The sequence below is a fragment of the Tenrec ecaudatus genome, chromosome 9 (genome assembly GCF_050624435.1).
Source record: "Tenrec ecaudatus isolate mTenEca1 chromosome 9, mTenEca1.hap1, whole genome shotgun sequence".
NCBI classification, from domain to species: Eukaryota; Metazoa; Chordata; class Mammalia; order Afrosoricida; family Tenrecidae; genus Tenrec; species Tenrec ecaudatus.
The window spans coordinates 151,054,790-151,631,505 of NC_134538.1; the positions used below are offsets into that span (position 1 = coordinate 151,054,790).

Here is a 576,716-nt window from a genome sequence, read left to right on the forward strand (position 1 = left end):
GAGTCCCATTGGGCAAAAGAAAGGAAGGGCAAGAAAACACGCTGGCGGATCACGCCAGCCATTGGACTTGTGGGTCCTGACTCCAGCAGCCCTCGGAGGTGTCAACCCATCCCCACGGGTGTCCCTGCGGTTGAAGGTGCTCCTCCATCACCAGGCTCCACTGGTTGTGACTCTGAGAGACTGCCTGTCTCAGGCTGGCCACTGGCCACACGGCCTCGCTTGGAGTTGCCATTGGCTTCCAAAATGCCCTGGTGGCCTAAAGCCAAAACACCCTCCGGTTAGCTGAAAGGTTGGTGGTTCCAACCCACCAGGGCCTCCATAGGAGAAAGCTGCTTCCAGAAGGACTGACAGCCCTGCAAACGTTATGGGGCCATTTTACTCTGTTACAAGAGGTCGCTATGAGTTTGGATCAATTCCACGGCAGCATATGTGATTTTCTGGGTCAGTTGCTGTTTAGTGGACCCCAACTCATGTCAATGCTACACACAAGTAAACTAAATTCCACCTTGATCCTGTATCTTCCACACGGTCCCCAGGAAGGGACTCTTGCCCTGATGGTATAGTGGGCTGTGTGTTGAGCTGCTAAAAACAAGGTCAGTGGTTCAAACACACCAACTGTCCTGTGAGAGAAAAATGAGGCTGTCTGCTCCTGAAATGAGCAGGGGTCCCCACGGGGGACCACTTTCCTTTGGGCACAGGGTCCCCGTGAGTCAGAATGGACTTGATGGTGGTGAATGGAATTGCTGAGGTTTTCATCCACTGGTTTTGCAAGATGACCCAGGTTTTATCCCATTCTGTCTCTGTCTAGGAGCTTCATTAAAACCCATTCGGTATCATAGCAACACGCAATCCTCCATGGACAGATGGGAGGCGATGGGGGCAATGGTGGCTGTGTGTGAGGGGAATTGGCTGGGTCAACCTCGTTCATGCTGGGTGAGCATTGTACCCTGGATTCACCACTTCCCAAGCTTCCTGGGATTTCAGTACGTTTCTCCACGCCAGAGGAGGTGCAGGAGGCTGGTGAAGAGCTGAAGTGTGAAGCCAGAACTAGGATTCTCCAAACTGCCTCCCCATTCCCACTGAACACTGCTGGGACCTGCTCTGCCAGCTGGAGGGACCGCGGGGGTGCAGTCAGCTCTGAGGTCCCCTGCAGACACTATCGACCACTGCCCGGCCCTGTACCAACCTCACATCTGTTGGTTGATGGTGAGGGTAGGACTTGCCTGAGTGTCTCCAGAGCCTGCCCTTTATCTCCCCACGTGCCTCTTCCTCTCTCTCCCCCCGCCCCCCCACCCCGACTTCTTGACTCTGCCCCTTTCTGGGTATCTGCCCCTCCTCTCTCCTCTGTGGTCCTTCCCTTTCTCTTGTCAACTTGTGACCAGGGTGAAGAAGAATGTTGGCATTCCAAAGGGTCATCTGGCCCAACCACCTACACGAGGCTCCCAAAGCTGAGTGCATTCACCGTGGGCACCCCAAGGAAGGCACAGGGAGGAGCCCTGAGCCCCGTGGCCAAATAGGGCTCCTCTTGCTGTCCCCTGACACTCTCACCACTCAAGGCAGACGTGAGGGCCCTGGCCTTCTTGCCACTGCCCTCCCGGCCATTCTCTTTCTCCCCACCTGATGTTTCTTCTCCTACCTAGGAGCTCAGCTAGGTCCAATACCCATCTTTGCCCAAATCAGAGAGCAGGACCAAACAGAACTCTTCACCTGAGGGCCAGACAGCCAAGGAGACTGAGAGCAGGGCTGGCAATCCGTGTGTCTTCTCCATAGCCGTCCCCCTGGACTGGCCTGCAGGCCTGTGTTGACAGGGACCCCAGGAGAGCGGCACAGAGCACCACCCTCCCCCTTGGCACAGCGCTGGAGATCTAAGTCTGGGGCATTTGACCAGGCCAGGAACCTCACTGCCTCCCTCCCACCCTCCCTCCTACCTAGAATCTCTTCAAGCTGCCACCTCCAGGGTCTGCTCCACGCATGAGGACACAGCCTCCCACTGAGGTGTCCCTGGTGCTAGAGCTGAGGCTTCCTGAAGCTGGAGAGGAGGAGCCGGTTCTCTGTGCCAAGAGACCACCCCCTTCCTGGGAAGCCAGCCTTCTCCTCCCCCCGCCCCGCCCCATGTCCAGAGAGAACGATACAACATCCCAAAAGGCATTTTTATTATTTTTTAATAAACTTTATTCTATATTACAAATAAGTTTTTTTTCTTCTTGTTGTTCTGAACTGCAAAATAGGAATGCCTTATATTTACATACACAGGTATACAATTAATTATAACAAAGGTACAGAGGCTTACCTTTACCAAGTTACAACTGGGCTCCAATTTAAATAGCAGGCTCCCGGGGCTTCCTAGCAGGCCCAGCGACCCTCGAGGACAGAGTAGAACTGATCTGAGGGCTTCCAAGGCTGACAAGCATTGCGGGAGCAGACGGCCAATCTTCCTCCCGGGGAGCAGCCATGGGTTCAACGTGCTGACCTTTGGGGTTCGCAGCCGAGCGCGGAACCACTTTACCACCTGGGCTCCTGCTTAAATAGCATAGTTTTCCATTTTTAAAACTTTTTTTGTCTTTGTAAATCTTTTTTTTAAAAAAAATTCTTACTAGGATATGCTTCTTCAAAAAGCAAAAACCAGAAGACCCTTCCTTCTACATCCGTTCCACCCACCCATCGTTGAGGCTCACGTTAACACTGGTGTCTACAGACAGGTTTTGCTTTGCTTCAACAGAGGGTCAGTGTTCAAGGTGGGAGCATTTCGGAAACAGTGGGGCAGGCCTGGAAGAGGATGGATGGAGCAGAGGGGCCCTGTCCCACTGCCCGCTTCAACTGCCGTTCTCTGCGTCTTCAAGACCCCTGCCTGTCTCTCCAGCCACTTCTTTATCTATTCCTCTGTCTCCTCCCACCTTGGAGTAGCACTAGAGACGGAAGTCTGGGTCATCTGACCGGGCCAGAAGCTTCCCTCCCTCCCTCCCTCACACCTAGGCTCACTGAGCCCTTGTCTGTGTGGTACCCTGGAGTTGCCGGTTGCTATGGTAACATGGGGGCAGGGGATGCTGCCAGAAGAGATGGGCCGGCCCATACCAGCTACAGTGGGGAGGAGGGCTGCTGCAGCCAACCCCTCCTTCCCATCTCCGGGCACTGGATGCCTTGTTCCTGGTCAGAGCAGCCTGTCCCTTAAGAAGTGGGGGCCCCGGCCTCCGGGGCACCTGGTGGGCCAGGGAGGGCCGTCCACTCACACACAGCCATTGGTTTCCAGATGGAAACGAGAGTCTCTGAGGTAAACTGGCTTTTTCTTTTTTAAAGAACGGAAGATTTCGCCGAGCCGACAAGCTGAGGGGCGCACCCCAAGGAAAGGGAGCGGAAAGACCCCACCAACCAGGACACCCATCGGACCCCATCTAGTTGGGCGCCTCGCCAGGAGGCCGGCCCATCCGGAGCCCCGGGGTCCCGGCATCTGACTTGCCCTGGCCACTGCTGTTTTACCGCAGCCTCTGTCTGGGGTTGTACCAGCGGAAGGGGGCGCTTCCAGAATGTGCTTGATTACTAGAGCAAAGCGGGTCGAGGAGTCCCGATACCAGAAAACGCACTGGGGCCGGGCGGGGGAGCCAAGCTGCAAGCTCAGGTTGGTTAGCTGGGTGAACCGGCTTAACTAGGTGCAGCAGGTCCGGTTCCTGGAGGGGAGGGGTCGCAACCCCCTCCTTCTCAGTCCCTCACAAGCTGTCCCTGGAACCTTGGGGGTGGGCGGGGGGCGGGGGGGCGGAGAGGCAGACAGAACCAGGATACGATTCTATAATTCCAGGAAAGTGGAGGGAAGTGGGGTCTGCCCGACCAAGGAGGCCAGGCCCACCCACCCCTCTATCTGCCAAGGCAGGCAGACTTTTTAAAAGTCCTTTTTGCTTGTTCATGAAGGGTTTTTGTTCCGTTCAGCTTTGTTGTTTCCTCTTTGGTCGTCACCCGGCACTGACGGAGCACTTTGACAACCACAGAATCCTGTGCCTATATTGCCCATCCTCCCCTAGCTACAAACAAACAAATATGAGTTCTCCCGGGATGGGGGGTGGGGACGGCTTTAAAATAAAACAAATGCCTCTCTCAGGGTCTCTGAGTAGTCTTTGCCGAGGGGAGTGTGTGGAAGTTCTGGCAGCCTCCGAGCACCTGGGCCAAAAGGGCCCAGGGCCACCCCAACCTCGAACTTAGGTGCTGGCGTCTCAGCTCTGCTATTCCTTGTAGAAGACTCAGCCCTAACAGCCCAGGCAGAAAGGACACCCCTCCCAGTGGGCCTCTACCCTTTTCTATAGCAGCCAGGGGAGGTCGCCCCCAGACCCCCTCTCCCTCTGGGGGTGTCATAGGGCAAGGTTTCTTTCTTCCCTAGGACTCAGATTTATACCCACACCCGGGGCCCCTCTCTGCATCCAAACACCCTACGGATAAATGAACAACTACAAAACTTCAAACCAACAGCCCACGTGTACAGTTCAAAAGGGGGGCTTGGTTGGGCTGGGGGGGTGTTCACTGAGGCCTGTTTGGAGAGTTGACAGCTGCAGGGGGGGAGGGGGTGGGCAAGAGGGATGGGGAAGACAGCCACATTTGGGAGGGGACACTCAGAAGCCAGACACGCAGTGTATGATAGAGTGGAGGAGGGCCCAGTCCAAGGACATTAATCCCAGCCCAGGACAGGAGAGGGCGCAGTCGGAGACCCTGCCTGCCAGTTCTTCCAGCAGTCCTGGACAGCCGACCTCAGGATTTAGCAACATGACGACCATCCATCTACATGGGCGTGTCTGGCCCTTGGTTCACCAGTGTCACCTGCATGGGGAAGATGCTGGCCTGGGGGACCCCCAGGTCATCCTCTGCCGCCACGCTTCAACACTGCAATTAAGGAAGAAGGCAAGACGATGTTTTCCTGAGGAAGGAACTGGCAGGGGACAGCTAGACATACACAGCGGCCTGTCTGCAGAGACTGAGATAGGCTGGCATTGCCTGACAGAGGGGGTGGCTCAGGGACAAAGCCCACATGGGAGACACTAGTCCTCGGGGCAAGGCCCTCCCACACCTGTTCTTTTTTATTGAGGCGGCTTCAAAGCCCCCCTCCCCACCTGCTGACTCTCAGCCCACCCTTTCCGGCATGCCAAAGCCCCACCGAATCCAGGCTCTTTGACCTCCTGGTGCCATTTTGACCCTGCTAGTTTCGAGGGAAAGAAGGGGTGCAGGGGGTGAATGGGAAGATGGCCTTTCCTCTTCTGCCTAGAACTCGAGAGTCAGATGAAGGTCCCACCTTGAGCAGATTGTAACCCTGCCAAATGGCCTTGACCTGAGGGGGTGGGGGGGTGTCGGGGATGGGTGGAGCAGTGAAGAGGCTGGTTTCACTTGCTGCTGCCTGGGGGAGGGCAGAGGCGACTCTGGTCTCTGGCCTGCAAACCAGAAGGGCTCTCCCTCCGGGGGTGTGGAAAGAAGATGTGGGGGCAGGACCCCACAAGCTCTGCATGTCTTTGCTTTTCAATGTATGGGCCACAAGAGCCCAACCCCAACAAATGGAAAACAAGCCCAAAGGAAGAGAGTTTTCAGGCCAGCCTGGCGGGGCTGCCCTGTTCTCTCACCATTCCCAAATGCAGCACCAGAAACCACCACCTGCCGCTCATGGCAAGGGTGCCCATCCTACCCCCCTGCCTGGGAGAAGCCAGGCGGGCAAGGAAAGCTGGCTCCCTCTGATTCTCCCTCCACTCCCTTCCAGCCACGTAGACCCCTCTTTGAGGTTTGAAAACAAAATGACTAAACATCGTGGGCAAAGTTCTGTACCGACAAAGTAACCACACTCCTCATCCCGTAAAAAACAAAGGCTTCCACACGACCCCAGCCATCCGCTTCTGCCGGTTCCCCTCTCACTGTGCAAAACTGAAAACATACAGCGAAACGCACGCACTCACACACACACCCACACACAGCTTTCTTTCGGCAAATCTGCGTTAAATACGTTTACGTCCCTTTGCCCTCTGACCCTTCCCCGTGTGCAAAAATCCCCCGTGTGGTGGGGCTGTGGGCACCCCACCCCAACAGCCTCCTCTCGGGCCAGCCAGGTCCTGTGGCTTTTTCTGGGGAAGGGGGGCAATCAAAGGACCAGGGAGAGAAACCCCAGGCTGCTCCACCTGCCGGCACCTTGACTTAGACTTTTCCTCTTGAGATACACCTTTTCCAAGTCCTCCAGTCTGGCTAGGTGGTTAGCATCTTTTCTACCATTGGTCCTGCCACTGGTGCCTAAGGTTGTCCTGCACCGGTCGGTCCCCACTGTCCCAGCCTTGGCAGGTGGACACCCTGATTTCCTGAGGACAGGTCACGTCTCCTTCCTCTCTGCCTCGTTCACCATCGGCATTTAAAAAAAAAACAAAAAAAACAAGGGAGGCAATGCCCTGAAGCTGCAGGATGAAAGAATGGATTCGAAGAAGGGGGGTAGAGAAGGGACCCTGGGACACGCCCCTCCACAGGAGCTGTCTGCCAATGCCCGGGGCACCCCGGGTGACAGACCCACGCACAAGTACACGGTGTATCCAGAGGGCCGGAGTGCTGAGCAAGCTCGGGTAGCCCCATGGCCTGGGCAGGCAACCCACGGCTCCTTCCAGGTTCCGAGAAGGGCTCGTTGGACTTAAGGGCCAGGACTAATGCTGATGTCTACTTGGATGTGAGATGACACTTCCGTGGTCCCTCGCAGGCAGCAGCAACTTGAGCTAGAGTGGGCTGCTGTGAAGAGATCCTTGGATGTGGCTGGAGACTGGCCCCAATGCTAAGTCCCTTCAAGACATGTGGGTCCCATGACTCTCCCTCGGCCATCTCTCACTTTGGCCCCTGTCCACCCAATCGACACCCAGAGCACACGAACACAGGGCCTGGCTGGTGGCAATGATGAAAAGGGGAGATGGATGAAGAGAGAAGAAATGGAGGCCAGGGTCAAGGTCAGTTGTCCGTCTCTCCTCTCCTCTCTGACCGGTCTTCCAGCTTGACTGTTGGGTTCCTGCTGATGGGACAAGCTGGCTGTGGAGGTCAGCTGGGATTCTGGACAGTCTCTCTGAGGCTGCCCTTGACTGTGTTTCCTTGGAGGGAGGAAGGGAGTGACTCCTAAGACCACTGAGTGCTGATGAGACCCCCTCCTGAGGGGCTGTGCCCGGGTAACCCAGGGACAGCAGCATCTGCATAGCAGAAGCTCCCACCTGGGCCCCCATCTTCCAAAGGGTGGTTAGGAAGGATGGGGCCCCAGACTTCTAGAGAGTGGTCAGGCAGGGGTGGCGGGGGTGGAGCCAGGGAGCGAGTTGGAGGTAGGAACTCCTGGACACACCCTGCCTGCTGTTCACATCGACCTTGAGGAAGAAGGGCAAGGAGGGTGGAGGGGCTGTCTCCGAGCAACGCCTGCAGCGCCAACAACAGATGGACCAGAGGATGGTGAGTGGGACTTGCTTGCACCTGGAGGTGAATGGCAAACAGGAGCTGCTTCCAAGGAAGACACACTTGTCCCCGCCCTTCCCCTGCAGGCCAGGGTCTCCCAGGATGGTATGTACTGCTGTCCTTCCATCTTCCCTCCAGCTGGTTCCCCACTGGCAAGGAGGAGCCTGGCCAGGCAGCTCCCTGTGGGCCCTGTGGGAGGCTCCAAGGTGATCGGGAAACCACAGCAGGTCAGTGATGTCATCCCAAGGGGCTCCCTATCCCATCCATACGCCATCGACACCACTCGGGTATGGCCTTTTTCTTCGCCCCGTGGCTAAGTGACTGTCCCATGGAGGGTCCTCTTGGAGATGGAGAAGCTGAAAGAGCAGGCTGGTGATGTCTTCCCAGAGAAGTTAATACTAAGCTCGTCACCCTGAGGCCAAGGAGCCCCACGGAGCAGCAGCACAGGCTTGCCCTGCCCCCTCGACTTCCCCCGAAGTGTGGGTGCTGCTGCTGACTTGGGGTCGGCCACGGGGTCTTCTTCTTGGTCCCTCGATGCAGGCCTGGCCAACCGGATGAGGCGAGGGTGGTGTGTGTCCACCGTTGAGCAGCTGAGAGAGGATGGCCCCAGGAGGAGGGAGAGACGGGTGGAGGCAGAGAGGACCGCGTTGCATGAGCCGGCGGGCCGGCGGTGCGGTGGGTGGGGGGCCCGTCGGAACTTGCACTTGGTAAAGATGATGACCTAGACTGAGGCACGGCTTGGTGTGTCCACCCCCAGGGCAGCCCTGGAGGGCGGTTCTCAGCTGTCTAAGCTCATGAGGGTTATGACTTGCTCTAGTTTGTAGGCCAGTTTCTGCTTCCCACACTGGTCGTCGTGGTCCAGGGGGCCCAGGATCTGTGGAAGGGTGAAGGACAAGGTCACTCAACCGAGTGTGTGTGTGTGTGTGTGTGTGTTTGCAGACACAGGCAGGGCTCCAGAATCCAGGTGCATATGCACAGGTAAAGGCTTAAGTAGGCAGCCTGCTCTGGGTAACAGGGATGGGGAGCGGCCGTGGACGGAACTGCGCCCCTCCATCCCCCGCCAACCTCTAGCACCCTCAAAGCTCAGTTAGGTCTTAACCTGCAGTACCTCGTTTGGAAGAGAGTTGTGATGATGTTTTTAGTTTTCAGTTAACACGAGTCACACACTGCATTTGGGGTGGGGTGGGTTCCTAACCCAAGAGGCGTGGGGTCTTTAAGAGACAGAAACAGAGTCCATGCCAGGACAATGGCAGAGACGGCAGTGATGTGTCTATAAGCCAACGCCTACCGAGAATGGCCAGCAACCACCGAAAGTTGTCAGAAGAGACGAAGGACCAGATATTCTCCCTAAGAAACAACAGGGCAGGTACCTAGCCTCCTCCTTGAACTGGGGGATGAGACAGTCCCCTCGTTTTGAGCCACTCAGTTTGTGATACTTTATGTCAGCCCTGGAGCACTAACATTGGGGGGTGGAGTGTAGAGAGGCACATGTATGTGCAGGACAACATGCAGGGACCCGTGTGTCAAAGAACACGGGGTGTAGACACTCATGGTCCTGGGTGGACCATGTGCGTGCTCTCCTGCCCACGAATGGCAGGTGGACTGAGACCTGGGCTTTGTTGCCACTGTAGGTTCATGGGTCAACATTCCAGAGCAACGTCAGCATGTTGCTTGGAGTCCACTGGGAATGGGATCTCACGGGTATTAAGAAATCCTGGGCCTCTTTCTAAACACAGGAAAAATCTCCCCTCCAGCTCATCAAGGCCTGAAATCACAGTAAGAAAGTTCCTGGCTTTAACTTTGCCCATGCCCACAAAGTAAAAAGCATTCCCAGTAGAAGAGAGCTAAGCCTTCCCTGGTCATTCACATCTGATCGGAAGGGCCGGCTGAAGCTTTGTCCAAGAGCCAGCCTTTGGCGGAGGACAGCCACGTAGAGTTGTTGGGGCGTGTGATGGAAAAGGCATTTGAATTTGGTTCAGACTCAAGAGCTACAGGTTTGAGTCTGGCTCCTCCCAGTTCTAGCTGGGTAAGGAGGTCTGAAATCTCTAGCAAGGGACAGGGTCACAGGTGCCCTGTGTGAGCGCCCTCCGTACCCCTGAGGAAGACCATGAGACAACACAGCGAGCAAGAGTTGATCCTGCTGCTGCTGGGAGCCTGGGGTGGCCCAGGAGGGAGTGAGCAGGACCTGACAGCTGCAGGGTCCCGGGCTCTGGGGTTCACGGCCTAGTCAATTTATTAGAAACTGGGGAAAGCAAAGTCTAGATGAGGCCTTCTACCCCTGTCAAGAGTTCCAGTCTCAGAAAGCACAGGAGCAGGTCTACCCTGTCCTAGAAGGTCACTATGAGTCCACATTGACTCCATGGCTGTGAATGAGTGAACAATCACCAAGTAGGAAGGTCGTGTCTATAGTGGCTTTTACTCCAGGGGAGGTTTTTAATTAGCCCCCCACCCCCCAAAAAATCACCTTTTCCACTCCACCTCCTCTTCACCTCACCCTCTATTTCCCTTTCCCTTCATGTCTCTGCCCCCATAGCTCCATCTAGGGCTCAGAAGGGCTGAGTACAGAGAATTCAATGCGAGGAATCAAGAAATAAAAGGGAGGGAACAGTAAAAGAGCAGAGCCTTGGGGACAGAGTGGTGACAAGTTGCTTCAAGGTCGGCAGTTCGAAACTGCCAGCCGCTGCTCGGTGGAAGAAAGCCCAGATGGGCTTCCTACTCCCGTAAAGAGCTGCAGTCTGGGAAACCCACGGGGTGGGGAGGGGGGCGGGTAAGTCTCTCTTGCCCTCCAGAGTAGCTGTGGATTGGCATTGCCTCGAAGGTGGAGAGTTTAGTTTCGGTCCACCCCCCTCCCCCGCCTTCTCCACTGCCCTCTTCACCCCACACCCCACTAACATCCAGAAGCACTTGATTAAAGAGCCTTGTATCGGAGGACCAGAGCAGTAGAAGAGAGGCAGCCCTGAAGGAGGGGGAGAGAGGAAGCAGGAGAACAGAAGAGGGACCGACAGATCTTGGTCTGTGCGTCCCTGGAGAGCGGGGCTTGGTGCAGTGGGCCACTCCCGTGGTCCTGGCGGAAGCAGATGCGCCAGCTGTGGACAGGGCCTCCTCCCCAGCCCCTGGCTGGTCCCTCCCAGCAGGCCCAGTGAGGGTGGGGGCTCACCTCCTCGCTGTACTTGCCCACGTAGGAGAAGATCTCAGCCAGGGCACTCATGGTGTTGAACTCGTTCATGTGCATGCGGGACTGCTCAGCCAGGTAGGCGTTCATGTCCTGGTCACTGATGGCTGGCATCTTGCCGATGTCCGAGTAGTACCTGGAGGGCAGGTGTAGGGAGAGACAGAGTTGGAAGCCACAGCTCTGCTTGGGGGAGGGGGAAAAGGGGGGATCGCGGGCCAACGTGTCCCCTTGAGCTTGTGGATGTCCCCACTGACTGTGGGGAGCTGGGGACCAGAGGCGATCTCTCTCCAGAGACTTTGAAGGCAAGGATTGGGAGTTACAGACCTGGGTTTGCAGGAGCCCCATCCCCTGGGGTCCCCGCCTCACTCCCATCTCCATAGTGTGGAAGCCACAGGAAGTTCCCTGTAGTGCTCTGGGGTGCTGGGCTCCCTCCTGAGGTGGTTAGATGGGAGGGGTGGGGGCTGAGCTGCTGGGGGAGAAGCTGGCAGAAGACAATCAGTCACTGTCACTTGCAGCTGTGCACGGCTGTCAACTGGTTAATGAGATGCCAGCACTTGCATGCTTAATTTCTGCAATTTGACATTTTAGGCACCAAACCCCAACTCCCCACACCAGGAGGAGCTGTGTGGCTTTCTGATGAGGGAGGCAGAGGACCCAGGACCCCAACGATAGCCCTTGTCCCTGCCTCTGGTGCGCCCAGACGGCTGCCGGGCCGCCGAAGACAGACCTCCAAATGAAGATGCTAACCCAGCCCGCTGCCACCGAGCCGATGCCAACCCTTAGTGGCCTGAGGGTACAGACTAGAGCTGCCCTAGAGGGTTTGCAAGGCTGAACTCCCTAGAGAGGCAGACAGCCTATCTTTCTCCCTCCGAGAGGCTGGCGGATCGGAACCTCTGACCATACAGTTAGCAGCAAGCAGTGTGCTGAAGGACTAACCGTGCCCCAGGACTCCCCGTCAAAGTGACCAAGAGGCTTCGGGAGAGTAGAAGGCCACCAACCCTGGAGTCCGGGCAGTGGCCTCGCCCAGGCCATCCAGAAAGTGAGAGTTAGAATCCAGACCAGGGCAGGTGGGGCAGTGGAGGCCCAGGCTGCGGCAGATGGAACAGCGAGGGCATAGGGCTCAAGGGGGCCTCACTCAAGAGCAGGTGAGAACCCAGAACCCATGGCCGGATCCCACACTATCAGGGCACTCCCCAGCCCCCAGACACAGTCCCACCTTAGACAAGCCCGTGTCCTTCCTGCCACCTGCCTCACTGCTCCGACCTTGAGTCCATCAACCCTGGACCTCCCCAGGGCTGCACCGGGAACAGAGACAGGCTGAAGGTGGGGCATGCCTATGCTGCTCTGGCGACAGGCTCGGGACTGGCTGTGGAGTGACAGTTCAATTTGCTTCCAGAGCACCCCAGGCTGGGGTGGGCAGGCAGGGCTGGGATGGCGGCCCTGCTCGGAGCCAAGGCTGGCCAGGGAGCACAGACCTGTCATTTGCTGGGAAGTCAGTCAGGCAGAGCAGCTCAGACGGCATCTGTGCCCTCTGGCAAATGAAGGGGCTGGTCAGAGGGCAACAGGGAGAGAGAACTGTCCCTGCTCCCCTTGAACCCCGGCATCGGCTAGGCAAGCTCCCCCACCGCTGCTGAGTGAATATAGCCTTGTAGTGGGGGCAGGAGGGGTGGCCCTGCCCTGCCTCCTAGCCCCTCTGGACCGAAGCTCTCTTTTTCTTCTCTCAGTGGTGGTGCAGCTCCTCCTACTCCAGTTACTGCAGTGTTGTCGGTTACGTGTTGGGCTGCTAACTGCAAGGTCAGCGGTTCGAAACCACCAGCTGCTCCGCAGGAGAACAATGAGGCTTTCTACTCCCTTAAAGGATTCCAATCTCGGAAAACCACAGGGGCAGTTCAGAATCCACTCGATGGCGGGGAGTTGGGGAGTTTCAGGCCACTCGTCCCTGGTCCTGCTTTTTCCGGTTTGAGTCGCTTCATCCAGAAAGAGCCTGTGAGATCTCTTCAAGGCCTGGGAGCCGTGCCAAAGCCCAGCCTACGGAGGAGGCAGTGTTGGACGGGTGCCCGCCTGCAGCTACACACTGACTCGTAAGTGGGTCACCCACACAACCTTAAGCAAGTGGCTTCATTTCCCCCCAACATGCTGCTGAGGAGCCTTGGTGGCACCGGGGATTAAGCACGGGGCTGCTAATGGGTAGGTCTGAGGTTTGAAACCCCCGGTCTCTTCACGGGAGAAAGAGGCGGCAGTCGGCTTTCGGGGCTTCAGCCTTGGGGATCCTATAGACTGTCCTCCAGACTCAATGGGAGCAGGTTTGGGTTGGTGGAACGCACCCCTCATGACTCCACGCCAGGCTGGGTTTATTGCTTCTATTTCCACAACACAGGGGCACAGGTGGTTCCAGGGTAGAGTTCTGACCTGAGTTCGACTCCCGCCTGTCTGCCTGCCAGTGGAGGGGTGTGTGGTGTGTTCTGAGAGGCTGAGCAGATTCCGGCGGAGCTTGGGGACTCGGCTGACTAGGACAAAAGGTTTGGAGGACCGCCGGAGTCAGTCAAGGGAAACCTCATGGACTACATGGCCCCACTGGCCGTGGAGCTGGCTCTGGGCAGGGTGGCCCAATCGGTAGGGGGACAACAGTGTGTGTAAGAACCCAGTGTAGGGACCGGCCAGCACAGTGCCGGGAGGGCTCTGCCAGAAAGAGCAGCCCCGGGCCCTCCATCCACATGGTGGCCGAGCCCCCGCCAGGCACGGGGAGCGGAGCCCACTCTCCAAAGGCAGTGTTTATGGAGTGTGTGTGAGAGTGTACATGTGCATGTCTGGTATGTGTATGTATGTAAACGGGACTGTGACTGTGTGTGAATGTAACTGTGTGTATGTATGTTTGTGAGTGTATATGTATGCTCATGTGCATGCTCATGTATGTATGTGTGTATGAATGGGACTGTGTCTTATGAATATACATATGAGTGTATAAATGTATATGTGAATGTGTGTATGTAGATGAGTGCATGTCTGTGAAAATATGTGTGTGTGTTTATGTGTAAGTGCATCTGTATGTTAATGTATGTATGTGTGTTAATGTGTCTTGTGTATGTATGTGAGTGTAAGTGCAAATGTGTGAGTGTATGTCTTGTGAGTGTGTCTTGTATGTGAATGTGAGTGTGTGCAATTATGTGTCTTATGAGTGTGTGTGTGAATGAGGAGAGGGGGACACATGGGCTGGCTGGTTGAATGGACAGTGGTCAGGGCAGGGCTGGGACCTTCTCTTTGAGCTGGCACCTCTCTGGATGGGTCCCCTCGAATAGTGAGCGCAGGGTGGCGCAGCGTGTCCTGTCTCCTGCATGCAGAGGAGGCAGTGTTGGACGGGTGCCCGCCTGCAGCTTCACACTTGCTCGTAAGTGGGTCATGCGCACTACCTTAAACAAGTTCTAAGCTGCTGAGCAGAGGTGGCGATCTACTTCCCAGTGCCCCTGGCAGAGATTGGGCTCAGAGTCTGACTGTCAGGCCGCCCTTTCTCCCTGAAGTCTTGCCTGGGGTGGGGAGGGGGACTAGAGGACAGCCCCCTCTGCCAAGCCCTCCCCCATTCCCTGGCGCTGCTCCCCCTGTCCCTTGGCAGTGCCCTCAGCCTGGTGAGACCACGGCTCTCCATGGCTGGCCGCACAATTGTTTCCTTTTCAGCTTGGGCTGGGCCAGCCTTTGTGTGGACTTGCTGCTCCTCAGTGAAGCTCCTCAGTGATTGTGAAGAATGCAATTACGCCCTGTCCATGAACTTCCAGCTGGTATCCTCACCGGCTGACTTCACGGCAGGCAGGCAGAGAAGGGAGAGGTCAGTTGGGCCCCTGCCCTTGAACTTGCTCCAGGGCCTCCCAGAAAGAATCCCACTCCCCTGGCAGCTGGATAGGCTGCTTGTGCTGGATAGGATGCCCCACCAGGGCTCTGCGCCTTCACCTGCCCTGGAGAGATGGTGTGAGGACGGGGGCCCTGAGCAGCTGGACTGTCAGCCCGAAGGCCGAACTTTACAGGAGGCTCCTACAGAGGCCATGGGCAGTGTCTACCTCTGCCTTTAGGACGGCTCTGTGGGGACCGCTGAGAAGCTCCTGTCCAAGGTCCCAGACGGAGTGAAAACCACAACGGTGTCAGCAGCCCTTCACCCTCCCCAAGGGCAGAGAGGAAGGAGACACTCCAAGGTGCAGCGTTACCTCTCAAAGCCCCGCAAGTCTGTCCTGTGGCCCCGTGGCATGGCCTCTCCTGGCCCCGAAGGGGTATCCCTGCACTCGGAGCACCCCATACTGTAGTTGGTGATGAGTGGCTGTCGATGTGTCCTCTCCGGCCAGGGAGAGTGCCCAACCAGCCCTGGACAGTCACTTGGGAACGTCTGACCTGAGAACTAATGAATAAATGAATGAAACGTCTACACCTCGCCTCCGCGCCTTCTCCCAGGGAACGCTGTCACAGACTCCTAGGCCTGGCTAGATGGCTTCTTGGGGAGGAGCACTTGAATATTGAAATCCCCTGACCTTTTTTATGCCACGACATGTGTGATGGATGACATTCAGACGTGTGGCACGCCCCTATTCCCAATCCCAGAGGGCTCACTGTGAGTCCCCTCCCCTCCACCTCCTCTGTGGGGAAGCCTGTCGGACTGTGAGGCAGGCAGGCTGCTGTTGCCAGAGGGATAACCTTGAAGTTCTTCTACAAAGTCACGGCCAAATGGTGCCCCTGGCAGGGGTATTGTAATGAAACAGAGATGGCCGCTGATCGGGTCGTGCCGTTTGGTGGGGCTGGCAGTGTTGGCTCCTGCTCCATCAGGTGATGGGGCAGTTAGTGGCTAATTGGGGTATAAAGATATGCATTTCCTGCTCTTGAGATGGGGCTGAGAGCAAAGCCCAATACTTGGGTGGAGGGGATGCTGACGGAGCCTCTGCAGTGGGACCGCAAACACTACGATTGCCCCTCCCTTGGAGGCAGACATGAGATGTGAGGGTGAGCAGGAACTGGGTGGAAAGTGGGGGGTGGGAAATGAATGAGAGAGTGGATGGGAGCATTATGGGAGGGTGATGGGGAGATGGAAGGGAGGGTGGCAGGGAGAATAGACGAATAGATGGAAGGATGGACAGAAGATGGATGGATGGATGGATGGATGGATGGATGGATGATTGATTGATTGATGGAAAGGTGGATGGGAGAATGGCAGGGAGTAGGGGTGGGAAGATGGGTGGGAGGGTGAGTTGATGACGAACTTTGAGGAGATGGAAGCTGGGAGAGATACTGATAGACTGACCCAGGCTGTTTCTACAGCAGCATCTGTGAGGCTGCCTTGCTTATTTGCTCTCTGCTCGCTTCAAAGAGAGGATCAAGCCCAAGCCAAATTCACTGCCACTGCGTGCATTCCAACTCAGAGGCCCTGTGCACAGAGTAGAACTGCCCCAATGGATTTCTGACACTGCAAATCTTTACGGGAGCAGACAGCCGCAGCTTCTCCCTTAGAATGGCTGGTGGGTTCAAACTGCTGACCTTGAGGTTAGCAGCCCAACATGCAACCCACTGGGTCACCTGGGCTCCTAGAGAGGTGCCCAGCCAGGTAAGGTTTGTGGCTCAGCTATGACGAGGGTGCAGGAAGTCCACCCCAAGGGGAGGGGGGGGCTCCCTCTTTCTCAGCACTTCACCAACAGACAGAGTGTACCAGAGTGTAAGCCCCGCCCACAGGAAGAGCCTGGCCACCAGCCTCCTTCTATCCTCCAGGCTGTGGAGCAGCTCCTTGGGAGGATAAAGGCAAGCTTGCTGGGTCCAGGCCAGTTCTCCCTGCTGGACGGAGTGCTCCTCTTTGGTGAGTGGACTGCAGACTGAGGCTTCGCAGTGAGTGTGAGATGGATTTGCCCATGTCCAAGTGCAGGTCCGGCCCAGGCACAGACACCCCTATACCCCCACCGCCCCACCAGACCCAGCCACTTCACCCCCAGAAGGAAAGGAGGAAGGATTTTTCCAAGCCCCGGAAGCAGGTGAAAGATGGCTTTCCGGAGAGCACCATTGGTTGCTAAGAAACTAGTGGGATAAGAAATGGAAACCATCAAACCACTCCTAAAAATAACCAAGTGGACCGGGGCGCTCGTGACCCACAGCAGCTGGGTGGCAGAAATCTCATTTACGCTGAGCGGAAGGGGCAGCATTAGCTGGGCACGCACATTCCTCTCACCCCGAGTCTCCGGGGGTGGGGGTGGGGGTGGGGGTGGGGGAAGGGTCCTCCGTGCAGATGCCCCTCCTTTCCCGGTCTCCATCCCAGTGACACCGTGTCCATGCTGTCCCTCCTCTCTGTGCCACACAGCAGGTGGCCACACCGAGGGCCCTGAAGTTGTATAATCAGGAGACTGAGTTTCTGTCCAGGAGGAGGGGTGAGGTACCTCTCTGGATAAGATCAGGCACAAGGGCCCAACAGATCAGTTGGGAGGGCGGGGGAAGGATGTCCAAGGACACGGGACCAGGGGACAAAGCAAAACAGAGCTGGCCAGGCCACCACCCAATCCCAGCGACTCCCTGGGCTCTGTTCCTCGGTATAAAGATGGAGACTGCCTTTCCACCGCTGGTTTCCTTTCCAGTACCCGGGGTGGCAGCCATTTCTGCTTCGGTTTACGTGGCAACGAAGCGCCACAGCTGGCTTGCCGTCTCGGAGCCACCAGGACACAGCCGATGGGGGTGTGGACTCACAGGAGGATTGTGTGGAGGTGCTCCCTGCACACAGTGCCAGGTCAGGAGGCGGGCAGGAGAGTGCAACAAGCCCAAGTTCAGCCTGGCTGGGGGCCACATCCTTGGTAGGAAGCACCCCCAGGCAACCTTTGGCTCTGTGATGCAGAGGCTTCGCCAGGTGTCAGAGCCAACTCCATGGCACCTAGCAACCCCCACAAGCCGCCCAGGTGGCGCAGTGGTTAAGCAGTACCAATACCAGCCCAAACCGCCAGCATGGTGGTTCCAAACCGCCCACCCCTCTCTGTGGGCAGAAGATGAGGGTGTCTAGTTCTGTGACTCTATGGGGACCTTGATGGATGGAACCGTTCCACTCCGTACTCCAGGACCACCCCGCACTGACGTTGACTTGAGGGCAATGGATGTGGGGCTGTTCTTTGTCTGTCTGGTCACCACCACCCACTAGCTGAGGAGCTGAGCTCCAAGCCCACTTCTCCCCAAGGGTCCCACCTGTCCGGGCCCATGGCGTCGGGAGAGGGCGTGGGTCAGGAGCCCAGCCTCAGATCGATGGCGCTGTCCACCAGCCTGGGAGCTCCTGGGCCAGGGGCCTGGCCCGAGACGCCCCTGCCGGCACGGGCACTCACCTCTCCACCCAGCTCTTGTAGCTGGGGATGTCCTTGGCGTAGAGCAGCTTGTTGGAGGGCGAGTCCTTGCCCAGCCGGTGCTCGGACGTGGAGCACGAGTCCATGAAGGTCTGCGCCACCACCGAGAGGCAGGCGTCCGTGATGCTGCTCTTGTGGATGTCGAAGACGAACTGCGGGTTCTTGATCATGTTCACCCAGAACCTCAGCGGCAGGCTGCGTGGGGAGGAGCGGGGAGGGTCAGAGCGGCAGGCGGCAGGGAACTCGCAGCTCCTATGAGCCAGGGAGGTGGCCCTGCTAGTGCAAACAGTCAGACACTCCACCACCAGCTGATAGGTCAGTAGCTTGAATCCACCCAGAGGGGTCTGGGAGGAGCCCTGGTAGCAGAGTGGTGACAAACTGGGCCGCTAGACCACAAGGTCCACAGTTTGAGACCACCAGCCCCTTTGAGGGAGAAAGATGAAGCTTTTCTCTGGTGAAGACTGACAGTCTCAGAACCCCCCCGGGGCAGTTCTAGGGTCACTATGGGTTGGCATCGACCCCACAGCAGGGAGGTTTGAGTAGTTCGGTCTGTCTCCCAGGCCTTCTGAATGTCATGATTTCAAAACCAACGCCCTGCCACCACGTGGGTTTCTGATATTTACAGGAGCAGACTGGCAGGTCTTAACCCTGTGGAGTGGCTGGTGGGCTTGAAACACTGATGTAGTTACAGACCTAATATATGTTCTGTGTGTGTGTGTGTGTGTGTGTGTGTGTTGTCTCTCTGTTTCACAAATAAAAATATTCTGCTTCCTTCATCTGATATTCTGAACACCCTACCTCAGCTCCCAGTTTGAGTTCAAGTGGCCACCTCCACACTGGGAATTCCAGACTCCCTAACTCTCGCCTTCCTTGTGGCCCTCAGCCCACTTGCTCATCGATGCCCTCTCACTTTATGGGAGGTTTACCCAGAGTCCAGGAACCAGACAGCTGGGGTAATTCCTTGTCTTTCAGGTTTTTTGATAGAGCGAAACACAAACAAACAAAATCTGTTTTTTGTTGTTGTTTGATTGTTGTTGGTTTAAGATGATCCTGTTTGTCACTAAAGACCCCAAGACCATTTCAATTTGACTTTGTGTCCTCTTTTTGAGGGTTAAGGAATTTGGAGGGATTTGTTTTGTTTTTAAAGACACATGTTACACACACGCACACACACACACGGACATAGCCCATCTCAAGAGATGAAATCAACAACAATGTTCTATTCAACGCTCTATATATGTGGTTTGCCCTACTCCCTGTCCCTCCAACACTCAAGTGGGCCAGTCAACCACTCAGAATGTGTTCAGGCCCTTCAAAGTGTGACTGAGGGGGTGACAAGTTGAAGAGGTGACAAGTGTTTTGTCATAAGCACTCCAGAGGGGGAAAGTGTGGGACCCCTGGGGGGGCCCACAGAGAATCAGGAGACACGGAGCTGGCTAGATGAGGATGCAGCTATTTGACCCACAGCCGCCCAGACTTCCAGGGATGGGGAGAGGGGTTGTGATCCAGGCTGGAACGAAAGCCCCCGGCTCCCCAACTAACACCGCTTATCCCACAGCTTCTCCCTTTCCCCAAAGTTCCCCTCAGCTGATGAGCTGCTAATAAAGGTGGGCGGTTTACACCCTGCCAACGGCTCTGCAGCAAGCAGGCCTGGTGGAATAGTGGCAGTGGGTTGGACTGCTGATAGCAAGGTCAGCAGATCAAAACCACCAGCAACTCTTGAAAGAGGAAGATGAGGCGTTCAACTCCTGTAAAGAGCTACAGTCTGGGGAAACCCACAGGGACCATTCTATCCTGCCCTACAGAGTGGCTAGGAGTCAGCAGTGTGGGCTTGAGGGCTGGGAGTGTGGAGGTTATGATTAGGTTTTCCTCGAATGGGTCTTAGGAAGAAAGGCCTGACCAGGCAGTTCAACCCTGACATGGAAGCACCGGGAGTTAGAACTGATTCAATGTCCACTAGCGACAGCAATGTCCACTACCCAGAGCAGGGACCCTGGGGACCCCACACTGCCGCCCCCAGGACTCCCCAGACTCCCTTCCCCAGAAGCCAGCAGTGCCGGGAAGCTACCATGGCACCTGCCCACTGAAAAATGAGCACACTGGAAGATGTTATTGCCCACTCGTCTCTGATGGACGGCAGCCACTCAGGCTGAAGGAGCAGGAGGTTTATTTGAAAGAGAAAGGGTGGAAGACCCTGGGAGAGGGAAAGGGGAAGTCACAGCCTGGCCAGGAATGAAGCAACCATCTCTCCCCAGCCAACGACAATGAACTCTACGTTAGCATGCAGGTCTCTTCGATCCCAGACCAAGTGTCTCCAGGGCAGCAGGCCATCAGGATCCGGGGGAAGGAGGGTCGCTGGATGGACGGACTGGGTTCTTTCCTAGGGATCCTGCCTGCAGTACTGAAGTTCTCAGGGTAACACCTTGCCCGTCTGTGCTTGGAAGGGCAACTGGCATGAGAAGAGGATCACCTACAATCCCAAGGACAGAATGAGCCCTCGGGGCCCCCCTTAGCCTGGCAGCGTGTCTGAACAGAGAGGAATATTTTAGCTGCCAGGTCTGGTGATGAGCTGCTGGGCTACGGAGAGAACATGAGGGTATTTTGGAAATTCACCACTCCACCAAGTGAGGCACGCTGGCGGCTTGGTGGTATAATTCTTGCCTCCCATGCAGGAGACCTGGGTTCAATTCTCAGTCAATACACCTCATGCACGGCCACTACATGCCTGTTAGTTGGAAAATTCTGTTGCTCCAGTGCTGGACAAGGTACAGAGCAGCTTCCAGACTTAAAGAGATTAGAAAGAAAGGCCTGGTGATGTGCTTCTGAAGAGCAGCCCATGGAAACCCTGTGGATCTACCTGATCATGGCACCCACCGGGCAGAAAGTCTGACGATCTAACCCATTGTGAGACTGGGCAGGGATCTAATAGGACTTGGGACCGGACAGTGTGTAAGTTGGGAGCTGACCCCATGGCCATTGAGTCCACTCTGACTCCCAGTGACCCTATAGGACAGGGTAGATTTGCTCGTGTGAGTTTCTGAGACTGTAACTCTTTACGGGAGTACAAAGTGCAGTTTTAAGCTACTACAGCGACAAACCAACAGCCTGGGAATGAGAAGCTCTGAGTAGCATGTTCGTATCTTCCCAGGGTGTAGAGAGGATCCCTGGTAGCATGATGGTGATGGGTTGGGCTGTTAATCACAAGGTCAGCAGTTCAAAGCCACCAGGCGCTCCATTGGAGAAAAAAAGCTGAAGCTCTCTACTCCCATCGAGTTAGCATCTCAGAAGCAAAGGGGGCGGGGCATTCCCCCGGCCTATCAGGTTGTGAGGAGTGAGAGTCGACCTAACAGCTGTGAGTCTGGAGTTTCACCCAGTGACTCCCATTGGGCTTCCCAGCTGGGCTCTTATCTACAGTGTCCACATCCACCACATTGCGCTCTCGGCCAACAGCTGCCTACCTCCTCTCGGACATGGCCTGGCAGCCTGTGGCGTGTCAGGACCACGTCTTACTCATCCGTCCACCCTCAGTGTCCAGCACAAGGCCAGGCCCATGAGGAACCCCAGGGGTGGGGCGGGTTGTGAAGACGGCCTTCTTATCATCTCACCCATGGGACTGGTTCAGCGAATGCTTGCTGGCTGGTGGGTGAGTGAGAAGGTCGGACAGGCAGATGTAACCAGGAGGGAGTGAACAGGTGGTAGGTGGGCTGAGGACCCAGGGGTGCCCCCTCGGCTGCCCGTCACTCACCAGTTGCTCTTCCAGGTGTGGCGGACGTGCGGGTCGTGGATGCTGTGCTTGTCGGCCTGCTCGTCCAGGAAGTCAAACATGTACTTGATGGCCAGGGGCAGCGCCGAGCCCCGGTGCGCCGTGCTGAAGATGGTCTCAAAGAGATCGTCCACGAACTTCTGCAGCGTACCCTGGGTGGAGGGACAGGGACACGACAGAGTGGCTCGGCTGGAGCTCCTGACAGTTCGCATGGCAGCCTGGTGCCTTGGCCAGCCAGTCCATACACGGAGTCTTCCTGCCACCATACCCTGTCCCTTTGTTGCTTGACTTTTGCCCCACATTGAGGACTGACCACAGAAGCCCCCCAACCACCATCACCTCTGACTGCTCAGGCACCTGTGGGGGAGGGGTGTGTGTGTGCTGCTTTATCATTCGTCCTGGGTGATACGGACAGACTGCTCACTTGGTCAGAGTGGACAAACACAGCCTGCAGGTTCCCTGGGACAGGGAGTTAATGAAGGAATCCCTCATCTGCCTCTGCAGAGCATGGTGCAGAGCCCAGCCTCAGGGCGAGGCAGCCAAGCTGTGGGCACCAACTGTCCCCAGAGCAGGGTTAGCAACTGTGTGTGGGGACCTCACTGGCGGAGCCCTGGTGCCTAATGCTAGAGACAGTATGATGGCACCTCCCGAGGTGGGGCCTTTTGGAATGCATTGAGTTTTTGAGGCAGGGGGAGCTCAGCTCTCTAGTGAGCCTGCCCCCATGGCTTTCTTGTGGGCTGTGCTTGTGGCAATGGGCTCTTCCAGGAGCCTGAGCCTGAGGCTGCGGGCTGCACAGCACCCTGGGAAGGATTAGCCACAGGGATCACAGAGTTGGGATGTGCACACAGGCTGGGCTCATCCCCTCTGGCTGGGGCTCGGAGAAGCCCCTCACCCATGCCCCGCTGCCTCCCTCGCCCTGGCACCTTGGTGGCCAGCAGTCGGGTTAGGTAGATCTCAGACACCATCTTGCTGCCCCGGTCCCCTTCCTTCTGGTCTCCGTGCTCGTGGTTCTTCACCAGGTGCCACATCTTCAGTCCGCTCTCCAGGTCCGGAGTGATCATGGGCGTGCGGGAACGGAGGCTGTCGGGGCTGCCCGTGGACCGGATCATGTTCTCTGCCAGGCAAGTGACCCCTCAAACATCAGCCATGCAGTCTTTGGCCCTCCCCTGGACCTCGAAATGCTGCTGCCCAGGGCCCTTTCTGCAACCGACTTGAGCTGCCCCATGGCCAGGTCTGCTAAGTTCTCTGAGTCTGCCAGGCCTTGCCTTGGATCCTCAGGGTGCCCCCTGCGGTGTCTGCACCTGCTTGGATCCCTCAGATCCCCCACCCTCCTGCCCTTAATTGCCCAGTCTGTAAAATTATCCACAGGCCTCGTTTTCTGCTTTGCTTAGGGTGCCGTCTTCGGGGCGGGCTCTGTGCAGCCAACGAAGCCGCACCTCCGGAGCTGGCAGGCTGCCTCCCAGGAGAAGTGGAGGCCAGCTGTTCCCTGCCCACCTGCCCCCACCCTCTGACCTATGTGGCTTGCAGGCGTGTAGTCCCCTGCCCTTGGTGGTGGGATGGGTGAGCAGGGACTAAACGGGGACATTGGCACAGCCTCTGGGGTTCTCTATGTAGGATCCAGGGGGCATCTGTAGCTGGCAGCTTCTTCAATCCCTGATTTGCTGACCAGGAAGCTGTGGCTTGCCTGAGGACATGTAAGGTGGGGTTGGGGGGGGGGGCTGAGCTTGGGGCTTCTCCCTGCAGCCCAGAAAGTCTGGCCCTGCAAGCACAGCTTCCTGCCACGCTTCATTATGGCATGACCTCTGCCGCCAATTCTCCCCTGAGCTCTGATGGATGAATCTGCAAGCTGGGGCCCGCAGCCAGGAGGTTCCTGCTGTGCTTAGGGGTATGATCAGAGAAGATGACGGAAATCCCAGGGGAGGAAGTGTGTCCTGGAATATCAGACCCTCATGAAGTTTGGCAATCTGCACCAGGGTCTCAGGTCAGCCGGTGGCCTTGTGCCAAGGCAGGTGTTGCCTCTCATGGTCCCACAGCTTGAAGGACCTGCTGCTCCATGCCCACATCTGTTTGCTGCCCTCCTGCCATGCCCCACCCCCACCCCCACAGTGCAGCCCCTCTTCCCCAGGGTACACCAGTGCATCTCACCATATTTACTGGCCGAGGTCCTGGACACTGTGGAGCTGTTGACTGCATTGTATGCTGTCACCTGCTTGGACACTAACGCCACCACAGAGCCATCAGGCACCTGTAGGAAAAAGGTTTCTATGGGCATGGGGAGAGAAACGGTGTCACGCTGGAAAACAGGGGCTGTCAGCACCTTCGGGGGTGCCGGGTGCTTCCTGGGGAGCCCAGACACTTCTGAGACCACTAGCCTTCCCTTGAGTGAAAGAAGACAGATGGTGGCAGTGTGGGCGTTGCTAGGATGCTGGGACACACGCCACCAGAGTTTCAAAGACCTGTACAGTTATCCATGGTGGGGCTTCCAGGCTCCGACAGGCTGGGGAGAAAGACCTAGTGACCCGCTCCCACACATTAGCCAGGGAAGAGCTGGGGGTCACAACAGGATATTGTCCTGCATGGATTGGCTGGGAGGCACTGATTGAAAGCCACCAGAATGGACCCAAACACACGTGGACATGGTGCCAGGCTGAACACTGTTCCCTCTTGGTGTCCCCTGGGTCCCCTGAGTCAGGGCGACTGAGTGGCACCAGACAACAGCATCCTGATTGTGGCTTGTGCCTGGAGGACTCTGACCAGAGCGCCTTTAGCCCTGTGCTGCCAGGAGACCAGCTAGACAGATCCCCAAGAAGGGCCATTGCTTGGGGGCTCTGTCCATGCCCTGCTGGCAGCTGCACCTCTGAGCCCTCCCTGCAGATAGCCAGGACCTCCTAACTGGGAGATGGGACCTCGGTCTACAGTGGGCCACTGGGGTACAGGCAGTGCTGGTGAAGAAGTGGACTGAGGGCTTGGTGTCTCATAGAGGGCATCCTTGGGTGGTACAAGTGGTGAACAGCTATCAGAAACGTTGGCAGTTCAAAGCCACCCAGAGTGCCTCAGAAGAAAGACCAGGCCATCTAGTTCAGGGGAAAAAAACAGCCCTTGGAAATGTTATGGAGCCCTGTTCTGCTCCGACACACACAGGGTTTCCAGGAGTCAGAGGAACGGGACAGCAAGGGGTTTGATTCTGTCTCGCCTTGGAAAGACCCCGGCGGGCCCAGGCTGAGCCCTCTCCTCTCCCCTCACCTGGTAGTGGGCCAGGGTGTTGAGTCTCTTCCAGTCATTCTCAATCTTGGTGGTGATGTCTTCGTCCTGCAGGATCACCCTCGCCCCGCTGCCTTGCCGCCACTCTGTGGGGAGAGCAGGACAATTCAGAGGGACACACTCCCCAAGGGGGGGTCTCTGAGGACCGAGCAGGAACAACTCAGGACATGGTCCGAGACACCAGATAGAAGCCTTCCAGCACACACAAGGTGGGCTCTCAATGCAGAGAGGCCTGGGTCCCAATCCAGGCTCTGATTCGACCAGCCTCAGGAATGGGCTGCCGGAATCAGGTAGACCATGACGCTTATTCCTGCATGGCATCATGACTTGGGTGGAGGGGGTGGAGGGTGGGGGGAGGGGTTCCTGGTGGCACGGTGGGTTAAGTATCAGGCTGCTAACTGCAGGTCATGGCTGCATACCCACCAGCTGTTTCAGGGGAGAAATCCTAGACCACTGACTCCCGCAGAGACTCTCAATTCTGTCCCTGTGGGCTTCTGTGTGTTCAAGTGGCTGGTCAGCAGAGGGCCTGACTGTTTTCGTTTTTGTTTGGCAGGAGCCCTGGGTGGTGACGGAGGACCCTTGATGGTGAAATATTTCTGTGCTGGGCTGCGATCCATAGGGTCAGCGGTTTGAAACCACCTGCTGCTCCAAGGGAGCATTCTACTCCCATAAAGAGCTACAGTCTCAGAAACCCACAGGGGCAGTTCTACCCTGTCCTATAGGGTCGCTATGAGCTGGCATCGACTCGGTGGCAGTGAGTTTTGTTTTTTTTGGATTTATTATTATTTTTATGATGAAAGGCTTACATGCTTGGCCACTCCCTGGTTGGTGGGTGTGTTAAGTCCGCTTATAGCCACTTTGAAAGAAAGGCTAGGTGATCCACTGTCACTGAAAACCCCAGTACACTGCAGACATTGGGGCGGTCTTGAGTCGGAACAAGTCAGTGGCAGTGGGTTCTCAAAGCTGCAGCCTGACCCGTCTGCTTGGTGGAGAGAGTTGGGGTTCCCGAGGTCAGGGCTGTAAGTCAAGGAATCTGGGCCAGTTCCAGATATAGACACAACCCACTGCTACCAACTCACTAGTGACTCACAGAGGGCTTCCCAGTTGTAAATCTCTCCAGGAGCAGACAGCCTCCATGTCCTCCTACAGAGCACCTGGTGAGTTTGAACTGCCGGCCTTGTGGTTAGCAGCCAAATGCTTACCAGATATCACCACCAGGACTCATCTCCCAGGAATGCAGTCCCCCTGAAGCTGGCTGGCTGGTGGCTCCTCCTTGACAGTTCCACACTAGGCCAATGAACGTCCCTCAAAGCTGCCGTTGGCAGCACCATGCTGGCGATTGCCCCAGCCCCTAACGATTCAATCTGTAGACACTGACCTGCATCCTGCGCACGGCCCCCAAAACCCCTCCAACGCATGGGAAAGAGAGGTTTTGGTATCCCCGCCTAGTCCACATTCCATACACAGCCCAGTCCTGCATGGATGGAGAACCGAGTGTTCCAGTCTCGAAACAGATGTATGGAAAGCTGAGCATGTGCTAGAGACACGCCAGCCCATCCTGCGTGCATGTGTCTGCACACACACACACGCACACACACACAGGAAGGAAAAATGACTGGTGAAATCCAGGTGCCCAAGGGCTTCCCTTAGTGTGGTTAAAGGCATAAGCTCTAAAGAGGGCCCTAACAATTCATGGATTGTGCCAACAAAACAATCCCATTCCGTTCCCTGTCTCATGTCCACTCCTACTGAGGCCAAGCAGTGGGCCCCGCTCAGTCTGGGTGTCGGCACCCAGCTCTGGCCCCTCCTTGCCTGAGCAAGTAGCCTGCCCAGAGCCGTCATGCCCACTCTCCTGATGCAAAGCTGCTTCCAGAGCAGCCCAGGTGACAGGAGGAGGCAGGGCCTCTGCTCCCTGTGCCCCCAGGCACCGGCTTGTGACTGGATCCTGTCGAGTCCATTCCAGTTCATGGAAGTGCCCTGTGAAATGGTTAGGGACTTTGTCAACTAGACACTCCTGGGTGAAGACAGAGGTGGAGTCCAATCTGTCGATCTGATGACAGCTCCTTGAGGGTGTGGCCTTTTGTATAAGAGAGAGACCATGCAAAGGTGGTTTCTCATTGGTCCTTAGCCTTCTGCTGGAGGTGGATCCTACGCCTGGTTCACCGATTTCCTGTTGTGCTGCCTGCCAATCCCAGGAGCCATCAGTGGACTGTTGACAGTGGATTTATAAGTCTCTGCTTCCACCAGCCTGTGCCCCCACCCCCATGCATGACCTTGCAGTAAGCAGCCCACTGTCTAACCACCTAGGCTGCCAAAAGACCCCACCCAAACTCACAGACATTGAGTCAGTTCTAACTCATAGGGCAGGGCAGAACTGCCTCTGTGGGTTTCTGAGGCTGCACATTTGTAGACAGCCTCATCTTCCTCCCGAAGAGCAGCTGGTGGCTTTGAACCACTGACCTTATCCTTATCTGCTCCTGTTAAGACTCTCTGAAGTAGAACTGCCAGGCATGCCAGTAACAAGTTCTCTGCACTGATTGGTGGCTTCTACTTGGGCGACCTGGGCAGCCATGAAGTGGAATTGACTCACTGGCAGTAAGTTTGGTTGAGGGGAACCAGTGACCCCGAGGCTGGCCTCTGCCTCGGATTTCAGAAAAGCTGGGGAGAGGGAGCTTCTAGATACAGCAGCTGGTGCCCGCTGGGCTATGGGCTGGGCCAGAGCCCAGTGAAGAAGGCAGGTGGTGGGTGGTGAAGGGGTGGGGGCAGCTGTGAACCTGGCATTCGCAAGCACGGCACCAGGAGAAAATCGCTAGTTCTGACCTCTGTCACTGCTACCGCCGGGCAGCCCCACGCCTGCCTGGGGGGCTAAGCACAAAGGACAGACACATTCACGATCCAATTTGTTCGTTCGGCCACCTTCCAGGGAGAGGGGGTGAGAGAGAGTGCGGGAGGAAAGGGAGAAAAAAAAAATCCCATTATCTTTATCTGCACCTCCCATCAGGAGCAGGGTGAATGCAAACTGGGGAGCCAGCTGCCGTGCACGCTTTATATTTCACTCCGGAGACCGTGTATCTTTTTATTGCATACAGGAATTACTTATTTGAAAAAAATATATCCTTTCCGCATGGCTTGAGAGGCAGGTGGGGGTGGGGGGTGGGAGGGGGCTGGAGTTCCGGAGGCTATTGAGAGAACATTTGCATTAAACCGAGGTATCACTGGAGGTCACAGGCAGTGGCAGGGAGGAGTGGAGTAGGGTGGGGTGCGTAGATGCCATCGCGTGAGATGGGGAACTGGTGGGATGTGCTGCCTCCCTGCTGTGTGCCTGCGGCCCTGTGCTGGGCCTCACTGTGCAGAGGAGCTAAGCAGCACCAACAAGGAAGCTCAGGGAGGAAGCCAAGGTGGCCTGGTGCCAGTGGAGAGGGTGTGTGCTTTTTCTGCTGCTGGGACCAGGGAGGAGGGGCTGCTCCAAGTCCTCTTGGCCCAGGGAAGCCCTTTGCCCTGCCCATGACTTGCCGCAGAGCAGGCTCCTCTGAAATGGCTAGACAGAGTTTAAGGCTGAAACACACAGAGGGCCAGTGGAAAAGAGGATGATGCTCCATGTGATGGGCAGACAGTGCAGCGGCTGCAACATCAGCCACAGGCACGGCGCTGGTTAGGAGGAAGGCGTGGGGCTGGGCTGTTTCATTCTGTGGTGCAGGCATGTGGGGTGGCTGGGAGCCCGAAGGGAATGAGGCCTGAAGCTGGGGGGAGTAGTTGGCTGCTTCTCCAGAGGGAGGTGCCTGTGGGCACTGTGCTGTGGGAGCTTCTGAAGGCCACCTGCCCCTGTGGCATCTTTCTGCCCCTGGATTCCAGCAGACTGCATTGAAAGGACCCCCGAGCTTCACCGCTGGTCCTCCTCGTGGTTAGCCAAAAAGCAGTGGCCTCTTCAGAGTCGTGGTGGCCCGTGCAGAACTGTCTTTCAGCGCTTTGGGAAGCGGGCCTTTCCTCCAAGGTCCTTTTGGATAGACTGTGTGTTGGTCAGGGAGCATGTCAACTAGACACTCCTGGGTATAGAGAGGGGCGGAGTTCACCCTATCCATGGCATCACAGCCCGGTGCCACCTGCTTGGTGTCAGAAAGGGAGGGAGTGACTGAGCAAAGATGAGTCCTCTTTGGAACCTTTGCCCTCTGCCGAAGCTGGCGCTTTTGTCTGGTTCCTGGATCTCTTCTTGTGTCGCCTGCTGCTTTTAATAGCCGTCGGTGGATTCATCCCGACTGTGGATTCATTCAGCCGACATTGGACCTCTGTATCCACCAGCCTGTGCTCCCTGCCGCCACTCTTTCCTTGCCCTGTTTCCTGCTTATATGCTTCCACTCAGGAGAGGCCTGACTAGAGCCAGACTGGACTTACCTATTTTTAGAATGGTGTGTGAGCCATTTCTTGATATAAATCTCTTTCTATATACAAAATACAAGTGTCACCACTTTTTGTTTGTTTCTCTAAAGAGAAGCAAAACTAATGCAGTCTCAAATGTCCTACCTTCAGTTAACAGCTGAGCTTGTGGGCTGTTCGCAGCCCCGTGGACTCCCTTGATGAGTTAATACCTGGAATTGTCTGAGAGGAGGGAGGGGGCAATGGGGGGCTACTCCTAAAGGAGCAATGGGCAGAAGTGTTGGGAGGGGCTACCTGAGTCTCTGGAGAGGACCGACTGAAGGCGAGCATGAGTTGAGGGCCCACCCTTACTGGACACTGGTTGAGGGCTGGCTTGGTGTCTGCTTCCTTGGGAGCTGGCTGGGACAGGAGTCTTTGTTCTGATGGAAGTGGGTGTCAGGAGGTGATGTGTGCCCGGTGCCCTCAACTGGATGTGGAAGAGAGACCTGGAGAGGGCTGGCTGTGCCCTGCATAGTTCCTGCTACATGAATTAACCTTCAATAATACGCAACCTCACTCTAGAAACTTCTCTCGAGACTTCAATGTCCATGCCCACAGGACAGGAAGCCTGCCCTGCCTCTCATCTCTGAGAGGCGGCATGGAACTGGGCCTGGAGATGCATTTGGTCGATGAGGTGACCCCATCTTGTGAGACCCTGGCTGCTTTGGGGCAGGAAGCAGGGCTTTCCGTATGTAACTCCCGCCACCCCCCCCCCAACCCACCCCACCCACCCCACCCTTTAGAACAAAGGCAGAGGGTCCTCCTGGGGGTGAGGAGGAGACTTCTCAGGGGCTCAGCATAGTCCCTTCCCCAGGACACAGAGGGACTTTGAAGTCTGAGCTGCCTGCTCTAGCTGCTTCTGCCCTCTGCCTGTCCCTGCTTGCAGGCCTGCCTCCCCGGGGTGACCCCCTTAGTCATGTGAGGGGATCTGTTGCTGTTGTTAGGTGTCGTCAACTCACAGTGACCCTATGTACAACCGAAGGAAACACCGCCCGGTGCTGCACCGTCCTCACCATCGTGGAGATGTAAACCCATCTTCCTGCCTGTCTCCCATTTTTCATCCGATCTGCTTTCCCTGGTGTGCTGTCCTTGTCCGCCGACTGGCCTCTTCTGACAACACGACACGTCCCAGATACTCGAGACAACGTCTCTCCATCTTTGCTTCTAAGGAGCATCTGGGCTACACTGCTACAACACATTCATTTGTTCTTCTGGAAGCCCGCCATACTTTGAGTGTGCTTTGCTAATGCCGTAATGCAAACATCTCGATTCTTCTTGGAGATTCCTTACTCATTAAAGAACTGTACCCCAAAGAACCTGTCAACATCCAGCCACTTCATGAGGTAGCATTATAATCAAGGACCAAAGATCCTGAAGGAAGAAGTCCAAGCTGCGCTGAAGATATTAGCCAAAAGCAAGACTGCAGGAATTGTTCCAAGAAGCCGAGGAAGGCCTGGAAACACTCACTCGTCTGTACCAAGAAATCTGGCATACGTAGGAGGCAACTGGAAGATGCCCTGGCTTAGGGGAGGGGCACCCTACTCCTCAGAGTGACATCCTTGCTCTTCCACATCTTACAGAGGTCTCATGGGGCGGATGCACCCAAGGCAATGTGTCCTTTAATTGCTTGGTGGCTGCTCCCAGGAGCAATGACTCTGGACCCAAACAAAAGGAAAATTTTGACACCTCCGATATTTCCACTATTTAGCATGATGTTGTTTATTGGTCCAGTTGTGAGGGTTTTTGTTGTCTTGGCATTAAGTTGTGAGCCACACTGAGGCTGCATCCTTGATCTTCATCAGTAACTGTTTCAAGTCCTGCTCGTTCTTAGTAAGCAAGGCTCTGCCACCGGTGTCTAGCAGGTTGTCAGTCACTCAGTCTGCTGCCAAGTCCCGATGCTGTGGTCTTCTTCACGGAGTCCAGCTTTCCCGATCATTTGCTCACCGTACAGATTGAATAAGTACGGAGAGAGGGTCCAACCCTGTCTCACACCTTTCTTGATTTGTACACCATGCCTGTTCTGATGGCACAACTGCCTCCCGGTCTGTGTGTGGGTTCCACACGAGCACGATGAAGGGTTTTGGAATTCCCACTCTCCTAAAGGCGATCCATAGTTTGCCATGATCCACAGTCAAATGCCTTTGCCTATCAAGAAAACACAAGTACGCCTCGTTCAGGTAGTCTCTGCTTTCAGCCAAGGTCCACCTGACATCAGCCACGATGTCTCTTATTAGATATACTCTTCTGAATCCAGCTTGGATTTCTGGCAGCTCCCTGTCCGTGCACTGCTGCAGCTGGTGTTTAATTTCTTCGACAACATTTTACTTGCATGTGGGATTAATGCTATTTTCACTGATTTCCGCATTGTGTTTGTTTGGGATGGGCACAAAGATGGCACTGTTGCAGCCGGTTGGCCAGGTAGCTGTTTTTGAGATTTCTTGGCACAGACGAGTACGTGCTTCCTCGGCTTGTTGAAACACTTCAGTTGGTAGCCTGTCAATTCTTAGAGTCTTGCTTTTGGCTAATGTCTTCGGTGCGGCGTGGACGTCTTCCTTCACGGTCCTTGGATATAACGCTACCTCCTGAAATGGCTGAGTGTCGACCGGTTGTTCTTGGAACAGTTACTCTGCGTCTTTCCCGCCTTGTGTTGCTCCTAGCATCGCTCAATGGTTTGCTCAGAGCATCTTTTGGCGATCGTAACTCAAAGCCTGAATTATTTTCTCGGTTCTGTCAACTTGAGATGGGCTGAGTCTGTTTTTCCTATTTGATTTTCTAACTCCGGGTCTTTGCATGTTTCATTATAACGCCTTTCTTCGTCTTCTCCGGCTGCCCTTTGAGATTTCCTACTCGGCTCTTTTCTTCCATTTGTTCTAACCAGTCTCCATTCAAGAGCAAGTCTCAGCGTCTCTTCAGACGTCCGCTTTGGCCTTTTCTTTCTTTCTTGCCTTTTCCATGACCTTTTGCTTTCTGGATGCACGGTGTTCTCAGTGCCCTCCCACGGTTCCTCGGGTCTCTGTCCTTAGGGCTCAGTGTGTCCAATCTCTTGTTGAGATCTCAACCTTTAAGGGGGATATACTCGAGGTCACATTTTGGCTCTTGTGGACTTTTAAAATTTGCTTCATCTTCAACCTGACCTTGCACACGAGCATCTTGATGGTTTGTTCCACCGTCAGCCCCTGACCTCATTTGGCTGCTAAGATGGAACTTCTCCATTGTCTCTTCCTAAAGATGTGGTCTATACAGTTCCTGTGCATTCCATCCTGTGAGGTCCATGTACCAACCACTTATGTTGATAAAGAAAACGTTATCACAGTGGAAACCATTGCTCTGTACAATTCTATCATGCAGCCATCAACCTCATTTCTATCACCAGGACCCAATTTTCCAGCTACTGTCTCTTCCTCTTTGTTTCAAACCTTGCATTCCAATCGCTAATAACTATCAATGTGTCTTGATGGCATGTCTGATCAATTGCGGGCTGAAGTAGTTGATAAGATTCTTCGATTTCTTCCTCACTAGCTTTTGTGGTTGCTGCATAAATTTGAGTAACAGTTGTATGAACTGGACTTCCTGGAAGGTGGACAGATAGCACCCCATCACAGGCAGCTTTGTACTTTAAGACAGATCGTGACATGTTCTCTTTGACGAGGAAGATGACCTCATTCCTCTTGAAATTTTCGTATGACCATATGACCATCACTTGTCCATCTCAGCTCACTAATGGCCCTGGATAGTTCAGTCCATTTTGGGTGACTTCCAACTTTGCTAAAATCACACTTTGGGGCATTCCACATTCTGATTGTTAATAGATTTTTTTGCGGCTGCTTCGTCTCATTGTGAGTCCTAGCTCTTCGGCAAATGAAGGCCCTCAACGCTTTACTCCTTCCACATCCTCATGTTGGACTCCATTTGGGGAGGCAGCTCTTGCCCAGTCATATTTAGAAGTCGGAAGAAAGTCCTGGTGATCTCATTCCCCAAACCCAGCTCCTGTCAACCCTAGGGGCACAGGTCCACTCTGACACACAGGTGTCACCTTGCATTCAAGTCAACTCGGAGGCAACTGGTTTGGGTTTTGGAGGTTATCCACTTGCTATGCTTTGGGGTGGGGGTGGGGGGTAGGGTTGTTGATACGTGCATGGCAACAGACTCAGGATTCTAGCACTGGGCACCCAGGGGTACACTTGCCTTCCTAGTCACCCCTTACTTTCACATGAAACCACACACCTACAGCTGGAATGGAGCCTGGAGCCAGGCCAGCTCAGATGGGGGAAGGGCACATCTGTGGAGCAGTGCTTCCTGATCTGGAGGGTCTGGGGGCATCAGGACATGGCTGGTAGTGGGAAGACATGGGCATGTCTTCCCAGTAGAGAGGCCCATCTGCCCAGCTTGGCCTGACCCAGCCAGTTCAGAGGCCAGAGGGTCCTCCCACCCCCGTGGGGCTGAGCCTCCCCAGGCACACGCACACAACTAGATGCCTTCTCATGGTGCCCCACCCGTACAGACCCGTTTCCCCAGCGGCCTCTCCCCACCGTCCATCAGGGCAATGCTGAGGTCCGTGGCTCCTGTGAGGGCCAGGCTCTGCAGTGATGGGCCTCATCTACTTCCCACCATCCCCTCCACTAGAGGTGGGGAAACACGGGCACAGAAAGGTGAAGAGACTGAACGGAAGCCTCACAGTAAGCACCAACAACTCATTGGCAACAACTCATATCCAGGTGTGAGCCACCTCTCCAGGCTGTGCCAGCCCACTCCCTGGCCTCTTCAGAGCCCCTCTGGGGTTCCCCAGGGGGATGTCCCAATGTAACGTGACCTTGCTTGTGGGTTAGGCCATCCGTCCATGGAACAGTCCAGTCAAATGTCACCCTACCTCCACAGGCAATAACAGCTTATTGTCACTGTCCTTGGTGACTGACCCAGACCCAGGTGCCTAAGTGGTGAGCTGAAATGACTGACAAAGAACTTCATCCAGGGACAGCCTGGGGGACAAGAGGCAGTGGGAGATGGCGGCACCTCCAGCTAGACGTCATACCTTCACTCCATCTCTTTGCTGCTCAAGGGCCCCGCCAGGGATGCCGCTCTGTAACTGGCTTTGACCAAGTCCACGCAGGCCTAATGGCAAGCCCCAAGGACTAGAAGGGAATCCTGTGTGGCCCTCAAGCCCATAGCTCCACAACCTACACCCCAGCTTTGCACTGCTCCAAGGGGGAGGTGAGGAGCTGGAGCCCACTCACCCAGGTCCATGTCTGCTGCCTTGGGCCGGTGGGAGCAGGGCACGTTCTTGAAGATGGCATCCAGGATCTTCTCCTTGACCTGGGTGATGGTGTCACAGTTGAGGATCTTCACGGGGACCTCGGGGCTGTTGACGTTGTCTGGGTTGACACAGCTCAGGACCTGGGGTGGAGGGTGGGAGGGGACAGGAGGGGTGGGGGAGGTCAGCAGAGAGAACTCTTCAGTCTTTGTGTGTGTGTGTGTGTAGTTATTTCTTTTATTCATTTTTCAAATTAATCATTTTATTGGGGGTTCAGACAACTCTTATCACAATCCATCCATCCACTGTGTCAAGCACATTTGTACATTTGTTGCCATCATCATTCTCAAAACATTTGCTTTCTACTTGAGCCCTAGGTATCAGCTCCTCATTTGTAACCCTCCCTCCCTCGCAGACTCTGGATAATTTAGAAATTGTTATTTTTTTTATCATGTCTTACACTGACCAATGTTGACTCTGCAGTCTGCCATCCTGAATGACCCCTCCTTCCAGAGTGGTCTGGGGAGGGGCACAGTGACCCAGACTCCACAGAGCCCACTGTCCTGACAGGCGTGGCCCTAGGTCTGAACCAATACATTGAATGTCTGCAGGGAATGGAGTAGCAGGGGTGGGTGGGGGTCTGCAGCCAGTGTGTGCGGTGCTCAGGACCCTGTCCGTGTGTACTATCCGGTGGTCTCAAACACACACGCTCAGCGCAAATAAGAACCTGGCCCCATAAACCTCCCTTTTTGTGGGGCTTCCCGGCGACCATAGGTTGGAGAATCTGGAAGATTAGCATGGTGACTGGAAAGATGGCCATGCTTGCCCTTTGAAAAGGCTGACTCCAGCCACCTTTCCAAGCTCTAGTAAAACCCGATCTCCTGTACAGGGGACCAGGCCACAGCCGGTTTTAGGCCTTCACATCTCTTTTTGGAACCCGCAAATAACAAAACCACAAAATCCATTACCCTCAAGTCAATTCCAACTCATAGCAACAGGGCAGAGCTGCCCCGTGGGTTTCTGAGACTGTAACTCTCTACAGCAGCAGAAAGCCCCATCTTCCTCCTGAGAAGTGGTTGGTGGTTTCAAACTGCTGACCTTGTCGTTAGCAGTCCAACAAGTAACCACTGCACCCCAGGGCTCCGATGGATGGAGAAACTGGTACCATTTTGACGGTCAGGAGACAGAGGCTTCACATGTTGAGTTACACCTGAGTGAGGCTGGCGGAGACCAGACATTAGGTCTCACCTGGTCCCCCCAGCAAGGCAACACTGGGATCAGGTCTGTCCCATGAGGCCCTGGGGGCCAGGGAAGGCCTCCTAGACAGTACATTTTAAGAGTGTCCAAGGAACGCTGGAAGGAGACATTTGTACTCTAGAAAGCCCTGGGCCCTCTTCAGGAGACAGAGATGGTGTCAAGGGTTAATGAGTTCAGTTGCTCCTTGAGAGGCTGTAGGTTCGAGTCCACCCAGGGGCACCTTGGAAGAAAGACCTGGGGGTCAGCTCTGCTGAGTAGGGGTCGATTTGGCAGTCAGTGGAGGGGGTCTTTCCAAGAGTTCCTTTCTGGGCTCTTTCTGTATTGAGGAGCCTGTGCGGGGCCTAATGGCTCATGGGGCGCAGGGTGGGTGGTGGAGTACAGGAATAAGTTAAGGCTCCCTCTGCCCCTGTTGCTTGGGCCTCTGAGTCTCCTAGCTGAACTCTCTCTGCCCCAGAACCCTCCCAGTTGCCAAGAGTGGTTTGCAGGCCAGACAGCAGCCCCCTCCTCTGCCCCATGGGGTAGCAATTAGGACCCCGGCCCCAACACCTGCCTTTCATTAGCAGCCAGACGGCTGCGATCTCAACTGGGGGGGGGGGGGCACGCTCGTTCCATTCAGAAGAAAGAGACTGAGGTTCCTTACATCTCTAAGAACAAACTCTCACCCTGAACATGTCCCGGATGGAGAGGGTGGGAGGGGCCGGGAGGGGCCCTGGAGAGGGGCCCTGGACCAGGGTGGGAGGGGCCCTGGACCAGGCGTTCTCTCTGAGTGTCCACTCCCCGCCACACCCCTCCTCCCACCAGCCTCCAGAAGGGAGTCTTCCCTGAGTGCAGGGATGGAGCCCAGGGACAGCAGGGCCCTTTCTGACCTTCCTCTTGCAAGCCATCAACAGGCAGGGGCTGACCAGGCAGGGCGGGGTGGGGGTGTCCCCACCTCCCAGTGGGCTGGCCCTTTCCCAGACTCCAAGGGGCCTGGGGGCTGGCTGACCTCCCTGCAGCCACTGCTTCTGAGGGCAGCAAGGTTGTCCACCCCACGACTTTCCTCCGTCCAGTCCCCAGCCCCTCTCAGCTGGGGCTCTGGGGGGCAAGTTCAGCGTGCCAACAACAGCCCAGCCTCAGGGCGAAGGAGGCTGTGATCTGGTGTGGAGCTTCAATGTACAGCCTGGTGTCTGACTGGTGCTGTGTTGGGAAGCCACTGAGCAGCGGCAAAGAAAGGGAGCGGAGAGGGGATGAGGCCAGCTGGAGAGGGCTTGAGGAGATGCCCACGAGGCTGCCTGGGGGCAGGCAAGGGACAGTGGCCTCTGGTCAGTGTGGCAGGGACATCTCCCTAGCTGGCCTCGGCTGCTCAGCCTCAGTCTGCTCACCAAGTTGGAGGTCACGGGAGCCACGTTATGGCCTGCTGCCCTCTCCGCTGCCCGACGGCATCTCCGAAAGCCGGGAAAAAGGCCTTCTCTTTCCGTGGCTGCCTCTCCAGGCTCCACTCCTGGGGTCACCACCCAGCACCCCCATACCTGTCTCTCATGGGGTTTTACTCATTTCCTCCTCCAACCTCCTTTCCTCTCTCTCGGTGGGAGCGTACTCTCCCCAGAGCAGGTGGCCAGTGGACATGCACAGAGGGGGCTGGGGGAAGCTGATGGGGGGCAGTGTGAGCAACACTTAGAATGCTTACTGTGGTACCCCTAGATGCTTCTTATCACATCCCACCTGCTCAGCAACTTGTGAAGCAGCCACCCATTCTTGAAAGTTCTAGCACAATCCCCACCTTTCAGATAAGGAAATGCACACACAGAGAGATTCAGGACCTGGTGCTCAGCCCCCAGAATGCCAGCTTGAAGCTGCTCAGACTCCCTCGGGCCCCTGCTGGGTGATTACTCCCCTTACTGTAGGGCTCAGGTGGTGACACAGGGCACCGGTTGGAGCTTAGCTGTTGTTGCTGTGAGATACCACGGAGTCACTTTGAACTTGGCAAACTTTTCTATTTCTGTCCCATGCCCATCCCTGCTGAGTGCTCATTCTCCATGGCAAGGGGGAACTGGTGTCCAGGGCGCCCAGGGCCAGCAGTCAGCCGATGTCGGGGCATATGGCCCCACCAGCCAGGCCAATGCCCAGGGTCACAGTACTCTAAGGGCTGCTAGGGTCTGTGAGTCCACAGATCCAGATGCTCAGATCCCGAAGACGCCTGGAGAGACCTGTACCAGTGGATGGTCGCCCGGCTGTACCCATTTAGGTGACACAGATGTCCACAGCTCTCTGTCTCTGTCCAGTGACCCAGCCCTCTGGGTGCAGCGGGGTGGCTGGGAAGGGACCTACCAGGGTCTTGTAGTCGATCTGCTGTCGGATGAGCTTGTCCTCGCTCAGGGAGTAGCGGGCCTCGCCGGTGATGGCGTCGATGGGGCCCTTCTCCATCTGCTGCTTGATGGCACAGAACAGGGAGAAGAGAGGCTCCCCGGCGCACTCCTGGTGGCAGAGTGGAGAGGGGACACGCTGGGTGGCCTCCGGGGGCCCCAGACCTTCCACTGGGAGCTGTTGCAAGCCCTTCTTCTGTCTCCTGTACCCACTGCTTCTCTGCAGCTCTCCCCTCCTGGTATCATCTCCCAGTCACTGGGCCTCATTTCTGTCCCCCATCCCCACCTCCTTTGAGCCCCATCTATGCCTCCTCTGGGCCCCTGGTCCACCTCCTCTGGGCACCATCCCCAGGCTGAGGTCAGCCTGCTGGGGGGCAAACTCCAGGGAGAACTGGGGACTAACATGGAACAGTTAGTTCGCCAATCCCTATGCCCGCCTTTGTGCTGGGGCCATAGAGTGGGAGTGGAAAGTGGGCAGGGGGTCAAAGGTTACTGTGTTTAAAAGGTGGGGTGAGGGCCTCTAGGAGGCTCAAGCTGTCCTCCATGTGGGGAGCACCTGCTTGAGGCACAGCCTAGAGGTTGGTCTTCGCAGGGGGGCCCGGGGGCTCTGTTTCTGTTGTAAGAGGCAGCCTGGGAGACTATGGCATGGCCAGGAGGTGGGGTGCCGAGGCAGCACCCCGGATCCAGCCTTACCTTCAGGAATTTGTAGAGGAGGAAGGTGAACCAATTGGTCAGCATCTTCTCAGCCACGGACTCGGTCCTGTTGGTGGTTCCGGGGACACAGACAACAAGAAAAGCAGGTGGTGAGTTCCCTGGCCAGGCAGGGCAGGGGAGAGGCTGGGCTGGGTCCTGGATGCCCCTCAGTGACCTGCAAGCTCTCTGCCCAGAGCTGGGGGGTGGGGGGGTGGAGGGGGGGCACACTTTCAGGCCTTTCTTCTGAGAGCAGCTCTGCCCACAACGCCAAGCACTCAGGGGCCCCCTGACTCCATGGGACAGGCAGCTCCTGAAGCAGACCACGGATGGCATTTGAGTCTATTTGCTCTGAGCTCTTCTAAATTTAAAGTGTTGTCTGTGACTCATCAAGAGGTGGGGACATCCGGCCAAGGGCCAAACAAAACAAAACACAATTCCCCGCCATTGAGTCGAGATCGACTCATAATCACCCTATAGGACGAGATGGAGCTGCTTCTGGGGGTTTCGAAGATTGCTAACTTTTTTCAAGAGTATAAAACTTCACCTTTCTCCCTTGGAGCAGCTGGTGGTTTCGAACTGCTGACCTTATGGATCAAGGTCCAACAGGTAACTATGATGTCACCAGGGCTCCTGCAGCCAGATAAGCCCCTCAAACTCACCAAGACCAGCTGACATCACACGGCTCACCAAAGAGAAGTGGTTCCAGCCATCACCTTGGGAAGGAGTTTGTTAAATGTTTGCCCAGCATGGTCCACGGGTGATGTTCTGAGTCTCCAAATGGCTCTTGGCAGAGAAAGTTCCACACCTTTGTTCTACAGCTTTTGCAAGACTTTTAAGTCTCTACAGGCGTAGACAGCCTCATCTTTCTCCTGGGGAGTGGCTGGTTGGTTTGAACCCAACTTTCCACTCGAGATCTCTTATGACGGTGAAACAAACAAGGACAAAACCCCCACTCAGAGCCACTTTGGGGTCGGAGCAGAATTGCCCCTTTGAGTGTCTGAGATTGCAGACCCAGGGGACCAGGCAGCCTTGCAGAGCTTCGTGGAGTCCTGGGCTGGCGGAAAACAGCTACAGTGCTTGACTGCTAACCAGAGGTTTGGCTATCAGTCCACCACAGAGGACCTTAGAAGAAAGGCCGGGCAACCTACATGCCCAAATCAGCCACTGAAAACCCTCTGGGGTCACCATGAGTCAAACTGACTCCATGGCAAGTGGTAAGGTCCCTTCGTAGGACAAGTGCGCTCCTTGAGGGCGGAGAAGGCTGCCAACTAGGGAGACACGAACTTGGCATTGGACAGAAAGAAAAATACCAGAAGTGGGTTGCCCTTAAAAAAATAAAACCCTCAGCAAGGACTCCCAGGACCACCAGAAACAAGTCCCCCCAATGCCCCCACCCCCCGAGGCAGATACCCAGTCCATCCCAAGGGACAACAATAGGTTTCAAAAGCTTTCATCTGCAATGTTGCCAAGGGGTTTTGTTTGCAAAGTTAAGAAGTTCCTCCTGGAGTCTACCGTGAATCTTTCACACAGCCACCCAAGCCTGTTTACGCCTCTTCTTTGGAAGCAAGCCAAGGGCCCTGTGGCTAGCAACCACTTAGAGAAAACAAACCACACTCTGCTGGCACTGAGTGCAGCCAGCTCCAGAGAGGGACCACCCCATCCAGGTGTGTGGGGGGCGAGCTGGAAGGTGCAGCTGCCAGAAAACACACAGAGCTGAAGCCCCTAGGCAGCTGGGCAGCTGCCAGCCCAGGAGGATGCTGGGAGGGGAGAGGAGGAGGAGTCTTGGGAGGCGCAGGGAGCCGGGGGCAAGAGGAAGCCAAGGAGATGGAGGAGAAGGGGCACCTAGGAGAGAGGGGAATCAAAACCAAGGGGAGGATCTCACAGACACGGCACGAGACCACAATGGGAAATTGTCGGTGGGAGCTCTGCCAGGTGGTGGCAACCCTAGAATTATGCCAGTGGGTGGCTGCGTGGTGAAAATAAAACAAAAATCAAAAATCATCTACCTTGCTGTTCCCAGAGCCATGGGACTGCTTCTATGTGCGGCAGCTTGTTGCAGCTGCGCTGGTGAATGCCCAGGGCACCCAGGAAAGGCCTGGGGTAAACGCATGGAGAGGCCATACCATGTCCTGGGTCAACCGGAGCCCCGGGGCCCTGCCTTGAGCCCAGACACCCAGGGTGGAGATGGGCCAGGCAGAGAGGGCAGTCAGCATGGGGCCAGGTGGGATGATTCCCCTGGGAACAGCTGGAGCACACCGAGCATCTGGGGTTCTAACAGGAGCAGGGATGGAGCCAGAGGCTTGGGGGAGTCTGTGTGACCAAGTGTGAGGACCACCCAACTGGCAGCAGGTGCCAGGAAATACTGTTGAGTGGCATGGGCACCTTGTATCAAACTCAGGGCTTTGATTCAGTCAAGGGCTAGACTGGGGCTGCCCCAGGTTCCTCCTCCAGGCTTCCCAGGAAATCGCAGGTTCTGACTCTGACATTCTGCACTGCTCCCCAGCTCCCTGAGATGCTGTCATCCTCCAGATACTCTGAGCATCCTGGGATGGTGGGATCGGGTGAAGGGGTGAAGAGGGGCGGGGGTGGGGACTTCTGTCCTAGTTCTAGGTCTGATCTAGGTACGTCCAGGGATGGTCTACAGGTCCTCAGAAGGAGAACTCACTTACTAACACTGAGTCAAAAGTGACTCACCGCGACCTTCTGGGGCAAGGTAGAGCTGCCCCTGTGGGTTTCTGGGACTCACATTTTATGGGAGTAGTAAGCCCCTTCTTTCTCCCGAGGGGTGGCTGGTGGTTTCAAACCACAGACCTTGTGGATCACGGCGCAACATATAACCAGTATGCCACCGGGGCTCCTGGTGGGGAGAACGGCACAGTGGAAAGGGCCCAATCAAGGCACAAGACGGGAAGAGGGTGGGGGCGTGGGGAAGGAGTGGACAGGGGAAGGCAGGGGTGACGGACGCCCCGGACTCGGGGCCCCTGGCCAGTGGACGGCACCAAACTCACGAAGGAGCCCTCCTGGTAGACCAAGCACAGCCCAGTGCCCTGCAGTCAGGGCACCCCCACCAGTAATTGAACAGAGTGGGACTCCGCCGGGGCTGGTTTTGCAGGAAAACGATAGCCAAGCCTTGCTTCCCAAGAGCTCTCTCGGTGGACCCAAGCCAGCAGCTGTGCGCGTGGACCGCGGACCCGCCCGGCCCTCCCCCTGCGCAGGCGCAGGGCCTCAGCTGCTGCCCCTGGCCCGCCCACCTGCGGAGCAGCAGCTTCGGGTGGTTCTTGCTCTCCAGGTTCTTGTCGATGAGGTCGGCCAGCAGCTGCTTGAGCACGTCGGTGGCGTACTCCAGCTTGCTCTGCAGCACGGTCATGATGAGCGAGGCCACGTTGCCGCGGTCGCGCATGGAGAAGCTGCGCTGGGACTCCAGCGTGCGGATGAAGGACAGCAGGAAGCCCTTGTTGTTGATGAGCTGAGCAAAGAGCTTCAGGCCCTTCTCCACGCGTTCCTGCCGGTAGCCCGGGGCCTGTGGGGGCGGCACGGGGAGGGGTGGAGGTGCTGGCTGCCACCGTACCCTCCCCACGCGCCGGCCTATGCCCACGCTGGTGCCCCGCTCCTGGTCAATACCGCCCAGCCCTTCCCTGGAGCCAGCCGTGGTTCCAAGTGCCTCACTTCTCAGGTACCTCGGCCCACGGGGTGGGCCCTTACCCCTCGTTCAGGCACAGAGAGGCTGACCCTGGACATCACGGGACCAGGGATGCTGGGATTGGAACCCTTTCTGGGGGATCTAGGCCCGATCATCCTCACAGAACCCTGAGGAACGCCAGGGCTTGCTTCCTGAGTGAGCTCCCTGCCTGACCCGAAGTGACCAACGCTGACCCTCCCCAGCCCCCGGGGTTCAGTTAATGCCCGGTGGCCTCAGGGACAGGACTCCTGGGTTCCACGTGGGCTATGGCATTTCCACACGGTGCCACCTTGAGCAAGTCACTTTACTTCTCGGGGGGTGGGGGAGTGGGGGAGGTTGTGCACATTTGTGCCCCTGCAACAAGGGGAACAGGGAAGTTGACTGTCTCTAGGTCTGCCATTCACAGGGACACTTCTGGTCACCCTGCTCCACCAGGGAGAGGGCAGGGAGACTGATGCATCTGGGGGTGCCAGCAGTGAGGGGGGGACAGGGCTCAGCACTGAGCATGGGGTGGTGCAGCCCAGAACTTCCAAACTCAGGCTTGCTGATCCAAAGACCCTGCCCTCTCTGCCAGAGCTCATCCTGCCCGAGTCTGCTGAACTGCCACCCCCATCTGCAGCTGGTGGAGGGGGCAGATTAGGAGTAAGCCTGGTGGGAAGGTGGGTGCTGGGCGCCAATCTTGACTCCGCCTTCTTCCCGTGCAAAATGCAGCCCACTCTGGACAGTAGGGCTGGGGCTCCAGGAAGCAGGGTTTTAGGAAAGGCACTCGCAGGCCAGCGGTGTTTACATTGAGACTCAGATGACCAACAAGCCAGGGCAGGACAACCCGTGACCTCCCACCTCCAGCCTTGGCTGAGCCAGGAGCATGACTTTATGCTAAGGTTTTAGGAACCTCCCCAGGTGAGTTGTTGTTGTTAGGTGACAACGAGCTGGTGCTGACCCACAGCGACCTCACGCTCAGCAGGACGGAAACACTGCCTGGTCCTGCGCCATCCTCACAATGGTTCCTGTGCCCGAGACCAGTGCTGCAGCCACTGTGTCCATCCATCTCCTTGAGGGCCCTCCTTGAGGGCCTTCCGCTGCCCCTCTACTGTATCAAGCATGATGCCTTCTCCAGAGACTGTTCTCTCCTGACAACATGTCCAGTGTTAAGTGAGGCAAGATCTTGCTGTCCTGACTCTTGAAGGCATTGCAGCACCCACTGAAACAGCATCGGACTATGACCTGGCCATCTCAACCCCCCCCCCCCGCCCTCCGGCAGTTGCTTTGTGCAGATCCCCTTAGTTTCTGTGCCCTGGGGGGCAGAGGGCAGGCATGAGGAGCTCTCTGCTCTGTAAAGAGAAGGGGACCCAGCCATGGGAAGTCTGGTGAAGCCACACCAGAGAGTAAAGGTCATGCCTTGTGGTGCCAAAGGGTGGCTGAGGTGGTGGGAATGGGATGGAGGATTTTCTACGTGCTTGAACTTGGCTAGAGAGTGACTGCTGGCTGCTCCATGACGGACACCGGGATTTTCCCAGAGGGTAACCTCCTTGGCCATAGGACCCCTCCTTCCTCACACATTTTACCCCCTCAGCCAACCAGCTGACAGGCATGCTTGTGGCCCAAAGGGCTGTGAACTGCACCTTGGGACCAGTCAGCAGCTTCCTGAGAAGGTGACCAGACTCAGAAATCCCACAGGGATTCCTTGCACCTCTGGTGGCAAGGAGTAGGTGGGAAAACAAGATTCTCTTTATCCAAGCCTGGATCTCACCTTGCTGTTAGCTGCCCTCCAGTAGACCCCTGAATCACAGAGACCCCCAGTCCCAGCCTCAGGAAGATTAGTGTGCCTTGGGCTATTATTGCCCTTCAGGCTTCCATTGGCTGAGTCTTGAGGAGCAGACCACCAGGCCTTTCTTCCTGGTCTATCTTAGCTTGATAGACCCTGAAACCTGTTCCCTTAACTCTCTACTGATAAGCGGGAGGGGCTGCATGCAAGGTACACTGGTGGGGAACAGACACTCCCTCCCATAGATGTGGGGGAGGGGTGTCTCTGGCTTGGAAGGTGTGGAGAGATTCTTCCACCAGAGATCCACCGCTACCTCTGGAATCTCACACAGCCTCACGCTAGTGTGGGAAGGTTAAGAGCGGATTTCCGTCTGCAAGCAATTAATTGGCGAGCCTGCTGGAAATAAGAATGGTGCTTTGAGCTGCTTGAGCCAGAATATACAGGTGACAGCCAGTCAGTCACCTCTTGGTAAATGGAGAGAGGCTGATGGGAGCAGGGGGCTGGGATCAGAATCACACCCCACCCCCCTCGGCCACCTTCCCCTGCTGATAACGGGGATGAAAATAGAGGCGACCCCAATTACAGGGTAGTTTTAAGCCACGAGATGTGGAAAGTCCACAAGAAAGAACATGCCATGATGTATAGTGTGGGGCTTTGAAGGGTGTGAGGGGGCATGGCACGTGGGCCACTGGGCAAGGGTATGTGTCCAAGGAGACATGTGGTGGGAGGTGGCTGTTCCCTGCTCTAAGGTACTCAGGCTGGTCTATAGGGAACGGTCTTGGAAAATCCCATGTAACAGTCAAATCCTTCCAGGAGATCTAGTTGGGCTAGGGATTGGCTTGTGAAAGAGGGCAGAGACCTTGTTACGATCGCCCTCCACGAAGTGTCATGTTGATTCTTCTCTGCCAAGGCCCCGGGGCCCAAGGGCACGTCAAAACAATGCCCCTTCCTAAGTCCTCGCCGAGATGAGTTGGCATGGTGGCTGTGACATGGGGCTCAAACAGAGTGACACTTGTTAGTGGGGAGGGGGGCATGGGACTGGGCAGGGTTCTCCTTCAGCTTTCACTGAGCCGGAGCAGCCTGCTGGTACTAACAACCAGAACAACCACAGGCCTGCCAGGTCCGCCTCACCAAGGAGCACTCTGACTCTCAGACACACATGGAGCTCTGCCATGGCCAAAGTCTCACCGTCCTTGCCTCTAAGGAGCATTCTGGCTGTCCTTCAATATTCCAGGCACGTCCCTATGTGCCAGGTGCTCTGTAGGAAGTTGGACGTGAGGCCCCATCCCTGACCCACAGCACGGTCCCCATAAACTGTGCCACACACACACTCACTCTCTCTCACACACACAACTGCCTTCTCTCATCACTGCCGCCTGACTGACACCAGGAACGTCACCCTCCTTCACGGACTGGTCACCCTGGTACTTTGAAGTACCTGAGGAGGAGCCAGAGAAAGGATAAAAGGGAAAGACAAAGGAGAGCCGGGAGACGGGAGGAAGAACTAGGAGGGTGAGGCTAGACAAGGGACAGCCAGAAGTGCTGTCACACAGTGCTGTGAGGTGCACGCAGGATGCCTGTAGACACACGCTCACATGTTCACATGCATGTGTGTGCATATGTGCCATATACAGATACATGCATATATGTTGGTTAGGGTTGACTAAGGAAACTCTCTGCTACATATTCCTGTTGACAGGCCCCATGGAGCTATGCTGATGGAGCCAGAGCCCTGGAGCTGGAGGAGCCTGAGATGCTTCCACCGCCATGCCTGTGGGCAGGCGGAACTGCTTACTAGGTGACCACCTGACCCACTTGTTGAATGGAAGTGAGAGAAATGCAGCAATAAAGAGATGGGTTGAGTTTGGCCCATGACATCCAGTGACCTGGTTCACAGGGACTGGAAGAGAAGACAAGAGTGGATTGACTGGTCTGAAGTTGATGACCTAGCCCCAGGGGGCTAGAGAGGTTGAGAATTTGTGACTGGGGCTCATGGTTGAAAGGCATGGCGGCCAATGGGCACTCTGGTGAGGCTGAGTGAGGCAGCCCACATTGAGTTGACCAGCACCCAACCAGATGAAGACAACATTTTTGAGCCTATGAACTGGTGCATCTTGCTGTCCTCATTGGACATTGCCTATGGACACAGACTCATAAGGTTCCCACTGGAATGAAGATTGTTCACATCAAAGAATATGACTGTCTCCCTAGAGTTGTTTCTCTAGTCTACCCGGACTAACACACACAAGAACACATGTGCACGTGTCAGCTATGTGCCCCACATGTGCACATGTTCGTGGATAAATGAAAAGAACAAATGATGGAATTTCCCCACAAACTCATCAAAGACCTCTCATGGGAGATTTGTACAGTTATGTATGCTCATACACATATGTGTGTGTGCTCTATATACAGATTTAAGGGAAAATATTCATGGAATATCATTATCTTGTCATTTCCATTTTCCAGGAATTTTTGAAGCCTTTTTGTACATGTACATATATGTGTATGTATGAGATAGGTAGACAAGTGTATACATGTATCAATGCATGTATCTATAGTTGTACACACATGTGATACACACAGATATGTGTACACACAGATGTGTATATGTGTTACATGTTTGCACGTACACATATATATACATGCATGATATGAGGCATATGTCGCTGTGGGTACACATGTATGAGTGCATGTATGTATATGATATGAATAGATCAGCACACACATCATACATGTATGGCTAAGAGATTTTTCTTGGTCACCATCAGCTGGGAACCTGAGTGGCCTGGCTCATAGAAGTCCACACACTCGTGTGCTCACTTTGCTCACAACTCAGCGTGAGAGTTGTGTGGCCATCCCAGGGGACCTGCTGTGTGCATGCTGAGGCACATGGCTGCCCTTCCTCGGGACAGCTCATGTTGTCACCCTCAGGGCCAGTCCTGGGCAGGGGCTCTCTTTATTTCAGGGCTTGGGACCCTCACAATCCATCTCATTCTTATTGTCGGTCATCCTACTGAGAGCCCTGGAAGGCCGCTGCCGTGGCAACCCACAGTCCAGTGGCATGACGGGGGGCGTGGGCTCTGCCTTCTCTGCTGTGAGTCCCCAGGCAACAACCAAACATCTCTGTGTGTCCACTCTTCAGACATGGTTTGCCGCTTCGAGGGACCAGGGGCTGTGTGGTCACCACTTTGCCTCACTTCAGTGGGCCAATCCCTCTTGCTTATCTCTATAAACAGTTCCAATACCTTCTAGTACCAAGTATACCCTACACGGGGGCCAGTGACAAAGTTGGATGATGCCCAGGACAAAATGTTGGAAGGTGTGGTCCCCACAGGTGAGAAGGCCATGCCTCTATCCCTCATGTGGCCCATGTGTTTACCCAGCGACACCTATGTGGAGAGAGCCACTCCGTCATGGTTTCCTGAATGAAGCTGCAGGGACCCATGTGCTGGCCAGATTTCCTGCCTGGATGTGTTTGCTGCGTTTATTCGGGGCAAGGGCTTCCATCCCACTCTGTGACCTGCTGCAACCAGGTCCCCACTTCTCACCTCTGTTCCTCAGGCCACAATGCTTACACAGGAATGGAGAGTTTGGGGGAGCTTCCTGCATCAGCTCTGAGGCGCCCCCAGGTTTGGCCCTCTCTCCCCCAGAAGGCTGGGCTGGTGCCAGCAAGCAGTGGGGCGCTGAGTAGATGGCATCTGCCCCACCCCTCCTCCACCTGCTGTCCATACAAAGGGTGACCAGTTATCACTCTAGTGCCCTGGGCTGGTCTTACCTCAAGATCCCGGAGCACGGGGTGGTCCTCGATTCCTGGAAAGAGCACCCGCATGGTGTAGGTCCGGTAGTCCAGGAAGGGGATCCCTGCGCCATCCAGGTCGCTGGTCAGCTCGTGGATGTCTGTCTGCAGCTCAGCAAACGCTGGGGTGAGAGGGCGGGAGGGCACTGCAGCAGGAGTCCCTGAGCTGTCCCCCGTTGGGGCTCAGAACTCTCCCTGGGGCCCTGAGGTGTGCGCCGCATGCGGGAAAAGCGGGGGCGTCTGGACCAGATTGGCACGGGGCCGGGATACCGCCCACAGCTTGGAATGAAGCCCTTCTCAAGGGTGGATGGGAGGACCAGCGTTGCTCCTTGGCTCACGATGAGGGTGGGAACTTCAAAAGATACTTGGGGTGGCAGGAGTCACTGTGGGGGTGGAGGGGCTGCCCCCGCCCCTGGTCAACCAGTCCTTGGTCAGGCTGGGCTTACCCCATTTCTTTCCTCTCAGTTTCTGAGAAGGAAAGATGCTGAGGTTCCGTGGGCTAACGGAGGCCTCCCCTGCACACACACCAGACCCCCACCCAAGTGTCAGTGCCTGTACTGCCTCCTACAGGGCCCTGAGCTCTGTCCTGCAGGAGGGGTTTGCTGCTTGTGGAGTCGGCTAGGGTGTCCCAGGGACACAGAGCCCAGGGTCAGCCCAGGGGCAGTCATACTTCTTTCTCCTCACAAGTGCGTACATATGCACAGGTGCACACCTACACGCACAGGTGCACACATGCTCACATGGACCCATACATGCTCACATGCTCACACGGGTGAAAACATACTCACGGACACACACATGCTCACACGGGCACACACAGGCACACGCAGACACAAGCAGGATGGTTCAGTACACCTCGCCAAAGAACAGCCAGTACCATGTAGCAGACACCGTCTCTCCCAGTTATATTCCCAGGGCAAGTACGTGTACTTGGGCTCAAAGAGAATTCCCAGGCCCGGTGTGGCCCTGGGTCCTGGGAAAGCCAGCCCCAGCCCAGTGGACTGTGTGGGCCACTGGCCCAGGAAGTAGTACCTGCCCAGGCCACCCTTCTTCATGAGTCTGCACCCCACCCTCACTGCTGGCTTCAGGCCTGGACTGTGGGACTTCAATGTGCTTATTTGTGGAAACAAAAGGGGAGGAGCTCTTGCATTGGTGACAGGGGCTAGACAGTCCCCACAGTTCTATGGTCCCTGCACACCTCCCCTCTGCCCTGGGAGCTGGCATGAGGCCCCAGGTGGGCACACCTGCTGTACCCAGGCGTGGCAGCACCCACACCAAAGTGTGAACATGTGTGCAAAAGGGTCTGCAAGCCTTTCAGGTGTGGACTGTCCCCAAAGTCCCGGGGAACATTTGCATATGGGGGGTCTGCCTGTAGCATTAGCTTAGGGCTCTCGAGGAACAGGAGCTCCAGATGCCACCGGGCCCATTTGGAATTAGCAGGTGCCCAAGGGGGTGGACAGGGGGTGGACAGAGCAGTTATTGCAGCCCCGTGTGTGTGTGTGTGTATGACTGTGCGAGCATTTGTATAATGTGCACATGTGTATATGTATGTGTGTACAACTATGCATATGACTATAAATGTACATGCACACAGGTGAGCATGTATTGAGTATGAATCTGTGTACACCAGTATTATATATGTGTGTGAATGCTTGTGTATGTGTGTATACACAGACATATGAATGTGTGAGTATGTATATGAGTGTGCATATAGATGTATGCCCATGTCTGTGTGTGTATGTGGTTCAGTGGGTGCATAAATGTATACACACACGTGTGCATGGATGCATGAATACATGTGTGCGCATGTGTGAGAATGGGTGTGTGTGTGAGCACCTGTGAGTGTGAATGTACACATGTGAGTGGTGCTTTGGGCAATGTGTCTGTGAGGGTACAAGCAGGAGTGAGTAAGCACAAGAGCTTGTCTGTGTGTAAGTGTGCACATACACCAGTGTGTGGCTATTTTATGTCAGGCTGATGCAGGCCCCTCTCTGCCTCTCAGCCCTGTTGGACGCCCTCCAGGCCAGGCACAAGGTCCCCTAGAAGCCACTTGACTTGCCCCATCCCTCACATACTGCACCTTGGCCCCGTCCACCCCATCCCAGGCTGCCCACCACCACCCCATCCTGCTCTGTGAGCCTTCAGGTCCATGCCAGGCCCTCCCTCCCAGCCGCCCCGGCCCGCCCCCGCCCCCCCTGAGGACATCCTGAGGACCTCCTGAGGACCTCTGTGCTCCCATGCCCACCCCCAGCCGGAGCTTGGCGGGAGGAGAGGGCAGCTGGCTTCCTGTATGCACAGTGTTCCTCCGGGAAGCCACCAAGTGCCTCCAACATTCAATGCGGCGCACCTGCTGCACAGAAAGGAGATTCTAATCGCTACACTCAATTAGAGGGAAGAGTACACTGCGAAGGAAAAATTAAGAAGCGTAAATATAATAAAAGGCCGTCATTAACAGTCCCTCAAGGCAGATGCTAGGTTGACAGCGGAGGGAGGCAAAGTGGCACTGACAGATCCACTCCGCCCTAGCCCGCGGTCCGCTTCCAGGGGCTGGACTGGATGGGGCCCCGGGCGACTGACCCCCAGGCTCCTCCTATCCTTCGCAGATGCGGGGCAGACACTGCGCTTTGTGGTCGTTGGGAATTCTAAAGCACCAGCTTGGGGCTTCCTTCTGAAGCTCACCCCCTTTCTCAGGAAGAAGGAGTGTCTCCATGGCCCCCCAGTCAGGATGCTAAGCCTGGGGGTAGCAGGGGAGTGCGGTCACCCAGGGGGTAAGGCAGAGGGCGCCTGCGGGGAGAGTAGTCTGAGCAGCTGGGGAGCATGCTGGGTCAAGGGCAGGAGGACTCTGACTAGAGTTAGCGCACCCGGGACAGAACACACAGCACAGCCCCTCCTGTGCCGGCAGCCTGCGGGCCTGTGACACACACACACACACACACACACACACACACACACACACACACACACACCATTCCCAAGTTCTCACTCATACCTACCCATATTCATAACACACATCCACTCATGCTCATCCTCACATTTACATGCGCAGACACACCCCCATACTCAGGCACGTGAGCACGTTCTCAAACCCACACTCACAGCCCACACACTCACACATTCTCACTCACACCCACATCCTCTACCACACATACCTGCATGACCTCACACCGCACTTACATGCTCGTGCACATTCACACACCCACACGGACACCAACAGGCACTCACACTCACCCACACCTATGTACACCTACTCACACGATCTCACATCCACACACATGCACATTCACACACACCCTGACACCCACAGGCACTCTTATACCCACATCTGTCATCCACACCTACTCACACAATCTCACACCCACGCTTACACGCTCGTACATTCACACACACACCCCACAGGCACTCTTACACACCCACATCCTCTATCATCCACACCTACTCACACATTCACACACTAACTCACACCGACACTTACATAATCCGTCATTCACACACAGCCTCAAATTCAGTCACACATCATAACACCCACAACTCTACCACAGTCACACACTTGAACCCGCACACGACACCCCTATGCTACTGCATCACGCATACTCACACCCACACCTGAATACCCTCACATTCCCCTCATGCTCGCCCACAGCCTCGTGCACGCAAGCGCACACCTTCCTTGCACTCTAGGGCCACGCGAGACTCCAGGTTGTCCATCTGCATCTGCAGCCGCTTCAGCGTCAGGTCGCTCTCGCGAGACTTGCGCTTGTAGGCGATCAGCACGGCCACGATGAAGACCAGCAGCAGGCCGCCGGCCACGGCGATGCTGACGATGGCGGGCAGGCTGAGCGGGCTGTCGGGCGCGATGTACACCATGCCTGGGGAGAACTCCATGCCGCCGACGCGGGCCTGGGGGCACACGGCGGAGGGGCGGGGTGACGACGTGCAGGCAGTGTGCAAGCAGACTCAGGGTGGGTGCAGGGGCACCTGTGCGCCCAGGAGCCCTCCTGCTCCCTCGCTTACAAATGGCTCAGGCCGGGGCTGAAGCTGTGACACCTGGGACTGGCCCCCAACAGTGGCACATCCCCAAGCACAGAGGCTGAGACCTGGGCCTCCATAGGCCCCCAAAGCCCGCTGGGTGGGCCCTCCTGCCCAAGATGCTGCTCATCAGCCCAGGTCGCCAGCGCTGCCTGACTGTAAGAACAACCAGCGTAGAGAGCAGGTGGGCACAGGAGGGAGATGCTGAGCGATTATGGGGGGACGACTGGGATGGGGGATGAGGAGCTAGGAGCAGCCTAAGGAGTCATCCACATCCCCACCCTGCAGATCCCGGTGAGCCAGCTGGCTGCCTCACCATGACCTTGTGGCGCCCAATGAGGTTGGAGGATTCGCAGAGCAGCTGGACATCGGATACGGTCACCGGGCATGGCTTCTCCCCGACCAGCACCGTGTAGTTGAGCTTCACGTTGCCCCCGGCCACCGGAGGTATCAAGTTCTTGCCCTGCATGGATGGGAGAGCCCCCAGCCCAGCCTGACTCAGCACCCCAGCCACCAGTTGAGCTCACTCCCTCCACCCCGAGGTCGCCAACTGCTGGTGATGGGTCCTGAAAAGCCGTGGCCTGTCTCCTACCCTGTGCCTTCCTTGCAGTCAGCAGCCAGTAACGAATCCGGGCACTCTGTCCCAGTGATCCCACTGTAACCTCCGAATCCTTCCCCACACATGGACCTGGAGTTCCTCACTGTTAAAACCCCAGATCCTCTGCCGTGAGCCATTCTGACCCAAGGTGACCCTGGAGGGCAGAGCAGGACAGCCCCTCGGATTTCCTAAGCTGCACATCTTGACGGAGGCAGACAGCCTCATCTTTCTCCTGACACTTAACTCTCTGCACCACCAGGGAACCTGCCTCACAATCCCTTGCTTCAGGGATTAGTGAGAGAATTTGCAGTGACTCGTTCTGTGTTGGCCTGGGCTGCAGAGGTGGACACTGTGAGCTTGTGACCACCCCCTATTCCTGGACTCCAGGATGCCCCAAACTGAGGCTCCACAAGCCAGGGCACCTCTAGCTGCCCTGAGCACAGCATCTGAAGAGCCCTCCTTCCTCATTGCCTCACTCAGTCTGGTCTGTCACCTTCTGACCAGCCCTAGTCTCAGCAGGAGAGTCCCCTCCCCTGGAGCAAGCTCTACCCACTCCGGGCCCAGCCTACCTTGAGGATGATGGGGGTCCCGGGCTTGAGTTCTAGGATCCCAGAGGGCCCGAAGGCTTCGAACACCGGGTTGGGGTAGTAGGTGAAGTTGGTCTTGTTGAGGGAGAGTAGGGACTGGACATTGTCCAGGATGAAGCCAAACTCCTCCGGCCTCTCCGTCAGATCGGACTGGTACTCAGGCCCCAGAGAGAGGGCTGGGGCCTGGCAGGTCATCTCTGTGTCGTTCAGGACCTCACAGATCTACGGGAAGGGCGGGTGTGAGACTCGGCGGCAGGTTCGCATGCCTCGTGGGCACCTATTTCCCGGCGTGGTCAACATCTCACATGGTCAGCATGGGAACACAGAGGACCCAGGACCGCACAACCTGGCCCTCAGGACAGCAGCTCTGTGTGACCTCCGACTCCGGGTGGGGTGACAAGGGCATTGTCCAAGCCAGAGAGCAGGAGCGGGTCAAAGGGTGAGGGGAACCCCAGAAGCGATTGCTCCCTGAGGTGTGCAAATGCCTGAGTTGGGTCTGCATGGGGCGGTCAGTGCATGGGAAGCCCCATCCAACATGGCCTCCGGAAGCCACATCCCTGGAGAAGCACCTGGTGGGGGACAGGCGGCCCCAGACACTCACGTTGGTGTGCTCCTTCCCACCATGCTTGGCTCTGATCTGAGGGTTCTGGATGAGGTTCAGGTTGGTGCCCCACACGGAGATAGGTGTGTTCCCACTGGTCGGGAAGAAAAGGAGATGTGAGACTCACAGTAGGACAAGCAGGACACTGATGCTGTTGCCGATGACCATGGTGGGAACAGGACCTCGAGGCCGAGGTGCTACTTGACAGGGATGCTCGTAGAAAGTACAATGGTTCTCTGTGGTCAGGGAGGCAGCCATGGCCAAGGCAGTCCAGCTGGACCCTGGGGAGGCCATCTCCATACAGCGCAATGGGTCTCCCCAGCCACCTCTTCTCCACAGTCCCTTGGAGGTTCAGGGGCCTTCTGTCACCCAACCTGTACCCAATGGTCACCATGGGGTAGGGGGATAGGGTCCCCTCCCTTAGAAGAGCAGGGCAGACACACCCCAAAGGATTCTCTGGGGACTTGGAGAAGGCAGAGAGTCCTGCGGCCGCAGGGGCCCCTAGCAGGGAGCCAGATGTGGTGTCTCTGAGCGGGAGAGGTTGGAGATGATCATGTGGGGCCATTCAACAAAGCCAGCACCATTCCCCTGCATGGAGGGCAGCCAACAGCTGGCTTTAGGGGTGCGAGGGGGGACCCTGGGTTACATCTTCCTCGAGAGCCACACCAAGGAGCATGAGGAATGGCCTTAGCCATTAGCACCCTCACAGGGCGTCAGCAAGAAGAGCCTGCTCTCAGCCATGGACCTAAGACTCTCAAGAAGTCTTGAGCCCATCTTCATCCCGCCCCCATTCACTACCCATCTGCCTGTCTTTATACCACAGCCACTCCCCCATGCACACCCACACATGCCTGCACACCGACGTGCACATGCACACACGCGCACACATGCACACACCCGCGGGCACGCAGATGCACGTACACTGGGGATTCTGGGGACACTTGGGGACATCCCTCCACCCAGGCAATGCTCTGGGGGCAGCCTTGTGCCGAACCCTATGCTGATCTCCTAGTCCATCCATGCCGCGAACCTTGTCTTCTTGGCCCGTGACCTTCCCTGGCCGCCACCATGGGCAGGCTTCTCTGAATGGTCAGAGGGGACAGGGATGGGGGCAGCCAGACCCAGGTGTGGGGAGGTCTCACTCAATCCTCTCAGCTGCCCATGAGAGAGTCAGCAGGTGCCACCTTGGATGCCCACCATCCCTGGGCTGTGGAGTGGTGGGGCTGGCTGCCACAGAATGCTTGCTGCCAACCCTAGGGACCCCTGGTATGTCACCATGGACCCTGCAGGCAGTACACACTCTACAGCCACTCGTCCTGACACCACATCTCCAAGCCTAGGCAAGGTGCCCCGCCAAATGCCCCCTCCAGCCCTCAGATACAGGGAGGGGACTCATGGTTCAGAGATGGCCACCAGGGCTGGGACTTCTCACAGTGTCCTCCTGGGGAGGGAAGGTACCCTAGCAGGAAGACCATGGGGGTTGGGAGACACTCCCAGTTCACTGGCCCCCACAGCAGGACTGGCCCTGAATGCTTCTGGGTCGTGGGGCCCGAGGCAGCCCCTACCTGACAATGCTCCACTCAGGCTCCATCCTCACGATGGTGGGGTCCTCCACGTACTGGAAGAAGAGGTCATGGTGGATCCTGGCCCTGTCCACCTGCACAGTCACTTCCATCTCCAGCACCTCCTCTGAGGAGGTCGTGTTGCAGATGATGTGGGATGGGCTCCGCCTGGGGAGGGACAGGGCCCAGGTCAGGGTGCTCCATGCCTCTCTTCCGGAGTTACCAGGTTCGTGGGAGGTATCAGGGGAGCATGATTCCCCAGGGAGCGCCAAGAAGGCTTGGCCCAAGGGCCCAGGGCCCTCAGTGGAATTCCCTTGGGAAAAGCCTCTCTCTGGAGAACTGCGATGCGCGGAGAGAGTTCCTCCACATCTCCAAGGGCCAAGCCTCGGCTGCTCCAGGCTGCCAGCTCACCAGCTGCCTTTGACCAGGGCTGGAGCTCTGTCGTGGAGTCTGTGGGAGCCTGGGGGTCTGGTGAGGGGGCGACCTGGGCATGCCAAAGTCAATGGAGGCCAAAGGCATGCTGGGGCCCGCCCCAGGAAAGGCTGCATCCTGGACACCTGGCGACTTCCAGGCTGGACGCCCCGCCCCCCCAGGCCTGTCTGACCATCCCCTCCCTGGAGCTGTAGTAAAGGTCTCCTTTGGGTTACCTGTGGAAGAGGCATGGCTGGTTCCCAAACATCACCACCACGTTGCTGCCAGCGTTCAGGTTGCTGCCCGTGACGGTCACCTGGGTACCCCCGGACATGGGCCCCCGTCGGGGCTTCAGGTCAGAGAGAGTCAGCGTCTGCATGGGCAAGGTCTGGTGTGAGCCCCCCTCGGGCGGGGTGGGACAAGACTTTCTGGGCCGGCGGGAGACAGCACACCACTCCCCAGAAGCCAGCTGCTTCGGGCAGGCAGCAGCCCCCTGCCTGACCCAGTGTGCCACTAGGGATCCTTTGGCTTGCTCTCTAGGGAACTTTGAAACATTCATGGCAAACACAGAAGGAAAAGACCGTGGGAGTTTCCCATGAACTTTCTGAAGCCCCTTCTGACTTGAAATCTTGCTTGGCCACTTGATTGAAAGTGAGGCTGGCTGTGACAGTGAAGGTTACATGATAATGGGGGGGGGGAGCATGAGTCTCAGTGGTTTAGTAGTTATGCAATGATGACATCTGACAAATCATGGTGTGATTGGGTAGCTATGTCAAGATGTAATCAGGCCATTGCGTCATGATGTAACCATCCTCTGGTTTTAGTGGTCTGAAGTGACCATCTTCGCTTTCCTCATCACGCCAATAGGCACCTATTGACACTTGACCGTGGGCCCTCTGCACATGCCAAGGGCGGGGCGGGGTATCCAGGGCAGACCCCAGATGTTGCAGAGAGTTCACAGGTCTGGATGCTAACAGAAAGCTTGGAGCAGGAGGCTACCCAAGGCTCTACTTCCCAAAAAAACAGCCACTGAAAGCCCTATTGGCACATTCGACATGAACACATGAGGCGCTGCCATGAGTCATCATCTACTAAATGCGGCTGTTAATTTTAAAAAGTCATAGAGCCGTGGATAGAGAGAGAGAGCTCACTTCAAAGACTTGGACGTGCCTCACCCAAGCCATAGTCTTTTCAATCACTCGCTCTGGAGGCAAAAGCTAGGTAAAGCCAATGGATAAGAATGACCAAACAATAATGGATGTCCTTGACCTCATGGTGTTGATGAAGAATATTAAATAGACCATGGAGTGCCAGAAGCGCAAATCAATCCTTACTGGAAGAAGTACAGCCAGAATGCTGCTCAGATTCAAAGACGGTGAGACCCTGACTCGCTCGGGACACGGTATCAGGCGGGGCCAGTGCGTGGAGGCGGACACCCTGCTCGGTAAAGTACAAGGTCCATGAAAAAGAGGAGGCCCTTCGATGAGATGGCGTGACATTGTGGCTGCCATAGGGAAGGGGCTCAAGCACAGGAAGGGTTCTGAGGATGGTACGGGGCCCGGCAGTGTTTCGTCCCGGTGTGCACAGGGACATTCCGTTGTATGTTGGGCGCTGTCCAGTCAGTTCTAACTCATACCACCTCCAGGCACTGGAGAAAGAAACACTGCCCAGTCCTGTGCCCTCCCCACAATTGTTCCCATGTTTAAGCCCATCGATGAAGCCACTGTGTCCATCCATCCTGTCGAAGGTCTTCCTCTGTCACTGGCGTTCTATGAATCGGAACAACTCTATGGCACCTAACAACAACACAACAACAGATCAACAAAGGATTGCAATGATGGTCGACACAGTCCCTGCATGGTATAACCACCCAAGGACTGCATAGACTGCACCCGAGGATTGCACCGAGTGGCTCGATGCTTTTTGATTGGTTGTAGTTAGGTGTCATGGAGTTGCTTCAACTCAGAGCGGAGTTAGAGCAGCCCTGTTAGGGTCATGGTTATGTTTGGGGCTGCGAATGGCAAGGTCAGCTGGTTGGAACCATCGGCCTGCTGCTGCATGGGGGAGAGATGAGGCTTTCTACTTTCTTAGAGCGTCACAGTCTAGGAAACCCACGGGGGCAGCTCTACTCTGCCCTATAGGGTCCCTATAGGGTTGCTGTGCATCTGAGTAGAGTCTATGGCCGGAGGGCTAGAGTTTTAGCTCTCTCTCTCTCTCTCTCTCTCTCTCTCTCTCTCTCTCTCTCTCACACACACACACACACACACACACACACACACACACACGGCTTATGCCAAACAAACTTGGCATAAACATGTTTAAACATGGCTCTGTGGTCAGTGGATGGCCGCAGGGAAATACACTGGCCTTGGTCTCATGGGGGTGCCTTAAAAAGCGATAATAGTCCAATCAAATCAATGACTTCCAAGGGGATCTGCTAGGTCGGTTAAAGGCAAGGCAGAGGAGTTAGCGCTGAAAGTTAAGACGACTATTTACCGGGATTCTGAATAAATTTTAATCAAATTGGAAACTGTGGCCGTGGGGGAGTTTTCCCCCCATTACAGCTAGGCACCGGCTCCTTCTTGAGAGGTAGCAAGGACTTTTCCCCAGAGAATGCCTTGGGAAGCCTGACCCCATCAATCCTCATTCCAGCCCTGCTCTCTGTGGCCTCAGAACTCAAAGCACATTTTAAAACACACCAGTTGAGTTCACAAGGATGCCCAAAGCGTCCTTTGGGGACAGAATTCTTCAGGGAAGCGTTGGAGAGATGGAAACACTGCCTTCAGAAGTAGACCTGAATGGAGGCCATGTCCAGAAATAAGAGCTCCTTGCTTTGATACTTTTGTGTCCGAAAAGGTTCAGTGGGTTTGTAGCAATGCTTTTTGACTGGCCCGTGTGTGTGTGTGTGTGTGTGTGTGTGTGTGTGTTTCATTAGTTCAGCCTCCTTATCAATTCTAAAGAGCTCCAATGACGCAATGGTGAAGCCACGCAGCTGCTGTGGCAGTTACATCATCTACTGTCAACTTCAGGAAGGGGCGGAGCCTAGCCTGTCCACCAGGTTGCAGCTTGATGATCTCATTTGGAGGTGCAAAGGAGATAAACAGCTCCCTGGAGGTGGGACAAGCTCTCTCTGCTACACATTCCTGTTGACAAGTCACATGGAGCTACACTGATGGAGCCAGAGCCCTGTACCTGGAGAAGCCACACAGAGACCCATACTAGCACTGAGATGCTTCCACTGCCACTGGATCCACAAGACTTTCCACCCACCGGCCTGTGATCTTCCTGCATTCAGCGTCATTGCATATGTTGTATGAGCCTGAAGAGGAATTTATAGACTGATATTGGACATATGGGCTAATATCAGACTTAGGGACTTGATCTGAGCTGGCTGGGATGATTTCTTAATATGCAATTGCTCTTTTATATAAAACTCTTTCTTCTATACATCTGAGTGTCTCTGGATTTGTTTCTCGGGTCAACCCAGACTAACACAGCTGCTAATGGAAAGGCCAGCTGTCTGAACCCACTAGCCATTCTGCAGGAGGAAGATGTGATGGTGTGCTTTCCATAAAGATTTGCAGCCTTGGAAACTTTGGGGGGCACTTGAACTCTGTCCTGAAGGGTTGCTATGCACAGTGATGTCACCAGGGGTGTGTGAATGGGTTCAAACCACACCAGGTAACACTGCCAGAGCAAAGGGCGAGCACAAGGGGGCAGAGAGGTGAAATAAAAATGGCTGGCTATAAAAATGTGTGCTGTGTTTCAGCCGAAAGTAGTTATTTTTTTAATAAAAATAGGCCTGTGGTTACTTATGTTTGAATCCATCAACCACTCCACGGGATACGGTGTCACAGCATCTGCTCCCGTCAGGCTGAAGATGGACTCTCCCGGCAGGTCTACTCTGTCCTACGTGGTCACATGGCCTTGGAGTTTGGGGGCATTTAGCACACAAAAACATTTTTTCCCCAAAAGCCCAGTTTCTAAGTATTGATCTGTCTGGAACTCTATGCTAATGTACTTGTTGAGGCCTGGTGGCATAGTGGGTTACAAGTTGGGCTGCTAACCACAAGATCGGCCATTCAAAAACCACCAGCTGCTTTGTAGGAGTGAGATGAGGCTTTCTACTCTCATAAAGATTTACAGAATCAGAAAACCAAAGGGGCAGTTCTACTCTGATAGGCTTGCTACAGGTCAGAATTGACTTGAAGAGACGAGAGAGAGGCTGTGTTCCCAGGAGCCCTGGCTGCTGAGTGGGTTACTACTAGTTGGACTACTTTCTGCGAGGTCAGAAGTTTGACCCCTACTGGCCACTCCAAGAGCGAAAGATGAGGCTTTCCGTTCTCTTAAAGATTTTTGGGAACTCACAGGGGCAGCCCTGCTCTGGTTCTAGAGGACAACTGTGAGTCAGTGGAGTGGCTGACCTTCTGGGGGGTTAGCGGGCTCCCGTCAGCGCTGTCATTATTGCCCAATCACAGGACCCTCTGAGTCACGTGGCTGTGTCTGCACTTGCTATGAGCCAGTCCTGCTGTACTCAGGGCTGCCAAATGCTTCCGTCAACCAGTCTGGTGTTTTGGTTACAATTTTGTGGAAGGAGCAGTGGGGTGTGAGTCACTCAATTCACTGCCAAGGAGTCTCGGCAGACGATGATTTCTGATCTCCCAGCACCGAGTAGAACTGATGCAGTGGGTTTCTGAGACTGTCATTCTTGAAGAGAGTAGAAAGCCTTGTCCATCTCTCCAGGAGCAGCCGGTGGTCTCAAACTGCTGACCTTGCAGGTAGCCGCCCAACACGTGGGGGGAAATCCAGGTGCAAAGCAAAGAAGGGAGGTGTAACCCCAAATCAGGTGCTGGGGGGCCAGGGCCTTGGCCACTTCAAGCAGTCAGGCTGGGGGCTGGGTGGGAAGGACCCGGCCAGCTCCAGAGATTTAAAGTGGCAGTTTGTTCTTTCATTAGCATTTTAATGGAAAAACTTTCCCCAGTCCCAGGTGAGAAGCCGAGATCAGCATTTAAATGAAGATTACCCCTCCCCAGCCCCTCCGTCCATCCAAGAAGGCCGCTCCAGACTGGAACCCTCTAGGCGCCCCACGCTGCTGGACGACCCCCCAGCCCCCAGCTCCCATGGGAGGACCGCCCCTCCGACCCCAGAGGCCGCGCCTTCCACACGTGAGCGCGCGCGCGGCGGGCACGTGCGCATGCCTGCACATTTACGGCAGGCACACGCATGGGCACGTATGCACCGGTACACCCGTGGCGTGCACACGCAGACCCAAGCGCCAGACGCAGGCGCGCTCCCGCCTATGGGAACCCAGGCCGAGGTGCCTCCAGGCTGCCCGGGGGGCAAGGGTGGGGGCAGTTGGCAGCTAGTCTCTGTGGCCCTGGGGGCCCTGGGAACACTGGTCAGGGGAGGCGGGGCAGGTGACCTGGCTGGGGCGGCTCCAGAGCCACACTGAGCCTCCTAGCTCAGCTGAGAGGCTTCATACAGCCTGGTCACCTGCCCCGCCTCCACCTGACCATGTTCCCGGGACCCCAGGGAGCCTGGGTCTGCGTGTGCACAGACACGCGTGTACCGGTGCATACAAGCCCCTGCCTACTGTCTTGTTATGCCTGTTCTGAAACTCCATAAATGGTCACTTTTCCAAATGGTGGCCCTAAGGGGGGAGGGGCGACTTTCCCACAGGATGGAATTGGACTATGAGAACCTGTGAGGTATATGAGAATCTGTACCTGTGTGTGTTAGTGAGTGAGTGTGTGAATTGTGAGTGTGTGGAAGACGGGGGCGGGGGGCATGGAACACAAGTCTGCCAAGCAGGGTGGCCCAGGCAATACTGTGGAGGCTGGTCCCTGGAAGGCCCTTGGTGAGGAGGTGGGGGTGGGGGCAGTGTGGAAAGGAAGCCAGTGCTGTAGAAGGGCCACCTGCAGCCTGGTGGGGTGGGGCAGGGGACTTCCTGGGGAGTCATCATCAGAACCCCTTTGCTGTAGGTTGTGGTCCCAGGGCAGGGGGGTAGGGAAGTCTTATCCTGGGGACGAGGTGAGGATGCTATGAAGATGCATTTTAAAGGTTTGAGAACCTGGTAATTATCCACCAAGTCTGCTTCAGGTGGGTTTGCAGTTGGTTCTGTGATTTCCCGCAGGGCCCCAGGTGGTAAAGAGGAAGGTTCTCAAGGAGCTGGATGGATTGACACTTGGGCTGCATCAATGGGCTCGATCATAAGAACAATTGTGAGGCTGGCACAGGACCAGGCAGTGTTTCCTTCTGTTGTGCATAAGGTCACTATGGGTTCGAGTCAACTTGATGGCACTTAACAACAACAACAACGGCACGTTGAGCTGCTAACCCCAAGGTCAACAGTTCGAATCCACCAGCCTCTCCTTGGCTTTCTAGTCCAATAAAGAGTTACAGTTTTGGAAGCTGACAGTTCTAACCTGCCCTACAAGGTTGCTAAAAGTCAGAATTGGCTCGATGGTAGTTGACTTTGGAGTTTTTGCTTCCTGCAGGAGCCCTGGTGAGGTCATAGACTACAAGTTGGGGTGCTAATCACAAGATCAGTAGTCAATTCCACCAGCTGTTGCTCGGGAGAAAGATGAAATTTTCTACTGAAAACAGTTGTAGTCCCAGAAGCCCACAGGTGCAGTTCTACCTGGTCCTATAGGGTCACTATACATTGGCATTGACTCGATGGCACTGGGTTTAGTTGATTGATTTGTATTTTCTTGCTCCCTGGTGGAGGGCAAGGAAAGGGTAAGAAAGAAGGTTGTCCACCATGGAATCTCCAGGGACAGTTGGTGACAGGCCACAATGGGGACCTGTCTCTCTTGGTCTTGGCTTAAGGGTTTGGGTTGGAGAAACCCACAGATCAAGGTTTGTGCAGTGAGACCCAAATCTTATCCCTAACCTCAGCACTTGGGAGAGAGGTCCCCAACCTGCCTCATCACCCAGAGGAGTTCTAGGGGAGGGGTCCCCAATCTGCCCCTGCCCCCAGAGGATCCCGGGCAAGACTTCCCCAGATGTTTCAAGACTGCAGATCAGCTCTGGGTTCCTGGGTGAGCCAAAGAGCACCCCCCTCCCCATGCTGTCTGGCAGAGAACTCAAGGAAACGAGGGGCTAAGGGTTAGGTTTAGGCAGAATTCTGCCTGCTCTCCACACCCTGAAGAGACTCAGGCTCTTCTGCCCCCCTCCCCACTCCCACCCAGAGCCCCTAAGAGCTCTGTAGGAAAGTCTACCCTTGTGGGAAACTAACAGTGAGGGAAACATGAACAGGACAATATTCCCTAACTTATAACAGAGGGAATCTGGATAGCTGGTATTCCATGCTAGGAAAACTTCCACGTTGGTAAGTTAGAGGTAAAATCCAAGTACATTATCTTACTTTAAATATCATTCCTACAGACTATCCCCTTAACAGCGTTGCTGCCGGAAAGTGAGCACATGATTGACTGTGTCTCTCTACAGAAGCAGACATGATCCTTTTGCTCTCTCTTCTTGCTGTGACACCCAACCCCCCCTGTACCTTCCCCCAAGGCAGGTATTAGGTTGCCTTACCTGTGAGCTCAGGGACCTTACTGTAGATACCACCCACCTTGGGACCCATGTTACTACTGACTATGCATGTCTTATGGCTACCTAGAAACGTACCAAGATAGGACAGATTCACTCTCTTCTCCCAGTTCCACGTGGAGAGGGGCTGAGGTGAGCATGCTACCATAAAATGCGTCTGACTCCTTTATTGTACTCTCTCCTATTTTTCCAATCCTCTATGACTTTACTATAATCTTTATATATTATTGCTGTGCAGTTGCACCTACTGGCCCTTCAGTTGTTTGAGGATGGTTCCTCTGAAATGCAAATCAGAACCTGGGGAGGAGGTTTCAGCATCCCTTCTCCCCAGGAGGTCTTGCCCAGGGGTGCCCTACCACAGGAAGACCACAGGTCTCTGCACCCTGGACCCATTTCTGCCTGTGGCAAACCTGCCCCTCTGCTCTCCTTCCTGTTCCCTGCTGGCACCCCAACAAGCACCCCCACCTTCCTCCCTCTGTTCCCAGTTTTGGTGTATTTCCACCTAATGCTAGGAGCCGCCTCCCACCACCGGAGGCCCATCTGGGAAACCACCTGCTTCCTTCTGCCAGCCCTACCTTTCTGGCCACCTCTTCCAGGAAGCCTCCCCAGACTGCCCCAGATGCGGCCCTCTCTGGGAGCATATGCCCACTGTGTCTGCCAAGTGAAGCTCCGCCAGTGAGCTGTGGGATACAGACAGATTATTCTCCAGGTTGTCCCCCCATAATATATGCCAAACCTAAGATGCTGCTTGCTAACGTGTGGCCAATGAGTATACACTTGGAGGTCAGCTGCTTAAAGGTCATCTCCCTGAAGGTTATCAGCCATCCAGAGCAATCAGATTTGATTGTCTGCCCACTGGCTGCTAATGAGAGTAGTGGATTACTCCCCTGAAGGAGAGCCCAAAGACAAGGTCAAGCCAACTCAAGGAGAGTCAAGGTTAGGCTGCCATCATGACATTAGAGTCTGCCCATCTTGTCACATGTATACTCTAGTGCTTCCCCTTTTTTATTACAGGCACACCCCTAGCTCCTCCCCTTCCTGTCTCACGTCTGCTCTTGTACAGCCCCTTCCTGTTATGCATGTGGTTTCATGTAATTAGGGAGGCTTGCATGCCACCTAAATGTATATAAGTCTTCCTAAATGTATATAAGTCTTCCTAAATGCATATAAGTCTTAGATAGAAATATATTCTCTCTCTGCATGGACCTGGCTGCTGAGATCTTTGCCATCTGGGAGGTGAGCAATTGCATGCCTTATCTTGTCTGATGTCTCTTTAATTTCACCCCTCAATGACACAGTTGCCCCTTGGACCCATTTGATTATGGTGGCTGGTACCCCAGAGTGGGTCAAAGACAGGGGGCACTGGACCATGCCTGCTGGGGTCCCACCCCACCTCTGTGGTAGTTATATACTCTTTTGTCAATTTGCGAGGATTAAGAGTGAAGGGGTGGCGTCTAGCTTGCCAATCAGGTCATAGTCAATGAGGCCTCTATGTGGGCATAGCCTTCCCCTGAGGATTTTGGGAACTCTTTATTCCTCCTGGGAGGCAGGAGACTCTCTCTCTCTTTGCTCACTGCCTGAGAGACTCTCTACTGACAAGACACATGGATCTATGCTGATGGCAGCGGGAGCCACATGGAGACCCCTGCCAGCACTGAGATGCTTACACCGCCACTAGATCCACAAGACTTCCCACTCACTGGTCTGTGATCTTCCTGCATTCAGCATCATTGCAAGTGTTGCATGAGTCTGAAGAGGACTTTATAGATTGGTATTGGACATATGGGCTAATAACAGACTTATGGACTTGATCTGGACTGGGCTGGGATATTTTCCTAGTGTAACATTACTCTTTGATACAAAACTCTCTCTTACACACATAGGAGTGTCCATGAATTTGTTTCTCTAGTCTCCCCAGACTAACATAAGGCTCATCTTTCTCCTGAGGAGTGGCTGGTGGGTTTGAACCGCTCACTGTGTGGTTGTCACCAGGGATGTTTGGGGCATGATACTCTCTGCTGGTACTGTCGTGGTGGACCTGGCATGACACATATGTCAACATCTGCAGCGACCCAAACACAGAGGGGTTAGTCAGAAATAAGGACCCTGATTGATCGACTCCTTGGGCCCAGGAACGTGCCCTGTGAAGAGCCAGACAAGAGAAACCAGCAGAGGTAGGGGAGGGCCTAGAGTTTCCCGGTACTTGCTGCCCAATTTTTCTGCACACCTAAAACTGCTTTACAAATTAAAGCCCACATGCATGTGGGCTCTCAGTCTCTCTCTCTCTCTCTCAGCTTCCTCTCCAAAGACTGCTAGATGGAGCTGGAGCACAAACAAGAGGTAAACGTGCCAAGGGCTGGGCAGGCATCCCCGAGGCAGTCAGGCTAGTGTGCTGGCAGCTGCAGAATCTAGAGTGGGCTGGGCTCAGCACTTCGAGGGTGAGGCACGTGGCATGGGGAGCTGGAGAAGGAGGGCAGGTCAGGCAGAGGGGACAAGGTCTTCGCTTGCAGGAGCTGCTCAGAATCATGAGGAAGTTGCCCCACCAGAGTGGCCATTAAGGGGGAAAGATAACCAGATGGCAAAGCAATTGTGGAAGTGGCTTGGGAACCACATCCTGAGTATCATGGGGCTGGGGGTAGGGGGAAGCCCTCCTGGAGTAGGCTTGGAAGGCCTGGGCTGGATGGGAGTGGAGGCCTGTGGAGGCTGGGAGGTAGGAGGATGGAGAGAATGGATGGTCATGTGCTGGTGAGCTGTGGGGTCCTGAGGCTCCAGACTGGGTATAAGAGGTCCTGGTTGGGGGAGGGGTGGGCATAGAGGAATGGGTTGAAGGAGTCAGGGGAGGCCCCAGACAACACTGGGGAGCCTTGCCCACTGTGAAGGGGACAGTGCTAGAAGAAACACACCTCTAAGGTCATGGTCACAACCACCCACGGTGCCGGTGGTATGATGATCTCCATCGCCCTACAAATGAAGAAACTGAGGCACAGAAAAGTCAAGCCGCCCAGCCAAGCCTGAGGTCTCCCAGCAGGCAGGGCCCTGCCCCTCCAGAACACACGCCCCTCCCTGTAGACATGACCCTAGTAGGTGTGGGGAGATGACAGGTAGAAAGATACGGGACGAAAGGGGTTGTCTCTACCAAATGCCCACGTGAAACAACAGTTAGCTGTCCATGCCACCCTAAAAGGGGTTACAAAGGAAATCAGGCACACATTAGACACCTATGGGGTAAATCCAAAATCAAGACTGTACAGACTAAATAAATAAATAATTTTAAAAAGAAAAAAATTAAAAAAACAAAAAGACTGTACAGGCTAAGATCACCTAGGCCCAGGTGGAGGCCAACCTGGGCACCGTGGGACATTACATCACTAACGTGCCTAAACTCAGCCTATAAGATGGGCCAGTGCCCTTCACCACACCCCAAGTCGTGGGAGTCAGCCTCTCTTGGCTCTGACACTGTGATCACATGGCTTTGCACATGCTCCTGAAGTGGCCCTTTTCAGTCTCCAACTCCCAGCGTGGTCCCTGCATGGTCTTGCATGCTTTCCAGAGATGGCGTGTACTTCCTGAGATTGTAATACCTGACACTTCCCTTTCCCTCATAAAAGTGACTTGGATTTACAAAAGTGCTTTTGCCCCGTGAATCCTTTCAGCGTTGAGAAGCCACGACAGAGGTCAACTACCCCAGAAACCTAACAGACAGGAAAGTCTCAGGGACAGAGGAGACACCGACAGGAAAGACTTACTGGCTCCGCCCATCACGCTGGGCCCGCCCACCGAGGACTAGAGGCCCTGCCTGGTGGCCAGGGCGCTGGCTGCTCCCGGCAGGGTGCAAACTCACCATGAAGTAGTAGAGCTGGGAGGAGCGGGCCATGAATTCGGGCCGACAGACGGCCACGCAGATCTCCACGAAGCCTGCGTGCTGGCTGGGCTTGGCCTCCCCCATCTCACACACGATCCTACAAGGAGGAGGAAGACCATCACAGGACGCTCGCCCTTACCCTCAGCACCCCCTCCCTGCAGGGTGCCTTCAGGGCTCCCAGAGGATCTGGGAGTGTCCTTGGAAGTCTCTCTGTAAAGCCAGAGCGGAGGGGGTCCCTGCGCACCACCCCAGCTTGTCCTAGCCATGATCTGTCTGCTCAGTTGTCCCAACCCAGCTTGGGGTTGGGGCTGGGGAACCCAGAGAGGAGAAACGAGTTACCCAAGGGCATGAGCCCTCGCGCCCCCCCCCTCCCCCACAACCCGTCAAAAAGACACTACCGTGGAGCGGATCCTCATTCATAATGACCCTGTGGGACAGGGTAGAACTGACCCCTCTGGGCTCCCCAGATGGTACATCTTTACAGGAGCAGACAGCCTGATTGTGCCCCCACAGAGCGGCTGATGCGTTTGAACCACTGACCTGGCAGTTAGCAGCCTAACCCACAGCGCCACCAAGCGCCGGCACAGGAAGTCAAGCACAGCCGGAGGGCCGACCTGGGTCTTAGGTCCTGCCCAGGCCAACTGCCTCTATACAGTTCTTTAGGAACCCAGCCCCAGCTTGTGGGCAGGGGTCAGGGCTCGGACACCAGGACGCTTCACAAAGTTGGTCCAAAATGGAGTGAAAGATCATGGGATTTTCCCATGGACTTTTTGAAGCCTCCTCGTACTGGATAACTTTGGTGCAAACCCACCAGCCACTCTGATGGACACAGAGCAGAAAAATCTGCTCCTACCAAGGAAGACAGACTTGGGAACCCCCCTGTCCTTCTGCCCCATCCTCTGGGGCCGCTCTGGGTCCAAATCCACATAGAAGTGGGTGTGACTCGGGACAGGTAGACATATTTCTCTCTTTAGATTTTTGTTTTCTATCATGTTAAGGGAAAAATTTGAGAGTGCTTTTAGAGTTAAGGCTGCAGAAGTCAGATGGCAAAAGAGCAAATGTTCCTTTCTTGATTCCTAACCCAAACCCTAGGGGCCAGTTTCATGGGTCTCTGCACGGACATGACTGGGTAGCAACAGGTGAAACCCGCTCAGCGTCTGATCTGCGTACCTGCGCAGACTTTTCTCCAAATCTATACATGCCCATACGTATCACCTACTCGCCTATACGCATCCACATATGTGCCTGTATTTATGTTCTATTTGCACACACCTAAACATTAATGGGTTACACACCTAACAGGATTGCATGTAAACACGCACATATAAGGAAACGTACATATGATGTTTAGAAGACGAGGGAAACATAATGCCCTCTTTAAACACAGCTGCTGCTTTGAATCAACCATGTAGCCTGGCTTCTCCTGCGTGTCCCTGTAGGAACGGCGTTATTTATTTGTTTATTTATTTTAAGCTGCTTCAGCCCCTGCCACACTGGGACTGTTACCATCAGGCATTTTTAACTATCCTCCTTCTGACAGGCATTCCTTTTTGTCATTGTTCTCCTGCGAGGAGTAATCCTGCAAAATTAACCAGCCCACGCATGCATCCTGGAGCCCCCTGTGATTATCCCCATAGATTCCTAAGGAGGGAAATGGCTGCCGTGAGCACTTTGTGCGTTGAACGTGTGGTAGGTAGAGCCAAACGCTGCTGCAACACGAAAACTAAACAAGGCACTAATTTGCATTTCCATCAACGGACTCATTTTTGGGCCATCGCTCGATAGTAGCAATCTTTTGGAAATTTTCCAATACGATAAAGAAAACGAGGGTTTCAGCTTTTCATTCCACCATGACCGGGTGAGCTTTTCTCTGACTTCATCATTCTCACCTTCGGGGACCTTGCCTTTGACTGGCCTGCCCAAGGCCCCTGTGCTCACGGCTGGGCCGTCGTGTCTTGCTTCTGCAGCTTTTATACGAGCGTACTAGCTACTTTCTGTTATAAATATGATGCTCACCCTCTCCGTGTGGCACCTGCCTTTCACTCTGTATGTCATGTCCCTTGTCATGCTAATGAAGAAGAGCAGGAGGTGGAGGAGGAGAAAGAAGGCGTGCCTCCTGTGAGTTGTTTTCTTTCTTTCTTTCTTCTTTTTTATTTTGCATGATGGCTTCTGAATTTTAAGTTTCTTTGCAAGAACTTCTGGGTAAAACTTTTCAAAAATTCGAAGGGGCTTCAAAATAAATGCGTGAAAAATGTTCCATGAGCTTTTTCGTTCCATTTTCCCATGAACTTTTGAAAGGGTCTTTCATATATACCTTTTTGTCCAAATAATGCAACTACCGTAGGCTTGATATTAAAGTATGCAAACACATCGACAAAAAACTAAAAGTCAAGAGTTACACTCTGCATCCCATTGACACCACCTAGCTGACGCCACCATCCACCGCCTGCATTTTGGTATCTGTCCGTCCTGTCATGTAGTCTTTCCCAGTATTCATAAGGGACTTCTGTCCTCTGGTGATCTGGGTTCTCACTTACAATGCCGTGGAAACATGCCTGGTCACATTGCTTCTGTAATATCAGATTTAATGTGATGTACTACCCTATGCATATGCTCTGGTTTGTCGATTTGATTCATGTCCTGTTCTTTTGACATGCACGTTGCTTCTAAATGTTCACTGCTACACACAAGACTGAAGGGAACATTCTTGCCATCTGATTCTTTCTTTGGGGAACGTTCTAGCAGGGCGATGGCCAACTCTAGACTCTGCTGCCAAATTGCCTTCCACTGTCCCCTCCCCTCATCAGAAGAGGAATCGGCTTCCTCCCATGCCTCTTATTTTGGCTGGGCACAAGTCATCAGCATCTTTCCTCCTATTGTTTCGATCTGCATTTCATTGATTACTTAGGGCGTGAAACGCTGCTGTTGTCGACAACATGACTTTTGGTGATTTGTCTGTCTTGTGAATGGCTCATTCACACACTGCTCATTTTCTGATATTAGCCCTTTCCTTATAAAGACTTTTTATATGCTAAGAGAAAGTACCTACTCGTCATTCTAGGGCAGTTCATCAGGCATGTTTTTATTTGGCTTATGGTCGTTTCTGACACGGACGGAGGTTTTAAGAGTCTCATCTAACCAAGTCCCTTAATCTTTTACCTGTCGTTTCTTCTTCTGCAGCTGTGCTCAGAACACCTTTCCTTTCTTGAAACCGAATCCATTCTCACCTGCATATTCTGCTAATCCCCTCACAGTTTCATCTTTACACGCAGGCCTTTAATCCAGCTGAAATTTATTTTGGTGTGCCGTGTGAAATAAGGATCAGATTCTGTCCGTTTTCTAGGGAAGGGTCTTCTCTCGCTGATGTGAAACATTCTCTTTCTCACACAGTAAATTCTTTTATATCTGGTTTCATTTCCTGATGGCCTGTCTTCTTCTACGGGACTGATTAGCAGTGCACTAAGCTGACCCTGGTGGCTTCATGTTTGACATCTGGCTACGTAACGCCGTCGCAGGGGATTCTAGCTTATATGTTGAGCTTCTGATGTGCTTTGGGTGAAAGTTTACAGAGCCAGTCAGTTGTCCATTCACCAATTCATACACATTGTTTCCTGAGGTTGATTGCGCTCCCTTCAAGGTAACAGCTCTCAGGGGACTGCTTTTCTGTGTTTCTATTGTCATTCATTCGGTTTGCCCTCCCCTCTCTGGGCTGTGTGTGTGTGTGTGTGTGTGTGTGTGTTACAATATTGCTCCCCTTAAAGACTGGGACTCAAAACTGCCATTGAGTTCATGCAGACTTACAGCAGGCTGCACTCCCCTTGTGGGATTCAGAGACCTTAGCTCTTTATGGGAGTAGAAAGTCCTGTCTTTCTCTCTAGGGGCGTCTGGCGCTTTCCAACATTGCCCTTGTGGTTAGTAGCCACCTTGTAACCATTACACCACAGGGTGCCTAAAATACCTCGGACAAGGGGGTATTTTAAAATTCCCACATCATGGTGCTTGGCAGCAGGCTGCTTTCATGCTGTCCAAGGAGGGATGTGGAAAGTGAAGGAGCCCCAGAATGATCTAGGGACACATGAGTGATGATGGACCAGGGAGGTGAGTCCTATGACCAGGGCCCTACATCCTCTGGTCCATGCTGAGTGTCTTGGGAGGCCCCCGTGGTTACTCAGGGCTGGAGGATGAAGGACGGCAGGGCTGACGGTTGAGCATCAGGAAATCCAAACCAGACCCAGCTGGCAGTAGTGGAACCTGAACTGACAACTGGCCTAAAGGGATCTTTTGAAGAGTCAGTAACTTCTGCCCACAGGGCACGGCTTTATTCCCTCTGAGGTGGTGGGGGGAGCACGAAATCCCTCCTGGGTCACTTAGGGGCTGGGAATTTGTGTTTACTGATTTACCAGGCTCTAACGGGACACAGGACCCTCCTCCTCTCAAAGGGACACAGCAAGGCCATTGGGCAGTGCCCGCTTGCTCGGTGGTCCAGCTGAGTCCACAGAGGCCTGGGTGTGAGCATGGAAATATGTTGTCAAGCCCCCGTGCAGAATGGCCCAGAACCAGCCACTTTAGTTGGGGATTAGGAGAGATTGGGGGGTGGGGGTGGAGATGAGTGGGGATCTAGGGACAGCAGAGGGAAAGGGATGACAGTTGATCTCATACCTGTCTCAAAGATTTTCATTTTGCCTTATTGCCACCCCCACCGGCATACACTCCCTTTCCTTAGCCAGTTGCCCCCTCTGCATGCCCCACAAATAGGGCAGCCCCCTTAAGCACCCTGGGATGTGTTCCTTTTCCACAAGCCCCCAGAGCCTCCCAGCCAGGGCCCTCCTCATACTGAGAGTCCTCCCTCCCACGTCCCTCTCCACTCACTGCTCCGCAGGGATGTAGCCGTCCACCAAAGGGTTGCACTCCACGCCCGCCACCTTGACGTAGGAGGCGATGTCCCGGAATTCCAGACCCAGGTTCTCCCCTCGGATGGTGACCTTGGTGCCGCCTTCCCGGGGCCCTGTCACTGGAATTATCTGCAGGAAGGAGGGAGATGATGGGACAGGTCCTCTGCTGTGACCATTACCTTCGGGGAACCTGAGTCTTCTTCATCTGTATCCGGTCATGCCCTGCTAGCAGAGACGTGCGTTCCCACTGCTGTCCCTGGAGTGCGGGTGGTCTACGTTATCTTCAAAGACCCCAAACACACCGCCATCATGTTGATTCAGAAGCACGGCGAAGATGAGTAGAAACTGCCCCACTGGGTTTCCAAGGCTATACCTTTATATGGGAGTAGACAGGCTCTCCTTTCTCCCTTGGAGTGGCTGGTGACTGGCTGGGTTTGCACCTGTGACTTGCTGGCTCATAGCCCAATGCTTAACACATTGTGCCATCAAAACCCCTTAATTCACCTCCAGGGGCTGGAATCCCCTTCTTTGCCGTGCATGCTTATAATAATGATAATGCCGGACGGGGCTGAAAAGCTAAGTTTGCTATGTGCCTTTTACCATGCCTGGGACTCTCCTGGCAGAGAGAGGTAAGGAAGCTGAGTCACAGGGAGATAGGCCCTGAGTCACCTGCACTTGGGTGGCGGGCTGGGATTCAAAGCTTGCTCACTGAGGCCCAGATACCTGCAGACTGGTCTCTGCCTTGGCCCTTCTGGATCTTTCTCCAGGGCCCTGTGTTCAGGCTGCCTGAATTGCACCCCAAAGCCCTCCCTCCCATCTTATATCTTCTGTGAGTCTCTCTATTTCTACCTTCTCCACAGATCAGGGGGGAAGACTGGCCTTGGACTGGGCTCTGACCCTGGGCACCCTCCAGGGCTGCCCGCTGGGTAGAGCAGCCCCAGCGGGGACCTCTATCTTAAAGGGCTGTAGCTGGGGCTTGATCCTCGGTTGGCATGGAGCTCCCAGCAGCGCAGCCTCTGCCCTAGTCTTCCCGAGGTCCAGAGGGGCGCAGGGACAGAGCAACCAAGTCCAATTGAGATACCAGCCCAGTAGGGTAGCCAGGTCTACCCCAATGGGCAGAATACTGCCACAGTTCTGAGCCATACCTCTTCCCAGTGGGCAGGGCCCAGTGGCCACTCCCCTACCTGCTCTCTGCTACCCCCTACCATAGGCATGGTAAGACCACCATCCTGAGCATGCCCTCCCCCATCCCCCTTGGGCAGGGCCAGAGGCTCACCTCTGTGATGCGCGGGTGGGTGCACTTGCTGTTGGCGCCAGAGAGTTCCAGCCACTGGCTCTCGTGGGGTGGGCAGTGCTGGCGCAGGGTGCACCGACCCTGGCCCTGGCACCAGCCGCACTCGAAGTCGGGGTCGGCCTTGAGACACAGCCCGCAGCTCTCCCGCATCGCTCCACACTTGTACAGGTGGACTGCGGATAGAGGGCGGAGCTTGGAGGACCTGGGCAGTGGGGTCCCCTGGGCCATTGGGGTGGGGAGCAGCCCAACCTTCAGGTCTGAGCAGAGGCCGTGGCAGGAAGTCCCCTCCAGTCTGGGCTGTCCCCAGGGACACCTGCCAGTGCCTAGAAGCAGCCTGAAGGGAGGTGAGGAGGCCGGAGGTCCAGGCCACCTCGCAGCTGGGGGCCGAGTGACAGGGGCCGAGGAGCTCGAAGGGCCTGAGCGCCGTGCCCACCCCCCAACTCCCACTGGCTTGCTGGCCCCTCACCTTTGTTCTGAGCTGGGTTGTCGATGTTGAAGTGCCCGTTCCACACGACCGTCAGCTCCACTGGCAGGTTGTTGATCTCCATGCCCTCATAGGAATACTGCAATTCCGTGGGAGACAACAACGGTGAGTCACACGCGGCCTCGGGAGGGGGTGGGGCCAGGGGACCAAGACAGTGTGTGTGTGTGTGTGTGTGTGTGTGTGTGTAACACAGTGGGGGTTAGGAGTTAAGGGAGGCAGAGCATAGAGGGATCTGACCTGGATGTCACCAACTGGGACGCTGGATGGAGGTGTAAAGTCCCCAAGGCACACATGGGGGTGAGGGGTGAGCTGCCTAAGGACCAGCCAGGTGTCCCCCTCCCTCCACATTTGCTAAGGCCCTTTGGCTAAGGAGTGAGGGGCTGTTGGGTGCAGGGCTGTGGTCCTCAGGCATGTAACCCCCCACCCCCAGTTTGCCTTCAGATAGCAGCTGTGTCTCAGCACCTCTGAGTAAGAGGTAGGCTCCCTGGTTTGCTTGAAGAGTGGTCTAGAGACCCTTTTGGGGTCATCTGGGATAGTGGAAAGACTTGACCTGAAACCAAGATGGCTGAACCAACAGGGTCTTTTAACTTGGAGCTAGACTTTGGAGGGGCTGTTAGGCAGTCCTGCATGACTTAGCTGCTTGAAATTATTTGGAGCTGGGGTGGACCAGCAGGGTGCAGTAACCCCAGGGGACCCATGCTAGTCTGCAGGCAGCTCCCTGGCTGTTTGTACCTTGGAGACTGGATTCCAGGTATAACTGCAGGCATCTCCTCAGAATGGACCCCTTCAGCTAGACTTTGGAGGGCTGGGCTGTGTGCAGAGCCCTGGTGGTACAGTGGCTATGTATTGGGCTGTGATCTGCAAGGTTAGCAGTTCAACACCACCAGTCGCTCTTTGGGAGAAAGCTGAGGCTCTCTACTTCCTTCAAGAGTGGCAGCTTGGAAACTCATGGGGGCAGTTCTACCCTGTCCTATGGGTCACTATGAGTTGGTATAGACTCGATGGCAATTGAGGGTTTTGAGTTTGGGGGCTGTGTGGTATTGATCTCATGGCAGCCACCTAATGTCCCCTAAGCCAGTGGAAGCACCTCCACCAGGAGCAGACAGCTAGTCTCAGGCCTGAGAGGGTCCCCAGGCTTCAGGTTCCTGCCCTTGACATAAGAATAAGACACAAGGGAAAGAACAGAAGTTTCTACGGAAGAGTCCAGGTGACTTCCAGAGTGACAGCATGCGCTCCCAGGTGAAGGGCTTCCAGCGCGTCCTCACTCAACACCACTGTAGAACATGTTTCTCAGCTTCTTTGGGGGAGATGCCAGGGGCTGGATAAAAGCAGCCCCCCCCTTCCAGTTCCAGCTTAGCCCATGCAACTCACAGGTGCCTCAGAACGGGTTCCACAGGGTTCCCAGTGGCTGGATTTGGGGAAGCAGATCACTAGGTCTAGTGTTTGAGGTTCCTCTGGTGGACTTAAAGCACCCAGGCTTTTGTTTATCTGCTGAGCCCACAACCATTTGTACCACCTACCCGGGACTGGTGGCCTGCCTGGGAGGCAGCATTAGAAGTGGGTGGTATGCCCATCTCTAGGGGGCTGCTGGGGGAGGCCCCCTCAGGTTTGGAGCCACCTTCTGCCACCCAGGCCTGCCTCTGTCCTGGCCTAATGCTCAGGGCCACATTGAACCTCCTGGCTTCTCTCAAGAAGGCCCTGAAGTTCCCAGAGGGAGGGTAGGGAATTCTGCCCGTGTGAGATGCAGTCTCATTAACGGGGCCCCTCCAGCCATAACTCCTCCCATGATGTGTTAGCATGCTGAACTCTGTGCCTGTAGCGATAGTCCCTTTCTAGAGCGAGTTCCCCGTTATGGAGAGGGAGCCCTAGTGGCGTAAGTGGTGATGCGCTGGGCTTCCAACCACTAGGTCAGTAGTTCAAAACCACCAGCTGCTCCTCCGGAGAAAGATGGGGCTTTAACTCCCAGAGAGAGTTACAGTACCAGAAACCCACAGGGCCTGTTTTGCCCTGTTCTAAAGGGTCACTGAGTCAGCATCGACTCGATGGCAGGAGGATGGCCTCCGAGCTCTGTGTGGCGTCACAGGAATTCTCAACCCCACAGAGAAGCAGATATGGGGCCGGAGAGGGTAAAGAAAGATAGAAGGCGGAGGCCTGTCTGACATTGCCTCCTGGCAATAGGGAAGTCAGAGGAGGTCAGACATGGCCTCCCAGGCTCTTTACCACACTGTGTCCATATGTGTGCTTATCTGCGAGGTTAGTGCATGCATCTGTGTGATTTGCATGTGAATGTGCATGCGTGCATACCAGGCCGTTTACAACACTGTAGCCATACGTGTGCTTATCTATGAGGCTAGTACATGCATCAAAGTATCTGTGTGATTTGCATGTGTACATCACACATATATGCTGCCAGGAAGGGGCGTGGCCAGTTGCCAGCTGTGCGAGCATGAGCAGGTGCTCTGAGTCTCAGCTTCCCCTTCTGTAGTGGGGGCAGGAGCCAGGCCGTGCCTCCCGGGAGGGCCATGCCCAGCGCGCCCTCTCAGAGCACGGAGCTGGTACAGATAGCCTGACGCGTGTCCAGTGTTCTGCGTGACACACAGACCTGTGCTCCTAGTGCTCATGGTGACCTGGGGTAATCAGAGCATGTTGGGGTGTCAGACACTAGACATGCGGGAGCACATGCATTTGAGGGTGCTCATATGTCCCATATGCACCTGCCCGCACACTTTCTCCCTTTGGAGAACATTGAGAATGAAGATGATTTTTACATTCACTGTCATCCAGTTGATGCTGACTCATAGTGACCCGATAGGACAGGCTAGAGCTGGCCCTGGGAGTGTCTCTGACTGTAATTCTTTACAGGAGTAGAAAGCCCCATCCTTCTCCCTTGGAGCCACTGGTGGTTTCGACTGCTGACCTCAAGGTTAGCAGTGCAATGCGTAACCACGATCCCACCAGGGCTCCTGGGCATCACCTTCTCATTCCTGTCCCAGTCCCTGAGATCCTGACAATGAAGTAATACAGATGTCATTAACCCAGGTATGCTCCACTGTCCCCCTCGGCCTCTAGGGAACCCCCAGCACATCCTGGATGGAAGAGATAGGTCTCCATGCTCCTCCCTCTGAGCTCCCAGTGCCTGGGCTGCACTTAGCATTCATATAACTCCCTGTGATCAACAGGGCAGGCAATCTGCACACAGTGCTGGCTCTGCGAAGATGTGTTGCTGCTTCCCAGAGGCCAAGAGGTTAAGTATCTCTATGAAGGTCTCTCATGATGGCCAGGCTGGTGGATGGTTCCACCGGGCAAGTGTGACCCTCAGGGTCTCCAAGATCTAAAACAAAGTCAACACCCCTCTTGTTTAGACAGGCTTCTACCCAACACCTCTCTTGCCCCAAGCACTGAGATACTGGCCTAGGAAGTGGGTCTGCCCTGTGGACGACTTGGTCCCAGTGCAACCCTGACCGCTCCTGCGGCATCCTCACACTTGTTGGTTCTTTGAGGCCCTTGTTATGGCCACTGCATTCGTCCATCATGTAGCAAGGCTTCCTCTTTACCCAGCATGCTGTCCTTTCCCCTGGGGCTGGTCCCTCCTGTTCACATGTGCAAAGCACACGAGCCCCACCACCTTCCCTGCTAAGGAGCATTCTGCCTGTACTTCCTGGACAGATCTGTTCCTTTCTCCACCAGCACCATGATTCAAATGCTCTGCTCTGCTCTGCTCTGCTTCCTCATTCATTCTCCAGCTTCTGCTTGTCGAGGAGATGGCTGACAATACCAGGGCCTGGATCTTCGTGCTCAGAGTGACACGGTTACTCTCTGACACTTCAAAGAGATCTTGGGCAGTAGGTGGCCCAATGTCTGAACATCGTTTGATTTCTTTTTGTCTTTCTTTCCTTTTTTTTGGTTTAAGATGAACTTGTTTGTCACTAAAGATTCCAAAAGTTTTCCTTTTTAAAATTAATTTGATTTAAAAAAATTTAGCCAATCAGGTCACTATTTAGGTTTGAGGGATCAGGGATCAGAAGGGATATTTTTTGTTGGTTGGTTTTTAAAGAAACACTATATAAGGGTATACCAACCCCTCCCTGTGAAAAAAACAAAATCCAAAATGGAAAAAAGTCTCAAAGTTATGTATTTAATTTTTTTTTTTTTTTTTTTTTTTTACAAATCAGCCTTGTCACCGTCAAAGTACTCTCCATTACACTTAATACATTTATCAAATCGGCAATTCCATTCTTGGAAGTATTTTTCAAACTCATCTGTGTGGATGGTTGACAGCACCTCTTTTGTTTTTTTCTTCACCTCTTCTGTGTCATCAAATTGTATCCTTTCATGCCTCTCTTCATTCAAGGAAATAAAAAGAAGTTCCATGGAGTGAGGTCAGGAGAGCCAGGTGTGTGGGGCAAGAGGCAGGCCATTTTCTGCCCAAAACTGGTGCACTGGGATGGCTGCGTGAGCAGATGCATTTTTGTGACGCCCATGGCCACTGAGCCACCTTGTTGTTGAAGCAGGAGGGGCATGCTACCTTCCTATCACTCTGTCCAGCCCCACCATGAAACAGTAAATCAAGGGACCCACAGAAATCAGGAGGCTGTGGTGGGCCAGTGGGGTTCGGGTCTCATGGCCAGCACCCCAGGCAGTCAGCCAGCCAACGGGGTGGGGTTGCCGATTGCTGAGAGCTGGTGCCTGGCACTCTTCTTAGCAGCACTCGACGTTTTCTTGAGGCTTGGTCTAAAGTAGGCCATCCATACCGACACTTAGTCCCCCTCCAGTCGCTGCCTGTATTTCTTTCAGGCCTCTGGGCAACAATGGCTGGCCCAGGGTCTGTCCCCCCATGGTGACTGGGAGCAGCTTGCCTGTCCCCCTAAATCCAGCATCATGCTCACACTGGGTTTCCGGGTTACTCACCCCTTTTCTGTTCACTGAAACCTCATTGTCTCCTCCTCGCACCATCACAAGCCCAGGGGGCTCCCTGATGAGAGCTTCCCTCCTCCCATCTCCTGAGATCCAGAGATTCAGGAGGGCCCTTGTCTTCCATACAGTCCTGGGGGGCAGGCCAGGCGGATCATGGCTCTAGTGCTAAGCCCAAAGCTAGGCTATGCAGGGCTGGGCTGATATCTATCTCTGTATTATATTTATATTTTATCTATATATACATATATATCCATATATCATATATATGATGTATACACACATATACACATATATCTACACACACACACACACACACACACATTTCCCAAAACCAAACTCACTGCCATCAAGTCAATTTTGACTCATAACAACCTCATAAGACAGGGTCGAACTGCCCCTGTGAGTTTCATAGACTGTAACTCTTTAGGGGAATAGAAAACCCTATCTTTCTCCCCAGGAGTAGCTGGTGATTTCCAACTGCTGACCCTGCAGTGAGGACCCCAATGTATAACTACTATGCCACTATGACGTCTCTCTCTCTCTTTATATATAAATAAAGGTATATATAGATAGCTATTAGTCTAATCATTGACTACTACATGGCATGATATGGGTTTAAATTCTGCATTTGCTACTTCAGTGCTGAGCACCACGGGGCTGGTCACTTGTCCTCTCTGGGACTCAGCGTTCCCTGTTTTATCAGATGCTCAGGTCTAGTCTTGCGCTGATGGCCCAGGAGGACTGACACTGAGTGTGACCCTAAGGATTCTTAGAGGAAATGATTGGATGACAAGAGGCACCTGGCTTAGACCAGCAGTTTAAGTAGGGCCTCTCTGTCCCCATGGAAAGAGAGGTTTCTTGGAAAAGGCAGGGCCAATTCCAGGGATTGGAGGGGACTCCTACTGGACTAGGGTTTGTGGGGTACCCCTCCTGTTGGCTCAGCTTCACTTGAAAGCTTTGACATGTTGGCACCCCCATTCCCAGCTCCACAATGGGGAGGCTAAGCAGACAGCTGAGCCTGGTTGGCAGGGTAGAACTGCCCCTGTGAGTTCCCGAGACTAACTCTTTACAGGAGTAGGGACTCTCATCTTTCTCCCATGGAGCAGCTGGTGGGTTTGAACTGCTGACTTTACGTGGTGTGTGTGGAATTTGGAGCCCCAGGCCTCCAGCTCCAATGCCATAGGCGTCCCTCTTTCCCCAAGAGGGAGACCTGGAGTGAGTAACAGGGCCACACTCTTGGGAGGCTGCTCCCTGGGAGGCCACGCCCCAGGGTCACACCTTCAGAAGACCACACCCCCAAGAAGGCCACACATTCTGGAGGCTAGCCAATTGGGTTGCACCCCCTGTCTCCCAGGGTCTGTTGAGGCCCCTGAGATGCAGATGCTAGAAGCACCAGGCTTCCAGGTGCTAGCTACCTGGCGTATTTTCTGATGTAACTGGTGAGTTTTCCAGCATTGTGCGTTTGTTGGTCTGTCTGGTCCCTGGGTCTTTGGTGCAGCGTGACTTCTTCCTTCAGTACCATCGGCTCTTGATCATGTACCAGTCCCGGAAAAGGGTGACGGCTGACCAGTTCTTTTGAGCAGAACAATCCCCTCTAGTTCTTCCTTCTGCTTTGGTCGCCCTACCTACGGAATCCTTCAGTTTGCCAACTCAAGGCTTTAATTTGCCCATCAGTTCTTTGAGCTGGAGAAATGCCCAGAGTGTCCTCTCCTTGTTTTCTAATCACGCCTTCTGGTTTTGCTTAAATCCCAGGAATTCAACACCAGACCCACAGAGGCCGACTAGAACCTGGTGGTACCATCTTGTTCCCAGGGGGCGCTGGTAGGCACTAGGACAAGTGTGTCGTGTGGACATCACGGAGGGCCCTGCTTGCCTTGGGGCTCTGTGGCTGGGAAGCTCATGCTTTGCTCCCACTGGAGGACTTTTTGGGCTGCTAAAGGTCTTGGTGGTCCAGTGGTTTACTGGCCAGGCTGCTAAAAGCAAGGTCGGCAGTTTGAAACCACCAGCTGCTCCATGGGAGAGAGGCAGGTCTTTTTTGACTCATCAGAATTTGCAGTCTCGGAAGCTCACAGGGCAGTTCTACCCTGTCCTATTGGGTCAGTATGCGTCAGCAGTGACTTTATAATTTTAAGGCCCTTTCCGTGGGCTCAGGAGCTGCTGGAGACATTTAAGCTCAGCCTACTCTCTGGGGAAGAAAATCGAAAGACCACTAAGAGAACAACACACTCTGTCTGGGAAGAATTCCGGCCAGAGTGCTCCTCAGAGGCAAGGATGGCCAGACTCCATCTCACATACTTTGGACATGTTGTCAGGAGAGATCAGTCCCTGGAGAAGAACATTGTGATTGGTAAAATGGGAGGGGACAGAGAAAGAGAGGAGGGCCCTCAATGAGAGGAATCGACACAGTGGCTGCAACAATGGGCTCAAGCAGAGAAAAAATTGTGAGGCTGGTGAAGGACCGGGTAGTGTTTCATTCTGGTGTGTGTAAGGTCGCTATGAGTCGGAACCAACTCGGCGGTAACTAGTAACTAACAGCACGCTCTGCGTCCCGGCTGCTTGGAGAATGGCAGCATGAGCCAGTGGGCCCTCGTAGGGGCTCAGGTCAGCCCAGGCCCAGGTCGAGTTTGATGGAGGGCTTCGCAGAGCGAGATCAGGTCATTCCTGGGAAGGCAGCCTTCTGCTGGGCAGAGTAAGCCAACAGGGGACCCTGAAGTCCCAGCTTGAGAAGTTTGTGCCCTTCCCTCAGATAGCTCATCAGATGGACCACAGGCTCTGTCTGCCACCCAGCCCCCTCCCCGCCCCCCATGTCCTGGGACCTTCTCCCAGGTAACAGGGCTCTTCTTCCACGCTCATAGGTCCCACCTGCCTCCCTCCAGGTACCAGGTGGGCAGGTAGGAGCCAGGTCTTGGCTTCCCACACACACTAGCTGATTTTGGGAGAGTCATTTTAGCCAACTCAATTCTGACTCCTTGTGACACCAAAGGACAGAGTAAACCTGCCCCGATAGGTTTCTGAGACTGCAACTTTTTTTCCTTTTTTTGCAGGAGTAGAAAACCTTTTCTAACTCCCAGGAGCAGCTGGTGGTTTTGAACCGCTGACCTTGCATTTAGCAGCCCAATGTGTCACCTTATATCCTCAGGGCTCCTCAGATAAGAGTGTCCTGCAAAAGGTGTGTCTCTTTGAAACCTCAGAATGTGACCTCGAAATGGGGTCTTTGCAGCTGTGGGATTCGTTAAAATGAGGCTGCCCTGGATTCGCGTGAGCGCAAATTCCCAATCTGATTGGGTTCCGAGAGAAGGGCAAGGCGGTGGGTTGGGAGGGTGAGGGTGGGTGTGGTGGGAGGGGCACTCACCGAGGTGTTCTGGCATTGCACGCTGGAGCTGTTGAAGCGCAGGGCGGGCACCCGCTGCTGGGTGCCCTGGATGCTGAGCACACACTCGTAGCCGCGCTGACCTGACTGGGGCTGGGGCAGGTTCTTGGCCTTCAGAGTAATGGGCTTGATCACTTCCACTGGAACCAGGATCTTGTCCACGCGCAGCAGCTGGGGGCAGTCCTGAGGGTGGAGAGCTCGGGTCAGTCAGGTGTTTGGAGCCTCTCTGACATCACCTGGCGGGCGACCTTGCCCCATCCATGGACGTTACACAGCTGCACTTGCAGGCACACAGGTGCACCCTGACACATTTGCACACACGAGTACATAAGAGTATACATATATACACACAGGTACACACAAGCACAGATGGATGCACACAGACACAGGTGCACACAGACACACAGGTGAACACAAGAAGCTCATGGATGCACAGAGGCACAGGTGCACATGAGCACAGGTGCAGAGAGACACTGGTGCACACACCATGTACATGGGTACACACAGATATAGGTGGACACATGCACACATGTGTGCTCATGTGTGGATTCAGATGTTCACACTTCCTTAGAGACAGGTGGTCTGTGTCCTCCTGACCACCCCAGACTCCTGAGGGAAAGGATGGCCCAAAGAAACTCAGGCACCAGAGACACAATCTGAAGGCTGTCCATTCATGGGCTAAGTCTGGTGTTTAGGAATGTTCTGGAATGTGCCTCTATCTTCCAGAAGCTTTGGACTCTGTGGTGTAGTGGCCTGGCCTCAAGGCAGTGCCCCATGGCAGAGCACACCAAGCCACTCCTAAGTGCCACAAGCAGTTACGTCTCTCTGCATCCTGTGGGGGCAGTCAGCTCAGCTCTGTCCAGGGAGGGCCAGTGGTGAGAAAGGAGTGGGGGCTCTGCTCATTCGGGCGGTGGAAGCAGATGTACTGCTGGTCCCTTGGATAGGGGAGTCAGTGGGCTTGGGTCTGAAGACCATGGGAAGAAGGGAGGACTTCTGTGATCTTCGTGCCAGGCAGGTACCCACCTCGCCAGGACCCCTCCAGGGCACAGTGTGGGGCAGGCAGGACTGGAGGTGCCTGAGATGGCCAGTCCATCCTGCCTGGACATGCCTCTGCACAGCCCACTGAAGGCTCTGCAGCAGCTTCCCCAGTCTTTCCCTCAGTCCCAGCAGAGAAAGGCAGATAAGAGGCCAAGGGCACACTCATCAGGAGACTGACAGCTGCCCTTCGAGTACCCCCGTACAGCAACCATGACCCCATCTCTCCCTAAAGCACGTGTGTCCCAGAGAGCTCCCTGTCACTGACAGCTGTGAGGCTCCACAGAACCAGCACGATGACCTTGAATGCCTTGTATCCTTGGCATGAGGCTCAACTGCCCTACCTGATGATGAGACGGGACTCCAAGGACCCTTCCATTCTATCCAGTCCAGATTCCATGCTCTAGGGGTCTCCTTCTCCCCTCCTGACCATCCAACCACCACAGGGCAGGACAGGGAGGCTGAGTAAGGGGCAGAGGAAAAGAGGAGAGAGAGAGAGAACTGGACAGGAAGCTGATAAATAAGGAGAGAGAACACAAGAAGTTGAGCGATTGTGGGGTGGGGGAGACAGATGCAGGTGTACAGAAAGCCAAGAAACAGAGCGATAGAATGGTGTACAGAAACTGAGCAGTGAGGGGAGAGAGAGACAGTGATAGATAGATAGATAGATAGATAGATAGATAGATAGATAGATAGATAGATAGATAGGGTGAGTGCTGGACAGGACCCTGAGAGATGAGATAGGGGGAGAGAGAGACAGAAAAGTATACAGAAAGTGGAGGGACAAGGAGAGAGATTGAGAAAGGTGAACAGGACACAGCGGGAGAGGAGACACACACACAGAAGAAAGGTGGGCAGGAAGCCAGGAGACAAGGAGAGAGCCTGAGGAACAAGAACTCTCCCACAGGTGGGCCTGCAGGAAGCTCGTGCTGGGGAAGCGTTTATGAACAGTGTCCTCCCAATAGGTGTTGAAATCCTAAGCCCTATTCCTGCAAATGTGACCCTATTTGAAAATAGGGTTCTTCTTTTTCTTTAGCAGTAAGGCCCTATCAGGGGAGAGTGGATTCCAAACCTAATCATTTCTGAGTTCCAAAATGACAAGGACACACACACATATGCTAAATCCAAACCCACTGCCATCAAGTCACAGGGACTCTCCATAGGGTTTTGAGGCTGTAAACCTTTACATGAGCAGACAGCCTGGTCTTCTTGTGGTGGGTTTGAACCGGGGACCTTGTGGTTAGCAGTCTAATCTTACCCATCAGTGCCACTAGGGTTTCTACACACACACACACACATGCACACACGCACGCACACACACATGCACGCACGCACGCGTGTGCTATGTGAAGCTAGACCCACAGCCAATGGATCTTCAAGCCCAGCAACACCAAGGATCCCGGAGGACTGCAGCTCCTTGAGGCTGAAATAAACAAGGTTGGGTCTCCCTTAGAGCCAGGCCCTGCCTGCCACCTCCCAAATCTCAAGGCAAGAGTCCCTGTGGTTTCAAGTCAGCTTGTGGTGTTTGTATTACAGCCGCGCTGGGGGATTTACACAGGAGACCTGGTAGCACACGGTTGATCTCTCCGCTGCTCATGGAGAGGGCAGAGGCTCAAACCCACCCTGTAGATCTGAGGGAGCAAGGGCTGGTGATCTATTTCCATAAAGGCTACAGTCAAGAAGATGCCAGACAGATGGCACGACGCAGTCAACTCAAAGGCACCCAATGGGGACCCAGGATGGGAGCCCTGTGAGTGCTGGTGCCCTGAACAAGCCCTTCCTCCTCCCTTCCTGGTGGCCCACACCTACATCCAGAGACCCTGTGGGGCCAAGGGAAGCACTGCTGCAAGCCCCCCCCCAAAAAAAAAAAACAAGCTGGGAAAGTGAAGAGCCTTAGAAGAGCTGAGTGGGTTTGGGGGGAGGATGAAGCTGGCAGGACCAACAGGGAACTGAGAACCAGAGGAGGCTGTGAGCACAAAGCCTTCCTCATCATTCTGCCCCACCCCCTCCCTCCACTAGAGGCCGCAGCTCTCCCCACCCCACCCCACCCCACCCCAAGCAGGAGCACATGGGACCTTCCCTCCCTGCAGCTGGGCCGATGGCTTCCTTTGAGGAAGAGCCAGGCAGGGCTGGTACCTCTAGCTCTGCCTCCCACGTCAAGATGGCATAGGGTGGGCACCGGCAATCTGCAAGTCCTCCAGACTCATCCCATGGGCTCCTTCCACACTACCCGGGAGAAACTGAGGCAGGGAGAGAAGAAATCTTGGCTCTGTGATCGAAGGTAACCTGGTCACTGAGGAACTCAGAGGCCAGCGCTCAGCAGATCTGCCTGCATCTAGTGGGACAGGGAGTGCCCAGCCCCTGCAGTGCTGAACTGGAACCTCCCTGGGAGGCTAGATGGCATGAGCTTGCACCCTGGTTGGAGCCCTGATGGTGTAGTGGTTATGAATGGGGCTGCTAATCGTAAAGCCAACCGTTTGAAACCACCACTTGCTCCACAGGACAAAGATGAGGCTTTCTACTCCCGGAAAGAGTTACAGTCTCAGAAACCCACAGGGGAAGTTCTCCACTGTCCTAGAGGGTCGCTATGAGTTGGCCTCAACTTGCTGGGAGTGAGGTTGGGGTATTTTTGTTTTTTGGTGGTGGGGGTTGGAAGCACAATGCTCACTCTCATCCCCTCTGGGTCTCACTGCGGCTTCATAGGCGTTCTCTGAGGGGCCTCGATGGTCCACTATCCCCATAAAGCCTAGCTCGCATGTCAGGAGGTGGACCGCTCTGAAAGGTCATGGAGGGCCTAGGGTGGAGCCTCTGCACTTGGCTCTGGTGGCACCACTGACACCCTGCTAACTGAAAGGTGAGCGGACACACTCTCACTCTCACTGCGAAGGGGTGTCTCCTTCCGCACCCCGTGGGGCCGTCCCTTCCCCCTTGTCTCCCCGGTCCTGACATCCCTGGTGCTGAGGTTTCAGGGACACAGCCTCACATCTGAGGGAGGCGACAGGCACAGGGCGCTCCATGCTTCTGCCGGGCGCCAGTCGGTGGCGCTGGTGAGCACCCTGCTGCTGTCCTGATCCAGGGAGTCACACCACGTTGGCTTTGGTTCTCCGCCTTTGAGACCCTCAACTTGGAAGGTGCTGGGGGAGCGGCCATGGGTGGGGCTGTGAGTTCGTGTTGTTGCCATCCAGCCATCCAGAGCTTCTTACTGGCTCGTGCTTTGGAAGTTGATCATCAAGTGATGTTTTCCCTCGTCTGTGTCTGTCTAGAAGCTACAGAAAGGGAGATAGCTTCACGTTCTATTAACTGGTGATTTGCAGCCAGGGGTCCATCAAACCCCCAACCAAACTCCCTCCAGAGTCGTTCTGCTGTGACGCACATGATGTCTCCATAGGGGGTGGGGGACCTGACTCTAGGCCAGCCCATCTTCTGTGGGCACTGACTCCCGTCTCTGAAGCACAGTGCCCTGTGTGTTGTCTCTGGGCTACGAAGCCCCGGCGTGCCCTGTGGGATGCTAACATCATCGGAGTTGACACGGTTCAAGGCTCGATGCCTGTCATTCTACTCCACCATCACCTGACCCCGGGCTCCCTGGCTCTCTAGGTCCCTAGAACACGCAGGATCACCCCCCTTGTCCTGCCAGAAGCAGATAAACGGTGGTTGCAGGATTCTGTACCCACAGTGAGGGGACCACCCTAGTCCCCCCAGATCTTCATCCTTTCTCGGGTCCTCAGGGGTGTTTGCCAGCCTCCAGACTGTTCTTCAGAGGCATGCTGAAAACCCCCTCCCTGCCCCCCTCCGCCCCTAGCTGCTGCCTTCTTTCCCAGGAGGTTCTGTGCCAGGACTGGCCTTCAAAAGAGCTCCCTGCCAGGTCCACGCTGACTGCTACAGCCCTATAGGGCTCTATAGGACAGGGTCATAGCGGAGTTCTGACAAAGCAAGTCCATGAGACTGGAAAGCCTCCTCTTTCCACCCACAGAGTGGCCAGTGGTTTCAAAGGGCTGCCCAATGGGCGTCACCCCTGTGTCCCCAGGGCTCCTGAGGCCAGCCTCAGGAGTGAGCAGGGAGGCACAGCCCCGCATTAACAAGATGACTAGGAGGCAAAGGCCTACCAGAGGCGCCTACCCTCTCAGAGGCCCGTGGGGACATCCTGCAGGTGCAAGCCTGGACAGAGGGTGGGAAATGGCCGTGGCTGGAGGCCCCAGGAAAGCGTTAATGACTAGGTATTGGGGAAGCCGCTCTGGCCAGCCGCAGGTGGTCAGGGCTTTAATACTCCACCATGCAGGCTCAGCCAAGTGAAGCCTGCATTGCTCACCCTGGGGAGCAAGCGGCAACCCAGGGGCAGGGGGAGGTGGGGATAGGTTATAGCCAGCGGACGGACGCCTCTCCGTCTAGTCTTCTGCCTCCCACAAGGGCTTCAATGCCCATTTAAATAATTGAACAGAAGGACCAGTGGCAGGGAAAGGCTGCCTTCAGGGTTGGCCTGTCTGGGGAGGGGCTGGATTTACAGTCCCTTCATCCTCCCCTCCCTGTTGCGTTTCCAAGATGAGGGCTCTAATTTCTCTGGGTGGCTACAGGGAGGTTGGGGGTGGGGCGGTGATGCTCTAAGAGGGGACTGGGTGGGGAGAGGTGCAGTACCTGGAGCAGTTCAGGAAGAAGTGACTGGTGGGATCCCATTGCCCCTCCTCCCCCAAGCCACCCCAACCCCCATCCATTTGAAAGGGGAGTTCCTTCCGGCCCCAACCAAAGCCTGAAATTCACACTCACCTGCCTGGCCCCCTCGTGCCCCACACATGACGATGTAACGCATCATACATATTGCTTGCGGTTGCCCGAGTTTATAACGCCATTAGCGTGATCTACGACGGGCCGGTTTATAGAACGAGCACAGTAATACGACAGAAAGGGACACGGCTGTGGCCTTAAAACACGTGGTGGGGTGGGGTGGGGGGCGGGGGCCGCTCTGGTGCATTGATGGGCGGTGCAGTTGCCTGAGCAGTGGTAATCCCCCGATGGAATGAATACCTGGGGTGGGGGAGGGGTGCCTGCACAGGTGTGGCCCAGGTAGGCTCCCCTGCCCAGCAAAGCCATCCCATAGGGGACCAGAGGACAGCTCCCTTTGCTTTTAAGTTTAGCTCAGAAAGAGCAGCAAAGCAGCCCGTTGAGGACCAATCCTTCCCTTTGTAATACAACCTTCCACCTCCTGCCGTTCCTCACCATCCTTCTTAGATTTCAGCCCCTGGCTTCCGGCCCTGGGTCCATCCATCTGGTGGAGGCTCTTCCGCATTTTCACTTTGCCAAAATGGCGTCCTTTAGGGGCTGGCTCCCCCTCGCCCCCCAGTGATGTGCCCACGGTGTGTGCGATGGGCTGTCACCGTCCTTACTGCTCCTGAAGAATCCCTGGCTAGCCTCCTTCCAAGACAGATTTTTCTCGTGCTTCTGACAAAAATGGAACCAGGAATCTCCCTCAGTCTCTCTGGACTTATCTCTCCTTATTTCAAATAGGTGGGATCGTATACTATTTGTCGTTGGGGTCTGACCTATTTCACTCAGGGTCATGTTTTCAGCGCTGTGGCGTGAATGGACCGCATGTGTCTGGTGGCTGTGCCACGTTCCATTTTCCGTGCGCCTCCTTTTACTTATCCGCTCATCTACCTATGGATACGTGAGGTGGTTCACCCTTTGGGGTCAGGGCGATTAGACCATGTTGAACACTGGTGGGGTCGTCTGCAACTGCACTATGCCTCTGCCTCCTGTCTCCTGAGTATGGGCTTAGGCGTGGAATGGCGGGGTCCTATGGGAGAATGAGTTGCTACAGAGTAGATTCCGACTGACGGTGACACCAGTGTGTCCAAAGTGCATTCCAGGTTTTCCAGTGACTGATTTTTCCAAAGTAGCTCGCCAATTCTTTCTCCCAAGGCACTGCTGGAATCTCCAAGTGTTTAGTCAGCAGCTAAGCAGAGGAATGTGGACAATCGTGGGGGACTCTTTGGCCAAATGGTAACAACTCAAGTGGTAACACTTCAAGGATCTGCCCATCAGCTCCCACCCAGCTGCATCGTTCTACGTTCTGACCAGCACGGAGCAAGGGTCCCAATGGCAGCTCTGTCTCTGTTTAATGGTTACACGTTGAGCTGCTAACTTCAAGGTCAGCGGTTTGAAACCACCAACCTCTCCATGGGGGAAAAATGGGGCTTTCTACTCCAGTAAAGAGTTAACCGTTTGGGAAACTCACCGGGGACAATGCCACCCTGTCCCATAGGGTCATTAGGGGTTGGCAGTGAGTTTGGGTTTATCCTAGAGGGATGAAATGGCATCTCGTGGTGGTTTTGATGTGCAGTTCTTTGATGACCAGAGCCCTGGTGGCATAGTGGTTCCTCATCCGGCTGTGATCTGCAAGGTCAGTAGTTTGAAACCACCCACCACCTTGCAGGAGGAAGATGGATGGGGCTTTCTACTCCTTTTAAAAAAGTTACCATTTTGGAAATCCACAGGGGGCAGTTCCAGCCTGTCCTATAGGGTGGTTATGAATTGGCACTGACTTGGTGGCAATGAGTTTGGTTTTGGATGACTAATGACATGGTGGACAACTTCTTGGTCGTTGGTTTTGCTTATCCATGAAGGTTTGCCTCGGCCCCCTAACAGTCACCACCATTGGGTGTTTGGGATAGATGGGAAGGTTAGATTCTTCAGTAGGAAGGGCCTGGGGATCCCAAAGTCACCTAGGTGCCAGTGGTTCTCCCAGGTTGGTCCAAGTGAGGCTACGGTGGCATCAGTGGCTGCCCCCGTGAACACCGTGCCCTCGGGCAGCAAGAAGGCACCTCTGCCGGAAGGCAGTGCCATCTCATGTTGCCCTCTGTTGCTTTTGTCTGGTTCCTGGGATCTGGCAGCTGATCTAAAGGCCCCAGGGTTGTTACCACAAGGCTGTCATTAGTTGAAACAAAATCATTCCTTGTAATTGGAATATTGTGACTGTAAACAACATATGTTACCGGGGCTTTCTGTTTCTTATGATTGTGATTACACTAGAATACTTGTCATTTGTATAATACCAATAAGGATCGACCAGCTCTCTGTTCCAGACCAGTAACTTCTCCTGAATGCGCTCTTTGTTCAGGAAAGAAGAAAAAAGAGGTAATTCGACATCCCTGGTGAAAATCGACAAAGCCAGGGAAACAGGAAGATGAAAGACTTCCTGGATTCAAGATGGCGCTGCACGGACCAGAAGCCACCTGGCATCCTCTCTTTGGGCCAACAAAGGACCCTGTCTGTACCCACCCCTAAGAGGGTGATGGGAGAGGAGGACCAGGGACGACACCAGAGATATCACTGGGGCTGGGTCTCATGTTTACCCCAGGAGGAGGGGCTGGCTTGGATTACCAGGGTGGCTGGAGCCTGAGGCTGAGTTTGGGTTGGCCCTTTTGACGGATTATCCATTAAGCAAGGCAAGCACAGGCTTACGAGTGCTTACAGCCTAACCTGTCACAAGCAAGTTCACATGTTTCCACCACATCTGAGAAACTACTTTGAGGTCTGGCAGACACCCATCTCCTTCCCAACCCCACAGCGCCTTCCCACAGAATCAAGACCTCTCTTCAAACGTCAGGGACTGCAAGCTAAGCACAGGCTGACTTGTGCTTGTTTCCTTACCTGTCATGAACGATTCCACACATTATTTGCCTCATCAGACCCAGACTACACTGTTCACTACAAATTGGTGAGTCAGCGCAAGCAAGCCTGTGCTTACCTCGCTTACGGGGTACCCAGACCCTGCTTATGGGGTGTCAGCCCCGAGCTCTGAGATCTCATTCCCCCTGTGTGGCGCCTCTTGGTTGTACATCCTGCTCAGATACTGTTCAGCCGATTTCCATTTACAGTGGGATTATGTCTACTGCCCATTTGTCACTGGGTTGCACAGCAGTGGCCTGCGTGTTACTGTGACGCTGGAAGTTACGTCACTGGTATTTCAAACACTAGCTGGGTCACTCATGGTGGACAGGGTTCCATCGAGCTTCCAAACTGTGACAGACTAGGAGAAGAGGCTTGGCCATCTGTTCTGGATCCTTAGCTAATGGGAACCCCATGGTCACAGATCCTTAGCTAACGGGAACCCCATGGTCACAGAGACTTTGGCCTCACGCCGGGCAGAGGGACGAGGATTCAGGGAGGAACGATGCCACCCAATGGCTGCAACTATAGGCTTGAATGGATCACCAATGGCGACGGTGGTGTCCAGCTGGGTGACAGTTCCTTCCTTTGTTACCAAGTTCCCACAAATCCGGGCAGCTGACTCCGAGAAAACCATCCGCAGAACGGTACAGGCAAACGGCCCCATTGGACTGGAATAGTCTGAAGTCAGGTCCTTCAGATGTTGGTATCTTTAAACAGCTACCTGCATCTGGGGAAATCTTACAGGGGCAGTCTCAGAACCCCCGTGTGGAACAGCTAGGAGCCAGCCTCACCTGAGGGCAGGGGGTTGGGTTTGTTTTTCCCCTCTGATGTCAGTTCTTCTCTGTGGGTATTTCCCGTTGTGTACCTGCCACTGTTTTCAGGGCACACACACACACACACACACACACACACACACACACACACGCGCGCACATGCTGGTACCGGCATGGCTCTGCAGTTATCTAGGACTTGCCCGGCTCGTGGGGGACTTTCCAGGGTGGAATGGCCCAGGATGCACCTGAGCTGCCGCAGAGTCTGGCCCCAGCACAGAACTTTCCTTGCCTGTTGTCTCCATAAAATTGGGCCCCTGGGCCACAGCGCCCTGGCCCCCACTGCCCTGGCTCCGGGGACCTACCTCTGGCAGCTTCACTCGGCCTTCCTGGAAGGAGCACGTCTTGGGGTCGTGGGTGCAGACGTGTCGGTATTTACACCAGTGGCAGCGGTATGGGCTCTCCACACAGGACAGGCACCTGGCAGGGAGGAAGAAGAGTCACAGCTCCGGAACCTGGACTGGAGGGACTGGGGGTCCGGAGTCTAGTGAGGCACTTCTAACAGAGGGCTCCCCCGCACTCACCACAGCACAGGCCAAGGAGGCTTGGTGCTAAGCTAGCCCTTTCGATCCAGAAGGGAACTATACCCTGGCCTCCACCCCTGCACGGTGCTGACAGCTCTCCCCGCTAGGGCCTCCTCCATCTTCCTCCATCGCCGCAGGATGGCGCCCTTCCTCACTGAAGAGGGAGCAATCTGGTCTAGACATCGGGCTTGTATGGTCTGTCCCAACGATGACTCTGGTTGTAACTCAGGCTGTGACCCCAGGTCCTCAGCTTCAGGGACCCTGCTGGGACCACCCTGGCGGAGGCGGTTCCTGAGTCTCCCCAAGTTGGGTATTCACCTTGCCACCCTTTTTCCCTGAGAAGCAAAGGCCACTTTATAAGAGCTCCTTCTGCCTAAAGGGAGGTTAACACGCTCGGTTGCTGATGGCCAGGGGGTGGGAGAGGTTCAAGTTCACTCCAAGGCACCTCAGAATAAAGATCTGGTGAGCTTCTTCCCAAAAGTTCAAACCAAAAAAACCAAACGCGCCGCCATTGAGTCAGTGCTGGCTCACAGTGAACCCCTGCGGGTTTCTGAAACTAACTGTTGACAGAGGTAGAAAACCCAGTCTTTTCCCCCAGGACCTGCTGGTGGTCTCAAACTGCCAACCATGGGGTCACAACCCAGCGCATCGCCCCTCTGCTACCAGGCTCACCCTGAAAAGTCAATGGAGCACAACAGTTCTCGACTCGGCCACCCATGGGGTCACCAGGAGTAGCCGTGGAATCAGTGGCAACCAATTGGCTTGTTTGTTGAACTGCCCAGCACAAGTCCCCATGCCTGGCCACGCACACTGAGTCCCCCTGCCAGGCTCAGCTGCTGCTGAATGACACAGCCGTGCACAGTGGCCCCAGGATGAAATGCTACCCGAGTGGCTTAGAGCGCACACTTGGGTTCCAGGGGGTTTTCATTGGCTGATTATCAGATATCAATCACCAAGCTTTGCTTCCTAGTCTCTTGAGCTGGAAACTCTACTGAGACCTACCCAGCATCCTAGTCATTTGCAAGCCTCTGCCATGCACCCAGTGCGTATGCTGGGAATCGAACCAGGGTCTCCTGCATGGAAGGCGATAATTATACCACGGGGCTAGCACTGTGTCACCTACCTCCTCTGCTTCCTAGGAGGTCAAGAGGGGAGGGAGGGATGGATGAGGCCTCTAGGTGGGAAAGCCAAGGGCAGATCCATGGCCAGAGAGGAAGGGGGGGTCCCAGGTTGAGGAAACTCATTTTTGGTCAGGGGGTCTAGTTGCCTCTCAGCGTGGGTTCCCAGAGACAGCTAAGCCCTGGCCAGAGCAACCACCGCCACACAGCCCAGGGGGCTTCCAGCCGGGAGGCCCCACAGGTCTTTAGCAAAGGGCTAGGCCATTTTATAGGGGGCGGGGCTCGAGCTGAACCATGCACCCAGGTGCCGTGGTGGAAATGGCTGTGCTTGGGCTCTCAGCATTGGCTCTGGAGGATGGAGTGTGCTAGGCTGACTAGCAGCCTTTGGGAGCCATCCTTGGAAGAAGGACCCCAACTCACAGTCACTTGGCACCTTTCCCGGCAGGTTTCATTCCAGGGCTTGGCCTTGGGCCTTCCTGCCTCCTGTCTCTGTGACACTTACGTCACATAGAGTGTGAGCCAGGCTTCCTGGGTCCCGTGCCCCTCAGCCTCCCCAAACCAGGCAGCCTGGGTCCAGGTCCTGACTACATCAGCAACTGACTTGGCAGTGGGCCACGGACCTTGGAGTCCCAGGTTCTCTGTTCCCTCAGGCGGCTGCTCTGACCCAGAAGCAGCTGCTGAGGCTCAGGTGACAGGCACCACCCCCAGGAGGTGGTGGGAAATGGATCCAATTTGGGGAGATTTATAGGCAAGGGGCCTGGCCTTCTATGTTCTTCTCATCAGCGCTGCGGGCGCCGGGGCAGCAGGAGGCTCCTGCTGGGTACAGGTGGCCTCAGTCCTCCCTGCCTTCTCTGGAGCAGTGGCGTTAAAGTAGCATGGAGTTCGAGCCAGGCTTCCTACCCACCCCTGCTTCCCTAGCCAACCACACCCCTTGACCACCGAGCGGGTGCCAAATGGGGTGGGGGGCACTCACGAGCTGTGGACGCTGCAGTTGTAGAAGACAAAGCTGGTGCTGGCGAAGGTCATGCCCGTCTCCTTGGACTTGAGCTGCAGCTGCACAACGTGGTGATCCCCTGCGGGCAGAGCCAGCCAAGGGGTGGGTGCAGGGCCCCGGTCAGGCTCCCCCTGAGAGGAATGTCCCTGGGGCGGAAGCCTGTTCACAAAGGGGTACTCGGCTCCAAGGGGCCCCAGGATACCCGAGTAGCTGCAGGGACAGTGCTATGTCGCCTCCCTCCACGGATGCGCCCTCCCTGTGCGCCTCCCCCGTGTACAGCCGCCCACTCGCCCACAGTCATGCAAAGCACACACGCACATGAACACATCTGTGCATATACACCATACACTGACATACTCACAAACGTACCTGTACACACTGCTGCAAAGGGACACTCGCACACACAATACACGTATTCACATGCACACTCACTCCTGCCCACAAACATGCTCGCATGCATGCAGGTGTGCAGGCAATACCCGTGCACGGTCACTCACGCACGCACACATGCAAGCACAATAACCGACACCTCCACTCATGCACTCACATAGGGGCACACTCACACTTCGAGTGTGCGCTCACACTCACTTTATGCACACACACCTGCACGCACGCATGTCCACATCATGCATACACAGACACAATCACATGCACTCCTTCATGCACACCACACCTGGATGACCCAGGGGCTGGGGCAGGAGGAGCTCTGCAGAGTCCCAGTGGCGCTGCCTTCCTGCCCCACCTCTGCAGACCCCATCCTGCACAGACGCCCCTCCGGGGAATACCCGTGGGTGACCTCAGCTGGTGCCACTGGTGAGTTATATGTGCAGCCCTGACCCTGGCCCTACGTCCAGCCTGGGCTCCGGCTTCCCCAAGGTTCTCCATAATCCACCAGCCTCCAGCACGCGAGGCCAGGCCAGAGGGGAGGGATGACTAGGCGTCCCTCTGCCTGGGCTGAGCCTGCCCCAAGCTGAGCCTCTGGCAGCCTTCCTTCCTCTGGGGACCCCGGGGGTGGTGGAAGGCAGGGTCTGAGCAGAGGGCTGAGGCACCCGATGTCTCCTGGGACCCCATTCCTGTTCCTGGTGGCTTCCCTTCACCGGCCACCTGCCAGCCCCTGGGGCCAGTCCAGTCTCCGAGGGCACCTGGCCTGGTCATACCCTCCACCCCTCTCTGCAGCTGTTCCTCATGCACGCTGGCACTCACGTGGGGCTGAGAAAGAGATCAGCCACCCCACCTCACCCCCCTTCCTGCAACATATCCACAGCCTCTGCCCTTCCTCAGGTGTCCCCTGGCACCGACACTCACCATTCTCTGTGATGACGCGGGGCACCTCCCTGGCCGCGGGTGAGTAGCACTGGATCTGATTGCCCACCACCAGCCCATCCATCTCCGACAGGTCTTCAAAGGTACAGTTGACGCCGGCGGACAGCTCTGGGACGTTGTATGTCTCCAGTACCAGCTGGGAGTCAGGGAGCAGGCAGAGGGAGCCAAGGAGGGAGAGGTGGACAAAGAGGGGCATGGCATGAGGGGAGGAAGAGGGAGAGAGGACCATGAGGGACAACATTAACCCAGGGAAGTCCAGACCCAATGTTTGACCAGAGCAGTTTGCAGAAGGCAGCGGGAGATCGAGGGAGAGGTGTGAGACTGGGCTTGCGGATGCTGATGGGTTTGGTGCCAGCAATCGGAGAAGAGTTGGGGCTTGTGAAGGACAGAAGCACCGGGGGAGCCCTATGACCAAGCACCTCTAGCGTTCATCCCAGTTTGGGGAGAATAATGGCGACCCTCATACTGATCGCCCCGGGCAAGAACATGGACAGCATCTGCCCTCCACCCCCCGGCCCTTCTACTTTATGGACAGAGACCCCACTCTGGCCCTTTCTTGACATTGTGATCCTTGTCTTTTCACCCCTTATGCCTGTTGCCTCCTCACCGCAGTCTTATGGCATCCCCTCTCCCATCCCCAATGGGCATCGCTTCATAGAGCAGCCAGGCTCAGTCCCCCAAGGGGCCCTGGATGGGTTCTGTGTGGTGGGCAGCGGGTCTTCCTGCATGCTCAGCCCTGACCCCATGGCCCTTACCAGCACGTTGTACTGGGAGACGGAGATGTTGTTGGGATGGACCGTCAGCCGGACACACTGCTTCATCTCCGAGGCAAACCTGCGCGGCTCCCGGGAACGCTCGCACTGTCCCTTCCGGGTGCACCTGGGGAGGACAGAGCAGGGTGACCCATGAGCAGAAGGTCCCTTGTCCCTGGAGGGGGCCTGGCTCTGAGGTCAGCCCTGTCAGCCATAGCACCCAGGGGTAAGTGACCCCTGGCCTCCTCACACTCGCTGTGTTTCCTTCCCCATCCCTCCTCTTCCTGGCCCAGTGTGAAGAGGGTCAGAAACCCAGTCAACTGTTGGAATGGTCCCCCGTCAAGCGGCAGTCTGGGAAACCCACCGGGCAGCGCGACCCTGTGCTAAAGGGTCGCTATGAGTTGGAATCAACTCACTCGCAGTGAGTTTGTCTGCTTGCTTTTGGTCGGGCCACGCAGACTCTCACCACTCTGCGGAATCATGCTACACTCATCACTCTCTGCAAAGGGCTCAGACGTCCTTCCTGGTCTTCTTTAGCTCCTCGGACATCCCAGAGCTGGCCTTGCTCTTCCCTCATGAGTCAACCAGAGCTTTGGTCTTTGCACCAACATCGTCTCATCCGGGTCTCCTTGTCTGCATCAGTAGCCTTTCATCTAGACCAGTGGTCCTCAACTTTCCTAATGCCACAACCCTTTAATACAGTTCCTTATGTTATGGTGACCCCACAACCATAAAATTATTTTTGTTGCTACTTTATCACTGCGATTTTGCTCCTGTCATGAATCGGGTGACCCTTTTGAAAGGGTCGTTCAACCCCCAAAGGGGTCGCGACCCACAGGTTGAGAACCGCCTGGTCTAGATGGCCTTCTCTCCGTTTGCCACCTGACCAGCTCCTACCCACCCTTCTAGGCAGGGTTCAACCATCATTCATCTGTGACCCCTCTCCACCACAGCCGGGCAGAGCCATGAGCATCCTCCTCCTGGTTCTACAGCTCGCTGGGGTTTCCGGTGGTCCTGAACTTGCCTGTCTCTATGGGGTTTATTAGGCTGGATAAAGCCCTCTCTCGCCACATATGAGCTTCTCAAAAGCAGAAACCATGTCTGCTTATTTCTGAGGACTTTGTCTCTCGGGTCTCCGAAGGCAGAAGACAGATGGCAGTCCATAGTGCGGTGGTCTAGAGGGTGAGTTGGGTTGGAATGTCATGTGAGGTCACTGGGGCTCTGTAGGGCCAGTGTGACTTGGGATCTTACAGTCCTAACTGGGGCAGGGGGTGGGGCTTGTGAAAGATTCCCCTAATTGCTCTGGGCATCACCCAGGTATACAGGCAACCTCTTGGCGGGGGGGGGGGGGGGCTGTTTAGGTTCTGAGGTTGGGCAGGTCTAGCTCTGCCTCACAGTAGAAGTTGAGAGTCGGGCAGGGTCTGAGCTGTAGGAAGCAGTATCTCATCAATCTCAGGTAAGCAGAGTGGACAGGGAGCTCCACCAGACGCCAGTATTAAGGACCCCCAGGGGGCCCGTCCACAGGATGAGACACTCAGGAAACTCACTGCTGAGGGGCTGGTGTCTGCTGGTTAACGAGATGTTGCAGCAGAATGGTCATGTCAGGGTAGAGGAAGCATTAGTCAAAGAGTCAGGAGCGAACACAGCTGCCAAGGAATGGGGAGGGGACAGGGAGAGAGCTCAGCTGCCGCAGGTGTGCTGTGGGAAGGAAGTTGCCTCCAGACATCCGCCTCTGGTCTTGGGTGATTCACTAGCTCGGAGGAAGGGTGAACTAACGGGACAGTGTCTGAGCGGGGATTTAGCCATGTGAGGCATCATTGAAGGCTGAAGATTGACGCTGCCCCTTGGGGGATTAAGAAGGAAAGGGAGACTTGGAGGCACAAAGGAGGAGCTCATGAGACATTCATGTGGACTGTGAGAGAGAGAGACTCCTGAAGCACGCCATCGTGGCTTCAGGCTGAGGAGCCACAAGGCCACCAGTTTGAAACCACGATCTTCTCTGCAGGAGAGATGAAGCCCTCTACTCCTGTAACGTGTTACAGTCATGGAAACCCACAGGGGCAGCTCTCTCTTGTCCTGTAGGGGTTCTAAGAGTCCACTCGATGGCAGTGAGCTTGGAGTTTGGCTTCGGGCTATTGAGTAAGGAGTCTTGGTGGCCCCATAGTTTAGTGCTAGGCCGTTAAACTAAAGGCTGGGTGTTTGAAGGGATCCGTGACTCCAGAGCAAGACCTGGCAATCTACTCCCATATAAATGAAAACCAGCCAACCGACTCCCCAACCACAATCCACGGATTCTTTGTCTTCGAGTCAATTCCAACTCATAGTGTTGCCCTACAAGAAAAGAACTGCCTCATACGGTCTCTAAGGCTGTAATCTCTCTCTTCAGTTTTATTTGCACTTTATCCACATGTCATATGATTGAATAGTTCAGCCACATCAAGAAGAGCTGCACAATTGCCATCTAAGGCTGTAATCTTTATGGTAGATGACTGCCTCTGTTTTCTGTGCACTTATAGCTGGTGGGGTCGAACTCCTAACCTTGCAGATAGTAGCTGAACGTTCTACAGATGGTGCCACCAGAGCTCTCCTTCCCACAAAGATCGTAACCTAGAAACCCCCTGGACACAGTTCTAATCGGTCCCATGGGACTGACTCCATGGGGTCCAATGCCAACAGGGACAGATGTTGTGCGCTGGTCGTACTCTGTGATGGGGGTGACATGTTTATCATTCATCCTCACAGCAGGGCTCCGGGTGAGAAGGTGCCACCTGAAAGCCCCACCTTGTAGATCGGTGCCCAAGAGGTGAGTGCTTTGGGAGCTTGTCCGCTGAGGCCTCCATCTGCTCCGACGGAGTCCGTGTTTGAACCCAGGTGGACTCAGAAGCCTGCACTCTGGGGCTCAGGCTCCCACTTCCCTGTAGCTTCCAGACAGGGCAGTGGAGGCGATCGAGGACAGACCCACCTGCTGCAGACAGAACCCCCTTCCCTTCACCGATGGAAGGGAATCCCGGTGGCCTAATGGGTTACGAATTAGAATATGGACCATAAGGTCGGCAATTCCCAACTGCTGGGACAAAGACTGGGCTCTGAAAACAAACTGACTGACTGACTGACTGACTGACTGACTGACTGACTGACTGACTGGGCTCGGGGCTCCCAGAAAGAGCTACATTCTCAGAGACCCGTAGAGGCAGTTCTACCCTGTCCTAGAGGGTCGCCGTGAGTCAGGATCCACTCGATGGTGGTGAATTTGTTTGTTTTCATGTGACAGGATTTCAATCCCCTCCCCTCGATCATCTTCTCTAAAGGAGGCTTGGCGGCATCCTGGTTAAATGCTTCGCAGCTAACGGCAAGGTCAGTGGTTCAAACCCACCAGCAGTCCATGGGAGAAGAGGCCTGCCCACCTGCTTCCACAAAGGCCACAATCTAGGAAACCCCTCTGGGCAGCGGGGCTCAGCAACACAGGGGTTGGCCAGGGGTCAGAATCACCGCTAAGGCACCCGGCAAACACCAACACCCTCCTTCTGGGGCAGACAGAGCCAGTGATCCTTTTTCTTTGAGGCTCTTTTGAGTGTTGGTTGTAACTCTGAGTAGGAGGCCAAGAGGAATCCTCCAGGCCCTTTCTGTCTCGCCCCATCCCCGAGTCAAAGGCCAGCGAGGCGTCTGGGCTCCCTCGAGCTGTCCCCCCCTCACCGACCATGGCAGCCTGAACGGCAGCCTCCCAGTCTTGTGAGTTAATTTCCCAGTCGGTCGGGGACTCCATTACCTGCAGCCATTAAGCTAATGTTATGGACTCTTCCAGGGTGTCTGCTCTGACATCGCTATTAATAGCGTTATTATGCCCATTAACAGCAGACCCAGAGCGTCTCGCCCGCTTCAATTATTCACCGGCTCCCCAACTTTGAAGTTCTTTCCAGGAGTAATCAGGAGGTCCGAGAAGTGTCTTTGATTAAATCACGAAGGGCGGGGAGGGGGCTCCGGAAGGCTTGCAGGACAACCATCACCTGCAGTTAGTGGAAGAAAGGGGTAGATGGAGCAGAGAGATGCCACAGGGCCAAGGTATATGCTCGGGGTTCCCAGGGCAAGCGTTCCTGGCATCCGTTGCTGCTTCCAAAGGTCTTTCAGCTGCATTGGGCTGTCTCTCCAGGGAACCCTGGTGACGCAGTGGGGAAGCAGTTGGCTGCCAACTGAAAGATTGGAGCTTTGAATCCCTCCGGGGCTCCACAGAATGATCGTCTTGGAAATTCTGCGGGGCATTTCTGCTCGGTCTTATAGAGTTGTCGTGGTCGGAGCTACATGCCAATCATGGTTTGTTTGTTTGTTTGTTTAGCCTTTCAGAGAATTCCAAACCAACTACCCTGTTTCTCTGAAAATAATACAGTGTCTTCTATTAATTTTTGCTCCCAAAGATGCGCTAAGTCTTATTTTCAGGGGATGTCTTATTTTTCCATGAAGAAGAATATGGTAAACATTTATTGTTTTATTAAAAGAGACCTTGCACTTCCTGTCTGCTCTGGCTGCACTGCGGTCAACAGTGAGCTGCGCGGAGGCACTGGCTGCTACGGTCCAGAGTCCCGAGTTATGGTAGCTTCTGGGACTTATTTTCAGGGAGGTCTTATTTTTGGAGGGATGCCTTATATTTCAGCGAGAGGCAAAACTGGAAGTAGGTCTTATTTTCAGGGGATGTCTTACTTTCGGGAAACAGGGTACTTTCCCCCAAATCTTGGTCTCCCCAAGGAAGACATCCATAGAGATTACGGTTTTGAACATCCCATCTCACTGTGTCACCTGCACCTCGCAGGTGGCTCATGAGTTTTCATCCAATCCTGATGCTGCATTCTTCTTCACAGAGCTCCGGGGCTCAGGTGCCTTGCTCGGCATATAAGCTGAATGCATATGGTGAAAGGATACAACGCAGGTGTACACCTCTCCTCTTGATTTTAAACCAGAGTGCGTTCTCATGTATACAACCATGGCCTCTAGGTCCACGGACAGGTTCTGCATGAGCCCAGTGAAGTGTCCGGGAGTCCTCATTCTTCTCGGCATTAACCATATTTGTTATGATCTCCACAGACAAATGCCTTTGCAAGGTCAATAAAATAGAGGTAATGATTCTGGCTGGCATTCTCTCATTTCAGCCAAGATCCATATGACACCAGCAGTGGGATCTCTCCTTCCAGGCCCTCTTCTGAATCTGGTTTGAATTTCTGGCAGTTCCCGGTTGAGGTGTCTGGCTGTGACCATTTCTGAATGATCTTCAGCAAAATTTTACTTCCACGTGGTGTTAATGATCTTGTTAGATTATTTGCACATTCTGTCGGGTCACTTTTCTTTGGAGTGGGCACAAATACGGGTCTCTTCCATTGGGTTGGCCAGAGGGCTGTCTTCCGGAATCCGTGACGGAGACAAGCAAGTGCTTTCTGCTTTGCATTCATTTGTTGGTGCCTCTCAATTAGTATGCGGTCATTGGCGGAGCCTTGCTTCTCGCCAATGTCTTTGGGGCAGGGGGGCTTCCTCCTTCAGTGCCACTGGTTCTCGATGGGATGCTACCTCCTGGAATGTTTGGATGCCGATCAGGTCTTTATGATCAGGAGGTGTTTCAAGAGGTACAGTGACTCTGTGCTTCCCTTCCACCTTCTTCTGGTCCTTCCGGGATCATTCCATAGTTTGTCCAAGTGAATTCTTCAATATGGCAACTCAAAGCTGGAAACTTTCCCCCCTTCAGTTATTTGAGCTTGAGCTTCATAACCGGCCTGTCATTTGCATAGGACAAACATCTTGCTTGCTGAAAGGGAAGAGGACTTGAAAGACCTCCTGGTGAAGATCAAAGAGTACAGCCTCCAATACAGGTTATACCTCAACCTAAGGCAAGCCAGGATCCTCCCCAGGGAAGCTATCAGCAGTAGCACGATAAACAGAGGGAAGTTGGACACCGTCATGGACTCATTATCCGGGGATCCACACCAGCACTAGTGGACAAGGCAGCCAAGAAGTCCCATGAGGCATTACTGCAAAAGACCTTAAGGAGGCCTTTATTGGGGGCTCAGTGGGAGCTGAACATTGTTCTACATGCTTGACTCACTTATCTCATGAAGTCCTCTGTGATAGTTACATGATCTGTTGTCAATTTGAGACTATTAATAGCAAAGGGGCGGAGTTTAGCCTGTCCATCAGGTTGCAGCTTGATGACCTCATTTGCAGGCACTAAGGAGATAAACAGCTCACTGTAGGCAGGGCGCACACACTCTCCCTGCAAGGCATTCCCATTGACAAACCACTAGACCTATGCTGCTGGTAGCCAGAGCCTTGGAGCTGGAGGAGCCACATGGAGACCCACACCAGTGTTGAGATGCTTCTACCACCACTGGATGCACAAGACTTTCCACCCACTGGCCTGTGATCTTCCTGTATTCTGTGTCATTGCAGTGTTGCATGAGTCTGAAGAGGAATTTACAGACTGGTATTGAACCTCTGGGCTAACATCGGACTTATGGGACTTGATCTGGACTGAGCTGGGATGCTTTCTTAATGTACAATTACTCTTTATATAAATCTCTTTCTCATGTACCTATGAGGAGTGTCTATGAATTTGTTTCTCTAGTCCATCCGGACTAACTCTTCCTCCTAATAATTCTAGCCCTCATAATCATAACTGAACACCTTAGAGGTATCACAACGCAAAGGCGTCACTTGGAAGACTCAGCAGGACAACAAATGGGACAACACAGCAGGACCACCAGTGGCCATTGACTATTCCAACTCACAGAAGCCCTGTGTGTTGCCAAGTGGAACTGCACATCCCAGGACTTTACAGAATGAGCTCTTTCCAGAGCAGATGGCACCAGCCTGTCTTCTGAGGTGCCTCTGGGTGATTTCAACCGCCAACCATTCAGTGAGTTATCGCACGCATCCCTTCCATGTTTGTGCCACTCCGCAACTCCAGGACCACCATTGTAATGGAGCCCTCAGGGTGGAAAGGGTAACTGTGCAGCTTCTCACGGCAAGGCTGCTAGTTGGAACCCAAACTTGCAATTCTGCGGGATCTGCTTCCATAAAGATGACAACCAAGAGAAGTGTCGGGGCCTGTTCTGCCCACGGGATTGCCATAAGTTGGAACTGACATGATGGCCCTAACCAAAGAAATAGCTACTTGGATTGTTATGAGGACAAAGGGGGACGCTGTGAGGAAAGCATTTGGACTAATGCCTAGCTTTCACTGAGCTCCAGAAACTAACCGCTGGTATTACCCCAAGGAGCTTTGGTGGCGCAGTGGTTCAATACCTTGCTGCTAACCTCAAAGGTTTGGGTTCGCAACCTCCAGGTGCCTCTAGGACATCTGCTCCTGTGACAGCGCACTGGAAACCTTGTGGGGCCAGTTCTCTTCTCGGTGGCAGGATTGTTGTGAATTAGGGATTGACCCGATCGCAAGGATGGGCATTGACCTCAGCCCCCTCTGCCTTTTTCCTCCTACTCCTCTGAAAATGAAGCTGGGTTTTCTTCTGGGCTTTCCCGTGGCGAAAGTAAAAGACAGGAATAGACGTGGCTGCAGCGGGTTTCCTACTGAGGTGGGAGGGGGCATCCAGGGCCTGGGGTGAGGAAAGAGGAGAGGAGAGGCCTGCTTGTCACGCTGCTTTCGCAGTAGCTGTCAACGGGTCTTGAGAACTCCATGGCTTTGGTGGCAAGTCAAGCTGAAAGGCAGGACCAGGGATGTTTTGACAGTTTCACGCTCCCTCATGGTCTGAGAGGGTGGAGCCGGCAAAAGTCCAACAGCACAGCCGGTTGACCTTCAGTGTATTCAGATAATGCAGGGGAAGAATGGACTCCTTCGGCTTCCTTCTAGGTCTGCCCAGGTCGTGGCCTTCTGCCTTCCTGGGAATAGGAATTCCCTTTTCACTCAGGCAAGAGCTGGGCCTATTCAGAAGGCTCATTCACATGCCTGCAGGGGGGCTGGCTTAGAAGTTTCCTTCAAATGGGCTAGAGAACCTTCTTAAGTCTGCTCTTCAACTCCGTCATAGGAGCTTCCTAGATTTGGAAGGAAGATCCTGCTCCATCCATTTACCAGGCAGGAACACAGGCTCACACAGATTCACAAAGGCTTGGCTGGCTGGCCACATCGTCCGGAAAGTCTGATTACTTAGAGAGCACCCTGCTTGGTGAAGGAAGTAGAGGGTGAGTGAAAATAAAGGGAGACTCTCAGCACAATGGATTGACACGAGAGCCACACCTAGGAGCCCAAACAGACCAATGGCTGTGAAGATGGAGCAAGGCCGGGCAACATTTTGTTCTGCTGCACGTGTCGATGAGCCATGTCAAGGGCCACTAGCCACAGCAACCCATGACTTTACTTCGAGTTCTCAGAAATGCTTCCATCGTGGACACGACTGCCCTGGAGCACAGAGCAGCCCGAAGTTGATCCAAGAAGACCACCAGGGCCTAGGGGCTTCTCCGGAAAACTCCTCTGGCCACCCAACCTCCTTCCCCTTGTCTGCATTCCACCTTTGCAGCCCTGAGACCAGAGGTGCAGCCAGCCCTCAGGGAAGAAGGCCCAGGCCCCTTGGAAAGGGTTATTATTCAAGCCAGTGGTTTTGATGAGATTATCCTCTCTAATGAAGCAGCTACCTCCGCCTTCCCCGAGCCTGAACTTCTACTGCTGGAGAATTCCCAGCCAAGTGGAAAATTAGAAGGGAGAGGACTGGAGGATAGAAGGGGGCGAGCGAGAGAGGTGGTGATTAAGTTCCTAGAAATTAATTCCCAAGTACAGCGAGGGAAATATTAACTGCCAGGCCTGCTGCGGAGGCTCGCACATTTCATTGGGGAATTCAGGAGCCCAGGCAGCCCGACCTGGACGCACCCACAAGATGGAAGGGACGTTGCTGCTCGGGCACCCTGGTTCTCGGGCATGGACACACCAGCCCTGGACACAAGAACTGGCTCCTTTCCCCCACAGATGACCCTCCACCCATCATGCGTCACATGGCCACGGTGAGTGCGTCGCTGGTACCATTTGAGCAAGAACACCAGGACCTGAAAATAAGGGGCTGGAGGCTTCCCTAAGAAGCTGGATGGAAGTCCCACTGAACGTGGAATTCCAACGTAAGTGGGAAAACCAGGAGGCTTTCTGGGCATTGTCTCCAATTTGGGGATTCTGCCGAAAGACGACACTGGGTTTATATTGCCTTCACCCGCAATGCCCACAGAAGTGGACAGCTCCAACTGTGGGCCTGACCGAATTGGAGAGAAAAGGAATCCGTCCTAGGCCGGTGGGTATGTCAGAGGTTTGTTCTGCAAAGGCGAGGGCTCACATTATTGCCAGGGTGCTCCGCAGGCTGCAGTGAGCCTTCCAGACTAAAAGTAGGAAGAAAGGCCTGGAGACGGACTTTCTAACAGCCAGTCCATCATGGTTCGCGACCAGGCAGCATTTTGTTCGCTTGTGTGCGGCATTGGCATGCATTGGCGCCAAGCCCATGGCAGCTAAGCGTAACGGCAGATGAGTAGCGTTCTTACCCAGTGCCGTGGTTGCCAATGGAAGCACAGAGAGGTTTCCCAGAAGTGGACATGTTTTAGTTGTCCTTGGGCGACCCTCCAGTCAGGAAGGCTGAGATGGTGCTATTAGTTGGCCGCTGCCACCAGCTGCTGGCGACGGTACCCACAACCCCTTTGCCATCTCTCAAGGCCTACAGCCAACCTGAGCACTTCTCTATGTTGGGCGGGCCAATGCCTTCTGAGCTAACTCAGTGGGAGAGGACACTGAGGCAGGAGGAGGCCCGGGACTTCACCAAGGCGAAGGAGACGGTAGGAGGCCCAAGAGCCTTCCTGGACTCATGTGGCCATCAGTTCACCAGACAGGCCTCATTGCCTGCGTGGAGACATGCTTGCCCTGGGTCCTTGGATAGACTCTTGCTTTGACTTCCTTCCCAGAACACCACAGAAGGATGGAGGGCAGAGGAACCGGAAGCAGGTTGTTTTCAAGATGCAGGACCCCACGAGCCGTGGGCAGAATGGTACGGTACCGGGCTGGTGATCCCTTCTGTTGGGACTGATTGATTTCTATGGGAACTGAAGAGAAGTTCTGGGAGAAGAGTCAATGGAGGCCGAGAGGAGAAACAGGAGTGGGGAGCGAGGAGGAGACAGAGGAGGAGAAGGTGGGGAGCACCGAGTGGACAAGCCACCTGCTCTAGCCCTGTCAGCAGCCAGGAAAATACTGCCCCTCAGTCATCACCCATCCCTTGTCCCTGGTTGCTGCAGATCGGCATGTGCATGCTGCACCCACTACCTTTCCTGATCCCACCTGGGGGTGCAGGGATGCACTTGGCTCTGTACCCCCATCCTCTCTGCTCCCCCCTTCCTCTCTGGACTTGCCCACCCTCTCCAGTCCCTCCTGTGCCCTGCCTCCCCCACCTCTCATCATCTCAGGGATCCCCATCCTCTCAGGCTGCCCATTCTCCCCATCCTCCCACTGTCTCCGGTCCTCCCTATTCTCCTTGCCTCCTTAACTCCTCCACCCCCATCTTCTTTGGCCCCTTCATTTTCTCTGGTACCCTCATCCTCTCTGGAGCCCCCACCTTCTCCAGCCCCGCCCCCCAATCCTCTGCAGACCAGACTCGATGGCTGGTCTAGGTGGCTGGACAATGGGTCTCCAAGGAGCCTGCTCCCCAGCCTGTCCCCGGGAGCCAGTCCACTGGGAGGGATGCTCTGAGCTAGTGCTGACCACCAGGTGTTTCTAGTTCCCAGGAGATCACTCTGCCCAGATTGGGCTGTCCCGGGGACCCACAGTGGTTTCTATGGAGCATGTGGGGTCAGGGAGAGACTCTACCTGAAGACCCTCTCTTGGTGGCCTCTGGAGATGCAGTGGTCATGTGGGAGGTGTCCTAAGGATATAAGGCAGGATCCCAGCAGATGCCTGGGGCCTGCCAGAAACAGGGATCCACAGAAGGGACCACAGGTGAGGGTCAGGCCTGGGAGGGGCCTACAGGTGGGGAGGTCACACTGGAAGGAGCCTGGAGACTGACAAAGGTGCTCTCCTGTTCTTGGGGTCCCTGAGCCTCCACTGACCACGATCCCTTGGAGGACAACAGGTGAAAGCCCCCATGGGGCACAGGCAGCCCCCAGCTTTTCTATTGAGCCAGCACAGTACTCAGGCAGGGCACGGGTCTCCTCCCAGGAGCGCAGAGAGGTGGGACTCCTCATCTTAAGAAAGAGCGTGCATGTTCCTCCGTCCTCTCCTGGCAGAGACAGGCTCGAGCTGAGCTGCAGAGGGTCAGGGAAGCACACTGGCTTAACGAGTTAGCTCGAAACAGTCCTCCTCAGATGTAAGTTAAAGGAAATGACTTTTTAAAACCCAAGGCTGTGGCCTTTTGATGTATTTGAATGTTGACTATTCCAAGGAATGCCAGGAGAACCAGCAAATCCGCATTGGGAGAAATGCAGCCAGAATGCTCCATGGAAGCAAGGCAGGAGAGACTTGGTCTCAGACACACTGGGTAGAAGAGCCCAGTCCCTGGATAAGGATGCTGGGTGTGGCACTGACATAATCTGGTGGCAACTTGAGCCTATTAAAGAGTGAAGGGGTGGAGTCTAGCCTGTCCATCAGTTCGCAGCTTGATGACCTCATTTGGAGGCACTAAGGAGATAAATAGCTCACTGGAGCCGGGGCACACACACTCTCCCTGCGAGGCATTCCCATTGACAAGCTGCATGGAGCTAGGCTGATGGAGCTAGAGCCTTGGAGCTGGAGGAGCTACGTGGAGACCCACGCCAGTGCTGAGATGCTTCCACCACCACTGGATCCACAAGACTTTCCACCCACTGGCCTGTGATCTTCCAGAATTCTGCATCATTGCATGTATTGCATAAGTCTAAAGAGGAATTTATGGACTAGTATTGTCATATGGGGTAATATCGGACTTCAGGACTTGATCTGGAATGGGCTGGGATGTTTTCTTAATGTACAATTGTTCTTTGATATAAAGTTCTCTCTTACACACATATGAGCACCTCTGGATTTGTGTCTCTTCCGCCCAGGCTAACACACTTGGTCAAGTAAAGGGGCAGCGAGAGAGAGAGGATGCCCTCCAGGATGTGGACTGAGACAGTGGCTGCAACTGTGGATTCCGCCATAGCTGCGATGGTGAAGGTGGTGCAGGCGGGGTGGCATTTCCTTCCGTCACGCACGGGGTGACTGTGAGTCAGGACTGATCAGGCAGAAGCTGGCAGCAACAGCGTGGACTCTGCGAGTGAGACTCCAGGAGGGACTTTTGGAATCAGCAAGGTATTCACCAGGCTCACACTCAACAGGGGCTCTCAGCTCTTTCCCAGGCCCCTGGAGAAGGCGCCTACATGACGCGGCTGGTTGGAGGTACCCAGAGGATGGGGAAACGATCTCTCACAGCAGGCTGGCTCAGCCACCCAGCCATGCCTCTGTGGTCCTGGGGAGGAAGAGGGAGTGAGCGGCAGCGCCCCGGCCAGTTGGTTCACAGTCAGGTGGGCTCACCTGCTGAGATTTCAGACAGCCAGGCCCTGCAGCCCAGGGCGGCCTTCGGACGGCAGAAGTCGGGACAGGGGAAAGGGCACCAGGCCCTGAGAGAGACCGGAGAAAAGCCTGCGTCGTCTGTCCTCTGCCCAGGTCTTGGGTTACCCGAGCCTCCCAGGAGTGAGGCGGTGACTTTTCTTCAAGGGGGACTGTCTGGGCCAATCGATGAGGCCAGTCTGAGGGCAGGATCTCACCGCCCCTGGAGCTGGAGATAGGATTCTGGGGCTGGGCAGCTTGCCACTCTGTGGAAGGTGAGGAGGGGCAGTCTGCCAAGGGTGGACATGGGGAGTGCCCAGAATGGGGCAGCTGGGTGGGGGCTAAGGCAGGCTCATTCACGTCACCTTCACCTGGGCAGACAGGTAGGGCAGGCCCATGGGGAATGCTGGGAAGAAGGCTCAAGACTCTCGTCCAATAGGCACCCAGCCTTGTTGCAGCCGCTATGGCCTTTAGAGATAGGCGGCAACGAGGGTTGGGGAGCGGGGCTGGTACCACTGGGCTGTCAGGTGAGCACTCCAACAACGGAGGCGAGCCACAGCGGCGAGGACTCGGACTACACATGCCTCTCTAAGTGAGCTCAGTGTGCAGCACGCCTGAGACCTGCCCAGTACAAACAAGCCATTCAGCGCCCTAGCCACCTGGCCACAGAAGCCTGTCCACCATCAGCTCTCACCCTGCACCCAAAGTGAAGGTTCAAGTCTGCCCAGAAGTGCCTTGGAAGAAAGGCCTGCCAATCTATTTCTGAGAGAGCGTCTATAAAAATCCCTACGGAGCACCGCTCTGCTCCGATACACACAGGGTCACCGTAAGCTGGGGTCAACTCAGCTGAAACTGCCTCCCCATTCTTGGGTTTGAGGCTTGGCTCTCGGGAAGCTTTGGGGCAGAGATGATCCAGCATAGCCACCGCTTTGCCCTTGAGTGTAGTGCTGTGCCTGGCACAGAGGGCAGGTCGGAAAAGGCCGGGATTAGTCTGAGTCTGCAGACACGGGCTCCCGGAGCAGAGGTACTGCCTCACACCACATCGAGGCTCCCTTCCTTGTACCTGAGCCCCCCAGGTTAGTGTTCATGACTGCTTTCCCTGTCCTCAGCTTCCCCATGAGTCCTGCTCACCCCTGTCTTCTGTGGCTCTCCTCCTCCTATCTCGGTCAAGCCACGAGTGTCCCGTCTGCACCCAGTTCCTTGAGAGCAAGGGCTACGCCTGGCTTGAATCTGAAAGAGGAGCCAGCGGAAAAGCAAGATGCAGCAGGGATGACTGGGAAGGTTCCTGGGAGAAACTTCAGGATCAGGAAAATGTCTGCATCTTTACAAGGGTGTAGATTCCATGGGTGCTGGCCTTTACCAAAATGTCTCTATCTGTACAATTTAGATATTCAATGTTTGTTTTGATGGAAAAGGTTTTAAGACAGCCCCTTTCATGGCCACTGAGTCCATGCTGACCCAGGGCATCTCGGGTGGGGGGTGGGTAGAGTAGAGCTGCCCCTGGGGGATGGGGAGGGTGTTTCAAGACCGTGAGTCTTTCTGGGAGTAGAAAGACTTTTTGTTCTCCTGTGGAGTGAGTGGCTGGTGGTTTCAGCCATTGCAGTTAGCAGCCTGTGTTAATCTTGTTAGAATAGAGAAACAAATTTGTAAACACTCATAGGTGTATAAGAAAGTCTTATATACAAGAGCGATTGTATATTGAGAAAACATCCCAACCCGTCCAGATCAAGTCCATAGTTCGATATTAGCCCATATGTCCAATACCAATCTATAAAGTCCTCTTCAGACTCATGCAATCATGGCGAATGCAAGAAGATCACAAGTCAGTGGGTGCAAAGTCTTGTGGATCCAGTGGCAGTAGAAGCATCTCAGCACTGGCAGGGGTCTCCACATGGCTCCCCCAGTTCCCAGGTCACGGGGTCTATCAGAGTAGTACCATGTGTCTTGTCAGTAGAGCGTCTCTCAGGGAGTGAGCTGAGAGAGTGTCTGAGGGAGTGAGCAGAGAGAGACAGTGTCTCCTGCCTCCAAGGAAGAAATAGAGCAGTTCCTAGAATCTTTGGGGGGAAGGCCATGCCCACACAGAGGCCTCATTGGCTATATCTCGACAGCTGGTCTCCACCTCTCCACACTCAATCCTCAAATTGACACCAGATGATGCATCTGCTATATAGCCCAGTGCCCAATCCACTAACTCCTCAATCCACCAGGGTTTCTTATCTTAGAGCACACTTACCAAAACACAACCACCATCATACCACCTTTCGTCATGGGGTTAATTCAGCCTCATAGTGACCCTATAGGACAGAGCAGTGGTTCTCAGCTTTCATAATGCCATGACCCTTTCATACAGTTCCTCATCTTGTGGTGACCCTGTAGGTGGGGGTATCTGCATGTGGGTGGACTCCCCTGGAGACAGATAGAGGAGCGGTGTCTCAGTTCCTAAGACCATCTGAAATATGGTCTTAGGTGACCCCTGTGAAAGGGTCATTTGACACCCCCCAACTGGATCGGGACCCCCAGGTTGAGAACCACTGGGATTTCCCAATTTTGCAATCTCTATGGAAACAGACTGGCCTGTGTTTCTCCCATGGGGTGGCTGGAAGGCTCAAACCCATGACCTTCTTGGGTTAGTAGCAAAGGGCTCTTTGGAACTACGATGCGCTGTCATTGTTGGGTGCCCAAACATTGGCTCCGGCCCATAATAACCCAATGTGCAACAGTGAGCAACACACTGCCTTCCCCTGCACCACCTGCATGGTCATCCCCCTGACCAGCAACCCCACGCTGAGCTCTGCGCTCAACGACTTGAAAACAGGCACCTGCACGAGTACCTGCTCACCATGTTAAAGCAGCACAGTTCACAACAGCTAGCCCTCCAGCACATGTGTCTATCAGCAGATCCCGGATGAAGTTTAGTAGTTCGCCTAGTCATAGACAGTGAGTGTTATCCAACCAGAAGGAGGAATGGAGTCCTGGCACCTGTGACAACAAGGAGGGACCTCGGGGAACAAGCCGAGTGAAGCAGCCAGTCACAACCACTGAAAACCCACAGCATGGTCATCGGCAGCTCCTCCATGGAGAGAAACACTCGCAGGAGAACACAGATGGGTGGTTGGTTGCCTAGGTCAGGAGAGGTGAGGCATTGGGAGAAATTGCTTACCGGCATAGGGTTTTCTTTGCCCAGGGGATGCCTTGGAACTAGATGGTGTCTGTGTGTTTGTGTGTGTGTGTGTGTGTGTGTGTGATGGTTACAAAACCTCCTGAGTGCATTCCATGCTGCAAAATTGTTAACTTTGAGATGGTCCATTCTACTCCATGCGGATTTCACGTCTGTGACCAAAGTTAAATAGTCGAAGTAACAAAGATAGACCCAGAATCAGAGAGGGACTAGAGGCATTTTCATCCGGCCCCACCTTGGTCATGGTCAGGAGGTTCCTGTTGGCCAGCACAGCTGGGAGGGAGGGAGATGGCAGATCTCCTGGTGTCCTCTGCTCCTGTGCTTTGCGCTCTGGGGGAAACCAGGGCTTACCAGCTCTGTCAGTTGCCTCCCGGCACCAGTGTCTGTTCTCAGGGGCCCTCATATAACGAGGAGGCTCAAGGGTGACAGAGATCGGCACCCTGGCCTGTTGGAGCACATGGAGCTGGATAAAAACCCTTTATTACCTAACTCTAGTCTCACTCCACCAGTGGGAGGAGGTGTCGTGCTGTCTGTTTCAACATGAGGAAATCAAATTTCCAACAATTACTTGCCCCTAGATTTTCATTCCCCCATCCTTCCCAGATTTTGCCCACCTGTTGCTGCTGTAGTCCCCTGAACAAGGAGGGGCCACCCTACCCCTGACTGCAGCCTCCTCACCATCACTGCACTGGGTACCAAGCTCAGGGCCAAGGCCTGCTGAGTCCTGCTTCCCAAGGGTCACGCTTACTAAGGGCTGGCCCATGCTCAGCCACTCTCAAATAAGATCTGCCAGCTCAGATAGGACATGGCGCCACGTGGAGGCCAAGGGACTGGCTGCCACCCTAATCAGTCAGAGAAGGTGTATTAGTCTGGATGGACTAGAGAAACAAATTCATAGACACTCATCTGTGTGTAAGAAAGAGCTTTACATACAAGAGCAATTGTATATTAAGAAAACATCCCAGAGTCCAGATCAAGTCCATAAGTCATCTGTTAGCCCGCGTGCCCATTACTAGTCCATAAATTCCTCTTCAGACTCATGCAACACATGCAATGACACTGAGTGCAGGAAGATTGCAGGCCAGTGGATGGAAAGTCTTGTGGATCCAGTGGCAGTGGAAGCACCTCAGCACTGGCAGGGTTCTTCAGCTCCAGGGCTCTAGCGTAGCTCCATGTGTCTTGTCAATAGGACTGTCTTGCAGGGAGTGCGTGGCCTCCAGTGAGCTATTGATCTCCAGGATGCCTCCTAATGAGGTCATCAAGCTGCAACCTGATTGACAGGCTAGACTCCACCCCTTCACAAATTGACACCGGATTATTTAACTACCACAGAAGGCAATCCCAGGAAAGCAGAGACTGCAACTCCAGCAGAACCATCTGGAAGGTCAGTGGAGTCACTGAAAAGCCCAGTGGGAGGAGGGATGGGTGTCCATGGGCTCTTCTTCCTTCCCAAACCCTTTCCAGCTTTCTGACCCCCACTCCCCAACTTTGCATGAATGTAACATCCCCAATCCCCCCACCCCCACTGCACTCCTACCCACATGACCTCATTCTGCTCCCCAGAGGAAGCTCCCTTGGGTTGAGGCTGGTGGCCCAGGTCTCATGTCCCACTACAGGGCTCAATACCAACAGCCCACTTGCCCCTGCGGTGCCCACACTATCCTCCTTACTTCTGAGGATAGCAGGGAGCCAGCACCACTGAGACCACAGACGGTGGTTACCCAGGTCCTGGGACCGGCCAGTGGCTCAGGGGCCCAGGCCCAGGCAGCTCTGACAGTCAGCGTCAGGGCTTGTGAGATCAGAGAGGGGCCCAGCGGTAACACTTTAACTGCACAGCGGAGGTTCAAAAAGCTCCATGGGGACCCTGAAGGGAATGCCAAGCGGATGTCAGCTGTCTACATGGCCAGAGAGGGACCCTGTGGCCCCTTGGTGTTCAGTCCCAGAAAATCACCCACAGTCAGACAAGTCCAGACTTTGCTCTCCCTTGTGTCTTCCAGTGAACACCTTCTCAGTATGCTCTTCCCATGCTGACCCAGCAGCACCCAGACTGCCATCTCCTGATAGTTTTCATGGGAATTTAGCAACTCACAGAGAAAGCAAAACAAGAAGAGAAGGGAGAGACATTTGATAAGGACAGTGGTAAGACTGAGGAGGCTGGTGGGACTGAGGAATCTCAGGGAAGGGGTGAAGGATGGAGAGGAGGAGGAGGAGGAGGAGGAGGAGGAGGAGGAAGCGGCCCTGTGGAGGGTGCCGCCCACCCTTGGGTACTCACCTGTTGTGGAGCACACACCAGCCACAGTGGGGGTCCCCGGAGCCCAGGCACTCGCTGCAGCTCCGGTACTGACTGCAGGACTCCACCGGGACACGGGTCAGCTAGGACAGAGGGACAAGGGAGAGTGGTCACGGCTCTGAAGAACAGCCAGGAAGTGTCACCATCAAGCTGTGTCACTCGGCTAGGGCTGCTGTAGGAATGTCACAAGTGGGGGGGCCTCAGCTTAGGGACATGGCTTCTCTGTAGGGTAGGGCTCTTTCTGACCGCTCTGGGGGATGTCCTCCTGTAGGCTTCCGGAGCCTCGCCACTCTCCTTGTTCCTTGGGGGTTTCGGGGTGGTGTCTTTTCCCCCCACCTCATCCTCCCCCCAACCACCACCACTTATGATTACTCTTCTCTGTCAAACGGATGGTTTTCTGCCTGAAAATCTACCAGGGGTGAGGCATCTCCACACGACCTCATCAGCAGATCCATCTTGAAGGGACCATGCACGGCCAGAAGAAGGAATAAACTGGTTCTGGAAGGGGTCTGGCTGGAATGGGCCTCAGAGGCCAGGACAGTGAGACTTCCTCGCACCTACTTTGGACACGTCATCAGGAGGGACCAGTCCCTGGAAATGGACCTGTGCTTGGTCAAGTCAGGGGTTAGCGGATGAGAGCAGGACCTTCCATGAGGCAGACGGATGCATGGGCTATCACCAGGGCTTCAGACGGAATAGTGATGGTGGGGATGGTGCAGGACCAGCCAGCAGCTTGTTCTGTTGCATGTGGGGTCAGAGCGTCCAACAACAACCAGACAATGGAGAGACTCTGCTTTCCGAAGGGCAGACCGCGCGCCCACAGGATTGGGGGTTTAGGAGTCTAGCACTTAGCGTGGGGCACATAATTCACCCCCGCCATGGGTGCTCCTCTAGATGTTCTTTACAGCCAGGAAGGAGGGTGAGGATGCTGAGAGCCTCAAAATCTAATGACACTTGGGGAGATGCTATCGGAGCAGGTGGATACCTAGCACGAGGGACGCTAACCACTTTGTTTAGGGACTGAGGGGCCCAAGACTCTTTGCATTCACACTTGCTGGATCCAGGTGCTATGTCTCTAGTGCGCACTCAAATATCCCAGCCCCCAACTCCAAAATATCTCCGCGGACATCCAATGTCCCACGCTTTTGCTTCTTAAAAATACAATGAGCCGACAGGCACATCCTCCCCAAGCCTGGTTTCTCTGTCATCAAGGGGTGCTCTGCTTTCCCCCTGGTCCTTCGGCGGCGAGTCTCACCCTCCTTGCGACTCCGGAGAGCCTGCCCTGGGCTGCTCTTCTCCTTGTCCTTGTTTGCAAAATGTCAGAGACTGGTGCAGTTGCTGTCCCTTGTCCACTCTGCTCTGGCCCGGCCAGCTGGCCAGCTGCTTTGGGAAGGTTTGCACTCTGACGCCATCAAAGAGGCCCTGCTGCGAGTCTGCCTTCTGCTCACACCCTTGACCTTGAACCAGGCTTCTCCTGCAAGCCCAACCTTGATGTGTGCTTTCGCCATGCGTGCGTGAGCGGAAAACACTCTGAGGGGCACCATACCCTGCACACCTGGAAGGATCTGCTGAGAGCCTTCTTCTCCCGAGGCTACATGACTTTTCCTTGATGGCTCTTTACACGACTTCCTGGGGCAGGCCAGGTGCCCTTCAGCCCACCCGGACTCATGGCACTTCCTCCGGTTTCAGAGAGTTTCCCCCCATTCTCTCCCCCCACTCCGGAGGTTCTGAGGAGCTGATCTCCTTCAGAAGATGAGCTCCAGGCCTTTCCTCTGAGATGCCTCCGGGGGAGTTCAAACTGCCTACCTTTCCCTGGTGCTTAACCAGCTGTGCCGCTCTGAGCGGGGGCCTTCAAACCCAACCCACTGCCATCGAGTGGATTCTGACACATGACAACCCTGTAAGAGAATGAAATGCCCCACAGGGATTCTGAGGCTGCAACTTTGGACGGCGGCAGGCCGGCCCACCTTCCTCCTGCCCAGCAGCCGTTGGGGTTTGAACTAGCACTGAACGTCCCAGGGCTACTTTCAGAGTATAGAAACTCACTGCCACCATGGTGATCCTGACTCTAAGCAACCCTACAGGACAGAGTAGAACTGCCCCCTGTAGACTTCAGAGGCTGCAAATCATAGGAGCAAAAGTCTCACCTTTCCCCCAGAGAGCAGCTGGTGGGTTTGAACTGCTGACTTTAGAGCTAGCAGTCTAACACATCATCAGCATCACACCACCCGGGCTCCTTCAGGGTTCACCAAACTCACTGCCATCGAGTCGATGCCAACTCCTAGTGATCCTGTAGGACAGGGGAGAACTTCTCCTATGAGTTTCTGAGACTGTATGTATGGGCGTAGAAAGCCCTGTCTTTCTCCCTTGGAGTGGCTGGTGGCTTTGAACTGCTGACCATATGGATCGCAGCCCAGTGTGTAACCACTACTCCACCAAGGCTCCACAGTGGGTTCTTACTAACAAGATGTTGGCTCATGTCTAACTTGTCTTTCCTTTGGATCACCCTGGTCTTTATTCTGTTTTGTCCGCTTAATCCTTCCCAAGAGGGTTTTAGTTTGTTGTGGTTTCTGCTATTTTTGTTTACTTGAAAGGAAAAATACCCACAAAGACATTTTTTGTCCAGTTGGGACATTTTTCTTATTCCCTGAAGCCTGGATCCCTAACCCTCCAGCTTGAGCTAAGATAATTGATTTTCTCTGCTGGTCCACAGGGCAGCTGCCTCTGGGGGAGGGACACCACACCAGCCACTTGGAACTCCTGGGCAGACACACTTGCACCAGCCTGCCCATTGCCTCTTGATTCAATCATGACACTGAGTCCTTCATTCCAAAGCCCCTGCAGTCTCCTTTCCCCTCCTGTTTCCAGGGTCTGGTGCAGCGTTTTGGTTTCCATCCCTTCATGTCCACTCGGAGCTCTGACGTCTGTTGCCTTGTGGCCTCCTGCGGACTGGCTGTGGCCTTGACCTTGGAGGCCCCTTTCCTTCCTTCCTGGTGTTGTGTTGGGCAGATGAGGAATTTCAGCTTCCCTTTGATCACTGCTGACACATCTGCGGGAGTCCTGGTGGTGCTGTGGGTCACACGGTGGACGGTTAACTGCGAGGCCAGCAAGAGACATCACGACTAGCTACCAGATATAGATACAAAAATTGAGATGCTCTAGAGATGACCTCCTTGCATGGGGGCGACACATGCTCCATTCCTGTCCAGTGACCCCTCATGAACTGCCCTTTACCCTTCTGTCAGTGGAGGCTCAACAGGTTTCCGGGTGGCTTCTAGATGAAGATGGGCAAGAAAGGCTTGATGATCCATTGCAGAGAGTCAGCAGAGGAAGACCCCATGGACCACAGGAGCGAATTCACAGCCAATCACGGGGATGGCGCAGGATGGGGCACCAGGTTGTTAGTTTTGCTTGGTTCTGTTTTTCCTGTTGGGCCTGGGTCACTATGAATCCGGCTCACAAAGGTCCATCCTGTGGTGTCATCATACAGATCCCTTTGGGCCAGGAGCTGCTTTCTGGGCATACGTGACAGGACCTGGGTTCTCCCTGGGCAAACAGGCCAGGTCTCTCGCTCTCAGTCTTGTCACTCTTCTTTGAAGTGAGGGACAATCACTTTCACTCTAGCATCCTCAGCTCTTCTCAACTTCCAAGATGACCCCCTCCCATGGCAGTCCTGTCGCTGGTGTGGACAAAGATGGTCTCCAAACACACGTGCCAGAGGACCGTCATCTGGGCAGCTCACGCTTGGTCTTCTCGAAGGCAGACAAGCCGTGCCACGCACCTTCATCCTGTACTTAAAGGTTGGGTCATGCATCCCTGGCCATTTTGACTGCCTCCTGCTCTGGACGGACCTAGGTCTCCAAAAGTATAGAGACCTGCGTGTGTGGTCCCATGTGGGCATGGGGTTTCTTTGTTATGTCAAGGTGCTGGCATTTAGTGTAGAGTGTGTCTTTTGAGATATCACAAAACTCAAACTCACTGCCGATGGGTCGATTCTGACTCATAATGGCCCTACAGGACAGGGCAGAATGGCTCCCCATGAGTTTCTGAGACCGTCACTCTTTCCGGGAGTAGAACCTCCCGTCTTTCTCCTTTGGAGTCACTAGAGGTTTTAACAGCTGACCTGGAAGATCGGTCAGCCCAGTTTGTAACCACTACAACACCGATGTGATACAGCAAGGAAGGAAGCAGAGATGGAGAAGACAGAGAGCACTTCACACGAGAGATCCAAGGAGCCAAGGAACAGAAACTGAGGGGAGACCCGAGCCTTCTACCCCCCAGAGCAGACAGACAGAGAAAGGCTTCCCTTAGAGGCAAGGCCCTGATCTGGGCAGACTGAAGAAGAATTGGCGCCTCTGAATGATGGTGTTGGCAGACAGTTCGACGGACTCTGCGTGGCCAGTGGAATGAATACACCCATGTGCGAAGAGGACAGCCAGGATGCTCGTTAGAAGTAAAGATGGCGGGACTTTGCCTCACATACTTGGAACATGTTATCTGGCAGGGCCGTTCCTCGCAGAAGGACAGCATCATGTTTGGTACAGTCAAGGGGCAGCAGCAAAGGGGAAGACCTGCACAAGATGGACTGACACCGTGGCGATAGCCACGGGCTCCCAGATCCACAGGAATGATGGTGAGGCGGGCCCAGGACCGGCTGTGTCTCTTCCAGTATTTCTGTTGTAGCGGCATTGAATGGCTAAGGCACTGTCTTCTGAACTTCATCTAGTTTCCATGTCTCCTTTCTAAGCGTGAATGCTGGCAACAGGGAGCCAACAGGATTCAGACGGGCCACGTAGAAAGAGTTGCCAGTGTTTGAGAGTCAGGTGCTGCCCCCCTGCCTTTCCAGCCTCTCACAAGGCCCAGGGGCGCACCTCTCTGACAGAAGTCTCCAGCAAGGTCAAGCCCCCCCCACATCCCCCTGTCTACACCACCCCATGCCACAGAGGATTCCAGAAAGCACCGGGAGTTTCCCGGACACTCGAAACCTCTTTTGAAAACTGGATGTGGCCCGCCATCCGTGGATAGCACTCTAGATTCATGACTCTGATACCTTGCTGTCCCCACCCCACCCCCTGTCACTGCCTCTCCTGCAGTGCTTACATTCTCCACCCGCACCTCACACCACTGCCTGCGTCCCCCCCCACCCCCCCCAATGACCCTGGAACACAACCACTCCAGATGCAGAGCCACATGGTTAATTAAAACCACCCCACGCTGATTAAAGTCTTAAGCTCCAGCGCCAGGCATGCTGATTAGCTGAGTGAGGGAATTCAGTCCATGGGCAGAGGCCAAGGAGGAAGACTGGGCAGAGGGGGCGGGGTTTCGGGTTTCTGCCGGGAGAACGAATCAGGGTGTGGGGCGCTCAGAGCTGTCCTTGGTGCTGGATGACCTAGGAACCTACTCGGTTGAAACCTGCCCCCTGGCCACCCCCAACACAGGCGCCAGGGAAGGCACAGATGAATATGTCTGCAATGGCTTCCAGGCTAGCTTCCAGAACGTTCCACACGTGGCTGCCCTGCGCTGGGCCCGTCAGGAGTGTCTGCACACAGTCCTCTGGGAGCATCTTGGTCTCGTTCAAGAGCCCACTGGGCGCCTCTCCGCAGCTGATTTCTTCACAGTGGCTGAGCGGTCGGGAAACACCGATTCTCAGCTTGCCTCCCTGGACCTCTGGGGGGAAGAAGCCTTTATTGACAGCACACGTTCACACCGATGAACTAGTTCCAGGCCCTCGAGTGGACATTAGGCGTCACCCCCCTTCTCTGGTTAATGGAGAAGGTGCCGTGGAAGGCTGTTGGGATGAGAATCTCCGACCACATGTCCTTGTGCATCAGCAGCCCTCCTTCTCCAGCTCTGGACGTCTGCCTCCAGTATCTTTTTGTGTCTAGAACCTTCCCTGCTCCGTTCTCCCCAGCCTCTCCAAGAGGTTCCATGGAGGGGTTTGGAATTCAGGGAATTGATGCAGGGTTCAATGGGTCCGGGTGGGATAAGGTCTTTGGTCCCTACTTATACCCTGTGGGGACTTTCTCGCCCGTGGCTCCAACCCAGTCCCCCATATTCCCTCCCAGGCCCTCCCCCAATCCTGCAGAACCACCCTCCTCCGTTAGGCTGTGGGTTTTCTTTGCCCCTTGGCCATCGTGCGGTTTGGAACATTTTGTACATGGACTTGTGGTCGCAGCTCCTTCCCCCGCCCAGCCAAAGACCAAGCCCCCACACTGACAAAGTGATGGCCTCAGGCCAAACGTTGCCACTCGCTTTCAGTCTGGGGGACCTCCCTTCCGTGTTCCCGCAGTGGCAGGCGCCGTGCCACCATCATGCTAAATTCCAGCAGCATCACCCATGGTGGACAGGTTTCAGAGAGCTCCCGAGGAAGGCAAAGACACGGCAAATGACTGCCCCAAATGAGCCTCGGAGAACCTAATGGACCACAGCAGAAACGTGTCCGGTGCAGGTACACTGTTGGGAAAGGCCAATGGCTAGAAGCCCACCGGAGGCAGGAGGGGGGGGGAGCGGTCAACAAAGACAAGGAGAACCTCATCCAGGGGTGTTGACCTGATGCCCCTGAAGATGGACTCCAACAGACCCTGGGCAGTGCAGATGGCTCAGCCAGGCTCACAGCTTCTTCTGTTGTACCTGACGTCCCCCTGAGTCAGAGACAAGCCAGGGTCAACTAAAGCCAACAGGATGCGAAGACAAGGAGCAGCTGAGCCCACATTGAACTTGAACTCAGGCTGTGACCTTGAGAAGCTCCTGCACTCTGGCAAACCAATTCCACTGCCTGAGGACCTGGGAGCAGGGCTGTGATCTCTGAGCTCCCCAAGTCCTGCCCTCACCCCCATACTGTGCCCCTGCCTGGTGCCCTTGACACTTGGAGAAGTGTCTCCCTCTGGGGCCCAGCACTGGGGTCCTACCCTGCCCGCCATGCTGCTGATTACATGCAGAGCCGGCCCACACAGGCGGGGGAGCCCCATCCCTGTGAGCACCTCTGATTTGTTTAAGTATTTGACATTCTGGTCGAAGTGTGAGCTATTGCTCCATCTCTCCGCGTGTAATTGGATGCAAATGATACTGTGGTTCTGCAGAACCTGACGGCTGCAGTTAATTTAAATGTCCAAAGACTTCTTCGGCACCCAATTTCCTTCAAAATGGTCCAAATTCCCCCCACCCCCTGCTAAAAAAAACAAACAGACAAGATGAGGTCCACTCAGAAATACTGGGCAGCTGCTGGGGGAGCTGTCAGATTGGGTAGATATTACCCCATACCATCCTGCCCATCCTGCCCAGAGCCTGTTCTCACACGGGAAGCAGAGCAATGGCCTGAGGAGGATTTAGCACTGCCTATGAGTGTGATGGGCCCCCACCAAGCCTCTGTGGGGACATTTCTTTCTTCTGGGGGCCTCCAGCTGCCATTCCTGGGCAGCGCCAATCATTAACATGCTGGTCTGCTAGCTGACAGACTTGGGAAAAGGCTGGCCATCCACTTTCAGAAAAACCAGCCCCGAAAACCCTAAGACACATGGGGTTACCCTGCACTGCAGTTCACTCCATGTGGTTGTTTTAACACAATGAGAGGATCTTCCAGTATCTGCCACACATGAGCCAGGCCCTCTCGGGTCTCCTCACCAGGCTTCCAGGGCTGTAGCTCTGGATGGACTTCGACAGCCACCCCTCTATCCCCTGCCATAGCTGGGGGTTCAAACTGCCAACCTTTCAGGCTGAGTGTCTTCCTCTGTGCACCACCATTGGGAGGGTCTACTTAATGCACTGTTGCTGTGAGGTGCTGTCAGTGGGTTCTGACCCATTGCGACCTATAAACAACAGAACAAAGCACCTCCTGGGTCCGGCACCATCCTCACCATGGTTCCTACGCTTGGGCCCATTGTTGTAGCCACTGCGTCCATCCATTGGAGCAGGCCAAATTGCAGCCCATTGGTGTGTAGTGCAAAGAGCAGCTGCTAAGGCAGCCTGTGGGTGGGAAGGTCCCAGGATGGCTGAGAGCACTGGGATTCTTGGAGGAACAAGAAACTGAAAGGGATGTTGACAAAAACCTAGCCACCTACTCAAGTACTCTCTCAACACAAGAACACTGTGTTCTAACAATTTGGCAGTCTGAGATGCTCACCTTCCTGCCACGATCGCTGAAGACAATGGGTGCACAAGCAAATGTGGTGAAGAAAATTGATGGTGCCTGGCTATCAAAAGATATAGCATCTGAGGTCTTAAAGGCCTGAAGATAAACAAGCAGCCATCTAGCTGAGAAGCAACAAAGCCCACATGGAATAAGCACACCAACCTGTGAGATCACAAGGCATCGAAGGGATCAGGTATCAGCCATCAAAGACCAAAAAAATCATAGCATTGTGAATGAGGGGGTGTGCAGAGTGGGGACCCAGGGCCCATCTGCGGGAAATTGGACATCCCCTTGCAGAAGGGCCATGGGGAGGAGACGATCCAGTCAGGGTACAGTGTAGCAATGGTGAAACATACAACTTTCCTCTAGTTCTTGAATGCTCCACCCCCCCCACTATTATGATCCTAATTCTACCTTACAAATCCGGCTGGACCGGAGGATATACACCAGTACAGATAGGAACTGGAAACACAGAGAATCCAGGACAGATGAACCCCTCAGGACCAGTGGAGAGAGTGTCGATACTGGGAGGGTGGAGGGAAGGTGAGGGAGAAAGGGGGAACAGATTACAAGGATCTACATATAACCTCCTGCCTGGGGGACAGACAGTGGTGAAGTGGGTGAAGGGAGATGTCTGACTTGTAAGATATGGCAAAATAATAATTTATAAATTATTTAATAAATTAATAAATTATAAATTATTAAAGGGTTCATGGGGAATGGGGGAGTTGGGAGGGAGGGGGAAAATGAGGAGCTGATACCAAGGGGTCAAGTAGAAAGCAAATGTCTTGAGAATGTTGATAGCAACAGATGTACAAATGTGCTGGACATAATGGATGCATGTATGGATTGTGCTAAGAGTTGTATGAGCCCCCAATAAAATGATTTAAAAAAATCTAGCCACCATCTCCTCATTTCCCAGGAGAAGCTACAGTGCCAATGGAATGTGTCCAAAGCCACACGCCTGTTCTTGTGACACCCAGTCCCCAGATATAGACTCCTCACTAGGACGTCCCCTCACGCCCTAGCCCCGGGATCAGGACTGGAGACAGAGGCTCTGAAACCCTGCCCAGGAGGGTCGTGGTGCCTCCTCCACCCCATCCCAGCAAGTAGGGCCAACTCTCCCAGGCCTCTGCCACTGACCAAGACAGTGGCTCCATCTGAGCGGGGGCTGGGGACCTGCTGTGTGTGCTTCCCAAGCTCAGCCTGCTCACTGGGGTCTTTGTTCCAGCAGCCAAGGCGAGGAGGGAGGGAGAGGGTTGGCACAGAGACACCTAGGGCCAGGCCTGGCCACTGGGCCACGCAGGTCCCTGGCATATGCTGAGCCCGCTGCCTCCTGGCACCAGTTGGTGGTGGGAAGCAGCTGCCAGGGTAGGCTGGATGAGTGTCCCTTCCCATCCAGGCCCTAACCTTTCTGTCCAGGGCACGGTTGGCCAGTGCCTTTCTGTCCAGGGCACGGTTGACCAGTGTCCCCAGCAAGGTCATTCCAAGCAGACTCACTCACTCACTCACTCACTCACTCACTCACTCACTCACTCACTCACTCACTGCCTTTGAGTTCTGACTCATAGCAACCCTATAGGACAAATAGCAACCCTATAGGACAGAATCAAACTCCTTCTGTGGGTTTCTAAGGCTACACATCTATACGGGAGCAGAGAGGCTCCTCTTTCTCCATCAGAGCTGCTGGTGGCTTTGAACTGCAGACCTTGCAGTTAGCAGCCCAACATACAACCACTATGCCAACAGGGCTCCCTTCCAAGCAGAGTCGAGGTGGTCAGATGGGCACTCACATCTATGGGCGGAGTAGTCAGAGGTTGTGCCCGGCCTCACCTGTCTGGTATTGGGAATGGTGTCTGCGCTCACCTTCAGGTGGCCTCCTGAGAAGTGAGGATAATGACACTGTGGGTCGCTCACCTTGACCGTGGTGCCGGGAAAGGCCCGTCCCTTTAAAGGATGCTGTGGTCAGAAGTGTAGGGTGCTGACAGAAACTCTTCTTGAGATGGGCTGATGCGATGACTCGAGTGGACTCAAAGCTCCATGGGATGTGAGGATGGTGCGGCACTTGGCAACATTTCCTTGGGTCATAGGTCACCCAGCATCGGAGTTGGCTCTGTGGCCTCTCACACCACTGATGGGCTGAGGCCTTGCTGGCAGACACTACCCCTTGGAAGATGCTGCCAGTGTGTGGATCTTTTGGACAGAAGACAAACCTCTTCCTTCAAAAATGAATGTGAGCCTCGGAGAAATCCCGCTGCCCAAACGATAGAAACGGAGATCCTTCACTGAGGCAACATCCAGCCAGGGACTGCCGGCTACTCCAGGCTGAGACAGTGGGTCCAGAGGCAGCCTGAGTGCCCTTGCTGCCCCCTTAGCCCCCAACTTCTTCCCGACCTACACCCATCCAACTGAGGGATCAGAGGCCCAGACTGCTGGGGACATAAAAAGAGGTTTCTCCAAGGTTCAAGGGCGACCTTGAACATGTGGCATCTTTGCCCACAAGGACAAACTGTATCTTCTGCACAAGAAATGCTGCCCACAGGGCACGATTCCAGTAGCTCTCCCAATGCGAACTGAGCGGACAGTAGTTACGAAGACAGCGTTCTACAAGGTTTATATGCTGGGCCGCGTTCTCAGTGGGGGCTTAGAATGCTGCACCATGTTTGAGAGCAGTATACGGCAGCTTTACTGAAGCTTAAAGTGATCCAGCACATTTCCCTCTTGAGTCTTCCCTGCAGAAACCCTGCCACCTGAGCACAGGTATGCACGCATAGGGACGGTCACGCTGCTTTGGTAGGTGGTGATGATTTGGAATGCCTAGATGCCCACTCTCATTGGGCAGGGTTAAACAAACCCATACTCTAAGATAACACCTGTCTGTCTGTCTGGGCGTAGGGAGATGTCTGGGATCTATCTTTAAGTTGAAGCATCAATATGGTGGTAGGAAAAGCAGAAGAAGCCTATTTTAAACAGCTTCTGTGTTTATAGACACACAAGGCAGAATTTTGTGGCAAGCAGGATTTTTGGAAAGGTAGTAAATCAGCTAGCCGTGGTTTGCTCTGTGGAATTTCAGCATTGTTGTTGTTTTTACCAACACGGTATAATTAAACAAACAGATACACTTGAGACGTTGACATCGTTTTTAAGAGATGCTTTCACATGTAGTCTTTGGTTTAACCTAACCTTGGCTTAACCTTCAGCCCAAGTGATCAGCTAGTCAGCACAAACCTCATTTTGGACCTGGTACACCCATATTCACCCCAGCCACTGGGAGGGGGAAACACCCTAGATGTCCACCCACACATGGGAGGATGAACCAAATGTGGTCCGTCCACACAGAGGAGCAAACACCACCTACTCAGAAAAAGAGAAATGAAGTGCTGTGTCCACTACCACTTGGATGAACCTTGACAACATTATGCTGAGTGACACAGGGCAGTGGCAAAGGGACAAAGGACGTGCTTCTCTCTAAGCTAGCTAGAATGGCCAAGGATCCCACTTCTATCTAACCATGTCTAGAATGGTGCAAATGATTCCACGTCTATCTAGAAATATCTAGACTATGCAAACGAACCCACAACTACTGAGCGATAACGAGACTAGGCCAAAGATGCCACTTCTATCTAGAACAGGCAAACATCTATCTAGAACTATCTAGAATAAGCAAAGGATCTCATTTCTATCTAGAAATATCTAGACTAGGCAAGTGATCTCACGTCTATCTAGAACTATCCAAAGTAGGCAAATGTGTAGAGACCAAGGCTTGTTGGTGGTTCCAAGTGTGGGAGAGGAGGGAAGCATGGTGCATCTATTAACCATGATGGAGAACATGACAACGGAGCCAGGCGACGGCTGCCCAAGATGATGCATGAAACACAGTCCGCCTGGCTGAAGCCAACATGGAACGAAGGTTGAACGGGCAAGGGTTGTATTAGCTATATGGTTTATTTTTTATCACAATGAGACTAAACAAAACTGTACTTGGAAGTCAAAGCCTAGGCTCTTCTTTACCCAAAAGCACCACACCATTTAGGAACCACGAAACTGTGTCTGGGCTCAAGGGACTCTCCTACATGGTCTGCCGAAGACCAGCAACACCCACCCCCAGTGCTCGCCTCAGTCCACGGGAGCTTTCTTCCTAAAAACTAACCAGTCCCCAACGGAGGCGGGACTCGTGTTTGACCAATTTAATTACTGCACAGGCTCACCTGCCCACCCAGGTGTTCCACAGAGGAAACCAAAACCATTCCCATTCAACCCGGTCGAAACCCATTTCTCCGTGGAAGATGTTGGGCAGGAGTCTTCCTGGTCAAGGGTCATGCACGTGGAAGCAGGCACCAGGGCTGCATTTCAACAGATGGCGAAGGAGAGATCCATTGGATGTACGGACACATTTATCCACTCATCTTTTGACGGACGTTTAGGTTGCTTCTGCCACCCCATCTGCGGGTGCTTATCTTTTTGCACTGGAGCTGTGGGCCGGTGGGTTTCCAGGTGATCCAGGTAACTCACCCACTTAACAGTGAGGGGAAAATCTGATCTCCACCAGACTAGGGACCCAAAGGCAGAGAGTCCCCTTCAGAAATGAGAAGTGGCCCAGCAGGTAATACTGATGCTTAGACTGGGACTCAGGGAGGGCAGAAGATGCTGGCCTAGAGGGGGACATGAGTGGAAGGAGGTGCCTCTTCTTGGCCAGGGCATGAAATTAAAAGTGGACACGGGTAGTCTGACCTGAGGGGAGGCTGGGAGCTTCGGTTTCCCTCTGTCCACTCTGGTCCCTGTCCCAGCCACAGTTGCCTCAACAGCAGAATGGTAGGCCCATGTAAGAACATCATTACCAAGGGCAGATGAGCTCAGAGGATGGAGACCTTGGCAGAGAAGCATCAGGGTGCGGTGTCCATCAGTAGGCGCTGGCCAAGAGTCTGTGGGTCCCTGGGGAGCTGGGGCAGGCCAGTGGGGAAGTGGACTTTGCGATCTCACAAGTCGCTGTTCAGAACCCAGGTCTGCTCATTTAATAACCGCTTGGTGAGGCATTTCCTATTATCAGACCTCAACAGGGTCTGGAGGATCCAGTGGACTAATATATGCCCAGTACTCTTGCCTGGACCAAATTAATGGCCACTTGGTCCCCGTTCACCAGGCGGGCCCTGGTTGTGTCCTCTCTGCTCACATCTCCTGGATGGGAGCGCTTTCCCCCAAATGAAACGTTAACCTTAAATTGAGCAGCTCCAGGTTCCAGATGCGCCCCTCTGAGGGCTAGCTGTCCTGCAGTACCATGCAAGCAAGGCGTGAGGAGTAGGACCTGACAACTCCAGGGAGGACTTCATGGTCTGCTTCTGGCCTCAGCAGCTCCTCGGGTCCCCATGTCACCTTACTATTATGGGGGTGTGGCTTTCCAACTTGGCCCCACCCCCTCCAGCCAGTTTGCTGTCCCTGCCCCAGATTTTCCAATAGCCTTTGTGTTTCATATACAATCAAAAACAAGTAAACAAATAAATAAAATAAAGGATCTCACTACCATCCAGTGGATTTCGACTCATCGTGGCCCTGTACGACAGGGTAGCACCGCCCCCGTGGGTTTCTGAGACTGCAACTCTTTATGGGAGTAGAAAGCCCAGTCTTTCCCCCAGGGAGCGGCTGGTAGTTTCAAACTGCTGACCTTGCAGTTGGCAGACCAAAAGGTGACCACTTAGCCACCACTTCTTGCAAAAATCACAATTTCTTTTCATCCCATCTGCCCCCAATCTGTCGGGCAGCCCGTTCGCTCTAATTCACCCCTTCTGAAGGGCACTGGGCAGGAAGAGGGGAAGCGTAGCAGTGAGTTCTGTGGGGTGGGGAGGGGGCAATGGTTCCATGGGATGAATGAGGTCATAGCTAACCATGGTCTTCATTTGCTTAGTGTCTCCCCTGACCTCTGCTTACCGGCCTGACTAGAAGTTGGTGGTGGTGGCGGTGGCAGGTCTGGGCTGAGCAGGAGACTGGCACCGGGCCAGACTCAGCAGCTGTCCTGAGCACTGGCATGTGGGCACTGACTACTGGGCCAGGGGCACAGCAGTGAGGACAGCGTGACAGTCTTGGCATCAAGTCCAGCCGCCCCTGCTGGGACAGGGACATGTTGATGCCATCTCTGGCCTCGGAGACTCGGGGTTGGTCGCCGGGTTTGCAAACAAGCCTCCTGGAGGCTGGAGAGCTACAACATCGAAGTTATTCAGGTGACAATTGAAGGCAGGTGGCTGCCACCCGTGGGATTCATTTTTCTTCTTGATTAAACCTGCCGGCGAGGCTTTGGGGAGCAGGCTTGGCCAGGGCCAGACTTGGGCTGAGGTTTGGGTTGAGCCTACCCAGAGAAGCACATCAGAAGCTAGGCCTGGCGATCTGTTTCCTAAAGGGGACAGCCCCTGAGAGCCCTATGGGGCAGTTCCGTGATGAGCTCCTTCCAGGCCACACCAAGTACCACTCCTGATGGATCCTGGCCGCTCAAGAGGGGAAGGGGTCCCTAGTGCACAGTGAGGAGCCAGGGCACTTCCTGCTGGGCTAGTAGGCTGTACATCTAGCCGAGTGCCAAAATCAGCTCTAGGGCCTCAAGCCAACAGAATCACCATTCCCGGGAGCCGGCATCTGACTCGTCTTGAAGAGCCAGTGCTGTGGTTGGTTTCAGCCAAATCAGCACCTCCCACCCCCCACCCCACCCCCGTTCACAGGACCTCAGGTGCAACAGGGAGAGCGCTGTCGGGTGCGGTGTCATCGCTGTGTTCAGTAATGGCCTGGAGCCCCCAGTCCTGGCTACCGAGTGCCTCTCAGCAGAGAGCACGCTCTTTTTCATGACCCCTTGGAATGTCCTTGGGTGATTTTCAGAAGCACAGTGCCAGGCCTTTCTTCCTAGTCCTTCTTAGGCTGGAAGGCTCTGCTGAAGGCTGTCTTCAAGGCAGGTGACCCTGCTGGGGTCTGAAGGACCTGGGTGTACAACTTCCAACGTCATAGCCACCTCACACAAGCCATCCCTGCAGGGCAAACTGATGGGCAGGGGGACCAAGGTTCAAACCTCCCTACCTCTATATGATGAGCCTGAGGACCCCTGGGCTGGGGTCCACTGGCCTTGGCTGCGGGAGCAAGGGGATCTGAAAGACCACATAGCGCCCCTGAGTCAGAGGGAGGGGCGGGGGCACGGAAGATAAATTGGGACAGCTGATCAGAGCTGACAATTTATACAGCAATTTCCCCATCATGATTGTTTTCACCCCTCCCTGCTGGCCAGCTAGGGAGCAGGTCACGGGTGAGTCTTCTGTTTTGGGAGTGCCTAAGTGACTTGTTCAAGGTAGACAGGCAGGCCTGTGACTCCCCACCCTCCAGGTGGTACAGCCACCCCCTCTCTGCTCTGGTCCCCGGCCCAGAGGCTGAGGGGTGGCCCTGCCCCCTGGAAGGTGTGGAGGTTCACAGAGGCCCGCCACGGTTGCGGGGTTCCCACCGAACCACCCTGGAGAGGTCGTCTCCAAAGCAGGCTGGGACTCACTGGGGAGCCGGGGCTCCAGACCACCTGGGGGTGTGCCATGCCACTCTGGCAGGAAGGGAGAGCTGGGGAGACGGACTCACTGAGACGTCACCAATGCTGGCCTTGTAGTCTTGATGGTCAGGAGCCCTGGCGGTACAGTGGTTATGTGGTGCACTGCTGACCAAAAAGTCAGAAGCTACATCCAGCCAACTCTTTGGCCCTCAAGAGAAAGGTGAAGCAGTATTGTCCACAGAGACTTACAGGCTCCGGGGCCCTATGAAACAGTTCAAGTCAGAACTGGTTTGAAGGCAGTAGGTTGGCAGAGGGGCTTTAGACGTCAGGACGAGCTCAGGTCCTGGGGCATCTGCTATCCAGAGTTCTGTCCTGACATGCAGACATGATCTGGGGACCCATAGCAGACTAAGTCCCAGGTTGGTCGGAGTAGGAGAACTTGAACCTGGCCCTGCTCAAGGTGGTTAGAACTGGGTGTCGTGTTTAAGTGGGTTGTAGCTCTAGTCAGCCCAGCTTGCAGCTGTGACCTTGGGGACAAAGAAGCATCCTGGGGGCCGGCTCTCCCTGCCCCTGCCCTCTGACACAGCTGGGCTGAGGAGAGGCTGGCTCTGAGTCCCTGGGTGGCCAGTGGGCGTGAAGGGGGTGGGAGTGGGTAATAATGATTCACACACCGAGCTGCTAACTGAAAGATTGGAGGCTCAATTCCACCCAGTGGTTCTTCAGAAGAAAGGGCTGGCTATCTGCTTCTGAAATGCCAGCCAGGGAAGGACCCCAGGGAACCCAGCGCCCCTCTAATGGGGCCTCCATGGTCCACTGGCTGGTTCTGGATGGGAGGTGTAGGCAGGTCCTTCATGCTTTCTCTCTGTGGCTCACCTTGGCCTTTCCACGGCAGCGCCCTAAATGTGGGGAGAACCCAGCATCACCCCAGAAACCAAGGGCACCCCCCAGAGAGCCAGTCCGGTGGTAAGGGCAGACAGCTGGCAAAAACTCCATCCCTGGGACCCTGTTTTGTCTCTGGAAGGAGCCCTGGCTTGAAAGGCAGAGTTTAGATTTAGCAAAGACCAGAGTGGTCCTGGGAATTGCCCCTGCTGCAGGCAGGGGCTTTGAGAGTGAGGCAAGCCTGGGAGTGGGCATGTCCACAGAGGGGCAAACAGAGGGTCACCGATGCCTGTGGGTGCCAAAGGAGGGTGCTCCACCTCTGCAGCCCCTCCTCTTGCCTTTCACTCGGCAGCAGGCGTGGCCTGGAAGGAGCTCATTGCGGAACTGCCCCATAGGGGCTCTCAGGGGCTGTCCTCTTTAGGAAACGGATCGCCAGGCCTAGCTTCTGCTGTGCCTCTGTGGGTGCTCTCAGCCCACCAATCTTTCAGGCAGGAGTTGAGTACATTGGTACCACGGGCGTGATGGATCCCCCAGTGCATGTAGGGCATGGGCTTGGCAGCAGAGGGATGAGAGGGCCACTCAGTGGCCTTTCCACCAGCATGGAGGGACCAGAGCCTTCCCGGGCTTGGGTTGGTGGGTGGGTATTTGTTGGTGTGGCTGCTCCCTTAGGGAAAATTCTAGGACACACATCCGTCATCTGTACAAGACAATCTCCCACATCTTTAAGTTCTGTTTCCATGAAGTTCATTTTCTGAGTTCATCTCATGTTACTCTATGAGGCAAGGGGACCATGGAGGCCCTGTGAGAGCCTGCTGAGAAATCCCACCAGCCAGATAGCCAAGTTCACTGCCAGCAAACTCAACCTCCCCAAACACCAAACAAACAAAAATCCTTCACTGCCATCCAGGCAACGTTGACTCTGTAGGACAGGGTAGGGCTGCCCCTGTGGGTTTTCAAGGCTATAAGTCTGTACGGGAGTGGAAAGCTCCATCTTTTCCCCTTCCAACCCACAGTGGAACATAATTCAGACAGGTCTTTGCCACGACATAGAAAGCCTCGCCCTTCCTCCGCTGTCCCATCACATGGTCATCCGATTCAGAGGCAGCCCGAGGAGAAGCCCACTGGGCAGCCACTTTTCCGGCAAGGGTCTATTGCTGGTGCCAAAGGCGTTCACTCAGACCACAGAGACTCTCTCCGCGGCTTGCTCACCTCCTCTGACCCTCCCCAGAGTTGCCTATGACACCCAGAAGCCTCCCGACAGTCTCTTTAAGCGCACCCAGGCTTTTACAACTCTCGCTGCCCTGGAGTCGATGCTGACCCATAACGACCCTATAGGATAGGGTAGAACTGCCCCCGTGAATCCCCCAGACTGTAATTCTTTATTTAAAAAAATCATTTTTCTGGGAGCTCATACAACTCTTATCACAATCCATCCATCCATCCATCCATCCATCCATCCATCCATCCATCCATCCATCTATCCATCCATTGTGTCAAGCACATTTGTTGCCATCATCATTCTCAAAATATTTGCTTTCTACTTGAGCCCTTGGTATCAGCTCATTTCCCTCCTCCCTTCTCCATCCACCCTCCCTCCTGAACCCTTGATAATTTATAAATTATCATTCTTATTTTCATGTCTTACACTGACCGATGTCTCCCTTCACCCGCTTTTCTGTTGTCTGTCCCCCAGGGAGGGAGTTATATGTAGATCATCATTCTTTCTGGGAGTAGAAAGCCCCATCTTTCTCCCACAGAGTGGCTGGTGGTTTCCAAAGTGCAGCTCAAAGTTTAACCAGCACCCCATCAGGACCCCTGGACTTTTACTCTTAGGCAGCATACAACCTTAAGGCCCTCTCAGCCTCCGCCCATTCACTACCCCGTTCCCAAACTGCTTCCTCATTTCACAGGTGTGTTAGAGCAACCCCATCCTTCCAGGTGGCAGCTCCTGTCTCTGTTATCTCGAGCTGTGATAACAGAAATGCCACAAGTGGTTGACCTTAACAGACAGACATTCATTTGCTCACAGTCTAGAGGGAGAGCCCTGGTAGCTTAGCGGCTAGGCATTGGGCTGCAGTCCACATGGTTGACAGTTTGAAACCACCAGCAGCTCTGAAGGAGGAAGGCTGGGATGTCTACTCCCATAAACGGTCAGTCTGGGGACCCACAGGGGGTGACTTTGAAACGGTCAGTCTGGGGACCCACAGAGGGTGGCTTTGAGCAGCATAGCAGTGAGTGGTTTGCTTTGGTTGGCTTGTGTTTTGAGGAGGTGAGAAGTTTGAATTCAAGGTGCCAGCTCTGGGGGAAGGTGTTCTCGCTCAGCTTGGGAGGACGAAGATCCTCCACTCACCTCTGCTTCCCAGTTCCTTAGAGATCCTCATGTGTCTCGGCATCTCACGCCCCCCCCCCCCCCCCCCCCCCGCTCACCCCCTCTCGGCTGGCCTAATCTGCTCTTTTTATCTCTTGTGAGAGACGAACTCAGAACACACCCTACACCAGTCCTAACTCGTGAACACAATAGAAAATTCACGCCCAAACGGGATTAGGGGACCACACGTTTTATGGGGACCCAATTCAATCCATAACAAAGCCCCAACCCCTCGAGCGCCAGACTCTGCCTCTGTTTGGAAACTGGATCCTTGAACATGTTATTGGTTAACAGGATGTCATACTGGCACCAGGCAGGTCCCTGTCCTGCCTGAGGGATGTTCTTCTACCAAGAGAACAGACCGAGAGACTCTGAGGAGATGGCATTGTGAAGAGGCATCTATCAGGGAGACATGGGGCAACCAGAAGCTGGCAGAGACCAGCAAGGTTCTTTCTTACCCAAGGGCCTCTGGCGAGGTCACAGGCCTGACCAACACCCCGACTTTGAACCCCAACCTCCCCAAATATAAGAGAATCCACTTTCCTTCTTACACCCCTGCCTGTTTGTGGGTTTTTCTTCTGGTAGACCTGGGCACTAACAAGTGAAGCTTGGTCATGACCACAGCCACGGCCTGGATCATCTCTCTCATAGTTGGGCCTTCTCTGAAGGCAGTGCCAGGAGTGATAAAGCCTGCAGCACAAGAGGAACCTTCTGGAAGGGCTGGGGGGTGTCCATGGGCACACAGGCACACTCACTCCAGCTACACATTTATAAAGGTCTCAAACCCTCAGTGCCACAAGTCCCCTGCTGATGAATTGCATGGGGCTGAGCACACTCGGCACCAGTCTCAGCTGTCTCCACAATGAATGGCCTCCACGCAGTCTCTGGGCACTGGACTGTGAGCCAAGAGTTGAATGGAGACAGGCCCAGAGGGCCCAGGCAGCTGTGGGTCAGCCAAGACCTGGCCTCTGCAGGGAATAGTGATTTTATCCGCTGCAAGCCCAGCTGGTACCTCTGAGGACAGAAGCAGAGGTGACCTTCCTCCGGACAGAGCAGCTGCAGTGACACCAGGCCTGGCTGGACCTCCTAAGTCATCCATTGGGTATCCTCTGTACAGTGAACAGCCGGCACAGCAATACACTAGCTCTGAGAATAGGGGGGGCACCCACAGTACAGGGGAAGCAACTGCATCTCAGAGACCCAGGGGACTTGGGTCTAGTGCCCACTCCGTCTGCTGTCACCTGCCCAGAGAAGGGCCTCTCCAGGGCCCCTGCTCCCTCACTTGGAAAATGAGACATCACTCCAAACCCGAAGGGTTCCTGGTGGTGTGGCAATTCACACGCTTGGCTGCTAACCGGAAAACTGGACGCCCAAGCTCACCCAGAAGTGCTTTGGGAGAAACGCCTTTGGATCACATCCAAAAGTTTTTAAAAAGGCAATGGAATCAGCCCAGAGAGGAGCCGAGTTCCTCTCGGACACACTTGGGGCCTCACTATGAATTGGAGTGGCCTGGAAACTGGATGGCAGCAAACGTTGCTGCTTAACCATCTGAGATATATGGGCATTGAGCACCTACCGCCAGCCCCCACCTGAGTCCCCCTCTTGAACTTGATGCAGCCCTTCCAGACCAGGCTGAAACTGAAAATCAATTTTAATTATAAGAATCCCTTTACTGTATCAATAAATCACCCGGCTCCAGCTTGGGGTGGGTGGAAGGGAACACCTAGAGCTAGACTAATAAGTCACTGTGTCCCTCCACCTCTCTGTGCTGTGCTGCCTCGCCCCTGCTCCAGGATGCGCCTTGACAGTGGGCTGTGGGTTATTAATGCTGCCCTGAGTTGAGGGATGCTCTCTGGGGACTCCAAGGTATCCAGGAGGCCCCTGGGAAGGAAGCCCCGGGAACATGGTGAGAGATGGTGCTCTGTGTGTGTGTGTGTGTGTGTGTGACTGGGGAACCAGAGGGCGAGAGGGTCAGGGACAGGCACGAAGAGCCTTGACCAGGCTGCTGGGCTCTTGTGAAACAGCCTGGGATGATGTATATACACACCAGATTCCCAGTGGGATGATGCTTTTAGGATCAGCTACTATGGCCTGTGGGGTGTTCCCTTCGGAGGCCCCAAGGATCAGGGCTCCAGCTACTTCAGAGGCAATGTGGGGGCAGTAACAACCTGGAGAAGAAGTCTAGGGCCTGGGAGAGAAAGAGCCTAGGAGATACCCAAGTGAGAATCTGGGGCAGCTCACTGAGAGGCTGCGGGTTCAAACCCAGGGCAGAAAGACCCGGCAGTCTGCTTCCCAAAGAAACCCATGGTGCTCAGGCAGGCTCATACACAGGGATCACACGAGACGGAGCCAATGCCGTAGTGGCGGGGGCTGGTGTTCTTTGGGACGTGTCTTTGTTTGGAGTGTGGGGTCATTCGGAGACTTTGGACTTCAAGCCCCAGTCTCTGGCATGGAGACCCACTCGGTTACTTTGCAAGCTGGATGTCTCCTTCAAAGGCTCCCTCGGCCTCAGAGCCTCGATGAGGGCCCATCGAGTGCACACAAGCCCTCCGCAGACAGAGAACTGGGAGCAGACCCCATGGCGTTTCCTTGCCCCAGTGTCCCCTGAGCAAAGACCATTTACAGTCGGAATGCGCCACGGGATCTGGAGCGCACCACCCACAGCAGCTACACATGTGGCGATTCACCTCCATCACCTCCTTCCAGGAGGGCACCCCGTGAGCAATCCTTCTCCTTCCTCTGCCACCCACTCGCCATCCTTCCGGATCATCCCGCTCCATGCAGATAGGAGCCCAAGGCAGCGAGCCAGCACAGCAAGAAAAAGTGACAAAATGACAAAAAGAAGGAAAGGCAACCAAGTCCCGAGATAGGACCCCCGGTGCTGAGTGGGGGCCAGGGAGGTGGGAGCCCCGTGCTCACACCCACTGTGGCTCAGAGACCCATGCGCTGCCAGGCCCTCTTTGCTGAGTTTGTCCCCTCCCCCTTCTCCACTGCAGGCACCCAGATGGCCTCCATCTGGATGTCCGGGTTGGGGGTGGGGGAAGGGGCGTTGGCACGGTGCAGTTGGCATGGGAGCAGTTGCCAAGGATCTGGACCAAAGCTGGCTTGTCCTCATGTTCCCCGGACTTAGCCCTCAGGCATGCTCTCTGTGAGAGGCCGCCTGAGCTCTGAGCCGGGACAATGCTGAAAGTAGGGGACACTCAATGGGGGTCCACCCCAGGCTGAGGATTGAGCTAGGTTGGTCTGTCTGACTGGACAATACCCAAACCAAAAGCAACCGCACTGCCACCATGCCAATGCTGACTTCTAGCTACCCCGTAGGGCATCATCAAGGGCACAGAGCCCTGGCAGCACAACCATTAAGCTCAAGGGCTAAACCAAAGGTGGGCGGTTCAAAACCGCCCAGACGCTCTGTAGGTGAGCGATATGGTGATGGTGAGGGGAACGTGTGTGCTGTCCCACAAGGTCACTGATGAGCTAGAGGGGGCTCACCATCCCCCATGGAACCAGTCTTCATTTCTGTGTGGTCAACTGGCACCAGGAAGCCATCCATTCAGAGTACGCTGACTGCTCCCCTTGTGACCCTTTGCTTCTGCAGACAAAAGGAGGCCAAGTCTCCATCCCGCCAGGTCGTCAATGCTCTGAGCCCCTCCTTTACCTGTTCCTTGGCAAGGGTCAGCAAGTGGCTGCAGGAAACACCTGCTCTGCCACCCCACCCTTTGATGCCAATAGAGTAACTAGACCTCAGAAGTAAATCAAAACAATGGAGCGTTAGCTGATCCTGCTTCAAACAACAAGCCAAAACCTGCAGCCAGAAAGCAGCTGGGTGAGTGGATGGCACCCTGGAGGGGAGATCAGGTTCAGGTTTCAACCACACCACGTCCTATGTCCCTGATGTCCGGAATATTGGGAAGCTCTAGGAGGGGGAATTCTGAATTGTGCTTGGGCTGAGCTGGCTCCAGCCAGGCTTCTCCTGGCCTGACTCTTCAGGCTTGCAAACCATTCTGAGGCATGTGCCAGGTACGAGACAGGTGGATTCTGTATTTCTCAAGGTAAGCATTATGCTTCTCAAGCACAAAGCATCTGGTGGTGTGTCCACCTGCGTGCTGTGCTCTGTTCTCACCTCCCAGATGTGGCCACGGGGCATCCTAAGAGCCCAGAGAAGGGCCTCAGGAGTGGGCAGCCTTCATTTGGGCATCAGGAATGAACCTATCAAGAATATGAATCAAAGTAGTCGGGGTACTACAGAGGGAGGACTAGGTGGTAGGAAAGGCACATTCACCCAGGACTGAGTCCTTCCAAGCCCAGACGTGGAACTGAGCCAGGACTAGGGCAGACAAGGTCAGTGGGATCCTCCGTCCCTCGGTCAGGGATCTCTGGCCGCAGATGGGTTTCTGGAGTAAGGACAAGGGTCTAAGGTCCTGGCAGACACAGCTGTGAGCCTGGAAGGTCCTGGAAGCAGAGTAGTACAGCCATGACCGTGCCATCTCCGTTTCCAGGGGGCACTGATGTGCTGGGCAGTCAGTCAGAAGCAGGTGGCCAGAGCAGGGTAGGGGCTTCTGAAGGCTTGGGAAATCCGTGACCACGTTATCTCATAAACATCGTGAAGGGAAGTGTCGAAGGCTGGGTTCTCTAGAGAAGCCCAAGTGACAGCCGTGCGTGCATGTGTTCTTAGGTGCCGTCGAGTGAATTCTAACTCAGAGACACTGTGAACAACAGAAAGAAACACGGCCTGGTCCTGCTCCATCTCCACAATCGCTCTTTGTTTGAGGCCATCCTTGTTGCTGCTGTGCCCATCCTTGTACTCTCTCGCTGTCCCGAGCATGATGTCCTTCTCCAGGGACTGGTCCCTCCTGACAACACATCCTGTGTGTGTGAGACAAACTCTCGCCATCTTCACTTTTAAGGAGCCCCTGGCTGTACTTCGTCCAAGACAGACCTCATTTTCTCTTAGTAGTCCACGGCACTTTCAATATTCTTTGCCTGTTCCATAACCCAGATGCATTGGTTTTTCTTCCATCCTGATTTAAGGTCCAATCTTCACCCGCAGAGGAGGTAATTGAAAACACCATGGCAGATTTACACAATGCAATGTGTCATTCGATCTCATTGAGGATCCAAGCAAGATGAAATCCTTGATAACTTCAGTCTTTTCTCCATTGATCATGATATTACCTGTAGGTCCAATTCTGGGGATTTTTTTTTTCCTTTGTAGTGTGCTGTAATCCCCACCAAAGGCTACAATCCTTGCTCTCTATCAGCGGGAGCTTCAAGTCTTCCTTGCTTTTAGCAAGCAAGGCCGTGCCATTTGCATATCTCGGGTGGTTAATAATCAGGAAAGGCGTGCGTCAGGGTTGTATCATGTCACCGTACTTATTAAATCTGTAGACTGAGCAAATAATCAGAGAAGCTGGATTCTCTGAAGAAGAATGGAGCATCAAGATCAGAGAAAGTTGATTGTGGTTCATAGTGATCCTCTAAGGTTCCCAAGGGAGCAGATAGCTTCAGCTTTCCCCTTCAGAGCACCTGGTGACCTTGAATTGCTGACCTTGCAGACAGCAGCCCAATGAATGCTTACTCCACAGCATCCCCAGGTCTCTCCCTCTCTCTGTATGGAGAAGTTCATGTGGAGAAGAGAGTTCACACAGTGTAGAAGTGGGTAGGTTCAACATTCTTGGATCAGATGTCAGGCTGGAGGCTTCTCCTGACCTGGGTACCTGCGGGCATAGATGAACTCAAGATTGGTAGGTCAGACCACAAGCTTCTGGCTGCAGAGGTGAATGAATCCAAGGTTAGCAGGTAAGACAGCAGGCTTCGGACAACTCCCAAGATCAGCAGACACTACAGCAGGCTGCTGGCTGCTGTCTCAAGTCCAGTGAAGAAATTCAATGAGACAGATGCAGGCATCAGACCACAGGATCCTGATATATCGGAAGGAGGCCATAACCTTGAGGAAATCTCACGAGGGCTTACTATATCATAAAGACCAAGTAACTGATCATCATGGCCCAGCCAAGTTGACACAAAACCGTAACTGTCACAAACAGGTAGAATGCAAAATGTCCAATCCTAATGTATCCTAGAAAAGGGATGAAATGTAGCAAGGGGTGGGGTGGGATTAAGAGGGATCTTGGGTCCTTCTCAGTGGGGTGGAGTAAGCCTCAACGCCACACTAAAGCTTCACTTCCCTAATCTTCACTGTATCTAGCTCTGGGGAATGGGAGGGGGCTTGGTTTGGGGCATGTTTCAGGGAGGCAGAGGTTGGACTTCAAGTCCACTACCAATAAGCAAGCCCGTTTTCCCTGACCACAGGCCAGAGTCAAGAGACTGTGCATTTACAATTTCGAATGTTTTGCAGCACTTCCGTGACATTGGAAGGTCCCAGAGTCTTTTGATTAAACATGTGCTCGGTCATGACGGTGGTACTTCCCATTCTTTTTGACCCTTCACATGACAGGCTGTCATCTGACATAAGGGTGCCACTTGTTCTTATTCAATTAAGGTGCTTACAAAAAACTCTTCAGCAATGGAGACGTAGCCCATGGGTGGGAAATAACAGTAGGCTTGCCCTTTCTGTGGGAAACACCTCCCTTGTGCACACCGTCTCTTGGGTTCTGGGGGCCGCTCTGAAGGGATGGGGCAGTGGCTGGGCGTCTACTGGAAGTAGCAAGGGATGAGCTGGTTTCAGAGCTCTGAGGACTTGAACACCTGGGTGATTGCTGCTGTCTCGCTGCCGAAGCAAGGGTCTTTAGAACTTCTGAAAGTGGCGAGCCAGCCAGAGTGGGAGCTGCCTGCTTTTGCCCTGGGATTGCTTTGAGAAAGTCAACAAGGAGGAGTCCCTGAGTGGTGCAGCGAAAGCACTCGACTGCCAAGCAAAAAGTTAGAGGTGCCAGTCCACCCAGAGTCTCCCTGGAAGGAAGATCCGGTGACCCACTTCTGAAAAAGTTAGTCCCCTGAAAGCCTTAAGCAGGAGGTTGCCATGAGTTTGAATACAGCTGACAACTACAATGCAGTCGTTCTTTTCAGGGGTCAGGCCAAGGACATCAAACAAACTTTCTTTAACTCAGCCTGGAATGACCCAACCACCACACCGGTGGTGCCACTGACTGGGTGAGTCTTACTGAACATGCCCTCCTGTGCCCTGCTGGCCTCTCCCATGAGGATCTGGGTGAGTGCCTCGGCTTTGTGAAGGGTAGGAACGTCATGAAACCACCAAGGGTGTGGGGCCCTAGGACGGAGGTGACCACCCAGGTGCGGAACATCCAGAGGGAGCAGGCTGCCCTTGCTCCTGCCTCGCACAGCAGAGAGATCAATCGTCAGCTGCCAGGCAGCCTGGGAACACCAGCAGATCCCGGGGAAAGGAGGTGTCCAGCAAGTGCTTGTGTCCAGGTGGGTCTAAAGGACGCACCTGCGGGGGTGTGGGAATCACAAGCACACCCACCATTCCCTAGAAAACCTCCGTCTGAGAGCCAGGAGCCGGGGAGAGAAGTGGATGGGGGAGCACTCCTCCAGGCCCAGGTGGTTCTGTCTCCAAACCTATTGCTAGGCTCTCTCCTCTGACCCTGCCCCAAACCTTCTCTTTCCCCACCCCCTCCAAGAGCTGATGTTGGTTTGGGTCCCAGCTTAGAGACACAAGCATCCCATGGCGTTGAAGCCTGCTGAGCCCCAACTCTCAACTCAGGGCCACCCTCCAAGACAAAGTAGAGCAGACCTGGGGCTCCATGGCAGCGGCCTGCCACCTCTCTCTCCCCGGGAGGGACTGGGAAGTCCTGACCACCCACTTGTTGGTTACCAACTGAACCTTCAACCATGACACCACCAAACACCTAAATTGTTCCCGCCGGTGGCTTCCCAGGTGGGTTCGCCCAACAGCTCTTAGGACTACCTGGTGGAGGGAGCAATCTCCGAGCAGTGCTTGGGGGCATTCTACCGCATCCGTGGGGCCTTCTCATGAAGGTTCTGAGCACACTGCTGGCTCAGCCATTTCCCTGGTCTAGGATTTGACTATTCGAGGCCACTGGGTCACAGCATGGGAAAACGCCCCCTTAACCACCTGTACTTGATTCAAAGGGACCCCCCAGTGCAAGAGAACAAAGCACTGCCCGGTCCTTTGGCATCCCCCCAATTGTCCTGTTTGAGCCCAGCGGTGTGACCACAGTGTCCATCCACCTTGTCGAAGGCCTTCCTCTTTTTTGCTCCCCATCGGCTTCACGGAGCATGATGCCCTTCTCCAGGGACTGGTCTCTCCTGACAATGTGTCCAGGGTATGTGGGAGGGCGTCTCACTATCCTTACTTGTACGGAGCACTCTGACTGTCCTTCTCCCAAAGCCGGGTTGTTTGCTCTTTGGGCATCCACGGTGCTTTCAAGGTTCTTCCCAGCACCATCATTCAAACGCACCTGGGTTTCTTTATTCCATGTCCAACGTTCCCAGGCACAGGAGGTGACAAGGTGACAGAAAATACCTGTGCCTCTGAACCAACGAGACATCACCTCACAGCAACCACATAGGTACTTCAAGAAACAAACATACATCATGGAACATCCTAAGGCTCCTTGACCTTAAAAGCAGTTGCTGAAAATGCTTACCAGTATCAGGCAAAGGAGGGGCTTCGTGGGGGTGCTCCCTACACCTCAACATCCTACCCGAGTCCCAACTCCTCCCCTTTTCTGTCAGCCAGATCTTAGCCATCCAGGGTTAACACCATGTAACTACCCCCACAAACCACCACCCTGAGCCAGGCGCCAGCCGGGCACTGGCAAACCCTGCCAGGACCCATATTGATTGGTTCGCTTGATTAGTTGGTTAATTGAATATCGCTGCTCTCTAATATAATTAAAACAAGATAAATACGGGGCCTTCGTCTCCTAGGCAAGTGCCATTAGCGACCGTGGTGCCAGGTCCTGATTAAAAACGCAATCGACTGGGAGGGTAATTTATGAACTCAGCAGCCTCCAGTGCCATGCACTGGCTCTGGGGGCCTGGAGATACGGCCAAGCGGGCACAGGACTCCCTAAGCTGACTGAGTGCTTGTACCTCCATCAGGCTGCAGTGGGTTCTCTGCAGACAGAGCCCTGCAGTCTTGCCATGACTCCTTGAGGAAGGAGCTCAGAGGTGCCCGTAGCACCTCAGCAGCAGCAGCAGCATCATGGGTCCCTTAGCCTCACACCTCGGTTCCCAATACCACCCCGGCTCCTCTCACTGTCTTCTGTCCCCACTCAGGCTCCAGTCTGTCTAACAAATTCATGACAGATTGCTCGAAGCACAGCAAGGTGGAAGAGGACTGCAGTCAATTGCTCTGGGGCCAAGGCACTCTGTGGGTGGGCTGCTCTAAGCAGGGAACCAATGCCTCTGCTTGTCCTCAAATGCAGGTCAGTGGTGCTGTAGGGAGGGATCCACCTCCTTCCACCTCTTGGCCAGCCAGTTCCTTGGGCGGAGGCAGGCTGCTAGATCCACGGGGCAGAGGCTCCACTCTCTTCCCCGGACACTGACTATGGTTTCCATCATCACCTGAGACGTTGGCCTGGTGAGCTCATTGTGCTCCACTTGTTGTAGAGAGAGGAGCCTCTCGTGTAGAGGGTAGGGGACGTGGTTCAGCGGGAGAAGTCCTGTCCCTAGATGCTGATCAGGTTTGCGGGAGCTTCCTGGCTAAGAGGGACTCAGAAGAAAGTCTTGGCAATTAACTTCGGAAAACCAGCCAATGAAAGCCCGAGAGCCATGGCCCTGTGATTGGCCACCAGTCTTGGGGACAGTAGGGGTGGGGTGGGGGCTTAGCTGGGTTTTGTTCCCTTGGGTGTGGGCTGCCAGGGGCCCGGGGCCATTGGATAACAGCTGACAACCACACAACAGCCTCCCTCTGAAGGGGGATGGGGATGGCGATGTCGTCCCTGATGGTGTAATGGTCTATGCATTGGGCTTTGATCCGCAAGGTCAGTGATTCCAAGCCACCGCCGTGGGAGCAAGATGGGGCTTTTTACTCCTGGAATCAGTCTCAGCACCCCCCAGGGGCAGCTCTACTCTTTCCTAGAGGGTGTCCGTGAGTCGGTTTAAAACAGAGGATCACCTTCCCAATAGCTTCTGCTGTTCATTCTCCAGTGTCTCCAGACATGCCAATGGGTAAGTGTCACAGCAACAAGCAGTGTGTGTGGGGGGTGGGGTGGGGGGGTGGGGGGCGTGCGGTGGAGAGGGCAGGAAGGTGAAAAGCTTCTTCGGATGATGCCTGGGGCCCAGGGAAACACCCCATCAGCAGCAGCTCTGCCTTTCAGTTAGGGGCGCTCCCAAGGCAGCTTGAATGTGTCTGCCAAAGCCAGCAGGAGCTAAAGGCACAGGGGTGGTCCCACTGCAGAAACACTAACAAAGCAAACTGTTTTTGTGGCTCCCACACATTTCCCTGACCCTCGCGCCCCCCACAAAGGGCATTGTCTGCCAACGGTTGCCCCTCCCCAAACACATGCCTCTGGTTGGGTTTCTTTTATTTTTCCACAAGAAGAGCCTGACCTGCTGTCCCTTTCTCTGAGAGGCTGACTGTTGGCGGGTAGAGCGAGTGGAAATGAAAAGGGGCTCACTGCTGGGGTGCCTGATAGTCTGACCACTGGAGAGCAGAGAAGAGAATGAGGGTTATAGGGAGGCCCACGGAGGGGAGCAGAAGCTGCCCGGAGCACATTATGGGGAGGCCGTGACGAGTGTCCCGTCTAATGGGCGGCGCGGAGAAACGTGCCTGGAGGGCTGAGTGCGGCAATCGAAGACACCAGCAGGTCTAGAATCCATCCCGTTGTCTCCTCACGCTTATTTGGACAGAAAAACACTGCCCGTAAAGAGAGGTGCGTGCGGGGAGAGGCACGGCCACACCACAGCCGGCAGCTTCATTTCTACCTTGCCATCCAACAAATGCTTATTATTTCCCCTGCCCCTGTGGAGGGGCTGCCACATATGACTTTGTTTTCTTCTGCGATCACCGTGCCTGAGACAGCTTACGTTCCCAAATAAGAACCCAGAGGCATAGGTAAGATGGGAAGAGGTCTAGAGATCGCGTGCGGATTGAGACCAGCGAGACACCGCAGGTTCAGTCCTTCACCGAGGGGAGCGGCTGGACTTCCAAAAGGACTTGGCAGCTTCGTGGGGGTGAAAGGCAGTGCAGTCACGTGCCTCATCACCGAATCCCCAGGGCTCCTTTGGATGCGGCTATGTTAAGTGCTATTGAGTCCCTTACGACCCCTAGCAACGGAAATGCCCCGTCCTGCACCACCCTCACAATTGTTCCTGTGGCGGAGCCCAGGCCTGGAGCCACGGTGTCCATCCATCTTGTCGGGGCCTTCCTCTGTTTCCCTGGCCCTCTACTCTCCCAAGCATGATGTCCTTCTCCAGGGATTAAGTGGATACCAATTCAGAACATTGGATCCTCAGAAACCCCATCCCAGGCAGAAGAAGCATTTAGAATCCATGGGAGCTGTCCCCAAGCCATGGTGCTGAAGCACTGATCTGCCGAATTTTACCATTTGAAAAGCCTCCTCATATGAACGAATACTCTCTCCGGGCTTCGAGACGAGTGGCTTCTCCACCACCCCTGGTCTAGGTGAAGCTGTCATGTGGGAATTATGAAGTAAATAATGATTGAGCCTTAATGTTCAGGATGAACCCATAGCCAGTCCTTCTTTCTTTCTTCACTATCCAGTGCCACCACCTCATTCCCACTCACAGTGACCCCAGAATGACCGGGAAGAACTGTTCTTGAAGTTTCTGAGTTGGCACATCTTCATGGGAGCAGACAACCTTACCTTTCTCCCACAGAGTGGCTGGTGGGTTTGAACTGTCAACCTTGCAGTTAGTAACCCAACCTACTGCACCACCAGGGATTCCTTTTTTGACTGTCTAGGTGCATACTCAAGAGGAGTCCTTGTGGCATAGTGGTTATGCATTGGGCTGCGATCTGCATGGTCAGCAGTTCAAAACCAGGAGCAGAGGAAGACTGGGTTTTCTCTTCAGGTAAATAGTTATAGTTTTGGAAACCCACAGGGATCGTTATGAGTCAGCACTGACTGCCCCCAAGTCATGCCGACTCACAGGAGCAGGGTAGAACTGCCCCCATGTGTTTCTGAGACTGTAATTCGTTATGGCAGTAGAAAGCCCCATCTTTTCCCCCATGGAGTAGATGATGGTTTCACACAGCTGACCTTGCAGTTGGTAATCCACTGCACCACCAGGGCTTTTTCTGGGTTCAAAGTAAGACAAACTCTCCCAGCCCCCTAGCAGTCATGTGAGGTCACGTGTCAGGCTCTGGCCAGTGGCCTAGGAGTAGCAGTGCTATGTATCATTGCTGTGCTGAAGAAGTAGAGTCAGATGTGACTGTATAGTCTTGTTTTCCCTGCAGCAACAATAACACAAACCATATTTGAGGTATCAATCAGGGACAGACCTGGACTCCAATTGAACTTCCAAGTTCCCAATGGGAAAGTACTGTCCTTGGAGAAGTCCTGAACTATGGCAGACTTTGAATGAGTGAGAAGCAACATTGTATGAGTTACATCTCTGAAACGCTGATGTGTGTGCCTTGCTACTACATCCCATAGAAGTGGACATACTTGTCCCAAACAGAAGACTCTCACAACAAAGCCTTCTGCTGCCACCAAAGACAGCAGCTAAATGAACAAAGAAAGTTTGTTCATTTGAAAAAGAAAGCTAGCTGGAAACATTGCCCATGACGATCGCTTGCATATCCGTTTATTTGGCAGAGCCACGAAAGCAATGTTTCCCAAGGCTGTGGTTTCGATTTGGCACGGCTGCTTGGACTTCTTTTTAAAACAATGAAAGGATCCATTTGGATTGCACTATGTGTGAAGAAGCCAAGTCAAGAACATCAGCTCCGACGACATGAAATAACAGATATGGCCATCAAACAGCGAGGAGGCTCAAGAGGATGAGAACTGAGCCGAGATGAAGGAAGGTGTCCAAGAGGAGGCGGGAGGCTCCCCTCTCAATGGAGAAGCCCGATTGCAGAGGGGTGAAGAAAGATGGATGAAGTTCAGATACCTGCCACAGCGTGGATGAGCCAGGTGAACATTATGCCAAGTTAAATAAACCAGAGACAAAAGGACACATGTTATGTGTTTCTACTCATGTGACCTAGGTTCCTGCCATTGAGTCAATGCTGACTACTAGTGATCCCATAGGGTCGAGTAGCACTTCCCTGTGAGTTTCTGTGGCTGTAACTCTTTCAGGGAATGCCTGGTGCTATCCAACTGCTGTCTCTGGATCGCAGCTGAACCCATCACCGCTATCCCACCAGGATACTCAGTGACCTATCAAGGGGGGTGGGGAATGAAGGATGATAGCTTAAGGGGCATTGGGTTTTTGTTTGGGGAGATGAAGAGATATTTGAAATGGTGCTGGTGGTTACAGAACACAGTAAACGTAGTTGACGATGCTATTGAATTGTACACGTAACTTGGTTGGAATAGAAACACACACAGATCCATGAGGACAATTCAGAAAGTCTTGTTAGAAAATCATAGGAAACTTGGTGAAATGTAACAATATATTCCCCTGAAATATTTTCCATCTAGATCTCTACAATCCTGAAGGCAACCTTTCCATCTCTCTCATCTTTCCCCCCAAAGAATTCTGTGCTCTATGAGTTGTACCACATACAGAACGTCGTTTGGGCACACGGAGGGAGTCAAATCATATCCTTTTCTATCCCCCCCCCCCCCAGGGTTTGGAACACAAAAGAAATCTGAAGTAGCAAGAGCAGAGTAGGAGGGTGGATGCTGATGGATTTCTAGTGAAGCCCTCACAGGACAGGCCTTGCTAGCCTGGATGCATAAGCAGATGCCTCACTGAGAGGGACAAAGAACATCCCTCAGTGCACACCTCTGGGCCTTTTACTCAGACAGCTTTCCATTTTTATAAAACTTCATGTGATCATACTGTTCCTGTCCAGAAAAATCTATCCAGATGACGCCTTGGGAATCCTCCAAACGGTTACCCTCATCTTCTGAGCTGACTCACCTCTTTGCCTTGAATTTAACTGGCCCAGTAGACCCCCCTTGGAAGCCATTGTTTTGATAGACCCTTTTGTAAGCCACTCCAAGAAGGCAAAGACAAGTGTGTTCGTGAGAGAGCTTATCTGTCGGCAGGCATTTAGTGACTGTAGAGACATGTGTAAAGGAATGTTGGTCGGAATACAGTTTTGCAGGTATGAACTTGAACAGCAATGCCTTGTGGCCGTGTGGATGTATCTATAGTGGGTAGATATGTAGTGTGAATAGATCTATAGGCGCAATAACAATTTAAACATAAAACATAGGAGAGCTGTCTTTGATTTTGAATTATGCAGAGTTCTTAGGTATGACATCAAAAGTATGAATCATACAAGACATCATTAAACTGGGCTTTATCAGAACCAAAATCGTTTTTAAAACGAATAGGGACAAAAAGCCAAACATTTGAAGAAAACATCGGTAAACCCCATATACGGGACCCGTTTTCAAAACACATAATTAGTTCGTGAGATTTAGCAGGAAGGCTACAAACAAGCTTCTGTTTAAAAAAGGCAAAGCATTTGAGCAGACGATTCATCCCAGATGTATGAATGGCACATAAGCGTAAGAGAAGATGTTGAATGTTGCCAGTCATTCAAAACAAACCCACTGCTATCGAGCTGATTCCCGGCACATAACAACCTTGAAGGACAGATGCGAAGCGCCACTTTGGGTTTCTGAGACTGTAAGTCTTTATGGGAGTAGACAGTTTCATCTTTCTCCCTCGAAGTGACTGATGTCTTTGAACTACTGACCTTGGGGTTTGTAGCCCAACTCATAACCCACTACATCTTTGGGGAAAAGCAAATTAGAACTTACAGTGAGAAAGTGCTTCCTATCTACTTGGGTGGGTTCAAAAAAATGTCCATCCCCAGTGATAGGGTGTCAGGAGCCATGAGGCCCGGCCATAGCCTTGATCTTTTCTGCCCGAGCCTTGTAAATTTCTATTTTGCCATTTACTAGTGCTGCCTGTTTCCTTTTAGAGAAGAGACTGACTGTTTTTGCTGACTTTCCACTCACAGGAAGCAGCTCGCTTCTCAAGCACCTATGTCCTGCTTCCCCTTGATTGGGTAAAAGATTGCCTTCGCCCTATCTAGCGCCTGCACTTGATTTGCATAACACATCACTCCCCGTACCTGGTTGAAGACTGTAAGCCATTACTGACGTCACGGGCATGGCGCGCTCCCCCGAACTCCCTTATTGGTCCATCACCAAAGTAGCCTAATTTGCATGTATGACGGGTGCTTCCCCCTTTGCTGGCCTATATAAGCTGTAGCTTCTCACTCAATAAATGAGACTTCATCAGGATACTGTCTTGTCTCCATTTCTCGTGTCTCTTGTCCCCCCAATTCCCACTCCCCCCTCCAGGGTCCGCGTTGAAGTTCCCGCGGGTCGGGATAAGAGGGTAGCTGGAACCCTCACCCACGGCGAGTGGGGATGCCGAGGGATGTAGCAAGTCCGGGGAAATACTGGCCAGTTTCTTGAAATAAAACCCACAACTCTTCGATACTACCTACGGGAAGTAGGACACAGGATCACATTTTTTTTTTATCAGAATGTGTAGAGCAGCTTATTCACAATCAGCAAAAGCAACCACCCCCAAACACCCAGTTGCTGTACTGATAAACTGAGTTTTATAGCAACAACAACAAAACCTAACTCCTTTTCATCAAATCATTCCTGATGCATAGGAACCCCGTAGGGCAGGGTAGAACTGCCCCTGTGAGTTTCTGAGATGGTAACTCTTGACAGGAGTAGAAAGCTCATCTTTCCCATGCAGAGTCGGGTGAGTTCGAACTGCAGACTTTGGTTTCTGACAGCCCAACACAGAATTCACTACACCACCAGGGCTACTTAGACCAAAGATATGATCCAACCATTAAAGGGAATTAGGGACCCTTGGTAAAGTAGAAGGGCAGCGAAAAAGAGGAAGTCCTTCTACAAGATGGATTGACACAGTGGCTGCAACAATGGGCGCAAACCATAACAATGGTGAGATGGCGCATGCGGGACCGGGTAGGGCGTCATCCTATCCTGCTGGGGTCGCTGTGGTTGGGAACTAGCCCCATGGCATCTCACACCATCAGCAGCGACCCTTACAATGAAATGAACACGCCGACTCTTACAATGTGCAGAGTTAGGCAACCCAAAGGAGGAGCATGCTCAGCATAGCGTAAGCTGGAGGAACCCAAGAAGAGATTCAAGCCTCGAGTGGCAGTATTGAAAGATTGACGGGGAAAATGTTGAACGATGCAGGAAGCATCAGAGGGAGATGGAAATAACACACAGTCTCTGGGCCTCAAAGAACTGGTCGACATTCAACCATTTCAAGGGATAGTATATGCAGAAGGACGCATGGAACGGAAGGAAAAAGTCCAAGCTACATTGAAGGCTTAAGTAAAAAACAAGGCTCCCGGAATTAATGGGAGATGAACGGAAACATTTCAACAAGCCGATGAAGCACCTGAAGTCCTCATTTGCTTATGCCGAGAAATTAAGAGGACAGCTACCTGGCCTGCCTTAAAGTGATCCATGTTTGTATCCATTCCAGAGAAAGGTGACGTAACAGAATGGGTACATTACAGAAAATATCACTTATATAATAAGGCGAGAGAGATTTCACCGAAGATCATCCAGTAACAGTACATTGAAGAAGAGCTGCCAGAAATTCAGGCCGAATTCAGAAGAGGACATGGAACCAGGGATATCATTGCTGATGTCAGGTGGATCTTTGCTGGACACAGAAAATACCAGAAAGATGTTCACTTGTGCTTTATTGACTCTGCAAAGGCCTTTGACTGTGTGGCTCATAACGAACTATGGGCAGCTTCGAGTAGAATGGGAATTCCACATCACCTAATTGTGATCATGTGGAACGTGTCTATGTTAATTAAACGGAACAGATTAAGATTGTCAAGGTTGCATCCTCTCAGCGTAGTTATTCAATCTGTATGCTGAGCAAATAATCAGAGAAGCTGGATTATATGAAGAAGAAGAAGGCAGCCTCCAGATTGGAGAAAGGCTTATTAACAACCTGATGTCACGCCTTTGCCTGCTGGAAGTGAAGAAGACTGCAAGAGCTTGCTGAGGAACATCAGAAATGAAAGCTTTCAGTGTGGATTACAACGCAATATAAAAAAGACAAAAATCCTCTCAACTGGACCAATAGTAACGATTATGATAAACGGAGAGACACAGTCAATGCTCATGGGACCAGCAGTCAGGAGATCAAATCACACATTTCATTGGATAACCCTGCGACACAGTATGAGACACAGTATGAGTCTTTACAGGGTGGACAAGCAAGGCTGATACTTTGAGAGGTAAGGTGCACTTGAGCCCAGCCGTTGTATTTTCCCTGACCTCCTATGCATGTGAAAGTTGGCCATTGACTAAGGAAGACCCAAGAAGAATCAATGCATTTGGAAAATGGTGCTAGAGAGGAATGCCGAAAGTACCACGATTTACCAAAAGAACAAACAAATGTCTTGGAAGAAGTACAGCCAGAACGCTCCAGCAGGTCTCCCCGCACATGTTGTCAGGAGAGACCAGTCCCTGGAAAAGGACTTCAAGCTTTAGTGAAACCAGAGGGGTAGCAAAAAAGATGAAGGCCCTCAACAAGATCAAGTGACAGAGTGGCCGCAACAGTTTGGCTCAGAAATAAGAACAATTGAGAGGAGGGCAGTGACTGGGCAGTGGCTCGTTCCATCGCACACGGGGTCACTATGAGGTGGAACTGACCTTGCCACATTTAACAACAATGGCGATTCTTATAAGGAAGCACCTGGACGAAACGTTGTGCGAAGTGACAGGAGTCAGACACAGAGAGTCCATGTTGCAGAGTTGGATTGACATGGAATTCTAATTAAAAAAATTACAGGGACAGTCTATAGATGAGGGATTCCCAGGGATCAGAGGCTGGAGGTAGGGGGAGAGAATTTTTAAATAGCTTCTTTAAACTTTTACAAAGCATGTCATTTTAACATTGCGAAGGGAAAAGAGAAGGTCTTTTGGGGAGTGCAGTGCTTATACGACGGCCGTGGAGACGGCTGCGCTAGGGTAGGTCTTACTATTCTTCACATTTCACTTCTTAAGTTGCCAAGGGTTTCATTTCATGTGGACCCACCATCAATGCCCCTAGAAGCAGCAGCCAAGAAATCAAACCATGGTTATATTTGCATTTGGCAAATCCGTTGCAAAAGACCTCATTAAAGTGTTGAAAAGAGGCCACTGAAGTCTGACCCACGCCATGAGATGGCCAACTGCCTCTTATACATGCCAAGCCTGCAGAACACTGACGCGTTATGGTGTTGGTGGGGAAGACGGAACGTACTCCGGATGGACATAAGAAAGAACGCAGCTGAATGGGACAAAGCACAATCAGGATGCTACTTAGAAGTGAGGCTGGAGAGACTTTGTCTCACGTATTTTTGGACATGTTATCAGAGGAGACCGATCCCTGCCGAAAAGCTTTACGCTTGATAACAAGATGGGACAGCCGAAGAAGATGGGCCCAGTGGCAGAACCAGTGCAAGGGCGGGCGATGCTTCATTCATAGGTAGGCCTGCTATGATGTTTAGCAACAACAGCAACGCACTTGTACGTACATTTGTGTTTATTTTGAAAACCTTGAGATGGTTTTGAACGTGTTTTAGACCGACAGCAATACAAACAGTACCAAGAGTTCTCATATGTACGCCAACCCACTTCCCTCAATGTTAATAAGGCACAAATCCATGCCACCAAGTTCAAAAGCAGGATACCGACATTCATCCAATACTGCGAACTCAACTGGATCCCTTGTTCTGGTTCCACCGGTCCTACTTAGTTCTTATTTAGATCCCGGACTCAATTCAGGGCCCCATATCCACTCAGTGGGTTGGCCTCCTCTGCTGTTGCTGCAGCTACTGCTGAGTTGGTCCCCAATGCATCGTGACCCCGTGAGTTTCCTCAGTGGTTATATTTATAGGGAGCCTCTGGGTGGTGAAACTGTGACGTGATGGCTCCTAGCTTAAAGGGAGGAAGTGGAAACCTTCTGGGGAGCCAGGGGTAGTTTGAACTGCCAGCTTTCAGGTCAACAGCTGATTGTAAACAGCTTCCTTGTGTTTTCTTGTTATTGTCGGATGCCATTGAATTGGTTCTGACTCACAGTAACCTCCGGTGGGTGACAAAGCAGGACTGCCTCATAGAGTGCCGTGCATTGTCATCATGTGGCAGCAGAGTGCCAACTGTTTATCCTGTTGAGGCACAGGATGGGTTAGAAAAGGTGAGATTTCCGTTAGCAGCAGGACACATAACCATGGCACCACTGGGCTACTTATCCCTCCCTGTGTTCTGAGAGTCAAATCCAGCTCCCAACGACCCTGCATAAGCAAGTGGAGTGTCTGTAGGGTTTGTCGGGTCGTGGCACTGTTTACAAGCAGACTGTCACATCCTCCTCCCATGATGACAGTGGTGGATTTGAACCTCCAACTTGTCCCTTGGTGGCCCAGCCTTTGAAACCAGGGTGTCCCCAACTTCCTTTCCATGGAGTTCCCCCATCTTTTCCTTGTCTTGGTGACCTCCATCTTGCTGAAGAATGATTCTTGCTGGCCACATCTTTTCTATCAGGTTTCTCAACTTGGGTTTGCCTGGCGCGTTCTTGGGGCTAGAGTGAAGTTCTGTGATTTCCACAAGAAGGCTGGGAGCCAGTGCTGCGTCCTCAGGGTGTCACACTGAGGGCCTCCTGATGTGGACGCATCTTGTTACTGATGATGTTGACCGTGGTCACCCAGTAAAGTGGCTTCTGCCAGACTTCTACACTGCGCAGTTATTATTTAGCTAATCAACACCCTGGGGGAATAAACTTTGAGACTATGCAAATATCCCATTTCTCCTCCAACCTCCGCCCATTCAGTTTTGCATCCAATCATCGGTCTTCTCTGTAACTATTTTACAGACTTCCGCCCGCCCCAGTCTTTTCTCTGCTTGAAAACACTCTCTTTAACTAGAAAATACCTCTTTAGGCTCTATGCCCTTGCTGTCCCTTCTAGAACATTCTCTTAGCAGGTATTTCCTGGCCAGCTCAACTGTATGTTTGAGAGCGCCTCCTGGCCCAGGTAGTGTAGGTCTGTCCCATCTTCTCTAACAGAAGACTCTACTCCTCTAGACCCCCTTTGGGGGTCGAATGACCCTTTCACAGGGTGCACCCAATTCATAACAGTCCCAAATGACAGTGATGAAGTAGCAACAAACATAATTTTATGGTTGGGGGCTCACCACAACATGGAGAACTTTAATAAAGGGTCGTGACATTAGGAAGATCGAGAACCACTGGGAGTCGAGTCTGTTGCCTTCACAGAACAGATCATAGTAAAAACCATCTTGGCTACTGACTCATTGAATTGTTTAGTTTCTGCCTTCCATTTCTTCTGGAATGCGAGCTCTTTAGAGAAGACCTGGACATTGCTTCTTTGCTCCACCCTCCTCCCCAATCTTTGCCCAGTGTTGAGTCTGAACAGGGGCCTTCCACCTCAGAAGAGTCTCCTTGCTCTCTGCTCATGCTCTCTCGTTCTTGGGGGACCTGTCTCTACTATCTGTTTAACGGTGTTCCCTTCACATACCCTCACATATCTACTGAGACTAAGAAAGAAGCATGCAATGACCTTAGGGAGAGAAAGAAAAGGCCTAGCAACCTACATCCAGCCAAGGAAAACCCTGTGAGACACCGGAGGCCAGTCCCGCTGTGCATGGGGCAGCCATGCATGGGGGCTGCCTTGCATGGGGGCTGCCTTGCATGGGGGCTGGTGGGGGCAGGCAGTGCCCCTCATCATGGCAACGAGACCGTATTGTGCAGCGTACAGTCATGTATCGATGACAGGTATGGCTGCTGTAAGTGCTGCCAAAGGACTGTCCACTTGTAAAAAGGTGAATTGGCACAAGTGGTGTGCTGGCTATATTTGCAGTGACCAAAAGGAGAGTTGCGGTGGTGGTTGCTTAGTGACAAGCAAACACTTCATGGGCTTCATGTGACATCGCTGTTCCTCGTTTAGTGGTTTAGTGTTTCTGCTCTATCCCCTTGTCTACTGCTTCGTGCTGGGGGCCTTAAAAGCTCGCAGGCAGCCATCCAAGGGGCAGCACTCGGCCTATTCGCCTGGGACCACAGAGGAGGAAGAAAAGTCAGGAACAGGAGGAGGATCTGGAATGTGTGGTGAATTTCCCCCCAGAACAATGCCTCCTTTGTCCTGAGACCAGAAGAACTAGATGGTGCCCGGCTACCAAAGCCTCTGTGGGAGAATCCTGATCACAAGGAGGAAAATATGGAACAGACATCCCTGGAGCCAAGACAGCTGGATGAATCCATGACACTATGACCTTGAGGATAATCCTTAAACCTTAAACCCAAACTACCCCCAGGAAGTCTTCTGAAACCAGACAGTAGTTTAGTTTCACGAGTAAAGGCTGTTTGCCTCAAAACAAGAGGCGGGAACCTTAGGGGGCCAGTGAGTTTACGGGAAGGGGGAGGAACAACTCAGAAAAAGGAGCCAAGAGTGGTTGCCCAAGTCAGACATTGTGGTCAAGGGCACTGGACCAGACCTGTGGACACGGCCTAACTGGTGTAGCTTTTGCTCCATAACAGCAGCGACAGTAAAACAATACAATTTATAAGGAAAAATAAAGAGCCCGGGTTGTGGAGTACAAACACTGGACAGATCACAGCCAGATCCAGTAGCTTTCTCCCTTTCTCTCCCTCCAACCCCTGCAGTGGCCCCCTCCTCCCTGCCTCTCTCTGGGACCCCTGCTTGTCCTTGATGGGTACCTGTGGGGAGCGAAGCCCAGCAAGAAAGACTTAGGGAATTGTGGGAAGCCGTGTAAGCTGATGAGAGAGGCTTCTGAAGGAGGCTGCAGTTCTCGGAGCTTCACTCTTGCCTGGGCCCCACCGATCTAGTTAGCCCTGCTATAACTATGGTGGAGGTGGGGGGATGGGCATGGGGGGAAGAGGGCAACCCTACCAGCCATTAAGGCTACATACTTCTAGGGGAGAAGGGATTGGGTGGAAGGCCAGACTGATTGCTTCTCAAGGGAAAGCCATTTCTCGTCTCCCTGGACAGCCAGGTGGGATCTCTGAGCTCATTTCTGGCCCAGAAACGGGGCAGCGGCTCCTCTGTGCCGGGGGTGGGCTCCGTTTTATAGCCGGTGGGTTATAGCCTTCCCTGAGTTATGGGCTGACATCTGGGGGAGGCGCTGAGCCTCTGGATAAATTCATCATGGAAAGAGCAGCGGATAAGTACTCCTGTCACGTAAAATTATTGGTCTTGTTTTGATTTAAAACGCTGGTGTTGTTTGCCTTGTGCGCCTTGGTGGGACCTAGGAGAGTTTTGTGGGGAGGCTGCAGGGGCTGCTTCACTGGGTCCCCTTTTCCTTTCAGGCGGCTCTGTGGGATCTGCTCCAGACAGTGGTCATCTCAGGAGGCAGTGGCCAGAGCAATTTCATAGTCTAAGGCTCTCTGGCACTTGGGCTCCCAGCCAAGGTTTCGCCTTGAGGCGAGGAGGCATGAGTCAGCTCACACTTGCAGACTTGACCCACCCGCCTGGGATTTATTTTTTAATAAGGAATGGGAAGGCCATTTCCCTTAGGGTTTCCCATCCTTCCCAAACCAGGATGAGGACTAATGAAGAGTATCCACATGATTCAAATCACACAGAAAAGTCCAGCTCCTGTCCTGTGGGATCCCTGGGAGATACAAATGGCCAGTAGATGGACTGAAGAATTGAGTCTGCCTAAAGTGTATAATGGTTACGCGTTGGGCTTCTAATGGCCAGGTCAGCAGTTTGAAACCACCAGCTGCTGCCTGGGAGCAAGATGAGGCTTTGGACTCTCCAACCCACAGGGGCGGCTCTCCCCGGTCCTGTAGGGTCGCTGTGAGTCGGCATCGACGGGATGCAGTGAATTGAGTGAAGGAGACCAGGAGACACAGTGGTTACATGCTGGGCTGCTGCCTGCAAGGTCACGCATTGCGCCCACCAGTCACTCCTCAGAAGACAGACGGGGCTTTCTACTCCCATAGCGAGTTACAGCTCAGAGAGCCACAGGGGCAGGACCCTTCCTACAGGGTCACTAGGAGAAGGAATTGACTCGTGGCAGAGAGTTTTGAGTTTTAAGGCTCTGTGGCGATCTGCTTCAAAAACGAAACAAATCACCCAGCGACTGAAACCTTACTGAGCACAGGTCTCCGGCTCTGACACATGCAGCTGCCAGGCGCCCGTGTCGATTGATGGCGAGAGGTGTGTTCATCCCTTTCCATCCTGCAGGGCCTGGAGCTTGGAGGTGGGAGGGGACTTGCAATCCAAGGAGACATGGTCTTTGAGCATGGGCAGGGGGCAAGAGAGGCCCATTGGGAAGGACATGCGCTGTGCCTGCCCAGGCAATGGGAACCTAAGACCTGCAGCTCTGTTCCCATCCACAGGAAGCCTCCAGAGAACAAGGGCCCTGCCTACCGAAGAGGTCTTTTCTGGGGTCTAGCCTCCAGTTGGTCAGAAGAAAGTCCACGTGTTTCAACAAAGGGCCAGAGAGCTTGGCTGGTGTGGAAATACAGCCCAAACAAGATGTCAAGGAATGAGCTGCCATGGCTGAGTGCCAATAAAAAACCTATCTCCCAAACCAGGCAGCCAATCAGATTTGTGATGCAGTTTGTTGAAAAAAGAGAAGAAAAAAAAGTCTAGAACCCAGTGTCATTGAGTCTATTCTGACTTCCAGTGACCCTGCGGAGGGTGTCTGAGACTATAAATTTTATGAAAGCAGACAGCCTCACCTTCCTCCCCAGGAGCAGCTGGTGGATTTGAACTGCCCACCTCTAGCAGTCCTCATGCTGACCCAACAGCACTACCAGGGCTCCTCCACCCTGTCATGGGCGAGCAACCAAAGCTGGTCAACTTGAGTTAGAAGGAGGATGACATTTCATGATACATACGCTGTGGTTGGTAGGTGCGCCTCAGTCCTAGCGAGGCCACGTGGCTCCACAGAGTGTTCTGTTGTGATCAGGCACCATCAAATCTGCTCTGACCCATAGTGACCTTATGCCCGGTCTGTCGCCGTCCTCACAATCCCTCCTCTACTTGAGCCCATTGTGGCGGCCATGGCGGCCATCTATCTCCTGGAAGGCTTTCGCCAACCTCTACTTTACCAAGCATGATGTCCTTGTCCAGGGACTGGTCTCTCCCGACAAGTATGTCCCCAAGTCTCGCCATCCTTGTCTCTAAGGAGCACTCTGACCTTACTTCTTCTGAGAGAGATCGGTGTGTCCTTTCAGCAGCCCGTGGGACTCCCAATGCTCTTCTCCACCACCTAACCCTAGCCAAGGTATTTTCAGTTGCCTCATGTGCACGTGAAAGTTGGACATGGGCTCGGGAAGACCAAAGAAGAATCAATGCCTCTGAATCGTGGTAGAGCTTTCTAGGCTGTATCTTCATGGCTGCAGATTGCCCGGTTCTGGTCTCAATGAACCACCAGGGGCTTCCAGCTGCTTACCTACTAACGAGCAGCCAAGCACTTCACCATTGTGCCAGCAGGGCGAGTGATGGAAAGTGGAACTCGCTCACAGCTGGCGAGGACAGGGAGGCAGTGGGAAGAGAGCTGTCACACCGCGGGGACTGCAAGCAAGGGCACAAAACAGAATGTGTGTGAGCTGCTGAAAGAAAACCCGATTCGCTCTGGGAACGTTCTGGTAAATCACAACCAGAAACACACACACGTATACCCTGACGGGGTAAATAAGTGTAGCACGTGTTCAAACAATCCTTTTCTACAGGGAACTTTCTCAAAGCAGGTGTAATTCGGCCAGTGTGCTTTAGAAGCCCACATGGCGAGATCTTCTCCAGCCTGCGAGGCCATGCAGGCTCCCGGGGTTGGGTCAGGGACAGGGCCCCCTCTCCTCATTTCACAGGCCTGGCAGGGGCAGGGCCAGGGGCTGGGAGTTCCAGCCCAGGGACTCTTCCTCAGGGGACTCCTGGTGGGCATGGTATGGAGATCAGCCAAGACTGCTGAACTGAGTCTCACGAGGGGTTGGGGTGGGGGGTGGGGGGAGTGGCGCTGTGACGCTTTCGTTGATAGTTTTATTTTCATGGCAGACTAACTTCCAAATTCCAGGGGTCAATGAAGTGCCTGCCACCAGCCCATGTGTGGCCAAGCAAGTTCAGTGCCATCAGTCAATGCCAACTGGTTAATAATGACCGGTCCCTTTGTTAATGGCCCGAGGCAGGGACCTGGGCAGCACAGGCTCCAGCAGGGAGATGTGTGCAGAGAGCAGGCTGTGGGACTCACTGAGCTGGCCACTCTTGGGGCGTGCCACCCAGACTCGGCTCTTGGGCAGGCAGTAATTAGTTTTGTTCCCTCCACTGCACACATGCCTGCTGCAAGCCTGGGCATTTGGAGAGCCCTTGCCTCTGGCTCAGGGCCAGAGCCAGGAAAGATCAAGATTGTGGCATGGTTGGGGCGTGTTCAGCTCCCTGGGGGAGAAAAGACAGTCATCAGGGTCGGGGCTGCAGGCCAGGGGAGGCGCATGAAGTAATAGCTGGCACTGCCCTTGCAGTTCTTCTGGTAGACAGCAGGAGGTGAGCAGGAGTCCTACATGGAAACCCTACACAGGAGCTCCAGTGCTGCAGTGCTTGAAGTGTGTGTCTCCTAACTGAAAGGTCAGCCATTCGAAACCACTAGCTATGTTGGAGGAGAAAGAAGAGGTCAACTCCTTCTGTAAAGATTTATAGCCTTGGAAACCCTCTGGGGGCAGCTCTACTTTGCCCTATGGGGTCACTTTGCAATGAAATCCAGTTGATGGTGGTGGGTTTGGTTTGGGTTTGAGTGTGTTCAGAACCTGTCATGTCCATGTTTGAATGCCTTTGGCATGCACAGAGCTGACAATGGACCGACCAACCAACCAGCCAACTAACCAACCAACCAACAAACAAACAAACAAACTAATGGGTCAACCAATCAATCAACCAGCCAACCAACTAACCATCCAACCAACTAACCAGCCAACCATCTAACCAACCAACCAACCAACCAACCAACCAACCAACCAACCAACCAACTAGGATCACACTTTGCGCCATTAGTGGCTGGGTCCCAGCCTTTCTTCAGAGGTGCCTCTGAGGGGGCTTGGTCAGCTACCAAGTGCTTAACCATCTGTGCCACCACAGAAGCAGTTGCACACAGAGTTAAGGCTTAAATTCCCAGGTATCCATAGGACATTGTGGTCATCTTAACCAAGGCTTCCCAACCTGAGAGACCTGGCATCCTCTGGTACTGTGAGCCCCAGGGGTGCTGCCATCTTGGTTCTTTCAGCCATCAGAACACCTGGGAGATGCTCAGAGAGGACACACTCTCCAGGGTTGGGCCCCTCTAGTCCTTATGGGCTCTCCATCACTCTGTGGGCCTTAAAATACATTCATGGTCCATGTGCTCCTGAGGCACAGCATTGATCTGGTCAGCAGGGGAGGAAACTGAGACGCACAGTGGACTCAGGGGGTAGGCTCAGGCCTCAGAAAGTCAGGGCCTTGATCCCGATAGCCTTACTCTGGGTCCCATGCTCTACCCACTGCCCACAGCTGCCATACCATCTGTCAAAAACGCAGCGCCGAACAGAGACTGACCCAGAGGGAAACCATTGAATAAAAAAGCCAACGAGGGAAAGACAATGACTTGAGCCCAGCCTGGAATGTGGGTCAGATGCTTGAAGCCAAAGCCAGCAGCAACTTGTTGCCAGCGTCTGCAGGACATTGTCCCCCAGGCTGGTGGCTTTCTAGTCAGCCACGACTCACGCCAAGAACTCTGCTTACATCGTCTCCCAGGACACACATATGTGCACATAAATGGTTTCATAAATAATAGTTCTCCTTCCTCTGTTTGATGGACACGGTTCTGTTCTATTGTGTCCTATTCCATTAAAAAAAAAATCTGGTCATGACCTTTTAAATGGATTTTGTGACCTGCTAAATTGATTTCTTGACCCATTAATGTGTCACATCCAGCAGTTTGAAAAACACTGGCCTGATGCTTCCCAGGCACCCCTCACCGCCCCCCAAGACTCGGGGATAGGTGGGCAAGAATGAGCTGAAAGACAGGGGAGAAGTAGGGGGGCAGGTGGGAGGAACACCAGAAAAATAGGTTCCAGCCAAGGAAAGAATAGCGATGAAATGAGGGGTGAGGAGAATTGAGTGGGAAATAGGAGGCATAATGAGAAAAGGCTAATGCTGGCCTGACAGATCCCTATCTGTGAAAATGGGCTGCCGGTTTCCAACGGCCATTCTGGCCTTGTTTATACAAGGATATTCCCCTGCCAGGCTTCATCCCCACAGCCACAACAATGCCGACTGCGTGTCTGGGGTTTTCTTTATCTGTCAGCACAATCTCAAATTCCTCACGATAGGGGTTGCTGGGCCCTGGAAAGTTCTAGGAGGGATGGGGCTCACATGTGGGGGGAAGGGGGAAGAAGAAACTGACCCACATTCCACCCAGATTCTGCACAGTGGGTTCCACGGGCCCCCTGAGCGGTCCTGAAACAACAAACTCCAGCATGCATTGGGGACAGGATTACAAAGTATGGGGCGCATGACACGCAGACATCAAGACACAATTCCTGTACGGACAGCTGCGAAGTTTTCTACCCTAACAACCAGCTGTCATGAAATGGGAGAGGGAAAAAATATATATATATATAAATATATAATATATATTAATATATATAATATATATAAATCTCCTGAAATGGGTTTGTTACACATCCAAGTGAGGGAAAATACATACATACACAAATATATATGCATGTTATATATTTATATATTAGATTATATGTTACATATATTTTAACTGTAGCACAATGCAACAATATCATATGTTTATATATATATGCATATCTATCTCTCTGTATGTAGGGAGATATAGCTGGTTGGGAGCATGTGCTCCAAGTATTTATTTATGAAAAACATAAATGTCCTACTTATTAACATGATCACATTATCTAATGTACACAAAATTAGGAAAGGGGAAAAAAAAGAAAAAGCGAGATAAAGATAAAACAGGCTCTTCGCTTTAATTGGATTTTATGAATGCGGGAATGCATTTGACCATCCCTAATAAAGTGATTGTCGCTAATAGGGGTGAGTGCGATTTGTTGGGATGGATTTCATTAGGTTTGAAAATCCTGGTCTAGCCCTTGGCAATTCTGAGATTCTAAGGCCGAGGGTCCAATTACACAGGCATGTGACTTTCAGCGCTGCCATGCACAAACGCACCCTTCAGAGGCAGAAGATGCCCACAGCACCCTGTTGTCTGCGCCCACTAAGCGCTGGAGTTGACCATCATTTATCTCATGGGGACACGCATGTGGTGGCGGTGGAGCCTCAGCTTGCAGATTTCCAACTTCTCCGACCGACACACACCCGCTCTTCACGCGACACATTGGACGGAAGATATTGCATGTACATGTCCCTAAACGAATGGGTCGGAAGGGGCAGACCTCTGCCTTGGGAATATTCTGAAGCAGGCTAGCCCAGAGTCCCCACATGTTCAAAGACGGTGGAGGGGGATTCATTTATTTTCAGCTGTAGCATGCGCAACAAAATCACACCTCGATGTTAACACAGCAGCTACACAGCCTCCTTCCCCTCACCATGGTTTCCGCAGCCCAGGCATCCCATCCAGAAGGGGGGGGTCTCTTGTGTTCTGGGGGGGGGGTTCCCTCTTTGTTGTTTCAGCTCTCTGGGAAAATGAAGCCGCCTACTTCTGACGGCTGCTAGTCAGCACAGAGGAGACCAGCAGATGGAACAAATGTGCAGATGCATTCCCAAGAAAGAGAAAAGAAAGACTTAACTATGTTTCCATAACCAGAACACCTCAGTGTGGCATCGAAGATTGTAATGATCCGCCCAGGTGGCACTGGTTGCTTTTCCTAGGAGATCTCCAGGCCCTTCTTCTGAGTCTCTCTTCGTCCGGAAGCTCTGCTTGACACGTGTTCAGCATCCGAGCAATGCACAAGACCCCTGGCCAGGAATCACACCCACGTCTTCTGCATGCAAGAAGACCACTGAACCCTGACCTTGATACTGTGGCTGTGCGGGGCCTTCTGGCCAGTTCCGCCTCCTTGCGACCCGGTTGACAACAGAAAGAACCTCCCCCCCACCCCCCGGGTCCGACGCCATCCGGAAAACCACTGCTACGTTTGAAATCAATAGTTGCAGCCACTGCATTGCTCCTATTTCATTGACAGTCTTCCTCTTTTTTTTTAACCCCCTTTTTTTTGCTGAACTTCTTTGGTACCAAACTCGGCGCCTTTCTCCAAGGGAGATTCCTTCCTGGTGGAATAAACATGTCTAAATATTGACAAAGCCTAACTTTCCCATATAAAATGCTAAAATAAAGTGCTACTTGTTTCTTTCCTTGCCCCCTTGGTTAATTCTTCATACCCAAGTGCACCCACAAGGGGCAGAAAGGATGTCGAAGGTGGTAGAGTCTGCCGAAACATTCTGGAGAGAAACAAAAATAAACAAACGCCCTCTCTCGCATCACCGTGGATTTAGGTATTTTGGGCCATCGGCTCTCAACGTAGACAGCTGAGACGGAGTAATACATATCCGAGAATACACAGTGTTCTCTAAAGGAAGGCCCATCTGAGAAGATGCAGTTAATCCCAGGTGAGCGGTACACAGCTGTGAATGGCAATGCTGGAGAACAAGACTGGGTTTTCATAAAATTTGTGACTTTCTGAGGAGAACAGGGGTTGAGGGAGAGTCCAGTTGGAGGCTGTGCTCAGAGCTGACCGGAGTTCTGTGAGCCCAGGAATACGGGGACCCTGGTGCTGGGCGTGACTGTGAACAGGAGCAAGTCCAGGAACAGCGGCCAGTCCACCCTGAAGTCCAGACCCTGAATTCATGGTGACCCCATACACAGAGGGAGCAAACCATTATGAGCCTTGGGGTTTTCATGGCCTGGTTTTCAGCAGTAGATCCCTGGGCCTTTCTCCGGCACCTGCTTTTGTCTCGAAGCTCTGCCAAAGCCTATCATCCACATGGAAGCCTCCACTGACTGGTGGGTGGGGGTCCTGCTTCAGGTGCAATGGCCAGAAGCTGAGCATTGGTCCTCTCCGTGTTGCTGTTAGGTGTTAGTTGAGGCCGCTGTCACTCAGAGTGACCCGGCTGGTATATATAAAACAGAACAAAACACCACCCAGTTGTGGGTCATCTCACAATGGTGGTTCTGTTTGAGCCCAGGGCTGCAGTCACGGTGACAATCCACCTCCTGGACATCTGCAGTGCCTCTGTACTTTATCAAGAAAGACGTGCTGCTCCAGGGGCTGGTCTCTCCCAACATGTCCCAAGCATGTAAGACTGAGTCTCCCCATCTTTTCCCTCCAAGGAGCAAAGATGTGCTTCCTCTGAGACAGCTCCTTGTTCTTTTGGGCAGTCTGAAGACTTTCAATATTTCTTCCCCAGCACCATCGTTCCAACACATCGGTTTCCTTCAGTCTTCCTTATTCAAGGTCCAACCTTCTCCTGCTTATGAGGTGACTGAAGATGTCATGGCTTGGGTCAGGCAATGCCTTAATCCTCAAAGTAATATCCTTGCTCCTTAGCACTTTAAAGAGGTTTCGTGCATCAGATTTACCCAGCACAATTGTGTCGTTTGATCTCGTGACTGCTGTATCCCTGGGCATTGATGGTGGATTCAAGCAAGATGAAACCCTTGGCTACTTCAGTCTTTCCTCCATTGATCATGACCTTAACCTGTTGGCCCAGTTGTGAGGGTTTTGCTCTTCTTTACATTGAGTCGTCAATCACACTGAAGGCTGATCTCCATCAGAAAATGCTTCCACTCTTCCTTCGTGCTTCTAGTCTTCCTCGTGGCAGGTAAGAATCCTACCCTGGGGCCGCCATGCTTCCTCAAGGAAGAAGGTTGGCCACAGCCAGTCCTGTGGGATACTGGGGCGCTCAGTACCTGCCAACACAGACTTGGGGGCAGGAGTTGATGCCGATCCAGGCAGTCTACACTTTCTGTCTTTCTTGGACCCACCACCACCCGTTCCCACAAACAACTCTGAGCCCAGTAGGCCTCAGAGGATATAGGAATGAATTCATGAAGTACCATATTATATCCAGGACTTTTTCAGTACCATCTGTTGTTGGCGGCCACTGAGTCCGCCTGGCTTCATGGTGACCCCACGTATACCAGACGAAAGCTTCACGATGGTTGGTTAAGCCCAGAGGTCATTGTTGTGGGTGCTGTGTGACTTGAGGGCCGTCCAATCCAGGGGTTTCCCTTCTGGCACTAAATCAGACAATACTTCCCTGTGACTCACAGGGTCTCCACTGGCTAATTTCCAGAAGTTGCTTTCTGGGCCTTTCTTCCTTTTCTGCTTTTGTCTGGAAGCTCCCTAAGACATATCCATCTTGGGTGACCCTGCTTGCAACACCCCTGGCTTAGTTTCCAGTCAGCTGTCCTACAGTACGTTGGCTGACCCATGGAATCTACAAGCTCTCATAATTGTGAGTGGTGGACCAGTGATGAGGAAAGCGGAGATTGACTGCATCCTCCCTCGTCCAGTGTGTTAAGAATTGGATGTACACAGGGTAGTGGATTCATTGTAGTCACCCGAACCCCAGGAACCAGCCTGCATCCATCTGACTGTTGAGGTCCTTGATGTAGTGCCCAGAGTCCAAGAACTTGCCCAAGGCCACAGAGGTCGAAATCGGCAGAGCCAGCCCTCAATCCAGGGCAGGCAATACCAAAGGTCACTCTCAGAATTCCCTTCAAGTCCCCGGCGGGTCACCAGACAGCCTCCAGCACCAGCTGTGCCACATTTTCAGGAGGCCACACCCTATGCCCGTCTCTCCCCACCCTCTCTTTGTTCAACTCAACTTTCTATTCAATCAGTCTCATGAGCCGCCTCGCCCCCTCCCCCACCTCAACCCTCCTTCGTTCCTTTGCAAAGACCCCACGCGTCTCGTCTCCCAGGCAGTGTCAGACCCCCGTCTCCATTGTCTCCTCATCACCTTTGAAACGTCCTGAAGACGCCCAGCAGATCTTACGCTGCCATTCCTAATTCCACCTTTCACGCATCTCCTAAAGTCACGTGGCCTCACCGATGCCAACTCGTCATCTTGAACAATGGCAGGAATTAACATGCACCTACTTAACATCTGAATCGTCTCATCAACATGCACGACGAGTCCGCAGTTTACCCCAATCTCCGGCATCTCCAGGCTCGCTGCTTCCTGCAGAACTTAAAGCACAACTCCACCTGAGCAGGAGGAAGGGGCTCACTTCTAGGCAGGCGGCAGGCACACAGATGTGCTTCCTTCACACCCACCCTTAGGAAGAAGGGAAAAGGGACTGAGGGGGTCACCCACACAAGGGAAGCTTGGGATGCTCTTGGGGAAACATCCCTAGATCTGGGACCTCCAGATCAGAGGCCTTGCCTGGACACACAACCGTACAGGACAGTGTGTCCCTGACAGCTGGATGGCTCTTCTTCCCCAAGAACAAAATCCACAAGCAGGAAAGCCGCCCTGGTGAAGCACACGGATGCTAATTGAGAGGTTGCTGGTTTGAACCCACCTGTTGCTCCATGGGGGAAAACTCTGACAGTCTGCTCCTGTAGGATTGACAGTCTTAACCCCCTTTGGGCCATTCTATGCTGTCCAATACAGTCACTATGAGTTGGGGCTGACAGCTGCAGTGGGTGTAGGAGCCCTCTTGTGTCAATGCCCTTCAATGGGAGAGCCCTCTCCCCTCACCCTGTGGGGCCTAACCCAAAGGGCCACCAGGGCTCCTCGCTGGCATAGGGTAGGTGCTTAAATACACCCATGGGGGTCTGCAGCAAGGCAGAGCTGCAGCGCTTGGCCCTGCCCGCTTACCCTACAGTGGGGCCTGTCTTGTCTCTAAGTGGCATATTACAAGCAGCTAGCTGCCTCTGCAGTGGCACGGAGCATGCCCCCAAAGCATTGGGCACTGGCGATGAGTGCTGGAGAAGTCTGCTGTCAGGGCAATGGTCGGAGACAGAGGCTGAATGGAGTTCAGGACGAGAGCTGCTGACGCGGCTTCCTGATCACTGGGACGCCTCGTCCTCCCTCCGTCTGCCTCCCTTGCCCACCCTGATCGACCTTGGTTCACCTGCTCGTCTTCTGTTGGTTGGAGGCAGAGAGAAGGGAACTCAGTGTCCCCATCTGCCCTCCAACTCCTAGAAGAGATGGAGCCAGAAGCCTTTTTGGCTGTCCGGCTTGTCATAATGGGATCCGCATGTATTAAAATTCCACCCCCAAATCGGATAGAGATGACAAAGATAACTCCATGGAGCCCCTTCAAGGTGACACAGTCCTCCCTGTGAGTGGGACAGCATAGGCTCCGGCCTTCAGTCCCTGGAGGGCAGTGCTAGTAGGTTTGGGAGAGTGCCCTCATCCTGCACTGAGAGGCTTTGCATGGACAGGGGTGCTGATCTCTGGGCTGAGCTGGCCGTTAGCCGAAGAAGGAGTTGTCTAAGTGAGCCCGCCCTTCCAAAAGCCCTTTTCTGAACAGTCACAGTGATGCCGCCCCTGCTCTTAGTTTACAACGAGCCTGCTCCGTGGGAGGCACTTCCCCAAGCTCCTCCTCACTTACTGAACGTCGCGCGATCTGACATCGCACATTGACACCTAAGAGTCCAAATCTCCCATCAGACTATCTTGGGCATCACTGATGTTCACCTGGCTGGGATGAGTGCCGAGCTGTACGGTGAGAGGGCAGCTCGCTGCTTGGGAGGGGTTCTCAGTCCATTGGGCTGGGGCAGGAGTCTCAGTGGTTTGGCAGTTATGTGATGATGCAATTTGGCAGTTATAGAAATGATACAATCATCCCATTTGTGCTGAAAGCGGTCTCCTTTCCCACAACACAGGGTGGGTTTCACACCTGGTCCGGGGAGCCTCGCCATGTCCCTGAGTGAGGAGTGACTGGGTACACTGTAAGCCGAAAGGCTCTGAGAGGTAACATCATCGTTCCCATTTTACTAAGGAAGAAATGGAAGCACAAACTCCACAGGTGGCCTGCTCTGGGCGGCAGACTTGTGCAGAGGGCCAGGGTGAAGCCCAAGTCCATCCCGTATGCCCCATGGTGCCGGCGTCTGCAGCCTGCACCTGCCACCTTCTGCTTCGCCACGGATGGGTTGCAATGTCCAGCTACTGCCATTGTTCAACCCAGGAGATGTTGGGCTATTAGAAGCCTTCTCAGTCAGGTGTTTGAGCCCTTCCCAGACCACACTCAGGTGATTAGAGACTCCCAAGCTGGCAAGAAGCAGTTCTGTGGGGAACAGGAGCGATGGTGGCAGGCTGCCTCCTCCTGCCTCCTCTGCATGGGGTCTGCCTCTGCCCAGGTCTCTGTGGATGTTCTGAAGCCCTGGCACCGAGGCTGCAGGAGGCCTCTGGCCTCAACCTGCCTCTGTTGGAACCAAGGAAGAAGGAGGGGCCAAGGAGCCTCTTTCTTGAGGTAGAGTGGGGAGCCTGGATGGCTCCCGTCTCCTCTTTCTGCCCACCACCTTCAGGTCCTTTTGCCTAGGCCTGTGTCCCACCACCTGTCTGCTGGTGTATCAGGCGTTGGTGGTGGTGTGTGTGTGTGTGTGCACACATGTGTGTCTGTGATGCTGGACACTCTGCCACTGCTTTTTCAAATACCAACGGGATCCCCCATGGCGAACAGGGGCCTGCAGAGCTTGCAGACTAAGACAGGCTAGGACAAAAGGCCGGATGAGCTCCTTCTGCAAACGAGTCCCTGAAAACCTCATGGGTCCCAGCAGACCTTGCTGGCTTTGGGCACATCATCAGGGCAGCATGGTGGGGGAGGAGGGCCAGTGAGGGGGTGGAGGCAGGGGTGGGGGTATGCTGAAGCAGCTATCACGATGAGCTCGCACGGCTGCAATGGTGAGGACCGTGCGCTGTCTGTCTGTAAGACTCCCGTGAACGAGTCCACCCCCATGACAGCCATCCATCTATCTAGGCTGGTTCTGGCCTCAGCAGGGATGGGGTTCAGAGACTTCCTGCAGGGAGGCCTTGAGGAGAAAGTGGAATATGTGATGCGCCGATGTGAGGACCATAAAAATGGATGGTCGAAGGGGAATGGCTCTGCTCTGCAGACTGCCCCTCCTCCACATCCAGACGTGGAGAATCACTAAGTGAGAGTGTCAGTTAAAAAAAGCGAAAAGAATGGGGCTCCCACTCCCCCGGAGAACCCCGTCACGGGAAGGGGGCCCGGAGGCTGCCCATCTGAGCAGTCTTGGGTCCTCAGGCATCCTCTCTATCTGGTCGGTGACTCTGGACCAGTGCCTGTGTCCTGGCCTACTGCAGCTGGGGCAGTGGGTGAAGCAATCCCCAGGGCCCCCTGAATCCTTCCTAGGTGTTGTGATCCTCAAGAAGCCAGGTGGCAGCCCCTTGTGGCAGCAGGGACCTGGGGAGGCATGCGTCTTCTCTGTCTGGCTTCCTTTAGCGCTGTGGAGACGGAACAGAGCTGTGCTGTCTTCACCGAGAAGCAAGGGGACATTTGCCGGAACCTCCGGGAGCTTCTCCCAACACATGTGAAGGCTGCTGCGGGGAAGGGAGGCGGGAGAGGAGAAGGGGGAACTGGCCGGAGTGGCACTGAGTGGCTGGCTCTTCTCTCTCTGGGGCCTGCGGTGGCGGCGTGGCTGTCACTCACTCCTGGCCACGCGAACGTGCGCTTTCCAGGGAGCTATCAGTATGGGGCCTTCCAGGAGTCGACGTCCACATAGGCTTGTCATGGTGTCAGACATGCAGATGCCAACTGGAGTGCACAGCTCTGTCCACGCGGAGCCATGACAGAGGGACAGCTGTGCTGCTGCCAAAGCCACCTGGTGAGAGCCCTGGGGTGGGGGGAGTGTCCCAGGCTGCAAAGGGACTCCTTACACCCCTTTACACCCCAATGTGTCCCTTCTCGCAAGACTGTTTTCACCGCTCTGTTTAAGACTGCAACCTCTGCACTCCTTCAGGGGAAAACGGGTCTTCTGCTTCTGAGAAGAGTTACCCACCGTGTTTCTCAATCTGTGGGTCGCGACCCCCTGGGGGGGGTCCAACGACCCTTTCACAGGGGTCGCCCGATTCATAACAGTAGCAAGATTACAGTGATGTTGTAGCAATGGAAATCATTTTTGGTTGGGGGTCCCCATGACATGAACTGTATGGAAGGACTGCAGCGTGAGGAAGCTTAAGCACTGTGTTACAGTCATGGAGTCCCACGGGGCAGACCTACCCTGGCCTGCAGGGCCCCGTGAGTTGGAATTGACTCAGTGGTGATGAGGTTTTGTGCTCATTTGTTCTTTCTGCCCCTTTCTGTTCTTCTGATGCGTCCAACCTGCTCTGGCATACAGGAGTCCCATACACTCCTGAACTCCTGGAGCGGTGTCCCCAACCTTCCTCCCACCGCGACCCTTTCACACAATTCCTCATGTGGTGGTGACCCCCCCACCATAAAATTATTTTTGCTGCTACTTCATCACTAATTTTGCTACTGTTATGAATTGGGCGACCCCTGTAGAAGGGTCATTTGACTCTCAGTGGGTTTGAGACCCACAGGTTGAGAACCGCTGGCGTGGAGCCTATGTGCTCTTCCCCTGCCTCCGCCTCCCCTAAGTCCAGGACACCTGTCTGAGTCTTCCCGCTTGTAGCGTCTCAGTCCAGGCTGGTGCCTGGCACTTAGCAGGTGCTCAGTAAACGGCCGATGGACGGACGAGAGCGTCAAGCTTCGGGGTGCCTGATGAAGCCAGTCACGGGCTAGCAGAGGGTCAGGGGAACTCTCTAAATGGAGCCGGCCAGCTGTGTCCCTGGACCTGCTTTTCCGGAGACTCGGCCAGTAGGTTGAGCTACCTCCACCCCACCTCCACTCCACCATCATACCCCACCGCCCTGCCTCCTCAGGCTCTAACTCACAGGTGGGTTTGGGGGCATCTCCAGGTTACTCCTCAGCATGGGGTGGGACAGGCAGTGGGGTCCTTGGCATCTGGAAGCCCCCTACCAGCCCTGACTGATGGAGGCAAAAGCACAGCATGTGTTGGGGCCTCTGCCCTTCTGAGCAGGTGAGCCGAAAGCAGGTGAGGGATGTTGGAGCTCACAGAGACATCTGGGCTCCGCCCAGGTGCTACCACCCAAGAGCCTGGCCTAGGTGTGGGGCTGCTGCTCTCTAGGGGGTCACACTGGGTGCCGCAGGACGCCTTCCCCTCCTTTATCACCCTGCTGACACTTCCTGTCACGTCCCTCAGGGCCAGGCAGCCTCATATCGCCATGCTTTCTGCATGCCTGGATGTTCCCCGGGACCCTCTGGGAGCTAGGAAATAAAGTCCCCACACAGCCAGGTGTGTGCAGAGCAGGGACGCACTCGCAGGGGCACCCAGACTGCACAGGTCCAGGAAGGCACGCACTCCGGGCACACCCACACATACACACATGGTCGCGTGCATGCACACACAACCGCCAGGTTTACCTGGGCTCACAAAGAAAGAAAACAGGTCTCTGGTGACAGAGGGCCACAGACCCAGCAGTGAGCATGAGTGCCCCCAGGATGAGCGTTTGGCCATTGGTGCCCCACTGGGGGAGACGAGGGGTGAGCAGACCCTGCACAGGGCAGGCTGTCAACAGGGAGTGCAGCCTGAAGGGCCCCCCAGGGCAGCCTGGGGAGCCCTGCACTGTGTACCTACCTGCACACTGTCATTCCACCCTCCTCACCACCCCATTCCTGTGTCCCCACTGCCAGCCTCATTCTCCAACTGGGCACCTGTTCTTCCCACAGCTCACCCCACTGGTGCCCTTCCATATCCTCAAAACACAAAGTCACCTGCCCACGGCCAGCCCTCTGAGTTTGTTGTTTCTCTGTCTCACGCCCCCCTCCCAGGGAACCCCGAAGCTGGTTCCCCTGCTTGGTTACCAGCCCTCGCCAAAGGTACCCCAAAGGTAACACCTGCCCCTGACTTTCAGTGGTCATTGTAGTCACCTTTACCTGACACAAGGTACTCATTCCCTAGTCCCTTCATTCACCGGCCATCACCGGCCTCTGCCCAGTGTGGATGTGCATGGGCCGCCTGGTGTCTCAAGTCTCTAGAAAAGGCCGCTGTTGTCCCAGTGGATGCCAACCCTTCCCGAGCCCATGTGATTGCGGGACACGGACCCACGTGGTTGTCTGCCTATCTTTGCGGGAGCAGATGGCAGGGTCTTCCTCCTTCACAACTGCGGGGTGGGTTTGAACAGCCGACCTCCCAGTTAGCAGCTGAATGCTTACCTGCTGTGCTCTCAGGGCTCCTTACAGACCCTTCGAGCTGCCCGTCTGGGCCTGCAGGGCTCAGGCACTGAGGAGTCAGCTCAGTCGGGAAATGTGTAGCGTTTATGTGCACATATGTGTGTGTATGTGTGCACCACACACGCCATTCTCTGCCTCTATTCACCATGTGACCCTAACCTCTTCTCCCCCACCCAGCCTTCAACATGCAAGAGCTGGTCACGGGGCCGAGGAAGGTGGGAACCTGAGCTGTGTTCCACTCGTGAATGGGAAGACCGTGCCCATTGAGATCTCTAGAATGCTCTTTCACTGCAGGTCCACTAACTGCTTTTCCACTGCCAAATTTGGAGACAACCTTTTTCTGCAGTTTTCCAAGATTGTCTTCCCACACGGTGTTTCCCAGTGTGGCATCAGACAAGTCAGAGGGAGGTCTGGAAGGAGCGGGGACCGTGTCCCTGTCCTGGAAGACCTGGCCTGAGAAGGGATGGAAGGGAGTTGAGGAGAGAGGGCTGCTCCTTCAGACAACTCCTCCTGGCTTGCTGAGTTCCCAACAAGACCCGGCTCCCGCTTGGTGGCATCCATCCTCTCATATCTCTAGCAAGTCTTTGGGTACCATCTCCCAGCAGCCGAAATGGAGACCCTGAAAGGCGGCTCTTAAAAGATGAAGCTCCAAGCTCAAATGGGCTCTCATCTGCAGGAGAGAGCCACCAGCCTGACTCGGGTGGCAAGGTCCTTGGGGTGGAATTGCCGACTAGTCCCCCTCCTTCTGGAAGGAGCAGCTCTTGAACGGGGGATACCTTCATGCAGTCTGATGCTGCCTTCCTTTCCAGCTCAGCTAAGCCCACAGTTCCCAGCATGCCCCGCCTGGCAAGCTTGAATGGGGGGTGGCCATGCTATTAGAGAAGGTGAGTAGGCTCAGGGCTAAGACCCAAGGACCCAGCGGTACAGCCCAGGAGAAGAGCGATGCTCAGAGACCCAGTGCAGCTATCAAGGATGATGGAATGGTCCACACTATTTCCTGTATCTATTTTTTGAAGTTGGCCCCTCAGTCCTTAGAGGCCAGGTATACCCAAGGCCTTGGGGAGCTCTCGGGTCTTCTCCAAAGGAGCCCTTCATCCCACCCAAGAAAGTGGCTTCCTTCACCTCAGCTCCTAGGACCTCGGAGGTGGACAGGGATTGGGAAGGGTGGATTCTATGACAAGGCAGGAAGGCAGACAAACCAGGGAGCAGCCTTCCACCCTGCTAGTGACCAAGTCAGGAGCCCCCAGTTTCAAGGCAACATGGTTCCCTCCTCGGCCTTTACATCAGGTCACTGCCAACGATGGCAGCATCCCCGAGGGGGGCCACAATGGGCCTCAGTGTGGTTGGAGCTGGGAAAGCAGAGTGTCCTACTCCCAGAGAAGATGTCATTGCACTCTCGGGAGGGCGGAGCTGCCTCTGGCCGCCAAGGCATAATGGACAAGCCCCGTGGGTGTTATAATGTGGCATTCATCTCCCCCACTGTGCTGAGAGGGCACAGGCTGGGACAATCCAGACTCTGTCTGCAGGTCCTCCGGGGGGCTCAGGAAGATGAATAAGAGGGGTCTCAGCTCCTTGAGGTCGCTTCATATTCATGGGCTGGGCTGACTACACCCGGGAACCACTATCCCATGAAGAAATGACAGGAGCAGAGGTGCGGCTGTGCCAACTCACACTGGGGTGGGGGTAGCAGGGTGGGAGGGAGAACACTCAAGGGAGGCAGTGAATTCGGAGATGCCAGGAAGTACCCCCAGATGCATTAACCATCCGAGGTGGCTCAACCTTCCTTGGCCTGCTGATGGTATACGATACCTGGCCTGAGTTCAGGGAGCCCCAGAAGTCCCCCCACCTGGGCCGCATCCTACTGTGTGCCAGGGACCAGCAGTCCCCAGCCCTGGCTTGCTCCACCCAGCTTGCCTCGGTAGATTTCCCCCGAGGTTCCATGAGAGAATTGCTGCTGCCCGAGATGACTAGGACACAGGCTGCGTCACCTCACCCCTTATTCACACAGACCCTTCCATGAGGTTCTCTCTACGGAGCACTCTCAGCAACAAATCCTTATCCCTGCGGGGGTCCTGGGGCCAGGAAACCGAGTTTGGAGAGGGAAATCTGGAGCCAGAAATGGACAGCTCTTCCAGTTTCTTCAAAAATGAGGAGAGACTGGCCACCCCGAACCCACACGTACCACCCCATGTTGAAGCCTGGGATTGATTCTAGGCACCCTGATGTTGTCAATGTTTCAGCCCCCGTGGGCTCAGTCCTTAGACAGCATTAACACAAGGACACACTTAGAGCACCCTGGATCCATGCTCGGAGCCTGCAGCTGTCTACCGGCTCATGCAGAGCCACTGCATGGCCACAGGCTGGTGACGAGCACACTCTGAGCCTTACCTGCCTCTCCGACATGATGAACAGCTCCTCGTGGTCTTTGGAGAAGGCCATATCCCGGAGAACAGGGCCCGTGTCCACCGCCTGCACCGTCTCGTACTGGTGGGCTTTGCCGCTGGGCCCATCGACGCGGATCTGCGGAGAAGAGGCACAGGGGAGCCCAGGTGAGTTCGGACGCTGTGTTATTCGCAGTCAGCTCCCGAAGTCAAGTCCAGGAAGGGAGCTCAGAGCCCAAGGGCAGGAGAACACACACTCGCCAACGGGGAAGGAGGGTTGGCGTAGGGAGCGGCCCACCAGAGGAGAGGAGGCTTCACCCACCTTCACTCATCCTCCTGCCGCCTGCTCAGCCCTTGGCATCTCACTCCTAGCTCTTTGGAGGAGGGAAGGAGCTGGCATTCGGGGAGAGTGTGGCATGGGCGAGCAGAGGACCGCTGAGGTTGACTTAGCTACTGCTGAAAGGCAAGACTTCTTGCTGCATCTGTTAGCAAGCTGTTTATTAGCCATTAGTCTAAGACCGATACAGCCACTGTCATTTCAGAGATTTTGAAAGCAAGCTAAAACAAACAAGCATTTGTTAGCAGAAGGAAATTTAGTGAGCCGACCCTTGGAAATAGCTGCCAAGATACAACTATGGTCCCGGCTGGGAGCCAGGCAAAGAGCCAGCCCCAGGAGTTGTGCACCACAAGGTCTCTTTTGGGCCATGGAACCCCTTGGTGGATGCAGGCCATCTGGGAGGAGATGTTAGAGGCTCAGCTGTCCTGGGCATTCTAGTCAGGTCCCCAAGGAAGAGGATGCGGCATCCCAAGAACAGGTGCTTCAGACATGAGACATGTTGAAACAGGACAATGCTTAGGGGAGTAGACAGATAGCTCCTGAGTCATCTGCAAATCCTTCCTAGAATGGTGGCTTGGATGGTGCTAAGACCCTGGGAATGGCTTTGATGCACACCCTCCTGAAGACTGAGGCCCAATCTCGACAACATAAGTGCTTTCCAGCTCTCACTGATGTCCCTGGAGCCTGTGGGTGCTGTCCTTGCCCCCGAAGCCATCCCCAGTCTCAGCACGTAGCGCCAACATAACCTCTGCCGAGCGCTAACAATCGCCCACCGAAGCAGAAACCAACATCCAGAAATGTAGGGATGCTGACTGGGGGGAGGAGGGCGTGGGATTACCAAACTGGGTTAGACGTCATTAGCATAAGACAAACACATCCAGTGTGATTTCAGAGATTTTAGTAGCAAACTAAAACAAATACAAGCAATTACATTCTGAACGTTCCCATTATGCACCCTTATTTTTTTCAAGTCTTACGATTTAATATTTAATCTCTTGTGACATCAAGGAGATTAAAAACGTTAGCCAGAAGAACTGTGTTCCAGGCAAGACAGCACTGCACGTTCAAGGCAACGGGCCCCTTCAGGTCACCTGAACGTGGGCCTCCTCTCTTTCTGCTGAAGTCACTCACCTGGGACCCCAGGCTATGTTGAATTTCAGGTTTGCTCATATCTGGTTTACTTCCCCTTTGGGCACCCTTTATAGGCCTTTCCGAGAATCCAGGGGTGAAAGTGTAGCCCATCATTCTGCATTCATACAATTCTCTCTGTCCGACGGCTTCAGGTTCATTGAGTACCCCTTGCATGATCTTTCCGGTGTCCACCCTCCGCCTGGGCCGGTCCCTGATGGGCACCAATGGGCCAGCTTCATTGCCCCCTCATTCTGCTAGGATCAGCAGAGGCAAACCAACACCGACCAACACAACGCTGGTCCCTGGCCCCAAGGCCGGTTCCGGGGGATACACTCAAGGTGGAGCGGGGACTTCGGTTTTGCAATGGGCTGAAAGATCCCTATCCTCAATCATCGCAAACACCAACCCGGCTGTGGAGGCACCTCCGACGGCTGGCGAGCCCATGTGTGTCCAGATAGAACCGTGTTCCATCGGGCTTTCGAAGGCTGCTCTTCCACAGAAGTCAACTGCTGAGGATGCTTTCCCAGGTGTCATGGCACCATCGAAGGACCCTTACTCCTCAGCAGGGACAAAGACCCGCAGCTCAGGGACCTGTTGGCAGTCCTCTGGTGGCCAAGAGGGGAGCAAAACAGGGAAGGCCAAGGGCAGAGATGGAGAGCAATGCTCTGCGATGATGCACTTGAGCCAATGCCCGGCTCCAGGCTCTTCCTCACAATTGAGGAGAGACACAGAACATCCTGATTGTTAGAACAATGACAGGTGAGGGCAGGGGAAGGCCGGGACATTGAATGACTAGCCCAAGCTTCAGGACAAAGTGCAGGGGCAGAATTCGAAGCTCAGCAGAACACCGAAGTCTGTGCATGTCCTGACACGCCCCGCCCCACAGATACACACCCAGGAGACGTGAGAGAGCTTATTCCTGGTGGAATCTCCCAGTGCCTTCTGTGCAGTTCCCTTGGAGGGAGAAGGCTGAGCGCAAGGTTGGTTGCTGGTCCCTACGATTTCGGAGCCTCTGCCACTTATTCCGGGCCTTGATGTGCGCACACCTGAGCTTAGCAAGTGTTTATTAAACGAATGAAGGAATACTCAAGTGAAGTTAGCACTCCTCTTTGCCGGCTCCCCATTAAACTCATAAAAAAATTAACGAAGGCAAAAGAATTACAGGAAGAGAGGCAAACTGAGCCCTGGACAGAAAAATGTCTTAGATTCTAGTAGCTCTCCTTCTCCTGTGCCCACCCCTAAGCCACCAGATGTCCACCCTGCCCAGGCCCTTTCTTAATCTCAATGAAATTGGGAGTTCGCACAAAACCAATTGGGATTACCACCCAAGTCTGACCAGCGGTGATGGCCTTGGCCCCCGGCCCAGTGGAGCTTCAGCCCCAGCTGTGTGTCGGCTCACGAGACTGATACTGAGAGTCCTGGCTGGTGTCCAGTTACTGCCGGCTGGTGGCAGGGGCCAACTCCCCTAGGGAATGGTAGCGGAACTAAGTCCCATCCAACACCCCTTGGTCTGATCCCCAAGAGAAATTGGATTCAATGCCTGAGCAGCCCCAACTTCTCTGCTCTTTAGCATGAAGCTGACATGTTGGGTGCAGATAGCCAGCAGAGGAAGTTGGGTGATCTGGGGTCAGAGGCAGGTGTGGTCAGGGGATCCCATTGGGATCTAATTTCATAGGCCTGGCCTTCCCCAGGGAAGCTGGAGGGGCTACAGAGCGGAGACAAGTAATTTGAAAGATATGCCTCTCCCCATCCCCACAACCTCCACCTTGTTCCAGAAACCAGGAAAAAGTGTTCATTGATCCTGCTGTCGACAGAATCTTTCACCCTGCAGAGGGCTAAAAGGAGTTGGGGCGGGGGCGGGTTTTGCTACCTGTTTGGCAATCATTCATAAAATCCAGATACTCTCTGCCAGCTCATGGGTCCTATTATAGACAACAGTGACACGGTGCTCTTGACAGGTGCCTTCACATGGGTTCCGACTCACAGCCCCACTACCTACATACCACACACATTTCCCCATCATGCACCGTACTCATGATTCTTGTTAGACTTGAGCCCATTGCTGCAACCACTGGGTCAGTCCACCTTGCCACAAGTCTTCCTCTTTTTCGCCACCCCTCTACTCTACTATGCATGATGTCCTTGTTCAGGGACTGGTCTCACCTGATAGCACAGTCACAACAGGTGCGACCAAGTCTCATCATTCTAAGTAGCATTCTGGCTGTACTTCTTCCACGATAGATGTGTTTGCTCTCCTGGTAGCTCATGGTACTTTCAGTAGTCTTTGTCCACACCATGATTCGAATGTCACGATTCCATTTCAGGCTCCCTTATTCAGTGGCCAGCTTTCACATGAATACAGGTGATTGAAGATACTCAGGCATCGGTCAAGCACACCTGAATCCTCCAAGTTCCAACCTTGCTCTTCAACACTTTAAAGAGGTCTTGGGCAGCGGATTTTCCCCAGAGATGCTGTTTATGGAGTGGCCATATGATGTTATATATGTTCATTTTGTAAGTGAAATTTTGTGGTTAAATAATAATAATAACATTGCCACCCTTCTCCATTTACAGGTGAGGCAAGAGGGTTTAGGTCACTTGTTCTAGGACACAGAGCTAGGGGGCGTTAAGTTAAGCCCCCTCCCATATCAAAGTCTGACTGGCTCTGTTGTCGAGGTTTTGATGTGTTTATACTAGACAATGTTCACATGTTGTATAGGATACTATTGGCCACATGGGCCCGAAACCCTCCCAGGGGAATCCACGCAGTTGGGGTTAAATTCACACCCCCTCCAGTTGGGGGAGGTGAAGTTTTTACTTCACCTTTCATAAGAGAGAAAGGTACACAGAGCTACTGATGATGTTGCTATAAATTTTCCAGATAACCATCACTTCTAGTTCTGTTTCATACCTTGCAGAGCACCCTTAAGTAACACTGTCTCATCCGCTGGCTGTAAAATATTTATGATGTTGACTGTCAGCGCGATCATTCCCATCACAGAGATGGAGACCCTGAAATTGATGCCAGGACGTGCTCTGGCCAAGCCCAGCGAGGCACCAGTGAGAGGCCGAACACCCGGCTCTCTCAGTCCTGAGCGCAGCGCTTGGTTCTCAGCTATTCAGATTTTCTTTTTGCCAGAAGCCCCTGACAAGGTTCCACATCAAAAGGTACTTGAAGATAACGAGTCTCCAAAGGGCTCCCGGCAAGCAGTTTGGTCTGGGAGAAGGAACGGACGCTGAGACAGAAAAAGGCTGAGTTGAGGTATGAACTGGGGATTGTCTCAAGCAGGCGTCTCACACGACTGGTCCTATGTAGGGAATTTCATAAACGGTCTTCAGAAGGGATCAGGGAACTGTGCGGCTGACTCTCAGCTCCCTGGGACAGCAAGGAGCCGAGAAGGTGCATCCTTGTTGCAGGATAGAGGTGGAGGTGGCGGCGGCGGAGGAGCTGCACTGGTGTAACCACATATACCACTGGGAGTCTCTTGAAGTCAGAGACCACACAGCCCTTCAGCCCTGGGACCCCACTCCCCAGCATGGTACCCAGTAAATACTTAGTACCCATCGCCCTTGAATCAACTCAGACGCGAGTGGGCTAGAATGGGACTGGGCTCCTTGGGGTTCCCAATGGCTGAGGTTTCCGAAATAGATGACTAGCCAGGCCTTTCTTCTGAGGTGCCTCTGTGTAGACTTGAACTGGCCACCTCTTGGTTAGCAGTTGACTATGTTAACCACTTGTACAATTCAAGGATGCCACCGCTGAACTGTGACTGAATGAATGGCCAGCTCCGTGCTACAGAACCGACCCGAGGACCAGTTATCAGATGCTGGGCTCAGGAAGGCGATCTCTGCGTCACCAGTCCGTGTTCCCCAGCTCCAAAGCAGCAAAGGGGCCAGCCAATGACGCATTGCATTGGAGGGGGATTCCATGGGTAACGAGCATCATGCGGGGCCAGTTCACATGAACACAGCATGGCCATCTAGGCCACGGCTTGTCAGGGCCCGGTGGAGGCCAGAAATGCTAGAATGGCCTAAGAAAGACTCTCCCGGTGAAGAAAGCTGATGGTGCCCGGCTATCAAAAGATATAGCGTCTGGGGTCTTAAAGGCTTGAAGGTAAACAGGTGGCCATTTAGCTCAGAAGCAACAAAGCCCACATGCGAGAAGCACACCCGCCTGTGCGATCATGAGTTGTCGAAGGGATCAGGTATCAGGCATCATCAGAACATAAAATCATACCATAGTGAATGAAGGGGGAAGTGTGGAGTGGAGACCCAAAACCCATTTGTAGGCCACTGGTCTCGGGGAGGAGATGAGCCAGTCAGGAGATGTAGCAACGATGAAAAACACAACTTTCCTCTAGTTCCTAAATGCTTCCTCCCCCTCCCTCCCATCATGATCCCAATTCTACCTTGCAAGTCTGGCTAGACCAGAGGATGTACACTGGTACAGATGGTACAGATAGGAACTGGCAACACAGGGAATCCAGGGCAGATGATCCCTTTAGGACCAGTGGTGTGAGTGGCGATACTGGGAGGGTGGAGGGAGGGTGTGGTGGAAAGGGGGAACTGATTACAAGGATCTAAATATAACCTCCTCCCTTGGGGATGGACAACAGAAACGTGGGTGAAGGGAGACATTGGACAGGTCAAGATATGACAACATAATAACTTATAAATTATCAAGTGTTCATGAGGGAGAGGGGAACGTGGAGGGAGGGCGGAAAATGAGGAGCTGATGCCAGGGGCTTAAGTGGAGAGCAAATGCTTTGAGAGTGATTAGGGCAAAGAATGTACAGATATGCTTTATACAATTGATGTATGTATATGTGTGGATTGTGATAAGAGTTGTATGAGCCCCTAATAAAATGTAAAGAAAAAAAACGAAAATGATTAGGGCAAAGAATATACAGATGTGCTTTATACAATTGATGTATGTATATGTATGGATTGTGATAAGAGTTGTATGAGCCCTTAATAAAATGATAAAAAAAACATTAACAATAAAAAAAAAAGAAAGTGATTATGGCAATATATGTACAAATGTGTCTGATACAACTGATGCATGAATTGTTGTAAGAACTGTAAGAGCCCCAAATAAAATGATCTTTAAAAAAAAAAAAAGAAAGAAAGACTCTCCCATCCAGAAAGAGAGAATTGAGATGGGAGGAGAGCCAGTGGGGACACACTAGCGGATTCAGTCATCATCAATATGGGGCCACCACAAGCTTGGAGGTGATTGGTACACTCGGGCAGACTGACTGACTGACACAACGGCTGAGAGCACAGACTCCACTAGACCAACAGTGATGGAGATCGTGAAGAACCACGAATCCAGTTTCTGTTCTGTGGTTGCCCAAAGCGGGAGGCGACTTGGTAGCAACCAGAATAGTACAAGGTCAGGCACGTGGGTCTGAGCGCGTGCACGCGCGGGCATGCACACACACACACACACACACGTACAAGCATCCCATCCTGCCCGTCCTCCCTGCCACTCGCTCTCCTGTTCAGAACTTCCTGGTCAGCACTGCCCCTTCCCTCCTGAAGCCCCGGGACCCCGCCTGCCCACCTCAGCAGCCACCTCTGCCTCCGGGCACTGTGCGCACCAGTTCTTCTAGGCAGACGCTGTTCTCCCCTGAGTAGCTCGTCCCCCCGCACAGGTCGGCCCTCTGGGAGCTCCTAACAGCTGTGTGTGTTTATTTGAACATTATCTGGGCTGTTTGTTTACATCCAGGGGAGGATGTAACAATAAATACCGTCTCCCAGGCGCCAGCAGATGCTGCGTCCGGGTGCCCCCCGCTCGGAGTCATCTCCTTAATGAGCAAACCCTGCACATTTCCCGCCAAAGGTGCAGCCCCCTCCTCAACTCCCACCGAGGGGCAAAAAGAGCCCCTTTGGGGCCTCCAGGAGAAGCCCACCCTGTGGCCACGTGACTGGCGATTTCTTTGAAAGGATACTTGTATGTGGTTTTGAGTTCCCTGGTTAGTGGTAAGGAGTGATGGTGGAACCTAGGTTCAGCACCAGGTGGGTGGGTGGAGCCACAGGGAGAAAGACGAGGCTGTCTGCTCCTGTGAGGAGTGACCGTCTCAGAAACTCTACGGAGCAGGTCTGTTCTGTCATCGAGGGTCACTGACCTGGGCAGCAGGTGGGGGGTTGTGGTCAATCATTATAGCAGCCGTACCAGACTCACAGAATGGGCGCTGGATTGGGCAGCCGCTACCTCCCCACCACACTCAGCGGAGCTGCTGTCTCTCCCGGTCCTGTCTTGCCCCACACACTCACTCTCCAGTGCCAATCAATGCTCCTATCGCCTGCCCAGTGAAATCTGGAGAAGAAGGAACTCCCAAAGTCACCTCCAGTCTTCCCAGCTCATCCACCTGAAAGCTCAAAGGTTTCTTTCTCCTCTGGCTCCTCAGTATCTTTTCTCAGCTCTACTTCTATGGGTTCGGCGTTGGGTTACAAACCGCAAGGTAAGAGGTTCAAACCCAACAACCTCTCTGAGGGACCAATATGAGGCTGTCTACTCCCATCAAGATTCATGGTCTGGGAAACACTATCTTGGGTCAATAGGCACTGGAATGGACTCAGTGACAGTGGGCTTGGAGGGTTGGTTTTATGGTAACTTGTAAGGTGCCCGGGGAACACAAGGGTTAAGCATGCTGGTGCTAATCACAAGGTCAGCAGTTCGAAACCACCAACCACGGCATGAGAGAGAGAGGTGACAACCTGCTTCTGAAAGATGACAGCCTTGGAAACCCCATGAGGCAGCTCTCCCCCATCACATGGGGTCACTATGAGTCGCCATGAGTCCCCCCTCCCCCACTGGTGGACACAGCCCTTGCCATGTTCTAACAGCCTATGGGGCTCACTGGTGATGTTTTTAATCTGTTGCTTTTGCTTCTTTCATGTTTTTAATTTTAGAAAATGTTTCACAGCTTTATAGGCATCTAATTCGCATAGCATACAACTGGCCGTCCATCCCACCAAGAACAGTTGTCCAAGCTGCACACGATCAGCTTCAGGGTACGTTCTTCATTCTTGTCCTCACGGTCACTAGCTCCTCGCGTGCCCACAACCTCCCCTGCCACACCCTTCATCAAGGATGCAGGAATCCAGGCACTGTCTCTATAGACTCCTAATAATCCTGGAGTTCATGTACAAAAGAACATTCTAGAAACTTACAACAAGAGCAAAGTAAAAGAGCTAAAACCCTCGATTGAAAGAAAGAAGAAAGTACTGAAAACTGAAACAAATTTAAATGGCTTATAAGGGAGGACAAAGGACTGGGTGCTACATTTTAACCTTGCTGTAAGCTCCACGGGAGCAGAAACCTTATTTTCTCTGCTGTATCCCAGACCCATGAGCCATGACACACAGTAGGTGCTCAAGAAAGAAACCCTCATGGAATGGATGGGAAGCTGCAAGTTACTCATCAAGATGGTGGCCACCCTCAAACAATGCAGGCCTTCCCTACGTGACCGGGTGGGCACCAAATAGTCATTGCCATCAACATTCGCTATCATGGAGTTAGTCCCCAACTCTTGGCGACTCCATGCACAGCAAGGCTTGCCGATGCCCGGCCCTGCGCCATGCCCATCACAGGCTGCAGGCCGGGCCAATGTGATCCATATAGGGATTTCATTGTGTGATTTGGGGGAGTGGATAGCCAGGCCCCTCCTTCCTGTCTATCCTAATGTGGAGCTCCTCTGACGGCTGCCCAGCATTACCACACACCGGCCCCCTGAACAGATACACACACACACCACACCAGGCGGGGACTTTCTATGTATGAGAGGTACTGGTGGGGCATTGAAACCAGGTCTCTTGTGAGCGGGCGGTGAGGATTCCACGACGGAACCACTGAAGCCTCATGACCAAATGCACAGGGATGCTGAAACTGCACAACTCAGCAGCAGGAATGGAACCAGAAGGCTCACCCCAGACCCAGCGCACCCTTGAGGTATGAGTCTCCTGCTCACTGGTCTATGGCATTAAGAAAGACATAGACCCTCTTCTATGTTCCAGCTACTCAAACTACCCCAGAGGAACAAGATGAAAGTGTTTTGATTTCTGGGTACCAGCAGAAGAAAGAGGATGTCCAGGGACCACAGGAGGGAAAGGTCATTAGTTAGGCAGACCCCGTGCATGCTCAAGCCCCATGCAGTGTCCCCAGATACCATCAGGACAACCGGATCGTGCACACATAAAGACACCACACCAGGCCAGTACTTTCTAGGCCACCATGAGGATAGCTTGCCCTGCACTGTCCATTCCAAGGACATTAGAGACAGTGTCCCATCCCTATTCCACATGGATGGATGCTGAGGCAAAACTACGATAAAAATCTAGATTGGGGGGTGGGTGGGTGGGAGATGCTGCGGCAGTAAAAGGTAACATTGTCTGGCTGCTGTTTCTAAGGAGGGACCAAGACAAAAAGCACAGACCAGCAGAATGCAAATGCAAGCTCTTTCACAGGGCCTCTCTCTTATTGCCTTTATCCAAGGAGACTCACTCCCCAGGGTTGAGAGGCCGGTGGTCCAGGTTGGAATCCTGGTGGACCAACCGCCGTATGATCCCAGAGCCTTGGTTGCATCGAATGAATGACCGCTCCTCATCCCAGAAAAACAGACCCATCCAAAGAAAGCTCACTTGACTTCAGACGTCATCAGGCAAGACCACTCACCCAAAAGGACATCATGTTTGGTCAAGTTGGGGGCTAGCCGAACTGTGGGAAACCCTCCACAACAGAGAGAGACACGTGTGTGGCTCAACCATCACAACCATCATGATGTGGGTGCAGGAGCAGGCTGCTGAGGGTTTGCCCGTGGGCTCAACCACCCGCTCTTCTGCCCGGCTCTCATGTCCAAGACCGAGGAGGCTTGTGTAATGAGAATGTTGCTGCTGTTCTAACCTCAGAATCAGTCCCAACTCATCGCGACTTTACGTGCAGCAAACGGAACACTGCTGGGCCCCCACCATCCTGACCATTGCTGCTACGTCTGAGCCCCTTGTCCTAAGAACGAGAGTGGCCATTTGCCAAGACCCAGGGTGAGTGGACATGTGTGACGCGTATGGTACCCTCAACCTTCTGCCAAATCAACAAGTGGTGAGTAAACGCCCTCTCCCCTCCTTATCTCAGATCGATCAAATGTCTTGGTGAGTCGCCGTGGCTTGGGCCAGGCGCTCCTTAGTCCTCAAAGGAACATCTTGGCTTTTCAACACATTCAAGAGGTCTTGCGTGGCAGATCTGCCCAATTAAATAGGCTGATGGGTCTCTTGGCTGCCACTTCCATGAGAAATGACAGTGGACCCAAGCAAGATGACATCCTTGACCACTTCCATCTTCCCTCCACTTATCATGAAATGTCTATTGGTGTCGAATGGGGAGGAATTTGGTTTTCTTTGCATTAAGTTGTAATCCATGTTGAAGTTGCAGGTCCTTGATCTCCATCAGCAAGTGCTCCAAGTCCTCCTCACTTCCAGCAAGCAAGGCTGTGCCGTCTAAATACCGCACATTGTTAATTAAGGAGCCTTCCTCCAATCTCGATGTCAGTTCCTCTTCATACAGTCAGGCTTCCCTGATGATTTGCTCAGCCTTCAGACTGAGAAGATGCAATCTGGATCACTCACCTTTCCTGATTTTAAATTATGCCCTTCCTGCTCATTCAACGGCCTCTTGGTCCATGCGCAGGTTCCACACGAGCACAGTGAAGTGGCCTGGAATTCCCATTCTTCTCAAGGTTCCCCATCATGGGTGATGATCCACACAGTTGAATTCCTTCATGTAGTCAATAAAACACAAGGAAGCCTCTTTCTGGTATTGTCTGCTTTCAGCCAAGATCCACCTGACATCAGTGACGATATCTCTTGTTCCACGACTTCTGAATCTGCTTTGACTTTGTCACAGTGCCAGACCCGAGAGTCAGGCCCCCAGCTTCCTGATCCATGCTTCTGGTTGCCTCCTGTGTTAATGTCCTCGGGCCACCACTCCAAAAGGCCACAACCTGAGTGGCCTAGATTGCAGAGATTTATTTTCTCAGAGTTCAGAAACCCAAAGTCTGAACCCAAGTTGTTGGTGGGATGTGTTTCTCCTGGAAACTCTCGGGATACAAAGCTGTTCCTTGCCTCTCTCCTAACTTCTGATGCTGCCGGCACTCCTTGGCTTGTAGACTCATCACTCCAACCTCTGCCTCCGTCATCACATGGGCACCTCCCTGTGTGTCTCTGTGTCATTTCTTCTCCTCCTTCAAGGACATCAGGTGTGTTGAAGTGGGGCACACCCCACTGAGCTCATCCTAACTAGTGATACCTACTAGGACCCTATTTCCAAATAAAGTCACACTCACAAGGGCCAGGGGTTAGGGCTTCAACAAATCTTGTGAGAACACAGCTCAGTCCTTAAGACCTCATCCTAGGACTCGGCCAAGTCACTCTCCTCCTGCCCCGAGCCCTCTTCTCTTTATGCCCGGCTCACCCCAAAGATGGGGTGACTGCCTCCTCTCTTGGATCCACAGCTGCAGTGGGTGTGAACGGGTTAATGTCCACAAAGCACCTTAAGCACCCAACATGGGTGAGCTGTGAACACTTCAGTCAGCACACTCCTCCACGCTGGGAGCCCGGCCTCCTCGGTGTCCAGCGAGGCAGCTGCTTTGGACAGCTGGACCAGAATGAGGAGAAGCCAGGCCCAGTTGGAGGCCCGAGAAGCAAAAGTAGACGAGACTTGTGAGCTGGCAGAGTACTGTCAAAGATCTGTAACAGCCTGCCCTACTTTCGGGGAGGGAAGCTTCCAGTGACTCCGAGTAGAGACCCATGGCTGGGCCTTGATAGAATCAAGAGGTTGGGCCACTCCCAGGTGTCCCCCTAGCCTTGCATCAGCTCCGCCTCCCTCAGCCCTTCACATTCAGACCCTGCCAGTCAGCATGCCAGGCTAGACCCTCAATTCCCGAGTCCAAACCCTCGTGCCACCTTGGGGTGAAGATGGCCATCTCCCTGCTGTCCCTCACCCTGCCCCACCTTGCTCCCCTCACACCGTCCTGTACATTGTCCTTGGCACCCTGAGATCTCCCCAGCAGAACCAGATGCCCCCTCCCCACACCAGGAGCACCTCCTCCCCCTTATCCTCCTCACTATGACCATCTTCCCTACCCCACCAAGCTTGTCCATTTCCTTTTTGTCTCCCCCTGGACTCCCCCAGATGCTTGTGGACACCATGTCCTCAGCTGTCCCTCCCCTGCCGTGCCCACCCTGCATCCTTGCAGCCCACCCACGCCCGTCAGAGGAAATGCACACAGAATGCAGGCTATGGTGAGAGCACTGATGCGCATGTGCACAGGAGCTTCAGAGTGGACCCTCAGGCCTTTCTTCCGAGGTGCTTGTGGGCAGATCTGCACCACTCACATTCCTACTAGCAGTTGATTGCTTAACCCTCTGGGCCACCTGAGGACTCCCTAGGCCCATCAACCCCTGGCGTTTGGACAGGCCCTTCTCCAAGGCCTTACCCATCAGACCCATCCACAGGGGACCTCCTCAGACCTGCCCTCCGTTTTTTTGACACCCTCCTCCAAGCCCATCCACACGCTCGCCAGCCCCCTAGGCTCCCAGTGGGTCCATTGCTGCTGTGTGGGCAGATTGTAGGCGAGCCTGCAGGCAGGAGAGTGGGAGGATGGAGCCGGAGCTGTCCCCTTCCCCTTCCTCACCCCTGTCGCCTCTGCCAGGACTTCCAGGATGTCTGCCGTCCTGGGCTGATGCAGGAGGGGAAGAACCGGGAACCCAAGGGTCATGGTGTGAGTTTCACCAGGGCCACCTGGGAAAGACTTTCAGGAGAGAGCCTGGCAGACAGCAGACAGGCCAAATCGGTCAGGGTTCCCTGTGGCTTCTTAGAGTGGGCGGGTTAGTTAGTAGGAAGATGAGGATGACTATGAGGATGAAGAGGATATTTGTGGTCTTTATATAATTATCAATTTGAGAGGATTAAGATGGAAGGGGTGGAGTCTAGCCCGTCTATCAGGTCATAGCCAATGAAGCCTCTGTATGGGCATGGTCTCCTCCTGAAGATTCTGGGAACCCCTCCTTGGAGGCAGGAGACATTCTCTCTCTCAGCTCACTCCCCGGGAGATACTGCAGGTGATAAGACACATGGAACCACACTAGTGCCCTCAGCTGGAGGAGCCATGAGGAGACCCCTGCCAGTGCTGAGATGCTTACAATGTCACTGGATCCACAAGATTTTTTTATCCACTGGTCTGCGATCTTCCTGCATTTGGCATCATTTCATGTGTTTTGTGAGTCTGAAGAGGAATTTATAGACTGACACATGACATATGGGCTAATATCAGACTTAAAGAATTAGAATGGACTAGGCTGGGTTGCTTTCTTAATTGCTCTTATATATAAAGCTCTTTCTTATACACATATGAGTGTCTATGAATTTGTTTCTCTGGTAACACAACATCGAAGCACAGAACAGCCCCCTCCCAGCAGGGCCCCCATCGGCCCTGTGAAGCCCCACAACCACTTGCTTAGCTGTTAACACTGAACCAATGAGGTCCATCCAGCAAGGAAAAAGACCAGAGTCTGGAGACTCACCCAAGCTTGGGATCTGATGTCCTGTCCTTAAAGATCCATCAGGTCCCCTCAAATTGCAAGGGCAGCCGCACAGCCGACCTTACACCGGTCCCCACTGTTCTAAGATATCTGCCGGAAGCCACAGGTGAGTGTCTCAGCCCCTGGTTCCGTCCTGAAATCTCCCTGACAAAACTTAGATAGGTGTCTGTGCCTTGGACATCTGCTCTCCTGACCGGCTTCCCTCTGGGTCACCTCATAAGCCTCCTCAAGCAGCGGGGGCCTCAGCCCATTTGGGGTGCAGAGGGTACCGTGGGAGACAGTGGGGTATGCTTGTATGTGCGGTGAGCGCTGCCTGCTTGCTCCCTGTTGGGGTGCCCCACCAGTCCTCTCTCCGAAAGTCCATGTCCCCCGGCCAGGGCACCCTTTGGGAAACGTATGGATCTCAGCAGCACTCCCTAGCTGCGGGCTCTGAACCATCAATGGGTGTCTGAGATCCCAGTGCTCTCTGTCCAGTTCCGGGGACTCTGGACACTGTGGCTAGGATGGGGGACCAGAAGTCAGTGAGGAGGACATGCAGCCTTGATTGGAGACTCAGGAAGTCTCCTGTACTCCAGTCTAGACCAGAAGCCCCAGCAATGCCTCCCATGTGCACACCCAGGCTCCCCAGGTGCCTGTATCTCCCGCGGGCCCCGGAGTGAGCCCCAGGCTGGAGTGTGACTCTGTGAACCTTGCCCGGCTGCATACAGTCAGGAGTCCCAGGGCAGCTGGCATGCAGTGCACCAGCCACCACGGGGTGGTCACTGTCTGGCTGTCCTCCTGTGTCCTCGAGGCTGTTCTGAGCCACCCCGTCATGGTCCCAGACTGCCATCTTTCTCCCTACAACCTCTGGGGGGCTTTGAACCACCGGCCTTGATGTGAGCAGCGGAGTGCTTAGCTGCTGCCCCACCAGGCCTCCTTCCACGGTCCCCGTCCTCTCGTGAACCGTCCCTGGAGAGTCCGTATCGCTTTAGGTCACTCTGCTGCACAAGCCCTCTTCAGAGTATTGAAGAGCAAGGATGTGACTTTGGGGACTGAGGCGTGCCTGACCCAAGCCACGGCCTTCCCCGTGGCCTCACACACACGTGGAACGTCGGACAGTGAATCCGGAAGACTGCAGGAGAATCGATGCCTTTGGGTTGTGGTGCTGGAGAAGACTGTGAAATACCGCCATGCAAGAAGTTAGGTCAGCGTGCTCCTTAGAGGCAAGGACGTCAGGACTTGGCCTTACATACTTTGGACATGTTGTCAGGGGAGACCGGTCCCTGGAGAAGGACGTCATGTGTGGTCAAGTGCAGGGGCGGGTAAAGAAGAGGAAGGGCCTGCACAAGATGGACTGACACAGTGGCTGCAACCTGGGCCCAGGCACAGAAACAATGGTGACGAAGGAGCGGGACTGGGCAGCGTTGCCTTCTGTTGAACATAGGGGCGCTATGGGTCGGAGACGAACTGATAGCACCCAACCACAATGAGAGAGTCCTTGCGCTGGCCACAGGCTTTGGCCAGGCCTGTTCCACTTGTCTGTGGTCCTCCATCCTCCCCTCTGCGCCCCCACACAGCCCAGTCTCTCCCCACCACACCGCTGCTGCAGTGAGACAGAGACACTTAGAAGGGGTTCAAATGAGAGCTCAGGGGTGCAGGAGCCTCAGATGAGCCCTGTGAATGCCTTCCAGTCAGAAAGCTGCTCCCAAAGGCACTTCAGGCAAGGGCTGGGCCCGTGCAGCTCTCTGAAGCTGAGAAGGCGTCCCTGTCCGCGGTGACATCACCAGACAGGGCTGGAATGCACAGATGGGGAGGCAGGGGCCCCAGGCCAGGAGGGAGCGGGGCTGTGATGTCACAAAGGGCCCTTTGACCACCCTGTGTCCCCAGGAAAGCCGTGGAGCCTGGGAGCCAGGCCAAAGACACTGTCCCCCCAAACCAGACGGCTGACCTTTGGCCCGGGAGCGGCTGCAGGATGGGGAGGGTGGGCACTGGAGCAAAGGGCCTTGAAGAAGAAGTGGTCATTTCACAGGCCCGCCTGGGGCCCTCCCTCTGCCAGAGCCTGGGAGAGAGAACTGCATTTAAAATAAGATATCGGAAAACCTTCCCCTTGGTCACTGACCACACTTACAACAATTACTTATGTGGCTTCGCCGAGGCCCCGGTGGTTCAGGGCAATTAAACTATTGATCTCGGAGCTCAGAGGCACCGAGCCAAACCCACAGCCACAGCCACAGCCACGCCCACAGAGACTCCTGAAGTCTCTCTCCCCAGGCCTCAGACGTGGAAACTGAGGCATGGGGCAGGGTGAGGGGGCAGAGCAACTGAGACAATGGGAGTGGGAGGTGGGAATATGAATGTGAATAATTAATAAGGTAACATAACTGGCTAATGCTTAGTAGCATATGAACACGCTCATGTACCCATCTGGCCATCGCTACTCTGAGTTATCATGGCAGCCCTATCTGAGGGTAAGTCAGAAAGATTTGCTGCCAAACCTTACAAACCTATCTTCACCCCAGAGAATCAAAACAAAAATGTTTTGTTTGTCAGCATATATTCGAGGGAGCTTCACAAAGTTCATGGAAAATGCCTATTATCTTTTAATTCCTTCTTTTCGTTTAGAAACTTTTGAAGTCTCCTCATATGCACCTGCCTTTGCTGCAAACATATCCGCTGTCACGAGGAACCCATGTGGCACAGTGATGGCAACTTCTCAGCCATGACCAAGCACCTCGAAGGAAGGAGTCCACGGAGCGAAGGGCTCTCAAGGCCACAGTCTTGGGGGACCACTGGCATAACAGAGTCCACAGAGACCATGGTTCACCTCCTACTTTGGTGAGTAGGGACTGCGCTCTTCAAAGTTCGCAAGTGGCCCTCTCAGGTGCCACAACTGCCCTCTCCCTGTCCAGAGGAAAGACAAGTGAAGACCACGGAAGGCCATGCAACTAATCAATCAAACAGGAGAATGGATCATGAGAAACTCAGTCTCCTAGCTCTGAGATCAAAAGAACTAGATGGTGCCCAGCTACTGCTACCAACTGAGAAGGGTCACATTAGAGGGTCCTGGATAGGGAGAAAATGTGCAAGAGAACTCAAGCTCAGTCATCCAATGCTGACAGACCCCCTGAGATGATTGTCCTTAGTCTCCCTTCAGATATGGCACAGAGCTCACCCGCAGGCTCAGCTGTCAGCAGGTCTGTACGGTGAACAATGGGACGTACACACTCCTCGGAAGAACCAAGCATCCGAGATCCAAAGAGCCCAGTGCGGAGGGTCAGGAGAGAATGGGGAAATGGCCACGGAGACAGGGAGTAAGTGGGATAACATGACGCTCCACAGTGGGGGTCCCATCAAGGAGAGGAAACGACGGGGAGCTGACTCGCTCTATGAACATTCATTCAACTCATAATGTCGCTGTCGTTAGGTGCGGTCAAGTTGGTTCCTGCCTGACCTGCACGACAGAAATGAAACCCGCCCCATCATGTGCGACCTCACAGGCACTCCTCACGCATGGTAAAGAGTTTCAAAAAAGGAAGCAAGTGAGTGTGAAGAAACATGGGGTGTCTGGCTAGCACAAGGCAAACATTTTGATTACGGACTCAGGAGGTGGCTCCTGATCAAAAGGAGGAAGAGAAATGGGGAACAGAAATGCAAATTCATCTGGAAACCTGACCCCCTGGATTCACTGAGACTGGAGGAATCCCCAAATCTTGTGCCTAGAAATAATCTTTAAACCATGACCTGAAAGTATCATTAACAAAATTGCAATTTAGTCCAATTAGTAAAGACCGTTCACCTGGCGTGTGTGCAGCAAGCTTCTGAAGAATTACCTGCCTGGGTCTAAACCAACAGCAGCTCATCTAAAGCTGGTGGATCATTAGAAGGTAGAGCGTCCTGTAATGCCATGGAACAGGCTGGGTAGAGACGGTAAGGGCGGTGACATATGAAGAACAGCGTAGCCAATGTCATTGACCTGTCTGTGTAGGATTTGTGAACAGAAGCAACTCTGATTGTGTGTATTGCCACTAAAAATAAACAAATCATGGCTCTTACTAAGCTGGTGTCTGAGATGCGGTGAGGGGAAGTGACTGTGACCCACACAGTCCACAGTAGTATCTAGTGACCTTTGGGAAATCAGAACTGCCGCCTAGGTCCAAGGAAGTCATTGCCAAGAGCAGGCATTTGGCCAATGCCATTGGAGAGGTGAGCTGTGGAATCCCAACATTGAAACTCTTCCCAGAGCCAGGATTGGGACCACTGTGCCCGGCTGACCTCTGATCCCCCGCACCATGAGTCATAGATTACAGAATACAGAGCGGAGAGCGAAGAACATCCCACCCTGTTTGATGTTGTTGTCCGACAACTTGCTGGGCTCCCTCTGCTGATAAATACAAACAGCCCACCCTAGCTGCTTAAAGAAGCTCAATGTCTTAAACACACACACAGATACATGAACACTCAAGTCACGTTGAGGAGCATGAGAAAGATGTGCTACTCAACTATCTTCTCTTCCAAGGCGCCGCCATCTTAAATTTGAGTTTGGGTTTGTTTTGCTTTGTTTCTGTTTTCCGCTAAGCCTCCTCTCCACCCATGGGGTGGCGTACGTGTTGCTGTGATGCTGGAGGCAATGCCACCAGTACACCAAATACCAATGGGGTCACCAACGGGTGGACAGCTTTCCACCCATCACAGCCCTCAAGGACATGGCCCCACACTGGCTCTCTTCAGGTAAAACAGGGGGAAGCCCCAATGGATGGATACACTTCCCGATTGTCCCTCGGCCCTGGTAGGACTCAGATCCCTTCAGCCTGTCATTCCAGGAACAGGATGATCAAAGGTCCCATCCTGTCCTCCCAAGTGTCTAAGTCAGAAATGGCTCCCGAAGCCTCTGGAACATTCTGATCACAAACACCACATGGATCACGAGGCCAGATTAGGAAGAGCCCTGCCCATCCTCCATCGCCCTCAGCACCGCCTTCGCCAATGGAAAACCGAGCTTAGTCTCCCAGGCTCCTGCCCCTGACTTCTCTAGTTGACTTCCAGAATGAGAGCACAGGAGCTAACACTCGGTGAGGCCATCCTGTGGCCAGGATCTGGCCCCAGAGCACCAGGGGGACTTTCCCAAGGGTCCCTCGCTGTGGCTGCTGACTGCCCTGCTTTCCTTAGTTCATTCAGTGGCTGACCTCGGGTTGGGAACCTGCTTCATACTTCAGAGAAGCAGGGAGTTTCCAGGGGACAGAGCCAGCCCCCATTCCCCAAGGACTGGTTGTCTAAAATGAGGGAAATAAAAACCACCACTTACAGAGCCATTTCCTTCCCGTTGACATTCTAACCCCCAGGCTGCTGCCCATAGTAGGTGCTCAAGACACCCTTGTGAAAGGAAGAACCGAGCCCTGCTCTGAGGGGATAAGAAGGCGGCTCTTCTTATTCATGCTTTATCTGGAAATCGATTAAGATTCAGTGGCTGCAACAACGGGTGCAGGCAGAGAAGCCCCCGGGAGGATGGCACAAGGCCGGGCAGGGTTCCCTTCTGTTGTGCACAAGTAAAAACGGAATGGGCTGGCATGAACTCAGGGGCACCGAACAATGGCAACCGCTACAAAGTTAATGCCAGGCCCAATGACAGGCAGACTCAGTGGAGACCCGAGGTTTCAACCTGGTCCGCAGCCTCCAAACTAAACTGGCACGTGAGGAGTGGCCATGCAGATCACAGGTTCAGTGTGACCAGGCAGAGGGCTGGGTGATTGATTTCAGAAGGGGGTGCCACAGAGGAGTGGCCACTGAAGCTGATGATGGAAAAGGAACACAGTGTAGACGGAGGGAGTGGTAGGGGAGAGGCGACCTTGGGTGGGGCAATTGGTTAACGCGCGTGGTGGCTGCCAAGGGAAAAGCTGGTGTTTGGAGCCCACCCAGGCACACCCCAGAAGAAAGCACTGGCCACCTGCTTCTGTGAAGTCAGTCACTGAAAACGCGGGGGAGCAGGTTTCCTCTGAGACCCATGGGTTGTCAGGAGTCAAGACGGACTCCACCGTCACTGGTTTTGCAACACATAGTATTTAAGTTGAGACCCCTGGGGGGCTCATTGGAGGGTGCAAGCCCACCCAGAGAGGTCTCAGAAGAAAGACTTGTCAAACTACTTGCCCCCAAAACAATAACAACATCAACCACAAAAACCAGCCATCAAAAGCAGGCCAGAGCACAGTTCTAGTCTGACATACAAGGACCACAGTGAGTCAGCAGCCACCCAACAGTGACTGGTGTGAACTGGGGTGGGATGACAATTCCCTGGGGGAGGGCTGACCGGAGGAAGGCGGGGATGGAAGAGAGCACCGTGCAATGGTCAGTGGTTGGCTGTGACCAGGCCATGGGACTTCAGCAAGACACAGGGGAAGAGAAGCCAGCACGTAAGTTGGATGCGGTTACAATGAGCAAATCTTCAAAACACCGAGTTCCAATCTGTAGGCGAAGGAGAACGGTTATGTTTCTGGAGTGGGGCGGGATGCGATCTGGCTTCCATAAATTGGAGTAAGCAATCCTGACTCCAGCCTTTAACTTGGAGAACTCATGATAAGACCATGAAAATGAGCATTTGTATCCGTTCAGTACAGTGTGTCTAAGAGTACAGGTCACCATGAAGCTAATGAACTTGGTGCTAGGAGATAGATTTCATTTGTGTGTGAGGTGAATTCCATTGAGTTGGAAGTGGATTCTACTAAGTTGGGAGGCAGACGCCATTGAACTGGGAGGTAAGTGTCAAAGAGTTGGGAGTTGGGTCCATTGAGTTGGAAAGTGGATTACACTGAGTTGGGAGGTGAACTCTATTGAGTTGGAAAGTGGATTACACTGAGTTGGGAGGTGAACTCTATTGAGCTGGGAAGTGGCTTTCATTGAACTGGGAAATGTACTCCATGGAGTTTGGAGTGGATTCAATTGAGTCATCCACGCAGTCACAGTTCCTGTAGCTAGTTTCTTGGGTTTGGGTTCAGAGGGTGACAATTTTATCCACCTAAGCTCTCTAACTGGAAGTTTTGAAAATCTTGGTACTCAATATTAACTGAGTCATCCAATTCAGATGCATGGCAAGGGATGGACTCTCATATGATTTTACCGGTTCAAGTTACCTGATTGAGTTGCTGTGAAACTGACATATAAGCTCCCAGCTCGGAAATTTTAAATGAGATCTGACACTTGTCTAAAGTATCTAGGTTCCCTGGGTGCTGCAAACATCCTTGGCTGCTAAACAAAAGGTTGGAAGTTCAAGTCTACCCAGAGAGGCCTCAGAAGACAGGTCTAGTCATCCACTTCCAAAAACTCAGCCACTGAAACTCCTATGTAACTCACTTCGACTGAGTCTGAGGCGAGCCCACGCAATTTGGCTTTAAATAAAGACTCTTTTGTTACGTACCCTTCACAGAAGACGCCCTCGTGGTGCAGTAGGTTCATGTTGGTCAGCTAACGGAAAGGCGAGAGGTCCAAACCTAGGAGTCTGTTTCTATAAAGGTATACACTCTAGGAGACCCTATGGAGCAGTTCTGCTCTGTCCCAAAGGGCTGCTCAGAATCACAGTTGCTCCTACATCAGTGGGTTTGGTTTTGTGATTTTTATTTTTTATTTTTAAGGAATCAGACCATCAATTCTTTCTTCAATGGAACCCTGAGTGGGTTCGCAGCCAACTGCTTAACTGCTGCGACACCAGAACTCCTTATAAAGACTCAGACTCACTGCCATCAAGTCCAGGGTGACTCCTAGTGACACCCCCACCCACCCATTCCCGTGGGTGTCTGAGAATGTGACTGTTGACAAAAGTACGAAGCCCGGATGTTCTCCTGCGGAGCTGGTGGTCTCGAACTGTCAACCATGTAGATCGCAGCCCGAAGCGTAACCATACACCACCAGGGCTCACTCCTTAGAAAGAATTCAACCTAAAGTAGGTCAGTGCCTCGGACACTGGGTTGGGTTTTCATGTACCTGTTATCAGTAGATCATTCCTTACATGTGTCCCGGGCCCGTAGTCCTTCAGCTAACACATGGGTAGTAAATCTCTCTCTGGATTCATGGCACGCTTGCAGTTGCCCCCTGCTCTTCACGACTCTTTTGCTCTTACCAGGCTGCCCTAGAGTGTTCACTTTCTGTTAACAATTCCACAAGTAAGGGGTTGGGGGTCTGAGAAGGGAGATCAATGCTTAGCCTCCCATGTCCCCAGCCCCATCAATGCAGACTGAGTTGAGTAAAGAGGTGGGGTGGGGGGGCGGGCTAGGAACCCCCTGCTGCTGTGGGTTGAGTTACTGGGTTGCATTGTGTTGGGTCGGCCCGGATGGTTATAAAGGGTTGTGTTGTATTGTGTTGTGCTGTGCTGTTCTGCCTTGATTGAGTTGCCCTGAGTTCGGATTCGGTGGTGTCAGGCTGTGGTGAGTTGACTTGGCTTGGATTCAGCTTTCTGTTCCCTGATTCACTAGAGTCGGATGCTGACTCTGAGCTGACGGCTCGTGTTTTCTGGCATGCCGTGTCTGCGTCCCATTCCCTTGCCCTTGCTGGGCCCCAGGGACTCCATGATGACTCAGTCATCATGTGCAGGACAACACCCCGCTGCCTGAGCACCAGCTCCCTGTGGCCGGCCACCAGCAAGCCCCGAGGGAGAGTCCCAGCCTGTTCCTCCCATGAGCTGGTGGTTCAGGTTACACCAGCCAAGCTGCTTCAGGAAAGGTTCAGGAAGAATGCCAAGAGCAGGGGCTGGGGAACCAGCCAGGTTGAGCAAGGGGGGCCGGTGGGAGGAGTTCACAGTCTGAAAAGCATTCCATTGGAGTGGAAAACTCGGTGCGCCCTGGGAAGGGCACTGCCCACTTTTCCCTGAAGGCCTTAAGTAACCCGGTCAGAGAAACTCAATCCGGAGCGGTTTTGACATGAAGTCATGGACCGAGAGGAGACAAGGTCAGAAGTTCAGTCTGCACTCAACAGGTGGGCTGCAGGCAGGCAAGCAGGTGGGCAGAGAGCAGCAGGGCTCTGGGGGAGCTCTGGTGCCCACCCTAGCCTGTGCCCTGAGACATGTGCACACATTTACCCTCTGACCACTATCTCTCTGCTCACTAGCAGGCTCATAGGAGGTCCCAGCATTTACTCACTTCCCAGCCCCGGCTGGCTCACCCAAGGGAAACTGAGGCAGAAAGGAGAGCACTCATCCCCAGAAGCCAGAGAGGCAGGTGACACTTGTCTGGGATGACTTGCTGGCTGCCTGAGAGTCTGGTTGAGGGAGGGGCCAGGAGTCACCAACTTTCCCTCCCTCCTCTGGGACCCACAGACCACCTCCTGCCCCTCCTCCACCCCTAGGAATGCCTGTTTCCAGAGCTCTCTCTACCATCCTTCCCTTCAGCGCTGCTTCACAGGAAAACAGGAAGGGGGGGTGTAGGGTAGAGGAAGTCCTTTCAGAGCCTCTGGTTATCATCATGCCCCCCCCATCCTTTCCCTCTGCTCCTCTGTGCAGCACCTGCTCCTGTGTGTGTGGCCACAGGTGAGCCAACAGCTGCCGCTGCCAGCGGCCGGGGTCAGACGGACCCTGCTTTAAGGCGTGTGTGTGTGTGTGTGTGTGTGTGTGTGTGTGTGTGTGCTCTTTTACCCAGTGGGTTCTGTCTGCTCAACCCTGCATCTCCTCCTACATCCAGTAGGTGGCGGAGCTGCGACAGCTGGGGAGTCCAGGTCAGTGCTGGTTGGCCCCACAGCACGGGTCGGGGCAGTTGACTGGGAAGGGGATGAGGCCCAGGGTGCCCACTCTGAGGTCCTGGGACAGAGGGAGAGCTATCCCAGAGTTCAGAAACTGTCCTCCACTCTCCCATCCCTCTCCATTGCCCAGGATTTCAGCAGGCGCTGTGGAAGTCTGAAGGCCAGTGGGCATCAAGCCCACCTGCAGAGCCGGTTAAAATGCAGCTGCCCTGGCCCTGTCTGCTGGGGTGATGCTTAGCCAGCGTGAGGCGGAGTCTAGGAACCTGTATTCCCTGTGAATCTCACAAGTGACTCCTATCAGAACCCCCACTTTGAGAGACCCAAGTGGCCCCGACTTACAGTGGGGTGCTGCTCCAAAGATCCCCTGATAAATCAGCTCTGATGTGAATTGTGTACTTTGTTAAAAATTTTTTTTCTCCCATTCAGACTACCTTTTACATGACCAGTGCTTTAAAAAATTCCGCCTGCGTTTGTCTTTGTGGGTCATAAACAATCTTCATTACCCACGGCTGCTACTACAGAAATATCACACGGGGTGCTTTTGACAAGACACCGAGTTTCTGGCAGTTGAGGAGGCTGGGAAACTAGGCTTTCTCTCCCTGTGGGTTCCCGAGAAAGGTCCTTGTCCCTGCTGAGCAGATTCTGTTCTAGGACGACCTCCATGGGCCTTATCATGTGTCCCCTCCTCTCTGTCCTGCTCACTTCATGACCTTCTCTTCCCACTCCAAAGAGGTGGTGGACTCAGAATGCTTGGCCCGCACGAAGCCAGTCTTATGAACACAACAAAGACGGCCTATTCCCAAGTGAGATTATAACCACAGGCAAAGCGGTTAGGGTTTTCGACATATATGCAGTCCAATTGGACCTCCCCCCAATCCATGTCCTGGCCACAAGCAAAACCACATTCACTCTAGCGCATCCTTTGAATCATCTAAATCAAATCTGGGTGATACCTTAGGCGTTTTCCAGCCTGGGGGGTTGAGGGGGGGGCAGGAATCCTATTTGTCTGTGAAATCAAGATGACAGGCGATCTGCTTCCAACCAGAACGGTGGGCACATCGTCACCAATGGAAAAGTGGATGGGAAAGTGGGCGCGTGAGCAGCAAGCAAGTCCACCTCCCAGCCACACAGATGGCATTCGCTCCCAGGGCTTGAAAATAACAGCTCTTCTCTGGGATCATCCGAAACACGCGACTCAAGCCTCTGAGCGGTGGCCCGGCTCTGGATTCTGGGTGGCAGCCCCTTGGCCCTGGGCTTAAGTTCTGCTTTGGAGGCTCACTGGGCAGACAACTCCACTTCATATCCATTGGCTTTCGGCAGCCCCGTTCTACTAGTTCGTCTGAGTCGCTGGCCACCCCTTGGCCCTGGCAGGTGCCATTTGGGCCTGGCAGCCCTTCCCTTTCAGCTTCGGGCAGTGGCTGGCACGTCATAATGGCAGCCTGCTCTCACGGTCCAAAACGGAGCTGGCCAAGATGCAACCGAGGCTGCCGGGGCCCCACCCTCTGAAACGCCGAAGGCCCGGCCTCTCAAGCTCTTTCCAGTAGTTCCAGTGGCCCCCGAATTGCTCCAGGGGTGGGTCTTTTCCTTTCTGGGACTAGAACAGATGTAGGTCCTTCGGCCTGTTTCCGGCCTGCAGAATTCCGAGAGACAGACCGTTTTCTTGTCTTTTGTTCTTTCTCTGCCCATTCATCCCAAGCGGGTGGTGATTTGCCAGCGCCGTCAATCATGGGCTTAACTCCCTTTCCCAAAAGATTGTGCAGCCACGCCCTCGGTGAACATTCTAGGACACATGTCCTCACCTGTGCAACACCATGTTCCAGGACTCTTCCGCTCTGTCTGCGTTTGCGCAGTCGATTTCTAAGTTGGTCTCTTTCCTCATGAGCAGCAAGGAGAAGCCACCTTGTCCTGTAAGCGCTTGCTTAGAAATCTCATCAGTCAGACAGATATCCAAGTTCGTCACATACATGCTCTATCTCCCGACAAATTTTAGCACATAATTCAGACCATTTTTCCCCACGCATAAAAAACACCACCTTCCTTCAGTCGCCAATCATATGTTCATCATTTTATTCCAAAGTCACACCAGAGGCACATTCAATGTCCACATTTCTAGCAGCGCGTTCTGCTGCTGGCGCCGTATGCAGTTTCTATGCTTTCCTCGCTTCCTTCTGAGCCTCACCGGGATGGCCTTTGACGTCCACGATCACCTCGTGAAGGCAAGCTAGACGTTTACTCTGAAGAGCCTGAACATTCCTCTAGACTCCGCACCTTCTCCAGTTCCCAAACCTCTTCCACATTTTAAAGTGTCTCGTAGAGCAGCAGCCTCACATCTCAGTACCAGATTCTGCCTTAGTTCCCAGCACTGTTATCACCGAAAGACTACAAACCAAAACACCAGACTCGCTGCCATGGAGTCAGTGCTGGCACATCGTGACCCCCCAAGGAGCAGAGTGTAACAACTCCCTGCGGGTTTCCAGGCCTCGGAGTGCTGCAGGAGTAGACAGCCTCAGTTTCCCTCTCGGAGCGGGCTGGTGGTTTCCAACTGCTGGCCTGGCGGTGAGCTTCCCACTCCATAACCCACGGCACTACCAGGGCTTCTGAGATACGACAAGGGGGCGACTTTGACACACAGAATTTGGCTAGAGTTCGAGCTGAGTGTGCCAGCTGCAGGGGACGGCTTTCTGTCTGTCAGCTCTGCTGGGATGTCCTTGTCTCTGCTGGGCACCTTCGTGCACATTAGCATCCATCTGCCCCACTGCTCCCCTGTTCAGTTGCTTCATCTCGTTTCGGTCTCCTGCCTCGTGAACACAACGAAGAAAAGACATTCCTAAATGGGGCTGTAACCATCGGCAATGAGGTGAGGATTTGGGGTACGGGGCGGGGAGGCGGGATATAATTCAGTCCACAGCAGAAGCTGCCCAGCCGCTGCCTTCCTTTGGTTACACGGTTCCCTGGCATGCTCAGCAGCTGCCCCCTCCCCCTCCCCTTCAGAAGAGGGTCTTCCTTTGGAAGTCAGTAGGGCAGTGGCCCCACCCAGAGTGGTCCTCCTGGAAATGGCACCATCAAATGCTGACATCCTGTTAGCCAGCGATGCATCTACTTGGCTTCACCTCTTGAAATGGGCAAGGGGAGGGCAGGCCAGGGTCTCCGTGCCCCCCAAGCCCAGATGTTAACTCTCAGATGAAGAGTCCTTTCTCTCTTTAGAGGGCTCGGCGGGGAAGCCTAGCCGGCTAGCTCAGGAGACCAAAGCATGGGGGTGTCTTGGCTTCTCCAGCTCAGCGGCTCCCAAAGTGGGGTTCCCTGACCAGCCATGCAGGGCTCATGTCCCAGGGCTGCTGGGACAAAGGTCACCATCTGGGGGCCTGAGGCGAGGAAGGTGATCTCACAGTTCCAGGACAAATCTCTTCCTTGGAGAGGCCCTGGTAGCACAGTGTTTACACGCGGGGCTGCAATCTGCCACGTCAGCAGTTCAAAGCCACCAGCTGTACCTTAGGGAGAAAGATGTGACTTTCTACTCACATGAAAAGTGACAGTCTCAGAGCCCCCCAGGAGCAGTTCTATGCTGTCTTATAGGGTCACTCGCATGAACTGGACGGCAGTGATTTTATTTGGGTCTCTTCTAACTTCTGTTGACCCCAGGTGATCCTTGACTTGTGGCTGTCACATGGTCATCCCTGCTCTTGTCTAAGTATGTCACGCTTACAGGCTCAGAAGGGCCTCGGGTGAATCGCCACTCTTGTCGGGCCTCGGGTGAATCGCCAATCACACCTTCAGGGAATTTATTTCCAGAGAAGATCTCATTCAAAGGGGCAGGAACTGGGGCGTCAACCTGCCATAGGGAGACGCCATTCAACACATAATAAGCAGCACCGGGGAGCTTATTTGAAGCCACTTCTCCAGCCTCACCACTTCTCTTATCTACGGACTCAGAAAGGCTGGCGGAGAGGGTGGGGCAGGAGTTTGTATTTGGCATGCCCTCCAAGATGTAAAAGAAGGAGCCCCTTGGGCTGCTAAGCCACAGATTGGAGGCTTGCCTCTACCCAGAGGAGCTGCAGAAGCAAGTCCTGGCACTCCCCTGGAAAACCAGCCGTTGAAACCCTGGGCCGCACAGGGTCGCCATGAGTCAGGATGAACTTGGGCGATGTTTTTATCCACTAGAGAGTCAAGTTTGGGAGGCACCGCCCTAGGGGAGGGCTCCTGGTGGCACAGTGGCTACGCGTTGGGCCGCTAACCACAAAGTTGGAAGTTTAAAACCACCAGCCGCTCTGCAGGAGAAAGATGAGGCTTTCTACTCCTGTGATGAGTTACTGTCTGGGAAACTCCCAGGGGGGCAGTTCCACCCTGTCTTAGAGGGTCTCCATGCGTCAGCATGGGCTCCACGATGCTGAGTTTGTATTTTTGATTTCCATCCTAGGGGGCAGTGGGCAGGGGATCCCCGTGACACTGGTCATGCTTCGATCAGCGATGCCACGCTTGTGTTGTGCTCTGTTTCAGGTGCACCTCTAGAGCACCCCTACCTTCCCCGCCTCTACCTCCAAAGGCGCGGGCTGCCAGCGTGTCAGCTCATCCACATGCCTGCTCCCCCAAGCCCGAGCAAACATTCCCCTCGCTCCGTCTCTTCTCACTGAGCTCGCCACCCTCCCCCAAAACTTCCCACCCCCCACAACTCACACACACTTGCAGTGCCTTCACCTCTTCCCGGTTCTGCCTCTTGACAAAGAGAGGCGCTTGGCAGGGGTTGACGAAGTTAACTCAGATCACACACAAAACACAGTGTTAGTTTTCTATCTGCCAAGCTGCCGAAGGCAAGATGTCAGAGCTCGGCTCTGTGAGGACGTAAGATCTCCCGCTACCCTGGTCTGTCTGTTCCAGGCAGGGAGGTTTGCTATTCATTTTTTTTTTTTTTGAGAGCATGGTCCAGTTCCCAGGAAGCACCGGTGACAACCTCTTGGTTGCTCCTGGCACCGACTGTGACAGTCTCCATAACGGCTTGCCGACCCAGGAAGGAGCAGCTGGCAAGGTCCACAGACCCTCTGACATCTGCTTGCCATGGGGCTAAGCCCTGGGAAGGGGCTTCTCAAAGTGAGGCTGAGCTGCTGCAGGGCTGTCCCGGAGTGTGCTATGTCCATACGCTCCTGAGCTCAGGGGCCTGCAGGAAGGCAGGGGGCACCGGTGGGGGTGGGGCGGGGGCAGGGGAGAACTATTTGAGTCTGCTCACTGTGCAAGACAAGGGTTTAGAATGGTCTCTGCAGGTATGGGCAGAGGAGGAGCAGAAACGCTTTGGAGAGAGTCCAGGTGCTTGTCCCCAGAGACCTGAGTGCAGGTGGCCCAGCCCCTGGGACAGAGCTAAGTTCCTGGAGGGACTGGGAAGCTGAGCAGGGGTGAGGGAGGGCAGCTCTGGGCAGGAGAAGTGTCAGGAAGGCAGTGACCCAATCAGAGAGCAGGCCTGTTGGACCATGATGAGCTCGGGGCAAATTACCACCTGCTTCCCATGCCTGTTTCTTCTGGGCCACCAGATTGGTGACCAGGCTAGTAGAATTCCACCACGCAGCCATCAGTGGTCATGCTGTGGTGGTTGGTGTATTGCTACGTCGCTGGACACTAAGCTACCAGGATCGCCACATTGGCTGCATCTCCCTGGCAGACAGGTGTCAGTGGAAGCTCCCAGACTAAGACAGGCTCGGAAGAAAGGTCTGGTGATCAACTTCCAAACATTAACCAGTGAAAACTGTATACATCACAGCAGAGTGTTGTCCAGAATCGAGCTGGACCAGGGGTCGGCCAACTTTTGAGACAAAAGAGCCAATCCTGTCCCTCACAACAATTCTGAACATATCCAAGAGCCATAAACATGGTTTTTTCGAACAAATGAAACCACCACCCTCTGATTAATATCCTTGAAAACATTTCCATTTGCCTTCAGAGCCGCACGTGTGTATGCACCGCAAGAGCTGAATATGGCTCACAAGCCAGTTTGCCGACCCCCGAGCTAGATGAGGAGACCCCACAAGGGGCTGAAAGTCACTTGGAAGGCACAGTGGTGACAACCAGGGTCATGAAGGCGGCCCAGGACTTTCGGGGTGCACGGACCCAGCCGGCCAGCCACATAGCAACAATGCTGTTGAAACGAGGGGAAATGTGCCATACAAATGAATATTCCATGCTCCGTGAAAGAATACGGATGAGACTGTGGAGCACCTCACAGCATGGGCGGGCTCAGTCAGACACAGAAGGACAGACATTGTAGGAGACCACAGTCGCCAAAAACAAAAATCATAAATGAGAGAGATGTTGATAGCTACCAAGGGTGGAGAGGGCGGGAGGAAGGAGGTGGGGAGCAGTGGGCTAGAAGGTAGACAAGGTGTTATGTTTGGCCAAAGGGAAGACGGTGTCCATGAAAGACAGATGGGGGGCGGGAGGGGGGAGAGGGGTTGGGATGGAGGGCAAGCCATTGGGATGTTCAATAAGCCTTTGAAGTTGTTGACTGCAAATCCAATCGTCTGATATGTATTCCTTCACCTAACTCGGAAGAAAAAGTTGGCGGGGGAAATGAATCCAGGGAGGAAAAGGGTGTGCAAAAGGCAGGTGCTGGCGAAACCAGGAAAGCTGCACTCACAGAGACACGAAACCTGGCAGACTAGGTGTGAATTCATATTCCCTAAAACGATTACCTTGTTCACCTCCATTCTCCCAAACGGAGCATCTGGACTCTACCAGATGCTCTCCTCTAATGGGTGACCCGTTTCCTGGGACAGCTGAGGGTCCTGACCTACAGCCAGCTTGTTTCCTTCCCCACAAGGGGCTGGGGACAAGGTTCACCACTCAGGTCTATTCTTCAGACTCGGCCCCTCAGGAGTAGCGTCACTCTGTTCACGGTAGCTAATAGAATGGAACACACAATCTCCTCTTCTTAACCCTGTCATGGGTCCAGGGACAGATGACCCAGGAAGCAAGGCAAACTGATGCATAAGGCCTCAACAAAACAGGGCCATTGGTTGCCGAAATCAATGACCCATGATGGCAAGTTAGAGAGGACACGAGGCCAAGTGAAGGCCACCCCAGAAGAGGAACGACAGGGCATTCCGTGAAAACTCTCACCAGGCAGTGTGTGAGAGAGTGCCCCTCCCCCCTGGAAACAGCCCATGCAGGGTCATGAGTGGGCTCATGCCCAAGGTTGTTAAAGCCAAGAGGCCCAGGCCACCTCAACACCGCCATTGACATGTGTCTTCTCTGGGTCTCTCCACTGTAATTAAAGCTCCTTATGTGGGCAGGTCTCCTGGGTTTAGACGATTTCTTTCTAACGAACAAGAGATGGGGGTGGGTTGTCAAGTCTCTACCCCCAAATTAACATGATTTGTTGTGATCTCGGTTTTCTGATCATTCCATCTTTCCTTTATGACATGTTTCCGTTTGTTCATTCCTCATGATGGCATTTGTTACGGAATGAGCATCAACACGGAAAGCATGCCCCCTTCACGGCAAAATGGGTGAGCATCCACGAACGTCTCCTCACAGGAGATCCACGAAACAGAACGCCAACTCTTGAGACAATTTCGTTCACTGACACCCTGTGCTCATTGTATGTCGAAACTGTGGGATAAAGTACCTTTCCCGTTACCCCGGCGCCACCATAAATGTTATCATCCACTTCATCTCATTCTGCAAGACTGGCATACACCATTTCATCATAAATCACACACAGCCATCAAGTCAATTATGACTCCCAGTGGCCCTGGTGGGTTTCTGAGACTGTAACTATGAGAAATCCTCACCTTTCTCATATGGAGCAGCTGGTGGTTTTGAACTGTTGACCTTGAGATTAACAGCCTAATGGGTAGCCAATCCATCCCTACCACCAGGCCTCCCCATTAGTCACTAGTAGGATAGTTGAAATTAAGAGTTACATCATGAATCATTAAGACACACAAACACACACACATGCTGGCTTGACCTACCTGTGTGGATATACACAGTTTACATAAGCCATGCAAATTTGAGCATAAGCAGAGGCGAGAGCCCCATAGATGACCCATGTTTCAACCCTCACGCGTCTTCATCTGGCCCTGCCAAATGAAGTGTGCTTTTAAATGGCCAGGGCTTGGCTTAGGGGGTTTCAGGAGCTTGCTGGGTCCTCCTTGGAAATGACCAGGGACCCTCAAGAAGAAAGTTATGTCCCAGAGTCAGGTAAGGAGATCACAGTCCTGGGCCTCAGCTCTGATGCAAAGACTTCTTCAGCAGCTAATAGGACAGCCCAGGCGGTCCACCTCCTCTCTGAGGTCCCCTTGGTCCTATCAGCCAGAGACACCTGGAGACCTGAAACTCCCTGGCTGGCGGAGGGGATGCTTGGATCTCATCTCCTCCTCTGGCACCAGCGACATGCACCCAGTGATGTGGGAATTCAGGGGCAGAAGAGATGGATGGACGGAGCAACTTATAACTCAGGCGGTTACTGCGCTTTGAGTTCCGTAAGTTCACTCTTTCCAGCCAGTCTTCCTCTCTCCGCCCCCACCTTGACCATAAATCACCTCCTGGGGGCTTGTGGGTGATACATGCAGCCCAGTAGACAGATGCCCCAGTGAGATAGAAAGCAGTGTGGTTGGGGGGACCGAGGGGAGAGAGCCTGGGCTTCCAGGACTGTGACGCATGAGTCACCCTGTATCTCACACCCAACCTGCAACCAGCTGTGGATGGAGGCTGCCATGCTGCCAGGATGCCCAAGAGGGTTCAGAGGAGCTTCCCGGCTGGGGATGGCCTTTGGAAAAATCAGCCACTGAAACACCCTATGGGCCACGAGAGCCAGAGCCACCTGGGGCCACGGGGATGGCAAAGAGTGGACAGCTTTCCGCTCAGCTCTGTGGCAGCTGACAATGACAGGACTGTGGTCCTCAGAAGGCCTCTTCGGTGTGGACGTGGCTCCCAAGAGAAGCAGCGCTTGTCTTGGCAAAATGCTGGCTTCTCAAGCTTCTTGGGAGCCGGGTCAGCTTGGCCAAGCCGCGAAAGACTAAGACTCTCACTCCTCCTGCCCAAGGTAGTGGGAAGGATCATCTCCTTTTGGCCATTGCTGTGTTTTCCCAATCTACCCCCTCTGCTTCCCAAGCCTCTCCTCCTCTCCCTAACCCTTCCCTATGCCGAGAGCGAGGGAAAGGTATTGGTAGAGCAAACCGCTGATTGGCTCCTTAGTTCTTCTTCAGACAAGGTAAAGAGGGGGATGTGTCCACTGGCCGGAATTAGTAGCCGTGCAGCTGTTCTAGTTTTATAAACTGGATTGTACTGGCGCCTTCTCACTTAATCCTCGCCTCGAATGGAGGATTAGGCATTATTATTCCCAAGAGGAAGGCCCTAGAGGAGACGATGGACACAGTGGCTGGGGCAATGGGTTCAAGCCCAGGATCCGTTGTGGGGATGGTGTAGGACCTGGCAGTGTTTCATTCTGTTGTACTGAGGGTCGCTCTGGGTTGGGACTGATTCCATGGCCACCTAACAACTCTCACATCTAACCTAACATCGCTGTGGCTGTTACATACTCTGGTGTCAACATGTGAAGGGGTGGAGTCTAGCTTATCAATCAGCTTGATGACATCTATGGAGGCGCCACAGAGATAAGTACCTCGCTGGAGGTGGGACACACACATTCCCTGGAAGATATTCCTGTTGACAAGACATATGGAGCTACATTGATGGAGTCAGCCCTGGAGCTGGAGGAGCCACGTGGAGACCCATGCCAGCGCTGAGATGCTTCCACCTCCACTGGATCCACAGGACTTTCCACCCACTGGCCTGTGTTCTTTCTTCCTGCATCTGGCGTCATTGCATGTGCAGCATGAGTCTGAGGAAGAATTTATAGACTGGTAATGGACATTTGGGATAATAACAGATTTATGGACTTGACCTGGACCGGGCTGGGGTGTTTACTTAATGTACAATTGCTCCTCTTACACACATGTGTGTCTGTGAATTTGTTTCTCTAGTCTACCCCGACTAACATAATCTCCAAGGGGACAATGGCTACAGCCACAGGTGGGTGGGGGCAGATCCTGGGCTTCTAGGACTGTGGTGGAGGTAGAGGTAGCTCATAGCAGAATGCTCACCAACCATGCAGGAGACCCAGGTTCAATACCCAGTCAGGGTATCTCATGGGCAGCCACCTGAGAAACAAGTCTGGAGCCTGTGGCTCGTGTCATCAAGTTGACCTGGACTGACAAAGGCCCCATGGAGCAGAAGGACATCCTGCATAGTTGTTATGTTTGGGCCCCTTGCCACAGCCACTGGGTCCGGCCGCCGAGTTGAGGGTCTTATTCTTTTTTGCCAACCTGCTCCAAAGTATGAGACCTGGGAGCACCTGAAATCTCTCAGGATAATGCTAGGTAAGCCTCGTGCATCCTCCTCCTGGCAGGTGGCTCTGCTATGCAGGGTGCCTGACCCTGCCCATGGGGCTCCCCGAGCACCACTCTCCTGGGCCATTTCTCTGTAAGTCCTGTTCCCGATGATGCCATGGAGAAGGCCTGCCTGTGCTCCGATGAGGGTCCCCATTGGTGTGGGTATCAGAGACCTTCCTATTGGTTGAAGTAGAGGCTCAGAGGCTGCTCCTGGCCCTGCTGGACCACCATGCTCAGACTTGAGCCACCCTGCCAGTTTCTACACAAAGATCTGAACCTAAGACTGAGACCCTGATGGTCAGACGCACAGCTGTCACTCTGGGAAGGCTGGGCAAGCTCTCTTTCTAACCCTCCAGCCTCCGGACGGCCATTGGAAAGACATGCAGGCCTCTCTGCCTCGGTGTCCCCGTTTGAGGCAGAAGACCTCTCATCTCCGTGGCTGTTCCAGGCAGAAGACTCTGTGATTGACCGCCAGCAATCCTGGCCTGTGCCTGATGGCTGCACCGAGTCCAGCGGGATGGTGCTGAGGCGTCCCCTGGTCAGCTCTACACTATACATCAGACTGCTCCATCTAGAAAGCTCCCAAGCACCGAGAAGAGGGGGATAGCCCGGTGTGGTAGTTACATAAACTGGTGTCAATCTGAGGATTAAGAGTGAAGGGGTGAAGTCTAGGCTGTCAAGCAGGATATATAGCCAATGAGGTTTCTGTGTGGGCATGGCCTTCTCCTGAGGATTCTGGGAACTCCTGTACTTCCTCCTTGGAGGTGGGAAACTTTATCTCTCTAGGCTCACTCCCTGGGAGCCATCCCTGTGGAGAAGACACATGGAGAGAGGCTGATGGAGACAGACCTCTGGAGCCGGTGGAGCCACATGGAGACCCCTGCCAGCACTGAGACGCTTGCAATGCTACTGGACCCACAAGGCTTCCACCCACTGGCCTGTGATCTTCCTGCATTCAGCGTCATTGCCTGTGTTCCATGAGTCTGAAGAGGACTTTATAGATTGGTATCAGACATATGAGCTAATATCGAACTTATGGGCTTGATCTGTACTGGGCTGGGATGTTTTCTCAATATTCAATTAAAGCTTTCCTATACACATATGACTGTCTATGAATTTGTTTCTCTTGTCCACCCAGACTAACACACCTTGTGAACCCAAATCAGGAATGCCAAGACCCTTCAGGACAGCCTGGGAGGGGCAAGCAGCTCATACACTCGGCTGCTCACTGAGAGGCTGGAGATGTGAATCCGAGCAAGGCCCCTCAGAAGAAAGGCCTGGTGCTGTACTTCTGAAAACCAACCATTCTCAGCCTATGGAGCGGAGCGTGAGTGTCCCTGGGTCGGAGTGGGCTGGGCCCCAGTGGGTTCATATCCTTCTGAGCAGGGAGCAAAGGGGATGGGTGGAGATGGGGAGGAGAAAAACAGGCTTAGCAGAGCAAGGTAGGAGAGATTCGGGGGACGTGTGCCCCCTTCTGCCAGTTTCGTTCCTGCAGAGAGACCTGCGTCTCCCGGTAACAGTCACCTCTGTCCTTACTTATTCACACGCCGCGTAATCACCGTTTTCGTTCATTTCCCCCCCTTGATGGGCTGCGATAAGCCAAGTTGGTTGTTAATAATGCTACAATTTACCTAACAAATCTCCAGCTTGTAGAACAGCCTTATTAATATGTTTAATTTATTGTCACAATTCCTTCAGGTTAATGGTTCGAGAGTATGCTGGCATTTCATCAGAGGTGTGATGATAAAGAGCTTGTTTCTTGTGAAAACGGAAAAGGGGAGAGCAGAGTACCCAGGGGTCCCTGGGAGTCCCCAGTCTCGGCCGGCACTGCAGCCAGAAGGCTGGGCCGCCACCCCTCTGTCTCCTGGGGACACGGGTGATCCGGAAGGGTTACTGACAGACAGAGGGGCTCCTTGGGGGCCTGCCCATCTCCAGGCCAGGCAGGCGGGTGTCTCTTGGTATCCAACCCTGCTGATGGGGACTGGTGGCCCTGTTGTCTCTGTGTTAAGTGAGGGGTCCCTGGGTCAGGCAGGGCTGGCCCCCTGGCCCCCTGACAGGCTGTAATTAGTGACACACAGGGAGCTCAGGGAGCAGCCTGGGGCTCCAGCCTGTTAAGCACAAGCCTGTTCTCTGGGAGCTATTTTGGGCCAATTTCTCAGTTGTTTTTCTGATCCTGTGGCCTGTGCTGCCCCCAAGCCCCTCGGCCTTCCTCTCCACCAAGCTCCACCATGACCTTACTGGATCCCTGGCAGGGGGGACAAAAAGGGTATTTTGTGGTCTTGGTTTATGCCGCACCCCCTCCCCACCTCCGATCTCTGATCCTGTGGGCCCAGGGTATGAGCGTGGGGGTCTAGGTTAAGGCAAGAGTCTCCCTAGGAGCCACGAGAGCTAGCGGGAGATTCCCCCTCCTCCCCCAAAAAAATCAAACTCAGTGTTATCGTGCTGGCTCTGACTCAGAGAAATCCTACAGGGCTGTCCAGGGGTTGGGAAGTCGGGGGGTGGGGGTGGGAGGTGCTCCGAGACTGTAATTCTATGGGAGTAGAAGACCTTGTCTTTCTCCCAAGCAGTGGCTGGTGGGTTCAAACTGCTGACCCTACAGTTAGCAGCCCAATGGGCAACCACTATGAGGTCTCCCTGCGAATGCGGAAGGTCAATAAAAGAGAGGGTGACACTCGATGGGACGGATGGACACGGTAGCTACAGCAAAGGTGGGCTCAAGCAGAACCCCTGGGAGGATGGCGGAGGACGAGGCCTGGTGGCGCCATGGGTGAGGCTTTGGGCCGAGAGCTGCAAGGTCAGTGGTTCAAACCCACCAGCTGCTCTGTGGGGGAAAGATGAGGCAGTCTGCTTCCGGAAAGGGCAGTTCTGCTCTCTCCCAGAGGGCCACTGTGAATGGGTTTGATGGCAGTGGGGTGCTCTGGGTTTGGGTCTTCTGTTCATATTGTGCAAATAGCAGAGTGCACGCTCCTGAGAGACAAGGATGGCGAGCCTCTGTCTCACCTGTCCTTGGAGAAGGACATCCTGCTTGGTAAAGTAGCGGGGTCACAGGAAAGAGGAAGGCCCTCAGTAAGGATGGACACAGTGGCTGCCCCGATGGGCTCCAACGTGAGAACCATTGTGACCGGGTGGTGTTTCATGGTGTTGGGCGGGACCCCGACTCGATGGCACCGAGCAGCATGATGAAAGGATTGAAACCGTGTCAGAGACACCACGCGAGCCTGCGCCATTGGACAATGGCACTGACCCACACACTCTCCGTCCAAGGTTGCTCAGCGCTCCCACTTGTTAAAGGTGCAGAATCTGGGGCATTCACTACGGTGATGAACCACCCAGTGAGGTCCACCTGTACCACGGGGGTAGGGGTCCACTGGGCCATCCAGCTTCCCACTTGGCTGCTGGTAGCTTTCATTGTGGGAGGAGACAGATGCTCGTTCTTACTACTGGGGTACAGAACCCTTGCCCTCTCCTCCCCGACTTCCATGATGCACCTCAGTCCCCAGTAGGGGGCAGTGAGGAGGGTACCCTTCTGTAGGCTTAGTTTGCCCCCGTCCCCTCCAGAGTGGCCTGCAGAGAGTCCCTCTCATCCTCCCCTCCTGGGGGCCCACCGCCCTTCCTCCTGAGTGGGTGGATGCAAGGGGGTTGGGAGAAAAGGGGCATCTTTCCCCTGACCACCTGTCTGGGCAGCTCAGCCAAGCTCACGGCCAAGCCAGCTACAAAGACCACTACCATCATCACAGCCCTCTTTGACTGACCTCTCTCTACATGCCAGGTTTTTCCCGTCTTTCTGGGACCATTCTAAGAGGCTGTTGGAGATGGAGTTGGAACTTCCAAAAAGAAAGCAGAAGTCCTAGCCCCCGTACTGCTGAGTGGGACCTCACTGAGAATTAGGGTCCTTGAAAATGCTATCAGGGACCTTGGCACATGGCCACACTGCAGTAGAGTGGGTCCTCATCCAACCTGGGGTGTCCTTAGAAAAGCAGGGACGCGACCAAGGGAAGAGGGCCACGTGACGACCAAGTGACGCTTCATCTACTAGCCAAGGAGCACCGGGGGCGACCAGGCTTCAGGAGAGACAAGAAAACTCCTTCCCCGCTGACACTCTGGTCCCCACCCCCAGCCTTAGAGCAATAAGAAAATACATGTCTCTTAGCAGAAGCCACCAAGGATGGGGAACTGTGCCACAGCCAACCTCGGAAGCTCAGCCGGAAGTAGAGACCATGGCAGACAAGAGGACCCGCCAGTGGAAGGAGCCTCTGATGGTGTGGCAGTTACATCGGTTTTCTTAGCTGGTGTCTTACCAGCAGCAGTTCTGCTGCTTTATGGGGTTGCCCTGAGTCAGAATCAAGTTCATGGCCATGTTTCTTGGGGGAGGGTGAAGGGTGGGTCTTCTGGTTGCTTCTTTGACACAAGTCCTGACCTGGAAGGAAGGAATGTCAGAATACTCGGGTGGGCTGGTTTAAGCTCAGGACAATAATAACCCCCCCCCCCCTTAGTATTCCAGAGTCGCTAAGTCTGGAGAGGCGCTCTACAATCCCCTTCTTGGTGCAGCTACGGCTGCTGGTGGGGGGCCGCACAGCCGAGAATAGTCTCTGGAGCTTTCTCCAGAAATGAGCCAGCCTGATCTTGAGATCAGACTGGCTTCACCAGTGGCTGTTGTCCCTGGTTGGCCCAAGTCCAGTTCATCCTGGCTCACAGCCAGCCCATGTGCGGAGCAGGGTCTTCCAGGGTGTGACCTCGCAGAAGCAGATCGCCAAGCCTGCCTCTCGAAGCTCTTCCGTGTGGCTTTGAACTGACAATCTACAAGCTCGTTTTCAAGAACCTAACCCATCTGGGTATACCAGAGAAACAAATTCACAGACATTCAAATGTGTATAGAAAAAAGCTTTATATAAAGAGCAAATGAATATTGAGAAAACATCCCAGTCAAGTCTAGACCAAGTCCATAAGTCCAATATCAGCCCATATGTCTGATGCCAATCAATAAATTCCTCTTTGGACTCAGAAACACATGCAATGATGCCCAATGCAGGAAGATCACAGGCCAGTGGGTGGAAAGTCTTGTGGATCCAGTGATGGTGTAAGCATCTCAACGCTGGCAGGGGTCTCCACGTGACTCCTTCCGCTCCGGGTTCTAGTGTAGCTCCATGTGTCTTGTCATCAGGACTGCCAAGCAGAGTGTGTGTGTGTCCTGTGTCCAGCGAGCTATTTATCTCCATAGCACCTCCACATGAGGTCATCAAGCAGTGACCTGATGGACAGAATAGACTCCACCCCTCCACAAGGTGACACCAGATTAAGTAACTGCCACACGTGGCACCTGGATTGGTTGGTATGGCCTCAGAGCTCATTTTCTGCTCAGCCTGATCTCAAAACCCTAACCTCTCTGGCTTCCCCTCACTTTCAGAACATTCTGGAATGGAAGTGGCTTCCCTGGCAGGGCAGGAAAAGAGGGAAAAACACCGAGCACTTTCTGGACCACAGTTCCTCCAAGCTGTCATCTGTACAAAGGCAGACAGCCACATCATTTCCCAGGAAGTGGCTCGTGGCTTCAAACCACCAACCTTGTGGTGAGCAGCCAACCCCTGGAATCAGTACATCACCAGGGTTCCCTCCAGACATGCCTTTGGAAGATGTCTGTCTGCTTGCCAATCCTTTTACTGCAGCTTGAACCTGGACCTCGAATCAGGCACCACCCTCACTTTCTAGCCCATCTGATGTGGCCTGGTGTCTTCTTGGGACCCACCACCACTTCCTTCCTCCTGACCACCTCCCCTGGTCAGTACATCTGCATCTTCGTGGGCATGTGTTTCTCCTTCCACAGGAAGATGGTGAGCCCTTTGTGTGTGACTCCCCTGCCCCAGTTCTGCTCAGCCTGTCCCCCTGCGGGCCCTTCACCCTGATGGCTGTCACACACAGACCAGGAAGGCTTGAGTCGGCACACCCCTTAATTATGGCAGCTTTGCTCAGATCAGGAGTCCATTCCAGCTGCTCCTGTTCATTTGCAGGCTCCAGTGCCTGTTTCAATGGCCCCCAAATAATAACAAGCCACAGCCCCCCGCCAGCGATCTAACACCATGGCAATCAACATCAGCTAGTTCTTCCCTCGGGAAAGTTGGAGACAATGATAGGTGAAGGGCCCCACTGAGAAGCCAGGGTCCCCATGCTCTTGTCCTGCTCCACCCAATCTTGGCTCCATGACCTTGGCCCAGACCTCTGAGCTTCGCAACAGGGAACCTGCCCTCACAGAGCACCGAGGCTGGAGCCAACATTCTGATCACAACACCGCCATCCACACGAGGGGGCTGGGCCCTGGGCTGGGCACAAACAACATCCCCGAGATAGAACATTTCGGAAGAGGTGTTTTGCACTGGGTTGTCCATGAGACCACTTGGAACTGGAGATAGGAGTCCACCCAAGGCCATCTCCACAGGAAGGTCTGGAGACGGCTGGCCAGCCCTGGAGCACTCTCTGCTCTGACGCACATAGGGGTACTATGAGTGGGAATTGGTCTCATAGCGACCGGCGCGGGTATGGGGACTGGTACTGGTTGGCAGTGGGTGATGAGGACTGTCAGGGCAGATCCCTGAGGGGATCCCGAGGGAAGGGGTGAGCATGCCGTACGTGGGAATGTTGAGGAGCCATGAGAAGATGTGGGGATGGGAAGACCCAAAGTTTTTGGCTGACTCTGACTGTGCACTATGACCTGTCAGGGTGAGGGAGCCCAGGAGGGTCTGAGAGGGAGAGCCACTAGCTATCCCGGCACGTCCTACCACAGCCATTGGCTGTTGACACCTGGGGACCCCGTGAGTTCACAGAGTAGACATTCCCATGGGGCTTGCTCGGCAGCGAGTTTAAGGACCAGATCAGACCAACCATCTCTCAGTCACCCACAGTGACTTCGTTGGTCACTTCATATCTGAATGACCTTTGCAAGTTTTTCCAGAAAATGTCCCCTTGGAGCAAAGTAGAACACAAAGTCCCACACCCAGGCCTGTCGAGTCGGTTTTAGACTCGAGGCGACTACCGGGGGGTGGGGGTGCGGAACAAAGTAGAACTGCCCCCATAGGATCTCCAGCCCATGAATCTGTATGGACACAGACACCCCATCTTTCTCCTGCAGGACCTCAGGTGGAGTTTGAATCGCTGACCTTCCAGTTAGCAGCAGAGCATTCTAACCTTGACCCTAACAGGGTTCCCTAAGTGTAACTCACCAATAGGTGACGTCATGATACATGGAGAAGAGATTGATGTTGTCAAGGATTTCACCATGTGTGGATCCACAACCACTGCTCATGGAAGTAACAGTCAAGCGATCAAAGAGACATTGCATTGGGTAACTCTGCTGCACAAGACCACTTTAAAGTATTGAACGTTAGCATGTGAAGTTGCACATTGATAAGGGAGACTGAAGAAGAACCGATGCATTTGAATTGTGCTGCCGGAGAAGACTATTGAAAGTACCATGGACCATTGAAAGTACTCAAAGGACAAACCATTCTGTCTTGGAAGAAGGAAGGCCAGGTGCTCCTTAGAGGCTAGGGTAGTGAGACTCTGCCTTACATACTTTGGACATGTCAGGAGAGTCCGGTCCCTGGAGAAGGACATCTTGTTTGGTAGAGAAGCAGAGATAAAGAGGTGGATTGACACCGTGGCTGCGACAGTGGACTCAGACATGGCAACAATTGTGAGGAAGGCGCGGGAGAGGCAGTTTCATCTGGTTGTTCATAAAGTCGCTGTGTGTGAGGCTCAGCTTTCCGACACGATCGCTGAAGATAAAGCAGGTACATCAGCAAATGTGGTGAAGAAAGCTGATGGTGCCAGGCTATCAAAAGATATAGCATCTGGGGTCTTAAAGGCCTTGAAGATAATCAAGTGGTGCCCTAGCCAAGTTAATGAGCAACTGTGTTCTGCATAATAACCACAGGAAAAGTACAACCACCAATCAATAGCGCAGAGGAACAATTGGGAAAAGGATATCCACATAATGGGTTCCAAAGAGGGCGGAAGGAGATGGAAATGGGGACCTCTCCTTGCCCTGGCCTCTGACCCCAGCCAAGGGGAGCTGGCAGAGGATCCGCCATGATGCTTCATGCCTGCCCACCTTTGCCAAGGACAGAGTACCTGCCTCTGAAAAGGGTAATGGGGGCCCGCAGCCTGCCCTGGCTCTGCCCCCAGCCCCATCTTGCTCTGCGGCTGGGAGCTGGGCCACCACGTCCGAGTCCCGCCCTGGTCTCTCCCGGGTTTTTCTCTCCATCGCCTGCCTGAGATCCCATGGTTAGGCACAGCTGTCAGGAGGAATGTTCTTTTTAAGCCAAGCGAAGTACTTACTGCACCATTAAATCTAATCATAGCAACGAGAGAAGCCAGAAGCCCCAGTTTACAGGGTGCCTCGCAGAATGGTGGGGGTGCCGCTCCCAGGCTTCCCTCCTCTGCTCGCTACAGCACCCCACCTCAACCCCTTGGCCCCTAACTCCTGCCCAAGATGAGAGGTAGGAGACCCAGAGGTCAGGCTCATGGCTGCAACCCTCACCCCACAGGTCTGCTGGACGCCAACAAGGGTCCTAGGGAACGGGCACTGGTAGGGGTTCATGTATGCGCCCCCAAAAGGCCTGCCAAAGTCTGACCCCTGGTCCCTGTTTGGAAATAGGATCTTCGAAGCTCGGAGCTGCGCCTAGTTCACAGGAGGTGGCCCTGGGGGCAGGTGGGTCCTGCACCCATCTGAGTCCTAAGGAGGCAGAGTAGGTGAACAGGGAGGCAGTGGGGCAGCTATAAGCCTAAGGACGCCAAGGAGGGCCACTGGCACCACAGGCTGGGTGAGATGGGAGGTGGCTCAGAGCCTCAGAAGAACCAGCCCCAGTGACCCTCTGAGGCAGGCCCAGCCTCCAGCCCTGGACAAGTCTCCTCTTCCTGCAGCGGGCATTATTGGTGGAGCTTTGTGTGGCTGGCCGAGGAAGCCAACCCAGGACTGGGGTGCCCCGAGCCTGTCCTCTCCCCTTTCTTGTAGGAAAAGGGGACTTCAGGGATCAGTGGGGGAGTGGAGGGAGTTTTGGGCTTCCAAAAGCTTGTGGGAAATTTGCAGGAAATGAAAAGAAAGGAGATTTTCCCACCAATGCTCAGAAGCCCCACCGTACAGGTCAACCCACCAGTGAGGCACTGACCCTTCCTGACCCCTGCTCCCCAGTCTTGTTTAATAGGTTCCTGCTGTCATTGAGTTGGCTCTGAGGTATGGCGACCCCGTGTCTAACCGGATGGTACACTGCCCAGTGCTGTACCAGCTGCATGCTCAGGGGCCTGGCCATGGTGTCACTCCATCTTCTCCATGACCCTCAGCTGATCCTCCCCCTCGCCTCGCTGAGCAGGACATCCTTCCATCTCCTCCCACTACTGCCCCTTGAGCACACGTCCCAAGTAAGGGAGCCGACCTCTCAGGCCCCCTTCAGCGAGCCAGAGGCGTCTCACTGGCTAATATTTGGAAGTCCACCACCAGGCCTTTCTTCCTCATCAGCTTTCATCCTGAAGTTCGGTTGAAACCTGTCCCCCTTGCGTAACCCTGTAGGTATTTAAAGTGCCACAGGTGTAGCGTCCAGCGTGGAAGCAAGATGCAGGTGAACGTACAGGGTAGAAGTGATGGGGAATGAGGTTTGCAGACCCTGGGCAAAAGCCCTCAGGGAGAAACCCCTCCTACCTGAGATGGACAGGCACGTCCACTCACTGACCACTGCTCAGAGCCCTGTGGAGACCCTGTGTTGCAGCTAGGGGGCGAGTTGGCCCAGAAAGACGGACAGGAACGAGGTGAGGAGGCCCTGTCTTGGGCCTGCAGGTGACTGGCTCCTTGCGCGTAAGCCCTTCTCTCTCTCTCTCTCTCTCTCTCTTCCCCCCCCCCCCCTTTCTCTCTCTCCTTCATGGAGAATGCAGGCCTGCTCTTCGGGGCCTGGCAAGACCCAATTATAAGGTGTTTGGAACATAGCCTTGCTTCACTAATTAAATGCATTTCATAATTGTGATGACTTCATAATGCCTGTAACTTTCTTTTTTACCCCGCTGCCTCCCTCTTTCACGGCGTTCCTATGCTCCCGTGTAAGCTGTCTAAGTGGCGGGCAGTGGAGAGTAGGCGTTTTTGGCTCGGGAACAAAGAGGCAGGAATGGTACTGACACGACGGTGGGCCCTTTGTGGGGCTGGCAGAGAATATCGAATAGACCACGGGCTGCCATGGAACGAACTCCTGTCAGTCTCCCAAGAAATACAGCCAGAACGTTCCTTAGGGGCTTGGAGGTTGGGACTTGGGCTCACTGACCTGGGCCACCTCACCAGGAAAGATCCGTCTGGAGAGGAAGACATCGGGTCTAGGAAAGCTGAGGGTCAGAGAGAGCAAGGGACGCCGCCCTCCACCCTTGAGGTGGATGACACAGCGGCCACAGCCCCAAAGAGGATGGCACTGGACTGGGTCACCCTTCATCCGTCGTGACAAAGGTCGCTGTGAATCGGTCAGCTCAGCCGTGACTCTGTTCCCTTTGCTTTCTGGGGGTTCACCTTCCTCAGACAGTGACCTCAAGGTTTGGGGCCTGATTGCAGGTATCTTAAGTAATCCCCCTGCGCCATTCCAAGGCAAGGTGTAGGCGTAGGAGGTAGTCACATGGGACAACAAACTCTTGTCCAGGCCACTGTGAAGAGTGGACATTGTAGTTTAAACAACAAAGAGCACTGGGGTGGGGGCCAGGGGGAGGCTCGTGTCCTTCTCCCACCCATGAGCACAGAAATGTCCTTGAAGGCCTGTCTTCAAGCCCACCCTCAGACAGCTCACAGAAAGGGGCCCAGTGGTCTGGCCATCCACACAGGACAGGAACATGGTTGGGAGCTGGTCAACAGGCTCCACGTCTCAGCCCAGACAACACGCAGGGTTACGAACAACTCGGGCAAACATGCCCTGGTGTTGTCTGCTGTTCCGTCGACCAGTTATCTCTCTGTTCACATCCACCCTGAGAGGTGGGCACTTGAAATGACTCATTCAAGACACTGGGGAAAATCTCCCTGGCTTCCAAATTAGGGAAAACTCATCACCTCCAGCTAGTCTTATTGATGTCAATGAATTTTCTTTCTAACCTTGTGAAAAGTCTCTGCCCTTATACACTACATATGTCCTTGTCTAATAGATAAATATATGTGTGTGTACATATAAATAAAGCCAAACTCACTCCGACTGAGTCAATTCTGACTCATGGCGACCCTGGACTGCCCCAGCCCCTGTTAGTTTCTGAGATGGTGTAACTATTTTTATTTTATTTTTGAGATGGTGAAACTCTTAACAGGAGGAGAAATCCTCTTCTTTCTCCACGGAGTTGCTGATGGTTCTGAGCTGCTGACCTTGTCTAATGGTAACCACGACGCCCCCAGGGCTCGTGTGTGTGTGTGTGTGTGTGTGTGTGTGTGCAAATCACAGCCATCAAATCAGTGCTGACTCAGAGAGGCTCCCTGTAGGGGTCTGAGATTGTAGCTGTTTACCTGAATAGAAAGGCCAGAGCTGATGGCAGTCCATTGCATAACCACGGCACCACCAAGGTGCCCTCTCTCTCTCTCTCTCTGAATAAATAAATAAATGTGTGTATGCATGTGTATATGCACACACATATATACAGTCTCTCTCTCTGAATAAATAAATAAAATAAATAAGTAAATAAGTGTATGCATATGTATATACACACGCATACATACCTAGTCTCTATCTATCTATCTATCTATCTATCTATCTATCTATCTATCTATCTATCTATCTATCTATCTATCTATCTATCTATCTCCCAACTCCCGTTGAGTTCCTGGTGACGCCTTGTCCCAGAGCTGGGCAGTTCTGCGCACGCAGGGTGCCCTGCGAGGCCATCTTTCCTCCGGCCAATGGGGATGGCGCATGCTGTGCACGTGTTGCGTCTGGGGGGAGGTCCCTACATGAAGTGTTCCCTGTTCTCTAAGCGGGGGTGGGGTGACTCAGAGGCCACGCTCACCAGGCCCTGTTTACTTCCACGACCCTCCTACCCCTCCCCACCGCCCGGAGTCACACGTGTTCATTCTCCTTCCATGAGTCAGCCTGGCTCTCGGCGGTTTCCAAATGTGTCCATTCTGGGGCCTTCTGGGCCAAAATAGAAACTTATTATGTTTTAAAGCGTCGAAGCCCAAGGTCACCCTAATATGAAATTGATGAGTTCCGACATCACCCGCAGGATGAGGAGTGGCGGCTCTGGGAACAAAGCCATCTCTGTGGGGATGCTCCTCTCCGTCAAGCCCTGTGGCTGCATGGTATGGCGGTGCTCCGGGGCCCTTCTAAGCGGGGACAGGGCAGGAGACCCGGCAACAAGCTCCCCGAGAGACAGCATGGGTGCACAACAAAAGCTGTCTGGTCCCCTGATTCCGTGGATCTGCACAGCACATCCCCGGGAGGTAGAATGTCGTCTTCCATGCAGGAGACCCAGTTGGATGCCCGCATGGTGCCCCTCTTACCCAGCCACCGCTAATCTCTCAGCGGAGGCTGGCACGTTGCTATGGCGAGGAATCCCTTTCCGAGGAGCCTCCAGACTCGCGGAATGGTAGGAAGAAAGGCCTGGTGATCCCCTTTTGAAAACCAGCCAATAGAACATCCTCTGAGCCACAACTGATGAAAGGGCCAGCATGGAGGCAGCTCTCAGCAAGACTGTGTGTTTAGTCGCCTCCTCCCATTCTGGGAGGAGGAATCAGGGGTCCGCCTGTGTGTGTCCCCGCCAGCACATGCCACTTGGTGAGGTGGTTGGGAGTTGCCTGGAGACTGTCTGAGAGAAGGAGGGAACCCCAGTAGGAGAGAAACAGACTCCTGGTTCAGGGAGGCGCTGCCAGAGCTCGGAGGAAGGAGAGTGGAGCTGACATATTCTCTGTCATCTGCTTGCCCTACCGTCGGTGGCAGGATCCAAGGCCCCAGCTGAGAAGGCAACAAGGAGCGCCAGGTTCTTGTGGGAGGAGCGTCTGCTCCCAGCGCCTTCACTTCCCAGCCCACCCCACTCCAGCTCCGCGCCTGGCTCTCGGAGATGATTAGCTCCAACAGTGGGATAAATAAGGATGCGATTGCTTCGCTTTCAGCCCTGTGACAGACTGGGGTCCTCCCGATGCCAGCCTGGCCTCGCCTTACCTCACATCCGGGCACCAGGGCCTCTGCATCCCTCTCGTCCTGGGAGCATTTCTGTGTGCCTAAGTCTTCCACAACTGTCCTTGCCAAGTGCCCACATCACATGTGTCCTGATGGGGGGCAGGGGCAATGCAGAGAGCACAGTCCAGGATGCTGCACTGCTAACCAAAAGACTGGGGCACCTCAGAAGAAAGGGCTGGCCATCTGATTGGCAAAGACTATATCCAGCCATCAGACACTCCACGGAGTGCACGCAGTGCTACCCCAACCAACACCAGGGGCTACCACAAGTGGGTGCTGATGCCGCGGCAGCTTCCTTGTTTGACTTACACCGCACAGGTGGCGCTGTAGGTGAGCTGCTGGGCTGCTAACCGAAAGGTCGGCGGTTCAAACCCACTGCGTGTTGCCAGAAGGCATGGCCTGGTGATCTCCTCCCACAGAATGACACTCAGGATAACCCAACGGAGCCATTCTGCTGTCACATGGCGCTGACATCCGACTGGGAGGCGACATGTGTGGCTGGGATCCACAATCCCTGCTCATTTTCTGCTCAGCCAATCTCCAAACCCCACCTTCTCTGGCCTCCTCCGACTTCTAGGAAATTCTAGCACAAAAAGGTTTTCCAGGCTGGAAGGAAGCACCAAGCACCTCCTGGAAGATGCGCTGTTGGCATCCTGGGGACCATGTGGACCCTACTCCACAGAGGAGAGACCTCGTAGATAACAAACTGGACTTGAACCTGGGACCCAGACAGCCTATGTCTCTCCAACAAACCTGTGTTGCCTTCAGCTCACCGTGGGGGTGACTGCTTCCCCTAGTTTCCCAAATACACATTTCACAATGGCAGCCCCCCAACCTACACCGGCCAACCCACGAGCCCCTCTCTCTACCCAAGTGTAAAGCCGGTCTGACAGGCCCTGAGCTTCTGTGACCGCAGGTCCCGACCAGCACCAGCACCCTCTCTTCACACCCAGGACACCTGCCACTTGGAGCCAAGCAGGGCCCCTCTCCCCACCCACTCTGTAGCTGCAATAACCAACCATAAAATCAACTATATCTTACTGCCGTGTAACATGCAGCATGAAAGCGGTGGCTATGTGTCTACAGGGTAAGGGAATATTCTGTCCAAATTGGCTTCCCTTCACTGCATGGCTGGCATGGAATCATCTCTGCCACTGAGGCTGGGAGACCCGAAGAGCTAGGATGGCCGTGTGGTCCATGGGTGAGGGGACCTGTGCATACACCTGGGTCAGATGCAAACAGCGATTCACAGGGGGCATGTAAAGATCCATGCACACTCCCCGTGTCCACACACATCCCCTGGCTGTGCAAGCACACGCCGTTGCACACATGACTCCTCCGCTGTACAGGCAGAGCTACACCGCTTCCCTGCGATGCACACACTTGTATGCACACACGGAGCAGTAAGGCCAGAGTGCTCCTTAGAGGCAAGCATGGTGAGACTTCATCTTACATACGTCGGACAGGTTGTCAGCAGACACCAGACCCTGGAGAAGGACATCATGCTTGGTAAAGTAGAGGAGCAGCTAAAAAGAGGAAGGGCCTCAACACAGGGATTGACACCTTGGCTGCGTCACTGGGCTCCGGCATAGGAACAATGATGAGGATGGTGCAGGACGGGCAGTGTTTTGTTCTGTTGTGCACTGAACAACAACAAGGTCTTTCAGCGAGCTCCGCTGAGTCCCTTTCCCCGTCGGTCTCACCAGGAGCCATCTCATGTGGTTCGGCCATCGACTGCACCCCAGTTGTACACAGTGAAGACCATTCCCGAGGGACAGAGTCTAAGAACTGGGACATTCTCTCCCTGACCGATTGCTAAGAGAGGTCACCCAAGGTGGCCGCCCTGGGTTTCCACCAGCCGAGCTGTATCAGCATAGGGACACAGCTCACACTGTTTGGAAAAGGAAGCCGGACGGAGTCTCCCCAGCACGTGTTTCCATCCCACTCACGTGCAGGGCGACCCCCGCCCTGTGGGAGAAGGCAAGCCCCGAGTAGCCGGAGCAGTAAACGTGTTAGGCTGCTATTAGCAAATCTGGTGGCTTGAGTTCTAGGAAGAAAGGCCTGGCGACCTGCTTCTGAGAAAGCAGCCATTATCACAGCATCATTCTCACGGGCTCCCCAGGAGCCAGAGTCGACCAGACAGCCCACAAGCCCAGACAGCCACTCACAGCTGATGGTGTGTGTGTGTGTGGTGGTGGGGGGGCAATGTCTGCCTCTGCCCAGCTGCAGACCAACGAAGCCCTCCTGACTGTCAGCCTCTGTGGCAGTTACGTAATCTTCTGTCAACTTGTGAAGAGGTGGAGTCTAGCCTGTCAATCAGTCGCCCATTGATAACCATGGATAAATAGCTCACTGGTGGCCAGACACACACAGATGCTCCGCTTCATATTCCTAATGACAAGACACATGGAGCTATGCTAGAGCCCTGGGGCTGGAGGAGCCACGTGGAGATTCCTGCCAGTGCTGAGATGCTTCCCCTGCCACTGGATCCACAAGATTTCCACCCACTGACCTGTGATCTTCCTGCATTCAGCGTCATTACATGTATTTTGTGAGTCTGAAGAGGAATTTATAGATGGTATTGGACAAATGTGTTAATGTCTGACTTATGGGCTTGATCTGGGCTGGGCTGGGATGTTTTCTCAATATTCGATTGCTCTTGTATATAAAGCTCTTTCTTATACACATGAGCGTCTATGAATTTGTTTCTCTAGTCTACCCAGACTAACACAGCCCCCTAGCCCTTTCTAGAGCAGGGTCAACCCGTTTCTCCCGGGAAGAGGAGGCAGCTCCTGGTCCTGGGGAAAGAGCTGCCCACTCCTCTCGGGAGGTGAGGGTCCCTTGGAAGTCCAATAGGATTCTCGTCTTCCACAAACCACACTAGGCCAGCTGCAGAAGGCAGCGGGCTGCTCTAAACACGTCCAGTTTCTGAACGGAGGCAGGGCAGGCGAGGCTGTGTGTGTGCAGAGTGTTGTGTGCACGTTATGAGCACCCAGGGCCAGGAATTGGAAGACGAGGTGTGTGCCCTGCATTCCAGGACCACAGGAAGTGTGGACACACACTAACTCCTGCTCCGAGAGGCCACTCCAAACTCCAGGGCTCCAAATGTCCTGGCACCCTCCATGCGAGGCAGAGGTCATTCTTGTTTGTAGGGAGGGACTGGCTCGACAACACAAGCAGCCCTGCAGATGGTGTCCAAGTCAGCCAACCACAAGGCTGAGAGGGGATGTGACACCGGAACCAAGGTGGTGCCCCACGTCCTGGAAAGGTCATCTTACAGATGCTGCCAGGATGGGGGCTTCTTGGAGCTTTACATCAGACCAACCACGATCCTCTCCAGGTCGCATGGCCGCATCGTAGAGACAACTGTTATTCTACTGGTCTTATGAGAGCGAGAGCATCGCATGCTCAGTAGTCTACAACTAGTTACTCAGGGCTACGTTGTAACTACTACCTGCTCCCAATAATAATGTGGAGACGGATGTCCACCCTGCCAAATTCCCTCAGCAAGATGCCTCCCTTTTCTTCCCCCAGAAAACAGACGCCTGGGTCCTAAAGTGACCCTTGGTACACAGGCCACCCACATACCCAGCAATGGGGATATTGACCTCATCCATACCATGTGGCATAGACTGCCCCCCCATGCCCTTTAAGGGGACATAAGTGGTGGAGAAAGGACCATTGGAGCTGAAGATGCTTGCATGTTGACAAGTTTCTTCCAGAACAAGGAGAAACCTGGGCACAAGAAGGACCCCACACAGGCTTCCTCCTGGCTCAGGCGAGGATCCAGCTGCCACAGGAAGGGTAAGGAGTCTCCGGGCAGTGCAAGCAGTTGACGCACTGGGCTGCCAACTGCAACGTTGGAAGTTCAAGTCTGCCCCAAGGTGCCTCACAAGAAAGGCTGGTGACCTGCTTCTGAGGAACCAGCCACTGCAAGTCCTCTGGAGCGGAGTTTCTATTCTGACACAGGGTGGGGTATCATGGGTCATGAGGCAGAGCTATCTCCATAGTCTCTAGTTTAGGGCACCCTTTCCATCTCACACAGCAGACAAACAGAAGGCAAGGGAAGAAAAGTGGGAGACGCTCAACAAGACTGTCTTCCCCGCCTACATTTGGGATGTGGAAATTCTGTGGCTGGAGAAATGGATTGGCCTTGGATGTGGTTCCCAATTGCCTGCCTAGGGCATTCCCCACACGCACCCCAAGAGTAATGCACCAGACCCCAAAGATCCCACGAACGCATCAGACCCCACCGCATATGCGCAGCTCTTTGAAAGCCAGCCTTGTCAGTTCTCAGGCATCTACTGCGTGGACCCCTTGTTCAGACTGTCCCCCAGTGAAAGGCCTGTTTAGTGAGCCAGAGCCAGACCCTTAGGCACCCTTCCCACGGTCCCGCTCATAAATACTTATCCTACATGAGCCACTCTGCAAGGCGCAGGTAACAGAAGGCAAAGCATGTCCCGTTCTGCGAAGGGAAGCAATCAGGAGTGAAAGCCAACGTTGATGAGACGCAACACCATCTCTCACTCTCTGGGGACGATGGCTGAACCTATTCTTTCCCAATTGGGACCCCACACTTGGTTTAGGTGCTGAACTGCCCGTCCCGAGTGTGCGTGTGGCTTATTGGAGCAGGGGTCTCTTAGAGAGCATCAAACAGAGCCCCCAGCGGCTCTTATATAAAAGATTCTGGTGGAGAAGTTAGATAGGATCACGAAATGCCTCTCCGCCCTCAGCAAAGACACGGTCACCTCCACACACATCACAGAAGACCTAGCATGGACCTGGACTGCTCTGCCCAACTGCCCCAGGAGGTGATCCTAGTGCGGATGGGTGGACGCGCCACAGGTCACTGAGATGCAGGCTTTACCCCCCAGGTCTGGTTCCTGAGAAGCGAGGGTGGTAAGATGTCAACCTGCTTCCTTTGGACACGTGACAAGGAAAGGCCAACCTCTAGAAAAAGACATCCAGTGTGGGAGAGTCGAGGCCCGGAAAAGCAAGCGGAGTGCAGCCCTCTCCTCAACGGACGGGACGCGGCGGGCCCCACCATGAGCTGGACCCCACCAACCAGGATGCAGATGGCACAGGGCGGGGCAGTGTTTCCCTGTGCTATGTGTGAGGTCGCCAGGAGTAGCAGTCAACCAACAGCTCGCAACCGTGGTTCCTGGCCAGTCCCCTGGGAAGCCTGGTTCGCAGACTGAGGGAGTATTCAGGACTTTACCCAGAGTCCTTTGTGCTGGGGCTAAGCTTAAAAGGTAGGGTATCCAGGAAATCATGTTTCAAAGGGCCCCCCGCCCCCCCATCTTCACGATATTTCATATTCCAGCCAACAGTTGTGAAAATGAACATCACGGTCTGAATGGAGGCAAGGAATGGAAGAGGCAGCAGGGACACAAAAGGAAACATGTGGTCCGAGGGGCACGCACAGAAAGAGCAGAGGCCACTGTTGCTAGGCAACTGGTGCTGGTCCACCAAAGAGTGGTAGGGCTTCTGCGTGGCCTGGATGTAGATGAGCATCGGGTCTTTGGGAGCATCCGCCGGTGGCACCACCGGCCTCTTCTCCTTTTGCCTCCCCAGCCCCGCCCCACCCCAGCCCAAGCCATAGATGTCCTGTCCCCAAGGACATGTCCGCTGGCGGGAGGACAGCAGACACGAAGAAGGGACATAAAGAAGACGTGAGGAGGAAACAAAAGAGATGGGCGAGGGAGAGGTGAGTGAGAAGATGGAGGGATTGAGAACTGAAGGGCATCTCCCTCCACGCCTATCTCTGCCTAGATTCTTACTCACTGTGCAGGACTGGCATCAGCTCTGACCCCATAGCAAAACCCAGGGACACCAGGTTCTAGAACATGCCAAGGGGGGCATGATGATGGGTCTGTGAGGACAAGAGAGCAGGTCCTGGGGTGTTGCTGTAAGCTGCCGTGGGCATGAAGTACACCCCCTTCCTCAGAAGGGTGGCTGCTTCTTTGTGTTTCCTCTCTCACACCTGTGGCTCTTTGAAGAAAGGTGTGCACATTGTACTCATCCCTAGCTGGGGCACCTGCTGCTAACAGCGGGGAAGACGCCTGTCCTTTATCAGGAGTGAATGACAAGCGCGAGGGGGACCACTTTGAACTGGCCCTCTCATGGCAGATGAAGTCCAAGCAGGTGGGTCTGTATCTGTAAACTGTGGGTGAATGGGATTGATACTCAGCACAGAGGAGAATTCCCGCTCAACTGCCTTGCTGGAAACCTCATTTCCCTCGGAGGAAACAAGGGCTTAGCAACCAAGTCTCTTGGATGGTAAGTCAGAGGCAAGGTGCCCGGTCGCCAAGCACGGCTCCTGGAATTGCTCTCTCCCCAACACCCTGGCAGTCATCCTGTCCCTCTGAGTCTCCCATTCTAGAGCTTTGGTCCATATTTTTTCCCATGCCAGTTATTGTTCACGTCACCCAAACTATGTACATATACATGTGAGTCTCTTCCGATTTTGCCGAAAAGTCATGACTGAGCAGGTTCAAATCAGCTTGCAGCCCTGTATCCAGAAGCAGATGGGGATTTACTGACTGGAAAGGAAGCAGGGGCTGTAGCAGCCTTCTCTAACGAGGCCTTGGGCCTGCAGCTCAGCTTGTTTGGTACATGATAACGTCACACACTACTAAGAAAGATGAAAACTCTGGGGGTTAACTATGGCAACACAGTATGATTCATGCATTCAGAAATGTTAAGATACGAGGGATAGTGTGTGTCTCCGGAAGGTGGAAATACTTTCAAATCCGAAGTTCCCAAGATGGGTTCCCAACTCTTCCCAGAATGGGCTCAGTCGGCATAAGCAACTTCATGGCCTAAGTCCTGAAGACCTGCCCTGTCACAGACCGGCTGCCCCTGTGGGCACACTCATCCCTTCTCAGCTGTGGGCCAGTCTGGTACTGTCCACTTGCCTCTCGCCTCCCTAGGCCTGTCCTCCCAGGGAGTCTGTGCTCTGAGCCCCCAGGGAATGTCGCTTCCTCCCCGCATCCCCCAGCCATGGGGTTGATTTCCAGTCATAGTGGCCCTGTAGGACAGCCAAGCTGGACGGAAGCCGGCTCCCACGTTGATCTCCCATGGGCGCCCATGCCATCCTTTCAGGTAGTAGCCGAGCGCTTTAACCACTGTGCCACTAACCCCTCCTTCACAGCAGAGCTCTGGGTATTTCCTCTGGGCCCCATGAAAAAAACGGAACGATACCCCAGACCCAAAACCCACCACCAGTCAGTTGATTCCAACTCACAGCGATCTTTGACCCCAGTAGAACTGCTCCCGCGGGGTTTCCGGAGTGAGTCTTCATTTTTAGGTGGCAGGCTGCCACCCCTTCCCCTGTGGAGTAAGTGGCTGGGGGGTCCAAACCACAGACCCCTCTGTGGGCAGCCGAGCACTTAAGCAGTGTGCCACCAGGGCTCCTACCCTGGCGCCCCCACTGCTATCAAGTCGAGTCTGACGTACATGGACGAGACTTTGTAGCACATAGTGTAGGGGGGCGTCGCTGGACCCCTAACAGGAATTTACTGTGATAAATGGACAGAGCTCTCAGGGCATGACTGAACACGCGAGAAAGGGGGTCCCTCCGCCACATGACAGCACGGGTGGGGGGCATGAGTAGCGGCGCTGATGAGGACAGCTCCGGAGTCCCCGCGTATCCTGGGTCAAACGAGGGTTCTGTGGACACACGGGATCACAGATCCATCTTGGCCGTAAAAGAAGAAGCTTCTGTGATTGTCGTTCTCAATTAAGTTGGGCTTAAAAATATCACATTGGTAACAACTGCTGGTTTTAAGACCCTTGAAAGTGAAACCCAGACAGAGAGAGTCCTGGCTCCTCCTCCTCTCTGCAGCTCCGTTATGCTGTGGGTCCAGGCGAACCTCTATGGCGAAGCCTGGTTGGAGAGGGATCCCCCAAGGTGCTTTGGGGAGGACTGGGAGGTGCTGGCACCAGGCAAGGGTTCCTGGCAGAGGTTAAGCCAAACCCAACCAGTTACCCACAAGTCCATTCCCCCTCGTGGAAACCCCACCCTCACACCTCCTGGGGCCCAGTGCAACCATTCCACGGGGTTCTCAATGAAAGGCATCTTTGGGGATATCAGACTTTTCTTCCGCACGATGTCTGGATGGGTTCCCAAAACTAATTCTACCATGAAGAGCAGTTGCCAGCGTCCAGGGACACCAAGGTCCTGGCAGAATGTAAGGAAGGCGCTGTCCAAAGTCTGAACATTCAGGACCCATTCCAAGGGTCAGATAATTTTCCACAGCATAGAAAATGACTATGGAGGTCTCGTGGTGCTGGGGGTTAGGCCTTGGGACGCGAACCCAGAAGTCAGTGGTTCTAACCTACAAACAGCCCTTCAGGAGAGCGATGAGGCATCTGTTCCCATACACATTTGTGCTCTGAGAAGCATGGGGTCACTATGGGTACGAGCCACATGGACAGCCGTGGAAGGATAGAGAGGCCACTGCAGAAAAAGCAGCCAGGAAGCGACTTTGCAATGACAATAAAGGGGACACTGGGTGCAGCTTGGGAAGGAAGGTCTGTAAGTGACCACTTCACAGTGACCTTGTGGTTAGCAAGGTGGGTAGGGACTCAGGGTCTAACGCCAGCTAGGGCCACCCACCCCCTTCTAGGAGAACTGAGGGTCTCTGTTGATGAGCTGTGGATACCTGACCCCAGCTTCCTGGCTGGAAGTGTGTAGGACATAAGTATTTCCTTCTCATAGACAACAGGCAAACACCTAGAAGCCCCTATCATTCGCCATGGAGCGGATTCAGACTCCTGGCCACTCCAGGTGTGTCAGAGGGGAGCATGCCCCCACAGGGTTTCAATGACCGTGACCTTGGAAAGCAAAGTGTGAGCTCTTTCTCCCAAGGCACCTCCAAACCCATGGTCACGGTGTCGATTCTGACTCATAGTGATCCACGTTGGGTCTTCTAGACTGTGCCTTTGTGGGAACAGATGGTCTCATCTTTTCCTACCGAGCAGCTGGTGGGTTTGAACCAGTGGCCTAGCTATCCATATAAGGAGCTCAACACCTATTTCCTGTCATCACCCAGGGATTCCCCTAGAAGAATCTAAAACTCACTGCCATTGAGAGTGACCCCGCAGGACAGGGCAGAACTGCCCCTGTGGGTTTCTGAGACTGTCAGCCTCATCTTTCTCCCCCGGGGGGACTGACCTTGCAATTAGCAGCCCGATTAGTAACTGCGATGCCCCCAGGGCATCAGCAATTTATGAACAAGCATGAAATGAATGCACGAGGGACAGAATCACCTACAGCTGCCCAGATCTTCAAAATAACCCATTCTTCTGGAAGTTGGAAACCCCAGCAGTGCGTAGTGGGATTAGTTTTTAAACCAACAAACTAGAGAACTCAGAGACCAGCCCCTCAACAGTGGGGAGATATCTGGTTAAGATCAAGGCACTGGGAACACGCCCTGGTGCTTAGCATTTGTCATGCAACCCTTGTCCTTCTTTCTTTATTTTTATTTTTCTGTTAAATCCACACTCTAAGAGACCACCATTCATCTCACCATGGGAGCCGCTCCAAAAAAAAATAATCACCTGGATTATTACTGTCATTTTCTTCTTTCTGTTTAGCCTTGTTTTTGTGTTTTATTGTTTCTCTTAGGTTCCCCCGTTTATGAAGCACAGCAGGAGTGGATCATACGCCCATCAACCACGACCACAAGGCTCTTGTTTCTTTCTTGAGGGGAAGAAAACTAACTGCCCTCGGTTGCTGCTAACCACAAGGTCAGCCATTCAAATCCACCAGCCGCTCTGTGGGAGAAAGATGAGGCTGTCTGCTCCCATCAAGAGTCACAGTCTCGGAAACCCACAGGGGCGGTTCTGCCCCGTCCTGCAGGGTCGCTGTGAGTTGGCATGGACTGGTGGTGGTGAGCGGTTTCGGTGATTGCCCGACGATTATTATGACTCTTTCACTCGCCACATGGTGGTTGCTTGAATTGCTGCTGACTGACTGAATGAATGAGCACCAGAAGCTGGTCCCTCAGAGTGGGCGGGGAAGGAAGGGTCTGATGCAGCCTGGGGCTCTGCACACCGGGGTTCCCGTCAATGGCTACTCTGAAGATGCTTTAAGCCCTGTCCCCTAAATCTTCCGAGCTCTGCCGCCAACTCCAGTCGGGAACGGCCCTCCAATAACCATGGCGACATCGGCTCCTGGCAGGGTCCCAGGGGGTCCAGTGTCTCACCCCCAGAGTAACTCTTGTGGAACTGCCAGAAGACCCTCCATGGCCAGCGGAAGGGCCCAGCTGGACCATAAATTGTGCAGACAAAGATAAAGACACGCATTCTCTCTGGGCTCAGACGTCCTCACTGCGCACGGCAGCCTCCCCTCTCTTCAGGCACTGGGCCCTCCCCTGCCCCTTCCCTCCTGGGTCTCTCTTCCCACGCCCCATCCCTCTGTCCCTCTGTTCGCCTTCCCCATCTGCTGCCAGACCAAGAGGCCCCGTGAGTCCTGGCTCCACATCACCCCACAGCGGGTACAGTGGGCCGCCTGTTGGCCTGACCTCAAGATGACCCTCTCTGTGGGTCTGAGCCTTGGTGTCATTTCACCTTCTCCCCACCGACAGCTGTGAGCCAACGGGGACCCCCGCAAGGGGCAGTCAGCAGAGAGGGACGCAGATACTGCTGGGAATTGCGGGGTCTTACTTTCGGTAGGGTGTGTGACTTCTCTGAGCCCCGTAAAATAACGCAGACTTGGTGGGACGGTTACTGATACTGTCAGGTGCCATCCAGCTGGTGACCCTACACACAGGGGCAGGAAACACTGCCAGGTCCTGTGCCAGCCTCACTATGGTTGCTGTGCTTAGAACCCACAGTGGAAGCCCCTGTGCCAATCCACCTCATGGAGAACCTGTCCCTTTTCTATCCGCTGCCTCTGCGTTACCAAGCACGATGTCCTTCTCCAGGCAAACGAGTCCATGCTAGAATTTAAACTCAAAACTCACTGCCATCGAGTCAATTCTGACTCAGTGACCCTGTAGGACAGAGAAGTCCTGTGGACTCTGAGATGTGAACTCTTTTACGGGAGTAGAAACCTTGTCTTTCTCTGCAGAGTGGCTGGTGGTTTTGAACTGCCGACTCTGCAGTTGATAGCCCAGCGTGCAACCACTAAACTACCAGGGCAACTGGAGTCAAATTTAGCTTTCCCCAATCTAAGCAATTTCTAGTGAGATCCACATCTTTGGCTCCCAAAGGGAGTAGGCAGGTAGGCACTTGAACTGTTTGGTAGAAAACTGAAAACAGACTTAAAAAAACCCAACTTCTCATGTTTGACAGTACCCAGCGGCTCACCCCCACATCTGTGATGGGAGAGGCTGAGTGAACACCTGATGACCAGGTGTAGCCTGCGTGCACACAGTCCCTGTCTCTCACTCCAGAGCTGATGACGGGGCCAGGCTTTTGCTGCCACCGACCCTCAAACACTGACCTTCCAAACTGGGAAGACCACAGCGACTCAGGAGTGGCCTGGGTTGTCCTCCCTTTGATGATTGCCCCCTGCCCTGACACAGCCCACCCCTGCCCACTGCCGCAGGAGCGGGTGGGGCTTTCCAGCCGGGGTGGTTAGATTACAGACAGCAAGGGCGGGAAGGTCTTTGAGTTGCTGAGTGACTCAAGTGGGAATATCAGTGGGCGTTTGGGCTCTTCAGTGGTACAATTCTCACCTTCCATGTAAGACTCGCCCCCTCTCCCTGTTTGATTCCTGGCCTAGGCACCGCATGGGTAGCCCCACCTGGCCGTCCGCACAGGCTTCCGTGTTGGGCAGGTTCTAGCGGAACTGGATGGACTAGCAAGAAAGGCCTGGTGATCTACTTCCAAACACCAGCCCACGCAAACCTAGGGAACCCAACAGTCGTCTCAGCAACCAGTCACGAATAGCCAGGGCTGGGAGGTGCTTCCTCTGGTTGTGGGTCAACAGCAGTCAAGGGCAACCGGCAGATGCTAGACGGGGAGGCGTGGACATGTGGGAGCTCCAGAGGTCCCGGCCGACGTGACTGATGAGCGTTCTCTTCAGGGTCTGTGCAGAGTGGTGAGCAGACGGGCAGGTGTGATGGAGGGTATCTCCGATCAGGACCAAGACAATAACATTAAATGACAGGTCAGAGGGAGAGAGGCAGACACCTCCCTTTGCAGAACCTGGGAAAGATAACAGAAGGCAGAGGACTGGGGTGTGGCCCTGATCCCATTGGCTCTTGTTGCTCTGGCTGCCCTTGGGGGTCACTAGAAGATGCCCACTCTCGTCGGACAGGTAAGCATCAGTGCCTTGGCAGGCGGATCCTCTCCCCACCAAGAGAAGGAGCCTAAGGGGGTCCGACCTTGCTCTTCCAGCTCAGAGAGCCTGCTGGGGAGAACTCTAGAGCCCTGCAGGGCAGGAGCTGGGCCCTGTCGCCATGACGACCACCCAAGCCCAAGGCCAGTCTCATCCCCTGGAAATGGAATGAGAGAGAGAAGCGAGGGCTGAGCCTGTCTGCGTGCAGGTGTGTGTGTGCTGTGCTGACACAGGAGGGGCAAAGCGAAGCTGCAGTGGGGTTGGGGAACTGAGAGGGCAAAATGCCAGTGGGGGTCCCACGATGGTTAGAGATGAGTCCCTGCCGATCCAAGAAGAAGCTTCCAGAGGGCCAGGCAGGAGAAGCGAGGCCACGCAGGGAGCAGTCACAGCCTGAGGGTCTAGAGCAGTGGTTCTCAACCTTCCTAGTGCCACGACCCTTTCATACAATTCCTCAGGTTATGGTGACTCTGCCCCCCCCAACCATAAAAATTATTTTTGTTGCTATTTCATCACTGTAGTTTTGCTACTGTGATGAATCAGGTGACCCCTGTGAAAGGGTCCCAAAGGAGTGGCGACCCACAGATTGAGAACCACTGATCTAGAGCGTGGTTGATCACAAGGGGCCGGGGGGCGGGGCAGGCGAGAAGAGGCTGCAACACCATTCCAGGTACAGGGAGAGCAAGCCACTGCCAGAGACCACTTGCAAGGGTGGCAAAGCCCAGCCAGCCCTGCCCTCCACTCTAAGTCCAGGACGACTTGTGTTTCCCGGGGTGGGGGAGCTGCACTGGACCCCTTTCCCCCTTGGGCAGCATTCAGACCATTTATTGCTCTGCAAACTCACTGTCATCAAGTCAATTCTGACTGACAGAGACCCGTAGGACTGCCCCTGTGAGGTGCCAAGACTAACACTTTATGGGAGTAGAAAGACTCTTCTGTGTCCCACAGAAGAACAGGTTAGTTTCAAACTGCCGACCCTGCAGTTTGCAGCCCAATACAAACCCCACTGTACCATCTGAGCCCCTGTCTCACTGCTTCTACTAGGTGCATTTGAACCAGAATTCCCAGCCCAGACACATTGGCATGCAAGGACCTGACACATTGCAGAGAATCCTTGGGCAAAAGGTGCCAGGGGAGGGGGAAGAAACTGCCCTCACCTTGCTGTTTTCCCTGTGGGGGTGCTGGGTGCATGGCATGATGGACCTATCGGGTAGGGGCATCAGGTATACATACGGCTGTCCTGAAGTTCTGCCAGCGTCCCAGGAATCCGCAGGACATATGTGGCTGCTGGAGGCACACAGATGGGTTATGACCCTGGGCCTGCCACTTACGAGGAGGTGGGCATGGCTCAGAGAGCTTATCCTCCCCTTTGGAGCCCAGGGTTCGAATCTCGCAGTGCCCCTCCTGCACACACATTTCAGCAGAGCTGCTGGTCAAGCAACCAGCCAAAGAAAACCCAGTTCTCGGGACGGTCTGGGCCCCAGCCCATCATAAGCAACATTTTACTCCATTAGGCACAGGGGGTGCACAGGAGTCAGTGGGCTCTGGCAGGGGAGGGCCAAGCTATGACAGCTACCAACGACCTCGTACTAACTTTCTTTCCTTCCATGAGCACTCAACCCCTGTCCCTAATCTTTACTATGGAGGTGACAGTGGAACGAACTTCAAACCCATAGTCTGTGTAGGGAGGGGAAGCTACAGCCTCGCTGAACCTGTAAGCCAGGACGAGCACCAAGCCCGAGAACCGGAGCCCCAGGAGATGTGGGGTGCCCCCTGCCTTTCTCCTTCCTGGGTCTTCTCTTCTGCTGAGTTCCTGGCTTCCCCACGTCGTGGGACTCACAGAGAAGCAACATGCTTGACACCAGGCCAGGAGGCCAGGAGAAGAGATTGCTCCTGGTTGCAGACGAAGGACCTCGTGAGCGCTGGCTGCCCTAGCCCGGCCAGGCTGTGGGGTCAAGACTCCAGGGCACAGTCACTAAGACCAGGCAGAGCAAGCAGCGCCCGCCCCACACCCCGCCCAATGTGGGAAAGGTGTGTGAATACACGGAGGTGTCCAAAAGTGCATGGAAAGAAGGAATGAAAAGATAGTGGAATTTCCCCCCACGAACTTCCTGGAGTCCCTTCATTCTCCCGGGCATCAAGAGGGCCCCCACCCTCTCACCAAGCACCCATGGGGCCAGGGACGTTCTAGGTTTAGCATGATCAGACCTGGGTCTGGGGTGGAGCCTGTTCTCCCGATGCCCCTCCTTGGTCCCCTCAGAGTGGGGGGAGGTAGAACAAATGCTGGGGAGGCTGCCCTGTACCCAACACAGGCAAGGGATGAGTTGAGCCTTTCCCTAGGGACCCAGTGACATGCAGCCTCCAGTGGGTACCGCTGCCTGCTCACATATGAACAGGAGTCACTGGGCACGTGCCCAGCCTGCAAAGCTCTGCCAAGGACAGGGCAGCCAGAGCTAGCCATCATTAGAGGCCCACGCATTGGAGCCGCCCTTGAGAGATACTTAAAAATAAATGAGTTATTTAGTGTTCTCTCTCTCTCTGTGTCTCCCTCGCTCTCTCTCAACAGCACCTTTCAACCCAGGAGCTGCCAAAGAGGTTAGGCGGCTGGCTATGTATAGAAACCCATCACTCACTACTGAAATAGATCCAGGCAGCCACTTGTCCACACCGTGGAGGGTGAGAAGAGAAGTAACCGGATCCAGACAGAACTGGGGTGCGGGGTGTGGTGCCTGGAGAGGCTGTCACTCACTTCCTGGTGTGGCTATCGGGACCCACAGGGAGGGGAGCCCACATCCTCCCAGGTAGAGTTAGTCCTATTTGGAAAGGCCTTCAGGGACAAGACATGAGATACATTCTCATGCCATGGTTGCAGGACCCAGACCATCCAAGCTGCTTTGCACAGGCTAAAAGCACAATCCCTTCTGAAGTCCCCCCAAGAGCTATGCTAAGTCCAGGCAGGCAGATGCAAGCCAAAAGCACAGTGCAATGTCAGGCTACAGCTACCCAGGCTGGAAATCATGGAAAGATGAATGTTGGCAAGTGTTGGAGAGGATGTGGGGTGATGGAATCTCATATGTTGCTGGTGGGGATTTAAATGGTGGAGCCACATGGGAAGACAACCTGGAGAAACTCCCCAGAGGAGCCAACATAGATTGACCGTGTGGCTCAGCAGTGTGGCTCCTAGCTGTGAATCCCAAAGAACTAAAAACCCATGTCCACCGAGCCAGCCAGGGTGTGCCATAGCACCGATGAAACACACAACATTCCTCTATTTCTTTAATGCTTCCACCCCCCTCCCACTATCATGACCCCAGTTCTACCTTACCAATACAGCTAGACGGGAGTATGTACACAGGTACGGGTAAGAGCTCTCCACACACAGAATCCAGGACGGATAAGCCCCACACCATCAATAATGAGAGTAGCGATACTGTGAGGGTAGGGAGATGGTGGGGGGAGAAGAGGAAGAAAGGGGGAACCGATTATAATGAACGATGTATAACCACCCCCACCAGGGGGATGACCAACAGAAATGTGGGTGAAGGGAGACAGCAGATGGTGTAAGACATGAAAACAATAATAATTTCTACTTTATCAAGGGGTCACGTGGGTGGAAGGGTGGGGGAGGGAGGGAAAAAGGAGCTGATACCAAGGACCTAGCAGAAAGAAAATATTTTGAAAATGGTGAAGGCAACATGTACACATGTGCTCGACACAATGGTTGGATGTATGGATTGTGATAAGCATTGTACAAGCCTCCAATAAAAGAATATAAAAATAAAAATATTTAAAAAAAAGAAAACAACGATGGCCACATATGTACAAATGTGCCTGATGCAGTCGAAGTGTGTATTATTATAAGAGCTGTGAGACCCCAATAAAATGATTTATGAAAATATACATGTCTGCATGACCACATGGACACAGCATTCTTAGTAGCCACGAAGGTAATCTGACCCCCAAATCACCCACTGTTGAATGAAGAGAGAGTCCAAACGTGGCAAACACATAAAATGGAGTGCGAGCTGGCAATTAGAAAGGAAATGCGGTTCTGATCCATTTTACAACGTGGGTGGATCTTAGAAACATCCTAAGTGAAAGAAGCCGTGTGCTTCCACTTACACGAAATAACAGACGAGGAGACACCACGGAGGAGCAGGGTGGGTTAGTGGGCACCTGGTGGGGGGTGGGGGGTGACTAAGGAGCTCTGTTGTTCTTCTTGGAGGACAGGCAGACCCCAGGGCACAAATGTCTGATGTACATAGAACCCATCGTGAACAAGCCAACCCCTTAACACCTAGTACACTGAAAATTCGAGGTCCGTGCAGTGGTGTGTCATAACAAATTGGGGCTACTTTGTTAAATGCATCAAGACATTACTAGTATTAGCCCGCTGCCCTCGAGTCTATTGCGACCCACAGTGCTCCCTCCCTATGGGAGAGAGAGGAACCCGTCCCCAGGGTTTCCAAGATGTAAATCTTTGTGGGACGGAGCAGACAGCTTCCTCTTCCTTCCTTGGAGCCACTGTAGTGTCCAACCGCCCACCTTCGGTCAGCAGCCTGAAGCTGAACCTCCTATGGCAGCGGGGGTGGTGGTGATGATGATGATGATGATGATGATGACTGTATTGTTTTGTTCAAGGTGTCTTAGTGTGTCTGGGGATGTTTCTTTGCAGTCTTTGTGCATCCTTATTCTATCTCTACACCAAGCAAATCGTCAGAGGAGCTGGATTATACGTAGAAGAACGTGGCATCGGGATTGGAGGGAGGCTTATTGACAATCTGAGATATGCAGGTGACATAAGCTTGCTTGCTAAAGGTGAGCAGGACTTGAAGCCCTCGTGCTGAAGACCGAGGCATGAAGCCTTCGGGGTGGATTATGACTCCATGGAAGGAAGACCCAAATCCTCACCACTGGGCCCATGGGTGACACCGTGATACATGGAGCAAGTCCGACATTGTCAAGGATTTCGGCCTGCTTAGAACCACAATCAATGTTCATGGAAGCAGCCACCAAGAGATCAAAAGACGGTGCATTAAGTAAAGCTGCCAGACAAGACTTCTTTAGAGTGTTGCAAAAAGCAAGGAGGTCACTTGGAGGACTCAGGTGAGGCTGACCCAAGCCATGGTACTTTCAGTGGCCTCCTCTGCAGGTGAAAGTTGGACAGGGAATCAGGAAGTTGCAGAGGCATCGATGTGTTTGCATTGTGGTGCTGGTAAAGAATATTGAAAGCCCTCTGGACTGCTGAAATGGCAAGCCAAGCTGTCTGGGAAGAAGTATGGCTGGAGGCATGGATGGTGCAACTTCGTCTGACATTCTTTGGACATGTGGTCAGGAGAAACCGGTTCCTGGAGATGGACACCATGCTCGGTGAAGTGGAGAGGCAGTGAAAGAGGAAGACCCTCGAGGAGATGGATGGACACAGTGGCTGCAGCAATGGGCTCCAGCCCAGGAACCACTGTGAGGACGGAGCAGGACCGGGCAGTGTTTCCTCCTGTTGGGCATTGCATGGCTCTGGGTTGTCTGGGTTGGAACGGACTCCATGACACTTCACAACATGCACAGAAAGGCATACCATCTATGCAGACAGACATTTGGCACATTGACATTGGATATAAAATGCATCTGTTTCAACTTAAGTACAAAGGTGAGCCTCACAAGGCAGACCGGGGACTGCCTGTCATGCAGATATTTTAGAAAGAGCCGTGGTGATGGTGTCAAACCATAGATGTGGCCCAGCCACCTGAACCGCACACCATAAGTGGGCGAATCCAAACGTTATCCCATGAAGCACATAGAGCTCATTAAGCCTGCTTTTAAACAAGAACACTAACCCCCCAAGCCCTGCTTTGCGAATGTTTGGGGCAACTTTGCCTTCCCAAGAGCTGGGCACAGTCCCTGGAATCAGCGTGCGGGCTGTGCTTCCATGCCAACACCCATTCCTGGTGAAGGACGGAATGCCCTCCCTTGCTCCCTAGCACCCTGGGGCCTCCTTGAGCGCCTTGCTGTATTCTTGAGCCCGCCCCAGCCTGGGTTCCTATGACTTGCCCATGGTCCTTTCTAGTGGTGGCTTTGTGAGAACACGTCTCCCTGCCCTGCAGGCCCTGCAGGGAAACCCAAGGCTCGGAGCCAGGGAGTGGTGAGGGGCTCCTCACCCAAACATCCCCACAGGGAGCCCCCCACTCCCTGCAGAAGGCACAAGCGCAAAAAGAGGCACCCAGTACGGACAGACAGACAGAGGGTCAGGGATGTGGAGCCCATGTCTGGGTAACCCCCGCGGCAGAGCTCAGTGGGCAGGAATGGCCACGTTCACTGCACCAATCCCTCAGCCGCCCTCTGGCCCTGGGCTCCGCGCTCCACAGTCGGGAAAGGAGGAAAGAAAAGAGCATGCGGAGACCGGTTGGAAAATAAAAAGGGGCCAATTCCCTCTTATTAAGCCTGTTATTAGGCTGCGAATCAAATTAAACCACCGGGCTTTCCGCTTACTGAGTGCTATTTTAAGGCTTATTAGACGATATTAGGATTGGCATACATTGCCACTGACATAATATCGGCCTTTAATTGGATTGAAGGGCGAGGGCTGTATTCAGCTGGAAGGGGCCCCCACGAGCAGTGACTTGATATTCTTCTCACAGCCCGCCCGCTTCCCCTGCTGGCCGCTGGCCGAGTGGCCAGAGAGGGGGCTGCAACCAATTCAGACCCCAAACACAGCTGGTACCCGCCTCCTCCCCCTCCTCATTTGATAGGCTGCCCAGAACCTACAGCAGCCCCCCACCCCCCCACCCCCGGCTTCGCTGGGTACCCATCGCCAGTGTGATGCCCATGGAGGGTGGGATGTGGTGACCATTTTCATGGTGCCAACCCCAGCCACTGTGGACACACAGGTTGACCAACATGCCACCAGCCAGGACTCGGAGTTGGAACACCCAATTTATCATGGTCTTTGTCTCACCTCCCACGCTGACCCCAATGTCCACCATGAGACTGTGGGAAATCAGCCCCGGGCTGATGGAGAGATGGGGAGTGAATGGGGCAGCGCCAGGGCCGGCAGGCCTGACATCGTGGTCAGGGCTGGGATCTCACCTGTCACCAGGGAGACCCCAGATTGGAGTCCGAGTCCATGCACCTCATACAAAGTGACCGCCGGTCTGTCGGTGGAGGTCGGCATGGGTTTAGAATGCTGAACATGTTTCGGCGGAGCTTCCAGGTTAAGATGGACTAGAAAAAGGGCCTGGAGACCTACTTCTAAACCGAGCCAGTGAGAACTCTATGGAGGCCAGCGGTCTGGTCCACCAGGGAGCCTGGAGATGGCGCAGGACTGGACATGCTGTGTTGCCTTGGGCTTGGAGACCATCACATGCTGGGGCCTGATGACAGACCCTCGGAACAGAGCACCAGATGAAGCCCCTTTTAAGCCCACAGCACCATGCCAGCGAAGGGTGGTGGAGGAGACAGTCAAGGGCAAGGGTATGGTCAAGCACATGGTTTCTGTGGTCCTAGAGACCTCCGTCCCCCATCTATACCCAGCTACACCGTCCATCTAGCCACCCACCACACCACTGCTCTCTGAGCTGCTGCTCCCCTCGTGTCAAACCAGGGCACCCTTTCCTCCCACTGAAGATGCTCAGGGGACCCAGGTGATGCAAACAGGTGGGCGCTCAGCTGCAAGCCAAGAGCTCGGCTGTTCCAACCCAACCAGAGGTGCCTCGGAAGAAAGGCCTGGCAGTCTGCTTCCGAGAAAGGTCCCAGCCTTGCAAACTCCCTGCCCTCTGGGACGGCTCTTCTGTGCACACCTGGGGTCTCCGAGGCCCAGGTTACACGGGGAGACCCTCCCTTCGCCCCGCAACAAGAAGACTCGCTCCACAAGGCAGGCAGGCAGAGCATACCGGTGGCACGGTGAGTCTCACCCCGGGACAGGCTGGACAATCCCCACGCCTTCCCCGCTCTCGTGGGCTTTAGGAACTTCAGCTCCATCTGCGGTGGCGGCGGCAGAACAGGAAAAGCCCACCCCAGCCAAGCATGTGAGAATGCCACGCCGCCCGGAAAAGGAGTAGCTTGCATCCGAGACAGGAGTGCATGCGGTATCGCATCCCCAAATATTGCTCAAACATGAGACACAAACCCCCAATTCCCCAAGACATTCCACGCATATATGTGAACGCCGCCCGTCGCCGCTTGGCAAGACTCTTCTTGGCTTGGCTTCGCCGCCGCCGCCGCCGCCAGTTTCCACACCAGCCATGTGCTTGTTTATTTTTACTGAGTTTTTTACGACGTCCTTGAGACGGCAATAAGTTTTGCATTATTAGTTTTATCAAATAACAGCGTGTCTGGTTGGCTGGCAGGGGGGTTACCGGTCTGCTTTTGATGGCTCCGTCCCAGGACACTTGGGCTGATTCCTGCCCAGCTTCTTCTTCCACGCAGTCTCAAGACCGGCACAGGGCTGGGTTAAAGTTGATATCTGGGCTGATTCCGGGGGTGCAAACTTTGCATCTGGGACTAGAGGGAGTGGTGGTCGTGCCAACTGCTACCACTTGAGTATTTTTTACTTAATCACAGGCTTGTGTTCTTGGTTTTAGGCAAGGGATGTATGGGGAGAAAATTTGGAAAGAGGTGGATATGGTTGGTCCACAGGATAAACACAAGGGCCTGCTGCCATGGGCTGGATTCCAACCAGCGACCTTATGGAGCCGAGAACTGCCCCACGGAGTTTCCCAGGCTGTGATCTGGCACCATTCAGTTTCCCGTTCAGTGATGGGCACATGGGCACCCCAGACAACGGGTGTATCACTCCTACATGGAGCACCACACCCTCGGCCCAGGGCTCCATGTCTCCCCAAATCCTCTGTCCCTTCCTCCTGGTCGCGCGTCTTCACTTTCGGGCAAACGCGGCCCATTCACTCTCGTCTAACTGACCGTTCGAAGGAACGTGACCGTCTCCCGTGTGATGAGTTCCTGGATGGGCCCGTTTGGCTGAAAGGTGGTCCCAGGGAACGACTTCAGTTCCACTTCAGAAAGGTATCATGGGGGCCATCATCAGTGGGGTGGTTCTTCCACTCTGTCAGATCTAGTGGGTCTAGTCTTTTCTGTGCATGTGAGGCTTTCTTCTACACCCCGCTGCCCCCCCCCGACTTTCTCTGGGCCCCCTGTTGTGACCACAGTCCGAATGGTTGGTCATGGTAGCCGGGCACCAGCTAGTTCTCCCTGTCTCATGCTGGTGGAGGCTGTGTGTCATATGGTCCATGACGCCTTTGGCCAATGGTCTGCTTGACGCTTTGGTTTTCTTCACATTCTTTTGCGTCCGATTGGAGGACCCACCACCAGGGCTTGCGATGCTTGCCACTTGCCAGCCTCTGAGAGCCCAGCTGCTCTTTACCCAGTAGGATGCAGACCTCTGGGACAAATGACCTAGCTATCCCCTGAGTCTTTGGCCCTTGGCCTCCAGCCTTGTCCCTCCAAATGCTTGGGTGCACCTAAGAAGTTTCCGTCTGTGCACCCTTTTTGTGTGTCTGCGGTCGACGTTAAAACCCAGCGTCAAAGCAGGTCCACGGCTGCTGAGCCAGTTCTGACCCACAGCGGCTTTGAGAATGGAGAAGGACGGTCCCACAGGTCCTCAAGGGTCGTGTCTCTAAGGAAGCAGACGGGTCTCCTCTTTCTCCTCAGAAGCAGTGGGCGGGGTCACCCAGCCAACCTTTCAGTTAGGACCCAAGCACTTAACCACGGTGCCTCCAGAGCTCGTTGAGGGTTTATTTGGGATCCTGATTTCCTGAACCTGAAGGAAATCTTACTGTACAACAAAGAAGGACCGAGACAAGTGTGGCCTCCTTCCTGCCACGTGCAGCCTCCCCCACCGCTTGTCGTCAGAGACCCAATGAGTCTCTGGTTCCACTTTGGAGGGGCAGGACGAGCACATAGCTCATTTCTTGGGGAGAGAAGTCAAGGCCCAGGCAGCTGCCCTGAGCTCTGCAGGGAAGCCCTCCCGAGGGCCCTGTGCTCCTGCTGCCGGATCTGTCTCCCTCCTGGAGCCTGGCCCCACCCCCGACACATGTCCTCCTGCTCACTGACCACCCCCCACCCCCCAAGAGAGTTCCGCATCAGTGGAGTGGGGCCCTCCTGGAATGCTCCCCCAAGGGAACATCAAAGGAGCAACTGTCCTGGTGGGTTGGGATTAATGACAGTGGAATCACTGCAGCCTGAATCGCATACTCATGTGCGCCTGGGGCGCCTGCAGGATGCGTGGGGATGCACATGTGCTTGTCTGTGAGCGTGCGCATGGATGTGTGCATGCTGTACTTGTGTGGTACATGAGTGCCTGTGTATGTGGGTATGTAAATATGTGGGCATATATCTGAGTCTGTGTCGTGCATGGGGCACAGGGCTGCTTAAATATGTGTATAAGGGCATGCTGAGTGGGTTTACATGTGTATGAGTATGTATGTGTGCGTGTGTGTGTGAGTAGTGACTGGGATATGTGAGTATGTGTGTGCACCTGCGTTTGTGTCATGCTCAGGCACTGGAAGGGGATTGAATCAGGAGTGAGAACCATTTATTGTCCTCGGTGGCCTCCTGGTACTCAGAATTGAGCCAAGAAGAAGAGTTTTCGTTTAAGATCACCGGAGTCTAAAGTCCTCTCAGGTGGGGATATTTGGGCAGAGGGTTATCTAGAACCCTTTCCCTTGGAGGCGCCCTCCGCTCTGTGAGGTCTTGGTGGTAGGCAGGAGCAGTGTCCCCGCTCTGGAAGCTGGATGAGCCCGGGACCCCAAGTCAGACAATGAATTGCTGCTTCCAAGACCAGCCTTCCAGCAGCTGAAGTGCCTGGGAGGCTGTGGAGAAATGACTCTGAGTGGGGACGGGGCGGCGGGTGGGTGGGGGAGTCCCAGCCAGCCAGAGCCTCCTGCAGAGTGTGCCTGCTGTAGCGGTCACCCCACTTCAGCCGCCGGAGCGTCTGACTCCAGAACATCTTCCAAGCCTGCTCCTCCGGCTCCCTGCCACCTCAGGCGGGAGCCCTGAGCTCCTGTCAGGAAATCGCTTTGATGAAGATACGTGGTGTCAGGGTCTGTGATTTGTAACGGAAACATCCTAACTGATAAACCCCCAAGACAGCTGACACAGAGTTTATTAGCTGCAGGGGTGAGCCCCATGAGCAACGACAAAACATCGGTGCTCGAGACCAGTGAGTGGTCACCTGACCCTTTCTGTCACCCATCCAGGCACCGATTAGTGCTCATCACCCTGCTGGGTACAAGGGACACAGAAAGACCTAACAGAAAGTGCCTGTGGGAGGGAAAAGGTGCACCACACAAACACGTACAAAGAGCATTGGCTGCGATCCGCAAGGTCAGCAGTTCTGTACCATCAGCCCACTCCGAGGGAGAAAGACTTGACTTTCTACTTCCGTAAGAGTTAGGATCTTAGAAACTCACAGGAGCAGTTCTACCCTGTCCTACAGGATTGGGAAGACTTGGTATTGATTCAAGGGTGGTGAGTTTTATTTTTTTTTAAAGAGGGATTGAGAGACCTGGTGACAGAGTAGGCCATTATCCATAAGGGTGGTGGTTGAAACCCACCTGGAGGGTCTGAGGTCAAGACTATGTGACCTGCCTCCTTAGAGGATGCCTTGCATTCCATTTACTCATTCATCTGTTCATTCCTTGATGGGACAGTTGGTTGGGTTGTCCCCACCCTCCAGCTATCGTGCACAGTGCTTCAGGGGACAACTGGTGTGGGGGTCATCGGTTTGAGTCTCTCTTTTGAGGACAGGCCCAGGAAACTCTGGCTTTGACGTGAGGAGGAGGGGAAGTCATTGCAGGGGTCTGCACAGAGAAGGGGCCTGATCAAGTTGAAGTGGTCAAAGAGTCTCTCTGGCTGTTATCGTGGGAGTGGATCCTGGAGGCAGGGGGCGGGGGTGATGGTGGAAGCAAGGACATGAGTCAGGAGTGTACCATAGTGGTCCAGGCACAAGCTGACTGTGGCTTGGGCTCGGCTGACAGGCCTGATATGGTGTGAAGTGTCAGAGCCTGTGTGTATTTTGATGAAAGATCCAAGCAGGTTTTGTAACAAAGGGAATGTGGGGTGTAAGAGAAAGAGAAGGGGTCAAGGATTCTTCCAAAGTGTTGCCTGGAGCCCCAAGAAAAACAGGATCCGTGCTGACTGCGTTTGAGAAGACTGGGTTCAGGGCAGTGGGTAGGATTTGACAGAGATGCCAAGGGTGGAGGGTCGGCCACGTTCAGTCTGAGGTTCCTACTAGACTTCCCAGTGGTGGGGATCCTGAGCAGGCAGGTGGGCAGAGGAGTCAGGTGTGGCTTGGATCATCATCAATGTCTAGGTGGTGTTCAGTGACAAGGAAGTAAATGAGATCCGCCAGCCAATGCCTTAGAGAAGTGTCCAAGAGGAAGAAGCGCTGGCGTTCTAGTAACAGAGTCTGGGAAGGACTAAGCAGCCAGGGTCAAGGGGGAGAGTAGGGAGAGGAAGGTGGAGGGAGAAGGGGACAGAGAAAGAGGAAGGGAAGAGAGAGGCCAACAAGGAAAATTAGTTTAAGGAGGAGGGCGTGAATGCTCAATGTGAACGATGGGTAGAATGAAACAGGGGTGGGGTCCCCCCTTCCATACAGGGGTGGAGGTCTCCCTCTCCCTTCCTTCCATATGGGAGACCCAATTCCGATTCCCAGACAATGCGCCTCTTAAGAAGCTTCCACCCCCGAGTCAGCGGAGAGGTCTGGGTGCCACTGAACGGGTTTCAGCAGGGTTTCCAGGACTAAGACGGACTACTAGGACGGCCAGGTGACCTACTTCTGAAAATCAGACAGAAAAACCTTCTGGATCCCAGTGTTCCAGGCACAACCGACGGTGGGCGGTCACAGGACTGGGCAGGCTTTCCTTCTACTGTGCCCGGGGGCCCCCAACTGAGCAGTGATGACCCAGCACCACGGGTGGCGCACAGGATAAGGCCCATGATCTGACCACCATATACAGCCAGCTGATACCGGGTGGGCTGGAAGAAGGACGGAGGGGGTCAGGGAGCGCAGGGGTCAGGGGAGAAAGTGGAGGCTCCTTCTTAACATGCGATCAGGAGTTCAGGTTCAAAGACAGCACACTGGTGAGAAAGCCGTGGGATGGGCAGGGTTTCATTCTGCTGTGCACAGGGCCGCTATGAATTGGAAGCCTTGAAGGTGCCTGTCAGCAACCACAACCCAGCGAGAAGGTGGGGGTCCTGATTTGAGAGGGGAAAACATGTTGCGAGTGAATTTTGGGGTTTTTTTGAGTTGCCACAAGAGAGGTTTGGAGACCACCTGCTTGAGAAGCTCAACCTTACAGCGGGGTGAGAGACCTTCCATTGTCTTTTCCATCTCTGTCTCCCAACAGCCTGCTTCCCACCCCGGGGTTCGATGTGGAGGCTGGAAGCCCACTCCGAGCTCACTCAGCCTCAGCTGTTTGTATCACTGGCAAAGTTGGGTTGATAGCAATTTAATCAGCGGCATTAATAATGTCACCTAAGCTTAATGATACCAATTATCACCACAGTAAACACTGCCGAGCGACTATCAACACTGATATTAAAGACGAACTCCCGGCGTTCGGTCAATGTTGTTTTTCAGAAACAAAAAGAGAAGGGCTCAGGTTTTGGCAGATTCCCACGGGTTTGTTCCTGCTCAGAATGAAGACGGCGGGCAAGGGGCACCTGTCTTCCCGTCACCACCCATGGCTGCTCCTCTGTGGTTGCCAAGGATGGACGGAGGTCCACCATCACAGAAGAAAGCCCACGGCAGGCATTGTGTCTTATAGACTTTGTCACCCAGGGAACAGGCACAGGGCTGGACAATGATGCTTGTTGTTATGGGTCCTTGAGTCCCTTCTGACTCACGGTGACACTACGTTCAACAGAACGAGACACTGCCCACTCCTATGCCACCACCTGTCCGTCGGTGTGTCGGACTGTGGGGCCTCGTGTGTTGCTGCCATGCTGGAAGCGATGGCACCGGTACTTCCAATACCAGTCCGGGCACTCAAAGTGAGCCAGGCTCCAGCAGAGCTTCCAGACTAAGAACAGACGGCAACAAAGGAATGGGCTGTCCGCTACTGAGGAATTGCCACTGAGGGACAATGATGCCAGTCCGGGTAGTGTTGGGTTCATAGCCACAAGATCCGGGAAGTGCAGAAACAAGCAGAGCAGCTCGTTCAAGGTCAAGCAGAGACCCCGTGCAAGCTCTAACAGAAGCAAAGAACTGGGGCCAGGATCGAATCTCACTGTGTTTTCTGCAGGCAGAGGTGGGTCTCCTGGGAGTGCTGGTGGCGGAGCATGTGCACGAGGCACTCCGTGAAGGGGTGAGACAGTGAGATAGTGAGGCGGTCAGGCACCTGTGAGCTGCCTGTCTCCGGAGGGCCTCAACAACAGTCAAAAGAAGCCAGTCTGGAAACACCACGTGCCTTACCTACTTCCAGAAAACCCGCAGGGGAGACCCTACGGAGCCCGTCTCCTCGGACACATGGTGGGGGTACGGGGTTCCCAGGAGACAGAGTCCACCCAACTGCAACGGGGGGGGGGAGGGGTTGGCTGAGTCCAAACATAGGAGATTCTAAGAAAAGCAGACTATGCAGACCGTACACAGAGCAGTGGTTGTGGGAGATAATAAATAGACCCATCATTCAAAATCTGGGGGTGGGTGGGCGGGGATTGGGGACATAAATAGGTGGGGCACATCGTGAAGCTATTGTACACAGCCTCCTGATGGTGGATACCTGCCATTATCCAGGACGCAGGGTGAACGCTGATCCAAACCATGGACGTCAGTCCGCGCGGTGGATCAGCGTTCGCTCACCAGGAGCCGTGTGGTGCGGTGGGTGAAGCAGGTGTGGGGCTGCTCCCCCATCAGCCACTCAGGGCCAGAGGAGGCAGTCTGCTCCTTCCAAGAGTTACAGTCTTGCCAACCCAAAGAGCAGGTCTCCTCAAGGGCCAGCAGGCTCATTGGCTGACGCACCATACCATACACACTGCAGGCATATAAGATGTACCAGCAGGGCCACCATATGTTGGGGATGAGGGGTGTGTAGGGGCTCTCTGTATGTTCTGCTCATGTTTTCTAAAACCTCCCTGTAAGAATCATAAAGCCCATTAGACATTACATGCCACAGCTCTGTTGAGAAGCCACACGGTGTCCAACACCCAGCCTGCTGACCAATCAGTGCTTCCTCCCAGGCACCGCGTGCCCCTCCAAAATCAGAGATGGAAAGGCTAAACCCCGAGGGGCTGCCTCCATTGGAGTAGCATCCTTGTGTTACTAAGGATGGCAGGGTGTGTTTGAAGGCTACCTCCTCTGAGATTTTAAAGAGATTAAATGAATCGGCCTTCAAGCAAGCTACGAGTCACAAGGGACCGGGCAGCTCCGGGATTAGAAAATGAAGACACCCACCAGGGTGCCCTGGAGCACAGCTCGGCACCCCACGCCCTTCTGTTCTTCATATCTCCTTCATGGAAGGGCCAAGTTCACCTGTAGCCAGGAGCTGATGGCCCAGAGAAAGTGCTCTGGGATGCTTTCTTTTGATAACTGAGGTGCGCCTGACCTAAGCAATGATATTTTCAATGGATGGCCTCACGTGTGTGTGAAAGTTGGACCTTGAAAACCTGAATGAAGGCTGAACATGATGGTGGGATAAGAGGGAAGTAAAAAGGAAATAGAGAAAAGAACCAGGAGGCAAAGGACATTTATAGAGACCTAAATACAGGCATGCACATATATAAATACATATGTAATGAGAGGGGACTAGAACTATGTACTCATATCTATATGTTAAGAATTAAGGTTGCTGATGGACATTGGGCCTCGACTCGAGTACTTCCTTAACACAAGGACATTTTGTTCTAATAATCCGGCATTCTGTGATGCTCACCTTCCCGATGACAGCTGAAGACAAAATAGTGCATAAGCAAATGTGGTGAATAAAGCTGATGGGGCCCGGCTATCAAAAGATATAGCATCTGGGGTCTTAAAGGCTTGAAGATAAACAAGCAGCCACCTAGCTGAGAAGCAACAAAACCCACATGGAAGAACCACACCAGCCTGTGTGATCATGAAGTGTCAATGGGATCAGATATCAGGCATCTAAGACCCAAAATAAAACCATACCCAAGGTGAATTGGGGTGGTGGTGGTATGAAGTGGAGACTCAATGCTCATCTGTAGACAATTGGACATCCCTTCACAGAGGGGGCACAAGGAAGAGATGACCCACTTAGGGTGCAGTATAGCACCGATGAAACACACAACTTTCCTCTAGTTCTTTGGTGCTTCCTTCACCTCACTAACATGACCTCAATTCTACCTTACAAATCAGATTAGATCAGAGCATGCACACTGCTACAGATAAGAGCCCGAAACACAGGGAATCCAGGACAGATAACCCCCTCAGGGCCAACAAGGAGAGTAGAGATGCCAGGAGGATTAGGGGAGGGTGGGGTGAGAAAGGGGGATCAGATCACAAGGATCAATCTAGACCCCCCTCCTAGGGGGACGAATACCGGAAAAGTGGGTGAGGAGCAACAGAGAACAATTTAAGATGTGAAAAAAATAATCTATAACTTCTCAAGGGTTCATGAGGGAGGGTTGGTGGGGGAGCAAGGGGGAAATGGGGAGTGACTATCAGGAGCTCAAGTGGGAAAAGAAGGCTTTGAAAATGATGATGGCGGCATATGTGCAAATGTGCTTGACACACTGGAGGAATATATGGATTGTGATAAGAGATGTAAGAGCCCCCAATAAAAGTATTTTTAAAATAAATAAAATTTTAAAAAGAAAATTGGACCTTGAATAAAAAAGAACCGATGCTTTTGAACTGCGGTGCTGGAGAAGAATATCGGCAGTCTCATGCACTGTTCAGAGAATGAACTGATCTGTCTCGCAAGAAGTAGGGCCAGAGTGCTCCATAGAGGCAAAGATGGTGGCACTCTGTCTGACGTGCTTTGAGCATGTGGTCAAGAGAGACCAGTCCCTGCAGAAGGACTCCTGTTTGCTACGGTAGAGAGCCATTGAGAAAAGAGCAAGGCCCTCAGGGAGATGGATGACATGGTGGCTGCAACGATGGCTCCATCAGAACAATGGCGAGGACGGTGCAGGGCCGGGAAGTGTGTCCGCAGAAGATCGCTGTGGGTTGGACCTGACTTGGTGGTGCCTGACAACACCACCAACCATCCAGGATGGAGCCCAGGCCTCCATTCTTTGCAAATGACGCCCCTGGAGTTGTGCACTAGCCCAACCCTGGGCCACGATGCCAGCCTGGAAGCCGTGGAAAGCCAGCTCTTCTGCTTGCTATTTCCCTACCTGGGTCGCCAAGGAGGAGGGGGGCTTCAGGGGCTTCCAGCATCCAACTCAGGCTCTGGGGCAGCTGGGAACCTCCTTCCTGGACTTCAGGGCCGTTCACCTCGTTTCACTCCGTACTCTGTTCATAGAAGGCCAGCCACCTGTTTGCCTGGAGCATAAGCTGTCTTTTGGGTCTAACATCCCCAGTGAGAGCCGGCTCTTCTGGGTGGACTTTATGGTCCACAACAGGGCTGGACAGAGCAGGAGGAAGAGCCCGGAGATTTGGTGAAGCCAAACCCAGAGGAAGGAGTTACAGGGATATCATCCAGGCCAAGATCTGTAGACACAGAGCTAGCAGATAACAACCTTCCTGCCCCCAATGTGCGAGTCTTAGCAGAGATGAGCTGAGGCTCCGTGAAGAAGTCTCTGATCACCCTGCGCTGCTAGTTTGTGTTTCAGATGCCCAAACACAGTTGTTCTGTGCCTGCACCCACCATCTGGGAGCAAGGGAGGGTTTTGGCGGCGTCATCCAGATTTTTCGCAATCCACAAACATCCCTTGATTTACACTTCCAGTCTCACCCAGATGTTTGTCATTGGCTGGCAGGGTCTACGAGTCAGGTCGCTCATGTGAAAGCCAGACCCAAAGCAAGTCAGCCACCTCAGGGGGTCCCCGGCCCCTGGGGTGCAGTGCAGAACTGCTCGGCAAGGGGGTTCTCAGCAGCCACCTGTCAGAAGCCGAACAACGGGTAGGCCTTTCTTCCAATGTGCTTCTGGGTGGATTTGAAGCTCCGACCTTTCCACTGGAAGTCCAATGATGAACTACACCACCCAAAAATTGGGGTGGGGGGCGCTTAAAGACCAATAGTCTCAAAGAATCAGGAGGCAATGTGCCCATATTTTCTGGGAAGGATCAAGGGTTAAGAAAATGTATCATCAGGTGTATACAGGTTTATACAGCAAGAAGGAATATAAGAGCTAATTTGTCCACACAACACTACAGAGGGCTCAGCTCAACTCATTTTTGTGGCAGTCCTTCAACTCACGTGGGCTGCCGGCTCCAAGGTCAAAGCAGCAGACAGCATAGTCCCCCCTCGGGCAAGACAGGCAGAGTCTGCCCAAAGGCAGCAGGCAGCAGGGTGGGTCAGCTACAGTCAGTAGATCAGGAGCTTAGCACAGCAGACCCCGAAGGGATCTTGAACTCAAGCAATGCACAACGACAGGATCCACCAGCCTCAAGCTCAAGCAATGTACACACCAGCAGAGTGGCGAAGCAGGTCTCGAAGGAGCCTCAAGCTCTAGTGACTCGATCCACATGGCTTGGCCCCCAGGTAGTGCAGCTCACTAGCTCAAGCAGCAGCATGCTGAGCCGATCACCAGGGAGGAAGAGGAAGCTGGGGTGCCATCTTTTATGTATCTCAGTCATCCTCCAATCAAGCTGCAACCTGATTAAACTCTGCCCACATGTTCCTATTGGCTTACCTGGCACAATAACCCCAAGTATCACCTCGGGGTAACTAAAGAAGCAGCAGAAGGTCTACCTGTACTAGCAACCCTTCTACCAGGGAGCCTGTGCTGCTCAGTGACTAACCAGAAAGATTGTAGTTCTAACCCATCCAGAGCTCCACACGGGAGAGACCAGGGAATCCCAAGGGGGGGGGTGCGCTTCCCACTCTGTCACCCCACTACTCTGTGGAGCATCCAGGGGTCCATCTGTCTAACAGGATATATCATCCATTGCCACCACCACTTAGTCACCACTCAGCCAATTCTGACCCTCGGTGAGCCCATCCATGCTTATGAGAACAGAATTGTGATCCAAATGGTTTCTGATGGTGGGTGTTTGCAACCTCCTTTCAGTTAGCAGACGACTGAGTCTTCCTTCTTCTTTCTGGTCTGAAGTTCTGTTTTCATTGAGCTAGTAGCACCAACTCACACACTTTTAGTGCCCTAGTTCTAAGACTAACAACAACCTCTGAACCCACTGTCATCAGTTCTGACCCATAGCGGCTCTAGGCAGGTTTCTACGGCTGCTACTCTTTTCAGGAGTGGGCAGCCTCATCTTCCTCCCTCAGGGATTTGAACCTCTGAGCTTACGATGAGCAGCCCAAAACTGGATCGAGATGAAAAGGAGAGGGACCCCTGCCTATGATCTACATCAATTTTAGTGTGGGCGTCGCATCTGGGAGATCCAAGGAGCAAGGAGGAGAGAGAGTTTGGGATCGTCAGTCTGACGGACAGTCCTGCGGGCTACCCTCTGCCCTCGAGAGCAGTGACCGAATCAAGGTCTAGGCCACCGTCTGCTCGAAATGAACAGTAATAGCCACGGAGCCCTGCTGCTGATGGGTGATTCCCACGTTTAACAAGTCTATTCCCTTTGGGGACCAGGTGGCAAAGGCGCACCACCCCGTGCTGAAGACGGTTCCCCTTGCTGAGCCACACACTTCTCAGGGCCACTGCTGCCTGCCCAGGAGGACAGGGCCCTTCTCCTCCGACACCTGCCTTCTAGCCTCTCTGATCCAGAGTCCCAGGGGGCAGGGGACAGCGAGGTCAGGGCCTCTAGGAGGGGTCCCCTCACCTATAAATAGCAGCGAGCAGGCTGGCTGTCCCTGGGTCCTTCCTAATGAGCTCCAAGAAAGCTTGGGAGGATACCCTCTGTCAATTATTTCAGCCACCCCCCACCCCCATCCCATGCTTCATCCCTCTTCCTCCCCCTCCTCCTGCTCTCACGGCACCCAGGCAGGAGGCCGGGGTAGGGGGTGAAAGCAAGGGTGAGGTTCACCCCAACAAACAGACAGGAGACTCAGGGACACACACACACACACACACACACACACACACAGCCATCTCAGATGTGCATTCAAGTCAACGCCAGTGCTTAGCAACCCTGCGAGTGTCAGAGGACTGTGTCCCACGGGCCCCCAGAGGCTGGGTTGGGGAACAGCCAATCAACCCAGCCTTTCTCCCAAGGTGCCTGTTGGTGGACTCCAACTCCCAACCTCTTGACAAGTAGATGGGCCCTGACTTGACCATTTGTGACACCACCACCCCGAGCAGGAGGGCCGGGGCATCCCTTCCATCATCAGCCCTTTTGGATCCATGCGACATGCTTGTGAGCTGACGGAGCTAAGTGGTGTGCAGGGCAGCAGGGATGCACCACTGCCGCTGCCTTTGTTACAGAGTGCCCCGTGCCCATGTCCACGCTGAATTTGGAAGACTCCATAGGAGAGGTCGAGCAGGGGTGGGCCCCATCCTCAGCATCAGTGGCTGGGCACTCACAGTCCTGGATGCCCACCCTTACCCCCAAGTGGGTCTACTGAGGAATCAAGCATTCTCCTTGCGTCCTTGGTCTCTGGCCCTGCTCTAGACCTGGCACAGGTGGGGCAGTGGACGTCTGCAGGAGCTGAGAGGTAAAGGGAGACAACCAATGGCCAGCAGGCCCCCTGACCGCCTACTCCAAGAGACCAGTCTTCACCTGTGTGGTCCTCAAAACCTTCTCCTTCCCCAAGGATCCAGCTACCACCATAAAGAGCCTCCATGGGCAGCATGCTGCTACGCAGACAATACCGCAGAGGGCATTATCCTGTGAGAGTGGGAGGAGGGAGGACAGTGTGAGCCCATGCCACTGGGACCCTTCACTGCGCCCCCACCCACTCCTGGTAGAGCCCCCACCTCCCGGGGGCCCATGGACTGGAGACTCACGCTGTCACTGTAAGTACCACGTGAACTCCGGGTTAATGATTGATTGGTTGGTTGGTTAGTTTTATTAGACCTTTTACTTATTCTTCCCTGAGTGATGGGTGATGAATTGTGTGTGGACAGAAAGAGAGGAGGGACTGACCCCTCAGCTGCAGCCTGGCTGCACCGGCATCCAGTTACTAGCCCAGAACACACCATCGCTCTGCAGTGTCCACTGTCTCTTCTGTTTCCGGGTTAGTTCCTCCTGGCCCTCCCAAATCCCAAGTGACAACAGGCTCAGAACGGGGAGCTGGGGGGAGGGGAGGCCGTGTCCCCGTGGGACAAGAGGGCGGGGACAGGGATCTGTTTCCTGGACTCACGTCTGTGTCTCCTGGAGCACGCTGATTAAAGCCTCGAGCCCCAAATCAAAGCCACCGAGAGGGAGAAGGAGAAGATGTCTGAGAACAATTTCATTTGCTGGAATGTTCCCTCCTGCATTCTATTAGGGTGGCAGGGGGTGGGGTTTAAAGCAACGAATTCTCTCCTTGGCCCTCCTTTGATCTTTCAGAGGAAAGGAAGAAAGAAAAGACCATTAGGAAGGAGGAGAAGACAGAAAGGACTCAACACCATCTTGTTCCCTTTCTCTCCTGTCCTCCTGTCCACAGCTCAGTCGGCTCTGCAGCCGGATTAAGAGTCACTAGGTCCAGGCCACACACAAAGAACAGCCGGGAACCTGAATCAGGAAAGGCAGAAGAGGCCCAGGGGTCAGCGGGGGCCTCTCTCAAGCAGAAGCCAGCTGCCCTCCGCTGGTCCCCTCTGAAGACAGGAGACAGAGGAGGGCTCTGGCTTACCTAGTTAAATCTAGGCCATGTTAGGTAGCAAGGGACCCAGGGGTCTATGGTTCATATTTCCATCTCGGCTGGAGTTTCAGCAGAGCTACCTGCAGGGGACAAGTACCCTCTCTAAGGTGGGTGGCGCTGCCCACGTTGAAGAGGTCAGGCAGGTCGCGGCAAGGTATTCTTTCACGTCTGCGGGGCAACCCTGTGTAAACCAGCCCCGTGTGGCCCCCATCCTTTCTACCCAGTCCAGGGACCCGGCTGAAGAAGCCACCACAAGCCCTGGCAGTGCATCGTGGGGCGCCAGCTGCAACCTGTTGCCAATGTGACTGCCTGGCGTGTCGTGTCGAGAATAATCCTGAGCAAATGGCTGGAGTAGACGCTTCCCCCCACAGAGCACATCTCCAAGTGGCCACCAAGTCCATGAGAAGGTGCTCACGATCCACAGCCACCAGAGGACGGGGTCTCAAAACCACCAAGCCACACGTACGAAGATGACAATCACTGAACACGAGAAAAACCCCACAGAAACGAGCCAGGGCCGGGTGGGCTGTGAAGAAGCTGTAAGGCCCGTGCCTCGCAGGCCGGGGTGCGAAGTAGTAAGGGCTGCTGCAGAAACCAGGCTAGCAGGTCCTCAAAAAGCTACCCGTAGAAGGACCCCCGGACCCAGCAGTCCCGCTCCACTCCTAGCTCCCAACGAGTTGAAAATCGAGACCTGAACAAGAACACACGTGTGCATAGCAACAACATAGTTCCCAGTAGCCCAAAGGTGGAAGCCGCCCCAGGCTCATCGAAGGAGAGATGGAGCAACAGATCTTAGTGCACCATGGACTATGATTCAGTCGTAAGGAGGGGCGAGTCTGGATGCAGTGAGAGCCTAGGTGAACCCAGACAGGGATCTGCTAAGTCTAAGAAGCCAGGTACAAAGGGAGAGGTCATGTATTGCTTATTACCATGCATACGAAATCTCCAGAAGACATTCTGGCATGTGGGTGGTTGCCAGAGGCAACCTGCCAGAGGGTCCGGCAGGGAACATGGGAGGATCCGCTTCAGGGATGGGTTTTCCTTTGGAATGTTAGGAAGGTGTTGGCATGCAATAGAGCTGGAGGCTGTACAACATCCACCCCAACCAAACCCAACTCACTGCTATCGAGCTGATGCCGGCTCATAGCCACCCTAGAGGACAGGTGGGTTTCCCAGACTATAGCTCTTTATGGAAGTATATAACCTGGGCTTTCTCTTGTAGAGTGTCTGGTGGTTTCGAACTGCCAACTTTGTGGTTAGCAGCCCAATGCGTAATCACTACACCACCCAGGCTCCATTGTATAATGCCGGGAAGGTACTGATTGGTGCTGAGTTGAATCACTTTAAGGTCAAGTTCTGTGTGTGACCTACGTCAGATCTAGCACCCTCTGCCATGGACACACCGTCCCTTGGGTAGAGAAGGAACACTGGACTTGGAGCCCAAAGATCATGGTCCATGACCTTGACACATCAAGGGTTTGGAGCTACAGGTGCCTACTTCTAGGACAAATGATGATGACAGGAAAACTGGCATATGTCCCGAAAATGAAATAAAACTAAATAAAAGACCCCCTACCACTGAGTCACATCTGACCCTGCATAGTCACAGTTACCCTGCACAGTTGTCCAAGGCTGTACATCTTCAGGGAAGAAGACAGCCTCATCTTCCTCCCCCAGAGAGGCTGATGGGTTTATAATAGCTGGCCTTCGTCAGGCTGGCAGCCTGTTGCCGAACCCATAGCACCAGCGGGGCTCCTGATCTATGACCTTGGACTCCGGATTTTCAGAAGCAAGTTAACCTAACTCTCCTTCCCATTTCAGCTAGCACTGGCTGCCCAAACACTTCACAGATAGGAAGAGTCGCAGAGAGAGGCCGAGGTGCACTTTGAACAAACTCAAAATCGATGCATTTGAACAGTGGGGCCAGAGAGAATATTGAAAGTCCCACGGACTGCTGGAAGGACAAACACTCCTGTCTTGGAAGAAGTACAGCCAGCGTGCTCCTTTGAGGCAGGGATGGCGAGAGTTCGTCTCGCGTGTTTTGGATGAATTGTCAGGAGAGGTTGTCTGCAGGTCCTGAGAGGGACACCGTGCTCGGTAGAGGGCAGTGAAACAAAAGGTCTCCACACGATGGATGGACACAGGGCTGCAACCCTTGTGAGGGTGGCACAGGACTGGGCAGCGCTTCCTTCTGTGTGCCCAAGGTCACTGTGGGTCAGAGTGGACTCATTGGCACACAACAACAACAACAAGTTGGGAACCACCAAGGGACAGCCTGCAACTGACCAGGAGCACAGGAGAGGCCCCTGCCTTGTGGCTGCCCAGACCACAGCTGGTGCTCCCCCTTGGTCCAGATTGGCAGCAGCTGAAGGAGTGGGCAGGGGTGGGGGAGGGAGAGATGGGGGAGGATGGGCAGCAGTTGTATTTTGGGCCCAAATACACTTATGCTGAGAGGTTGTTATTCAGGGCAGATAAGAGGGTACAATGATAGAGCTGCTTTTCACACAATGGGCTCAGCAGAGAGACAGCCACTGCCCTGCTCATCTCCCACTGCTGGCTTGGAGCCCCTGACCCAGCCGGGCTCTGATGGCCAGGCCCCCGGTGTAATGGGCGATGGCTGCAGGCCACAGCTGGGATGGCAGTGAGCTTGGCAGACTGGCCTTTCTCCCTCCACACAGCTGTCTAGCAGCCACTGGACTGTCAAGGGCTGGCTGAGGACCATTCAGCCCACCCCTCTGACACACCCAATAGCCCCCTGAGCTGGCGCTATTTCTCTTACTACTACCAAGAGTACCTTTCTGCAGCCTTGTGCTGGGCACACGGGCAGTGATGTGTCCCTTTTTTGCCACCATCTCCCAGGTTGGGCACTGTGGTTAAGCCGGTGAGTAGACCGTGCAGTATGTGAATGTAGGGGCATGGCTGCCGTACCACATTGCCCAATCCCAATTTCCCAAAGAGAAAGGAACAAGGGTGCCAACCTCAGCTGTCTCCAGGCAGAAGGTGGCTGGCATGTGAGGGTGAGGGGAGGGAGGCAACCTGGTTGAGTAACGCCCAATGGAGGAGAGTCCCCATAGGGGGGCTGGGGGTGTCCAGAGAAAACTCTTCACTGAGAAAGCTGATGATGCCTGGCTATCAAAAGAGATAGCATCAGGATCTTAAAGGCTTGAAGGTAAACAAGCGACCATCTAGCTGAGAAGCAACAAAGCCCACATGGAAGAAGCACACTAGCCTGTGTGACCACGAGGTGTTGAAGGGATCAGGTATCGGGCATCAAAGAACAAAAAAAATCATATCATTGTAAGTGAGGATGAGTGCAGAATGGGGACCCAAAGCCCATCTGTAGGCAAGTGGACACCCCCTTACAGAAGGGTTGCAGGGACGAGACAAGCCAGTCAGGTTGCAGGGTAGCAACGATGAAACATACAACTTCCCTCTACTTCTTAAATACTTCCTCTCCCCACTATCATGATCCCAATTCTACCTTACAAATCCAGCTAGACCAGAGGATGCACACTGGTACAGATAGGAACCGGAAACACAGGGAATTCAGAACAGATGATCCCTTCAGGACCAGTGGTGAGATTGACGATACCTGGAGGGTGGAGGGAAGGTGGGGTAGAAAGGGGGAACCGATTACAAGGATCTACATATAACCTCCTCCCTGGGGGATGGACAACAGAAAAGTGGGTGAAGGGAGATGTCAGACAGTGTAAAATATGACAAAATAATAATAATTTATAAATTATCAAGGGTTCATGAAGGGAGGGGGGAGGGGGAAATGAGGAGCTGATATTAAAGGCTCAAGTAGAAAGTAAATGTTTTGTGAATGATGATGACAAATGTACAAATGTGCTTGACACAATGGATGCATGTATGGATTGTGATAAGAATTGTACGAGCCCCCAATAAAATGATTTTTAAAAAAGAAAGAAAACTCTTCACTGGATGTCCACCCAGAGGGATCTCCTTGCTGCCGATGCCACCAGGAGCTGGGCCAAGGGTGTCAGGGACAGCAGGGACCTCTCACGGCTCCGGGAGGCTTCTCCGACTGAGAAGCCCAACTTGCTCCATCGGTGAGCTGAGTGAGTTTCGGAAAATGCTTCCGACTCAGGTGCCTCTTGAATGCCTCCCATTCCCCTGAGAACCCGGGGTCCAGGCCCACCTTTGCCTTGAGGAACCCATTGGGACTCGGGGGAGGATTGCACAGGTACTCAGGTGACATGTAGTCCCAGGATCTGAGATTCGGGAACTCCAGGCAAAAGCCGATCTGAAAGCTGGAAGTAGGGGGGCACTATTTTCGTGGGGCAGCTCCCTGGCATCCACAAGGGAGAAGGGCACTCGGGGGACAGGCAGCTACAGAGCAGTATTTACCAAGTGCTATTAGAGCCAAGCCTGGGTCCCCAAGGAGCTTGTTGAAACTCAATTCCTTTGAGGACTTCCCATCACAGGAAGAAAAACCAGGCAGCTCCAGCCTCACTCATCTCGCCAACACAGAGGCTCGCTGTCCCGGGGGCTGTCTCTGAGAGCTGGGGACCCAACAAGGAAGCAGTTGTGAACTTTCCGCAAACAGTGCTGTCTGGGGACCACAGCCCTGGTGGTTCCGTGCACTGGGCACTGGGCTGCTAACCACATGGTGGGTGGTTCAAGCCCACCAGCTGCTCTGAGGAAGAAGATGGGGTTACCGGTTCCCGTCAAGACTCAGTCTAGGAGGAGAAAGCAGATGTTTTAAGAATGACAATGGCAACAAAAAATGTACAAGTGTGCTTGGCACGATGGATGTATGGACTGTGATAAGCGTTGTACGAACCCCCAATAAAATGAATAAAAAAGAAAAAAAAAACATCAGTCTAGAAACCTACAGCAGTGGCTCTCAGCCTTCCCCATGCCGCGACCCTTTCATACCTTTCCTCATGTTGTGGTGACGCCCCAACCATAATATTATTTTCATTGCGACTTCATCACTGTAAGAGTAGCAAAATCTTATGAATCGGGTGACCCCTGTGAAAGGGCCATTCGATACCCAAAGGGGTCGAGACCCACAGGTTGAGAGCCCGTCAGTTGGGACCACTCAATAGCAGAGGGCAGGGGTTTGAGTTGGGGATTGGTAACAGGGGGCTCCAAACCGAGAGGAGTGATGAGAACACTGCTCACAGCTGGGGGTGAGGGTCTAGTTCACGCTGTACACACTCTTGGTCTTTCCATTGTCCTGGGAGATGTCACCGGTGCCCGAGAGAGGGGCGCCTTCACCTCTTTCCTCACTTCTCGGGCCAAGACGGGAAAGAGACCCTGTGACTCCTGGCTCTTGGCCTTCTTAGCTTACAAAGAACAGGCTGGAGTATACAATGTTCATTGTAAGGAGTCCGGGTAGCAGAGGGGGTAAGCACTCAGCCACACTACCCAGAAGTTCAGCAGTTCAAACCCATCCCCTGGCAGCTCCAGAGGAGAAACCAAAATAAACACTGCCATGCAGTCGACCCTGGCACCAAGCCACGCCAGAGTGCAGGATAGAGCTGCCCCATGGGCTTCTGAGACTATAACTCTTTATGGGAGTAGAAAGCCCCGACTTTCTCCCAAGGAGTGGCTGGTAGTTTTGAACTGCTGACCTTTCAGATCACAGCCCAATTCGTAACCACCGTGACACCAGAGCACCTCCTGGAGGAGGAGATGAGCCAAAATGTTCCTGTCAAGAAGGCAGCTGAAGAAACCCTATGGGGCTGCTCGACTCAGTTCTTGGGGCTCCCGATGAATCAGAAACTATGAGGGGGCCCACGACCACGAAGACCATGTTCACAGCAGCATTGCGCATAAGAGCCGAAATGTGGAAATAACTGGCGCGCCCATCGATAGACGAATCAACCCCCAAACCCAAAATCACTGCCATTGAGCAATGCTGCCTCACAGCGACCCCAAAGTACAGGATAGAGCTGCCCCTGTGGGTTTTCCAGACTGGAACTCTCTGCAGGAGTAGAAAGCCTCGTCTTGCTTCCATGGAGCGGCTGGTGGTTTTGAACTGCTGACCTGTGGTTACCCACCCAAAACTTAACCAGTACGCCGTGTGGGGTCCTTGATAGGTGAGTGGATGTGCAAAACGTGTCCCCATCACAGGATATTCCTCGGCCTCAGAGAGGAAGAACACCCCATATGGATGGACCTGAAAACTGGTGACGGAGCCCTGGGTGAAATCCGACAATGGGTCTCAGTCGGGCGGAATCAGGGACAATAAGTAAAATCAAAGAGGAGGCATCGATTCCGATGCCAGAGCGGGAGTCTGCTCAGCGGGACTGTGGAGGGACCCTGTGGGCCAAACTTTAGTACAGGGGATGGGGATCCCGGGCGTGGAGAGCAGGAGCTGACATCACCGGAGCTGGGGCAGGAGGGGGACCTCCAGGGCAGGCATTTCTTAGCTCAGCAAGCAGAGAGCTGGGCAGGGACCACGTGGCCCATGGCGCCCCCCGCAGTGAGTGGCAGAGCTGCCTTCAGATCCGGCTTTCACCAAAGAGCCCTGGACAGTGCTCACTGCTCACGTGCTCCGCCTCCACCTGCCCCGTCAGAGGGTCTCGGCCACCCAGAGGTGCCGCAGAAGCAAAGGCCTGGCCCTCTCCTTGTGCGAGCTCAGACGGGGCAAACGCTCCTACTGTGATCCACCACCAAGAGTTCACTCCGCTGCTTCGCGTTTTGTTGGTGTTGTTTCTGGTTGCTGTTTGGATCTTCAAAGTCCACTCACTTGCCACCGTGATTCTTCTCTATATGTCAATTGTAACAAGCACATTTTGTACATACGTTGCCATCATTATTCTCTAGACATATACTTTCTATTGAGCCCTTGGTGTCAGCTCCTCTTTTTGCCCCCGACCCACACGGCCCCTTAATAAATCCCGGTTGATTCGCTAGTCATGTCTGGGAAAAGAAAAGCTGTTAGAACCACGCTGAGAGGAAAGGATGACGGGGGTGGGGTCTGCACTCATCCTTGTCCCCCTGTCACTGCCCCCTGCTGTCGCCACCAGCTGACCGGAGGAGCAGCTGTGTGAACCTAGGTCCGGCTGGCACCTTCCTCTGGCCCCAGGACCCAGGACATTCCCACTAACATGTGGACGAGTCAGGCTGGGCCCCCAGACAGCGTAGCCTCTGCCCTGCCAGATGTGCAGGGGACACCTAGTACTCAGGTGGGGCCGGTCCTGTCCACTCCAGGCCACAGCCCTGCTCTGGGCACAGTGCTCCTGTCAATCAGTGACTGCAGCCAGGGCCAGGGCAGAGGGCCTGTCAGACAGCATCTGCCCAGGAGTGGCCAGTGTGGATGTGTCCTGGCCATGCCAAGCAGTGATGCTGGATGTCAGCAATGACCTTGGGAAACTAGGCACCCCTCGCTCAGCGGGCATTGAGTTCTCCTCCCACCCCTCCGCAGCGGGCATCCTGGCTACATCCCTCCCTGCCACAGCAGGCAACACGGTACCCTCACATTGCTCCATGGGGGGCGATGCGTTCCTCCCACCCCTTCTTGCTGCCATGGCACCAGCCCACCCTACTCTTCAGTGGGCATTGAGTTTATCATGCGGCCCCTTCTCAGCGGGCACTGTGGTCACATCCCACCCCCTCCTCAGCGGGCACCAGATTTACCTCATACCCCCCTCTATGGTGAGCACTGAGCTCACCTCACACCCCCTCCTCACTGGCATTGAAACCAGCCCTTCCTGGTGGGCATTGGAAAACCCTCCCATCCCCTCCTCAGGGGGCATCCAGTTCAACTCACACCCCCTTCTCAGCAGGCATCACATTGACCTCAGCCCCCTCTCTGGTGAGCATTCAGTTTGCTTCACCCTCCCTCCTCGCTGGCATTGAAACCACTTCCTGCTGCCTTCGGAGGGCGATTTCCCCTCCCAGCCCCTCCTTGGCCGGCATTGCACACTCAACCCCACATTCCTTCCATATGAAGTCCATGGCTCCCCCGCACACCTTTGGGGTCTCGCCCTGGAGCCCCACCGCCCACCCTGCCTGCCTGTGGACGCAAAGCTTGCCCTCTCTGTCCCACCACACCTGGCTCTTCACTGGGGGTCCCTACTCGGGCGGGGTGGGGGTAGGGTCATGGCTGATCAATCCCATGGCTCTGCGCCCACAGCTCACAGTCCCTTTCAATTTCCGACACCCCTGTGGGCGAAATCCACAGCAAAGGCCACGCTCAGCCAAGTGGCCTGTCTCCCTTGGACGTCCGGGCCCCAGGAGTCACCGGACACCAACATCCTGCCAGGAGACAGGACCAGTCCCATTGCTGATCTGCACGAGTCCATTCTCCCCAGAGCCGGAAGGACTTGGTGTTCCCCAGAGGGTGTATGGAAAGCCCTGGAGATCCATGGGAAGGGGGAAGGATGGGACACAGGTCAGGGGCTCCTGTACCCAGCCGCCACCACTAAGACCTTCCCAGGGACCAGCTCAGACTCCATGGGCGATGTGTAGGAATTGGAGAATCCCAGTGGGTGTGATGTCAGACAAGGAGACAGCTCCTTCCAATTGGTGTTGGCATGGAAAGCATTCTGCTGCTGCCTCCACCGGAGAGCAGGCAAAGCCACGTTTGCCCCGAAACCATGGCTTTGAACCAAACTCCTCAGGGAGATGGCGTTTCCATGGGCCCTCCATGAGGGAGTGATTTTGATATCTAATCTGTTCACCATGACGACGCTCCCCACCCCGGGAAGTGTGTATAAAGAGGCAGGGCGATGTGTTCACACACACACACACACACACACACACACACACACACTCGCATGCACACAAACTTGAGGGCCGGCTTCCTTTCCGGGAAATGGGAACTCTGAAGGCCCGGATCCTGCCTGGGTGCCCTGCCTGCCCAGGCTCCCTCTGCTCCGGAGCTCAAAAGGAGGGAACAGGGACATCTTCATCCAAGGCTTGTGCTGGTGGGAGACTCAGAGAGGGTGCCGCGCTGTTCAATCACAGACCCTGGCCTGGCCTGAGACCTGCCCAGGGAAGCCAGGCCGCCAGCTGGCAGAGACATTGCTGGCAAAGCCTTAGGCCTGCCAACCTTGGGCAGCATGGGCTCTGAGCTTGGAGCTGGTCTCTCAGACGCAGGAGGTACCTGCTGCCTTCTGGAAGGGAGGCTCTCTGGCTTGACTTAGAATGTCCAGCCCTTGCACAAGCTTCCAGGCTAAGGCAGATGAGGAGGAACGCCGATGAACAGTTCAGCCCACCAGAGTCCAGAACTTGGCGTGACACATGATAGGCTTTTCATGACTAGCTGATGATGAAATCCCAACTCCCATGTATCAACTGTATGCTGTGGGGCAACCTGTTGATGCCTGGAACCCCTCACCTGTGGGTGAGGACCAGTCAGGAACTCGACTTTCTTAAGCAGCTACTAGATCCGTGCTCCCCAAAGTGAGTGATAACGTTCCCCCCTCCCCGGGGGTGGGGGGAACAGGGGCAGCACAGGAACAATCCCAGGGGCGGCTGCAAAATCAGATGGCTGGGCTATAATGAGCCCTGGTGAAAGGGCAGTTACACTTTGGGCTGCTAACCACAAGGTCAGTAGTTCAAAACCACCAGCCACTCTGTGGGAGGAAAACTGGGTTTTCTACTCCCATAAAGAGTCTCAGAAACTCACAGGGGCAGTTCAGCCCTGTTCTCCAGGGTCGCTGTGAGAGGGCATTGACTTGATGGCGATGAGTTTGGTTTTTTGTGGACTATAGCTCAAAACTTTTTAAATTGCTGGGGGGAGGGGGAATGATTCCTTTTGTTATTTTCCTTTCTCGTTTATCTGGAAAGAGGGTGCTCGGGCAAATTCATTTTGGAACTTAGGTGCTGGAGAAACTAGTAGGTAACATGACATGAAGCACTTGAATGGCATGCTAATTACCGAATATGAAGCATTTGTTGAATCCCTGCAAGGAAACCCTTGGGTAACCCTGTGGAGGGCGAACACACTCGGACACTCACCAACAGGCTGGGGGTTCCAGGCCACCTAAAGGCACTTGGAAGAGAAGCCTGGGGATCGACTTGCATTTACAGTAGCCATGGAGAATCCTATGGGCCCTGCAGGGGAGCCGTGAGCCGGCACTGGCTCAATAGCTCCCGGTGCACGGAGGGACTGTGGGCCGGGCATGTGGCCAAGCAATAATCATCTGCTCCCCCTTTTCATCTTCAGTGTGCTGGGCTTGGGGGGCCCTCACTCTCGCCAGTTTGCATGGGCAACAACATGGCCGGATCGCAGTGGGAGAGAGAAAGGCTATAAAACAGGATTGAATCCTAGCTGAGCTTCTTCCTGGCACCTCCAGACACTGGGCATTCTCCAGAGGGGTCCGGCATCCTGGCCCAGCCCAGCCTTATCCTATGCTCCCCCAGGTTTGCAGATGCAGTCGGCCAAGGGAAAGGGGGGTGGGGAATAAGCCTGGCCTCAGGTGACCGCACATGCGGTTCTCCAGCAGGGCCGGTCCATGGCAGGTTAATGGGCCATGCCAACACTTTGTTCTCAGCTACAAACCTCGAGGCAGATGGTTTGAGCTGTGCCCCCACCCCAGTGGTTCCGCAGAAGAAAGGCCTGACCATCTACTTCTTAAATGCAACAGCCAAGAAAGCCCTACGGGGCAGTTCTGTCGCACGCTGGCCCTCCTTGAGTCACCAACCACCCGACAGCAAGGAGCTGGGTGGTGCTGGCTCGTTGGTTCTTCTCTAAAGCAGGTGGGTGACCACTTAGGAAGTTACACTTGGCCCACCTGGGTTACGGGCCCATTCTGGAAGGAGACGAACACATAGACACATAGGCACACATGCACCTGGTTGCCTCATCTGCTCATTCCCTGGAAATGCAGATTGCTTCTGGACTCTGTGTTAGTCTGGGTGGGCTAGAGAAACAAATCCAGAGCAGAGAGAGTGAGTCTGGCCTTCAGTGAGCTATTGATCTCCACAGCGCCTCAAAAATAATGAGCTCTTCAAGCTGCTACCCGATTGACAGACTAAACCCCACCCATTCACTCTTAATAGTCTCAAGTGGACACCAGATTATGTAGCTACCACAGACTCTGAAGCCGAGTATTCGGCCTTTCAAACACATACAGGCTGACCTCTTGGGTTCTGTTCCAGCCGGCCACCATAAAGCAGACGTGACAGTGAAGCAAGCCAGAGACTGGGGGTGTTTCCTGGTGCATCTCAAAGCTCTGTTGACTCTACTCTCTGATCTGGTAAGAGCACGGTAGCTTTGTGGAAAGATGGAGAGAAGCGTCAGCATGTCAACTTCCGAAGCGGTACAGTCTAGCCTGCAAACAGACAGATACAGCTCGCCGGAGGCCAGACACACACACACACCCTGCAAGACAGTCCTGCTGACAAGCCACATGGAGCTACACCGATAGATCAAAAGCCCTAGAGCTGGAGGAACCACATAGAGACCCACGCCAGCACTGAGATGCTTCTACCGCCACTGGATCCATAAGGCTTTCCACCCACTGGCCTGTGGTCTTCCAGCACTCAGTGTCCTTGCATGTGTTGCATGAGTCTGAAGAGGAGTTTAGACTGGTATCAGACATATGGGCTAATATCGGACTTGTGGACTTGATTTGGTCTGGGCTGGGATGTTTTCTTAATATATAATTTCTCTTTGATATAAAGTTCTCTCTTACACACACAAGTGTCTATGAAAATGTTCCTCTAGTCCACCGGACTCACGCAGGGACAGAGGCACAAAGTGAATGTACGCTGTTGGGAACACGGTGCTGGTCGACACTCAAACTCACTGCCCCCCAGTCCATTCGACACAGAACAACCTGAGAGGACAGGCTAGCACTGCCCCTGGGGGCTTCTGAGACCTTAACCCCTCATGGGGGTGTAGCCCATGACGGCACTGGGGTCCCTCTGCAGGGTTGCTATGGGCCCCCAAGTGGTGAAGGTGCAGTAGGTGTGGTGCACACAAGGACCGGCGGCCACTGGGCCTCACCATGCAGGGGACAGCTCTTGGTGGCATGACTTGTACGGAGTGGCCTCGGTAATGAGGCACCCCTGGCAACGGCGGGGTGCGGCGGTGAGACACAGCAACCCCAGGGCGGAATCAGGGGAAATGAGCCCACTTCCTATAAGATAAGGGACCCCCCCCCCGCCTCGACAGTTCTTATTAGCTTCTTCTCAGCCAGGGAGGTCCCCTGGTTTTAATGAAATCTCATGTTCCCCCTAACCCTCCCACTGGTCCAGGGCCCCGAGTTTCATGGGAGTCTGGGAGCTGGATCAGGCCTGTGGCTCAGGTGCTTGGGGCCCTGCAGGCAGGCAGCTGGGACTGATGGATGAGGTGTACATCCGAGGCCCAAGCAGGAGCCCCTTGCCTCTGACCTGGGCTCCACAGAGATGCCGGCCTGGCTCCCGTTCCTGCTGCTGTGGGAAGGGAACAGGGTCCTGGTCTTGATTAGAAGGAGAGCCGAGCACTAAGTCGGTGGGTCTCAACATGTGGAAGATTAAGAGCATCTGCTTTTGAAATTCAGGATCGCTTTCATCCCAGCCTTTTTCCTGATGGTTCCCATTAGCACGGGCCCTTGTGTTCCTTAGGGGGCTGCTGCTTTTGATGACTCTGTCTCTCCTGTCCCAGGCAATTCCAGGCAGGTTCTGAGAGGCTGGTCCACCTCTGGGCATCAGCCTCCTTCACACGGCCACCCTGAGTCCGAGTCTGAGCGGCCCATAGGCTGTAGAGTTGGTGCAGGCTCACCCATGGGGATCAGAGCGTGGCCACCAGAGGCCCTGCTGAGAGGATGGTGCCCAGGGTCGGGCCCCCAGAGCCCATCTCCGTTTTAGACTTTTCTCCCCTTCCTGCAGAAGAGTCATCACTCTCTGAAACAGCCTGACTCTGAGAGTCCACAGCACCTGTTCTGGAGCTGGCTCCAAGCACAGTTACGTGTGTGTGTGTGCGCGTGCACGCGTGTGAAAGAGAGAGGAGGGCTCCGCTCCCCAGAGTCTCCAGGGGCTGGTTTTTCAGAAGTAGACCCCCAGGCCTTTCTTTCGAGGCTTCTCTTGGGTGAACACAAATCTGGAGCCTTCGGGTTCGTAATGCAGGGTGATAACGCTGTGCCAGGACCTCAAACTCTACTTCTGCTGCTGTTCTTGACAGGCACTGTCAAGGCCGTCCCGTGCCTAACGATCCTACATACAACAGAACGAAACCCTAGATCAGTGGTTCTCCACCTTCCTAATGCTGCGACCCTTTAATACAGTCCCTCACGTCGTGGTGACCTCCGACCCTAAAATTATCTTCGTTGTTACTTCATCGCTGTCATTTTGCTACTGTTATGAATCAGGCGACCCCTGTGAAAGGGTAGTTTGACCCCCAAAGGGGTCACGACCCACAGGTTGAGAACCGCTGCACTAGATAGACGGTCCACACCATCCTCACCATTATCCTCATGTTTGAGCCCTTGTTGCAGCCACGTGTCCGTCCATCTCATGAGGGCCTTCCCCTGTATCGCTGCCCACCCCCCACTTTACCAAGCAGGATGCCCTTCTCCAGAGATTGGTCTCTCCTGATAACATGGCCGGAGTACGTGAGACAGCCTCGCCATCCTGGATTCTAAAGAGCACTCTGACTGTACTTCTTTCAAAACAGATCTGCTTGTTCTTTTGGCAATCCGAGGTCCCTTCAGTATTCTTCACCAACACCGCAACTCAAACGCACCAAGTCCTCTTCAGTCTCCCTTATCCCATGGCCAACTCTCACATCCACAGGAGGCAACTGAAACGACCATGGCTCAGGGCAGGCACACCTTAGTCCTCAAAGTAACAGCTTTGCTCTTCACCCACTTAACGCCTCTTATGCGGCAGACTCATCCCATGCAACACGTCAGTCACCTGAATTTGTGTTCAAGAAGAGGAATAGTTCTAGTTCTACCCAACTCCCCTGTGGGTAGCTGTGTCAATTTGAGGGAAAGGGTGGAGTCTAGCCTGCCTATCAGGTCATAGCCAATGAGTTCTCTTTGTGAGCAGGGCATTTTGCTGAGGATTCTGGGAACTCCTGTCTTCCTCCCTGAAGGCAGGACACACACTCTCCCTTTGAGACATTCCTGTTGACAAGTCACATGGAGACCCCTGATGGAGCCAGAGTCTTGGAGCTGGAGGAGCCACGTGGAGACCCACGCCAGCGCTGAGATGCTTCCACTGCCACTGGATCCACAAGACTTTCCACCCACTGGCCTGTGATCTTCCTGCATGGCATCATTGCATGTGTTGCATGAGTCAGAAGAGGAATTTATGGACTAGCATTGGACATATGGGCTAATATCGGACTTAAGGACTTGATCTGGACTGGGATGGGCTGTTTTCTCAATAAACAATTGCTCTTGTAGATAAGGCTCTTTCTTATAGACATAAGTGTCTCTGGATTTGTTTCTCTAGTCCACCCAGACTAACACAGGTACTTTCCCCACAGGACACACAGGAATGAAGGGCAGGACCAGACGCAGCATGCTCATTTCTAAACAAATCCATGCGATGTGTTTGCACCAACAGTAGGATCACGGTATTTATTTTGCTGTCTTGTTAGCAGATCGACAGACACATCCTGAAATCTGAGAAATGGCCCATCTTTCTCAGAGGGTAAAGGAGCGCATGAGGTGAGCAGATACCAACAGTCAGCCACCTCCATGGGACAAGCTCGTTGCTCTTCTCCTGGTGTCAAAAGAGATCCCAGGTAGAGACTATGCAAGAGGGACGATGGGAGACATTCACGAAGGTGACTATGCTGGGCTGAAACCGTGAGGTCAGCAATTCGAACCCACCACCCATCCCTTGGGGGCAAGATGAGGCTTTCTGCTGCTGCAAAGATTTGCAGCCTTTGTAATCCATAGGGGCAGTTCTAACCGTTCTATAGGGTCGCTATGAGTTGGAATCAACTGGATGGCAGGGAGTTGGTTTTGGCTTCTCCTTCTTGGGCACAGCACCAGGGTACCACACAGCATCATCTTCCATCGCTGGAGAAACCTGACTGGATGGATGGTATAAGCCGCAGTTCCATTCACATGACTGTGGATAAATAAATTCCTTCACCTTCACCTTACCGAGCCTCAACTTCCTCATCCATACAATGGGTGAGGTCACCCTGGTGTGCCTGCCTCACTGTGTTGTGTGAGACTCACGTCTAGATAAAAATTTGAAGTTGCTGAATACGAGAGAGAGCTAAGAAAAGGCATCAGGTATCACCAACTAGTCCCAAGAGCATAGTGGGTTAAGTACTGGGCTGCTAGCCATAAGGTCAGTGGTTCGAAACCACCAGCCTCACCTCAGGAGAAAAGTGAGGCTGTCCATTCACGGTCTCAGAGACCCTGTGGAGCAGTTCTGCTCTGCCTTACCCCACTGCCATTGAGCTGATCCTGGCCAATGATGACCCCGCAAAGGGTTTCCCAAGCTGTACATCTTTGTGGGAGAGACTGCCTCCTCCCTTTCCCCAGAAACAGCTGGAGTTTGAACTACTGACCTTGTGATTAGCAGTCCCATGCTCGTACAGCAGTGCCACCAAGCCTGTAGGTTCAGAATTGACCTGACCACGTGGGCTGAGTATGCTGAGCCTGGCCTGCAGCCTGTACTCAACCTTGACTCATGGAGACCCTATAGGACAGGGTGCAACTGCCCTGGTGGATTTCAGAGACTGCGATAGAAAGCTGCATCTCTTCCCCATGGAAACTGGTGGCTTTGAACTGCTAACCTCACAACAGCCCACTGTGTACGCTCCATAAAGAGGTCATAGAGCTTACAACCTCAGGACAGCACCGCAGGGAGTCCAATGCCCACTGCGTCCCAAGTAAGTGCCCGCTTCTCCTCATTTACTCATCTCAGGCCCCCTCCCCCACCCCAATCCCTCCTTTGAGAGGTGCTATTCTGCAGAAGGCCCTCTGCTGCCTCCTGTGATAAGCAGAGCTGTCCTGCGGGGCACACTCTCAGGAGCCCAAGAGGAGCTTGCTCCTGCTCAGTCTCGGCCCCCCCGGAGTGAGGTGTTCATCATGACCATTTCCTAGGACTCCCACTGAGGCACTGCTGGGCAGCAGAGAGTCCTGGCCTCCCAGTTTCTGGCCCTGTGGAGCAGGCTGTGACGGAACCAGGAGAAAGTGTCAGTGACTATCCTACGGGGAGGACTCGGGGGACCTTCCTGCCTGCCAGGCCAGGCCTGGCCCACGTCCCACTTGGCTTCCCCCCGGGGAAACCCCGGGCCCTGGCGTAGGCTCTCCTGGTCAAGCGTGAGATGCAGCAAAGACTCCTCTCAGCCTCAGGAATGTCATCAACAAAGAAACACAGTTCCTGTCCTGCCCCACTGTCATGGACCTGCGACCCTGTCTGCCCAGATGCTCCAGAGCAGACAGTCGGAAGGGGGCTTATGAGACAAGACCCTCATGGTATGACGACAAAAAGATTCGATCCGGAAACAAAGAAGGTCATCCGTCTTTCTTCCAAAATTGTCTCCAACCCTGTCACCAAAGGCCATCTTCCTTGGCCAATCAGTGCCCATTGGCCCCTGTCTCGCCTGTCTCTGGAGAAGGGCCCTTAGGGAGGGAGTCTCTCTGAGGAGCACAGCCTGTCCTGACACAGGCTCATTCCCAGTCCATGGACACACAGACACAGACAGATAGAGAGGGAAGAGGGTCAGCTCCTTCAGATCAGCAGGGAGACTGAGGTACAGGATGCAATTTGCTCCTTCACCCCTGGTGCTGGGGCCCCAAAGTCCCTCCATGCCACCCTCATGGTGCCCCTATAAGACTCCTAAACCACTCTCATGAATGTCCCTAGAGTCCACACACCACCCGCACGGTGCCCCTATAGGACATCTACACCACTCTCATGAATGTCCCTAGAGTCCACCCACCGCCCTCACGGTGCCCCTATAGGACTCCTACACCACTCTCATGAATGCCCCTAGAGTCCACACACCACCCTCACAGTGCCCCTATAAGACTCCTAAACCACTCTCATGAATGTCCCTAGAGTCCACCCACCGCCCTCACGGTGCCCCTATAGGACTCCTACACCACTCTCATGAATGTCTCTAGAGTCAACCCCTCACGGTGCCCCTATAGAACTCCTACACCATTGTCATGAATGCCCCTAGAATCCACACACCAGCAGTGCACCAAGCACATGATCAGCGTGGGTCACATGCTCAGGGAAAGCACAGACAGTGGCCAGAAAGCCGTGCCCAAGGTCTCACAGAAGGGCCCTGGGGGTGCGCTGATTAAAGCACAGGCTGCTAACCATGAGGATGACTTTAGCCCACCTGCATTTCAGTCTGTGGGGACATCACGTGGTTCCAAACCTCTGACCTTGCAGATCGAAGCCCTATAACCTCACCACTGAGCCCCCCGGGCTCGGGCCCATAGGGTTGCTGCAAGTGGGCATGGGCACCATGGCAGCAGTGGGATTGGTGGATGAAGGTCCCATGGCACCCGTGACAAGGGCAGTATTAGAACCCAGGCTTCCAGAGGCCCGGCCCCGAGCTCTGTGTATGCACGGCGCACATCCCACGACTACAGCAGGCAGCCTCTGCACCAGGACCCTGCTCCCTTACTCACTCTCTTTCCATGTTGAGGCCTTTTCTTCTCACCTGACCTTCACCCCTTAAACACCTGGTCAGGGACCCAGACACCCCTCTGCCCCCGCCCTGCACACTCCCAGAATTCCAGGGGGTTGACTCCCCGACATCCCGGGAGTCGGCTGGGGGCGGCTGACACTGGCCTCAGATGGGATTCCAGAGTAGCACCGCTCCACCCCGCCCCCCACTCCCCCCTCCCCACCCCCTGTGCTTCTGGGAACTACGGAGAACTTTTTTAATGAACAACAAAAGGTGCAGAAACAGCCCTCCTGGCGGCAGTTCGCTCTCTCTCCGTCCCTTTAGGGAGCAGCCGTGGAATGTTCAGGGCTGGGCCCCAGGCCCAGGGTGGCTCCAGCCCCAGGGCGCTGATGAGGAGCCCTGTGAGTCCAACAGCTTCCTCCAGAGAGGTTGTTACTTCTCGCTGCCCTGCCTGAGCCTCTTGGCTCCACACGGGTCCCTCCCAGGCGCATGGCATCTGGGGTCAGAGGACGGAGGCAGACAGCATGGAGGGAGACGTGGAAGGCTGCAAGGGACACGTCCTTCATCTCATCTTGGAGATAACTCCAAGCTTGGGAGCTTGCCCGGCTCTAAGAATTGCTCAACCCCGAACTCAGGAAACCTCCCCACCTTCCGAGAACACGGGGAGAGGCAGTCGGGGGGAGGCTGGAAGGGGGACAGGCAAGGGTCACGAGGGTGTCTGCTGGGATTGCTCTTGGTGACATTCAGTCCAGACCAGTTGTCAGCGCCCCAACTCTGGCCCCATGATGTCAGACCAGAACTGAGCTCCCCCGGAGCTTCCATGGCTGGTTGTTCTCAGAAGAGGGTCACCAGGCCTCTCTTCTGAGGGGTTTATGGGTAGACTTGAACCTCCAGCCTTGCGGGCAGAAGAGAGCGCTCAACCATTTGCACAGCTCAGGACTCCTCGAGTAGATGCAGATCCGGGTGGGGGACATAGAGGGTCCGAGAACTCACCATCACGGTGAGAAATCACTCACTGACTGCCACAGAGTTGATCGCTGCTCACGCAGACACCATAGAACAGGGCCGAGCTGTCCCAATGGGTTTCAGAGACGCTAACTCTTCATGAGCGTAGAAAGCCTTGTCTTTCTCCCATGGAGCAGCTGGTGCTGACCTGCCAGTTAGCATTCCAACATGTAACCACGACACCATGGGGGCTCCTTGAGGGCCTTCTAAGGCCCACAGAACCACCAATACCAGCTAACATGCCACTGAAGGTTGCCGCCCTTGATCAGCACCAGCAAGAGCTTCGAGTCCTCCTTCTCCCTGCCAGCAAGCAGGCTGGTGACATCCGCAGACCACAGGTTGTTGATAAGCTTTCCTCCAATCCCGATGCCGCATTCTTCTTCCTGTCATGCAGCGTCCCTTGAATTATGTGTTCAGCCCCCAGATTGGGTGAGAGAAGCCAATGTTGATGCATACCCTTTTTGATTTTGCACCTTGTGTAGAAGGAATGCACCCCAACACAGACTGGGGGGCGGGACATGAGTTGTTTGAACTCGCTCTGATGGGTCTTGAGTCTTGAAGAGGAGGCTGTCTAGTGTGTCCCAAATTTGACCAGAAAACCTTAGATTCCAAAACAAGTGCGATGTGGCTGTGCACGGCGGGGGCGTCTGGCAACCTCTGTTGGAGAGATCACAAGGCCAAGAGCTTCTGCTTCGAGCCCGTATCCTTTACACACACACACACACACACACACACACACACACACACACACACAATAAACTTTAGCGCTGTGTCAGGTGGAATCTGGATCAGATTACAAGAGAAAAAGACCTTCTAAGATCTGCTCCATTCTCTCAGGCTTTTTTGGGGGGGGACCTGGTGACCCTGAGTAGGGTGTAGATGCAGGTGGTCACCCCTGTTCTCAACAGCCAGTCCCCGCCCCAGAATGGAGCCAGAGGCACCCAGTTGCATTCAGATCCCCTCCCACTGAGCCCCCCCAAGCTTTGGACATTCTAGTGTCCTGACAGCGTCTATCTCTCAGCCAGCCACTCACACTGCCACCTGCTTCTCCCTTTTCGGGGGAAGGAGGAAGACAAAAGTTACCGGATGGGAAAGGGAGAGGGAGGAGAAGCCAGAGGAGTTTCTGGTGCCTGCATTTAGGAAGTCAACCAATGCACGTTCTCCGGAGTCTCCTGGATTTATCCTTCGAGTTTTCCTCTTTCTACAGACAAGAAGCAGGGAGGCAAGTCAGGACCACCGTCCTCACGGGATCAGGCCTGGCCTGGCCTGGCAGCTGGTCCCTGACCAGCTGAGGCATGCAGAGCCCCCAAGAATAGCCCATCAGGTGACTGCTGCCACCGGCCTGCCACACTGCCTGCTCCAGGCTCCGTGTCTCCCTGAAACTGGAGGGATCCGGGTGAGCCCCAAGCCCCAGGACTCCCTGAGCAGGGACCTCCCTCCGGCAGCCCCTCACCCTGATCTCCATGAAAACTCCTGTGAGTGGCATTTTGCATGTGGAGATTGCTAGAGCATCGGCGCATTAATAACACACGGTTATTTGCGTGGTCTGCAATCACGGTTATTGCTATCAAAATGATCTGCAATAATACACTGTCCTTTGTGCCAAAGACAATGCCACTAGCAGAGTACAACAAGTGCTCATTTTCCACCACACCATTATCATCGATTGTCCGTGCTGCCAATATATTTGAGAGCGGGGGCAGTACTGTGTGTGTGCACACAGTGCATGCGGACATGCAATCTATGTAACATAATATACATGCACACATCTAGCTATAGTACACTCATATCATATATACACTCACGCATATATAGTATATATGCGTGAGTGTATATATATACATATATAAACAGAAATTGTCTTTGAGCCCATTGTCATTCATAATGACCCTCTAGGAAAGACCAAATAAGGAAGAGAAACACCCCCCCCCCTCCACGGGGTCTTCAGGGCTCATAGCAACGCTCCAGCACAGGGCAGGCCCCCCTGTGAGTTTCCCAGACCATGACTCTTGATGGGAGTCCAAAGCCTCATCCTCTAACGGACTCCTCGCGGTTTTAAACTGCTGATCTCATGGTTCGTGGCCCAGCGCAGAACCCACAGCTCCGCCAGGGCTCTCCGTGAGCTGGACTTGACTGTAGGGTGGCGAGTTTGGTTCTGTTTGTCTTGCTGAGCCTTTCGTGACAGCAGACTGCCACGTCTTTCTCCTACATGCCGCTGGTGGGTTCAGACTGCAGCCTTGGAGTGAGTGAGCAGCTCCACACATAACCATGGACTCATCGGGGTTAACTCTCTGTACCGTATTTACTGAAAGCAGTTGGGAAAAGTTTTAAACCGTATCCTACCTTTTCCCTAGACAGTCTCACAAGACAATTTGTTCACGCCCTGGCGTTTATCATCTTAATCTCGAATGGTTGTGTAAGACGTCAAATGTACCTCGCCATTCCCCTGCACATGGGCCCTGAGGGCAAGGTCAAGTTTGGAGCTTCTGAGTGATGCTGGAATTTGCATCCGGTGACTAACGCTGTCATTTTAGACATAGGTTTGACCCCTGTAAACATTATCACAGGTTTAAAGGAGCTGCATAGCTTTGAGGTTCTTGCTCAATATTTACAAATTGTTTTCCAAGAGTGTTGAAGTAGTTAGAATTCCCAGCAGCCATGTTTCAAATGCAAACAGAGCCAGCTTCCTGACTCCTTCGGGGACTCATTTCTGAAGAGCTGTTTACAATGCTTTCCAGCACCTTCTAGCCCAGCCCTGTGCTACCTGAGCCTCAAAAGGTGCCCATGGCCTGTTCCCGAATCTCCATTCCTGGGATGCAGGCAGCCTGCTAAAGGGAAGCCCCTCCAGCGAAGTCTCATACTTGGTACTCATCTTAGTCCTAACTCCAGAGCAAACCTAGACCAAGGTTGGAAGAAGCCCTTCATGGGTCCATCGCTCCAACAGTTCAGGAAGCGGAGGACCACCACCCCAGGACTGGCCCTCTCCTTATCTCACAGGGTTTCGCAGGTGAGCGAGGGGGGTCCTGAGTGATGGAATGTGTCCTCAGCACTGCCACTTGTAGGCAAGGGATCAACTTACTTGCTTAACTGGCGTCCTGCCTTTGCCCATCCCGGACTGGGTCTCGGTTCCCAGCGAACGAGTAGGGCTATGGAGGACCCTACCATCAAGTGTGCTCGCCTCCTCCTGTAAGGTCCCTTGTTGACCATGACAGCAGTGCGTTGGTTCTGGCCATGTAGGAGGCAGAGTCCATATCCCGGGCAACACAGAGCAGGTTTCCCTTCGGTGCTACTTCCTCCCCGCCGCCGACCCTCTGATGCTGGCAGAGCTTTGGCTTGTGGGATCAGATGGCTACTGCAGGGTTGACACCCAAGGGAGAAAGATGTCACGAGGCCGTCTGCTCCCGTAAAGATGTGCAGTTCCAGAGACCCTGCACAGAGATGCTGAGTCGGGATGCACTCGACACCCAGCTTTTGCCTTGGGCTCCACTTCCTGCTTCCTCTTTCCTTCTCCCGACTGCAGAGTATGGTGCAGCTCTGAGCACGAAGTGAAGAACTCAAGGCCACAGACAGGTGTGCTCCATACTTTCTGTCCTGCACACACACACACACACACACACACACACACACACACACCATGAGGTCATCCTATCCTGCCAGAAAAGCTCCAAAGGAGACCTACGAGACCACAGTATCCCACTGGATCAGCCCGCCAGTGATGCTATCCCAGAGTTGGCCATCCTGCACTCCAGGTTCCCAGAGCCGTCATCGGTTGGCCAGGACAGGAACAAGAGGTGAGCTCCTGATGGAATGGACACAAAGAGACATTCTTAGGAGTCCATTTCCCTGGGGCCTTTATGGGGCAAGGAAAGGGCTATGTATGATGTGTGGCTGGGACCAGACAGCTAGTCGTGGGCTCGTGTTTCCATCTCCCAGATAGACAAGGCAGACAACATACTCATCGACTGTTCTCTGTTTAGCCAACAGCTGGAAAATGGGATTTCCAGGGCCACCACTGCTGCCTGGCAGAAGCTCAGACTCATTGATAGCTAAGGGATCAGGTCGAGGCCAGTGCCTGCCACTCCCATGAGGTAAGTCTGTTGCCCCCCTTGTCTTAGGAGGCCTGACTGTGACCCCAAAGGTCTTCTTTCCCTGTACACATTCAGGATGCAGTGTTGAAGTTCAGCTAGGCAGACATATGAAGAGGCTCCGTGATGACGAGACGGGCCCCTTGGGTCAATAAATAAATAACTTTGCTTTTGTTCCCCAGCCTTGGACAGGCCAGTGGCAGTCAGGTGTGTGGGAGCGGCTGTGGTAGAAAGAACAAAGGCCTGACCCACCTACGATAACTCAGCTCCGCTCCTGAATCAGCCCCTTAGAAGTCCCACCTTCCCAGCCCCAACCCAACCACAGTCAGGGGGTTCTGACGCCTTACCACTCTGCACAGGGGCTCTGGAACTTTACTGGATCAGGCAGCATCGTCTGTCTCATCTTTCTCCCTTGCACTTAGCTGTCCAACGCTTAGCCCACAGCGCCACCAGGATTCCTTACCAAAGACTCCCTTTATGCAAAGTTCAGCTCGTACACGTGCGCACGCGCACACCCACGCATCCTCAGTGATGATCCTGCCTGTGATCTAGCCAGCACCTTGCCAACGCATTATACAAATTGAAAGACAGAGCAGCTCCGGGTCACCCAATCAATCAGAAGCCAAAATCAATACTCTAACCACTCAATTATGCCTGGGCCTCGCTGAAATCCTATCCCCTTTTGAACACCGGAGTGGCTGGTTTGCAAAGGATGTGAGAAGATCATTCAACACGCGGCGATTCAAAACCAACTCTTTTTCTCGGGGATTTTTAAACTGAATTAGCATTTAGTAAAGAGGGTGAGATGTTCCATAACGCTTCTATAGTTGAGGGATTCCCTCTCAATCAGATTCGGGAAGAGGCCAGGAAACCCATTCATCAAAAAGCACTGGGGTTCTCACACATGGCTGATGGGAAACAGGTAGCCCCCAACCCCCGAGACCCAGAATCATCGCATGGTCCAGGATTCCCACTCTTATGTGTGTATCCCACAGAGACCCCAGCAGACAACAGAGACCCCAGCAGCTACTTCCACACCATTGTGCAATCCGTCAGGATTCTTAATAGCCAAAAGGTGGGGGAAAGAAAAAACCATACATCCATCTCGAGATGGATGGATAAATAAAACGTGCTACAGCCATCCAAGGGCATATCATTCAGCCATAAAAGGAAATGAAATTCTGATGCATGCCACAGAGTGGACAGACCTTGAAAACACCTCTCTGAGTGAAAGAAGCCAGACACGGAAGGACAAACACGGGTCAGTCCAGTTCCATGTAGGAGCCAGGACAAGAAATGCATGCAGATAGCCGCTGATCAGCGGTGACCAGGGCACAAGACTCCCTGGCTGCTGTGAACAGTGCAGACACACCTTGGGAGACAAGACTGGCCATGGCTTTGAGGCCGTGAGAGCAGCTCTGTTCTGCCGTGCGGGCTCGTGGTGAGTCAGGATCAACGCGCCAACTGGACTGCAGCTACCACAGACCACAAACAGTGGATCCGGCGAGGGAGAAGGGGACTGGTGCTGAAGGGGTGCCAGGCCCCTGTTTGTGGTGATGACAGAGTACTAGGCCTCTGTTTGGGTGATAGAGGGGTACCAGGCCTCTGGGGTGATGACAGAGTACCAGGCCTGTGTTTGGGGTAATAAAGCGGTATCAGGTTTCAGTTTGGGGTGATGGAGGGGTATAAGGCCTCTGTTTGGGGTGGTGGAGGGGTACGAGGCCTCTCTTTGGGGTGATGGATGAACACCAGGCCCCTTTTTGGGGTTGTTAAGGGGTATCAGGCTCTAGTTTGGGGTTATCAGTTCTCTGTTTGGGGTGATGGAGAGGCACCAGGCCTGTGTTTGGAGTGACAGAGGGGCACCAGGCCTGTTTTTGGGGTGAGGTAGGGGTACGAGGCCTGTGTTTGGGGTGATGGAGGGGCACCGGGCCTGTGTTTGGGGTGAGGTAGGGGTACAAGGCCTGTGTTTGGGGTGATGGAGGGGCACCGGGCCTGTGTTTGGGGTGAGGTAGGGGTACCATGTCTGTGTTTGGATGATGGAGTGGCACCAGGCCTGTGTTTGGGGTGACAGAGAGGCACTAGGCCTATTTTTGGGGTGACAGAGAGGTCCCAGGCCTGTGTTTGGGGTTAAGTGGGGGTACCAGGCCTGTGTTTGGGGTGACGGAGGGGCACCTGGCCTGTGTTTGGGGTGATGGAGAGGTACCAGGCCTGTGTTTGGGGTAACGGAGGGGCACCAGGCCTGTGTTTGGGGTGAGGTAGGGGCACCTGGCCTGTGTTTGGGGTGACAGAGAGGTACCAGTCCTGTGTTTGGGGTGACAGAGGGGCACCCGTGGTGGTGGTTGCACACAGCTTGTGCCCAATGTCACTGAACCCTAACACTGAAGAGTGGGGGAAACAGCGACATTTTCTGGGACCCACACTTACTACAAGGGGCCCTGGTGGATAGCAGGTTACACTCTGGGCTGCTTGCCCCAGGATCAGCAGTTCCAAACCACCAGCAGCTTCATGGGAGGAAGACGAGGCTTCCTACTCCCATAAAGAGCTGCAATAGGGAAACCCACAAGGGCTGGTCTACCGTGTCCCACAGGTCACGATGAGTCAGAGCGGACCCGAGGGCAGCGAGCTGAGTGTGGTCTGTTTTTCCGCATTTTTTAAAGGGAAACTGGTGGGGAGAATTCCCGAGCTTCCCCTCAGCCCAAGTGGTCCAGGAGCCAAGAGAGAGGATGGGAGAAAGAAGCAGGATGTGCTGTGAGATTTCCCCGCCAGCCCTTGGACAGCCCACAGTTGGCCAACAGTAACAAAAGTGGCCGTTGTGTCTGGTCTCTGGTCACTCCCCCAGCAGCCCGGGTCTTGCCAAGTGACCGCAGGGCAGTGCCGGGCGGCTCGCTGGCCCCGTTCCTGTTGTGACTGCACTTGGGCTCCCTTGGCCAGGCAGCCCCCCAAGGACACTCCAGTCAGGAAGCCGCTCGTGTGTCTGTGTTCAGCCTGGCTTGCTCTCTGCCGGAAGTGGGGTGGGGAGGACAAGTCTACTTCTGGAGGAGGGTGGGGGTCTGGTCTGAGAGCAAGGCTCATAGGCTGGCCCACCCCCTTGCTCTCTCATTAGCTGCCATTGGCTGGCCCGCACATCGCCTGAACTCCCCCCACAGATGAAACGTTTGTCTGACCCGCCCACAGTCTCTCCTGGGAGAGAAAGCACTCAGTCTGGAGAAAGGGCACCGTGGATGAATGCCCAGGATCTGGCTGGAGACCTAGCTGAGAGCCACTGTGGGCACTGCTCCACCAGGCTCTGCCAGAACCAGGGACACATGGAGACCACCAGGCACACAAGGTCCCCCACCCCCAGGCTTGCCTAACCATTGTGAGGGTGAACGGTCTCACTGCTCCCCCAAATCCAGACTCCCCAAGAACAATTTGGCATGCCTATCAAACTCCATAAAAACAGAGTCCTGGACCAATGAAAAGGCAGCACCCTAGCAATGCCCGAGCCTCCATGAATACTGGGGTGGGGAGTGAGGGGTGAGGTGTGAGGAGCAAGCATGAAGTGCATTGGCCGGGGCTCGAACTCAGGTCTCCAGCACGGAAGCTGGGCATTCCGGGCTCACCAGCTCACAGCAGAGATGTGGAGAGAAGTCTGTGGTTGGTGTGGGACTGCATACCGGGGCCCAGTGGCTGAGGCCCAGGGTAATGCCATGGAGAAGAGGGCCAATCCCACCACCATCACCAGGGGCTGGCTGACCAAGGCAGTTGTGGAAGCATTTTGATCTGCCTGACTCTGGGCGGGCTGGCTGGCTGACTGTGAGGAGTTTGAAAAAAGCACGCAGCTCTGAACCCTGGACTGGAGCAGGGTGTCCCCTTGGTGGCCTTCAGGGCTGGACTCATGGGTAGAGACTTCCCTGCTCACCCGCCTGCAGACTCACGGAGTTAGTGGACGACAGACTGCTTCGGGTCAAGGGAGAGATGGTGGAGGGAGGGAGGGCTACAGCCTTGGGCTATGGGCTACGGCCACTCTATCACTCCGGGAAGGTGGAGGCTGGACCGACAGCCCTCTGGTGGCATGACTTAGAGCCTGTCCCATCTGCAAAGACCCAGCTCCAAACAAGGGCATGTTCTCCGCCACCCATTTTCCTGAAGGTCCGGATCTAGCCCTGGACAACCCCCACAAAGCAGCCTAATCCTTTTCTCCGGGCCTGTCCCCAGACCCTTGAGGATACTCCCTCCCCTCCCTCACCCCCCACTGCAGGTTTCCCTGGTCAGCTCCAGCCCCGAGTCCTGAGAGTCCAGGCACGTAGCAAGCACACTCTGGACAGGCAGCTGAGTCCCCCCAGGGCCCTGGCTGCAGCACTGTCCGACCCCAGCCCTGCTCTGCTGTGAGGTGGGGAGCCAGCACCCACATGTTGCTAAGCACCCTGCTCAGCAGTTACTGTGGCAACAGCCAGCATCCCGCCTCCTCCAGACAGTCCCAGCGGAGGCTGCAGATATCCTGAAAACCCGGGGTATATCCTGACTGCCATGCAGCTCCAGGGAGTGGACCCAGGCTGGGCCCCCCACGGAGCCCCTCGCTGATCCACACACAGAGGGACCTGAGTCTTCACAGCCCCCCAGAGCCTATCTCCATGACCAACAGTGGGGTCCATGGGTGTTTTCCTGGACCCCCTAACCACCCCCCAACCCCTCCATGCCAGCCAACACACCTCCTGTTCTTACCCCAATGCTGCTGCTGCTTGTACCTGCCCTCCTACCCTTCCCATCTGGAAACGGTCTTCCCAGCCTCGCTCAATGTCCACCTTCTCTGTAAATGATGCTCCATTCTCCCCACCACCCCACTGCACCCCTTTGAGGAGCATCTTTCCACCCCACTTCAGCTATGGGCACCCCTGCTTCACAAGGAGCAGCTTCTCTGTCAGCGGCCCTCTGGGCTGCCGCCCCTTCATGTCATGGTCTGGGGAGGTCTCCATCATCTACCTGCAGCCCAGCGTCCTGACCCTCAGAGACAGTGCAGGCCAGCGAGTGGACAGGAAGGGGCAGTGCCACCTATCAGCTGAGATGGGGACACCCCAGAAGCCCAGCCAGTTCCTCCCGCAGGTCTTAAGTCTGCTAGGGAAACGTTCATTCATTCAAGAAATCTTTATCCAGCCCCTCTGTCAACACTTAAGCCCTGTGTCAGGATATACAATAGAATCCAAGGAGACCATTTATCAAGCCTTGCACGGGGCAAATGCAAGGGAAAGACAGACACACATCCTCTGGAGGACAGGAGTCACTAGTGCGAAGCCACGATGGTGTCCCCGGATTCACAGCCACATGGGCATGGGACACCAGGTGGCTGTCACAGCTTCGTGATTGGTGCACATCAATAAATGATGGTTACAGGAGGGACGGCAGAAGCAGGAATGGGACCGTGATTGGGACACGTCCCTTACGTGACATAGAAGAGCTTACAAGCTTGGTCCAGGGCCTTCTGACCCGGGTGCTCAGGGCCTGACTCAAGACACTGTGACCTCCAGTACTGTCCATCACAGACACACTCAAGCCCCTTAAGAGACTGCCCCTCACTGGACTGGCTGGACTCATCCACTCCCCAATGCGCCTGTCTGAGGGCAAGACTTTCTCATCCCCAGTTAATGATCAGCGGGGATCCAATGGAGGCTTAATCCCCAGGGGGAAGGGGGAACTCGGCAAATGGATTTGGGGTTTACACAGTCATCATAGCCTTCTGCAAAATCAAGGAGCTCAGCACGGATCAGCAGCGCTAACACAGTAACAACCCTACTACGAGCTGAAAGCCTGGGGCCTGATGATCTCTGTGGGGGACCACAGCCTTAAATCCCCCTGGGGCTGCTGCTCTGACACGTGGAGTATCTGTGAGTCCAAACTGACTCCAGAGCAAAATGACACACAGGGCGCACAGCCAAACCCCGGGCTTATAGGGGCTGACATAACCCAAGGCCAGTATACACCAAAGCCAAGCTCCCTGCCCTGGAGTCGATGCTGACTCGTAGCAAGCCAGTACGACAGAGGAGAACTATCCCTGGGGGGTTATATGCTGTGACCCTTGACAGGAGCAGAAAGCGCTGTCTTTCTCCCCAGGAGCAGCTGGTGGCTTCAAACCGCTGACCTTGGGGTTAGCAGCCCAATTTGTAACCACTATCCCAGCAGGGCTCCCTTGTGGTCCATAGGAAGCCCACGGATTAACCCAATACCAGCTAACCGCATACGCCTCACCAAAGAGAAGCTGTTCCCGCCATCCCAGTCTCACTGCCATTGAGTCAATTGTGACTCACAGCAACTTATCGCCTAAGGGGTGAGTTTACTACATACCTGGCCAAGAGGGCCTGAGAAAGATGTTATAAATATCCAAATGGCCCTTGGTGGAAAAAAGGGTTCCCTATCCCTGACTTAGACCCACAGGTGGGTCTGACAGGTAAGCAGACTTGTGGAACAGGGTTGGGGAAGTAGAAGCCATCAAGGAGGCAGCTGGATGTCCAAGAGGTCCCAGAGTTAGCTCCATGTGGCTGGAATTGGGAACAGGGGTGGGAATGGACAGCGACCAAGGGCCACATCTGTGTGTGGCAGCAAGACTAGGCCTGACCTACAATCTGGACACCCTAGCCACCTCCACCTCGGTGAAGCTTTTCTAGATTCCAGGCACAGATGGGAAAAATCCCCTGATACCTCCGGGGTCTCTCTCTCTCTCTCTCTCTCTCTCTCTCTCTCTCTCTCTCTCTGACCTTCCAAGACCCCCTGATGACTTGGGTATCTGCCTGGCTAGCAGCCACACTGGCTTTATGTTTTCAAGTCCTGGGAGGGAGCATGTGAGCCCTGTCTCCACTGTCTTACATGCAGCCCCAGGGGCCGGCAGGGACCGCTTTCCTCTGGAGTGGTGCCCAGTCCAGCACCTTCCCCTGAGGATCCCGGGCTGACATCGCTGCAGATGGCACTGGCAGATGCCCATCAGTGGGAGAGACCCCATTCCCCTGCTAATGAGGGGAGCAGGTGGCGTGGCAGAGTAGGAAGAGGAGGAGCCAGCAGGCCTGGGTTCTTCTCCCAGCTTGGCCACTCATTCGCTGTGTGACTTCGGGCAAGTCACTTCACTTCTCTGAGTTTGGTCTCCCCGCTGCCTGAGCCAAAGAGCCTACTTGTCAGCACCGCCTACTCTGCTTTTCAGGGAAAGAAAGCAGAGTCACATTCAAGGTGGATCCTAGCCCCAAGGGTGTTGGGGCAGAACGATGTTCCAGGGGGCAGTTCCAGAGGTTGGTTTTGGGAGAGTAGCTCTCCAGGCTTTCTTGTGAGGCACCTCTGATGAACTCGAACCCCTCACCTGGCGGTTAGCAGCCGAGTGTGTCCACCACCTTCTGCTCTGCCACGAGCTTACTGTGTGATGTTGGGCGGACCCCTGCACCTCTCTGGCTGCAGCGTTTCCACCTTCAGAAGCCTGATGGCACACATCGCAGATTCAAATGGGGTCCGGGGGTTGCAGGGGCCACCGCTGAACCCAGGGAGAAGTCCAGAGTAAGCACTGTTCCCCACTTTCTCACCTGACCTCGCCCAGAGATTCCAGATCCCCCTGCCCCTGACCTCCCTCTGACAGCCTCACTAAGCATGTCTTCCAGGCAGGCACAAAGAGTTGGCACTGGGCTACTAACGGAAAAGCGGGCAGCACAAAGTATCTTTAGGGCCTAAAGCCCATTGGTCTGGTTCCAGAAGACTCTGGCCTTGAACCCTCTGCACTTGTGGGGTGGAGTCAACCGGACAACCGCTGATGGAAGTGGGATGGAGAGGCAGCAGAGAACCAGGCTCCCGAGAGTAACGGCAACAGCCACTGCTCATGAACTTCATGTCCACCACGGAGGAGGTACTGTCGCTGACCACACTTGGCAGGCGAGAGAACTGAGGCCCAGAGAGGCTAAGTCACGCTCCCAAGGTCGAATAGCCCATGCGAGCTGGACTTGGTGCCCTGGCAGGCAGTCTCGCTTTCAGACCTGTGCTCTGACCACAGACTCTCCAGATGGAATTAAAGTCCCTGAGTGGTTTCAAACTGCTGACCTTGTGGTGATCAGCCTGCGGAGTCACCAGTACACCACCGGGGCTCCTCTGAGTGGAATTTGGTCCCTAGTTTCTTCTGCAAGGTTGGTCCTGCCTCTCATTGCAGCCCCAGTTGCCTGCCACTCTGACAGCTGGTTTGGGGACTGAGAGTCTCATTGCTACCCACCTCTCCACAGGGATGCCCAGCTGCCAGCGTCAGCCTGGCACGCCCCTCTACCGCCCACCCCCTACAAAGGTGCCCCTTGCTGCAAGATGAAGACACATGGATGGACGTGAGGGGGCGGGGCGAAGCACTGTGCCCAACACCCCGCTCCCCTGCGAGGGGTGTCTTCAAGGTCTGCTGGATGCTGCAGCAGCAGCTCCTGCTGTTGTCAAAGTGCCAGCGACACGCGGCTGATGGGAGACTTGCAGCCGGCAGAGACAGTTGGGTTCACAGTTTGGATACTGAGCCTTGTCTTTGATGTGTGTGAACCAGCTGAAAAGGGCGGGGTGTGGGGGGGTGGCTGGAGTAGGGAGTGAGGAAAGGTGGAGAGGAAGCAGTGGGAGGAAGTTGGGATGGGGCAGGAGAGAGACAGGCTGCTTCAATCCCCATGTGCTCTGGAGAGCCGAGAATCAGGAGGAAAAGGCTAGAAGAGGGAAGGAAGCAGTGGTGTGGCTGTGGTCCGTGCCGGGGAGGGTCTTTCCAGAAGAATGGGCCATGGCCACCTATAGGGGAGGCTGGAATCTACAGCCAGCGATAACCAGTGCTCAGACCCATTGTTAGGGAATGCATTCTGTCCCCCCAAAGTACACGTTATTACCCAGGAGAGTCTGGGCCTCTCAGACCCTCCATCACCATTCATCCAGTGCTTAGACTGGGAATGCCAAGTGCCATGCATGACTGCTGCCCTTTCTTCCTTCGCCCTCCCCCCTCCCACCGTCACATGGAGTCAATTCTGACCCATAGTAACCCTATAGGACAGGGTAGCTCTGCGCCTGTGAGTTTAAGAGACTACAACTCTCTAAGGGATAGAAAGCCCTGCCTGTCTCCTTAGGAGCAGCTTGTGCCTTCAAACTGCTGACCTGTGGCCTCTCATAACCACTACTCTCGCAGGACTCCTGTTGTGCCCGGAGCTTCAGCAAGAACAACAAAAACAAACAAGACAGAATCCAGAGTCAGCCAGGGTCAGACTGCCTGGTCCAAAGGTGAGCTCAGCCTGAGCCTCACAAGTCCACAACCAGTCCTCTGAGCAGAGAGAAGGCCACACACATGAACGTTGGAGAGCTTGAAGCTGGAACCTCAATACTGATGACCAGTTACTACTCCGTGGACAGCCAACAAGCAGGCATAGCCGCCTAGAAGACCTCCTGGCCAGATGGTCTCACGCTGCACATGCCCTCTGCGAAGACGCGTCGCGAGAGAAGGACACCCTGCTAGGTTGCCTAGAGGGTCTGCACACTCCAGGGATACCTTCCACGAGGGGGACCGATGCAATTGCTGCAGCAATGCATGCAGATAGAGCAAGGAGCAGGCAACCATGGGCTCTGTGGTCTGTAAGCAACTTCCCAAGCCAGGTTACAGCAACCAACAGCCACGGGCAGTGCCGAGGCTGGCGTGGAAGGTCATGGTGCTATGCTCAAGGCTGCGGGACATTTCGAGGACTGATCCTGTGCCACTCCACCCCCACTCCATCCCCACACACCCGTCTCCCCAGCCCAGGGTACTGTGAACTCTCAGGCAGTCCAGCCAAGAGGCCCCTGGCGACGCTGGAAGGGCCCTATGGAGCTGCCACCCTGGGTGTCTGGCAGGAACCCCAGCCCAGCATTTGTCCTTTTGACGAGACCAGTGAGGCAGAACCACCCTCCCAGGCTGTCCAACAGGGGATGCCAGGCTCCTGGGGAGCCCTCGGCCCAATTACAAAACAAGCCGGGGTCTCTGAGCCCATTGTCACAATGGCTCTAACAGCCCGGCCTGGTTCTGCCCACCGCCTGGGGCCCTTGGGGATTAGCTAGCACCATCTGCCAGTGGCTGGTGGGGACAGACACAGGCCTAATGAGCAGGGTGGCCCTGCCCTGGCGAGGCCACAGTGGGCAGGGCTCAGGCTCAGTGCCACTGTCATGCTGATCTTTGGCCAAGTGTCACTTCGACAGTGGCATCTCATGCTCCTGCCCGCAAGTGGGTGCCCACCGGACATCTAGAAGGGTCGCATATTCTGAGGGTATCCCCCCTAACCCATGGCTGGGCTGAGGGCAGACTTTTCTTAAGGTCAGGGGACTCCAGAGAGGTTGGACGCCCCTCCCTGAGAATCCTGGGCAGTCCATCCCCATGGACCCCCGGCTGGAGGTAGTGCAAACCCAGGGGGTTGCTGGAATCTTCCAGAGCTCGCTCAAAGGGGGTAGTCAGAATTCTCAAGCACGTGGGCTTTGAGGTGGCCTGGAATTTACACCTCAGCTACCAGTGGAAGGAACCCACCCACAGGCACCTCAGGCGACCCCTGCCCATGTCCATCCCGGCACTGTTCACAACGGCAAGAAGATGGGGCCATCCCCGGGAGAATGGAGAAGGACCCTGGGTCCAGCACACGAAGGAACGCCACACATTGCTGATGAATGACGGATGACGAAACTGTGGAACTAACACCTCAAGACAGGGATGGCTGTGGAGGATTTCATGGTGAAGGAGCCCTGGTGGTGGTGCTGGTGGGGGGGGGGAACAATTCACTGAGCTGTGATCCGCAAGGTCGGCAGTTCAAAACCATCAGCAAGCAGCTCCCTAGGGAGGAAAGTGGGGCTTTCTACTCCATAAATAGTGACCATCCAGGACACACAGTCACAGGGGGCAGTTCTCCCCTGCCCTGCAGGGATGCCGTGAGTCCTTGAGGATGCGAGAGCGGTTGTTGTGTGTCCAGTGAAATGCAACAATCACAAAAGGATGCATGTTGTACGAGAGCACTGAAATGAAAACAAGGAGGAGAAAGAGAAGGAGGAGGAGAAGAAAAGGTTTTCGTGCGTGCCCTAAAAACAGACTTTGAGGGGTGGAGGTGGGTGGAGAATAGGGAAGGAACCAGACTAGAAGGTAAACAGTTAACTTGGGTGGAGAGAAATCAATATGCTAAAATGATGGGGAGACGGGCGGTGCCAGGAACAGGGCAAGCCGCGGGGAAGGTTGAGAAGTTGTTTAAGTGGCAGACTGCAAAAATGATGATGGGCTATTTGAAAGCCCCACTTGATTCACCGGAAAACAGCTTAAAAACTAAAACCCACGCAGTTCTCCTCCGCACACCAGGGCTCAGAGTGGACTCGTTGGCAAAGGCAACTTAACAACCACAGGAGCGCGGCGGGTGTCAAAAAAGACCCTTGAGGCACAGATGGTGAAGTATGGCGCTCCAAACCTACCGAGATGCCTAGGAAGCAAGGCCTGGCAACCGACCTCCAGAACATCACAGTTGCCGGGAGCCCCCTGAGGAGCACTGTCTTAGCCTGGGTCGGAATGAACTCGGTGCCAACTGGTCTTACTGCCGACTTCAGTGGACCAGATGAGCACTGGTGCCTTAATGGTTATCAATTGAACTGCTAACCCAAGGTCCGGAGTTCAAAACCACCAGGCACTACAAGGGAGAAAGATGGAGCTTTCTACTCCTGTAAAGAGTTACAATTCTGGAAGCTCGGGGGGCAGTTCTACCCTGTCCTGTATGGGTCCTGATGAGTCAGCGCCAAATCCACGGCAGTGAGTTTGGTTCAGAGTTTGGAATGAGGATATGGGCCCAGCCCCCAACCAGTCCCCGCCCAAGAGCACGCAGATCTGGGGAGTGTCCATTAGCATGAAATCCACCATGTCACGGCAGCGATTGGTCACTGGACGCTCATCATGGGTGAGGCACAACCCTGAGTTCTTCACGCACACTCTTCACACACATGGCGGGGCCATGAGGGATGAAGTCTCCCAGAGCAGATCAGGCAGGGAAGTGATCAGGATGGCCAATATCGACAGTGAGAGGAATATTCTAGAAACAGGAGCAGGCAGACTCAGGCTAGGACTGGAGCAGACCTGTTGGTGGCCACGTCTACACTTCTGAGCCGCATCCGAGATGGTTTGAATGAAACCCCCACACCAGGTTCTTGTCCTTGCTCTGCTTTGTCTTTCCTCAATTGTCTCCCCCATCTGCACGGGGACTGTTTTTCTTTGTCCCCTTGTTCTTTTTTAAGGCGAAGGGTACACTCAGAGAGACGTACAGATCCTTAGTGTACATCTTGATGAGTTTCTGACAGATGTCTCTCCCTGTGTAATGAACGCCTCAACCGAGACAGAAAACACTTCCTCGGGGGCATGAGGGGAAAGGAAGGAGACTTCTGACGTCGGGTTGTTCTGAACTTGCATCTCCCGGGGAATTCATGCACAGAGAGGCAAGTGGAATGAATCAAAACGATCAACAACCCCCCTCCCCCTCCCCAAATCAAATCCATTTCCCAACCCGAAGCTTGGAAGTCGGGGGAGGCGGATAAGCAAGCCATCACGATTAAGCTACATCTCATCTGCCAGGTTGTCTAACGGCCACCGCGTGTGTGTTGCTGTGACACTGGGAGCTATGACATCAGTATTGTCACCAAATCGGGGTTGCCCGGGTAGGCAGGCTTTGGCATTGCTGCCAGTAGAAGATGAACTAAGAAGAAAGGGCTGGAAAACAAGTGGATGGAAACCTTCAGGGCCACAAAGAGCAATGTCTAAACTGCGTGCTTTGGACATGCCATCAGGAGAGGGTTAGTGATGGAGAGAGCCAACGAGGGCGAGGGAGAGGGAGGCTCTGGCGAGACACATGGGCCTGACAGCGACAGTGATGGGTGGCTCGACTGTGGCAGAGATGGCACGTGTGACAACAGACTGGGCTGGGCAATAGCTTGTTTTGTTGTATATGTGGTCACCACGGATTATAGTCAACTCTATACCATCTATCTGTCTGACAGTCTGTCTCCTATGGGCTTTCATTCTATCATCCACCCATCCGTCTATCATCCATCCATCTATTCACTTGTATGTCATCTCTCTATCCCCTATCTATCTTCTATCATCTAACATCCATCCATCTATCATGTACATATCTATCTTCTAGGATATTTCTATTATCTTTCATTCTATCAAACATCCATCTATCAACTCTCCATCTATTTACTTGTCTGTTATCTCTATATGTATCTACCTATCTAATCTATCTAAAGATCTACCTATCTTCTACAATATGTCACCCATCCATCCATCCTATACCTATCTTCTATGATCTTTCTGTTATCTATGCATTCTATCCATAACTGATTCATCCATCTATCATCTCTCCATCTCTATTTACTTGTATGCCATCTTTCTATCATCGATCTATTTTCTACAATCTATCACTCATCCATCATATACCTATCTATCATCTATGATATTTCTATTATCTTTCATTCTATCTATCAACCATCCATCTATCATCTATCCATCTATTCACTTGTCTGTTATCTATCTACCTATCTATAGATCTATCTATCTTCTACAATCTGTCATCCACCCATCCATCATGTACCTATTTTCTATGAGTTTTCTGTTATCTCTGCATTCTATCCATAACTGATTCATCCATTTATCATCTCTCCATCTATTCACTTGTCTGTCATCTATCTGCTATCTATCTATTCTCTATATTCTATCCACCATCTATCTATCATGTTTTCATCTATCTTTCATCTATCATCTATGATCCTTCATTTTATCTATCATCCATCCACATATCTATCATGCATTGATCTAGTCACCTGTCTGTCATCTATTTATCTATGAGCAATCCATTGACTGATCAATTGTTTATCATCTTTCCATCACTTATCATCATCTATTATTTTCTATGATCTATTATTGATCCATCTATCATCCATCCCTCTCCCTATGTCTAGTAAGATAAACACATAGTCACAAGAGTTCCTGGACGACTCAGCCCTGCACTCCCAGAACCACCTGGACACCTAGACACCTGGCAGAGTGGGTGCTTCACACTTGCTCCTTAAACAAAGGGAAGAATGAAGATCTTCAGATTAAAGATCTTCAGATAAAGGAATGACAATCATGAGACCTTCCTGTCCCCTCCTGGAGGTCACACAGGTGTCCTGAAAGGAATGCAAAAGTACCTCATGACTCCTGCACCCCAACCTGAACCGGTATGTCCTTCCACAGCCAGTCCTCTGGCCACAGGTTCCAGGCTCCTAAGCCTCCTGGCTGGTGGCCTGAAGGAGACTCGTCTTACGCTCGGCTGATCAAGAGACAAAGTCTGAGAGAAAGGGTGCCATAGCAGCGGAGGCATCCTGACCCTTCCCAGTCCGTGTAGCAATGGGCTAGGCCACACCCAACAGTTTTAAAATATCACACACACACACACACACAGCAAAGAAACAAACCAGCAAAAGCAGTGGTTGGTGAATGAGTCAGCTCATGGTGACCCACACACATTATAGTAAGACTGTCTCCCCGGGGTCATGTGCAATGGCTGGTGTTTAGGAAGTAGATCACCAGACCTTTCTTGCTGCGTGCCCTTGCATGCATGTGAGCCTCCCACCTCGGGTTCAGAGGCCGAGTGGGCTAACTGCTTGCACCACCCAGTGGTCCTCCAGACAAGAACTGCCATGACACTCGAGGGACAAGAGGAGGCACGAGGAGTGCCATCTGTCTGTCTGTGGTTGCTTTTGATTCCTGGCTGGATCTTCAGACACAGATGCAAGCTCTTCATACACACACACACACAAACACACACACACACACACACGTGCATGCAAACTCTCTCTCTGGCCGCTGCAGGTCCCTGTCTGGAAGTCTAGCTGCTCACACTGCTCCAGGAGACTGCGGTCTGAAGAAGCCAGCATTCCACCCAGAGCATCCCTCGCTTGCAGTCATGCACAAAGAGAGAAAAAGAGTGCTGAACATTCTGTTCATGGAAGAAAAAATAGCAGCAGAAAACTGTCACATTGTCGGGTCTATTTTCAATTTCATTCCCGAGCCCTGCCAATAGCCGCCTGTGCACACAGCCTGGAGTAGGAATGCCACTCCCCGACACACCCGTGCCCCCCACCTCAGGGGGCCTGGGTCCGAGATCTGGTCCCAGAGAAGTCCCGTGGCTGGTGCTGGGGGCAGTTTGGATTCAGGAGGTGTACTGCAGGCATCCCTTGCAGGCCATGGTGGGAGCGTGCATGGGGCTTAGCCCACCAAAGCCAGGGATCTGAGATCACCGAGGAGGGTTAAACCACTCCCCTCTCCAAAGGTGGCATTCGAAACCCTGGTGGTGACTGTGGGGAGGACACCCGTGACCACACCACACACGAGTTCCTGGGTGGCAGAGACTTTGTGTTAGGTGTTCAGATGCTGGTGGAGGGGTTGGTGGTTCAAAACCACCTGAAGGTACCTCAGAAGAAAGACCTCATTACCTATTCCCAGGGAAACAGCACTCTGGAGCGCACAGTCGGACTCCTACATAGCCAGAGCAGCCTTTGCATTGGAATCAATTTGAAGGCAGGTGGTTATCCTCGAGTTGTTCTGGTTAGCCACACATACGCAGGCACAGAGAACAACACACATAAAATGGGGACATCTGAATGAGCCTGCTAGGTGGAGGCTGGGGGGGGGGGGAGGAGGGCTGTATCCAGGTGAGACAGAACACCGCTATGTAATGATGCCAAGCTGTTACCACAGAGGATGGAGATGGGGTAGAAGGGTAGGAGGATGCCCTTGGTACTATTTTTTGGAAGTGGGAGTGAGCCAAAATGATGTCAAAGTAGAAAGTTGAAAGCATGCTAAACTCTACTGCGGTCTGATGGCCCGGGTCTGGGGTCCCGCCTGGGCAGCAGCCTTTTAGAAACACTCCCATCCCCAACCAGGGGGATTCCAAAGTGCAGCCAAGGATGAGCATCTCTGCTCAGGGAGTGTCCGTGGATGTGAGTACAGGAAACAAGGGAGCCCTGTTACAGATACATGATGTGTCCCAGGACTGTGGAGCAAGAGTGGGTGGCAGGAGAGAATGTCGGTGGATGGAACACCTGTGGGGCCCCACCTCAAGGTGGGGGCACAGATGCTTCAGCTTAGAAGCAGAGGTGGGCAGTTCTGGCCGTTCGAATCTCCCCAGGGGTGTCTTAGAAGAAAGACCTGGCGATCCACTTCGGAATGGTCACAGCCTTTGAAAACCCTACTGAGGTCATTTATTGTGCCAGCCTGGCCAATAAACACATGTGGGAATAATTGAAGGGTGGAGAAAGAAATGGTTCGGTGAGCCTCGCATTTCTTGTCTCTAGCTCTTTGATCATCGGACCAGTGTGCGGCTGCCTTGCTTGTTCTGTGCCTCAATTTGCAAGCTACACTATCTGTGGGACACCTAACCTGTGAACTGTGTCACTGTAATTTGAGGTCCCTTTAAGACTTGCCTCACCAGAGAATTAGAATGTACATCTCTGGAGCTGACAGTTGGTGACCTGGCTGATGGTTGGTGACCTGCCTTGCTGTTTGCTGCCTGTGCTGGGATAGCCTAGCTTTCTCTACAGAGGACTACCTGGCGGCCCTCAAGACTTATTGGACTGCCAGTGTCTCACAACGCTCTCACAGGAGTGAGTTGCACTGAACCATTTGTACTGCTTTATAACTTAATTGTTAGTTTCTTGTATTATGTATCTATCTATCTGTACATAATTTAACGGTTCATTTCTTGTGTTATATATCTATCTTTATAAATAAATATATATAATTATTAGCAATCTGGTTTTGTCTCTCTAGAGAACCCTGTCTAATACACCTATAGAGCCCAGTTCTACCAGACACATACAGGGTGGCCTGCATAGCAATCAACTCAAAGGCAAGCGGTTGGGTGTTTCTCAAGGTGGAGTGTGATTTAAGGAGGATTCTGACAGATGGGGGGCGGGTGGCAGATAGCATAGGAGCTTAGAGGTAGGCACTGTCACCCCAGAGAAGAGTAACACTGAGCTTAGGGAGGACAGCAGAGGAGTCCGGGGGATAACATGCCCAGCAGTAAGCTGGCTCTCCCCCTCACTTTGGCCAGGTGGATGCTGCCATTTCCGAAACCAAAATGTTTAGCCACTTCCATTCTAATGACTCCACCTCCTAGACCAAGACCTGCCGGCTAAAAGACACTGTTCTTGAGGATGCTGGCACCATACCATGAGATAGAATCATTGAGTATAAAAGTAGGCTGTCCTCATCCTGGCACAGATCCCCAGCCCAGGAGCCAGCAAAAAGCCAGAAAGTCACAGGAATGGCTCAGAAAAGGCCAACCTGGAAGTCTCAGGCATCTCTCCAGCGGTACCCATAAAGTCCACTCTGTGTCTTTCTCTTCCTGTTTTACAGCCAAGTCAGGTAAACTTGAGTATCTGCTCCCAGCCCACAGCAGCTTTCCCCAAAGAATAGATTCCAAAGGGGCAGGGGAGTGGAAATGAGGACACCCACTCTTTGTACCTGGGTGTTTATCCTTGTTGCAAATATATCTCCAAATGTGGTCGGGGAACATGGGGGAAATGATATGAACATTTCTTAGACATAACCAAACACCCTGAGGAACTGAGTCACCATGTCTGGGGGATCAGGGATATTGTCCTGGGGAACCCCAAGATCAATTGGCACAAGGTAGTTCACAGAGATAATGTGGTACCACTTCCCGCTTTGGTGAGTAGCAAGTTGGTTCTTCCAAGCTCATGAGCAGTCAGCTAAGGTGTAACCATGGTGTCTCCCCAGGTGAGGGAGAGAGAAGTGATGAAAACCGAGAAAAACGTTGAAATCCAATGGACTGATGAGCCACCCACACATCGGTCCCTACCACCCTGAGATGTGAAGTTAGATGGTGCCTGACTACCACTGCCAACAGCTCCCAAAGGATCACATCCAAAGGTTCTGGACAGAGTGGGAGACACATGTGGACCGGAACACAACATCCTGCAAAATGCCCAGCTTACTGGTTGGAGCGAGACTCCAAAACGATGGCCCTCAGTCACCTTTCAGGGTTGTAACTGAAGGCACCTGGAGTTAGAATAATCACATCATCCGATCAAAGGAGCATCGTTGACTCCAGGACAGAGGGTCAGGAAAGGAGGAGGAACAGAAACAGAAGACACTGGGAGGAAGTACATCAGGCGGTGGCAGCAGATTGAGGGGGTTGAGAAGGATGAGCTGCAACAGCCTGTGTATAAACGGTTGGATGTAAAACTCACAATCAGCTCTATAAACCTAAAACACGTTACTAAGTGGTTTAAGACTGGGACAGGGGGCTGCATCCACCAGGATCACCGAGGTATGAGAAGTGCCAGGTGACCACAGGGGCAGCAGGAGAAGAGACTGGAGAATCAAAGTGGGAAGCCCTGACACAGGGAGACTTCGATGTTGGGACCCCAAGGAGGAGGTGGAAAGGTTGGCTTGAAGAGTCTCAAGCTCAGGTTCTAGAACCCTGGCCTTGTCCTGTGTGTGCAGCAGGCAGTGGCTGGCCCTGTGGCAGACTATTGGCAGAGGGCTAGGACTCACTCTTCTCATTCCAGCTTCTCTCCCACCACCCTAGGGCCTTACCACTGCCCTAGGGTATGTAGAACCAAGGGCAGCCAGCCAGCCAGCGACACGGCCAGCATCTGAGCTTGAGGACAAGGCATGCCAAGCCCAGCCACAGTACTGCCCGGCAGCCTGTGGTAGATCCCACTGTGGGAAACTCCGCATGTGCCCTTGACCCAGTTCCTTGTATCCTGCTCTGAGCATCCCCACCCACTGAGGACCAGCCCCCAGGACCAGCCATTGGTTGGAGCAAACACGGAACAGCTTGGGAACAAACCTCTCAGCTGACTCAAAGCCACCAGGAGAAAGTGGCAATTGGACACCATGCCCCTTGGCCACTTCCCCTGGTCAGCTGCACTTTCTGCCCTCTGCCTGAGCCGAGGCGGAGGGGTGGCCTGCCTCCTCTCCAGGTGGGGCAGCCTCTCCCCCAATTTGCATGCAGGTGAGGCGGGGAGGGTGATCTCAGCTCTGATCACTGAGCCCAATGACACCTGAGAGTCGGCTGTGCCTCCTCAGGCACAGACCATAAATCATTGCCCCTCACTTGTTAGCAATCGCAAGGGCTCCTGCTGCGTCAGCTGAATCCCTGCTTTGGCCGGGAGTTTAAATGGAGACTTTTGTTCCTGCCTGGCTTCTCTTCTCGCTCCCAGCCCCCCAGCAGTTCTGAGGGAGGAGGCAGCCAGCACCCCCCAGGCCAGGTTCTTGGCTTTGCTTTAGGAAGGAGATGGGGCCGGGTGGGCAGAGGGAAGGGAAATATGGGGGAGGGGCTGGGGTCTGAATAGGGGGTTGCTGGGGAGAGGGAGGACTTGGACATCCAGAGAAACAAGGCAGCCCCTCTTCAGCCCCCTGGCCCTTGGAGCCCCCTCGAGGTAAACCAGAGACTGGTGGTGGCAAACAGACCAGGGTGCTGTCCCCCTGGGCTGGGGGATGGGTGGCAGGTCAAGAGGCGATCCCTGGGGCTAAGGAAGAAGTGGTGGACCACTATAGTGGGCTGTCCCCAGAATTGGGTAAGGGGTCAAGTTACCATGGTGGGCTGTCCTACAAGGTGAGTGAAGGGTAGCAGGTCACTGTGGTGTGCTATCCCCCAGATGTGTAAGGGGTGATGGTCATTGTAGTGTGCTGTCCCCTGGGCTGGGTGAGGGAGAGGGAGAGGGTCACTTAGTGGGGTTTTCCATTCCTGGGGGATCAGGGACTCCCCTGGGCAGCCCACAGGAAAGGTGTCCTCTCAGTTCTCCTGTGTCCCAGGTCCTTAGTACCTCCATGCACAATGTGGGTCAGCTCTCTGGAGAAGGAGCCCAGAGGCTCCACCCTAAATAACACTTTCTTACATCACCCCCAGAGCCTGGGGTGCAACCTGCCTGATGCAACATCTCTAGAGACTTGGGAGCAGGGATGGTACACCCCCAGAACCTTCTGGAAGGTCCTTCTCCCTAAAGCAGTGGTTCTCAACCTTCCTAATGTTGCGACCCCTTAATACAGTTCCTCAAGTTGTGGTCACCCCCAACCATAAAATTATTTTCGTTGCTACTTCATAACTGTCGTTTTGCTACTGTTATGAATCGAATCTGGTGACCCCTGTGAAAGGGTCGTTTGACATCCAAAGGGGTCATGACCCACAGGTTGAGAACCACTGCTCTAGAGGCATGGGAGACCCTGCTTGCTGCAACTTCACCACACCAGCCCCGGCTGGGGAAGAAGTGCCTGCCGTTGGGCCCTGAGCCAGCAGGCCCTGGGAAGCTCAGTGGGTGGTGACAGAACTGGGGCAGCCACACAGGCAAGGAGACACCCCCCGCCCCAGGCCTTCAGCAGAGGCTGCATGAGCCCCAGAGCCTGGGGTGTGGGTGACCTGGGCTATGGTGAGGCCATACGGCAAATTGGGGCTCTGCGTCAGCCAGCATGATCAGGATCCAAAGGAGATGTGTGTCCCAGAGCCAACTTCAAGTCCCCAGGCCTCTTTTTGGCAGCTGGGAGGGCGGGGCTGCAGGAGACCAAGATGAACTGAGATCATGCATACGAGGGGCCTGGAGCAGGGCCAGGCCTGGGCGCACACCCAGGCAGCCTCTGGATCCTGGACTGTGGAGGGCCTGGGTTATTAGGGCCAGCCTCCCTCTCGTGGCCCAGGAGACCAGAGGCTGGCAGAGTGACCAGTGCTCTGCTTCTCCCCTGGCACCACCCCTTCCTGCGCCCCCCTCCCCAACCCCACTGCTACCCTGCAAGGGTGCTACTTCTGGAAATATCAGGCGAGGGGTTGTCCCCAGAGTCAGAGGAGGTAGCTGGAGAGGTGGGATGAGATAAATGCATGCACCCCAAATGCTCAGAAGGCATTGCTGATGGTGGGTGAGGGGGTGAATGAAAACCTAACTTTAAAACCTGCTGGAGCAAATCCTTTAACATTGACACCAGGAAGCGTCCAGTCACATGATGTCATGTGATGGGGCAGGAGGGGTGACTTGAGTTACTACATTCGAGGCTGCATGACTCTGCACCTGCCCCACCATGAGGTTCTGGGATTGTGAGTGAGCCCCCTTAGTGACCCCTCTGACTTAGCTCCTCCATGCAGCAACTCCATGTGTCCTTCAGTCGGGTACATGTGTTCTCCAGCAAGGGATGCATGCCCTGGTTCCTTCCAGCTTGAACTGACTGGTGTGGGGAACACATTCTCATGGGGAGGGGGCCGGGAGCTTAGACCCAGTCTCCCCAGAATCACTTTAGACCCCAGGCCCCAAGCCCAAGGCCACCCAGTCCATTCAGACTCAAAACAATAAGTCAGAACCTATAGGATAGTTCCGACCCTGTAGATAGCCTCGTTTTTCTCCCTTGGAGTCACTGGTGGGTTTGAACCACCAACCTGGTAGTTGGCAGCCCGATGCCTAAACCTCAGTGCCACCAGAGCTCCTGGACCCCAGCCCAACTTGGTGAAACCTTGCTGCCCCCGACATATGTCCCCGTGATATGAAACCACATGGCAGCATGAGAAGGAAGCTCAGCCTGCCTGTCACCAGAGCAGAGTTTTGCAAACTGCTTTCTTGGAGAACCCCGCCATCCAGCACACTGGACATTACAGCCCAGGGTTAACGCGTCTGTCCAGGGACTCGAGTCTGACCCTCACTGCCTGCAGGAGATACTGTTTTCTTATTCTATTACCCAGTTTGGAACCACACCCACTGCCTTCGGGTCGATGCTGACTTAGCGAAGCCCCATGGGTTTCTCAAGTCTGTTTACCAGAGTAGAAAGGAGCTGCTGGTGGTTTTGAACTGCCGACCATGAGAATCTCAGCCCAATGTGTAACCACTACACCACCAGGGCTCCTACCCCGTTTGAAACATTGGTCACTAAATGGATCTGGTAGCGCAGAAACAGCTTTGGAAGGAGTGCCACATCTGGTGACAATGCAGCACAGGCCACTCTGCAGAGGGGACTCATGGACCAGAGTGGGCACTTCCAGAGGCTCAACCGAGGGGCGGAGAGGATGTGTGTGCAGGGTCCTAGAGTCAGTCACTGAGGATGACTACTGTATCCGTCACTCAGAGGCTCACGTGGGACTCGGTAGATCCCTTTTCGTCCCTCAGGGAAGCCCTCCCCCTTAGAGAAGGCTCTCCACTCCCCAGGAACTTGTCAGAACGTCGTCGAGTCAGCTGCTGGACTTAGGACAGCTTAGTTTGTCCTTAGGCAGGCACCGGGCCTTGTTCGCCTTGAACTCCCCTGCCTTTGATGCTAAAGAGCGGTCAGGAGGCTCCCGACCCTGGAGGCTCGCCTCTTAGATCTCCCCACACTGGCTCCTCCTTGAGAGAAGGAAGTTTCCTTAGACACGATGGATGTTTAGCTTTTCGAAATTCAAGAAGCTGCTCAGAAAGACCCAAGAGCTCACTACCTCCAGTCTCCTGGAAGACCAAGACTTGGGAGCTAGTGGCTTGCCCTCGGCCGCATGGAGTACCATACGTGAGGCTAGATTCCAGGTGCCCTGCCTGCCAGCCCTCCATGCCGGAGGCCTGCTGCGGGAGCGAAGGTACAGAGCTGAGTTCTCCAACGGCCTTGAGTTGACCCAGTGTCCTTGGAGAGGCTGAGCAGAAGGGAGTGACAAGTCAACCGGGTCAGCCTCGCCTTGCTTCTCTGCAAGTCTCGATGGCATTTCCGCTCCCATCACCCCAGAACTTCCACACAGAGTTGAGGTTCTCTAGGGGGGCCTGGATCAATGACCCTGGATCAACAAGGCTGGGGAGACAGGGAGCCACACTCTCATTGGTCCTGGGTGCTCCCTGCCCATCTGATGTCCCTGGAATGCGTACACGTTCACGATTTCAGCTGGCCCACTCCCCAGACCAGGCTGAAATGTCAGCCGGGACACCTCCAACTCTGCATGTGGAGGGCTCTTGACAGCAGGGCTGAGATGGGCGAGGGGCCAAGTTACCCCCCATGGCGATGTTCGCAGACCCCAGGGGGCCCTGTGTTCACGGGTCCAGAACAGGGTGCTTCACGTACCTCAGTACACACATGCACATGAGCATGCATATGTGTCTGTACGCACATGCAGGCACACATACTCCACACACCTCCACAAGCTGTGGGTGCACCCGGACACGCGTGCTCATGCCTGCATACGTGTACTCTGCCTGGGACACATGCAGACACACACGTGCACCTGTGTGCACATGCACTCATATCCACTGCATGAATGAACACACTGACTGCAGGTCTCCCCGCCCAGCATGCCCTTGGGGCTGTGTGGTTTGGTTTGCTTTGGTGCTTGTGGCAAGGCCAATGGCCTTCCCCTGGTTCAGGGTATAGGCATCAGTCTAGGGAGGCGGCTGCTCCCAGAGCTGCCCTACCAGGGGCCACTCCTCCGCTTTCAAGGAGTGACCCTGGCGTCTCCTTGAATTTCCAAGCATGTTAAATCCAGCTGTTTACTCCTATCTCGTCTCAGCCTCTCCACTGACACCCTGGAATGCCCTCGCCTCCCAGTTTTCACCAAGACAAAGAGGGGTGCCAGCCACAGGAGCCGAGATCAAAAACATCTGATCCCTTCCGTTCTGGTCAGTTTCTGGGAAGTGAGCATTTGCATACCTCTCTATGGGAACTTCATGGGAACAATACTTTTTTTGGAAAACAATGTCGTCATCAGTAGCCAATCTTTAATGTCTTCATGACCTCCGACCTAGTTAATACCCACTTCCAGGAATCTAGCCAAAGGCAACAGTCTGAAAGACAGGGATTACATTGAACCAATAACAACCTTTATGCAAGCCAGCTCCAAGAATAATTAAGATGAAAACACGGCAGGACGATATTAACGGCGGGGGGTGGGGGGCATGTGGCGGCACAAGGGAGGATGTTCTCCGTAGCCCCTTTCTCTTGAACTTTTCTGTGTCTCCCAAAGGAAAGGCGCACTTTTCTCCTTACATTTTTTTTTTTGCTCAGATAACTTGCACCAAAGGAGCAGGCAAGATGGGGGTCCAGCCCTGCCCCTGCCACCACGGTAATCTCAGAGACCTGTCACGTTGCTGGCTGCCTCTCCCCCACATTCCACCCAACCCTGCTCCTCATGCAGGAGCGCCAAAACCCCCTCCAGAGCTGACATTCCGTGTCTGTAAATATCTTCACCCTGTTTTGGAGAATGGAACTTCAAAAGGGGGCCCAAGAGGCGGAGCCAGCTTACCCGCAAAATACTATAATCAGGCTAACGAGCGATGGGCTTGGAAGGGTCTCCTTAGAACACGCAGCTGCTCCTTTGCAGTTGAGGGGGAAACATGCTGACATGATGTCCTTGCGTTTGGACATCTGGAGTCCAACATCCCAATCCCAGAGGGGTCGCTGGCACCGCGTGCTGGGAAGCCAGGAACCCTGGGTGGTGGGGGTGGGGACAGTACCTCAGCCCTGGGTTCCACCATGTTCCCAACGTGGATCCCCAGGGCATGGGGCGGGTGGCATGGCCACATCCTACCACCTCCCACAGAATGTCCCCTGGACCCAGCTCCACAGGGCATGTCCTTGCAAACTCTGAGACCGCATGTTTCTGTCCATCATGTGGCCCATCGCCTGTGGAGATCTGTCCTTCCCTGGAGCGTCGTCCCTGGGGAGAGATCGTGAGTAGAACTCACATATTGACCTGGCTTCCTGCACTGGATAGCAAGCTCACCTGTCTCCTCCCAGGTGGGACTCCACAGCTGGTTACAAGGGCCTGCGCATCTCCTTGCTGATCTTTCTTGCAGTGGGAGAGGAGGCGTAAGTTGCTCTTAGAATTTTACGGCTGGTGGCACCCAGTTGGATGGAAAGATGAAACACTGAAGCATGCTGCTGCTAAGTGACCCTCACCCATCGAAGCCTCTGATGCCTCTCCGATAGCCCTGGGGTGCGCCCAAAGACCTCTCAGAGATCCACCACTTGAGGAGTTAATGCCTCACCCAGCCGAAGCCTCAAAGATCCGTTCCGGGACAAGCCTTTACGGTCTTGGTGGTGAGCTACCTCCCTCAACTCCCTTTACCCACGGGGTTGAGATAACCGAAGACCCAAGGAGACACCAACAAGGCGATTCAAACAGGACAAAGTTTAGCACCCCTCCGGCTTAGGGGCAGGCATGGGGGTAGGGGGAAGGTGAGCAGCTAGCTCTGGTGGTCAAGCAGGTGGGAAGTGCGGGTTGTGCCTGCTCCAACTGGCAGGATTCACTCATTCCTGTCACAGACGGAACTGATGGTCCCTGGATGGTGAACCAGCATCAGTCAGCCTCAGACACATCATGGTGCCTTCATTCTGAGAAGCTCCTGGAGCAGCTACTGAGCCTCACTATCCAAAGGCTGCAGGAAGCAAAGATGCTCCCAATGGCTTTGTCTAAGGGGGGAAGGAGGCACAGAGGTCTGGAGCAAGCAGCCTGAGGTCATCGGTAGGAAGAGAACCTTCAGCCCAGCGGTTTCTCCAAGAATTCTCAGCACCCCTCCATGGGCCCATCCTTAGGACAGCTGCCTTCATCCCAAGTGGCAGATGCCATCTGGTTTTTCCTAAGAGGGAGACAAGCCCATGAGACAGCACCCAGAGTGGAAGGACAGGGGTGTCTTTTGATAATAAAGACCTGGTCCTTCAGAGCTGCCTTCTCCCCAAGCCCTTCACCCCAAACCACCACAAGACACACCACTAGAAGACATACCTGGGGCATCACCTCTGCCAGTCCACCCGTCTGTCTGTCTATACCCCACTCCCTGCTGGGAGCCAAAAGCCCTTCCCTCTTGGGATCACACCGCACACAAGGTACCCCCGGTCCTCAGCAATGGCATCTTTTACCAAACGTTCTGCTGCCTTGGCTGGCTTCCCATTGACGTCCCCTCCTGATGTGATCTGGCTGTCATGAGTTATAGGCGCACAGTGGGGAGGAGGGAAGGGGATGGCAGCACAGGGAAATGTTGAGAAACAGAGGAAGAACGGAAGAGTGGTCTGGCATTCAGATGTTTCCACTTGAACGTATCCCGATCAGGCAGAGAAAGGGGGGCTTTTAGCTTCTAATTAGTGAGGGGCTATGTTTATCCAAAGAACCCTCCATCTCTCCCCTAACTACCGATGTCCTGGATCCAGGCAGATCCAGATAGGTGACAGATCCCCACCTCTGGGCTGGCTACCTCCAACCATCTCACTCCCCCGAGATGATCCCTGGTGCTGAAATCACTCATCGGCGAGTCATGATGGCTAATGGTCAAGTCTGGATCGGAGGACTGGCCTCGATGACCTTGGCTCTGACCACCAGTTCAGATGAAAACTGCAGACCCATAGGACCCAGAAGGAAAGACTAGGCAGTGGCTACAGTGGTTCTGGTTCCGACTGTTCCTTGAAACCCGGGACTTTCAAAGACATCGCATGGTTTTCACTCGGTGCTGATTCCAAGTCTGCTTACCAGCCAAGCAAAGGTCGGATGAGTCCAGATGTCCCAAATTTGTCATCTTGATACACATCGTAGGGAGAGGAGACTGTGAGAGGTGCATTGATCAAAGAGAATTACTGGGGAGCAGGAGAGGAGAACCAGAAACCTGGCTCCAACCCTAACTTCAGCACCCCTGGTTCAAAAGGCATCTCCCCTCTGCAATACCACACAATGGACACTATAGGTGCCCATGCTCAAAATAGAAGAGATCTCCACTCCTCCCGTCCATGGCTTCCCTAAGTGCCCGGGTCACTCTGGAAGTTCCTCCTCCTTTTGAAAACCCCATGGGGGCTCCTCTGCCGGCCATTCGTTCACCAAGCTCAGCCCCCAAGCATCCCACAAAGGCTTTCGGATGCACTAGTTGACCCTTGGGTGGCCCAAGCCGTTAATGCTCTTGGCTGCTACCCCAAAGGCTGAGGGCCCAGTCAACCCAAGCAGCCGCTGGCGATCCCAGTGGGAACTCGGACACGTGTGACAGAGCCAGGAGGTGAAACCCACTCAACGGCCACTGGTTTCCCAAGTGCGGTGCTCTTCTGTCCGTCCATCATCTCCTGACCCCCAGGTGGAGCGGCTGCCTCTGCCCAGAACACTCCCTTCTCCTCTTCTCCCAACAGCTTCCTTGAGCCCCAGAGAGAACCCGGCTTCTTCTATCAGCGCAGCCTTGGACGATCCCCCTCGCTCACTGCCTGCTATTTCAGCTCCCTGCCAGTTTCTTTCCAGGGCCCATCACCGCATGCCACTCTCGTGATTTGTTTGGTTTCTTGACCCTCTCTAGGTCTTAACTCCATTTTTTGAATGAATGAAGAAATGAATGAATGAACGAACGAGTGAACGAAGGGGCTGCAAGAAACTGCATGCCTCCCGTGTGCCAGGGTCGATTCCTGTGCATGAGAAACAACAATGGACCAGACCGGTGCAGGCCCTCCCAGGGCTTACCGCCTTGCAGGGGGAGGAGCAGAGCTGGAAAAGCCACAGGGCAGAGAGATGAAACGCCTCTAGATGGCTCAAATCATGAATGCATGCACTGGGCCCAAAGAGGGGTGGTTCGAATCCACCCAGAGGCTCCTTAGAAGAAAAGCCTTCTCCCCCAAAGGACAGAGCTGGGGAGCCCCCGGGAGCATGGCTCCTCACTGCTGCAGGCAAGGACGCCATGAGCCCGGCGGAGGGCCCAGATGAAGGGGGATGGGCAGAGGCAGGAGGAAACGAAAGGGATTTCATGTGCTGAAAACAAAATCCCGTATAAATATCACACAAAATCTATTAGCGCTACCAGAATAGAGGGCAATTGCTTTTTAATATAATAAGATCTTCCTTGGAGAAGCTTAGGCGGCACTGATAAGTATCAGGTGACATGTTGAGGCTTAGCAGATGGATTAATTTCTGTTTACATCGAGTGGCATGCAGCAGGGAGAGTTCTTGATTTTCAGGGGGGTGGGGGTTGGGGCGGTGGGGGGGAGTAAGCAGTCGGGGTAGCTTCTTTCAGGGGTCATCTAGGGAGTGCAAGGCCTGCCGAGGATCAGGGCCCACCAATGGAAAAATCCCTCCCTGGGGCTGGGGGAACCCACATGGGAAACACTGGCTGAGCCCTAAGTGGGAACCCCCTTCTTTCCCTTCACAACCCCCCAGGCATGATCAGGGAGTTACACGTGTGTTGATGCAGAGAAAGAAGTGACTTCTGGAGCAATTGGCTGGAGCGGTTGGCAGGAAAGTCATGCAACAGGCTGAAAGGTTGTTGGGCTGGGATGGGGTGGGGGAGAAAGGGGGGAGGAAGGAAACCCCGCAGATCGACTTCTCTGCCACTGTGGAGTCCCTTCCTGCCCCCAACATCGACACATCGACACCAGCATCCAGACTTCTACCCAGAGGTAAGCCAAGGCCGGAGGCACATCAAGGGCAGACCAGCCATGATGGAGCCAAGTCCAGGTGCCTTCTGCGTGGCACTGTCCCCCCAGGGCCACATGGCACACTCTCAACAGTCCTTGGTCATGGGAAAGGAAGCCACTTGGAGCGGCACTGACCAAGCACTGGGTATCCCCAGACTCGGAGCCTCTAGAGTGGACACGGTGTCTTCTGGTACCAAGATCTGCACACACATGGGGGCCATCTCCAAAGGCCCTGGGGAGGAGGCACAGGGCTGCTCCTCCCATCCCATCTCTAGAGGAGGTCTAGAAGGCTTTCTGCCATCAAGAAGGGGGCCTCTAGACTCCTCGAAGCATGCCCTCAAAGCTTCGCCCTCAACATGGCCCAACACCCCTGAGGAATTCACCTTCCTGTACTTTCAAAGTGATCCCAGTGCGACAATCAGTTCTATGGCCATTCTACCTGCAGTAGACCCAGAAACCCAGAATGTGATGAATCCTGATGAACGTGATGCTAAATATGTATGTATGTATATGATGTAAACTTTGCCTTTTAACAATGTTGAAGTGTCCTATCCAGTGACATTAATTCCAGCCACAATGTGGGGCTACCATTACTACTAGGAGTTCCCAGGCCTTTTCCACCACCCCAAATGGAAACTCAGTGCCCATCAGTGATAACTCCTCATGCCCCATTGCCCACCCGATTCCAGGCCCTGGAGACTACTCAGGAAAACAAACCAACCAACAACCCAGTGCACTGCCATGGAGTCAATGTCCCGACTCATCACAAGCCTGTAGGACAAGGTAGAATCTGGCCCTGTGGGTTTTTGAGCCAGTAAATCTTTACAAGAGTACAAAGCCTCATCTCTCTCGCTTGGAGAGGCTGGTGGTTTCGAACGACTGAACTTTCAGGGATAGCAACCCAACTTAAAACCCATTATGCCACCAGGGCTCCTGGTCACCCCACTCTCCTTTCACCTCTGTCTGTGTGTTTGCCTATTGAAGTTGTTTCATGGGAGTGAGATCATCCCATAGCTGCCCTTGTGTATTGGGAATGCTAAAAATAACATACTGACACTCACTAGCTGGTCCTCTTGGCCACCATCAGCCACTAGACAAAACGCTCACCACCCAGCACCCAGCATAGGACCATTAATCTGCGCGCGCACCGTCTGCAGCCAGACTCCCGGCTTCCTCTTCTCCTTTAATCATCTCCTTCGTCTCCCAGTCCCAGTGGCTGTAGCTTCTCATCCATCCTTCAGGGCAGGACTCAACTGCATATTTCTCATGCGATTGGGCAGCATTAAGACAAACACACCCCCTTGGCCATCCATCCCAGGCCCTCAAGCCTTTGGGGGTGGGAAGCTGAAAGACCCTGGTTACTGTAATGTCTACAACCTTGTAAGGACATAAGTACAAGTTCATTAGGAAGGCTGGTGCAAGCCAACCCCATTGCCGTTGTGATTAATAACCATGATGGGCAGTTAGCTGGAAGGTTTCCCAGCTGCGCCTCCCAGGGCCCAGTCCTGGGAGCCCGTGCTCGCCACCAGTGAGTAATGGTTTGGTTTATTGGAAACTCTCTTTTCATTTTTTATGGCTTCAATTAAATGATGGGGAGATCCATCACATAGCCTTCTTGCTGCACTGTTAAAGACTTCCGGAGGGGGAATATTTATCAAGCCCCAAACCATCAGAGCAGAGCCTGCGGTAAACCGAGTAAGAGGCTGGGACAGCAGAGGTGGCCGGATGGTGGCAAGAGGAGAGAGCAACACGGACAACTCCCGCTGGACGGAAGCCACGAGGCCCATGAAATATCTGCTCACGCCACCACTCCCTGGCTGATTTTCTGTTCCCACCTCAAACCCCACATCTCCCTGAAGCATTCCACCAGTGAGGAGAGGGAGGGGAGCATGTGATCACTCACACCGTCCCTGGCCCAGTGGAGTCCTGCAGCGAGGCAACAGGAGCAGAGATGCTGGTGGGCTGCATCCTCACCATGAAGGGCACAAGGGCTCACTGGAGTGTAGTCCTTGATGGTGCTAGAAAAACATGGCGCCCGCATGGAAAACTGCCCACCCACTTCCCAGAGCCGATCATCCTGTGTCGCTCCCGCAACTGAAAGACCTATTTTCTGGATGTTACTCCAAACTGAACCCAACAATGGCAAGGCATCATCTCCTGACCCATTCATTAGAATCCACATAGCCTCTTATCCTTGGCCCTAAGCTGGCCCTTACCCTCTCCCTGACCTCTGCCCAGGCCGCTCCGTTGGTAAGCGGAGCTGGCTCTCACGTCTGCCCTTTAAATTATTCACACCCCAATGTGGCCGCTGGCATGAATCTTTCATTTGCTATTTAGACATCTGATTCCTGGGGCAGGATTGAGAGATGTCCCTGGGGAGATCAAGATGGTCAGATTCGGGGAAGGGGAGGGTGTCCAAAGGGAGTAGGAGACCAGCAAAGCAACAAGGGTCTGCCTCGAATTAATGAGGTCGTCACCCCATTCCCCATGGCTCAGAGGAGGGGGAGCCAAGGGCAGAAGGCATGGATGTATCTGAAGGAATGAGAGTCCAGGTCTGTCTGCTGAGTAAGGGGAGAGAGAGAGAGAGAAACAGAGAGAGAAAGAGAGAGAGAGAACTAGCAGGAAGATGTTTCATCATCAAGGTGGGCTCTCAGGAGATGTTTATCTGCCCCAGTGAAGGGCAAAGAGACATCAGGAAAGCCAGTAGCTAGGCACAGAGAAGGGGACTTAAATGAAGAAGGCACCCGCATGAACCCTGAGAGGCAGTACTCTTTCCAGCCGTTGATTCGTAACCTAAGGGACAAATATCTTGGTCCTCAAGACGCCACCTCTACTAGAAACGAGAAGGTGGAAAGGTGCCCTCATCCCTTCCTTCCTCATCCTCAGTTTGCATGCACATACGCAGAAGGCCAAGCCTTGGGCGGCGGATTGCTCTGTAACCACGATCTCAAGGCATCCCCAGAACCAGCCTAGCAAGTAGGATGGTTACCAGGCCTACTGTGCACGGGAGGAAAATGAGGTTTGAAAAGGTTAAATAAATTGCGGGTGCCCCCACCCCCACTTAGTATGTGGTCGCGGAGGGTTTGAGCTAAATAAGTCTGATTACAGATGCCAAACTATTAACTACAACACGGAATACGGAGGTGAGAAAGGGCCAGGTGAGAGCCACTAGCCACATAGGATGATTTAAATGGAAAGTTAAAGGAATTAATCTCAAATATAATTCAAATGTGGTTCCCTCAGTCACACTCACATTGCAAATGCTTGGTCACCATCATGGCTAGTGGCTGTCACAGTGGACAGAATGGCGCTAGGCCAGTCACATCCTCACAGCCACGTCTCTGGACAGCTCTTGGCCAGAGGGTAATGCTGGATATTGGCCACGTGGAAATCCTTTCAGGGAAAACAAAAAGCTGAGCTGTTGAAAGGGTTGCAATGTAAGAGGTTCCGCACCAACTTCTAAGCCCTTCGGACCGAGGAAGGGAGAGGGCATAAGGGAGCAAGAGGCGAAGCGAGAGGTTGGTGTCATTCACAAGGGAACCTTCACTGACCGTCACAGAAGAAGGGAGCGTGAAGAATCACATGCTCAACCCCTTCCATTACAGGTAAAGCCAACGATGACACTTAGGGGGGTGGGAAGCTGAGTCATCCTGAAAAAGGAATCCAGGGCTCTCCTGACCCAGCTGGGCTGTCACCTTGAGTCCTTGCCACCATCTCGTTCTTGAATCCCTCTTGAGATCTCAACAGGGTACCCAGAGGTGGCTATGGTCATGACGAGACCAGTTGGACCCCCTAACAGGCAAGTGTTGTTGGGGAGCAATAACTTCCTTAGTGCTGCGTCTTCCCTTCCTATAATGGAACAGAGCAGTCCAGGGATGAGTCATTAGGCATGTGTAAAGCTGCGACCACTGAAAAGATAAGCGTAAACCTGAGTGTTTCAGGCAAGTAGGACTCTATCCTCTCTATTCCTTGATTATTGACTGGGTCACGTAGTGGGTAATTAGTAAATACTTGTCAAGTAAAATGATGATGGGTGGATGGATGGATGGATGATTGGATGGATGGATGGATGGATGGATGGATGGATGGATGGATGGATGACATCTTAAGTTCTTAGCCACTTCATTGACTTAGCTTCCTCTTCCCACCACGTACGGACTATTCACAGACTCACAGCTGCTTCTCCACAAACTATGGAAAGGGGGCAATGCTTCAGGACAGAGAAAAATATGACCTGGTATTCGGAGCCTAATGCCCAAAGGGCATTTGAATGGTGCCTACGTCCTCGTCAAGATAACAGGACAATGAAGGGTTTTGGTGAAGTGCTGTCAGGTCCGCTTGGACTGAGTGACTTCACACACAACAGAATTAAACACCAAGACATCCTCACAGTCTTTATTAGGATTGAGCCTATTGTTGCATCCACTGGGTCTATCCATCTCCATCAAGACCTTCTCTGGGAGCTGGTCCCTTCTGATAATATTTCCAAAATATGTGGTGAGACACAAATCTCACCACTCTCGTTCCTAAGGAGCATCCTGGCTGTTCTTCAGGGACAGACTTATCTGTTCTTCTGGCAGTCTTTGGGCCCTTCAGTATTCTTCACCAACCCCATCGCTCAAAGGCCTCAGTTTCTCAGTCTTGCTTATTCATGGTCTAGCTTTCTTGAGCACATGAAAATACTATGGTGGGCGGGGTGGGGTGGGGGAATGGACCTCAGTCTTCAAGGTTTTATCTGCTTTTGTTAACACTTAAAAGAGGCCTTTTGCAGCAGAGATGCCCAGTGCCGTACACTGTTGGATTTCTGAACTGCTGCTTCCATGGGCATTGATTGTGAGTCCAAGATAAAGGAAATCCTGGACTACTGCTCTCATGAGGGTTGACTGGGGCCCAAGGAAAAGAAGGCCCTTGGAAAGGCCCATCCTTTCTCCACTGAGCATGATGTTGTCGCTTGGTGCAGCTAGGAGAGTGTTTTCCGTATGTTCAGGCAGATAGTCCACGCTGAACACGGGGGTCTTTTATCGCCATCACAAGTGTTTCAAGTCTGCTTCACGTTCAGCAAGCCAGACAGAGCCCTCTGTGGGCCACAGGTTGTGGCTTGAGCATCCTCCAATTCTGCGCTGTGCTCTTAGGCATGTCTGGCGTCTGGTGCTCTCGTTCTTTGTGGTGTTATAACTTGGTTGTCATTGAATGACATTGCATAGTCAATAAAACACAGGTACCACCTTCCTGGTTCCTCCGCTTTCCGTCAAGATCCACCCGAGGGCACCATCAGTCTCCCTGGCTCCGTTTCCTCTTCTGTGTCCTGTTACTTGCATGAGATAGTAACGCTATTCCTCAACAATTGTCTCATTCTGCTGGATTTACCTTTCTTGTGGAATGGGCACAAGTATGAATCTGTTGCGGTCTATTGACCAAGTAGCTTCCAAATTTCTTGGCGCAGATGAGTGAGCATTTCCAGGGCCGTACCCCTTTCGAAGGGTATTCCAACACTCCCGGGAGGCTGGTTTCCCACCAGTGCTGCCACTTCATCCTGGATTTCTTTCCTCCAAGAATCCACGGATTCTTTATCATATGTTACCTCCTGAAGGCGGAGTGACTCTTTTCTGGTACAATGACTCTCTAGGTGCCTTCCACCCTCTTTGAAGGCCCCCTGCCTTGTCCAAGCTTGTCCACAGAATCCTTCCATGCGCGTCCATTGGAGGCTTTGTTTGCTTCTTCAGCTCTTACAGCTTGAGGAATGCTGAGCATGTTCTTTGTTTGGGCTTTCTGAGTGCTCATCTTTGCATATTTCATCATAATACTTTATTTTGCACTTTTGCCACCTTTTGAAATCGTCTGTTAAGCTCTTTCATGGAATTTCTTCTAGTCACTTTAGCTACACATCCATTGTGGTCTCCATCTCCTCCTTCTTCTCCATGGTCTTTTGCTTCCTTCAGGCCTTGGTGTCGTCCCAGGACTCATCTCATGTTTGGTAATCAGTATTCAAAGTCTCTAAATTCAAAAGGGTAGACCCAAGGCAGTTCCTTGCCTCTCGTGAACTTATTCTCATTTTCAACTTTTATACGACCAAATGCCAGTCTGTTCCTCAGCGGGCCGGTCTTACTCTGGCCGGTGATATCAAGCTTCCTTGTCATCCCTCTCCACTGGTGCGGCTGAGTCGATTCCTGTGCCTTCTGCCTACCAAGGCCCAGGTGGATGGCTGTCAGTTATGTTATTAAACAAGAGGTGTTTCCAACAAATAAGGCTTGCAAAAATCTAGCACGCAATCTCCGACATCATTCCTATATCACCCAGGACATGTTTTCCAACTCCTGGTCCAAGTCTCTGCCAAGGAAAGCTGGGATAATCATCGTACCTGCACCCCAAACCCACATACCCTCTCTGAGGCCAAGCTACACCCATTTCACAGAGCCTTCCAGTCCCCCTGGCCCCTCAAGGTCATTACCCATCTCACTGCAGGAGGCCAATGCATCCTCCTGACGTCTCACTTGCCAACCAGGACTGCGAGGGGGCTCTGGCAGCTGGAGATGAAAGGGCAGAGGGTCTGCCTGGCCTGAAGACCCCCACCAGCCATCTGCCCCATCAGTACAGTACACTTTCTCTCCACCACGGCGCGAACCAAGTTCTCTTCCTCCTCAGAGAGCCTGCACTTGAAGCTGAGGCGGCCTCCCTTAGTCTCTCTCAGCGCTGTGCCGCAGTGCTTCCAACCACGACAAATTCAGCAATTGCCTGCTAATGTTACTTCGAGACTAAATGAGAAATCTCGGGATACAGACTTTGTCTGCTAGACAAGGAATGAGGTAATGGTTTAGCTCACAAATTCCTTGAGGGCAGAGATGTTATTTAGGTATCTTTTCCATCTGAATTCCCCGTGTGTAGAACGACGTCTGGCATATCATAAACAATCAATGCACTGGATGAATGAATAAGTGTGTGCACGGGCACAGGAGACAGAGAATGCGCCCAAGGAAACCTGCTGCTATGCTTTGTGCCCAGCCTGCTCTGGTTTCGTCCACAGGTAAGTGGGTTTAGTCCCTGGACCTTGGCACCCTGGCTACACCGCTGATTCTGTGCAGACACCACTCCCATGTGACCCCTCAGGCTCACCATCTGGGGGTCCTTTCCTTTGGTCATTGTTGGCTTACAAACCAAAAATCCCTTCATGAGTTTTCCTTTGTGTTTAAGAATTTGGGAGCTGATATTGAATTCGGGATTCTGGGCACTGAAAGAGTGATCATTGGCAGCCTCCCTCCCGCCACTCCAGACCCCAGATCAAGTGGGTCCTCCTCCCAGACGACACCAAGTCCCAGAAAGGCCCCCAGGCCTCCTGCTGTTCATGGTGGTTCTATTTTCCGCAAGATGGCACCCTTTCCAAGATCTAAGGGTTACTTGACGCCAAGAACCATTCTCCTCTCTGACCATCCTGGCCCTGAGGTCATCCAACCCCACTATCTGCACTGTCCTGTTGAAGCCCTGACCCATGCATCTCCCTGCTTTCCAGGAAGGTGCAATCTGCTTCCCATCCTCAACGGAGGGTCAAAAGTCTCATGCTCAGTTTTCATTGACTCCTGCCCCATGGTTTCTGACCGCAGATGCACCCACTCCAGCTTCACTTACTCCAGATAAGGCATGTTCTATGGTCATGACTGTGTTACCTGTTAGCTCAAAATCTTGGTATGGTCCTGGGATGGCTGAGAGGGTCTGCCCTCAACTGCTTGCCAGGATATACTCAGCCAGCAGCACCACAAAGAAAGGCCAGCAGGCCTGTGGCCATAAGGACCACAGCCAGGAACCCCAACCCCCACCCCCACGAAGCAGCTCTGTTACATCTGCGATGGCCATGGATGGAGTGGTCATTTGAGGCCTGGATGGGGGAAGGTTGATGGTGAGTACTTTGGAGAGCATGAGGCTGGGCTACATCCCTGAAATGTAGCAGCCCAGTGGACACACCAGTTGTACAAAAGAGGAGACTAATTGGCCAGGTTCAAAGCCTGCCTCCAAGACAGTGCATGCACCTGAGCTTCCCCCCTTGGTGTGGAGTGGGGTGGGCTCTGACCAGCAGGCGGGGGAGCAGCGGTTCAGCAGGAGGGAGACAGGGAGAGGAAGAGGGGAGCAAGTGGATGTCAGGGTGATGCTTCCACCACCATGGCTTCTTCCCCTCTGATTCCTCCAGGCTCCATCTGTTTGCTTTTTAAATGTCTGGGGCCAGTAATGGGCTCCTGTCACTTCCTAGGGATGGCTTCCAATGACCACCGTGGCACTTGCGTGATGTGTGTGTCAACACAAAGCCTCTCTCTCGGTCTTGCTTCCCATTACCTGGAGCGGGAGGTGCCCCTCAGTACTGTCAGTCAAGGAGGGCAAGGAGGCAGCTCGATGCCCCTTCTCCCAGACCTTCAAAGAGTGACCATTCCCCACCCACTCCCCCTGGGAGCATGAGTGCCTCTGTTTCCAAGTGGAGGACATTAGGCAGCAACAGGGGAAGAGTCCTACTTGGGGGTGGCAGCAGAACGGACAACGGAGCATTGGGAGAGAGAAACAGAACAGAGAACCAGGCTGTCCCTGGCTCAGCCTGACCCTAGACATCGGGCACAGTAGTAGCTGAAGGGCAGCTTCCAAATGTCACCTCCCAATATCCGGGACAACCACAGACAGGGCCCTGAGCTCACCTGGGCCAGCAGTTTTCCAACTTCTTTGCCCACAATCTTTATTTAGAAAAGCCCCGGCGATCACAACCGAGTGCACCCGTGCGTATTGAACTGAAGGGAAGCGTGCGGAGAACAGTAGACTGGCAGCAAGTGATGTGCACTGCTATTTTCTGTCCTTTCTCTTACTTTGCTTTAAGTGCTGGTCATGAGCAGCTCGATTGATTCGTAGGCGATTTATGGGTTGAGAACCGCCGTTGGCTCAAAAGACTGGACTAGACCAGGGGTCAGCACATTTTCTGTCGAGGTCTCAGGTAGTAAATATTTTTGACTCGGTGGCCTATCTCCTCTCTGTCACAGCTCACCTGTGCTATGCTGCGTAAGAGCAAGAGAGTGGACTCACCACACATGTCCCAACGGAGCGTCACCTATGGACACGCACACTGGAATCAGCTATCGTTTTCATGGGTTTAAAAGAATGTCAGATCGTTCTTGGTTTTCGGACTGTACAGACTGGGGAGACTTTGACTTTGCCACGGGCCCCTCCAGCAGATGACAGAAGTCCCTGAGTGGCAAAAACAGAGATGAGCTCGACTCCTCCTGAAAGTCTGGTGGTTCAAATCTATCCCCAACCCCACCCCACCATTCCCTGGGGTCAGGTGATCTGCTTCCAAAGGGCTATGACCTGGGATACACTATGGCATAGTTGTCCTCTGAGCACAGGGTAGCCAAGGGTCCACATGGGCTGTACGGCAACCAGCAAACACAACAAAACCATATCCTTCGAACTGAGGCTTGCAGAATGTTGCTAATCCTCCCCTACAAGGATCCGTGGATGGGGTGGGCTGTGGGGAACCCTAACCACCTCTGCCACAGTGGGCCACAACTCGAGTTCCTTCCACAGTGAAGCTCATGCCTTTGTGGCAGGGCCTACACCCAAGCATTTCAGCAACAGTTCCTGTCCCCTGACTCTCACCCAAGAGAGTGCGTGCATCCCTGTGTCTAAGTCTCTCCGGGTGCCTTGAAATGCCTCTTGACTCATTTGTCTTCTCCTTGAGCTTGTGAGCCGGTGGGTCCCAGAACCAGCTGCTCCAGTGCAGGGCAGGAGAAGAAAGTCTACCCTTTCCAAGAAATTCTTGGCTCAGGTGTGGATTTTACTCCCTGGGCTCACTCCCAGGTTCTCGTTGGAGCCTAGTCTCCTTCAACGCCCTCTGCAGCCTCATCAGCAAATTTTGGGGCTCTTAAGGTCTATGACTAATTGAGGTCCACTCACACCAGAGAAGACAGTCTGTTTGACTTGAGGCCAACTGTCTCCATCACATTCAGCTACTCAGAACAGCAACTAGACGAGGGTCTGAGCAAACAGCCGGGCACCATGGTCTAGCCAATACGACACAAGCAGTTAAACCTTCAAGCAGGCCACTGTTTCTCTATTCCTTGGCTGCCTTGCCTGTGAAGTCGGTAGATTACTCATGATTTCCATCCGGCCGATTCTGACTTGTGGGGACCCTGTGTTGCTGGGTAAACCTGCTCCCACCGGGTTTTCCTGGCCGGGCTCTTTATAGGAGCAGACTGCCAGCTTTTCCTTGGGCAGTACCTCCGGGGGTTCTCAAACCCCAAGCATTTGGTTAGCAGCCCACCTGTGTCATGCACGGACCCAAATGAATCCATGGAAGCCTCTAACATCCTTTCTACAATAAGCTGGTCTTTTAAAAGTACCCTGAGCATTTTCAGAGGCCAGAATCAAACCGAACTCACTGTCATTGAGTCCATTCAAACTGACAGCATGCCTCCCCCCCGCCCCCCAGCCCCATGGGGTTCTGAGACTGTAACTGTTTACCTGAGTAGAAAGGCCAGTCTTTCTACGGAGGAGCTGCTGGTGGTTTCCAACTGCTGACCATGCAGATCGCATCCCGACACGCAGCCGCGACCTCACCGGCCTCCCATTTCAAGGGGAAGCCATGGTTGAACATCTACCTGGAGTCACAGTCAATCACTACTATTGGGGGGTCTTAAAAGAAACCCCCCAAAACTCACTGCCATTGAGTCGATTCAGATTCATAGTAACCCTACAGGACAGGAGAGAATGGGCCCTGGGAGTTTTTAAGACTGAGCTGTTTCTCAGAGTAGAAAACCCGGTCTTTCTCCCGTGGAGCAGCTGGTGGTCTCAAACTGCGGACCTTGCAGATCAAAGCCCAACATGGAACCACTCCGCCCCCCGGGCTCCTGTTTGGGAACCAACGTCCCTGAATATTTTGAGTCGTCTCATCTTCCAAAGGCTCTTCTTGGGAAACAAGGAAAAAGGAGTGAGCCCATGTGGGTGGTCCCAAGGCTGGGATCCACAGCAGCACGACAGATAAACCTGACCATCCGCCTCCAAGGAGAGAAAGAGGAAGAAGCGATCTTCTATTGGGGACCAACTGTGTGCTGTGAGCCTCCAACATCCATCGTGTAGACCAATCCTTCCCATAGCCAGGCGCATACGGTGAGGCTGTATCACCTGTCACATCTCATTGTGTCACACTGCGGGTACATCCTAACACTGAGATTCCAAAACAAGTGTGTCTACCTCAAGAATCTCTGGCTTTCCACTCGTCCCAAGGGTCATTCTAGCTGGGACCCTTCTCTAGGATAGCTCATGGATAGGAAGCCCCCTCACTGTCCACCCAGTACTCATCCAGAGAGGGCGCTGCCTGGACACAGCCAACGACCCGGCGCTTGGTCCCCTTCTGCCTCCTTTCTTAGTGAATTCGTGCTGGGCTTAGTCAGGCACCCCTTTGCCAGTCTCCTGGCTGCTGGGTGCCCACAGGGAAGGGAAATGACATCCATGTGGAGCTTTTCCAGGAGCTAGGCCCTGTTCCAGGAGCTCCTGGTCACAAATTCTCCCTCTGCGCCTTCAGAATGACTTCATCAAGTCATGATGAGTATCCCTCTGGAGACGGATCGAGAAATGGGAGGTCACCCTGGACACTGCAGAAAAGATGTGTAAATGAGGTCACCCAGCACCTTGAGGAATTCAGGGCTGAGCCTGCCCTCCTGAGGCCCTCCTGATGCCTGGCAGGCTTGGAGACTTGGTCAGAGCCTAAGATGCATTCCCATGAAGGCCGCTTGTCATTCCACCCCTCGAGCCCCCCCTCCCCAGGACACTCAGAACGCCTCCCACCAGGCTGCATGCTCTGTGGCACTCCCCAGAAGGGGCAGGGACAGGGCATAACTGCTCCCAGGGAGCAGCCTGGGTCAGGACTAGATACCTAGCACCTGCTATTTAGCTCCTGGCTTCTCATTATCATATAATCTCTGTGCACCCTCCACCCCGCAAACCAGAGTTTGCACAGGATGGTCTTCTCCCCAGCTGCCCTAGCTCACCCGCCTGAAAATCTCTGACCCATCTGTCACTCGGCTGCAAAGATAGCATGAAGTGGATCCATGTCCTCATTTCTGCCAATGGGTAAACTGAGGTCTCATGTACCTTCTGGGAGTAGAGAGATACGGGAGTGGGTGGGGAGGACCTAGACACCCCCCCAGCCACACCTGCCTCTGGTTTTGCCAGAGATGCCTATGGAGCCAAAAGGAGGAGGTGAACAAGAAGGGACCCCAGATGTGCAAACCTCCCTGAGGCATGTGATGCATGGCCCTGCGGCCCTGTCTTCAACAACAGGAAAGGCTGTAAACAGCCCTGTCTGGAATTCCGCAACTTCTGGATACAACCAGAGGACCAAATGTCACACTGGGATTGGCCCGCCCTCCCCAGCAGACTTCCTATGACCCTGTCCAGAGATAGCATCACTGTGGGGGCCACCGAGTCATGTGCAGGGACAGTGGGACGAGAGCCCTGGGTGGCTGAGCCAAGGCAAGAATGAACGGCTCACCCAGCACCTCCAGGACCCCAGGACAGCACCGTGGGCAGCACCCCAGCAGCCTGTCTCCTTCCCCAAAGAAGCCCGTGTTCACAGGTGCTCTCTGCCCTTCCTGTCCTTTGGAGAACAGTCCGAACCTGCAGGGGACACACCAGATGGCCCTCTCGATGCATCTCAGTGCACCCCCGGGCTTAGGGAAGAACAAAACCCTGTCTCCAGACTCCGCCGGGCCCGTGCCTGGACATGCCGGGCTGTGTGCACACCCGCTGGCTCGCCCTGATGCCCAGGCCCCTCTTGGCTGGGGTCTGTGCCATTTCTGAACGGCTTTTGGAAAACAGATAATAGATCTAGAAACCCACTGCCAGCCCAAGTCCCCAAACAGGGTGCAGAGGAAGCAGCTAGGAGGAAGGCAGCCTGGAAGATGAGGACGGTTATCATGGAGGGACTGAGGGGGCACTAGCCCTGAGCCTGATGTCAGGAGGTTGGTCACACACACACACACACACACACACACACACACACACACACACCAGTGCAGGCCTTCTGCCCTGGGTTTTCCCCTCCCTGCCCTCCCCCGAGACTTTGGGACCCCTGCCCTCAGTGAGCACAAGACAAAAGCTTTCGGTTCAGTTTGTCACTGCCTAGCCCATGGAATAAGTGTCCTTCCCAGTCGCCATATCCGGTGAGCTGGGCAGGGTCAGAGGTCACATGCCAGGTCTGAGCAGTGCCAGGGCTGCACAGGGCAGGGCCCTCCAACCAGGTGACAGAGTGTGACTGCATCCTGGTGGGTGGGCCCCTCACCTCCCTGGCCTCCCGCCCAGGCCCGCTGGGCCACTCCATCTCTGGGCCTGTCTGGAGCCCAGGTCCCCTCACTGCCAAAACCATAAAGGGTCATGTCTGGCCCTCTGTTCACCAGCCCCCCGCCCCACTCCAGCTCCTGGCTCAGGGCGGCCCTGTCTCCAGATCCAGGATAATAAAGGGGGCTTTGAGCACCCTCCCCTCCCCCCCAGCCAACCAATTAGCATTTGTAAATCACCATTGGAGAAACTCACCCAATTAGGCACTTTAAAGGAAAGCTGTTTTTAAAAAGTCATAAATTTCTAACTGGCCCCTGCCTGGAGACACTTTCAAAGCTAATTGTGTGTTTCTGGGCCTAACTGGGGGATCGGGAAGAAAGAAACAGGAGTTTACAGCCTTGGTGGGCAGACAGGGCAGTTGGGGAGACCTGCTCTGGACGGGAAGGGTTCATTTCTATTTACTGGAATTAATGGGGCCCCTTCTCTCTTTCTCCCCTAACCTCCTCATATCCAGCCCAATTTAGGTCTGCCCTGGCTCAGGGCACCTGCATTGGTTGGGGAGATCAGTCTGGAATGGGGGGGGGCTGCTTTGACTGGGAGGAGGAGAAAACCTGCCTTCGTCAGGGGAAGATGCTGCCTTGGGGGGAGGGGGTGTTTATCTTGGTCAGGGGGACCTGCCTCGGCTCAGGAACCTGCCTTTGTTGAAGGACCTGCCTTTGCTGGGGTGGGGTGAGGCTGCCTTGGTTAAGAGGACCTGCTCTGATTGGAGAGACCTGTCTTGATTAAGGGGGCCCTCTCTTGGTGGAAGGACCTGCCTTGGTTGGAGGGAGGTACCTGTTGTGGTGGTTACACAATGTCATGTCGACTTGATAAATAAGAACGCAGAGGCAGAGGCTAGACTGTCAATCAGGTCACTGCCTGGTGATCCCTCTGGGTGGGCGTGGCCTTCTCATGATGATTCTGGGACTTCCTCTCTTCCACCCTGGAGGCGGGACATACTCGCTCTCTGCTTCACCTTCTTGTTAAGGAGTCAGACTCTCAGAGAGCTAGAGGAGCCATGTGTAGACCCACGCCAGCCCTGAGATGCTTCCACTGGCATTGGATCCACAAGACTTTCCACCGACTGACCTGTGCGTGTGAGTCTGAAGAGGAATTTATGGACTCATACTGGGCATATGAGTTAATATCAGACTTATGGACTTGAATTTTCTCAATATGCAACTGCTCTTTTATATAAAGCCCTCTCTTACATATGTATGAGTGTCTCTGGATTTGTTTATCTAGTCAACCCAGCCTAACGCACCTGTCTTGGTTGGGGACCTGCTATGTTTGTGGAACCTGTCTTGATCAGGTGACGTGCTTTGGTCAGGGACCCACCTTTGTTGGGGGTGGGCCTGCATTGGCTGGGGGCCCTGCCTTTGTTGGGGTAACTGGTCTTGGTTGGGGGACCTTACCCTTAGAATGAATGTGTGTGAGGCCTGCAGCTGAGCCCCAGACCAAGAAGTGGAGGGGCTGAGAACAAAAAGGAGAATGTAGAGAGGGGACGCTGGGGGAGTCTGGGGGGCAGAAGGAGTGGAAGGCTCGCAGAAGCTGCTTCTCATTTGTGCTCCCTTATAGACGCAGCGGGGTGGCTGCTCTGTTGTGGTGTCTGCCCCGGCTTCCTGCCCAGCCGCCCCCTATAAAGTGAGCCCCGGGTGGGAGGTGGTGCAGGGGCTTCTGGCTCCTTCCAGCCTCCGTTGCCTGGGAAGGAAGATGGGCGGCCTAGGAGATGTGCCGAGGGGCTGCCCAGCATCCTTCATTGCCCTGAAGGCTTGACCACCTCTTGTCACCAGCCTGTCTGGCTCACAGGCACATGAGCAGAGCCAGCAGTGAGGATGAGGGCCAGGCTGCAGGCTCCCTTGGCCAGGGATGCCCTCTCCACTGGCTGTCCTGGGAGCTGTGGGCAAAAGCAGTCCTTGGCCTTGACTTCTCCCCCCACCGCCCACCCATCCTGAGTGGCCAGTGTTAGCATCCCAACTGCCTGACCCTAAGTGCAGCCTCCTGGGTGGTGGAGGGGATAGTGGTTGGTGTTCAGGTTCTATCAGGGAGATGGATGGGGATTCACTGCCTTAGCAGAGCGACCCTAAATCTACACATCTGACTGAGCCCCTGCAAGCGTGTCCTCCACCCGTGAGGCTTCTTGCTTCTCAGTGTTCGGTGAGTCCAGAAAGAAATCCCACCCCCCACGGGGTCCAGATCTTGCTTCTGGAAAGCCAGGGGCGCCCTTTCTCAAAGGGGCTGGGGTGCCCCACAGGGACGAATGCACGACTATTGGTCCTTGGGAATGGAAAAAGACCATCTTAGCACAATGGTGGGTGAGCCTGCAGGGCTCAACCTGCCTGACACAGTCTCATGGCCTGCTTAGGCAAATATATACCTTCTGGGTAGGACACACTTGCATTAGCTTCTGCTTGTTTGTTTGTTTGTGGGAGAGGGTGATCACGAGTGGCCAGCAGCCCCCAGAGGACCCCAGCAAGGACAAGCTCTAAAAGAACACATGGTAGTGAGTGGGGGTGGTGAGGGGGGAGGGAGCGCTGAGGCAGGTCGGGCAGTGCCGGGTGTCTGGCAGGTCAGGGAACAGGCTCACCTAGAACACAAACGCCCTCAGGGCCCTCCCCTCCCCCACCCCACCTGAAACTCTTCTGAGAAATGGGGTGTCATATGGACAGGCCTGAGGCAGCCGGCTGAGTGTGCAGGTCAGGACAAGAGGACAGGCCTGTCTACAGACAGTCTCCTGCACGGGAACCCAGCAGCAGACAAGGGTATCGAGGTCAGAGGTTCCTAGTGGTCCCCAGGGGTTGGGACAGCAAAGGGGACTCACAATTCAGGGGACACGGAGCTTCTGTGTAGGGTGATAGGAGAGTCTAGGAAGGGTTAATGGTGACCCTAATGTCCAGCAGCCCCAAGGGACATACATACAGTCACGAATTTTTTATGTCCAGAGTGCTGCCAGTGTGGCTGGTGCCCTGTCCCTTCTCTTTATGTGGCCCCCCCCGAGACCGGGCGCTCTATGGGAAGGACCAAGATGGAGTGCCCTCTGGGCACCTGAAACCCCACGGGCACCCACACTGGCTCCGAGGGCTGAGACAAGGGAGAAGAGACAGCCAAGCAGAATGGACAGCCCCCTCCCCCACTCACCACTGGCAAGTCCTTGTGCCCTAGTGTGGGGTCTCCTCAGGGTGCCTTCATAGGCAGCTTCTGAGTCTCTAGTGGGTGCATTCCAGGGTCAGACACCCAGCTGTGAAGGCCCCCTGGCACCTCGGAAACATCTTGAGAGCTCAGAAAGTCAAGGTCAGGGGTGGGGATGGGGGAGGCCTCGGGTCCTGTCTTGCTCCACTGACCACAGTGGGGGCTTCCGAAATGTCAGGGGAATGCCAAGCCTGGCCCTTCTCTCTCAAACGTCTTCACACCTCACACACAAAACAGGGCACCCACACTCCTCCCACTTCCACTTCCCCTCTGGGACCCTGCGCTGCTCTTAGACGGCCCCTCCTGTCCTCCCGTTGGGCGGGGGAGAGGGGTACCTGGAGGCCATCTCAAGTGGTCTGAACATCCATCCCATCCTGCCTGGGACCGTGCAGGGAGGGGATGCATCAGTGCCAGGGCGTGGATGCAGGCCCCTTTCCAGGGGTCTGCAGAATCTCAGCACCTCTCCCAGGGTTGCCCACTAGGTCCAAATCTGCAGGGACCCCTGTGTACTTCCCTGGGGGTGCCGGGTGGCTCAAGAGTTGCATTGTTTTGTTTTGTCTTGTTTCTGTCAAGAAAACACAAACAATCCGATGCCAGGAGGGAAGGACCTTGCTTCCCATGGGCCCTGGCAGTGTCCCCAGGGGGCCTAAGGAGCGCTACCAACGTCATGTGCAGCTGAGAGAGGGAAAACATCCCAGCCTCAGGGACCCAGTTCATGCTCCTTCTGAAGTATTGAACGGAGGATGCTGCATCTGCCACCTGGGCAGCCCAGCCCTCAGGCCAGGAAAACAGGAGGGGGAGGGGGTGGGGGCTGCCCCCACCACCCACCATCCACCCTACCCCGGCCACCACAGCCAGCAGCCCCAGTGGACAGCCTGGTGCTGGTAGTGCCGGGCCTCCTCCTCCTCTTCCCTCATCCCTGTCTACAACTGCTTCCATTCTGCTTAGGAAAGAGCTCTGAAAACAATTAGAAAAGATAATCAGGAGGAGTTACATAATTACTGCCCCCCACCCCCGTCAGAGTCTTCACAAAGAGTTCAAATGGACCAATGTAAGAAAAACAATGCCCTGGCATTCCTGCGGGGGGGCGTGCTGGAGGTGGGGGTTCACTCCCGGGCATCCCCTGCTGGTAGAACTGGGGTTCCAGAGCATTGTCCCCTAAACTTATTAGCCCTGTGGGGAGGGTCTTTTCTGGGGTAGGGGATTATTTCTCAGCCCCCTGGCAATGAAAAGCTTTTGTCCTATGGCCCCTAATCCAGGATTAAAGTGTAGGTATCTGCTTTTGTAGCCCTCCCTGCCTTGGATCATTCCAGTGACCCTCCTCCAGAGGGTGGTAGTGCCCACATTGGGACTCACAGGCCCAAGGCTGCCCTCCTGCAGCTGGGATCCGGCTTTGGGACAGGACAAGCAGACCCGAGAACCGAGAGACCTTGGAGGAGATGAAGCCAAGTCATTCCTTGTCAGGACAAGAAACAGAGACCCAGAAAGAAGGTGTCTCCCAGAACCACCCAGACCAGGGACTCCAGACCCCAGGGCAATACTTTGTCTCTTTGCATGGCTCTTACCACCTGCCTTTTGTCCCCAAGCCAGCCGCCGACCCACCCTATGCTCTGAGAAAGCCAGGGGGCTCATTATCCTTGACCCCAAGTCTGAAAGATGCTGTCCTTCCTCACGGAGCTCAGCAAAGCCTGTCTTGTCAAGAGCCAGAGAGAGCGCATAGGCTCATCCCTCTGTGGATCACACAGCCTCTGTTGCCACCACTCACTCCATGGGGCCACGGCAGTGCGAAAACCATCACCACGCACAGAGGTCGGCCTGAGCATGACTGCGCTCCAATAAAACTTTATTCCCAGACACGAACCCTGCGCCTTCTCCACTGCTTACGGGACATGCAATGCTACAAAATGTCATATGTCCCAGCCTTTCCCAAGGACGTCTTGGTCTCCTCAGTCTCTGAAGACGTGAACAGCCGTTCTCAGTTGGTGACCCGTACTGAACACAGGCTGGAGGCAGCCAGACCTGGCCCCTGGATGGGAGCTTGCAGACCCCTGCGCTAGCCTGGTCCTAAGAGACTCGCGTTCTAGACACATGCACACGTATGTCGTGTGCAGCGATTTCCACAGCAGCAAAAGATGGAGACAGCCACGATCTGGTGACAGAGGCGGGGAGACACAAACGCCGGTGCGTTCACACTGCAGAACATGACGCATCAATTTAAAGAAAAAATGGCTACTCTGTCCACCCCCTCAAGCCATGGACAAAACTAGAGAACACGACGCTTAGCCAAGTTCATCAATCTTAAAAAGATCAATAGCTAAGGAGACCAGGATGAGAAGGAAAAACAAAGAAAGAAGAAAATGGCTTTCACACTGAAGGATAAGACTTTGAAGACTGTGAGGAGGCCAGGGATGGGGACGGGGGCAGAGAGAGGAGGGAGGGAGGGAGGGAGAAAGACACATTCAGGGGTGATAAGTGATACTATTCCTGGTTTGATTTGATGAGCAGGCTTTGCGGCTACACAGCTGGACAGAGTCTCCGTGTCAGTCTCTGCCGAATCATTCTCTTCCGTGTGCTAGGTCAATGTCACTGCCCTCAGGAAATCAAGTCCTCTCTGCCCCCACAGCAACCAGTTTCCAGAGCAGACGGGGCAGTGGGAGAGGGGTTTCCAGGCTGGGCAAGCAACCCCTCCCCAGTAGATAACTCAGATGGGAGTCTTTTCAATGGGCCTCCCGTAGGGCAGAGCGTCTGCTAGGCGTGAAAAGTAGCCACTCCTGGTTCTCTCTACCCCAATTGGCCACCGTCTCCTCCTACTGCCTCTCCTCTGAGCATCTTCACTCATTGAAAACAGGCACGATGGCTTGGTGCCAGATGGAAGTCAGGAGCCAGGTATCAGGGTATCAAATGCACACTGTCCCCCGAGTCTCTGGCAGCTTGTGCCTCCAGGGCTGCTCAGAATTCATTGTGCGACTGAAAAAGATATGCTTTGTGAATCCCTGAGCCCTGGTTAGCTATGGATGTGACCTTGCTTGGACGTCGGGAGATGTAGTAAGTTAAGGTGAGGTCATTCTGGAGCAGGGTGGGCCCTAGCCCCATCTGAGTGGTGCTCTTATAAAGAAGAACCCCCAAATCCATGCTTCCAACTTGACTCCAGCTCACAGCGGCCTTAGGGAGCAGGACTGCTCCTTTGGGTCCTCGGTACTCTAAATCTTGACAGGAGAAGACAGCCTCATTGTTCTCCCTGGGATGAGCTGGTGGTTTCAAACCACCGACCTTGTGCTCAGCAGCCCAGCGCATCAACCCACTGTGCCATCATGGCTGAACACAAGAGGAGAACCAATCAGGAAACAGAGGCAGGAAGGATGACCATGTGAGGACCGAGGCAGACACAGGGCAGGCCAGGGGTTGCCTGAAGCTACCAGACGACACAGAACCCTTCCTCTTTCTCACTGCCAGGAGGAATCCCCAGGGAGGGTCAGTCCATATAGACTTGGAGACTCTAGAGCCATAGGTGAAAACTTTCTTTCCTTTAAAGGCACCTGTTTGGTGGTATAAGGGTGTGTGATGCAGTTCTGTGTGGGACACAGAGGAGGGGGCCAGCACTGTCTGCTGAATGAAGGAGTCAGTGGCCACCTGCACCTGCTAGAAACAGTGGCACAAGGAAGTTAGATCAAAGCCCATCGCATCCAGAGGAGGGAGGACACGAGCCCAGCAGAGGCATCAGGCATGGCCCAGTGAGCTCAGCAGTTGAGCTGTCTCACAAGATCAGTGGGCTGTGTGTGTCCAGATGGGCCACAGGGAGACGGACACTCCAGCCCAGCCCTGTGATGGACACTCATTCACATGTGTGGCTTGAGGAGTATACAGGGGTGCCAGGAGTGGACGGTCCAGCTGAGTCCGGACCACTGAGGACCAAGAAAGTCGGGCAACAGGGTTCTGACTTTTTAGGTGGGCAGCATGGGACCTTCTGAACATGAGAGGCTGGGTGCCAAGGAGACTGGGAAAATTGAGGTGGCAGCAGAGTGGGGTGCGGTGAGGAAGGAGCCAGGGTCCCTTTAGACAGGCTGACAGGATGGACAAGGAGCCGTGGTGGCACTGGAGAATAAGCAGTGCACTGCTAACCACAGGCCCACGGTTCAAACCCACCAGCTGCTCCTCAGAGGAAAGGTAAGGCTGTCTGCTCCCTTGAATAGGTCCAGTCTCGGGAATGCTATGTAGCATTGGAATATGGCCTGGAATCAACTCAGTGGCAGTGGGTTAGAGAAAGAACAGTACCACCAGGGGCTGGAGTGGAGTGGGGGGAGGGTGGAGGAATGCAATCCTTACAGCTATTAATCCCATGAGGTCTGCAGGGCAGAGTCTGGCCGGAAATAGAGTTCAGGAGGCAGGAAGGGAGAGCAAATGGGATGAACAGAAACAGGAAGCTCAGGGAGGAAGCAGGAAGGGCGCTGCCCCATTGCAGGGAGCAGGACCCACAGCGCAGAGTAAAATGTGGGAGAAGGGTAGCCCGGGAAGCCAGTTTGCTCTGCAAACCTGCCCTCGCGTCACAAGACAAAGCTGAAACAAAGAAAGCCTGGACTAGGACAGGAACCAGCTTTTGTGGCCACACTCTAGGAGAAGCAGGGTGGCCTGGAACAGAGAGGCTTGCCCAGTGATCACGGGTCTGGGGACAAGCCCCAGAGCAGCCAGGCGGGGCAGGGCTCAAAGCCAGTGCCAGCCCCTGCTCGCTGAGTCATGGCCAGTGGACTCTGTGACTCAGTTTCCCTAGCTGTGCAATGGGGTGGCACCAGCGCCTATGTCCCAGGGGGAGGTGATCACATCAACACAGTCATTACATGACCAGTTTCATATGCCAAGGAGTTTTAAAGCACCAGGCAAGCAGATACGAGGAAAACGGCTTTGGGAGTGCCGAACCCAAACCGAACCGGCGCCCACTGAAGTCACCACAACGCGTGACCACTACACGTTTCTCTCAGAGCCACCGGCACGCGTGGACTGGGCAGATCCTTTGCAGCAAAGATGCGGAAAGGGAGCAGGCAGCAGTCGCCAAACCTACGTCCTCCTCCCTCATCGCCAAGTCCTGGGTAAGAGAGAGATACCCCATCACTCCCCCAGCTCAGCCCAGCTACAGAAAGTTTGTGCCATGACAGTAGGCTCGCCTCTGTTGCCAAGCGCATGAGTGCCTCCTCCCCCATGACCACCCAGCCACACATCCACACTTCTGCCCCGAAGGAGAACATGGTCAGTGGCCCCCACCACAGCGTGCCCCGAGGTGCCCTTCCTTCCAGCAGCTCGTGGACAACCGAGGACCACATCTCCCAGGAACAAGAACGGCGGGCAAGAAAGAAGAAGAATCTCTCCACGTGCCCCACCCTGCTCCCGACTCCCACATTTCCATCTGGTTGCTGTTGGCAACCAGGCAATCGTATTTTTCCAGTCCCAGATATAATCATCATAATCAATATAGGGTATTTATCCCACTCCTCGTCTTCACAAAACTCAAAGCTGTTTTTCCATCTCTTACGATTCTTTCTTGACTCACTCGTGGGGAGGGCGGAAGACGTTAGGGGGGGGTGAGGACGGGCGGAAAGGGCTGTTTCAATTTCACAGATGTAAAAACTGAGGGCAGGTGGCTGTGGGGGGTTTCTCACAAGGAAACAGTAGCTCCCGTGGGAATTAGCAGTGGAGAGGCCGTTCCCACGGACATGCAGTGCGTCATGGATTGTGTTGGGACCCTCCCTAGCCCTCAGATGGTTCCTGTGGTCCCATTGGGGATTGGAGCGTTCCTGTTCCATTCAAGACACCACATCAGGAGGGTGTGTCTTACACTGAAGGCCCAGTAGACTCAGAGGGAAAAAAGCCACTGTGGGGAGGGGGTGGTGAGCGGGGTCACATGGAACACCCCACAGAAGGCCAAGAAGAACCTCTGGGAAGTTCTCTTATGCATCAGCTCCTCCTTGCTTCTTACAGCTTCCCTGCAGGGCAGGCTCCCCTTGCTCGTCTCCCGGATAATGTACAGATGCATCTCACACACGGGAAATGGCTCAATGGACACGTGAATTTGGGACTTCGGAGTGACTTCCTGGGTGTTTTCACCGTGGGCTCGCTGGTAGGAAGGGCAGTACTCTCGGGGAGTTAGCCTGTCTCATCCATACACCCAGACGCCCACTGCGCCTTTGTAATGGACACCACTGGACCTGCCCCTTCTACTGCTCTCTCAGGTTCTCACCCCGGCAGCACCAAACGGGTGAGTGACCGTGACAAAAAGAACTATATCACAACCCTTGCCTTAGGAGCAGTTTACTTCCAAATTCTATGAGCACTCACCACTAACTCCACCACCACCACCACCACCATTACCACTACCACCATATCACCATTACCATCGCCACCACCACTACCACCACCACCATCACCACCACCATTACCACTACCACCACATCACCACCATTACCAACACCACCATCACCACCACCCCCACCACCACCACCTCCACCACCATTACCACTACCACCACATCACCATTACCATCACCACCACCACTACCACCACCACCACCACCACCACCACCACCACCATCACCACCACTACCACCATCATCACCACCATCAGCCAAGGACACCATTTTGGAAGACAAATCCACCTCCTTGCCTATGGTAGCATTCATCACTCTCGACACCTGTGTGATGCTACCTGTTACTGCAGCAATTGGTTTGATTCCATCCATTTAGATTAGCGGACATTGACTGAGGAAGAACAGAGAGGAACTGATGCATTTCCATTATGGTGCTGGTGAAGAATATTGAAGTACCATGGACTGCCAAAGGGACCAACTGATCAATCTGGGAATTAGTACGGCCAGAGTGCCCCTTAAAGGCAAGGATGGCGAGACGTGGTCTTACATCCTTTAGATGTGTTGTCCGGAGAGACCAGTCTCTGGAGAAGGACATTGCGCATGGTCAAGTGGACGGGCCAGGAAAAGAGGAAGGCCCTGGACGAGATGGACTGACACTGTGGCTGCAATAATGAACTCAAACACGGGAATAACTGTGACGCTGGCACACGACCAGGCAGCGTTTCGTTCTGCTGTGCAGAGTCACTGTGGATCGGAACCGACTCGGTGGGACCCAACCACAGCAACATTTCTCTAGCATCTTAGTAGCCAAAGGAAGGAGCCACGTGGTCCTTTGGGAGTGCCCATCCTCAACACACATCTCAAGCTTTGGTGCCTCCTTTGTTAGACAGAGTGAAGATGGGCCACAAAAATGGGGCCTAACTGAAAGGGACCACGTGTGACCATAGGCCCAATGGATGAGGAAGAGGCTGTTTGTTGAGTTTGTGCCCAGTCTCATTTCCTTTTAGACAGCATACGCGCCCATCGAAGAGAAGGCTCGCACTGTATAGGAAGTTCCTACTCCGGAGTCAGATCCCTTCATGCCTTTCCCAGCTTCCCAGCTCCAACAGAGGCATCCCACTGCTTAGAAGGAGCAGCCTCCATCTAGGAGACCCGGCCTGATTGCCCCAGCTTCCAGAGCAGGGAGATGTGGGGTCTCAAGCCAGTGCCTCTGGGGGTCCCCTTCTGAATATAAGAGAAATCTGACATCTTAGGAAATTCTCCCTCTATCCCCATGATGTCCATTGGAAAAGGCAGAGGAGGACCCGTCAACACAAAAGAGCCCCAAAGGCTGAATCCCAGGCCAAGGATACACAGAATGGGAACCCAGACCTCTAGGGAGGTCTCCCTGGGGCTTGGTAACCTTGGTCAGCCACTTGGTGCAGGCTCATTGTGCTCAGCTGGGTTGTCCAGAGAAGCAAAACCCAGGACGCTTGTATGTATGTCTCTACAGAGAGAGATTTATATCAGGAAATGGCTCACACAGCTGCAAACATGGGCAAATCCAGTCTAGTTCAAGTTTGTGGATCAGGGGTCAGCTGGAGGCTTCTTCTGGTGCGTGTGGCTGCAGGAGCCGATGAACAGGAAGCAGGAAGACCACAGGCTGGTTGGATGCCACACTGAATGAGCCCAAGACCAGCTGAAGGGATCCAAGGTCGGCAGTCCTCGGGTGGCTCCTGGGATCAGCAGATGAAGACAGAACAGGAGGTCGACAAGCTAGATGCAGGATCCAGATCCAGCGCGAGTCCACGGGCTTCCACACATTGCCAGTTTTCACGAAGTGTAGGGCAACCCTACATGAAACTTCTCTCCATTGCATCAGGACCGTGACCAGATTAAGGAGGCTGTGATGATGGTGGTGGTGGGTGGGAGTCAGTTCTAACCCATGCACAACAGAACAAAACACCGCCCGGTCCTGCACCATCCTCTCAATTGTGCCCAGGCCTGTGTGGCAGCCATGGTGCCCAGCCAGCTCCTTGAGAGCCTTCCTCTTTTCCATGCCCCTCCTCTTGACCAAGCATGATGTCCTTCTCCAGGGACCAGTCTTCCCTGACAACATGCCCAAAGTACGTAAGATGAAGCCTGGCCATCCATGCCTCGAAGGGGCACTCTGGCAGTACTTCTTCCAAGACAGATCGGTGGGACTCTGCCCCGTTCTTACCACAACTGCTCGGCTGCTTCACAGAAGATCCCATCATAGAGTTGACGTCACCACGTTGGTTCCTATCAACGGCGAATCCTGTCCCACCCAGGTTGTCATAAATCGAACTATCAGTCCCACTCTGTCAGCACCTACCAGGCACAATACCTCTAAAAGCGCTCTGCCCGGGGCCTCCATCCCAAACTGGCAGTCACACCACACTGACGGACCGCACAGGCCACTGTCTCTGCTGCCGCCATTGTCCCCCTCGTTCAGTACAGTCACCGGCCAAGCCCACCCCTTGGCCTCGGGTTGGATACTCCCAGCAGGGGCTCTCAATGCACCCAACCTCAAGGCCAGTGTCCCAGCTTCTCCAGGCACCCACATTACGTGTCCCTGTGGCCCATCCCAGTGAGCAGGCTTGGTTAGCATGTCTATAAAGTGAAGGCGGGAGGCCCGGAGGGGTTCGGGCCTGACATGGGGGAGGCACCACCCTTTCTGAGACCTCCAGTGCCAACAGATGCCAGTGTGGGCTGCCTGGGGCCTGTTGTCCGTGGCACACTGGCTTGCTGGGTGGAGCTCAGTCTTTCCTTCCTTGCTAGGGCAACTGCTTCTGCCAACTGGCTTAGCTTGGCATACCCCGTCTCCTTTCAGCCTCCCTCAGGACATCATGGGCACCTTGGGATCGAGGACACTGAGGCACACTGCTCATAAGCGAAGCTATCTCTGGGTGCAGGGCAATTCACCGTGGCCTGGCTTTGAAGCCACAGGCTCCATGAGCTGTCACGGCCTTGGCCAAATGTGTGTGTATGGGGAAGGAGGAGGGCAGGTTATAAGGTTGATTTCCTGTGTAGGCAGAACTCTAGGGTCTGTCTTTCAGTCCTCATGCTGACTCTCACCTGGGATGGACGGCCTCCCCGCATTTCACAGTTGCTCTGCACCCAGAGCCACCAGTGAGCTGCAGGCCGGGCTGAGGCCCAGCCCCAGTCTCTCTCAGCGCAGTCTGGCACACACAGGGCTCTGGTCTCAGTCTACACTGCCCTGGCTTCCAGACTCATCACCCTGTGTCTCTGGGATTAGAAACAGAGGTGCATGTGCCTCGCCTGGACTCTCTGGCCACCCAGGGCTGGTCCTTGTGTCGAGGAGGGGCCTTGTCACGGAGACAGTCACCAGGCTGGCTCCATCTGCAGCTCCTGTCTCATGGGTACCAATACCCCCCGGAGGTGGGGGTGGGTAGGGTGGGGGGAGACAGTGAGGCAGGAAGGAAAACAACTGAGATGGAGAGGAGAGGGGAGAGGCTGAAGCCTGGCCAGCATCAAGAGCCCGTTTCCATGACAACCACTCCTTATTCCAGTCGCTCAAACCTCAGCCTGCTCTCCTCAGCCTTGTCCATGGACCTTCCTCAGACTCCACGCGGCGGCGACAGGGATAACGGCCCTTAGGGCATTAGGGCTGGCTCCCTGCCTGATGCCAAGCACAGGGGCCCTGAGCCCGGAACTATGGCCGCCCACAGAGGAGGAGGAGGAGGAGGAGGAGGAGGAAGAGGAGGCAGCGAGCAGGAGCAGCAGCCTGGGTATAAAAGTTGGGGTTAGCTGGGAGGAAATGAAGACACAGCAGGGGCTCTCAATGCACCCAACCTCAAGCCACGCTTGGGGGTGGCACGGTGAGGCAGGGGGTGCAGCCTGGCGAGGTGTGGGCACTGTCTTGGAGTCCGTGGCTGCCCCTGTCTGTGCTGTGGCCACCTGTGTCTGTGCTCCTGGGTCCCCATAAGGCACGTCATGGACTCCCTGCCCCTTGGAATGTGCACCCCACCTTTGCACTCACAAGGCTCACAACGAAAGAAAGCCCTGGGAGGTGAGGCCAGGCCACGGCGGGTGCCCAGCTGGAAGCAGGGACCGTGTCGGTGAGACTCAAGGTCCCCCGGCACAGACTGCAGGCTCCACATGTTCCCAGAAATGACTGGTGACTTCCCCAACCCACAGGTGGGGCCTCTGAGGTCAGCCAGAGAGTGCACCCCCACAAAATGGGCCCCTTCCCGTGCACGCTCTCCTCCCATCCACCCTCACCGGGTGCCCACCTGGCAGACATCCAGACTCACTTCTCACAAATTCATTTCTCATCAGGTGACACGTGACACACCAGCCTCGGTCACACTCCGAGATGCACCCGCCTGCTCGTGGGGACAAGGGGTCTGGTCTTTGTTCTAGTAGCTGGACTGAGAGGCCAGGGCCAGCGAGGTAAAGCCAGGTAGGGGCTTGGCGAAGCTGGGGGTGGGGTGGGGTGGGAGGAGTGCTCCAGCCAGGCCTCTCAGAGCCCTCGGAGGGCCCCCATTGGCTGGCCCCATCAGCTGAGCAAGGGGCCCCATCCAGGCTGCCCCGAGGAACCCAGCTTTCCCCCTGCCCCTTAGCTGCCCTGGCTGTGCTATTGCAGGGCACGTAGCAGGAGGCGTCAGGCAAGGGGGGGTCCCAGTCAAGAATGGGGTCCTTTCTCCAGCATGCGGCCCTCAGACGGGCCCAGGGAACACACCCCAGGACAAGTCAGAAATGCAAACGCCTGGAGCTAAAGCCCGGAATACTGCAACACAGAGAATCCAGCAGACCAACCCGTCAGGACCAATAATGAGAGTAGCCATACCAGGAGGGGAAGGGGAAGACACGGGGAGAAAGGGGGAACCGATCACAAGGATCGACCAATAACCCCCTCCCAGGGGAACGGACAACAGAAAAGTAAGTGAAGGGAGCCATAGGTCAGTGTAAGACATGACAAAATAATAATAATTTATGAATTATCAAGGGTTCATGAGGGAGAGGGAAACAAGGAGGGAGGGGAGAAATGAGCTGATACCAAGGGCTCAAGTAGAAAGATAAAGTTTTGAGCATGATGATGGCAACACATGTACAAATGTGCTTGACACCATGGATGGATGGATGGATGGATGGATGGATGGATGGATGGATGGATGGATGGATGGATGGATTGTAATATGAGCAGTACGAGCCCCCCATAAAATGATGTTTTAAAAAGAAAGTGTCGCAGTCCTGTGTTCAGCCTCATGCGGCTAGATTGTAGCATCCCCTAGCAGGGGAAAGGGCAGGGGTAGGCACCTCTCGGAGTGATGGTAATTGAGTGCTTGGCCAGCAACCAAAAGACTGGTGGTCTGAGCCCATCCAATGGCTCCGCAGAAGCACGGCCTGCCAGTCCGCTCCCGAAAAGATTGCAGCCCAGAGCAGCCAGTGGAGAAGTTCGCCTGGATGGATGGTGAGAATTCTACCAGGGAATCCCCGTGGCATCATGAGTAACAGAAGGCACCGCCACCCAGCCCCGCCCCGCCCTCCCGATGGTTGGTTGCGTCCATTGTTGCAACGACTGCGTCGATCCATCTTATGGAAGGTTCCCCTCATGTGGGGCCATCTTCTACTTTACCAAAGGAGCCCTGGTGGCACCGTGGTTACCATTTGAGCTACTAACCGCAAGGTCAGCAGTTCGAAACCCCAAGCTGCTCTGAGGGAAAAAGAAGAGACTTTCTACTCCCATAAAGAGTCAGAGTCTTGGAATCTCAGGGGTAGGTCTACCCTGTCCTATAGGGTCGCTGTGAGCTGGAAATGACTTGATGTCAATGAGTTTGTTTGTTTGTTTGTTTGTTTGGAGAGAGGGGTTCTACGTTACCAAACACGAAGACCTTTTCTAGCAGTTTTCCAAAATAATTGCACTGGAAGCTTCCCATTATTGCTCCCAAGAAATATTCCGGTTGAATCTCTTCTAAGACCGATTAGTTCATTCTTCTGATCATCAACATTGTCCATCAACACCAGAGTTTAAACACATTGTCTTCTCCTTTTGTTTCATCAACCCTGACTTTCACAAAAGCAGAGAACTGAAGACTTTCTACTGTAAAGAGTGACAGTCTCAGGAACCCAGGTGCTGTTCTCCCCCGTCCTACAGGGTCGCTGTGAGTCGGCACCCACTCAGTAGCAACGAGTCTGGAGTTTGGGGGTTGATTCTCCCATGTAGATCCTGTGTTGGGGGAAAAACCCACAACTTGAGTCAGATACCCCTTAGGCATCAAAGTGACACCTTGACTTTTTCACACTATGAAGACGACTTTGCCGTCTATCACATAGTGAGTTCTTGGTGGATGCTTCCCTGGACTTCGAAGGCTGACCAAGCAGCCTTCTTCATGTCAATGTCTTCCCCATCGAGCAGCTTCCATGTGCTGGTCTAAAGAGCCCTGGTGGTGTAGTGGTGGCATGTAGGGCTACTGACAGCAAGATCAGCAGTTTGAGACCACCAGCCACTCCAAGGGAGAAAGATGAGGCTTTCTGCTCTCCGAAGATGTTACAGTTGTAGAACTCTCTAAGGACAGTTCTGCCCTGACCGACAGGGCTGCTGCAAATCAGAATCGAATCGATGGCAGTGAGAGTGTGTGCTAGTGATGTAGGAACCCTGATTTTAGACAATGTTAGCATCACTTGCTAGCAATGAGACGGGCTTCACCCCATGCCCCACACATATTAACAGTTCAACAGACACCAAAGTAAACAAACACACTCAACCAGCACCGCTACCAGTCACATACAATTTGAGATGCGTTTAATACTGGAAAGTCGATTCGTTGTCCATTTATTCTCTCTGCTCATCTTCCTGGCTGGTTGTCTGCACACCAACACAAAAAGCTCCACTACCTAATCGCCCGGGCGGCTGCCTTGTGCAGGATGACACCTGAGGTTTAAAATGCCTCAACTCTGCAGGGCATGTGCACAGGTCCCTTCACTGCTGAGATGAACCACCCTGGCCCTTATCAACTATGCATCCAGGCCGCGGGTGCTGGCCTACAACCCTGGCTGTGTTTAAAGCGCATACGACTGGCAAGCACACGGCACTGGCATCGCACGTGGTTTCCCGCTCTAGTTTCATCTCAGTGCAGGAGGGAAGGAACGGAGAAGCAGAGTACAGTCGTTGCCCAACCCAGTGGCCCTGGACTCACCAGGCCCAGCTGGCAGCTGCCGAGCCTCCCACACAGGATCCACAGGTGCCTCAGGCATCATGAGCAGGCTCGGCCCTTCTGTATGGGCCAGGCCAGCACAGTGGACACTCCTTCCAAGAGAAGTCCTCTCAGAAGGGACCTTGGAAGAGCTCCGGGGCTGTCTGTAGGACGGAAAATGTAGCCTTCCCACTTCCTAATGCATGAATAACCCATTTACCTGGGACACTCCTCCGTGCCTGGCTGCTCTTTCCAGGAGCCCGAGGCAACGTGTTTGCTGGTAGTGCCCGTTGGCAAAACGGGGCCATTCCCTGCTGCTCAAACAGCCACCAGAATCAAACGATGACAAGCTGTTGGTGAAAGAGCATGGGGCTCGGAGTGTGCGGCAGCAGGTGAGCAGAGGAGCCGGCCTCTGGTCACCCAGTGCTTGCAGGCCTTGCTGACTAGTGGCCCTCCAGGGCCGGGCCATCTGGATCCCAGCCTAGCATGGGCAGGCCCTGAAGTGGAAGGAACCAGGGACCGGAGCAGTGGGTGCTTTCGGAAGCTTTATGGGAGTAGGGTGGTCAGCGTGTGACTAGCTGATGGAAGCCTAACTCTGTGTGTGTAATGCTGCCCACAGAGCACTCCCTGTGTGTGTGTGTGTGTGTGTGTGTGTGTGTGTGTGCATGCCTGTGTGGGTATATGTGCATCTATGTACGTGTCTCTGTGTGTATCTGTGTGTGTAATGCTGCCCCACAGAGCACTCCCTGTGTTTGTGTGTCTGTGTGTGTGCATGCCTGTGTGTATATGTGCGTCTATGTATGTGTCTCTGTGTGTGTCTGTGTGTCTATGTGTGTGCCTATGTGTGTCTATGTATATGTCTGTGTGAGTGTCTGTGTGATGCTGCCCCACAGAGTACTCCCTCCGGCTGCCTCCCAGCACAGCTGGGACTCCTGTGTTCACTGTGAGAGCCACGGTTTTCCCGGGCGTCCCTGGGCTGTGCAGGCAGTTGAGCGCCCGACCACTAACCAACAAGCTGGTGATACAAACTCACCCAACGGCACCTTAAAGGGAGGGGCTGGCACTCTGCCCCAAAAGCTCGCAGCCAGTGGAACACCCCACGGGGCATTCCCTTCTCACACTCGCAGTCACCCTAAGTCTGAAACAAATCTCTTGGTTTCAGAGGTTTGGGTTTCCCCACCCCAGCCCTGCTGCCACCCTGCACCAACCACCTCACCTCTCTCACAGGCAGCTTCCAAATCACCCCAAGGTACACCCAGCCCTGCACCCACCTCCCAGTACGCACCCTGCCTGCCTCCTCCAACTGACCAGCCTGAAACTGCGCAAGAGAGCCTGGCAGGCCCTGAACTTGGTGGCCAGTGAGAACCACGGCTGTGTCCAAAGGCAAGACCCCCAGCTGCAGCAGAAACGCCCTCCAAGTGGGGAAACTCCCGCAGGGGGAACTCAGCTTGAATGTGATAACAATAACCACTTGGGTGGGAGACCCTGCGTGCATGCCCCACCCACTCCCACCCCCCATGCCCTGCTGAAGCCATGAGCTTGGGTCCCTCTCTAAGAGCACCTCAGGTGACCCTGCACAGTTCATCGGGAAGGGCGAGTCCCAAGGACTTGCTTGTGGACAGAGCGCAGTCCTCGCGGTCAGGGCAGTCTGCACAACGGGCTCAGTGCCTGTGGGTGGAACGCTCTGACCCATTGTCTCAGACGCTTGCTTTCATGGGAAGCACCCAGCCCTGGTGGCACAACAGTTCAGTGCTCAACTGGTGACGGAAGCGCCCTGAGTGCCGCCCCGCCTGGTCCTTCAGGTGACAGAGGCCCCCGGTGGGGGACGGCCCTGGGCTGAGCTGGCAGGCTCTGTACACGACAGACTGTAAGTCAACACATGACCAGAAAGGAGGGGGAAGATTTAGAAAGACCCCCCCAAGGGCCTCCCCCAGCGTCCACCCCACCTGCCGTCCTAGCAGATGTCCTTCCCACCCCCGCTCTTTCGGGGATGCCTCGCCAGCCCCCCTTTCTACCAGTGGGCACCTTGCCCCACACCTGCATTTCCTCTCTGCATTCCAATCTGCTCCCCCTCCTCCGCGTTCCTGCCTCTCACCTGCTAACTGCTGTCCTCCTAATGCACCATGACCCATGCATTTCCTAAACATGTGTCCAGCCCACGCGCGCCCCAGGACAGGAACCCAGGAGGCGCGGTAGTTCAGTGCTCGGCTGTAAGCCTGAAGATGGTGTTTGGGACCCACCCAGGTGCCCCGCTTGGTGGGAGAAGAGAGCCAAACCTCTGTCCCCACAAAGGTGACAGCCCAGAAACTCAGGGGGCAGTTCTCCGCCAACATACAGGGCCAGTCATAGTGGGCTCGTGGTATCCAGAGGGGGATGGAGTTCTGGGGTGGAGGGTGGGGAAGGGGACATGTGCAGTCAGGTGGTAGACTTCCTCCAATCAGCCTTTGGAAGCACCCCGGGGCACAGCTCTCTCCTGGCCCCATGCGTTGGAACTGACAGGGCGGCAATGCGTCTGCCCCAGGCCCTGGGGCCAAGGCTGGAGACAGAGCCGCCTTGGCCCCAAGGAGTTTCCAGTCTAGAAAGAAAGACCAGCACCAACAGCAGCCCCATGGCTTCCCTCCACACCCCTGCTGACCATGGACCCCTGACTTCTCGGTGTGGCTTCCTCCTGGGACCCCTCTCATTGACCTCATGCCGTCCATCAGTCTTAGCGTCTCCACCTGTTTGGGGCTGCCAGGGCGCTTGGAGAACCAAGCCCTGCATGAATCCCGAGGTTGGCTGGCATCCAGGGAGGAGGCATGGGGTCCTGTGGGAGGATGGTAAGCAGGGCAGGTTTGACTGGGAAGACCTGCACTGTCCCACTGAGGCCGCCCCTAGCATGGTCACAGCTCACCGAGCCTCCCCACCGCCCTTCACACTTGGGGCCCAGCTCCCAGAGAGCACTCCACATGGGAAATGGAAGCTGCACACCCCCTCAGTGGACCCTGTGGGTGTCCTTCTTTCTCTCCAAAAAACCCGCGTACCTCAGGTCAGAGCTGGGCTTGGCCCAAGCTGGTGAGCAGCCGGGCCTTAGGACTGCAGGTCCTCTGCCTGCGCTAAGAACCAGGCAGCCGGAGTCCGTGTGAGCAAAGGGGGCGAGTCAGTGGCCTATGAGGGGGCACATGCCCCGCACGACATTGCCTACCTGAGGGGCTGGCTGTTGCAGCACATGGGTTAGGTGAACGCAGAAGACGCAGCGCCAACAGTGGAGGATGTCTTCCTTCGAGAGTGCCCGCTGGGAACATTCCCAGGCTACCTGGCTGACCAGTTGATCATCAAGCGCCAGGCTACCCAGGTAGAAATCTGTGCCCCTGGTACTGAGACTCCTTCCTGGCCCCAAGTGTCACTTCCTCGCGGGTTACAGGGAAACGCCGCTGTCCATCTTTACCACTGTCCTGTGCAGGTGCGTGTGTCCCCAAACCGTGCCTGTAAAGGTGGTGTATAAATAGATCCAGGATGAGCTTCTCTTCTGCCTCCAGCCACGGTCTACAAGGATGGCAATGTATGGGGAAGACTAACACGGATGATGGGAAAGACATCCTATCACACCATGGAGACACTGCCTCTGAAGTTGCTTATGGAATAAATACCTGTGTTGTCTTGCTCTTGAAAAAAACAAACAAACAAACAACAAAAACACCCAGATCTGCAAAACTGAGGTGCGTGTGAGAATGGCCTCATGCCAGACTACAGGACCACCCCCTCTGGCACATAAACGGCGGAACCCACACAATGGCAGTGGGTTTTGCAACTCTGGACAACTCGCCAGCCCTTCATTCTGAAATGGCACCCCACACCTGCTCCCCCTCCACCCCACCTCACCTTCATAAATGAAGCCCAGCACTCCCTCTCTCAGCTCCCTGCACACAAGGAACCCAACTGACAATGTGAAGCCGGTTCTGACTCTGGACGACCCTGCAGGACCGAGGGGCCGGGGCCCTGTGGGTCCCTGGGCTGGAAGTCTGTCTCCCTCAGAGAGGCTGTGGGGTTTCCGTGGGCAGCCAAGCACTTTAGCCACTGAGCCACCGGACTCCCTCTCACCTCCTCCGTGGCACTGCCTTCTTCCTCAGGGGCTACAGAGAGGCCTCAATACCCTCCTCCACCCAGAAAGCAACTTTCCGTCCAGGATCTCCGTCCCACTGTCCGGAGAGCTGGTGCCTATCTGTGTGAACCTTGCAAGGCTGGATTATTTTCTGCTGTGCATTTTGTTTGTGGAAACCATATGTCTTCAATAGTATAAGGCATGTTGAATGAAATAAAAATGGTCTTTTTGAGGAACATGGATATTGATACAATTAACTTGCTGTCATCGCATTTAATCCGACTCACAGTAACCCCACAGATGAGGCAGAACTTTTTCTCCTGTGGGTTTCTGAGATGGCAGCTCTCTGTGGACGCAGAAAGTCTGGTCTTTCTCCTGCAGACAGGGGGTGGTTTCAAACCGCTGACCTTATGGTGAGCAGCCCAATGCGTAACCATGCCGCAGGGCTCCTTTTAGCTCTGTGAATCTGGAGGAAAGAGATCCGCTGGGACCTAAAAGATGCACTCGTATTTCTACGATTGTCTGTATGTACATGTGCCCCCAACTCATTGTATTTGTACAGCTAGTGGGTCACATGTGTCCCAATGGGTCTCTTGGTGACATAAGGCACCTTTCTCCATATCTGCAGTTATTCAACCCTCCGAGCAGATGGCAGCAGGCACTAAAAGTGGGATAGCAGCTTCCCAGTAAACCCCAGAGGCAGAAAACAGGGGTGTGTCCTCTGTGCCCCATGGGCCACAAAGGGATCAGGGCTGGGGTGAGCCGAACGAGAGGGGCTGTAAGGCTTGTGTGCGGGTGTTGGCATCAGTAGGTGTGCAATCATGCTCTCCTTTCCCCTCCCTTGGGTACTCTGCTGACCATTCCCCATCATCTTTCCAGAAGATCCTAACAGGAACACCACCCCCCAACTTGCAAGCATGAAAACCAGCACCCACGAAAGGGTACCTGCTTCCACGTGCTTCTCAGGTGTGTTCCAACCAAGCCACCTAGCTCCACTTCCCAACCTGCTGCCTGCACTGTGGCTTCCCAAGGAGAGGGTTTGGGCTGGGACACTGCATGGCTCATGACAGTTGCCTTTCTCTCTCCAGTTTTGTGAGCTTTCCGAAGGGCAGCTGACTGGACACACACACACACACACACACACACACACACCTTCAGTACCCTGTGTATTGCCCCTGTAGAAGCCCTCTCACAGAATGTGCCTGGCTGCCGCCGGCCCCCAGGGATGACAGATAAGCTACTTAGCCCCATAGAGCTAACCAGGAATTATTGCATTTGAGTAAATAATGGTCCCCCTGCCTAAGCATGACACTCACTTCTGGGTAGATAATGTCATTTTCCACAGCCAAAATGCTCTGAAACGTGCCCATGTGGAAAAGAAGGCTGGTGTGTACTTTGGCAAATCTCGCCTGTGCCCATAGTGGGACGTGTTCCGATGCCTAGCTGTACCGCCCGGAAGGAAGGACACGCAGTCTCAGGCATGTGGGTAGGCGTCCTGGGGCTGTTCGCCCAGGCCCTGCTGACTCCACCCCAGCCCAGCCCAGGAATGATGGATGCCAACAAGACTAGCTGCTCTTGTCACCACTGCTGTTCACAGTGGACCTTCAGGGACATAACCATCCCTACATTGCTCAGGGACCCAACCTGAATCAACACCCCTCTCTACCTCCACCCCCACACTTCACCCCTATTGCTCACTCTCTCCTTGGGTCTCATTGCTGTGAGATCAGTTGCCTTGGTCAATTAGAATTGCAAGCAAATGCTCTCATCTCCTGCTGCCCTCTCCTGCCCTTCTGGCATCAGAGGGTTGGCCTTTCCCAGCCCACTCCACTGCCTGACTGAGACTGAGCCCAGGATGGGGCACAGCGCCCCGGTGCATGTGAGCCAGCTGAGCTAGAGCTCACTCCACTTTCCTGCTCTGAGTTTCTGGATAGACACCCCCTTCTCAACTCAACTGGTGCTCACGATGGACAGGAAGACTATGGGTAGGTGTTCCCTGTGAGTGGGACCAGGGGAGTTCAGATCTCCCTGAGGACCAGGAATAGGCTGTCCTGGGGCAAAATTGATCCAAAGGTGTAAGATGAAATGGGCACAAGGAATGGAGCACCATGGTGACCGGGTGGAGGCATGGTGATCTGTTAACCAATCACAGGAGTTCACAGAATGATAGGATTTCTAAAAGGACACACGGTCGATGTCCCCGGAACCAGCAGTCAAGAGATCAGAGGACACATTGCATGTGGCACATCAGACACGGGACTGTACAAAGACCCCTTTAAAGTGTTGAAGAGCCATACATCACTCTAAGCACTAAGGTGCGTCTCACCCAAGCCAGGACATTCTTTGCATGTGACTATCATATGCATGTGAAAACCAGACAATGAGTAAGGAAGATGGGGGAGGGGAGGAGTCAATGCATTGAATTATGGGGCTGGTAAAAAAAAACTTATTGAAACGTCTATGAATTGCCAGAAGAACCCACACATTTGTCTCGGAGGAAATACAGCCAGAACACTTCATCTCATGTATTCTGACATGTTATTGCAAGAGCCGTGTCCCTGGAGAAGGACACCCTGCTTGGGAAAGTAGCGGGGCAGTGAATACGAGAAGGCATCTCAAGGAGCTGGGCTGACACAGGGGCAAACAGAACAAAGATGACAAGGATGGGGCAGGATCGGGCAGTCTCCTCTGCTACACAGGGGTGGCTTTCAGTTAGAACCAACCGACCAGGGGAGCAGCATTCGGGACACAGTCTCCCAAGGCCACGGAGCTCCTGCACTTTGCGTTCAGACCACACATCGCATCTCAGAAGCCAAGAGCCCCAACAAGCACACTGATCCCTCGCCTCCCAGGAATTGAACTCAGTACCAGAGAGATACCATTTCCTCCCCGCACTTCCCATCCCCAGTGGACGTGGACCAATGGGTGTCTAGCTGACGTTACCAGCAAGAGTTCACTTTGGGGGAAGCCGAGACCCCTCTGGTAATCTTCTCCCCTGGAAAAGACTCACTCACTATTTGACTAAAAACTTCACGCAACAAACTCTATTGCTCCCAAAAACCCAACTGGGGAACCCAGGGCAGCAGACACCAGAAATCAAGCATCTGTCAAAATGTCCTCCTGCCCATGAAATCACCCATTCTTCTGGTCACCAGCTCCTGTTTCACCTCTCTGGAGCCCCAGACATGAAGACACAGAGCCACTAGTGGGGAGAGGGGGTCCTGCCCCCCAAAGACGGCCCCATCCACCATGGCTCACTGCAAGTTCTTCCTCGCTTTCCCCACCTCTCAGCCTGCCCTTTCCTCTCCCAAACATGGTGTCCCCAGGTGGCACGAATGACAACATACTCATCAGTGAGCTCAGAGGTTAGTGGTTGGAGCCCACCCAGAGCTGCTTCAGAAGTTAGGCCCAGACCTGCCACCTCAATGGTCACAGCCAATGAAAAACCTGTGGAGGGGTTCTAGTCCCATACATGGTGTCACCGTGAACCACAATCAACACCGACCCCAGGCAGCAAGGGGACTGTGGCAGTTACATAATCTATTGTTAACTTCAGCGAAGGGGCGGAGTCTAGCCTGTTAATCAGGTCATAGCCAATGAGGCCGCTGTGTGGGCATGGCCTTCTGCTGAGGATTCTGGGAACTCCTGTCTTCCTTCCTGGAGGTGGGACACACACTCTCTCTGTTTGACATTCTTGTTGGCAAGCCACCTGGAGCTATGCTGACAGAATCAGAATGCTGAAGCTGGAGGAGCCACATGGAGACCCATGCCAGCACGGAGACGCTTCCACAAAACTTTCCACCCACTGCCCTGTGATCTTCCTGCATTCGGTGTCATGGCGTGTGCTGCGTGAGTCTGAAGAGGAATTTATAGACTAATATCGGATATATGGGCTAATATTGGACTTATGGACTTGACCTGGACTTAATATACAGTGACTCTTTATAGAAAGCTCTTTCTTACACACATATGAGTGTCTCTGGATTTGTTTCTCTAGTCAACCAGACTAACACAGGGACAAAACGCTGCCTGGGGCTCTACACCCACATGATGGCTTTCAAGACAGATCCGAATCATCCCTTGGGTTTCCGTAGACTGATTTTTTGGAGCTAGCTTGCCAGGCATTTCTTCCTAGACCGTCTTGGTCTGGAGGCTCCCATGAAACCTATCTGGCATCACAGCAACATGCAAGTCTCCACTGACAGACAGTGGCTGTGCTCCAGCTATGTTTTAGAGAGGCACAACGGGGTGGATGGACACAGTGGATGGCGGTGACCGTGGGTCCAGCACAGGGACAATTGTGAGGATGCTGCAGGACGGGTCAGCCTATTGTTCTGTTGTGCACAGGGCCACCGGGGGTCAGACCTGCCTCGATGGCACCGAGCAACAGCGGCAGCGAAGAAAAGGGAAAGATGGGGGTTACAGAGGGAAGCGGAGGTCGCGAGGTGTTTTGTTGCTCGTTTTGCCAGGTGACCACAAGCGATGGTCCCTGCACACGGTCATTGTTCTACATTCGACACAACCCCCGCTGCTCGGTCGATCCTCATTCATGGTGACTCTGTAAGACAGAGCAGAATGGCCCCATATGGTTCCCAAGACTGTCAGTTACATGGGAAACCGACTGCTCTGTAGTTCCCCTCGGGCAGGCTGATGGACTCCAACGGCTCATCTCGTCGCGAACAGCCTAGCGCATAACCCACGGCTCTACAAAGACGCCCGCGGTCAAGTTGCTGCAGTGAGGGGTAGTTGAGTCTGTTCCCACCTCACCCATCAAGATGCTACGTACAACAGAGGGAAACGCTGCCCAGGCCTGCGCCGGCCTCACCATGGGTCCCATGCCTGAGTCCACTGTGGCAGCCGCTGCCTCAGTCCATCTCATGGAGGCTCCTCTACTTTACCAAGCAGGTTATCCTTCTCCAGGGACAGGTCTCTCCTGACAACATTCCAAAGGATGTGAGAGGCGAAGTCTTCCCATCGTTGCCTCGAAGGAGCACTCTGGCATACTTCTTCCCAGACAGCTCTGTTTGTCCTTTCCGCAGTCCGTGGTTCTGTCCATGTGCTTCTCCAGCACCACCATTCATATGCACTGCTTCTTCTCCGGTCCTCCTTTCCAGTGTCCAAGTGTCACAGGCGTAGGAGGTGACTCGGGGCAGGTGCACCTTAGCCCTTGCTTTCTGGCGCTCGGAAGAGGTCTGGCATGCTGTGATCTAGAGAGCGGTGCAAACGGAGGCATGCGGGAGTGGATGGAGAGTCTCACCCTCCTCCCTGCCGTGGTCTTAGGAGAGCACTCACACACGACAGAGATGGAGAGAGGGACTCTGGGGCCATGCCCCCAGCTCCCTGGGGGAGGACGCTCTGCCCTTTGGCTTCGGCAGGGAAAGATGTGCAGAAAGGCCACATCTGTTCATGAGCGATTCCATTCCAGCCCCAACCCTGGCCTCGGAAGGGAGAGAGGGCGCATGGGCCCGTCGTTGGAAGAGGGCAGAGACACAAGATCAGCTGGAAGACGGCTCCCGAGATGGGGCGACAGGAAGGTCCTAATTGCATTCCTCCATTGGCTGTGACCTGGGGTCACCACACACCAGCAATTATTTACTCCTGGCAAAGTGATTAGGGAATTGGGAGCAGGAAATTGAGATGCGATGGGGAAGGGGCGCATGGGGGTAGAGAAGATGAAGACTGTGGTGGGCAAGGTGCTTCTTTAGCACCTGCCTGCTCCTAATTGGGGTCGCGGCAGGCACTGCTTAGTGGCTGTGCCCTGAGCGTGCCTCTTAGGTCATGCAGAAACATCTGGAGACCCAGGTAGACAAAAAGCGAGAAAAGGAGGAGACGGAGAAGGGCAGAAGAGGGTCAGAGAGACAGCTGCCTACTAACAGATGGAAATCCTATGTGCATCGGGGGAAGATGAACGCATCTCAGCAAACAGCCTTTCCCCAGGGACTGACTGGGGCAATGTGGGCCACAGTACAGACAGGTAGTGGTGGGTCAAACCCCAGACAGGCAGCCTTTGCGTGTGTAGTCCTGGACTGGCAGCATCTGGAACCTGCTAGAAATGCAGGTGTTCAGGCCACATCCCCAAACTGCTGAGTCGGGAACTCTGGGGTAAGTACAGCCCTCGGCATCAGAACAAGTGCCCCCGGCTCTTCCCTGGGTTGTGCTGGGCACCCATGTCTGAGAACCGCTGCTTTGCTACCCAGCAAAGGGCGCGGGTGGGGGGGTTGGGTCTACCAAGAGGATACTTCAAAAGAAAGGCCTGGTGACCTAGTTGCAAAAAACTAGTTACTGAGAAGCCTTCGGTCAGAGTCAGAGGTGCTCAATGACAATGGAGTGGGCTCTCCCCTGTCATCGAGTCAATGTCCACTCAGAGGGACCCTGTGGGACAGAGCTGAACTGCCCTTGTGGGTTTCCAAGTCTTTAGGGGAGTAGAAAGCCTCACTTTTCTCCCTCGGACTGGTTGGTGGTTTCAAACTGCTGACCTTGAGGTTAGCAGTCTAGCCCATAACTCCCTCTGCCACCAGGATCCTTCTTCTCTAGGGAAGAAAACTCCTTGCTATCAAGTCGGGTGTAACTCATAGTGACCCTAGAGGGCAGGACAGAACTGCTCCTGTGGGTTTACAAGCCTGGAACTCTTGATGGGAGTAGAAAGCTCCATCTTTCTCCAGTGGAGCAGCCAGTAGGTTCAAACTGCTGACCTTGCGATTAGGGGCGAATGCTCAGCCCCTATGCCTCGAGGGCGCCTCTCTAGAGAGGGAGTTCCATAGATGGAGACGTTGCTGGGCCAGTGAGTTTTTTCAAACTTTGTTTTCAAAATACCCCCTGGCTACTCCCTGCTTAGGAAATAGTTCAGTTCCTAAGTCTGTGTTTAAACCAAATGTGTACACCTGTTGGAAGCATTAGGCATCGTTCTGCCTGATGTCAGTTATGCCAAGGCTTGCCTGAGTATATAGGACAGGAGTCCCTTTCTAAGCCTAAAAGTCCTGAAAGAAACATTACCAGATACACTCCCACATCGTAACATAATAATACTCCTAATGAGAATGTTTTGGTGCACACTTCAAAGCAGACTCCATTGTTAATACACACCATTATATGTCCCTGGAAGTTGTCCTATGTTCGGCTCTGCAGGGGTTGGACATGGCCTCCAGGCTGCCTGTTCCCCAGTCTCTAGTTTGGTCCTGGGTTCTCTGCCAAGCCCATCCATCCTCACACCCTGTGGGGTTTCTTTTAAGCTTGGCTTTCCAAGTTCCTGTTGAGACTTTGCATTCCTTGGAACAAAGTCACGGCCATTTCTATGCGGGGGCGCTGGACTTTGCTCCACCAGCAGCGGGGAGGACACTTGAACATGTTCTTCTGCAAGAGGAGAAGTCCTCTGAGCAGCCCCGTCCCAGGGCCCCGTGTCATAGTGGCTGTTTGCCACCGGGCAGCCTGTAAGCGTAGGGGTCCCCATGCTGCGATGGGAAGTAAATGAAGCCCGTTTTGAGCACAGGTTGTGTGCAGGCTCTGCCTGAGGCATTTGGCACAGGGGGATCTGCAGCAGGGAAGCGGCTGTCCAAAGATCAAACGGCACATTGCATTGGGCAAATCCACTGCACAAGACCTCTTTAGAGTGTTGAGAAGCAAGGATGTAAGCCTGAGGACTAAGGTGTGCCTGACCCCAGCCAGGCATTTTCCATCACCTCGTATGCATATATAAGCGGGACCCTGAATAAGGAAGCTCAAAGACGAACGGATGCTTTTGAACTGTGGTGCCGGAGAAGAATATCAGAAGTCCTGTGGGCGGCAGAAAGAACCAACCACTCTGTCTTGGGAGGCGTACAACCAGAATGCTCCTGCGAGGCACGGATGGCGACGACTGTGTCACCTACTTGAGAAAGGACAGGTTGTTGGGAGAGACCAGGTCCCGGAGAAGGACATTATGCTAAGCAGGGTGGAGGGGCAGCGGAAAAGAGGAAGGTCCTGGATGAGATGAATTGGTGGCACAGGGGCTGCAACAATGGACTGAGGCATAGGAACGATTGCCAGGATGATGCAGGGCCCGGCCACCTGGGTTCTGTTCCGTTGCACATGGGGTCGCTGCGGGTCAGAACAGACTCGATCCACCTAAGGACAACAGCTAAAGGAAGCAAAGTCTGGGAAGCTACTCTGGGCAGGCACTGCCTGAGCATTTGGAGCAGGCAGCCGCCGCCACCCTGCCAGCAGCCCCAGCTCAGACAAGAAGGCATGCTGAGAGAGGAGCCTTGTTCTTGCCCCTGAGCTGCATCGCCTTCTCATCCTACACATACTCAACCTTAAAAGACCCGTGCATCGCATCGATTCAGACCCACAGTGACACTACAGGACAGTGTAGAACTGCCCCGTGGGGTTACCAAGCCTCAAAAGCTTCACCGAGTTAACAGCCTCCTCTTTCTTCCGCAGAACAATCGGTGGGTTTGAATCACGGACCTCATGACTACTGATTCAGTGGGTAGCCACAGTTCTCCTCTGTTCTATAGGGTCTGACTCGATGACAGTGGGTTTGGTGTGTGTGTGTGTGTGTGTGTGTGTGTGTGTGTTCCACCACGGAACCAGAACTCCTACAAATACTCAGAGAATAAGCAAAGACTCAAAAAATACCCAGAATCCCTCTCCGTTTTCTTTGAGCCCCACGGTAAAAGCCCTACCACCATGCAAGAAAGGGAGCCGAGGATCTGAGTGGACCGCTCAGGTTTGAAGCAGGAGAAACAGGCACGCTGGGAAACGGCCCTTCAGTGAGGTGAAAGGGGGTGGAGCCAGGAGAGAATGTGTCCTGCCGGGCTCTCTCCACACCCCAGTTCCTGTGGCACTTTCTCGGGGGCGTCCATCCCGCCTCCGGGGCGGGTCGTCGAGTCCTCGCCTGGGCTGGAATGGCTGGACCTCGGGGACACAGCACCAGGAGCATACTTCTGTCCACCTCCGGGCCTCCTGGCAGCCTCACCCTCTCCCACAGCCTGTCTGTGCACTGCAGACCGGCATCTGGCTGCTGCTTGGGCCGTTCCAGCTTGCCGCCTTCCTGGAAGCTGCCTGAATTTCCCACGCATCCCTGATAGCCCAGGAAGAAGGGCTCAGAGGGCCGGCTCCCCTGCATTTAAGTCTAGATACATCCACGCGAGCACACGGGCACCAATGGGCTGGGGCACCTGGCTCTCCCTGAGATACGGCAGTGCCAAGCAGGACTGGTGAAGGAAGCCACTTGGAACAGCATCACCCACGTGCCCACATACCCAGCCAGCCTTGCTTTGACATGGGGACTCGCACGCACGCATGCATGCACACATACTGATGCCCACGTGCAGGGGAACACAGGGGTGCTTATGTGTATTCTTCACTGCACACCCAATCCCAGTGTGCACATGCACACGCACACTCATGCACACCTGCAGGTTCCCTCGTGTACACAAAGAAAGGGGTGTTTGAATGTACACTTGAATACACGTCAAATCCCAATGCGCACACACACGTGCTCCCAGGCACTGAGGTGCACACATATGTACAGACACACACCAAGCACAGTCAGGGGTATTTGTGGCTTTGGATGCGCACGCACACACACATACACACACACACACACACTGTGGGGTGGCGAACCCCAGACACAGCCTGTCTTCTGTCTGCAGGGAGGTCGTGAGCTTAGAGAGCCCCACTTTGTGACCTCCACACTCTCTCCTTCCAGGTTTCAAAACTCTGCACCCAGCACGCATTAGCTGAAAGAGTGATTCAGTCAGAGACACCTGCTAAAACAGTGGTTCTCCACCTCCCTAATGCTGCGACCCTTTCATACAGTTCCTCATGTGGTGGTGACCCCCAACCAGAATTATTTTCGTTGCTACTTCATCACTGTACTTTTGCCACTGTTATGAATTGGGCAACCCCTGTAAAAGGGTCATTCAAACCCCAAAGGGGTCACGACCCACGGGTTGAGAACTGCTGTGCTAGAAGGTTCCATGTGGCCTGAGGAGGGGTGCAGGGATGTGGCCAGGATATCCCACAGCTGTTTTGGAGGGTGTGGGTGCCTGGCTGGGTGGGCTGACACACAGCCCCAGACCCTCAGGTCCCCTGCTCAGACCTGTCCATCCCCACTGACCCTAATCGATCTCAGGAGACCTTGGGTGATGTCAGGAGAAAGGGAGTGTGAAGTGGCCAGTCTCTAGCAGCCCAGAACCTCACAGGCACGATGCCCCCTCTTGCCAGCCCACCAAATTGACTACACGTTTACTGAATCCCTCTTCTGGCAGCTCTGTCTCTGAAGGGCCCACTGTGCCAATGCCCTCCAAAGAGAAGGGCAGCAGGGTGGGAGCCCCAGAGACCCCCTCACCCAAGCCTAAGCAGCGGCAGGGTTCCCACATCAGCAGCAGATTCTGCCACTGGGCATGGCTGAGCCCAGACAAGTATGGGAAGGAGAAACAACCTCAGTGGAGAGCGGGCCACTGGGAGCTGAACAACCTGAGCTGGGCCAGGATGGGAGCATACAAGGTGGAGCTGGTGACTCCATCAGGAGGGCTGAGGGCAGAGCCAGATCTTCCCCCCCGGGGGGGCCTTGGGTGGGACCATGCTCTTGCCAAGATTCCAGCCGCACCCCTGTGCACCTCACAAGCCCCATCCATGTATGCCTCTGCTGCCACATGGATGCCGACTTCTAGTCATGCTGTAAGACCGAGACAGCTGCTCCCGAATCATCATGGGAGCAGACAGCCCCGTCCTTCTCCCACAAAGTGGCTGGTAGGTTTGAACCTCCAACTTTGCAATCAGCAGCCCAGGGCCCCTGAAGATACATATCCAGGTATCAAAAAGGAGCTAAGTTCTGGTGGTGCCGCCGGTTTAGTGTTGAACAAGGTCAGTGGTTCAAAGCCACCAGGCTCTCTGTGGGAGAAAGATGAGGCCGTCCACTTCCCTAGTGAAGTATAGCCTCGGAAACCCCATGGGGCAGTCCTCTGTCCTGCGGGGTCACCAGGAGCCAGCACCCGCCATGGCAGTGGGCCCGTGATATATTCCTGAGACCCTTGCTTCACCTCACAGGTCTCCACACCAGGTCCAGCTGCCCGGGTCAAGCAGGATGTGGAACCCTCCTTTCGGCGCCCCAGTGTGCCCTGTCTTTCGATCACTTTCTATTCAGATAGATTTTAGATGTATAGGAGTGTCAGAGGGAGAACACCGGACGTACCTATGTATCTGTCGTTCTGTTCGCCCCCGATGTCAGCATCTTAAGTAACTGAAATATTGTCTTTATTTATATCGCACCCATTTGTTTACTAATGTCTGTTTTCTGATCAGGAAGTCCCATGTTGAAACACCACCCCATCCCCGCATTGTATTTAGGGTGTCTGAGATAGTGGTTCCAAGTTAGGCTGTTAACTGCAAGGTTGGCAGTTCAAAACCGCCTGTGGCTCAGAGAGAGAGAGAAGACACTTTCAACCCCTGTAAAGAGTTCGTCTCGGGAATTCACAGGGACAGTTCTACTCGGTCACTGTGAGTCGCATTGACTCGATGGCAGTGAGTCTTGATTTTGAATTCGATAAGCAGGAACCCTGGTAGCACAGTGTCTGAGCACACTGCTGCCACCTGAAAGGTCAATGGGTCGAACCCCCAGCTGTTCTATGGGAGAAAGATGTGCCTGCCTGCTTCCACAAAGACTGACAGACCGGAAACCCTGTGGATCAGCTCTGCTCTGTCCTATGGGGTCACCAAGAGTCAGAATCAGCCCGGTGGCAGTGTTGTCTTCAGTTTGTCTTAATAGATATTCAGCTATAAGGATCTGGCAGCACCAGCTCAGTGCCCGGCTGTTAACGAGCGTGCAGTAGCCGGAGCCAACCCATCAGCTCTGTAGGTGAAGAGACCAGGTGAGGTGTTCTACAATGATGAACAAACTCAAAACCAGGCCTGCTTCCTTGGAGTCAATTCTGACGTGCAAGGACCCCTCCCGGGTTTCCAAGGCGGCAACCGTTCACGGAAGCGGGCAGCCTGCTGTCCTCCTGCGGAGCCCCTGGTGGGTTTGAACCACCAGCCTGTGGTTAACAGCCCAACTTCTAACACCCCACCCACCACCAGAGCCCCCAGACTCCTCTATGTAAAGATGACACACTAGAAAATGCTACGGGGCCTTCCTGCCCCGCCATCGCTGGTCACTATGGGTTGGAATCATGGTGACCAGAAGGGGCAAGGAGATCCCTGGGGATGGCTGTATTTTTTAATTTGATACAGGTGACATGGCATTGGTATGGATTGGAAAGCTTACTGAGGTGTGTCTGTGCGATGTACGTATGTACATTGCTGTATAGAAATGACGCCAAACAAGCCAAACCAAACCAGCTGCCCCAGAGTCACCTTGAACCACGGCACCCGGCACTCCATGGAGTTCTCAAGGTCATGACCTTTAATTGCCAGGTCTTGCTTCCCAGGTGCTTCCAGAGGAGCTGGAACCCCAGCCTGCCATTGAGCGAGGAGCCAAGTGCTTGCCCGCTTGCACCACCAGAGAATAGGGTGAGTGTGAGAAAGAGGGGACCCCACAGCCCAGTGTAGAAAAGGGTCTCCCTGCCAAGTCTGTGGGCTCCCAATTTGAGCAAGCCAGGTGAGGCACACAATGTCTGCCTATCACCCTAACTCCCCCCTGAGCCCCCACGGCCCTCCTCTTCCCTTCACGCATAGCTTCGGCAGCACACACACACCTCTGGGTACCTGGGCCTGGGTGAAGCAGGTCTGGTCAGGGCAGGGGACAACAGAGCCAGTGGGAAGCCCCTCTGACCCTTTGGACAGCCCCTCTGGGGCCTACTCCCCTCTCGGTCAGTTTCCTCGGACAGAGTCCCTGGAGGAAGAGGCCTCTTTACCCAGAGAGGCTGGTCTTTGTCCTTGTGCCTGAGGGAGCAGGGCTCACATACAGAATTTCCCCGCTAGTGACTGAAGGCTCTTTGGGAGGCCCCAGCCCACACCCAGAGCTTTCTGCTAATGAGATACTTCTTGGGCTAGAGCTGGCCAGGCTAGAAAGACCACCTGGGGAGACAGGTAGTGTCGCTGGGGCATGCCATGGCATGCAGCCCCACAGAGGCTCTGGGCATTTGGGTTAGCAGCCCCACCCAGTGCTTACCCACTGCACCACCAATGGTGCTCTTTTACCCCCTACCCTAAATGCGGACGCGGGCATTCACAGACCGCAAATATGCCTGACTGACAAATCTGTGTGTTCACACAGAGGCACACCTGCCCTTCTCCTTCCCTTCCATTGACACAAACACATACACACGCACGCATGCACACACACACACACACACACACACACACACACACACACACACACCAGCCACTCCACTCCTCTGACTACTGCCAACAAGTCCATTCCAACTCGTGGCCACTCTGGACAGGACAGAGTAGACCACCTACCTCTTTATGGGACGGAGCTATTGTTGGGTGACCTTGAATCAGTTCCAACCCATGGAACAAAACACCACCAGATCAAGGTTGAGTACAATCTGTACAATGGGTCCTATGCCTCAGCCCATCAATGCAGCCATGGTGTCAATCATCCCATGGAAGACCTTCTACCCTTTCCGCTTCCCCCCTACTTTACCAAGCTTGAGTTTCTGCTCCAGGGACTGGTCTCTCTTGACAATGTAGGTAAGGAAAAGTCTTTCCACCCTCCCTCTGAGGAGGACTTTGGCCTTATTCCTTCCTTCTGGATCAAGTGTTTGGTATGTAGAGAAAAGTCTATAAGCTCTCAGGCAGGGAAAGAAAAAGGAACCCACATCAAACTGGTCTCAGACTTCTCCTCTCTAGGCACTTCCCAGAGAAGAAGGCACAATGGGCACAGCCACAGCTGAAGGGCAACGCCAGGTTGTCGTGGGCATGTAAAGTCAACAGAACGACCCACTCAGTCCAGGACTTCACACTGAAATGACCGGCATTCCTTTTGTGAGAAAATGGAATTGTCTGAAAGATGAATGCGGGTCTACCGAGAGGCAAGCCACAATGAAGAGCTCACGGATCTGGGTGCAATGAGAGCTACCAGGCTTGTCTACATACTTATTGTAACATTAAGTGAAAGAATAGCAACATCAAAAGCAATGGATAAACGGATATGGAAATAATCCTCATGTAAGGATGCTAATGCGGGTCTTCAACCCCAGCTCAGAGGAACCTAAGTGGGTGCGTAGTCAGCACCAGAAGGAACGCCTTACAGATTTATTCTTACCTTTAATGCCCAGGGGTCACCAGCTTAAGGATACTTTTTCAAACTGGAAGGAGGTCACGATTAAGTTAAAATAGGATCAAACCACCAGAGGGAGGAAAGGGCTGGGAAAATCTAATCCATAAAGCGCAAGATAATGGGGGCAGAGGTAGAAAGGGTCCAGAAGGAGATGTGTTTTTAAAATACAAAACAGAAAAAAAAATAAATAAAAAAAATACAAAACTGGAAGCATCACAGTAAATAACGGGAGAACACGGCCGTCGGTGTGTTAGGCAGGGTATGAATATATATATATATATATATATATATATATATATATATATATATATATATATATATATATATATATATATATATATATATATATATATATATATATATATATATATGGATAGGTTTATACAGCAAGAAGGAAGGCAACAGCTAATTAGTCCACCCAGCAGTGCAGAGAGCTCAGTTCAACTCACTTTCATGGAACAGTTCATATACTGCAAGTCCTGCCACTGCTGGTCCAAGCTCAAGGAAGCAGACATGGGAATCTGCCCGCAGGCCAGCTGAGCAGAGTCACCTGCAGGCAGCAGACATGGCAGGGTGGGGTGGCAACAATAGGAAAATGGGCAGTTAAGGTGCAGCAGAGGGCAGTAGTGAAGGAGCCTCAAGCTCTAGAGATTCCCACCATCCATGGGTTGGCTCAGCCCACAGGTAGCACAGAGGCAAAGGACTATCTCAGGCAGCAGCCTGCTGGTCCGATCACCAGGGCGAGAGAGAGCCTCAGAAGCCATTTATCTCAGTCACCCTCCAACCAAGCTGTGACCTGATTGACAGGCTAAACTCCACCCACATGTTCCTACAGAAGCCAACTTGGCACAGAACACCTAACTGTCACAGTCAGGAAATGCTAAAGCACTGGGGAACGGGCGGATTTGAAGAGTACTTTATCACATGGGGAATGAAAAGGTAGTGGGGCTTCAGCACAACCTTTTCTGGAGCCCCTTGAATATGTTCTCTCCACTCTACAAGGCCCTGTTTGTAGCCCGGGAATCCCATGGTTCTGGCAAACTGTGTGGTACCCACTTGCCCCACCCAGTGCCTCCGTGTAGCTATCACCAAGCCACTCGACAGGTGAGAAGACTGAGGCTGGGGGTGGGAGAGCTTTCTCAGAGGGTGCGCAGTACAGATGTGAACCCAGGCTGTCCACGGAGAGCACCTGTTGATTCCAATCCTGCTCGCTACGGTCCCTTGCTTTTTAGGACAGCATGTCTGTGCACCCCGGCTGCTCTTCGGGGACACCACTGTGCCGGCAGCTATCTTAACTTCAGCCGGGCTCTGAGTAGAAAGGCCCCAGATTCTAACACGAAGACCCTGTGAGCTTCCTCCACCCAGTGAGGGGCCTGGGGCAGAGCAGAGCCCCTTTGGATCTCCCACGAGACATCCAATCACCGGGCTGCCCACCCTGTCTCTTCCCCTCACCACCTCTCCTCCACTTGGAGACCAGCAGCCTGTCATGGTGGCAGGCCCTGAATGCATCTCCCCACAGTCCAGGCTCCGTGTGTCAGCTGTCATTGGGAAGACTAAACCTTTAAGGCAGGGGGCGGGCGGGTGGGAGCTTACCTGGGAATCACCATGTTACCAGGGCTGTATTTGCTATAATAGTACCAATTAACATTTCTCCCCATTTAATAGTTTCAAGTACAGGCTAAAAATAGCCACGTATGTGGTGCTGAGGTGGGGGAAATGACAATGGGCTTCTGCTCTGGGCGTCCCCGGCAGGCTCTCAGAAGGGCCCGTGTGACTTGGGAGGGGTCTACAGAGGACCCTTCAGAGTGAGAAGGGTCCTTGGTCAGTTTGCTGCTCTCCTGGTCCAGCAGAAGCAGGTGTCCAGCAGTGACGACGGACCTGAACTTGGAGGCAGGAGACTTGATTCTGTTAAGTTCTGGCCCCGACACTTAACTAGCTTCGCTCAGGTGGGGGGCCCTCGCAGCGCGGTCCCTCGTCTGTAAAATGAGATGCACGGCATCTCTCACAGCGTGGTTTGCCGTGGAAGCGTGCGCCCTTGGTGGTTTGCAGGTTGCTGTGGTGCTAATAGCAAATACCAGCAGGCTTTGGCAGAGTTTCCAGACTAAGGAAGGCTAGGAGGAAAGGCCTGGTGATCTACTGCAGAAAATCAGCCAACGACAGCACCGCAGGTCACAAAAGAACCGGGGGACTGGCACAGAGCCATGAAGAGCAGACGGCTGCTGTGGAGACCATGTCAGTTGGGACTGCGCTTCACTCTGTGAGTCACGGGGCCACTGGGAGTCTCCAGAAATGACCGTTGATGACCAGAGCAGCAGTGTGGGCGGGGGCCTGGCCAACGGATGGTTTGGGGTTTGTGAAGCTCCCGGCACGTCTGCTGAAGGGAGTGACCCCAGGTGACCTTCGCCAGCACAACCCTTTCTACCTTCTGAGATGAAAACTGTTCCCTGGGAGCTCCCACTCTCAGCTGGCTGATGGGTTGCCCTGCCCTTCTATGACGCCCCTCCCTAGCACGGGCCAGCATCTGTCCTCAAACTGGTCCTCAGGTGGGACACCCCCTAGAGAGATAGAGGTGTCGTCTCCAGAAGTTGGTTTTCTTTGAAGTCCTGAGTTACGCAGCTAAGAGAGAGACCGCGTGGCTAGTCACACAGAGCAGTCCTTGACCTGCTTCTGGTTTCTCTCTCACGGGCTATGGGGCAAACCCCCGGCCACCCCAGGAGCCCTGCTGATGGCAAACCACAGTAGGGCCCCCATTTCTATCTCCACTTCCTGATATGCATGCTTCCCCCAACCCCATTCTCCAAACTTCACTGAACACCACCACACAGCCCCCCAACCGGCACCTGCAGGTGAAGTCATGATCATACAACCACAGACAACTGTGGTGGTGGGGGGGGGGGCTCCACTTGTGCTCCAACCCTTCCCTACCCCCACCCACCCTCCCCCTAAATTCCACCAGCTACCTGGGAGGAGCAATGGAAAAACAGAGCCCCAAGGCCACCCCCACCCCCACCCCCCACACACGACCCACTTCAACCAGAGTCTGATTTTTATGAGTTTACAAGTTAGGCTTCTATGGAAGTCTGCATCTCAAGAAAGAGATCTCTCTCTTAAAACAATTCAGAACCTTTGCTCTCGAAGCTGGTGACTCATACCTGAGGCCAAGGAAAGAAGTCCGGGCCACTGAACCGGAATAGTGTCCCCACCAGCCTCTTCACGCAGCCAAAGTGAAACACGCTGTCCTTCACAGGAGGGGAGAGGCCTGTCCTAACACCATCTAGGCTCCCGCTCAACATATGGCCCCAACCTGAGTCCGGAGACCTGTCTAGCTCACAGCAAAGCCCCCCTTATTCCTTCCCTGGGCACTGTGAGGCCAGAATTTTGAGCTCAGGCCTGGGCTAGCAAGGTTTTATCACAATCTTGAAAAGGGACAGACGTATCTGAAGGCTTGATAGGCAGGAGAGCAAGCAGAGACATCACTGGAGGAAGCTGCCTGCTGGAGCGGAGGGCGGGAGGGGAGAGGGACGTAAAAAAAAAACAAAAAAACATGCTTCTTCCAGGGTGCTCACCTTGGGGAAAAGAGGAGGGGATAAGAAAGTAGTAAATAATAGTAATTTATAATTTATCAAGGGGTCACAGGGCGGGAAGGTAGGGGAAGGAGGGGAAAAAGAGGAGTTAATACCAAGGGCTCAATAGAAAGGCAACATTTTCAACATGAGAATGGCAACATGTGCACAAATGTGCTTGATACAATGGATGTATGGGTGTGATCAGCGCTGTAAGAGCACCAATAAAATGATCTTTTAATTTTTTAAAAAACAATTTATTAGGGGCTCATACAACTCTTATCACAGTCCATACATATACATACATCGATTGTATAAAGCACATCTGTACATTCTTTACCCTAATCATTTTCTTTTATTTCTCTTTTCTTTTTTTACATTTTATTAGGGACTCATACAACTTTTATCACAATCCATACATATACATACATCAATTGCATAAAGCACATCCATACATTCCCTGCCCCAATCATTCTCAAAGCATTTGCTCTCCACTTAAGCCCTTTGCATCAGGTCCTCCCTTTTTTTCCCCTCCCTCCCCATTACCCCCTCCCTCATATGCCCTTGGTAATTTATACATCGTTATTTTGTCATATCTTGCCCTATCCGGAGTCTCCCTTCCTCCCTTCTCTGCTGTCCCTCTCCCAGGGAAGAGGTCACATGTGGATCCTTGTAATCAGTTCCCCCTTTCCAACCCACTCACCCTCCACTCTCCCAGCATCGTCCCTCACACCCTTGGTCCTGAAGGTATCATCCACCCTGGATTCCCTGTACCTCCAGCCCTCATATGCACCAGTGTACAACCTCTGCCCTATCCAGTCCTGCAAGGTAGAATTCGGATCATGGTAGTTGGGGGGAGGAAGCATCCAGGATCTGGGGGAAAGCTGTGTTCTTCATCGGAACTACCTCGCACCCTGACTGACCCATCTCCTCTCCTAAACCCCTCTATGAGGGGATCTCCAGTGGCCGACACTTGGGCCTTGGGTCTCCACTCTGCACTTCCCCCTTCATTCAATATGGTATATATATATATATATATATATATATACACATATATATACACATGCATATATATACATATACACACATATATCTTTTTTTTGCATGATGCCTTATAACTGGTCCCTTTGGCACCTCGTGATTGCACTGGCCGGTGTGCTTCTTCCATGTGGGCTTTGTTGCTTCTGAGCTAGAGGGCCGCTTGTTCACCTTCAAGCCTTTAAGACCCTAGACACTATCTCTTTTGATAGCCGGGCACCATCAGCTTTCTTCACCACATTTGCTTATGCACCCATTTGTCTTCAGCCCCAATAAAATGATCATTTAATTTTTTAAAAAGAAAGTAAGCACAGTGCCAGATTCCAGGGACAATATTCCCTTCAAAGGGCTCAGGAAGCACATGGACAAGTACAGGACCCGGTCCCTGGTGCCCACAGGGGGCAGGTGGCCTGATCTCCATGTGGAAAACTTTAGAAGCTCACAGGTGGGAACCATGTGTCCTGGCTTCTCTTCTCTCCAAGGCAGAGCAAGAAGCCGGAAGCCATCAAGCAGACAGGAAGGGGACGTCCACCATTATTTGGCTGCCAACGATCTTAGGGCAAGGAGAAAGCCTGGGAGAGGGCCAACTTCAGTCTTGGGGGTGCATATGAAGGCGGGGTAGGTAGTGGGCATTTCTGGGAGGCGCAGGTCTCAGACAGCTGGCGGAGGCAACTGCACTCTGTCCAGCCTGGAGACCAGTCGTGGTCACATGGGTCACAAGCAAGGTTCTTCCAACCGCCTCAAGGCCACACAACGACACCACAGTGGGTCCCAGATACAGATGCCCTAGAGAGCATTCCTGTGGGTCGCTGGGAGCACACTGCTTCAGGGTCTTCCTCGGGCAACCCTGTCCCTTCAGCATCATCAGAAGGGAGTGACCCATCAATCTCACACCCTTGTGCACGTGCCCATGCACACAGAGACTCCACTAGGCTCACGGGCATGTGGCATGCTCCTCACCCACCCCAGGTGTATGTGAGTTTCAGGTCGTAGCCAATGAGACCTCTGTGTGGGCATGACCTTCTCCTGAGGATGCTAAGAACTCCTGTGTTTTCCTCCTTGGAGGCAGGAGACTGTCTCTCTCGGCTCACTCCCTGACAGACACTCTACTGACAAGACACATGGCACTGCACTGATATAGCCCATGCCCAGGGAGCTGGAGGAGCCACGTGGAGACCCCTGCCAACCTGAGATGCTTCTACTGCCACTAGATCCACAAGCCTTTCCACCTACTGGCCTGTGAGTTTCCTGAATTTGGAGTCATTGCATGTGTTTCGTGAGTCTAAAGAGGACTTTATAGAGTGGTATTGGACGTATGGGCTAATATCTGACTCATGGGCTTGATCTGGACTGGGCTGGGATGTTCTCAATATTCAACTGCTCTTATATATAAAGCTTTCTAATACACATACGAGTGTCTATGGATTTGTTTCTCTAGTCCACCCGGACTAACACAGGAGCCTAAGACATGTCCGTCTGAGGTGATGTGGAGAGAAGTAGAAAGTTCTTTCCACCTGAGATGCTCGGGCTGTCGAGGCTTTCAAGAACTCTCTCTCTCTCTCTCTCTCTCTCTCTCACACACACACACACACACACACACACACACACACACACTACTGCTGCAAACGTAAAATGCTGTTTATGTGTTAGAGACGCTGTCTAGGATTGTCCCCATGTCTCAGGCTGCGTCACCTTGAGATGCACGGAGAGTGAATATAGAGCCCTCGGGGAGCACTCGGCTGCGAATGGAAGGGTTGGTCACTGACATCCACCCAGAAGCACTTCGGAGGAAAGGACTGGTGATCTCCTCCCCGAACACCAGCCTCTGGCATCCCTCTGTGGCACAGCCCTGCCCAGACTCTCAGGGGGCACCAGGAGTGAAGGTCAGGAGCACAATGTGCCTAGAGACGTCCTGGTTTGCACGCTCAGTCCCAGTGAGCACTGAGGCCATGAGTCTCCCTCAATGACCCCAAGAGCTGAGGTCATCCGAAAAGCAAAGGATGGGGACAGAGAAAGGGAGACTCAGGACACAGGCTCAATGCCAAACTGTGTACACACACACACACACACACACACACACACACACACACCACCTGTGGCAATGAAGCACTCTGGAAAGAAATAAAATTGGTTCAGATGGTGAACCTTTTATCTTGCAGAGACAAAGAGAGATTTTTGCCTCCTACTGTTCTTTCATTAAAACTCAGCTCATAAGTCAAAGGCTTTATTTCCAGGGGTTTTGGGGGTACCTAAGTTTTGAGAGCAGAATGGACCCTACCTGTCCCACCAACCTTTTCCCCTCCCCCAGTCTACACAACCCAAGGCCAGTGCCTCACACAGAGCTTGCTCTCTGGGAGCAGCCAACTCACTGCCACTGAGTCAATTCTGATACATAGTGTCCCTGCAGGACAAGGTGGATCCCCCCCTGGGGGATTCTGACATGTCAAGCTTCAGGATGCGATGTATAAGGCTGTGCTAACCCCCTCCAATGTGGACAGTCAATTCCTTCCCCTTTTTTAGAGAGGTGAATGTTATCTACATCAGTGATTCTTTTTTTACAAAATCATGGAAACCTTTATTAAACAAAAATATCGAAACATGAAGCCATTGTTTCTCAAGGTAGCCTCCATGTAGGCTGTAATTTTTTTTCTTTTTCTTTTAATCATTTTATAGGGGCTCATACAACTCTTATCACAATCCACACATACATCAATTGTGTAAAGCACATTTGTACATTTATTTCCCTTATCATTCTCAAAACATTTGCTCTCCACCTAAGCTCCTGGCATCAGCTCCTCCTTTTTCTCCCTCCCTCCCTCCTCCCTTATGAACCCTTGATAATTTATACATTATTATTTTGTCATATCTTACACTATCTGATGTCTCCCTTCACCCATTTTTCTATTGTCCATCCCCCCAGGTAAGAAGTTATATGTAGATCCCTGTGACCAGTTCCCCCTTTCTATCCCACCCTCCCGGTATCACCACTCACACCACTAGTCCTGAAGGAGTCATCCACCCTGGGTTCCCTGTGTTTCCAGTTCCTATCTGTACCAGTGTACATTCTCTAGTCTAGCCAGATTTGTAAGGTAGAATTGGGATCATGATAGTGGGGAAGGGGGGTGTAGGAAACATTTAAGAACTAGAGGAAAGTTGTATGTTTCATCATAGCTACCCTGCACCCTGACTGGCTCGTCTCCACCCCATGACCCTTCCGTAAGGGGATGTCCAGTGATGGATTCCTTCTTTGTCGTCCTTTCACAGTCAGACAGTTCCACTGCAGTCTGTCCACTTTGGGTGATCCTGCTGGCATTTGAAAGAGCAGCGACATTGCTCCCAGCATCGTGCGGCAACACACAAGCCACCACAGTGCGACACACTGACAGTCGAGCAGTGAAAAGTAGCACAGACTGCCAAAGGACCAAACAAGCCTGTCTTGGAAGAAGTACAGCCAGAGTGCTCCTTAGAGGCAAAGATGGAGAGGCTTTATCTCACGTATTATGTTGTTAGGAGACACCAGTCCCTGGAGAAGGACGTCATGCTTGATAAAGTGAAGGGGCGATGACAAAGAGGAAGGCCCTCAACAAGATGGACGGACACAGTGGGTGCCACTGTGAGCTCCAACATAGGACCAATCGGGAGGATGACTCAGGACTTGACCATGCTATTGTACCTCAGGTCACTATGAGTTGAAACCGACTCAATGTCACCTGCCAACAATTCTGTGCAGAAGTAGAAAGCCTCATCTTTCTTGCACGGAGTGGCGGGCGGTTTCAAACTTCTGACCTTGTGGTTAGGAATCAATGATCAATGTGTAATCCCCTAACCACCAGGGCCAAGGGGGGCTCAGTTGAATTCCATCACTCACCTTCTTTATTAGATTCACTGAGTATTTTCAAAGTGACCTGGACATCTCACACACACGCTTGCATGCATGCACGCGCACACGCTCAGGACCGGTTACAGTATCCATCAGGAGCACCTATGTTTGGGAGACGGTCAATCCCTCCTGTTACACCTGCCTCGGCTCACTTATGCCCGTAGAGTTCAAAGACTCTTCCTAGACATGCTGTAAACACAGGAAAGCATGTGGTGCCCACCACCTTCTAACCCTTGATCAGTTTTATTCCGCTGGCAAGTCAGAGAATGTTCTACAGATGTGATGTCCTATGATCTGCAGCTCCTTCCTGAGAGGGATGGAGTCAGTATGTTGCTCACACTCCCCGCTCAACAGGGGAAATAGGTGGGTGAGCAACTTGCCTCAAATCAAGCACACAATCAGGGTCAAGCCAAGATTTCCTGACTGTCAACTCCGAGTCCTAACTCAACCCGCACAGGGGTCTGTCTCTCCACCCGGACACCCAGACCCAACCATGCAGAACTTTGGGCCCAAGAAGGGCAAGGGTTTGTGTGACCACTGCAGGAAGGACACGTTTGCCCCATTCTCATGCTTCTCATCTGAGCGCCCACGCCGCACGCCTTGGTATTTGGAGTGGGGGGCGGGGACAATGAAAACATCCCCCTACCCCGGGAGGGAATGGCAGAGAGAGGAAGGAACCTTGGCTCAGCTCCCCATCCAGAGTCAGCTCCTGATGCTGCCCTGCGGTCTGCTCCTATCCAGAATGTACCCACATCCAGAGTCTCTGTATCTGGCTCCATTGCCTATCCAGGATGCCCCAGTCCTCTCTGTCTCCCTCTGGAATCTACCCAGAATCCCCCACTCCTCTCCGTCTCTGCCCATTATGTATCCACCAGGCCCTGGCCGCTGTACCCCCTGTGCCCTCCCCCAGGCCCCCTGCTCCCAGACAGAGGAAGAGTGAACCAAAGCAAAGGTCACGGAAGAAGCAAAACCTCCTTTCCCTGGTCCCCAGACCCAAGGCCCTCAGAACCAATCAAATTCAAAGCAGAAAGATCACATTATCACTAAGGTAATTATGGGAGTCACACTTGGGCTGGCTGCTGGGAAGGAGGTCAGCAGGCAAGAGGCATTAGAATGAAAGGCAGATGCAAGAAGCACTTAGCAAAGCAGCCTGGAGACTCATTACCCCACATAAGGAGGCGCAGGAAGCGCTCTGGTCTCGCAGAGGCGCGGTGCATCTGGGCCGGGCAGAGCATCTGACAGCTAAATAGCTCCGCTCTGTCATCCTCTCGTAGCCAAAGTGGGTGAGTCCGAGGTAAACTGATTAGTGAGCGTGCTGCTAATTTCCCAGGGAGAGCTCCAGGGAGGCCCGAGCTCATCCAAGAGGGCAGAGCAAGGGTGGCCCACCTACCCTCCCGCTCAGGGGAAAGGGTGCACTTCCTAAGCTAAGCGTGAGGGTGTGAGTGTACTACAGTGTGGGGGGCTAAGTGTGGGGAGTGTGCCTGGTGTGTGTGTGTGTGCGCGCGTGCTCATGCATGGGCACCCCTGTGTGTGTGTGTGTGTGTGCGCGCGCGCGCGCTCATGCATGGGCACCCCTGGGTGTGTGTGGGTTTGTACATATGCATGTGTGTACAAGTTTATGAGTGTGAGTGTGTGCATATGGCCATGCGTTGTGGGCGTGCACGGGTGTGTGGGGGTGAGCATGGCTGTCTGTGCCTGTGCACTAGGTCCACATGGGCGTGAACGTGTGCACAGAAACATGCACGTGTGGATACATCTTATCGACCTGGAGGTAGGACACGCAGATCTTGTACAGAGCCATGGGCCTTCCGAGCCTAAGAGCAGCAGGGGCATCTCCTCACCTCGCTGTCCGGACAGGTGCTGCCTTCACCCTTGCCGCCAAGAGCCCAGGGCCTAAAGCACACTCACTGCCGTCAAGTCGATACCAACTCACAGTGACCCTATATGACGGGAAGGGCTGCCTCAGGGGTTTGAGACGGCACCTCGTATCGGGGGAGTAGAAGCCCCGTCTATCTCTCCAGGAGCGGCTGGTGTTTCCAAACTGCTGACCTGTGGATTACAACACAACACCTAACCGCTATATCACCACCAACCCAGCCATGAAAAGCCACATCCATTTGCCCAGTGATGGACGCTTCATGTTTTCTGTATATCATCAACATGATGCAAGTTAGGAGACACTGGCCAGGAACGAGGCAATCTACTGAGCAAGCATAAGGCGATTTCAACCCATCTGCAGGGGGTCTTTCACCATTCCTGCCTTTCCCCGGGGTGCAGAATGGCTGGGACTCTAGTCACCGGCTTTGGAACCAGATGTGGTCCTTATCCTGAGGCGTGGGATCCCAGGGGATGATGGTCTTGCCTACATGGCCTGGTCCAGAATGAAATGTTTGATTCGCATGGACAGCAAACAAGAGTTCGGAGGACAAAGTGGGCAGACTCCGTGGGAGTTGACGAATACGGGGAACGTGGATTTGCACGACTCTATTTAATTGTAGGTAAGAGAAGTGATTCACTAAATTTAGATAATTTAATTATCCCAAGGAGACATCTGCTGAGCGCAGTCTAATCGGTGCATTAAAGGAGGAGACCTGCGCCCTGCTTAAAGAGCGCAGAGGCTGTTCAGTGCGGGCGAGTCGGCTCCTAACCAGAGTGACCCCATGGGGCACCAAGGCAGCGCCGCCTGGTCATGTGCCATCCGCTCCATCACAGCCCTGTCTGAGTCCCTTGGGGTTGCCCCTGTGTCAGTCCACCTCACCGAGAAACTCCTCCCCCTCCTGATGGACCGTGTTGTTATCGACAGAATACCCTCTTCCCCTTCCCTGCCACACCCTCACCCCCACCCTCTGGTTGTCTTGTCTTGGCCAATAAAACCAGTATCAGTTGCCCATGTCATGTCTAGGCAGCAGCTGTAACAGCCACGGGGCTGTTCTGCCAACTCTCTTTCCCTGCTACCAGGAGATCAGCATGGCTCAGGTGGGTGGCGCGGAGTGCCAGGGAGGCCAGACATTTCCACGGCCAGAGTGCAGCCTCAAGGAGGGGAGACCCCCTCCAGGTGAGGAAAAGAGACCCTTGAGCCAACGCCCATGTCTCCCCACCCTACTCTTCAGGTGGTTTGTGGAGTGGTACTCAGATGGGCAGGGCCAGGACGGAGCAAGTCAACAGAAAAGAGACAGGTCCCAGGCAGCTCTGCCCATCACCCAGGAGCTGGAGGAAATGTCTACGGCCTCTGCTACCGCCTCCTGACCCACGGGCAGGGCAGCACCTAGCAATAGGTCCAGGTGATGGGGTGCCCCTCCGTCCAGAGGCCGCACATGCTCCTTAGAGGAGAGGTGGCCTTGTCTACAAGTGGCATGAAGAACTGCCTACCAGCGGCATCTTCCAGGTAAAGACTCACAACCAGCCATCCTGTCACAGAGTGAACACCCGCCTGCTCAGGAGGTTGGAGATACTGCGCTCAGATGCTGGTGGGAAGGCCGGGAGCAAAGGGCGAGTGATAGAACAGGGCTGAGGCTGGAGCTGGGCATCCTGAGAGAAAGGGAAGGCCCTTTGGGCAGGTGGGGATGGGTGCGGAAAATGACCCGGGGCCGTCGCCAGTACCAACCCCCATTACTCGTGTGTCAGAGTACCACAGAGCTGGTGTTTCACAAGGAGATTGCCAGCCCTTTCTTCTGAGGCACCCCTGGGTGTACTCGAGGCTCCCTCCTATCAGTTAGCAGCCGATCCCATTGGCCATCGGCACCACCAGGGCCTCGGGGACTTTTAGGACAGGGTAGAGAGGGCCTCTACTAACAGGAAGTTCCAGGGTGTGGCATAGGAGAAGCAGCCACCTCCCAAGGAGCACAGACTGGGGGAACCTTGCAGAGGCAGCCTGCAGCTGGAAAAGCCACTGAGGACCACCATGTGCAGTCCCCCAGCTCTCTGCGGGAGAACCCATTCTGACAACAAGCCCAAGGACAAAGACACCCCTGTGCCTGCAGGCGGGCCAGCGGGTCAGCCCTATTTGGAAAAGCACAGATTGCTTGTTTCCCAGAAAACCTTCCCACCCTGCCTGCCGCCCCCTCTCTCGGCGGGACACCGGCATCATTGGTGCAGGAGAGGGAGCTGGCGGTGGGGGCGGCTGGAGACTGGGGCAGCCTTGCAGAGGTGGGAATCTCCCTGAAGCTCAGGTAGGAGTGCCTTTGTGTCTAAGTTAGTCCGGGCCCTTGAGGACACAGTACATGAAGGCTGCCAAGCCAGGCTGGGGGCTGTGGCCCTACTCAGTGAGTCTGAGGTCGTGGACACGGGCAGGACACAGGGGGTGGGCTGGAGGAGGGCAGGACTTCTGGAATCCAGGAGACCAGCGCGTGCAGTTCATCTATGAAGATGCTCCCAGCACAGAGCACAGGACAAAGAGAAGAGGGAGACTCGGAGGGCAGGACCCGAGCACCAAGGGGGAGGCCCTGGTCCTGGGATGGGACTGGGCAAGGGGTAAGGGAAGGTTCAGACCCATAGGTTGTTTGGCTAGGTGGCAGGAGGCCAGGTGACAGCCAACCTTGGTGATCGTGGAGGTGAGACACAAACTCATAGCTGAGATAAGGCCATGGTGAAGCCATTAGGTCCCGAACCCCCAGTGGCTGCTTGGACCTTTCCCCTGAGTACTACATAGGCCATGGGGGCTGAACGTTTCCTTCTAAGGAACCCTGGTGGTGCTGCGGGCTGGACCTGAGGTTGATAGACGCAGGTCGGCTGTTCAAGCCCACCAGCCACTCCTCAGGAGAAAGATGAGGTTGTCCGCAACTATAAAGATTTACAGGTTAGGAAGCCCCACACAAAAGTCAATAGGAGTTGGAATCGATTCAGTGGCAGTGGGCTCAGGGTTCGGTTTCCAGAAGTGAATGAGGCAAATTATAGGAGATGCAGGTTCAATTCCCAGCCAACACACTTCAGGCACAGCCACTGCCCCACTCCAGTGGAGGCTTGTGCCTTGCTAGGATGCTGACGCGGCTTCAGGGGAGCTTCCAGACTAAGACAGACTCCGAAGAAAAGCTTGGTCTTCCCCTTCCCAAATTCAGCCAAGGAGTCATGAGCTGACGGGTCACAAAGTTCCAATTCACAAGCCACCAGTGATGATGGTGCAGGACTGGGCATCTCTTGGTTCTGTTGACGGAGTTACTATGAGCCAGGAGCCAACTGGACCACATGAGATCATGAACATAGAGAACATGCATTGAAGACTTAGAACAAATACACCCATTCCCTTCCCAGCCTCTCTTTCCCAATCACTTGCAGACGGCCGGCCCCTCACTCTCTAGGGAGGGGATGAACTCCAGTGGACACCCAACCAGGAGACGAAGCTCGCCCCACTGTCCTCCACTCCAGGCTTCAACCCTCTGTCTCTCTCGGCAGCTGCCTACCACCCTCACGCTCCCTGGGGCTGCCTCCTGAGGCTCCCCTTGCTGGCAGGGGTTCCTGGACCTTGGGCCTGTGGATGTGGCAGCCCATTCCTCTTCAATGCTCATGCTCTGTGTGTCCACTGAAGACCTCGGGGGTCTTCCTGACCATAAGGAGCCTAACCCTGCTACGTGCTGCCCTGGGGGTGAACCGTGGAAATGTCCTGCTAGTGTAGTAAGTCACGCACACAAGGACAGATGTCGTGCAATCCCACTTCCCTGCAAGGACAAGACCGGGCAGATCTTTAGGGACCAGAGTTGACCAGTGGTTTTGAACCACTAGAGGCTTGGTAGGGTATATGTTGGGCTTATTAGCCAGAGGTCAGACACTGGATTTCACCAGTTGCTCCATGGATGAAAGATGAAGCTTTCCACACTCCCTGAAAAATTCACAGCCTGGGAAACCCACCAGGGCAGTTCGACTGTCCTCAGGGGCCCCATGAGTTGGAATCCGCTCGATGGCAGTGTCCTTTTGGGTTTAGGGGCTGGGGCTGGGGGCTGAAGGGCAGGAGGGTAAGCCGTTGATGGGGAAGCAGTATGGGAAATGTGGCTTTGACAGCAGCTAATGGTTCCCAAACATAACTAATGCAACTGACATCACTAAGTCACACACAGAAAACGTTTGTAGGGCAGACATGCGATATATGTGTTACAGCAACAATCATCCAGCCACCTCTGCTCCTGAGCAAGCCTGTGCCTGGGTCCCTTTCCAGGCTGTACAACGATAACAGAAAGTTCCAACGTATTCTGGTTCCTTCGACCCCAGCCTAAGGAGCCCCATTTCTCCCGCCTCCTGATGGCCATGAGCTTGTATAGCTTCAGCCCCCTCAAAGAACAGAATGTGACAGAGGGGCTGGGGTCATGTCGGAGATTAGGTGTCGGGCAGACTCTGGTCGGTCTCTCTCTCTCTCTCTCTCTCTGTCTCTGTCTCTCTCCTCTCTCCCTATGCCCTTGTTCTGGGGGAAGCAGGCTGCCATGTTGGGAGTGGCCTTCATGGAGAGGCCTTGTGTGGCCAGGACTGGATTGAGGGTCAGAGACATCCACAACCACTGGAGTGGGCTGGGAAGCAGAGCCTCCCTCCGAGGGTCAGGCTGGAGATACCTGCAGCCCCTGCCAAGCCTTCAACCGAAACCTGGGAGAGAACTGACAGCAGGAGACCCAGTTGAGCGGCGCCCCATTCCTGCTCCATAGAAAGTGGGAACTCCAGGTCTGAGGGTGATTGGTTGCACCCCACATCACAGACAGTGACTGCATCTCCTACACTGGGGCAGAGTGGAAAATACAGAGTGACAAGAGGGAATCCAGGCATCATAAGTCACCTGAGTGTTGAGCGGGGGACCCCCAGGATACCACCACAAGCACAGGCTGGTGGCCACAGGCCCAGGAAGCCACTTGAGAAACAGACGGACTGCAACCAGACCCCATCAGAGCTTCCACTAGTGGGCTGCGCGAGGCTCAAGCTGCCACTGGCTCCCCATGAAAGTGACCGTCAGAGCTGGCTGGACTTCCTGAAGCGAAGGCCTCCCCAGCCCCATCCTTACTGATGGCCATCCATGGCGGAGACATAGGGATTCCATTCTCCGCTTGGCCAGGCTCTGCCAGGTGCCAGCCCCACAGCCAGGGGACCGGTGACAACCCAGGGTCCCTTCCCCTTGGGGCCAGCACCTCGTCCCCCTTCTTCTCCAACACATGTCTTTCATCCTTCCCCAACTTTGTCGCGGTCTTGGTTACGTGGTCAGGCTCCTGACACGCGGCTCTTCCTCATTTCAACAACACGCTCTTATAAAGCACAACGCTTCACTTCCATTGCATGTGTCACTGTCTAAGTCCCTTCTGCGTGCCTGACATTTGTGCGCCGGTGACAGACGGCAGGCGGTCGCTCTGCACGGAGCGCTTCTACAGCATCCTGCCCTTGTCATGTCTGTGCAGGTTAATGTGTGCGCAGGGTCTTCCTACACAAGAGCACACACACACGCGCTTTTTCAAAATGGCTCACGTGTCAATACATCGGGACAGGGAAATGCTGCATTCCAAGGGACAAACTGGTCGGGATCACTCAGGAGAGAGAACAGTGAGTGCCCCAGGGCCCGCTCTCCGGAGGCACTCAGAATGAGTCCCAAGAGGGGAAGGAGTCTTGGACCCAGAAGGTGGCATCCTTGCCCTGAGAAGGTGCCAAGGAGAGGACACGTCCTCATGTTCATGCAGGTCAGCTCCAAGGAGACCCATCAGGGGTATGGAGACCCATCAGGGGTATGGAGACCCATCAGGGGTATGCTGGGAAGGCGGGGGGGGGGGGCGAGCAAGGGTGAGTGGTGATAAGTAGGAAAGATCAGAAAGACAGTAAGGACACCCTCAAGTGATGGGGGGCTGAGTGCAGGTCTTGCAGAGCTCAAGACGACAGAATGTACTAAGGGGCACACACTGAACAGCTTAGCTGCTCTCTCTATTTACCGATTAGAGCACAGGCCACACTAAACATGCAGCAGCTAGGATTGGAGAGGGGCCCGGGGAAGGGGACTGGGCCACCACTCTGGGCTGTTCCCCTTCTAGACCCGGGGTGGCATCCCAGGAAATACAACCAATGGATTCTAAACCAAGTTCAAGGAAATGCTAATGCGTGGGTAGATTCCGCCGATCTGCATGGTACCCCACCCCGTGAGAATGACCCTTGTGTTACACACCCCTAGCCACTCTCAACGGGAGGTGCACACCAAGAGAGACAGGCCTGGCTGGACTGGTGCACGTTTAGACTACGAAGAGAGCAGGCAGGTACAGGCAGAGTCGGCACACACAAGGGTGGGAGCCATTTCCCCTGGCCATCACCCAACCAAGATGCAATCACAGCACGGAAGGGGCAGTCACGTGGGAGTTCACGGCAGCTTGGTTCACAGCCCACGTCAGCCTTCCGCCCAACTGACACCAGCTGAAAGTTCACCAGCCAATACAAGCCAGAAAAGGCACACTCCCGCAGTGCAGGAAAAGCAAAGAGGTGGAAGAGGGAGAGAGGAAGGAGCCCAGCAGAAATATCTGAGCAAAAACATCATGTCCTTCCGAGGCCACAGTAGACCCCTAGTTTGCACTCAGCTACTCATCTAAAGGTTAGTGGTTCAAACTCACACTGGGGTGCTGAGGAAGAAAGGCCTGGCTAACTGCTTCCCTGGAAATGACCACAAAGGAAACACTAGTGAGCAGTCCGAGGTCACCATGAGCCAGAGTCGGCATGACAGCAATGGGTTCGGGTTTTACTGGCTTTGGAGGCGACAGTGACCAAGTGACCCCAACTGGGGTCAAAGACCTTCTTATTGTGCCTTTTCACCGGAGTAGAAAGCCTGGTCTTTTTCCCATCAAAATTGATACACCCTAAAATGAAGTGAATCAAGATGACATCTGTGCTTGTGGTTGACACGTGAGCAGCTGAGCCTGGCGGGTGACGGTGTCACTTACAGGCCACATCTCTAGCCAGCAAGTGCCTTCCGTGCTCACCATGGGGAGGGGGGCTCTTGAGATTGTCCACACACCCAAGCTGGCACCCCCTCACCTTCTCGCCCCTGGCCTCCAGTGACCTGTTACCAAAGACAGGAAATTCCAGTCTATAGAGGCCAGGCTACCAACGATAAGGACCTGCTTCTTTCAAAACAGGGAGAAGCCGGTCATTTTAAAGCGAGCTGATCTCAGATGTCTGGGGCCCCGGGGCCCATAGACAAACCGGAGACATCCGAGCCCCCACCCCTGCCCTCCGAGTCCCTCGCCACAGTGCAGAGACCTTAGCAGGACCTGGGCCCGTGGGGACTACTGCGGGCTCGGAGAGTCCGGCTCTGTGACGGCAGCTGCCAAACCATCCCCAGTTCCTCACCCGGCTCTCAGCAGTTCCCAGCTTCCTGCAGGGTCCTCTGCTGCCCAGTGCTGCCCACACGGGCCTCTGGGCAGGAAGGAGACTTCGCTCCGGATAACCCCTGGGGGAGCCGGCCAGCGTGATTACTAGGGAAGGAGAATGGAGTTAAGCCAGTGGTGGGTGGGAAATGCTATTGTTTGGAGAAAGTCAATAGACGGGCCACTCTACTTTTTATTATTTCAAACAACACACTGGCCAGCCGGCCGGCCTTCCTTCCCCACCTCCACAGACCCCTGGGGTGGGTGCTGAGAACCAGGGCTCAACTCGGGCAGCACTCTGGCAGGGCTGCCCCTCAGAGGCCCTGGTGCTGCAGTGTGGCTGCTCTACTGCCTGGCCCTGCCCCAAAGCCAATGGCTCCCTTCACCCCTGGTCTTTCTGCTCCACCCTCTCTGAGGCTCATACCCACCCACCCACTCGACAGTGGCATTCCACGCCAACTCCAGTAGGCATCAGCAGAGCTGCCTGCGTGTGTAAATGGTTCATAAAGGCCCTGCCTCCTGGCCAGGTGTTGTGTCCCAGGCTGGGGACACTTCCCTACAATCTCTGCCCACACCTGCATGCGGTGGGTTGTCGCTTTGCTGGCCCCAGGTGAGCGAGCCAGTACCTTCTGCTGCAGCCCAGTCTGTGACCAGCAGTGCAGAGAGAGAGAGAGAGAGAGAGAGAGAGAGAGAGAGAGAGAGAGAGAGAGAGAGTGTGTGTGGTGTATTGGGGGCAGGGGCATGGAGCAATAGCCCAGAAATAGGCCTTCCCTCCAAGAGAAATAACTTCTGTTGTGTGCACTGGAAGTTCAGTGTTTGCCCCTGATGCCGTGGTCGGGCCAGCCTACAGAGCACTGCCCCATTATCCCCTCTGGGGTCATCGTGAGCTGACGGTGAATCCTGGCCTGCTCAAGCTGCCCCCAGCTCATGTAGACGGCTGAGCCACCCTCAAACAAGGCCCCCTTTGCCTGGTCAATGAGTCAGTGCTCTTTCAGTGTCAGGGAAGAGAGTTGGGGGCCAGGGACCTTGTGACACGCTGGAACAGGGTTTGCGCCCCAAGGTTCCCCTGGACCTGAGATTGAGGTTCACTGGAGAAATGTTCAGGAGCCCTGGTGGTGCTGCAGTTAAAGCGCTCTTTCAGGAAACGCAGCCTAGAAATATAGCCACAAAGACAGCGAGACCTAGGCTCAGGCTTGGATCCGGCCGGGCCTCTTGTCGGAGTACGAATCACCACAGCTCACCTAAGGGAAACCCAAGCAAGACAAGCATGCACGCTGCCTGCTTAATTTATTCATCTGCCACCAATATCTCCCTGGAAGGAGCCTCCAGGCCCTTGTCAGCCAACAGAAAACAGGACTGACCTGCCACCCCGAATCTCAGGAAGATACATACTTCAGCCACTGAGGCACAGAGCGGGCTGGCTCCTCCTGACCCCGCCTGAGCAGACGCATGCGGGGCACAGTCCTGAGTGGAGGGGCCTCCTGTCACTGCTGTGGACCAGTGGCACACAGGGCCCATGAGCCTTTGAACTCTCAGGAGACAAGGCGGGCAAGGCAGGACCAGAACACACCGTTTCTCTGCTCCCACAGCAGACACTTTCTAAGCCCCGCCCTCCCACCGCCTTGCAACACCCCCATCCCCGCCCCCACCCTGACCCCACTTAACAGATCCTACCCTTTCCTCCATCTGGTCCCCGAATGCATTCCAGATGGACACAACCGCCAGAAGGACTGGAGCCAGAGAGCAGGCCCGCTCCTTCCTGCCCCTCCCCAAGCACCTGGGTCTAATAACACCCAGGCCTCGACCGCAAACCCAAGTCAGAGCGAGCGGCCCTGGAGCTGGAATCTCCAGGACATCCCCAGTGCAGCTGTCACCTGGCCCGGGTGCACCCTGGCCTCACACAGTCTGGTTTCTCAGGTACACCAGCAGAGAAGGACAAAGGTGCTCGCTCCTGATGTCCACAGCAGCGGCGGCCTTACCAGCCCACCAGGCCAGCGCAGACCCATCCCGCGGGTGGGGACAGACCAGTGATGCCGCCTCCATCCCTCCTACCTTCTTGAGCTTGCCGCTCTTGGTACCCACGAAGGCCAGGGAGTGGTTCTTGTAGACATAGGCAATGACGGACGTCATGCGGTCGCTCTCCTCCGTGAACACCGGGATGCCCCGCACCATGTCGGACACACCCAGTGGAGCGTTCATGTCCAGGCCACAGAAGTTGTCGTCAATGGTCAGGAGCTGAAAGTCAAAGGGGAGGAAGGTCAGTCTGCGAAGGAAGGTACAGACTTGGTGGCCCTGTGGGGCTAGAAGAATCTCCGGTAGTGAATCTTCTAGAATAAACCCCTTCTTTGACGTGAGAAGCTCAGCTCTGGGGAAACCCCGGGGTCGTGTCGGCACAGACTGAAGTCAGGCCTTACCAAATGATGGGAAAAACTACTCATGTCTGGGATCAGTCTGCCTCGCTGCCAACTGCCAACCCCTCCAGACACCGTCTTGGTAACAGAGATCATCCATCATCATCGCCATTGTTGTCACCATGGAACAGCACAGCCCACCCGTCCCCACCCCTTACCCTTGACCATGGACTCTGCTCAGATGAAAGAAGAGAGTGGCTTCCACTCCCAGAGAGGTCCAGGTGAGCAGACACTTGGATGAAGACCCGATGATGCAGAACCACGAACGGACCCATCAGTAAGGCAGTCCGTGGGGAGCCCGTGGGGTGATCGCAGAGATGGATCAGTGACCAGACTCCACGTCTACTGCTGGGGACCAGGGTTCATTTCCTGACCAATGTACAGCCACCAGTCATCAGCCCGTGGGGTCTGTGTGGTCTCAGGCTGCAGATCAGACTTCAGCCGAGCTTCCAGACTCAGACAGACTAGGAAGGGAGCAAGGCTTGGCGATCTGTTTCTGAAAATCAGCCCAGAGAAAGCCTATGCACACCAATGGGCCTCTTGGTCTGCTGTGCATGGGTGGCCACCAATAACCACAGCAACAACTTATCAGGACAGAGGTCCCCAGACACCAGCTGGGTGGGTGCAGAGGATGGTCCGTGACTCCATTCCGTCAACACAGGGAACCCTGACTCCCTACCTCAGAGTGCTCCTTGGAGCACAGCAAAGAGGGGTCCCGGCCACGCTGCTACCAGCATTTCCCACCTGCCGTCTGTGGGCGCCTCGTCCCTGAGATGCAGTCCCACAGCAGGCTCCTTGGGCAAAGGGCTGGAGAAATCAAACACATTCCTATGCCACCTGAAAGAATCCGAAGAACCAGCCACAGGAAAGCTTTTGAAGGGAGAAATGTGTTTCAGGTTAGGGCAGCGTTTCTCTCAACCACTGTGTCCCCTAAACCGCCTGCAACTGCAACGCCTTCTCACTGCCCTTCCGGGGGTTTCGTAGGATGCCCTTGGTTCATGGTCACAAACTGTGTAGCCTCGGGCGACAGTTCACCAAGGAGGCAGCGGGGGCGGGGGTGGGGATGGGGGCATCTTGCTCTGCCTTGTCCTGTGCCCCTGCAGGCCCAGCTCCGCAGAGGGTGGTGAGAAGCCCTGAGTCCTCCCAGGTAGTCTTACTCGGGCATAGAATGCCTGCCGAGCTCCCTGCTCTTGCTCCGAAGTGCCGTGTGGTCTGGGACTCATTCCTGAGGCTTCCCGCTCTTTCTGATTTTTTTCGCCACTCTATAAAGATGAAGGGAACAACTCCTGGCTTTTTGATCGCCTCCCCTAAAATCCGGTGAGCTCGGGCCTGCAGACGGCTCTGGACTCGGCAGAGAAAGGAGCGGAGTGAAATATGAGGTGTCGCTTTTTGTTTAAAGGCTTTAGCGGAGGGGCAGCTGGAACAAGCACACAGATTCCTGCCAACAGGGCTGTGAAGCATGAGTGGCCAACTGAGAACGTCCCAGAGCCCGGGGTGGGGTGGGGCTGGGGGTGGGGGGCTCCTCCACTCCCACCCCCAAGGGAGGCAGGCACTGCTCACTTCCTGGTCACCTAACGTCTCTGGCTCTGACATCTCCTCTCACGATGGGCCATGCAGGGGGGAGGGGAAGGTCATGAGCAGGTGGGGTGGCCAGCTGCAGGGCAGATGTCTGCCCCATACTTTCCAGAGCCTCTGCCCCCTCCCACTTCCTGCATGGTGAGGTCCAACAGCCCAGACCAAGAGCAAGTCCCTGTCCAACCTACAGGAGTTCAAGTTGAATGACCAAGTGCTAGCATCTGGTGCAAGCTGACCACATGGATGTTTGAATGGGCCTGTACTCTATAGCAATACTTTGAAAATGAAGTTAAAAAAAACTCTGACTCCACTGATGGGCCCTAATGGGGCTGATGGATAAGCATTGGGCTATGAACACCAAGGTCAAGCATTCAAACCCACCACTGACTTCCCGGGAGCAAGCTGAGGCTGTCTGACCCTATGAAGATACACTGAAACCTGGCATGGGGTTCCCATGAGTCTGAATCAGCCTGATCCCAGTGGGTTTGGGATGGTTTGGTGTGGGGCTCCTCGGGGCCACCTGCTGTCCGAGCGACTTCGACTTATTGGGACCCCCACGTGTATCAGAATATCACCGCACCCCACAAGGCTCTCTTCTTCGTTTTACTTGTTTTGATTTTGTTGAGAATACGCACAGCAAGATTCAAAGTCTCCACTGGTTCACCTCAGTGCTGACTCACAGGGACCCCATAGGACAGGGTTGAAATGACCCTGTGGCTTTCTGAAACTGTAGCTTTATGACGGGAGTAGAAAACCCCATCTATTTCCTAAAGAGTGGCTGGTGGTTTCAAACTGCTGACCTTATGATCGATCATCTGCCCACTGCTTAACCACTAAGCCACCAGGGCTCAACTTCAACCATTTCTCCATGGACCACCCGGCGTCACGGATGACAACCATTGAGCTGGGCAGTCCAGGCTCACCATCCTTCCTGAGGTGTCTCCCTCATTACCATCCACTCCCTGCCAAAACTTTGACACCCCCAGAGATGGTTCTTACAAGAGCTCCCCAAGGGAGAAATGGCTCTACGAGGGCAGAGATCAGGGAACTTCTCACCCACAACCAAATACCTTGAGGGCAGGAGTCACTGGGCCTAGGAGCTCAGGGCCATAGTCCATTGGGGGACTAGGTCGCCTGGCACAACACAGCACACCAGACGCAGCTCACAAGACCCCGTCCCACTTTGGTGAGTACGAACTGGAATCACCAAAGCTCCTGAGCAGCCAGCTAATGACCGTCTCTCCCACCCGGGGCAAAGGCCAGTGAAGACAAGCAAAGATGCCCGGGGACAACTTGTCGCAAGAAGTCATGGAATACAGGAGGCCAGAAGAATTCCAAGGTGTCCACAACCACTGCGGGCCCCTCTGCAAGGGATCACCAGATTCAGGCCTGCAGAGTGGGAGGAAAATGTGCAACCAAACTCCAAATCATTTTTCCAAAAGGCTCGGTGCGCTGGTCAGATGGAGACGATGGAACACCTACCCCCCCCCACTGCCCCTCCCTCCCGGCCCCGGCCTGGATTCTTAAACACTCTTCAGGCCCAGAATGGAATGCACCCCTGGCCTCCATTGCCTAGGTAGATGGAGCTGAACGGTCCTCGACGCAGAGGGGGAAACTGAGGCAGTGGCCAGGCAGCTTATTTCTCATCACGTCCCATTGCCTCTGCCAAAAGCACAGCCTTCTTGGAGTCGAGGCCACTCAACATCACCCTTCCCCCAGGCCAGCGAAACACAACAGGTAAATAATCATGGCCTACAAAACCATGCCAACTCTGGTTCCTCAGGGTCAGAGGCCAGAGGTCAGGCTGGCCCTCCCCCAGCGGGGTCCAGGGAGGTGCCCATGCAGTACATAAGGCACCGGGAAGGGGGAGAGAGGGCTGTCCCATGGGACATGTAGCATCAAGAAGAAAGGGAATCACAGTAGGGGCAGGGGCCAGAGTGGGGGACAGTTGGTGAACCCCTTGGACAGGTAAGGGTCGGTGTGGGGTCCGAGCACCTGGCCAGGGCAGGAAGCATGAGCTCCTGTCCTATGAGTCCTCCCTGGGCCCATTAGCAGCCAGATCGGAGGAGCCAGGAGGGGCCAGCCGGCCCTAGCTCAGTCTCTTCCCCGGCCACTCTGCAGACACCCATGAACAAACAATCCACAGCCACTGAGAATGCGTGTTCATTAGAGATGAACATCACTCTTTGATGGAAATAAGCAATAGTCCACTACATGGGGATATCCATGGTGCCCTTATGGAAAGGCCTCTCCCCTGGCCTGGGCCAGACCCGAAGCTACCCCCTCTGGGATTCTACACCTCACTCAGCAGGACACAGGGCCTTCTCGCCACGTCTCAAATGTCCTCCTGGACTCAGTGGGGTGTGCACTGAGACTGTGATGCACTGGACTCCGGGGGCCGTGTTTCATTCTGTGAGTCAGCAGCTTAGTGGCTGCTGATAGCAAGTGAATGAGCTAGGGCTGTCAAGAGGGCGCAGACTGCATGAACATCTAGCTCTCCATCAGCTTGGGTTTCTTGGTGCCAAGAGGATGTGGGACTGCAGGCAGAGTGACTGGGTTGGAATCCCGGCTCTTCCACTTAAGGTGCATGACACTGGGCATCATGGAATTGAATGGTTTGCCCCCCAAACATAGGAGGGGGAGCTAAGTGTATTGTTGCTGGAGCTCATTGCGGCTATTGGGTGCCTTGGGTACCAGCTCTCAGCGACCATATGTAAAACAGAAGGAAACACCATCCCTACGGTCCTGTGCCATCCTTAGGTTCCAGTCCATCAATGCAGCCACTGTGTCCATCCATCTCCTTGAAGGCCTTCCCAGTTTTCACTGTCCCTCTACTTTCCCGAGCACGTTGTCTTCCAGGGACTGGTCTCTCCCGACAACATGTCCAAAGTATGAAAGACCGAGTCTTGGCATCAGCGCTTCTAGGGAGCGTTCTGGCTGGACTTCTGATTAGAGCCCATGCCCAGCCCCACCCCAGCCCTGCTGGGTTGGAAGTACCAGGCGAGGCTCAGTAATCCAGTGCAGGTGGTTTAATGCACCAAGGTTTAAGGCTCCTGGCCCGGGCCTGCCACTGGAGGCTCATCCTAGCAGAGAGCCCCATGGAGCTGTGCCATGGAGAGACTGGCACGTGGCAAAGCATTGCCACTTGGGAGCATGGCCCACCAGGCTCAGGGGTTGAGGGCCCTTGGGCAGCCTCCCCAGGCTGCCGAGTGGTGGTGGCAGTGGCAGTGTTGGCACAGGGAGCAGCATGGCGTGGGGAGCGGCATGACACTGTGAATTACGATGGAATCGCTCACTGGCCTTCACTCCTTCACGGCAGCCACGAAGGTTACCATGCAATTACAGGTCGTTACATACAAATGACAGAGCTGTTAGGGTTACTTTGCCAATCACAGGGAAATTGCTCTTCCCAGCTGCAGAGCGACGGCAAGCCCCACCACCCCCACGGCAAGGGGGCCGCCATGCTGCCCACAGCCTTCCTCCAAGGTCTCCCAGGGCCCCAGCAGAGTGGCCACCCACACCCCGGAAGTGGCTATTGCAGTGGTTCTCAACCTGTGGGTCGTGACCCCTTTGGGGGTCGAACGAGCCTTTCTCAGGGGTCATCCAATTCATAACAGTAGCAAAATGACAGTGATGAAGTAGCAGTGAAAATAATGTTATGGTTGAGGGGGTCACCACATGAGGAACTGTATTAAAAGGTTATGGCATAAGCAAGGTTGAGAACCACTGGGCTGTTGGTTTCTGTGGTGACCTCTGAGAAGGGTTGAGGACCTGGAAGGTGAAGGACATCTCCTGCCACCTCCCACCCACCCCCCACCTCATCCCAAGCCCAGCCCCCTGTGGCATACTCTCAGAGGAACAGCAATCCACCACAACCCCGACCCCCCCTAACACCATCTCCTCCATCTGGAGAGTCCAGGGAGATGAGGAGGTGGGATCCTGCCAGCCCCCCACAGAAACCTCACCTCGTATTCCTAGGATGGCAAGGTCAGAACCAGACCAGAGTGGGAACAGCCTGCTAATGAGGGCCAGGCCAGCCCCCTGCGGGTCCATGTGCTTGCCTCGCTTCCTTGGCGTGGACTGGCCATCTTAGGCTGGGCAGCCACTGTTTACCAATCACCCTGGCTGGTCCTGCAGCAGCAGGCCACGGACAGTGACACCTCAGACACTTTCCCCTGAAGACACCTGCCTGGGCCAGGGCCACACTCTCTGGGCCACCACAGGGAAGCCAAACTCTAACGAGCACCCCAGCACCCGTTGCCCCTGGAAATACCAGTGGTCCAGCTCTGCCCTTCGTGAGTCCCCACTCTGCCTCCGAGGTTGGCCCATGCTCTCCCTGTGTGGGGTCATCCTGAAGGAAGACCCTCCTTTCAAACATTTGGGCCCAGAGAAGGGGAAACTGAGGCTCCGGATGGTGGCAGCACTGTCTGTTGTCACTCACCGACACATCTGCTTAAGGAGGATGAAGGAGGGCCCATGAAGCACCAAGCACTAGTGAGGCCACAAGCAGAGAACTAGAAAAACATCTCAACTCTATTCCTGGGGCTGCCTCTCCCCTTGTCGCAGGACCGAGGGCCCACATAAGGCCTTCATGTCTGCCTCCCTGGGGACCTCGTGCGAGGGGAACGGCTGCACAGTTCAATCCTTGTTCCCTCGCACAGCCGAGCACCCTTGACCCGAGTCACACCATGTCTGGGAAGACCGTGAAGTGGTCCCATTTTACAGACGAGAAAATGGAGGTGTTGCAGCTCAGCAGCATACACCAACAGGACCATCTCACACTGCTGCAAACATACGTCCCTAGGCCCAAAGTCCTTGGTCCCGAGGGGGAATCAAAGCTGATCTTAAGCAGGGCACCCTCCGGGACTGCGGAAGGTCAGACCTATTCCCGGATCAGGCAGAGAATGAGGACACGGGCCAGGAGGAGCCCACCCATCCAAGTGTTTCCTGGGTCCATGATGAGGGCTTGGCCCTGCCTGGTCCTGTGGTAACCTGGAGGAACATTCCTGAGCCCTTGACCAAGCATAAAATCTGGGATCCCTCCTCCCCAGGTCCTTGTCCCAGAGGGAAGTGGAAGGCAGAGGTTTAAAAAGAACTCGGGAAACAAGGGGAGGGAGCTCCTGGTGTGGAAAATAAAAGGCCTGTTGATGCTGCATGCTCAGCAGTCCAAAATGTTTCCCCATTGATGACTATGGTAGTTACATAATGTGGTGTCAACTTGAGACTATTAAGAGTGAAGGGGCAGAATGTAGCCTGTCAATCAGGTCGCAGCTTGATGACCTCATTTGGAGGCGCTCTGGAGATAAATAGCTCACTGGAAGCCAGACCCACACTTTCTGCTACGCCTTCCTGTTGACAAGTCACAAGGAGTTATGCTGATAGAGTCAGAGCCCTGGAGCTGGAGGAGCCACGTGGAGACCCACACCAGTGTTGAGATGCTTCTACCACCACTGGGTCCACAAGATTTTCCACCCACTGGCCTTTGATCTTCCTGCATTCGGTATCATTGCATGTGTTGCATGAGTCTGAAGAGGAATTTATAGACTGGTATCAGATATATGGGCTAATATATCAGACTTATGGACTTGATGTGGACAGGGTAGGGATGTTTTCTTAATATACAATTCCTCTTTGATAGAAAGTTCTTTCTGATACACATATGAGTGTCTCCCTGATTTTGTTTCTCTAGTCAACCCATACTAACACAATTACACTCACGCATGTACTTGCGTGCACGCACACGCATACATACAGCTGACCGCAGCAGACCTGCTCTGGAAATGGGGCTCGATGAAGTACACAGGTGAGATTTCTTTATAAAGGGTGATACTGATCAGCTAAGCTGTAATCTCATGTGTCTGAACGTCGCTGGCTCCGTTGGAAATGGCCACAAGGGCTTTACAAACTCTCCCGGCTGCAGGGCCAGGTGTAAGGAGGGAGCTTCCCCGAGAGCCGGCTCGGAGCGCCTTCCCTGGGCTGGGGAACCAGGTGAGAGTGAAGGTCCTCCGGAGGCAGAACATCTTTGGGAAGTTCTCGCAGGCATCTCAGAAAGACCACGGCAAATTCCTCCCATGAACTTGACTACTCGTGCCTGCCACGGAGAAAGCCAGCCTGTGTCTACACAAGCCTCCGAGTGTGCTCTGGGTCTGCAGAAACCATCTGTTGCTCCCCTTGACTTCCAACGCTGCACCTGAAGCCAGCTCAGCCAGCAAGCCCCAACCATCCTCCGGGCTGAACGTCCCAGAGACGGAAAACTGCTGCAACAGGTGAGGCCTGGCCGGCTGGAAGCAAGCAAGGCTTGCGGACAGAGCTCATCCACTGTTACTGCAGTGAGGATCCGCACAGCACTGCCCGGCTTCAGTGTGTGGTTTTCAGTGAGCTTCTGGGGAGAATGGACAGCAGAGAGAGAGAGAGAGAGAGAGAAAGAGAGGACCCACGACCAGCACCCCAGAAGCTTAGTTAGACAGGCACCTTCCAGGCACAGCAAGGGAAAGTGTCACTGGGTAGGACAAGCAACAGCCAAGGTTCCCAAGATCCAAAGGCCCCATATCCAAATGGGCTAGAAAGGTATCGTGCGTGCGCGAGCACATGCACGTGTGTGTGTGTGTGTGTGTGTGTGTGTGTGTGTGTGTAAGAGAAAGACATCATGCAGGTACTCATTGTAAAACTGAGTCTACCCACCAGCAGAAACACTCAAAGGGGTTGGCAAAGTGTTACATTTCTTTCGGTAACTGTATGTGTGTTCTGTAGAAGGAGGCTTGGGCAGGGTGGAGGGGAAGTGAACAACAGAAACAGGGTGAAGGGAGACAGTGGGCGGTATAAGATATGAAAATAATCATTTGTAATTTGTCAAGGGGTCACGAGGGTGGGAGGGAGGCAGGGGGAAGGAGGACCTGATACCAAGGGCTCAAGTAGAAAGGAAATGTTTTGAAAATGATGATGGCCACCTCGGTACAAGTGTGCTGGATTCAGTGATGTATGGATTGTGGTAAGAGCTGTCAGAAACCCCAATAAAATGATTTGTACATTCAAAAAGGGAGAAACAGCCTCGGTGGCGCAGAGGTGACGCGCTCACCTGTTACTCATGGGCCAGAGGGGACTTGGCGCAAAGGCCTGGCAGCCTGCCCCCATTCACCTGGCAGCCGGGGAAACCCCGTGCACTGGAGCATCGGTGGGGTAGTGACCCAGTACACCACAGGCACAGCCGCTAGGGAGGGAAGCCTTGAGGGTCACGGCGCTGAACAGGGCTCAGCGGCCCGTCCGGACAGACGGACTAACAGAGACTAGGAAGAAAGGCCTGGAGACCTATTGCCAAGAATCAGCTGCCAACACAACCAGTGGATCCAACCTGGAGTTGATCCTGTGGACAGCGCAGGGGCAGCACTGTTTCACTTGGTCATGCATGGAGCTGACTTGGGGTGCAGGATCAATAGTCTCGGGACCACCTGTGCCTCCTTCCCTCCAGAGTCAGAAGTGACTCAAGGGCAGTGAGCTTGACTAACAGGGACCTCGAGTCTCCTGATGACACAACTTCCTTCTCCCAGGAGATGAATCAGCAGAGGGCCAGAGGGGTGCTGGCCATGCCCTAGCTCTGGAGCCCAGCAGGGCCACCCAGGGGTGCACAGCAATAGCTGCAACTGGGGTCCTGAGGCTTGAACCCATGCCCGTCTCCTCAGGAGCTTAGCTGTCAAGAAGTTCACCCCTGCCTCTGAACTGCAGGCTGGACGATCACACTGTGGCCCAGAAGGGTCTGGTCCAGGAGCCCGGCACTGCAGATGGCAGCCACACTGAGATGTCCCTGAGACCCTTTAATTTGCCCGGGCCAGGGCCAGTGGGACACCCCCGGATGAAATCCAAGAGGCGTGAGCAATACCAGCCAACCCCACTTGGAAGCCACCCTTCTGTAATTATAATCTTGTGGACGCAGTATTACCGGGAGGCCCTCAGCGACCCCCTGCCAGGGAGAGACAAGTCTCACGCAGCCATGAGCCCTGAAGTCTCCCCCTGTACCTCCCCTTTCACCCCATCACCAGACCCATAATTGGATCGGTAGTGGGGGGGAGGGATGCCATGATCAAGTCTGGGTGCTTCCTGGTGGGCGCCGAGAAGTGGTGACCCCCCACACCCTGCACCCCAGTTGAGTTATGGGGTAGGTCATTCCTGTTAGTGGGAATAAATTTTATGAGCCCCGCTCTTGTCGTCCGCCATCCTCCGGCTTGCTCCCCAGCCGCGGGTGAGTCTGGTTAATGTTGCCACCCGCAGATAAATCAGCTAAACGAATCCCCTCATATTCCGGAGCTCTGGCAGAGGCTCAGGGGAGCCCCCGCAGTGGGGAAGGCAGAGGTGGGCTTTCCTCAGGCCCTCTGAGGCTGCCTCATGTGCAGGGGCAGCATGGCGGGCCCAGAAACCAGGAAAAGCCTGGAAGCAACTACTAATGGAAGCCAAACGGGGTACAGGCCCGCCCCGTGTCCACCGATGCTGCCCAGCAACAGGCAGGGGCTCAGGGATGCCCCAGGTGGCAGCAGGGTGGGTCTGTCCCTGCCTTTGAACTCAGCAGTCACACCAGGGGCACAGGCCAGTGCCCATTATTGAACATGGTCTCTGGGGTGGGCACAGCCCCCGTCTTTCCAGTGCAGATCTGAGTGGAGAAGGCTGGAAGGATGGGATCATGATCAGGTCCCTCTGTCCCATCGCCTGGATGCCCGATGGGTCAGGTCTAAGGGGACCCATGTCTGTCACTGATTGTTAATGAGAAGCCACGTCTGTTTCTGTTCCTATGAGTCTCAATACGCCCACCAAGAGAGACAAGGACTCTCACTTCTTGTTGAGAGGATAGGGAAACGGGAAGGCTGCGTGGCCTGGTCACTGCTCCAGCTCGGGACAGCTGCAGCCCAGTGGCCCAGACTCCAGGCCAAGCAGCTACCCTGTGAGAATAAGAGGGGCTGAAGGAAAAATCCAGAAATCAGAACAGGACTGCTCAGTTGGGGCTGGCCTGTGTGGACACAGGATGTGTGTGTGTGTGTGTGTGGGTGTGTGCGCGCGCGCGCACCTGGGCTGTATGGGGGGGATGGGTGTGCCCCTGTGCACGAGGTGTGTATGCAAAGGATGTATGTACATGGTGTGTGTGTATACTGGGCACATATGCATGCATGGTGGCTGTGTGTGCACAGGATGCATGCTTGTATATGGGGTATGTGCACCTGTTCCGTGTGTGTATGCGTGTGCATTGTACTCGAGTGCCCAGGGTATATGGGCATGCCTCGTGTGTGTACCCACAGGGCATAAGGGGAAGGTGCTGAGGTTGTTGCATGAACTTGAGCGTATGTCTGGGTGTATGTATCTACATTGTGTATGCTTGTATGCATGCACAGCATACATAGTGCCCAAGATACACATGCATGCATGTGTGTGCATGCTCATGGGTGTGGGAGCCCGCATGGGGTGCACCCATGTGCAGAGGCTGTGTGTGAGCACACAGGAAACACTGCTTGCTGCCCTCACTGCTGTGTGGTATACAGGGGTAAGAGAGACCAGGGTGCAGACAGAGTAAGGCCAACAGGGAGCCCCAGAGGCGACAATGACATGGCACAGAGAGAGTGAGCAGGAGCAGGCCACTGAGGGACGAGGGGAGCAGCCCGGACAGAAGCAGGGAGCCCAGAGCCTGCGCGTGTGCATGGTCCTTCTCTCCGAGTGTGCCTCTCTGCTGGGGTGGGGAGCACAACCAATACACACTGTGATGTGGATAAACCACAGACACACGACCCCACATGGGAAACACGAGGCCCAGAACGCCAGGTCTTGTAGGAAGCCCTTTGGAGGGTCTTCTCAGAAGAGAGCCATCCACAGAGACAGAAAGCAGACTGGTGGCGGCCTGGGGACTGGGGAGGAGGGGAAGTAACTGCAGAGGGGACCCGAGTTTGACTTCAGGGTGTTGGAGATGTGGAACCGCAGAGACAGATAGACAGGTGGGTGCATACCACTGTGAACGTGGTTCGTTTCCTTTTGTGAATTCACCTCCCTGAGGTCTTTGGGGTTTCTCCCCCTGGGGTGGGATCTGGAGGTGTCCCTGGGCAGGAGAAAATCTCACCAGCCAGCCACCAACAACAACAGGATAAGCCCCACTGACCCCCGAGTCAAGCTCCCTGGGGACCAGGAGAAGCAAACACATCAGGGCAACAGGTGCAGGAACCTGGGCCTGAGTCTGGGGGCCGCGCCAGGCCGGCCTGGATGCTTACCCTCCTGGCTGTCAGAACTGGAGGTGCTAAGAGCCTGGCTGACAATCCAGCGGGTGCTCATGCCAGCCTGTCCCAGGTGTGACCCGTCCCCTAGGACTGCCGGGCTGGGGAACTGGTGAGCCCAAGAAGCGACAAGGGCACCCCACAGGGACTCTCCTTCCCCACCAGTAAGGCTCCCTGTGGGGCACAAGGTGAAGTCCCCAGTCTTTGCAGAAACCCTAAACCTTGACGTCAGAGAAGCATTCCCGCCAGAGGAGGTTCTCAACCAACGGCAGCTGAAGAGAACCCCCCCCCCAGGTGTTCTCACTCTTCCAGGCACCTCGGGTCCTAAGCCCAGGAATCCAGCCCCTGCACCGTGAGATGCCCCACCCAAAGGCTGAGAGATTAGCCCGTGTGCAAAGTAAGCACGCGTTGCCTTGTGCGTACTTGCTAATCTGCCATCAACAGCTTCACGCATTTGCACCACGTCAGAGATTCTGCTACTGGGTCTGGCTGGCAGCTGTCCCTCTCCCAACCCCGCAGCACCTGCCTCCAACACCAGAGCCTCTTGGACAATGCCTGATGGGGAGGGAAACACCCGGTCAGTCAGGCAAGCACAGGCTTAACTTGTGCTTACAGGCTGTTCGGTGGAGAGCAGTTTCCCATGTCCTCACACATCCAAGGATGAGGCTGAGGACCTGGGGTAGAAGCAAGTTGGTGGACTGTGTGGCCCTGAGTGGACGCCTTGCTGGGTCGGTGTTTGTTCTGGGCCTTCAATGTGAGGTACTGCCTGCTCTTTCTGGGGCAGTGGGAGTCCACCCAGAGGTGCACTGGAAGAAAGGGCCGGCGTTTGAATATTCAAAAGCCAACCATACCGGAGTGCAGTTCGGCCCTGACCTACCCGGAGGGCTGATGGCCTTTCCACACATCTGGAATAAGAGCAGAAGCTCCTTGAGTGCTCGTGGGGGCCCAGTGTGTCTCCCTTGGCCACCAAGCTCAGGCCCATCTGGAGCTCCAGGGGTGTCCCGCAGCCAACTCGGCTATATCACAGTGGTATCCGGCTCCGCACCACCCCATCCTGCTGCTGACCACAGCCCAGGGGGTGTTGGGGCTCACCAAGTGGCCAGCAGGCAGCCCAGGATCTCAGAGCAAGAAACAATGTGACCGTGGGGCCCCAGAAGTCAGCCTGAGCACCTGGGCATCTGAGCAGCCCACATGGCCGCTGTCAGTGCATCTGTGGCCTGCACGCACCGAGTCCCCCTGCACTGCCCCAGGAGTGTGGGAGCAGAGAAGCAGGGCATCACTTAACCAAAGGAAGCAGACCCTGGACTCAAGGCGGGCCAGCCCTTTGCAGCCTAGCTGGAGAGCCTGCGGAGCCCTGGGCCACGATCCTGGCCTCTGCCATTCTCTCCTCAGCCCTGAACTGACCGGCCTCTGGCTTGAAAGGGCTAATTAAACCCAAAGAAAAATCAAAAGCCTGTTATCTGGCTCCAGGGCTCCCAGGCCTGGCAGCCGCCTGGCAGCAAAGCTGTGCTCTCGCTGTTCCCTCGGAGGGAGCCACACAGTGTCAGGACCTGTCTCTCTGCAGACTTCCGTGGCCAGCCCGACTGTGTGTGCGGTGGCAGTTAGCAACCAAGGAAGACACACACCTGCCCACCCACAACGGATGCCTACAGTGGAGACTGCACCCAAAAGCATGACCCCAAAAGACAGGTTTTCGAGCTAGATTAATCCTGGAATGTGCCAGAGAGCCGGCCCTACCTCTTGGCTCAGAAGGGTGAGCTTCGGTTTTGTAGGTCCAGACACACACCACCAGTTCCTCACAAGGGCACACAAGCACACGCCTGTGGCATCAGTGTGTATGCACATGCATGTGTGCATATACATGTGTGCTCTATGTGTGCGCAATGCAAATGGCTATGTGTGTTGTACATGTGTGTATACATGTGTGTTCACATGTGTGTATGTGTTGTGCATATGTGTGCCAGCATGGCCTGAGTACTCACATGTGCACACACATATACCTGTGTGTGCACCTGGATACATGTGTATGGGTGTGCTCATGTGTGCACAAGTGTGTGCATTTACGGGTACATGAACATATGTGTGGTGTGTGCACACATGTGTGTCTGTGTGTGTCTAGGTGTTCATGTGTGTTGTTTGCGTACATGTGCATATGTGGTGTTGAGAGGCAGGAGGATGGCTCCCTAAAAACGGACTTGATGTGGAACCCTGAGCGGTTCATTCCTGGGAACCACCTCGGGGTGCTCAGCTGCCAGGACCAGCGTAGGGCACCTCTCACCGGCATCTTAATGTGTCACTGGGACATGCACACACAGCACAGCATCAGGCCTGTCCTTCATTGCTATGTTGTGGGAGCAGACTATGGCCCCCAAATTCCGGTCTGTCCCATAGTTACTGAGTGACCGGATGACACCCCCAAGAAAAGTCCCAGGAGACCATGATGAGTTCACCTGTGAGGTCAGCAGGTGTCAGCGATGCCCTGGCTTCTCTAGCCTGGCTCTGAGTGGCTCGTTCACTGCTGCCTTCATTGGCCCATATAGTCCCCTTCCACGTCCTCTGGGACAGTCCTGGCTTCCCAGGACCCCCCCTCCCCAAAAAGGGAGGACATCTTTTAACTCCTGTCCACATGGCAGCAAAGAAGCCTGGTCCTGAGAGGCAGAGCTGCAAAGGCAGAATGCAGAGAGCCTCCTCTGCTTCCTCTCCTTCCCCGCGCCGAATCCCAAGGCGCACAGGGTGGGCTCATCGCCAGTGGTCCCTGAGGTCTGCCTGGCACAGTGTATGTGAGGGAGAAAATCTTCTATCTTATTAAATCAGCTCAATCATATCTCCTAGTATGGCGTTCCACCAGAATTTTACCCAGAGTCAATAACTGTATTTTACCCTCCAATGGGCAAATACTCACTCACTCACTGCCATTGAGTCAATTCAAACTCATAGCAACCCTCTAGGATGGGGCAGAGCTGCCGCTGTGGGTTTCTGAGACTGTAACTCTCTACAGCAGCAGAAAGCTCCGTCTTCCTCCCGAGAAGCAGTTGGTGGTTTCAAACTGCTGACCTTGCCGTTAGCAATCCAACAAGTAACCACTGTGCCCCAGGGCTCCGAAGGATGGAGAAACAGTGGTACCATTTTGATGATGAACACGACTCAAGCGGTTGGGAGGCAGAGGCTTCTCATGTTGAGTTACATCTGAGTGAGGCTGGCGGCGACCAGGCATTAGGTCACTTGTCTCACCTGGTCTCCCCAGCAAGGCAGCACTGGGATCAGGCCTGTCTGTCCTAGACATCTCTTCACTGTCACTCCCGCCTGCCACCCAGCACTGTCTTGCGACAGGCAGCATGGAATTGTCCACACAGAAGATGCTTAACAAGCCCAATCTGCCCCCTTCCAAACCCTCCCCAAGCCAGCTCTTCTCTTCCCTCCTTCTGTGTTCACTGGGCTCACCCCCTACTTCTGTCCCCACTGGGCACCAAGGATTACAAACTTAAGACCCTTCGGGGCTTAGGGAACATCAAGGATCTGTTCGGAGAGATGGGGCATTGACAATGCAGCTGGGTGGCCATGGCACAACGCTGAATCCCATCAGTGTCATTGATTGTACATGTAAAAAAAGTTCAACCGGCGACAAGTATTGTGTCCTATACACCAGGAGCCTGGTGGTGTAGTGGTTACGCGTTGGGCTGCTAACCGCATGGTCAGCAGTTTGAAACTACCAGCTGCTCCATAGGAGAAAGACGAGGCTTTTTACTACTGTCAAGATTGACAGTCTCAGAAACTCACGGGGGGTGGGGGCAGTTCTACCCCCGTCTCATCGGGAGTCAGGATCAACTCCATGGTAGTGTGTTTGGTGTTTAGTGTTGGATGTAATTGTACCACGACAAAAATGTATTGAAAGAAACTCTTACCGTCCGTGACAGTCCATCCCTACCCCCAAATGTGCAGTGGGGCGCACACGCGTTCTTCTGTCCCATGTGGATTCAGTCTAAGCTTGGTGCGTGACAAGGGTGGGTGCATGTTCTATGCTCCCCCAAACCAGTCTTCCCTTTAGCAATGTCTGGCGCATACGACATCTACTTTACACGATTCCCACCTATGCCTAGCACTCCCTCTTATAACCGGGGGAGCCGGCACCGAGCAGAGCAAAGTGGGAGATAGGGGGGCCGTGGTGGCTTCGTTCTAGCTCGAACACTTAGAAGCTCAGTGTCACTGAGCCCGTGATGACCCGAACCTGCTAAGGCCCAGAGAAGGGCTATCCAGGTGTCTCCTTACCCCCTCTGCAGGATGGAAGAGGGATACACCCCAGGGGGTCTAGATACCCTCGCTTCCCCCACACTCACCGCACTGCTGCAGGGGATGTCCTTGACCTTGAGCCAGGCCAGGTCCAGCGTGCCCTCACCACGGTAGCAGGACTGCAGGCGCTCCTTGATACGGTCGTTGATCTGCTTCAAGATGAAGATGCACAGGGCCGACTGGTCCAGCGACTTCATCTTGCGCTTCTGGCCCTTGGAGAAGACCGTGAAGAGGAGGTCATCGTCGGAACGGACCCTAAGGGTCCGGGCCAGCACCGCCCCCGCTTTGGACAGGTAGGCGGCCTGCAGCAGGCGGTACTCCACCCCGCTGTGCTCGCAGCCAATGGGCACCTCCACGTAGGAGTTGAAGGCGGTGTCCTCCTTGCAGAGCCTCACCAGCTTGGACGTGTAGACCTGCTCCTTGGTGGTGGAACCCGGGGGGGACACCATCTCGGGCTGCAGGGTCAGGAAGTACACGAAGTTGCCGCTGCTGAAGCCGTAGACGTAGTAGATGTCGAAGTCCGGGATGACGGTGAAGGTGTCCGAAGGGATCTTGATCATCGAGGCCACGAACTCATCGTGAAAGACGTACGCAAACATGCCGTCCGCCTCCGAGTTCTTGGTCAGCTTGCGGCTGGAGATGGTGGGGAAGTACTCGGGCTTCCCGTCGACGGCAGTGGCGATGAAGAGCTTGTCGTCCAGGTTGCTGTAGGAGACGATCACCCCAAAGACGGAGCCGCTCTCGTTGACTCCCGACAGGTAGTGCTCCTTCTTGTGAAAGGGCTCGCCCAGTTTGAAGAGGTCCTCCAGCCGCAGGAGCTTGCAGATGCCCTGGTAGAGGCTCCCGCAGGCGATGAGCCTGTTCTCCTTGTAGTCTATGAGTAGCATCTTATTGACGTTGTTGGTGGTGGACAGGGGCTCGTTGCAGGTCTGGACAATCCGCGGAGGGTAGCACTTAGGGTTGTCCTCGTCTGGCCCTGTCTGGTGAGTCACCAGGACCTTCAGGTCACTGGAGAGCTTGTAGATCCGGTTGACGGCCCCCAAGTAAATGTGGCCTGTTCTCTCGTCCACCACCAGGTGATTGAAGCCCTCCGCGGGCTCCCCTCGGAACGTGACAAGAGGCCGCTTCTGAGCGAGCGAGGGAGGCTGCCGGGGCAAGAGCGTGGAGGAACCCATGCCCACCATCAGGAGATGGGGCAGCAGGCAGGCCCAGTTCCAAGGCATGGCTTTCATTTCAGAGGCGGGTCCTCGTGGTCCCAGCAGCGCTCAGACACGAGGTCTCCTCACAGGGCCCGGTCTCACCAGCAGGGTCTCTCCTACGGGCAGAAAGAGAAGACTGTGATGCCGGAAGACAGTCGCGGTCTTCCACTCCACCCCACACTGAGCCCATAGTCACTCCACCTGGATTCCTGAAGCACTGCCCCCTACTGACTGAATTGTGACACCCCACGCAATTGATGATGTGGACCTCCTAGCACCTGTTCCGGGACAGGTGACCTGGTCTGGAAATCGGTTCTTTCTCTTGGAAGGTGAAATCTGTTAACATGAGCACGTCCTGGAGTAGGATGGGCCCTGATCCCTTCGGTGTGGCATCAAATCAAAGGGGAAACAGCAGCAGAGAGTCAGACCAGGGAAGACATGAGCGGGCGCATCCTCCTGCCTAGCAGCGCTAAGGAACGCCCAGAAGTGCGTGGGGCTACCAGACCCCAGAAGAAACCAGATGGCGCTTCCTCTAGAGTGGAGAGAGACAGGTGCCCCTGCAGGTGCCCTGAATGTGGACTTGTAGGACCCTGGGACAGTGATTGACACTTCTGTTCTGATGCGCCACCCACAGCTCTAGGAGACAGAGCAATGGGAGGCCGCATTCCACCGTCTCCTCTCCCAGGAGTGTGCGGGACAGCCAGAGCAGGGTGGCCCAGCCCCAGGAGAGCCCTCAGCAATCATCTTCGTCACCACCACTATCACAGAGCCACGGCCCCCTGGGCCCACATGACCACGTTGGCTAGGGCACTGTCAAGACCCCTCCCAGAGTCTGCCTTGTTCCATCTTGGTGTACCCTTCAGGGCTCAGGAATTGGGTTTGCCACTCCAGATCTAGTTCCTCTTCCCCGTGCCCAGGACCCTGACCCATATGATCATGGGTGAGCAGGTTTCCCCGCCTCAGGCCTGTGCAAGGTCCAGCAGCACCTGGAGGAAGGGAAGGAGGAAGGGGGGTGCTGCAAGCTCTGGCTGGGACCCTGTGCCTCTGGGTTCTGGGCCCCCAGCTCCTGCCTCACACTCTTGGCCCTAGAGGTGGTGACAGATGCATCGCTGTCTGGGGAAAGAGTTCCTTTGCTAAATTTTGCAAAAGGACCAAATTCGAGTGCCTTCTCTAATAGACCTCTGAGCAAAGCATTCCCAGTATTCCCATGTCACTGCTGAGAAAACTCAGTTTAGGGCCCTTACAGAACTTGCTTCGTACAACAAGGGTTTGCAGGCATCCTCAAACTATAGCCTGTGAGCCACACACGGCCCACCGAAGACAGTTATCCGGCCTGCCGGGTGTTTTTGCCACATTTGGTTTTTTTTTTACTTCAAAGTAAGATATGTGCAGTGTGCATAGGAATTTGTTCATAGTTTAAAAAATATAGTCCAGTCCTCCAATGGGTCTGAGGGACAGTGAACTGCCCCCCCCCCCTGTTTAAAAAGTTTTGAGGACCCCTGGGTTAGAGGCAGGATTCGAACCCAGGATGTCGAAGCCCATTGTTGGATCTCACTCTCAACCGCTCAGGCACCTCGGCTTGTCCCAGGTTTGTGCAGACGGGGCATCTGCTAGCGCCTGCCACACACAGCAGGATGGCTGGAACGTCAGTCACCCTTCCTGCAGGCTCTGTGACAGCGGTCGCCTCAAGTGCTCCCAGCCTGTGTCACCAGCCTCCTCTGCCAGATGGCGCACATGGTGGCTTCAAGTCCAAATTAACAGCCACATCCACCTCCCCTTCACCCGGTACTAGCAGCCGGTCCTCTGGGTCCACTGCCCAGCTCCGAGCCCTGATGTCAGTTTAACGAGGCAGATCTTGGCCGCGTCCCATCGCAGGCCCTCCTCAGAGAGGATTTCATTAGAGGGAGAGAAACAATGGTCAAGTAAATAAATAAGCAGATAAATCCCTCCCCATAGAACCAAAGAGCTTCCCCCTCCGGTGGCCCTCCTGCAGTTCAGTCCTGCATGTTGTCTGGGTGTGCGTTTTCCAAGCGGGTAACTGCAGATTTCTTCTCGTTCGTGAGGAAGCATGACAGGAATGGCCAATGTCTTATTTGGAGGGCCCCTCAGCTCTGAGGAACGTCCCTCTCTCACTCCAAATCAAACCGAAACCAAGAGTCAGAACAACAAACACCCGCCTAGCTGCCGAGTGGATTCGGACGCATGGTGACTTTAAGTGTTGCCGGGCAGAACTGCCCTGTAGGGTTTTCCTGTCAACTTCTACAGGGGATGTTTCCCATGGTGCTGCTGGGGGAGTTCAACCCGCCTTTCCATCGCCAACTCCTCAAAATCCTCTATCAGGGTTTCCGGGCTGTGAATCTGTATGGGAGCAGCCAGCCTCAACTTGCTCCTGAGCAGTGGCTGGTGGGTATGAACCACCGTCTAATGCTGGACCCACCGCCCCGTCATGGCAGGAGTTAAGTGTGGGCTGTTTTCAGCATCCAGGGACCTTTCTCCCAGCTGCAAAGTCTGCACAGAAAGAGGAGCAACTCCCAAACAGACGACCCCCACACAGGGAGAGAGCAAAAAGCAACACGGTGCCCAACGGACGAGGGAAAACAAAATCAGGACCCACGTGTTGGCCAAGCCCCCTGGGGAAGGGCAGGGCCTCTCCAGCCCACCTCGAAGGGGAAGTCCCCCCCCCACACACACACACAGGCAGAGCTTCCAGACTAAGACACACTGCCAAGAAGGAGTTGGATCACCTGCCAGAAATCAGCCAATGAAAACCTTCCGGTTCACAACAGAATATGATTCAAGGTAGTGCTGGAGGGTGAGTCCTCCTAGGTTGGAAGACTCAAAACACACAGAGGTCACAACGATGGGTGTGCCAACCATCATGAAGATGGCATGGCCATGGGGCCAGGCCACGTTCCACCTGCTCTGCGGCCATGGGGTTGTCATGAGTTGTATTGATTTGACCACTAAAAGGACCAAAACAATGATGACCTGGGGTCAGGGGGCAAGAACACTGAAAGGACACTGTGGGGGGCGGGGGTGGTAGAGGATGGGGATTTGGGGAATAGGGTGGTATCAGAGGGAGGGGTGTTTGGGAGCGGGGAGATGGTGCTTAGAGGAGGAGATGGTGTTTGGGCCAGGCCTAGATCTTGGAGGAGGCCCTCCTCCGGGAGAGGGCAGGTGGGGTGGGTGGGGAGTCAGCCCAAGCACAAGCGCAAAGAGATCAAACCAGGGTGTGCTGGTACTGGGGGCATTTGTCAGAACTTATCTCTCCAAACAGTCCAGTGGGAGGTGAGGATGAAAAATGAGCCGCTAGCTCTGTCAGAAGTCACTGGAAGGCCAAAGGTGACATGCAGGGTGTTGAGGACTGATACTCAAAAGATGAAGAACAGAAGCCCCTACCCAAGTTGAGACCCCACTTTTCTGCTATTTGCCAACACACGCCCCTTGCTGCACAAATATCTGCTGTCCAAGAATTCTACTGTAGAGTATTAGAAAGCGGGGATGTTACTTTGAGGACTAAGGTGCGCCTCATCCAAGCCATGGTCTTTTCAATCGCCCCATAAGGGCGTGAAATTTGGACATTGAATCAAGACAGAAAAAGAATCGATGCATTTGAACGGTGGCGCTGGAGAAGAATATTGAAAGGACCTGGACGGCTGAAAGGACAAACCCATCTGTCTTGGAAGAAGTGAGGCCAGCATGCTCCTTAGAGGCAAGGACGGCAAGCCTTCTTCCATACGCTGGGCATATCATCAGGAGAAACCAGTCCCTGGAGACGGTCATCATGTTTGGCAGAGGGCCTCAGCGTAGGGACCACAGTGAGGAAGGCACAGGACCTGACACTGCTTCGTTCTGTTGTGCACAGGGTCGTTATGGGCCGGAACCGACTCGATGGTCCCTAAATCCAACAATATTTACAGAGAAGCCCAGACCCCAGGAAAGCAGGTGGGTGTGTCTTGCTCACCAGGAAGTCCTCAGCATCTTTTAGAACTACAGCCAACCCCAAACCCATCTATAGACAATAGGACATCCCCTCCCAGAAGGGTCACAGGGAAGGGATGAGTAAACGAAGGCACAGGATAGCGCCTATGAAACACACAATACTCCCCTGGTTCTTTGAGGCTTCCTCGCCCCCCCCCCACTATCATCACCCCAGTCCTGCCTTTCACTGCAGGCTAGACCAGAGCATGTATCCTCATACAGATAAGAATTCAGGACACTAAGAATCCAGGTCAGCTAAACCCCTCAGGAAGTCATGGGAGCAAAGATACCAGGAGGGATCGATACCAGGGAGAAGGTGGAGGGAGAAGTGGGAGGGAGAAGGGGGAGGAAGGGGAACCATAATGATCGATGCATAACGCACCACCCACCCTCAAGAGGAATGAACAACAGAAACGTGGGTGAAGGGAGACAGCGGTCGGCGTAAGATATGAAAACAATAATAATTTATACTTTATCAAGGCGTCACAGAGGTGAGAAGGTGGGGGAAGGAGGGAAATAAGAGGAGCTGATACCAAGGGCTCAAATAGAAAGTAAATGTTTAGAAAATGATGATGGCAACCTATATATAAATATACTTGGTACAACTGATGTATGGGTTGTTATCAGAGCTGTAAGAGCCCCCAATAAAATGATCATAAAAAATAAAGAAAAAGAACCATAACTGTGGGTGCAAGCTTCTCCAACTTAAAGATGACGCAGGCCCCGCAAGGCCATGAGGAGTAGCCCCGAGCTACTCCTGGAGGGCAGAAAGAGGAAGGGGGATCAGCCAGAGGTGTGGACCACGGCCTGGCAGGCCACCACAGACACCGCCCTCTGGGGTCGGTATCCTTAAACCCCAAGCTCTGCAAGGGCGCCTGGTTGCACTCTGGCAGAGTTGGGGTTAGAGCGTGGGTCTGAGTCATTGCAAGAAGCCCCGAGCCCTGGGGCCCAGAATACAGGTGCTGGGGCAGCCCTCTGAATTCACTCAAGCCTCCCACCCAAGCACAGGAAGCCCAGGACCCTGCCCTGCATTGCCTCCCAGTCAGCTCTGGAGGAGGAGATAGCTGCCCCAGTGCCTTGATGATAACCCCTTGGGAGGGGCGGGCAAACCATCTTCAGCCTCTGATTGGAGCAGACCGCTGTAGAGCGCCATATTGTCTGCTGGCCAACACGGCTTCCCACACCAGCGTTGGTGTGGGCTTACAGATTCTGGGCTGGGGTGAGGGTCAGGGCTCCTCCACCCACCCAGGGATGGGGACCTCATGGCAGGCCCTCTAGGACACCTGCCGAGCACCTCAGAGAGCTCGCTTTACTGCACTGGCGCCCAGAAACACAAGCCAGTTCCACACGCCTCTCATTGGGAAGAGGCGAGACGAGGAAGCCTATAATTACAAATTTACTGAGCAGAAAGGTGCCGGAGCTCAGTCTCCCTCTTCTATTAGGCAGTGAAATGAGACACAGTTATGCATCTCAAACACTTATCACCCTCATCTGGGGACAGAGGGGAGGGGAGGGGGACGCCACAGAAACAATAACGTGTGATAGGAATAACCAGCCTCTCATTTTGCACCAAGGAAAGGGACTGATTAAAAAACAAATCGCGAGAAGCAGAAGGGAAAAGGGGGGGGGGGGACAATCACCAAGATGTGGGCTCCCACCAACCACCCTGGGACAAGTCCGGTCCTCCCAGGGGTGGCCCAGGGCTTCCCTGGCACCACTCCGGACCCACAGGTGGGCAGATCTATGCCCCCGACCCCCAGTGCGACATAAGGCTGCACCATGGACCTTCTGCAGAAGAGGTTTCAGCCCAGGCCATCGAAAGAGAAGTCAATAAACCAAACTGACTGCCATCGAGCCAACTCCAGCTCACGGCAATTCTGTAGGATGGGCAGAACTGCCCTTATGGGTTTCTAAGATTGAAACTCTTCGAAAGAGTAGAAAGTCTCCTCATTCTTACTTTCTAGTGGCTGGTAGTTTCGAACTGCTGACTTTGCGGTTAGCAGCCCAACACGTAACCACAACCCCAGTCTAGGAACCCCACCCCACCCTTCGGGTCCTCTCCCCCAGCTCTCTCTGGGGACATCTCTGAACTGGTTTCCAATGTGCTGGAGGTCCCTATCCTGGGCGCAGAGTCCCAAAGGTTTCCAGCAGGACTGGAAACAGACAGACACACAGACACCACGCCCACTGCGGCGTTATTCAGGGCAGCCACACAGGAGCCACCACCGAACTATGTACAGACAGAGAGATGGCCCACAGCGCTATGACTCAGCCCAGCGAGCAAGGAAGGCCTGACAGAGGGCTATGTGGAGTGAGATAAATCAGCTCCATGAAGACAAACGTCACAGGATCTCACGTCTGTGAGGTCATGCACGGGGCCCAAAGCTCATCCGAGAGTACGGGGGCTGGGAGGAAGCCGGGCTGGGGAGCTGGGTCTAGCGAACGCAGAGGTTCTGTTAGCAGTGGAGGAATTGTTTGACATGGGGGTGGTCATAGCGCAGTGGTTGAGCGCTCAGCCGCTAAGCGAAAGGTCTGAACCCACCAGGGTGAGAGACGTAGCAGCCTGCTTCCGTGAAGATGGCAGCTTTCGGAGCACTCTGGAGCAGATGCGCACTGTCCGGTCGGGTCGCGGTGGAATCAAATCAACAGTCATAGGTGTGGAATCGCACACACCAAGAAGAGCATGGTCAATGCCGCACATTGCGCATGTAAAAGCTGTAAGTGACCAGTGTTCAATCCCCTCCCTCCCCCTCGATCGATACATAGAGATAGAGACCTAGTGGGCAAACTCACCTCCACTGAGTCAATTTTAACTCACAGCACCCCATACGGGACAGGGAGAAGGGCCCCTGTGTGCTTCCAAGGCGGCAACTCTTTACTGAAGTAGAAAGTTTCATCTCTCTCCAGTAAAGCGGCTGGTGGTTTTGAACTGCTGATCTTGTGGTTAGCAGGCCAGCATATAACTGCTACGTCTGAAGCATTAGAGCAGCATGGTGCCCAATACTGGCTTTACAATCGGAAAGACAAGTCCTGAGGTGCAGTCACCTCAGAGACCACCCCCTCCTGCTCCCCCAAGGGCTCAGTGAGCTGGGTCAAGTGCAGAAGCGGCCGGCAGGCAGGAGAACTGCAAAGCTTGGAATCAAACCCAAACATGCTGCCGTTTTTTCCCTCCTTTGAAATCAGATTTTAATTCTGAGTGGTCTCGGGAGAACTGGGACTCATTTTTAGAAGCTGATCATCATTTTGATTAAAGAAATTGGGGCTGTCTTTGTTTGATGTGGTAAGTTTTGAAGAGCTCAGACTAATTTTCATGAAATAGCACCCTTCACTCACACTCCTGAGTGGTAAAGAAGCAAGTTATTACGGAGCCGTTTAAAATAGCAATTACCCTACCCAATCACTAGAGAGTTTACAAAGTGTTTTCATGTACATCATAGGCCTCTGGCTTTATGGTGGGAGGTAGGCTTGGTGGGGGGTAGCAGACATGTGTGTGAGCGTGCCTCCTTCGTGGCTAGGGAAACCGAGGCACGAGCTGGAAGGGTCTTGGTCAAGTTCCCCCAGTGAAGCACTGGAACTTACGGCTTCCTTATGTCTCACGAGGCATGTTCTGATCCTGGCGTCAGCTTCCTGTGCCTCAGACCCTCTGGATGAAATCCTAGAGCACTCCGAATATAGACCTGAGGATGGTGTTTCAAATAGGGCTCATGACCTATCGCAAGGTTAGAGACCCAGCGAGTGGGTCCCAGTGAGCTTGCTGCATGACATAGAAGGGAGCACACTGCCTGGGTCACAGCTCAGAAGGCGAAGTACCTTTGCCGGAGAGTTTGTCCCAGCCACATGACGTCCCCACTGCTCATGGTCGGGAAAGTCTTGCTGTGGAGGAGGACGACATCATGCTGGGCAGTGGAGGGTTAGGCAGAAGGAGGCAGACCTTCAGAGGGACGGAGGGATGCCGTAGCTGCCCCAAGGGCCTCAGGCACAGCAAGGATCGTGAGGAGGGGCCAGAGCGGGCCACGTGTCCTGCTGCTGTGAGTCACAGCTACCTTGACAGCACGGAGCAGCTGACCCTCAGCTGGTTATGTGCTCTCCCTCTGGTGGGAGGAGCACTGAGAATCAAGCAATTGGGGGAGGGGGAGGGTGGAGGCATGGGGGGCAGGGGGCTTGGCATGACAGGAAGGGAAGGGGATCCAGGCCCAGACTGAAGCCTGCTGGGTCCCAGCAACCAGCCACACCAAAAGCAGCAAGGCCTGCTTCTTAATCCTTCCTCCCTGTGTATTCAAGGCCTGGGAACGCCATGACCGCAGACAGTGGCCATTCAGAGTCTGCGGTTTCGCAGGAACCCTGGGGCCTGAGGCCCACTGTGATTCTCAGCTCTCCCCTTCCCCACTCTCCCTGCCCCTGCCCCTACATGCCCTGCTCTCGCCCAGAGGGAGCTCCCCCAGGAGACAGACCTGCCATCCTGGGCCAAGTCTGCCCATCCCAGCAGAGCAGAGCCAGGCAGCCCAGATGAACCCTTGGTGCACCAAGCAGCTGCGGGCCCGGGGCCCCCAGGGGCCGAGTCACGGGGCCTGATCCTCTCTCCCCTCCCCGCAGGCCTGTGAGGCTTTAAAAACACTCTCTCCAGAGCAGCCCAGATGGCAGAGGCGGCCTCTGAAATGCTCGTCTGGTTTCTACTTTCAAGAACGCAGGCACCCAGGAGTTTGGGGTCAGATGGCCCCGGCTGTGCCTGGTCTGAGAAGTTTCCCCTCTGTCCTGCCCGGACGGGAGGTCCAGTCTGGGTCTGCCAGGGTTGATGACCAAGTTGCCAAAACCTCACCGCCATTGAGTTCTGTATCACCTCATAAAGACGTTACAGGGCAGGGTGGAACTGCCCCCGTGCCCCGTTTCTGAGACTGTCGCTCTTGGCGGGTGTAGAAAGCCTCATCTTTCTCCTGCCGAGCAGCTGGTGGATTCGAATTACTGACTTCGTAGTTAGTAGCCCAAGGGGTGCAGAAATGGGGTGGCATCAGAGGGGGCCACTCAAGACACCCAAAGCTGGGCCAGCAGAGGGTAGAGTCCCTAGAGAAGGGTGCGAGCTTAGCCCACGCTGGGGTAGGGCGCTTCTCAGCACTGCATGTGGCCCAGAGCTAGTGTGAGCTGGTAGATGACTACCTGGGAAGGGGCACGCTGACCTTGAAGCACCTTTCCAAGCCCACCGTCTCCAGCAGATACAAGTCCCATCCTGGCCCTATGAGCACAGTAGTGGACTCGACCGTGGACTTCGCCCAGGCGCCTCTGCTCCTTTCAGGCTGGGGCATCTTTGGCTCCCAGCTACCAAAGTCTGGGCCAAGCCCACCGTGAACCACCAAGGCCAAAGTCACTACTGGCACACACCATGGTCATCCTAGCTGCCCACTGTCCTGAGGAGCATCCACGCTTCTTTCTCAAAGTCTCAACCTCACACACACTCATGCCCCCCCGCCCCCATCCCCGGGTAAAGTAGTATCTCTGGAAACGAGGTGATGAGAAAGGGGTGGTCACCAAGCGTCATCCTAAGTGAACCCCAGGAGAGGGGATGAGGTGGGCATTCTAGCCTTGGCGGCCAGAGAGCATGACTGGTGTTGGGAGGATTCGGTCAAAGGTGTCTGCCCGGTGGCAGGAGCCACACGACCAGACAATACAATCCCCCGGGTGACCCAAAATCCTGCTGTTCCACTATCTCTCCTCTCGATTCTTCCTCTAGACCAACATGGCCTTTAAGTCACCTCTGCCCATGCTGGTCTCTCCCCGCCAGTGAGAGGCTCTCTCACCTGCTCATGGGTCCTCCCATCTCGGCGAGCCAGACCCCCTTGGCCCTGACCACTCTCTAGGGCGAGGGTTTGCTTCCTCTGGATTTGGGCACCTCTATGACCCAGGGATTCTAGACCAAGCAAAAGGCCTCTCAGCACTGACCTTGGCTCCCACCGAACCCACAGGGCTCAGTCCACCCTCTTCCACAAATCCATACTATATGCAGGGTCCACCCGTCCCATCTCCTGGCCTGAGCAAGTCAGCAAGAGAAATAGACCCCCCTTCCCCCCACCCCCACCCCCAGTTCAGCTCTGGCTCACAGCAATAAAACACAGGGGTCAGGGTTTCCCAAGGTAAATGATCAGGTCTTTCTATAATGTGTATGGCTCTCCCTTGTGGGTTCAACAACCCCCTCCCCAACCTTCAGGTGATCAGTTAATACACTCACTGTGTGCCGCCCAGGGAGTGCCTCCACCACCTGTGTAGGAAACAGTGACTAACTAGATGTTGCTCCCTGAGGAGTCCCAGTAGGTTGGGCAGCAGTGTGGAAGGTAGGGATCTCCAGAGACCCAGATTGTGAGCCTCGTCACTACGTGACATCTGAAGCCCCTTCCTCCCAGCCAGGCAGCCCCACCCCTGCCCTGGAGTGGCCAGCCTTCCAGACCCACTGAGTCTTCCTGGCAGGAAGTAAGCCTGCCACCCTGGCAGACAGGACACAGCAGGGAGTGGGGGGGGGCTGCATGCTGTTGGGACCCCCCCTCTGGACAAGCAATAGTCCTTCTTTGCCCTCTGGACCCAAAGGGAGTCCCCACCCCACCCACTCCCAAGCCCTCCCATCCTTCTATAAGCCCCGCCCTTCTTTCTGCATCCAGAGAGTCAGGAAGTGAACAGTTGTCCCCCTCACTGGTCTATATTTGTGTAATTAGCGCTATTTAATTCCACGATGCTCCAGAGCTCGTAAAAGACAAAACATCTTTCAGCCGATTGCCGCCAATCTTGGCAGAGGCCACCAACGCCGGAAGCCGAAGGGAGCTGTGGTCGCTCCAGATATAAAGACACCCGCAGAGCAAATGACTGCCGTGAAGTTTAGGGGGCCCAACACTGGTACCTGAAAACGTGCGAGGGGAGGGGAGCAGGGGGCCTGTGGTCTTACAGGCTGGATGCAATCGCTGTGACCCTGAGGATGCTGGACGTGGGAGACTATTGATTCTTGAGCAAATCCCCTTCCTGACGTTAGCATGCAGGACCCCCAGCTCTCTCACCTGAGGGGCGCCCACCTGTGGGGCAGGTGGCGGAGGGGAGGCATTCTGCAACGTGGGGCATGGAATCAGATCAGCTAGCAGGGTCGCACCTCCCAAGTCTGCTTCCCTGCTCAGCTCTCCTCCGAGCAGGGGCCTCCGCCAGTCTCTGGGTTAAAGCAGATCCCCCCCCGCCCCCCACCCCACCCTGCGCAAGGCAGGGGCAGGCATGGTGCGGAGCCTCAGAAACAGCAGGCACAGGCTGGTCCTCCCCAGCGGCCACTGCAGCAAGATGCTCCCGGGCCCTGTGCCCCTCCTTCGGCACCCCTGAGTGGGCAGAGGAGACTCTTCTTGAAGACCACAAGAGAAGGAGGGGCTCATGGCTGGGGGGCCAGGACCAGGTCAGACAGCGCTCTGCAGGTTCCTGCTGGAGATTGCTGACACCTCCTTTCAGGTCCTGCTCCGAAGCCGTGGCCATGGAGACAGAAGAGGCCCGGCAACGGGTTTGCCCAGTGATGATGGGTCAAGTGCCCTGCAAACTCAGCACTCTGAACAGACACCGCCGCTCTTCATGCCTACAATGCACCCTCAGTGGAGACAGGCATGGGGTGCTCCACCAGGAGGGGCAAGCCCCAGGCAGCCGGAGCCCCACTCCTCACACAACCCATAATCCTACTATCCTCCCACCACCACCCCTTCTCACTCTGTAGCCCCCTCCCGTGACAGACACCACCACCAGCAGCCCCCTGACCACCATCACCACAACCACCTCTTCAGCCACGAGTTGGAAACAGCCCGATGGCAGTGGGTGGGTTTTTGGCACAGAACCCAGCGGAGAGCTTGTTAACTGGTGCTCCTCCCACGAGGCTGTCGAACGGAACCAGCCATAGCATCTCCTTGTTGTTGTGTCCCATTGAGTCCATTCTGCTTCCCAACGACCACAGGGGGCAGAGTGGAACCGGGGTTTGTGAGGCTGTGGGTGTTCGCGGGAATAGATGGTCCATTCTTTCCGCCCACAGAGCCACTGGTGAGTTTGAACCACCAACCTTCCCGTCAGAGGTCGCACGCTTCAGCATCACAACGCCCAGGGCTCCTTCTCCACCACCTCACACAGCAAGCTCACTGCTGCAGAGCCAAGTCCATAGGGACCCTACGGGGCGGCGCAGAGCAGACCCTCTGAGGTTCCAAGACTGAAGCGCTTTACAGGAGTAGAAAGCCTCCTTGTTTTCCCGCAAAGCAACCAGCGGTTTCGAACTGCTGGCCTTGTGATACACAGCAAACCAGTGAAGAACCCACGGTGCCACCAGTGTCGACTCAAATCAAACGCCCTGCCCTTGGGCCGAGGCCGGTTCATAGCGCCCTATGGGACAGGGCGGGATGTGTGACCACCAGTGCACAGTGCACAGCCCCCATCACCTCCCCGGGCACCCTCTGGGACAGGCTGGCGCACTGGCGTGCATGCCACGAGGCATCTTTACAACCATCTTCCCCTCCTTTGTCTTTTTAAAAGATCCCACGAGGAAGGTTGAAGAAACTGCAAGGCAATATGCTTCACTCGGTGAAACACAACCCTGAGTCTCTAAGATTTCAGCTTGGGTCAGGAGAGGGGGCGTTGTGGGGGTGGGAGGGAGGGTGGAGATTCCCAGGATGAGGGGAAGTGGGCAAACAAGAAGAAAGCTCTGCCCCCTTTGAGTTTCACCTTCTACCCACATGACCACAGCACACAGCACAGCAATGGTCCCCAGGGATACCCAGCACCCAACCCTGCACACGCCAAGAACCCTACTTGACTGCCACAACTCCATCTCCTGGCCCCTCTCAGCCTCCCTGAGGGAAGCTGCCTCTCTTCCACGGTACAAAATCCCCCAGGAAAACATCATACACATTGAGAAAGGGAGAAGCAAGAAGGCTCTGTGTGAGTCTAGGCTGACTGGAGAAACAAATTCATAGACCCCCATATGTGTATATGATAAGAAAGAGCTGTCTAGACCAGAGCAATCGAATACTGAGACAACATCCCACCCCAGTCCAGATCAAGTCCATAAATCCGATATTAGCCCATTATGTCTGACACCAATCTATAAATTCCTCTTCAGACTTCCGAAACACAAGCAATGACACTGAATGCAGGAAGGTTACAGGCCAATGGGTGGAAAGTCTTGTGGATCTAGTGGCGGTGGCAGCATCTCAGCTTTGGCGTGGGTCTCCACGTGGCTCTAGTGTCTTGTCATCAGGAATACCAAGCAGAGAGTGTGCTTGTCCCGCCTCCATTGAGCTAGCTATCTCTGTAGCACCTCCAAATGAGGTCGTCAAGCAGCGACCTGATTGACAGGCTAAATTCCACCCCTTTACTCATAAGAGGCTCAAGTTGGCACCAGATGATGCATCTACCACAGACTCTATAGAGAACAGGCGTGGGCTCCTCCCTCGTCCATGACAAGTGCCTGCCCAACCTCTGAGCGCCCAGGAGCTGCTGCCCTTAGAGTAAAGCCTCGCCGGCTGCACCTTCTCATGGCTCGTTGCAGCGTGTTTCTAACGCCCGTGCTGGGGCCGTTGCTTGACTTGGGGGTTTTGCTGGTCCTGAAAGGATTCCTGATGGTGTATTAGTTACACAGGCATTGGGCTGTTAAGCACAAGGTCAGAAGTTGGAAACCACCGATCACTCTTTGGGAGAAAGAAGAGGCTTTCTACTCCCATAAAGAATTACCGTCTCAGAAACCTACAGGGGGGCAGCTCTACCCTGTCCCAGAGGGTGGCTGTGAGTCCCGTGGACTTGATGGCAGTGAGTCTATTAGCAGTAAGGTCACTGAGATTCAGAGAAAGGAGAGGCCTCTCTGAGGACATCGTATCCAACAAGACAGGGGTGGACTGGCATCTACAGGGACGAAGGGCAGTACCACCTGCCATGGTGTCAAACAGGCACCAGGGGAAAAAATACCTTGGAAAGAAATGAAGCAATCTCTGGTGAGCAGATGAACATGATCCCATTGGCAGTGAAAAATCAATGAGGCAAAATGCTCAGCCTGTAAAAATCAATGGGGCAGCCCACCAATGGCCTGTATTCCCACCTGAATCGACACCTGACCACACCACAGCCTTTTGTGTGCTTGCCCAAACCAGCTCCCCATCCCAATAGCCAGGATGTGGGCCAGGTCACAGCTAACTCCCGGCCAAGTGCCCACAGCTGCGAGCAGCTGGTGGATGGGGCACAGCTGGGGACGGAAAGGAGCCTCGGGCAACGTGACCATCTGAGATGGAGGTTAGTAACCATCCAGACATCATCATGGAAGAAGCAGAGAGCTGCGGGCACTGCCTTATGGGAGCCAGTCATCTCTCACATCACCGCTCAGAGAGCAGGGCACTGATGTCCTATCAGGGTGACAAGGTGCTTCCTCAGGATGAGCCTATAGCTCAAGGAAATGGTCGTTTGTACAGGCCAAGTAAAGACTGTCAACCACACTGGAGTATGGAGGGAGAAGGAGAAGCAGGCAATGTATTAACAACTGTTCGGTTGTCTGTCTGGCCTCCAACCACAGAAAGAGACAGCTGGCTTCTCCTCCACTTTCCTGGACCTTTCCTTTTTTGCCCAAGAAACAAAAGCCCAAATAGATCAATGAAGCATCATCAAACCCAAGCATTGTTACTCATCATAAGATTTTATCCACAGAGTGGAATGGAGACACTAGCTACAGAGCAGCAGAAATTAGCATGTGGCCATATATCTAAGGAGAAGCCCTGGTGGCCTGGTGAGTCATGTGTGTGTTAGGCTGCTAACCACAAGGTCAGGAGTTCAAAACTACCAACTGCTCTTTGAGAGAAAGATGAGGCTTTCAACTCCTGTAAAGAGTTACATTCTCAGTAACCTACAGGGACAGATCTACCCTGGCCTGTAAGGTCAGTGTGAGTCAGAATCAACTCAGTGACGGAGAGCTACATCTAAGGAGAGCGTCTGTGTTTACAGAGCTCTGCTGCTCCTGGGAGAACCACCTGACAGTCTGTGTCCACAAAGAGTCCAGCCTTGGAGACTGCCCCCGCCCTCCCAAGGCAGTTCGACTTCCCAGCTGTAGGCTGAGGTTCTTGGAACCAGATACTTGATAAGGGTTTAAGAGGCAGAATATGAAAAGGACTCTGACAACTCATGTAAATGCAAAGAGAACCACCCCAGTCGAAAATTAAGTTGGGTGGGAAGTGGGGCGCAGATCACTTTTCACCAAACAAGATACCCACGTGACCAAGAAACACTTGAAAAGATGCTCAGTGCATCCTAGGGAAATGCAAATCCAAGCCTTCGCTTCACACCCGTGAGGATGGCGGTTATCAGAAAAACGGAACACAGTAAGTGCTGGCAAAGAAAGCTATGCAGAAATAAGAACCCTGGTCCATTGGTGGTGTGGACATGAAAATGGCAGTGCTAACAGAAAACAACACGTGAGACATACGATTATCATGTGACCCGGCAACCCCACTCCCAGCAAGTGTCCCAGAGGTTTGAAACCCAGGATTCGAACCGATGCTCGCCCGCTGAGCTTCACCACAGCACGATTCACAGTGGACCAAACAGGTTGACCCAAAGGGGCATCCTAAGTGTCCGTCACATGCGCAATTCCACAGGACAGGGCCGATGCGTGGGATGGAGCAGTCCTGGGTTCTGATACATGCTACGGCGTGGATGAACCTGGAAGACGGTCCTGTGTGAAATAAGTCACGTACAAGTGGATACATAGTATAGCATCCCACTTAGGTGCATATCAAAGCCAGTAAACACCTAGAGGCCATCACGGATCCGTGGTTACCAGAGTGGGTGACAGGTGCAGTGAGTTTCTGTTACGGATGATGAAAAGTCTGGTAGCGGAGACTGAGGATGATGGTTCAACCCGGTGGACGTACGCAATGCTGCTGAATTATACATGTGAAACCAAAGCAAAACAAACTGGAAGAATGACAAAGGGGCCTGAAGAAAGCTTTAGAGTGATGGATGGATCTGTTACCTTGATGAGGATGGCTTCACCGGTGTGTAGTTCTGACAAAACTCATTCAATGGTATCCTTTAAATAAGTAGTTTGTGGCATGCCAATTGTATCTCAGTAATGAAAACAAGACCCAACCCGCTACCAGCAAGTCGATCCATACCGAACTCATGGCCCCAGAGTCCATTTGGACTGCTCGCAGCCCTATAAAGCAAGGTGCGTTTCTGAGACTGTGACTCTTTCTGGCAGTAGGGAGCCTCGGGTGTCCCCTGAAAATCGATTCATAGCCACTTGAGAAAAGGTTTCCGAGACTGGCAATCTTTGTAGGAGCAGACAGCCTCATCATTTCCCTTAGAGTAGCCGGTGGGTTGGAACCGCTGACCTCACAGTTCTCTGCCCAGTCCTTCTCCCACTGCGCTACCTACAGTGGTGGCGCCCCTACAACAAGATAAAGTATATGCCCACTGCATTCCTTGGCCATCTTCTGTCATCCAGTTCTCCTGAGAGCTCGCTGTATTTGTAAATCACGCTACAAAGTCATGGACAGCAAGGACCAAGCCAAAACCAAAGTCACTGCCATTGAGTCGATGTCGACCCATAGCAACCCTACAGGACAGGGAAGAGCTACCACTGTGGGTTTCCAAGACTGAAACTCTTTATGGGAGTAGAAAGCCCCGTCTTTCTCTTGATGACAAGGACGGGTCTTATGTATTAGGTGCTAAGGACTCTACATGAATTACCTCATTAGGTAGACATGATCATTACCCCACTTTGCAGATGGGGAGACTAAGTTGTAGAGAAAACGGGAAACTGATCCACAGCTGCAGACCAGTCACAGAGCAGAGCAGGTTGCCTCACGAGAACTTGCTAGACATTCTCTATCCCCATCCCAGACCTACACTGTTTAGAACCGTGGTTTTCAATCGCCCTCAAGCCGCGACCCTTTAATACAGTTCCTCATGTGGTAGTAACCCCTCCACACCATAAAATTATTTTCGTTGCTACTTCATCACTGTCATTTTGCTACATTTATGAATTGGGCGACCCCCGTGAAAGGGTCGTTCGATCTCCCAAAGAGGTCGCGACCCACAGGTTGAGAACTGCTGGCTTAGAGGAAACCACACTACACTCAGTGCCATCGAGTGGATTCGACACAGTGTAGGCTAGAGCAGATAGCCTCAACTTCCTCCTGAGAAGCAGCTGGTGAGTTTGAACCGCTGACCTTGTAGGGAACGGTCTAATGCATCCCCATCAGGGCCAACTGGGCTCCTCGTAAGTCTGACACAGACTCAAGTTCAAGAACCACCGTTGAAGAGCAAACCTGTCCAAGCCATGGTTCCCACGATTGACCTTAGCAAGTTCTCAGGTGGGACTATATGGGGACTAGACTTTGAGAACCAATGTAACCGGTTCCCCCAAACCTCCACGCTAGAGGATCCCTCTCCTTCCCTGAATTCCCAACAATGCTACCAGCACGGCCCACTTTCTGCTTGGCATGTTCCCTGATGGTTACACCCTGTGTCTCTTTGCAGCCAAAGAGTTCCTCCTGTTGAGGTGAAAGTGCGCACCGAGCTGCCCCCGTGGTGTGGTGGTTACACATTAGGCTGTTGGGAGGAAGACAGGGCTTTCTACTCCCATAAAGAGTTACAGCCTCGGAGACCCGCAGGGGCAGTTCTACCCTGTCCTGTGCAGTCTCTGGGGCATCGACTCAAAGGCAGGAAGATGAGAGGCATGGTCACCGAAGGTGCAGTGCTCCGCACGGTGTGAAGTCCCGGAGGAAGCTGGGAGAACACCTGACAGGTATAGTGTGACCTGCAGTTGCTCCCTACGGAGCCCACTCCAGTTCTTTACGCCCCCGAGGGGTGGAGCCTCTTCCTTAGACAGGACGGGCGCAAGGCCCTCGGAGATGAAAAGATGCCACGTGTCCTGGGAACCCGCCTCTGGGCTTTGGAGACGGGTCCCCAGATATTTGCTCTTTAAAGGGCTCCCTCAAATCCACCGAGGCTGGACTCCAAGCCAAAGCTTCCTCCCACCATTCAGATCACCTTGCCCATCAGCAGTCTCTGGTGGTCACTTAAAACAAAACAAAACCAAAGGGAAAGGAAAAAACAAAACCCTTGGCTCCACAAGAAAGCCAGTTTTTTTTTATTTGATGCGTCCAGACTGCCGGTCTCCTTTCTCTTGGTGGGTTGGTGAAGCTGCGGCTGCCTGGCCCACCTCAGCGAGTTCACACTCAGTCTCACACACAGGCTTCAGGTCCAGATGCCCCTGCCCTGGCCAACCTAGGCGCCTCCCTGGAGTCCACCCACGGCCCCCAGGAGGCCATGCCAACCCCTCTTCCCTGAGCCCAACATCTCCTATGGAGGCCCCTGCCCACAGAACCAGGCCCCTTGGGGCTGTTCTGAAAGACAGGAGCGGATTTTAATTTCTTTAGCAGCTCATCAGGCATCAGAGAGGCCATGAAACTGAGAGCACTTCCTTTTGGTGGGAAAAAGCTGAGGACAGGGAAATGGGCAACAGACCAGCTGCTTTCAGACTGCCCCCAGGGCTGGCCCTGCTTAGAGGAAGCTTCAGCTGGAAGCCAGAGCTTGGCTCATAATGAGATGGAGAAGTGGTCAGCACAAACCAAGAGTCAGGCGCCTCTCCCTATCAGCTATCCCAGATCTTCCTCGGCTCTGACCCAGAGACACCAACCAGCCCACCACTGGACCCCCCTTCCCCATGAACCCTCCTACCCTCGACTCTCTCAGCACTGTGGCAGCCCCAGTAAGGAGGGACAAGAGGGGTCTGGGGTCTTCCCTGACCCAGTGCACTGGTGAGTGTTATGTGGGCGCTTGGCTGGGTGATGGTACCCAGCCAGCTGTCTAGTCAATCACTCATCTCCATGCCACTACGGAGGGGCCTTGTGGAAGCGCTGTCCACACTTCATTGAAGGAATGGAAATCACCATCCATTGGTCGGTGGGCCTCATCCAATCAGTTGAAGGCCTTCCAAGAAAAATCCGAGATGTCTCAAAGAAGAAGGGATTTGGTGTCTCAAGGCTGTAGTGTAGCAGGGACCCTGCCCGAGCTGCCAATCAGCCTGCCTGCCCTACTGCTTTCAGGCTCGAGACAAAAACACCGAGATGTAAACTTCCCATGTCTCTAGTTTCACCTATGGATTTTTGACCTGGAGCCAGAGCCCCTGCCATTGCCCTAGGTGTAACTATTTGGACATCAAACGTTTACACCCATGGAGTGGCAGGGAGTCTGGCGACAAGGGGCATGCTGCTGGAGTCAGTCACGTGAGTCTTCTATGAGCATCCGGAGATATCGTAGCAGGAAGGGAGTGCAGAGAAAGAAGAGGGGAAGGAATTTAGCTCCAGGTGGGAAGATGTGGCTCAGCTGATGCGGATCCAGAATTGACTGTGCCCAGAGCCTTTTGACCTTAATGACCTCCAGAACAGAGTGGCTGAGGGAGGGCGACTTCTGGAACTTCTTTTGAAAGGTGTTTCATTTCAGAAATAAATGAATAAAACTGAAGTGCTCTAGCAGCATCTCGGACCCCCTCCGAGGTTGCTGGGTGCAGAGGGCATGTGTCCTGAGGGCAGAGTGGGACTCCCAGGGCTTGAGGGTGAGCTGGCGCCCTGGACATGGTGGGCATGCGGCTTCGAGAGCTGCCACGCAGAAACCAAGACGCAAAAGAATAACAATGAGTATAAGCCGAGCCTCCCAGAAGCAAACGAAGAAAGGATTCCTCTACACCTAGCCCAGGCTCTCCACCGTCTGCAAAACAAGCCCCCAAGACCATCTAATGCAGTGGTTTTCCACCTTCCTAATGTAGTGAACCTTTCATACCATTCCTCATGTTGTGGTGATGCCCCAACCATAAATTTATGTTTGTTGCTACTTCATCACGGTCAGTTTGCTACTGTTAGGAATGAGGTGACCCTTATGAAAGGGTAGCTTGGCTCCCAAAGGGGTCATGACCCACAGGTTGAGAACTGCTGGTCGGACCAAATTCATAGTCACACAGCCCCTCCTGAGCCCCCAAAAATGCAAACCATTAGGAAGACCATATTGATATCAGACTGGCATTGACCATCACTAATAATGCTCTTGCCCACACGTGCTGTTTCCTTTGAGAGAGTGTAGTGCCCAACGGATAGGCATATGCCCTGAAGACAGCAGACCCAGGGGCAGTGCCCAGGCAGCTGGGGAAACACAGTTTGGCTGGTGCACTCACTGACCCGAGAGGGGCAGTTTCGTGTTTTCCCCACATCTCTTCTGAGTTCTCCCCGGAGAAGGACATCTTACTTGGTAAAGTAGAGGGGCAGCAATAAAAGAGGTTGACCATGGACAAGGTGGACTGACACAGTGGCTGCGACCACAGGCCCAAGCCTAACAATTGCAAGGATGGTGCAGGACTGGGTGGTGTATCGCCCAGTTGTACCTGGGGTCGTTGTGAGTGGGGACTGACCAGAGGGCAGCTAATAATAACAACTGCTTCTGGGTCTGGCTGGCACCGATATGTCTCCCAATCCTACAGCACCTTGCTATGGAATCGAAGCCTCTGCTCACACTTACCGTGATCCCGGGTCTATCTGTGTCTATGGATGTGGTCACGGTGCCTTCCCATCTAAGAGGCTCACCCATCAGTGCCCCACTGGACGATGCTCTGCTGTGATCCAGCAGGTGTTTGTAGCTCACTTTTAGACCTGGCTTGTCAGGGCATTTCAGTCTGGAAGTTGTGCTAAAACCTGTTCAACATGGAAAGCCCTTGCTGGAATTGGAAATACCAATGGTGTAGCTACCCGCCATCAGAGGAGCATGCCAGCTAAGAAGGAGTTACTGGGAACATGACAAGCTCCTAACCCCATGCTTGACCCCATCATCTCAGCTATCCCTCACACCGCGGGAAGATGGGGACTGACTGCTGTCACTCGCCTTGCCCAGAGGAAGTGGTCGGGGTTCAAAGAGAGGAAGTGACCGGAAGTGGAAGAGCCCAGATGAAACTCCAGGTGCCCAAGTCTAGGCGCTCACCTCTCTCCTGCTTCTCTCAGTTACCGGTGGTGCGGAACTCGGAGAAAACCCATTAGCATCTGACTCTGTGGCATGGACCAAAGTACCCTGTGAGCCTCAGGCTCCCCGTGAGCATGATGGGCTTAAGGTGGCATGTGCTGGACAGGGTGTGTGGGAAGAGCCTGGGCACACGGTGGCTGCTGTATGTATCCTCACCCATCATCATCATCATCATCACCTTGTAGTAGGCTCCCCTGTCAGCTCCACTTGTCCTCATGTGGTTGCTGATGAGAAAGGCATCCTTAGCCTTGTGCCCAAGCTTGACCTTTGCTCCAGACCTAGGAGAAGCCCCCTTACCACCAAGGGGAACGATTAGATTGCCCTCCCCACTCCAGCTGCACGTATACCCCATGGGCACATCTGAGCAAAAGAATCAAGCCAGTGGCCCTCGACTTGACCCCAACTCCTGGCAACCCCACTTGTGTTAGCATAGAACTGCACTGAGTCGTCCGTGACTGGGTTGTCACCAGTAGCGCACCCAGGCTTTCTTCTGAAGCCCCTGAAGTTGGACTTGAACTGCCAACCTTTCGGTTCACAGCCAAGGGTATCAATGGCTTGAGCCACACAGGCCCTCCACAAACAGAGCTGGGGGGGAGGGGGCAGCAGAGAGAGGAGGCAGGCTCTAGGCAGGGCCCCACCTGGCACAGTCTTGCTCAGCAAAGCCCTGGCCCATTAGAGCAGGCTCACCTTTCCCTCTGAGTAAGCCTGCCAGATATAGGCTGCTCCAGCGGGGCTGCAGGCACCTAGAGACCAATTAGGCAGCCAGTCCTTGGCAAGTCGACCCAGAGGACCCAACCGGGAGGCATGCTGGGAGAGGCTGGAAGCCGTGATCCCCTAGTGGACCCAAAGCCAGGAACTGCCTGGCCCGGCAGCTGTGACAACGAGGAGAGTCACAGGACCCAACTCTGAGATGTCAGCAGGGAGAAGGGGTTTGTGGGAGAGAGAGTTTCTGAAGCCACGCAGGCTTCCTGATGGTGGACTGCCAGGTGCCAGCTGTGCCTTGGGGCTTCCCGTTGCAAATGGGGTCACTAGATTGGCGTGCCTCTTGGTGTCACTGGGCTGGTGGAGAAGATGGTAATCAGCTTGGATCCAGGATATCTCAAAGGGCTGTGTATTTACACTGAACTAGGGGACTGCCCCCTGAGGGAAAGCAAGCTCTTCTTCAGGTGACCCAGAGTGCTCTTCTTGGGCCCGCTCCATACCCAGGCAGATGCCCAGTGCCCACCACCTGGCAGGGAAGAAGTGGACATTGCTGGAAGCTGTTATTCAAACCAAACCAAACTCCCTGCCATATCACTGAGTCAATTCTGACTCACAACAACCCTGCAAGACAGAGTGGAACTGTCACTGTGGGTTTCAGAGGCTGTAAATCTTCAGAGGCATAGAAAGCCTCGTCTTTCTCCTGTGTAGCAACTGGTGGGTTCGAACTGATGTCCTTGCAGTTCCTAGCCCAACACATAACCCACTATACCACCAGTGCTCCTCATGAGTGCAGTTATCGCTCACTCACTGCCATCAAGTCAATGCCAACTTACAGGGACCCTCCGAGACAGGGAAGAGGTGCCCCTTTGCCTGCTCCCCATAACTCCCTCCTGTCTCCTGAGGAGCAGTTTGTGCCGTCAGTTACAGTAAAGATTAATTCAATGTTCAGAGTCAGCCTTTCCGTTTCTTGCCGGTGGGATGGGGTGGAGGGTGGAATAGTAGGGAACGGGGCCTTTTTGGAAAGGGTCTTGGGTGGAGGTGTTTTCCACACTCAAAAGCACCCATTCAAAACAGCGAAGGCCCTTTCGAACATGAGTGCTTCGGCTGGGATTCTCCAGCTTGGGACAGACACCCAGAAATGGTCCTGGGGACTGTCTCAGGCCCACAGAGCAGGGGACATGCACCATAGCACCAAGCTCCCACGGCCACAACCCACAATGCATAGCTAAGAGGGAGGAGGACCAGGAAAAATGGAGGCCCCAGTCCCCTGAGAGTGAGGTGCCAAACAAAAGAGTTTTTATTTGGGCCAAGGCTTTTTCTCCAGCGTGGTCCTCTGCTGTCAATTTCATGGGGACACGCTCAGCCACGGGGCCGCAGCACCCACGAGCTCGGCCAGCCAGACCAGTCGTGTCATTTATCAACCCAGCAGAGGGGAAAATCCCTGGCTCTCTGACCCCGGACCTCCTTGCATCTCAATTCCCCTAGAAGAAACCTCAGCTGGCTCAGGCGTGGCCCCTCCCCCGGCGACCCTCTGCATCTGCAGCTCCCCCTTCCTGGCACCCTGCTCAGGGGAGGGGGCTGAGGCCCAGACATGCAGGCACCAGCCGGTCAGGACACGGTGGGCCACTCTGTTAAAGCCCCCCACCAGCTTTCTGGGTGGGGAAAGGGCACCCTCGGCAGCTTTGCCAGCAAGTGGAGAGAGGGGACCCGATCCTGAGGCTGCCTGGCCAGCTCAGCTCCCAGGGAGGTGGCGACAGAGGATGTATAGCTGGAGCAGAGAAGAGGCCCCTCGGATGGTAATGGCCCAGCAGCTGGGCTGCAGTGTCGACTAGACCCATCCCCGGCCCTGATGAGAAGGTGGGTAGGCCCATGGTGGGCGATCAGGAAAGAGGCAAGGCTGTGTGATGCTCTTGTTGGGAAGATGCCCAGGTGGCGGGGCAGCAGCATCCCCTCTTGTATTCACCTCTCCCAGGGCTTGGATTGCAGATGCCCCCCTCAAGACCAGCCACGGTGAAGGGAACACAGCGCCCCTGTCAACGCCCTGGCCCAGTCAGGGAACACAATCCCTGCCCTTGGTTCCTCTGTACGGAGGGGTCATATCCCAGAAAACACAAGCACAGCAGAAGTCACCCCTTCCCCGAATGTGGGTCTCGGACCTGTGATGGCCACCTTTCATTCCCATCTCCCATGGCTTCCCAACTGCCTGCCTCTCGGGGACACCTGTGCCTGCCTCTTACTGCAAGATGCAAGCCGTTCACTGGTATCCACATGGTGCCTGCTTCCCCCTAGCAGGATTGAAGGCCATATGAGGAACCAGCCTGGGTGAAATTCTACCCTGTGCTTTGTCCAAGGCCATGGGGCATGATCTTCAGCATGTGTGTTGTTCAGGAGAGTGACGGGCATACTGTCCACCTGCTTTCTAAATATGTATGTTGTTGGGTGCTATCCCATCCATTTTAGCTCAGTGATCAAACGTGACTGAGTAGCCCTTTCTCCCCCCCTTCCCCGGGGGTTTCTTAGGCTGGAATCTTACAGGGTCAGGTTACCAGGTCTTTCTCCCGCTGAGTTCCTGGGTAGGTTTGAACCGCCAACCTTTGGGCCAGCAACCCAGGAAGTAACCAGGGCCTCACCAGAATTACTTTAAGAAGTAATGGGAATTACTAATCAGAAGACTTGACATTGGTGGGGGCTCTCAGCACGTGGTCCCAGGATCCCAAAGCGGCAAATATAAAACTTCAGGCCCCACCCACCTGCAGCACAAGCTCAAGGGGAAGGGGGACAGCTATTGTGGCTTGCCGGCCACCACCACCCCAGGAGACTCTGGTGCGTGCCTAAGTTTGAAAGCCATTAAGGCACGGTGCAGAGGGCTGTTGTCCCCTCGATGAAGTCTCCGCATCTGTAGGACACACGTCAAACCAGACTGGTCTCCCATAAAATGACACCATAATGGTGGATCTTACTGTACTGGTGGCCGGTTGCTTGGATTAAATACCAAAAGCTTTCAAAAAACTCATGGAAAACTGGAACCGAAAGATCAGGGAATTTTTCCATGATCCTTTTGAAGCCCCTGCATGTATGTTGTTAAATGGCATGGAGCCGGTCCGACTTGTAGAGGCCCCTGAACAAGGGATCGGAAGACCACCCGTCCTGAGCCAGCCTCACACTTGTTCCGTGTGAGCCCCCGTGTTGCTCTGCCTCCTTTTCACCCATCCTCAATTTTTAGCAAGCAAGTACATTGTTCGGCACACTTTAAACGCTCATAAATGCTAGCTAATAGTTTGTATTACCCTTCCTTGCAGCCCTCAGAAGGGGCCCTGGTGTCATAGTGGTTAAGTGTTGGGCCGCTAATCACAAGGTCAGCAGTTTGAAACTTTCAGGCATTCCTCGGGAGAAAAAGGAGGCTTTCTGCTTCTGGAAAGAGTGCCAGGCCCTTGGAGGGGGTGGGCGAGAGGGAGGGGGGGAAAAGAAGAGCAGATACCAAGGGGCTCAATGGAAAATAAATGTCTAGAAAATGATGAGAGCAACGTATGTACAACTATGCTTGATACGATTGATGCATGGGTTGTTATAAGAGCTGGAAGAGGCCCCAATAAAATTATCTTTTGATAAAGAATAAATAAATAAATGATTTGGGTTTTTTTAAAAAGAAGAAACCAGGACCAGGCTCAGAAAGCCACAGGGGCAGGTGTACCCTGTCCTAGAGGGCCACTATGATTGGCAGTCGACTCGATGGCAGCGTGACAGCAGCCCCAAGAGGCAGGTTCCACCACAGGCCTCCTTGGGCGCCACAAACTCCCTTGGGAGCTCTTTGGGCAGCAGGCCTAACCGGCCGCAGTCTTAACCCATTCTACTCGGCACACCTGGAGGCCGGAGATCATGCGTCAGAATCAGCAGGATGGCGATGTGCACCAACTAACCCGTGTGACAGACCAGGACACTGAGGGCTTGGGGCTTGTAAGCTCGAGGTCCCTCGGCTGTCCCCAAGCCTCTGAAAGCCATTTCCTCCCAGAAGAGGCTCCAGTGTTGACTGGCCAACGGGTCAGTCCTTCTCCTCTTTCGTCCCTGACTGGCTGCAGTTCCCAACCGGGACGAAGGCCTCCTCCCTATGAGGGTCTCTAAACACCTGGAGGCCAGGCTGCTGTGCTTGACTCCGGGCTGCCAGCACTTCGTATCCAAGGACCAGGATGTCGGCCACACGATGGTTCTGCACCATAAAGGGTTGCCAGCGGCACCTCCAACTGGGCGGGCACGTCGCCATGTGGAAGGCTGCCTGAAGACTCCCCCAAACTAATGACAGCGGCAGGGGGCAGCCAGAAACCTCATCCAGGGAGCGTGTCTCCTTCAGAGTCCCCAAAGCCCCTTTCATTGTCAGCTTTAGGCTGGTCCCTTTCCAGGGGGCACGTGGCATCACCTCACCCCTCCCGCTCCAAAAGCTTAAAACCAAACTCACTGCCGTCGAATGCATGCTGACTCACAGCCACTCCCAGAGGACCAGGCAGAACAGCCGCTGTGCTTTCTGCAGACTGCCATTCCTTATGGGAGGAGAAAGCCTTACCCACTACGAGCCCCCAGCTAGCCATCCTCCAGGGGCCCACCTCGGACAGGAAGCAGATGCAAGCTCAGGAGAGTCCACGGAGGTGAAACGCCTTCTGTTCATCCTTTGATTCCGACAGGGGGGGAGCCGAGAGAACCAGGGAGGCGAGTGTATGCTATTTGGAAAACTGGCTGTCAAAAATACAAGGGGGCGGGGGGACTCATGGCTTCAGGGGCAATGAGCTTCTGTTATGGGTGATGGAAAAGGAACCAAGAGCCGAAAAAATGGTGAAGTGGCAAATGCTTCGTTTATTTAGAGCCTAAGTTCCCAAATGTGTTAGTCTGGGTGGACTAGAGAATCAGATCCAGGGAGACTCATATATGTGTAAGAGAGAACTTTATACAAAGAGAAATTGTATATTGAGAAAACATCCCAGCCCAGTCCAGATCAAGTCTGATAGTAACCCATCTGTTGGATACTAATCTATAAATTCCTCTTCAGGCTCATGAACACATGCAATGAATGGAGAAAGATCACAGGCCAGTGGGTGGAAACTCTTGTGGATCCAGAGGCGGTGGAAGCATCTCAGCGCTGGCATGGATCTCCATGTGGCTCCTCCAGCTCCAGGCTCTAGCGTAGCTCCATGTGGCTTGTCAACAGGAATGTCTCACAGGGAGACAAAGCAGAGAGTGTATGTGTCTGGCCTCCAGGGAGCTGTTTATATCTGTCATGCTTCCAAACCAGGTCATCAAGCTGCGAGCTAATTGACAGTCTAGACTCCACCCCTTCATACTTCATAGTCTCAAGTTGACAAGTGATTATGTAACACCACACCAAACATATCTGGACTAATTGTCACTTTCCAGAAGATAAAATGACTCAGCACCCCCTGGCAATTAAAAGCTTTTGTACTGTAGCCCATCAACCAGGATAAAGTGTAGGTACCTGCTTTTGCAGCCCCCCTGCAGTGTCTCAGCAGCCCCCATCCAAGGCGGTGGTATCTCCCACTCTGGGAAGCACTGATATAGTGAGAGGCGGTTGTTTGTTGCTGTGGGGTCCCTTCCAACTCATGGTGACCTCACGTGTGCAGAGCAGAACTATTCTAGGGGGTTCGCAGGATGGGGACCTTCCAGAAACAGATGTCAGGCTTATCTTAGGGGGCCCCTCTGGGTGGACTCAAACCGCCAATCTCCGGGTAAGTGATTGAGCATATAACAATCTCTGTGTCACGAGGAGAGATAGCTATAGACCATCTATCAGATACGGTCACCTTGAGTAGCAATCTACTTGATAGCAGTGCGTTTAGTTGTGTGTGTGTGTGTGTGTGTGTGTGTGTGTGTGTGTGTGTGTGTGTGTGTGTCTTCATCTCGCATGATGAACTATGGGACAAAAGTTCTTAATTGCCAGAGGAGCACTGAGTGCTTTTTTGTTTTCTCTGAAAAAGGGGGCAGCAGGCCCGATACGTGTAGGAACCTGTGGCTATACACTTGTGAAGGTGCTATTTCATCTCTCTCCTCCTTCCCCCAATGAATCCTGCTCTCCTCTTCTATTTACACCACATCAAAACGGCAGGGTTGGCCTCCTCCAGGGACCCAAATCCTGCTCCTTTGAAATGTCCTTTGAGTTTGGGGAACAAAAAGAAGTCTGAAGGAGGAGGATTGGGGCTATAGAGTGGATGGGATAAGGTTTCTCAACGATATTCTCACAGGACGGCCCTTGCTCCTTTCGAAGAATAAGCAGGTGCATTGTCGACATGGGGAAGAAAAAGAAATCCCGCCCCCCCTTGGCACAACTTCCTCAGCTTTTTTCTCACCGGTGCAATTTTCAACTTTCTTAAAACTCCTTGCATGGAAACTCCCAGAAGCATCCAGTTTCCTTTGAGAAAATAGATCACGATCATGCCTTTAAAATAATTAATAAACACCCATAACCTTCCAGCGGACCTCTCTGCCTTGAATTGAACAAGGCCCGGTGGCTAGATCCCCTCGGAAGCCAGTGCTGGGACTGGACCCGTTTTTTATTTTAGAAGGTGTCCTACGACAGGTGTGTCCTGGAGAGAGCTTGTCTTCTGCCATCCGCTGGCGGCAGAGACACGGTTTGCCCACACTGTGTTTATCATTTCTCATTGCCACTGTGCCGATGCCGACTCGACAGGACAGGGTGGTGAGTTTCCGAGACTGTAACTCCACAGGAGTAGAGCGCCCCGTCTCTTTCCTGCAAGAGTGCCTGGTGGCTTCAAACTGTTGACCTTGCAGTTAGCAACCCAATGGGGAGCCACGACCTCACCAGGTTTATAATAACCCTCCTGGGTTTATAATAAGCCTGTGTCTGTAAGAAAGGGACCGCGAGTAGCAGTTTGGTCTTTTTTGTACTTACCGCGTGCGTGCGTGCGTGCGTGTGTGTGTGTGTGTGCTCGCGAATGCATGGAATGTGTTGAATTGGTAGCATCAATAAGAAGTTACTGGAAAGCCTGCCCAGTGGAAAGCTGCCGAGGCAACGAGCCAGCGGGAAGACAAAGTCACAGCAACAAGCACCACACACGCCAATCACAGGTGTCCCCATGCACTCCAAGTCGAGTGAAGTCAGCGGCGCTGATGGAATTGGCCATTTCCCCCTAACTTAACACCTCTTTCCAAATACATGCCCCCCTTCCTCCAGAGACTTCCCACTGCTTCTTCCCCCAGTCCCCTCACCTCTCCGTAAGAGGTAGCGACCAAGTGTGCTAAAACTGTTTCTTCTCTCGCATACCATTAAGCTGTCAAGTTGAGCTGGTGAGCAAACCCAGAGAGTGCTGGGCCTGGCATGATAATGGCGACACTGGCGATTATGTTTCCTGCCCGGGACCATCCCTGCTTCAATGTTACTGGCTCTGGGTCATGTTTTATGATCTTTGGATGCTGATGGAAATAATCAGAGAGATTACGGCCTGATAGAGAAGGAGGGGAGTCGGGGAGGAGTGTTGTTGTTTTGTTTTGTTTTGTTTAGGCTTTGAGTTGTTTTCCTTTTGCCACCCACCCGGTTATAAACTCACCCCTCCGCCCCCAATGCAAATAAAAAAAGAAGAAAAAAAAAACCTCTCCATAAATACCTTGCCCACATCAGGGAAATAGCTGAGTTACACATTTGAGTACCATTTTTGAGGACACTTTAAATAAAGCATCGGTTGCTGCTTTCAATTTAACGTGTGAACGGGAGCCGCTGAGGCAGGCAGAGATGATAAGGTGTGGGGACAGGCTCACAGCTTCCGCGGGTGCATCTGCTCAGACTTTTAACAGATCCGAAGGCACTGAAGGCATGTTGGGGACAAGCCGCATGCAAGACCCACTCAGCAACTGCAGGAGCGCCCACTAAGCCTGCGCAGAGGCGAGGTGCAAGATGCTGCAGGAGCCAGAGAAAGTGAACGAGGTTCTGCCCCTGGGTGGGTGGTCTTGGCATGAAAATTGCAATCATTTAAAGACAAAGCACTAGACACTGTCCGACACTGGCAAAGCCCTGCCGGAGTTTGTGGCGATTCAGTGCAACAACCACCAGTGGTGCTGATAGTGCCTGGATTGAAGTAGGGGTGTGTGTGCGCGTGTGTGGGCGAGGGGGTGGGTAGTGACACTGGAAAGCAGATATGATGGTGGAACAGGAAGTGAGGACCATCCATCGTCTTGATAATCCATCTGGTGGGGGCTGAAGACAGTAAAATGATTAGGTGAAAAGCCCGATGCATCGTGGGTAAAACTTGGACGGAGGAAGATGAGGGGTCGGGGAACTGTCGACGCACAAAAGTGGCAGGAAAACTGGGCAGTAGCTCAGGACAGAGCCAGTGGTCCAATCTGCAAGGCTCTGCACGCGTCGTCCCACGATCTGAAAGTAGATTCTTGTTTCACACAGCCTGCTGGTGGCCTTCACAGTCTATGTGTCTTGAGAATGTTCTTCAGGTTTAGAATGTCCACAGACATTACCTCTAGAAATATTCTTTCTTCATTTTCTTCTTCTTCCTCTTTCTCTCTCTCTCTCTCTCTCTCTCTCTCTCTCTCTCTCTCTCTCTCTCTCTCTCTCTCTCTCTCTCCACACACACACAATAAAGATAGGTAAGACCTTTTTACAGCATCCTCTATGTCTCTTGTCCTCTTTTCTGAATTTTCTAGCTTTCATTCTTGGATGGTTTCTCCTCTGCTCTGTCTCCACTTCATTTATGATCTCTTTAGCTGTGTCTAACCCTTTCAGAACCCATCCCCGAATCCCTCATTTCAGCTGGTGTTTTTTTCGGCCCTTGAATGTCTTTGGGGGGGTTCTCCTTCTAGCCCTGTATCATTTTGATGATGTCTGGTTTGCTGTTAAGGGGCCCTGGTGGCATCATGGGTGATTTATTCTACTCTGTCTTCTAGGGTCGTGATGAGTCAGAGACGACTCAGTGGCAGTGAGTAGGCACTTGCTGCCAACATTTGCAATCGTGTCTAAATTTCCTTGAAAACAAGAAGCCGAGATCTATGACACCCGGTGTCTTATCATCGTGGCGGTATTCAGCAGCCCGGTGAGTCCGCTGTGTCCTTTGGTTCTGGTTCATTTTGATTCGTTTCCGTGTGTACCACTCTATCTGTAGCTGTGTGCGGGGTGGGCGGTGTATTCAGAAAAGGTCTGTGGGAATAATATCATGGCGAAGGTAATGTTCTTCCTTCAAGATTAATGATTTCCTTCTACCAGGTGACTGATGGAAATTTGGGACCCCATTCAGCCCATTCCAGTAACTGAGGTCTCTCCCGCGCTGCTCACAGGGTTTAAGTGGGGTTTCAGAACTTGCAAGACATGGTTTACATAGAATGCTGACCCCAAATGCCCTCACCCTTGGCCGGCCTCAGACTTACACTGTCATTCCCTAGGTCCTGGGCTTGTCCAACATAGTGCTGAGACTTTCAGAAATCTCTCTAGAAGCCACCAAATATCTCACTTCTTGGAGAACCGACCCCACCATCTCCATCATCTTCTAATGCTTGTCATTATAACACCCCTCCTTTGTCTGGTCTCCAAGCACAGGTTGAAAATACTCTCCCCACTTTCTCAACTGCCCTCAATGGTGGGTCCTCTGAATGCCTACTCTTCCATCATGAGATGGGGAAGTCCCGGAAAGAGAAACACTGGATTTCAGCTGAGGAGGAACTGAACGAGAGAGTGGACAGGTTGCTTCCCACACATGGGTGCATTCAAACGCCAGGTAGACTGTGGAGAGGCACGGAAGCCTCTTCAGGGCAGCAGGACCACCTGAGAGCTGAACTTGAGGAAGATGACTTGGAGAAGAACGAGCCAGAAGGAGAACAAAAGCACAGTTAGGAAGGAGGTCTCACTGGCTTTCGTAGACGGCTAGCAAGCACACCTGAACTAGGATTACGTAAGGTCAGGAGGCTGGGAAGGCGGGTAAATGGTAAGTCCGGGGGTTACCCTGTGAGTGAAGCGGACTTATCAGAAGCCTGAGACAAGAATCAGAGTAGGGGCAGGGACCCCAGAGGAAAGACATGAGGGGACACGTAGGCTAAGTGGTCCATAAACTGAAAGTAGGGTTCAAGGAGAAGAACAAGCCAAGGATGACAAGGAAGCTTTGAACTTGGGCATGAAAGGGGCTTGGAGCAAATGAGAGAAGGGACCAAGCTGCACCCACCCTCCCTCCCTTTAATCATGAGACCGCTCCCAGCAAAGTTCACAGGTTGACTTCTGTCTGGACGGCCGGTCTCCAATGAAGGAAGCAGTCAGAGAAGAGGTGGTTTCCCTGGGAATGAAGCAGCCCCCACAGGGATAGAAACATGGTAGCACCGTGGCCAGGCAGATGGGCAACCCCTAGAGAGTAGGACTAGTCACTGCGATGTGTGCGATCAAAGATTCTCAAACTGAAGGCGGAACAATTTGGGTTTGGGGAAAAGAGAAAGTTTCCGGGGTCTCTTCTTAATCACCAGAGGTCCGGACACAGGCAGGAGACCAGGCACGCTGGGCTGGGAGGTGCACACACCTCACAATGAGACACGGATCGTAGGGCACGCCTCGGACCAGTGCCATCAGCTTCCCTGCCTGAGGACTAGGTGACCACAAGGATAACTTCCCAGGCTTCTAGCTAGAGACAGAATCCAAAGGCAAGTGTAAGCCTCTCCACGGTGACCACACCTCAGACGGCCTAGAGGCCAGCCACGGGCTCGCGCCTCTTCTCCATCCTGCCTTTCTTTTCTAGGAATGAGTGTCGAAAGGGAGCCGGCTACCTGTGCGGAAATAACTTCTGCTTTCATTGTGAATATCCGGGAGAGAAAATAAAATACACGTAAAATGTGACCTGGGGAAGGGCTCCATGATTTCATCAACAAATTACCGAGCCCGACATCGATCTGAGCCGAACCTGAGCTATAGAGCGAGGAGAGCGGTGCGGCCACAAGGGTAAGTCTCCCCACACCAATAGAACCTCTTAGCTGCCACCATTTTTAAATTATTATTGTCTGCACTAAATCAATAAGGGCTGCAAAAAGCAAAGGAGCCTTCCTCCTCCTGATCCTTCTTATTGGCCTCTCCCTCATCAGACCTAGAATCCAGGCGCCTGGTGGCCCCACTCCCAGGACGCTGTGGGTTCGTATGGTCTGGCTCACAGTGTCCCGACTGAGTCCCCAAAGGACCCCACCTCCTGCCATCACTGCAGATTCTCCTGTGGGCGGCCTCCTTCTAGGGCAGGGAAAGTTAGGATGGAGGTGTGAGCAGAGGATTGGAACATGTAATAAGGCCGAGTGAGGCCTGAGGGAGAACATCCCAGGAATAGGCTGTCCGTTCCCTGAGGGTAGAGCCATGTTGGCGAATTCATCCTTCAAGTCCCAGCACCTCGCACACGCCTGGGTTCTGGCTGTTGTGTGGTGAGCTGCCCTTCAGTCTGTTCTGACTCCTGTGTGCGGAGGAGAGCGGACATGTGGGGTTTCCAAGACCGGGTCGTTCAGAAGCAGATCACCACGCGTGTCTTCCAAAATGCCTCTGAGGGGATTTGAACCAGGGACCGTTCAGTTAGTCACTGAGCACTTAGTCATGCTCATCGCTCAGGGCCTCAGCCGGGGTCAGAACAAGGCTTTCCACCATGTGTTGAACTGGGAGACCTAGTCAGGAATCCCCATCCTGGCCAGGCCATCCGGAAGCACGTGTCCACCTGAGAACAGGGCACTGGGTTGACTCCACGTCATCCTAACTTTCATTTCACCATCCCAACCAGGCTGCTCCCTGTAAATGCAACCTGGCGTTTTGCCCTCACAAAGCCTGCTTTCTGGCAGAGAGATAGGACTAACTGCCTTATTTTCCCCTCTGTGTGTGTGTGTGTGTGTGTGTGTGTGTGTCTGTGCGCGCGCGCGTGCGAGAAAGGCAGAGAAGTGAGGACACAGATGAGAAGCTGGGATGAACGTGTTAAGAGGTAGAAGAGGCTAAGAAAAGTTGGTGTGTTGCTGGGGAAGGAGAGGGGTTGGCTGATTGGTTAATGCCATCCTCCATCTAGTTAACTGGGCACGAGTGGCTCTGAGCATAGCAAGAGGTGACTGGGCACCCTCCTGCTGACTGGTGGACAGAATGATGTCCCATATTTGGAGTAAGGGTGAGGCATGGCCTACCAGGAACCTGGTCACACCGGAAGAACAGTGCTGAGTGGCCAGTCTTCTTTGAGAAACACAGCTATCCCTAAACTACTCCAACCCGGGACTGGCATGAACACCTGGACCAGACAGACAGCCTGCTCCAGGAGGGTGCCCTTGAACGTACACATCTGTGTTCAAGTTCCTTCCAGGATACTCTGGCCCCACACCACACAAGGACTGAAGTGACAGTTTCAGGAATGGTAGACCCCCCCCCCCAACTCCCAAAATGATCTTCAGAACGCAACACAATGGTGGCATTGCAGGGCAAATGCAGAGAATGTGTCCGTGGATGCTCTCACCCCACAGGAATGATCGCAAGCATCCAAGAGGAGGTGTGTATTAGAGATCCTCCTAGTGTGGCTCTTACCTTCCGCCAGTCTCTGGGTCCTAGAGAAGCAGCCAAGTGGAGCTGGGGATTTCCTATGGAAGTCCCTTGTCAACAAAGGAAGCAGTGACTAAGTATGACATTTTGAATTTCCATTGCTTGTTTCAGGTTCAAGGTGAATCTCTCTCTCTCTCTCTCTCTCTCTCTCTCTCTCTCTCTCTCTCTCTCTCTCTCTCTCTGCATTCTTTTGGAATTTCTCCAGTTGCCCGTGACACTGGCTCTGAAGCTGGGCTTCCTTGCTGTACAAGAATGGGGAAGGGACAGCCCTTCTGTTTCTCATGGAAGCCTCAATGAAGGAAGTATCATTCACTGATAAGAACCCCGAACAAAGCAGCAGCCTCAAGACCACACTCAAGGGAGCAAAGGCAGAGCCCAGCTGTTCGTCAAACCTTCTCTTCCCACTTGAGATTCCTTGGGCCAAGGAGGATGGAAGGCACTGGAAGTGATGACTCTCTTCTTCGCGATGCCACATGTCCTGATTCTTCCATGGGATTTGCCTGGGTCCCTTTGTGGAAGTCACATGCTCCATCTCATTGGAAAGCCTGGCTTGAGCTCAAGGGCCAGCATTTTTCCGAGTAGCAGAAATACTTGAATGGAATCAGAGGCCCTTAAATAAGCTCTCTGCATGATCTTAGGCATTGATGGGCTCCCCAAACCCAAGAGGCAACATGAGCACCCGGGCAATACAGTAAGCAATCCAGATGTGTAAAACAACTTGGGAGGAGAAGAGGGGAGGGTTTTTTTTTAGCCAACTGGAATGCATGTGTTTTCTGAGCAGTCCCCTCAGTCACTGCTACGTTTGAGTCCATGGTGGCAGCTGCTGTGTCAGTCCAACTTCTTGAGAGCCTTCCTCTCTTTAGTTGACCTTCTACTTACTTTATAAACATGATGTCCTTCTCCAGGGACTGATCCCCCTTGATTTTATGTTCAACATACTTAAGTCAAAGTCTCCCCATCCTTGCCTCACACGAGCAGTTTGTCCTTCCTCCAACACAGCTTTGTTTTATCTCCTGGCAGGCCAAGGTACTTTTCGATATTTTTCACCAATATTGTGATTCAAGGAAATCAATTATTCTTCAGTTTTCTTTATTCATTGTCCACCTTTCACAGGTATATTAAGTGATTAAAAATACCATGGCCTGTATCAGGCACTGTGTTAGTCAGGGTTGACTAGAGAAACAAATTCATAGACACTCATATGTGCATGAGAAAGAGCTTTATAGAAAGAGTAATTTTATATTGAGAAAACATCCCAGCTCAGTCCAAAATAAGTCCATAAATCCAATATTAGCCCAGATGTCCAATGCTAGTCCATAAATCCCCCCTTTAGACTCGTGCAGCATGTGCCAAATGCAGGAAGCTCACAGGCCAGTGGGTAGAAGGTCTTGTGGATCCAGTGGCGGTGGAAGCATCTCAACACTGGCACAGGTCTTCATGTGTCTCCTCCAGCTCTCTGAGTGTATCAACAGCAGGAAAGGGGAGGCAGAGAGAGTAGGTCTGGCCTCCAGTGAGCTATTTATTCCACTCCACCTGCAAAGGAGGTCCTCGAGGTGCAACCTGAGTGGCAGGATAGACTCCACCCCTTCACTCAAGTTGACAGGAGATGATGTAACCGCCACAGGCACACCTTAGTCTTCCAAGTAACATCTTTGCTTCTTAACACTTGAAAGAGGTCTTTTGCAGCAGATTTGCCCAAAGTCCTATGTCACTGGATTTTTTGCCTGCTGCTTCCACGGGTGTTGATTGTGGATCCTAGTAAGGTGAAATCCTACGCTACTTAAAAATTTTCCCTATTTGCCGGATGTTGCCAGTGGCGCCATTGCGAGGATTTTTGTTTCGTGTTGAGTTATGATCCCTATTGGATGCAGTGACCTTTGATCTTCACCTGTAGATGTTCAAGTCCTCTTCACTGTGAACAAGCAAGGTGGGCTCCGATGGCACAATTGGCTCAGGAGGCTCTTTCCGATCCTGATGCCACCCTCCTCTTGGTGTAGTCCAAAGCCCAGATGCTGTGCTCAGCAGACAGACTGGATAAGCACTGGGGAAGGAGACCGTCCTGTGGCACACCTTCCTGATTTCCAGCCACGCAGTCCCGGTGTTCTGTTCGAACCACAGCTCTGGTCTAGGTACATTCTGTACAATGTTGACCATAACTTGTTATGATCCCCACAGTCAAATGTCTTTTGCCTGGTCAGTCAAATAGATACAGACAGCTTTCTGATATTCAGCTTTCAGTCAAAATGTGACTCATGGGTTTTCTGGTCACAGTCGCGTTGCACAACGATCGGGGTTGGTCCAATTTGAGATTCATGTATCTCTCAGCCACAAAGAGAAAGGCCACTCCTAGGATAGCATCGGTCACTCCCTAAAGAAGGACCAGGCAAGCAGCAAACAAGCCGAAGGGCTCCTAGAGCGCTAGTGTCACCCCATGGTGCCTCCCAGGGAGGAGGAGGAAGGAAAACCCCACTTGAAAGACTCTTCAAGGTGACGTGGGCTTGTGCTCCCACTGTCCAGCCTCAAGGCAGACTCCATAGCTCTCCTCACAAAGGGCACCCCCACCTGACCCAGTGTGCCCTTGCTGGTGCCCTGACTGATGCTGGCAAAGTTCTTGAATTAATAGACATGAGGTTCTCTGAGCCCTCCAGTGAGTTCCCAGAAATACATGAGATGCAGATTTTTTTTCTGTAGCGTTGACATTTCCTTTTCAAGACTCAACTAAGAGCATCGACACAAACTTGCCAAGTTCTTTGACACCGCCCCCCGCCCATGTAATCAATTACAGTATACAATAAGAGTAATTCACATTTTTACACACACAGTTCAACACTGCTGATGCAGCAATGTCCTTTTTCATCTCAAGCAAACCTTCTCAGAGACAGTGTCCTGGGAAGCCCAGTGTATTTTCAGAATTTCTTTGGGAACTGTCAGAAAACCAAAAGTTGCCACAGAAAGTTTTGAGTCAACTGCTTGTTCAAAAATAGATAATTCAGCATTTCAGAAAATTTCCATTTGGGTCTAAAAGCATTCAGGTTTCCAACAGCCAGAAAGATTCACGCCATCTGAGACATAGAAAGAGGCTAATCAAACTAAAGGGAATTTCTACTCCCCCCCCAAAAAAAAAGTGTGGGAGGGGGAGCTCAAAAAAGATAATACAGTATCAACAAAATTAAAAAGAATAAAAACATTTTGTGCCTGATAACTGGTCCCTTCTACACCTCGTGGTCACACAAGATGGTGTGCTTCTTTCATGTGGGCTTTGTTACTTCTGAGCTAGATGGATGCTTGTTTACCTGCAAGCCTTTAAGACCCCAGACACTTAAAATCATATCAGTAGGTGCCCACCTTCCCGATATGATCACTGAAGACAAATGTATGCATAAGCAAATGTGGTGAAGAAAGCTGATGGTGCCGGCTATCAAAAGAGATAGTGTCTGCGGTCTTAAAGGCTTGAAGATAAATAAGTGGCCATCTAGCTGAGAAGCAACAAAGCCCACATGGAAGAAGCACATAAGCCTGTGTGTCCATGAGGTGTCGAAGGAATCAGGTATCAGGCATCAAAGAACAAAAAATATATATAATTGTACATGAGGGTGAGTGCAGAGTGGAGATCCAAAGCCCATCTGTAGGTAACGGGACACCCCTTTACAGAAGGGTCTTGGGGAGGAGATGAGCCAGTCAGGGTGCAGGGTAGCAACGATGAAACATACAACTTTTCTCTAGTTTCTAAATGCTTCCTCCTCCACTATCATGATCCCAATTCTACCTTACAAATCTGGCTAGACCAGAGGATGTACACTGGCACAGATGGGAACTGGAAACACAGGGAATCCAGGACAGATGATCCCTTTAGGACCAGTGGTGAGAGTGGTGATACTGGGAGGGTGGAGGGAAGGTGGAGTAGAAAGGGGGAATGGTTACAAGGATCTACATATAACCTCCTCCCTGGGGGATGGACAACAGAAAAGTGGATGAAGGGAGATGTCAGACAGTGTAAGATATAACAAAATAATGATAATTTATAAATTATCAAGGGTTCATGAGGGTGGGGGAGCGGGGAGGGAAGGGGGAAATGAGGAGCTGATATCAAGTAGAAAGCAAATGTTTTGAGAATGATGATGGCAGCAAATGTACAAATGTGCTTGACACAATGGATGGATGGATGGATGGATGGATGGATGGATGGATGGATTGTGATAAGAGTTGTGCAAACCCCCAATAAAATGATTTTTTAAAATTTGTTTAAAAGGTTCTTCTTGGCCGACTTAGATCTTATATGATTCTGGAATATGATCACGCACAACATCTAAAATTCGCTCTTGAGAACCAGAAAAAGAAAACAGAACTGTGGGTCCCTAGACTCTGTTCTGCCCGCAGCGGCTCTCACAGCCTGAAGGTGCTCTTTCTGTGTGGCAGACTCGGCAGAAAGCACATCTAGGCTGCCTTTAGACGGAGCCACCAAGTACCCTGGGCCCAGGTGGCTATTTCCACCCCAGCAGGAAGTGAAGAAAGAGGTAAGACTAATCAAGGAGGCGTGCCTGCTCTCATGTTCTTCCTTGTCCCTTCAGCCCTCATCGGGGTCGCAGCGGGCTCGTGCCTTCTGCGGTTTGAAGGACAGAAGGAAAGCACAGGATCGGGCCTCGATTTGCTCAACATGGACTTGTTCTTTTGCTTCCCTTTGCCAGAAAGTCCAACACGCTATGCGTCTGGGATCCAGGAAGTGAAAGAGAATGGAACAATGAATGTACAGGAAAACAGCACTGCCATCGAGTGGATTCCGACCTATCGTGACCGTGTAGGACAGAGTCGAACTGCCCCATAGGGTCTCCAAAGCTGTTCATCTTTACGGGAGCAGGCAGCCTCAACTCGCTCCGGGGGAGCGGCTGCTGGAGCCCAACTCCTGTCCCGATGGCTGGTAGCCCAGTGTGAGCCCGCTGTGCCCCAGCGCTCCTCAGGAGGTACAATCTGGTGGGGTCCCGCATGAAAATATCTAGGAGGAAACGTCTCCTGAAAACAGGACCATATTGGCCAATGGGGGCCACATCGTTTGGATTTGGGAGTGCTGTTGGTGAATGCTATCGTGTTGATGGGACTCATGGCAGCCCCATGTGACAGAGTCCACCTGCGCCGTGGGATTTTCCTGGTTGCCATCTTTACAGAAGCAGATCTCTAGGGCTTTCTCCCATGGTGGATGGATATGAACTGCTAATCTTTCTGTTGGCAGCCAAGTGTTTAATCTTTGCTCCACCAGCAATCCTTGAATGTAGAAATAAACAGTGGCAAAGAAAACCTATTGCTGCCAAGTGGATTCTGACTCACTGTGACCCTGCAAGTTGGAGTACAGTGGCGATGCCGTCCTCTTTACAGAAGCGGACTTCCCCATCTTTCTCCCACAGAGCAGCTGTGGGTTTGAACTGCCCACGTTTCACTCAACCCTGTGCCACCAAGCTGGTAGAGTCAGGAATAGGAAAGGACAAGTGCTGACAATAATGGGCACGGAGTAGTTTTTAATGTTATTTTACATGACAGAGAGGAGGGGAACCCTTTGATGGGAAACCGAGTTCTAAATGACTGAAAAGCAACCGATGAAACATACAACTTTCCTCTACTTCTTTAATGCTACCCCTAACACCCCCCCCCACTATCATGATCCCAATTCTACCTTACAAATCGGCTAGACCAGAGCAGGTACATGGGTACAGATAAGAGCTGAAAACACAGGGAATCCAGGACAGATAACCCCTCAAGACCAATAATGAGAGTAGCCATTCTAGGAGGTTAAGGGGAAGATGGGGGCAGGGCGGCACACTATCACAATGATCTACATATAACCCCCTCCCTGGGGGACAGACAACAGAAACGTCGGTGAAGGGAGACATTGGTCAGTGTAAGACACAAAAAAATAGTAATTTATAAATTATCAAGGATTCGTGAGGGAAGGTGGGAGAAGAAGGGAAGGGAAAAATCAGGAGCTGATACCAAGGGCTCACATAGAAAGAAAAGGTTTTTAAATGATGATGACAACAAATGTACAAATACGCTTGACACAATGGATGAATGGATGGTTGGATGGATGGATTGTGATAAGAGCTGCACGAACCCTCAATAAAATGATTTTTTAATGCCAATCTCCTGTTTGGTTAGTAAATATGGTTATGTTGACATTATAATATCAGTGCTTGTGCTTTTGCAATAAATGTCTATAGAAGGAAAGAAAAGTAATTCCTCACCGCTGTCCTGACATGCCAGGGACTGTGGTCCTGCTCTGGGCTGCCTAATGGGCTGATCTGCAGAAGCGCCGTGAAAGGCTGGGCCAAATATCCTCCAACCACATCCTACCCCAATCCCCAGCACCGTGGGATGGTCCATCCCATCAATCTGGTCTAAAGGTGAGGAATCTATTATATTTCAAAATTCCCCAGGTGACTCCTAGGACAAACAGTCAGAAATCCTCTGTCTCAAGGTCTGACCCATGAGACAGACAAAATGAAAATATGCAAGTCAGATGGTCAAATGCACACACACACACACACACACACACACACACACACTGCCGAGCTCCACTATTCAAGGAAAGAGAGCCCCAAATACATGCTGATTCAGCACAAGGGGTCTTAAAAAAAAAAACAACCAAAAACCCCCTGATTTTTCAAATGCTTCCTCTTTTGAAACAGTGAAGGGGATTCCCGTGGGCAAACTCCATGGTGTATCTTCCCTGATTCCCGTGCACAGAGATCATGTGAACCTTCAAGTCCTTCCCAACAGGAAGGCATTCAGGTCCACGCTCTTCGGGGCCAGATGTGGGGACAAACGCCTGACAGACCCCAGATCCCCTCGCAGTGAGGACGGCACACTCACACCCCTACTATAGATGAGGAAGCAATCTCAGAGGGCCTGCAGTCACCTGGCCAAGTCAGCCCCTGGTTACATGTAATGTGAATGGAATCTAGACTTGATTCCAGAGCATTGACCTTTAAGCCTACGGTATGCTGTATCACCTGTCTGTCTGTCTGTCATCTTATGGTGGCCTGCCTCTTGCTAAATGTTCTGACACAGATCTTTCACATAGCAGCAGGGTCGCCCCTGGTGGCCAGGTCTCAGTGGACTCTCTGGACTGGGAAGAGAAAACTGACCAGCTACTTGGGGGAAATTAACCAGTGAAAATCATCTTGGTCATCTGGGTTAGGGTTAGGGTTAGGGTTAGGTTTAGGGTTAGGGTTATGGTTAGGTTTTAGGGTTAGGGTTAGGGTTAGACTAGAGCAGCGGTTCTCAACCTTCCTAATGCCGCGACCCTTTCATACAGTTCCTCATGTGGTGGTGAACTCCCCCACCATAAAGTTATTTTTGTTGCTACTTCATAACCATAATTTTGCTACTGTTATGAATCGGGGACACCCATAAAAGGGCTCTAGACCCATAGGTTGTGAACTACTGGACTGGAGGCTGCAACCCCTCCAGTCCCCAGGTCAGAGGCACTCAGAATAGTGTGGCTACCACACGGGGCCAGGCGTGCCGAGGCTGTGAAGGTGGTACAAGTGGATGAGGTAAAGCTTCATTCTGTGGGAAGCGAGGCCGCGATGTGTGAAAGCCAACTCAGCAGCCACCAACTGCCATGTTGCCTCCTGTCATCCCTCCACGCCTAGACAGCGGCTTCAGTTTCTCGGACTGCCGATGTCGCATCACAAACTTAAGCCAACGAAGTTTCTTGGTCCCCTTGCCAGATCCTGCCAGTGCACAAGGGTTGAGGATCCAGCAGGTGCAGATAGCAAGAGGAGAGGACAGACGTTGAGTCCAGGATGCCCGGGGGAGGGCCCGAGCTACCCCAGGGATCCAAGAATCAACCATCCACCAAGCAGGAGGCCTGAGGGACAGACAGCCCAACATCAGGGGAACCCCGAACCACGGAGAAGAGAGAGCAAGGGCAGACGAAGCAAATGGGGGCGAGGCAAGAGCTTGGCAGTGCCCGTCGACTATTCTTTGGGCCGCTCTGTATTTTTTGGGTCTTATGCAGCAGCTGGGAAAATGATCCCTAGAAGGACCAGGGAGGAGAGCACGGCTCCCTTTGTAGCCACCGACACAGCTCCCCAAATCGCCAGGACGGAATCAGGCCAGCGAGCCCTCACTGACGCACACAGGGACCCCAGGGAGTCTGAGCCGGAGCCGATCGAATGCTGGTGAACAAAACGTGAAACCGAAGGCAACACCCAGACAAACAGAGCGCTTTGAATTGGTGGCTGCGCTCCAGGACAGCGAGCGGGGGAGCAAAGACAGACAAAGGCTCGCTTTGCAAAGTCTCCGAAGAGTTTCTAGGAATGCCACGTCTCGAATCCGGTGGGGCTGGCGTGGGGTTGGGGAGACTTCTGGGTGTTAAACAACACCAACTTGTCTTGAGGAGGAAGAGGGGTCCAAGTCTCGCCTGGCCCTCCTCTTTAATCAAATTCAATCTGACTGCAAAATTCACTTGGATCCAGGTTTCATTCTAACTGGAAGATGACTGAGAAAGGAGATGGGCCAAAGGCAATTTCCAAAACATGTGGGGTTCCCATCCGTTGGTTTGATGTCCCACCACTCGGGATCCAGTTGGGGAAGGGGTCTGCTTGGTGGGGATATTGCAGGAACAGAGCCGCCCCAACATGGAAGAGATAACCTGGAGGTCCACCAGTTCTGACCCAGGTCAACGTGTTCCAACCCAAAGCTGGGAGCATTGGCACCAACAGCCATGACGCATGGCCTGCTTCAAGAAATCCAGATTTTTTTCCCCAAAGTTAGGAAGAGAGTAAAGCATCAAACTCATTCTTTCTTAATCTGCATGAGAACAACTGTCCCACCATTGCCAATGACAACCTTAAAAAAGAAAGGAGAAATACGGGAATTCCAGGGAACCGAAAATCCTGAATTACTGACTAAGCTCATCATCGATGTCTGCATCAGAGCGGAATGGCTTCGTTCAGTCACTGGCAAGGGGCTCAGAATACAAGGGCAGTCTGAACACAGGCGCTAACAGGAGTCTGGGGGCCCGAGTCCCAGAGCCGCTGATGCATTTGACCCCCGGCCTAAGAGCTTGGAAGCTGGAGCCACAGAAACTAGATGTCCCTCAGAAATGAGCGGATGCTGAAATACCCCGAGGGACAGACTGCTCCATTGTGAGCGGACTATCTGGCTCAAACACACACACACACACACACACACACACACACACACACTCACATCTACTCTGGTGGTCTAGAAAAATACACTGAATGCATGGTGATTTCCTGGGCTGTCATGTAATCTGCTAAAGACTTAAATTAGGACCACTTCTTTAATCCTCCATGTGTTTGTCTCCATGCGTTTGTCTCCATGTGTTTGTCTGTGGGAGGCTGGGGGGGGTGTGTTATTTTGTTTTCGGAAGATGATGTCACGACACCCCCCCCCATTTATGCTTGGGAGGGGCTTGTGAGTTAACATGTGACATGAGATAGAGAAAGGATATCATGCTTGGTAAGATAGAAGGTCGATGGAAATAGGACGCCTCTGGATGAGATGGACTGACACCGTGGTAGCGCTCCATTCTGCTGTACACTGGGCCCCTAGGAGTCAGCGCCAGCTGGAAGGCCCCTCACCGCAACAGAGAAAGGGGTCTTACGGGAGAGAAGACAGGACGGCAGGCCCAGGCATCCCTTTACAAGGAGGGAGCAGTTCCGCTCAGGATCTAGGAGCCGCTCGGAGGCCTAGCTTTGGCAATTATACCAATGTTGGACCATCTTGTTCCGCTGCTGTCCTGTTGGTGCCTGTACTCAAGAAAGCGGCAGTGAACCTACTCCGGGAGGTAAATGAGAGCGTCTGTGTGGGCCTGGTATTGGAGCCCGGCATTCCCCCGAGCCCACAGCATGTGGATGAGGCCACCCTTTTACCAGTGGGCAGAATACTGAGGAGAGGGCAGAGAGGCACCCTGAGAACAGGTCTAGAGCTGCTGACAGTAGCTACCCTTCACCACAGCTGATGTTACACTCCGCCTGCCGGTCTCCGAGTCTGGTCATGACCTTTGACCCACCAGAGAAGTGCTGTTGACAACTGCACCCTGGGCTCTGGTGGGCAGAGGTGGTGTGTAGAAGGGATGGTCTCTCCCATGCTTGCTTCCCTGGGGAGCTCAGCAGTGGGGTGGAGAAGAGCGGTCAGCCGGCGTGTCTTGAGCGGCAGGAGGCCACTTAGTGGACACTTGAAGGAAATCTGAGTGCCGTTTGGTGGGAAATGAAAACAAAAACACTGTAATTGGGGTCTTAAGCAAAACAGGACTGTGCTTGGTACCCACAAGCCACTGAGGTGAGCCGCACACAATGGCCTCCTGCTGTCCCCGGAGGGACCTGGCTGAGAGACTCCCAGGAGGAAGGGGGAGAACCAGCTATTTAGTCTCCAACCTCCAGACCAATGCTCTCACATTCCACCCTGCCCAGTAGGACCCCGGCCAAGAGGCCATTCCTGGAGGGCTGCCCCACTTCCTCCCTGCCTACAGCCCCATCAACCGTCTCCCCTCGGGACCTCAACCCCTCTCTCCTGCACCCACTGCACACGACACCCAAACCCCACGAGCACCTCCAACCCAAACCCTCGTCCCTCCCGCACCTGCCCCTTCCCGACATTGCCCTCCTCCATCAGAAGCCCACCTCCTTCAAGCCTCTCAGCAACTTCATCTCGTTGCCACCAGGCAGCCTGCTCCTTGTCTCTTACCCACTCCATTGTCCCAGCCCCCCGGGGCCAGCTGGAAAGCAGTGACCCTTCATTCACTTCCAGAAACAAAATAGTAATAACAAAAAATGACAGCCGGGCTCTCCCATGCGCCTCCCTGGTTTCTGCCACCTCAGCCAGCCAGCCCTGAGACGCAGTCACAGATGTCTGTGACAGCCAACCCTGAACCCTTCTCCGCCACGTCTGGGTCCCCCCCCCCCACCTGAGCAGCGGAGAGGCTCTGATGACTGAAGGAGATGCCACATGACTCAAGGCGTCGCCCGCCTTTCAGAGTGTGTGAGCGGCTGTCAGCACAAGTGAATTAAGCCCCGGGAGGGGAAAAAAAAAACAGTGTCCTTTTTAACACCCCAAACTCAGCCTCTTCCCACCGGTCACCAATGTTAACTAAACAGACATCCCATTAACCTGCACCTCAGGCATGCGTTCTTCAGAGTAGTCTGTCCTCCAGTGAACATGCTCATTAGTGTATTAATAAATAGCTGGGTGGAATCAATGAGACATGTAATCAAGGTCTGGTTAGGAGTCCGGGCCAGGTGAAGGTGGGTGGGTGGGGGCAGGGGGAGGAGGAGAAGAGGGGCACGTAGGATCCACGCCTCCTGTGTGCCAGAGTCACTGAGACCAGGAGAGTGACGCCCCCACCTTCCACCAGAAAGCCCCTGGTGGGTGTCAGGGTAACCAGCAGGGAGGACTTGGCCTGGTGCCGGAAAGGCCAGTCACAGGTCCAGCTCATGGCAGCTGGTACAGCTGGCCCTCTCCTTGGGGCTGCATGGGGCAGGCCCAGGTCCCAGCAGTTCCCCTTTCCTGCAGTCCACCTCAGAGCAGGAAAGCTCTGGAAGGTGAGAAGAGGAAGTCACCCCACCGAGATGGAGCTTTCCATATGAGGGGTGACCCAACTGCTCCTTGGGGCGTAGTTCACACAGCTTCTCCAGTCTCCATTGCCTTCCAGGTGGGGAGAGGCACACACCCCCCTTTGGCCCCCAAACTGTTGGGCTAAAGAAGCCAGGGATCTTCATTTCCCTGGAGATTCATGTCTGAGAAACATTCTGGACCAAATCAGAGAGGCCGGGCGCTTCTCGGGATGAGCACCAGCCCCCCGCGGGAGAGCCTGGCCCTGGGCGCCCCACTGGCGGAAAACGGGCTGCTCCTACTCAGGGTCTGGGTGCCGCCTGTCTGTATCTCACAGGCGGTCTGAGGAACCCACGCCAATACCACACATCTGGAAATCCCCATGGGATCTGTCCTGAAGGCTTGTCCGCCCTGAGGTGTGCCCTGTGCTGCCCCGCTCACCCTGAGGTCAGCCTTTCCTGAGGGGACATTAAGGCAGCGGTTCTCAACCTGTTGGTCGAGACCCCTTTGGGGACCAAACAACCTTTTCACAGGGGTCGCCCAATTCATAACAGTAGCAAAATGACAGTGATGAAGTTGCAATGAAAATAATGTTAAGTCTGGGGGTCACCACAACGTGAGGAACTTTATGAAAGGGTCGCGGCACTAGGAAGGTGGAGAGCCACTGCATTAAGGGAAGAGTGATGAGAAGGGGGGTAGGAGGGCTGCTCTAGTCACCCTTCAGGCATTTTCTACATCACTACTAATGGCATTCGGCCCCAGGAGACTCATAACCCAGCCAGGGTTTCCCAGACCCCGGGAAAAGCTAAGGGGTGACAGTCAATATTAGCTTAGGAGCAGAGCTTCCTAACACGGTCGATGAAACACACTGCAAGGGGCCAGAGAAGACTGTCCCCATATGCCAAACCTGAAACCAGGCCAGTAGAGCTGGGGACAGGGCCTCCTTTCTGACCGAGCAGTTCCAGACAAGCCCCCCTCACCCTGTGCAGCCAGCAACGCTCCAAGTGTTGTCGTTGGAGCTTTGGTTCCCCAACCCACAGTCCAGTGAGAGTGCCCCTCACTTTCCTGTCACCAGGGACGTTGATGAGCCTGTGGGGATGGAGGGAAGCAGCCCCTCTGTCAGCCAGAGCCTATGAGCAGAAAGTTTTTCAGTCTTTCTTCTCCAAACCTGCCCACAGCCCTGTTCACTTAAAGGACCTCCAGGGGACACTAGAACTTCACACATTCACAGTCGGCCCTGACCCAGAGCCTCCCTGTAGGGCAGAATGGAACTGCTTCACAGTGTTTCCCAGGCTGCAAGCTTGGGAAGCAGATGGTGAATTCAAACTACCAACCTTTTGATTAGCAACCCGAGGCTTCACCTACTGCACCTGCTACCGGGGCTTCTTTTTAGGGTGACAGGTATACAGAAGCCCAGAGCTAGAAACAGACATGACTATTTCCAAACCAAGAAAACAGAAGCGTTTTCACTCAGCGCAGGTACAGGAAGCAGGGCTAACATATCTGAGGAGTGTGGCAGTAGCGGCAGTCTGCCTCCAATTAGCCAGCTCTGTAACATGTGCCTAAGCGCCTTGGTGGTGTAGTGGTTATGCATTGGGCTGCCATCCGCATGGTCAGCAGTTCAAATCCACCAACAGCTCCTTGGGAGAAAGACTGGGCTTTCTACTCCCATAAACAGTTACAGTCTGGGAAATCGACAGGGGGTCACTATGAGTCAGCATTGGCTCAATGGTAGTTGGTTGGTTGGTTGGTTGGTTGGTTGGCTGGCTGGCTGGGTGGGTGGTTGGGCAGGATAGAGCAAAGCACAATATGGCACGGAGTGCCTGCACACCTGAGGTTGGCTCGTTAGCTCGTGCAGTACTGTCATCAGCTTGGGGAGGGGGCTCTGGAAAGACGTGCCCCAGGAGAGTCTATCCGCAAGAGTCCCGCTGCTCAGAGCTTCCCCTACTCCATCTCAGGGAAGAGTGTTGGGGATCGTTTTCCAGAGAACAATTGTTTGGTGCCTTTGAGTCCATCCCGACTCAGAGGGACAACACATGCTCCATAGGCTTTCTCGGCAGCAGTCCTTGGTGTCTAACCCATCCTGGCCTCGTGTAACAAAGCGGAGCTTCCCAACAGGGTTTTCTTCATGGGAAGATATCGCAGGCAGGCAGTCTCCTTCCACAGAATGGCAGGCTAGCTCAAACCGCCGAACTTTCCGCCAGCAGCCGAGGGCGTGCGTGTCCCACCACCAGGGCTCCTGAGTGGGAAGGGAAGTAATGCCCATGGTGCTCACAATAAGCAGGCTGGTGAGAAGCCCCGTCTAGACACAGCGGCCCCCTGGGCATCGGACTCTGGCCACCCAGAGCTCTTTCTTGGCAGTGTTGCTCATGACCTCTGGTCCCCATCAGGTTCTGTGTACCATCTCTCAAAAGTCTGGCTTCCGCTCCTGGGGCGAGTTGAACCCAAATTGGCAACCCAAATCTTGTCCCAACTGCCTCCAGGGTGCCACGCTTCCAAGGGCACTGGTCAGAGACTGGCCTTCTTCACTCCCTGGTGCCACACCCAGGGGCCCAGATCACCTTATGCCCCCTGGCAGGGTAGAGGGAACCCCTGGAGTAGGCCGCATGACTGTCGGTAGCACTGGACCACACAGGGCTGCGTGTGCGTTGGACCTCACAGTAACATCCCGCCCCAGAGGAAGAGGGTGGATGAGAAGACCACCACTCCTCACATCCCGTCTTGAGCTCACATCTCCCGTCTTCTTGGGAAACAAAGCCCCAGAATCAACTGACCTTTGGGGTTGGCCATGCTGGCGTGGGTCAGAGGACAATGCCGGATCTGCCTGCCCCCACAGACCGGGCACTGTCCCTTGCACTTCCCCATCTCTCAGGCTCAAAGACAAACGGTTTTTCCGTGAGTCAGACCTCAAAGGGAAGCCCTCTGGGAAAGACCGCGTCAGAGGGCCTGTCCTTGGCGCTGCTTGTTCCCCATGTTTAGCAGCAATTTGAATGAAGACTGAGATTCACACTTGTCAAAGGTGCAGGTGACAAATCCTGGGACTTGTGAAGGTCAAGTGAGGTTGCAGGGGAGAGAAGCCAGGTGGTGCTGCCGGAAGGCTCCCCCTTGATTGCTGGTGATGACATGGAATTCACAAGGGAAGGACCGATCAAAAATGAGCTCCAGGCTCTGTGCAAGGTGACAGTTAATGTACATTCAAATTTACACTTCAAAATAGTGGTGGATGTTCGTGTGGGACAGACAGGAAGTCAGGGAGGTGTTTTCCAGACCCACTGCTAATGGACTGGACCTGCTGGGCGATGGGCTCTGTGTTAGTCCAGGTAGACTAGAGAGAAAAGATGCAGGAAGACTCTCATAGGTGTATCGGAAAGAGTTTTATATATAAGAGCAATTGAATATTGAGGAAACATCACAGCCCACTCCAGATCAAGTCCATAAATCTGATATTAGCCCATATGCCTGATACCAATCTATAAAGTCCTCTTCAGACTAACAAAACACATGCAATGGCACTGAGTGCAGGAAGATCACAGGCCAGTAGGCGGGAAGTCTTGTGGATCCAGTGGCACTGTAAGCATCTTAGTGCTTGGCAGGGGTCTCCACATGGCTACTCGGGCTTCAAAGGTCTGACTCCATCAGCCTCTCTCCATGTGTCTTCTCCACAGGGAGGTCTCACAGAGAGTGAGCCTGTGTCCCACCTCCAATGAGCTATTTATCTCCTTAGTACCTCCAAATGGGGTCGTCAAGCTGTGATCTGATGGACAGATCCCGTCCACCCCTTCGCTCTTAATCCTCGAATTGACACCAGATAATTTAACTACCACAGGCTCCTGTTTCTAGGAGATCTCTCTGACTTTGGGCTTCAGCACGCCCACATCTTCAGACTGTGGCCTCCCTCCACACTTTAGTCACAAAGTCCAGTGATCCCCAGGGGTCACGAGGCCCACTGCATCAAGAGCAGCAGCGAGCTTGTGACCAATGTGGATGGTAATTACAAGAGCAAGTGCCTTCCGTCAATGTGTACCAAGATGAGGGCCTTCCTGTCCCCTGAAAAGGCTCCCAAGTGGTCGGTACAGCCAAGGTGCTTGGTCCAGAGAAGCAGAGGAGTGGGCCAATACCCGGAACTGAAAGTTTCCTTCTTGGTGGATGGCAGCGATGGGCCAGGAAGTGGGGAGTAGGCCGAAGCAAGGGAGCAACTGCCAAGAGGCAATTTGGCCCCTCTGCGCCACCACTCATGTCCCTGGATGATCCCTTTTCCATGTGGACACCTTGGCTAAAGCTCAGAAAGGCCCGGCTCACGGCAAGGAGAAGCCCAGCAAACCCCGTGGGCTTCTCGTTCTGGAAAGGAACTCTCAGCCACTGATTGGTCTGGCAGGCACGGTGGTTGAGCAGGAATGCATCAGGGGTAAGGACCCCTGACTTGCTAGATGCTCCATTCCCCATCAGAGGGTGAGCCGTGAGGCATAAATGGAAGATTAAACCCCAAGCTGCCACCATCCCAGCAGGCAGGCTTCCCAGGAGCTGATGCTGGCATCCTGGCAAGGCACTGTGCTTGCCCTTTGTATCATGCCCTCGACTGTCTGGATGGTCACCCTCGTCCTGCATCTCAGCAAACTCCAGAGAGCACGCACATCTAAGGTGTGGGGAAGAACAAAAAGAGAAAACACCCACGAGTCTCCCCTGGGGCCCCGAGTGCTCACGTGGCATGACCTGCTCACCAGAAGCCTTCACAGGTGGGAAGATAGGTGAGTAGCAAATATCAGAAGTGTCCATCAGGAAATTGTGCATCACAAAGAAACACTGGGCAGCTTGAATCTGCAGTGAGAGGCTCTTGTTCCTTGAGTCCGTGGGGGTCCTCGATCCGACTACAGGGGGGCGAGGGAACTCCCACCATTTGCTAGACAGCAGCCAACCTCTCATGCCTAGAGAATTGCCAAGTTGGCCAAATACACATGCTCACATGTAGATTAATTAATTAATTAGCGCCATGCTTTCTAAACGGTATGCGCTGGGAAATGTCGCTGCCCGTTTCTAGAAGTTAGTTTTCCACATTTGACTATCCTAGAATGGTCCTCCTTGAGCTTTTTGCCTTTTTTTCCCCTCTCGAGTTCTGTCAAACTCCTCCCACAACCCAATGGGCATAATCAGATGTCAAGCAAGATCATTTTCATTACGTCCCAAATTGCAGATGCACATCGAAACTCCCAAGTCACAGCCCTGCCTATAAATCGTTCTTTTAAAATAATGATTGAATTCGTTTGTTTAGGTTTGTTTTTTTTAAAGTATGTGCCTGGAAAGAGCTCGGCCTCACTCCAGGATGGAGTGATAGAAGAAGCAGAGAAGGGGGGGCCTGACAAGCTGCAGTCGCCCCTGTAAGACACTGCCACTGTTGTGCTCCCGTTGCTGGGGATCATCAAGCCAAAACACAGCATGGCCCTGTACCCTTGTCATGATCACAGGTTCATGGAGGGAGAACCTCAGCCTGGGACTACCCCGAGCCAAGATCCTTGGTCCAAACTTGACACCATGCACAAGGTCAGCATCCTGCACAAGGGCATCTGACTCCTTCCCTGGAACTTCTCACCTGAGCCTAGGGCCTGAAACCCCACTGAGGACCTCCGATAGCCAGTAGGCCTGTGGGAAGCCTGGGGGAGGAACTGTAAGGAGGTGGTGAGCCTTCCCTACCTTGGTCTGGGGCTCTGAGCCAGCCCTCGAGAGGGACTTCCTGAGCCTGTGCTGGGAAAAGACTTCGGTGGGAGATACGACAAAGACATTGCAGACTCTGCTCTATTTTAGTGCAAACCACAGAACGCTGTAGTTAAGGCACTTCCCCCCTTAGCATCTAGGGCCCTGCCCTCTGCCCCTTCTGAAGGAAACACTTGGCCACCTAATAAACTGGGAAGAACCACTGGGCTCCCCAAGACCGAATGTGTGGCGGGGTGAATGTATTCTGTCCTGAGAGCAGATGAGACGTGCCCAGCCTGGGTACAGGTGCTTAGGGCAGGGAGAACAGAAACTGTGTCATCTCTGTGGGGTTCTTGAAAGGTTCTAGCCTGAAAATGCCCACCTTCCTCCCCCACCCCACCCCCAGGTCTCTCTCAATGAGACAGGCCACAGTAGAAGCCATTTATATGAGCAGTTCTGAGGCACCCAGGAGCAATCCAGAGAAAAGAGTCGTTCTATTGTTTCACATGAAATTGCCCTGCAATTTTGCAGCTAAGACACTCTCTGGGCGGAACTCTCAGAGTCCCAGTCTTTCCGAGTCTGGTCTAGCCAGTGCCCTGCCAGGCAGAGACCCTGCGCTATCTGAGGTCCCCGACCACTTTCGGCAGCAGCCACCAGGGGGGCTCTTTCTGCAGCAGCTCACCAGGGGGGCTCGCGGGTGGAAAAGGTCTGGGTAGACTTGAAGGAGTTGGGTGCTGCTTACTCTGGGACCTCGCTCAAACCCAGTGGCCTGTTTTCAACACACAAATCTAAATACATTCGTGAAACACAAACTCGCTGCTTTTGAGCCAGTTCCGACTCATGGCGATTCCATATGTTGTCAAGGAGACGGCACTCCAGAGAGTCTTCCTCACGGAAGTGCATTGCCTGATGTTTCCTCCGTACTACCCATGGGTGGTTAACCACTGACCTTTAAGTTAGCCATCGAGCTCAACCCATTGGGATCACCCAGAGGCCTGAGACACTAAAAGAGCACCCAAGAGGTCTGCCACCAGACACTTCTACCTCCTGCAGGTAACAGGGGTGACTAAATGCGATTGATTGAACTGTGATCCCCCAAAGTGAGGTGGAAGTCCTAACTAACCCCCAATACCTGCGGATGTGAAGCAGTTCAACTCTTAACTCACTGAGCTGCCAGGTGTCATCCTCGTCGGTGCCGTCAAGTCGGTTCTGACTCATAGAGACCTGACGACGCACAACAGAAGGAAACACGGTCTGGCCCGGTGCCCTCCTCTCCGTTGTTCTGTGTCTGAGCCTGGGGTTGCAGCCGCTGTGTCAGTCCATCTTGCTGTGGGCCTTCCTCTTTGTCACGGCCCCTCGACATTTCCAAGCATGATGTTCTTCTCCAGGGACTGGTCTCTCCTGACATGTCCAAAGTGCGTGAGGCAACGTCTCTCCATCCTTGCCTCGTCCTTCTGGCAGCCCACGGAACTTTCAACATTCCTCGCCAGCTCCACCATGCGATACCCTTCCTCAATACCCCACTTTCACGTGCAGATGAGGCAGGTGAAAATACTATGGCTTGGGTCAAGCACCCCTCAGTCCTCAAAGTAACACCCTCGTTTTTCAACACTTTAAGGAGGTCATGGGCAGCAGTCTTACCCGATGCAATGTGTCCTTTGATGGCTTGACTGCTGCTTCCATGAGCACTGACAGTGGATCCAAACAGGCAAACTCCTTGACAACTTCAGTCTTTTCTCTGTTCATCATGAGGTCACCGAACAGCCCAGCTGTGAGGCTTTGGGTTTCCTTTACACTGAGTTGTAATCCACACCGAAGGCTGCAGTCCTCGATGTTCATCAGCGAATGCTTCAAGTCCTCCTCACGTGCAGCAAGCTGGGATGTGTCTGCTGCTTATCGCAGGCTGTTAATAAGCCTTCCTCCGATCCTGATGTCACATTCTGCTTCCTACAATCCAGTGTCTCTGATTGCTTGCTCAGCCTACAGACCCAAATTCCCTGCTGGCATTGGAAACACCATCGACACAGCTTCCAGCAACACATGAGCCACCACACGAAAGGTAGTGGAGTGCCACTGGTGCCGAGTGAAAGAGAGAAACAAAAGGCTTTGGCCCAATCACGACAACCCCGAGAGCTGCCCCCTTGGGGCTTCCTGGGCTGTAATCCTGATAGGAGCGGCTTGCCAGGCCTTTCTTCCGACGAGCCACTGGGATGGTACGAACCAACAACCTTGACATTAGCAGCTGTGCGCAAACCACTTGGACCACGGCAAGTCCTCAACCACCCTGAGTGGTGACCTTATAAGAGAAGAGACGCAGAGAGGCAGGCAGAAGGAAAGGGCCAGACACCAGGAGAGACTCGGAGGGACCTTCCCACTAACACCTACATGGACACGCCTCACCTCCTGAGCTTGAGCCAATCAACCTGGTCCTTCTAGGGCCCCTAATGGGCCGTACTTTGTAATGGGCAACCCCTGAGCACTAATACACTGAGAGCACCTCCCTGCAGAAGGCAGCGCACTTGACACTAATACACTAATCCACTTAGCCCCTACCCCAGGGAGGGGGACAGGGGCAGGGAGGGAGATCCTCCAGGCACCAGGCCCACCTTTCACTGCTCTCCTTCAATTCCCCTTGCCAAGCATGCATGCACCAGAGGTGAGCAAGGGGAGGGAGGCAGGGAGCCTCCTGGGGAGTAAGTTCCCACCAAAAGATCACTGAGTCCTCAAAAGTCCTCTTGGACACTCTTTGGACCTGGCAAGGAGTGGGTGATGTAAATAGAGAATGCCCGCCAAGGCTAGTCAAACTGTTGGAAGTTCAAATGGACTGTGAATCACCTCTGATCAAAGGCCTGAGGCTCTAAGTGCAACCGGACCCCCTACCACGGAGTCTACCTTACAGTGGCCCTAAGGGACACGTATAGACAACTGCCCTCGGGGTTCCAAGGCCGTGACCCTTTATGGAACCTGACGGCCTCATCTTTCTCCTGTAGCGGGACTGACTGTGGGTTGGAAGCGCTGACCTTCTGCTTGGCAACCCAGTGCTTAACCCACTGCACCACTGGGGTGCCCACCCCCTAAACCAGCCACTAAAGCCCTATGAAACACCATCGTGCACTGAGGCACATGGTTGGTGTTTCCTCTTTTCTAATTTCTCGAGGCTGTGTCGCAGCCAGGACAGGGACTCAGAGGCCAGCGTCCCACTCACCCCCTGCCAGTGGCTCTCGCCCCTCTCCAGCACTCAAAGCAAGCAGCCAACACTGGGGAGCCAGCCGAGGTGCAAGCACGCCAGGACCAAGTCTAGTCTTCCTTCACCCTTTCTCACTGCCCTCTGACCTTGGGTGCCGTGGCCCCTGCCCCCAGCCCGTGGGTACGCCCAGCCCCTGTGTGTGCTTGCCTCCCAGACTTCAGGGGCGGACTCAGGGTTGGGAGATGGAGCCAAGCCCAGACACAGAAGCTGGCAGATATTCAGCAGCCCTGACCTGAGAAGGTAGGACCCCCATCCCCTGGCCAGCACATAATACTTCTTCAATTGCTCTGAAAATGAAAATCTCAAGACGATTTTGCAGGAGGAGGGAGGTTGAGCAAAAGAAAAAAAAGATAAAAATAGGGCTGGTGATGCAGGAGCCGCGTTTCTGGCGGCTCCCTTCAGAGGGCATGGTAGCTTACACAAATGACTTCCTATTACACCACACTTGTCACCGCTCCTCCCGTCCCACAGCCGTCTGTCTGTAAATGCTCTTCCTTTTGTTGTTTTCCTCCAAAGATTCCCCCCAGCCAGCCGAGAAACAAACCGCCGGTCCCATGTCCCTGTGACAGTTCCCAAAGAGCCCTGCAAACGGCCCCTCATGCACCCCGCCTCTCCCAGCTGCCCCGTCCCTGCCAACAGGCTCTCTTTCTCAGAAATGAAAGCCAACAGCTTAGGAAGAAGAAATGAAGTGGCAGCTTCCCAGCATGGCCGGGAGTCAACACGAGCTGTTGTCAGGGGTTCCCTCACAAAGGGTGCCCGGAGGGACACGGCCCCGAGGCTGGACTTACCACACCTGCACCCGACCTTGGTGGGTCTAATTTACTATGGGCCGCCATGGGGCTGGAACTCAGCCCCTATGGGATTGACTGAGAGTTCATCTCGCCGGCTCCCTGTCGTCGTTCAATCTAAACTCAGTCAGCACTTTGATGGTGAGAGTGTCAGCCGGCAGACATCGGGAGTGGGCGCAGGGTGGGAATGGGGTGGCCTGCCAGCGGTCTTGTGTTGGAAAGGGGCTCCATACTCCAGGAAGGCCTGGTGAAGCCCCATAATAAATCAGGGTCCCCAAGAGAGTCAAACGCAATCTAGTGGGGTTATCTATCCCCTTGGCCCCCAACACACTCTCTCTCTCTCTCTCTCTCTCACACACACACACACACACACACACACACACACACACACACACACACTGCTTCAGAGACTTAAATACCACCCAGGAAAAATGCCTGACCCCCCTTGTGGGGTGTGCGTGATTAGCCCATGGTGGAAACTCTGGGTTTTGTCAAACTATGAGGTGAGCTGCCAACCACAAGATCAGCGGTTCAAAAATCACCGGCCGCCCTTGCAGGAAAAAAGACCAGGCTCTCCGCTTCCGAGTTACAGTCTCTGAAACGTGCCAAGGGCAGGTCTATACTGTCCTGTAGGGTCGCTGGGTGTCGGAATTGACTCGCTAGCAGTGAGGGTGGAAAGTCAGATCTTGGGACTGCCTTGGAAGTGTCTGGTGAGGGTTCCCATTTCCCAGAGCACGTTCTGTCCACAGTGCTCATCCCAACAGACGTGAATGTCCACGCATACACGGAGGGATCCCAGGCCCTGAAGGCGGACAGGTTAAAAAGAGCCAGGCTGGCTTCTGGAGCACAGCTGCACTGGGTCCCTGGGCTGTGGTGACCGAAATGCCACCGTGGCTGGTTTCAAAGCACAGTCTGTGTTTCCTCCCTGAGAAGGCAGGAGGCTAGAGGCCCCGCCCCCCGTTCTCACTCTTGCTGACTGCCTGAGGAAGACCCTCCAAGCCTCTCCTATCATCCTGGGGCCTTCCTCACTTCTGCCCCGGCTCTCCCATGTGCCCTTGCTCCGGTGTGTCTCCGTGCCGCTCCACAGGTCCCCGCGTGGTACTCGCCTAAAGGCCGGCAGTTCAAATCCACCCAGGACCATGAAAAAAGACAGGCCTGGGGATCAGTGTCTTAAAGAGGACAGGGAAGGGCCCCCCACCCCCTTGGAGCCTCTGCCCCATGACACCTAGCCTCGCCATGAGGAGCTTGGTGCTGTCTGATTTCTGCTGCTCCTTGGGTCCCTGTCAAAGGACCCATCCCACACGGATGTTGCCTCTTCAACCTAACAGAGGAAACCCGAACCCCAACACACAGTTCAGGGACAACACCATCCAATGCCAAGCATTTTCCCGTGGGCTCACGTGCATTTTTAATTTCTAGGATCTGGATGGAGAAAGATGAGGTGGTGTTCCAAACTTACTTGCCCCCCATTTTTCTGAGCATCTGTGGATGGGGCTTGGGAGCCTTCTGGAAAGGACGACTGGGTTGCTTCAGTCCACCTATAGCCACCTAACTAACCCATGGGGGGGGGGGGTTGTCCATGAAGAGCAGTAGTTCAAGTCCAGGTGCATGACCCAACCTGCCATAGAGCACTACCACCCAGGGACACTGCCCATGAGCTCAGCCTGCAATTGGTTCATTCTTTGAGCCAGCTGAGACAGTTGGTCAGTTGGCCTGGCCGTGGTGCCAACCCTGCCCCTGCTGGGAAGGAGACACTGCCATGGGCCTGGTTCCCACCTTCCTTTGGGGGGGGGAGGGTGTTCTTCTCTACCTTGCTCTGCTCCATTTAAATAAATAAACATACTGTTGATTCATGTTGGCATACCCACGGTTCAGAGTTCAGCAAGGAGAACTATTCTCTGCCCCTCAGGAGCCCCCTCCAGCCAAGCCATTAGGAAACCAACAAGCTCAGGGCTATTGTCCCTGCCAGGGCCACCAGCAGGTCCTCCTTGACCACTGTTTCCAAAGTTCCCTTAAAGTTGCTGGCTGCACACAAGATGCTTCCAGCCAAGGCTGCCCCTGACCTTCTGGAGGCCTGAGCTCTCAGGCAGGCACACGTGTGCTCCAGGAAGTCACACCCATCAAGGGCAAGTGCAATTTCAAGGAAGAGAGCAGGAAAGCGGGTCCCAGGTGTGGCACCATCGGTTGCCTATCAAGCCGAATCCAGAGGGAGCTTTAAGATGCTTTTTTGAAAAAGGGGGTTGGGGAGGATGGAACATGACTTGCCATACAGAGAAGGGACGTTCTGATGCCACAACACGGATGAGCCTTGAAAGATTTAAACCAGTGGTTCTCAACCTTCCTCATGCCGCCACCCTTCCAGGGGTCCTCAAACTTTTTTTAACAGGGGGCCAGTTCCCTGTCCCTCAGACCCGGTGAAGGGCCAGACTCTAGTTTAAAAAAAAAGAAACTATGAACAAATTCCTATGCAGACGGCATATATCTTACTTTGAAGTAACAAAACAAACAGGGCAAAAACACCCATGGGCCAGATAAATGTCCTCGACGGGCCGCATATGACCCGTGGGCTGTAGTTTGAGGACCCCTGCTTTAATACAGTTCCTCATGTTGTGGTGACCACTGCCCCCAACCATAACATTATTTTCGTTGCTACTTCATCACTGTCATTTTGCTACTGTTAACAAATTGGGGGACCCCTGTGAAAGGGTCATTCAACCCCCAGAGGGGTCACGACCCACAGACTGAGAACCGCTGATTTAAACCATGCCAGGGAACCAGAAGAATGGAATGATGCCCCGCCACCATGGCTGCCCACTCCACAAGGGGTCATGACAGGAAGTTACAGAGAGAGTGGGAGAAAAAAACTGAGAAAAAACCTCAAAATAATAAACAAAAGGTCAGGCTTCCTGATCTCATAGAGACCAGAAGACACCCCTAAAATGACAGCCTTTAGATGCCCTTCAAGTCTGAAAGTGCACTGAGTCCAAGACTCAACTCACAGGCAAACGATGGACAGGTCTGCACAGTGAATCACAGCACCAGGGAGGTACACCCTCCTGCCGACAGCCAAACAGGCCAGGCCTGCCAGAAGGGCAGCCTTTGCCCAGGGATGCAGCTCAGAAGACAGGATGGGCCAGGACAGAGGAAGGCGCTGGAACCAGCAAACCCAGGGCGGAGGTGGGGAGAGTGCACTTACATCAGCAGGATTGCGACCAAGGTCACAAAACAAAATGTGTATGAAACGTTGACTGGCAAACCAATGTGCTCTGTACACTTTTACCCAAATCCCCATCAAATATGCTTGATGCAGTTGATGGGTGGACTGTTGTAAAAGCTGTGAGAGCCCCCCAATAAAATGATTTAAAGAAACAAACAAAAAAGTTGTTGTTATTAAGCAAAGGGAGTGTGCCTCAGGAAAATGAAAGCCGCTACATGAAATCAGTCTGTCACGAAAGGACAGACAGCGCATGCCCTCAATGATCTGCAGCAGCCAAGTGGCCGCAGATCAAAGAATCCCTGGTGATACATGGTTAAGCATTTCACTGCTACCTGATAGACCGGTGATGGAAACCCACCCAGAGGTTCCACAGGACCTCCTTAGAAGGGAGGATGGCCGCTTCTCACATCCTTTGGGCATGTGGTCAGGAGAGCCCAGCCCCTGGAGAAGGACATCATGCTCGGTAAAGTGGACGGGCAGCGAAAGAAGAAGGCCTCGACAGATGGACAGACAATGTGGCTGCCACGCGGGTTTAAGCGGAGGAACAATGGTGAGGATGGTGCCGGACCGGGAAGTATTTCGGTCCCTTGTGCATAAGGTCGTTTGGGGGTCAGAACTGACTTGATGGCATCTAATACCAACAACAATTGATGATGGGCTGGGAAGCCCTGGGTCCCTTCGACTGAGTCACGCGGGGTCATCCGGCGTCCAAATCGACTAACAAGTAGGCACCAAACGTCACCACTAACGTAGCCATCAAAGCTTATTAGTGGTGACCTGGGGGTGAAAAAGGGGGGGTGAAGAGAGGGATAATGCTTCGGGGGCACTGAGTTCACATCAATGGTGGTGGGATCATTCAGAAAAAGATGGTGGTAATGGCTATGTAACACTGACCAGAATCGATACCACTGAATTAAACAGGTGGAAATTGTTGAATTGGCAAATGTGTTATGTATATTTTTACTGCATAAGAACAAGAGTAGGGGAGGAAGGTCTAGCTATAAAGGCAACCTGCTAGCTAATGGCTTTTATAGCAGAATGTCACTTGTGGCTTGATACGTCAATGCCTGCCATGCTTCCAGGAGCCAGGCTCGGGGTAGAGGCCATTGGAGGTTATCTCGTGCCACCAGACAGTCATGGCCCTTGGGTATAAACTGAGATGCCAGGGAGGCATCCTTTGCTGGCCAACCCAGTCTCTTGAAACCTGCCTGGACCCCTTTCGCCAGGTGGATTCTGTTGGGGTCAGACACGGTGTGGCGGACAAGAGTCATGCGTTCCGCAGCTGAAGGAGAGTGGACCGGACCACGCTGCTCAACTCTGTTCTCAAGACTGCAGCTCCTCCCACGGGACCCATCACGGCGGTAACCCCAGATACCCCATTCAGGAACCTGCCCAGGTAGATCGCCTCACCCCAGCTGACCTCCACACACACTCTCCAAATCAGGGCCTCACCTGATCCCCGTGCCCACCCCAATCTTGGGCCTCGGCCATCTGCCCAGCCTTTGGTCAGAGCTGCCCAACAATGCCCGGGGCTGGGACTGTGGCTCTGAAGTCCTAGCTGTCCTCCTTCCTTCCTGCCGAAGCAGAGACTTTGTGGGTTCCCGAATGTGCCACCAAGTTCCCCAGTAGGGCAGGAAAGGGCCTCTCTCTCTCCTTGCTTTACACCCAGAATTTCTCAAACTCACTGGATGCTAGAGGAGACGCGGCTCTGAGCCAAGTGTTGCCTTCAGGAAGCAGGCCCGAGGTAGAGAGGAAGAAGGTGAACTCTCTTCATCGCCACTCCACCCGGGCTGGGTCCATCACCTGGCCTTGACGCCTTTGACCCCGGAGGACCCCACCTCCTGCTTTCCTCCTTAAACAAGGAGGAAAGAGAATCCGGCCGGGCTCCTCAGAGATGCAAGAAAGGAGAGTGTTTGGTGTAAACTGGGCCCAGGACCCCTTTGGGGCTGTGGTTTTCCTCCCCTCTGTTCAAGAGCCCCCACCCCAACACCCCCACCCCCACCATGGCGTCTCTCCTCACATACTTGCTAAGGAAAGCACTCCTCCCCAGAAGACCTCGGGAACGGATCCAGCCGGCTGTGGTCAGCGCACCGACTGAGATGAGATCTCCTGAGATCGATCACCTTGGCTAGTGACCCCATTTGGGGTTGGAGTGACAATGCATCATCAAATCCGGTTTGCCGTGGCGCATCCAGGCACGTGGAGAAGCCACGACTTGGACAAGGGGTTTCCCAAGCTTAGATGGCTCAGTGGCCCGCTGAGGCCTCGCCAGCGCCTGGGGGCGCAGGTCTATGCTGGGTGCTTATCCAACAACCGAAGCTTAGCCTTTCAGAGTTCCGACTGTCAGCCCAGAGGAAACTTCACCTCCGACGAGTCGATTTCAGTGCACAGCAGCTCTCCAAGACGGGCTGGAACTTCCCTGAGGGTTCCCAAGACGGTGACTCCTGATGGGAGTAGCAAGCCTTGTCGTCCTCCCCTGGTGGCTTTGAACTGACCTTGCGGTTAGCAGCCCAACACGTAACCACTATGCCAGGAGGGTTCCTACCACAGAGGAGAGCTATGGTCTTGGAAGGCCGCCTCTTCCAGCCACTTCAGGGCCTTCCCTCCGCTTTCATCTACAGGAGAAGCCACAGAAGCAAGGCAGGAGCATCCTCCAGGGCTGTTTCCCACAAGGCTCGGGTCACAGAGATCGAGTCCAGCTCAGTGCCTGCTCAGGGGCAGGGTCCCCAGTCGGCCTGGCAGGCTCTGTGGGGCCTCACCACCCACACCTCTCAGCACTAAGGGGTCATGCAGCACCACAGATCAGCCCGGGCCATCCCAAAGCTAGAGTCGGGACTACTGTTCCCACAGGAAGATTCTGGTATGTGCTACATGACAACCCCTCTCCCTCCCCCGCTACACACACAAACTACTTGCAAGAACTCCCCGCCACCCGCCCTGCCCCCAGCCCCTCTACTCCAATTGCTTTCTGGTCTGGGTACCTAATGAGGCATGACATCCACAGGCAGAGCCTCAGTCTTCCCTGTCTCTAGACCCACCATATGTGGACTGCTACAAAGGAAATGTGAATGAAGGAAATGAATGACTGTGTCTTGAGCACCTACTGTGTGCACTGCAGTGGAAGAATCCTGAGATGAGAATAGAAAGGTCAGCCAAGCAGAGGGCAGCTGATGGCCTTCAACATTTTCTCAGCTTTCCTTCCTACCCCAGCTAAAGGGCAGTGAGTGGCCTGTCACCTGAGGCTACCTGTACGACACATGGAACAAGAGGGTGCTCTTTCCCCAGCAGCCTGGGCATTGGGGAGACCCTGACACAGACCTCCCTGGAGTCATGTGGACTCCAAAGCAGAGATGGGGATTTCACCCACCCACACCTCCCACCTTGGGAAAGGTGGGCTTTGCCAAGTGAGGGGACAGACAGCAGCAGGAACTGAGCCCTGCTAGAACAATGATCAGTGTCATTTCACAGCCGGTGACAACCAGGGAGGGGACACACATCCCTCAGCCCACCAGATGAATGAGGCAATGGGGCTTGTTGAGCGTGTGGACTTGCCTGGACACACAGAGGTAGCCCAGGAAGAAAGCGGAGCCACATACCTACTGTTCCCCCAGCACATTCTTCCCCAAACGTTCCAGGGGGTGTCATGAGACTTGGCACCTGCATTCTAAGGAGGCCCAGTAGCAAGGTGGTGCAGTCAGACAGCCGCAAGTTCAACCTTGGCTCCACAACCACTTCCTGGCTTTGTGGTCTCAGGCTGATACCTGCACACCCCGGCTACACGTGGATGAAACGGGTATAATTATCACAGCTGCCTCTCTGGGCTGTTCACGAGGATGAATTGGTCATTCTGTAAGAACGACTGGGATGGGTGGGTAGGAAACACATGCTGGTCATCCTCATCTTCGTCGTCGTCGTCATCATCATCATCATCATCATCGACAGCATCATCCCAGTGTTGTCAAGAGGGCCATCACCAATACTAATGGCTCCGTGGCAGTGGCTTCCCTAGGGAGGTCTGGTGTCATAGGCTTAGGAGGACCAGAGCCTAGAGGCTTAAACAGACGAGTACAGGGAAGCCACTTCGTGCCCAGTGGGAACAAGGCCACTACCCTGAGAATTAGGACGCCCCCGCCTTCCTCCACTCCTAACATCTGAAGTCTCCCAACACTGAGGGCAGAGCCTCTTTGCCTGGCCACCTTGCCTTCGGGTACAGGGCGCTGTACCCGGGACAGTATGGAGGGGGAGGGGAGAGAGAGCAGGGCCAGGTTCAGAGAGAGGACTCAGGTGGGGCTCCCAGACAAAAGCCAGGCCCGCTGGGCTCTGAGAGGCCCAGGCTGGCCTCAGCAGAGCCTGGGGGTCAGTTACCCTAATCATGTGCATCTCCCAAATAGCCCTTTGATTTATTAGCGCTGGGTCTTTTTAAAATGCCGCTCTTAAATAGAAATAACACTTCATCACCCAGCTGTCGTTAGGTTCATGTTCCATTGATTTCTTGAAGTGGCACCGATTTGAGGGCGAATGGGCGGGCGGATGTGCACACGGAGCCAGGACGTGGGGGAGGGGAGGAGCCCCCCCCCCGTGGCCTTGTGGGGAGTGGACGCGGAGGTTAGGGGTGTCGGAGAGCTAGAGCGGCTGAGGCTGGAGGATGGGGGTATGCCAACGAGAGGCGCCACGTTCCATAACCCCAGGCTCTGAACCAGTGTCACCTGGGGCAGGAATAAGAAGGGACGTCGCTTCTGGGAAGGCAGACACAGCTGTTGCACTAGCCAATCCCAGACCAGCTCGGGCTCCGTTCCCCGCCCGCCCCGCCATTGGCCCGTCGCGGTCCAGCCCGCTGCACTCCAACAGGTCCGGGGTGGCTTTGTTTGGGGAGGGGATGTCTCCTTCGGGTGCGGGTGGGCGGAGCGGCCGCGAAATGGCCCCTAGCTGGCCAGGAGGAGAGATTCGAGGCATCAAAGCTTAGGGCGATCTCTGAGCTAAGAGCCAGTAATGATCGAGTTCCCGGGCCGCGGTCCCGCCCCGCAGGACCACAGTGGCCTGAGAAGCCCCCCGTGCTTAATTCCCAGCCGCCCTCGTTGTGCTTTAAAAGACCGGGAGGCCCGGCTATGGGAGAGCGAGCCACGCAGACATCCTGGTCTGCTGGGGCGGGGGAAGTCACAGCGGCGGCGGCGGCGGCAGCCAACCGGAGGCGCAGAGCTCGAGTGGGGGGTTTCAATGAGCTGCTTGGGGATCCTCCGGAAATGTGTGCCGAGGACCGGTGGGCATCCGCGGTGAAGTCCCGGGATGCGCAAGGAGAGCTCGGAGTGTGGCACTGGGCAGAGAGAACTGGGCAGCCCCCCCTCCCCGACTCCCATCGCGTTCCCACGAGGGGCGCCCAGAGCAAGATGCAGCCGCAGCAGCAGCAGCAGCAGCAGCAGCCGCCGCAGCCGCAGCCGCGAGGGGCTGCAAGGCAGGCAGACCCAATCCTCCTCGGCGCGGGCTTCTGGTTCCCTTCTGAAGGAGGACGCCCCTGAGAACTTCACAGCACCGGGGCGGAGGAAAGGATCGGGGCTGCGCGTGCGAGCGGAGGCTCAAAGCAGGCGGCGTACGCGCAGCGTTCCGCCCATGGTAATTAACGCCGGCCTCGTCCTGGAAACCAAATGGGGACCTAATGCTTAAGCTGGGAAAGTGCGGGGGGCTTTTGAACCCCGATGCTTAGCTCATAGCCAGCATAATCGCAGGGTTGAGGGTTTCGCACGAAAACCACGGATCCTTAGACTACAAACGGGAGACAGGATGAGGGTGGGCGTGGGAAGCCGAGAGCAGCAGAGCTGGAGTCAGGTGGAAGACTCACACACCCAACCTTGGCGCCCCTCCCCGGCCCCCGGGGGCAGTGTTTACCTGGGAGGCACCCGCTGGCGCTGGAGTTCTCAATTCAGGGTCAAAGCCAAATGTTGCTAACTGCGTGTGTGTCCAAGTGTGTGTAGGGGGGAGGGGGAGTGCAGGGGGCGGTGCTCACTGTCCAAGGCATTCCAAGGCAGGCATGGGGGAACTTACCAACCCTTCCGGAGCCCAGAATACAGGTGGACCCATTGTCACCCATTTCCAGACCAGCACACAGGGCATATACCATGAGTGGATGTGTGAGTGTGTGTGTACACACACCTACCATTCTTAAAAAGAAACCATGGCTTTCCCCGTCCTGAGCCATCCTGAGGGTAAGCAGCTTGCATTTTCCATCCACCCTTTTCAATCAATCAAAGGGCAGCTCACAGGGCTGGAATACAATCTCCCTCCTGGGGCGCCTACTCTTCACCCCCCACTCCCCCTCTCCCCCTCCTCCACACACACACCTGCCAGGAACCTTGCCAGAGAAGAGGGGTAGGTAGAGAAAGCCCCTTCCATCAGGACCCACCGTGTTCAGGAAACAGATGACGAACGTGTTCTCTCCACTCGTGGGTGGATAGGGTACTGAACACAAATCATTGTGGAAAGGAACACGCAGGTCCCATCTCCTGCCAGGTTGCCCAACGTGCGACCCACCGAGGGACACGGCTGGAGCCCCAGCGCCAGGCCCTGTCTGCACACTCGCCCCCAAGCCCAGTTGAATCTCCCAGCCTCATCTCTGCAACAGCAGAGCCCAAGGGACACCACTCATTGCTCAGTGGCCACCAAGCGGGAGCCCCATCACCTGGCCTCCTCCTGAAAAGTTTACAAATGAACAGCCTGGGATGCAGCAGCCAGGAGAAAAAGGAAGTGGAGGCAGGGGAGGGCGAGGCCTTAAGGGAATAGAACCTTGGACCAGAGCTTCCGGGCTCTAGCTAGGCTCCTATCTACACTGCCTTGGGCAGCGGGGCTCTGGGGGTGGGGGTGGGGGTGCGGTGCAGGCAGATCCAAGAATGCCTCCTAAGACGATGAGCAGAGCCCGTGTGGTCATGAGACCAGGTACCCTCCTACATGAGTAGGGCACAGCCCCTTTCCTCTCCCTTCCAGCTCTGGCTCTCAGACACACACACCTCTACAGCAGGTAGAGACAAAGTGGGGGAGGCACTTGGAAAGGCTCAGCCCTGCTGTCCCAGGAAGGTGCAGAGGGGAGGGGAGGGGAGGGGAGAAGAAGCAGGGAGAGAGGGGAGATCTAGGTCCAGAGTCCCCAGCCATGTCGGCTTGCTGCTTCCCAAGAGAAAGGGGAAGAGAAGCAGGTTTATGTTACGCCGACAAACTGATCTCCCAAGCCCTTTCTAGACAAGCCCCACACATACACCCACGCACGCGCGCGCGCACACACACACACACGATGGGCGCACACACGTGCACACACATGCATACACACACAGCACTGCCTTCAGCCTAGCACATTCCCGGGAAGCTCTGCCAGGCTTCAGGAAGGCGCCTGTGCTGCCTCTTACTGGGGAAACGCAGTGTCTGTCCCTGTCCCCATCCACCGCCCTATAGGGCTGCAGCCAGAGCCGATGTGGCCACCGTTCTCGCCAAATACACATCTGAATGACCGTCTGCTGCCCGTTAAAATCCACGGCTTCCAAAGGTCACAAGGCAGAGATGACACTGGGTGGGTCACCCACAGACCTCCCACCACTTCCCCGTTGTAAAAACCAGCCAGGTTGGAAAGGGACGGGGGATTCGAGAGCCGCTCCCACACCGCCGGGGTGGGAGGGCAGTCCTATCTGGCAGCCGAGGAATCCCACCCCGAAAGTCCTGGTTGCGAGCAGTCGGAGTCCAGGAGCGCCTTGAGGGAGGACCAGCCCAGGAAATACCTACTCGGGCCGCGCTGCACCTACGCAGGTCTCCAGGTGGGACGTGGGCAGCTGCGTGTGCGCCGTGTGCGCGTGTGTGCATGTGTGCGCGGGTGTGCATGCGTGTGCGCGGGTGTGCGCAACTGGCCGGCTGCAGGGCAGCCCAGGACTCCCTGGGCGGCCGCGGGGACTGCGCCCACCCGGCGCTCGCGGCCAGCCCGGCCCGGCCGCCCGCCTGCCCGCCCGCCCGCCGCCGCCGCCGGCTCGTACCTGGAGGCGCCGCGTCTCCTCCCGGTTCAGCAGGAGCGCCGCATTGACACTGCAGAGGGTGCCGCCGCCGCTCGCCCTCCGCCGGCGTGTGCGTGTGCGCGCGTGTCTCCCTGCTTCAGCCCAGCCCGAACGCAGACTCGCCGGAGGCTGGGCGGCCCGCGGGCCGCGGAGCGGCCGGGACAGAGTCTCGGGGGCTCGGCGCGCCTGGCCCGCGTCCGCCTCCGGCCGCTGGGCCCACAAAAAGGTCGCCAGCCGCGGAGGAGGGCCCGCGCCCTGGCCCCGTAGCCGAGTGGCGGCGGCGCCTCTCGGGGCTGCGGTGGCGGTGCGGGGCGACCCCCCTGCGTCCCCACCCCCGCGGGCTGGATGTCCTTGATGCCAAGCGGGCACTGCGCGTCACTCCGCGCCGCCCATGCTAGCCCTGCTGGCCGCTGCCCGGGCGCGGCGGGGGCCGGGGGCCCGGCCGGTGAGCGCTCTCCGGCGGCGGCCGGCGCCCGGGGCCCCTCCGGGCAGGGCTCCGCCGGGCAGCGCTCGGGGCCGGGGCCAGGGGACCGCGGGGGCCGCCGGCTGCTCCCCTGGGTGGCGCGGGGCGGCGCGGGCGGCGGCGGCGGGGCGAGCCTGGCCTCCCGGGCGCGGCCCCCCGGGCGGGCGGCGGGCAAAGTTTGCAGGGGGCCGGGCGCAGGGCTGCGGCGGGCTCGGCCGCCGCCGGGGCTCCCAGGCTGCCTGCTGCCGCCGCGGCTCGCTGCCGCTGTGCATTGAAGCCCGGCCAAGCGCGCACAAACTCCAGCTGCCTGGCGCTCCCTGGGTCCTCCTCTCCTCCGCCCGCGCCCCGCCCGGCCGCCTCCGCCCGCTCCGCCTCCTCCCTCCCGCGCTCCCTCGCAGGCTCGCGCGCGACTGGAGGCTGGCTGGCGCGGACACCCAGACCGCGGGCGGGCGCCGCCCCGCGCCCCGCTGCCGGCCTGACACCCGGGCTCCCTTGGACCCGCGCGGGGCGATGCGGGGCCGCGAGGGGCGCGCCGGGGGTGAGCCGCGAGCCCGCGGAGGGAGCCACACTCTACTGTCTCTGCGGCTGCCTAGGCTAAGGGGAGGTGGACTTGGGCCGTCGGGAGGGACCCTGGAGGGCTAGGTGCTGACGCCAGGGCAGACACCATCACTGATCAATCAGCAACCCCACCCCTGCAGACATGCAGGCACCCTGCACTGCTGAGGGCGGTAGTGTTGGCAGGGGCAGAGGGCAGGAATGGCCCAGCGGGAATGGGCAGAGGGAGGGTGGGTGAGGGTGGAGGGACAGGTTCCATGACTGCCTGACTTGGCCAGCTCTGGACACACTGAGAAGCTGACCTGGCCCTTTCCTCTGCAGCCCTTGATCCCAGTCTGCAGCTACAGCAGACAATGCCCACATCAGCGTCGAGGATGAAGTCAGGAGGACGCTGCTTCTGGCCGGAGTAGACAGCCAGCTGGCCCGGAGGAAGTGAGTGAGGACCAGAGATGAGACTGGCCGCTCTGCATCTGGAACCTCCACCTGGAGCCCGTTGGGAATGGGCCCCACCACCAAGTATGCCTGGATGGGATCTCCAACCCTGTTTACCCTGTGGCCCCACTTCCAGCCTCCCCTGACCTCCACCCTAGGTCAAAGGATATGGCACCCAGGAGTGGGAGGGCCACTAAATGCCTTCTCTTCTAAGTACCCATCAAGGGGGAGGGGCAGTCACCATAATTCTTGGCCTCCTCTCTTATGTCCTTCCTCAACCCCTTCCTCTCTCCACCCCCAGCAACACAACGTTTCTGCCCTTCCTAGTCCCTCACCTGCAAGCCTTTCTTCCAGGTGAACAAAACTGGCCACAGTATAAACTCACACCCCCCTCCGGGGTCTAGGGGGCGGGGTATACCTTCACAGAAATCAAAGCTGCACACTGGGTACGCTGGCAGCTGGCAGGTCAAGCACCCTCCCCACCCCACCCCCACCAGGATGCACTGCACCCAGAGGCCAGGGTCAGTCCCCCAGACTGTTCTCTGCATGTGGATGCTTCAAGGAGGAGGGCTATGGCCAGGGGAGAAGCAGGCTACCAGCTGCCTGGTGGAAGAGTGTGTGCTTCTGGAGACAGAGACGAGGCCCTGGAGCTTCTGGTCTTGCCGGACCCTGCAGGGGCAGAAAGCACCCCAGTCATCTGATTAGCCGCTGCTAATACTCCGGTCTGGCTCCGCGCTTCTCAGAGCCCCGGATCCCAGACTCCAGATAAAGCACACCAGGCCAATGTCAGGTTAATTTCAGAGGTCCACAGAAACATAACAGAATAGCTTCATAATGCTGCTGCTGCTGCTCCACCATGGCCACGGCTGCGTGGACATCCCTCTGGGGCCAAGGAAGCCCAGGGACGAACGTATCCCAGGCAGGGCCTGGTATCTAGGCACAAGCTCCCTCCCTACTGGCTAAGGCTGGCCTCTCCTGAGTTCCAGCCCTGCTTCTGGGTAGCTGCTCTCCATCAGAAGCTGCTGCGCCAGGCCATTCCTGCCTGCTCCCCGAGGGGACACTCCAGAGGGCCCCACAGAAACCCCTAATGGATTACTTCTGGAGTATGGTTCAATATAAGTGGGAGGGGGCATCCTTTAAGATGTCTGGTTTCCATTTGGCCCTCATGCACGCCATAAAAATGCGGAGCGGGAGGGGGAAAGTGTGAAAACAGCCCTGCTTCCCTCTCAGCCATCCTAGCATGTATTTTTAATACAAGCGGATTCTACACACACCCCTCTTTGTAGTGTGTGTGTGTGTGTGTGTGTGTGTGTGTGTGTGTGTGTGTGTGTGTGAGAGAGAGAGAGAGAGAGAGAGAGAAACCCAGAGTCCATTTCCTGAGGGAGGGATGGAGGGGGGCAGTGGTCAACAGTCAACACCCTTATTTTTTTCTTTTTCTGAGGTAGTAAATAAAATTTATTTATTATTCTTTATCTGCTGCCTAGTCTAGGGTGTCATTTGTTTTCATTCAGAGAAATGAATGCCAGCCGGTGCCTGAAGAGTAATAACAGAACCAGTGGCAGAGAAGGCAGGGCAGCGACAGCCAGGGGAGGGGGCTGGGGTGATGATCCTGTTGTTAATGGGGTGACATCACCAACACCCTTTCCCTGCACTCCCTGTTCCATTTGCCAGCCCCATGGGGAAGGTGTGTGGTGGCGTTGGTGGGGGGGGGGGACACAGTTACAATGTGGTGGGAAGGAAGAGCAGGCACAAGAGAGCCCAACGTGTTGACCCCAAAAAAACGGCCGTGGCCCGGGTGACACCCGTGGTTTTGTGTCCCGCCACCTGCAGGAAGGTTAGTCCTCTGAACCCAGGAGCACCTCAGAAGAAAGGCCTGCTGATCTAGTGATCCCCTTCTGTAAGGCCACAGCCATGGAAGTTCAATGGCCCCATTCTGCTGCCCACCTCCCCCAGGAGTCAGAGGGAAAAATACAGGGGAGGGACAGGGAATATCTGAAAAGCAGCCACATGGGGCTGTATTGTTTCGAAAAAGGATGGAGGCACCTTGCACCTACCCTCCCAAGCCTGGAGCACTGCCTAGCACAGGATCAGAGATTGGGACTTAAAGACCTGGGTCCTTGTCCTGACTCTGCCTCCTGCCAGCTTTGTAGTATGGGGCAGGCCGCATGCTCCGGAAGAGGCTCTGTCTCTCGCTGGGCCCCATGTCCCTCCTAGCGCTGTCCTGATGCTCCGCGGAGATGGAATTTGACAGGCTCCAGTTAGTAAGTGAAAGAGGCAGATCTATGCATTCGACTTCCAGACAGATGCCTCTCTTTTGAATCCCCGCACTGTCCACTGAGCTGACCTGCCCCTTCCCTATGAGAAATGGGTTTCTGCTTCAGGGACAAGTGCCTTTAGCTGGTGAGGGATAAAACCCACCAGTTGATGACAGGCAAAGAGAGACAGAAAGGATCGTCTCCTGGGAAGGTCATCCTGAGGCCCAGTGACCACCGAGGAAGGCGCTAACTAGCGTATTGCTTGGTGGGGTCTATTTTCTAAGGAGGCTTTCCTTTGATGGGGTTTTGGTAGTGCTTGATTGCAGGCCTTGGGAAGGATCGTACAGGTTCATCTCACAAGGCTGTAGGGGAATAGCCAAGGCCAGATTTACTAGGGGAGAAGAGAAGAAACCCTTAACTTTTCCTACCACCATTTTATTAGCCTAGAAACAGAACTGCTAGTTAAGTTGATAAAAGCCAGAGTCGCTCATTAAATAAGAGCCTGGTGGTGCTATAGGGGGATTTTCTGGGGCCCCCACGGGCTGACACCACCGCTGGATGCGGCACTACGCGCAGAATGGAAACCTGTAGGTTAGCAGCTGCTAAAAACCTAAATTGTGGCGCCACCTGCAGGCGGGCGTCGGTATCGACACCCCCAACCGGGGCCCCGACCTGGAAAGGGGCGGTGCTATCCGCAGTGACTCGGCGCTGCCAGCGGGAGACCAGGGGTGCAGGGTCCCGACGCCCCGCTGCCCGGCGCTGCCCAGGGGTGTCGTCAGATGCCCGCCGCTCCCCGAGCAGCCTTCAGCTCTCCACAGCCGCGAACGCTTTCATTCTGAGGTTTCAAAAAGCAGCTCGCGGTGCAGCCAAGCCAATGCGTTCTTCCCTGCGTTTCCTAAGGGGTTAAGTGGGACGCCGACCCCAGGGTTCCGTTTTCGGGACGCACTGCTCCTAAACTTGGTGACCGGGTCCCACTGGAGCATCCCAAATTCCAGGTGTGCTAGCTGGGGGCGCCCAGGAGGAGACAGGTATGACACCCGAAGCCCCACCAGCGCCCAGTCTACTCCAGCTGCCCCAAGCCTTCCCCAGGCCTTCGCAGCGGGGCAGGCCGTGATGGCCAGGCTTAGGGACAAGTCTGTCCAGACTCTTCGCCATGGGTCTCCTCTTGGAAGCCCACTAGCCATTTGATAGAAGGAGAACTCTTGGCGTAGCCTGTACTGGGGTGGGATCCCTCTGCTGTGACTTCCTGGGGCCATGGGGGGGGGCTGGAGCAGGGGGAGGAATGTGTACTTCTGATCCTTTGGGTCTACACAGGGCTCTGGCACTCCCATGGTCCAAATCTTCCTTCCCCCTTCCATCCCCACCTCATCCCCCTTATCCCTCATCCCCAGGCCTCTTCAACTATCTCTCCCTCAGATGGACACACACACACACACACACACACACACACACACACACACACACACACACACACACACACCCTTTTTCTTTCTTCTCTCAGCTAAAAACCAAATTAGTCTTTTCACTTGCAAGAGTCAAAAGTGAGGGGATGCAGTGGGGAGAAAACGTGGGGTGCGAGGAAGGGGGCACCTCACTCCACCCACCAGACACAGCAGAGACCCAGCTCTGGCCAGTTCCACTTCCACGTCTTGCTACAACAAGAACGTGTCTCTCTTGTTGGGGACTCAAGGCACATGAGGCACAAGCTCCCAAAGTAGGTCCCCCAAAGAGCTCTCACAGGTGAAACTCTAAGAACCAGGCCCAATGGATGGCCCCACCTGAAGGATCCACTTTGACTCCATCTAGGTCATTGGCCAAGCAGTTTAAAGGAGTCGCTTGGCCCTTCTAATTGGTGTACCTGTAGCACAAATGCTTCCCATTGTTTTCTTTCTGGAAATCAAGGTGGGTTTATGCTGATGGGTTGAATCCTCATGTGTGGTAACACCTGTTCACACGATGGTTGACAGGTGGCCTGTGTGTGATCTGTTCTAAGATGTCCACTGAGCACACCTCTCTCTGCATCTGCATCCTGCAGTAGCTCAAAATCAACTGTAGCAGAAGTATTTACACCACGGCAATTGGCAGACACTACAAGCCAAGGCTTTCATGAGAGGGCTTCGAAACGTCTGTGGGGAAATGGAATGAGCAGATCGTGGGAAGTTTCCATGGCAGGGAAGAGGACTGGCCGGGATGGGTCTGTCCCGTTGTTCACATGTACCATCAAATACCCCAACAGCGCAAGCCCAATTCCTGCCGCCAAACCCAGAGAGACGGCTTTCTTCCAGGCACACCACCTCTGGATAATCAAAACCAAAAAAGTTGATCAACACTATATCCATTGTTATTTACCATATTTTCTATGTAAGAAATCTTGGCATGTGTTTCTAGACAGTAAGTATGATTACAGAAGAAAGTGATTGCCTTTCCCTGGTAGATGAAGGGTTTGGGAGTGACCTATCTCAGGTTATGCATGAAGCTCGGCCTGTGAATCAGTTAACCTCTACTCTCTCCACCTGAAACCTAAGATCAAGACCATGAGGTTTTCCACCATTCTGTGCTTGTTCCCTCAAAGTATTGCTGTCAAAGTTATGGTACAGCCTCGCCACAAGAGCACAGAGTGCAGATGTTAGACCAAATCACAACCAACCCCGCCGCCAGCACAGTTGGTTCTGACTCATCGTGACTCTCTAGGAGAGTGCAGAATGCTCCCCTGCCATTTCTAAGACTGTAGGTCGTTATGGAAGCAGTCTGCCTCGGCTTCCCCCACAGAGGATGTTTTTATTTGAACCATTTACCTTCTGGTCAGTCGCCCCAGCTTAAGCGACTGCACTGCCGGGTGGCCTTCAATGTCAGAAAGTCAGGGGTGACCTTCGAAGAAAAGAGCATGGCGCAGAATGGTGAATTTGTACATTTGCCCTTGTAGGGCATGGACCAAACAGAAAAAGCCAGCGCTCACCTATCCACATACACATATATAGACACAGACATCTTGAAAGATTAATCAAGAAACCTCAGAGTGGAAGACTGGCATCTGAAGTAAAGGAGATTGGTGGTCCACCCACCCCACCCCCACCTCAACAATAAGTAGGAATTCTAGGCCCTGGGAGCTGGGAGCATGACCTTGTTTAGAAACAAACTCTTGGAAGATGTGACCAGTTCAGTCAGGGGTGGGGAAGGTCCAGCCTTCAGTCCATACGTGGCTCAGTGCCATTGAGTCAGTCCCACCCCATAATGGGAGGTGGAAAGACTACGTACACAGAGCCGCTGGACCAAAAAGAACGAGTCACCCTTCCACCATCTCAGGAGGTAGCATGTGAGCAAGAACCAGAGGCGCCAAAAGAAGTTCAAGCTGCACTGAAAGTCTTAGCCAACAAGAACCCAGGAATGGATGGAAGGCCCTCTGAAATAGTACACCAAGCGGATGAAGCACTGGAAGACAGTCACTTGGCCAACCGACTAGAAAAGATCCTTATCTGTGCCCATTCTAAAGAAAGGTGACCCAACAGGATGCTCAAAGGAGGGAACGATACTATGGAGATCGCATGCGAGTAAAGTTCTGCCGAAGATCATCTAACAATGGTTGCAGCAGCACCTTGACAAGGAGCTGCCCGAGTTCAGGCCGGGTTCAGAAGACCGTGCAAGAAGGAATAGCATTGCTGAGGTCAGATGGATTTTGACAGGAAGCAGTGAATAACAGAAAGATACTCACTTGTGTTTGTTGACTCTGCAGAAGGCCCTTGAAATATTCAAGTCCAGGTAACATCACGCACCTCAGCAAAGGGAAGCAGTTGCCGCCATCTCATTTGGGGTGAATTCATTAAATGTTTCACCAAAGATAGCAATCTAATTTTAAGTTGATCATTGTTTTCAGGGCCCATCAATGATGTTATAAATATCCAAATGGTCCATGGCAGAAGAAAAGGGTGTCCTACCTCTAAGTTCAGTAGCACTGGAGCTTGGTTTCAGTTGAGTCAACTCCATCTCCAAGTAATGTCACGTGAGAGAGAAGCACCCCTTCGCGTGTCTTAGGCTGTGTGGATTCTTCTCAGGAGCCAATCATCAGGGTTTTTTTTCCCCATGGAGCCACATGGTTTCAAACAACTGACTGGACGATTAACAGCCAAGCGGTTGACCATTAAGTCACGGGGTCCCTAATCCCATCTGAATGTTGTCCGGATAGAAGAGGAGACGAGACACTGTGCACACAGAGCAGACCAGCTCGCAGACAGAGGTTGGAGCTAGGTTACACTGCAAGTCAGGGAACATCTGGAGCTGGACGAGAAAAAGAAGAAGCCTCCTCTAGAGCTTTCAGAGAGAGCAGAGCCCTGCCCTGAGGGTGAATATGGGCTTCTGCCCCCCTGAACTCTGACACACCCATTTCATTTGTTTTCTGTCACCCTTATAGTGCATCAGAGTAAGGACATGAATATAAGGGAGAAGATAGATAGATAGATAGATAGATAGATAGATAGATAGATAGATAATTGATAGATAGCTATTGAATATCCTTTTGTGCATTTTGGTATTTCTAACCTGTGCAAAAAAACCATCCAAGATGTCACTTTGAGGACTAAGGTGCACCTGACCCAAGCCTTTTCAATGGATTCTGATACCGGTAAAAACTAGTCAACAAATAAGGGAAGCTGAAGAAGAATCAATGCATTTGAATTGTGGTGTTGGTGAGGAATCTTGATGTACCCTGGGGATTCCAGAAGAACAAACCAAGCTGTCTTGGAACAAGGACAGCCAGGCTGCTTATTAGAAGCAAGGGTGGTGAGATTTGGGGCATGTTTTCAGGAGAGATGGGTGAAGAGCTACTGGAATAATCTCCGATCCTGTGGGCATGTTATCAGGAGAGGCAAGTCCCTGGAGAAGGCCATGGTGCTTGGAAACAGAGTGGGAGCAAGAGAGGAAGACCCCCAGTAAGCGCACGGGCATAGTAGCCACAGCAAAGGGCTCCAGTTGAGAAGGAATGGTGAGGATGGCAGAGGGCCGGGCAGCGTTTCAGTGGGTGGCACACGGGGTTACTATGAGTCAGAAGTGACTCTAGGGTACCCAACCACAACAAGGACATGTACAGATCTTCCTCCACCAAGCTAGTTAAATGAAAGGAAAGTACCCACCCACCCCCCCGCCCCCCGGAAAGCATCTCCATCATACCACGTGGTCCTTTATTCTTTCTCCTTCCGAATCCAACCAACCTCTCTTCCTATAGACCATCTGCAAGCTCACCTTTGTTCCTCCTCTGCACCCCCTCTTGCTCCTCTGTCTTGCGTTATTGTGAAGGTCACATAGCAGTCAAACCGTGACAGGCTAAATGTCCCAGAAAAGGAGCCCTCTTCCCTCCTTTCCTAAAAGACAAACCAGCATGCTGAGAACTCCTGTTTGGCACTAAATGCGTTAGGGAACGCTTCTAGGAATGTTCCAGAATATCCTTTCCATCCTAAAGCCAGGAGCTTTAAATGGCATCCAAGGAAATATCCTTCTGCCCTGGTAAACGTACGGAAACGAACACCCCCAGAGATGGTACAGGCTAAATAGATGGTGGTCCCAGGAAACATTTAGATCTTAACAGGTGGAAGCTCCATATTGAGTTATTAATCTTATCAGGGACTATGCAGGGAGAAGTGAAACAAGACTGCAGACGTGAAAAACGACTGCAATGTAATTCCAGTTTTGCAAAAGGGGAAAATCACTCATGCCCTGAAAAACACACAAGTGAGCTTGGCCCAGTTCTTGGCTATTGGATCAGTACCAAGGCAAGTGGGTGATGATTTGGTTGAGGATGTGACGAGCATAAGATGAAGTCCAAGAGGATGGAGAATGGATCAGGTGAGGCGGGTCCCATTCTCTCACTCAACAAGGTCGTAAGGCTTTGGGGTCATGGAAATTCAAGAGAAAATATCTGAATGGCCATAAGGCGTCGGGCGGATTATTTCATCAGATGCTTGTGGAATATGGGCATGTGGGCTGGGCTGATCAACTGACCGAATGAGATGCTCACGAATGCACCAAAGACAACCTGCGGGAGAGTTTTTGGATGGTGTGTGTGTGTGTGTGTGTGTGTGTGTGTGTGTGTGTGTGTGTGTACCAGAACTCTGCTCTCAAATGCATTCCGTTCACTCATTTGACTTGGACAAAGAGGGAAGAGAGCTGGTCTTCGCATTTGTCTCTGTCTGCAATCAAAGAAACATGTTCCATGACCAGTGTTTGCGGTCTTCCTCCTTGTGAAGGGAAAGAAGACATGCTTGCTTAAAACACTGGACATCAGCACAGTCCGTGGGGCATTTTGCTGTTGAGTGGGGGAGGGGGTCTTGTGCTGAGGGGAGGGTAAAAGGTGAGAGAAACTTGACTAATCTACATTTGGGGCTCTCCCGGGAGCAATAGGGCATGGTGATAGGGGACATGTGCAGGCTCACGGACAAGAAGGGGAAGGAGTTTGAAGACTGCAGCTTCGAGCAGCGGTCACCAGAAGGGGCTCTAGGAAGTCCTCCGGAGCACATGGTGTCATTGTCCCCGTGTCTCCTCAGACGGCCCTCAGTAAAGAATCTGATGGTTTCTCGGGGCCTTGAACCCATTGGTTTGGTATTTCCTTTGGATACATTGGGGTAGTTACATAATTTCATGTCAACGTGAAGACACATAGAAGTGTAGGGGTGGTATTCAACCTGTCAATCAGATGACAGCCGGATGACGCCTCTTTGTGGGTGTGGCCTTCTCATAAGGAGGGTCCTGGGAACCTCTCTCTCTCTCTTCCCACTTACCTTCCTGCTGGCTGACCCCGATGGCTGCCAGAGCCATCGCCATTGAACCCACACGACTTTGCACCCACTGGCCTGTGATCTTCCTGCATTCTGCACCACTGCATGTGGCTGCATGAGTCTGAATAGGGACTTGTGGGCTAATATCCGCCTTATGGACTTGAGTTGGACTGGGCGGGGCTGTTTCCTTGATGTACAAGTACTCTTTGATATAAAGTTATCTCTTGCACCTATGTGAGTGTCCCTGGATGTATTCCTCTAGTCCACCGCCTAACACAGGCATCACTAGCCTGCGATGGATGTTAAGACAGGGACAAGAAGATCCTATTTTGTACAGGCTCCGAGTGATTGGTCAAAGTTTAGGGACATAAAATACAGACTCTGAAGTCAAAATGCCTCTTTGAATTAAGACTAATATGACAATAGGTAACAAAATCAAGTGCAACGTGGATGCAGCTAACGTCCTGCCATCAGGTTCGAATCAAACACAGGATCCAGGAGACCTGGTCACAGTTTAAAAGCAAAAAGCACACGCTAGAGTTGACAATAAGCTCAACGAGAAACAATGGGAAGATGCTGCCAAGGTCAATGGTGCCTTAAGCTCCATTCCTAGGCGTGGAGTCCCAAAGGGAGTATCAAACGTAACACTATCTGAAATAGCGTAACCTGGACTACTGGACACAGGTTGAGGCCCCCACACTTTAAGATAAATCGGACCACATACAGAGGACAGTGGCCAAGTGCACAAGGAATTTAAACGCCTGTTACACTTGGATCGAGGAAAAGAATTGTTGATGTGGAGCTTAGAGAAACAGGACTCCAGGGAACACAATAACTTCAGATAGTTAAAGGGCTGTAGAAAGGAAGAGACGCTGTGCTCCTTCTATATAACTCCCAGAGATCAAACTGGGAGCATGGATAGAACTTCTGCTGACATATATTGAAGCACTAGAAGGGGCATCTTCCTAATAGTGAGTGCTCTCGAGAAACAGAATTGATTTACTCCGGTGCCAGTGCGTTAGTTCTCTGTCACCTGTTGGGCTCGCCAGGTGATGGCCAAGGGAAGACTAGGATTTGGATGCAATGCTTTCCGCTCTCTCTAATGTCTGAGGCCAGAGTCCCTTTGTGCTGATCCTTGTATCTCCCATCATGCCACGTGCATTGCCTGGCCTCACTTCATGTTCACTGAATTGAACGGAAGTGCTTTCCAGGTCATATCTAGGGAGGACATCCGGTAGGCCATTAAGGAAGGAGAAAAGTCAAGGGTGACATGTGAAAATGAATCAGGGTCAAAGCATGAGGTCAAGTCAGAGTTACGTTACACCTGCCTCTTCCCGCTCCATATTACCTTACACCACAGTCTTCATTTGTCAGAGAGGCCATCTTTTGTGGTGCTGGCCCGCAGAGATGTTTCCCAGATCATTGTCCATTGGATGTTCACATTCTCCACAGTACTGCATTTTCTTTCCCTATAGCTTTCCATCAATGTTCCTGGAAGCAGCAGTCGAGAGATCAAACGACACATTGCTTTGGGTAAATCTGCTGCAAAAGATTCCTTTGAAGTGTTGAAAAGCAAGGATGTTACTTGGAGGACTAAGGTGTGCCTGACCCAAGCCACGCTTTTCTCAATGGCCTTCTTTGCATGTGAGTGCTGGACGTGGAATAAGGAAGACCAAAGAAAAATCGATGCATTTGAACTATAGGGCTGGTGGTGAATATCGAAAGTACCATGGACAGAACAAACAGCTGTCTTGGAAGAAGTACAGCCAGAATGTTCCTTAGAGGCCAGGATGGCAAGCCGCTCTCTCAGTTACTTTGGACATGTTATCAGGAGAGATTGGTCCCTGGAAAAGGACATCATACTTGGTAAACTGAAGGGGCAGCAAATGAAAAAGGCAGGGAAGGAAAGAGCTCAAGGAGATGGATTGATTGACACAGTGTCTACACCAATTGTGAGGATGGCGCAGGACCACCGGGTGGTGTTTTGAGTCAGATCCAACGTGATAGAATCTCACAACAATAGCCTAGGGAAGGGAACAGGAGCGTCTACATAAGGGCTTTCGCGTTCCTCCATTCCTTCTGCCTTGAACCTCAGGAACTAGAAAGCCAAGATGGGGGTGTTATTGTTTCAGAGAAGTCTTAAGTAACACACCTGGTGCCTGATTACCACCTGGACCTATTGACCGTAAGCCTGGAGTTTGCCCCACCCTTCACTACACTGCGGATATGCCACCAACTATACCTAATAACTGCTCTGTCCTCCTCCAGTTGGTCTTCCAGGACCTGAACGATGGCACCCTCCTCTCTCCCCTGGGAAAAATGATGCCATCATCAAATTCGCCACTCCGTGGAGGAATGTGCGTTTGCCTCTTTAGGAGTTTCCAGTGACCAGTCTCCTCTTCTCCATCACTAATTCTCTTCCTCCTGCCCTACAGGCCCTATCATTGACACCATCGTCACTCTCTTCTCCCACAAAGAAAGCCAGAATGTGCTCTTATCTGTATCTGTGTGCATGCTCTGGTCTAGCGGATTTGTGAGGTAGAATTGGGGTCATGATCATTGGTGGGGGGGAGCATTAAAGAACTAGAGGAAAGGTGTATGTTTCATCAGTGCTATACAGCACCCTGACTGGTTCGTCCTTTCCTTGTGACCCTTCTGTAAGGGGGATGCCCAGTTGTCTACAGATGGACTTTGGGTCTCCAATCTGCACTCCCTGTCATTCACAATGATATGATTTTTTGTTCTGGATCTTTGATGCCTGATACCTGATCCTATCGACACCTCATGATCTCACAGACTGGTATGCTTCTTCCATGTGGACTTTGTTGCTTCTCAGCTAGATGGCCACTTGTTTATCTTCAAGACGTTAAGACTCCAGATTCTCTACCTTTTGATAGCTGAGCACCATCAGCTTTCTTCACCACATTTGCTTATGCACACATTTTGTCTTCAGCGATCGTGTCAGAGAAGGTGAGCATCACAGAATTCCGGGTTACTAGAAGAAAGTGTTTTTGTATTGAGGGAGAACACAGGGAATCCAGGAAAGATAAACCCTTCAGGGCCAATAATGAGAGTAGAGATACCAGGAGGGGAAGGGGAAGGTGAGGGAGCAAGGGGGAACTGATCACAATAATCTACCTATAACCTCCTCCCATAGGGACAGACAACAGAAAAGTGGGGGAAGGCAGGCAGCAGTCAGTGTAAGCCATGGAAAAGTAATAATCATTTATAAATTACCAAGAGCTCATGAGGGAGGAAGGTGAGAGAATGGGGGTAATGAGTTGGTACCAAGGGCTTAAGTAGGAAGAAAATGCTTTGAGAATGATGATGGCAACAAATGTACAAATGTGCTCGACACAATGGATGGATGGATGGATGGATGGATGGATGGTGATATGAGCTGTACAAGCTCCCAATAAAATGATTTTTTTTAAATAAAAGAATGTCAGAGCGTCCCAGCTCTGCCCCTCCTGTGACTTCCTGAACACCACTGTAGCCCCGACATCACTTTCCTCCCTCCCTGCTTCTGCAGCCTTATCCAGGCACCAAACCTCCAAGGGAAGAGAGCCCAGGATGGGGAGGGAGAGTGAGGTGAAGAAGAGGAGAACACGCCCATATCCTAACAACCACGCTGATTATCCCCCAGGTCCATGGGACCACGAAGGGCCTTTCTTTAGTCTTGCTTGTTTGTGTGCTCTTGATTCCAGTGGACTTGAACAGTAAAATCTAGCAGCAGGATGCTCTGAGTAACTCATATCATGTTTCAGACCAGTCACTCAAAAAAATGTTAAGGAGTGTCTGCTATCGGCCACCGTGGTACGGCTCCAGGATGTTTGAGATATCATCCCTTGCCTTTGTGGTTTCCAGGCAAGTGGGGCACAAACTAGGAAGCAAATCCGTGCAGCTGTGTGTCCCTGGAGCTAAGATGCAAGTCTGACCGGGTTGGTATTGTAAGGGGAAAGGGTCCGTTTGGAGAACAAATCCCTGTGACTCTGACCATCACACCATCCTCGAATGAATGATGTCCCAAACCAAACTTGGGTCTGTGGAGTCATTCCCACTCTTAGTGGCTCTGTAGGACAGAGTAGAATGGTCACACAGAGTTTCCAAGGTTGTAACGCTAACAGAAGCAGGTTGTCATATTTTTGCCAGTGGAGAGCCTGGGGGTCTCGAACTACCGACCTTTGCATTAGCAGTCAAATGCTTCCACCAGGTGCAGGGCTACTTATTTTTCATTCATTGTATCTCTGCTCCTACAATAGTTTGCAGCCAGACATTCACCTAAGTGAGAAACAATAACGGCAATTGTATATGTACTTCTATGTTTGGATTGGAAATGATAGAAAGTTGATGATGGTACAATGTTTATCCAGCACCTTGTATAAGAAGGTCTGATTGCTTTACCTTTTCATATCCCTGTTTCGTCAACAGTGAAATATTCTCTTGGAGGATGAAGCCAGGCATTCAGATGAGGCTGTTACTCCAGATCCATGCATTCTTCCTTGGGTTGTGTTGTGTAGAACCCTGCTCCATCCAGTTTTCAGCCTTTCAGGGACAGTTCCCAAAGCCTGACTTCTGAAGTGCACCCTTGTGGGTTCAACCCACCAGACTTTCCCTTCATAGTACAGTGTTTTCCCAGGTGTGCCACCCAGGGACTCTGTGTTATATGAATATATTCTGAGTAAAGAGCTCTCTCTTCTCTTCGATGATGAGGATGAAGTCACGTTCAAGACAGACAAGTTGACTGCCCTTATGCAGCTTGGATTCCGGATAGGCAAGAGAGGTAAATTAGCAATTAATCAAAACAGCACACTTTCCAGTAGTGGTAAGTTCTATGGGAGGGCGGCGTCTGAGCTGTGATTGAGAGGGAAGGACAAGAAAGACCTAGGCAAGTACTAACACCAGGAGCGATAGCACCAAGCAGAGGAAGCAACAAGGTCGAAAGCCCTGCAGTAGGACTTGCAGGCAGGATTGTAATTGATTATGAAGAAAGCAAGCTTTAGGTAACACGAATCAGGGCCTGCAGGGGCAGAACTGAAAGAGAATGGGCCACAGTGAACACACACATAGGAGCACAATTGAGAAAGCTACAGTAGAAAAGAGTGTGGATAATCAACCCGTCACTCTAAAAAGATCTTCGAGTCCGATGACCGCTTGTTCTAGAACGCAGACTGTATGGACCACACATCATTACATAACCATCACCATGCTGACCAAGGAGCAGAAGAACACTGACATATGGACTGAAATGGATTAGGAATGAGCAGAGCATCCTTTAGGGATTCTTTTGTTGGCAAGTAGCTGCTGAGCAGTAGGACACTGACTGCTCGCAGGAACAGGCGAAGAATATTGAATACACCGTGGGCTGCCGGAAAATCAAATATCTAGGAAGTACAGCCAGAATGCTCCTTCCAAGGGACGGTGGGAGACTGTGGCTCATGTATTTGGGGCATGTCATTAGGAGGGACCAGTCCCTAACGTCCATCACACGTCTGTCTGATTGTCATCCATGTTACGGTGCGGCTGGAAGCTACGCCACCGGTATTTCAAATCTAAACAGACAGGGTCACCTGTGTGAACAGGTTTCAGTGGAGTTTCTGCTCTAAGAACAGCCGGGAGGAAGGATGAGATCATCCACTTCTGAGGGATTAGCCCCTGAAACCGAATGACCATCAGTGAAATGCTGTCTGACACAGTGCCCCTTAGGCTGGAAGACACTCAGAGCATCACTGGAGAAGAGATGCCTCCTAAAAGTCAAGTCTATTGAATGGCGTGGATCAAACCACACTTGCAGGACTTTCCCTTTCCGATGGGGCATGACCGAACATGAGAAGAAACAGCCCAAACCATCCAGTCATAAACAGAACATGGAATGTACAAAGTATGAATGGAGACAAACTTGAAGAGCTCAAAACCGAAATGGAACTCGTAAAGTCCCTGTCCTAGAGTTGTGGGCGGAAATGAACTGATATTGGCGATTTTAAATCAGATGATTGTGTGGGTTTTTTAAGCTGGTAGTGACAAATGTCATGCTTCATCAAAAGGAACATTTCTAGGTCTATCTTGAAGCACAGTGCTGTCTGTGACAGGCTGCTACCTAGATACTTACAAGTAAAACCTTTAACTACAACTATTATTCAAATGTATGCGCCAACTATTAAAGTCAGTGGTGAAAAGGTTGAAGAATTCCATGAGCTTCTTCAATCTGAAATTGATCAAACATACAAGCGAGATGCGTTAATAATTACTGATGATTGCAATATAGAAGTTAGAAACAAAGAGGAAGGCTCGGTGGGTGGAAAACATGGCTATGGGGGGGAGGAGCTGGAGACTGCCAGATCGAATTTTGTAAGACCAATGACTTCTTATCAGAAATACCTTTTTCCAATGTCATGCGCACAGACCTCGCGAGAGGAAACATAGGTTTTAAATCGAATGCGTTTGCGGGAAAGGCCATGGCAAAGCTCTGTCTCATCAGCCAAAGCAAGGTCAGGGACATGGTGGAACAGATCATCCCTTGCTCCTATGCAAGTTCAGGTTGAAGCTGAAGAGAAGCCAAAATATGGCCTTGAGCATATCAAACCTGTATTTAGAAAACATCTCAAGAACCTATTTGACGTATTGAACACTGTTCTGAAAGAGATCACATGAGAATTTTTTGGATAGAGTGGAATAAAGATGTAGTTCAAAATCATGGAGGAGACTAGGCATGCTGGTTGGCTAGAGACTGGTGGAATACCCCAGACCATGGCCCTTGGTCATATGTTAGACCTGGAAGGGAACTCCTCTACCCAGTGACCCAATTTCAGGCAAACCATAGGTCTGTAAGGGAAATACTCCCTGTGTCTGCAGTTTGCTGTAATGTGGTGGCTTGTGTGTTGCTGTGGGTCTGAAAACTATGTCCCTGGTCTTTCAAGCACCAGCAGGGTCCCCCAAAGTGAACCGTTTCAGCAGAGCTTCCAGACCGAGAACAGACTACAAAGAGGAAACCAGCTGTCCACTTCGGAGAAATTCGTTATTGAAAACCTTATGCACAGTGTGGAAATTTTGTCAGATACTGAATGCTTGATGAATAGAAACAGAGCTTTGTCAGAGAAGGTGCCAGAAGATGAGCTCCTCAGGTCAGAAGACACTCAGTATATGACGGAGGAAGAGTTGCCTTCTCAAAGTCAAGTCGACCCGTAAGGACAAAAACGGGGGAGAGCCCGTGAGAACAAGCCCTTGGGACTTTCCTTTGAATCAATGGTGCTGAAGGAAGAAGTCCAAGCTGAGCTGAAAGCATTAACCAAAAACAAGGCTCCAGGAACTGAGGTAATACGGATTGAAATGTTTCAGGAAGCAGATGAAGCATTGGAAGCACTTACTCAACTATGCCAGAACATTTGGAAGATAGCGACTTGGCCAACTGATTAGAAGAGACCCATATTTATACCCATCGAAAGAAAGATGACCCAACGGGATGCTCAAATTGTAGAACAATATCATTAATAGCACATGCCAGTAAAATTGTGCCTAATGTCATTCAATTATAGTTGCAGGAGCTGCCAGAGGTTCATTCAGGCTGGATTCAAAAGAGGACAAGAAACAAGGGTTACCCTTGCCGATGTCAGATGGATTTTGGCTTTAAGCAGAGGATACCAGAAAGATGTTTACCTGTGCTTCATTGACAATGCCAAGGCATTCCACTATGTGGATCACAACCAACTACGGATAGCTAGCCTTGAGAGGAATGGGAATTCCAGAACACTTCACTGTGCGTATGTGGAATGGATCAAGAGTGGATTGTATGGAGAGAACAAGGGAATTCTTCATGGTTTAAAATTAGAAAAGGTGATTGTCAGGGTTGTATCCTCTCACAATGTTCATTCAATTTCTATATGGAGTAAACAACCATAGTTATGCAATGTCAATATGGAGCAAATAATCAGAGAAGCTGGCTTAAATGAAGAAGAATGAATTTCCATTAGGATTAGGAGAAGGCTTATGAACAACCTGTAACAGGCAGATGACATGACCTTGCTTGCTGAAAGTGAGGAGGATTTGCAGCACTTGCTGTTGAAGATCAAGGAATGAAACTTTTGGTATGGATTACAATTTTAAAATTCAATGTAAAGAAGACCAAAGTCCTCACAATTAGACCAAAAGGTAACATCAGGATAAATGGAGACTATATTGATATTGTCAAGAATTATGTCTTGCTTGGCTCTACATTGAATGCTCATGGAAGCAGCAGTCAAGAGATCCAAAGATGTATTGCATTGGATAACTCTGCTGCACTAGACCTCCTTGAAGTGTTGAAAAGCAAGGAGGTTCCTTTGAGGACAAAGGTGCCGCTGACCCCAGCCATGGATTTTTAACTGCCTCGTATGCACGTGGAAGTTGGACATTGAATAAGAATACCAAAGAAGAGTCCATGGTGCTGGTGAAGAATATTGAACATAGCACGGGCTGCCAAAAGAACAAACAAATCTGTCTTGGAAGAAGTACAGCCGGAATGCTCCTTAGAGGCAAGGGTCGAGAGACTGTCTCATGTACTTTGGACATGTTGTCAGGAGAGACCAGTCCTTGAAGAGGACATCATGCATGGTAAAGGAGAGGGGCAGTGAAAAAGAGCAAGGCCATGGATGAGCTGGGTTGGCACATGGCTGCAACAATGGGCTCGGACATGAGACCGATTGTGAGGATGGTCAGGACCAAGCACTACTGCTGTGTGCACCCATAGACTAATAGACCATTTGGGATCGAGAGGGCAACATTGATCCCAGGGCAAAGTTGAGAAGGGGTAGGAAAGGAGATGGACACAGAGACAGAAAACGCAGGGAGGAGGTTGATTGGGTGATGTTAATTGAAGGCAATGCAATGCAGAGATGAAATAAACCAGGTAGGAATCACTGGATGTAAAACTCACGATCTGCACTGTAAACCTGCATCCAAATCACATTAAAAAGTTAACTTTTACAGGGAATCCAGGGCAGATGATCCCTTCAGGATCAGTGGTGAGATTGGCAATACCGGGAGGGTGGAAGGAGGGTGGGGTGGAAAGGGGGAACCGATTACAAGGATCTACATATAACCTCCTTCCTGGGGGACGGACAACAGAAAAGGGGGTGAAGGGAGACGTCGGACAGTGTAAGATAAGACAAAATAATAATTTATAAATTATCAAAGGTTCATGAGGGAGGGAAGAGCAGGGAGGGAGGGAGGAAAATGAGGAGCTGATGCCAGGGGCTTAAGTGGAGATCAAATGTCTTGAGAATGATGAGGGCAATGAATGTACAAATGTGTGTTACACAATTGATGTATGCATGGATTGCGATAAGGGTTGTATGAGCCCCTAATAAAATGATTTTTTTAAGTTAATTTAAAAAAAGAAGTGTATCGACATCTAAGGAAGATATGCTGAAAAACATTAGCTTCACATTTCAATTTTTGTTGTTGTTTAATAAAAGCTTCTATAAATATTTGGTAATTAAAAAAAACAAAGATCCTCAATGAGTTAGATTGGCACAGGAGCTACCCCAACGGACTCAAGCATCCCAGCACTGGTGAGAATGGTGCAGGACCAGGCAATGGTTCATTCTGTTGCTGATGGGGTAGCTGTGAGTGGGAACTGACTAGACCAGGGGTCAGAAACTTTTGAGACTGAAGAGCCAATCCCGTCCCTGACAACAATTTTTAAATGAATCGAGAGGCATCCATATGTTTTTACAAACAAATGAAGCTACCCTTATCTGAATAATATCCTTACCCTTCCCCCCCCCCAATTTTACTTCTGAGCAACATGTATGTGCTCATCTGGCTCCAGAGTCACAGTTTGCTGACTCCTGGACTGGATAACACCCACAAAGAATAACAAATAGCCTAGAAGTAGGTAGCTTGGTGCAGGGGCTTAGTGAGAACCACCGTCTCTCAACCTTTTCTGTGTGAGCTCTCCTTAATCAGAGACACAGAGCCACTAGGGAAACAGAACCAACAGGAGACTTCAAAAAGCTCATGGAAAAACAGAATTAAAAGATACTGGCATTCTTCCATGAACTGTTTGAAGCACCCTTGCATAGATAAAATATGGAGTTAGAAAGAGATAGAACTTAGGGAGCTGGCTCAAGCAATGGGAGGAGCTAACAGATCCAAGATGTGTAAAGCAGGAGACAAGCAGGAAACCCAGGCAGGATTTTTTATGTGTCAATACTTGAGACAGAATTCCTGCTTCTCTGAGACATCTCAGGCTTTGCTCTTAAAGCCTTCTACTCGTTGGATGAGACCCACCACATTGTCCACCGCTTGCCTGTCAGTTTGTGGTGGTATGTATGTGGCTGCGATGCTGGAAGCTATGTCACTGGCAATTCAAATGCCAGCAGGGTCACCCAAAGGGAGCAGGTTTCAGCTGAGTTTCCAGACGAAGAACAGACAACAAGGAAGGGCTGGGCTCTCCACTTCTGAGGAAGGAGCCACTGAGAATCTTATGCACAGCTTCAAACCATTGTCAGATACTGAAGATCTACTGAATGGAAGCAGAATATTGTGGGAGACAGTGCTGGAGAACAGGTCCCTTGGATGAGAAGGCACTTGAAATGTGACTGAGAAAAAGCTGATTTTTTGGAGTGGTGTCAGCCACAGTGATGTAAGCCAGGTAAGACCCTTGGGAATGGAGCTTTCAGGATCTTCATTCACTGATGGGATATGACTCAAGGTCAGGAGAAACAGGTGCAAGAATCTGCTCATGATCAGAAGTTGGAATGTGTGAACTTGGAACTTGGAAAATATGAACCTAGGAAAATTAGAAAGGGTCAAAAATGAAATGGAACACATAAAGATCGATATCCTAGGCATGGCTGAGCCTAAATGGACTGGCATGGGTTATTTTGAATCAGAAAATCATATCATTTACTATGCTGGGAATAATGCAATAAAAAAAACTGGCTTGGTATTCATTGACCAAAAGGGCATTGAAAATCAATCATGAAGTACAGTGCTGTCTGTGATAGGATTATATCTATCTGCCTCCAAGGAACTCCAAATCAATACAACCATTATTCAAATTTGTGCACAAACCACAAAAGCTAGTGAGAAAGAAGTTGAAGAAATTTACCAGCATCTTCCGGCAGAAATTGATCAAATATGTAATCAAGATGCATTGATAATTATTGGCTACTAGTATGAAAATGTTGGAAACAAAGGAATAGTAATTGGAAAATATGGACTTGGTGAAAGAAACAAAGCTGGAGATCCCATGATAGAGTTTTGCAAAACCAACAACTTGTTCATAGCAAATACCTTTCTTCAACAACACATCCACATGAATGTCTATGGATGGAACACACAGAAACAATATTGACTCCATCTATGGGAAGAGATGCTGAGGAAGGGACAAGTCATCAGCTAAAAGCAGGACAACGGCTCACTGTGGAACAGATCGTCCATTGCTCATATGAAAGTGCAGGATAAAGCAAAATTTTAAAAATACAAGCCTGCAAGAATCAAAATATGACCTTGAGTTTATCCCACCTGAATTTCAAGAACATCTCAAAAACAGCTAAGATCCATTGAACACTCATGACAGAGACGTGGTGAGCGGTGGGAGCACAGCAAGGGCATCGTCCATGAAGAAGAGAGAAAAGGTCAAAGGTCAGAAAAGGCTCTGAAACTCGCTCTTACTCCTGGGGTAGCTAAAGCGAATGGATGAAATGATGGAATCAAAGAACTGAATGGAACAGGTCCAAGGGCAGCTGGAGAAGAGGAAGTCAGTGTTCTAAGGAAATGTGCAAGGACCTAGAATTAGAGAAGCAGACGGATAGAACACGGTAGGCACACCTTAAACGGAAAGATCTCAAGGGGGAAAATTCATATCTCGAGTTGCAATCATGAACAATTCTATGGGGAAAATATCGCATGATGCAGGAATTACCAAAAGAAGAAAAAAGAATACACAGAGCCACTGAGCCCAAAGGAACTAGACAACAGCCCACCATGTCACGGGGTATCATATGAGCAAGGGAGCTGATGGAGGAAGTTCTAGACCAGCGGTTCTCAGCCTTCCTCATGCCGCGGCCCTTTCAGACAGTTCCTCATGTTGCGGTGACTCCCCAACCACAACATTATTTCCATTGCTACTTCATCACTGTCATTTTGCTGCTGTTATGAATCGTCATGTCAATATCTGACATGCAGGATGTATTTTCATTGTTACAGATTGAACATAATGAAAGCATAGTGATGAATCACAAAAAACAATATGTAATTATATATTGTGAAATGTTTACTTCTAATTAGAAATAAATAAAATTTTGTCTTGAAGCATAGTGTAGCACGGGTAACAGTCTTAATATAAAAACGGTAAACCACATCACTGCATTTTGTGACAGTATGTGTAAACAGCCAACGTCAGTGAGAAGATTGAGCTAGCTTCTCTTTTACCAGATCAGCGTATCTGCATGTGGGCGGACCCAGGTGGAGATGAATAAAGGAGCAGTGTCTTGGTTCCTAAGACCATCAGGAATATGTATTTTCCAATGGTCTTAGATGACCCCTATGAAAGGGTCTTTCGGCTCCCAAAGGGGTCATGACCCACAGGTTGAGAACCACTGTTCTAGCTGCACTGAAGGCATTAGCCAAAAGAAGGCTCCGCTAGTTGATGGTATGTCAATTAAAATGGTTCAACAAACTGAAGAAGCACTGGAAGCATGCACTTGTCTATGCCAGGAAAATTTGGAAGACAGTTACGTGACCAACTGACTGGAAGAGGTCTAGAGCTGTGCCCGTCCCAAAGAAAGATGACCCAGTAGGGTGCTCACACTATAGAACAATATCATTCATATCACACATGCCAGTAAAACTTTGCTTAAGATCATCTAACGATGGTTGCGCTGGTACATTGACAAGGAGCTGACAGAAGTCCAGGCGGATTCAGAAGAGGAAATGGAACAAAGAATATCATTGCTGATGTCAGATGGATTTGGGCTGAAAGCAGAGAATACCAGAAAGATGTTCATGTTTCATTGACTGTGCAAAGGCATTCAGCTATGTGTATCATAAAAAATTATTGATAACTTTGGGATGAATGGGAATTCCAGAACTCTTCATTGTACTCATGGGGAATTTGTACATGGATCAAGAGATTGTTGTGTGAACAGACCAAGGGAATGCTGCATGGGTTAAAATCAGGAGAGGTGTGCATCAGGGTTGGATCCTCTCACCATACTTATTCAATCTGTGTGCTGAGCAAATCCTCAGAGAAGCCGGCTTATATGAAGAAGCATGTGGCATCAAGGTAACAACCTGTGACAGGCAGATGACAGCCTTGCTTGCTGAAAGTGAGGAGGACTTGCAGCACCAGCTGATGAAGATCAAAGATTGTAGCATTCGGTCTGGATTACAACAACTCAGTGTAAAGAAGACCCAAATCCTCCCAACTGGACCAACAGGTAACATCATGATAGATGGAGAAAAGGTTGAAGTTGTCAAGGATTTTGCACTGCAGGGATCCACAACCGGCGCTGTGGAAGCAGCACGCCAGGCATCAAAAGACGAGTTGCCCTTGGTAAATGGACTACGCAGGGCCTCTTGAGACTATTCTAATGCGACGATGTTACTTTGAGGACTACGTCTGACCCAAGCCATGGTATTTTCAACTGCCTCATATGCATGTGAAATTGGACGTTCAGCAAAGAAGACTGAAGGAAGAAGAAGAATCCATGTATTTCGATTGTGGTGCTGGGGAGGGATAGTGAAAGTACCAGGGATTGCTGAAAAGACAAACCAGTCTCTCTTGGAAGAAGTATGCCCAGAGCGCTCCTTGGAGGCAAGGACAGGAAAACTGTGTCTTCCATACTTTGGCCATGTTGTCAGGAGAGACCAGTCCCCAGAGAAAGACATCATGTTGGGTACAGTAGAGGGACAGTGGGAAAGAGGATGCTCTCCAGGAGATGGTTTGACACAGAGGTGCATCAATGGGCTCAAATACAAAAACCATTGTAAGGATGGCACAGGCCTGTGCAGTGTCTCCTTCTGTTGTGCAGTCACGATGGGTTAGAACTGACTCGATGACACCCCACAAGATCACCAACAACACATGATCAAGAATAACCTTTTCTTTATCCCACCTACAAAATGCCTTCACGCCATCTAGACTGCTGATTGACTGAACAGCTGGGCACCAAAGTCCAGGTGAACTTGTCAGTGAGGTCAGTTTAGGACTTTCTCCTGCAGACTTGGTTCCTCATGGACACAAGAGGCCTGGTCTCAGATCCACACAATCAAACTTAAGACAGCAGGAAAGGAGAAGAGGGGAGTTGGGGAGCTCTTCCGGTGGGTCCTCTTTTCTAACACCAAGTGAGGTCCTTCCCAGAAGCTTCCCCCTTCTCACTGGGATAACCACACCACTTGCCACCCCGAGCTGTCTAGGAGGTCAAGGGCATGAGGGACTGGCAAAGTTGATTGGGAGGAATCAGGATTCCAAGACTCATCCACACAGAGGCAGTCAACAAGAAGAGTCCCAGGACTCCAGAGAGCGGGAATGGTGGGCTATAGAGTGGCATACCACCAGTCACCCAGTGCCAAATGGGGGGCGGAGAATAGAAGAAGGAGGTACCTCCAGAGCCCAAGGAGGGAAAGATTCCAAATCTGGAACTAGAGGAGATGGGTCATCGTGGCCGCTTGAGAAATCAACGAGGCAGTCTCAGGGCAAAGAGGAGCAGAAATGGCCAGAGTGGGCTCTGAAGGTGTACCCGCGACGCCTCCAGGATGCAGGTAGAGAGTTGATTGTTTCGTATACATGCATTGTCCTCATTCTTGGAAAACATATACAGTTATGGGTATATTATAGCATACATTATGTAGTTCTACAATTGCACCTGTATATGTGATTTATAAGTAAATAGATGTACATATGTTGGAAACACTCAAAATTTTACTGATCAGAAACTAGCGTTTCATTTGCTTTTTAAAAGCTGGAGACACTTTGGGGAGACCAATAAAGCAAAAAGCCAAACTCAGTGCCGTTGAGTCAGCAGCGACTCCCAGTGACCTTAGGGAAGAGGGAGCTTCTGAACCTCTCTCTCTTTTCTTAATCACTTTATTGGGGCTCGTACAACTCTTATCACAATCCACACATCAGTTGAATCAGGCGTGTTTGTACATATGTTATCCTCATTCTTTTCTAGGCATTTACTTTTTATTGAGCCCTTTGTATCAGCTCTTTCCCCTCCCTCCCCCGCCCTCATAACCCCTGATAGATTGTGCACTGTTGTTATTTTCACCTCTCACACCGACTGCTGTCTCCCTTCCATGTTTTCTGTTGTTCATCCCCCTGTAGAGGGGTGTATGGTTAGGTTATCATTGCGATCCGGGCCCCCTTCCTCTCTTCACCCCCGACTTCCCCCTACCCTTCTGGTATCACTATTCCCACTCCTGTTGCTGGATTCTGTGTATCATGAGTTCCCATCCCTTTCTATGCCTGTGCACACGTTCTGGTCTAGTCTGGATTGAGAAGCAGCACTGGGGTCATGGTAGTGGGGGGTGAGGAGGCCTCAAGGAACCAGAGGAAGATGGGTGTTTCATCGATGCCTTACTTCGCCCTGGTGGCTCTAACTTGTTACCGGACTGGAAAGGCCCGTTTACCTCCCATGGAGCAGCTGGTGGTTTTGAACTACGGATCTTACAGTTAGCAGCCCAACGTGTAACCACTACATCAAAACACCATCAGGGCTCCAGAGAACCCAGTGATGCATGGACAAGCATTGGCAAAGGAGTTGGTGCATAGTGCGACTTTTTCCAAGGCTGGCCCAGCTCTCCCTTTCAGATGGATGGTTATTGACGATCCAAATGCCTAGGGACAAAAGCCAGGTACCGTTGGGACCATTCTGATCTGTGGCACCCACTTGTGTGTCAGAGTAGAATTGTGCCCCATAGTGTTTTCAGGAACTGATATTTTAGATTAGATTGCCAGGCTTTACTTCCGATGGGCCTCTAAGTGGTCTCGAACCTCCTACCTTCCACGTAGCAGCTGAGTACATTAACACTGACACCACCCAGAGACTCCATGCCAAGGCACGCATCGGTCATCATCATTCTCTCCCAACCCCATTCTGAACATCATGCTGAAGTCATGTGCTCTTTCTGTCCTCCCAAATCCCTCTCCCAAACTCCCAGTCACCAAACAACCCCCCACACCCCGGCCCCTAGGAGCTCTCACCCCCCAGCATCCTCCCTCTTTCCACCTGCTGTTTCTCTCAGCAACGTTTTCTGGCCCATGGGTCCCCCCAGGAAGGGAAGACCCTGGGCAGGGAGTGGGCAGGAAGCCTCGAAGAAACACAGGGCTGTTGGGAAGGGAGGGCTCAACTCCCTCGAGCTGTGGGGATTATCTGTGCAATTCATTTCTCCCTGTGAGTCCTGCCTCCCATTAGCATGGACAAATGAGGATTGCCAGTATCTGCTTCCCATCTGCCCTCATCTTTCTGCAGGTACTCCGGGCACTTCAGAAAGACCAGCTCTTTCTTCCTCCCAGCAGCCCCTCGGCAGTGGGCCAGAGACAAAGATGGGAGCGGGAGGTCACTTCAAGGTGTATCCAGAACGCACCCAGGTGTCCTGAGACCCTCTCAAAATCACCTTTCTCATTAAAACATGCAAAGATTTTTAAAATTTTTCTTTTAAACATTTAGGAAAAGGAGGCCCTTCAATATTATCCTCTATCATCAGCTCGGCAAACTGTAGGGGCAATGTTCATTTATTTAATTTAAACCTTTATTTTATTTCTCGCACCCCCCCCCCAGCGATGGGGGTTGCCTTTAAAAAGACCCACATTAAATTCGCACCTAATGATTTGACGGGCGCCCCTTTAGCTCCGTTGGAACGAGCTGCTGATAAAGGCGCACACTTGCAAAAGAAATAAGCTGCCTGAACACTGGAGCCCTTGATGTGGCCGTTGCCCAGGCTGAAGCCCCTCTCAAATGAATTGAGAGATAATGCTAATGGAGTTACACATTGTGACTGGACCAGGGGCTGCCACAGCAAGATAAATACCAAAGCCCGGCAAAGGCACTTAATCAAAAATAAGCCCCCTACGTGTCTTTCTCGCCCACCCCTATTGAAGGGAGGGAGAGAGGAAGACACCGATTCACCGTGCATATTATCTCACTCACCTGCATGCTCGTGTGCCAAATCATTTGGTTTAGGGGAAGTCTCCGAGGGGCCCAGATGAGAGCAAATTGAATTAGCATGAGTGACCCACCCAACTTAGGTCTACAGGGACATGTTGTCTGGGGCAAACCTCTTGGATGATAAACTGTACTTGGATTAATTCTCAGAGGTGAAACCATGCTTATCTTTCTGTTTGGGCTCCATCCTCGCAAGATACAATCATTGGACCCTCTCTGTTGACGGGCAGTGTGGGTGGTTGCGGAATCTCAATGGGCACGTGGTGGTCAGCAGACACCACCCTCCCCTGCCCACCCCGCTCCCATCGGGCTGAGTTCATTAGTCCCACCTTCAGTGCACAAGTCTGAATTCCCAACTCAGACCAAGGTCACACACACACGCACGCACACACGCACACACACAAATGCAAGCCATGCTAATTTGTCATCTTTGGGGGGGATCTCCTCCTGAGTCCACAGAGTCATGGTAAAATTAACATGTGTCTAGTGGTAGCTCTGTAGGCCCCCTTGGCCCCCTGGCTATATCTGTCAGAAGTCTTTGTAAGTATGGGGGGGCGGGGGCGGGTGTGAATCTTGTAAATCAAATGGGACTATCTGGAAGGATCAACAGGTCTGCCTGGAGCAAGCAGCTAAGGCATTGCGGAGGCTGACCTGGGAGGGAGGGCCAGCCAGGTTTCCAGCAGAAGCAGGCACCCATACAGCTCACTTAGGAACTAAGTCACCAGGAGGCCCGTGTCTCACCCCTGTGGTGGTTACATAACTTCCTGTCCACTTGAAGAGATGTCAAAGTGTAAGGGTGGTGTTCAACCTGGCAATCGGATGACAGCCTAAGGGTGACTCCTTATGGGCATGGCCTTCTCAGAAGGAGGGTCCTGGGAAGCTCCTCCCATCTCTCTGCCCTCACCTTCCTGCCGCCTGACCCCAGGGCTGCCAGAGCCACCGGCGTTGGACCCACACGACTTTGCACCCACTGGCCTGGGAACTTCCTGCATCCTGCATCACTGCATGTGGCTGTGTGAGTCTGAAGAGGGACTTACGGACTAGTGTCAGACTTATGGACTTGAGTTTGCCGGGACGGGATGTTTTCTCAGTATATAATTACTTCTTGATATAAAGTTCTTTCTTACACATACGTGACTGTCACTGGACTGGATTCTCTCGTCAGCCTGGCCTAACCAAGGGGAGCTTAATCATTTGTAAGTCCGATCATATGCTGATTTTTATGAAGTTGGAAGATGGACACCCACAACTTACAAATGATGGCTTTACGGAAGCCCCCTGCCATCGAGTCAATTCTGACCCAAGGTAGTGCATCTTTAAAGCAGTAAGCTGTGTCATCTCTCTCCTGTGGGGTGATGGGTGGGTTTGAACCACGGACATTTTCTTTGGGCAGCTTAATCCCACCATGCCACCACGCTCCTTACTCCTTTGGGAGGGCTAAGAAATGTGTGCTTGAGGCTCCATGGTCGGTGTGAGCATCTATGTGCCCAGGAGAAGAGCACTGGCTGCTGAGTCAAGAGATCGGGACTGAGGCTTGGATGACCTGATCAGGTCAGTCTCGTTCCTGTGGCTCATGTTCTACAGGGTGAGATGGTGGACTAACCAGGTGACTTGTAAGTTATGTTAGCCTTAAACTTCCTGGGAGTCTGAGATATTGGTGGCTGTACCCTTTGGAAACTATGGAGCCAAGCGATCTCCAAGGGCCCTCCTGCTTGAACTCTCAAAGTCACCCCCATTTTCAGAAAGGATTGCTTAAAGTGTGGGGAAAGACACTTCAGGGAGACGCCCCTCTATAGTTGTGAATAAGTTAGTCCGCTGAGTGGTTCCATGTATGCCTCCATAGCACACACCCCAGCTCTGTTTCATCACCGCTGAGCCCTTTGAGAATAAGGCTGCCGAATTCGAAGGCTAGAAATTTAAAATATTTCTTGGTTTAGTCCAGTGATGTTTCCTTTTAGAGAAGGGATGGATGGATGGATGGATGGATGGATGGATGGATGGATGGATGGATAAGTGGGTGGGTGGATGGATGATCTATGTTGGGCTTTGATCCCAGAAGCTCTTTCCCTTCTAGACCCTGGCCAAACCCCAAGTTTCACTGTGGATGCAGCCCGTTAAAAGGCTCTACAATCGACCACTCTCTGCTTTTCTATAGAGAGTCCACCTCTAATGCTGCACAGCACAATGAATACCACCTTGAGATGTATACCATGTCCTGCTTCCTGGCTTTAAGCAGAGAAAGAGCATTATGGGGTCTCAGATATGAGGGACCCCAGAACCTTGCTTGGCTTGAGCATATACATGTGAGAAATCTCGTGCCCTTACAGACTGCTATGTGTCCGTCTTCCTGTTAGATAAAAACCCAGGAGAATGGGTCCCTCTGCGCTCATTGGTTTGAATCCCCAAATAAAGGTAGATAAACAGAAAGTATTGCAGAGTGAAGATACAACTAGCTTAACTCCTTCTAAAATCTCCTACTATTGTAGAAGCTGGAAATGTGTCTTCGCAACATCCAGACATCAAGCCACAAAAAGGGGGTGGGGTGGACAAAAACAAACTCACCCAGCCCGACTCTGTTCCCACATGACAAGAGTTGGCGTGGGGTCCCTGATCAGGTAGACAATGATCACTGAGAAACAAAGGAAAGGTGTCATCTTCTCTTCCCCCACATTTTGCTATACATCTTTTCATACATAAAAAATAATGGACTTAGTAAAATCCAAAAATTAATGGATACGGGTGTTCACATGTATGCTACTCCACCCGTGACCATTTCACCGTTTTTGTAAACATCATGAACTCAGTCTCACCTCTAAATACTTCAGCAAGTGTCTTTTGAAAATGGACGTATTATCCTCCCTAGCCAGAAAGCCATTATCACACATGCAAAAGTTAATTCTAGTCCCACCATCCTGTGTGACACTGAGTCTACACTCAATTTTTGCTATTGTCCCAAGGAACAACTTTGAGAGCTTGTGTTTCTTCAAACTAGAATCCAATCTACTTGCACTTGGTGGGGGTGGCGCTTGAGTTCCCTTCAAAGCAGTCTAGTCCCCCCATCTTCTTTCTTTCACAACTGTATTGGTCCAGAAACTTTAGAGAAACAAATCCGCAGAAACTCATGTATAAAAGAAAGTATATCAACCCTGTGCTGCCCAAGCCCACAAGTCCAACATTAACCCATATATCCGACACCAATCCACAAAGTCCTCCTCCATCCCACAAAACACACACAGTGATGTAGACTACAGGATGAAAGCCGAATCAGTGAACATGTAAGCATCTCAGTGATGACAGGGGTCTCCACACAGCTGCTCCAGCACCCAGGGCTGCATCAGGTAGTCCATGTGGCTTCTCCTCAGGAATGTCTTGCAGGAAGTGAGCCTTGGCAGCTGAAGCAGGGAACTGGCTAAGGCAGCTTCACCCTGGTCTGACCATCAGAAAGCAAGAGACCTGAGAACTAGAAAGGTGAGACTCACCGAGTCATTTATCTCTCAGTTCTTCAATTAACCCCACATGGGTTTATCAACCAGGTTGGCACAATAAACGTTAACTATCTCAACAACACTGGCTTTTTGAGAACTCGCGGCTGGTGGTTTTAGAGTGTCTTAGCCTCTGGACGTGTCTGATGGTTCCCGCTGGGTGTTGTTTGCCTGTTCTTCTACCCTGGAGAGGGCACTGCCGTGTTGACCTGCCCCAAACGAGGACTGTTGATTGATGTTGGGTGCTCCATTCCAAGGTCTTCTTGGTCTTTCTCTGCACCAACTGCAGGCTCCACACCAGTCCCTCCACCACGGAATGCCATGGACAACCTGGTCTGGCCAACCAGGCTTGCCACTGCTCTGGGAATCATTGGGAAGCAGCCTTGCCCCTCACCAGCTCTGCTGCCTCTGGGGTCAGCATGAACCTCGCTGGGAACATGCATTCAGTGTCACAAACGATCACAAAGATTAAAAGGCTTCCCCGTGATTTATTTCTCTTTAATTAAGGGCTTTTATGCTTTAATTAAAAAGTTACAGAAGTTGTCTTAACTCCTGGAAAAATGTGTTTATGGTTGACTGCCTGAGTGAATTGAACAGCGCCAGGCCCCTGGGGAGGCTCCCTGCTAGACTCCTCAAGCTCATTTTCAGGGTGGGGGGAAGAGGTCACTGAGAAATGCCCTTAAGAAGGGAGGCTGTGGCAGCTTCCATGGCTTTTTGATGATCGTGCACTAGTTTTCTGTGATAAATCATCTCATTCAATTTACAGATTTGAAGGTAGATGCCACTGTGCTGGAGCCACTGCAGCGGGGCCTGGTTTCAGAGGGATTTGCCTCTGAGCTTAGGAAGCTGACTAAAAGTTTGTGTTTTGTTAGCAGCTGTTTGGTTGGTTCTCGGATCACCCCAACTGTGTGTGGTGCGTGTTTGCGAAGCACTTTCCTAAAGGCTTCCGTCGATGGTCTTTCAGAACCTAGAAGTGACCCCCACACTAGCCATTGGTCTGGTCAGTTGGGGGTTCCACTCACATATTAAGATCTTTTCTCAATTCGCCTATGCAGGATTCAGATCCCCTCCTTGCTTTGGTTTTAGTCTTAGTCTGTCTTAATCTGGAAGCTCTGCTGAATCTTGTCCCCCATGAGTGAATTTGCTAGTATTTGAAACACCAGTGGTATAGCTTCCAGGATCACAACCATATATAAGGCACCATAGCAGAATCACCAACAAGCTAACAGATGGATGATGTCATAGAACATGAGGTTCCCCATATTTATATAGCCCCCATCAACATTATCCAACTCTCAAATTTGGGGCCTGCTTTGTTTGTGGCTCTTTACCCTTCTCTATGAATTGCAGAATAGATGTATTGCACTAAGCTCCATAAATCAACTGGAGCTTTGATTCAGAGTTGCAACACATTCATTGACTGATTTGAGAAGAATTAACATCTTTTAAATATGAAAATTTGCACCTGGAACGTTTTTCAATTTACTCAGGGCAGTGTACTTTATCAGAATACTTTTTTCCCTAAAGGCATCAAGTATTCTTAATGAAGTTAATTCTGGGTTCGTTATTTTATTACTAGTGAGAATGATACCCTGTCTTGATTGTTTTTTATTTTCTGTTACTGTTTTGTGGTGGGGGTGGGGAATGCTCTTTGGTTTTAGGTAGATCTGGTACCCAGATATCGTGCTAAACTCTTTCGTTGATTCCAGTAGTTTTGCCTTTTATCTCGGTTGGTTTCCCTGGGTCAATGGTCCTACCTTCTGCAAACAATACCACTTTTGTCTCATACCTTCCAAGCCTTGGCCCTCTGATTTCCTTTTCCTCCCTTATAGCATTGGCCAGGTGCTAGTGTGTTCTCTTAAAAGGTAGCAATGATGACACTGCTCTTTATCATATTCTCCACCTTCAAGGAAATGCAACTAGAGTTTCCCCAAGAAAGATAATGTTTACTACTTAGGCCCTGGGCATATAGCTTTTACCAGTTTGAGGAATTTCCATTTTGTTTCTACTTTGTCATAAACAGCCGCTGTGCTTCATCAAATCCCTTTCTGTGTGTCAGTGAGACAAAGGGAGGCATTTGCTCCTGCCCTCGATGAATAAGGTAAATTATACTGCTAGAGCTCTCACACAGACAGTAAGAAGCCTACCCCTGAACCCCCGCTCTCCAGTACAGGGTGCACAGTTACATAGAAAAGGTTACCTCTTCTTAACTTGACGAGCAAACGGCTGGTCCCAGAAGTCCTTACCGTGCTGACGATGGAAGGATCTGGTGTTTCTTGTGTAAACACCTACCAATTTATGAACTCAACGGTGACCCCAGTAGAGTCCAATACAAACTTGACTTTTCTGACTCTAGTTGATTTTGAGTAGGCTTAGCTCTCTAGCTAACTAGACAATTAAGCTCCCTGTTCTTTTCAAGAAGGTCAAAGACAACGAAACGAAAACACAGAAACCTTGTCCACCTAATGAATGTGCCTCTCAACGTGCTGCTCCACCGACTCCTTCAGGAGTGGTGGCTTGGGATCCACACTCAACCATAGCTTTTCAGGGAGGCTTGCAGCTCATTTAATGGGTAACACCTACATGCTCACCCAGTGACCAAGTCTGTCTCCTCTGTCTTCTATCAACTCCTTTCTACTTCCAGGCCTCTCTCGTGGCCTGCCTTCTTAGAGTAGCATCATTTTCAATGGTTACCATGAACATGATAGTAGAACTGCTGACCTTGAGGTTAGTTCAAACCCATCAGCCATGCTGTGGGAGAAAGAAGAGGCTATCTTCTCCCGTGAAGACTGACAGCCTCAGACATCCTGGCGAGGGTCGCCAGGTCTCAGTAATGTTTACTACACGTGCTTTTGATGTACAGCTTCTCACTACATTCCAAATCAAGTTGAAGAAAGTGATTTCGTTTTTCGCTTCTATAGTAAAATGGTTAAAGAACCGTGGTGGCACAAATGCTTAAGCACTTCGCTACTAACCGAAAGGTTGGCAGTTTGAGCCTAACCAGTGGATGTGCAGCAGAAAGTCCCGTGACCTTCTTCTGCAAAGATGACAACCAGGAAAATGATAGAGGCATTCTATTCGGTCACACGGGGTCAGCATGAGCTGAAATGGGCTCAAGAGCCTTTGACACAACATTGTAGAGTGGGTATGGCCTCAGGGACCTGGGTTCAGACCCTAACTCCTCTGCTCACTAGCTGTGTGATCCTTGGTTAGTTACTCACTTTCCTGCAAGGCGTGGGGAGTCGAGGTAAAATCTTTCTTGCCTCTTTGGTTGGCGAAATCAAATCGGTTAATACATACCAGCTCATATTGAGCACAGTACCTATCACCAGATCGTAACTCTTCATCTCCGCTTGTTAGTTACATTTGCTGGGCTGCACAGGGATGAGCACACTTGGAAATGGGCTTGACTGTGTCCAGTGCAAGTGATGGAATAAGAAGGTCAGAGGCTTCCGACAGCCTTCCCGAGGTCAGGTGCTAAGACGCGAAAGAGGTAGGGTTCACGGGCAGGCGCCTCCCCTGAATGTCCTCACTCTGTGTCACAGCCCTTTCCAACATGGCTGTTATATCCACCTCTCAACACCCCTTGTCAAGATGCAGAAGGCTGCTCACCCTCACAACAGCCAGCCCGTTCCCGCTGAGCCAATTCTGACTCATGAGGACCTCGGTGGGGGGTGAAGTAGAACCACATCCGTGGGGCTTCCATGGCTAAGGCCTTGGGAATGTCCATTGCTAGACCTTCTTTCCGCAGCATCTCTGGGAGTCCACACCCAAGGGTGGGCCAGGAGTCAAGTGCTTCACTGTTGGCACCACCCAGGATCTCCGGCTTACCTTTCCCAAGCCATACAAACCCATGGGACGGAGTCAATTCCAACGCATCGTAACCCTGGAGGACAGAGGAGCAGGTCGCCCCTAAGGTTCCCCAGACTGGAGAGCTTCATGGAAACAGACTGCCACGTCTTCCTCCCACAGAACGACTGGTGAGTGCAAATCCCTGGCCCTTCATCAGCAGCCAAGAGCTTTAACCGCAGTGCTACCATGGCGGCCACAGAAATGGCGAGTCATTATGGCACACACTGGAAAGGCCTGTTGGGCTTTGAGCACATGCCTACCGATCACAACCTCCCCTCCCTCAGACTTCAACATCAACCGAGAGCAAGCTGATTTGCAATCACCGACAGAGATAGGAAAGCTCAACAACGAATGAAGACCACAGACGAGTGGATGTGTTGGAATCCTGGGACTGGTGAAGAGGATTCAAAGTGCCATGGACCGACAAACGAACTAGCACATCAGTGTCGGGAGAAATACAGCTCTCAGGCTTTTCTTCAGAGAAAGCATGGCACAAGACTTTGTCTCACGTATGTTGGATATGTCATGAAGAGAGGCCTGTGGCGGGAAAGGCCATCGGGTTTGCAAAAGGTAGTGAAAAAGCGCCTCAGCAAGATGGATGGACACAGTAGCTACAACCTAACCACTGTGAGGTTGGTGCAGGACCGGACAGTGTTTCATTTGGTTGTACTTGGGCCGCTGAGTTGGAACCAACTTGACAGCCCCTAACAACGACAGCAACAAGATGGGTAGGCATGAGGCAGAAATCAAAGCTGTGGCCTTTTAATTGGTGAAAGACAAAGACATACCTTAGACCCAAGACCCAAACAGAATTCCTATTCTTTCCCTCTAAGGGCCAGCTCTGAACTTCCGCCATCAGAGAGGGTGGGGGTCTGCGGAGCAGACATTTCACAGCTGTCAAAATGGTTACCAGGGACTGTTAGCACCACTTTCCCAAGGAGCCAAAGATGAAACAGAAAGATAGACACAGATGTGGGGGCCCATCTTGGTCATATGGGGACATATGACCACATGCTGTGGAGTGCTCTCCATCTCACCTGTCAGTGCGACCCCTCCACCCACAGAGGAGTGAGTGCTTTCTTTCCAAACTATCAAGACGTGTTGGTGTAATTCCATTCTCTGAACAAGGAGAAGCCCATATAAAGAGGGTCACTCTCTTACCAGAGTCCAAAATCCACCCCCTCTGTGCGCATCAACTGATGCTTCTTCTCTCTCTCCATCATGGATGAGTGAAGCCCCCAACTACTAAGGGAAAAGAAGCTAGTAGCCTGGAAAGAAAGGTGCTGAGTTTCCCCACTCCTATTTTTCTGATTCATAGCCAATTCACTGGTTTCCATATTTCTTCCAGCAGCTCCCACACTAATGAGATTGGTAGTTTAAATGCCTCAAAGAAACAGCATAGGGTGTTGGGATCTGTATTTTCTTTCTTTTAAAAAAAATATATCAACTGGAGCTGCGGAGAGATAGGTGGAATTAATTCCACCCTGGGAATAGAGAGGCCGAGCTGCTTCAGCCTATTGGTTTATAAGGTCACCCAAAGCCCATGTCGGGAATTATTCCTCTGTAAATCACTCTGCCCAGCTCCTCTGCCACCCTGAATTGCAGCTAATCCAGACCATGATTGTGTCTGGTCCCCGAGCAGAAGCTTCGATGACCTCCCCTAAGAGGACTCTGGGGCTGGCTTTGGCTTTGGCGTCAGGAGGAAGCGAGGGAACTCAGTCCTGAAATGTGCCAGTATTTGTGCCAAGATGCAGGTGGGCACCTTGGGCAGAGAAGCCACTGCTGAAAACAAAATCCCTGCTCTTGGAGAGGGTCCATGCCCCAGAGGGCACCTCAGACAGCATGGAAAAGGGCATCCGGTGGGCTTGGGAGGAAGGGACGCTAGCTCACTTCAAGGGCGCTGAACTCCCAGCAGCGGAGTCCGCTGTGCATTTTTACGTCCTCCTCGGGGATGATTCTGTCATTTTTTCAGACTGTATCTTTAGCTCCCAATACACTCTAGTCTTGAGTTACTTAATCTCATCAGGCCTTAGTTTCAAACCACCTGCTGCTGTTCAGCCAACTCCAGCTCCTGCAATCTAATAGGTGCCCCAGGAAAACTATGCTCCAGAATTCTCCTCATTAGGACCTTTGAGAGGCAGATTGCCAGGCCTTTCTTGGGTTTTTGATGAGCAGCCCAGCAGGTTACACTTTTGCACCAGCCAGGGAATCCAGAACACGCTATACACGTCAAACTGTTGCGGAAATCATGAGCGCTGATAAATAAGAGGGACACCTCCCCTCTAAAACACTTTGCCGTTTGCTTGTGAAAATGGACATCAGTGAAATGGAGGAAGGAAGATGTGATCATTAGGCGTTGGGTCAACTTGGCTGGGCCTGAAAGCTCCATGGTTTGGCAGCAATCCCTTATGATGTGACCTAGCAGAGTAAGCAACTCCACAGTGGGCTCTGCCACAAGCAGCCCAGCGCTTGTAAGGAGATCACATGAAGTACAACCTCCTTACTTGGGTCACAACCCTGATGTGATTGGAAGAAAGGGGTGTGGCCTACTTCCTATATAAGCAGATGCTGTGGGGAAGCTAGATCGGCCTTGCTGGATCTGGATCCTACATCTGACTCATTGACCTCTGGTTCTTTGTGCTTGAGCCAAAAGCTCACCCTTTTGCCTGCCAACCCTGGGAGACATTAGCAGCCGACTATCTAACCTGCTATCTGACCTGCTGACCTTAGATTCATCTGCTTCTGCCTGTGGGCTTCCTGATTCATCTTCCTGCTTCTGGTTGGTCTTCCTGCATCTTGCTTCATCACCTACCCCTACCTCCTGCTAAAGAAATCAGGAGAAACCTCTGGCTTAACTTCTTGCCCATGTACTTGAACTAGACTGGATTTACCCACTTCTACAATTGTGTGAGTCATTTTCTTGATACTGAACTCTCTCTCTCTCTCTCTCTCTCTCTCTCTCTCTCTCTTTCTCTCTCTCTCTCTCTGTGTGTGTGTGTGTGTGTGTGTGTGTGTGTCACTGGTTTTATTCCCTAGAGAGTCCAGCCTAAGGTCCTCTGGAATTGGAGGAGTATAACTCCTAACACATTGACATGTATGTGAGATGTATGTGTGCATTTGACACTTCTTTAGAAGGTAGTTAGGCTCACTGCTGTACCACCAACACCATTCTGTACCTTCGTATACCATTCAGCTCAGTCACGTGTGCTTTCCTGCATTCACCTTGTGCTTCTCCGAGGCAAAATCACTCATAACCCAATGTGAAATCCATGTTCTATTTCAGTCCTTGCCTAATACATCAGTTGGGTTGGAAACAATGTGAGCTTTCCAAACAAGCTTTACAGCAGAACTGGCTGCATAGCCAAACTCATGTCAGAGGTAGCAACCAGGCCCTTGCCACTGCTGTCCGTTGATGTCATGTAGGTCCAGCTCTCAGCTCCCCCAAGTGCGACGGACTGCAGGGCTATGTGGCCCTGTGCCATCTTCACAAGCTTCACTCTGTTCGGGCCCGTTTCTACAACCAAATTGGGTCTGGTTCAGAAGCTTTCCTGATTCACAGTCACATCTCCATTTTAGCTTGAGGAGAATATGGGGATGAAGGAGCACTTACAGATGGCAAAACACTCGTTAAATGCAAGTCCAACCTGCTTGTATTTAGAATCATCTGCCTTCTACCTTTAGAAGAAGCAGATCGCAAGAAACAAGCCAATATCTGGGAACTCGCCAAACAAAATCAAGAACGTGTCCTGGCACGAGATGAGCCCGGTCCCCTGTCTTCTACACCCATGGTTGCGTGTAATGCAATTGGCATTCAGAATGGAGAGTGTGAATCATGGTTCTGAAATGCTTTCTGAATCACCACGCCAAAAGTAAACAGTGTTCAGAGCTCAGACAGCTAAAGGAAGGGAAGCGAACTAAAGTCTTAAAGAAAGTTTAATGAGATTGACCAAAATGAAACATGGTCTGAGCATTCTGGTTACCAGACATTGGTCAGTGCAGGGCCCTCAAACGGGTGGCTTCTATGTGTAAACCACACAGAAAGTAAACCACAGTTCCATGTTCCAAAAACAAGGCCAGGGTGGTCCCTGTCATCCAAGGACCCATTCCTCCCTCCTTCCTCCTCCACTCTCCCTGCAGGTAACTCTCTCTTTGCATGGCAGACAGGGCTCCGCCCACCCAGCCAGGAGTGGTGTCCAGCAGGGCAGATTACCAACTGAAAATCGGCATCATGTAGATGAGGATGCAAGGAAGAGTTTTATAGATGGAGGTACGGATCGTCCTGCAGTGTAATAACCAAGCTAAAGGAGCTTGGTTTTATCTGCCTTTGCGATACGAGCCTTAATGGGGTCTCTCGTGGGCTATGAGAGCCATGATCAGAGTATAATAAGCATGTTTCCCCAGCCTGTGCTTCTTCCAGTGCAGAGCACCTGAGCAGGACGCCTCATTCACGTTCACTAATCAGGCCGAAGCATTGCGTTCTGGAAAGGGGAGCGTCTGCTTATCACCATTATCACCCTCCTCCTCCCCGCCACCATAATTTTCGCCATCACCACCATCACCATCTCTACCATTGTGTTAGTCCGGGTGGACTAGAACACAAATTCATAGACACTCATATGTGCATAAGAAAGAGCTTTACATAAAAGAGTAATTGTATATTGAGAAAACATCCATTCACAGAGGTAAGATTGGCTATGACCTGATTGACAGGCTACACCCTCCCCCTTTGCTCAAGCTGACAGATTATGAAACAGCCACACCATCAACATCATTATCCCATCATCACCATCACCACCACCACCATCATTAACACCACACCAACATCCCTATCCTCATCACCAGCACCACCCCATACTGGGAGCTCTAGTGAGACCCCATACTGGGAGACCCCATACTGCTATGAGACCCCGTACTGCTAGTGAGCCTGCAGGGCACATTCTCTCACTCCAGGGATGGACAGTACAAGGCAGAATGGCTATTGGGTCCTAGTCTGTGTAAGCACTAGGAGCACAGACAGAATGAATGAGATCTAGTCTCTCATTCAAAGAAACGTGCAGGCAGAATGAATGGCTTATTCATTCATTCATTCTTCAGCCTCTGTATTCTTGGTTCTCAGGCCACTCTTCTGTGTAAGCACGGCACCAATGGAATGAACAAGACATCATCCCTGCATTTGACATACCACCCATCTAATGGCAAAGGGAAAACCAGCACCAAGCATTTACCAAGCATTGTAACTGGAGAGCCATAAGAGAAAGTTGGCCCAAGAGTCTAATTACCCAAGATAGCAACATGGCAACCATCCTCCATCTACACCATCCCAGCCATTCCTCACTACACTGGATCCATCACTCAGGCTGCCAAGTCTCTCCACTCACAGTGACACTCCTTTGTCCCCTCTGCCCCCACCTGGGTCCAGGCCCCCACCCTCAGCCCTCATATCCTCTTCTCCCCAGTCCCCTTTCTCCCCCAGATGCAAGCATGAGTGAGTTTCTTGCTTTACTGATTGGCCAGTCCCCTGTCCCCACCCTATCATGCAACTGAGAGAAGGCCCTTCAGGGCAGATCTGGCCAGTCAGTGGTGTTCCAGCTGATAGTCTTGGGGAAGATCTGACATCACCCCCTGGCCCACCCACCCCCGGGAAACCAGGCATTACTACCCTGAGGGCTTGCATAGTTTTGACCCTTCCACCTTGGGTGTCTTCCTCCCTCTTCAACACCTGAAGGACCCCTCTCCTCTCTAAAGACCCAGCATCTCTCAACCCCCCCCCATCCCATCCCATCCCATCCCATCCCATCCCATCCCATCCCATCCCATCACTCACTCAGTGCCATCAAGTCCATTTTGACTCATAGTGACCCATCAAGAAAGAGTAGGACAGCCCCTACAGGTTTCTGAGATTGCAAATCTTTACAAGGGTAGAAAGCCTCAATGTTCTTCCTTGGAGTGGCTGGTGGTTTTGAACTGCTGATCTCGCTGTTAAGAGGCCTAGTGCTTAACCACTATGCCACCAGGGCTCCTCTTTAAGTAGAATCAGTCACAACTTAAGCTTAGCAGCACTGGGGTGGGAGTAGGTTATGAGAGTTACAGTCTTGGACTCCCACAGGAGCAGTTCTGCTCTGTCCTATAGGGTCACTATGAGTCTGAGTCAACGCCAGGCCAGTGAGTTTGGCTTGGAGGGTTTTTCTGTGGCACAGTGAAGGAGGGCTGGTGACTCCATGAATTAAATGTTGGACTGCCAACCACAAGTTCAGCAGCTTGAACCCATCCATTGTTCCTGGGGAGTAGATGGGGCTGTCAGCTGCTATGAGATTGACAGCCTATGGCTCAGTTCTACTCTGTCCAATGGGCTTGCTATGAGTTGGCATCAACTTAACAGCATCTGCTTTGGTTTGGGTTTTGGTAGCTCAGTTGTTGACCTAAAGGTTGGTGTTTCAAACCCACTGAGCAGCTACATAGGATAAAGGCTTGCTTCCCTAAAGATTACAATGACTCAACTCAACTGGATTCCAACTCAGAGAAATCCTACAGGACATTATAGAACTGCCCTTGTGGATTTCTCAGACTGTGACTCTTTATGGGAATAGATAACCTCATCTTTCTCCAGAAGAGTGGCTGGTGGTTTTGAACTTCAGGCCTTGCAATCAACAGCCCAACATGCAACCAGGGCTAAAGATTTGCACTCAGAAAAGTCTCTGGGCAGTTCTATTCTGTCACATGGGATTGCTATGACTCAGAATTGACTCTCTGGGACCCAACAGCAAGCTCATTCTCATCATCATTTCTTAGAAACCCTATCAAGCCTCTAGACTTGGACTTCCCAGAGGAAAGTTACAAAAGTGTTCCCAGATTGGGCCAATGATGGAATGAACATCAACTCAACTCTGCCATGAGACATGTCCCAGGTCCCTTCCGAAGTGACTGAGCACAGGAAGATGGGGGTGGGGGACACAGGGGAGGAGCAGGATGAATTGGCTCTGGACCAGCCTCAACCTCCATCTCCCTCCCTTCTTCCTGTGTTTGAATGGAGTCACAGTGTTACTACCAGTAGGAGGAGCGGCCACTGTCACTGCTCATCTAACTTATGTCATCAGACCTCCTCCCGGTACCCACACCCACTGCCATCAAGTTGTTTCTGAATCAGGGCAACCGGATAGGACAGAATAGAGCTGCCACCTAAGGATTCTAAACTCTAAATCTGAAGGAGGCAGATGGCTACCTCTTCCTTCTGAGAAGCAGCTGGTGGATTTCAAACTGCTGACTCTGGCTAGCAGTGGAACGCCAAACTACTGCACCACCAAGGCTCCCTCCAGCAGCCTTAAGAAGTAGGCATCATTAACCCTATTTTCCAGGAGAGAAAACAGCCTCCCTGAGGTTAAGTTGCTCAAAGCTCTAACAACTTGTAAAGATCAGAGCTGGAATTCGAACCCATGACCATGTGACTCCGAGCTCTGTCTTCTTTCCACCTCTCTAAGCTCTCTAAGCCAGCAGTGGAAGCTTTGGGAGGGGCAGCACGGAGAACATGGCTTCTGCAGCAGAGCGTTAGTTTCTATTTACCTTATATGGTGAAAAGAGAGCTGCCCTGTAGCCCTCACCCCACCTCCACCCCACCCAGAGTCTCCCAGAAGGGTGCTAATTCGGTAAGTGCAAATCGCCTGGCTCTGCACCCCCAGCCCATCTGCCAGCTTGAACTAGTGAAACCTGGGTGACTAGTAATTAGGCCCAGTTCTCTTCACAAGGTTCTGCTTGCCTTCCGATGAGTGGATCCTCTGCCTATTTTAAGACCAGAGATATGGACCACATCCAAGAGCCAGCAGTGCAGAAAGCAATCACATGGAGTCGACAGAATCGCCAAGACACAGCCCTTCAGCTGGCTAGGGGACCTGAACTTGCCCTGCTCCTCCCACGAAAGTGCTGGGTGATGAGAAACAAGTCACTCCACCTCTCTGAGCCGCCCTTCCTTGTCCAGAACACTGGCACCTGGGGACCCCAATGGGAAGTGGCACCTCGCAGTTTTGGTGGCAGGCTCTCCCTGCTCTTGCTGCTGCTACAAGACCCGGGGTTGGGCTGAACAGCCCACCCAGCCCTGGCCCTTCTCATCCTCTATCCCTTCTGGGAGTCTCTCCCAGCGCCCCTTGCCCTGCTAAAACGAAGCTACTGAAGTCCTGCTCACTGGTGCCTGGGCTAGAATACAGCAGCACGGAGCTCTGCGGGCCGCTCTCTGCAGCCCCCTCCCCCAGCACCGGGTCCCCAGCACGCTCACAAAACCGAAATGTGCATAAATGATAAGAGGGTCAGAAGGTTAAGAGAAGCAATTTACCCAGCCCGCGGTGCATCATTTCAACCCCAGGCGGCATTCACTGCAGTCTTAGGAAAGATGTTTTACCCAGGGCTCCACTTCCCCAGCTGGAATGTCCCCTCCCATCCCTCAGGGGACACCCGCCCCTCTGGCCAAGGTGAAGCCTGCTCCTGAGATAATAGCACCCCTTAAAGACAGTCACTGGGCCCTGGGAGGCAGGTGGGCAGGAGAGATCAGGGCCTCTCCTCTTGTCACTCGCCCCCACTCCAATCATGCCCCCTCCCCACGCCCATCTCCCAGGCTGGTAAATGTTTCCCCCAGCGCTGCCGCCGGCAGCCAAGTGGGTTTTCAAACGCTTCTCTGACAAACTGAGAGGGAATGTTGGACGCGGAATGTGATGGTTTTCTTTAGCAGCCCCGAAATGCCTAACACCCCAATGTGTGGTGTTTGCGCACTTCATCCGCAGCCTCCTGGACCAGCCAGCTTCCGGGAACATCTGCTCGAAGGCGCGGGGAGGACCGGATGGGAGGCGCGCTGCGCTGCTGGCAACTCTCGCCCTCCAGAAACGAAGTCACAGCTCTCTCTCCGTTCGACATCCGCAAACCCCAAACACGTGGGAACGCTGCCACCCAAGCCAAGCGCAAGCGCACATGGCAGGCTGAACCAGGGCAGCAGCTACGCACGTTCGTGGGGACCCACGCCCACCCAGCTCAGCATCTGGAGAGGAAATGGGGGCTACTGTGGGGACCTCCAAGGTGGGGGGCTCATCAGACAACTTGGAGTGGAATCCAGAAGAAAGACCGTGTGCAATCTTCCCAGTGGGGAGAAGTCTGGCCAACCTCAGTGGCAGTGGCCACTCCGAGGAGGCTGGCAGGAGTCAGGCTGTGGAGCTATGTGCACCTGCCTCCATTCCTGTGGAGTCCACAGGGGGCCTGGGGACCATGAAGTCCTCAGAGGCCTGGGCGCCTCCTGTCACCATACCCTTCTCAAATTCCCCTCCAGGCTTCCGGCTCCAAGCGACTCCTGTCATGACTCAGACCATGGCCCGCCTCACACCGCAGGTCGAGTAGACTGACGGAAGAAAACAAAGTGACTGTCCCACTGACCCCGCAGCCCAGTCCACATCCCCAAAGGAAGCTTGCATCTCATTGGTCAGGTAGGCGTCACGTGGGTGTACCTCGGTGCACGGGACCCTGGGAACGCACCTTGGAGTTGTGCGATGCAGCCTTGAAGAAAACAGGCCTCTTAGACTAAGCATGGAGAGGACGGTGGCCACGAAGGGCCATCTGGCATCCGCTGTCACAGACTCAAGTTCTTGTTCATCTACGTCTAGTGATACCGTTGAACCCCATGACTCTTTGTTGCGGAGGCTGATTGTGCATTAGCAGGTGTTTGCAGCGTCCACGGATCCTACGTACTAGATGCCAGCTGTGTCGTTTCCCAGCGCAGACAGTGCCCTAGGTGGGGGTGGGGGAGTGGTCAGAGCACCCATGCCAACTCCTAGCGACCCTATCAGATGGGGTGGAACTGCCCCCTGGGAGTTTCTGGGGCTAACTGCTCCTGGGATTAGAGCACTCCATCTTTCTCCCAAGGAGGAACTGGTGGTTTTGAACTGCTGACCTGGCAATTGCAGCCCAATTTGTAACCGTTTCGGCACCAGGACTCCTGGGAAGGAGCCATCCGGTGAGAATGACTGGCCTGGGTCCAATGGGACTTGGCGTACAGATAGGGTTTTCGTGTAGAAGTTCGATTAAATGGGATTTTCTGTGCAAGGGAGCTTGAGAAAGTTGGTGAGGGAAATTCCAGCCGGCATCATCTTTTCGTTCCAGTTTCCCCACCAACTTTTAAAGTCCCCTCACATGATGTACCGAACCACACACATATACACGGTCCCTAATGTATGTGTATATATATAGACAATGACCTCTGTTCCCCACGGACCTAGTTCGTTACCTTGTCGGAGGCTTGGAGGACTTGATCTGTAGGCTCTGTTGAGAGGATTCAAATGCCACGGGCTCCCTGAGATGCTTGGGAATATCGACAGAGCAAATGCAGCCTGCTCCGATGGTCCCCGACTCCCCAATGCCCAGACTTAATGGACAGCTCCCAATTGCCTTTGATTGTAGGTAAATCTGCCCTCACTTTGCAACAATCGAACCCGTCCCAGATCCAATTCCTTATCATAATTACCTTCACTTGCTGCCTTTCGACCTCTCTTACACCCAAGCCAGGCTACGGATGAACTGTATGCACCTGTTACAACGGACCTAGAAATCCGACTCAAAGGCATACTCGGGATTGGATCTCGTTTGTAACCCGGGGGCTGCCATGGTCAGTCCTTTCCTTAACCAGAGCTTGGCCCCACACAGAGAATGTCCTTGGCCTCAGACTTTCCCCACTGCCCACACCCGTTGTGGGTCCCAGGTAGCCCGAGCTTCCCCACCTCAGGGTCTTCCCACAGCACGGTCCCTCTGCCTGGGCCCTTCTTCTTCCTGCTCCGTGAGGCTGCCCCTCCTTCTGGGCCCCCCACCTGAATCCTGTCTCCGATGTAAACATTAATCTACTTCCCTGTCATGATCACGTTCCCCATGAACTATGTCTAATTAATGAACTAACTAATTAATAAATTGAGTCCCGGCGGCAGGAAGGCCTTGGATGAAGGCAGTGAGTGCGAGGGCTCGGCTGAGCTGCTCCCTGTGGTTTAGCCCCCACTCAGGGCGAAAGAAGTGTCACTTGGTGCATTCGACTTTGGTAAGGGGAAGCTTGCCTGGTAGTTCATTTGAAAAGACCCAGAACATCAACAGGCAGAATTGCCCCCACGGCATCTAGAAGGTTCTCGTTTCAGCATTTCATCGATGTAAACAGTGGCTGAGACAAGTCGTTGCTCTTTTCTTCTCACTGTGTTGCTCTTTGCGTCTTGGAAAGCCCGTGGGGCCTGAGCACCTCAGCTCGGAGCAGCCCCACACTGAGGCTCTCTGCGGCCCCCCAGGTGGCTCTTGGTCAGGGGTCTAGGGAGTGCAGTGTGTGAGGAGGGGTGGGCTTAGGCAGGCCCACTCAGGGGAGATGACAGTTCTCCAGATTCATTGCATAGGTTGTAGGAAATAACGCTCACAGGTTGGGGTGGTGCGGAGGCCACCTCGGGGGTCAAAGACCCAAAGGCAAGGCTGCAGGTCACAGACACGGGCCCACAGTCACCTTGTCTAGGAGAACACGAAGACCAAGACCACAGCTCAGAGCAGGGAGGCCCCTGACTCCACCTAGTTGTGGACGAGTGCTCGGGTGCTTGGAAGTGGCTCCGTGTATTCAAGCCCCTTGAGAGGAGATGGCAGTGGCAGGAAGGAGCGGGGAGACACTGTCCATAGCTGAAGGATGCAAAAGTGCAGAGAGTGGTCACAAAGTGTGGCTGTGAGAGAGGACATGCCTATGTCCCCTCTGCTGGCAGGTTCCAACTTCCGGTCCCTTCAGAGCCTCCTGGGACCCTGCTTTGGAGTTTCTGAAGGTGGCCCCTTACTCTTATCGTCCCACCTCCTGCTTGCTCACAGAATACTGATCTCTGTTCTGCACATCCGGAGTTGTACAAAGCACTGGACCACTGGCCTAAAGGTTGGTGGCTTAAACAATGCCACCCTCTCCCACACCCCCACCCCGCCAGGAAGCAAAGTTCTGGGGATCCGCTTCTCTGAAGCTGGCAGCTAAGAAAAGTCTATGGGTTGATTCTACTCTGCCAGATGCGGGGTCACCATGAGTTGGCATCAACTGGACAGCAATGGTTTGTCCTTGTGTTTTGTTTTGTTTTGTTTTGTTTTGTTTGTAGAACACAATTCGTACAGAACTTTCTAACATGCCAAGGTTCTCCTCTTCAAAGCAGAGAGGGTTCTTGGGAGCAAAGGAATTGCCAGAATTGAACAACGGCTGACCTGGCCAGGGGTGTGAGGGCAACAATTAAGGACTTGAGGCCTAGATGAGTTGGAGATGGGTGGTGTTCTTCACAGAAAAAGAGGATGAGGGGCCCCAGACCCTTGCCGGGTGGGAGCCTCGAACCCCTGCGTTCACTGCCTCACCCACTGACAGCTTTGTGTGTGACCGATGGTCATCCCCAAGCTTACGTTCAGCTCTGTCCTCTGAGCCTTCCTCTCCACTGGCATCTGCCTTCGCCCCTGCCCCCATTCCCCACCCTCCATCCCATCAGCCTCCACTACAATGGACAGCAGAGCAGCTTGCTTTCCATCTAAGCAGGGAGGCCCCGTTATCACCAGAGAGAGACACTCTCCGTCCTTCTCTTTCTATGTCTGAGCTGGGAGGTCACATTATAACCAGACATAGAAATATGTCCGGGTCAGCATCAATTCGACAATGCATGTGGTTCTCTCTCTCTCTCTCTCTCTCTCTCTCTCTCTCTCTCTCTCTCTCTCTCTCTCTCTCTCTCTCTCTCTCGATCGCTTGCTCATTCTTGCTCTCTCACCCCACCCCAACACACACACACATTCTCTGTCCATCAGCCAGGCATCTCTCGAAATGCTCTTTCCCCCTGGAGTGAACCTTTCAAAGGTTTCCAGGAAAAGCCATGTCAGACACATCGGGGTCACCCTGTCATTCTTTCCCTGGGGGCTCCAGCTTGAGGTCGTATTTCCTGCCTGACACTGATTGCTACCACACACACAGCTGCACCTGCACCCGGCAGGCCGAGTGCTGTCCACCACCGCCCAGCCCACCCCACCCCCCTCGCCCTACACTCCGTGCCCTGCACCACGGCCTCGGCAGTCACCCCGCAGACACCCCGGCAGCTGCTTCTGCATGTACTGGCCACAGGAGGGAAAGAAGGTCCTCAGCCGAATCCCACCCTGTCTCAGCGCTGTTCTCTGAGGTTCTTCCAAGGATGGATCCGGGAAGCTTCCAAACTGGGGATCATTATTGGAATTTCACAGGCACCTCGGAGTTGTACTGGCTTTCGGTCTTGTTTTCAAAGAGACGTCAGCACCCACCACCTAAGGCTTCCCAGTCCGGTTCTCTAGCCCGGGCGTCTCCAAATGTCTTGGCTCGTGGATCTCATCCTTGGAATGTTTTTGAGCATCCACCCCCAGTATATGCACATTTATTTATTTATGTTACAATCACGTGCACCCACGTGTACACCATGTACATTATAAATAGGCATGGTCATTATAATAGATATAATAGGCAGACTGGGAGGGGGACAGAAAGAAAGAAATCATGAAAGGAGGAGATATCAAATAAAGTATCACACAAGGAGAAGAGCTAGGAATTCTTCAAGGGGCTTCCAACACCTCCAGCACATGCCTGCTCTGAAGACTCAGTCCGCCCGCCTGCCTGCCTGCCCACCCATCCAGCCACAGTGTCTGCCAACACAGCTGCTCCTCGGCCCCTCCGGTCCCCACTCACATCCACCTACACAGGAGAGTTGTCCTCTCCACCCGCTGTGACTTCACTTGTCCAAAAAGGAATCACTCTGATTGGACGCATCAAGAGCCCTGGACCTCCACACCCTCTCTGCTCTTGTCTGAAGAGCCTTCCTCGTGTGGGGATGTGGGGTCAGCCTGGACCCCTCCAGGGACTAACGTTATGTCCCATGTTCCATCTGAGATCTAGGAGCGGCTGGTCAACCACAGCACAACCGGACCAGAGGGTCAGCACCCTCGTGAGTTGGTGCCCTGAGACAGCCTCTGCCGGGTCTCACTCCTGAGACGGTGCTCCCGGATAACAGCCACCAGACACATCATGGTAGAAAGTAGGAGAGTAAGGAACAAGGAGGGGTGGGGGGAGAAGGAACGAAGGCAAATGAAATGGCCCACAGCTTCTGAAGACCAAGAAATCACCACCTGGGCAGACGTAACCCCAGCAACTGATGGGCATGTGTCTGCTCCCCTCAAAAGGAGAGGTCATTCTAGAACCTTGGGCTGATGAGCAACAAGCCGGAGTGGGAAAGATGACTCCATTCTTGGCTACCGCATGCCCCGTGTCTTCTTACCGGGAAGAAACAAGCTCTGTCCCAAGTCAGATCCATAAACCCTTCTTCCTGAAGGCTCCTCTTTTAGCTCCTGGGCCACGGAGGTGCCTCTTCTAAGACCTCTCAGCAGAACTGAATCCGAATTCTGTGAGAGATCCAATCCCTAAGGTTCCCTCGCAATTGAATCAAAACCATCCACTGGCCATCTGCATTAATCTCCCGATTAACCCAAGGACTGCTACAGATGTACACACGGGGATCCGCATGCTTAAGAAGAAGAAACTAGGGATTAGGAATCCTAATGGAGTTAGTATATGGTCTCATCTTGAACGTACCACGGACTGGCAAAAGGACAAACAGACCTGTCTTGGAGGAAGAATGACCAAAATGCTTACAGGCAGGGGTGGAGCGACTGCACCTCACATGCTTCGGACATGTTGTCAGGAGAGACCAGTCCCTGGAGAAGGACATCATGCCTGATAAAGTAGGAGGCAGTGAAAACAGGAAGCCCTCAAGGAGATGGAGGGACACAGTGGCTACATAGAAACCATTGTGAGGATGGCACTGGACAGCGCAGCGTTTCATTCTGGTGTGCGTAGGGTTGCTTTGGACCGGAACCGACCAGATGGCATCGAACAACAATGATGACATTTTCACAGAGACCTAACAGCATTCATTTATTGGGCTGGATTTTTCTTTCTTTTGCCCACAAAGTTGGCAAGTCTGGGGCCGATAGAGTCACTGTGCTGCACACCATCGGCCAAGATATCCTGGTCATTCTCTTCTCCTCTGCCACCGTTACCACACTGCCTCCGTGTCCAGGACTAAGATTTCCACTCCAGTCGCCACCACCGGGCCCCCTCTCGAGATGATCGGAATGAGAGCAGGAAGGCACTGGCCCTGAATCCCATGGGCACACACCAGAAACTTTGCCCACTGCTTTCGTTGCCCACCATGTTGACTGGAGCTTGGTCACGTGGCCACACTTGGCTGCATGGGAGGTTGGGGAATGCACTCTCTAGCTGCTCAATTTTAGGAGTGTTATGATTGTATGACAGTTTGGAATTGGAAAAGGTGTGTGACGTGATATTCTTTCACTGTACCTACCCAGTCTGTGTACCCCCTGTCATGGAGCCAATAACGACTCATAGTGACACTATGAAACAGCGTAGAACTAGCTCCCCTTCGAGTTTCCAGGTTTCTGAGACTGTAACTTTCAGCATGGCTTAATACGGATGTATTGACTAAGTGAGTGAACAAATGATCATATGAAAGGACACAGACTGTTAGCCTGGGATGCGTGGTTCCCTGACTCTCCCTCCTCCTGCATCCCAGCTCTGCTCAGCTTTGCCCTTTTCTCCTCCTCCCAACCCCTCCTCTAGGTCAGGTTCACTGGGGTCAGCCTAGCCCTTTGTCTTTTGTGGTGTTCTATTCATGGAAAGGAAGGGGGGTGGGAGAAAGGGGGAGAGAGAGAGAGAGAGAACATATCAGATGGGAACATTTTTGAGTAAGCGGGCTATCTGAGAACAGCCGATTGAATAGACCAGGGGATGGAAGAAGTGTCACCATAGCCGTCATGGAGTTGAAAAACACAAAAAGAGCACAGGATTTTTTGAGACTGTGTGCGCAAGACTGGGTTTCGATGATCCTAACACTGCTTTGTGACAAGATGAGGTATGGCTCAGAAGGGAGTGATTCAGAGCACCAGGGAAATGTCAGTGACGTGTATATTCCAGAAAACCTTCTCAACCAAGATTTCTGCCTGCTTTGAATCCTCAGGAAGCATAAACGACCCTATAAAGGATTGGAGTATACAGGAGTCTTCAAAATGTCCATGGAAAAATGGAATGAGAAGACAAGCCCAGTGGCTTCCAAACTTCTCCAGATGATGCCTGAATCTGGAAATCCTGGCACTTCCTGTCTAGTCTCACGAGTTATTTATCTTAATTCCCTCTTACAAAACAACACGTTTAGTAAGAGATGGTCAGACCGTATTCTATTGTAGAATATCACAATCGTGAACGCATGTCCATAAAAATCCGTCGCCAAATTCAACATGAAGAGCCATTGCCTAATGGATTTGTATACATTCCTTTGCCATGTGTCCATCTTTCTTGCTGTGGTCTGTGTGTGCAGCTGGTATGGAAATGCTATCAGAAACCTAAGGTCAACTGGACATCCCCTTGCAGAGGGGTCTCGGGGAGGAGAAGAGCCAGACAGGGTGTGATATAGCAATGATGAAATATAAACTTTCCTCTAGTTCCTAAATGCCACCCCCCACCCACCTCCACTATCATGATCCCAATTCTACCTTGCAAGTCTGGCTAGACCAGAGGATGTACACAGGTACAGATAGGAACTGGAAACACAGGGAATCCAGGGTGGATGATCCCTTCAGGACCAGTGGTGAGAGTGGTGATACTGGGAGCATAGAGGGAGGGTGGGTTTGAAAGGGGGGACCAATTACAAGGATTTACATGTGACCCCCTCCATGGGGGATGGACAACAGAAAATTGGGTGAAGGGAGTCGTCAGAGAGGGCAAGATATGACAACATAATAATTTATAAATTATCAAGGGTTCATGAGGGATGGGGGAGTGGGGAGGGAGGGGAAAAATGAGGAGCTGATGCCAGGTGCTTACGTGGAGAGCAAATGTTTTGAGAATGATGCGGGCAATAAATGTACAGATGTGATTTACACAATTGATGTATGTGTGGATCGTGATAAGAGTTGTATGAGCCCCTATTAAAACGATTTTTTTCAAAGAAATCTAAGGTCAAATTCGTGGGAAGAAAGCTAAGATTGGCAGGATTAACTCTTAGGTAAATTAGGATAGTATCTTTAGACTCAATTCACAATGACCGCCTTAGTTGCTGCTCTGCTGGAATTCTGAAGACAGTGTTTGGAATGCTCTGGCGTTGAAATACGTTTGTGATCAGCTATTCAATTGTAGCCATGGACGTTCTCAACCCACCGCTGGAGCAGTGGCGATGAGCTGTGGTTGAGACAACTTGACTTGTGAGCACCCCATGCACCATGGGAGAAAACGCTGCCTGGACTGGTGCCGTCTTCTTGGCTATTGGTACACCCAAGTTCACCATTGTGGCCACTGTATATTTAAAATGCTTCCCAAGATAGGCTACTTAACTTCCGACCTTGCGTTGGGCAGTATCCCGCTGTCATCCAGAGAGCTTTCCTGGGCTATGTCCAGCACACAAGCCACAACACCATAACCTAATGAAGGATAGTGATGAAACCCACTGCCATTGAGTCAATTCCAACTCGGAGCATCCCTATGGGACTCAGTAGAACTGTTTCCTGGGGTTTCTGAGACTGTAAGTCTTTGTAGGAGTGGACAGCTTCCTGTCTCTCCCATGGAGTGGTTCATGGGTTCCAAGCACTGGCCTTTTGTCTGACAGGCCAATGCGTAGCCCGCTCTGCTATGAGGGCCCTGCTCACCTTGACAAATCGGAGTCAACCACCTCCTGTTCCATGAGCAGCTAAGGCCATGAATGCGTTTCACCTGCCCAAATACACAGAGCGGTGTAGTTGGCCTTTGAGGTCTTCCTTGCTCTGTTCTTCAATTTTTTCCTCTACGGTCTTTTCTCTTCTTGAAAGGGAGGGAGAGGCAATTTTCAAGAACCCAACACCCACGCACCCCTGACAATGAGGTGCCGTCAGTGATTTAAGCCCAGGACAAGGGAAGGGTGCGGAATCAAGCCTCTCTGGGTTGAGAGCTAAACGACCACATAATGAAAGACCCTCCATTCGAGCTCGACACGGGAACTTGGAGCCAGGGAGTTATGGCGATCCAGGGATCACTAACTCTGCTTTTCTGACTTTTGTGGCCCTAAAATATAACTGCCTCCCTGTCCTGCTAATGTATATATTCTGAGCTCATTGCCAAGAAAACCGGCTAATTCTGCACTCTTTTAAACGGAGTTCCCCCACTCGCTTGACACCGTATTTTCTCGCCACTCACACACGGTTCCACAGAGCAGCTGACACATCTCAGCGCCAGAGAGAACATCCTGGAAGGTGGGAAAAGGTCAGGGAGCAAAGTGACTGTGTGGGGTGTCCTGAGAAGCCCAGAGCTCTGGGGCACTCGCCCACCCAGCAATCAAGGGCATTCAGCATGAGTGGACTTTGATAAGGTGCCCCTGACCAAAGGCATGGAGGTTTCAATCACCTCATATGCCTGCGAGAGTATGGACAACAAAAACACGAAGATGGAAGAAGCATCGGTGCGTGTGGTGTTGGAGAAGAATAATGAGCCTACGAGACCACCAAAAGAAGGCAGGAATCCGTCTCGGATGAAATACAACCTTCCTTAAAAGTCATGATGGCGACCCTTCATCCTGAACATGTCATCGAGAAAGCCCGGTCACTAGCAAAGGGCGCCATGGTTGGTCCAGCAATGAGTCGGGGACATGAGGGAGCGAGATGCCAGGTCGTGACAATGGGCGCCACCCTGTCAAAGATGGAGAGGATGGGGCAGGACCAGGTCCCCATGACTTAGAGCCAGTTGGATGACAACCACCACCACCACGTTGTGCCCAATACGTGGGTGGGCATGCTGGGAATCTATAGAGAGATAACCCCCGAGAAGTAAAGCATTGCAGGGTGGATCCATACGGATGAAATAACGCAGGAGGAAAATGGCGGGTGATGTCAGACGGCACACACTTCCTCTTGCAGGTTTGCAGAATGCCACTGGGGGATGAGAGACAGAAACCAGAGGAGGGATTTGCAGAGCAGAAGGAGGAATGAGCTCCAAGGTCAAATGAGCTGCTCAGGTGAAGTGGGCTCTGTCTCATTCAGGTGAAACACATTGGCTGCATTAGCCATTCATGGAGAGGAAGTGAAGTCCCCCCCCTCACCCCACCCCATTGAGTTCACCCCACCCTTCCGTGTTCCCTCTCTCTGGGAACCCAAAGATTGTCCCAGCCAGCCAGCCTGCAACATGAGAAACCGGGAGCTGGGAGTTCCCCAGAACCCTAAGTCACTTCTCCTTCCTCTCTTCGCTCACCTGCAAGCCCGCCAGGTTGGTTTTTATCTCCTAAACGCACACCTCTGAGCTTTTTCCGTCCACCATATGCTCACTGCTGTGACTCCGATGTCCCTTCTGCGAGGGACGCGTTTCCTGCATGCTGTCAGTGCCCAGCATTCAGGGGTCAGTCCCCAGGGCAAGACTCGGCTTCAGAGAGCTGTCCCAGTCAAGCCTCATCCAAGCGTCCAACCCAGGACAGCTTTGAAGGGGCCTGCTGTCCACCTCCAGAGCTCGCTGTGCTGCCAGCTGAAGCTCCCGTGGGCCTGCACCACAGCTCCACCTGGGGAAGTGAGAAGAAACCAGCACAAAGGTTCCATCACTGCATTTACAGGCAATTCTCGAGAGTGGCCTTTTCAGCCCCAAACCACCGTGACTCCTCTCGCTGAGACCCTCCCTATTGCCCTCACCTGCGACACAGAGCGAGGACCCTCGAACTTCGTAGAGACAGACAGAATTCGTGCATGTGCTCCCTGCGTTTCCGGGATGTCGTCCAAGGAAGCCAGCCACTTCCAAGGACTTTCTCCATCTCAAGTTTCATTTGGTTTCAAATGGATGCCAAGGTCGCCCCTGTTCCCTAAGAGAGCTGTTTGTTTTCATATGAGAATATTATTTTCCATTTATTTGGCGCATAAATGGCGCTGGTTTTACTTTCCTTCCCCGGGTGCCAAATTGACGCATTGAGAAGGCGGACCGCATGTGTCTCAGGAGACCACGCTTCTTTCCAGGCAGCCAGGCCAGCCTGCGTGCTGACGGTGTGGGCCAGCAGCCCCCCTTGCCCTGCCGCCGCGACTCCCGTGGCCTCTCCAGCGCCCTCGCCTTCCGCTTCCACACAGGCTTCCTGCGTAATGCGCGTCCTGAAGCCTGCCCTCTTTGGCGGCCGTGGTGTTGGGTTTTTTCACAGAGAAGCTGCCCCTTTCGCCTGGCACGCTCTTCCTCAACTCAACCTTGGAAAGGTGTGTGGAACACTGCGCTGTGAAGCATCCCTCTCCGGGGGGTTGCCAGGTTGCACGAGTGGAAACACAGGATACCCCGTTCCCATTTGCATTTCAGATAAACAATGAATAAGTTGCCAGTATCAGTATGCCCCGCATAATATTTGGAAGGGCCTTCTACTAAAAAGATGCATTGCTGTCTCTTGGAATTCAGATGGAACAGGGCACCCTGTATTATGTCTGCTCTGTCCCCTGCAAGACAAGGCAGTGTTCCTAACCTGCTTCCCAGGACTTCTGCTTTCTACCGCGTGGTTGGTGGCAGGTGCCATTGAGCAGGCTCCAACTCAGAGCTCATTGTGGTCTGGTTCTGCCTCATGCTCACACTGTACTGTGTCAGTGTCCACTGTGATGGTCACTGCGTGCGTCCATCAGCTCGTGGACGGCCTCTCTCTTTCTTACGTTAGCAACCATGATATCCAGTGAATGTAATGCAATTTCCGGTATCCCTGAATCCTCCTGAGCAAACTCAAGAGCCTGGTGACGGACATCATGCTCAGGGATGTAGAGGGGCAGTGAAAAGGAGGAAGACCTTGGATGACACGGATTGACACCGTGGCTGCAACGGTGGGCTCGACCCTAGGAACAGTTGTGAGGGTGGCACTGGTCAGGGTGGTGTTTCATTCTATTGTCATTGGTGGGGGTTGGGATGGGGGGATCAAAACAGACTCCAGGATACCAAACAAGGGACACACACACACACACACACACACGATGCTGAGCTGATTCCAGGCAAAGGACGCTGCTGCCTAAGGTTCTTGGCCATGGTGCCTTGTTGACTATCTCTGTTAAATTGGCCACATTGGGCAAAACTCAGACAGCCTTTCAGAATCTCTTATTTGGGCTCCACAATTCCAAGTACACACAAATGGCTCTAAAGCACCCTCCCACCTTCGCCCCCTCCCACCCTCCTCTTCTTCCCCCCTCTGCCCTGCATGAGAGCTCGCAAAGGCAATGGGGTGTGAGAGAGATTGGATTCATCAAAGTGGTGGGAAGCATTCCAAGTTACCTTGATAGACTTTATAGAATCGGTAGACAAGGAAATGATGTCTTTAATAGAAATTCCTGGAAGCAATCATAGAAATAGGAGCCCTGGTGGCATCATGAGTTATATGTTGGGCTGCAAGGCCAGCAGCTCAAAACCATCAGCCTTTCTGAGGGAGAAAGAGGAGGCTTCTGCTCATGTGGAGACTGGTAATCGGAGAAACCCACGGGGGCAGGTCTACTCTGTCCTGCAGGGTCCCTGTGAGTTGGAATGGAGTCAATGGCAGCAAGTTCATCATAGAAAATGCCTCTTGTTCCATTACATCCTCACAGTCCAATTGAGTCACGCCCCCACCAAAGGCAAGCAGAAGTCCTGTCCCCCAGTATCTGAGATGGAGACAGACGTGGAGAGAGAGTCCTTGGAAATGGAGTCTTTGCAGGTGGAATCAAGTTCAGATGAGGCCATACTATATAAGGGTGGACCCTTAATCCAATAGAACAGGTGTCCTTCCTTGTATGATGAGGGCAAGAGGCACAGAGACAGACCACAGGGAGGTGGCCATGTGGCAGGGGAGGCAGAGATGGGAATGATGTCTCTACACCAAGGAGCACTACAGATTGCTGGCAACATCAGCACCTGACGGAAAGGTCTTCAGGGGCAACAGGGCTCTGCTGACACAGGGAGGTCACACTCCTGGCCTCTGAGCTGTAGGGAGGGTGGGTTTCTGGATGCCATCTGGTTTTGTGGTACTTGGCTGTGGCCGTCCTAGAAAATGCATGCAGGTAGGAGCCATATAATTCCCATTTCACAGACCAGCAAGCTGAATCCCAGGAGCCAAATAAACTGAGAGAGGCGGTGTGAGCCCGGGCCATGCCTGCTGTAGCCACGACACCACCTCCCCAACAGCATGTCACATGTAGCATCTGTCTCAGCTGCTCCCTGACTCGGCGTGGGCCTATGCCAAAAAAATTTCAAAATAATTTGGGAGCGAGTGGATCAACATAGGACTGCTAGCATTGGATTTTGCCAAGTAAGCACATTAAAAATACATCCTATTATCACCATCTCTTCATTTTTCAAATGGTTTGTTGACACCACAAAAATGGGAAGGAGGCGATCTTTGGATGAACATAGACATTTCAACCAAACCCATTTGGGATTTGGGGGAAGCAGAGCATCCCCCTCACTTCCTCAGGTGTCCAGAGGTCAGTGAGGACCAAGCAGGGTCTGAGTAGAGCCTTTTGTGCAAGCCATTGGTCCCTAAGCTCTGCCGTCCGTCAAGGGGTCCCAGGGCACTGGTGTGTGTGGCTGGGGGTGGCAGAAGAGGGGGTGGGAGAGAGCCACAGACCCTCAGCGGCAGCCCTCGGCACACTGCAAGGGAACAGAGCTGAGCCTGCCCCTCTCCAAGATTCCTTCTGTCCCAATCTGTCTCTCCTTCTCCCTTCATATGAGAAACATTGGAGACAGTCGGTGTGTGGGGGGAGGTGGGCGCGAGGAGACGAGACGGAGCGCGAGAAACCCAATAAACGAAGCGCTGCGTTCTGAGTGGGCTGCGGAGATCAAAGGTCTGGAAATGAAATGGGGTGGTTAATTGCCCAAGACAGAGGAGGACAAACACAATTTGCTCAAGGTGATTGAGAAAACAGTGGGATTTGATGCCTCTCATTCTCGTTCGTGTGCATATTAGGCCTTCCTCAGCCCAAAAGGCAGTCTACAGGTATTGACTCGGCAGTGGAGCTGGAGGAGGCCAGGTACCTGGCCTCCGAAGAATGGTCAAGCCCCGCCCTTCCCCCCTCACCCGCATCCTCCAGCTGCTTTCCCCCTCCAGGCCCCATCATCTCCGAGGGAACATGGGACCAGCCTTGCCCAGCCTCCTCATGCCCCAGCCGTCTTTCTCCGGACCTGGTGTCATCAAATGGACAGCTGATCACAGTGCCACCGTAATGAGCACCTTGCTTCCATCACCCCTGAGGTGCCTCATCAGGATCAAGGGTGAGCCTCCCAGTAGGATTCGCACCGCAACACACCGTAACACCCGCACCCGATACAGACATGTGGGTGTCTCTGCACCCACACACAGACAACCGCACTCACCCACACCCACAGCAATACTTCTAGACCAACCTTGACACTATTGGGCACACGGTTCTGAGTCCATTCGCATAAGATCTCACTCTTTGTCTGTCTGTCTGTCTCTCACTATATATCTGTCTGTTCTATAGTCTCCCTATAAATCTAGCTAGCTAGCTCTCAGTGCCGCCCTTCATCTCCAGTTACCATCGAATTCCATCATGTCATTTGTCAAATGCCTTGTTGACCCCACAAAATGGCAAGGAGGCCATCTCAGGTGCCCGCCCGCACCCCGACCCCCAGGTGACCAATGCTGACGGGTTGTGTACCACCTTGGACCATCAGTTACAAATCAGATCACTGTGATCCACTGGGTCTTCACTGACTGGTTTTCAGAAGTAGATCACCAGGCCTTTCTTCCTGGTCTGTCCATTCTGGAAGGTCTGCTGAGACCTCTTCAACATCATAACCTCCACGGACAGACAGGTTTGTGCCTGCTGGGAAATGAACCAGAATCCCCCTAGTGAAAGGTGAAAATTGTACTGGTGAGGCACAATTGTCCCCTCCCTCCCCCAAATTCCTAGTCACCTGCTCAGGCCCGGCTCAGCTCTGCGCTTCTGGGGAAGCTCCGACCCTGCCCACACCTGGGCCAGCCCCTGCCAGGGTGCATGACTGTCTCCACCATGCAGTTACCCATCTGGAGCGACTGTTTCACATGTTTGCCCACTTCAGCAACTGTGTCCAGATCCACTGGCATGGGCCTCCTCCCACCCCACAGCTCCCTCCTACAGGGACGGAGTTCCCAGAGAGCAAGGTAAGCATGGGCTTGCTTGTGCTTACTTACTCATTGTTGTGAGTGATTTCATGTGTTGCTCTGGGCCTTAGGACATGGCCACCCCTGTGCACCAGGCAGCCCTAGACTGCCACCATAACCCTCCCCAGCCCCTCCCCCATCAGGTAGCCTCTTTGGGCAGAGAGAGGACACCTCAGCCTAAGCGATTGTGACTCATCTCATCCTGAAATGCTACTGGCCTTGGATGTGATCTCATCGGGCCTCCCTTAGGGACACCAGAGACAATCCTCCCCTTGGAGACAAATTTGAACAGGATCACCAAAGCCACAGCTGCCTGAGCCCAAAGGAGGCAGGAGGAGGTCATGATTGGGAAAGGCCCTATTCTATCCGCTGCCCACCCCCTTCCTCCGACACACACACACACACACACACACACACACACACACACACACACGGGCCCCTCCTCCCTCCCAGAAAGCCACAGCCTCCAGGGTTGGTGGGACTGCTTGATGCAGAGACTACCATTTGTGGGAAGACCCAATGACAGGGCGGGTGCATGAGCATGAAGCAGATACCTTGACAAGTCCATCCCGAGCCTTGAGATCCTTCACCTGCTCAGGTTCTCCTACAACCCCCGGGCCCCGCCCCCCTGCCCGCAGCTCTCCACCCTGTCCTCTCCCCCCGCACCCCTGCTCACCCTCCTGGTATGCTCTGCTCTACAGATCCTGTCTACCCTCAGCCCTGCAGATGTAGGCAAACAAATTCACCCCTTGATCTCCACACACTGGCCCCATCTGAGCCCCTCACCAGCTGGGCCCATCATTGAAGCCTGGCCTCCCAGCCAAGACTATGAGTAGAACAGCAAGAGGACATCTCTCCCCGCCCCCCGCACCTGTGTGTGCACCCTACCCGAGGACCCCAAGTGTCCCCAGCCTCCACTTCAGAGGTCTCCACCTCCTTCCCTAGAAGATTCTAGAAGGCTGACAAGGCAGAGGGCTGGACTGGGCTTTCCAGTCTGTGTGGAACCCACGGCTGCCACAGCATTGCTGACCCTGTGCCTCAGTTTCCCTACCAGTCAACGACTAAACCAAAAGCAAACCCGCTGCCGTCGCATCAATGCTGACTCACGGCCATCCCCTGTGAGGTTCCGAGGCTGTGGCTGCTTAGAGAACTAGAAAGCCCAGTCTTGCTCCTGAGGAGCTGCTGCTGGTTTCCATCTGCTGACCCTTCACACTGCAGCCCAAAGTGTGTAACCGAATAAGCAACGTATAAAGAAGGAGCGGTCCCTCGGCCTCAAGAGCCAGACCTCTCTTGCCTCTGCCCCTGTCTTCCTCTCCCGGTGGCTGAGTCCCCCGGGTTTCCCTCACCCCCACTCCCACCTGGCTTCAGAGGCAGCCCTGACTGGGCAGGAAGTGGGCTGTGTGGCTCAACCTGTACGTCAGTCTCCACTCCACATGCAAAATGGGCATGGAACAGGCTCTCCTCGGGCCGCCTTCCGTCCCAGAGTGCACCTGGAGCCCCCCTGGTCAGCTGCCCGCCCCTAACATCCAGGCCAGCACCCCCCACCATCCCCGCCGAGTTGCCAGAGACGCCTTGAGCAGAGAGTCCCCTGCCCACCCCCAGCAGTCTCCCTGCTCAGCCTGCCAGCCCAGCTGGCAGGAGGTGGGTAGGGACTCTCATCTGAGAGGGCACAGCCCTGCCCTCTCCCTGCCTGCCTGGTGGGGGCACCAGCAGATGGGCACTCCTAGCCTGTCCAGTCTGGGACAATTGACACTCAGTGCTGAAAATGGCTTACGGATGCATGGTGGATGATGTAGCCTTTCTTTGTGAAAATATGCTCCCTGACCATCTCTAAGACACCCTTCCACCCAGGGCGCTGGCCACCAGGCACACCCGGACAGGATACTGCCTGCCTGCCTGCCTGCGACAGTCACAGAAGGCAGCTTAGTTTCGTCTCTTTGCATCTTTCTTAGCTCCTGCAGAGCATCTGGTTGTTTCTTTACAAGGAAAACATCGCCTGGACATTTTTTTCCCTTGGACAAAAACGTGCCTTGCCAACGGCCAATGGACACGCTTGCTTTCCCACATAAGCTGTTGTCTCAGAGCTCAATCGGCGTGCCACTTTGGAAAGTGTTTTCAACCAGTTGCCATCACGTCGGTCCCATGGGTATCTGAGTCGATCTGGGGGTCACTGGGGTTTCAAGTCTGATTTTCTGGATATGGAGTGCCGAGTCTTTCTTCTGGGGCACCTGTGGTAGTTAGGTGTTTTTGTGCCAACATGGCCCCCACAGGAACATGTGGGAGGGAGTTAGCCTGTCAACCAGGTCGCAGCTTGATTGCAGGGATACTGAGATAAACAGCTCTCTGGAGGCGGGCCTCCCTCTTTCTCTGCTTCACCTTCCTGTTGGCACATCATGTAGCTGAGACCTTTCAGAACCTTGTGGTGATTCCACTGCCATTGGATCCACAAGACTCTGCACCCACCAGCCTGTGATCTTCCTGCATTCTCCATCTTTTCATGCAGCTGCGTGAGTCTGAAGAGGGATGTATGGACTAGTATCAGACTTATGGACTTGATTTGGTCTGGGCGGGGATGTGTTTTGGGTATCCAATTACTCCTTGATATCATGTTCTTTCTTACACATACAGGAGTATCAATGAATTTGTTTCTCTTGTCAATCTGGCCTAACACAGTACCTGTGCTAGGTGGACTCAAACCATCAACCTTTCAGTAAGTGTGAAAATCGTGTGCACCACCACAGGCATTCAAACACCAAAACCGGGTCCACTGCTGTCCAGCTGATCTGGCTCATTCCATAGGGGGCTGAGGCTGTCTGTAACTCTTTACAAGAACAGAAAGCTTCGCCTGTTTTCCCCCTAAGGGACTCCAAAGGTATTTTCAACATAAATTTAATCTGACACGTGAAACGTCACCACCGATTCACCTAACTTAATTGAAATGATGACAGCATGGGTAGCCATGACCATGCCTATGAGAGCCCAGACGACGACAGCAGCAGTCTGACCACCGTCTGACCCCCACCCAGCACTGCCAGGCTCCATTGATCGTAAAGCATGTCCCAATTGGACTCATTAAGTACGGAGCAAGGAGTGAGCATTAGATGGAATTTTGTAACATAAAGCAGGCTATCCATAAAGTCCTTGTGTGGTTTGAGTTGTAATAAATGCACATCTCTATAACAGATGAACAATTTGCAAAATGCAACTAAGAAGGAATTTTTCCAGCTTTGAATGAGATTTGTAATGATTCATTTGTTCGAATTTCTTCCTTTAATATTCTAGCTAAATAAAGCCTGCAGTCTCCGGAAAGGTTCCATCCCAGTCTATCTAAATGATGTTTGGTATGTCAAAACTCACCAGTTCTGTAATTAAATCTAGTAAATGATGATAAAGCCCCTCTCTGTTTTATCTTGCAGATGGTTGATATCATACACCGAAGTGGACTCGGGAAAGATTCAAATCACATAAGGGCTTTCGGGTGACCCTGTGGAGTTTTCGCTAATAGATTACAAGTGTCCAGAGTGCTGTGAGGATGGGCGGGGAGTCCCTGAGGAGAGATGGCCCGAGTCGAGACCCAGAGGCTGAGTTGGGAGTCAGCATGCACGGAGAAGGCACCATTCCACAGAGAAGGAAGGGGCCTGAGAGAACTGAGGAGGAGGCAGGCGAGGATGGAAGCAGACAAGGGTGGAAGCCAAGACAGCCAATGAGAGAGGGCTGGCGAGGGAGAGAGGCATGGGGAGGGGCCGGGAAGAGAGGGATGGATCAAGAGAAGGATGAAGTGGGGAGGAGGGCACTGCCAGACACAAGGCTGAAGATGCAGGCAGGAATCTAGTACGGCCTACCTTATCCATTGCTTTATGTAATTTTTTATTGAAAATTAGGCAAAGATTTATAGAGCAAATTATAGTTCTACATTCAATAGTATGCATAAAACATTCCGGTTCAACCCATCTACGGCAACCCCTTCATGGTGCCAGTCGATTATCCCACTTCCTCCCTGTGCTTCCTGATTTTTTCTTTTTAATCATTTTATTGGGGGCACATACAGCTCTTATCACAATCCATCCATCCATCCATTGTGTCACACTGCTTTATTTTTTAATGCCAATAAAAGACTAGACATGTCATAAATGTCTCATCAATGATGCCCTTCACTCCTCTGAATCCAAGGATGAATTGCCGTTGGGGCTGTTGGGTGCCCTTGGGTTGCTTCCAAGTCTTGGTGAACCCTGGTGACTGAGCTGCTAGAGGGCTGTCAGCAAAAGAACCCGGAACGCAATCTATTGATAGGCGGCAGCCTCGGAAATGTATTGAGCAAAAAGTGCAAGATGCAAAGCAGAGTGTGGCAATTGGTGTAAAAACGAAATGATTGCACCGTGACTTCGAGGGGTATGCTATTTCAGGGGCGGGGGTGGCAGGGGTCATGCCCGAGAGGCTAGAAAACTGGTTACCTCCAGGGAAGGCCACTGGGTAACTGGGGACTGGGGTGGCAGAGAGACATTTAAAGACCCACCCTTTGGAGTCCTTTTAAATCTTGAGTCTTGCAAATGCACTGCCTATTAAAAAATTAAGTGAGGGATGAAATTTTAAAAAGAAGCAGAAGATGAAAGATGTTCTCAGCGCGAGAAGAGCTCCTGGGGGGCTGATGTCCTGCTTTGGGGAGGCTTGTGTGTCGACAAACAACGATGGACTTCTTTGAGTTTTTTCAGATTCCTTGAGGTTTCTGTCCCTCCTGGCATTGCTATCTGGTTGTCTCACAAGTGGGCTTCTTAGATTAATAGCTCCAAACCCCAGGAGGGAGAGATCTAGCCGTGGATGGTCTCAAAGGTCCAAAATCGGTTTCTAGTACCTCAGTAGACACAGAGAAAGGCCGCAGGCTGGTCTCCTGCTCCAAAGAATCGCATCTGGAGTCTGCACCAAACCCGAATGCAGCAAAAACCAGCAGGAGTTTTCTCCTCCTATTTACACCTGGCTGGTGGCAAGGTCAGAGAAACATAACTCTACTGAACCTATTAGAAACGTTCTCTGTGTTTAAAATGACTCTCACGGGCACCGAGGGGAAGGGACTTGCGAGCTGTGTTCGCATCCTGTTACGAAATTGTGAAACCAACTCCTTGGATCCACCTGGGCTCTGAACGCAGAAAACTTCGCTCCTTATCATCAGGTCCATGCCGATGCATAGCGACCCGAGAGGACAGGGCAGAACTGTCCCCATGCGCTTCTGAGACTGTAGCTCTTTACAGGAGTAGAAAGCCCCATCTTTCTCCTGCGGAGCAGCTGGTGGTTTAGAACTGGTGACATTGTCCAGCGCATCACCACCAGCTGGAACAATCCGCATCAGAGTGCATCACATGCTTGTAAAGATAAGTTCTGCTTTGTGATTTTTTTTAAATCCTTACTTTGTTTTGCATAGTTGTCGAAGATTTCATCTTGCCGGTTTCACAATCAACGCTCGGGGAAGCAGCGATCAAGAAATCAAGCGATGGATTGTGTTGAGAAAATCCACTGCGTAAGACCATTTCAACGTGTCGAAGAGCAAGGATGTTACTTTGAGGAGTGAGGGGTGCCTGCCCCAAGCCGGGGTATTTTCAATCACCCCCTGTGCGTATGAAGACCGGACGATGACTAAGAAGTAGATGTTGGAGAAGGCTATCGAAAGTAGCGCGGAGTGTCAGAACAAGCGAGTCTGTCTTGGAAGAAGCAACACCAGAATGCTCCGTAGAGACGAGGATGGCGAGACTTCGTCGCACGCACTTTTAGGCATGTTGTCAGGAGAGGCCTAGAAAGGGACACCGTGCTGGGTAAAGTAGAGGGTCAGCGAGAAAGAGGATGACGCCCGACAACGTGAAGTGACACAGGCTGCATCCAGGAGCTCAGACCTAGCAACAATTGGGAGGGTGGCACCGGGCTGGGTCACGTTTCGTTCTGTTGTGCATAGAGAGGCTATGAGTGGGGACCAACTCAACAGCCCCTAGCAAGAACCAGGAGGTAGTAGGTCAGAGGTCAAGTATATCTCTTACTGTGAGTCCCAGGCTAAAGCCAATCATCCTGAAGAGTGAATGTAAAGGTTATGGAATCACGCAACCTTTAGTCTGCATCCAGCCTCTACAGCTGCATGTCCCCGTAGTAACGTCCCTGACCCCTTCCTGTTGGGTCAAATGGAGATGATACAATGTGACTACGTCAAGGGCTGCCTGCAGATAGTCAATGGTCAAAACTCTAGAAAGTACTCGTTAACTATGCTCCCCTCATCCTGCCCCCACCTCCCTGGCCAGAAGCCGACCACAGACGTGGTGGTGGTCTGGGACCAGGGGGACAGCTGTGGTGCCCTTCATCCTGAGTAGGTACCATCTTCCTGGCTGCCTCACAGCTCTCGTGAGAGGCAGTTCCTCCTCAGCTTCCTCCCCGCTGACCACTTCCATCGTAACAGGCTTCACAGGGTCCTGCCTCTTCGCTATCCAAAGAGTTGGGTGGCCAGAAAAGCACATTGCAATTCAGCAGAGCAGGGAACATTATTTTTGCTTTAATGGGACATCCGTCATCCCAGTCAGCCCCCTTTCAGCATCAGGGCCAGGGAAATTGATGGTTCCTAGTCACTATAATTCCTTCATGGTAGATTTAAAGAGGAAGACAATGAAGGAAAATATGGCAGCTGATTGGTGGCTTGAGAGAAGGTATGATATGCATGTCCCCATCTGAGTCAATCAAGGGCCAAGACGCAGAGGAAGTGTTCGTGTCAGGGGCTCTGGCGTTAAGACCTCCCTCTTCCTGGTTCCCAGGTTTAACCTTTGCACCAAGAAGTGGGTTTGTGCTGAGTCACTTTTTCTGATTAAAAACCCCAACGCCTGCCTCATAGACGCTAACTGCGTGTGCCTATCCAGGGCACAGGGAAGAAGAGGTGAAATCGCAGCCCACTAAATGCTTCCTGTGGGGTTAAGACCACTCCCAAGCCAGGGCACAGGGAAGAAGAGGTGAAATCGCAGCCCACTAAATGCTTCCTGTGGGGTTAAGACCACTCCCAAGACCTTTGGGCTAGAGAGGACCGATCTGGTTTAGCTTACCCAGTTCAGTACGGACCAACCCGGTGAGTCGCTTGCTGCTGCTGCTTTTGTTGTTCACTGCCCTGAACCAGTTCTGATTCATAGCAACCTTCTCATAAACATGAAATGTTGCCCTACCCCCCCCCCCCAAACCATCCTCACAACTGTTACTGTTTCAACTATTATGTCAGTCTCACTGAGCATCTCTTTCCTTTCCACTGACCCTCCACTTGGCCCAGCTCCACTGGTTGGTTCCTCTTGATCACATGAGATGAAGCCTCATGACTCATACTTACAAGGAGCATGCCGACCCTATGTCCTCCAGGACACATTATTGGTTCTCCTAGAAGTCCATGGTACGCTCAGTTGTCTTTGCCAACACCACAGTTTGAATGTGTCGATCCTATTCCTTGGTTTTCTTGTTTAGTCATCTAGCCTTTTGGTGCAGTGGTTATGCGTTGCGATGCGATCCACATGGCCAGGAGTTCAAAACCAACAGCGGCTCTGTGGGAGAAAGACTAGTCTCTCTTTCCCCATAAACAATTCGTCTCAGAACCCCACAGGGGGTCACATGAGTTAGCCTTGAATCGCGGCAGTGAGAGTTTTTACATGCATATGAAGACATTGAAAAGATCGTGATTTGGGTCAGGCACACCCTAGTCATCAAAGCAATAATTTTGACTTTTAAGATATAAAAGAGGTCTTTTCCAACAGATTTTCCCAATGGAATACACCATTTGACCCATCATGTTGCTCAGGGTGCCCATGAAGGGATTCGTGCCAGGACTAGGTCCCAGGTCTCTGCAAGAACACGAGGAGACGGGTAAAGAAGAGAGTTTCACATGCCTGCGTCTCACAAGTCAAGCAGGACCTGGGTGCAGGGGGAGCTTGGCCAGGCTGTCCCTACAGCTGCGTTGTCATGTGACTCTGCCCTGGAGAATGCTCAGCCACCAAAGGGACTGAGGAGATGACTGTGTTTTCTGAAGCTTGTCACCTTAATGGCCTGTTGAAAGGAGGGTGACAGAGATAGATCAGGATAATACCATAGATTACTTTCTAGATGGCAATTATCATTAACAGCCTTAATTAGTCTGTAATATACTGTACCTCCACAGCCGGTGCTACTGTTAGAAATGGAAATCAGGCCGGCGGAGGGAGGACGGCCAGCAGGAATGCAGACATCCGTGGCCTCACAACATGACACAGAGGGTTCTTCTGACCTTGGAATTCAAACACTGGGGCGCAGAACTCAGCTCAGACCTGAGCTTCTAACGAAGCTCGTCTTTCTAAATCCTCACCGTCGTTTCCACATCTGTTCTTTCCTTCCACGCTCTTGCCAAACTTTTAATTTCTTTCAAAAGAAGGCCATCTTGAATGCGTGCATCGCGTGACATGTTCCCAACCCCGTGTACCCAGATTTCTTCTTCAGAATAACCCTGGGAGGGTTGGTAGGAACAGGGATTCTTATCCAATGGGTAGAGGACATTGAGCCATAGCATTCTTGAATAAAATAAGACTAAAATTAGGACTGAATTCTCAATCCAGTGATGATTATTCCTCAGCCACACACACACACACACACAGCATTCATACAGGCGTGCATGCACACACACATTCACATGCTTACACACTCCCACTCATACACGTATGTGAACACTCACATAGGCATCATCAGTGTCCTCTTAATCACAGACTTGCTTTCCATTTCCAGGGGTCCCCAATCATTCCTCAGTATTTAGATGGTTGCCCTACAGAGCTGTACTCTCATCAATTTTTCAGGGACATGAATTACAGGGCTTGGTCATTTCTCATGAGGGCTGAGCCAAGGCATGGGGGGTGGGGAGGAGGCAGTACTTGCCCTGTTTCTCAAAACTTCCACTGCCTTCATGCTTTCCACAAGAACGCTGCTCAGTATCCCAGTTACTCAACGGTGAATACATTTTGTGATATTTTGTGAGAAGCCTTCTCCACCAATCGTTTTCCTCTTCGGGGGGCTTGACAGTGGAAACATTCCAGGTTTCTGGCCCTATGCTCATCCACGTTCATTCTGCACTAGAAGAGGATATACTTGTCTGATTGGGTTGTATCCTTGAACATGGCTGAGCCGTAGCTCCTAGTGGTCACCGTCACTGTGTATTTACGTGGGAGGTCCATGTAGTCTGCTTTGGGGAACTTCATTTGTTGATGAGGCACGACTCCAAATAAGATGAAACATTTGAAAACATCCATTGAAAATCAGAATGCGCTATGTATGAAATATGAATGTAGGAAAATTGGAAGTTGCCAAAAATGAAGGAGAACACATAAAGATTGATGTCCTCGGCATGGGGGCACTGAAATGGGCCACTATTGACCATATTGAGTAGTCTAATCATATGGTTTGCTGTGCCAGGAATGGATGACATTACATTCATTTTCAAAAAGGACATTTCAAGATCTGTCTTGAAGTGCAATGCCATCTGTGATAGAACAATACCTATATGCCTACAAGAAAGTCCAGTTAGTATAACTATTACTCAAAGTTACATACCGACTTCAGAGGCAGTGAATTATTAATGCGGTTCTTCTAGCCACAGCCTCTAACTCCCACCAAACAACCTTTTCCTGCATGGGTCGTAAGAAGGTGAGGAGAGATGCTAATCGATATTCAACTGTGAGCAATTGTAAACAGAATTCCCGGGATAACCATTTTGCTGTGTCCATGAGCCCTCGGAGAAGCAGGAGGAGAGATCTCATTCCAGCAAGAGCCACGAGTGGAGCTTGTCCTCTGGACCTGAGACCCCTGCACAGTGAACCCCCTGGATCCAGATGACAGCTGTGACATCAGAGGACCAGCAGCAGAACCTGCGACAGAATGATGGACTTAGGAGCAAGTAATGCCGAGTATTTTTGTGCAAGAGGCTGGCTTGCAGAGTGGGGAACCTCTGAGCACTTAATTAGGGAGGTCGGGAGTGCTGACCCGTGACAGTTGAGCTGAATGCCTTCAGGTGGAGGCTAACAGTAGCGTGGTATTTATGCCCGTTGGGCATTTCTTAGCCGACCTGAAAAAAAGGTTATAATATGTCCTGATAGCTCAACCCTGAATATTTTTCAATGGTATTACAACTTGTTAACTCCCTCAATAAACACTTTAATCAAGAGTTTTATGTAGCCATTACAATGAATATTAGAACCCAGAGAGGTAAAATAGAGAACATTAAGCAAATACATACCAACCATTAAAGAAAATGAAGAAACCTACGACATATACTCATGTATATGCTGAATTTCTCAGCACCTTTTAAATGCAGTTTTGTGGAAAAATTAGGTGCCTTAGCTGATATTCGGGTCAGCTTATACTCGAGTATATATGCTATCTTATTCAGTCTGAAATTGATCAAACATGCAATCGAGATGCCTTGATAATCACTGGTGATTGGAATTAGGAAGTTGGAAACAAAGAGGAAGGATCCATAATTGGAAAATATGCCCTTGGTGATAAAAATGAGCCTGGAAATTGAATGACAGATTGTTTTCTGATCAACTTCTTCATTACACCTGCCTCTTTCAACAACAAAAACCAGAGCTGTAGACCTGGCCCAGATGTAAATACTCAATATTAAAATTGACTACATCTTTGGAAAGAGATGGTGGAGAAGTTCAATGTCATCAGCCAGAACAAGATTGTAGAACAGACCATCCATTGCTCATTGCAAGTTCATGTGGAAACTGATCAAAACTAAAGCAAGTCCGCACACGCCAAAATAAGACCTTGAGTATACTTCAGCTAAATTTAGAGAACATCTTAAGAAACAGATTTGACATGTTGAACACAAGTGATAGTAGACAGGACAAGGTGGTGGTGACATCAAGAACATCATACGTAAAAAAATCAAAAGGTGCTTACAAAGACAGGAAAGAAAGAAAAGACCAAAGTGGACGTCAGCAGAGACTCTGAAACCTCTTCTTGATTGTAGTGTAGTTAAGCAAGTAGAGGATGTGATGAAGTAAAAGAGCTGAACAGAAAACGTCAAGGGCAGCTTATGAAGACGAACTAAAATCTTATAACGATGTGTGCAAGGATCTGGAGTTAGAAGGAAGGACACACTCAGCATATGAAAATATATCCTGCATATCATAGAGTTACATGACGATTCATAACAGTAGCAAAATTACAGTTATGAAGTAGCAATGAAAATAATTTTATGGTTGGCCAAAGGAACTGAAGGCCCAAGGAACTGAAGATCTTGCGATTCAATATTGAAGGATCATGTAGGGTCACCGTGAGTTGGCACAGACTTGATGGCAGTGAGTTGCAAGGACAAGATATTGAATTATGCACCAAAAGAAGATGGAAGGCATACACAATTGCTGTGAAAATAACAAAGCAAAATAAGAATTAGCCGACATCCAATCATTTCAAGAACTGATGGTATTGAAGGAAGAAGCCCGGGTTGCACTGAAGGTGTTCTTGAAAAGCGAGGCTCTAGGAATTGACAAAATACCAGTTGAAATATTTCAATAAGTTGATGAAAAACTGGAAGCACTTACTAGTCTGTGGCAGAAATTTGGAAGACAGCTACCTGGCCAATCGACTGGAAGAGATGCATGATTTGTGCCTATTCTAAGGGAAGCCAGTCCATTGGAATGCAGAATTGCTCAAACAATATCACAGGCATATAAAATTTTGCTGACGCTAATTCAAAAGGGATTTCAGCAGTCTATCTAGAAGCTGACGTCAGAAATTGAAGCCAGATTTAGACAGAGTAAGAGGATAAGCATGCCTAGGTAGCTCAATGGAAACCGAGCTCCAGTTTCTATAGCAAATGGGCAGATTTGCTGATAAACATGCTGCTCGATGCAAACTGCCCTCTGAAAGACACAGACATGGTAGAATGCACATGGGTGTTCAAGCTCATAGCCACCTATGTTTCAGTTGTTCTCTTCTGACCGCATCCTTCCACGAGAGCCTGTCAAACCCACAGACAGACCCGACAGGCGAAGAAGGGAGTGATCCTGGAAGACAACTCATGGTTGCTCAAAAGTTGTTGGTTCTGGAGACACTGATGAGGGGGCCTTGGCTATTCTTGAGCTGAATGGTGTCATTTACAGTCTCCCCATACTCACCCCCACTACCATGTATTCATCTTGGAAGCAAACTTATGAACCACTCTCCAAGGCCACCTATCACTTCCCTGCTTACAACCCCACGGTGGGTGACTAGCATTCAGCAAACATGAAATCCAAGCTCCGTCCTGTGGCCACCCTCCTAACTCTGTCTCATACTGTGTGCTCCCTCTCTGCACCTGCAGCCTCGCGAGTCATCCTCCTGTCCCTAAAACAGCACCTCCAGAGCTCAGGTCTATGATGAGATCTTTGGTCTTAGCTCTTCCCACAATTGTCCCTCCTCCCATTCAGGCCTCCTCCGCTGAGATGTTGGCTCTCAAGAACCCTACCCTGACCAAACCAGAGTTCCATTCTAGAGATGCTTTATTCCATCCCAGCCTAAACTTGTCTACCTGACTGTCACCGGCTTCTCCCCCTAGACCAGTGGGTCTCAACCTTCCTAATGCCGCAACCCTTTAATACAGTCCCTCACGTGGTGGTGACTCCCCAACCATAAAATTATTTTCATTGCTACTTCATCACTGTCATTTTGCTACTGTTATGAATCATCATGTAAATCTATGATATGCAGGATATATTTTCATTGTTACAAATGGAACAATTAAGGGATAGTGATGGATCACAAAAACAAGATGTAATTATATATTGTGAAATATTTATTTTGGGTTACAAATAAATGAAATTTTGTCTTGAAACATGGTGTAGCATGGCTAACAGTCTTCATATAACAACAGTAAACTACATTGCTACAGTATGCATAAAAAGTCAATGTCAGTGCAAAGATTAATATAGCTTTTTTCGCAAAAGATCAGAAATTCTCGGGGCAGTCTTTGCAAAAGCACAACAAAGATCATCTTCCACAACATTTACCGTGTAATTATAATTCATGAATTGTCATTTTACCTCTAATATTGCTGCTTTCAACACAGTAGCTGCTCTCTACACAGTAGCTACTCTCTACACATGTGTGACTGGTCCGCATAAGTACATTATGGTGCCAACCTTGTCACATACACCTATATGGGGTGTATATGATGGGGTTGGTGTGATGATGTCATCATACCGGGTACTCATATGTGGGCATATCTGCATGTGGGCAGACCCACCTGGAGATGGATAGAGAAGTGGTGTCTCAGTTCCTAAGACCATCAGAAATATGTTTTCTGATGGTCTTAGGCGACCCCTGTGGAAGGGTTGTTCAACCCTCAAAGGGGTCGTGACCACAGATTGAGAACCGCTGCCCTAGGCTATCAGCAACTTTCCTGGTGTGACCACTGCTGCATCTCCAGTGCCTAAAATAGTGCCTGGTGCATATTTGGTGTTCAATAAATATTGAGTGATAAGTTAATAAGTAAATGCTAAAAAAATGGATACCCCCCAAATGGAATTTTTTCAATGCAATGTATTTCAACCTTTTTTACAAAACAACTTTATCATCTTCAAAGTACTCTCCAATTTACTTAATACATTTGTCAAATCTGAAACTCCATTCTTGGAAACATTGTTCAAACTCATCTGGTTGGATGGCTGACAGCACTTCCCTCATGTTTTCCTTCACCTCTTCTTCAATGTCAAATCACTGTCCTTTCATGTCCCTCTTCATTCATGGACGCCAAAAGAAGTTGCATGGAGGGAGGTCAAGCAAGTAAGGTGCCTGAGCATGCTGTTTTTTGCCAAAAGCTGGTACATTGAGATGGCTACGTGAGCAGGTGTATTATCGTGGTAGCAAAACCAGTCCCCCATCTTCCACAAATCAGGCCTTTTTGTTGCACACTGCTACCCAATCTTTTCAGAACCTCTAAAGAGGAACTCCAAATGCACTATGAGAAGTTGACAGATGTCCAGAAAGGTTTGTTATCAATGGACATTTCACCTGTTTTTAAATGAGAAAACCACTCATACACTTGAATTTTTCCCATAGTGTTGTCCTTGTACGTGGTGTTCAACATCACACCAGTTACTGTGACATTTTTCCCAAACAGGAAGCAAAATTTCACAACCACACACTCTTCTCTTAAATCGGCCATCACAAAGAACAAGGTTCAAGCAAAATTGCTTTTAGGAAAAATTCACTGCGACCAGAGGGAACATTCCTAAACGATGCCACTGGGTGCACTAACTCAGAGCGAATTCTTCGATGTTCACTTAACTGGAAAAATGCGTACTGTGAAAGGTCTGTTCTGCCCAGCACAATTCTGGTGCTTTGGGGTTCCCCCTCATATGTGCCCAAAACGATTCTATTTACATTTAACTATGTTTAATATTATATGCTAATATATAATGTAAACATTTCAAGTATTTTCCATTGAAGTTTAAGTATATTCATATTTTAATATACCATACATACTCAAGTATAAGCCAACCCGAATATCAGTCAAAGCACCTAATTTTACCACAAAAACTTCATTAAATATGTGCTGAAAAACTCAGCTTGTACATGAGTATATACAATATGATATAAGATACATTTAGCTGTAATATGGCACATAACAGAAAATACATTAAATTTGTGATTAAATTTAAATATTTACATATTTGAAAAACTATATAAAGCATTCATGAAAACATCACAATAAAATATTAATACTAAACAAATGATATGTAATATATGATACATGTATAAAATAAAAGATAGCAAATATAAAGTAAAAGATAGCATAATATGCAACATAAACATAAAATAAAAGGTGCAGTGATCTAAAATGTAAATTTTAAGCAAGTGATACCATAATATGCAATGCAAATATTTTAAATGATGATTAGTTTTAAACAAATGATATTGTCATATATAATATAAATATGAAATAACTCATAGATAATATTAAATGGTGAGGTAATATAATATTAATGATAAATGATACAGTAGCATATAGCATAGCTAGTAAGTAAGTAGTATGGTAATATATGTAATGAATTTTAAATAAATGATATGCTAAGATGTGAGATAAATATTGAATAGATGTCATAGTAACACCTAATTATTAACAAGACAAAAAAGTAGGTAGACCGAGGGGAAGAATGCATAGCTTCTTCCCTCATGTGATGTCTGCACCCTTGGGTTTTGGCACCAGAGACACTCCCTAGGTGAGTCTCAGGGTCTGTTGGGGAAGCAGAGACTGGGGAGAATGCGCTGTGCTGATAGTCAGAGTTTTTCTGCTTCCTCCTCTCCTCCAATTGGGCAGCAGCCAGCACAACCGTCCGCAGGCCGTACCAAAGCAGGCTACCTTCCCCAGGACTGTCACATCCCTGCATCTAGTTTATAAGCCAGGTGCTATTTTTTCCCTGTCCTTGGATAAACTCTAATATCCGTGTCAGATGTCTCCTCTGTCACGAGAATTCAGGGTAGTGAGATTCAGCCTGCCCTACCTTTATTATGGGGCCTCAGCAACAGACCGATGAACCTTCAGGGGCCGCCCTCATAGTCTCCCAGGTGCGTCTTCAGACTACCAGGTGCTTCCACATAATCTATGAGCATACCTGGTACATCTCCATAGTCACCAGCAAGGTTGGTGGACTGCGGATGACTTCCGGGTTCAGCAGGTAATGTGGCAAATCACAGTTCAGGTTCAAAGAATAGGAGGTCAGATGAGCCAGATGTAGGATCCCAACCCAGCAAAAATTCCAGCAAGATTCTCCAAAGGGTCCCCATATATTGAAAGCAGTACATAACCCCCAAAGAAATTTCTTTCAATTGATTAGCTGCTCACAACAGATCTCAAAGTGGAAATGATTACATTTAGTTAGATCTCATAATGGGGGATTGGTACATCTTAACTGCCAAACTACTGATGATCAGGGCCCGGTCGAATTAGCACAAAACCTTGACTATCACACCAAGCATGAATGATGTCCTTCTTCCAGGGCTGGTTCCTTGTGATAGCATGTGCAATATATGTGAGACGAAGCCGCGCCATCCTCACTTCTAAAGAACATCATTCTGGGTTGAATGGATAGGAAGGCTTATTATTATTATGCAAATTATCCAACCTTAATCTTAAAATTCAACTAAATCCCAATAGAAGTCCCACAAGTTATTTTGTAAATATTTTTTAAAACTGATTCTAATGCTAAATATGAAAAGTCAAAAGACCAGAAATAGTCAACACAAGACTGAAGAACCAAGTTGGAGAACTGAGACTCCCCGACTTCAAGACTGACTGTGCAGCTCTAGAGATGAAGGACGGTCAAGGGACAGACAAACATATAAGCAGAAGAGAACAGTGAGCCCAGAAACAGACCTGCACAAATGAGGGCCATTTATGGTTCACAAAGGAGCAAAGGTCATTCGAAGAAGAGAGGGCGTTTGTCCCAACAAATGATGCTGGCGCAAGTGGAGTTTTTACTTGAATTCATTTAAATGCAAAGAACCACATGTTCCCAGTGGCTAACTTTGGGCGCAGCAAAGTTCTCAAAAATCACTGAACTAAAAGAAAAAAAGTGACCAAGGCTGTGGGAGCAGTTAACCATTGAACGTTTTCAGCAGATTCAGAGTGAAGTTCAGGAACTTTGAATAGGTAGGCTTTGAGGAGGGGTTCTTTCTACCTGAAATCAGGGAAAAATCTGAGACGGCTTCCAAAACTAGAGTCAGAGCTCTGGCCAGCTTCCCTCCACTTCTGGACAGTCTCAACACCCACAGGGGCAGGTCCACTCGACCCCATAAGGCCACTCACTCTAAGGCAGTGACCTGAGTGACCTCCAAAAAATAGATGTTAGGGTCTGAGAGAGAAGGTTAAAGATCTATCTTATAATAATAAGAATAATGAATGTAAGTACAGACTTAAATAAAGAATGGTGTGTAGTTACGGTGGAATATTATGTAAACACCCCAAATCATCTTTTAAATGTGTACTTAAGTGAAAATGAAGAATACATACATGTATACACATATTTATCAGAATTAGCATGTTATGGAATTAAACACATTGTACACTTGTATATACATGTATGCATGAAATATGTTACATGTATGAGGGTTATGGAAATTAAATATCCCAAAATATCAACAGAAATCATTCCTTGGTGGTTAAATTATAAGGATTCTTTCTTTTTTAACACCTTTGGTATTGCTCCAGATTTTCCATAATGGTTATTTATCATTTTGTACCAAGAAAAGTCATTTGGGGATGCTATAAAGATCCTTTAATAACATGGAAAATACACTTTTCTGATAAACCCCCCAGAAAGGCAAGCTTAGATATTACCCAGGTAAGTTTCTACAACTATGTCAACTACGCATAGAAAGAAGATTGAAATGGTTTTAACACTCAGGTAACCTTGTGCATATTTCTGCTACATTACTCTTCCCTGTAGCCAACTTTCCTGCAATTATATGTGTATTGTTTTCTAAAATAGGGAAGAGGCTTTCAAAGCTGAGGAGAAAGCTAGTACATAGAGATGAGACTCGGGCCCTGAATGCTGTCACAGCGTCAGAGTTGGCAGACCCTCCCTCTCTGGGTGGACTTTAATGATGTCCTCTCCCACGTTCTTTTGGCAAGACAGGGGACTGGTTCCACTTCAGTGACCTCCGTGGCCTCACGGCATGCCCACCACCACCCTCGACGGCCACGTATTCCTCCACTGTGGTTGATCCTCTCTCTTCTCCCCACTCCCACTCCATTACCCTAGCCAGTCACTGGAGGAGATCAATAATTATGAAAAACAATTGATTTTCTCCTCCCCGCCACCCCTCCTTTCTCCAGACGATTCTGTCTGGTGGTGCCTAACGGGAAGCAAACCAGAAAGGAAGTCTGTGGCTTCCCCGTTGGGACATTGTGCGTCCGCACTCTGCGATCTCAGGATGCAATTGCCTCTTCTGGCTGGCCAACATCCCAAGCTCGTCTCCTGTCTGCCTCCCCTCCTGCTGAGCCGCCAGCACCAGAAACTCACTCTAAGCAGAGCTGAGGCTGCGGTCGGTCCCCAGACCTAAGAAAATGACAGCAGCTGGTGCACCAGCTTCCGGGGGACTGGGGGGGGGGGGACCCATGGTTTCAACTTAAGAAAGGGTATTTCTCAAAGTAGATTCAGAACCTCCTTCCTCTCTTTGTGTCAGATTGGGTTCCCTGGTGAAGCGATAAACATGTGCACATACATGTATATATAAATACACAGACAGAGAGAAATTGAGTGATCGATATCAAGAAAATGGCTCTCACACAGTTTGTAGAAGCAAGGAAGTCCAGTCTGGCTCAAGTCCATGGGTCAGGTGGTCATCTGGAGGCTTCTTCTGACCCAGTGTAACTACAGCAGCTGGCAAAGCAAGAAGATCACAGATTGTGGATGCAGAGATGGATGAATCTAAACCGAGCAGGTCAGGCCTGTGGCTGCAGAGCTCTGTGAATCCAAGGAGGGCGGGTCATGTGGCAGGCTGAATCGCAGGTCAGATGGTAGGTAAGGTGTGGCGGGCAATAGGGTGGGCTGTGGTTCAAATCCAAAGAACTTGAGTCAGGTGCAGGATCGAGGCTTAGCAATAAGCAAACACGCTTTCCACAGGGTCACACTCCCGAGGAAACATCCTTTCAATTGCAGCAGGTCAATGAGGGAGATCAAGGGGGCTGCCCTCCGCGCTCCCTTCTTACAATGGATTGACTGCTCCCAGCAGATCTCATCAGGCCTACCATTGGCTCCTTCGACCCTGGAAGTCCATCACTCACAGTAATTTGCAATTTTATTAAGGGTTTGTGTTGTGTGGTGGATAAGTCTTAACACAAAAGGGTATGTCAACTGTGAAAGACAAGGCTGGCTTTCCATTAGACAACTTTGGTTTTCAGACAGTGTACTTCACACCCAATCACAACCCATCTGTCTGAGGAGGCTTGCATGCTGTGATGTGGAGCGTCCAGATGAGAACAGATGAGGAAGAAAGGCCTGGATTTTGTACTTCTGAAAATCAGTCCATGAAGACTCTAAGGATCCTCAAGACAAGTAGCCATCTAGAGAGGTGTCAGCTAAGACCACATGGAAGAAACAAACCAACCAGTGTGGTCAAAAGATTATTCACAAGACTCAGAGGGGGATACTGTATTAGGGCTTAGCTCCTGAGCACCGGGTTTGCAGAAGGCTAAGGGGGGATAGTGGACATTCAAAATCCATTTACAAAGCCGGCACGTGGATTAAGCCTCCATTGAATTCCCTCTGTCCATTGACCAGGGAGGTAAACAGCCTTGTCCCCAGACGGAGTGAGTGCATTGGAAAATGCATGACTGCAGCTAGAGCTAAGGGATGTTAAAAGTTGACATCTCACCATTGCCTCCCCTTTTGACCCATTTCTGACTTCATTTTTCATTACTTTCTGTTTTACTTGGTCATTGGAGTCTTTTTGTATATTTTCTTTATATGATATTTAGGAGAAGTAAATCTACAGAGACAGCAGATAGATGTATAATTTCTTAAAATTATGGCAGAATAGGTTGGGGGGACATGAGGAGTTAAATAATAATAGATACAAAAATGAAAAAAAATGTTCTAAAATTGATTGTGGTGATGAAGACACAGTTTTCTTTCATCTACTTAAAACATTGAGTTGTGTGAATTATATGCTGGTAAATATGTCTTTAAAATAGAAAAATAGTACACAATTCCAAAGTTGGTTGGTTTGTGTGTTTAAAGAAAGCTCTAGGAATCACAATGCCCCAACTTGCAACCTGTCACGTGGATGGTAGCGCACCAGGCAGCATTGTGTCCCATGTGCATGAGGTCCCCGGGAATTGTGGCCTGGCTCGGTGGCAGCTATCTGCAGCAAGTACAAAACACTCACTTGGAAGCGGAATGAATGGGCCAACAGGTCAAGGTATTGGCTCTACATACCCATCAACGTTCTGACTTCAGACTCCTGGAGGAGCATTCAGCAGTTCTGAAGGAAGCTAATGTGGATTTAAGAGGATGTCATAATTTCTCGATGCAGTGGTCTCTTCTACAAAGTCTCATTTGCTAGTCTCAACAAAGTCTCAAAGTCTCAATTGCTAGTCTTAACAAAGTCTCAATCCCTTCGATTTGGAAAACAACGTGTACACCATGCATGTGCACACACACACTACTGTTTTCTCCTTACTTTGCAATGCTTAATTCTGTGGAATGAATTCTATGAATACCGCTAGCTATGCTCCCAGGCCACCCAAATGGGAAGCCTCTGGACAACACTGTACCCGGTGGGCATCAGCCATTGTGGCCAATGGCCCCTCTGACTTTTCTCTTTCTCCTATTCCAATCGGCCTCACTCCACCCCACACCTTCCTCCCTTGGCATTGTGAAGTGCTGTTGAGTCCGTCCCAACTCATAGCAACCCCGCTTAGACCAGAAAGGACTGCTCCTTCCTGGGTCATCGCCACAATTGCTGTGTTAGACCTTGTTGTGGCGGCCACTGTGCCAATCCATCCTTCTGTAACTTTCCCATCATGGCTTGCAGCCGGTGACAGCCGATGCCACCCTGGATCCAAGGCACAATCCACTTACCCAGGAGCAGCATCGGTTGGCACTGAAGAGGAAGAAATCCTCATAGTCCACATGCCCAAGGCACCTTCCCCCTTTGAACGGAGCAAATGATTGCTTCTCTGCTCGTGTGCTTAAGACTAAGCCCACTGCCATCAAGTCGATTCCAGTTCATAAGGACACGCTGCAGGGTGTCGGAGGCTGTAAATTGTTACAGGGGCAGATAGCCTCCACCTCCTCGGTGGAGGGGCTGGAGAATTTTAACTGCCACCCTTGCCCGATGCTTGCTTGGCAGTGCCTCCAGGGCTCGTCCTCCACATACCTGGGTGTAACTCGCCTTCCCTCCGTTCTGTTTCTTCTCACTTTCTACTCGACTAGGAAGCTAGACCTTACAGGCGAACTCCTCGTCAAGCCGAAAGTGAGAGGAAACGGAACAGATGGAAGGCAAGTGGCACCCAGGTGTGTGGAGGAGGGTCGAGTCAGGAAGTCAGAAGAGGAAAGTCGTTGGGCGAGAAGCAGGAAGATACTAGTCAGAGGCCTGGAGTGGGAGCCATGTCAGGGCACCAAGTGAAACGGTGGCAGCCCCTAGGCCGGTGATAGAGACCCCATCGTCGCCAAGACACTCTTGTAGCCCCGGGCTTAAATGTGTTCAAACACAAGTGTGTTGGTAACGCGGTGAAAAGAGATTGAGATCTTGCTCAGCCGTGAACGTGCTTCCACTTTCAGGTGGTTGACTTTTATACAGAACAGAAGCGGGTGGGCACCCAGCACAAGGACAGCGGCTAATCAATAAAAAGCAAGCTGGCGGAGTGGGAACCCAGCAGTGAGGAGGGCAGCCAAGAACTCAACATGCACCAACCGCGATCTCTCTGGAGTCACTCTCAACCTCTTCTGCTTTGTCTTGTTTTGACTCCTCCTTTGTCCTCCTTGCTTCCTGTGCCCCTTTCCCCACTGATTAGGCCCTGTTCCAACCAACATGGTGGTCTCACAATGTGCCTGCTTCTCATAAATCAACCTGGGTCTGTACCCCAAGGTTGTGTTAGGACAGTTTTCAAATAAATATGCCTTTAATAGTCTCCATCTTTCCTTTCCTTTTTTCTCCTTATCTCCCTTTATCTCTCCTCCACCCCTCTTTCCTCCCAAGGCTATTCAGCCCCAATGTCTATGCTGGACACTGGCGACGTACAAACAAGTAATCCACATTCTGAGCCATCTAGTTCCTTTCATTCAACACACACTTCAACAGCTAAGTCCAAGCCTAGGGAGTAGCTACACGCGAATTTGAATGCTGGTTCTTTCCTTGACCCCTTTGCTTCCTCCACCCCCAGTGGACCACAGGCAATTAACTGAGCCTCAATGCCTTGGTAACTCTATTGATAAACCAGGGACAGTAGTGAAACAGAAAATCCTTATTCCACCCCACCCCCTACCACACACACAACCTTAAAAAGAAGTGTATTAAGTCATTAGTCTACAGGGCAATGATTTGCTTCCCCCTGTCCAGGAACTCCTAGAAAACCAATTGGTATTATTAAACACATCAGCTAAGATAGTTCACAGTCCCAAGACTGTTTTTTTCTACTTTGTATGTGAATGCTTTCGTAAATCTACCCTAGAGATTCTATTGTAAGAGTATTTCATTTTAAAGTAAACTGAATTCATTATTCTAGCTTAAATAATAGAGTGTTTAGGTATGTGTGTGGTTTTTATTTTCTCTTCCGACTAATGTGAAAAAGAGGTTTCAATAAGGATCCTTGGTTGCTTTTTTCCAAGAACTTCCAAAGTCTACTCGTTCTTGTACTATTGAAGACATGCATTACACCAAGGTTTGGTTGCTGTTGTTGTTTTGAATGGTGGCGTGCTGTGATACAAAGAACAGTGGACCGAGAGTCCCAAGACCTGTGTCCTAGGGCCAGCATCGCCATCCTGCTGGAACAGAGACCGGCTGTAAACGATCCTGTTGTTTCTTAGGAGGAATTTGTTAGAAGGATGCTGCTTTAGGCAGCATTCTCTACAGAAACAAAACCAGGAGACTTAGGATTTTATATATAGATGTATATTTGTGTGTGTGTGTGTGTGTGTGTGTGTGTGTACAAGAAAGGATAGGTTTATCCAGTGAGAAGACTATAACAACTAATTAGTCCACACAGCAGTACAGAGGGCTCGGTTCAACTCCCTTTCCTGGAACAGTTTTTATACTGAAAATCCTTCAACTCATGCAGGCTGCCAGTCCAAGGTTGAGGAAGCAGACAGGCAGAGTCTGCCTGCAGGCAGCAGACAGCAGGATGGGTCAGCAACAGTCAGTAGCACAGAAGCTTAGCGAAGCAGTCCCAGATGGAGTCTCAAACTCAGGTGATGCAAGGTGACAGGACCACCAGCCTCAAGCTCAAGTGATGTGCGCACCAGCAGCATGGAGAAGCAGTTCTCGAAGGAGCTTCAGGCTGTAGTGACACGATCCACACAGGTTGGCTCGGCCCACAGGTAGTGAAGCACACGGTTGAGGCAAAGAACTCCCTCCAATCACAGAATGCTGGTCTGATCACCAGGGAGGAGAAGAGCAGGGGCCAGGCCTTGGAAAGCCATCTATCTTGTTGCCTGTCAATCAAGCTTTGACCTGATTAGACTCCACCCACATGTTCCTATTGGCCTGGTTGGCACAATAAACTTAACTATCACAGATGCCGGGGTATCTCATGAGATTGAAAAAAATATGGATCAAGCAAAATTCACAAAGAGAAGGCATGAGAGTAGGTCTGGGCCTTCAGCATGCGGGGAAGGTGGACTTCTGCCCCTTCAAACTGCTCTTCATGCACTCATGAGACCCTGAGTGCTACAAACAGATACTGTGCTGATAACTGACCACTTGGAGGTTTGAATCTGACCAGAAGCACCTCTGAAAAAGGCCAGGTGGTTACCTTCTGAAATACCAGCCACTGAAAACCCACTAGAGCACCATTGTACTGTGACAGACATAGGGTCATCGTGAGTCTGAATCAACTGGGCTGCTGCTGGTTTAGGCTGAGCCTGAGAAAAGAAGAGGGACTTATCCATCTCTTAGGTCTAGGTCAGGAGGGACACCCAGGGTAGGAGGACAGACAGTGTGGCCCAGAAGGCCTATCCCTGTACCACCGCCATTTTCAGAGAAGCGGGACAACAGTCAGGCCAGAAAGTCACTTCAGGGCTATCTGCCAACGTCTTTGGGCAAATTACCAACTCCCTGGGCCCCACATGTCCTTCTGAAAAAGTCAGAAGTCAGAATAGACTGTTCCTAATATCCCTTCTAGCTACGCAATCCTTCTCGATCCAAATATCCTATGATTAATGATGGTAGTTCTTAGTGTGTCTTGAAAGTAATAATGGGGCTATTCCGCTATTTCTTACTGTCAATATCTCCAACAATGCGATGGAAATGGTCACAGATAAGCGGAGCCAGGCACAGTAATACATTATGTTTCCATTTACAACCTAGAATCCTGCAGGTCCAGTGGGATAGTAATGCTCCTGGCACTGATCAGATACTCTGATTGGCAGTTAATTCTAATGAACATAAAGTGGGGGAATAATTATGATTTAATCAATAGCATTTGATTGAAATCATGTCTTGTAAGAGTCCTTAGGGGTAGAAAGCCCTGACACCCTTAATCCATGTTGCAAACAGAAGCTTAACTTATTTGGGGGAAGTTGGAATAGATTTTCTCATCCATCTACAGTCACTTCCCAAAGGACTTTGGAAACCAAGGAGCATGTGGCTGCATTTGCACAACCCCCAGAATCATGGGTCACTTGGCTCTTCCTCCAAGCTTCGGCCTCCTCCTCTGCAGAAGGAGTTGGTGCACAGGAGACCCTCGGAGCTTCTTTCCAGCTCTATGTTTCTGGGCACCGAAAACACACTCCACACTAGGTCTCAGGCATGGGTCCTGTGCTCAAATCTCTGTCTTCGTTTCTTCACACAGCTGTCTGAGAAAAACCATGAGTAGATAACTTTAAATGAATGGAGAGTTCTTTTCCTCACAGTTTAGGAGACTATAAAGCCTGAATTCCAGAGAAAGACTGCTCCCAGTTCTGGGTACGGTGAAGGGGTCTTTGCCTCCGCTTCTCTGGTTGACCTTCCTTGGGTCCTGGACTTAGAGTCTAGTCCACATCATGATCTTCAGAGAGTGTTGCTCTTCCCGGATCTTCTTGCCTAACCTGCTCTTTTGTGTCCTAAAAAGCAGTTGATTTAAGACACATTTTATACTGATGTATATGAGCCCTCACAGTGCAAAGGTTATGAGTTGGATTGCTAACTGCATGGTTGAAAGTTCGAAACCACCAGCTGCTGTCGGGAGGAAGATGAGGCTTTCTACTCCCATAAAGAGTTACAGTCTCAGAAACCCACAGGGACAGTTCGACCCTGCCCTCTAGGGTCACCAAGGGTCAGAATTTACCCAATGGTAGTAAGTTTGTTTGTTTTTTTAGTTTTACACTGATGTAATACATCACAAACACCTAAAGAAAAATTATATTCCCCAATGAGATGACATCCACAGATACATGCATAGGGGTTAGAGCAGGGTATCACAATTCAGGGTATCACAGTCTCCATCAGCAACACACCATCTGCTCCCCAGCTTTATAAATGAAGACACTGATAGAGAGAGGTCAAGCTAGAAGGGAGTCAAAGATTTGCACCCAGAACCACTGCCTCAGCCTCACCTGCTCAGGCCCTGGATGTTTCCCCACCTCCACCCCATCCCCACCCCCTTCAACACGACAAGAGCAGATGCCAGCTCGCAGTTCTTTTCATCTTTTGCCCTGACATCACCTCTAATCACCCAAGTCACTCGTCTCTAAATTGCCTGCAATTTGTCTTCATCTTTCTAGAACTGAAGCGATGACAGTGAGGCAGGTGTAGTTCCAGGTGACCCCCCTCGCCACCCCTAACACGAGGGAAACTTCTTTCATGGAAGTCCCCAGTGAGCCTCTGGGACAGAGTATGGGGTCTGCATTTATGGCACTGTCCCCAGAGAGAGGAACCCTTAGAACTCAAAGAGCCAGACCTCGGGGAAGACCACTGTCCCCCACATTCCATGAGAAGGGGGCTGGGAAACCGAACCCAGGCCAAATGGTTTGAGAAATTGGACCTTTCTCACCCAAAGATAATAAAGCCAATAAATATTGAGAGAGATCTCTCAATTAAACTTTCATGTTTTCTGTGTGTCTTGGAAACAAAGTAATTATGACTCTTTGTGCCGGACTAACATTTCAAGAATGTGTGTCTGGCAAGCAGCCTTAGATGATAGAGCTCATATCTCATTCCTGACCAAAGGCGTGTTTACTCCCCGAAAAAAAATATTTGGATTCCCTAAAGTCATGATTCCATGCCTATAAAGCAACTCGCTGCATGTACAGGTGCCAGTGGGTCGTTTCCACATCGCCATGCAGGAATTGGGACACGGGGAGCCAACACAAACCTGCAGGCTGTCTAGTGACTGATTTTTCTGTGAGAAATCAAGTCTTTTGCCTCTGATCTGTAAGTTTCATGTCTTCTTGAATCTTGAAACTAACTTCTCAGCTGACCCTGATAAGATCTCAGACCTTATACATTTTTGACAACAATAGACCTAAGAACAAATCTTCAATTTAAAAAAAAAGAGGTGATATCAAACACAGGTCAACAGACTTTATTTTTCCCTTCCTGAGAACCCGAGGATATTCTCTTAAACTGTATAAAAGTAAAGAGATAAGGATCAGACTTAAAACTTGTGTGGATTGCCTAGGGCCCTTTTAGAATCTCCTCTCCCACAAAATATTAAAGATATACCTATTCATGTGATAAAGGTCAAGTCTAGACACACCTGGAGGCAAAGGCAAGACACTCGTTTGACATTGTTGTTGTCATTGGTATTGTTAGGTACCATGGAGTCAGCTCCAACCCACAGCGACCCCATGCACAGCAGAATGAAACCCTGCACAGTCCTGCACCATCTTCCCAATTGTTCCCATTCCCCAGCCCATTGTTGAAGTCACTGAGTCAGTCCATCTCGTTGAGGGCCTTCCTCTCCTTCCCTGCCCCTCAACTTTTCCGAGCATGAGGCCCTTCTCCAGGGACCAGTCTCTCCTGACAACCTGTCCAACGTAGGTGCAATGAAGTCTCACCATCCTTGTCGCTAAAGAGCGCTCTGGCTGTATTTTTCCCCAGGCAGACCCGTTCAGTATTCTTCATCAACACCATGATTCAAATGCATCCATTCTTTTTCAGTCTTCCTTATTCAGTGTTCAAGTTTCACATACTTTTGAGGCAATGGAAACTACCTTGGCTTGGGTCAGGAGCGCCTTAGTCTTCAAAGTAATGTCTTTGCTTTTAAATACTTCAAAGAGGTTTTGTGCAGCAGATTTACCTATTGCAATTTGTTTATTGGTCACTTGATTGCTGCTTCCATGAGCACTGATTGTGGATCCAGGCAAGACAAAATCCTTGACAACTTCAGCCTTTTCTTCATTTATCATGACGTTCCCTATTGATCAATTGTGAGGATTTTGGTTTTCTTTCTGTTGAGTCATAATCCACACTGAAGGCTGCGATCCTTGATCACCATCAGCAAGTGCTGCGAGTCCTCCTCTCTTTCAGCAAGCAAGGTTGTATCACCTGCATCTCTCAGGTTTTAATTAGCCTTCCTCCCATCCTCATGGCACCTTCTGCTTCATATAAACCAGCATACCCCGATTGAAGAAGTATGGTGAGCGGATACAACCCTGATGCACACCTTTCCTGACTTCAACCCAGTTATCATTCCTTTACTCTATTTGACAACTGCCTCTTGATCCGTGTGCAAATTCTGTGTGAGCACAATCAAGGATTCTGGAGTTCCCATTCTTAAGGTTATCCATGTTGTCCACACAATTGAATGCCTTGACATAGCCAATAAAACACAAGTAAACATTTTTCTGGCATTCTCTGCCATTCAGATTCCAACCAACCCCATCTGACACCAGCAATGATCCCCTTGGTTCCTTGGCCTCTTCTAAATCTAGCCCAGACTGCTGACAGTTCCCTGTCAATGTACTGCTGCAAATATTGTGGGTGATCTTCAGCAACATTGTGCTTGCGTGGGATAATCAATGATATTATCCTATAGTTTGAGCATTCCATTGGCTTACCTTTCTTTGGAATTGTCACAAATATGGATCTCTTCGAGTCAGTTAGTCAAGTCACTATCAGGTTTCAGAACAACTTCCAGACTAAGAACAGACCATCCAAAGGGATTCAGCTCCCCTTTTCAAGGAAAGGGGCCACTGAGAACCTTATGCACAGCTGTGAGACATGTTCAGATACTGAAAGCCTAATGAATGGAAGCAGATAGTCACACAAACACAAAAGTCAGAGGGAGTGTTGGAGGATGGGTTCCTGGGATCAGAGGACTCGCCAAATGCGACAGAGGAGGAGCTGATTTCTAGCCGTGGATTTGATCCTGGTGGCATGAGTTGGGTCAAGCCTGTGGGAGTGGATCCTTTGGGATCTTTATTTGATCATGGGGCATGACCCAAGGTAAAGAGAAATAGCTACAAAACTCTGCTAATGAATGGATCTTGGAATGGGCAAAGTATAAACCTAAGAAAATTGAAAGTGATGAAACATGAAATGGAACACATAAAACCCAATATCCAAGGCATTAGTGAGATGAAATGGACTGGTATTGTAAATTTCAATCAGAAAATACAATCATTTACTACACCGGGAATAGCACAATCAAACGAAATGGTGAGGCATTCCTTGTCAAAAAGGGTATTGCGAAATCAATCATGAAATACAATGCAGTCTGTGATAGGACTGTATCCATCTGCCTTCAAGGAAATCTAGTCAATACAACTATTATTCAAATTTACGCATCAACCACCAAAGCTAATGATGAAGAAATTGAAAATTCTACTAATGAATTTCAGTCAGAAATTGGTCAGACATGCAGTCAAGAGGCATTGATAATTATTGGTGATTAGAATGCAAAAGTTGGAAACAAAGAGGAAGAAACAGTAGTTGGAAATATTAACTTGGTGATAGAAATGAAGCTGGAAATCGCATGATTGAATTTTGTAAAACCAACTACTTGTTCATAGCAAAGACCTTTTTCAGCAACACAAAAGGCAACTATACACATGGACTTTCCCCAGATGCAATTCACGGAAATCAAATTGACTATATCTGTGGAACAAGATGCTGGAGACGCTAATTATCAGTAGCTAAAACCAGGGCAGGGGCTGACTGTGGAAGAGCCCATCATGTGCAAGTTCAAGATAAAGCTGAAGGCAATGAGAAGAAGTCCACAAGCACCAAAATGCCATCTTGAGTGTATCCTACTTGAATTTGGAGATGCCCCTTTGCATCATACTCACCTGACCTCACTCTGAGCGACTTCTTTTTGTTTCTGAGAACGCAGAGGGACATGAAAGAACAGTGATCTGATGATGTAGAAAAGGTGAAGAAAAAAATGAGGGAGGTGCTGTCAGCCATTCAAACAGATTAATTTGAAAAATGTTTCCAAAAATGGAATTGCAGATTTGACAAATGTATTAAGTGTAATGGACAGTGCTTTGAAGGTGATAAGATTGTTTTGTTTAAAAAAATTAAATTAAATACATGCCTTTGTGCAGGGGGGCGGGTATTTTCCTTTTTTATATTAAAAATAAATAAATAGCTTTTAAAAATGCTGAAGGTGGGGTAGAAAGGGGGAACCAATTATAAGGATCTACATATAACCTCCTCCCTGGGGGATGGACAACAGAAAAGTGGGTGAAGGGAGATTTTGGACAGTGTAAGACATGACAAAATAATAATAATTTATAAATTGTCAAGGATTCATGAGGGAGGAGTTTTGGGAAGAAAACGGGCGAAATGAGGAACTGATACCAAGGGCTTAAGTGGAGAACAAATATTTTGAGAATGATGAGGGCAACAAATGTACAAATGTGCTTGACACAATGGATGGATATATGGATTGTGCTAAGAGTTATATGAGCCCCCAATAAAGTGATTTTTTTAATTCTGAAAAAATAAATAACAAACCAAAAAACTTCCCCCCTTTTTTTTGGGGGGGGGCAGGGTATGCCAGGAAATTTGGAAGTGTGACTTTAGTTACACTGAGAAAGCAACTCTGTCCATGCAAAGACTCTCTCAGCCTCCTGTTTTTGTTTTTGTTTGGGGGGGGGGGGCATATGAAGCCTCCAACCATGTGAAGAGCTCTCCAGTCAGCAGCTCGAGTCAGTCAGCCTGGTGCAAGGTCTCCATGGTCCCCGTGGCTCAGTTGACCTTTAAGTCTCCCTGGGGAAGCTGCCTGCCAGCTCAGAAGATTGCCAGGGTTGTGGGTAGCTGGTGCCCGTCTCCAGGAACCAAGCCTTGCCTGGCTCTTATCATCCACACTTCAACATTCCTCCTTATTCTCCTCTCCTCGGTCCTCTCCAAACTCCCCCACAAGGTTGCCTTGTACCACGCTTAGATTAGGGATTTGAGCAGCTCCCAAGGGTTCCTGGTTCCCCAGCTGCAGACATGAGTGCCGGAGAAGAGGGTTTGGTCTGCTCCCTTCCTTTCTAAACAGACTGCCAATGATCGGAGAACAGGACTCCAACCTTGTTCCCAACCTTTCTGATGAAGAATTAACAGCATTCTAATCCAATCTCCCACGCACGCCCAGACCGTTAGCAACGTTTCATCTTTGTGCAAAGCCCTTTCATCCTTCAAAGCACTGTCATCTCATTTTTATCCCCACAAAACCCTACTGTCAGGCAAATAGTATTAAGCTTATTTGAGCTATAAAGAAATGGAAGATTATAGAAGTTGATCGTGTTGCTTAGAGTCGCAGGATGCTGTTCTGTGGCAGAGCTGAAACTAGGCCTAGTCACCTTCGTCCAGGCAGCATAATTTGGGATTAGATGTCCTCATTTTATGGAAAGATTCACCAAGGCATAAGAATCAAGTGACTTGTCCAAGGACACATATTCTGCGAGATTCAGTGGAACCAGAATTAGACCTGAGGTCTCCAAACTCTGTGTTCCCAATTCTTTCCCTATGACCACCATCTTGTCCAGATGGATAGGAACTCGTGTTTGAAAGATAGAGCATGCAGCGGAGCTGGTCAGGGACCCTTCTGAGTGCAGAAGACCCCAAACCCCAAACCCATCGACATCCAGTTGATTCCAACTCATCAAGATTCTATAGGGCAGAGTTGAACTGCCCTCTGGGGTTTTTAAGACTATAAATCTTGGATGTCGAGTGGCATATCTGTCTCCTGCAGAGCAGCTTGTGGGTTTGAACCTCCAACCTCAAGCTTAGCAGCCAGGTGCTTTAACCACTGAACCATCTGGACTCCTGTCCTCGGTCTTCTGAGATGTAGGCTCCATCTTGGCTGCACTGTAGGGGCAAAGTGCTTGAGATTTGGCCTAGAGAGACTCAAGTTTGACTCCCAGCCCTGTTCTCTGGGAGACCTGGAACTTAACATTTCCATGAACCATCTCATAGGAATACTGCGGGAGAAACAATCTTGTATATGAAGTGTGATAGTTAGGTTTATTGGGCCAATTAGGCTCCCGTAGGAACATGTGGGAGGAGTTTAATCAGGTCACGCTTGATTGGAGTGCTATGGAGAGAGATGACTCTCTAAGGCTAGCTTCTTCCTCTCTTTCTCCCTGGAGGCAGGCCATAAGCTCTCTGCTTCCCCTTCCTGTTGAAGAGCCACACCCAGAGAGCTGGAGAAGCCAGAGGGAGACCCGCACCAGCGCTGAGATGCTTCCACCACCATTGGATCCACAAGACTTTGCATCCACTGGCCTGAGCCCTTTGTGCATTTTGCATCATTGCATATGACTGCGTGAGTCTGAATTGTGATTGATAGACTAGTATTGGGCTTACGGACTGGACTGGGATGTCTTCACAATATACAATTGCTCTTTGAGATAAAGCTCCCGTATGTGTGTCTCTGGATTGTTTCTCTAGGCAACCCAGCCTAACACATGAAGCACTGAGTAATTTGGAGCTGGTGGCACAATGGTAAAGTGTTCGGCTGCTAACCTAAGGTAAGTTGCTCAAACCCATCAGCTGCTTTTGGAGGGAAAGGCCTGGTGCTCTCCTTCCGTAAAAGATGACAGGCTTGGTGAATCCCCTCTGACCACCAACCAGGACTGCGGACAGCCCTGCTACCGTGCAGAATGCACTGGGAAGCAGATGATTGTAGATGCAGTTAGGTGAAATCTTAACCGCTTATCACTTGATCCATTTTAAATTTGTTCTAGTTGTTCATATTCTCTGCTTTCTTTTCGATTGAGTTTTCTCTCTGTTTTACTTTGTTATCGTTGTCGGGGTTGTTTGTTTGTTGCTATGGTTTTGTTTTTTGTTTTTGTATATGAACTCCAGACTCGGTAAATCTATAGAGACCATAAGTGGATTAGTGGTTTCTTGGGGGGATGGCAGGGGAGGTTGGGGGGAAATAGAGTGCTAACAGCAATGAGTAGAAGAAAGAAGGAGATGTTCTATAATTGATTGTGGTGTAAGGCTGCACTATTGAGTTGCATATGTGAATTATACGCCAATGAAACAGTTAAAAATAAAAAAGATTACAACCTTGGGAACTTCCATCGGGCAGCTCTACACTGTTCTACAGGCTCGTTATGCAGAATTGACTCGACTGTCTGCAACACCGACACCTTGTGAGAGATTGGTGGTCCCTCACGATCAGCCTGTGAGGGATTGGTGGTCCTTCCACGCCTGAGCACTGGGTTTAATCCCAGGCTAAAGATGTTCCTCCCTGTGCAGCTAGCACGGTTAGTCAGTAGAAATGTGTAGGACACTGTGGTAGTTATACAATCGTTTGTCAATTTGAGAGGATTAAGAGTGGAGGCGTGGGCTTTAGCCTGCCAATCAGGTGATAGCCAATGAGGCCTCTGTGTGGGCATGTCCTTCTCCTGAGGATTCTGGGAACTCCGGTATTCCTCTTTAGAGGTGGGAGACACTCTCTCTCTCAGCTCAGTACTTGTGAGACATTCTGTTGACAAGCCACATGGAGACAGGCTGGGAAGCCAGAGCCTCTGAGCTGGAGAAGCCACGTGGAGACCCCTGCCAGCACTGAGATTCTAACATCGCCACTGGATCCACAAGACTTCCCACCCACTGGCCTGTGGTCTTCTTGCATTCAGTACCATTGCATGTGTTGCGTGAGTCTGAAGAGGAATTTATAGATTGGGATTGGACACATGGGCTAATACGAGACTCGTGGACATGATCTGGACTGGTGTGGGATATTTTATCAATATCTGATTGCTCTTGTAGATAAACCTTTCTTATTCACATATGAGTGTCTAGGGATGTTTCTCTAGTCTACCTGGACTAACACAGACACTGAGCAGATCTCAGCTGAGTTTCTGGATGATGACAGTGTTGGAAGAAAGACCTGAGATATCAGCCGGTGAAAACCTTCTGGCTCATAACGTTCCAGTCCCCAGGCCATCTTGGAGACTGCTCTGTGCCTGCTTCGCCCCGCTGTGCCATGTGTCTGGGATGGATTTGATGGCAGCTGGCTACAGCAACCACATTCTCATCCAGGAGATGGAGAGTTGGTCTATTCCAGGGGAAGCAGAGAGGGAAGGTGAATGGAGCAGGGACACATTCCAGGAAGCTTCCCCACATGCCCCAGAGATGCGGGTCGAGAATATTATCCTCGGCCTTCTGGCCAGGGCTTTACTCCTGACTCACCACTCACAGCTGACTTCGCTGCCAGGAAACCTTCGGCCTCTTGCTAGTGGCCATGAGTCAGCCTGGCCTGTGCCCCGGATGAGTTTCAGATACACGCCATTGACCCGCATGACTCAGCAGGCTGCAGAATCGTGGCTTACTAGAACAAGGAGGCACTTTCTCCATTAACTCGGGGCAAGGGGGTGGGCCTCGGGAAGTGGGTAGACTGGACTGATGATGAGCCTGCTGCCTGGGACCCAAGGCCTTAAAACCCCCAGCCACATCAGCGCTGCCTGAGGAAAATGTGCACAGACCACAGCAAGTGAGTCTTGATTCTTCTTCTGGCCACTGTGGCTCTTGGGTCCAGAACACCATTCCAGGCACCTGAAGTGGGAAACAGGCTGGGAGGACCTCTTGTCTATTAGGTCCTTGGGTGAGGATAGCCTCGCCCGAGGCTGCCAGGGTCACCTTCAATTGTCTACGAGATGTGCCCCATCCTCAGACGAGTTTCCTCGCCTGCTGGCTGAGCAGATGGAGCGAGACACTGGGAACGAAGCGCACTGGGCCCCAGGTGGCCCGAGAAGTTGGGCAGATCCCTTCAAACGTGGGCTGTGAGCACGGCAGAAAGGTGCCAGCCTGGGGTCAGGGCCTGGGCCCCACCACACCTTCTAGAACAGTGAAGAGATGACGGACGCTGTGCCCACACCCCCAGGCTTGGCCACGGGGCACACACTTCACGCACCAGCCCCCTGGGTTCCCCACCCTCATGTTGCTTCATCTAGCCATATGCGACCTTTGGGTCACACTGCGCTGGGTCACCGGCACCCATCTGCTCTGCTGCCCATCACTGGTCCATACTTGGGTCTCTGCTCACTCATCTTGAACACGTGTCAGCAGTGGAGAGGACGTGCCAATTCCTCTCGCCCAACACCCTCCACCCAACACCCTCCACTTCATGGAGAAGCCGAGGCCTGGGACAGGGAGGTGACTGCTCCCAGGTCACCCAGTGGGAAGTGGGAGAGTCAGACTAGAAGCCAAGGCTTCCTCCACCCAAGCCCAGGATTCTTTCTCCCAAGGACCCACCTCTGGGAAGTCCTTCATCATGAAGCTGAAATGAGGGGTGATCTGTGTTCAGTGAGGGGCATCGGAGGCCAGGGAGGGGGGCTCGGGAACAAGAGAAAGCTCTGGGGATAGAGTCTTCTCTTCTCTCGTGCTTCCTCGCTCCCTCGTCAGTGTCCACACTAATGAAAATCAGTCTGCACAGCTTCTTCTCCAGCCCGAGAATCCATTCTGAGCAATTTGGAGGCAATTGAATGAGCGGGAATAAGCAAGCAGGCATTGCAGTTTATGGCTGGCTGATCCGGGGCTCCAGGCAGTGATTAGAGGTCCGAGGTCCTTTTGCTGCCCACAGCAAGAAGATGGGGCCATTTGGTCCCGCTAAGAGTTCTGAGGGGAGGTGTGGCCGTGGTGAGGGATAGGATGGGTCATTATGTTCTGTGTTAAAACCGGGGCAGTGGCCATGCCACCGAGACCTGAGAAATAATTAAGTGATTTAGTAAAAGATTGAAACAGTGGGAGGCCGTGATTGCTTTGTTGGGCCCATGGATATAGAGGGTTGGAGTATCCTCGTGGGAGGGAAAGCCAATTGCTACTCCTGGTGGACTGCTGGGTGCTGGCTGCTGGCCTCGGGCCCAGCACTGACTCACTCTTTCCCTGAACAGCAGGGGCAAGCGTGCATAGCCTGTCCTTCTTCTGCCGCCACCACCGGGAAGGAGACGGTGGCGACCGGGGCCTCTCTTACAGGTTCATGCGTTCATGCTTCCTCCTGATGGCAGGAAGGTTGGATGTCCATCACTGCCTCCCTGGAGATAAAGGACAAAGGCAGCCCAGGGTCGGTGGGGGAACAACTGTAGCCTTGGGCTTGACGTGTTTCCCCCAAGCAAAGCAAGTCGCTTCCTTGGCGCTCTGGCTTCCACAACCTTGCAGGCAGAACCGGAGAAAGGGCGAGCAGAGATGGTCGGCCTTGACCGAGCATCTGTGCCTCCGCCGAGCCCTTGAGGAGCAGGGCTCTGGGGTGGGCGCTGCACAGAGGAAGCAGAAACACCCCCTCATTCTCAGGACATCCTCCTTGTGCATTCTGCTCCCTCCCACTACTTAGGGCGTCAACTCAGGGCCAGTGTTGTCTCTAAGTGAAGCCTCCACCCCACACCTGTTCTCTAGCTGTTTCACTGTGGAAGCCGGGATGCTACAGATAAGCAAACATTAAACATAACCCCCCCAAATATAAATAATAAAATAAACAAATAAATGTGGTTCCTGCTCTCAAGGAATGAACATCTTAAAACGGAAGTAAAGGAAGCCCTGGTGGTGCCGTGGTTAAGCGCTCAGCGGCAAGCCAACCGTCTAGGGGTGTGATGTGCGTGGTAGTCTGCGTCTATGGTCCGGTTGCCATCTGTCCTACAGGGTCATGATGAGTCAGAATTGATGGAGATCTGGTTTGGTTGCTGGTCTCGTGACAGTAGAAGGGGGCAATGGTGGCAGAATTCCCACCCACCCCCCATGGGAGACTCAGATTCATTTGTAGAGAATGCACCTTCTGTGCACCCACTGCCCACCTGTGGTGCTGTCGGGTAAGCCCGGGATTGCGAACCTCCAGGTTGGTCCTTCGAACCCACCAGCCATTCCTGGGGCCAAGATGAGGCCATCTGTGTTTGGAACCCCTGCAGAGGGTCACTATACATCAGAGATGACCCAGTGGCAATGCGTGGAGCTTTTGAATGATGCTGAACGGGTTTCGGCAGAGCTTCCCGATCAAGGTGGGCCTGGGAGGCTACGTGGGAGCAGAAGCGCCTCCAACTGTGGAATGAGCCATGTGAGAAGAGGCTGGAAAGCCAAGGGGCAGAAAGTAGGTGACGAGAGGAGGCCTGGGCTGCCAGGGCTGTTCGAGCAGGAAAGACGGTTCAAAAAGAAAGACGACGTGATGGCCGCTTTAGAGAATTTCCACTGGTGATAGGGAACCACGCCTCGCCTCACATGCACAGGAAAAATTGGACATTGAATAAGGGAGACCATAGAACAATCGATGCATTTGAATTGGGGTGACGGAAAAGAATGTTGAAAGTACTCAAAGGACAAACTGCTCTGTATTGGAAGAAGTAAGGCCAGGTTGCTCCTGAAAGGCAAGGCTATTGAGACTTCATCTTACATGCTTTAGACATATTGTTGGGAGAGACCAATCCCTGATAACGTGGAAAGGCAGCAACAACAACAAAATGCCTCAATGAGATGGATTGACACGGTGGCTGCATCAATGGGCTCGGGTATAGGAACAATGGTGAGGCTCGCACACAGGGCCATGCAGTGTTTTGTTCTCTTGTGCATAGGATCGCTATGGGTCAAAGCCAAGTCAATGGCACCGAACAACATAAGCTGTGGGGTGGGTAGTTAGGCAGGAAGTCACACTAAGAAACGAGGCTTTATCCAATAAGTTGCCATTGCCACTGAAGGGCTTCAGGATCACATGGGGATGGAGAGAGGAAGGGTGTGGCCAGACTCAGAGTCTTGGAGAATGGATTCCAATGAAGATTCATGGGGGCAGGGAGACCACAAGAAGTTAGGGCAAAGAGATGGGATGAACGTCTGAATCAGAGTGTCTGAAAAGCCTCAGTAATACTCAGGAGAGTTATTGGTGTGTGCCCAGATGTGGGTCACGGAAAAAGGATGGCTCTCACCTGTGTGACTTGGATGAGGCAGGATGGGTGTGACCAGGAAGAAGAAAGACAAGGCTGGGGGAGCAGGCACTGGCTTCCACGTTCACCGTGTGAAGCCCAAGGATCTGGGGGCCAATGAAGTGGAGAAATTTTCATAAAATGTTTAAGTCCAGCTCAGATTTCAGTGCTCATGTAGGTCTCTTGGAGAGTGGAATTTTGTCTCTCAAAGGCTTGATTTCCACATGTGGAAACTGTAACAAAACAAGATAGCACCAGATGGGCAATGTAATATGAGAGGGTACCCCTCCCAACCAAAAAAACCCCTGTGTTTTCAAAAACTCTGTATTTAAATTTTTTTACAAAACAAACTTACCACCTTCAAAGTATTCTCTATTACCTTAACACATTTGCCAAATCTGTAATTCCATTCTTGGAAACATTTTTCTAATTCATCGGTTTGAATGGCTGACAGCACCTCCCTCATTTTTTCTTCGCCTCTTCTGTGGCATCAAATCTCTGTCTTTTCATATCCCTCTTTATTTGCAGAAACAAAAAGAAGTTGCACCATATTCCTCTCTATTCACAGAAACAAAAAGAAGCTGCAGGGAGTGAGGTCAGGTGAGTAAGGTGTGTGGGGGAAGAGCGGCGTGCTGTTTTTGCCAAAAACTGGCGGACTGAGATGGCTGCGTGAGCAGGTGCATTGTTGTGGTAGCAAAACCGGTTCCCCGTCTGCCACAAATCAGGCCTTTTTTTGTCGCACACTGTCACACAATCTTTTCAGAACCTCTAACTAGAAAGTTTGACGAACAGTCTGACCTGGTGGAATGAGCTCCAAATCCATTATCTCCCTCACATTAAAAAAAAAAATAGCATGAGGGTTTGTTTTTTTTTTTTTTACAACGTCGTATTTAGAGTTGACATTAGTCAGAAGTGACGCAAGGGCAAAAAACCACTGCTGTCAAGTGGATTCCAACTCACAGCAAGGCTACAGAAGAGCGCAGAACTGCCCCTGGGGGTTCTGACACTATAAATCATTATGAGTGTAGACTGTCACGTCTGTCTCACTTAGAGTAGCTGGTGGGTTTGAACTGCTGACCTGGTGGTTAACAGCCCAATGCTTAATTCACTGTATCCCCAGGGTTCCTAATGTATATCTGGCATTTAGACATAAGGCTGCTGTAGAAATGCAGGGGGATCTACCATGCTCCGCATGGGGCATTCTACACCTTCCTATTGACACATAGAACATTCACTGCCATTGAGTCGGTGCTGATGCAAAAGGGCCCCATAGGACATATTTACAGGAATGAGAGCCACATCTTTCTCTCGTGGTCTAGCTGGTGGGTTTGAACTGCTGACCTTGTGGTTGGTAACCCAAAGCACAACCCACTGCGCCACACCATGATCTAAAGTGATGAGCTCATTTTGTGAATAATACCATCTACTTGAGTCTTAGCATGTGTTTGAAAGAGTGCTATTTTCCCAGCCCTAATCCCTTTCCTCTTTGGTGCCAGGGAGGGACAGTGACATGTATCATAGTGTGTGAACTCAAAGGGACCCTGGGGAGCCCACGACTCTGTGCCCTTCCCCCGTTACAGATGAGGATTCCATGAGAGGAGAGGAGGGAGTCGAGGACCAGCATGCAATGTGTGTCAAAGCCAAGACCAGAATTCAGATGGTCTGCCAAGGTCTGCAGCCCTCTGCAACCACATGGGAATCCTTGCTGGACAGGTGTCCACTGAGGGCCACAGGTGGGTCTCCAAGCCCAAGGGCCTCCCAGGGGCCTCTGCTTTCCCATCAGCTTCTTTTAAACTAGGAAAGAGTAGCTTGTAAGAAAGGATACAAAGCTCTCTGAAGTTCCTGGGAGTCAGGAGAGAAATGTGGAAGACCCATCTTCATGCGCCTCTCCCGCACGTTGCAAGTCCGGAACATTTTCCAGATTTGAATAATGTAAGATAGAATATGGATGGGCTCTGTGAGTGGGAGCGGCGGGGTGGAGACGGGGAGTTGTGAATAAATGATAGCACTCGGTCCAGAGTCAGGGCCAAGGGAACAGAGTACAGGAGACAAGATGGATGAGCCTTTGAGTGGGAGGGGGAATTCGGGACAAGAAGAGGCTGGCCTGGAGTAGTAGGAGCCCCATGCCCCACGGTTCTGACAAGCAGGATGACTAGAGGGTACCCAGAAGGGCGGGTGGAGGGTCACAGGGAGCCCAAGGCCCTCAATTCTCCTGTGTGCGGTGAGGTGAGGAGGGGAAGGAGCAGGGGTCTTCAACACTCTACACGGAGCCAAACACCACCACCCCACACACACAGGACTCTCAGAGTGAGTCACCCACCAGCTTCATGGAGATGACTCCCCTAAAAGAGACTGCAGGCTTCAGGGAGGAAACCCCCAAATATTGTATGGGCCTGGATTGGGTTGCTGCAGACAGACCTGCGTAGCTTCCCTACTTCTTGTCTTAGCTACCGAGTGCTGCTGTAAAATCCAATTCCACGCGTGAGTGGCTTTAAAGCACTCAGCATTGTGTTCTCACACATCTGGGGGCTGGACAGCCAAGTCTGGGCTCTTGGCCTCGTCGATGGCCTCCTGGTCAGCCTCGCTGGCTGTTCCCAAGGTGCCTGGCCCTCCTCACATGGGACCTGTCTTCCCCAGGATGTACATGTGCGTCTGGGCCACTCTGCTCTGTGGATTCCGGAGAAGTGATTTACCTGGGAGTCCACCCAAACCCCGACGTGGGTCAACATGGTGTCCAAGCCCTTGCTCACATGAGGCGCCCCGGGGGAGTTCTGCACACATTCAGCTAGGGGGGTGTCAAGAAGGCCTCTTGAAGAAGCCACAGGTGCTCCTTAGATGGGCAGAGGGGAGAGGAGGGCCATGCAGCTGCGGAGAGTGGAGGTGTGGAGGGGGCGGAGTGCCGAGCTCAGAGAGCCTTGAGCTGCCCTGTGGGTGTGGGAGTGACCGAGGGGGCAGCTGGTACACAGGAATGCAAAAATGTCCATGGGACCTGGACCACTGGTGACCCAGGAGGTGGCTGAGCCCACTTGACTAGGGCCTGCCAGGCAGGGTTGCTGTACCATGTGGTCCTAGCTCTTTGTGGGTGGAGGAGTCACCCACCCATTCACGGAGGTCCTGAGATAGGGTGCAGGTGGAGAATTGCTCCATGGACAGCAATCAGGAGCTAATTAGAAGAGAAGACAGTGGGGGCCAGCATCCAGCCGGTCCCGGACACTACAGGCAGGGCCTCTCAATTGGAGTCCCTGGAGCAAGGAAGTCGCCTCTCTTGTTAGCAAGACCCTCAGCCTCACCTCTTCTTCCCCAGCAGGACCCACCCACCCCATGGCCTCACCACGCAGATGCCAGCGGCTCCCTCCCTAAGCCGTTGAATGATGCTACCCCTCGGGGCCAGGCCCACATGACCAAGGGGCCAACTCCATCTTCTCTCCAGGGGTGGGGGGCAGGGCTGCCTTGTTCCCCACTTCCCCGCTGCTCTCTCCCAACCCTGAACAATGGCCTTCTCGTTAACAGGCCCTCTCCCTTGCCCACAAGGCCTTTATTACAGCAAGGATGGGCACTGCACATTCTGACAAACAGGAAAAGAGCAATTAGGGGGCTTTTGTCTCTGCTGTGCGGCACTGACAGCCTTCTCCACCCCTGAGTACCCAGCTCCTCGTTAACCCCCTGCTCTCCCGCTGCCTGCTGGTCAGGAAGTCAAGCCAAGGGCATACAGAAGAACAGAGCACTGAGTGGCTCCCCCGGGCCTGAGAGACCATCCGTGTGGGATGCGAGGAGGGGAGGGTGCACACCAGGCGTGGAGTCCATAGAAAAGCCCTGTAGCTACTGAGGTCACTGCACGCCTCCTGGCCTTCCTCCGCTGCACCCGGCCCCGCCACCTTGTCAGTCTGGATTCTGTCACCCTGGGCACGCCCATGGTGCTGCTCTCAGTCTGCTCCCACAGCTCCCCGAAGCCCACCCGGTAAAGGCCTGTGCTGAGAAGGCAGGAGGCAGGGGGAGGGCTCAATGGATCTTGCCTGTTCCCACCCTAAAGTGGTCGCTGCTCTTCTGGTTCTTAGGAGATTCCATGAGCTCTCTCAGCCTTCCTGGGGTCCCTAGTGCATGCTGGGTATTGAGGATAAGCAGAATATCAACCAAGGCCACAGCTCTGTCCTCTGAGAGCCTGTAGGTGATTGTTAGTCTGGGTACTTTAGAGAAACAAACCCACAGAAACTCATGTATAGGAGAGTTTTATATAAAGGTTAAATGCACATCAAGAAAACATCCCCACCTAGTGCTGCCCAAGCTCACAAGTCACCTGCCCAATCCACAAAGTCCTCCTCCATCTCACAAAGCACACGAAATGATGCCGACTGCAGGAGGAAAGCTGAATCAGTGAACGTGTAAGCATCTCAGCACTGGCAGGGGTCTCCACACGGCTGCTCCAGCACCCAGGGCTGCATCTGGGTAGGTCCATGCCGCTTCTCCCCGGGGATGTCTTGCAGGAAGTGAGCCTTGCAAGCTGAAGCAGGGAACTGGCTAAGGCAGCTGCACCCTGGTCTGACCATCAGAAAGCAAGAGATTCGAGAACTCTGAAAGGCAAGGCTCACCAAACCATTTATCTCTCCGCCCTACAATTAACCCCACATGTGTTTATTGGCCAGGTTGGCACAATAAACTAACTCAGTGGTCAAGGACAAAGATACTGATCAAGTCAGGGAAGAGGTCCATGGTTTCCATGGAGAGGGGAAGGAGGATAGACGCTAACGCTGGGCCATGGGCCAGAGATGGCTTTCCTGCAGGAGAAATGGAACGAATGAACCCATGTGTGTGATGGGAAATGGAGAAGAGGGTCAGGCCGGGTTGTCTAGAAATACCAACAGTGACGCTCATCACACGCGTCTATAGACAAGAAAGAACTTTCTATCAAGAAGTAACTTGACATCAAGAAGGCGCCCCAGCCCAGTCCAACTCAAGTCCATGGGTCCGCTGCTAGCACGGCCGTCTTCAGGCTCAGGGGGCTGCCGGCCAGTGATGCAGAAAGGTGAAGAGGGACAGAGGGGGGTCGCAGGCCGGTGGGCACAGAGTCACATGGATCCAAGGTCGGTGGAAACACGGCAAGATATAGACAATTCTCAGGGTCGGGCAGCCCACATGGGGCCAGCACTGGAGGCAGACACGGACTCTCAGTGAAGTCCCAGCAAGGGGGAAGGTGAAGGGGCAGAGAGAGAGTCAGTTCCCCGAATCCCCCATTCTCACCCAAAAGGTCACACCCCAAGAAGATGTCACCAAGCTACCTACCATTTGACGGACAGGTTTGATTCCAGCCCAAGCCTGGAGTGTCGAGTTGATGTAAAATCATCCAACTACCACAGGTAGTGTGTCATGAAGAACCCACCAACAGAAAGAGGATGGTTTGTGGGAGAGATGCTCAGCATGTAGGGTGGCTGGAGGCCAGGGAGGAGGGGCAGGGCCTACATTGTCAGAGCCACCCTCCTCTGCCCGCCCCTGGAACCTCACAGGCACCTGACTGAGGAGTTCCTCATGCGGGCATCCCAGGAAACTGGCACCAGCTTCCAAAGAAATACTGCCGGGACACAGGAATACACAGTGGCCCATGCTGATGTTGTCAGAAGCAGCTGACTTTAATTCAAGTGGACTCTGCTTCAGGTGGCGGACAGGAAAGCACAGGGGATTCTATTCTGAGCCTGTCTTCAGCCACCTGGTCTTGGAGCCCGCGTCTCCTCTTCTGTGTCATGGGGGACCCCACCCACCTCCTGGAGCGGCTGTGAGCAGCACAGAGCCGAGGTCAGCGCTTAGCCGCTGGCCCTCTTTCTCTCTGTGATGGGTGTAGCGTCCATCCCCAGGGACCACTGGCGGTACTCTCCTAAATCTCATTCCTCCTGGCCCGTGGTTCCCAAGTCCATGCTCTCCGGTCTCCAGTTGTCGAAAGGAAGTGAGGGAGGAGGATGGAACCCAGAGTGACGAATAATTGCTTTCCTGAAGGTCAACTCCATCTCTGTCTGATGGCTGCCCTCACCCCAGCACCCAGCCCTCAAGCCACGCTTGGCGACTGAGGGGCTGGAGTCCGGGCACGATGCTCCTATTGAAGCAGCCACAAGGAGTCCAGTTTGGAAGAAAGCTTCTGTGTGAGTCTCACGGACCACACATCAGGCCAATCAGCACCGAGAAGCCCCAGACTGTCACACATGAGCCTCCCGTCCGCCGAGCCTCCTTCGTCCCATCCTCCCTCCGTCAGTGTTTGAACTAAAGGCAGGACTTTGATGGATTCCCCCTGCCTTTTATCTTATTAGTTTCAGTCCATTGTCCCGGCCTGCCCAGACCTTTTTTTGAATCTTCGCCCTGTCATCCGACATATTAGCGCTCCCATCCAGCTTGGCTTCATCTATCAATTTGTTAAGCATGCCTGTTCTGTCTTTGGGGATCTGGGGCTCAAATGTCACAGAAGACAGACACGCTGCACGGCTCTAGAGGGAAATAGACAAGCCTCCCATGACCCAACATGGGAGATTTCCCGGATTCCATGGGCTCATTAGTCAAGACCTCTTGGGGACCATGGTCCCACCAGTGAGGAGGCTCCCTCCAGCCCACAGCGTCTGGTCCACACTGGTGGCCGAGGAGCAGGGTCAACCCCCAGTCAACCTTGGTGTTTACACCGATCCTATACGGAGGGTGGGGCTGGGGTGCAAATGGCTAATATGCTCATTGCGGACCAAGAGATTGGAAGTTCAGGTCCACCCAGAGGCACCTTGGAAGAACAACTTGGACAGTTTCTTCCAAATAAGCCACCCTCGAAAACCACAGAGGACCCAGTTCTTCTCGTGTCGTCTTGGTTCTCCATGAGTCGGGGACAGCTTGATGGCTGCTACCAACAACTACAGGCCAGGCAGTCCCTGGGTTAGCAAGGAGGTCGAAGAGAAATTTGCAGGTGAATCAGAGCAGGCGCGTCATGTTCTGATTTAGCCTCCCTCAGCAAAGGAGCCTTGGTGGCCCTCTGGGTCAGGCACTCTGCGTTCCTCCTGGGGAGCAAGATGAGGCTGTCTGTTCCCATGAAGACTGACCGCCTTGGGGAGTCCGCAGAGCCACTGGCCTTGATCCTGTAAGGTGGCTTTGAGTCAGAGTGGACCCAATGGGCAGGGGGTACGCCCCTAAATCTGGTGGGTGGTAGGCAAGATGCTGACTTCCTTCCCACCAAAGGAAGCATGCGCAGTGGTAGCTGCTTATGCAGCATGCAGGAGGCTTGCGTGTGACTCCTGGCCAATGCACTTCATACACAGCCACCACCCGACTATCTGGGGAAGCGTGGAAGCTCGCTCGGATGCTGAACAGGCCTCAGAGTTGCTTACAAATGCAGACAGATGAGGAAGAAAGGCCTGATGGTCTTACTCCCCAAAATCAGCCAATGAAAGCCTTAAGCCCCCTCCCCCCCCCCCCCACGGTCCATTCCAGAACCAGGCCTAGGGCTGGGGCAGGACCAAGCAGCATGGAATATGGACGTGTCACGAGCCAGGGGCCAAATCAACAGCAGCGTACCAAGGCTAGCCAGGCCCCAGGTGGAAACTTGTTCAGAGGTGCCCTTAACATGGAAAGCAGGACCTTGCCAAGGGAGAGTCGCCTGGATTGCCCAGATGGACCAAATCTAATCAGAACCCTGTAACAGTGGAAAGTCTTTCTTGGCTGTGGTCCGGGGAGACATGATTGGGACAGGCGGGCAGAGAGATGACACTGGGTTTGAAGATGATGGAAGGGGCCCAGAAGTCACGGGATGCGGGAGGCCCATGGAAGCTGGAAAAGAGAAGGAGCCAGCTTCCTCCCTACAGGCCTGAAAGAAGCCTAGTCCTGCTGACACCTTGGTCTCGGCCTGCTGAGACCCATATGGGACCCCTGACCTCCACAGCTCTAAGATAATAATTGTGTGTCGCTTCAAGCCGTGAGTCTGGGGTCGTTTGCTACGGCGGTGATGCAACACAAGCACTCAGGTTGGGAAAGGGATGGAAGAGAGGGCCCGCGGGCAGTGAGCAAAGCTGGGCTGGGACCGGGTCGGGGGCAGGAGGAACATGTGCAACCCTAGTCTGGCTCTTCTACTCTTCCTTTTAGCAGTGACACCCCCAACCCCACCCCTTCATGCTGGCTGGAGAAGGCCAGGAAGGGATGGCAGTCAGGAGCGATGGGGACAGTAATTGCCAGGTCAGAAGCCAGACTCTATGTCCTCTCCTGAGCTGGGCCTACCTCCATGATCTCAGCTTGCTTTAGAGTGGTGTGTGTGTGTGTGTGTGTGTGTGTGTGTGTGTGTGTGTGTGTGTGTCGCCAGCAGGGGACTAGGATGGTCTTTCCTGCCAACAGTCCCATGAAGGAACAGGAAGATTCCTTTCCCACCTTCAGGGCCACTGTAGACCCAGGCGGGACTAAAGCCGTCTGTCCTGTGCCCCAAGCCACTGCCCAGCCATCCCCTGATGCCGATACCGCCATCGTCATCCTTAGGAGCCTCGCTCATTAGCAGGCGCTTGCATGCAGCTGATGTTGATTTGATAGAATCCAATTTAGCATCCCACTCTGGGCTCCGCTCCATGCGCGTGTGGGTTTAGCGTGTACAGGCAGTTTGATGCTGTCTTGATGGCCTTTTAAGCGGCTGAGAAAATTGCTGGCTTGGCAATTCGGTGGCTGGCAGGCTTCTAGAGGGTGGGGGAGGGGGAGGGAGCGATAGGATACCAAGGGCACGTGGCAGCCCAGCCTGGTGAGCGGCAGCCTGCCCCCACTCACGACAGAACCCCTCGGCCTGCTCCCTCCTGCCTCCACCACCTCTCCCCATTACCTACCCACACCCAACTCCTGTCTCAGACTCTGCTTGCACAAAAGCACTCCTAATCAAAGCAAGCCCTCCGAGGTAGGTCCCATCCCCATCCCCGTTTTATGGACGAAGAAACTAAGGCTGTGCCTGCTTGATTTGGACCAGAAAGGCCCAGGAGTGATTCTCTCCCCCCTCCAACTTTCCCATAGGGACGGCTACCCTGAGATGTGCCACCACATGCATGTTCATTAAAATGACCGTGATAAGGCTGCCCGTGCCTTGAGGCTCGGGGTCATCTGGTTGGAGAAGAGGCAGCTTGGCCATAGATGGGAAAGTGGTTGCTCTTTGTTTATCCTTGGGCCGCTCCCTTGAAAAGAACACCTCTTACAATTTGACCTCATAGATATTTTGCTTTTGTTTTTTAAAAAAAAATGCATGTACATCTATCACCATCGACCCAAGCATTGTATTGGATAAGTCTGCTGCAAAAGATGTGACTTTGAGAACTAACATCCAAGCCATCGTATTGTTCAGTGGCAGGATATTGTCTCAGATGCTTTGAACATGTGATGAGGGACCAGTCCTTTGAAGGGACACCGTGCTTGGGAAAGGAAAGGGGCAGCGACAAAGAGGAAGACCTTCCACAAGAGGATCAGCACTGTGGCCGCAACAATGGGCTCAAGCACAGGAACGATTGTGGGGATGGCACAGAGCCGGGGAGCGTTGTGTTCTGTGGTGTGGAAAGTTGCTACGAGTTGAAATCCACTCCATGGCACCTAACAACAGCAACATTTCCCAGCTGAAGGCAGAGACCATCTGAAGAACACAGTGGTGCAAGAAACACTAACGACCAAAGACCAGACAGGATGTGGGGCGTGTTATTAAAACAACAGGAAAGAGAGAAGAGACTGAAGTGGATGTTAGAAGAGACTCTGGAACTTGCGATTGAACGGAGGGTGGCTAGAATGATGGAAAGAAATGGTGACATAAAAGAGCTCCACAAGAGATTTCAAAGAGCAACTTTTGAAGACAGAATAATGTATCATAATGAGATGTGCAAAAACCTGGAGCTTGAGAACTAAAGGGGGAAATGTGCTCAGTGTTACTCATGATAAAAGCACTGAAGAAAAACTGCATACCTCGAGTTGCAATATTGAAGGACTATACGGGCAAATACTACGGCAGAAAGCATCAAAGGAAGATGGAAGGAATACGCAGAGTCACTGTACCAAAAAAAAATTTTATTGGTCAACATTCAATCATTTCAGGAGATAGTATCTGATCAAGAACTGATGGTACTGAAGAAAAAATCCAACCAGCAGTGAAAGCATTGGTGAAATAAAAGGTACCAGAAATTGATGGAATACCAATTGCGATGTTTCAATAAGTGGACACAACACTGGAAGAGCTCACTCAGCTATGCCAAGAAACGTGGAAGCTTGCTACCTGGCCAAATGACTAGAAGATTATGAATTAGAATCTCCTTTAGTCAAAATATTGCAAAGAAATTCACCAAAAGTGTTTATGGTAGTTATTCCTAAATGGTGCTTCTATTTTGTGTGTGCTTTTCTGTCATGTCTAATTTTTCCTATAATAAAATATTGTGCGGTCCTATGTTCAGGTGTCTCTGAATAGGCTTGTGGGTCTCTCCTTGCAGTGGCGTAGCGCAAGAGGCATATTTGCTACGGCCACCCAAGCATCCATCGTGGCAGGGACAGGCATGGCGACCATTCTTCCCCTCTTTGACCGACTACTGGTGGAAAGGGGTGCTGCTGAGACTGTCACCAAGGGAGGCAGGATGCTTCCAGGACAATCTCAAGGAAAAGGCCTGCAAGCAACAGTGGCAGCTGTTAGGTCCGGCTTGAAAGGAAAGGATAGAGAGATTCAACCAGTGATGTGGAGATAAAGTTCTGTTCCCGAATCTGGAGGCACCAAAGTAGTTCTAGATGATACGGATGATTTCTTCTTTAGAGACTGACGTTCTTGGGAAGTAGGTAGCCTACAATAAAACACTATTGACATGGCATCATGTGAAGCTGCCCATTCCACTGAAGTTCTAAAATCTGTCTTCATGTAATAATCTCCGTGCCTCTCTTTTATAATAAACTAATGATACACAGTGTCTCTAAAAACATATAGTGTGGTAAGAGGAGGGGGAAAGTATTGTTTTCAAAGGGAGCTCAAGTCTCTTGGTGGGAAATCATCATAACCTTACAACACTGGTGGCTGCTAGACAGCACAGGTTCTTCGCCAGAGCTAACCCCACTGCGATCAAGTCGATTCCAACTCATAGCAACCCTCTATAGGGTTTAGGGGACTGGAAATCTTTCTGGGAGCTGACAGCCTCCTTTTGCTCCTGAGGAGCACCGGCTGGTTTGAACTGCCTGCCTTGAAGCAGTAGTTGAACAGTTCCTTACCCACTAGCTCTACCTGAGCTCTTAAACGCCATCCTTCACAGCAAGCTTCTCGCTTCCTCAGAAGCTATGACTGCCGAGGAAACCCAAAGCGTGAAGAAGACAGGGGGAAGAGAAAACACAGGAGGTGAGGTCAGGGCCAGGACAGGCGCTTGGTGACCATACGTGGCAGGAGAGATGCCCGGCACTTGCAGGACAGTCGTGATGGCCTGGGGGTGGAAGGTCTCAGTTATGGAGAAGTGTCAGGGACACATTTCTGGACAAGATCCCTGGGTGGTACCAGCAGGTTATGCTTGACCTACTAACCAGAAGGAAGGTGATTCAAACCCACCCAGGGATGTCTCCAAAGAAACACTTGGTTATCTGCTTCCGAAAGATGACAACTGAGGAAATCCTCTGGAGTAAGGTTCAACTCTGTGGCACCTGCGTTCTCCAGGAACTGGGGTCTCCTGGACAAGCACAGGTGTCATTTTCTCAGAGCTCTCTGGAGTGGGTGGGCAAGGTTCTTAGCCTTCAAAAAGCTACAGCAACGGGTTATACAACACACATCCCCATCCCATTCTTTGGGGATTGCCCCAGAGAGCACATCAATCATTCCTGGAGAGCTGGGAGAAGGGTTTGTCCCAAGTCTGTCCCTCCCCCGCACTTGGGTTGAGCACCTGAGTTCCACTCTGGGCTGTAAGTTATATGAATTAGGGACCCTAAAAGCCTCACCTACCGTTGTCATCACCCCCACCCCTCATCTGTTAGCACCAGTACACCAAACGGATGGATTGAAAGGCTCGATGAATCCACTCAACGTCTACCTTCTACCAGAAGAGGCTGTTGAGCGGAGTTGGGGGCTCTGTCCCTCTAGCAACTCATTTCCTGACCTTTGGGAGTCAGCTCTTTATCCTGTGGGGCTCTGTTCCCTCCTAGTGGAAAGAGGGTGGCTTGGGAAAAAAAAACTAAGTTCAAAGAAGAGATTAGACATCACCTATTACATACTTTTAGTTCTTTAGGATAAAGAACTGGCATAAATTGAGGCCCCCAAAGAGTCCTCTCCTCCAATATTAGAGCCACAGGAAGTTTAAGAGTCTGGCCACGGGAGCCTACGACAAAGAGCCCAGCAGTGATGGGGGCAGACAATGGTGGGCTGGGCGTGGCTCTCACTTCAATGGCTTCTCCTCTGGGAATGTGGATCTAATGGAGACTGCATTAGCTAATCTAGTGATTCAATTAGCAATAAATGCTCCTGGCCTGAGAAGGGGGAATGGCAAGGCAGGTATTTGCTGACTCCTATTTGCCGGGAAGGGTTTCCCAAGACAATGGAGATGCAATTTGAATTCCCAAACTCCCCACTTCCCTGTCCATTCCAAAGCTCCAGGGTCATCAAACCAGATGATATCATGTATGTGAAAGCACTTTGAAAACTATTTTTATTACTCATTCCCTCTTGGGGGAGGGGCACCCCCATAGCCCATTTCTTCCATCACTTTCTAGCCAAGAGGCCAGGGAGCTGTCTCAAGGCTCAGAGGCTGGGCCCGAGTGGGGAGGAGTGCCAGGCCTGCGGTTTCATCTGACTGTGAAGGATGTAAATGCTATGTTGATCCTCTCCAGCAAACATCAAAGTGTCTTTTAGTGACAGCTCTGCTCATCTCCCAGCCAGGATGGGAACACAATCACACATTACCCCACCATCTCCCCCAGTAGCCTTGTCTCACAGAAAAAGCTGGCTGTGAGGGCCAGGACCTCATCTTGGGTTTCCATCGTAGGGAGCACAACATGGTACCTGTCCAGAAGGGACAGAAATTGAGAAATGGGGGAGGAAGAAGAACAGGAAAAGAGAGGACCCAGTGATGCCTAGTCAAGTCTCTAGCGTCTGGAGATACCTTTTCTCTCTGGAGGAAGATAAACTCCCCGCGTCTTTCTCATGTTGGATACCCACGAGTCCTCAGGTAGCTGCTGGGATGAGAAGGGGCCACTTTTCCACTTTGATCTCAAGTCCATCTCTGCGACGTGGGAAGGTTACGTTGGAATCCACCACCCTCATTGTACTCTGGCGCCTTGCATGCAGTTATGATGCTGCAAGTTATGTCCCTGGGTCAGGCAGGGTACACCAGAGAAGCAAATGCATTGGCACTCAGATATGTCTATAAGAAAGAGCTTTCTAGCAAAGGGTAATTTTACATTCAGAAAATATCCCAACCAGTCCAGATCAAGTCCGTACGTCCGATAAGCGACCATAAATCCCTCTTCAGACTCGTGCAGCACATGCAATGATGCAAAATGCAGGAAGATCACTGGGAGATCATGGGCCAGTGGGTACAAAGTCTTGTGGATCCAATGGTGGTGGGCGCATAGATCCAGGGGTCTGGCAGGTCTCTGAGTGGCTCGCCAGCGGGAAGGTGAAACACAGAGAAAATGGCTGGCCTCCAGCAAGCCATTTATCTCAGTTGCCCTCCAATCAAGCTATGACCTGACTCACAGGCTAAAGTCTGCCCATATGTTCCTATGGAAGCCATATTGGCACCCCAAAACCTAACTATCACAGTCCCCCAGTATTTCAAAGGCCAGCAGGATCACCCATGGTTTTAATAAACAGAGTAGAAAGAAAGCCTAAAACAGAGTAGAAAGAAAGCAGAGTAGAAAGAAAGCCTGTCGACCTCCTTCTGAAAATCAGCCAAGAAAATCCTAGATCTCACGACAGAATATTGTCTGATATAGTGGAAGGAGATGAACATCACCCCCTCCCCGCCAAGGTTGGAAGGTACCCAAGCTACACATCGACTACAACAATGGACTTGAGCCATATGACCCAGCAATTCTATTCCTAGGTATATACTGAAGAGGCTAGAAAGTAGATGCTCAAAAAGAAACTTGTACGCCAGTGTTAACGAGAACCGTAGCCCAAAGGTGGACTAAGTGCTCATCAACAGATGGATGGAGGAACAAAATGTGGTACATGCATACAATGGAATACTACCCAGCCAGCAGGAGAAATGGTGTCTTCTACATGGTATGGATGGAGCATGAAGAAAGTACGTTGAGTGAGATAGCCAACTGCAGAAAGACAAATACTGTATGACCTCACTTACATAAAAAGACCAGAAAAGGGAGGGGAAGAAAGACAACCCTGTGTATGATTCAAATGTGCCCTGCGTGGGAGGAGAGCACCTGCTTTTCTATTTTCATGAATAAAACAAATGATAAACCACATTTATAAACAAAATTAATAATAAACACCATTTGAGTCATCGGTTATTATGGCTTTGAACTTTTATTTTGCATTTAGGCCATTCACTTATATTATACAACCACATTCTGGAGTCCTACTGGCAGGCTCAGATAAGGGTTGGCCTGCTGGATGTGAGGTCATCGGGTCAAACTCACTCACCACTCCTCGGGAGAAAGATGAGGCTGTCTTCCCCCATAAAGACTTGCAGCATAAACCCTTGGTAGGATGGCTGTGAGTCACAATCAGCTCGATCGTGTGCCACGTAAGTCCACGCTGGGGTCCCTGGGTGCCGTACACGATTCAGGGCTCGTCTACTACCCAAAGGGCGATGGGTTGGGCTACGGCAGGGTGCCTTGGTAGAAAAGCCTAGCGATCTACTTCCAAAAAACCACCCAGTGAAAGTGCCACAGAGCATGATTCTCCTCTGACTCACCTGGGGGCACTGTCAGTCAGGCTCCACATGGCTGGCCTGGTTTTTGAAACCCCCGCATTGGTGGCTGGATGTCTGGGCAGTCATCATGAGATATGACACTATCGGCAGAGACTTGCCATGTGGGTAGTTATGAGCTGTTTTCTGTACTCAGATGGAGTGACTATTTGTCAATATTCCATTAGCCAAGCTCCCTGAAAAGACTGAAGTTGTCAAGGATTTTGTCTTGCTTGGATCCATAATCAATGCTTATGGAAGAAGCTGTCAATAGATATAAATGACATGTTACTACATGGGGCGAATCTATTGTACTAGAACTCTTTAAAGTTTTGAAAAGGAAGAATGTTACTTTAAGACCTAAGGTGCACCTGACCCACGTCATGGTATTTTCAACTGCCTCATATGCATGTAAAAGTTGGGCATTCCAAAAGGAAAACCAAAGAGGAATCTATGCGTTTGAATTATGGTGTTGGTGAAGAATATTGAAAGTACCAAGGGAACAATAAGTGATCTAAAGTCAATTTTGAGGCGGGCGTAGAATGCCTGGTGGTGTTTGATCAAGTGCAATGTAGCCGAGAGGAATTACTGAGTGCCGAATGAAGGTCAAACATGATAGTGCGAAAGGATAAAATAAAAGGAAAGAGAGGAAAGAACTAGGAGGCAAAAGACATGTACAGAGGTATAAGTTCAGCCACGTACATATGTAAATATGTTTATATGTAATGGTAAGGATATAGGTCTATGTACATATATTTATATGTTAAGTATTAAGGTAGCAGGCTGACTTTGGGCCTCTACTCAAATACTCCCTCAATGCAAGAACACTTTGTTCTAATAACCTGGCATTCTGTGATGCTCACCTTCCCGACACGATCACTGAAGAAAAAATGGGTGCATAAGTAAATGTGGTGAAGAAAGCTGATGGTGCCCAGCTATCAAAAGATATAGCATCTGGGGTCTTAAAGGCTTAAAGATAAACAAGCGGCCATCTAGCTGGGAAGCAACAAAACCCACATGGAAAAAGCACACCAGCCTGTGTGATTATGAGGTGTCGACAGGATCAGGTATCAGAAAACCCAAAACAAGCAATCATAATGATGCAAACAAGGAGGGGTGGAGTGGAGACCCAAAGCCCACATGCAGACAATTGGATATCCCCTCACAGAAGGGTCACAAGGAAGGGACAAGCCAGCCTGGGTGCAGTATAGCACCGACAAAACATGGAACAGTCCTCTAGTTCTTTAATGCTCCCCCTTCCCCCACTATCATGACCCCAATTCTACCTTACAAACCTGGCTAAACCATACACTGGTACAGTTAAGAGCTCTTGACACACAGAATCCAGGACAGATAAACCCCTCAGGAACAGTAATGGAAGTAGCGATACCATGAGGGTAGGGGGAAGGTGAGGGGTAAAAGAGAAAACCAATCACAATGATCGACATATAACCCCAACCCCAGGGTAACAAACAACAGAAACATGGGTGAAGGGAGACAGTGGTCAGTGTAAGGTATGAAAATAATATTAATTTATAAATAATCAAGGGTCCATGAGGGAGGGAAGGTATGGGAGGGAGGGAGGGGAAAAAAGAGGAGCTGATACCGAGGGCTCAAGTAGAAAGAAAATGTTTTGAAAGGGATGATGGCAACATATCTATAAATGTGCTTGATACAATGGATGTATGAATTGTTATGAAAGCTGTAAGAGCCCCCAATAAAATGATTTGTTAAAAAAGAAAGAATGTACCATGGACTGCCAAAAGAGTAAACAACCCTGTTGTGGTAGTTACATAATTTGGAGCCAAATTGAAGTGTAGGCGTGGAGTCCAGCCTGTGAATCAGATCACAGACTGATGGTGCCTCCTTGTGGGAGTGGGCTTCTCATAAGGAGGGTCCTGGGAACCTCCCCCTTTCTCTTTGCCTTCACCTTCCTGTTGAGGAGCCACGTTGAGACCTGCAAGAGACTGGGAGGTGTGTCCACTGCTACTGGATCCAAGAGACTTTGCACCCACTGGCTTGTGATCTTCCTGCATTCTGCATCACGGCATCTGGCTGCATGAGTTTGGAGAGGGACTTATGGACTCGTATCAGACTTATGGACTTGATCTGGACTGGGATAGGATGTTAGCTCGATATATAATTAGTTATTGATATAACACTATCTCTTGCTCATATATGAGTGTCATTGGATTTGTTTCTCTAGTCAGCCCATCTAACACACCTGTCTTGGAAGATGTTCAACCAGAATGTTCCTTAGAAGCAAGGATGTCGAGACTGCATCTCACATAGTTTGGACATGTTATCAGGGGAGACCAGTTACTGGGGAAGGACATCATGCTTGAAAAGTGGATGGGCAGTGAGAAGAAGGAAGGCCTTCAGCAAGATGGACTGACCCAGAGGCGGCAACAACAGGCTCAAGCAAAGCAATGGTGAGGATGATGTAGGACCCAGCAGTGTTTCATTGGGTTGTACACAGAGTCACCATGAGTCAGAAACAACTTGATGATGCCTAACAACAAGAAGTCCCCTGAACCATAGAACCAACTCGTATTAAAGGAAAGGGATTCTTAGTGATGGCCTGCTCAGACCAACAAATGATGTAGGTGAAAGCACTCACGCTTAGAAAAGGGTGTGGATCAAGGTCACTGTACTTCACAGAGGGAGAGCTAGGGTCTCAGTGTGCCTGAGCGCTGAGGGATGTGACAGAAGTCACCACCACTCAGAAGCACAGGAAGTAGGTGCCAGGGGAGGAAAGGCTGAGTTGCCAAAGAAGTATCAAAGCTGCCGTTGATCCTGACGCATCCAGGCCAGAGTCTGCGTGGGGAAAGGCAAAACAGCAGGAAGAAAGGGGCAGCTCAGCCAGGAGTGACTACAGAGAATTACGAATGAGGGGGAGGGATGGTGCGGAGCCACCGATGAAGATGAAATAAGCCAAGTATGAAATCAGGCCTCCTTGGCCCCCACTTAGCAGAACTCCTTGAATCAGCCACTCCCTGTCGCCTGCAAGTGAAGGGAGATGGACTTGGCAGGAGTTAGGTGTAGGCAAGCAGGGCTTCCTGTGTGGGATCCGGTCAGGACACTGCAGAGGGTCTACGGAAGGAGGGAGGCTTCTGGAGACCAACAGGTTAACTCGGCTGTCCTTCCCCAGCTCTCCTGGGTAGGTGCCCTAGATCCCAGGCAGCAGCCCCTCCAACTCAGGGTCACATTATGTAGAGAAGAGTGAAGTTCTACTTGGAAGTCTGCCTTTCATGATTGTTGGCATGCATACCCAAATCCACGGTTACAGCTGTGTGTCCTTCCGTCTCATGGGGAGGTTCCCTGTTGCCACTGACCCTCTTCCAAGCAGGCTGGCCTCGCCAAGCAATCAGTCTTTTCTGATGACAAGTCCAAAGGAAGCAATCTGGAGTCTCGCCAGCCTCCCGTCTATGGAGAATTCTGGTCGTATGTCTTCTCAGCTGGATGGGCTCCTACATCTGGAAGTCCATAGTGCATTCAATATTCCTCACCCACACGCCATCATTCAAAGGTTTCCATTGTTCTCTGTTCAAATGCGACATTCATAAGAGGAGACTTAAAGACTCAGGTTTAGGTGACCAGATAGGATGACTTCATCCCCCGGTCACAGGTAGGGACTGACATAGCTTTCGTCTTCCTTGAGTCCAGGGGTCCAGTGCCAAGTCAAGAACCCAATCCAAGCCCCGCTGGACTGAGCTTTGTCCCCACACAGGTATATGCATAGCCTACCTGGCTGTGGGATCCCTGAATCCAAGCTGTCTCAGCACTAGGTCCATGACTTCTTCAGCAATGCACGCCTCCACCCTTCACCCCCTCTGTCACTCCTGTAAGCTGAATCCTCCACTGAGGAGTGGAGATCTGCTACCATGGAGAGGAGTGGGTCCACTGATCTGGGAGGGATGCTGTCCACTCCAGGGCAGCACTGCTCCTGAGGGAAAAGTTTCCAACATTCTGACATTCCAAGAAACCACCACGCCAATGGCCAATGATTTCATTATAACTCAAAATGACTGAATGCATATCTGAGTAGAACTATGCTCCCAAGGTTTCTCAATGGCTGGTTTTTCAGAAGGCCATCTCCAGGCTTTTCTTTCAAGGTGCTGGCCTCTGAGCCATCTTGAACTCTAACCTTTTACAGTTGTCAACCGAGCACATCAACTGTCTACACCACCAGGGACTCCTCCAATGTTCTGAGCACGGAGCTTCTGTCCCATGGAAGTACTCCCACAAGGCTTCCTCCACTGGTAAAAGGCTTTAAGAGGGAGAAAAGACATGCTAGCACAGACCAGGAAGCCTGAGGGACAGAACAAGGAGGAGTCAGGCTCTCTGCCAAGCCCCGCTCAATGGACACACATCTCTCTTCTGTTTGAGTGAGGACTTGAGACAGAGATCACAAAGAAGGGATGGAGCAGCATCACACAGCAAGTTCAGGGTGACACCAGGCAAAGTCAACATTTCTGAATCTCACTGATCCCCGAGCCTGTTTTCAAAGTGGGGAGCAAGGGCTGGCTCTGCGTAGATTCATCATATGAAGGGAAGGGCCTGTTGGAATCTCCTGGTGCTCAACTGGTGAATGAACTCCCTACTTACTGAGAGAATGGAGGGTTAAGTCCACCCAGAGGCACCTCAGAAGAAAAGGCTGGTGATCTACTTTGGAAGACTAGTCCGTGGAGACCCCACAGAGCACAGTTCTACTCTGACACACATGGAGTCACCACGTGGCACCAATTCAATGGCAACTGGTCACCTAAACCAAAGCAGTCGCTTTCAACTTATTGAGACCCCATGACACGATGTCTAGACTCAAATGGGGTAAGAAGAAAGACCTGGCCATTCACTTCCCCAAATTAGCGGGTAACAACCTTACAGAGTACAACAGTCTGATCTGAAACCCATCATGTTGATGTTGTTGTTAGGTGTTGTCGAGTCAGTTCTGACTCACAGTACAACACAAGGAAACACTGTCCAGCACTGTGCCATCTTCCTCATCGTTCTTATGCTTGAGCCCATCGATTCAGCCACTGTGTCAGTTCATTTTGTCAAAGGTCTCCTCTTGTTTTCACTGCCCCTCTGCTTTACCAAGCATGACCTCCTTTCTCCAGGGACTGGTCTCTCCTGACAACACATCCAAAGTGCTTGAGAGGAAGTCTCATCATCCTTGCCTCTGAGGAGCATTCTGACTGTACTTCGGCCAAGACAACCCATCATAGGAATGGCCAATGACTGGACAGCGTTTGGGTTCATCATGCACGGGATGGGCTTGACTCAGGGAAATTGGGCAGTGGAGAGCGACAAAAGCAGATCATGGGGAAGGAAGAGAAGGTATGGGGTTAGATGCAACCATTTGTCCCCAAACCAGCAAGGTTCGACTTCAGGTTCCCAGTCACTTTCCCACTCCCCTTAAATGACCTTCCCAACCACCCCAACAGCTGTTAATCACACCCTCACTTAGAACGAAGTAAGTTGGCTGCTGGGACCACAGCAGTGGAGAGTGGAACCCTGGAACAATTTCACTGTCTTCTGACTTCAGCGTAGACTCCCAGAATGACCTGGCTGGCACTCAGAAACAGAGGTGAATTCTTGAAAGAGACCCTCCTGTTCCTCCCAAGAGGTCGCAGACATCATCATCACAGATGTGAGCCCTGAGTGCTAGTGAGGGCTACTGTCCCCTGGTACCCTCATTTGCCTCGACCCTGCAGCTCCTGCTGTGTCACCATGCTGCCCCTTCTCGGGCCCAAGTCCGAGTACCAAGAAGAGAAAGGGTGAGGAGCAGAGGGGCAATATGGAAACCCTCTGCCTGGGTGGTTCACACATGCAAGCACTCATCTGCTAGCCATGATGCTGGTGCTTCCAACCCACCTATAGGTGTCTTGGAGTCAGGCCTGGTGACCTGCACTGGGAAGGGATAAAGAACCATGGAGCAGTGACACCCTGCACACAGGACATATCCATGAGTCACAATCTCCATAACAGCAACTACCTTTAATCTAGTGATTGTGTGACTTTGAATATGGACCTTCGTTCTCCAGTGGAAGGAAAGGATTCTAACGGACACTCCCTACCCCTTTCTCCTGACAGCTACTCCTCAATTTCAACCATCTTGTTGTATGATGTTTCACATTTACAGTTTTTAAAAATTATCTATTTTATGCATTGCCGATACCCACTTGACTGTAATGGACTTTGAGGTGTGAGGCAAGGTGTGATTCTGTCTGGGATAGTAAATGTTATGTGTCAGCTGGGCTCGGCCATGATTCTGTGGTTTGGCAGTTCAGCAGTTCTGTGATGATGTCATCTAGCAGTCATGTGATGGTGCCCTTTAGTAGTTGTCAGATGATGTCATTTGACAGTTTTTCCAATGATGTCATGTGACCGTGTGTGATGATGTCGTTTGACAGGTAGGTGATGATGTAATCACCCTCCATCATGTGACCTGATATGGCCACGCTGCACTTTTTGCATAGGACCAATTTTCACATAACAACTTGATCATGGGAACCTCACCATGTTAGTAAGACGTGGGAACCATTATGAAGAGTGATCACAAAGGATACGACATCCCCAGGAGTAGAGATCTGTTTTGCATATCCAACCTCTGAACTTTTCTGTGGGGGCCCATTGGGCAGGTGGCCTTGAGGTTGACT

General features: G+C 53.0%; 1 protein-coding gene across 2 annotated transcripts; it reads right to left on the bottom strand.

The window, feature by feature from the left end:
* Window positions 1–2,156: 2,156 nt before the first annotated feature.
* Window positions 2,157–459,367, bottom strand: PLXNA4 (plexin A4). Of its 2 annotated transcripts, XM_075558680.1 has the most exons (32): window positions 459,079–459,234; window positions 391,161–392,428; window positions 374,655–374,837; window positions 174,109–174,240; window positions 114,497–114,597; window positions 96,545–96,668; window positions 95,772–95,925; window positions 94,446–94,545; window positions 92,136–92,250; window positions 82,283–82,483; window positions 73,999–74,095; window positions 73,515–73,705; window positions 72,216–72,367; window positions 67,326–67,443; window positions 56,164–56,300; window positions 55,520–55,684; window positions 53,955–54,048; window positions 53,336–53,575; window positions 52,485–52,631; window positions 51,805–52,039; window positions 48,122–48,264; window positions 42,151–42,419; window positions 38,900–38,966; window positions 38,172–38,318; window positions 34,591–34,750; window positions 24,932–25,035; window positions 23,834–23,933; window positions 22,612–22,802; window positions 21,671–21,840; window positions 17,908–18,120; window positions 10,580–10,730; window positions 2,157–8,296 (listed from the first exon to the last, which is right to left on the bottom strand). In XM_075558680.1, the coding sequence occupies exons 2-32, from the start codon at window positions 392,343–392,345 to the stop codon at window positions 8,201–8,203; spliced, it is 5,682 nt and encodes a 1,893-aa protein (XP_075414795.1). In that variant the 5' UTR covers window positions 392,346–392,428; window positions 459,079–459,234; the 3' UTR covers window positions 2,157–8,200. The 2 variants fall into 2 exon arrangements, with proteins under 2 accessions (XP_075414795.1, XP_075414796.1); XM_075558681.1 differs by lacking the exons at window positions 2,157–8,296; window positions 10,580–10,730; window positions 17,908–18,120; ... (24 more) ...; window positions 114,497–114,597; window positions 174,109–174,240 and adding an exon at window positions 231,796–233,563 and having other exon boundaries at window positions 459,079–459,367.
* Between the last annotated feature and the right edge of the window lie 117,349 nt (window positions 459,368–576,716).

Bases quoted from the DNA above. Each gene is read 5' to 3' on its own strand.
- PLXNA4 (XM_075558680.1), bottom strand. From the start codon at position 392,345: ATGAAAGCCATGCCTTGGAACTGGGCCTGCCTGCTGCCCCATCTCCTG. The intron at 48,265-51,804 runs GTGTGCGCTTGC...CTCTCACCCCAG, and splicing joins GGCCCTAGAGTGCAAGGAAG to CGTTTGCTGAGCTGCAGACA. The intron at 34,751-38,171 runs GTAGGTCCCTTC...CCTCCACCCCAG, and splicing joins AGATCGACTACAAGACCCTG to GTCCTGAGCTGTGTCAACCC.